Source organism: Poecilia mexicana, unplaced genomic scaffold (assembly GCF_051168715.1).
Source record: "Poecilia mexicana isolate PSO_F unplaced genomic scaffold, ASM5116871v1 scaffold_10, whole genome shotgun sequence".
In the NCBI taxonomy this organism is placed as follows: Eukaryota; Metazoa; Chordata; class Actinopteri; order Cyprinodontiformes; family Poeciliidae; genus Poecilia; species Poecilia mexicana.
In genome coordinates this window covers 10,255,484-10,832,199 of record NW_028263379.1, presented here as the reverse complement: position 1 = coordinate 10,832,199, position 576,716 = coordinate 10,255,484, and the positions used below count along the sequence as shown (strand labels likewise).

The window sequence follows — 576,716 nt, the reverse complement described above, 5'->3', positions numbered from 1 at the left end:
GGTGTGTGTTAGTTACATTAATATGATCCCCTCAACTCATATCGCTTACTTCTACTCGCCCTCCTTTAGGACAATCGAATGGAAATGCATCCGTAACCGAATATTCCAGCTTCTACCACTTCTTTCTGAACTGAGACCCAGTTTGGAGCTGATTTCTACCCAAAAAATGCATAAAGAGGGGGGGGAAAAGAAGGTCACATTCAAGTTTAAAGGGCATGAGGTGGATAGGATTTTAAAAGTGAACTTCAATGTAAGAGAAAGGGAAGGACAGCGCTCTCCAGTTACAAATGTGAGTTTTTCACATTCTGTCATCAATCACAAACAGACCAACACAAAGTAGAACATAATTATGAAGTGGAAGGAAAAAGATTCATCTCTCAGGTCTGGCCTTTATAAGAGACATAAAGAGAGGGAGACGTTTTGTCACATGCAGGAGCAAAAACAAAGTGGAAGAAAGTTACCTGGTCAGAAGAGACAGAGCTCTAACTACGTGCGTCATTCCCACAGTGAAGCATGGTGGTGGCAGCATCATGCAGCAGAGAAAGGAAAGTGGATCAGAATTAGTTGGAGCTAAATTTAGCTCAATTGTGGTAAAAAAACATGTTACAGGCGGCAACAGACGAACTATAGAGCAGAGTTTTACATCAGAACAACAGCCTGAAACAAACAGTCAGCGATGTGATGTTATGTAAAATTAATCCATATGGTCCAGTCAAAGTTCAGGCCTAAATCCAGTAAAGAATCTGTAGCGAGACCTTACAGCTCATCAACTAATATGACTGATCTTTATCAAATTCATATTTCACAAAGAAAAATTAGCAAAAATGTCTTTGCATGTGTAAAACTGGTTTGGACAAAAAAGATGTGGAGCTGTAATTTAAGAAGAACACGGTTCTCCCATCTTATTGCTTTGCAGGGACTGAAAACAAACACAAACCACACTTATTATTGCTCGGAAAAATATTTGCAAAATACTCTTACTTATTCTTCCACTTTACAATTATCTGCCCCTTTGTGTGGATCTCCTGCATAAAATTTCAATAAAGTGATAAGGTGACAATGAGAAACCATGCAGGGAGTATGGATACTTTAGGAAGGTGCAGTATTTTCTTGCAGAACAGGTTCAGCAGATTTTAATTCTGTCCTTCAACAACAAACTACACTGGCTCTGAAATATTTTTAGAGGTTCTAATTATCTGCATGTTATGAAAGAGGAAATGAGTAAAATACCTTCCCAATATGATTGCTCCAGAATTTAGTACAAAAATATCCTTAGCAAGATAAAAAGGAATGTCATTCATTTCCTCAGCGGAAGACTGAAAGCTGGGAATATATGTCCTCAATTTTAGTTTACGTCATTCATTTTGAGTGCAAATTGCACTGGAAGTAGGTTGGGATGATGAAATGCTCACTTTTTAATAAATAACTGAACAGTTCATTTAATTTACTCAAAACACCAACTGAGACTGACTGTTTTACACATATCTAAATCAACTTACAAACCAATTTAACATCTCATTTAATTGTATAACAATCTTAATATCTGAGATTGTGCGAAACAAAGAGATCACCTAAACTGATTGCACAATGCAGAGCAACACTTTTATAAGCAGCATTACACGAGGAGATGAAAGGAAAGAAAGAGGATGAGCAGATTTAAAGACTTTCAGGAACGGAGGACAGGGACAGGTCTGCCGCACAAAGGTCCCTTTACACTGTAATGACACGGCTGTTAGGCTGAACTTTGGCCGGCGTATGTCAAAAAGAATGAGCACTTTCGCCTCTGTGGCACTCAGGCCACAGCTCTGCTGTTTGTCTTTGAAATGCCATTGTGTGTGAGGCCTCTAGTGTACGCACAATGTGCCTGTTACAAGTTTCCATTCACCGTGGGATTCTGAAACCCACAAAGGAACGCCAAATTATCATCCTGCGATTTTGTGCAATTTTGAATGAGCAACCGTCATCTAGTCAGAGTTGGCAAATGATTTCTTCTAGACTCGCTCTTGTTTCCTGTGATTTCAGAGCCGGCAAGGCCCATTTAGAAACAACATGAAGGTGGTTATGCATAACAGCAGCCAAGTGAGAGATCTCTGTGCTTTTTCTTTTTTCCTTTGTTCTGAAGTAAAATATCTGGTCCGCGGGGGATTCAGATGAGAAAATGACAGCCACAGGGGTGCTATCTTTTACAGGTAATTACTCAATTATATGTAAACACTGTTGCAGGAGAAACAGTACAGTGGAGTGGGTCACACACACTGCTGAATAATCCACAAGAACCTGGAATCTCAAAGAAAAGAAGCATTTGAAAATGGAAAAACTAAGATAAATAGAAAATTTAATAATGCACATCCTGATCATTTTTTAAATGAAAGTATAAATTAATATTATTAAACCAAATCTGATCCCCTAACCTCACTTTTTTTTTATGACAAACTGAGCACAGCCTCTTTAATCCCTTCACATTAACAGTACTGTTGTGCAGCCACTAGTGGGCGCTATCAAACAGAAAGGGACCCAAGGATTCCCCTGCAGGCTCCAATCTGAGAGGGGAAAAAAGTCTTGTTTGAACAGTGTTGGGAACCAACAGTGATTTTATAGGTTTGTTTAAAACACAGGTTAAGCCTTTGGACAGCCAGGTAGTTAAGCAGATGACTGTAAAGAGGCTGGGTGTTAGGTTACATTGATGCAGGCTAAAAGGATGAGTCTGCAAACATTTAGGCAGGCCTGACAGAGCAGATGAGATATAATACGTGTCCCGAAATACTGAGCTGTCACCCAACTGACTCAGGGAAGCAGAGGAGACAGATTAGAGGTTTTTAACCCCTCGGGTTTGAACTCTTTCTATTTTAGGTTTCTGCCTCCTACCTGCAGCATGAAACCACACACTTAATCAGGGATGGAAGCTACACACATGGTGAAGCACGCTTGTGGTCAGCGGCTCTCCCTGTGGTCCTGCTATGACCACAGTTACATACACGCCGAGTAAAACCCTTCTTCCCCACCGGAGCGGCCCCGCAGGCCTTCCAACCACCGCCTGAGACAGCCTGTCATGAGGAATTAGAGGGAAGGAAGGAGGTTTCCTGAAGATTTACAGGCTTTAAGTTCCCGATACCGTCACCCTGAAAGAGCGGCAGGCCCTGCGGCTATTAGCAACAACAGCAGCCGCCTCCAACCGAGACGACAACACAACGCCACCCAACCGATGGAATACCTTTTAGGGTTTTTCACACCTGATAGTCCGGAAGACGCAATTCGTTTGCAACATTTGTTACATTTTCAGTTTGGTTTCACTGTGTCAAACAAACCGAACCCAAAGAAAACCCTGTTCCCTCCATCACCTGTGGTGGTGCTGATCCAAGAACCACTGAAGGAAACAACATAAAAATCTCTAAAGAACACATGAGAGCTTCTTCCTTCTTTATGAAATGTAAACAAAGATGGAGTAGAATCAGATTTTACTGGATATAGGAGTTCTTATCTCTCATTAGCGCTAGACTCTTGCATTTGTTTTGGTTGTATTTACCCAGAATGCCCTGAGCTAGAGCTTGGTTCCTGCTTTTGGAGCGGTCTCTAGTCCACTTTCATCCACGTATTTATTTGAACCATACCAGAGTTCACTTCAAATGAAACAAGAACAAGGTTTCTAGGCGGGCCAGAGTTTCCATCAGATGTCAATTGCACATTCACACCTTCCCAAACTAACCAGACTTTCTAGACAAACGGATGAGAGCTTAAGCTGGGCTGTTGTGAATATATCCATGAAGAGTAAAAATCCAACTTATAATCAAATGTTTTTTTCAGTTTGCCTTAGCCTTTCAGTGTCTTCAGTTTTTTTCTGTCTGCAGTCATTGTGTAAACTAACATGTCACTTAAAGGGGTGACCTTCTCTGATATAATTGTGTGCTGTAAAATGAATTTGTCATCTGCACGTTGCTTTCTAAACATTTGTCTGAATGTTCTTTGCGTAGATTAGGTACACACTGCTTGAAAATGACTTGAATGCTGCTTTGCTTTTGTATTCAGAAATTTCAAGTTTCAAACTGGGGAAAAAAAAATCGAAGACCAACTGAAGTTACAATTCCAACATGGAAACTTAAAGACTCTCATGCAACTCAGAGTTTAGTAACCAATGTGGCTTCTGTGCGCATTAAAACACCAAAATATTCACTTATAATGCTATGTATAACACTAAAGCAGTGTTATACATAGCATAGCGACCTGGTCACTTTGAGCAAGAGTCAGAAAATCCTGTTGTCCTTATGTTAATAATACAACTGCCCTCCACAAATTAACTGTGAAGAGCCACACTTTCGGGTTCAAGGTGAAACCACTCCTGAACGCGGTCTGACCTGAAGAATCGAGAACTCCCTCAAACACAACTTGTCTGACAACTTGGAGTAGTTGTCACAGGAGAGTTTCAACGTTAAAACACAAAGGCCCATTTCATATTTGCCGACAAACATCTTAAAGATCTCTTGAGAAAAACTTTTGGGGAAATATTCTGTGCACTAATTACAGAGTATGGACCCCGTTACGTTGAAGTTAACACAGTATTTCCGAAAGCTACACACCACAGTGAAACATGGTGGTTGTTGTGTGATGGTCTGGGGTTAATTTGCTTCTTCGGTACCTGGACGACTTGCAAGTACTCATGGAACCAATAGAGTTGGACCATTAGTTTGTGACGTGGACCTAAAGCGCTCCGGGTTATTCAACAAGACGACAATCTGAGGCACACCAACAAGTCTACCTCTAACTGGCTAAAAAAATAAAAATACAGGATTTGAAGAGGCCTATTCAAAGTCAAGGTATAAATCTGAAAGCCCTTCACAGTAAATAAAAATAATTATTGCCAGTCTTTGCCAAACACTTGAAGACAGTTGTTGCCACCAAGAGTAGAAAGGCTCATTACTACCTTCAGGGGGCAGTTCATTTGGTTGGGATAAATTCATAATTTAAAAAAGATTTTAGTATTTTTACTCAAGTAATCTTTGAACATGACTTTCAAAAAAAAGTGAAAACAGGAAAAATTTGTAAGGGGCCAAAACTCAATTTGTAAGACTGTGTACTGTTGGTATTGATCATAATATTGTGATACCTGACAGAAGAAGTGAATTACAGATTATATCTTCACCTGTTAAAAGGTGGCAAATTAGCAGCTAGTTACTAAGCTGTCTTCAAAGTTAATGGAAGAGAAAATCGGCTAAAGATATTTGTTTTACCCTCTTTGTGGATTTTTCTGTGTAACATAACTCCTAATTATTCTTGGAAAATCTGCCTATTTGTGGATTTTTTTTCTAAAATATTTGAAAGAAAATGCAGCTTGGAAAGCTGAAATGCCTAGGAGCAATGACACTTGACAAGCTGCATGACATTTGCATGATTGGCTGCTCCCTCCAACACAGAGACTAATACAAGCTTGTGCATTTTCCACAGTGCACTGCAGTATGTTTGGTGTCTGAACTATTAAAACAAAACAGTTAGAAGCATTTTTATTGGAGTCTTAGGTGTCCGTGGATGTCAACTATTTGTGGGCAGCTGTGGTCCCTAACCCCCGCGAATACCAGCAATCCACCGTACCCTATAAAAATGAAAGAAATGGTAGTGAACTGTTGACAGGGTCACTGGCAGCCAAGGCTCTTTGAAGCAGGTTAGAAGCAAATACTGTCCACTGCTCTTGTTCGGTTTCTGAAAGCACTAAAATGGACATCAGACTATCGGAACCGGACCACGGAGCAATGGAAGAAGGCAGAGCAATCTGCAGAACTAAAGCAGCAATGTTATGTAAAGTCTTTTTTTTTTTTTTTAGCTTTGCATCATGTCATAATGCTATTCCGTCATCAAAAACATACTTGGAGTGCTGCCATGATTCTGTCACACATGTCTGAGAAATCCTTTAATCTCCATAACAACCATTCAGCTGTGCAAAACTCCTGGTTGGAACCTGGCTCTGCCTTCTCGGCACAGCTTCTCCTCAGAGTTGCAGTTTCCAAACTTCCAAGCCTCCATCTTACAGACCACCTCACCCCCATGTCTGCCCCAGTCAGCTCCTTCAGACTAGCCAGCAACAATTAGCAAACACCAAGTGGAACTGTACAGCTGCTGATGATTATATGGGCTACTTCGCAGTCCAACGCTGGTAAAAACGTTGTTAAAGGGGAGGAGTGATGTTGTGATGACTTCCTGAAGGCAGACTTTCAGAAAGAGCAGGATGTCACTTAGAGAAGCACATGGTACCAGGAAGCAGAGCGATGCTTTGGGCAATGTTCCAGCACTGTGTTGTTGCAAACTATCTGCATCCTTTCATAATAACTGATCACTTTGACCTCTTTCAAGAGGAAGATGCACCATAACACAAGACAAAAATGGTTTGAAGAGCAAAACATTGAGCCTGGGGTCTTGACTTGGCTTTCCTCTGGTTATGCTTAACAAATAAGTTTGATCAGTGGTTGCCCATTTAATAGCTTATGGGACTTTAGCAATCTGCTGCTAACATCCCACTTCTAGATACCAAAACACACCTTCCTTGCTATAAATGAGTCCATACCTAAGGAGGTCAGGAGAAGTTTTGGCAGTAAAAATCAAGCCCATAAACTTTTAGGTCATAATGTCATGCATGTCTAATGTATCTGCCATGCCGGTTTTATAAAAAGCTTATGCAAACTCTTAAAACCTGAACATTTTCATGATTAAAAACATGAAGATGTTTTTAAACTACTCACAAAGGTATGAGTTTTTCTACAAACAAGCATTTCTGCCAAGTACTTAAGTCATAATCTGCAGTGTGTAGTATTATGGCTGAATTTTCCGTGTTCTGCATTTTTTTTTTTTTTGACAGACCTTGTGTGACAACCTTCTGTGGCCACTCCTCATTCCAGTTAGCTTCTCCCCGGATCAACCAGGTAAATATTAGGCGGCTTAATCTCCCTGTCAGCCTTCGTTTGCTTCCACTTTCTCCCACTGTCTTCCACTTTTTTTTATATAAAGACTGATAAATATTTCTCCTTTTCTTCCACTTCCTCAAACCGATGAAATTAGCTGATATGACACAGCCATGAGTATTTTTGTGTGACGTTTGGACTGCTTTTAGCTGCACTGTGCCTTGATAAAAGGCATCATGGTTGGCCAAACACATGCACACAACCTGACTCATGCACATGTCATGAAAATAACCACAGGATTAAAATCTCTACTGAATTATATGGCAACTGACAGCTCAAAATCGTCAACACTTAACCTTTGATGGTCTGACTTTGTTACTGAATGTTATTTTAAGCATTTAAGAACTAGTTTTTTGACATTTGGAGTTTTGATTTAAGAAAAAATAAACATCTGGATGTGAGCTAACATCTGGATCTATGGGACTCATTCACAGCAGAATGAAGCTGCATAAAAAGACCGTCAGATACAAAAAAGCCAAATGCATCATTTTTACATATCTAGCAGAGGGGCCTCATGTTCCGTAGATGGGCTTACACCCTGAGCAGGTATGTGCTATGCAATTACAAGACTAGCTCAGAGCGTGCAATTATCAGTCGGTGCTGTAGCATTAAGTGCGGGGGCAGCGGTGAAAACAACTTTAAAGAGAGGCGGAGAGTTTCAGGTGTCGAGATTTACCTCACCTGACTAATTTTTCTCCCTTATAATCTAGCCAAATGTCCTCAGCAATGAGGGCAGACCCACTGCGTGGCCTGGGCTGCAGTGGGTGTGACCCGGCATGGGAGAATGTGTGTAGGTGTGTTTACCGTTTTAAAAATAGGGCATGCCTGACAGACAACCGACAAATCAAAAGTGTATGTTTATGTTGTCTCTCAAGAGGGACCGTGTGAATGCTGCTATGATCGTGACTGAGTCTGCACATGCGGTATGAGGCCGTGCGACAGCGTCGTCATCAGAGATAGACAGGACGCAGAACTGATAAGCGCGTCAAAGACTGATTGCATATTTCTGAGGAGGTGCAAGTGAGTTCAGTGCTTTTCCAATATGAAAAAAGAAACACCAATAGGAGGTTCACGTTCATCCCGACTTGTACATATGGAAGTGTTTGTGTGAGTGTTTGCATATATGCGTGTGTGTACAGCCATGTCTGCAGGGTGAGGTGGAGGCCAAGGCTTTGGCAGCAGGTCTGGCACGTATTTCAGGCCCAAACCTGCATGGAAGAGAGGGGAAAAACTAAAGAGGCAGAAAGCAAATAGGTGTGAGACTATCTGCCTTCATATGTGACAAGCTTCACTTATTCCTCACCATCATTATAAGCTCCTCACACTGTTGAAGCAGCTTAACACTGTCTCTGGATTTATTTTACAGTCATTACAGGAGCAAATCAGCAACGGACAAAACATGTATTAACTTCATGCAATCAGGATACACAAACTTTAATCTCCAGTTAAATCTTTGCACACCTTAATTTGTTGTTTGTATCTTGCTGGGTGGTCACAGTTTCCACTTGTTACACTTATATTATGTTCTCTCCCTCTTGTTTTGAGTTAAGATTCGTATCTGAACATCTCCTCCACCACCTTGCAGGCAGCAGGCATGTGGGGCATACTTGTTTTTGCTTCACCATGTCAGCCAGGCGCATCGTGGCTGATGAATTCATTGTATTTCAGTAGTCACGCATTCCAGGAATGCGTTTAAAGTCTATTTGCGGTGCTCATATAGTTTGTCTCTCGTGCAGCTGTCCACACAGTTTGGCTTTTTTATTTTGATTTCGGCTTCCTGAGGTTTAGTTGGTTTGGATGTCACTTTATTAAACATCATTGGAATAGGAAGTGCTTAGATCCTTTGTTTAAGCAAAGGAAAGTTGCCTTTCTGTTGCAATTAAGATAGAGCCAAAAAAAACTGTTTGTGTGGAATTAAGCAGATGTCCTCAGTGCATAAAATTATATCCCCTGGCTTTAATATGATAACATATTGCTTTTGCAGTACAAAGCTTTTGTAGTTGCACTATTGTTGTTGGGTTTTGACTGTAGCTAAATCTTAAAAATCAGGAAACCTCTGTCAGAATGTTTTGAAACAAATGAATTGCTGATTGAAAAGTTTGCATACTCTCACTATGTGCATAAATATATTCAGCAAATTAGTTCAAGAAGTAAAATCGTACAGATTTGACATAAATAAGGTGCTATATTTCAAGTGTTTATTTCCGCCACTTTTAATGATTATGGTTTACAGTTGATCAAAACCCTACACGCCTCTTAAGAACAGTAATATTACTGTCTTTAAAGCAGCTACTGATACTTTTGTATGCATGAGCAGGTACCAGCTGTAAACTGAAATGAGCATCTCAATAAAGCTTATCATTGTAAAGTAGAGCTGAATTAGAGTTGATTTTGATTAGAAGTAAATGGAATACCGATCAGCATATTTCATCAACATCAAATACGTTGAACAAATTACAATTGTGTTGTTTTTACATGTTTGGCTAAGCTTTAGAGCCAAAAAAGCTGGCGCTGTACTGGTGCAGCGCCAGCAGTTAAAGACATTTATGTTTGTGTTTTAGAAATTAAAAGTTTTAAGTCAATTCAGCACTGTTTGTCTGTATTGGATCAGTATCGGCTGGTACTAAACCTCAGATATTGGTATCGGAAGTGAAAAAAGTGGATTGGTGCATCTCTACTACTTTTATTTGTAGTAGATACAAATAAAAGTAGTTTAATATCCAACCAAAGGGTTGGATATTAAAATATCCAACCCTTTGGTTGGATATTTTAATCAGCAAGCAAATTAAAATACACTCTACCATATCTGGTCGACAAATATCCAACCAAAAATGATACCAAAAGCTTGTTGATATCTGAAACTTGTGTCTCTCCAACTTGCTGTGGATATTTAGGGAAATAGTCCTGAGGGTGTATGCATATTATTGAGACTATATGTATATTTCTGACCCTGTGTGGTTTCAGGAAACCTTTAAATAAAATTCAAACAATTTCACCCAATTCATGTTGCTTCAATCTGAAAAAAAAAAGAACATTTCAAATAATTTACACAGCTTTACATAATGTAGACAGGTAAACTATTTCAAGAAACTACATTTAAAAAAGAAGGAAATGCTTAAATCACCCACTGTTTACAGATAAATGTGATGCAGGAAAACACAAGATTAATTAAGGAGCCCGAGAACGGAATAATAAAGACTGAATAAATGTATTCAGACTGACATGCCACCATCCTCACCAGCTGGACTTGTGGCTCCTCAATTTGGTTTATTTACAACAACAGCCATTATGAGTTGCATTTTAAATCTAGCTACGAATCCACTGAGGATACTGGCAGATAAAAGGATTTCCTTTCTAATATCCAGCTAATGCCTACACCTACACGGAAACGCTTCTGAAGAGAGGATGTGTCCCCCGAGGCAGAAAGTAAATCACTGTCCATTGTGACCACGGCATAAAAGTGGCATTACGGAGTGTATCAACTCCATAACCTCAAAGGAAATCTCTATTCAGCGGCTATAAAAGAACGCCTTTGCTCTCTATTGCTGTCGGGCCAGTTATGGAAAGAAAGGATGGATTAAGAGAGAAAACAGACAGAAGAAAAGTGGAGAGCACACAGGTGAAGTCCTATGGCGGTGGAGGTTTGCTCAGCTGTGCTGTATTCTTTTCTGCACCCCACCCTGCAACCAAAGACCGGGATATCTTTCCATTTCACTCTCCTCCTCCCTCCCTCGCTCGCTGTGTCTTTCTCCCGCTTTCATATTTGCACAGGTGAGAGCCGTCCAATGAGTGTGGGTGGGAGACCTGAAAGTCAGGTTTTCCTGGCTGCCTGGTGGAAGGAGTTTACCTTCAGACTGGTGCAAAGACAGAGATTTGATCACAGGGGCCCAGCCAGTCTTTTGTCTGAGCAGACAGCAAATACACAAACATGAAAAAATAAGCAATTCAGAGCTCATTACTTGCGAAACACAGTGAAATATTAACATGTAGCAGGTGAGCTGCATGATGTTAATATAAGATTCAGAAAAGAGAGGCAGGTGGAGCAACACCGGAGTCATAATGGGTGGAGAGGTTTTGCCACCAGGGCCAAAAGTTCATAGCAAGGAAAGGTAACTCAAGCCACCACGTGCCAGAGTCTCACGTGTTTCCATCCCTGTCCTACCAGCTCGGGTTTCTGGCTCGTCCAGGCCTCTTAGGAGATGAGGACCCTACACGCAAACACCCTCCTACCCCCATCTTGATCGTCAACTTTTTGAGCCCTTTTGCCCCGCCTTCCAATACTAAACACACACTATAGGCAAACACATACATAATGCATCAACTCCATGAGTGAATTCAGCAAACACAGGAGTGCAGGTTTAATCCTGAGAAACTCCACGTTGCCTCACTATCGCAAGCAAACAAGGATTTGCACAAGTCCGAGAGGATGAGCCGATTGCGCAAATCAGAGCGGTGCCTTTCTTTTATCACGCTACAGTCTTGAAGGTTTACTCTGGGCCTTTCAAACATAAATAGCCAATGTAATGTAGCCAATGCAGCCAGAGGAACAAGTTGTAAATCATCATAATTATCCTTACGCCCTAGTCAAGAGAGTGTTGCTCAGATGCAAGCGGTTGGATTATCTGACATATGTACACCTGAGGGCATTCTCCCCCTTCCTCCCTCCCGTCTCCTCCTCTGCTTGTGAAATTGCACCGAGGGAAATTTATCTGATTCATATCTTCTTCAGTGAAACCTGAATCATCATTGAATAACAGAAAAAATACAGTTCAAGTTTCATTTCAACAGCCAATATGGTTGAGCTGACACCACATATTTATTTACAGTGTATAAACGACATATAAGCCTTTTTCTTCTCAATGTTTGATATTAAATCATAATAAAAAAAATCTATATATCTATATTTGCTAAATGCTAAGATAATGAGAAAGTGAAGGTTTAAGTGTCTTCTTTATAATTTATGCATCTTTTTAGAAGCAGACCATTTTTTTAAACTCTTGGTTGTTTTTCTTTTTTTTTTTTAATAATAATTGCTATTCTTGTGTTACAAGTTCAAGCTTCCCAGCGATCCTCTGAATAAAAAGCATCAAATAAAAGTTACGCAAATGATGTTCCTTTTGTGTTGTTGAATAAACACACCTGTGCTAGCACTGTTTCTGTGAGGGCAATTCGGTTTGACTAACTGTAAACGCTGAACATGCAAAGGCATTATATTTGCATTAAAAAAGGGTTTAAAAGACTAAAAAAGGGTCTCAGATGTTTGGGGCTTGTATCAAGTGTCTGGAAGTAATCCAAAAGATTAAACTAAGGGACATCATTATACTCAGAACAAAGAACAAAACAATAAAAAAAATACTTTTTCATCCAGTTTGATGTGTTGCTGTCAGACCAGACATTTAAAATACCAATCTACTAAAGACTGATTCATTCAGTCTGCTACCAAGATATCACTGATTAAATGAGTTAAAGTTTAAAGTTACAGTTTAGTGTGATTTAGTGACAAATTTTTGTTATGTTTTTGTCATTTAAAGCGTTTTGAAGTGCTTTGTTGCTGAAATGTGCGATACACCTGACTTGACTAATAGTCAAAAAAAGATTAAAATTAATGCTGTATAAACAGCCTGAAATTAATTGAAGTTTAAGAAATGACTGTATTTTTCAAAAAACTGCAGAATTTAAAACTTTTGGTATCTTTCTGCAATTAGAGAATAAAGTCAACTTCAATAAAGTTGACTTTAGTTTTATTATGCTTCTGATTACTGAAGGTGCAGAGCCTGAAATACACATGATGTCATCAGGATAAAATGACGCATGGACGATGAATATCCTTATAATGACAGGATAAGCATTTTAGTAACCCAGAATTTCCTCATTCTTTGAAAAGTGGTCTGGAGTCACCTGTTTGGCGCCGCAATAAACTTTCAAACAATAACTTTAAATATTTCTTCCAATTAACATAACCACCGTGTTGTGTTTGACATAGTTTTTTACAATGTACAACTTGTAAGAATAGAATAGAATAAAATAGTTCATCATTGGCCCACAGTGGGGAAATTCTGGTGTAGCAACCTACAAGTTGGGAAGCTTGTATGTTTACACAAAAAGTGTTATTATATATATATATATATAAAGATTAAGAAAAAATAGCAATATTATCACCTAGAAATAATGTGAAGTTATCAGAAATATTCAAGGGATGTGCACCTGAGTAGGATTACTGTGTTTTATCTAAGTGTTCATAATATACTTTTATGTTTGTGCATTAAAACAGCTCAGCAATAAACCAAAAACAGACGATTCTGTTACAGCAATAACACTTTACAACTTATGTAGAGTCACTAGATGTGCCATGAAAGTGTAACACATTTTGGAGAGTTTTTCCTGATGTGGACTTTTAGGTTATTCCTGAATTCTGGATTCAACGTGACGTTTTAGTGATAACTGTAGCTAATTTTACAGCATTTACTTTGCATTTTAAACTCTAAAATATTACTTTCACAGGAGTTATTCTTCTTACTCCACATACACAAAACACTTCAAAAACACCTCAATGATTTATAATCTCATGCTGACAGATAATATGACTTGCACAGTAGAAGAGTTATACATGATTTATAATTCTGAAAATATTCTATCAATTTAAAACACTTGTCATTGTCCCTCCACAAACATTCCTGGTAAGTAAAAAAGTTAGTTCTACCTACCTAAGAGTGGCTGTTTCTGTCATAAGTTTCTACCCGAACTTGTTTTGGTTATATTAATATGAGAATAAAGTCATAACTTTATAAGAATAAAGTTGTAATATTATGATTTTAGACACCATCCTCATACGACTTTATTCTCGTGATATAACAACTTTATTCTCACACGACTTCATTCTTTTAATTTTATATTCCTCCATAATTTCAAGGTTGCATTTTTCTTGTTTTTAGTGTGAGATCAGACTACAGCATAAAAAGACAAAACAACTACAAGGCTTTTTACACATCTTCACTAGAGATGCAATGTCCAAAGTGCAGGCTCTGTCCCTAGGTTATTGGACTGGACAAAAAAAGAAAACAACAAAAGTATTTTAATAAAATACCTAAAAATACATTTGAAAGCAAATCTACACAGAACTGGACTGACGAGTCTCACATGCTCTTCTTTCAAATGGAAAAGTGTTGAAAAGCTCTCCCTTTTATATGTTTTTTTTTATTTTTGTCCATTATCAGACAATAAAAAATCCGTGTTACAAAAGTTAATATTTGCAGTTCCTATGCTTCTCTGAAAGTAAAAATCATCCACCAAGTCTAGTTTTCCTCTGCATTTTTGAGCCTCCCAGGAGCTTTGGATGTGGAGGTGTGAATGCTAACAAGGCCCAATCTGTGTGCCACATAAGAAAAAACAATTCATGCTAATCTGCCGCCACAGACAGGAGTCCAGTTAGGCCAATCAGGAGAAGAATCATCTGGAGTGGAGAGGTCTCACAGAAGCCCAGATCAGGACCCTGATTGCAGTGGGGTGAATTACAGCTCGAGAACGATGATGGCTGCCTGGGTCAGCGCTGATGGAGAGATTCTAACTGCACCAGCACAGACAGCTTCAACTCACCTGATGCACTGATGTGCATAAATGCATGACTTTAAATCACAAATGGGGGCATATTCACCAACAACGTCGGCAAACCTAAAAAAAAAGTTGTATTAGTCAAAAATGTCGATCCTTGCCTAGTTCACTTGGTCTTCAAAGCCTGCCCTCAGGCTGACATTTGACCCTTCGCACAACAAGTAAATCAAAACAATTCACCAAGCTACTTCCCATAAACTCAGCGCAGATAAAACGGGAAACTATCTTTGCCCTGCAGCAATGCATGTAAATGTGTCAGGGGAAGGCTGATCTCTGCATGAGTGAAGGGAGGCAGAGTGGAGGAGACTTTACTAAGAGTGATTTATACGTCTTTGTGCCACAGAAACAAAAAACTTTAACAAAATGTAAAGGACCATCTGATCATCCTTTATTGTTCTTGCTCCCCATTAGCTGTGTTTAGGGCACATGAAAGAAAAAAATGAATAAAGTGGCATGAAAGCAAATAATAAAGTACTCTGATTAGACTTCACATTGTTATTTGAAGGGAATAACAAGTTATTTTCTCATCGTTTGGTCATTCCTGGTTCAGTGGTTCTAATGGCAAAGAATCTCAATGGTGGTGTGTACAAATGACCCAAGCTTCTCCAGTCTGAGCCATTATTAGTAGGGATGAATATAGAATTTGAAGTTGATGTTAATCATTTCGGTGGGGATGAACTGAGCATCTCCAGCCCGGGTTCTTGGTTCTTAGTGAGGATGAAACAAACTTCTAGATTTATGAACTGAGCATCAGGATTCTTTATAAAATTAAAAACATCACAGACAACCCTGTGCATCCACTTTATCAGACTGGAATACAACAATAGAGCGTCTTCAGTCAGAGGCTTCTTTATTCCCACTGTGACACTGACTGCTACAGGAGATCCTTCTAGCCCAGCATCACCAGCATCAGCCTGTCACAATAAGCAAATAATCACATGACAAGTCATTGGAATAATTTGTTAAATTTGATTATAAAACGTTTATTTGGCAAAACTATGACTGTTTAATAAGCAGGCCTGCAGTCTTTATTAATGAAGATGAAGAAATTGTTTTTAGTGAGATCTGAATAATAACGTAAACATTTATGTAATACTTTTGTAATTACTAAGCTGGCTTTTCACCATGCCACAACCTGTTAAGTCATATTTAATTATGTCAACCTTTCCAGGGACTGCAGGTGAAAATTAGCATTTTTGCTATAACCTGGTACCAGGCATCTCTTCTTTTAAATGGTTAAAAAATGCTGTGCATTGTGGCTGTATAAATAAATAAGTATTATAAATCAAGATAAGCTTAATAATTTCCATTCTGATGATTACTGTTTAAAGAAACATCATTGTGGTCCATAATCGGTTGTGTGGTTTTAATTCCCATTTCACTTATTGTTTTTGGTTGCTGTGTTTTATTTTGGATATTTAAAATATCTTCCACTCAAGAGTTGTGTGTTTGTCACAAAATTAAAGTAAATTAACATGCATTCATGTGCCATTACCAATATATTAGTTGAAAATGATCTCTAAAAAAACAATATTATTATTTAACGCAATAATTTTGGGGACAATTTATCATCCAGCAAACTTTGTTACTGCAACAGGCTCTAAAATTCTTTGAACTCTTGGATGGAAAAAGTTACAACAACAGCATTTTCCTTTGCGATTAATAAAGTATTTTTGAATTTGATTAAACTGTATTGAATCTCAACCCTAAAGAACGTGAAAAGAACATACGAAGCCTGACCGGTGTAGAGAGACTGAAGATAAATCCTTTCATAAACTGGGGGGGGTGAAAAGGTGAGTTTGTGAGATAATTTAAAGAATTAGGAACACAGTAATACACATTTAAGTTAATCATACTGCCAGTAAAAGCGCTGCAGCAGCAAATCATCAGATTAGATGTGCTTCTACTTGCAGTGGAATTAATAGTTAATTCAAGCTTAGTTTCCCTCATTTTAAGGTGACTGCCCTGTTGCCCCAGGTTGTTTATGGGAGCTGAGAGCCTCACAGTGACGTGCGATAGTGCACAGGCGAGACTGCTCCCAGCTTCTGGAATAGACAGGCGAGTACAAGCACACGCGTGTGCCCCCTGCTCTGTCATGCTGACACGCTAAAAACATAGACACAAAGCCACATGGATGGTCCGGGTCATGTAACCGTGAAGGGATCCGTGCCAAACGAATGCTGGACATCACTGAGGAGAGATTTGCTTGTTTAAAGGGAAAAGTTTGCAATGTTTTTCAGGACACATCACACAATCCTGGCAGTGACACATTTCAGGACAACCCTGACTAACGAGCGACTGGAAACCATGACTACGGTTTCCACATGGATCCTGTTTTGGTTCTTCAGGGCATGACTCATAACACCTAACCCAACACTTAATAGTTTGAAGGTTTCGTTGTTGTCGGTTCTCTTTTTCTTTTTCACGCTACTGGGAACATAAGAGCTGCTATCAGTAAGAGTGTGTACTGTACACCCAGGAGCTAATGGAGGCAACGGGGGAGGTGAGGGAAGATTTTTAGGGTGCCTTGAGTTTTGGGGGCAGAGTGGGTCTATTTAGCCCCCAGCAGATTGCCCCCTCTCTTCTTCCACCCCCCTCTCCCTCTCCTCCTCCCCTCTCCTCCCCCTGGCTTTGTGTGCCTTGAGCCCACTCCTCCCCCTTTTGTCACCCGGGCATTCCGCTTTGGTTAGCACACACAATGGGCGCTCAGTGCTCACCCTCCTGACACTGCATTCTGCCTGTGCACTAGGGAGTGGGCACGGGAGGGAGAGGAAGAGGGGTCCAGGGGGGAAGGTTAAAGGATGACAGCAACTCACCCCATGTGACCAAAATGCCATCAAGTACCAACCACCGCCCCCTGCTCTACGCCTCTTTCAAAGACCGGCGTCCAACTTCACCCATCCGTACAGATGGGCAGTAAAAGTAGAGCCAGTGGGCCTGTTGGCACGGCGAAAAACAAAAACCTCGACCTCACCAGCCAGACAAACGAACAGGTGTCTCTTATGGCTGACTGGCAATTCATTGGCTCGCTTTTCCTGCCCGAGCAGCTACATGTGTGTTCCCTTCTTTTCGCTGCTGCTGGGCACACATCCTAAGAGGAATTTTAAGACCTGGCTTCAGATCATTTTTGTCTGAGAAATAATCCCCCCTACATCGTCAACGGTAAGAGTGAATCTGGCATACTTACAGAGCCAGGCATTGCTGCTTTGTTTACCAGAGATTAGGTACTTTTCCTGGCCTGCAGCAGTTTGCCCTGCCTTTATAATGACTCCTTTTATTTTGACATGTAATGGAATAAAGTGTTTTCCAAACAGATGCACGTACAAAACCTGATAAAGGGAAGCCTCTACATATCTGGAGTGATTAAAGGAGAAATGCCCAAAGCAAATAAGCAGTAATGTTCTGCGACTGAAGCTGCAGATCTTGTATGACTTTGCACAGACTTAAAATTTAATTCCAGTATAAGGAAGCAACTAGTTGTGTGTGTGTGTGCGTGTGTGTGTGTGTGTGTGTGTGTGTGTGTGCGTGCGTGCGTGCGTGCGTGCGTGCGTGTGTGTGTGTGTGTGTGTGTGAGCGTGTGTGTGCGTGTGTGTGTGTGTGTGTGTGTGTGTGTGTGTGTGTGTGTGTGTGTGTGTGTGTGTGTGCGTGAGCGTGTGTGTGCGTGTGTGTGTGTGTGCCAGAAGCTTAGAGGCAGGTGGGGGGTTAGTTTGGGTTTCAAAGACCCTGCTTGTTCGCCCATATTTCACACCACGGTGACATCTTAAAGCCTAGACAGGCCTGGTTGCTTCACCCTCTCTTTCACTTTCTGAGAAATAAAAGGGGGGAATTGGGATGTGAGGGAGGGGGCACTGAAATATATGCAAATGGTTCCCCAGAGGGGATACGAATTTTATGGGTTTAGAATGTAGTTCAGCCAACCTGAATAATCAAATGTGGGAACAAAAAAACAAGCCCCCATCATCCCACCATCACAGCTCCATATACCTCCAGATTAAACACATACCACCTCCCTGCAACTTTAAGGCCTCATCTCCGTTCCCTCCTGCCAGGCCTTCACATAAGAAGAGCACAGCGCATCCAAACTCTTATTAGGATCTCCTCACGGGGCAAGGCTCAGGGAGGAAAAAATTACAGGGGCTTGGGGGTGAGGACGAAGAGGAAGAAGAAGAAGAGGAGGAGGAAGAGGGGAGTGAGGAAACGAGAAGAGGGGCTAGTGTACCTGATCAGGCAGAACTGCCGGCTTCTGATTACGACACCATTTTCTCAGCGGGCTTCTCAGCCTCATCCTGCTTCTGTGAATATGGAGCACAGGGCCAGCCAATCCCCACAGCGCTCGCTCTCGTCTAATGGCAGAATTAAGACCGTTTAGAGTGATTTCCTCTGCCTTCATGGCCGCTCCCTGAAAGAGCTGAATCTTTTTTCCCTTTGCGAACATTTACAATGTGGGGGGTCTGGCATGCAACTGGTGAGAGAAAAGTTCTACATGACTGAACATAACATTACAACAGGTGGGGAAATGAAAAGAAACTCTGCAGAACATTTTAACTACATCGATGCATCCTTAAAAAAACAACTATTTATGTTTGCTTCTTGTTTTTCTTTTGTTTTCTAGCAGACTTAGCGGATTTTATGACTAGCGTCATATGGAGCGCTTTGCAAAATTGTTCGCAACTCTTGAACGTTTCCATATTTTGTCATGCTAGAATCTCCAACCTCGATGTGACACATAATTGAGAAGAGGAAAGAAAAAGACAGTGTTGCTTTTTTTGTGTAAGGAATAAAAATATAAATTGTGGTATATATTTGCATTTAGCCCGTCTGAGTCAATGCTTTGCACAACCACCTTCGCTGCAGTTAGATGTGCAGGACTTTTGAGGTATATAGTAATCGGCAGGAAAAACTGCCAATTACTCTACAAAACAGCTCAAGCTTAGTCAGAGACAAGTCTTTGGATTATATTTGGAAAGTTGTAACGAATGCAATAAGGCAGAGGTATAACTAAATATGAGAAATAGTATAAATAATCCATAATATGGAGAATCAAAAGTTTTTGTCATCCTTCCCTGCAAAATGACTCAAAATGAGTCAGATTGGAGAAAATAATTACACACCCAAAAGGTTTGATTTGGCTCTGACTGCATGTTTAGAGTCGCTGACCTGCTGGAAGGAGAAGCTCTGCCCCAGTTTCAACTCTTTGAAAACATCCACCAGGTTTTCTTCCTTGTCTTTAGCTCCTTCCATCATTTTATCAACTCTGACCAATAAATTCAAATTTAAGAAAAGCAGTAATAAAGTTCTTCATTCAACAGATTCTTCCGGCTGACATGTGGATCTCTGCGGCTACTCCAGAGTTGCCACTTATCTATGGTTTGCAGTTGTGCCAAACTGTTTCCATGTTTGGATGAAGATTTGCAAGAACTGCACTCTAGGAAATCTTCCGAGTTTGGAAGATTGTTTAATAACCAAACTCTACTTTGAACTTCTCCACAAATTTCTAGGGGAAAGGAGGTAACTACAAATCCATGCCACAACTTTCAGAGACTTACTTGAAAAGAAGAATGCAAATGTGAAGTTCCACTATTTTACTTTGATTTATTATGCAAAATCTCAATAAAATTTAATGACATTTAATACATTTAATTGGATATGAATATTTTACTAAGTAATGACAATATTGAATATCCTATCAAAAGTTATCAACAAAAACTTTTCAATCTCTTGATTCACTCATCGTTTTGATTTTCAGATTTTTTAAATAAATATTTGCTCCTCAGCACTTTCAGTTTTGTTTGGCAATGGGTGTAAAACATCCAAGGAAGCAATGGGGAAACTGAAACCAACCTAACTGGGAACAATGAAACATTTTAATAGTGGTAGAACCAGCTACAGCAGTTCCACAGAAGTTGCAGAAACATAAATGGTTTAAAGCTAGACACTTATTTGATTTTGAGTGCCATACACATTTTTCTTGTTTCCCCATTTTGAAGATTTTCTTAAACTTGAGAAAACAAAAATGTAGCAACTTGTGTTCTGAAAAATTTGCAGAAATTACACTTAATTGATTCTAAGTGAAAATGTTAGAGGGGAGGTTTCATCTCAAATTTCACCCCTCACCCGCACCTCCAGACTACAGGCTGGTGAAACTACCTGGTGAAACTCTGAGTCTGCTGAGCTTATCATGCAAACTACTTCTCAGTGCAGCGCCCCTAAGAACGTCTGTAAATGCCATGATGGACAAACATTGTGATGACCTGCTGAAGGAGGCACATCGGAAAGAGCAGGAGCTCCTTAAAGAGACAAAGGCCACTTACACTGCAAAGTAAAATTTCTTTTATGTTAAGTTTGACATATAAAACATTTTTATAACAACTGAAAGTAACAGTTACTTGATTATGCTATAAAATTGCACTATGTGCCTGGGAAATACATAACACCGTCCTTTAACATATAGCAGACATGAAGCCTTCACAGAATAGAATCAATTTGCTCATTTTACATATATGAGGCCCCTCTAATAGTCTGAAAGCATGAGCCATTATTATCAGACTGATTCATTATGACACAACCCCAAACAAAGTGTAAATCTGCTTAAATGTGCTCTTACTATGTCAAACGGCATCACGTCAAGACCATCGCTCTGAATATTAAATGGCACCATATTAAACAGCCACAGTTTGAACCTGTTGCTTTTGTGTTTCCCTTGCTGTCTAATGATCCCCCCCCCTCCGCTACTTTTCCTTCCAACCTCCAGTAGACAAATCCTTCAGCTTTATTGCCCAGACTCAAGGGCTGCAGGTGCACAGGCCACAAAAGGGAATACAGGGGAGCAGTGGAGGAGGAGGGGGTGGGATGGGAAAGAGAATGGTCAGTCGGAAGATAAGAGGGAAAGGAACAGAGCCCCCTACCCTGGTTTAACCTCTACCACCATCCATCCTTCCCTCTGACCCCAACAAAGTACTCTATTTCCCCTGCGACACCTCTGTTTTGCTCTGCCAAATTTAAGACGAGAGCAAAGTGTGAGTGCTGCTGCCTGGTGCTGCCAGGCCTGCAGGAGAGTGTGTGGCTGGACACAGGAGAGGCAAGCTGGCCATGTGGCGGGAGCGGCACTTTTCTTCTGAGGCACCAGAGGAGCAGTAATGACTTAGCACTACAGCTGTGCCTACCGAGGCTTACCCTAGAGTGGCCCCACAACCAAATCTGAACATGTTTGTCTTCTGGTCGCTGCTTCTGCTGAGAAAATAAGAAACCATGGGGGACAAAAGTTTTAACAAACTCTGAAACTTTCACAAAAAAGAAATAAACTCCTAGTAAAATGGTCAAACAGCAGGTATATATTTTAGGATCAAATGGGAGTTAATATAAATTCCTTCTTTTTGTTCTGTTTCTAAACAGGTTACTACGACATACCAAGAAGATCTACAGCAAAGTTATGAGTGTGTGAATTTGTTCACAAACATCACAAGGTGACTATGAAACCATTCAAGAGCTGAGCAGACGCATGGAAAAAAAATCATTATGTGGATGTGTGATAACTTTCTAGATGTGAACAGAAACAAAAATGTGGTAATTATTTTTGTACTTAAAGAGGAATGATCAAGAGTCAGCACACAACTTAAGACATTACAACTAAAAACTAATAATCAGGCCAGAAATCTGGGTGAAGTGACTTGAACGTTCAGAGACACAAAGACGATTACAAAGTCAGCCTTCTGTCACTTAAAAAACATTTCCAGGATTAAATGACTAATTTATAGATATAGATATTTAAGATATAGAGAAACTCACTCATGTGTTTATCTTGCTTTAGTTGCATTGATTACTGCAACAGTGTCTTCACAGATCTGCCTAAAAAAATCAATCAGCTAATTCAAAAATCAATCAGCTGCAGCTGATCCAGAATATTGCTGCTCGTATTTTCACTAAAACCAGGAAGATGGAGAACATCTCCTCAGTTCTGAAGTCTGGCTCGCTGTAGCTCATGGGATAAACTTTAAAATACTGTTGTTAGTTTATAAATTACTGAATGGTTTAGCACCAAAACACATTAAAGACCTGTTGCTGTTGTATCAACTTTTAAAACTTTTCAGGTCTTCTGAATTAATAACACATGGGACATCACAAATTGCAGTCCGTTTGTTCAACTTGTCATCGTTTTCCTTTGATTTGCCACTGCAGTGTAATGTTTTTGTTTTATTTTCCTTGTTACTGAAAATGTGCTAACTAAATAAAATTGCCATGCCTTCCTAGTAGTTTTTAAATGTTGCAGCAGGATTTTTAGAGAACTGTGTGTAAGTAATTGTGCTGGAGGTTTCTTTCTATTAAACGGGAGTTTTACGTTCTGATGTCACTATATGCACACTCATAATACAGGATATATGACATAAACAATTCCTCCTCTGATTTTTAACATTTAAAAAACCTGTCATCTTATTATGGGTGTGTACACACTGGAGAGATACTTTACATTCATTACATTGAGCTTGCGGAGAAGTGTATCCAAAGCAAATCAAAACAAAAGAGAGTGACACATAGCAGGGCAATGTGGGACTGAATCTCAAACCCAGGAACAGTTTGAAATTAAGAGTCAGGAAGATGGAATCTGAAAGAGCAATTTTAACTCCTCAACAATCAAAGTTACCCTGACATTCAATTAAATAATTGTTAGTTAGCGTTGTACTATGGGCTGCGGTTGGGTTTGGGTTCCACCTAATTCTAAACATGTGGAGAAAAAAAAACCTGCAAGAAATAAAATATGAGATCAAAAGGAATACAAAGGTTATATTCTGTCATAAAATGCCATAATGACTCTGAAGAGCCAATCAAAATCAACAAATGATGTCATTAATAAGAAAATGTTTTGATCATTATGTATTATGAATAGCTATGTGACATGAATCAGGGTTCTACATACCAATCAATATGTGTCTCCAGCATTAAACTGCTTGTTTACAAATTTGTTTGCTATCTATCCATTTACTTGGTTATGTTTGAGTTGATGAAGTATATCTTTACTGTTGATAATGTTTTGGGCTGTTAAATTTTGCTCTCAGAAAGGATGTTTTTATGTTAATTTCAGTTTTCTCATTGTGGTTTTTAATACTTTTGCTTGACTTTTTTATTTGTTGCTGCTGTTTTTTGATTTCTGAAATAGGAAGATACTTTTGCACCTTTGCCATACTAGAGTTTTCTGGGTACAAAAAGGTGCTGTCTCTATAATTTATAATCTTCTATAAGAAAATAATTTTGTTTTTTTTACTCTAGTCAATAATATCTACAAATCTGACATGTCTTAAAGTTATTTTGGCTTCATAACCAAAATAAATGGCAATACTGTGTTATACAGTTTTCAGGTAGAAATTACTTGTGGGATTTGAGCAGTTTTGTGGCCATAAGTAAAAATTTGCAAATAGAAACTAACTGATGGGACATTATTTAGGGACATGGATGTGAAATGATTTGTCAACATAAAAGTAACAAACAAAAATAAACTTGCTTATAATGCATAACACAGTTATGTTATGCACATACAGAATAAAGTCATAGTATTACAATTTTATTCCCATAACTTTATTCGTGAAATAATATGACTTTATTCTCATATTATTACAACTTTATTCTTGTGTTATTTCCACTTTATTCTCATAAGATTTTACTCTGATGATATGACTTTATTCTCATCCAAGTTTATTCTTGTAATGTTATTTTGTTTTATTTTATTTTTTTCTTAGTGAGGCCCTAATACTCCATTGCAGATTTAGAAAAACCTAGTTTTAAATGTTTTATTTTAGCAACATATTTCTTCAGACTGGAAGTGATATTTCCAGTTTAGTGTGATGCAGTTAGTGTCCTGAATTGTAAAAGAGAATCTGTGGAGTGATTTAAATATTAGGGTGATGGCAAGGAGGCCTTCCAACGTCACGTGGGTGGACATCATCACCAGACATAAATTCTCAAAATACCAGTGGAAATTCTTGTTCTGCACTTAAAAAGAAGTAAAGATGCTTCATTGAGTACTGATAAAAGAATAAATAATTTTACATAGATGTCTATCCAAGTAGATTTTATTTATTTTTTTTTCAAAATTGGCACACCTTTGGATTGTTTCATTATCTTTTGAGAGTTGGCCGTCACATTTCTTATCAGAGACAGACATCTGTGTTGCACAAAAATAATTTTGACACCTGCCAGTGGTATGAATCATTATGTGATTAACGTTGGAGCACGAAAAGTCCTTGTTGGAAATTCCCACAGCCACAGCACTGCTGCTGACCTCTTGGCAGCCTCCCCGACTCGAGTCTATCTTGTCTTTTCAATGGTTTGGGTGAGCCGTTGTCCCTTCTGTCCCACAGCTTCCTCAGTTATTGATGGCAGTTTTCATTGTGCCAACGGTTTATAAATAATGTGACCCTTCTGCTGATAGACAACCCTTGCACAATTACACCCTTCTGATCCTTTGTTTTCTCTTTGCAAACTTTAGCAGAAGAATGCAGATGGACGAAAGTCAGGAAAGTCCAACTAGCATAATTAAGCTTCTTTTCAGGTTAATTAGATTGAATTAACTTAATGTTAGATGCGAGCTCAAAAAGACTAAAATGAATAAATCAGAAGGTTAATAATCAATCTATGTTTGTAAGTTTGAGCTGACCTAGTAAGCTTTTGCACCTTTGTGTATTTTAAATATTAATATTAGAATGCATAGCACTATATCAGAATAAATCATCTATCATAGTCTTTTTTTTAATCCTAAAAATGTTGTGTTTTCTGTACAGATTTCAGAGCTATAGATTCGACTCTTAATCAAACCAGAACGACTGAGCAACATCTTGCTCATAGTGATATTTAGTGGAGTAGCTTAATCACATTTACTCACAGCAGAAATAAGAAAATGTTAAGAAATTACTTTTAATTATCACTTGTCAAAGCGAGTAAGAAATGGCTTGTTAAAAAAAACCCATTGGATCTCAAAACTGTAATAAAAGTTTGAAAATGTAGACGGACAAAAACACTGGCACATTGCTATTCCTACATTTTGTTTTATATAATTTTTGACCATATGTTCATGTTTTCTAAGTTCATTGTGCATTTTCCACACTATTTATTCTGTTTTTGCTGTACCTTGTTTCTCTTTAAGAAAATAAATAGCAGCAACTTTGTAATAAAACTTCTGCTCAGATAAAATTAAGTTTGTTTTTGTTCAGCTAAGTCAGGACAAGGCTTAGGTCGGCCTAAATCATTATTTACCAAAAGCTTTTTTTTTTTTTTTTGCCTAAATCAGTTTGACAAGAAAAAAATAACTTAGGCCTTTAGCTTAGGACAGCGATGATATTGCATGGTACATCTTCGTGCATCTCAATTTTCTCCTCACCTGTTGACTAAAAAAAATCCCTCTCTTTGCACGAATAGTACAGCAGAGCACATCCAACCCAGTTGGTTCTCTGTCATACATACACAAACACTCAAACCTGTCTATGTTACTCGAGCTGCAGAGCTGGGAACACACCCTCGGGGACAGGAATAACAGGCCACTCCAGAGTATGAGGACATCTGAGACACAGTGGCACCATACTAACATGATGGCTCTTTAACGTCTCCTTTATCTCCATCCTAAGGCTCGTCCGACTCCCCAGCAGCTACTGTTTACACCAACCACAAGTCAAGAGCGAAAGCAGAAAATGGACTTTCTTAATTCTGAGTGGCTAACGTCCACTAGAGGAAGGTCTCTTGTGTGGCGAGAGCCTCATATTGAATAAGGATGGAAATTTACATGACAACTTAGGAAAAATGCTTTTTCATTACTCATTCATCCCCTAAATCAGTTTGCTCCCCCACTCTTTACCTCTGCCTGAGCTATTAAATCACCATCTTGACCCTGCGACCTGGAGCCGCAACCATAAAGAGCCCCCTGTGGGTCAGAGGCCTGATTGTAACATTTGAATATGAAATAAGACTTGGTCGGGCCTGGAAACAGCCCCATGCACTGAGGCACAGGCTGACCCCCAAGAGGGAGAGGCCTTCCTCAGCAGCCTCAGGCCCGGAGGCTCCCTCTCGTCTCTCCGAGAGGATTTACTTGGACTTGAGAAGAAGAGCGAGAGCGAGCGAGAGAGAGAGAGAGAGAGAGGGGCTGAAGTTGGGAGAGGTGGAGGGGATGAGAGGCCGACAGAGAGGAGAAAAAGAGAGGGCAGACATTTGAATAAGACAAGAAGCGAGTAGTGTTTGCATAACAAAGGAGCCCGCCATCTCCCCTGATTGGTGTCACAGTGCGGCACTAAAGCCATGCAGGCCCCCCGGGGAGGGGTGATGTGTGGACCGCAGGCATGTTTATGCACCCAAGGTGTGATATCGAGGAGGGATGGGGGGGCGTCGCCAAGTTTCGGGCGTAAGAAGTTTGTGCGCATATCCTTGAAAAGGGGGAGAAGGTTTAAGGAATTGTGAGCTCTTCAAACTTTGACTTACTGAGAAGAAGTTATGCTATATTGTCATCGTATTGGGATATTTTGTTTAAGTATGAGGTAGATTGGAACAATTCTTACTCAACGTGTTAGGAATTAACCATTTCATCACACAATTTCATTACTCTGAATTGCAGGAGAATCTTTGTACCTGGAAATAGGTTTTGCACTTTTGCATTCATTTAAAAACTTAAATTGGGAACGTTAACTGTTCCAGTTGTTTGTCTTTACATAACACCAAAAGTTGTCAAACTTCCTGTTCAAAGGTCCAAATCAGGTTTCTGGGTAAGATTAAAGGTTTATAATAACATTAATGAGCAAATCTCTCATCACTCTGTAAAGCTCCCAAAGCAAAAGAAATAAGACTTTATGCATACAATTAATTCATTGTGATGATAACCTTCTCTTTTTTTGTTACACAAAAGCTTAATGAGGGCTAATTTTACAGGAATCCAAGCCAGCCAATTCAAAGTCTAATACAGGGAACAATACTGCAATAAAAACTTAATGCCAAAACTGTTTCATGGATGCTTTTAGCACAATCATCACCTGGATTTCTGTTATATTTTTTTATCCTAAGCATTACCATATTTATGGACATGCTTTTGTCGTCTTTTCTCAACCAACAGGGTATCAACTGTATGCTTTGTTAAAAAATTTGCATGGCAGAAATTCTCTAAAAGATGCTCTGACCCACAAAAATATCCACATACGTTAAGTATCGCAACTGAGAGAGATTTTCACTAGAGCTTTCTGCAGGGCATTTAATGTAATGATTTCTAGACAGAATAATGAGTGTTACATTTTGTTTCCTGTTGCAAGCAAATTAGTTTTTAGTCCATTAAAACTATTCCCTGAGGATGTGTGTGTGGCCTTCTTCCACCATCAGAGAAGATACAGCAGGTCTTTTAACAAAACACAGATTTCCTAAAGAATTATAGATGTCAGAATCAAACATGACAAGTTAGGTGTTAAACAGTATCAACTCAATTCATGTGGTTTTTGACTCACAAGAAAAAGAACGACAATAACACTGAAACAACTGAGGCACAAATTACTTTTGTACAGAGTAAACCGAGTGTAAAAATGCCCTCTCTGCCTTCAGTGAGATGCCTTTTTATATTTTGACATTTCAGAACTCCATGTTTTATAAATTAAGCATTCTTTAACGTAAAAAGTATCCGATCCTGCGGTTAATGCATAAAAGTTCAACAGGTATTTCAGTGGTATCAATTTAATCTTTTTATAAAGCGTGTTTTTGTTGTTTTTATATTTGTTAAAAATGCCACAACAAAGTACTTATTAATGCATTTTAATTTCCATTAATGAAATACTGTAATAACTAATGGAGAGTCCTTTTTACCATCATTAAAGAAAGAGAATGTTAAAATCTTTCTACTCTGTTGCCATTTCTGTGATTTTCCATTACAAATTAAGTGATTTTGATTTTAAAAATCTGAGCTGAAGTTATAAGAAATGATACAGGCAGAGAAAGATTACAATTATCCATTCATAACACTGTCTTACTTGGGCCTCCATATCCTTAACAGTTCAATTTGTCTTCTAACTTGTTCTCTACCTGTTTTGTTTTCAATCTGAATGTTAGGTGTGAAGTTCAGCACCGTCACCGTCTCCTCCTGCTGTGCAGTCAGAGTTGTAAGCTACTGCAGGTGGATCGCTGGCTCCAAGACGTCCTCTCCGTCCATCTCCACCTCCTTCTTCCTTCGTAAACCTTGGAAGGGAAAAGCACAAAAACAGAGATGACTGGGGATCACAGGAACAGGCAAATCCAGGGGATATGAGGTGGATTTCACAGCTCAATAAGTTTGGACAATTTGTTTACAATCCTCTTTATTGCAGATCCCCTGGGAGGAGGTGTGTGTGTGTGTGTGTGTGTGTGTGTGTGTGTGCGTGTGTGTGTGTGTGTGTGCATGTGCAGAAACACTTTTTCTCTCTGAGATTTTGCAACATGGAACGGTAGAGACGGGATGCAAAATCAGTGTATTAATAAAAATATGAGGTCACACTATGGAGGAAGATGAAGGAACTGTTAGTGAGAATTAGTGAGGGTTATAACAAACACACACACACACACACGCACACACTGAACCCCCTGTGTACAAAGCCTCCACAGGCTCATCTGGACGCCGCCGCTGGCCCTGGGGGACACACCTCCAAGAGAGATGGCCTGACTAACTCTCCATGGCAACTAATCAATAAGTGACAGAGTCAGTCACGACTGACCCGTAGCCGAGCGTCTTCCACCTCCCCCCACGTTCCCAGGGATACGATCCCCAAAAACCACACACACGCACACACACACATGCACGCACACAGGCAATAGTTCAAAAAACTGCCCCAAACTTGGCCAAAAACATCAATCTTCTCTCAGATTCAAATGAGGACTCAACTTTTTTTTTCTCAAGTCACGAAGCATATTTTCATCGAGTTGGCGTCAGATGTGGGTACGTGTTACAGAATGAACAGTAAGATGTGATCAGAGGGTTTCTGATGGACTACAGTCACCTCACATGGCCATTGTTTATCTGTCAATCCGTGTTCCCTTTCACTGTCCTCAGCATACACTGATCAATATCTGTGGCCTAGATGAGAGGCCTAATCTTCCCCCTTGCCACCCCCTAAGTCCTTGCCCCCCTCAGCTCTGCATTGTCCAATAGAGGTCCCATACACTCCTCGTAATGCCTAAAGAACAGCACATACACCAGCTCACATACACTTGGCCCAATTTTTACAGCACACCCTGGAAGGGTAGAAAAAAATCTATATCTTAGCAAATTTCAAGCAGCTCTACATGCTCCAGTGTTCATAGACAAACGTGGTGCAGAAAAAGACCATCTGCAGAGGATCGATGTTTCACACCAGAGTGAGTCAATCAGTTTCACATCAAAACCAAATGTTTCCATCCATTTGTCATCACGACTTACTCGCAACGAAGTCGCTTAATCCTGCTGCGAACTACCAGTGCGTGCGCTTTTGTGGTTTTCTGCAACCACAATTACAAGCAAAAACAAGTTCAAGAAAAGCTCGATGATCTCTAACCGAAGAAAATGTCAGAGGAACCAGAGAAAGAAAGAAAAAATAAATCAGATTCGTCCCGTTTCAAGTCGTTCGTGCGATTTGTATTTGCTCTATTTGGGACAAAAGCCACGGTAATCCTGACTCATATTTGACAAGTCTCATATTCACACACACCTGCTGCGGCAAAGTAAACACGCCTTCAGAGTCAAACACCTTAATGGATGACCTTTGCATTAAAAGCTGAGCTGGGATAAACCCGAAGGCAGGCACCGCTGACACGGTATAAAACAGAGACGTGCCCATTCTGGGCGTGATTGATGAGGAGAAGCCACATCATAGCTAAGTTGTGTGTTCAGTCTGTACATGGGTCAAACAACAAAATATCCATCAGACTCCTCCATCAAACCAAATGTTACATTAAAAAAAAGATTCTTTCATACTTCATTGAAAGCGTTTAGTTTATGTCATTGTTCGAGGGTTAATTTGAAGTTTCAATGAAATCGAAAATGTGGTTTCATAATTTTTCTAACCAGAGTGTAACATTTGATAGAAATCTGAAATAACTTCCAAAAGGATTCATATCCATTGGACTTGTTGACATTTTGTTGCTCTGCAGCCAAGAACTTTAACCTGCTTTAATTTGGATTTTTAAGAGCAGCACAAATTATAACTTTAACAGCTTTTCCCAAAAGAAACCTAAAAAGCGTGGAATATAAACGCATGCCACATTTTTTAGAATATGCGTTCCAATAAATCTCATTTGTCAAAGTACCCTTTGAAAACTGACAATCTCTAAGCAGGAATTAAACATACTTTCCATTAAAGCTAAATTTTTGTACTGAAAATGTTTTTTAATAGTCTGATGTAATACAGGCTTTCAAATATCCATCTGTGAGTAATTAATAATGTGTTTTGCTTAGTGATACACTCCAGAAATAAAATAACGTTTAAATAATATTTTAATTTATTGAATGGTTACATAAATATCAGTACATATTCAGTTTATTAATCCCAAAAGGAAATTAAATGTTGCTGTAATTTATGTCTCTTCAAACAGTCTGCATTGTAACGAATCTGAAGTTTTTGACTGAAGACACTTTGCTGTTGTGTAGCTGTTTGATGGAGTAACAGTCGATACCGATATGACGCAGGAAAAAAGTGCAGAACTGACTCAAAGGATTTCTTTTTAAAAGATAAAAATAAAAATACAGACATAAATGTTCTGAATTGTAAATCTATTTGCTATTTCTGCACCAGTACAGCAAATTTAAATACACCAACAGCTTCCCCAAATGTTTAAGGAACTTCAATTAGGAATATGAAATAAATATAGCATGACGTAGATCTGCCCTTATAGATTGTGCGTTGTAACCAATACCTGATGTGGAATTTTTTCAATATCGGCACCAATATAGACATTAATATCGGATCTCTACACATTAAAACATCTGGAAAAATATTTTTATTTTAGTAGTTGTTTGATACGTTAGCAAGTTATTTTAATAATAAACTGTTTTCAATGTAAGAAATAAAAACTTCTCTTCCGTTTATTAGGTTTATCAAACATTATCCTTGAGAAACAGTTTAGTATTATATTAAAGCTCATCAAATATGAGTCCTACATGTTTGTGCCTTTCTTTCTGAGCCTTCAGTAGCTGTCCTCCTTGATCTTTGCCCGCTGGAGCCTGCTGGTTTCAGAGGGAATTGTGAGGCTTAGCCTGAAACCACCACTCCACATTGCTCCAGGTCAGCCTGCAGCTCTTCAGATGGTTTTTCTTGCTTTTGTTCAATCAGTTCCAACCAAAACTTTAAGGTTTTAACTCGAGAGTTTTGAATGTTTTGATGACTTTTAAACTTTTTAGCATTTCAAAGCTTGAAAAAATAAGTTTAAGAAACATTTTTGAGATTTTTGTCTCCCACATTCTTGCTATCGTAAATGTGTGGAAAAGTGAATCAATTGTTAACTAGAACACCGAGTGTGAATAGCCTGTTGCTTTATTTCAACAAATTATGAAAGAAATTCACAGTTAATTCTATTTATCTTTCTGCATATGTTAACTTTAGTTTAGTCTTCGGCGCCTGCAAGGCGTTTATGCAACTATTTCACTTTCTACTGAGACAAGAACAAGTAGCTTGCAGCTGGGCGGATGCGTTTTCTTGAACAGCGGCATGCTTGTCTTTGAAGCATTTCCCACTCAGCATTCTTTGTGGTTGTGTCAGTGACTCTGATCCATCCACAGTTATCATTAATGAGACATTAACATCACGCAACAAGCCTCATCGGTGCCTACATGGGTTCAGGCAAAGACCTGAAGCTCAGATGTACTTAGAGCTACAAAGATGGTCAGATGTGATTTTTCTAGTGTCTCTGCTGAGTGCTGGCAGTGAATGAAGAGCGATGGAGAGGACGGTGCAGTGAAGAGGGATGGCTCTCAGTGGGTCAGCTCAAAAGCCCTGACCCCAGGAGGATTTGATGCCATTTTCCCACGCAGGGAGTCGACCTGAGAGGAGCTCGTTAACAACATCTGCCCCATTTCAGGGAGATTAACCCCCGTCCCCAACCCCCCGCACCTCAACAGCCTCGTCCACTCACACACCACTCTGCTGTCAATCCAAGAACCTCAAACAGGTTAGGGACAGGCCCTCCCATATTCAAGGATACCAGCCAAAAAACAACCCCACTGCAATCTGAAGCTATCACAGGAATCCTGACCCGCAGTGAGGCGTTCATCCGTTACACCCAAACCACGCCAATTTCTGATCTGCACATCAGGGGAGTTGCTAGATCGCAGACTGCGATTAAGTCGAAGGTTTGAGGGCGGAAGGCGTGCTCCGGCTACAGAGTTGCCCAGCCGGTCGGTGCAGGTGAATTAGTGATGTCACAAACGTCCTCCTGTCAGCCAGATTTGTGTAATGAGTTTTTCCACTCATCACACTGACGTAAACGGGGACACTTGGCACACACTTCTCGTGCTTTTACCACCGTCCCTCCCACCCCCTTCCTGTGTACTCGCACAAGATGTGCAACTGGCGGGACATGTTCTGACATAATTTGAGGAGAGAGTGTGAAAACCAGGGCTTACTGATCAACGTGGCCCATGGCGAGAGCCCTCCGTGTGACAGGTAGACGCATAGTGGTGAAATCCGCTGGGAATCTCCTGAATCGGTGTACTACAGGGCTATAATTAGGTTAGTTTTTGGAGAGGGGGTTAAACAAACAGGGGCTGTGAGGTCATAGCCAGATGGAAGTGGGATATGCCTGCACTTGCTGAGTGGGCACAGAGCTCCACAGGACAGGGGAGAGAGGCCCTCTGGGCACTCAGCATGTGGGGGAGCGGGAGGTGGGGTGCTTTTAAGCCAAATTCAGATTAACTGCCAGAATATTCAAACACAATCCATATACATTCACACTTTACCCCTAAACATCATCTTTAACTCCTAATCTAGTGTCGGAGGGAAACAAACAGGATTTCTCTGCACATTTCAAACAGAAACTTCAACTTTTTATCCTAAATTTATCCCCAGTATCCCAGTGTAGGGTGGATACTTTCCTGGAGTTTGATAACTGACCACTAACCTTTGCTCTGTCCACACACTTCTGAGGAGCAGCGGCAGAAAAGCTGCTTAATTTCAACAACAAAAAAAGGGAGTTTGAGAGTGCGATTAGGTGACGGGTGGCTGCTGGCACGCTAGAGTGACTTAAACCCTGTCAGTGAATGCAGGGAGGTCTGGATAATCTTTCCCTCCACAAAGGTACGTGGGGTCTAATCCGGGCTGCTGCACTGAGCTATCTGGATCCAGTTCTGCAGGGAGTGTGGGAAGGCCGGCAGGGCCATGCTGTTTCGGCCCTCTTTGTGACGGCAGATTATTTATCCTTAGGTACACTCCAACAGCAGGCTGGCCCATTCTTCCATGCACCTGTGTATAATAGTAACACAGCAGCACAGAGTGTGGCTATAGTTATAGATGCTGTGCAAGCTTAGTGGACTCTGATAATTAAACTAAATTAAGCATAGATTACAGGACGTTACAGTCATAACCAGTTTTATGGGATGTTTCTCTTATTCACATCTGAAACTTATAATTAATAATTCTGCATGATAGTTAACTTTTTTAATCAAGATATTTTATGCTGTACAAATACCTAAAAGATGTCTTTGGTGTAGTGTAGCTGAGATAAAATGCAGAAACAGAACTTTTCAAAATTATTTCTACTTCAATGCTTTTTATTTTAAAACTCAAGAGACTTGTTTTTTTTTCTTTATCTGAAATGATTATATATAATTCTCTTAAAATATTAAAATAACTTTCTAATAGCTCCAGAGAGCCAAGGAATGCACAGTGCACAAAAACACACTAAAAGTCAGCTTTCGTGTCTGATAAATGCTTCATTTTGATTGCAAAACGGCTAAATTTGAAGAGAAGCGAAAGTTGTTAACAGCAGCAACTTTTTGGAAATTCAAATGTTAATAAAGCTGAAGGATCTGTAGATTGTAAATGAAGTAGTGTGAATAAATTACTTTTTTCATTTTTTAGAAATAGCAGAAAAAAAAAACAAAAAGCAACAAAGAGTTAAATTAATATTTTCCTTAAAAATGTTATAAAACTTCCTCATTTTGGAAAACCAAATTATTTGCTCCACTTTTAATGTCATATTTGTTAAAATTTTAACAATTTGTGTGAGATTACCCTTTAAGATGTTAAATAAAAACACTTGTTCAGTTCATGTACATTTTAAAAGATATATTTAAATACAGCAGCATTTATATATAAATATTTATATTTTATAGCCACTTAATTCAATTTTAACCTTCTCCTTATTTTGCACACAAAACACTGAGTCACAAAATTACGTTTCGTAAAAATTTATTCAGCTTTTAAGAATAGAGGATGGTCTTAAAATATGTAGAAACGTCAGTTTAAATAAACCTTTTTTTCGTTCAGGATAAATGGTAAACATGAAACTGTCAAAAAAACATCACAAAACAAAACAAATTTACAAAAAAAAAAAATACAACCAAAAATAAAATAAAAAAAGGTCTTGAATAGTTCACAGGTTGCACAAGCTAGAGAAGGAAAAACAGAAATCTTGCTATAAATAAAACTTGCGTTTGCGACCGGCACAGTCTTAACATTTCATTTAAACCTAGTTCATGTTGGGAAGGAAATAAAAATAGAAAACAGAAAGGGACTACAAAGGCTGTGAACACAGTGGAGACGACTGACATTCTACAAATTAAGTGTAAACATTTATGAACAGACTGTCCATCCAACTTTTTTTCTGAAATACGCCAGCCCCTACACGAGGCCACATGCCTTTTCAAAGAGAGAAAATATGGCATTTATTTAAAATATAGAAGTCCAATTCTTCTACACAGGTTGATTGCTTCTACTTGAGATGAAAAGCCTCGGCGGAGCTGGGCTCAGCGTTCCGTTTGGGTCCATTTAAAGTTCATCAAACGGACGAGTCAGGATTTTCAGATAAAACTGTTCTTGAACGATTCTGCTGAACGTTCTTTCTGCAGCAACCAAAAGAAGTTCAAGTATCCGAAGAACATTTTTTTAAAAGTCTTTCTTTATTATTATTACTATTTATTATTCAAATGTGGGTGAGAGGTAGCGTCCCGTTGACGCCAGTCCCTGCGGTCTGATAGTGTGGATGGACGCTGTGTAACCGGCTGCTCTGCAGGGAGGAATGCTCCGCGCTGTCCCCGCCGGGGGGCAGGTACATGCTGATCATATCCCTCAGGTCCCCCAAGCACGCCCGCTGAGAGTGGGACGTGATGGCCGGCGGCGGCGAGCTCGGCTCCGTCTTACACACGGACGCCATGGAGCTCAGCCCCATGGCGCTGGTGGTCTGTTGCGTGTACGCCGGGGACATGCTGTAGGTGGACGCCGCGTTCATGTAGGTCTGCGCCGAGGACATCATCGGGTACTGCAGGCCGGCCATCTCGTACCGGTGCATCTGCTGGATCTGCGGGCTGTTCATGCTGTGATGCTGAGGGTAGGCCAGCTGGTCCTGCATCAGGGAGTATGCGCTGTTTGTCCAGCCGTTCATGTGCGCATAACCGTCCATCCGCTGGCCCACCGACACCGAGTTGTTGACGGCGTTGGATCCCGGCGCCAGCAGCCCTCCAGGCAGAGAATACTTGTCTTTCTTGAGCAAGGTCTTGGTCTTTCTGCGGGGCCGGTATTTATAATCCGGGTGCTCCTTCATGTGCATCGCCCGTAGACGCTTGGCCTCGTCAATGAACGGCCTTTTTTCGGCGTCGGTCAGAAGTTTCCAGTCAGCACCGAGCCGCTTGCTTATTTCAGAGTTGTGCATTTTGGGATTTTCTTGAGCCATCTTCCTCCGCTGGCCCCTGGACCAGACCATGAAGGCGTTCATCGGCCGCTTCACCCGCTCCTGGTCGCTGGCGCTGTTGTTCTTTGCGCCCGGCGCCGAGCCCGAGTTGGACTGCGGGAGCGGGGTCTTGATCTCGGTTTCCATCATGTTATACATTCAGGCGACTTTTAACGATCACTCACACGCACATGGAAAAAAAATGGATTAAAAGTTCACAAACCCTCGCCAAAAAAGTCAAAGAGAACGCCAAAAAAGTTCTGCCTGAAGCGACGAATGTGTGTTGCAGGTGCCTCTCTGGTTTGTGTCCGCTCAGAGCAGCTCCGTTCCTCTCGGCTCTCAAACACAAGTCTGTAAACTTGTTCGCCAAGCTCATGCGTTAATAGGCCCATGAGGCCGGACCATGTGATGTGGCTTGACAGGCTGACAATGAGAGGCAGGGGACCAATCAGCGCGCAGCTCCAACCGGAGAGCGCATCCGTGGGTTTCGGGTTGGAGGAGGGGGGAAGGAGGAGAAGATTTAAAACTGGAGCGCACTTCAGCAACAAGAGCGCAGAAATTTCAACATTAAGAAGCTGAGGATGGAAAATACTGAGGGGAAAATGAAAAGATTTGTTTTCGTATTCATTTTGGTTTTATTCTAGAGAAAATAATTATGTGGAAATTTTTATTTAGGGCGGCATTATTAGTAGTTGTATTATTAACTAGACTTTTTATTTATTAAGATTAGTGTTAAGAAACGAAGAGTAGATTTGTGGTGATTTAAATATAAATAAAGTTTGGAATTGGAAAATTTAGACCCGGGGGGCTAAATTTGTTTAAGGTTTGAATGATACATAAATCAAAAGAAAAGCAAGACAATTAAATTAAGTCTATAATCTGAATTGAAAGGAATATTTTAAATGTTTAATCCAATTTAAAATGTATTTGTAAAATTCAATCAGACCAATTTATTTATTTATTTCAACAATAGTTTCAGTAGATTCATCAATGTAATTATTTTTGTTTTAGACTACTTTATACCGACTTGATTAATTTATTCATTAAATTTTAGACACCATGTTGAGACGATCTGGAACTTTTTGTATTAGCCTTTCAACGTTTTAAAACAGAGTTGTGCTATTTTTTGTTTTGTTTGTTTTGTTTTTTGTTGATTTTGCATTGGATCATGTCAACATATTCAAGCTTTGTGAGGATAACATTACCTAACTTTTTCTAAAGCATGTAAAACGATTTTAAAGTTTCATTCATGAAAGTCACTACCTATCTTGATTTTTATTCAGTTCCACTATTTAAGTAGATAATCCTTTCATGAAATATATATTGAATGAATGTTAAATCGTACTGGAACGGACCTTTTATTTGGAACTTTAATACATTAACGACCTCTTGTGGATGAGAAGGGCTCTTTCTTTTTTGGTCCCATGAGGAAAAGTTTAGTTGAGCACTTTTAAACCCTGTCAGCTGCTGTTTGCAGTCCACAGAACAATCAGCGTGGAGAGCTCCCCCTTTGCTTTTTTTATTTGCATGTGTCGCCTTTACAAACGACCCTCAGCCACTGAAACCAAAACCAAGGGCGTGAAACATCTCACACCTGCTAATGAATCCGACGCGAATCGACCATCGAGAATGAGCCATTAACACCTGAGAATCTGCGGGAGCTCTTGTAGGTTGCGTTTTAGGGCGAAACCTCCTCCTGGGGGGTTTACAAGATAAAAATGCAGCTACTGTTGGGCCCTCCGCGGACCGGCGGCACGGGAAACGCGCATAAAGCAAATTAAACGCACGGTTTTGTTTTCTCATTTTTTTTAATTGTGATAAGACAAAGAATAAAGCCAAGACGCCTTCCTGATTCAAACTGAAATTGATTGAATTTTATTTAACAAACAAAAACACGCAAAAGTTAATTTTCTGTCTTGCCAAATTTTTTAAAGTTAATCTCATAAAACCGTTTTGGCAAAATCTACTGGCAGCTGAAATCAGACAAAACTAAATCAGAATCATGCACGAATGGTTTAGCAAAAAAAAAAAAAAAAAAAGGGGGGGTGGGAATGATTCTGTAGCCAAATTGTGGGGAGAGATCCCACTTTATTCGTCTTGAGCCATAGTCGTTATAAATCCGCTCAAAAAGAGACATACCGCACGGAATCCATTTTCCCGTTCAATGGGGCGTGACAAACAGCGCGGGAGCAATAAAACTAACGTCCAATTAGTAGTCATCTAATTCTCAGGGACCGGTTATTTGTTTATCTGCGCAAATCTCAATACTGATCCGCTTGTAATCTCCTTATGGAAATTGACCGGTAGCAGAGAGAGAGAGAGAGAGAGAGAGAGAGAGAGAGAGAGAGAGACCCAGTCAGGAGTAACCCGGAGTTTGATAATGAGGCCCTCTGTGCAGCTAATTTCCTAATTAAGGGACGGAGGGACCACCAGCACAGTCTGCTCCGATTCAGGCTCAACAAGCCCCGACAGTCCTGAGGGGTCTCTCAGGGCGCTGTGCTGCTCAGTGTTGGGAAATATGTCGAAGTCTTGACTTAAACCTCAGTCCTGGTTAAAACTTGTATTTCCTCTTTCTTTCAAATTCAAAATCGAGCGCACAAAGCGTAAAATCAAGGCTTTACCCTATGTAAATCAGTCGCAACTATGTTTTTTTAAGGTTAGTTTAGTATGTTATTAAATACATGTTTAAGTACTACACTTTCATTTATTTATTTTTGACTTATTTGCAACTCGACGACAAAGTTTTTCATTATTTTAGACTTTTTATGCCCGAAAATAATCTCTTAAAAATACATAAAATATCTGTAATTTTTTTTTTTTTTTTGCTGTCGTTTATTTGGCGGTTTTATTTATACGCTGCATGAATTTGGTCCGTTTTATTATCACATATTACAATAAAGTAACCCCGCACACACTCTAAATATTAGCCAATTCTCAAATCGACAATAATCATACTTTTCTACATTTTTTTGTGCCTGGAATCGGTAACTTTTTTCGTGTTTTGTTTTCAGCTCGGTGACCGGCGGACGGAGCCCCTTTGAGAAACAGTAATTAACAAAGAATGGCTTTTCAATTACAGTCACAATGGAGACTGTCTCATTAAGATTTGCATGATTTTTTGGGGGGGACCGGGAATGCAAATGAAGATGCAATTTACGCACGGTCTGCTGTTCCCTTTGTGCAGCGTGAATGGCTGCGTCCTCCCAGTTCAGCTCAGGTAAAAATAATATTCACGGGTCATTTAAAGGAATAAAAGTGTTGGTCTTATCGCCTCTTTGTCGCACAAAGCTGCGCTGGTAGTCCTAATGATAATTGGACTCATCTGACCAGTAAGAGCTGCAGTTGGTCATATAAAAATGATGCATTTTAACGTTCATGGTGTTTAATGCTATAATCTGTAACGCAGAATCACTGAACATTTTAACTCTGCTCCCTGCCTCGTGTAACATCACCTCTATGAGTTTTGATTTCTGCAGCAGGTAGAATACCCGGATGTTGTTCTAGGAAATTAAGACATTGATGACGTGATAAAGTCAACAGGTGCTTATTGTCAGATCTGGACTAAATTTTTCTATTTTATTTAATCAAAGCCTTAAAAGTCAAAGCATTTATCTACCAAAACTGTTTATGTCTTTAATTAGAGGATAATAATTATTCCATAAAGCTGTTATTTTTAATGTCTTAATCAAACGTGCTACTTTTTGTATCATCTCATCCAGTTAAATATTAATGAAAACAAAATATGGCTTCATTATATCTGGCCAAGTATTTTTAAGCTCCTCTAGGGAAATGGGTCCAAACATTGGGGTTGAGACCCCTGTGGGAGCCGTGAAACACCAGGTGACGGGTCTTCAGAACTTTATTTTAAATGTCACATCTGAAATCTGACATTTAAGAAATTATATAATGGTTTGTGAGACTGTTTTTGTTCTAATCCTCTGGTTCGATCAGCTTTTTGTAGCTTTTGCATGGGGAACACTGAAAGAAAAGTTACCTGTCAGGTTCACCCTGAATGAGTTTTCTATTGCTTGATTGTCTGTGCCTGTGGGGAACAGGCATTCCCTTGTGTTGTGCTGAGTGTAAAATAATATGCCAGCGCACTGTGGCTTTTTATTGATGCAAAGAAAAAAGGCGTCTGATTCACAGCTATTGACTTTGTGCTAATTTAAAAATATATTTCCATATTTTTAAGGGATCTTATGTGATCAACTTTAGTTCAAAATCTAAAATACTTAAACTAGTAGAAGAGATCAAACATAAACTGAATTATGCTGCCCTTACAAGTATTTTTTTTTTTTTTACAACTTGAGATTAAGATTGTTTTGTTCTACATTTTGCATGCATAAATACTAAACTGGATAAGATTTTGTGGCTATTGATTTTCTGATTGAATGTAAATGTAATTTCTAAACAGTGCTGCTATCTTTACCAGGTCCCTCTTGAAAAATAGGTTTTATATCTCAGTGAGGTTTTTTATCTGGTTAAACAAATGTTATTATTACAACAAAAAAAATAAATAACTATAATATTATCAATGCTTCAAAATGAATTGATACCACCTTAGATTAAAGTAAGTCTAAATCTGCAATGTTTAGACTAGTCAAAACTGAAATGAGTTCAAATCAGACAGTTTATTAGAGACACAGAGTTGTGGTATATTATAGAGATAAAAAAATATATAAATCAATATATATTAAATAAATACATATTAGATATGTAGAAAATTAAAGCACTCATCCAGTCTGTTTCATTGTCCATGCAAGTTCTCAATAAATTAGTTTATTATAAGGCTAAATTACAAGAATTACAATACAATCAAAATTAAATTTATTTTAGTGACTTAATTCAAAAAACAAAACATGTATTCTATAAATTAATTATTCAAAGTTACTTTTTCACCAATCACTTATATTTCAAGCATTTATTTCCTTTATGGTGATTACGTTTTATAAATTATTCATTATTGACAATTAAGATATCAGACCAATTAGAAGGACATTTAATGACTAAATGTTGACCTGCTGAAAAGTGTATCCATTTGCTGTAGAGTAAAACCGTTCCATTCTTGGTCGAGGCTCCTTTTGCATGAATTACTGCATTGATGCAGAACATCTGTCTGTGGTGCATGTTACAGTTCAGACATCTGATCAAACTCTTGATTTGAATTTGCTTCACAATCAGAGATGTCAAACTCCCTTCCTCAACAACTTTTAGATGTGTCCCTGCACCAACACACCTGAATCCAATGGATTTACCTCTTCAGGGTCCAGCTAACAACCTTATTATTTGACTCTGGTATGTTGAAGCAGAAACGTTGCAGGACACTCGCTCTCATGCTCTGGAGTTTGAAACTTGTGCTCTAAATTCTGCGGTTATCTCTGCTGCTTAAGCACTTCATTTTAACCATATTTTTTTCTTCCACTCAACTTTTCTTCAATATGCTTTGATACAGTGAAAGGCCAGTTTCTTTAAATATAACTATTTATAGCTTATTATCTATGTGTAGAGTTTCAATGACTTTCTGCTGGCCAACTGTTCTATCAGCATTATTGTCTCTGCATAAGCCATAACAATAAATTCCTGTATATGAAAATATATTTTTTATATTGGTCTTCTTTAATATTCAAATTATCCAAAAAAATGTTGAAAAAAATAATTACAAATATATTATTCTGTGTCTTATGATCCAAGTAATACAAGCTTCATTTTTACTTTTGAATTATTGAAATAAATGAACCTTTTTTATGATGAAATCATTACCTATGGACCAGAATCTGTACATTTTTTAAATAACTGGTAATAAAATGAATATTTTTTTCAATGTCTAACATGAAAAACAAACTTATAAAGTTGATTAAAATGTATAAATTCACCTTATGATTGAGAAAAGCGGGTCATTGTCCCCGACTGTTGGTCCATCTGAAGTACTGGAGGTTCAGTCATCAACAGAAGGAGCTGTCACTCCAACCTTCAAACATAAAAGCAAAACACACACTCAGAAGACAGATGCATTGATTTTCTTTTTTTTTTTTTAGATTTAGTGTAGTGTGCACATCTGCCTGGAGGACTAATGGAGCACACTGCATTCCTCCCTCAGCTGTAAGAGATTCATTTGTGCTTCGTTTGTGGTGCTGGCCCACAAGTGTCATCCCCCGCACTCAAACGCTCACCTTGTACCACTATGAGGAATGCGAGCGTCTTACTTATCGACCTCTTCCCGTCTGAAACAACACACAAGAAAGCTGCTTCAAACTCCAGCTTCTTTTATTTTCCCTCCCTCAGCAGCCAAGCATGTCCTTCCTCATTATGTTCCTGTGTGTGAGGCCAAGGCCGCTGACACAGACCCAGTGTAATCTCTTTAACCCGCCACTGTCGCGAGCAGACAAGGCGTGACCACCCAGCGCCGTGCTCCATCTCACTCAGCCGAGAGGGGAACAGTTTTCTCACCTCATCACCTTTGGCTCATAGCTGCTTATCATTTTAGGGATGCACATTTCAAACACAGTCGATCACACACACACACAGACCCGGGGTTAATCGCTGCGACAAGGCCACTTTAGATAATCATGTGCAGCGGGGTGAAAATCCATTCTTACTGACCCTCCAGTTCCCATAATTGCCAAAAAGCATCTCCCCCCCTCCCCCTGTGGTTATTGGCTAATGAAGCCAAGTGAAATTATATCACAAGAGAGAAAATCAGTGGAGACATTTTTTTGTCATAAAGATACAATGATTACTGACTCTTTGCTTTGCAGATTAGGGGAAACATATTCAAACATTTGGTATATGACGCGTTAAATGAAAACTAAAACATTAAATTACAGTAAATTATAAGACCCCGTCCATTAGAAGCTAATTTTAATTCACCTTAAATTAGGCAGAAAATTTCAGAAAATGTGTTTTTGCCTCAGAGCCACTAAGACACTTTTGAGCTCCACATGACTTCCTTGTTTGTCCCTCGGGTCAGAACTTGACCCTCTAATCTGGGCACTTTGCTTCCAAGATTTTTACAACAAGTTGCATTTTGTTCAGAAAAAAATGTGATTTTAAAAATTCTGCTGTTTTTTATGTTTTAAACAAAAGGACACAGGAATTAAATTTTATTTTGTGTACTATTTGATAAATTTTAGGATTTTGTGGTCCTGCATTTATTCTACTTTCTCGAATAAAAAGCATGTTAAGTATGTCTTAAATGACACAGTAGAAATCCACTTTAAAACAGCTGACCCATATTTCATATATGTATTAAAATAGATACAAATACGCACATTCTCCATAATTGCTTTCATATTTAAATTATTTTTTATGACTCAGCTAAAAGCAAATTTCTGAAAAAAGTCATCTGCAATGCTTTTTAATTTTTTTTTTGCTTCCTGTAAGGTAGCAAAAAAAAAATCTACCATCTTGGACTTTGACTTTCCACTAGATGGTGGGAGGAATGTGTATGATTTGATACATCAGGCTTTTAAAGAAAGTATCAACATTTTTGTACAGGTCTCAGAAACCTGTATCAAAAAATATATGTATGGAGTTGAGAAAAGGTAAAATGTAATAACATTGAAATATTTACTTAAAGTACTGAAGAAGTTATTCATCAAAGATGAAATGCAATTTTTAATTAAGACATGTTGAAAATAATTTAGTTTCTAAATTCAAAATAAAACATGGCAACCATATAAAATACAGGATTTTAAACAAGATCAAACTCTTATGATCACTTGTTGGTTTATTTGAATTCAGCTTTAAAGTCCAGGAAATGCTTAGATACAAGCTGAAGAAATTATTAAATTCCTTTGAATTATGACAATTTTAACGGGTTTTCTTTATTTTCTACACAGCTAGTAAATTTGTCAACCTGTTTTGTGTTAGTTCAAGTTTCTCTTTCGGGGAGCCGCAAAGATTGCTTACATGTCTGGCCAGCCCTGGTCTGGTGCCTGAAAAGTGAATGGCATTATCAACACCTCTGTTTGATGATCACTTTAGGTACAGTTATTTCCCCGGCCAGTTAATTACAGCACTCATTATTCCCTCATGTATCGGCCGAATCGTTGCCATGTTCAGTGTTTTTACTAAAACAAAGGAAACTTTCTCAGTTTTTTGTTTTGGGGAAAGTGCTGAATTGTCATGTTTTGCTTTGCACCGTGCCCGAGCAAGCGGCCCTCTTTTGTTTTAGCCATAATTGAGATCCCACTAATCTAGCTTCTTCTTCCCTTTTTTTTTAAATGAAACACTCCCTTTGTCAGGGCTTCATTAGTTTAAGATAATATTGTTAGAATCCACAATTAATTTGCAGTGTAACTGTAATTAATTAAATACACCCAATTTTGTAATATGATTAATGCCGCCAAGTTTGTTATCTGCATTCTCCTACAGAATGAAAATGTAACAGCAGCAGAGCTGCTGAGCATTAATTGCAGAGGCTGGGAGCTTTTGGGAAGCAAAATTATAGAAGGTAATTTATTAAACCCTAAATAAGAAACAAACAAGCATAAATTGATATATAAATCATGAATAATGTAATCTAGTTCTGATTTGGGACAAAATGACTAATCTCTGCTGCATGCCAAGCACTTGATGAAGTAGATAGTGGTCATAAATTCAGTCACAGTCAAGGTCTCATTAAAACCGGCTTAATTTAATTAAGAGTTAGCCATCGCCCTCTAAATATATTAATTACCTTGAGCATGACGAGATAAGTGTGGCGATTACGGCGCGTTTCATTAAAGCAGGTCTTCTGGGAGGAGAGCAAACTAAGGTGGGAAGCTGGCTGTGTTGACAAGATAATGGATGGGCTGGACTGAGATGAATTTGGTCACCTTGCTTCTGGTTGAGCGCAAAGAGGTGAGGCAGAGGACAACACTGCATAAAAAATGCAAGTTTTTTTAATTAAATTTTTGTATTATTATTATTATTATTATTATTATTATTAGTGGTAGTTGTTTGTTTTTCAATATTTTACCTGAAAATGAAATAAAAATCAGAAAACTCATCATGCTTTGCAAAGTAAGAGGAGAAAATCAAACAATTTTCCTGGAGAGAACGTTAAGAAAAAAGTCATAATTTTGTTTGTTTGCCAAGTCTTATTTTAATAACTTGGTTTGTTCTTATAATTACACTAAATTAAACTCATTTTTTCCCTTCTTGCCAGAACACTTAAAACATAAGAAAAAAACAGAACTGGAAATCTCTAACAAAGCATTTCTCCCTCCTTTCTGTGCAGCCCTAAAACAGTCCATTGTGTCAGATTCCTCTTACATCAAAATTTATTTCTCACCAACACCTAAGAGCTAGATTGTCGTGCCGCCTGTTTGCGCTCGCACAAAGACGCCTCCGACAAATACGGAGCAGAAGTGTGCCGAGGGGTGCAGAAGCAACGGCTCATTGCCCCACAGACTGATATGTCAATGAAACATACAAGACGCTGCCGGTTGCAATGGGGAGATTTCCAGCCTCTGCTCCTCTCCTGGCTGACAGCAGGACAAAGAGCCTAAGCTACTATTATCTGGAAGCAAGACTCTCATTCCTGCTTTCATCCTTTTCTTTAAGAGTACAAACATAGATATGGAGCTCTGCTTAAAGTCACTGATGCATCCAGCCTGGATGAGCCTTAAGCAGCGGAGTCAGGCTGGATATTGTTGAAATGTCAGAAGGGTTGAAGTGAAGGGGCTTCCTTTAGGTTTAGTTGCACAGTTTCTGATCACAATAACACCAGGTCAAAGAAACCAAGCATGAAAAATACGTTATTTCCACACGTGAAGCAATGCAACAACTTCACAAATTCAGTACATGAACTCAGAGAACACAAAGCTCCCCAACGCCGCCGTCTTCCTGAACGCCCCCTCCCTCTTCTCTCCTCTCCTTCCCACTAACCTCCTCCCACTCTGACCAGAAAAAAATCCAGGAACTCACCGAGCTCTCACTGGTCTCAAGGCTGCTGCTGCTGCTTCTGCCTTTCAGTTCCTCTGCTGGTCCCACCTTCAATAGCCGACTGTCAGCAGGCCCAGAAGAAGAACTCTATGGGCAGAAAGATGGCAAGCTCAGAGTCGAGCCTCGGCCTTTCAAACGGCACAACCGAGGCGCAGAGGAGAAATATGAAACGTTGCGAGTGTTGGGCAGTCACTTCTTTGGGCCGTGCACACTGCAGCTGAGCTCTCCCTGCTCTGGGACCCATCTCTTTCAGCCAAGATTGCTTCATACAAAAGTTGACAATGCACCACTGAAAGCCATTGTTGATATTCAACATTTTTTAAATAGCTGAACAGAATAGACAACATGGCAGGCTGCAAAACTTGGCAAGGAAACTGACCTGGAGCTGCCCATTTGAAAGGATTGCCTCACTGGGTGAGAGAAGAGAGGGCTATTGTATTAAAAAAAAAAAAAAAAAACGAGGTACGGAGAGCTGGTGTGAAAGAGTCGGAAAAAACAAAACGTCTCCCATCCCTGGAGAGTGGAGCATTACGCTTTATGTGCAGCAGGAAGAAGACAATCACTTTTCACAGTCACAAGCACATATGCATTACCAAGAGGGAGCAGAACAATAAAATCAATGCAATCCAATCCATTTTAAACCAGGATATTACATTTCTGGCTCTTCATAAATAAATCTCAGCATGTAAGAGGTAAATCTTAGTGCCAGCACAACGGAACCAGAAGTTCCAGCATTTTTATTTATTCACCCGGCTTTGCTCTGGCGTGGCTAAGATCCAGTGGATTGTCCTGCATGTCTCTCTAATGTTGCATGGATGGGAATGATGCTGCCTGACGCAGGCGATGGTGTTCTGTTTCCATCATTGTTGAGCTGACAGCGCCGCAGATTGATATGGACATTTAAGACGCCTTTAACTGCACATATGTCAGAGCATCACAGTGCCGCTCGTGCCTGGGGAGATATTAATACATCTGATGTAGGTGTGAATGCGTGCGTGTGTGTGTGTGGGTGTGTGTGTGTGTGTGTGTGTGTGTGTGTGTGTGTGTGTGTGTGTGTGTGCGTGTGTGTGTGTGTGTGTGTGGGCCTGAGGCAGGTCCCAGTGTTATGTTCTATGCAGCCTTGTGTCTTGTAGTGAGAGCAGGATGGGAGGAGCAGAGTGTGAGTGATTAATGTGTGAACAAACACACTGATCGTCTTTAATTGCACTGCAAAAGCACAAAATCTTACCACATACCTTGGTAGTTTCTAGTGCAAGTATCTTAGTACACTTGAAATAAAATAAAACTATCTTACAAGAAAGTGTTTAGCAAGATATAGAACACTTAAAATATATTGTAAGTAAGTGATTTTTTAATAATGATGAAGACCTTACATTGGCAAATCATTTAATTTATAACAAGACACTTTCCCTTTGTTACAAGTGTAATGCTCTGCCAATGTATTGAGTTCTTTTTTGTAATTATTTACTTAAAACATTTTCCTACAGCTCACTGAAAAGCTACTCATAAGTTAGTTTTGTCTTATTTTCAGCGTTCTAAGATATTTGATTGTGAATATCTTCAAAATGGCGACATATAACCAACAGAGCATTTGCCACACTCTGAAAAATATATTCCAAAGGATTAAGATCATTGGATTCTCAAAACTCCTGTTTTCAACTTTGCTTTTACTTAATTTCAGTTTATTTGATTTCTTCTTACATGTTTTATTTCATGTTTTATTATAAAGCACTCTATCTTCTTTTACTTACATATAAAAATAATAATAAAATTGCGTAAATCCCACCGTGCTTCATAATGGAAACATTGTGCTCTTGTGCAAAGTTAGTTTTCCTCCATGAAAGTCATTTTGTAATGATGAATGTTAAATGTTTCATCCTGGTCACTTTATAACCAAACTCTGAATTCAAACTTCTCCACAACTTTCCACTTAATGGTGTTATATTTACTTATTCGGTGATGTTTTCTAACAATCCTCTGAGCTTTTTACAGAACAGCTGCATCTATACTAAAATTAATCTACACACAAGTTGATTCTGTTAAGTAAATAAATCACTTCTTCAGCCCTTTGATTCAGGTGTGTTGGACTTTTAAGACATCAAAACGTTGTAGGACGCCGGCAACTGAGGAGTGGAGTTTGACATCCTGGCTCTAGAGTTGGTGTAATGGTTTAGGAAACCCAGTGCAAAATTCATGATTTTTATTTATGAAAATGGTTTAGAAACAACAATGTGGCCTTGTTGTGCCACTTCACCAAAGTTTGTGGTTTTTATGAGTCAAAATTTGTTCCTGAAGATGTGTAGATTCAATCATTCTAAAAAAAAAACACATTTCAATATTAAAATCATATCCAAACCTGACTGGTAGGAGTGATACAAAAAATGTGTTTACATTAATAAAACTTCGAGGTTTGTGGTTATAAATCGTCAAATTCAAAATAATTGTTTTGGGGTTGTGTTGTTTTTTTAGAAAAACTATTAGATATTTGTTCCCTAAAGAACAAATTAAAAATACCTTTTGGAAAATGACAAATAGAAAATCAAATGCTTTCCTTGATCATTTCAGATTCATACATTTATTAATGACATCGCTCATTCACTCTAAAGTACAGCAAAAGTATTTTTTCCCCTTTTGAGTCAGTCATCTTAACATTTTGAGAGTTTCAAAGAAAAACAAAATCACTAACAAGGAGTGCAGGCATGACATCAGAACTCAAATCTGGGCTGAGAAATAACGCCTAATGGCTAATCTGCAGAACATCTGCATAACTTCTTTGTTTCTACTTGCAACTGGAACAAAGAGTGGAAAAAAAAACATTCTAAGCTTTTCTCCTCTTGCATAAAACGCTGCCGTGTGTTTCTGCATGCATGACTGTGTGTGAAGAGAGAGAAACTGGACCTCTCTGGCCCTTTGACAGGGGCAGGCTTGGAGTTGGAGCTGTGTAATTACACAGATCAGGGTGAAATCACAGCTCTGAGAGCGGAGGCAGGGCTAATCTTACAGGTGAGTCAGACGCAGCAAGGCAGAGGTACAGGGGGAACCTGTGGCGTCTGTACTGGAAGTCCACGTCAGTGCCTCCCATCACACACTATTAGCTGCCATCAAAGCTCTAATTTTACTCTAGCATTACACCCCTCTCTCTGCGTCCCCCTCCCTCCCCTGCTGGTCTGGATGGTGCAGCCTGGTGGGAAAACGACATTCAATCCGCTGTCCGCCCCATTCAGGCCAAATTGGCAAATGACAGCTCTCCGCCTCTCAGATTGCTGGAAGAGAAAAGGCGCCTTTACCGGCGCTCACCCTGAGCCTCGGAGGGGCCGTCGGGGTGGGCAGGGATTAGAGGAAGGGGCGAGCGGCGAGGAAGAGCGGGGTACCAGGGAGGCCGAGGAGAGGACCGAGGTGGGTTAACAGCTTCCCTTGTCCTCCTCGCTGGTGACGATGTGGGACAGAGAACGGAGAAAAGAAAGAGAAGAATGCCTACTCAGCAGATCAAAGAAACTTCCCTGTGACCGACAAGAAAAGTTGACCTGAATTCACTAACCGCCCAATTTTTAGCAAACCGGACCCAGAAACCAGCACTTGACCTCATGCGGATCAACAGTGACAAGCAGGCAGAGGTAAATCCTACAGAGGCTAGCAGACACTGGCGTGGATGAACCCGTTCCTCTTGGTTTATTCTACCTCAGGGGTGTCCAAACTACATAGTGTCCAAACTACATAGGCCAAAATCGTCTAGTCAGAAGTAATCACAAGCCAAGAAAATAAAAAAATAAAATCGAGCAAATAAAGGGATGTTATTTATTGTAGATCCAAACTTAAAAATTAAGCATAAAGACCTACTGGTTGAGCGAAGCCATTTTATCTTTCTATCAAGGACTTTGCATTGACCTCCTCCACAATATTTAATATATAAAAATATATGTATTTAGGCTGTATTAACGTTAGCTTCATTCTAAGAACAAACTATGTTTTTGGAAACACATTTTTTGTTGAATGGATAAACTGAAGTGTTGTGTGCCACCATACACACAACACTGTTGGTAAGTGGTGTGTTTGAGAGTCGGCTGCTGATTTTACAGGTTTGATGTATTAAAAAAGAAAGACATCTAGTTTATCTAGTTTCCAAATTCTTTTGGGCTTGCCTGAACAAATTCATTCTACGTTACAAAAACAGGATTTGGGTCACTTTATTTCAAAACACTTGCCATATTTAGCAAAGTTTAGTAAAATAAAAGTTGACTTGGGTGCAGCTACATCAGTTTTTCACTAAAAGACTCTGGAGGGACATGATTCTTTGTGTTGTAACATTTTTCCAGCAATAATTTTACCCTGATTAAAAATAAACAAATTTGGATACAAATTTGCATCATTCGTGAACTTTAGTGGGTGGCCACAAAGGGCCCCCGCACCGCACTTTGGACACCCCTGTTCTAGATGTAATCAAGTAACAAGCAGTGCCATCTTTAAAAAAGAAAAAAAAAATCACATACAGCTGTAAAACTCGTGCACAGACAAACAACAAGGGGCTTTCAGCAATATTTCAGCATGAGTCAGAGGGAAAACACACTAACTGGCTGCCCTGCTGAATGGTACTCTTACTGCTAATTAAGTGCTAATGGCAGTTCCCCCTGCAGAGAATACTAATTAATGCCCCATTCTTCTGCAGGCTGAGCGCGCACTCCACCGCGGCCTAATGAGGCGAGGCAGGTACGTCTTCTCCCAGGCCGGGCTAATAAGCACAACACAGTGGGCTCTCACTAGAGAGGGTCATACCAGGGGGGCCGCTTCCTGTTCCCTACTCTTAAGGGACCCCCCTAAAACATTTCACAATGAGCCATGGAAGTAATGAAAGGAAAGTAAGAAAATGGGCCAGCTTATGTCTGTCTGGTTTCAAAGTTTTACTCTGTACATGGGCAGCTACGTTAACATGGAGCAAATTAATCTGAATATCAAGAGAAAATTGTGTTAAACTACTTATGTATTCCTCTCACAGCCATTTAGTAAAGATGTTCCCTTTGTACATGACATAGAAATGCATATAGGTTGTAATATTGTGATTATTTTATGTATATCCAGCAAAAACTTTTCGAAAAACACAGTTTCAAGTATGTTTTTCAGAAACTGCTGATGCCAAGAAGAAAACAACTTCTTTTTCATATAGTTCCCCAACCTGCTGAGAGTTTGTGCCTCTTGCAGAATAAACACATTTCCTGTTTGGATGCAGAAAGCCCAGGGAATCAGATTCAAAGTGCTGAAGAATGAATGGATGTGCGAGTATGCAGGGGCTGCGTGCATGAGCGTAAACACAGATTGAGGGTGGTATTGGAATTACCTGAGTGAGATAATGGTGGAGCATTAGATTAACTTTCAGCCCCTAAATGCAACACATTTAGGGCAATCTTGTCCCCCAAAAACATGTCAATGTCTGAAAGGCCTCCCCTCTCGCTATCAGGAGCCTCTGGTCCCCCACGCTGATGCAGCTGGCAAGGCGCTACCGTCGACTGTCAAAACGCAGCGCCAGATCTAGTTATAAAATAATTGAATTTTCATATCAGAGGGGACCAGAGTCCCAGCAGACAATAGGACTGCTGAGTCCTCTCTGATATTGGCTCAGGCCCTTTGCCATGCGCATGAAATCAGTATGTTAATGTTCCGGGGTTTTCTTTTTTTAAGGGCACTTGTGCTCTCGCAATGTACTACCGATGCGGTTTCAAAAAAAGGAAAAAAAAAAATACAAAATTGCAACTATTGATAAGTAGGCAGCCAGCAACCCCCTCCTCCCATCCAACAGGGCCCCTCCTCATCCCCCCCATGTACTCACTGAGGCTCTAGACGTTCTCGCACCCCTATCCTCCCCCATTATTAAAATTGTAATTTATTTTTCTAAATCAGAATGACAGCTTGCTTTCTTTTCTCTGCAGCAGCCACTGAATCACCGAGCTTTAATTACTTTCGTAACTTCGCTGACCCTGTGAGCGCGCTACTCCGCCGGAGAAAATGGGACCGCCAACAAAGGCCCCTCCACAGCCTCAGCCGCCTCTGCCTCATTCAGAATGCGAAAATTTATCAAACTGTGGATTTTTTTTTTAAAGATTTTTGTTAACATTTCACCTCCTATCTGTCTCGCAAAACATGCCGCCTCAGAGAAACAGCTCTGCAGTCCTAGTTTTCGTGACCCACCTCTTTGAGAAACTCGCCGGATAACTAAACAACCTAATTCCAACTCTCCCTCTTTACTTCTCTCCCTCTGTTTGAGAGTGTGCTTGTGTTGACTCAACAGGGTCTCTGGGGGTCGAACCAGCCGGAGGTCACGCTATTATCAGTGACCTCTTCACATCCAGGCCATGGCCTCAGCAGCACGGCGACAGGCAGCATGCGGTCCGGAGGCCATAAAGCGTAGATCGGCGGTAAATCTGATCACTGCTCAGATATTTGGCCCTCAGACCTCAGGGTCAGGCTGTTTTCAAGGCTGTTGAAAACAAAGCTGCTTTCCAACCACAGTACCTGGTAGCCAGCAGAGGAGAAGCTGCAGTTTGAAAGCAGGAGACCTCTGAGATGTTTGATGTTTAAACTGAACATAAAAAGGTCAAAGACGATTCAGCCTCCGCCTCCCTTCTTCGCTTTGTTGACGCAAAGTTCAGGCATGTTTCATGTTTGTCAAGCGATCCCCGTTTACTTCACAGGGCTCCGTTCCTAACTTATTAAAGTAGCTAATATGCTGTAATCCCTGCTATCGCTCTCACCTTCTCACTGGCACATCTCTGTTTTGGGCTGTGCCTCTGTGTGAACCGGAGCCGTTGCAGGCACGTTTGGTCTTTTGCTGACTGCCTGATAATTGAATGAGCGATTATCCCTCCCATTAATAGACAATGATACAGAAAGCGCTGCCATATGTAGGGAATATTAATGAGTGGCTGCAGCGGCCTAGATAAGGGAAGCACCATGCAGTGGCAGTAATAGGGGTTAAAACAATTTGCCCCACCACCACCAGCACCCCCACACCCATCGTCACACACATCCAGCGCCCATGCCTTCCTCATCGCTAATCCTCCAACCTCTCATCCACTAGGCAAGCTGTGACGAATAAACACACATAAACCGGAGTTCTGCTTGGTGCTAACCTCACTGCTACCAAGGCTGACCCGTTACTGTCCGAGAAGGTGAGCTAAGAAAATGGTATTCTGATCAGACACGGGAAAGACAATTAATTTGGGTTGGTGGGCAAATTTAAACTAATGTTCCACACAAGAATGTGGCTTAAAATATTCACTATACATCCTGCTCAAACTGGATATTCTTATACACTGTATAAAGAAAACTTGGGTCTTTCATTCTCACTTTTTGACTTTAAGTTAGACTAAACTTTTCCTGATTCAGGTCAGTTAGAAATACAATAATTAGATCCGAGAATGATTCCTGAAGTAGAGCTGCCTTTTTAACTGCATGACTTGAGTTGAACATTTGGGGTTTTCATTTTGGCCCATTTCTCCTGACAGAACCAGTGTAATTGAATCAAGTTTGAAAGTCATCTTGCTCACACACTTTTTCAGCTCTGGCCCCAAATTTTCTGTGGGACTGAGCTCAGAACTTCACGATGACCACTCTGAAACAGACTGTTTTTATCCTCAAGACACTTTGCAATTAATTTGGGTGTATGCTTAGGACCACTGTCCGTCAGGAAGACCAATTTGTGCCAACATTTTAACTTCCTGGCAGAAGTGCTTAAAGGTGTCCTATTATACAAAATTAACATTTTGCACTTTTTTTTTTACTTCCATTTGGTTCCCTATTGCTTCTTAAAACAGCCCAAGCATTTAGAAACCATCAAGCTGTTTTATGGCAATACTTGAATGTTTTTTGGTAACTGGAAAATGAGCTGTTTCAAAAATCTTCCAAATGTAACATGGCAATCAGCAAACATCAACTGTCTCTCACCTAGTAACTCAAGTGAAGTTCCACCACATTTGCTCAGCTGGTTTTACCGCTGTACAATGGCTACTGGAAAAGACAAATGTTATGTTGTTGACGTCCAGAAACCACTTCCTGCATTCTTGTTGGTTGTGCATGAGGTTCTACTTCTGCTTTTCAAAGACGTACAGTTGTATAATTGCGCATCTGTTTGTAGCCATTTTCACATGAAAGTATATACTTTCATGTGAAAATTTATACTTTCACATGAAAGTATATTCAGAAAACTAGTCTATTGTTCGTGCAGACAGAGCATCTGCATGACAGTATGACAGTAGTAATATTTTTATTGAGTGATGACAGTAACATTTTGAGTGGCATTTAAAACAATTCTGCAGTAGCTGCTCCTGTAAGTTAAAAGTTCATGTCACAGATTTCTTATTTCATTTCTACAGTGTAACTTAGCTGGAGATCACATCATATATGCTGCAGTATCAAAGTTGTAGAAAACATAGGAATGGTGCATTGACCCTTAAAAACTAAACAAATTCAAAAAACAATATATTTTAAGCTTTAAATGTCATTTGCACAATCATAAGAAAGGATTTCCAACTATCGGGGCGAGAGGTTTTAGGCCATCACAATGGATCTAAGAGTCTGCAGCAAGATACTTATGCTTATCAGCTATCATGTTGCCATGAGCCTTTATGCAAACAAGAACAATTGGTAAAGATTAAGTTTCAGCTAACATTATCTGTTGTCCTTTATGTCTATTCAGGCCCAAAACAGGGAAGACTTTTAAACAAAACTCTTTTGATTGCATCAGTTGTTTAAAAAGTGATGCATTTGAAATATAATCTTTTGTGCAATGAAACTATATAAGTGCTTGACTTTTTTTAATTAAACTGAATAATTCAGGGTTTTTGGCAAACCATACGGTTCTGTTGGAAAAAATAAAAGCAATTAACATCTTAGCTGCAATAGACAACTTTAATCATTTAATATAAATCCAGTTTGTGTGGTTCTGGAGGCTCTAGTCACGTGACTATTCAGGAAGGGTCAAGGCCAAAGTGGCTTTCTTCTATTTTAAAACAACTTCAGTTCTAAAGTACTGTTATATTTAATGCCAAAACTATATTTTATGAAGCACTACACCAATCTCCTCTTTGTTTTGAATATATTTTTACAAAGAAACCCATTATTGGCATTAACATAGGGGGCAGCGTACAACCGATGGTCTTCCTGTGTGAAACACATTCTGACAACATTTTTCAAAACGTATATGGTCAAGTATACCAGTCTAACATTGTTTTTTACCCTGTCTTGCTTTTTTATGTGATAGTTACTCTGATTGGAGGAACTATATTGCCATGGTTTTTGCATAGGAACACAAATCCAAACAAGAGTTAGGCAAGATCCCGCAAAGTTATGATATTTAAATGACTAAAAGAAAAACTTACTGAACAATAGAGAACAACTGGTAACAAGAGGATGATGCATAACAGAGGGGAGAAACAAGTGGATCGCGCAAGAGAGGTTTTTGCTGAGGCAGTGATTAGTGGATGCAGAACAGGTAAGACTAATAAACAACAGGTTGCAGCTGTGAGAAACAAAGAGAACTAAGGGAAACTATTGAATTGAATGACTGATGAAGTCAAAATAAAATCAACAATCAACAGAAACTGACCATATGTGAGCCTGAATAGAAACATAACCAACATTGCCATGTAGACTTGAATAAAAGACATGTTGACAAACGTGCCAGATGCAAATTAAGAAATCATTGCAAAATTTAATTATTTCATTTAATATAATCCAGACAAAATGAAATAATTTTTACTTATGTTTATTTTTAAGATCTTACAGCTAGGAGCAATTCAAAATTCAGTTTATTTTAAAAAATAAAAAGTAAAAAAAAAAAAAAACAGGACTTTTATTCATATATTCATACTTAAGTATGAATGTAAGCCATAATTATCAAACTATAATAAATAAATTAATACTCCAATATTCTAACTTACTAGATTGAATCCATTTAGGGTTTTAATCTACAAAGGTCCACTGGGGGCCTTAAACGTTTTACTTTTTGATTTTGAGATGCGCCAGTAAATAATATTATCTTTGATGTTACTTAGCCTTTGGGTTGCACTGCACACCAGGAAATATATACAATAACAAATCATTAACTTCTTTGCAGAAAAATACCTGCAGTGAAAGTAAGTATGGCTTAAAGATTCATCATAAACTGATGTTTTAAATAGACCTGTAGCTAGACACTCTCCACCGTGTGTTAAGAGTTTTAAGTCTGCTTTGTGCTGGTCCAAATCAAGCTAGTCATTAGCTTTAGCCATCGAAAACTAATCTGGATTTAGTCTAAATGAAGATGACAATTTTACAGCGGGTATGTTATATTTTAGCTTAACTTCTGCTTTTAAAAAATGTCAAAACTATCCCTTTAGCTGGCTATTTCACTTTCCACCATCAGAGGTTTTTCCTTCGTATGCTAATGATGCTAACGGCGGAAGTGGCTGGTGTTTAGCATTTGCGTTATGGGAACTTTTGTAGAAAGCTATTTGTGCCGTTCAGAGTTTGCCTGTGAAAATATGTATTCCTGCTGCATTTTATTTTATTTATTAACATATTTAAAACCTCCTGTCTTATCTTCATCTTGCTGTCAGCTCAAGTGAAGATGCAGCAGCAGCTAGAGATTAAGGAGTAACAACAAAGGCCCAACCTTAGCCTCACCTCCTTGGACTTTTCATCCTGAGGGTGCTGAAAGGTGAAACTGTTGGGGGCAGACTTCTCTATAATTCAGCCTTCCAATCAATATCCAACATCTATCAGCATTAGGAGGCAATATTTCCCCTCTTTACCTTGCAATAATCGTGCTTAAGGCTGTGAAGTACCTTATCATAGGTCTGGCGGCAAAAGAAAGGCCGGTTTCCCTGGCGACCGTGAAAGCCATTGGTTTCCTTTTCAGCGGAATAATGAACTTCTCTCCTCCGTGTGTCACTCTTCCACCCCACTCTCAGCCTCTTCGATTAAATTCAAGTCCACGTGTCCTTGAGATCCCTCGTGTCTGGGTTATAATTTGACAAACAACATTAAAACATGGGGGAGCGGGGAGGTGTTCAAGGCTCAACAAAACCACCGCTTTAGCCGAGGTGTCTTGCTGTCAATCCAGGGCTCGGTGTTTCTTGTTAATTCAATAATTTCCTTTTCGTAAAAGGATGGGAAATATTTTCTCATGTTAATTTTGAAATGATACATTTTTAACGTATTTGAAGGGGAAACATTAATTATACTTGCACTGATGTAGCTCAATAAATTACTTTTTATTTAAAAAAAAATATTCTTGAAATATGTTAATTTTCGAGTTTAACTCTTCAAGTCTGTCATCAGAAAAAATATATCTCGAATGCTTTGCGTCTTTGCTGTAAGGACATAATTGAAATCTTGTGAAGAGCAGCCTATGTCAAACTATAGGACTGACTACATAATGCTGGGCTGGAGATGAATAGAGGTGTAAAGGTTATTTTTTCCTCTCTATATCTGAATCTGAATGAGAATAATAAAAACATGTTTTCTCCTGTCTTGAATCCGGTCTTTGATTGCTACAGTGTCCTTGAGCGCACAGGCATCCTCTGCAGCAAGGACATCAAGTGCTTCATTCAGCGGTGTTGACCGTGTGATGGTCGATTAAAGAGAAGAAAAAAGACCAGAAAGTAGACTTAAGGAAAACTTGGAGAACCAAGAGGCGCAGAGATCCGAATAAAACCACCAAATAATGAGGTCAAATAATAATAAGAAACGGTCAAACAGAGAATTTATCGAGGATTGAAAGAGTTTTATGTGTTAGTGATTTTTTTCTCTCTTATTTTATGATAGAAAAAAATAATTTCCACTCGGCATAAACTCATCCTAGTTGTTTATGAATGACATTCAAGTTTTGGTGATTTTAAAATTGGTAATTAAATTTACAAATCAGTCAGTACAGTGAGTAAGATAGAAAAAAAAATCCACTATTTACCGCTCACTTTAATTGAACAAACGCCCAGACGCATACGCATTAATGCTTTTGGTGTTTAAAACTGTTTATTTATATTCTCCTTTTACGCAATAACGCGCTATAACGATTTTGATCATTATAATAATCAAAATCATCACAAGCCGTAGTTTTGAAGTTTGAAGGTCGCAGTCTTCATCTTGTTTTTCTGCTGACTGAATATTTACATTTATTTAAACCAGTAACTGCTCAGAGTACACTTTAAAAAAAACGGACAAATGTAAGACATGGAGATTGAAAAATAATTGCTTGGGGGACGACGGAGCTCGTGTGCTGACCACATTTTTTGTTCAGAGAGTCATGCATTTTATTTAAACATGTTACGATCAAGAGTTTATGTGAAGAAAACAAGGAATTGCATTTTTAAAAATCTGTGAACAAATCTAGTGAATAATCGTTTTAGTTGTATTTTTATATTACAGATTTAAAACAGATTCGATTTAAATCTGGATAAAATCTCCAGAGAGGAAAACAATCACTAAATGTAAACTAAAAAGTGATTTTTAATATAAAGCATCATTGTGAATGTCCGTTTGATAAGAGTTGTGCTTTTCAGTTGCGCATCTAAATTAAACCAGGAGGAGGCGCTGATGAGCCTTTTTACGAGCCTTTTCAGGCTCGTAATAAAGCGTAACATTTGTTCAGGTTTCAGCTGTTTTATTTGGAAACATTTTTTTTTCATTTGATAAATAGTGATGTGGGGATAAATTATAAACCTGAAATAACTACAATAGTAATTATAACAATGTAAATCTACTGACTTGCCCCAATCAAGATTCAGATTGGATTTGTAGAAATGGCACACAAATTTGTAAAAACATGAGATGATACTAGTTCATGGTTGATGCTTAATTTAATCTGACATAGCCGTTTGCTTAATAATTTAATTGGGCCAGAACAACAGATTTATTTCTCAAATAATCATCATACACAACTCCATTTTCTTCTTCCTTAAGGTATTTTACTTGTACAGAGATGGAAGCTTGAGAATATCCCTGCAGTCATCAGGCAAGAACTACATGAAGAGTATAGAGTAGAGTTGCCATACCTGCAGAAAAGCAGCACAACTACAGGATGAGTCCACACATGTTGGATTCCAACAAAACAAAAACAAAAGGGTATAGCCTATTACAAGTCCCACCTTTAAAAAAAAGCATAAATCTCTACATGTACCTTCACCTTTACACTATTAGACAGCTCTCCCCTTCTTACATATCTTCTTATCTGATTTTATTTATCATTTAATATATAGTGGATAACAAAAGTGGACACACCTCTGTGGATAGAAATCAACAATAAAAGTTTCCCACCTTCAATTTGTAACAAACTTCTTAAAGTATTCAAATGATGTATAGACAAATACAAATATCTCAGAGAGGAAACATTAAACATAGGCAAAAAAATACTGCAATAACCTGGTTGCATAGGTGCACACATTAGACAAATAATTTGTTTGTGCATTTTTTGATAGCACTTGTTTTGTATACAATCATTCTAAAAGATTATGGAAGATTGTGGCATTGTCTGTAAGCTAAATTCTTATGCCACAATTCCAAAAAAATATGTTTTGGACAATAATCATACTTATTATAATAACAAATTATAAATGCTGGATCACCAATGAAGGAAGCGTTGAACAAGGGAGGGAGACTGGGCATTACTGAGGAGTAAACAGAAGGAGTTCAAAGTGAAGAGATGGAAAAGAAGAGTACAGGAAGAGTCTGGAGAGCAAACTACAGAGGAACATTATCAGGGATGTGTGGTTTGGGATGAAGGGGATCATAAGCTTCAAGCTCAGGAAGGATTTAACGGATGAAAGTCTGGGCAGAGCCAATGAATGGTGCTCATTCTTCAGTAGTTCAGAAACAAGCTCAGCATCCTCTTCTCCTGCCCCCAGCCAAACAGACATTCAACTTGTGACTCAGCTTTCCTGTCACACCACAGTTTTATCTTACACCTCAGTCATGGACTCTTCTGTTTCTACGTTTGGCTTCAACCAAATCAGGAGATGCTGCTGCTCCCTTGCCTCTCCACCCTTCTTATCGGTCTCAGGAAACAGCTGGATAGGCTGGACAGGAACAAGGCTGCAGGTCCAGATGGTGTCAGCCCCAGAGTCCCGGAGCTCTGTGCAGAGCAGCCATGGGATTCTGCAAAACCTCTTCAGTCACAGCATGATCCAAAAAAGGGTTCTGAGGTTGTGGAAGACATCCTGTCTGGTTCCAATTCCACAGAAAACTAATCCATTAGTCATTAACAACTATAGACTTGTTGGTCTGACATCCCACATCACGAAGGTCTGGTGAGACTCCTTTTGGCCCATCTGTGTGAACAAACGAGCACATAACAAAACCCACTGCAGTTTGCTTTTTGCCGAGTTGGAGTTGCAACTTCAACACATCCACTGTTACTAAGCAGAAAGAACTGTAAGGGTCATGCTCTTTGATTTTTACAGTGCATTTAACAAAAGTCAGCCCAATTTGCTTTGTCAGAAACTCCAACAGACACAGATGGAGGCCAATCATTGGGATCAATGACTACCTGACAGACCACAGATGGAGACTGAAGCAGACCAGGAGCACCACAGGGGACTGTACTCTCACCATTTCTTTTCACTCTGTACACTTCTGACTTTCATTTCAAAACAAAGTCCTGTCATCTAAAAAAACAAACTCAAATGACTCTGCAGTCGTCAGGTGAATCAGAAATGGCCAAGAAGCTGAGCTCAGAGAGCTGGTGGATCGCTTTGTGGTATGTGGAAACAATCATCTCATCTTGAATATGAATAAAATAAGGCGATTATTGTATATTTAAAAAGAAACAGGGTTAGATCAAATCTTATTTCATTCATGGAAGGAGAAGTGGAGATGGTGGAGGAATGTAAATACCTCGATGTTCGCCTGGACAACAGACTGGACTGCAGACTCAACAGTGAAGTCATCTACAGAAAAAGAGAGAGCAGGCTGTACTTTTGAGGAAACTTTGGTCCTTCTGTGTTTGCATTAAGGTGCATCCTATATCCTATAAATGTGTGATATCTAGACTTAGCTTCAGCCTTTCCAGCTGTTTTGGACTTAGCATTAAGAAATTACATAAAAGTGAGAAGGTAAAAGAACATTAATTGTCTTAATAATAATAAATGCTATAAAACAAAAGTCTTTGCTTTTTATTTACATTTCTTCTTTCAAACGTTTCAGGTTTAAAGTTATACAAATGTGTTAACTCTGTCTGCATAGTTTCTGGCTGATTAAAAGTCAAATATACACTGTCATCCTTGGTTCTACACAATCAGTTCTCATATTCCAAACAAAACCTGTGTTGTGTCTACTTCAGTTTAATTGTTTCAGTTTCACTTTCTCCTAAAAAGTCACTTTGCAAACCTGACAAAGACACAACATGTTGATTTTAGCTGCATTTTCCTTTAGCAGGACATTTGGTATCAGATTTATTCAGTTTATGACCGTCCAACCATGAGGTTGTGAAGCTTTACGAGTAATATTAAACTGTAATTACTACATTAATAGTGTCTACAGTTCATATCATAGGAATACAGTGGGGCAGACAGATTTGTATGTGCAAATGGGGTTATTTGTAGCAGTGAGTTACCAAAGTCATGAAATCTGCTTTAGTGAAACTATCCCAGAGTTAAAAAGACCTTGAAATTCCTTTCATCATTCCCAGAGGTAAAGAGAGGGAAGGAAAGCCAACTCTCCCCCATGTCGAGGTGTGGGCGACTTCTGAAAGCCAAAAAGTTTTTCAGGGTTGACTCTTAACTTTTCTCTCAAAGTTAAGGGGGGAAAAGTCGGCTGTGAATGTAGAAGGACAAAAACAGCTGTGTTGGAATCCGACACAGGACTTGTTGCAGCTGTTGTTTCCGAGCAACATGCAAACACTGCTTATAGACTGGGGAGGATTGTGTGACTGGCGTTTCATCTGTTAGACAACATCCAGATTTCATTCCTGGTTTTACTAACATATAAACAGCATGTTTAAATGACATATACCATAAGAAAGGGTTGCAGAAATAGTAGGACTCTATTTAATGAAAACTTTTAAATCAGTCAGGCAGCAATTTCTTAAAATTTACTCTGGACATTATTGTAAATATTCACAGAAATAGAACTGTGCACTGATAGCATCAAACATGTTTACATACTTTAAATGCTGAAATTAGTCTTTTAATCTCAAATAGAAGTCAAGTCAGTCTTGCAACAAATCTGAAGAAGTGTCTTCAATCAGAGGCTTTTTAAAATTTGTTGCAAAACTGACCACTACTGGAGATTCTTCCAGTCCAAAGCACCAACATCCATGACAACTTGTTGAAGATACTTGGATCATATGAGTTGCAACAACGTTTTATTTCACTTTGGTATAAATAAAATATTTGTGAATAGAACTGGATTAATGATAGAAATGAACACTCTGACATTAAACATTTATTATTCCATAAACCTTATAAACATTTAACAACAAAGCATTCAATTCAACATGTAAAGAATATTTAGATAGCATCTAAGTTCATGTTAGTAATTTCAGTTTTAGTTTATTGCATCTTACTGTACATGTAGATGTGTGGATTGCATTTCTAGCATGACTTCTCATAAGAACATAAAAATGCATTAATTAAAAAATATATTTAAGAATAAACCTTTGATTGAACAGCGAGAGGTAATACTGAAAGCTTATTAATCTCTTTTACTAATACACAATGAGAAGATTATATTTCATTGTATATGTTTTAACCTCTTTTCTGAATGGATAAAGTAGGATGTGATGGTTTCCTCCTGGTGCTTTTAGTTTGATAAATGAGTTTTCCATCCTGAAGAGCCACTATCCTTCAATTATTAGATGCATCTCTTCTCCAGTATATGGAAATTAAATGACTGAATTCCTTCATGAGCCTTTAGTTATTTAGCTTTGCATTCAAAGACTAACAAAAGTAGGTAAACCCTACCTATTGTCAAATTCCAGAATAAATATAACACAAATATTTATATCTATGTATTTTCCATGACTTACTGGTTATACTGTGTGCTCGTGTGCTCCAGTTGCTCACTCTTTTAATACAGTTGAGCTCAAAATTATTTGGATTTTAAAATAATTTTTGATTATTTATTTAAAGTTTGATTCTGATATGGAGTTAGACAGACATCACTCAACAGGACAATGTAAAAGAGTGCCAGTTTTGAAAAAGAAAAGTATCTACTTATATTTAGATTTCAATAAAAATGCAAAGTCAAAAATAATTTACACACTCCCTTAAAAGAAACAGAAAAACTATTGGGGTCACTGCCATCAAATCTTTCTTGCTATTTCAGTTTAGCTTTTTTGCATGTTTCTTCTGGTAGTTTGACTGTTTGTCTTTGGTGATGACCTCCCACCTCTCGCCAAAGCACCAGCCCAAATCTTTGTCTTACTTTGGCTGGCCCACTCTAACCAAGATCACTCTAAAACTAAATCTAAGGTGGGTATGAATAATTATGAGCCTAAATGCATTTTGTGCATCACATCGAGTACTGACGGTTTTCTTTCTCTCGCTAAACAAAAACAGATGAATGTATAAGCTTCCATTAACTTGTTTTGCTGGCAAGTACTGTGCATAGCATTACCATGACAACCAGTCATGTGTATACAGTACAACACTCAAAGGGACAATATTATTCACTTACACAAATGAACTACAGTTTCAGATTTCGTCAACAGGGAGAAAGATGTGAGCAGGATTTGAACACCAGATCTTGAGTTCAAGCCAAGTTTCAAGTCTTAAGAACGAGTCCAAATAAAGTCAGGAATCTGTTTGTTGTGTAACCAAAGTGTTCCTGAAATCTGTGTCTCTGTATCTAAATACTGCTGTGGTGGCAAATCGTACACAGAAAAAGGAACCGTGTCTTTGATAAAAAATAACCTTTGTGCATAGACGTGTCACTACAGTAAGAACTGAAAAAGTCTTTGAACATGTTAAAAAATATTTTCACATAAATCAGTAAATAAAAAAAACATACTTATAGAAAGTAAAATCTATGACAAAATAGTCTTTCAGGGGAAAGGTTTCACTACAAGTAGAAATACATTACACAGTTATTACTTTGTATTCTTCGCTATCTCTCAGCCTCTTCACTGGCTTTGGGAGCCGAGCCCTTACCCACCAGACCCAAACTGCTGTTCGGTATACTTTGATTGTATTTCAGGTTTCTTCTCCCTTTAAGAATGAAAATCATTTTGGAGCGGTAGTGATCTCCGGCCAGGAAGTACAAGATCGGATCGATGCAGCTGTTGATGCTTGCCAGCGGCCTGGTGATTTTGTAGGTGAAGTTCACGATGTTGAGGAACTCACAGTTGAGATTCAGCACACGGGACGTGTAGTAGAGAGTCCGTGTGATGTGAAATGGGACGAAGCTGACTGCGAAAACCACCAACACCACGATGATGAGCTTGATGGACTTCTGCCGCGACCTGGACGTCTGCTGGCTGGAAGATAATCCTTGTCTGGGCTGACACAGGGTCCGCGCCATTAGACAGTAACACACCAAAATGACTATGAAGGGGACACCAAACAGCAGCACCATGACTACAGAACTGTAGTCAACGTACTGTTCGAAGGCTTCCTGACTGGTTGTGTCATGGCACAGCGTGTCATTGTCCCTCCTTGAGGTGGTGACGAATATGAGGTTGGGCACCAGGCAGACCGTCACGACACACCACACCGAGCCACACACCAGGTGAGCGTGACGGGACTTTACCTTAGTCAGCACTTTTATGGGGTGGCAGATGCCAAGATACCGATGCACACTGATGCATGTGAGGAAGAGGATGCTGCAGTAGAGATTGGCGTAGAAGAGGAAGCGAACTATTTTGCAGGCCGCCACGCCGAAGGGCCAGTCACTGCGGTTGGCGTAGTAGTAGATTAGAGTGGGCAGCGAGAGCACGTACAAAAAGTCGGACAGGGCGAGGTGGAACATGTACACGGTGCTCGGGTTCCACGGGCGCATCTTTATGAACATCCACAATGCCGTGGCATTGAGAACGAACCCAACAACAAAAACCAGGCTGTAGGACACAGGAAGCAGGATGTATTTAAACTCCTCATTAAAACGGCAGCTGGAGTTAAAGACTGATGTGAAAACCTCCGACTGGTTGTGTGAACTAGAGCTCCTGATGACCAGCTCCATGTTAGCCATGTAGACGACAAAACCTAAGAAGAAAAGAAAACATGGAGATATCAGGGTTTTCGTTGCATTAACACGTCAAAACAAACATCCATCGTCTACAGCCGCTTGTCTCTGCAAAGTCAATGGGTTGCCAGTGCCTAGCTTCAGCTGGCATTGGGTCAAAGGAGTAGGGCACTCTGGGTGGGGCAACACAGAGACATACAGAGTGAATGCACACTCACATGCGCAAATCTAAGGGCGGCTTAGAGCACTCACTTAACCCCCAGTCATGTTTTTAGACTGCGGGAAGAAGTCAGAGTACCCAGAGAGAAACCCTGCATGTATGTGGAGAACATGCAAAAATCTATGATGGCTTTAAAGCTTTATAATCCTTCATGATCTCCACTTACGCTAAGGAATGAGAATTAAAAAACCTAAATCACTCATCTTTCCACATCTAGAACCAAAATCCTAGACAGCAACAGGCAGGACTTCATTGCTGCTCATGCTTGTTCTGAAAATATTACTCTAGATGCAGCACAAACAAATGAATTCCTGTATATCTTTAAACATGTCTTAATGTGATCAACCCAAAAGTCTAATTACATTCCGTAATGGAAAAAGCTATCCACTACAGAAGCCAAGAGGTTTGTCCGCATGTATTTATTCCCAATCATTTTCTTGAGATAACGAGTTAATTTCCTATTTTCTGCAGATATTTTTTCCAATGGTTTTCTTGAGATTAGTTCATTTCTCAATGTTTTCTTGAGATAAATTAATTTCCTGATGGTATTTTACAATTCTAAGAATTACTTGCTTTAATTAAGTTTTTCTAGTAGCTTTTCCAGCATGAACTGCATGTTTAAGATCATACAACAGCATTTCAATCTGATTTGACTGCAGTTTGCAAGGCCACTCTAAGACCTGTGTTTTGTTTTTATTTCTGTGCACTTTTGACATTGACTTGCTGATGTACTTTGGACTAGAATTACCTTTTAGAGAGTAGAATTAATGATTCTATCAATCACAGCAAGTCATCCAGGACCTGAAGCAACAAAACAGCCCCGGATATGCTTACCTGTAGATATAATGTTCTTTTTCTGAGACATATGCTAGTTTTGCACCAGAAGTAGTGGAAAGCCTACCAGCAAAAAAGTTTCAATTTTGTCTTGTCAATCCACAGAATATTTTCTCGCAGCTCTTGAGGACCACAAAGATACTTTTTGGTAAATGTGAGACAGGCCGTTGTGTTCTTTTTGAGCAACAGCAGATTTCCCCTTTGAACTTTCACATGAGTGCCAGAAGAAAAAGAAAAATAAAAAGTCATTTTTTTCAATTATACTAGTTTTGATCTAAAACTACAGTAATATGATACCATCAAAACTCAGTGAGTTTCTTGGCTCCAAAAGGTCACACAATAGGAAAGCTGTCACCGATTCATAACATGGAAATGTCACTTGGTATTGAGAGACACTTATAGGACAAAATACTAGAATAGTTCATCTCAACTACTTTTTATATTTTTCTCTGATCAGTTACAACACAATAACTTCTGACATTGTTTGCAAAACACATTCAGAGAGTTTGATGGAGTTTAAACATGGAGCTAATCTTAAATGCAACACAGAGCTGAACACAGATATTAACATGCTGCATAAAAAACACCAATCTTTTTTCCTGTTACATCAGACTTAATTAGCATGGTTTCTGTGAGCAAAATGCAAAAATGTGTGAATGTGTTTGTAAGTGAAGTGTTTTGGGATCCTCTGGACTTAATCAAGCTTTGTACAAACACATTTATCATTTCCAAATTCAAAAAAGTGATTAAAAAAATCAGTTCCTGTTTATTTTGGCTTTTAGCAATTCTAAATAATTTTGGTAATCCAAAATGATCTAAAAGAGAAAAAGTTTAGAGTAATATCATATCAGACAGCAATAAAAAAAATGCTTTGCGTCATTAATTATATATATTACACAACTGCATAAGAGTCATCTGCATATTTGAGCATGATCATCTCTAATGCCTCTTTAACTACTTCTCTGTATTTAATTAATAAAGAAAATTGCAGACATCCTAAAACCGAACCTTGTTGTACATCCATCTTGCAGTTTTGAAAACTTAAGCGAACCCAAGCATATAATGTATAGCTTAATGTTTTACAACACCCAAACCGACTTACTGCAGTTTATTTTGATCTAGTTTTTCACACATCAACAATCATTTACATTAATACCTGTAAGACATTCTCTTGATGTTGTCACAGAACAGGCTAACTTAAACTAAGCTATTGTAGGGTGTGGCTTAGAGTTGCTTGTTAAATTTAATCAGGGTTTCCCTGAAAATAAAGTCATTACGAAACATCCGTCTTTCATTCATCACAAGTGATGTTTTCACAGATGTGCAACTTGCTTGCGGTTTTCATACTAATGAACCCCAGATGTTTGCTTTCTAGTTATCTCCATTAAACAAGACTATCCAGTCTGACATGGTGGTCAAGAAAAACACCAAATCATTTTAAAAATCTGTGAAAATGAGTGGGGAAAAGTTTACTTTGGTTTAAGTTAATTTATCTCAAAACTTTAAGGTTTGTTTCTCAAATTACCACAAAGTAATGTTTAACTCAGTGAGTGATCCAGGTTTGAAGGAGAAAGAAACACTCACACTGTAAGAATTTCACAACTCTTACAACCGCGTAAGAGTTGTAAAAATATAACACATGCCAAAGACTTTACATCACATGGATGATACTCTTCTTCAGAAAAGGTAGTAAAAACAGGTTCCTCTTGTTTTTCTTTTTGCTTCTGGCAGCAGTTTGTCATTGTTATGGTGTTCACTTCATACCTTAATTCCTCCAGGGTAAGACCAAGCTCTTCCTGGAAGTTTCATAAAAAACTTTTCTGGTTGGAGGGTAAAGATTCGACATTTCCCTTTCTCATCAAATGCCCAGTTAAATCATAAACCCAGAAACATATTCCAAAATTATCTACATGTTTTACTTAAATTTACAAGACACTGTAAAATGGACATGTTGAAGCTCATACCAGCACACAGTAATAAACTCCATTATGATAATAAAGGCTCATTTTCTGTAAGGTACTGTTTTCTAAACAAACTTAAACCCTACAACATAATCCACATTTCAGTGAATTCATTAAATTAATGGGCAATAAATCCCACATTAAGAAAAACAGTTATTATTTTGTTTGTTTTTAAAAAAGAAATCACTGTTGCCACATTTATTGCCACTCCTAAGACGTCCAATGAAGATATGCTTTACTTAATCACTTTAGCAGGTTTTAATTAATCTACAACTTTCTGTTATAGAAACAGAAAACAGAAAAAGAAAAAAATGCCATTCAACTAAAGAAGATATGCCTTGAACCCTTGCAAAGCAATGCAAATGGCTGCAAAAAAAGCTATTCATTTTGCTGATCTACAGTCAGTAAAACAACTGGAGGGTTGCACAGAAGAAATCTAAATTTTTTCCCACCGCTCACTGTGAGGGGAAGGTCGAAGAAGGAAACAAACAAAAACAACATCATTATTAGAGGAGAGATTATGCTCGAGCCGAACCAGGATTTTATTTGTAGTTGTTTTTCTTTACAGAGGTGCTATTAAATGTTGCAGGCGCTGCGACCATGTGTGCAACGTTCCACCATTTCACTGCTAAGCACAACATTCCAGTGTTTTATGCCACCGCACTACACACTCTTGTAACTTATTCTAAGCAGACCACAATCAAAACAACCAGTTTTAACGTTTAATAAAGCTGGTTCTAGATCCAAATGGTTCTAGAACTAGTTCATAATATGGTTGAGGAATTGCTTTTTATGAACAATTACTCCTTCTGGTTTTCTGCAACAAAGTTTGCTGCTACTTTTTCACTTCTGGACTGCTGTCATTGTGCCAATAAGGTGTTGTTGTTTTCTTTACAACTGGGGGAAAGTGTTAGCATCTCAAAAGCTCACATGATACCTGAAGTATGACCTCAAAACCCAGAGGAGTACGAAAGGAGACTTCATCGCTGCAGAGCACCAAGTTTCTCTGTCTGGTTTTCTATTCAACCCTAAAGTGAGACTTAAGGGGGAATGGCAAAAGCAAATGATGCAGATTAGCAATGCTTGCTAACAAGGGATGGTGTCATCCAGGTCATGTTATCGTGAAATATTGTCTTTCTGTGTCCTGGATATTCAGCTGTTTGCATGTCATTAGTGTCATATGGCAACAGTGTCCTCAGTCAGAAGCTTCTTCGGATTCGTTGCATGACTGACCGCTACTGGATATCTTTCTTCCCCATCTCATTTCCATCTACAACTACTCTATTAAGATACTTGGACGATATTACTTATGAAAACATTTAAAGTGTTTTTAAAATTAAACGTCCTTATTACATTACATTAAGTTCTGCAAGTTGATCTCAGCCTAAAAGAAATACAAATAATTATCAGATCATTTCACTAAATAATGTTTGTAAACATGTTTTTAAGGAAAGCTAAATATGTAGCCCATATTTAACTTTTTTTTTTAATGAAACTCACTTTCTCTTTATTTCACTAACTTGTTCCGATCAGAGCTTACACGGGGGAAACGGAAAGAAATACAGAAAATAGACCGACATTGTTCGCTTTTATTATCCTCGATTATGGTTTTCATAGATCGCTCATATTCCTGTTCGCGTTTTTATCCGAACTAAGCATCTGATTTTGCGGATTTTGCGCAGTTCAGTCAAGCCTTTGAAAACAAAGTTGAGTGAACGCGGCTGCCTGCACTCACCTAAGCAGGATCCTAACCGCGTTGCTGTCAGGAAGCTCTGATCCTCGAAAGTTGTTTATCTCCACTTGTTTCTGATGCCTGGAGCAAAAAAAAAAAAAAAAAAAAAAAACAGCGCTTCGTTGGTGCCTTTCCGTTGGTGTCCAGAAGCGACTGTTTAGGTTCACGCTTGTTGCAATTTGTGGTAGGAAGCTGGGGGTTGGAGTCCATGGCAGCGCAGCCAGAGACGTCAGTCAACACTGAGAGGAGTGAGCATGGGGGAGGAAATGGAAGCTGGGGAGGGAGCAACCCAAAACGAAGAGAAAGAGGAGAAATTGTAGGGTGTCATCTTTCGTTTAGAGCTTTAATAATCCCGTTTATGAATGTAAAATACACGCCATGTCAATTAGAGTAAGGGAGAAAATGGAGTTACGGATGAAGTGGAATATCATGAGTTAAAGCTATATTTCTGTAGAGTAGTGGTGCCCAAGGGTTGGGGTCAGGACCCTAAAGTGGGCCGTGGAAATCTGGGTATGCGGCCATAAACACTTCTCCAGATATGACTGCAAATGACAACCAAGCATCTGCAATTTAAGGTTCCATTTACCGGCCATAAACACTTCTCCAGATATGACTGCAAATGACAACCAAGCATCTGCAATTTAAGGTTCCATTTACCAGGAAGTGGAGGGAGAATGATAAATTCTTAGCACAACCATAATCTCCATGTGTATTATGACCAAAAGCTTCAGTAGCTCCATCAAATCACCAAAACACCAAAACACAAAGGGCTACACATTTATAAACTGGAATCTGACTTTTCAAAGTTACTTTGGAGAAAAGTCATACTCTCTTATACCAGCTTCATCTTCTATAAACGCTGTTTCCAAGTCTGATTATTATGGAAGCCCACTTCCAACACTGATGATAAAAAGTGTATTATGGCATATCTACCTCATCATTATGAGATAATTTGTCTATTTTTTTCCTCTTCTTTTGACATGGGATTTTGCCAAAACTTGCTAGATTTCACGGCTTGTAAATCCACTTCTGAAGTATTGCCTCAGGTTAGCAACATCCATTTCTTCCTATGAATTTGTCATTCACCTCTTTAGAATGCCACAGAGCCAATTAAAGGTAACTTGTAGTTACAAGATACTGTCTCATAATGATGAGACACAAGTTTTGTTTTTTTTCATCAGTCACAGAAATGGGCTTCCATAGGTTACAAACACTGCCAACTCTTTTAATTTTCTCAAGTAGTGTTAATAAATCTCTTCTTTTAAAACAGGATAAACTTCCTTTTTTCAGTGCCACTGTAAAAAACAGTAACCAACTGATTTTAAAATGGCAGATAAAAGTTATGGTGCAAGAATGCTGCCAACACAAAGGTGGGATGAATTCAATAAACTCTTTTCCTCAAATAAGTTACACAAAAATTCAGAATACAATGGAGACAGTAATCAGATTACTTTAACATTTATAGTAAGAATACCAATTGACTTGAAAATACATCATACTTGTTCTGACTGGATAATTAAACCTGTTTTTCATGGTTGTGTTGAAATGTCAGTTAGAACCTTGTTTGCCCCCTTCAGCAAGTTATGGCCCGTCTTGATTAATGGTTTATAAAAACAAATCATGTTTGGTTTTTTTCTCTGCAGCCTTATCAGAAAGGAGGTCTACTGAACGAAGCAATGTTTTGACCAGTTTTATATATTTCTCCATCACTTTGGGAAAAGCAAAACAGAATTTTAATCTGAATATCTAACAGAAAACACATTTTATTTCTCTTTTTTCCAGTTGGGATGATACAGCATTCTTGCATTCCCACAATTTTGTCTTTCACAATCCATTCTGTCAAGTTTTAAATCATTCTAGTTTTCAAAGAGGAGCACACATTTGCCTAAATGTGCTTTTTGCAAACCAGAACCACATTTTGATCAGGGAAAAGAACTCACACACAATTATTCAAGGTGTAAATGTTCAAATGTTTAATCATCTGGGGATCTTACCAGTCACAAGTCTGCTTCCAGATGCTGCAGCATAAAACTAAAAATAACAGATGTTGTTATTGAAGCAGACTGCAACAATATATTGCTGTTAAAATAAAAATAATGCCAACTCAACTCTGGGAGTGTTTTCTGAAAACCAGCACAGGAAAAGTTTTGTCAACTTCACATGACTTTGATATTCAGAAAGTATTAAAGTAACGTTATAACTTATAAATAAAGATAATTTATCTGACAATGACGTCTGAATTTTCCAAGGAGTTAAAATTGCAAAGAAAGTGAAGGGGATTTTTTTTTCTTTTCATTTCAGTATTTATTAAAATAATAAATTTGGGTAATGTAACAGTTTACAAAACATTCTGGGGGTAAAATGTTCAAAAATCAACAAAGTAAGTAATAAACATTACAACAGCATCTGAAACCATTTGTTTATATATACTGTACAAAATTGCAAATTACTTTTTAAACTATCTGACATTAAATCACTTAATCAAAACTTGAGTTACATAGAGGCATACCTGTGTCCATACTTTAGGCAAGACCAGAAAAACATAATTATTATTGTATTATTCCTTGTGTGACATCACATCATATCATAAAGTGAATTATTGACCTCTAAAGGTTTATTTAATCTGACCAAGGAATTATGTGCAAGTATAAATACCATTGGAATGTCCATCCATTATACTGTTCACCAAGTAGATGGGCTTATGGAAATACTCTCAACATTTTTGGTCTAAGTAATGAAGTTTAAAAGTCAGTTCTAAATACCCAGGAAATGCTTGTAAACTTATAACTTAGAGGCCAGTGGGGAAAAAAAAATGGTCTGATAATTATTTCTCATTAATGTTGAGATGTTTGAAGAAAATCACTGAACGATGCTGAGAGAAAATCAAACAATTTCCAGGAAGTTTACACAAAGAAATACACAAAATTAGAACAAAACAGACATCCATCATGTGATTCAGTCGGGTCCAGTTTCTGGCTCGACTGGAAGTTTTGTTTCACATCAAACACACCCTTTGATGTGAAACAAAACAGTATGGATGGGCACCTGATTACGAACAGATTTTTAGATAATGATAGAGTCACACAACGTTGCACAAGCAGTGAGCTAAAGGGAATCTAAAGTTGGCCAGTTATCAAAGCTCTCTTGTTTTGTCCTGTGCAAATGGCTGTCTTATAAGTCCTAAAGTACAACAACCGTTTGGGATGTCAAAATCATTCATCCTTTTAACAGAATAACTTGTTACTTTGAGACAGATTCTGGCTAAACTGGGAGTACATTGTGTCCACATGATAAAATCCAGCTGGTTCGCTGAAATGAGGAGAAAACCAAAACTTTCCTGGAGAAACTTGTGAAATATTAAAAAAAAAGAAGAAATATTTCACTTATGCACAATGAAGTTTAGCTCTCATGCGATCCAAACCAACAAAATCGCTATAAGCATATAAACAAAAAAGCCACTGACAGATATCGTTAAAGTTAAAAAAAATGTTTTCTTCCTCATGCTCAGCACATTTTACTGCTAATTTTAAAACTTTCACAACTCTGTTGGGTAATGCTTGTGCTTTGTCTTGTGATTCTACTTCTTTCAGTAAACTAGTGGAAAAATGAGGTCATCATTGGTGTAATTTGCTATCAGGTGAAACAATTTGCAATGAAAACTTGCTTAAGCAGATACTACAAAAATGCTAACCCCCCCCAAAAAAAACAGCCGGAACCAAATGTACATGAATAAACATTTACTCTCTGTAGTTGTGGCACTTTGACTTGTGTCTGAGTTATTTATCTTAGGTTTTTAGGATTTTATTGGAGATTCACACAACAAGGCGTGGAATGATAAGGTCTAGTCATAAAGAAATAAAATCCAGGCAGATGTGCGCTGCAGCTAAAGACAATAAACTCAGATTAAATCTGAAGGTTTACTTAATAAGTTACTAAAGCCTCAAATGTCAGTGAACCTAACCGGTTTTATTGGAATAACCTATGCTGACAAGAGCAGAAAATACTTTGTAACTCATTTAAATTATTATTTATTCATTTAAATTATTTTATACTGATGTAAGTAAAGCAATACAGTAGCGATATATGTGATGCAAGTGTCATATTGTTAAAATCTTTGACTACATATCAACAATATGGCAACAAATCAGGAATCACATCCATAGTAATGATTATATTATAATGACAATTGACAGATTTATAATTTTCATAAAGAAGATACAAAATATGGGTGTTTATAAACCATAGTGTGATTAAAATCAACTGATTTTAGTAATGTTGTTCTGTATGGCTGTAAATGGTTAAGTCCTCCCTAAAGAGTAAACAATATAGATCCTACTTCATATTTTCTTCAAAGAGGATTTTAGAAAAACTTGTTTTTGATTGAGTGAGTCAACTAATGAGTTTCAGTCTCGTTTGAGACCAACCACAGTACAGAAGCAGTAGAGCTAAAGCTGGTCCTTTTGGTTGAGGTCTGCTTTGCATAATTACAATTCTTTAGCTGTCAATTAAATGTGGTGTTCCCCAAGGCTCAATATACGGTCCCATTCCTTTCCATCTGTACATCCTGTCTCTTGGGGATGAGAGACACATGTCCATAGTTATGCAGATGATACTCAGTTTTATATTACTGTGTGTCCTGATGCCACAAAACCCTTAGATTCCATTTTCAACTGCATCTTTGACATCAGCAGATGGTTGGTGGAAGATTTTCTACAGCTCAGCCTGAACAAAGCAGATTCACAAGTTATTAGTCAGAGTTGGTTCTGACACCTCCCCCATGTGGGGTTGTGAAGGACTTTGGTGTTATCTTAAATTTAAAATCACACAGAAGTGAAACAAAAGTATCATTCTTTGACCTAGAAAATATTCCAGGAGTGTGACAGTTTCTCTCTCAAGCCAGAGAATCTTGACCCACATTTTCATCATTAAAGCCTCATTCTGACCGATAATTCCTGGTTCAGTTCTAGCTAAATTGCCTCCATCGGTAATGTGCTCCTCGCTATGTGGGTGTGGAACTGGGTGGGAACTGATCTGTGGTCAGTCATTCTGTGCTTGTACCCTACAGCAGACAATTCCTCCAAAATGTCTCTGTATATTTGTTCATTGCATCACATTCACTGCAATTAATACAAAACTCACCTGCATGTGTTTTTTTTTTTTTTTTTTTGGAGAACCAAAGAGAATTTACATAACTTAGGTACAAAGGAAAGTCGCTTTGACTTCCAGTGCCTTTCAGGATTTATTTAAATAATATTTTTATGATTTTTTTTTAAAGTTTTGCATTCAAAGTTTTAAAAACAGACTTTGTTAAAGCAAAGTCTACAAATGAGTGTTTTTGTAATTGATTTTATTATTTTTAACCATTTATTTCTTTTAGGCGTCAGTTGATTATTTTTGACTCTTATTTTTTGTTTATGTATTGAACTTTCTTGCTTTTACCAGCTTTGCCAATTTAGTTTACTGTTTTCTTTCTACTTATTTCTCTGTGGCTTTTTATATTGCCAGTGTTTTCAATTTCAGCTTTAACAGTTTCCTCTGTTGCCATGGTTACAGTTTAGCGGGTGCTCATGGGACGTTTCTCTGGGTGGGCGGGTTTTTGTTCGATGTATGAAAAGAGTTTTCGAAACTAAGATTGATTTATTGATTGACTGATCTATAAAGTTAAAAAAAAATCTTCTCCCAAAATTCTCTAAAATATTTTTTATCTGACATCAGCTCAGTTTTGTGCCACAAACTAATTGACTTATTTGGCTGCTTCTTCAGTATCCCACTTGACTTGCATTAATAAAAAAAAAAAAAAGTTGGAAAACTGCAGGAACTGAATCATCAGTGAGTTTAGGGTTTTGTGGGAATATATTTCTCTTCAAAAATTTGAAAAACTCTTCAGCACCATCTGTAAAAAAAGAGAAAAATGTGTCAAAACATATAAAACGATTTAGAAATTAAACATTTGACTATATTGACAGAATATTTACAATCCTGTCAATTAAAATGTGAGACAGAGAAACTGTCTGAGCCTCTGTACTGCAACAGATTCATAAGTTAAAACTGCTTTTATTATTATTTCACAGACCACAGTCATTTTAAAAATTAACCCTGTAAACTGCATCCAAATGACCAGGCTTCTACAATAATGTCTCTGTTTTCTAAAAATGTTCCCTTGGACTGTGCCTCCTATTTTAGACTGTCAATCTAGAAACTCCAGCCTTAATTGTAAAATGTCCCCACTCCAAATGAAAGTGTTGATGATCTATTTTTTCTTTCTTTTCATGCTAGATGCAAATTCTGACATCTTTACTGTGATTTATCGATACACCACTGTTTCACAAATTGCATCTTTTACACGCAAAATTCAAATTTACAAAGATTTTAAGACTGACCAACACACAACAGCATTCAACCGTGAAGAGGAATGATTTGTAAACAACAATTCAAACAGTGTCTGATCACTTATTAATTAGACGGAGTCCAGTTGTGTATAATGTAATATCAGTATATGCAGCTATAGGTTCGTCAAAAGATTTGCAGAATAAAGAATGAACACAACACTTATATTTTCATTTGTAAAATAAAAGAAAAGAAAAGTTAGGATTGTGAAGACAGCCAGTTAGACTCAAATTGTTTGTCACTTCAAGCATTAACACGAGGAGTAAATCGGCACTTTAATGCAAACTGACAATGGATTTCAAATCTTTCTGTTTGGAGTTGATGCATGTGAAAACAGCCTTTTCCTTTATGTACAGTTCACAAGTCGATACAGAGGTTGTAACACTCATCAGGAGGAATAAAAAGAATAAATCACTGAAGTGGAAGGTAACCTCAAGAAAAACATTGGAGAAAAAAATGAAAGGCGCTCTGTTGCATTGATTCTTTCACCTCTATAATAGAAGCACCGATGCTTCCCTGCAAACACTGCTCTGCTCGGAGACGAAGTGCGTTTTCATGTGAACTGGTGACTTTTTCTGCACATGAACTGCGTTGGCTTATGTTAATTTAATGATTTGCAGTTATATAGCAGCTTTAACCTTGATGTCTCTGCGAAGCTCTTCACAGTGTTTCTTATTCAACTGATTCATACACACACTGTTAAAGAAGCCATGCCAGGTGTCGGCCTGTCTTCAGGAGCAACGTGGGTGGCCAGAAGCTGTCAGCATTTTGAAGGGACAGGTTATCAGTGCTACAAAGGCTTCTCATTTGTATTGATTCAGGAGCTTTAATTCATTAATTTCAGTCAAAACTCAGCTAACACATGTAGCCCATCATATTTAGTGCTACTGCCAAACTCAGTGGTGCATAGAGTACCCAAAAATTGTACTCAAGAAAGAGTAGCACTTGAACACATTTATACTCAAGTAAAAGTAAAATGTAGCTGTCTAAGAAATTACCCAAGTAAGAGTAAAAAAGTATTTGGTAAAAAAAAAAAAAAAAAAAAATCTGCTCAAGCACTCAGTAACTTATCAAAGTAAATTATTATTCATTTCATATTTAAAAATTACATCATCATACAGATTGGCGTTTGGCATTTTAAGAACAAAAATGACAATAATTCATATAAGTAATAAAAAAAATAACAAAATCAGACAAAATAAGTTTTCCAAATCAATTTCTTTCAATAAAAAACTCATGAAACTTTAACAGAAACTGCAGGTGTGTGTCTGCGTCTGGTGAATTTTTGGTTAAAACGTGTTTGTTTTTCATTCAGTGGGTGGAAAATCCAGAAATTTTACTCAAGTAAGGGTAGAAAAACATAATAAAATCACTCAAGTAAAACTAAACAGCCCAGCGCAGCAAAAAATACTCCTAAAAGTAATTTTTTCAATAAAGTCACAATCAAATGTAATCGGGTAACTAGTTCCAACTCTGGCCAAACTGCTGTCATGGTCAAACAATATGGCAGCTGTTTCTCATGTTCCTGTGGAAAACTGGATGAAGATCAAAGACATTCTGTCAAAAGCATTTATTGTAAGATATTAAATGAAAGTAAAGAGTCAGTATTTACAGAATTGACCCTTCATCATCTCAACTTCTGCTACTCATTCTGGCATAACAGAAATGTATACAAGTACTGGGCCAAATCTTGACTGACAGTGACCCACTCTCCACTTCAAAGCAAAAGATGTTTTTGTTGAACAGATGCAGCTTGTGTGCAATCTTCCTCACAAAGCTGTCGCCCAAAAGCCTTCGCCCCTCATTGTAAATACAGATACGCTTACAGTCACCTTCTGCCAGAGTTGTCCTGGAGTTTGTGTGTAAAGTTTGGACATAAAGAAATCCCGTTCACTGCAAGTGAACTGAAGTTATTTCAGGTAACTGCTGCTAACAGGAGAAGAAAATGAATCATTGACTCTTTCACAGCTTCACCTTTTCTTCTCATACTTTGAAATGAAGTTACTTTATGAAATTCCAACAAAAATTAATGCAAAACTGGATGGAAATAAATCATGCAACATTACAGAAGCTTATAAAAACAATGCAACAGCTGAAAGTGGTCCAGTGAAATATTAGCGTTTACCAATGTGGTTTATGTTGTTGCATAAGCAAACTTCCTATTTCAAATAATGAATGATAAAATTCAACGTTTAAAAACTGAAACTTGAAAAGAACTTGACCATAAAAAGCTAAATCATGTGGTTTTTTACACTTTTTTTTATATCTTTTATAAACTACAACAGTGCATACTTATCAAGAAAATGATGAAATGAACTCTTAAAAGATTTAAGTCTTTTCACACGTTTCTTTGTTTGATTTTAACTTGGCCAAGACTTTACAACACTCCCACCGGTGATGAAGATGATGATGCACTCCTGGTTAGCTGGTCAGTGACTTAGCGGTCACTGACACAGACCTGCAGTCAGCTGAGTTGTTTGGTGCTGCCTTAATAAGTAACTACATCCCCTGAATGCTGCACACACAAAACACAGCCAGACTCAGACAATATTCAGGAGTTATTTTTAGGAACTGGATCTTCTCTGCTGCAGTCTGTTATTACACAGAAGTGAGATGAGATGGAAAACATAAGGTGATGTTGTGGACATGGATATTGTAATGTCTGATCGTACAGGAGGGCTTTTTTTTTTTTTTTTTTTTGGAAAGACTTGGGAGGAGCAGACGCGCCAAAAGACACTGAGTTTGAAAAACAAGTTTAATCTGTGGACTCCAGTAGCAGACGATCCACTGCAAACATCTAAACATGCCTACAACTGGAACGTAGGTATGTGATAACGTTTACTTTGTGCTGACCAGAACCCTGTAAAAGAGATGCTGCCTAGCGATCGGGGGGGACTCACTATGATTGGGCCAAGATTTCCTCACGATTCGGTTGTGCTGCAGTTTGAAATAAAACTTTGCTGTCCAACCAAAGTCATGCATGCAGAGTCTCATTCCTGAAGCATCACCACACCAACATCTGGAGGACTCTGACAGAAGACACCGCTATATCATTGTAGGAACCTTACACATGGAAAAAAACTGCAGTCATTCTCCAAACCTCAGTCTAAATCTCCTAATTGACTTCTAAATATTGACATATTTGGTCAATCTCACATGGCTTAGCAGCACTAAATCACCAAGTCAGCGTAATCAAACAACGTATGAGCAGGAAAACGCAGGACATTAGTAGAGCTCTGAAATGGAAACCAGAGGCCATAAATGGGAGATATCGCTTCCTCGCTGTTGCTTGAATACATGAGATGACACACATTATTGCTTGGTGGCGTTCAAGTGTTGCTTTATCAACTTTATAAACATGCGCAGTAGATGCAGCTACTGATTACGTGACTCGATAGCAACATTAGGACAGAGTAAACAGTAAAAAAGAGATGGGATGGTTTCTAGAGAGGTTTGCAGGGAGATAAAGGTGGAGTTTATGCTCTTTTGATTTATTATGACACTGGCTCAATAATAGTAGTGTAAAAAACAAAGTACATAGTGGGAAACAGATGGTAAACAATGACTTCAAATGAGCTGCAGAAAATAAGAGAGTTATGATTTTATACCAATTCACAGAGGCTTTAATGTCATTATAATTCCTTCCACTTCTTGGTCAGATATCTAAGCTCCAGATGAACAACAGATAATGTGCAATAAGTACTTCGTGCATTATGTTTCCTTCTCTGTTTCGGCACAATTAACTTTGTGTTACAGTTTTAATAGAGCAGATTAAAAGACGACTGGTGTCCAGCAAACATGACGCGTCTGAAGCGAGATCTGTTCGGTTCTGAAAGTCTTTCCAGTTCAGGTTCAGAGCGGACAGTTCAGGACTTTGTAGCATTGGCTTTCTGTCAGTTCCAGTTCCTGGGAAGGTTTTCCAGGATCCTGCGCCGGTGTGAGGGGTTTGTTACACCTGCTGCACACAGATCCTCCTCTGTGATCCCACTGCACGAGACAAATAGGAGTCAAGAAATTAAAAAAACTTCAACTTACATCCTGACTGTAACTGTGGAGTTTCTTAAATCTACAAAGGAGAACAATTTACCTATCATTACACATCTAAAACAAAATGTACCAAAAACCAAAAATGTTTTCTTTCCTGCAAGGATTTCTTGTTCTTTGGCCCTGAAACACCTTCTCTCTGATCTGTCATGTGAACTAAACTTTATCTGAAGGCACTCAGAGACTGTTGTGTCTGAATTATTCCTAAAAAAAAAAGGTTCCCTCAAAATCCTTTAGGACTAAAAAATACCAGTCATTTAAGAATAGAAATGTCACAAAACGGCAAAAAAAATAATATGATGCAACATAATTTTAAGAAAAATCATTGTGGAAACTCAGTCGAAATTTAAACTACTGTAAATGTTAAAAGAAAAAACAAAGTTCTTTTGTTTTATTAAGCTTTTTAAACAATTTTTCATCTGTTTTAATGACTGTTTCACAGGCTGGCTCTCCTGTTTTATAACCATTACAGTCTTATAGTTTGTTGTGTCTTCACCCTCGGTACAAAACCTCCTCTGTGACCGTTTCCTTCCTCGGTGGAGAAACACTGAGATAACACGATGGGGAGCAAGGAGGCTGTAGGCAAACTGTCTACAGTGATTGAGAGACGTTTCTCTGACAGACACAGTAAAACCTTCTCAAGTAAAAGTAATATCCATCCGTCACTTGGGAACTCTTTAATGTGTCAGAGGAGTATTTGCAAGGTAAGCACCATGTTAAATTATGCATAACTTAACAGAAATTCAATAAAAAGTGATAAAATGTTGAATTAGCACCAGAAAAATTTAGGATCAAAATTTCTGAAACTAATTCCTACTCAAATGGGAGAATGGAGGTCAAGACGTGAAAAGATGCAGAATCGTTTACCTGAAGTAATCCAGATCATCCCAACCACTGAGGCTGAGTCCCAGGGTGTACTTTTGGAGACCTAAAGTACTGAGAAGCTCCTGCACAGTTTCTGGTGCACCTTTCAGGACAGACACCTGCATTCAGATTAAGCAGAAAAACTTAATTTAACAAGGAGTCATTAAACGTGGCACCACTAAACGTCTGGGTTTTTCACCTCTTTATCCCAGACGCAGCCTCTGTCCCCGTGCATGGACGGGCCGTTTCCATAACTCGCCCTCTGCCTGACTGCGGACGGGCCTCTCTCCTTCGAAGGGAAGAAGTCGACCTCGCTGAGGGACTTGGCAATCTGCAAAGCGGTGAGGGAGTTGTCTCCTGTTGGAGGTTGCTTCTCAACGATCCAGGAAACAGAGTGCTGACAATGTGTCAAAGAGGCGGGGGTGTAAGGCAGAAGGGACGGGGGCTTGTGCTGCACGGCGTTTCTCCTCCCTGGATGAAGCTGGTGTTTGTCTCTTATGGCATTTTTGTGTATGATTTCAGAGTGGTTGATGCACATGCTGCTTTCAGGCTGCATGGAGTCATGAACATTTAACTTCCCTTGGTATTTTTCTCTGATTTGTGAAGACTGTTCCTGGAATTGAGGGACGGCATTTCTTGAGGAAGGAGACACTGGAGACTGGCTCTGGGCTGGGAAGAGCTGATAGGACGAGTTGGTTTGGGACGGATGAAGGTCTTTGGTTAGGTTGCATTGGGACAAGATGGCTGGGATTTCGATTTCTGTGAAGTCTGATCTGTGACACGGTCTCCTGTCGAAGCCCTGCCGCCCTGAGACTTTTGGGAGCTGCAGGGCCTCGTTTCCAGACCAGATGACCTGGGGGTCCCTTCGCTGAGGAAGGGCCTCCTCCACCCTGTGTGGAACTGACACACCTTCAAAGATGAAGTAGGCAGGGTTGGTGTAGCTGCTCACTGTGGGCTTAGCAGGCACTCCCGACGGCCTACAATGAATAAAAACGTTTATCAGGTTTCACTGCAACTATTCAGAATGACTTGAATCTGAGTTAAAATACTCAAAAAATGCAAGTTTGCATTAATCTGTGCATGCAGTTGGAGTAAATCCATCTTTTGGTAGGAAAGTTCTATAAAAAATTAGATACATTTGGACGTTTTTCAGCACAAGAACCAAACATTTACATCCTTCTTTTACTGCAAAAACACAAAACCTTACGGAGTATTTTTGGTCTAGTTTTTAGTGCAAATATCTTTGAACACTTGAAATAAGACAAAACTAACTTATCGGTAATTTTTTGTCTAAATGTGAGAGCTTATTTTCAGCAAATAATTCCTTAAGATTAATAAAAATATCTTTCACTAATATATTTCTACTAGAAACTACATAAAAACACTTGATAATATTTTGTGTTTTTGCCGTCTATTTCAACCTGTTTCTTTTGTGTATCTGTTTCTACGGTAACAGGCTGAATACCTTCAATTGTGCCATCAAATCAGAGCTTCAGTGACCATATTGCAAAATTTTTAGATTCTTAATGCATTTGTCAGAAGTTGGTAAGTTCTCTATGGCGATGGTGAAAGCAACAGTCTACTGCTAAGCATCTTGGCTTTAGCAGGTGGTTTTCTTTAGAAACGGTTTCTTGATGGTTTCGACAACAGGAACTGAACAACCGCTTTTTAAAGAAGAAAAATGTTTCTTCTCAAACTAACCCGCTGTGCTAAAAACACACATTAAGCAACTGGATCAGTCAAAAGTTTGTCCGATTTATTTTCAGACTAAACGTGGACAAATCAGTACTGATGTAACGCTACTAAACACGACTGCTAAAAAGAGAAGCTGTACAATCACATTGTTTCCTCAGAAAGGTCTTAAAACAAAGAAGTGTTGGTACAAAATGGTTTCATTTACAATAAAGCAGAAACTTGCATGCAATTTACAAAAATCAACTTTATCATGTTCCTGTTTCAAGTTAGAGAAACAGTGGAAACCAAACTTACTCTTAGTAACGCAGGTAATTACAATACTTACCTGTATTTTGCACCAGGGCAGCATTGCTACTAAAAGAGCTTGTATATGAAAAACCAAGACAATAAATTAGTGTTTTCCTGTCCTTCCTGTCTTTAATGGTTTTGGAGATGACATCACCTAAATAGAACCTGCATGGTGACATGAAGTAGGCTGGAAGAGGTCACAAACTAAGGAATAAATGGCAAAAATAGCATCCAAGACAAAAATCCCTGCTGAAAAGAATGTGCTTTTGGTAAAATATTCTCTGGACTGACAATAATAAAGTGGAACCTAAGAGAATAATAATCCAAATTACATAAAGGCGGCCTAGTTAAAGTACAGACTTAAATCTGACTGAGTTACCCTTCCGCAGGTCCCTCCAATCTCTCCAGTCTTGTTTTATTAAAACACATTTTGCAACAAAGAGTGAACAAGTTGTTCAATTTTAAGGGGGAATTACATTTTCACATGTGATCAGGTTAGTTTATAATAAAGTGTTTTTGATCAGAAGCATTTCAGTGTGATAAAAATAAAACAAATCCAAAAAGAAGAAGAAACAGAATAATCTGCAAGGGACAAATTTGTTTTCACAGTGCATTATATGCAAGGTGGCCATATTGGAATGTGAGGACAAGATTGGTACAAAACTTCCAAATTTTATTTCTTTTCATTTTTTAAATTTGGAAATGGGAAATCTGAAATTCTGAATAAAAACAGAATTAACTTATTCAACCACTCATACAGTGCCAATAACAATACTTTAATTTCAAATTCTCTGTCCTTTCTTTCTAACATATGACATGACTCAGTAACACTGTACAACAAATGTTCTGGGTAAACTAATGTGACCTGCAAATGCAGATTTCTGCTCTTCTTTTACTGCTTACATGAAACTACAGCTGCTTTTAACATCCAGGAAACACGATGCCAGCCCGTTTCAAAAAGGTTGAACTCTTAAATTACATTAAATGCAATTTGTTTCACTGCTACCATTAATTTGAACATTTGAGTATTGAAGCCTTACTGTTCATTTACAGCATTGGCATTTAAACAACGAGACATCCATACCTAGTTACTGTGATCCGTGCTGCTGCATGAGGCACGTGTCCCCTTCCAGGACCTTTATCATCTTTCTCAAAACAGAACAATTCTGAAAAAGCAAAGTTAACAGAAATGAAAACCTAATTCTGCAATCATCAAAGCTTCTTCTAAGTCTGTGTGTTCCTTGCATGCAAAAGACTGCTGGCAGTCAAACAGCAAAGTTGTGTTTGTGTGTGTTGTGCCTGACCTGGTGGCCTAAAACCCAAATGTCCTGTTTCAGTGTGTCAGGATGCATCTGGTCAGGGTCAGTCAGTCAGGAGCCAAAAGAGGAAGCGGTCGATAGATACCAGCAAGTGTGTAAAGCCAAGCCAGGGGATCATTGAGGAACCAAATAGAGGAAGCAATGTGAGGCTCACAGAAGAGTCGAAGAACGCAGCGACAGTGGAGATGAAGGCTTAGCGGGAAGTGATAGTGCAAGCGAGGCAAAGATTCACAACAGAAGAGTTTCAAGCTGACCCACCATAAACCTTCTTCCGCGTGCCTCGCCTGTCCTTGGGCACGTGAACTCTGACCCGTCCTCGTATGGAGCCCATCTCCTCACCGCGATGAGTCAAAAATGTCTCAAATTTCTGCGACGAGCCCATCACCGACCGCAGAGCAACACAACATTCACCTACGGAAATCATTTTAGTCAAAATCTAGCCAAAAGTGTTTTGTTTTCCCTAATGTGGACACATTTGTTGTTGGTAACCCCACATCTCATGGAAACAAAGCTTAATTTGTCCTGAAATGTTATTTGGTTACACACATTCAGCTAATGCATCCCTGTTGTAAAATCTATCTATGTAATATTTCAGTAAACTCCAAACTATATGAGCTCCTGGTTGTAAACTGAATATATTACAGATTTAATTATGTGTTTACCTGAGTAAGCATAAAGTGCAGTTTTGAAATGGTTATTTTATTTTTTAAACTTCAAAAAGCTGCTAATTTATTTTTCTTCATGAGGCCAGGCTGTTTTGCATAGCTTATTTAATCATTTCAAATTATTTGTATTTACTTGAAGAAATCTGGCAGGATCAAATAAGTTTATACTTCTGCAAACATCCTTTTTAAACAAATAGTAATCTAAAATATATATTAAGGTATTTGAATTGTGAACGTTTGAAATAAATAAACTAATCTATTTAACCAAGTCATCTTTGTCTAATTTATTAACATGTTTGAAGATCTGTAACGTTTAAGCCTGAGAAAATAGAAAAATAGAAATCAATAACTGGAAAAAAATAATTTTATGGCTCTAAAAACATCATCATTCAAGCCTGAAACAACTTGAGCATTTTGTAGCTGTTGGCGAATGTAGAGGTCTCAATGAGAATTGTTTTTGGGATCTTTTCTTTTTCTGAGATATTTAACTGTGATGTAATTGACTTTGCAGTTCATATTTTGAAGAATGTGTTGATCTTTCTAAGAAAATATTTGAACCAACATTTGACATTGACTTTTTAAATGAAGTTTAAGCGATGAGCACTGTGTAGCTCCATTAATTATGCAGATTTATTTGTGCGGATGCTGGTTTATCTCAAAGCTGTAGGCCTTGTTTATCAAATTAAAGCATAACATTCTGAACTTACTGCTGTGATGAGAGCAAAGTGCAAAAACGGACTTATTGCTGGGGTTTTTTTGGATACGATGTTTGTGACGGCACAGATTAGCTATTTTATCAGAATGTGCTTCAGACTTACCGTAAGATTCATATCCATCGCATGACTTCACAGACAGCAGCAAGTGCTGATCCTGGAGATACTCCAGATCAGACGCGACTGGAATGAGCTTCAGCAGATCCAAACAAAAATAACGTTAGGAAAAAAAAACTATAAATGTTTGGGTTTTTTTAACCATCTTTCAGTTGGCTGCAGCCGCTGCTGACCTTCGGGAGCTGTTTGCAGGTCCAGCCGAGTTTGAGAAACCCAGGAACATCACAGCTTTGTAAATTATTCTCACTGGATCGTTGTGTCTCTGCAGGTAAATTCAGGAGTTAATTTCTGAAACTGAGCTGCACTTTGGTTTGCAGTCTCATTTTGACACCGTTCTGCACCTTCCAGGCATGAGGAATGAAACTCGATGAAGAACTTGGACTTGCTTGCAGTCTTTACTATGGTGTCAATTTCTTCCAGCTCAATCCAGGCTCTCTCCACACTGGAGCTTGAATCTGTTTAATTAAAAAAAACACACACACACACACACACACACACACAAGAAGAACGGTTAGAGCATATTCCAGCTATTTATAATCAAAGGTTTACAGTTACAGAGGCACCTGATCTGCTGCACGGAGACATCACTCCCACTTGGAAAGTGGCAAAAACAGGTGAATGGTCACTTGTGAAGATGTCATCAGTGCAACCTGGTAACAGCAAAAGGCGTCTTTTAGGATTATTGTTATTATTACAAAACCACCTTATCTACGTTGTGGTTGACAGCATGATAAAGTACATGAGCTGTCAGTGTGACAGGGTCTTGAAAGACTTTTAATATCCCTTAAATGTTTCATAATTCATGCTACAATCACAAACTTCCAGTCCGAAGAATGAGGTGTGTCTTTGAATTTGCCTCCCTTCATTCTGATGGACCTAAAGGAAAAGCCAGGGCAACCAATGACCTTCAAAATTTAAACATTCGATTAGTAGATGGAGTCCACCTGTCTGTCATTTGATCCAGCTATAAATCCAGCTGTTCTGTGAAAACCGCAGAGGTTTATTAGAGAGCAAGCCACATCATGAAGACCCCCAAACACAGGAAACAGGCCAGAATATATCAATATGCTACAAAAACACCAAAATTTACCAAGTATTTTTGTAAAGGTTTTAGTGCAAATACTGTAGAATGCTTGAAATAAGGCAAAACTAAAACACATACCTATATCTTGCTCAAAAGTTACTTGAAAGTTCATAGCTGCACTAGAAACTAAACACTAAGTACAATTTTGTATTTTTGCTGTAAAGATTTTAAAATATGTTACTTTGAAGGGTTCGAATACTTTTGCAAGTCACCATATTTCAAAACCCAAACTTTTTTACTTTAAGAAAAATTGTACAGAAACAGAAGTTAAGACTGAATTTGAGGAAATGACTCTGCATTCGTGGACCACAGCCCAGGTTGAACATCATCCGTGCTGCTCATGCTACTTTCATTTTTACAATTTAAAAGAAATACCTGGAAGCATCTAAAACGCCTTATCATTGCTTCATAAAACCCTGCGTCCATGTCGACATTTAAGCATCTGTAAACGTTTTGCAGCTCACATTCATGTTTTACCCATCTGAAGGTTTTTCCCAAAGTTCATTTTTCCAAGAAATTCCCCACCACATTCTCACCATATGCTGTGCAGGTGATGTGCGTTTCTGGGTAGGACTTCCACAGAATCCGGTCGCACCATGATGGAACATTAACTCGCACCTGGAGACAAAGAATGCAGAATTACAGAAACACCAACACGGCCTTCTCCGCCTTCAATGCCATACGCTTTTCAGCTTCAACGCCTTTACAGGCGAACGACGCAGAGGAGTACGTGGATGCATGTCTATTGCATTGTCTATGTGTACGTAAGCACACACACACATATATACATATACACGTATATGAGAGTGTGTGTGTCCACTGAAGGATGCCCTCGTTCCGTTCACGACAGGCATTCCTCTTTTAGACAGAAAGTTAATTGTTAACCGGCTATTTTTAGCGATCTGAGCAGCTGCTGTCCCAGTCACTTATCCCCACAAATTCCTGAAATAGGATTAAGTTACAAATAAATGATCTTAAGAAGTATATACTTGGAACGGAGCAGTGGTGCTTCAATCGTCTGGACTCTGGCTTACTGATTCGAAGGTCAGGGATCAAGAATCACTTCTTTCAAGCTCCTGGTGTTTTGCCATTCTAGTGAGCTTTTGAAGCTTATCTGCTGCTGGGACATCTTACTGTGGCTTATCCCTGTTCTCAGATCACAGTTTCCTAATAAGTTTCAATCTGTGGATTTTGGAACTAAACTCTACACATTAAGCCATCTTTTTTGCTCACGGCACCACAGACTGCATACTATTCATCTAAATTCTTAAATAAAATAGATTTTATAGCTTTACTTTTGTAGAATAGTTCTTCTAACAGTCCTCCAAAACATTTTTTGCATCTGTTCTAGCAATCGTTACACATATTTTTATGCCTATTTATCTGTTTTATCCATCAATTTTTGTGGTGCACTTTTTATTTGACTGGGAAAAACTCACTCCTGATGTCTTGTACTTCTGCCAAAGGTAGCAGTCTCTGGAGCCTCTCTCATACCGGTAGGTGGGTGGAAATGCAATCTTCTCTTCCTCTTAATCACGAAAAACAGAAACAAAGAAAGAAAAGTCAAATACTTTACATTTGTACCTAAATAAAAATGACATTTTGAATCTGTTTTGCTTGGAACTCACTGAAATTGAAAAATGCTTTCCTTTTCTGTCTTTCTCGAGTCAGCTGGTCTGCAAACATGAGCTCCTCAAATTCTCTCTTGGAAACATGTTTGAGGATGTCCTGCAGATGATACGGACCATGAAGATGCAGGATATTCCCAGTGTATATCCTCCACGTATATCCTGCACGTGCAGGATATCCTTCTTCCGGAGCGATTTACAAGTCGCTCCGGATTTGTAAAACCGGAGAGACTTGTAAATTCGCTCCGGATTTACAAGTTGCTTTGTAGATCCGGAGCGACTCTCATGCTCCGGATTTACAAACACAGCCAGCCTCATACATCACGTTACATCACGCTGGCTAATCTGCGAGTGATTTCTAAATATATAAAATCTTCCTGATACTTTATTCAGATGACATAATTTATTGTGTTTCAGCTCATTTTCTTTGCTCTGTAAAATAGATGTTGTTCAGTGTACCACACTTTCTTTGTTTTAGATCAAGGATAATCAAAGGTTATCATAGTTTAAATGGAAAAAAGTTGGGTTTGAAAAATTCATGTAAAATTCCTTGAAACAGTCTGTCAAGTATTTAAACATCATTATCAAAGAGAATTTGTGTTTAAACTCATAATGAAAGTCTTTTTTCCAAACTGAAACTTAAACTTTGGTTCCCGTTTTAGAAGAAGTTCAGACTCTATGTGAGAAAACATTTCAGCTGAAGATGACACAAGGAAAAGAATATGAAGGGTTTTTTTTGGTTTTACTAGTCAGTCATGATTAACAAAACGAGGCATTTTTGTCAAAATGAAAATTAAAAGAGATGAAAAAGGCACTGTTGAAAAGAAAACTTGGGTAAAACGAATGCAGTAAAATACAGAGAAATCCTGAAGGACAGTTTTTCTGTAGGAGAACTATCGGCTTCAGGAAACATTTATTTTCCAACAAGATGATGAACCAAAACACAGAGCTACAGCTATAGCGAAATAGGTACTTCTTTTATTTTACATATTTTTATTTGATCAATAATTATTTTTGAAACAATCAGTTTTCACTTTGGCATTAAAGAAATATTTTTTATTTCTCAAAATGGTGTCAAAAAAGCCAAATTTTGTTGATAATGATTGATTGGTAAAGAGATAAAACTCTTAAAACATCTAAGCGGAATGAATATGTTTTATAGTTACTGTGTGTCTGCAGACATCAGATGTTTTTTCTGCAAAAAAAGTACGTTTTGGGTTATTTACAAGTACAACCTTTTTACAACCTGCAAATAGTACAACCTTTTCTCAAAGGTATTTTATAAAACATCTTTTCTCCAGTCAGGAAAAAAGGCCTGTAAATAGGCATCCCATATTCCCTTGAACATTTTTTTTTAAAAAGGATCCGAAACTGTTGGTTCAGATTCCTTTTAATGAACTGGGGGATTTTTTTATGTTTCGTCTGTTTTATTGTTTCTGCTCTATCTGGTTTTTGTTTTCTTTTGTACTAGAGAATGTCAATATTTGTTGTAATAAGTCAGTCTGACCTGTACGTCCAGGTCAAGCCTGTAGTTGAGGTCTCCACACCAGAAGAGATGAGTGAAACGAAGGCTGATATCAAAGGCAGAGAGATGTTTGTCACCCAGGGAAAGCAGTCTGAGGATGTCCACGAAGCTTTGATTCCTCCTGGGTGTTATAATATAGAAAAATGCATAAATAAACGACAGAAACAACATCAAGTGAAGTAAACTTTCTCCAAAACATTTGATTTCTGAACCTTAACACTTTGTCACTTCCAGAGGTCAGGTGGCAGTTCACAAACCCAAAAGATGTCCCATTGAAGAGGAAAGAGACTCCAACTCCTCCCTTGTTTCCTGAATCAACAAAAACAATCAGACCTGAATTTAAATGTTTCTGTTTTTTCACATTTGATTTGTGTGATAGAGAGAAAATGCACAAAGCCTACCCAGAGTGTTTCCAAGACCAGTTTTAACACTGGCTGTGTTCACATGGCTGACTCGACTCTCGTGCTCTGGATTTACAAACACAGCCAGCCTCATATTCCAGAGGGACTGCACTGCCACCTAGAGGACAAGAGTTTGCATTACAACACATTTTTCTACAAGTATAAAAACACACACCGACTACGTTTATCTGTTTTCTAAGGCTCTGTTTTTATGCATTCTGTGATCTTATCTTCGATGTGAGAAATATTTTTTCATAAATTTTATTTTTTATACATAAATATGTATGAAACATATTTCAACCTGATAAACCCAAGATGAGCTTGTCATCACTGTGGGGCATGCATCTGACATCTGATATTAACATATACTGTATGAAAAAATACATAACATTTGGTTTTGGCAGAAGCTGATTCTGTTTTTGTTCCAACCAAAATTATTCCTATGTCTTAAATGCCACAAGAATGAGATAAATTATGTATGAGGGTTTTTTTTTTTAATGTGCCTTTTTATTAAAAATTTCCCATACATATCCTTAATATTATTTTCTCACAATATTTAGATATTTGCCTATTTTCTGTTTATTTATGTGCATACTTCTCACAATATTTTTTTAGGTTTGGTCCATTGTCACAGTTGGCGTAGCAGAGTCAGTGTTTGTGTGGCTTTTCAGCCCAGGACTTTTCTATGGACAATTTCTTACAAGTTTAGGATAGCATCTTCACAAAATGTTTTGTTTTTATCTTGGAGGTGCAAAGCTGGGACACAGAACCCATGTCCGCCTTGAACAGTATAAAGACATTCTCATGGTGCTTGTGTTCACAGTTGTTTACACAGATAAATCTGACATATTGAAAAGCCTTAAAATACACCTAGATTTATGATTGCATTTAGAGGGGGAGTATTTATAGACACATAGTGCCATTTTATAGAACAATCAAGTAACTATGTTACCTTCAGTTACAAAAATGCTTTATATATTAAATATGACTAAAAATAAATTTGACTTTGTAATTTAATGGCCTGAAATTGAACCTTTGTCTCTGTAAAAACTAATTTTCTTTCTGAAACTCCTTCTTCAGGAAGTGATCACATATTTTTGATAAGGGAATAACAAAAATAATCAGTTTTATATGTTTGATTCAAATATTGTGAGTACGTAAACTTTTGAATTGTAAAAGCTTTATTCTCCCATCAGTTTAGTAACTAACTCACCAAAAACAGAAAAAGTTTAGTTGAAAGTGATGTCAGACAGTACGAAAAAACAAAATGTGTCCTAAAATTGGGTGGTTTTAACTGTATTCACTTCATTTGTAACCAGCTATTTAAAAAATGAAGTAGATGGCACGCTTAATACCAACTCATAAACCAGGTGTGGAGATAATTACTAGTTTGAAGTCGATTTGAGTGTAGCTGCGAAGAGTTGCTTTGATTTGCTCTGTCCACTCTCTCTCCCCCTGAGGGTTTTCCTGAGTCCCTAATGCGTAGATGTCGTGAGGAAGCAAAGCCGTCGACTCATCAGGAGTGTGTCCCAAACCACAACAGGTCACCCACGACTGCAAGGTCCGAGGAGGAGGCGAACCACCTGCAGACAAAAGAACAGGACGTTTGGCTATGACTGAGCTTTCTCTCACAAGCCAGTGAAAATCAGTGTCAGCACACAAGTGATTACCCATGTTCCAGGTGCCAACAAACACAGAGACCATATCAGGTTCATCCAGCTGAGAGTGCCTGGACTTCATCAGCAGGAGGAGCTGGCAGAACGAGTCGCATTTCTGACAGAGATGAAACGAAAACATGTAAGGGAAGCAGCTCATTTAATTGAAAGGTTAATCTTATCATCCTGCCTTACCCGAGAACTCTCAAATGTCATCACCCGCGGTGTGCTGTGGTAGCTGTCAACAACCATTCGGATCTTGGCCGGGTGATTTTGGAACTTAACAATCTGAAGAACTGATATGTGGGGAAATATTACATATTCTGTAGAGTATTGCTAAAGAGCATCCTTCTAAAAGACTGGTACAAATATAAACGAGTCTAACAAACATGTTTATAGTTGATTTTGATTTTACTTATAAATTTACAAGTGAAAATTCGACCCTACATGAAGGTGTGCAGTAAAATCTGAGCATGTGTACTCTCCCTTTAAGCACTATTAACCATCTAATGCTAAAAATAAGCAAAGATAATGGCGTATGAAATGTAAAAGAAATGCTACAAGCTCTAAAAAGAATCATTTTCTTACTTCTGTTATGCGAGACTTTCTCGATACCAAATGAGCTCGACTTCCTGTCAAACAGCAGGACTCCTGTGTCCACATCCACAGAGACAATTTGTCTGCCGTACTTCACCATCTTCACCTGGAAACAAAACATCAGTCATCTGTCATTGTTCTTATTTTGTGTGATCCTAAAAATGATTACATTTAATTAGTGATATAACAGCTTTTTAGAGTCTCAACTCTTTTGAACGAAGCATTTCCATCAGATTGAGGTCCAGACTTTGACTGGGTCATTTTCTCACCTTGATTATTCTCTTTTTAAGACATCAAGCATACAAGTGAAACCAGAAATTTAACATGCTCTATTGTAAAATGAACAAACTTCTTTCTCCACTGTCTGCCATTAAATTGGGTAAACCTTTCCAACTTTACATAATTCAAGATTACCAAAAATATTTCTCTCTTATAAATACCAGAAAGAGAGATAAACATTTGTAGAATTTTCTGAAATTTCTACATAGACGTGGCTTTTTCCTCTCCTTTTAAGCAAGCTATATTTGCCCACTTATTTTTCCAAATTACTCAGAAATGACTGAGGCATGCAGAAACTGAGATGAACCTCTTGGGTTTTTGATTGAAAGCAGCGCAATGGACCTCCGATATTCACGACGGTTATGGATAGCAAGCATACGCGAATAGACGAAATCAGCAAATACTTGAGAATCCCTCTAAAAATACTTTAGCTACCTATTTTAATAGTTAATACATAGCTTGATATTTATTAAAACGTACAATAGAAACCGTCTTAGCACTACCTCAGAAGCTAACATCCACACTCTTCCTTAGCTCCGGGATACAGCCAATCAGCGCCAAGGAAAATTAATGGCGCTCCTGGATTGGCTACTATACGAACACCAGCCAATAGCGTGTAAGATAGTTTTGCGCCTAGTTTCTTCAGCTTCCAAAAACTAAATTCCCCTTCAAATATCTTAGTTTTATGGAATTTAGAGTCTCGTTTCAGAGAAAAATCTGTTGAACCTGCTGGTGGTTTATTACTGAGTGCACTTTCTTGAAAGAACATTGCTGCTGTTTTCCATCTGAAATCCTAACCGATTGGTAAGTTGTTGTTGTTTTGATGTAAAAAAAAAAAATTATGGCTAAACTAACAAGAGGCTTCTTTTTAAGACAGATTCACCTGAAAGGAGTGGACAGACAGCTGCCTGGTGTTGTTCTTTGCAGATGTTACAATGGTAGGTGCTGGATTAGGAGGCGGTTGGCTGGGCTGCACTGCCAGGTTGTGGTTGGTCACAGCATCTTGTAATGCTTGCAAAACCTTGATGTGGAAAAATAAACCACTGTTATACTTGCATCACAAGCAAGAAATGTTTATTCCTCTTTTGTCTAGCTGCATAATCAGATACGAACTTCATACCATTACTAAAGATGAACGATAGCTGTTGCTTTATTCCTAATAGCAATTTATAAGCACAATGTATTGATTTCAACATTTTTTTAGTTTATTAACTCTGTGAACACACCTTTTTCTCCAACGAAGAAAGGAGGCTGATCAAAGCTGAGATTTTACACAACAAGCTGTCAATCTCCTTCTCTGGACCCTCGTTCCCAAAACACAAGATAAAAGCCATGATGAGTTTGTGTATGACTCCGCAAACTACAGTGATACGTTTCCAAGTGCAGTTCATGGTTTATTTTGGTACCTGTGCCTTGCTAGGAGTTAAAGAGCAGCTGGGATGGTCGAAGACTTTAGCCAAGGTTTCCAGACTCGAAAGAGTAAGATCAATCTCACTGTAAAAGCAATAAAGGCATCTCTTAATCTTATTGTCATCATTCAACATATAAAATTCAATCAAAACTGTAATGAAAATTAGCTAATATACAAAGTTTGAATATCTCTTGACTTTTTACAGATTTTGTCATGTTACAGTAAAAAATGTTTAATATAATTGGCATTTTATGTGACAGACAAATAGAAAGTAGAGCTTAATTGTGAAGTGGAAGGAAAAATACATTTTTGTGAAAAATAAAGTAAATGGCTCTTCACCTAAAATTATCTGGAGAAGTATTAATCAGAAAAGCTACTAAACGGCCAATAGTATCTGGAGAGGAAATGCAGATAGTCAAAGTCCAGACCTAAATCAAACTGATTTGCAAAATCTTCAGTCTGCAAAGCTGGTATAGACAAATCCCAAAACACTTCCAGCTGAATTTGAATCAAAAGTTGGTTTTAATAAGTGCTGACCAGGGGAGATGAATACAAATATGTTTTTTCTTACATTCTGAAAACCAAGTAATATTTTCCTTCTACTTCACACTATCGAATAAAATCCATATAAAATTAACTGAGACTTGTTTTTGTTCAAAACAAAAATCTTTAAAACTGCATCCATTGTTTGTTGCTAACCTGTTGAGGCCTTGGCAGGCTGTAGCCAAAGTGCGCTTGAGGTGATTTAAAGTTGTTCCCCCTTTATGCACATTCTCGATGTCCAGGCGCAAATCACTGAAGAGGTAGTCATTGAGCAGGCCGATCACTTCACCTGCAATACTGTGAAAAACAAAATAAAACACAGATAACATTAGTGACCCCCATTGTTTTGGTCCCCTGACTATTACTGCTGCTCGAGTGGAAGTTAGATGTTGCCTGAGAAGAGGAAAAAAAACACTTTCTGAAACTTGTGGGTAGTTAAGCAGAACAGCGCTGTTTATTAATAGGACCTGAACAGTCACTTGGAACAGGCCACTAAAGCCGCTATGCTTGATTGCCAGCAGGTGCAGGCATCTATAAAAACTGATAAAAGTAAAACAGAATGCTGTCCAAACTAACCTCCTTCTATAATGTGATTCAAGTAAAATTTTAATGATTTGGTGAGAAGGAAGTGAAACTGCTATTAAGTTCTAGGGTTTATTGTACTCATTTGAAGTTTACAAATGTTGGTTTATAAAATAATGACTGAGTGGAAATCTGTCATGTGGTTTTGTGCACTTTATTTTAGATTTTAACAAGACCAGAACATTTATATGACTGAAATTATATATATATATATATATATATATATATATATATATATATATACACGTTATTTTTCACTACCTGACGTTAAATCAGACTAAACGTTTTCTGTGTTAGTTAATTTAAAATTAATATAAATTATTTCTAGTTGATTATCTTTGTTAGTCATTCTCAAAGTTATAACATTACTATACCATAATGTTATACCAGAAGCTAATATTGCGGCTTTTTAAGCTGCTGATGGGCTAATTCACAACATTTGAGTTGATTTGCGGTACAACTTTAGATCTAAACCTCAAAACACATTGCTTTGCGGCGTGATCCCATGGAAAAATAAAAATAATAATAAAAAAAAAACAATGTCAGTATAAGAATAGATCTGGTTCTTTGTTGAATACAAAGTGCCACTTTCATCTGTTAAACCATCATAATGTCCAGGTATTATACTGTTCAGGGAGGAGATGAGCTCTTTGTCCCACATATGAATGTGTTTTGGTAAAATGATGACACTGCCTGAAACTTTTAAGAGAAAATTACCATCTATAAAAAACAAGTTCTGTAAAGACATGGACTGAAAGCTAATCACTGATAAAGAAGCTGTTTCTCCTAAAGCAACACAAAAACCAAGAGTTCAGTTTGCAAAATGCACACAGGGTCAAAGACCATCACTACAGCTATGAAGTATGGTGGTGGCAGCATCATGGTGTGGAGGTGTTTTGCTGCAACAAAGTCAGTGTTTTGGAGTATTTATCAGAAAGTCCTTAAAAAAAAAAGCATGTGTGAGCAATTGGGCTTCAAATTTGACTAAGTTACAGTGGTTCTGTCAGGAGAAATGGGCCAGAATCCCAGCAAACTCTTTAAAGGAAACTTAAAAAATTTACCGAAATCAAGTGGGAAAAAAAAATCTAAGTAAGGTAAAATATATTTTTAAACAGTGTGTGCTTATTTTTTGTCATAATTTTTATTTAAATTATTTATTGAGTAAAAATTTTTTCAGTGAAAAAGAAATCTACATGAATCTAAAATTATATTTGTTCTGTTTTACTTTAACAAGATTTTACTTTACTCCCATCGTCACACATTATGAGTAGATCATCAAAAACTGACTCATGGCTGTGAGCTTTGAGTTGTTTTCCGTTCAGTTTTCATGGTGACTCTTTATCTGACCATTCAGTGGTCTAGTTGGCTGTAAATGTAATCCATTGATGCAGAAACGTTAATAGGTCGGGGTTTGTGGTTGTGCTCTCAGCTAAAGACAAATTCAATACAAACAATGTGGGGAAGCCATGACTGTTCATTTAGAAAAGTATGTCAGCACCACTGTGACCTATTTTATGTATCACCTATTTAGGGACTTTTTTGGTATATCCTATGACATTCTGGAGAAAAATCAGCTTTATTGGGGTCAAAGTCTGGTACTTCATGCCTTCTCCCAATGGGCAGACATGTCACTCAAGAGCTCATATCATTTTGTTTAGTGTATTTAGCAAGGTAACACTTACACAGAACAGATTTTCTAATATCATTAGTAGTGAATCTTGCAGTCTTATAGTGTTTAAGCCATTTTTCCTAGACATCATTGGCCGAGGTTAATCAAGCCTTGGTGTGTGTACCATACCCAATTGGTTTTATCTATTAGTTAAAAGTACTTTAAGACATAGGTATTAGTGGTCACCAAATATAAACTAATTAATCAGAAGAAGTTAAATCCTACAAGTTGATTTTAAAAGGGATTGTCCAGGAAGTGCAAGGTTGCAGAAGGAACTTAAGGAGTGCAGTATTGTTGTTTTTGCAGCAAAAAGTCTTGGGTTCAAATCTCAACTTGGAGTTTATGCATGGAGTTTGCATTTTTTCCTTGTGCATGAATGAGTTCTCACTGGCTACCCCGGCTTCCTCTCAGCCCAAACATATAACTTTTAGCTTAACAGTAGTAAAAATACTTCTAAATGTACTTTTTTTTTTTTTCAAAAAAGTTACTCAAGTAAATGTAACTGGTTACTACACAACTAATAGTAACTAGTTAGCTGTTCATGGACTTCTCTTCTGCAAATGTCTCTTTCATGTGATTTAATTTTATACTCTGTCACTGGGGCTTTATAGCTTCCATAATATGTTCTGGTGCCATTTGTTTTCGTAATGATGGGTTTTTCATAGACGAAAAATGGGGAAAAATAAGAAACTGAAATATATTTCAGCTGTTAGGTAAATTTGTTTTTCTATATTGACTTTAGGTATGAGTGTGTGCATGGTTGTTTAAAATGAATGGAAGTGTATACAAAGTTTTAATATGGTTAAGAATACAAACTTCATCTTAGGTCAGAAATGATTTACTTAGACGTGTTCATCTCGAGCAGCTTCTCCAGGAACAAGGCTTGAGGGGCTGGTTTGGTTGGTGTTCCCACGAGTGACACTGTGTTGACCGGGGCTTGCACTGGAGACGGCTTCTCATCGTCTGTGTATAAATATGAAAGATAAATTTAACTGAATATTGTTAGAAGAATTTAAAAAAAAATTAATTCTGAATAAAAGTACAGAGGCAACATGCAGAAGTATCCACACTAGTTTCACTTTTTCACATCCATTCATCTCTGGAACATTCAATTTCAAAATCTGAGGATTTTTTGTGACAGACCAACACAAAGTGACACATTACTGGGAAGTGGAGGGATAATTATGCATGGTTTTATTATAAATAAAATCTAAACAGTGGCATTAATTTGAATTCAGCCATCTTTATACTCATACCACTCAATAAGATCCAGTATACCGCAAAACAACATATAAAACATATCAAGTATTTTTGGTCTAGTTTCTAGTACAAATAAAATACCACAAGATTTTTTTTCCCATGTTATAAGTGAAATAATCTTCCAGCGGAAATACCACTTTTCATCAATATTAAGGAATTATTTACTCAAATGAAGCTCCTATATCTTGCTGAAAAGTTACTTATAAGTTAGTTTTGTCTTATTTCAAGTGCAATATGATAGTTGCAAGAGAAACTCTACCAAAATGGTTTGTGTTTTTGCAGTGTGTTTTTAGTAAATGGCATACAAGTGGGAAAACAGCATCATTAACACAAAAACCAAGAAACACAGCAAAAAGATCAGGGATAAGGATATGAAGATTTAGACGTCTTACAGAGCATTTGCAGTTTGAAACTTCAGAAACTGTGGATTTAAAAGTCCAAGATGTTTTTAAATGATGACAGCTTGTGACCCACCTGAGCTCTCATCCCCTGTGTCTGTGTCATGAGGAACAGCGTAGAGAAGAGGGATGACTAAGCCTTTGTGGGGCTGCTGGTATCCCAACACCAAGTCCTCCAGTGTCCGAAAACAGTTCACCTGCACGCCTTGTGTTGTCTGCATACACACACAACAGATTTATTGCACGTACTATAAACATATTGTCTTTTATGCATCTGAAAACTGGAAACTGCACAGAAGCTTTCATTAAGTTTACAGTAAATAGCAGCAAAGCGTACTGTTACAGTTTTAGATAAGTCACTTTCTTTTTTTTTTTTAAATAAATGGCACAAAATGACAGGAAACACACACAAGTGATAAGGGGTGATAAGTGGTGACATCATTGGTTGCTAATTGAGCATGTAAAAAAAAGCTGTCTAAAAATAAATGCCTATCTCTGAGAAACATTAAAGAGTTTTCACGGCAACCAAACTTCCCTTTAATCAAATTTGATACATTAAAAGAGACAGAAAATAAGATTACATGCTCACACAGCTACCGTTCACATGGCCCAGCTTAGCATGGTACATTAGACCACAACTGCAGAGCGAACAGCTCCTTCCTGTGCCTTCTTTTTATATATTTTTTTTCACTTTCATTTTGTGGTGAGAGAAACCAGTTTTTTGGCTTTGGCTGCTTGATCCTTCTGCCAAAAACCCTTTAAATAGTATTTTTTTTAAACCACAAATATCTCTTGAAAAGTCATTTAAAAGAAATGAATAGCATACGAGGCAGCGCCCCCAAAAATATCTCCTCGTCCTTCTTGGAAAAACAAAAAAGGGCGAGCATGCGACTTGTGAGTTAGTGGAGCAAATCCAGTCTGGGGGAAAACACATACTGGAGGTTTGTACTGATGGCAGTGGAAAAAACAACTGAAATAGCAACAGAGCTAAATGTCCTCATTGGAAAGGGGAGAAGTTTTCCAAGTCAAAGCCTTAAAAGCTGCTGCCAGATAATTAGCATTAAACTGCTCTTTCAAAAATTGTGAAAGAAAAAGATTATATATGTATTTATGTTCACTTTATGTGCTCCTGTTGCTTGCTTTAGATTTCAATAAACTAGTTCACACCTTTTCAAACAGCCTCACATCCCTTTAGATTCAATTACAGACTCTTCTGTAGATGTGTGCAGCAAACAAACAAACAAACAAACAAACAAACACACCCGTTGGTCAGTGAATTAGTGAGTGGGTAGGATTCTCCGAGACATGACAACAATTTCTCCTCTGTGCTTCTGAGCTCATTCTGCAAGCATCGAGCCACATGGCAGGGATGCCATTCAAACAACAAAGTGGCTGCAGAGTCTGCAGAGAGGAGAAACACAAACACGCTCCTGTTCTCGGTGCAACGTGGAATAACAAACCATTGTCCGATGTTTTCTAACTCCATCTGACCAGAGGGGTTTCTGTCTAGCTGTTCAAACTGTATGAAGGCTTCAGGGATCTTTTGTGGTTTTCTTTTTTACTAGTGTTTGTTTGCAAGGCAGTGATATTTTTACCTGAACTGCCAGAAGACCATCCGGATCAGGAAGAATACGATACGTGTGAACGTGACATTGAAACCTGTTTGGAAGACAAAAAGCAGCGTTATCAACAAAAATCAAACACTCAAAGAAAAAATGAGACTGGCATTCATTAGGTAGTAGTGTGACCTCAACTTTATGTGACTAACCAACGCAAAGTAGCTCTTGATTGTCAATTGGAAGAGCATCTTTTCCATCCAGTGCAACCAGTATGTAATGTAACACTATTCTGTGAAGAGCAGCATTTATCTTCAACAGGATGTTGAAGATCAAGGAACACAGCAGGTCAGGGAGGAAGTCATGGAGAAGTTTAAACAAATTTTATATCCTTTAAACATACGCATAAGAAGTAAACTTTTTGGTCTAGATGCCTCTTATAGCTTTCCGATTAAATATTATTCACCAAAAAATGTTCTCAGCCAAAAGTAGCAATGCTTCAACATGTTTTTACTCAAGTAAAAGTAAAAAGTAGCTGTCTAAGGAAATACTCAAATGATAAAAAAGTAAATTTGTTTATTTAAGGATCCCCTTTCTGGGGTTCCACACCAAACATTACAATAAAAATCCTTTACAAACATTATAAAAAAAGACATAATGGTATTCCTTAAAACACAAACAAAATTAAAAATGCAAATCAACTAGTTCAACAACACAACCAGTCTCTTACTAAACGTTAGAAAGAGACTGCTTAAGTAATGAGCAACTATTCAATCATAACAACTGATTTAATATTTTGGAAATGACTGAAATGACCAGTTATAATGAATCAAAAGCGGCTTGAAGCAGTTTTAGCCTTGATTGAAAGGAACTCAGTGTTTTGGCGGTTTTGCAGTTTTCTGAAAGTTTGTTTCAGATTAGTGGAACATGGAAAACTGTAAAAGAAAATCCTGGATAAGCTTGAGCTACTTCTGCTCCCCCCCAATAAAAAGGGGGTGAAGTGACTCACATCTGTAGATGTGATGTTAGAGACATAAGCAAACACAACTGCAACTGGAATTGCTTCAAATCTGGTGTAAAGAAGCAATGACTCAGGAGAGCTGATTGCAAATAAACATTCACCTTTTCATATTTTTATCTGTTTTATAAACACATTTAAATCCATTTATCCTTTTTCGTCTGCTTCATAATTAAGAAAAGGTTTGTGGTCACTTAAAATCTAGACTACATTGAACTTTTGTTTGTAACTTGACTGAATGCAACACAGATCTAGGAGCACCGATGTGTTCGGAGTTGTGAAAAACAGATTTTTTTTTTTCTGGTATGCTGCAGATACTCAAAAAACATTAAAAAAATCTGATGGTTTTATTTTCCACAGGAAAAAAAAACTGCACAGTCATTTTAACCATATGTGAAAATACATTTGTCTCCTTAACCTGTCAGCTAGTTGTGCCACGTTTGGTGAACAGAAATGTCAGTAAGTGTTTGTGATTTTCATGTCACTGTGGAGTTTGACCAAGTCGTTCTGCAGAATTGTGTCAAATTAGTCACAATGGAGTTTTTATAGCATAAATGGCATGTTATAAAGTTGAGACTCTTTTTTTATAGTTAAATCAAGAACTCTGACTGAGGAGAGTGATGAAACTGCTTTAAATGTTACTCTGTTTTTCTTTTTTATCTTGTGGATGATTCTTTGCTCTTGGAGTCATTTAAAGACTCACATCTGTCCTCTGTTTTCTCCGCTTGTTGAAAAACGTCTCATTGCCTTAGAAAAGGCTTAGTACCTCTATCCAGACTGATTCATGTCAGAGACATCGTTTCTCATCTGTACTTGACTTTATTTAGCACTTGAGGTGTTACTTTTTGAAAATTTATCGCCTACTTCATCAGCTTGATTCTATTCTAGTGATTTGTTGGTTAGCAGAAATCAACTACGGGTGAGGTTAAAGTTAACTCTACAAAAGCAATGATTGAAATGAATCATGACTCAGGTTGGTAAGCAAGCTTTTTGTCAAAATAAATGAAATCACCATTTGAAATCTGCATTTTTGTATGATATCACATTTGTTCTGAACATTTGATCTGAAAGATTTAAGCGTGAAAATAGGGGACAGATGTTAACATTTTCTAACTAATGTGTTATGCAGTTTTGCAGGACAGTGACTTGTAATAATTTAACGTGAAAACAGAGGAAAATGTCACGTTTAGCAGCCAGAACATAAGAATAATGTTTGACAAATGTAAATTATAGCTGCAGTGGTGGAGGACATTAGAAGAGAGGATGATATACCAAGAAAAGAATGAAAGGAAAGAGGCTGCGCTGGAAGCAGCCAGGCTCAGCTCTCAGGAATGTTTCTGGCTTCAGCCCGATGAAGCAGGCAGCGTAGTGTGGTTGCCGGAGCTCCAGCCCACTTTTAGGGGCCCAAGAATTGAAAAGGGGGGTTAAATAGGGGAAACAAGTAGTCATACGTTTGGGTTTGATTTGCTGAAGTTAATGGCTCAGGACAGAACCGTCTGACTTGATGACTTCTTTGGAGCCCGGTGGCAAAAGATGATGGACATGCCACATTAAATTTACAAATATGCATATTTCCACATAAACTACATTGAGTAAAGTTTCATTATTTTTTACAAAATTGGACAATTAGATATGAGTTTCCATAAACTAGACTTTCTTTATGAGTTTATTGTAACAGTTTCGAACAGACTGTGTGTCGGACCCGGTAAGCGTGTGTTTATACTCACAGCAGGCACAATGCATAGGCTCCTGGCACTGACTCACTGTCTCTCACCAGGTAGCTGCCATCCCTCCCCGCCCGCGCCAGCAAGTCCTCCGCTCTCACACGGCTGATGTCACGATGGTACCATGATGCTGAAGCCATGGCGATTGATGAGGAGAGAAATGCTCAGGAGAATAATCCACATGAGGTTATGAACGCCGCCGCAGAGGTTGCATTTCCAGCTGCCTTAGGCTTGCAGAGATTTCATCGCACCAGAGGTCTCTCTTGCAAGTCAGCAGCATCAGAAAACCGCTGTGGTCTGCTTGAGTATTTAAAGCCTCCCCATGATTGTAGCACTTCCTGGGTCCTTCCTGGTTGCTTCTGGGTCACCCATCCTGTTGGTCTGAAGGAAGCAGATGTGAAAAAATTAAATCTCCAGGTTATTCCGCTCCAACACGCCCTCCACTTCTCAGCGAAAGCTGCAGTCCTCCATCCTGGTAGTGTCCTTCTCTACAGAGCCCCAGTTTCTGATTTAAGTTGTGAGCTGCTCCACCCAGGTGTGTGTATGCGTCGTGTGTTGATCCAACAAACACAGACCATCACAGTTGAGCAAGGAAGAGAAGAAGTCTGAATGAAGCAGCCACTCCTGAAGCAGTGACGTTGCCTCGAGCTAAACCACAAACACAAGCCCTCCTTCTTGTCCCAAAACAAAAGCCCTGCATGCAAACAACTGGAAAAGAAGAACCAAGAATGGCAAAATAAACAAATTAAGCTGCACACACGCCACCCACACACACACCCACCAGATGGAAGTCAGTCAGCATTAAAACCAGACAGAAACCAGACTAATTCAAATGACTTCCCAGCTCTGCTGCCATATAAGGGAAAAGAAACTCCCTCGCTATACGTTCAGCTGATGGCTGCAGTCTCCTCTGCACAAGTCCTGGTTCCATTAAGAGTGAGTCTGGAAGGTTGTGGGCTGGTCCTGGGGTCTGACTTTCAGAGCTGCTGCGAGGAGAGTCCTTCCCGAAGTGGTGTGGTCTTCTTCAGGCTGCTGTCAGAGCAGAGGGTGGGAGCAGAGACACAGAGGACGACCCTGTTAAAGCGCAGGACAGACAGAGGAAGTGACTCGACATTCCAGATGGCAGGCAGAGCCAGGAGCATTCTTGTGAGGGGCTCAGCTACACCATCAGCGCGTGAAACAGCAAACTACTTCCTTCTTCTGCCTCCTGTCTGTTTTCTGCCCCTTCCTGACTCTTTGCTATTGTTTGCAAAGGAAAACACTGCTTTCCTCAGACAAGTCCTCTCACGTCTGGTCGGACCTTAGCTTATAAACGCCTTTATCCTCTGACAATACACCATCTTTCTTCAAATTCAATCTTTTTTCTCTTTGTCGCCCTCCCTTTCTTTCTGCTGTTGCTCAGTCTTTCCCTCTCAGCAAACACCCCTCTCCATATGGTTATGATCATCCCTTGCTTTCTTATTTTTGCCCTCCTCGTGCGTTGCCCATTATTCACTCCTCCTACGTTCCTCCCACTCCATTAGCAAGAGCAGAAAACCCTGTTGGAAGCTATTTGAACCCACATTTGCTGCTCTGTCTTACACTACTCAGCAGAAATTTACCGACCACCAACCACAGACTCCATAAAACAAACAGAAACAAGTCCATCCAGATCTGACGCATCTTCTTACCCCTCATTTTAGGATCAGTTGTTTCAAAGAGATGATTGTGGTGGGAATTTACTTTTTACACAACATTTGGGCTTGACTACAACTGCCAGACAAAAAGGCATCACTTTGCAGATATAATCATAAAACCTTTAACTTTTTCACATTCGGCCACAACAATTTATAGAATAAATTAAGCAAAAATAGTTTGTAGGTGGTGCTTATCTCCAGTAGTCATTAGCTTAGTAGGCCAACTTTATTTGTATAGAACATTTCCCCAGCAAAACAGTTCAAAATGTTTTAGTTTATTAAAATAGCGTACTCTGTAAAATAAAAAATCTGTACAAATACAGATTTTAAATTTGTTTTTTTGACATTGTAGTCACCACTTGTAAAATAAACATTATATTTTGCCAAATGCCATCATCAAAATCATCAATACATCATATAGATCAATGTTCCAGTTAACCAAATGTAACTCTAAACAAATGGGGTTTTAGCCTTGATTTGCAGGAACTCAGTGTTTCAGCTGTTTTGCAGTTTTTTGGAAGTTTGTTCCAGATTTGTGGGGCAAAGAAGCTGAATGCTGCTTCTCCATGTTTGGTTCTGGTTCTGAATATGGAGGATATACCAGAACCAGAGGACCTGTCTGAAAAGCTTAAATAAAAACATTTCTTTAATGTATTTTATTAGTAAGTTATTCTCTGATTTCTTAACAAACGAAAGTTAAGTTTTAAGATTTATTCCCTGAGCTACAGGGATCCAGTGTAAGGACTTTAGTGATGGAGTGATTTGTCCCGGTCGCCAGTCCAGAACAGGGAAATACTGGGACGGCAGGACAAATAACAACATGTACACATTTACCCCAAAGAACAATTAATGTTAAACCATTTTGCTTCTAAATTCAGTTTCGAGCTAAAAATCTTATCAAGTAATTTTGGTTTAGTTTCTAGTGTAAGTATCTGAAGTACGCTTGAAATGAGACAAAATTAACTTATAAGTAGCTTCTCAGCAAGCCATAGGAGCTTGTTTTAAGTCAATAATTACTTAATATTGATAAAAATGCACTTGTTCCATTGGCAAATTATTTCACTTATGAGAAAAACCAATAGAACAAGTAGTTACTGACTTAAAACCAGCTCCTATATTTGTTTGTAAGTTAGCTTTGTTTTATTTCAAGGCAACTAACATGGTTGCAACAGAAACTAGATCAAAATTACTTGGTAAGACTTTGTGTTTTTGCAGCATATAATGAAAACCTAATGAAGCGTGACCAAAAACATTCTTCATTAGAGTTAACATTTGAGGTTGTTGACTCAAATGTTGCAGCCTCAGTTGACTTGAAGCTCAGCTAAAAACACAACTCAGTAAAGGTCGTGCAGGAGGAGCAGAATGCAGATGGCAAAACACTAAACAAACACATGGTTGCCTTGAAATTCTTCTGAGTTCAAGACGGAAGTGTGTTTGCGTTAATAACTAAACTCAGCAGTGTTGTCTATTTCAGAAGTCTTATACTATACACCAGCATGTCAGGACTGCTCTAATGGGCTCACCAGCAGTTGTTAAAGAGTTTCCATAAATAGAAAACATTGCTTCTCTGTCTCGATTTAGCAACAATCTAGAGGCTGTGTTGTTAAGAGGCCGTAATACGGCGGAGCTCTAATTCAATGAGACAAGGCAGGAGTTCCTGCAAGAGACAATACTGGCTGTCTATACAAATCACCTGCCTAAAATGGCAGCAGCTTAGCTGTAAGGGGCTTACATGACTCTGCATTGGCCTGCAGAGATGAAACAGGTAAAATAGGGAGTTCACCATAAGGAGACAAGGCCACGGCATTTTTCTAGGCTCTTTTGTTTGGGTAGTTGTTCCCGGCTGATAATAATCAGCATCCAACATCTTTGAAATGGGGAACTCAACTCACAAGAAAGTCCTTTCCATCTCCAGAGTATTAAAATCCCCCACAAAAGCAACATTTAAGTAACAAAATGCAGCAAATTATAGGTCATTTTGGCTCATTTATTTTTTATCTTCAATCAATCAAAAGATATTATCTTTAAAACATGATTGAATGTGTGAAATATGTGGTGTTTATATAATGGATTATATAGAAGAGGTTTTGTTTTTGGCTGTTGGTGAAGACTTTATAATAATAAATTAATTGTACACCTACAATTTGGGAAGAGTAGCAACTGTAAAAATTAGATGCATAATGTGGGATGAGACCATTGTGGGTAGGATTAAATCAGCTTTGTCTTCTTCCCTTTTGAAATGGATATGAAAGTTTTGGTTTTGATGTTTGGTTATTATTATTTTTATGTTATTATATAAACCCCATCTGCCACATTAAAAGGCCAGTGAAATTTAACAAATCTGCACTCCCACAAAATGGTATCATCTTCTACCAATGAATTATTGTGAAATGAAGAGAAATATTGCCTTCTCTCCCTAATTTATTCACCCTCTATTTCCACAAATGTGACTAAGTGACATTCAAAATACTTTTTGAAAAATGGTTTATAAGTAATAGTTTCAAGTGTAATGCAAACTATTCAATCTCTGAGGCTTTAGCAGAACATTTCTATTCATACAAAGATTATACTAGGGCTAAATGACAAACTAGGTAACATCTGAAATATTGTAATATTTGTTATTTAGAGGCTTCAGAGTAAAAAGGGTTTAATGTAGATGTGCATCATATTTTAAGATTATTTCTGAATTTCTTTAAACACCATAATTTTTCCTCAACTTCACAACTTGGCACTACTTTGAGTTGGTCTACCTACCGCACCAGTTCCTTATCAAATAAATGAAAAAATGTGTTTGTAACATGATAGAATGTATAAACTAAGTCAATTTAAGGCAAGTATAAACAAGATCAATATTTTCTGCAGAAACCCTTCAGAGCAGTTTCACAGACTCAAGAGTGATATTGTTCTGTGCTAAAATGCACTCCCACAAAAATATGGCGCAGAGGCGTTGGTGGAAAATGTTTGCCTTTGCAAAAAAGTACAAATGGGATTCAGTTTGTGCCATTCAGACAAAACAGACATATATACCTGAGAAGGCTGGAGTCTAACATAGCCATAAAGGGAACGAACAGCTATGCAAAAGGCAGCTGCAGATCTTTTTCTTACTTGTATAGCGAGAAAATCTAATTAAATATTTAACATCATTCATTCTGGAAACTGTACAATATTTGCTGCTCATTGTTCACGGCTACAAAAATCTGCATCCCACCTGCAGGTTTTACACAAACATTGACTGATCTGGAGAACCTAAATCTGATGGTGATTCTGCCGATTGATGATCCGGTGACGCCGTTCACGTCGGTGCTGCCTGGTCCGAGGAGCTTTAAAGAGATCTCAAACCCTGACCCCAAATGACGCTTTACAGTCAGGACAGTGTAAACATAAACCAATCTGATTCATTATCCCCTGCTGCCCAGGTGAGACAATCCATTCAAAATACCAATCATCCACCACCCCTCATTAATCAATCAATTACTGCTGGCTAAGGAAACCCGAGGATCCTCCATCAATCCCCCCCATGGATTTGTTGACAGCTTTGTGCCAGTGGAGAGAGTTCAGCTTCTGAAGATCAATGGAGATAAATGTGGGTGCTTTGACGCAACTTAAAGCTGGGTTAAACCCGCAAACAAGCAGCCAGTCACATTCAGGCAGCCTTTGTCATATCAGGAAAGACTCAGGTTCAACACACATGCACATTATGTACAGTTTTAAAAAGCGATCCAATTCAGTTTCATATTGGATCACAAGTCCAATGTGCCTATTTCTAATAACTGCACAGTATGTTTTTTAAAATAGTCGGTAACACTTTATTTGAAGGGGGGTGAATAAGACTGACATGACACTGTCATAAACATGACATAACACCTGTCATGAACATGAATAAGCCTTCATGAATATTTATGACTGTTGTCATAAAGCGTCATTCGGTAAATTATGACACTTTTAATACAATTTTAATACAAAGTTGACATTATTCAAAATGTCTTTGTTATGACAACTTGACATTAACCAAGAAATCATTACTGACATAAATTTGTTATAAAAGTATTACTGATTGCACTTTAAAAATTAGGTAACTTTATGTTACTAAAGGTAAAGTTTAAACAGTAATGATTTCTTGGTTAATGTCAAGTTGTCATAACAAAGATATTTTGAATAATGTCAACTTTGTATTAAAAGTGTCATAATTTACCGAATGACGCTTTATGACAACAGTCATAAATATTCATGAAGACTTATTGATGTTTATGACAGGTGTTATGTCATGTTTATGAAAGTGTCATGACAGTTTTATTTAGCCCCCTTCAAATAAAGTGTTACCAAATAGTCTTATACAGCATATTATTATTATTATTATTATTATTATTATTATTATTATTATTATTATTGTTGTTGTTGTTGTTGTTGTTGTTGTTAATCTTGCTTTTTATGTATTGCGTTTAAGAATTTAAAGGGGCAGTATTATGTATTTCTCAGGTACATACATTGTACCCATTTAAGGCACAACCTTAAATGGGTAACTGTTTACCTTAACATAGTTAAGGTAAACAGTTAACTATGTTTACCTTCAGTTAACATAGTTAACTGAAGGTAACTATGTTAACCTTCAGTTGTTATAAAAATGCAACATATATGAAACGTGACTTAAAAGAAATTTCACTTCACATTGGGCCTCTGTCTCTTTAAAAACTTCTGCTCCTTCTGAATCTCCACTTTCAGTCAATCATCACATTATAGCTCCTCTATTCACTCTTTAACAATGTTTTTACCAGCTCCTATAATGAGCTCAGCAGCTCCACCAGGTATTTGCTAATTGCTGCTGGCTAGTCTGAAGGAGCAGAGTGGGGAAGGGCTTGGAAACTGCAGCTCCGAGGAGGAGTTTTGCTTTGAAGGCAGGGCTAGGTCTACCCAGGCACAGCTGAATGGTTGCCGTGGTGATTAAAGGATTTCTCAAACATGCATGAAAGAATCAAAACATCCCTCCAGGTATGTTTGTGATGAGGGAATAACATTACAACATGATGTAATTCTCAAAAAATTTAGATTTTACACAATACTGCCCCTTTAAAAACTTTTTGTGTGAACCTTTATATCTGTTGCTGCTGTTATATCTGAATTTTCCCTTCGCAGGACAATAAAGGCTGTTTATGTCCTATTCTTTTCTAGTTTTCTATTGAGGAAGATTTTACTGAAACGAATAGCAAGTCAAAGAAAAAAGAAAACTATATTTGGTCATCTGGTTTCAGAATGGCTAACGGTGAATTAACAGCAAACCTCAAAATGATTGAAACCAACGAGAGATTTTGATATAAATTATTTACATTTAACCAAGAAGTTGAATCTTTCTTAAGATATCAAAAACAACGTGAAATGAGTATCAATTTAAAAAAAACAACATTTTACTAAAAAATATTGCATGGCAATAGTTGTGTACATCTTTCTGAATTCTCAATGGAAATGTATCTATTATTAGTAAAGAAATTCTTCCTAATTGTCTCAGTCTGTTTCGTAAGTCTGAACAAACAAACTGCTGGTAGACAGGCGGATCCGTGGATTAAAATATTTGCGTCATCACATATGTTGCGCCCTGCTTGACCTCACATGACAAAAGACCTGTTCACTTTTATTTATTAGATTTGAGACTATTTTTTGAGATAGTTTTATTTTTCATGAATCCATTTTGACCAAATACACCCGGAAGTAACTTTTAAGATCAAAATTATGTCATATTTCAGTCAGGCTTTATAATTAATTCAACTTATCAAACTATTTAAAAACAATTTCAAATCAATTTACCAAAATAAAAATTGTTTTAATCTATTTAATCTTGTTCTGGCCATCTAAATGAAATAAAACGTGCACTTCCCAATCAAACTGATGTGTCTTTATAGTTCAAATAAAGATGAAAGTTACCAAGATAACTTAAGGTAGCAAACTATTTGTATTTGTCCCCTTTTTTAACCTGAAGCAACATCTTCAGTTCTACAATGTAACTTCAAAACGCTTCCCTATTCTTTCTCATTTTTTACATCGGTTACAATAGACCAAAAATAATTTTCACAGGATGTCATGAGTTAGCTAACCTTCTTCATAACCATAACGTTAAGGATTTTGTAGTACCACTGATGCTAGCTGTAAATCCTTATGACTTATGGCGCAGCATTAAGTCAGGAGGTCATTTCTATAAACCGACCACGAGCCCAGACTGCATGGAGCTGGGGAGAAGAGCCATCTGTTGTCCTGCCTTCCACAACAACTCAAATCCAACTAATGCCACTCTAATCTATGAGGAAGGGAAATCCTTGGAACCCGCTCACAGGAATCCAGACTCAGGTTTAAACGTCTTCAAAGGCATTGTGTGAAAATAATCTGATGATTTTTTTTGCCTTGGAAATGGAATTAAATCAAATCGGTAAAAATGATGCAAGATTCTTGTACATAAAGCATTGGATTTAAAAGTGAATTTGTAAAATAAGAATCTGAAGCACAAGCTAAATTATTCATGTAAAAATGAAGTTTCCTTCTCTTTTAGAAAATATTGGAAATAAATCCTGCAGTATGTACCTTCCACATTCCTCTTCTTTGCTGATTGTATGATTTTTTTCTTTATAACTTTGTAATTTTGTATTTTTTATTATGTAAAGCACCTTGAACCTTCTTGTTGCCGAAATGTGCTATACAAATAAAGTTGACTGATTGATTGTTCGATAAAATAAAATTCACCCTCCGGACTGTTACCACTTTAGCAATCATTATCAAAAAGCTTAAATGACTTTGGTATGTTCCTGCCTGTCCATTTGTTTATCTATTAACACATTTTACAATTTCAGAGTTAATATAAAGTACATATAGTTTAAAACCAAATAACCTGGAAGTATTTCTGAACTACTTTTACATTAGAAAATGACCTCTTTCTCGGCCCTTGAGCCTGTTCTCTTCGACTTGCACACACAATGATTATTTTTAACTGTGCAGCAGACTAAAACAGTAGTGTTGTAACGAATTAATCAGATTTGCTCCAAAACAGCCGCTGGGTAAGCTGAAGAGAGGGCTCCAAGGTTGGCGGGGTTCACCGTATAAAAGCAAAGCGCACGGCACTGATTGGCATTCGCTCTCCATCAACTGTGACGGATTAGAGAAGGAAGCAGAGAAGAGTTGCTGGTGGAGCCGAAGACACGGTAAGTCAGCTTCTGCTCCTTCCAAGACAAAGAATGAGACACAAAGAAGTCAAAATTTAAAGACAGTAGATATTTGATGAGTTAAATTTCATTTTATGACAAGAGAATACCTGAATACCTTTACAAGCTGAAGTGATGCTTTCTCTGTCATTTTATAAGACTGAACTGCAAAAATTAAAAGGAAAGTGACTCTGCAGTGATATTTTAGAGTAAAATGTAAAGATTTTTTTTTACTGAACACAAGAAAACCGTGAATGTCCTCAAACTCCTGTTGCTCCTTCAAGATCTTTTGTCACACATCTTTGCAACCAAACCGCTGTATCTTTATTCTTTGCAGAAAGGATCTACATCTGGTGCAGTCATGTCAAAGTAAGTCAGTTATTTATTAATGCTGAAAATTACACAAAAGCTCTGAAATGCAGATAGACACTTTAGACTTTAGATATAAACACAAAGCATTTGAGAAAAAAAGTTTAATATTTATGTGCTTAAGTGACAGAAATTATGTTTATTTTGAAATAAAAACAAAAAGACTTAATACTTCTTGTTCTATTTTTAGGCAGAAGTTGAAACTAGATTATAATCTGTTGCTTTGTTGTTCACTCAAACTCAGAAAAAGCAGCTGATGCAGGGATTAAAGATACAAGAGCCAAGATAACTGGCTTGACTGTAACATACTGACATCTAATTTGCTCTTGTAACACTTTCGTTATTTTACAATTTTGTAATCATTTGTCCGGGATATAGATAAACCCTTATTAAGGTGGATTATGTGGATTTAATCTTGGAAGAGAGATTTACAAGACAAATGGAGGGATTAAACAGGATTACTTGGCAAATACATGAAAGTGGTAAACACAACTTAAGGATTACGTTGTTGTTTACAGCATATGCAGAGAGCAAAGAGATCGATTTTAATGCAGAAAGGTTTTAGGGTAGGACAACAAATTGATATCAACTTCAGAGATTTGGAATTGTTTTATTTTTTTATACAATCTCTCTTATTGCCTCATGTCAGATTTAACACAATATCCAGAAGAAAGTCAGAATTGAGCATTTAAAATGTGTAATGCAACAGACTTCCGACTTATAAAGTCACAGATAAAACATACTTTTGTATAAAAATAGGCTAACGCTTTCATTTAAATTGCTACAGCAATGAAGTTGATTAATAGCTGTAAATAATAGTGAGGTGAACATGATTGAAGTTTGCAGTAAAGTTTTTTCCTTTTGTTTTTCCTTTCAGAGTGTATAAGAAGACCAGTGGGAACGGAACCGTAAGTCATTTTAAAAATAACGAGGCCTCTTTGGGGCTAATAATACCATTGTTTTTATCTCATTTTCCAGCTCCCACAGTTAAAATTTCCAATATTTAGGAATATTGGCGGAGGACTGACTGTTTCTATTTGTTTCTGCTAGATCGCCTTGTACTTGGGGAAGAGAGACTTTGTGGACCATGTGGATCGTGTCGACGTAGTTGGTGTGTTTTGTGGTTAACGCACTATACTCTCTGCATTTAAACTCAGAATTATCATATGCCTGGGAAAATTAGATATAAAATTATTCCCAATCTGTCAAGAAGTTTGTTTCTGCTCGCAAATGAGACATACGTCACTTAAAAGACAATAAAACAAAGTAAAAGTTGCATCAGTTTCGAAAATTGCAGCATGAAGGCAACATATATCCTCCACAACAATCAGTAAAAAAAAAATCTTTATTAGCATAACAGAAATCTTGTTATTCTTATCATTTCTGACCGTCTTTTTGCATGTTTCCACTGGTATTTTGATTATTTATCTTTCACGATGACCTCCAACCCCTTGTGGTTGGAAAGCCTCACTGCCATCACCCTCATCTTTTGGTCCTTTCTCAGGTTTTCATGGACTCTGACTGGGCCAATCACAGACTTTAATATTACCTCCATTCAGAAGAGAAATGTTTGTAAAATTAAAGGTTATTTTACACCTAAATCTGCCAGGAGTGTGAATAATTTTGCGTTTATATACATCGACACATTCCTTTGAAATGAAATGAAAATAATTTGTTTAATAATTAATCATTTCTTTTTGCAGATGGGATCGTTAAGGTGGACCCTTCTGGTTTAAATGGAAGAAAAGGTGATCTTATAGAATAGAATAGAATAGAATAGAATAGAATAGAATAGAATAGAATAGAATAGAATAGTCAAGTGATGTTTAAATATGATACACCAAGATATGCATTTTATTAAACAAGAACAATTGTATAACAAATCTAAAATTGCATTCTACGTTTTACAAATGAAATTTAAATGTAAATTAAGCTTTAATTTTGTTTCATTATGTGTGTAATATATATACATGACAATATCTTTAGCAATAATGATCAGTTTCTCTGATTTTACTTTTTATAGGTATATGTTTGAGTAAAATGAACATTGTTATTTTTATTTTATTAACTACTGACAACATGTCTCTGAAATTCCAAACAAAAATTCTGTATTTATTTGCAGAAAATGAGAAACGGTCAAAATAATGAAAAAGATGCAGTGCTTCCAGACCTCAAATAATGCCAATAAGGTTATAATCAATGCATTTAATGAAGATGGACTGGTCCTCATTTTCCGCTGCAGTGTTTGTCTACCTCGCCTGCGCCTTCCGCTATGGAAGTGACGACCTGGATGTTATCGGACTCTCCTTCAGGAGAGACATCTGGATGAAGAAGGTCCAGGTGTATCCGGCTGCCGATGGAAACCCGACTAAGACGCCAATGCAGGAATCCCTCCTGAAAAAAGTTGGAGAGCAAGGATGTCCTTTCTCTTTCCAGGTAGCAAATTTCACTTTACAGAATTTAATATTTTTTCATTATTTTCCACATTCATAATCTGATCTGCATCCACCTCTGCGTTTTTCAGATGCCAACAAATCTCCCATGCTCAGTCTCTTTACATCCAGGGCCGAATGATAATGGCAAGGTAGCATAACCACTCTTCTTTTGCAATATTTTTAATGTATTATTTACTCATGCAATGCTTGTACTTATGATTTAAACCAACTAGTTTCTGTCGCAGGCCTGTGGAGTGGATTTTGAGGTCAAAGCATACATTGCCAAAGAAGCCAGCAATCCAGATGAAGTCATTGACAAAAAGTGGGTTTTCTGTCTGGTGATTCTATTATTTCACCCTGAAATGCATCAGAACACATGCATTGGTCCATGCTTGCCTTTTAACGCACCTTCGCTTCCCTCAGGGATACCTGCCGCTTGATGATTCGTAAAATACAGTTCGCGCCGACGAACAAAGCCGGACCGAAGGTTGAGCTCTCCAAACAGTTTATGATGAGCGACAAACCAATTCACCTGGAGGCCTCTCTGGAAAAAGAGGTACACTTACATTTTTATGCTGAGATGTTTAGCATTCTGGAAACTGAATGCTTTGAGTGAGTAACTCCCAAAAAAATAAAAAAAAACACTAATGTTGTGTTTAAGATTTACTACCATGGAGACCCGCTCACTGTCATTGTGAAAATCAACAACGAAACCTCAAAGACTATCAAAAAAATCAAAGTGTCAGGTAAGAAACACCACAAAGCGGATATTTTTAACCGGTGCAAGATGAAGAAATGTTTTAAAATAAGTAAATAAATGACATGTTGTCATGTTTGTTTCTAGTGGATCAGCTAACAAGTGTTGTCCTCTACTCATCTGACACCTACGCCAAGGAGGTCTGCTGCGAGGAGTTTGCGTAAGGTTTTACCCATGCACGTTCACAGACATATGAAAGTAACGCATAAAAATATAAGCAAATTAAATACTATTGTTCAGCTCAATGTCTTTATAAAGTGCAGATTACCTACAGGGTTGTCTAGGGTTACTTTATAAGATGAGCAGAAATCTGTTAAAATCCAATATAATCCAGCAATATAGACATTTTTAAATTCTTACACAATCAAATTCAGTTTACAATGTCAATTGTAGTCTCTGTCTAGGATAGCCAAGCTAATTACATTCACTTCTATGTTATTTGCTTTATATGACATGCTGTGACAGACAAAATCATTTCCATTTTTCACATTATAGTTACCAAAAAGGTTACATTTGCATTGCAACTGATTTATTTCCTCTTTATCATACAGAGAGAATATAGCTGCAAACTCTACATTTGAGAAGTCTTATCAAGTTACCCCCCTGCTGTCCAACAACAAGGAAAAACGAGGGCTTGCCGTCGATGGGAAGCTGAAAGACGAGGACACCAACCTTGCATCCACAACGCTGTAAGACAAATCTACTTTCTCACTGAACCAAGGAGCTTAGTGTGTGTCCAGGACAGGTTTTCATCCTCTTAATGAGTGGCACTGATGCAGATATACAGTGTCATCCACTTAACATAAATCCTCAAGCTCTAAAAAGGTAAACTATTCCTGTCTCCTGGCAGGAGCCAAGGGGACAAGGAGATGCAGGGAATCATCATCCACTACAAAGTCAAAGTCACTGTAACGGCGTCTGGAGGAGGGTAAGGCGTCTCTGAACAGAAAATGTTAAACCACAACCGTTTCCTTGTTGCTCACTCTCCTTCATTGTTTCTCTTTTAAAAAGTTTGCTAGGCGGCCTGACGGGAAGGTAAATAGTTTCCCTCATTTATTGTCTTCTAATAATTCACATTTCAGTATTTTTCTAACAACAAAGCTTTTCCATTTCAGTGACGTTGTCGTGGAGCTTCCTTTAACTCTGATGTCCCCAAAACCTGCGGGTTAGTGAATTTTTTACATCAACTAGCAAATCAAATGTTTAGTGATAACTAACATGATCATTCTCCACTTTTTGTCCCATTTACTGCATGTCGTTGGGGTTCATCAAGCAGAAATGTAAGTACAAAACCTCTTTTTTCTTATGTAAAAGTAGAATTAGGGGTGTGTTCCTGCTTGCTTTCCTCATGTGTGACTGAGTGTTTTATGAACCTCAGCTAATTGGATTAAAAGTGTATTTAGCCCAGGTGAGCTCAGTTGAAGTTCTGTGTGTTTTTAGGTGTTCTTCATTCAAGAGACATGATCATTTCAATACACCATGAAAAAAAGCAGCTATGGTGCAATTACATGTTTGAAATCAAATTTGCATACTTAAAAAAGTATTTGTTTGAAAAATGATTTTACTTGAATATATGCTAAACCTAAAAGCTTTGCAACCACTAAAACTAAATGCATTAAATAAATTACCATAATATTGGAAAAGAAGCATCATGCATTTTATTGTGAAAATACCATTTTTTTTATTTTTTTTTGTAAATATTTTTGTACATATCCTTCATATGATGTTGGTATCCACTTTATTTACAGAACGGATGTTGCAGTTGATGCCGTGGAAGCATAAAAAAAGGAAAATCAACAGGGAAAACCAAGGAACTCCTCACTGACGAAGAACACAAACAGCACTGTTTCACGCAAGCAAAGCAATGTTCCTATTTTCCATGTACATATAATTTTTTACTGTTAATTACACTCACTGCTCAATTATGGAAAAAGTATGTGTAACTTTTTTCTGAATGTCAATATATTTAACTGGAAAATTGTTAATTGTCCCTTAGTATAGAGTCTGCAGACTATAATAGGAAAATGCAGACCTTAATTTGTTATTAATGTGGATTTTTGTGTCATTAGAGCAATGAATAAACTTGCAGCTGTGAGATAAATGTCTTCTGTTTACAAATAAACAAATACACTCAAAAAATATGTTCCATTTTATTGTATTCTGGTGTTATTTGATTTAAATTGTATTTAAAGAAAACTCTTAATTTATGGAAATTAAAAATGAAAATAATTTGGTGGTATACTTAGTATAATTATGCATTTGGAAAACCGAGTATTTCTACATATATCAAAATCTCTCTTTTTGTGAGATCCAGGACTAACTAAGTAACTAACTAACTAAAGCACATAATTAACATTTTAAGCTAAGTTAACATTTAACAGATGTTAAAAATATATTCTGAATATTACCATATTGCTTTTTCTCCCAAGTTCCCGCTTGGTGGCGCTGTTTCACTGTTCTGCGTTTAAGAAAACAAAAGCATCGGTTAGTGCAGGATAAAGATTCTCGGTTTGCTCCCCAGTCTAGACATCGCATCACTAGCCGACTCTGCTACTTTAGCTGTATATTTTTTTTAAACAAAATGTCAACCACGACCGGTGGCGGAGAGTTTGGCAACCCTCTGCGGAAATTTAAGTTGGTCTTTCTGGGTGAACAGAGCGGTAAGCGAGGCTCTTTAAATAACTGTTAATGTCAGATTTAAGGAAATGTGGAAAGAAGTGTCAAGATTAGCTTAACAGCTAGCTTTGCGTTAGCTCGTCACTCGCTGACGAGATAAAGTTGCACATCAGCATCACAAACTAACAGTGATATATTATTTTAAATAAGTAGGTGAAGGCGTTCTTAAAATGTTCGCGAGTACAAATGATGAAAAGGATGATAAACTTTAGTTTTTTCGACATTGGTGATGTCATTGAGTAGCTAAGTTATCCTGCTAAGCTAGCCAAACACCTTACAGTTGGACAAAATAAAGTATAATGGAAACAGCTTTGATGTGTCGATTAACTCGGAAATAATTAATGAATGCCCTGTTGTCTAACTATATCAAACATGTAGTTAATTCCTTATGTACTATCCCACCAGTTTAAGGGTAGCTAGCACAGCACTGTAAGAAGCAGTTTGTTAGCTAACTGTGCTAGAAACGTTATTTAATAATGACGTTTCTACTGCCCGCATCTGACTTTTGAGAGTTCTACAGTCATTTGTGGAATATTTAATGTTTCTAATAATGTCTCTGTAAGTCAGCAAGATAAAGGTTTTGTATATTTATTGGCCACATTAGCACATAGATAGTAATTAGCTGGCAGCATTTGCCAGAGCCACGTCGCCCAGTGTGTGCTAACTAGTCGGCCTCTTCCTCGCCGGTTATCCTTGGTCCTTTGGGGCAGACACGCTCAACCGCAATATTAATATTTGAAATATTTTTTGATTGCTTTGTCTTTAGAGTGGCGTATTGCGGACCATTTTTCCCAAGTTTAGCCATTTAAATTTTCCAAATTTTGTGGCTCCACCCTTATTGCCAGCTCAGCGTGTGGGTTCAGCAGTTCACTCCCCATCACTGCTGAATTTACTCACCAAATGCTGTCACCGATATTGCTAGATCTCGCGAGAGAAACAATCAACCAGCTCTATGAAAACAAGCCCAAAAAAAGCCCGACACATTGTGTAAAACAGAGGCCGCTTGTAAGCAGTATCAGTGCATGCATTTATTGTGGCATTGTACATAAACAACAACAAAATTATGCTAAACACTGGAGTTTGGTGTGAGTGTGTTTGGGGTGTGCCGAGTTAACTCTTGGCAAGGACAAACTAGCAATCGTGTTTTGCTTTGTTGTTGGAAACTGGGAGAGAATCACTGGATTTCAGTCAGAAAGAAAACCAAGCCCAAATTAGCAACTTCACGTTCAAAAAGGTCCTGTTTCCTTTAATAACGACGGCACAAAAATATATGTCTGGTTTCTATTTTAACAGCATGAGTTGGGCTTTGTTATTTTATCTGTATTTTTCAACTGTCACTAAATTGTGTGTGAAATTGTGTGTTTATATGTACAGTTGGGAAGACCTCACTCATCACCAGGTTTATGTATGACAGTTTCGACAACACTTACCAGGTAAATTAAAAACTGCATGATTTGAATGTTTTACTGATTATCTGACTTGCTGTGGAAAAAATGGTAATCCAAGGCTATGTTCACACAGCAGGCAAATTAAATCCAAATACAAACAATTATATTTGAACATCAAGATGAAGTAGGGCTGTTATAAAAGAATATTTTAGTGTCAATTATTCTTATGATTGGTTGAGTAGTAAGGAGAGAGAGAGAGAAAGAAAATATTTACGTTGTAGAAAACCAGTCCTCATGCTGACAGATTTTAATAAAATATAACACTTTCTTTCTTATCTTCAATGTTGGATGAGAAATATGTTAATTTTTAATTGTGCTAATTTACACCATTCTTCTCCTACAGGCAACAATTGGTATTGACTTTTTGTCAAAAACCATGTACCTAGAAGATCGCACGGTAAGCCCTGTGTTTTCTGCTCTCATCATTCCCACTGGTAGAGTTCTTAAGCTCCTAGGAAAAAGCATGCATCTGCTCTCTGTTCAGTAGCCACCATTTATTTCCATTTCATCATTTCACATTTTGGTATTGCACTGTCCTACATTTTTGTAATTCATTTTGATTTGTGAAAAAAAAAATGTGATCATATTTTTTAGTTCCCATCGTTACGTTTCAAAACATTTTTGTTTCCTTTCCATCCCCTGGCTTGCTCATGAAATTCACCCACACATGGTGCCGCGTTTGTATCACGGCTGGCCACAGATTCGGCTGCAGCTCTGGGATACAGCCGGACAAGAACGTTTCCGCAGCCTCATCCCCAGTTACATCCGCGACTCAGCGGCTGCTGTGGTGGTTTATGACATAGCCAGTAGGTATCATGGCCTTGCCTCTTTCATTGTCCTTCGCTTATGACGTGGAAGGGCAAAAAATCCCAGCATTTGGAGTAACAAATCATTTTCAGGCAGCATGATAAGACTGTTTGCATCAGCTGTGATTCTAAAGTAAAGCCTCTGACAGCTGTTTTAAATCTGGCTGATAGAATAAGTGTCTATCAGCGTCACTTCATGGGCTCGGATAAAGAATAATCCAGCCGAGTTTTCTTTCACATGTCTCGTATGCATAACAGTCGTCATCTCTAAGCTTTCTGCACCTAAACGATTCCTCGCCACCGCTTCATAAAATTTTTCTCCGCCGCTTCGCTAGCAGACCTTTGATGTCTGTCCCGTTCTCCACCTTGTTGTTCTTTCCTGGGCTTTCTTTATTCTTTACTCTTATTGTCCTCTTCTCCCGACGTTCCAATCCTCAGGTCCGGCTCCAGCTTTGGGACACTGCTGGACAGGAGCGCTTTCGTAGCCTAATTCCCAGCTACATCCGTGACTCTACCATTGCTGTGGTTGTTTATGACATCACCAGTGAGTCAGGGCTGTGCTTATAACTTTCCTGTTGGGGCCGAGAGCTATTGGAAGGAAGCTGATTTGTGTCTTATCTATTCTAATTTCTGCAATATTTTCAGAACTTTCTCTCTGTATGTTTATATTCCATCTTTAAAATATTTCTGCTTATTAACACGACTTCCAGCTTGCATAAAAACAATCTGACCTTTGTCCTGAAGTGAAACAACAACAACCAATGCTCATGTTTAAATATTTGTAGAAGAACATGGTTGGTGACTTTTGGATTTGCAGGAGCTAATGTGAACAGTAACTTTGTTTTGTTTTTATTTGCAGATCTTAATTCTTTCCAGCAAACCTCCAAATGGATTGATGATGTGAGGACAGAGAGGGGAAGTGATGTAATTATTATGCTTGTTGGAAACAAAACAGACTTGGCAGATAAAAGGTACACAGTCATGACATTAGCATTTTATTAGCTGTACATCATATTTGCATCAGGTAATTTTGCTGAAGCAAAATCTTGATTTACACAACTCTGAGTCAGAGATTTTTGGATTTTAAAGATTACATTTTTAGAAAATGTGGGGGGTTTTCTCACTAATTCACTCTCTAGGCTCGTTATCTTATTTGACATGCATTACATTGTTATACAGCTTCTGTTTATTTGGACTTTAATTTACAGTCAACTCTGACAGAGTGTTTGGACCAGGCTAAGATTCTTCTTTTTTCTTTTGTTTTGAGAAAGTTGTAATTTTACCAGAATACAGTTGAAATATTAGGAGAATAAAGAATTTAATAGAAATATTAAATTTTTTGACACATCAGAATTAAACTATCAGCAGCAGGATTTTGAAACAATCATGGATTTACTGAGATAGTCATGTTGATCTTGACAACCTTATAAAATATTTTTTCTCATTGAAACAACTTTTTCTTGTAATTTTAAGACAATTTTTTTCTGGTTAAATTGCAACTTTATTCTGTTAATATTATACCAACATGCTCATAATTAAACATAAGTTCTTACAGCCTGGCCTTAATATTTTGTCATACAACTCACACAAGAGATGATTGAAATAAAAAACACGTTTTAAAATTTTTTTCAGTCATTTGCTATTTCTATTTTAGAAAACAAAGCAAGAAAAACTATTAAAAATATTGTAGATTTTGTTTTTAAGCCATATTGCCCAGCCCTGCTGTGTGTGTTGTATTGATATAATATTTAAGTTTCACTCATTAAACTCAAATGTAATTTAATTAGGTTGTATTTATTTGGAGCCAGTTGTTTAGCAGTGAATGAAGTTTGCCGAAGCCTGGGATCCCTGCGTTCTTCCCTTCGTTTGTCTTCACCCAGTTTTGGCTTCATTGTTGTTTTTACTTTTTTTTATTACTGGTTCAAGTAGTTTTCATTTTGTGTATTTTGAACATATTTCTGTTCTCCCCCTTTGTTTTTATGTTTTTTTCCACTGCCATACTTATGATTTCCATGTCTGCTATGTTTTGTTTTGATCCTTGTCATTTTGATTTTGCTTTTTTCTTTTGTTTTCATGCATGTTTATCCCTCAACACTCCTCCACCATACTTTTGCTCCCCGCTTTTTCCTCCCTGGGACCATGGCAGGCAAGTTTCTGTTGAGGCGGCAGAGAGGAAAGCGCGTGAGCTCAATGTGATGTACATAGAGACCAGTGCCAAGGCGGGCTATAACGTCAAACAGGTTGGTGTTCCGCAGGTGCAACCCTGAAACGGTTCTGAACGGATCGTAATGTGTCGTAGTGCAGGGAGACCCGCCTGTGATTTCCAGGATGTAAAGCCCTCCATGTTTTCCTTTAATTGTTTGACTTCAATTTTCAGCTTCACCTCTTTTTGTCTGTTTCTGTCCCAGTTGTGAACTAATCCCTTATGTTGAGCTCTTCTTGTTTCTTCATTTCTTCTCCTTTTGGTTCTTCCTCTTTGCGATGTTTCTTTCCATACCTTTCTTTTCGTCCATCTCCCCACCTCTGCTTCTGCCGGAGCAGACAGATCACCACGGAGGAGGGCGAGCAGAGAGCTAAGGAACTGAATGTCATGTTCATTGAAACCAGCGCAAAGACTGGCTACAATGTCAAACAGGTAGCATATCTGTTTCTTCAGACTAGTTCTGCTTTCACAGTCAACATGTAACTCCTCCCATCACCGTTTCCTCTGACGCCACAGCTTGGCTCGTGCTTGACTTGTCGTGCAAAACTTGTGATCTTGTATCTGTTTCCTTTCCACTTCAGCATATTTTGCTGTTAGAGGTTCTACTATCATTTTCTCTGTTCCACCCTGGTGCACTGATGCAGTGGTACTTTGGCTTGTTGGACTTTCCAGAAAGAAGGCATCGCTCTAAATACAGCTAAAGCCAGATGTTTAAGTATAAATAAACAAGACTTGACCTTAAATCAGACTAAGCTTATCCTGTTTTAGGTTACTATAGTAAGGATTACCAAAATTATTTCAGTTTACTAAATGCTCAAATGAGACAGTTTTTATTTTCTAATTCAAACGTTTACATACAGTTCCATAGAAGTCAAACATTTTGGGTATTTTTCCAGAAGCCTCTCTCAATAGTTTGCTGGAGTTTTGACCCATTCCTCCTGACAGAACGGGCGTAGCTCAGTCACGTTTCTAGACTTGCACAACTCTTCATCTCTTCCTGAAGTGACTGCGATCAGGACTTTGTGACGACCACCACACAGACCAAGCTTTCCCTCTCCTCCTTTAAATGTAGCAACAGCCATTAAGGCCTGACAATATATTTTTTACTTAATACACAAAAAATGCATCCAAAAATAAAGTTTTTGTCTTTTAGCACACTTGGAAACTGTAATCTGGCTATTTTTTATAATGCTTATGGGGTAATGGCTTCTATTTTATGAGTGTATAATTATTTTAAGAGACCAACGTGGAAACTTGAGGCATCTGGAGGTCGACTGTTCTCTTCCTGATATTGAAAAGGTTTAATTTCCTTTTCAAGTCACACAACTTAAATGTTGTGAATTAAATGGACGAATACAAAGCCGTGACATAATCACCTGGGTTTTACCAGGTAAATTCATTTAAAGTATTATATACTGTAAAACCTTTTAGTTTTAAAGAAAGTAATGAAAGATTTCTTTTACTATATGTTTACTGCAGAAACATATATTTTTAATTCTAACACGGTCGACAGTCTGATTTATTGTCGGAAAGAAAGAAAAAAGATTTTTTTTTTTTTTTTTAATATGTACATATGAGGTTCCAGCTGCATTTCTGCAAAGTTAAAAACTATTTTTTTTCTTTTTATGTTTTGGGGGACTTGTAGCAAAGAGACTAAAAAACTGTTCTTAGTGAACAGATATTGGAACCCTATATCTCTTAAATAAATAATGTCGTATTTGTTGTTATCAAAATAAATTATGAACAGTGTAATTATAAAAAGTTTGTGGTAAAACAGTGTAACATTTGTAACTGTACTTTTGGTAAATCTGCAGTTTGACACATTTAGGAGATCTCTCCATGTGATTTTTGCTCAGTAGTTTGTTACATTTGGATATAAGGTGAATTGCTCTGAATTTCTGGTGTGAATCTATCTTCTAATGTTCTGCTTTCATCCTTCTAGTTTGGTTTGCATGTTCATTTTAATATGATGGCTAAAAGATTTTATTTTAATAGCAAATTCTCAAAACATTTAGGAAAGTTATGTGAAATTCCCCTAAAATATTTTTCTCAGAGTCTATAGAAGAATGATAGTATTGTTACCATTTATATAAAATCACCAGGAACATCATCATATTAAAACTCACTGAGCAACCTGAATTTATTGAATTTTGAAAGATGAGTATTTTCATCAATATTAATCTAGCAAATTGGATTTCCATTTAATTTTTAAGCGTTGACAGTGTCGGCAGTAGTTGGTTTTAAATGCGATTGATTGTGTGACTAATTGACTTTGTTTTGTAGCTGTTCCGACGTGTCGCTGCTGCGTTGCCCGGGATGGACAGCACACCAGAGAAGAGCAAAGAGGACAGTATCCTTTTCATGATACTTTCCACAAAAAATTCATCATCATAACATGCAAAACATATTTTACTCCAAAAGTGGCGATAAGCAACTTTTTTGTGAAAACATGTTTCCTTTCCCTAAATTAATCCAGGAGTAATTTACTGCAGCAGTTTTAGGCTGATATCTCAAATTCAGGTTCAAAGATACTTTATAAATCCCAAAGGGAAATTAAATGTTGTTGTAACTCATTAATTTAGATTCTTCAGCGCTGAAGTATATAGTTACTCTTTTAGTTGTAATACAGTTTGGATATGGATAGTCATCATCTTGTCTAAATGTAAGAAGTAGTTTTTGAAAAAATAAGTTTTGATGGTGGTTTCCAATGAATTGATTTGTACAGCGTTTTTCAGCACACTCGAAGCTTTACAATAAATTCAGTCATTCCCATTCACATATATTTATTTAAGGTTTTGTTGCTAAGTTTGGCCCAAATGCTTTATTTTATGGCTTTAAATCAAGTAATCTGTAAACATTTAAAAAAAAATTTACTTTGAAACGTTTTTATGAGAAGCTCTTTTTTTCCACAGATTATCTTTAAAAGTGGACTCTTATTCTGAAGAGTATTGGGTAGCTTCACTCAAAGTGGCTTTTTAAAAAAAAATTAGGCGAAATAAGGACACAAGCAAAATTACCCAATATGCAACGGTCCAACCAAATGGGTGGCGTTTAAAACCCAGAGGTTGGGTCAGATAATGTGATAAAGTGTGCTCTTGAGAATCTGAGTCATGGTTGCTTAACTCAGCTTCTCCCAGTGATCGACATCAAATTGGAGAAACAGCCAGAGATGACTGTAACCGAGAGCAGCTGCTCCTGCTAGTACACCTCGCCCCATCCAGCCTGTTTCCTCCCCACCAACAGCTTGTCTCTCAGTGGCCACTCTCCACCCATGGCACCCTGCCACTGGGACGGAGGACCGATGTTTTTATTTTTTTATTGTTTGGTTTTTGTTTTCCTCCCCTTCTCAACTCAGTGACTTTTCAGAGTAACCGTGTGGATGTGCATTACTGTAATGAATCTGATTATCTTGGGGAATATAGTTCAGAAACAAATGTTTAAAAACAACAAATAAGTTAAACCTGTTCAGATTTTCATCCAGTTGCATGGCATTATATAGGACTGCAGACTGACATAGCTAACTGCTCTTGACTTTATGCACAGTCCAGGATGTTAGTGCTGTTTCTCTCGTTGTTGTAAAGTTGCTTTGGAATATGTAAATGACTGCGAGGTTTAATTCTCAGCCCCTTTTTATTATTTTTATTTAAGGAAGAAACGTTTTATCTCTCGGACAGATCATTTTTTCATATTTCCTGTCACATTTTGAGGAAGTACAAACATAACTGTACATCATTTCAAGCCATGATGATATATCTGACTAAACTTAGGCTTTCACATTAAAGACAAGTGGAGCAGTTCTCTCTCTGTCAAAGCTGCCAAATTCACCAGTTGTGACCAAATCAGTCAAAATTTAAAAGGACGAGTTAAAAAGTAATGAGGGAGTTTCATGAAAGGGAAATATTTGGTTACTAACCCTAAGCTGTGCGTTAAAACTCTATCAGCTTTCAGTGTTGTTAAATTTGCTGCCCGCATACTAACGTAACACATCTGAGGAAGCTACTGGTGGAGAGTCTGGTCGCTCTGCGAGGTGGCTGCCACGTCACCGATAGTTTGTGTTGTGCTGATCACACTATTGTAAGAACATGCAGCATGCTCACCATGCAGGATTTCTATGGATAAGAACACAGATGCCTTGCTTGTTTGTTCACCATGTTGTGCACTGAATCAAGCCACAATATTGTAAATTATCAGAGGAGCCTGTTGACTGGTTCATGGCTTCACTAGTTGTTTTTGTAGAGTTGTTAGGTAGGTAGATGTCCTCAGATACGGCTTACTAACACCCTCGCTGTAAAAAAATAAAAAAAATAAACGGTGCACAGAAGTTAGTTGCAGCATCCTTTATTGTGTTGCTATTGCCTGCGTGGGACCGTTTTGGTTTTATGCATTTATTTATTTTGTAACTTGGACTTACAGTTGACCTTCTTGAGCTTGACCAAAAGTACAGACGCTGCCACGCATGTTGGAGGTTTGCTTTATTTATTGTGTCTCCGCTAGAGCTCCGCGTAAAGGTGGCATTTATAAGTCAGCACCGCTTCGACACACACACACACACGGTCTATTAATAAAATTAACTAGAGAGCACAACAAAGGACACTGGTCATTTGATGTTGCTTGTTTGGGATTGTGGGCGTTTTGAAACGGACTCGAAGGTTTAGGTATTTATTTACTTCACGAACAAACAGTTTATCTTGAGCAGCTCTTCTATTACTTCTCACTGACTAAATACTCAGCTTTGTGCTATTCTGAATTGTGTCTGTCTATTTGAAATATGATGTCTACTCGTGTTTAGCAATGTTTGTGTGAATAATGTACTATTACTTATCTTATGTATAAAAAGGAGAGTTACTGAAACAAGTGTAGGCCTATCACATGGAATAAAATAAAGATATTTCACCAAAATGTAAAATTTGTCATGTCCTTGTTGGTAAAAAAAAAAAAAAAATGCTGTCATAACCAGTAAAACTATGACATGCTTTACTATTTCCTGGCTTCTGTTTCCAAAAATAAATCGTGGCACCTGAACTGAATGTGAAAAACCTGCCCTGTGTGGGTGTGTGACTGAAACTACTCACTGAATCAATGGTATGAAGTTTTACAACAGAGGGGAGTGGCTAACTACAAACACCAGCTTTCTTTCTTCTGAATGAATTTCAAGAATCAACACACCAACATTGGAACCAGTGGATAGTAATTCAGTTTAACCTCATTTTTTATATTTCAATTTCAATTGAGGACTTGATTCATATCAGGATTTTTATTTACTCTTATACCCTAAAATAAAACTGTACCACCAACTGGCTTCAAAAGTGACCTAATTACGACCCATTTTCACTATGACTTGCACAAGGCTTGTCAAAATTATTTCCATTTCGGGTAGGGCTGCAATAATCAATAGTGACCAATCAATTATCAACTCATTTAGTTAATCTTTTATTAACTGGAGCATACAGACGCTTAAGAAAGGGTCTTGGCTGAAGGAACAACAGAGCTGTTAAACCAAAGCTGTACAAAGAAATTTACATTTTCAAGTTTGTTTTTGTTTATTGGGACAATAATTATTAATAAAAATGTACCAGTAAATACATGAGATTATAGCCACCTTGCTAATTTCCATCTCTGGTCCCAAATGGCAGGTTGATTTTGCATTTAAGATTTGTATGTAAATATGTTCTATCAGGCCTTTAGTGGTATAGTTCTAGCTTCACCTGGTTCAAATCCTGTGAAAAACAACATCCTAAGTACCTTTGGTTGTCCAATTATTAACCAGTTGATTTTTTTAAAATCACCAGATGAGCCCTTCACTGTATTAATGTTTAGTCAAGCACATGCTGACTTGATAAAATATTAAGTCAAAAATGTTATATCAAGCTGCAGATATTACCTTTGTAACAAATGATCAAGCATTCACTAAAGAAAAGCTGTTATTGCATTTTTAGCATTAAAATGTTTTATTTAAAAATGAATTATATGCATCTTTTAATATAGTTCTAACATTGTATAAATATTGCATCATCATCATACTTGAATATCATCATAAGTATAAGTAAATAAGTAGAGACTCGGGTCTAAAAGCATCCCAGGAGCCTAAAAAATACCATCCAGCCAGTTTTTGGTAATAAGTTCATGTTTTTCTGGTACCTGGAAACTGAACCTATTCAAAATCTCCATAATGTAACGTCACAAATCAGCAGGCACTGCCTCTCACATAGCAGGCCCAGTGAAGCCCAACGCGTTACCTAGCAACCCAAGCTGAGTTTTGCCTGTCACCTAGAAACGCAAGCTGAGTTCCAGCACTGGTGAACTGGTTTTACTGCTGTATGTACTTTTCCAAAGGCTGCTGGAAAAGACAAGAGTTTTGATGTTAACTTATTCAGAACCACTTTCTGTGTTCTTGTTGGTTGTGGAGGATGCTCTACTAATGCTTTTCACAGATGTAAATTGTACAACTGTGCATCTATTTGCAGCCATTTTCACATGTGGTTTCCAAACATTTTCTGGGACCGCCCCTATGGATTACAAATAGCTGTCTGGGACGTATGTGAGTGGGGAGGGGGGGATCGACTTTGTTGGGGACAAAATGAATGTACGGAGCTGGACACAGACAACAACATCAGTAGCCTACAGGCTACTTGTTAACAAGCTTAAGGTTCTGTATTGATATTAGCTAGTCATCTTTTAGCTAACATTACCTACTCAGTCGGTTAGTTTGGGGGGAAAACTGTGAAAAGTTCTTTGCGTTTTGCTGGTTTGCTGCCATGATTCTAACACACCTGCGTAGCTCTGCACAGCAGCAGCAGGTCTCCTTCACTGCCGCACAGGTACCCAGCGCGAGCGTCGCAGCACTCATGTTGCGTTTAAAGGCGGCTCGGAAAAACAGGTTACAACATGTTAACAACGGATTAAACAGTTTTAACTGCTGATAAAAGTAACAGAGGACACAGATATGGAAGTTGGAAGCCCCTACTGTATCAAATTGACCAAATTGACATAGGAATAACAGAGAGTTGGCCATTCTAAGGTAAAAACCCAGCACATACAGCGTTCATGTTTTGTTTTGTTTTCATCCGGACGGCTTCCCGCCCCCCATGCAATGGCCCCACAGTTTGGGAACCTCTGATCTAATGTAATGGACATGTTTTGTACAGCCTGTAGACCTGTTCTGACCTGTTCAAGGAAGAACGGTAGGTCACCTAAGGTGCAACAGAGGTTTTCCTCAGATGACTGGAAAATCAAGGATTCTTATGTGTAATACAGCAGTATTCTTTAAAATTACTGAGTCACCATTCCAGACCTCATTTCCATAGTCGCGTGTGGATAAAACGCAACTCCTTGACATTCTGACTTCTTATACAAACATTTGTGAAAGAATGGGTTGCTCTAGGAGCTTTGTGAAAGCGTGGGACTGTGACAATGTGCAATGCAGCTGAAAGCAAGACTATTAGTCATGAACTCCACTAATCTGGCCTTTATAGAGGAGAGGTAAGAAGGAAGCATGTTTGCAGTTTGCACATGGAAGAAAAGGCTCAGAATCCACCATGTTTCATTTCCATGATGAAAAACGGTTTAGTTTAGTTTAGATCCACAGTTAGCTGCATTAATGCGCCGACTGTTGTTATAGAGTTAGGGTTTTGTCCACACATCGTATGATTTACATCACTAAAACAGTTTTTACAAATGAAATACATATTAAACAAGACATGGAAGAAAACATGGCAGAATACATGTAACTTTAGGCTAAGTACATAATTGATTGTAGTGTAAACACATGTAGTGAGTAGTTTAATCTACGAAAAGCCATCCTAAAATGTGCATTTTCCTAAAAGCAATGACAAACAAAGGTGGCAGAATCAAGTTAGAGATGCTTTTATTTGCTTTCATAAGCTGATGGAAACCTCCTTAAGCTGGTGTGTGTACCTGTATCAAAAGAAAAATGGGTAAATTGTCTTGTGAGCTAGCAGTCAGCTGACGCATATAAAAGGCTCAGGACACCAGTGTCTTTAGAGGCTGCCAACGACTGGAGCGGTTATTCACCGTCTATTAGAATAACCCTTAAGCAGCCAGAGAAAAGTTGTTCAGATTAGTAATTTGGGAGTTTTTCTGATTCATTGTACAACAGAATGACAGAGGAATGACCTTGCTTTATTTACAATTCCAGCCCAATTTTCACAATAAAAACAGATTTTATGGGGATGTTGATTATAAGTCAATAAAATACAAAAAAACTAACCAAACATATGTTTGTAACCATAATATCCAACAGCTGTTACGTCCTACAGAATTATTTTGATTAAAATGTTACTGAATATGTTGATTCAGTCAGCTGATATTTTCATTTCATGTGCTGACATGTTTATAGACGTCCTTTTGAAACTGGTATAACTTGTGGTTAAAAAGTTCCTGTGTAGAAGAAATCAAGTTGCTGATCTTTTTTACCCAGAGGAAGTTTTTGCTTCAGGGTAAACAGCAGATATTGGCAGGCGTTGATGAGGGAAATGTTTTCATAACACGTTGTTAGAATGAATTAAATAAATGCATTACCATTTAATGGAGCTGCACAATATATATCAAATTGCATTGCAATGTCAATATGTGTAATATTGCAATCAGAAAATAATGTTTAGATGCAATGCACCATATTTCATGTGTCATGCATCAATGCTGGTTATAAACTTGGCCAGTTGGACTGACTCTGTCCTCACTGACAACAGTCAGAAAGTGTTGTGGGGACATTGTTTAATGGTAAACAAAGAAAAGAGTCAGACAAATGTGGGCCAGTTGTAATAAATATCATTATTGCAGCTGTAGTGGTTCAGTTATTTACCTTCCTGAAATCATGCAGTTTTATTACTTAAGTAACATTTTCTAGTTGCTTTTAAACAGACAACAGATGGAAGAATAACTAAAGATAATTGATTATACTGCTGTAGTTATTAAAGTATTTATATTAATCAAATATCTTGTATTGATTGCTTTAACTTGTAGGTTTGAAATATTTGAACAATGTTTTATCCTGACTTGGAAATAATAAGTATGCTCCTATCCTAGTGAAGGAGTGTACAACCTTTGGCTCTTAATAACCTTGACAAAAATTATAAAGAACCAACTAATATTTTTAAAATATAGATAAAATAATACTTAGTAGTTTTTCATGGAATAACTGCATTGAATTTCCACAATAAAATGCGACTAAAAGTACCAGTAATTTTTTAGATCTATTTTTCTCATCACTTGGTTGGAAATTACCTGCTTTTTTATTTATTTACCATAAATATGTAGAGGAAAATGTAGAGTTTGTCATTTTTCTTTATTCCAAAATCCAAAAAATAGACTGTGTTTTTTAAACAATGACAACAAATTGCTACAGTAGATATTTATCATAAAAATTAAGTTGGCTCTAAACAAGTTTTCTTTTGTTTTTTTAAATTTTTTTGTGTTATAAATAAGTCTTTATAATACAATCCTAGTGTTATTAGAGTTTATAACTTTAATTATATTTTATCTGATCAGTGAAAATGTAATTCACAAACACTTTGATTTCCACCATTTAACAAAAGAAAACTTAACAAATATATCTGCGTAATGAAACAACACCACTAACTTAACATTGTGTTTGAACTGAGCACATTTTAAGTATTAAAACTAGAAGGAGTAAAATGTACTGGTTAATTCTAACAGTTTGTTTTTTCAGTGTACGCCTACTTTTGTAAAAAGTCTGATGTGGCTACATCAACCCTGAGTAATCCTCACACACCCACTCCGTTAAGCCTCCCGCAATCTCGACACAATTAAAGAATCTAGCTGTCAGTTCTAATAAGTCTCTTTATGTCTTCTAGAATCAGTTTCCACCTGGAGAAAATATGTTTTATTGTTTAAATAATGGCGGCTGTTAGCGTTTAGAGCTGTGTTTTAGGGCGGGGCCTAGCCTTTTTTTCCCTCCTTTTACGCACACCTGGATTCCGGAAGCGCTCTCACGTCAGAGGAAGAGGCTGTCATTGTTCAGAGGAATGGCTCAGGAATTAACCCAGGAATCCTGCCCGACTTGATCGGTGCGTATAAATGCATCAACGCAGAGACAGGTAGCCGCAGAACAACCCTGACCGTCTGGAGAAGGAGCTCTAACTGGACTGAAGTGACCTGAGATTTATTTTATAATCAAAACATGAGTATTTTACCCAACGAGGAGGCATTTGAGGACTTCAAGAGGCAATGTTTGGCCTCCGAGAACTGGCTGAAAAAGTATGACGATAGTGGAAGGCAAGTTTGGATCGAAGTTCTTCCAGACAAGGGGATCAACTCACCCAAAGTCCATAAAATCAAGGTAAGTTACTTTAAATGCTAGTGATAATTACGTTTTGCTCCTTTGTAAGCCAGAGTGTTGGCTAATGTATCAGCGTTTCTCAAATCAGCAAACTTCTGAGATCCTCTTCAGAAATGAAGTAAATAATAAACATGGTCTAGTGTCCAGGAGCTCTACTGAAACTTTTATAGGATTTTCCAGAAACTTTCCTAAAATGCATCTGTAATTGTCAAGAAACTCACCTGGCGTTTCTATGGAGCTTATTACTACTTTTTAGCATCCTAAATTACAGGTAAGTTCGATGATGGCTGCAAAGAAATTATAGGTATGTAGCTAAGTGTGAGTTTAGTTTAAGTTCAGGTAAGTTCCAGGAAAGCTGCCTGCTGTTTGTATGAAAGGTAGAGAGATAAGTTCCAACAATTTATCTTGATGAACAAGCAAGTTTTTTGAGGACGTCATCCAAGTTCCACGAAAGCATCTTCAAGTTGAAGAATGTAACCTCTAAAGTTTTAAAGTACAAGCTGTAATATGCAATCCAAAAGATAAGAGAACAGACACATTTATGGCACAAAATGATGTCTTTACAAGTATATTGATTTATTAGTAATGTTTGTACACCTATCCATTGCTCTGTTTCTTTGTGAGGTAGAAGATGAAAAGCTTAGAAAGATGTGTCATCGTATACGTTTTAATAAACGCTGTTCCTATTTCAGTGCAGAATGAGCATCGAAGATGTGCCGGCTGCCACCATGTACGACGTCATTCATGACGGTCAGTACCGCAAGGAATGGGACACCAACATGATGGAGAGTTATGACATCGCCCGGCTCTCTGACAATGCGGATGTGGGCTACTACTCATGTGAGTACTCCTTTCTGTTAGTCTAAAGTGAAGGTTTTGCTTTACAGTTTTGCAGTTGCTTTATTTTCTTAGTTAAAAGCCACTACTTATAGCCTTCTGTGTGAGACATTGTCACTGCTTTTAATCTTTCCACAAACCTGTTGCTCCTGTTCAGACTTTCCCATGAAGACTGAGTGGCGTCTTGTTTCACTAGCCTATTTATTGTCACAACACGTGGATCCGTGGATATGAAACTAATGGAAAATTTTATGTTTTTACTTTTTCGCCTACATACGCAGGGCGCTGTCCAAAGCCGATAAAGAACAGAGACGTGGTGACTCTGCGTTCATGGCAGGTGAAGGGGGACGAGTACATTGTCATGAACTTCTCTGTCAAACACCCGGTATGCGTCTTCCTCCCAACAACTTAATCTAGAGGACACACATCTGTTTTTCTCACTATTTTTGCAACTTTCCATGTCTTGCTTGCAGGACTTTGCGGTAAAAAACAAATTTGTAAGAGCAGTGTCAATCCTGACTGGTTATTACATCAAAGCTACAGGACCAAACAGCTGTATTTTCATTTATCTTTCACAAGCTGACCCAAAAGGTAAGAAAACACCAAGCCAGATCCTGAACATCCTTACCTAACATTTTCAGAGACATTTGTATCTTATTTGTGTGTTTTTCTTTAAGGTTCTCTTCCAAAATGGGTGGTGAACAAAGCGTCCCAAGTCCTCGCTCCTCGGGTAAGTTCTGCCACAAATTTAAACGGATCAAGACCTCACTAGTTTAAATCGTCTCAAAACGTGTATCGGCATTTCCACAAATGTGGGAGTGTGTCCCTTAAGAGAACATAAAATGTACACATGTGAGAGGCCTGAGTTCGGGTTTCATGTGTCTTTAACAATGGTAACCATAGAAACACAACTGAAGGGCCTAGTCCAGGTAAAACTCGCTGCTGACAAAGGAGAATCTCAGCTCGAGGTGTTACCTGGTCGCCCAGCAGAACCCGTTCCCCAGGTCTTGTCTCTGAAACTATTTAGAGACACGTTTACAAGTTTTTGCAGCTGCTTATGCCCTGTAGTGAAACAGAAGTGCAGAGATACAAGCGCCTCCTTTCCGAGGACGGTAGACGTTATACTTTGAATGGGAGCTGATACAAAATCTAGGCTGTTTGGCGTAATAAAATCATAAAATAAGCAAACAATGCGTTTTGTGAGCTTGGGTGTCAGAGCTAGCATGAAAAACTGAAATAAAAACAAAAAGCATATCAACTTCAGCCTAGTTGTGATACAAGCAGAGACAAAACAAAGAAAATTAGGAGAAAGACAAATCAGACATTTATGCACTTCAATACTCAATTCATTGGGAGTGTTAATCATTTTCTACCAAAGTTTTGGGTGTAAAAACAAGATATTTTCTAATGATTCTATCAAAAACTTCCTTACTACCCAACAAAGCCAATTGCTGGTCATTCTGTCCCAGTTTTGGCCAGAGAAACTGGACATTTGGTACCAACCAAATGTCCAGTTTGGTTGGACTTCTGCTCAAAGTTAGTCCTTGTCCTCTTTACATTTCTTTCTTATTTTAAACTTTTGGTCTACCAAAAACAGTTGGGTATGCAAATATAATGACCTTACATCAGTTCTTGCTTGTAATGTGGATATTCTGAACTTAATTTGAAAACTGATCACAGTGTACTGTAAGTAAGCTGTGCTGTAAGGAAATGTGGTTTACTGCTGCTGCTGCTCAGTTCTGGTTTGATCAGAGATCATAGTTTTGTATCTTTCATAAGATTAACATGCTCTGATACGTTTCCACTTGGTGAAAGAGTGAGTTTCTCACAACCTTTCACCTTTGACTGAGCCACCTTCAATACAATCTGTCGCAGTGATTTATGTAAACCTTTTTACCTTGAGCATTGTTTGCTGAGAGTGGAGGTGTGGCACAAATCTTTTCCGTCATAAAGCGGCCGTTCTGATCGTCATCTCTTATCTAGGTGTTGAATAGCGTGCACCAGGCGGGAAAGAACTACCCGGCGTGGAAAAAGAAGAACTCTCCCGACGTGAAGGCCTGGCTCAACCCGAAGCAGAGCAAGCTCTCCTACATGGACCCCGCCTTGCTGTCCATACAGAGAGCAGACTCTCTCGAAAACGTGGATGAAAGCTCCAAACTGGATGGTCAGGACGCTGAAGACAGCAGCTAAAAGTCGCACAAGTGAAAAAGGAAAGGTGGCCGATAAGAGAGAGTGGGGGTGACCTGTACATAGTGTTTTTTTTTAGAGAGACTTTAAGACTCCCAGCTTTCTGCGACGTCACCTCAATCCTTCAGTTTTATATCAGTGTGCCTTACAGAAGTATGAAGTGTTTACAAACGTCTTAATGCAGAAAAGAGCTCAGATCAAGGTACCATTCACCTCTTTGAATCTAAGCTTGTGTACAGGAACAGAGGTGGTGGATATTTTTAAAGAAGCACAATACAACGGGTCTTTGGCCAGGGTATTTATTTTCTACTTATGGAAAAAAAAAAAACACAAAGCTTAATGTGAAAGGAAACGGAATACGACTGTTAGATATTGGCATATTTTTGGTGTCTGTAAACTAAAAATTAGACCATGCTCAGTCTCGATTCCTAAAATGCAACTTTCTGTTAGAACCTTTCTTTTCTAAACTCATGCATATGGCCAGTTAAAATGACACAACGCAGGTTTCATGTTAGCATGTTGACAGAAATTTGGCCGTTTTTCAGGAAAATACTATGTACTAGTTAATTATTGACCGGCTAGATTTGTCCCCTTCAATGTGTAATGAAGAAGTTGTGCAATCAAATGAAGTGCAATGGAGTAACATATGTCAAAGTCATTCCCTCAAAGAGAAACATTTTATGTAAATAGTAATATTGGTTAACCATTTGGGTTTGGTTGAAACCATGTGAAATATTTGGTAAAGTTTATTTATTACACTAAACTGATGAAGCCAGGATTGTAATGACGCCTGTTTGGCTGAAGGTTGTTTTTTCTTTTTTTATGTTCTCAGAATATTTCAGGTTGACTTTTTTAAAATAAAGCAAACAAAGCCTGACATACCACAGTGATCCCTACTGACTGGATTCCTCGTGCGAGGTCGATTCTCTACAGACCGAGTGGAACGAGTTCTGTGACTCGTTCTGGAACAAACCAGTTCGTTCTCAGGTCTGGTGCCAGTTCTTCCAGTGCACAGAAAAGCTTTCAGCCCGGGTCATTCATCTTTTATGTGCCACGTTGCGTTTACGAAAAACGTCAAATCATAATGAGCCGAGTTTAAATGATCAACCTAAAATTACACAGTCTTTTAATAAACGTTTCTGCAAATGCTTGGCAAACTTTTTAAAACGTACAGAATGTTTCTTGGTACAGTTTGGCAAACATTGTTTTTGTCCTTTTCTATTGATTTTAACAAGTACTGGTATCAATCCAATTAATCTACAAAGAAATCTAAAATGATTCCACAAACTATGTGATGAAGTATTTAAATCAATCCTGCACTTTGCTGACGGTTTGGCACATAAAGCATGCAATGCTGGGTAACAACTAAGAACTTCCTCAACATCTTTGCAGCCTTATTGTTGCAACACATAACACATTTTTGACAAATGCATTTGTCAAAAATGCATTTCTGAATGTGTAAGTATCACTTAATTTCTGTGGTCGCACTGCACAAGACTCCACTGCTGAAGAAAAAGCATGTAGAAGTATGCTTCAAGGGATAAAGCTGGAAATTTGGACGAGCTAAAACAGGAAAAAAATACTAGGAATGTGTAGTTTGATCAGATAAGATCACAGTTTAACTCTTCTTTGGAGGTCAGTGCACACCTTGTTTGGAGGAAAATTTTACATCGTCCAAAAGAGGAAATGAGGCGTATTACTAAGTACTAAAGAAGTTACAATATTTGTTCCCTGTGTTAAAATATCTACTAATCCATTGGCTCATTTGTCATGAATTCCTGGTGTGTAATAATTACCTGGGCTGTTACTGACACCTGGTGCAAAGGTCATGTCAACATCCTGCAGGGAAACGTAAGGAAGTAACATTGACATCAACAATGAACGTAGTTAAACACTCAATGCCCTGAAATTCTCAAGCAATGTTTTTTTTTATTATAAAAGTATAACAATGTCTTATGAAGCCATGTTAACCTTTTGGCACCTGAATTTGTTAATGTTTCTTGAATGGAAAAACTGTACAAAAATGGGATGTTAAAATTAGTATCCATATTTACAGTTTGTATAACTTCATACACAATTACAATATTTGATAAATACTCAAAAACTTGTAAAGTGACACAGACACAGAAATATTTAAAATTCATCAGAAGTCTTGCACGATTTGCCCTTACAGTTAATGTCCCCATAAATTATTTCCGTCAGTGTTTTAATGTTTTGTTTTAGTGTCTAATGTCAAGATTAGTGGGCTAATCTGTACCATTTGGGACTTCAAAATGCTATTAAACATAGATGAGACATTATCAGTACTAAATTACATTAAAACCTTTTTTAAAAATCAGTAATTGAGATTACAATGATACATTTTCAAATGCAAAGCATAACACTATATGATTAGACAGTAATGCGGCAGAAACTATCAAATATTGCAGGACAGCTGACAACATTTCACCATCTTTAACCACTACACCAGAGAACGGATCTTCCCAACATGGAGGAGTTTGAATGAGACCAACAATCTGTCATCTCGAAGCTGCGGTATAGTGCTTAGGAGTCTGCAGGAGCAGGAAAATGACGTCGAATGAAGTGTTTTAGGAACGCTGCTGCCCCCTAGTGGACAGTTCTCTCCTTTTGCCTCTGGTAGTCTGATGGGAGGAACAGAGAAAACCATTATTCAGCTGAAAAACGAATCATTATGAGATAATTCGGGAAAGCTTTTCTGTTTTTCTTCTGGAAACTTTTAAAAATCCAACGGATTTTGATCTTGGTACGCTGGTGTTACAGCAGCGTACCAAGAGAATCATCCAAATCATCCAAATCCTGAAATATGCTTTTCTTTTCTTTTCAATACTCAAATGCAGAAAAAGGTAGATAAAGCACTCACAGGTTAAATAAAATGAAAGATTTAATCTAAGCCAAACCAGATTCAGCATGTTGACTGGATAGGGTTCAAATTAATAGTTAAATGAGCACAAAGAAAAGCATTTATGTTATCACAACTGAGATCAGTGTTACAACAGGGCTTTCAACACATTTTATCTGATAGTGTCAATTCTTTACTCCTCCTGCAGCCTGCAAAAACATTCACTGACTGAAACCAGACTAACCAAATCTGTAAACACGCCTTCGTATGAAACAAAGCACTTACTGTAAGGAAAGAAGCGAACCTTCATCACTATTTCCCGAGCAGTCTTCAGAATCTCTACCGCCTAAAGAGGGTGACAGATGTTATTGGCGACTGGTGATTAATTTCACGACTTGCGCTACTCGTTCTTCAAACTTTTAAAATGTAACGTGCTTAAACAGAACAGAAGCTTACAGAAAGTAAGCTTTGTGAACAGCACACGTTATGTCAACATTTACAAATAATTGTGTTTTATCCTCATAATCTCCTATCAAAATTTCACCGCAGGTAGGAATGAGCTTTGTATGACGGCAAATTGGGGCGATTGTAGATATAAAAAAATAGCAATAAAAAAGTCTACTTTTGAGGTAAATCTCAGAAAATAAGCTACACTCACTTTTTGAAGAGTCAAAAAATTTGCTAAAACTCTTTTTTTAGATTGATCTCAGAAATATTCAAGACAGAAAAACTTTTAGATTCTAGTCTCTAGGCTTTTTTCTAGCAAATTTACAACTTTTAAAACAGAAATTATTCTGGTTTTTTCTAGAAATTTTTAGATTAATCTCAAAATTTGAGGTTTTTCTAGCAAATTTTTAACATTTCAAACTCAAATGCCCTTATTTTTTCTAGAAAGTTTCTGTGAATGTTTTGGTAGAAATTTACTCCTCTGTTTTTTCCTCTCTTCGCTGGGTGTTACAGCTGTTTTAATTTTTTAATTATAGCTGTGACTTTAGAAATGGGAAAATCTAGGACTCTAGCCATTTTGGTTTTTTACAGCCCATTTGATGATTTATTAAAAAAAAAATGTATTATCTGTATTACTTAAATGACCCGTTTTCTTCTCTTTCCCATTTTGAAGAATGACCAACAAGTCCTGGACTTCTGTTTTATGTCAAATTTACAGGTGAAAATTTTCTGCTTAAAATGAGAGAAGCATATACTAAAAAAATCAGATTTTACATTTTAGACTAAATATATCAACATTGTCTTTTGTCAAACCTGAGCAGTGAGATGATAATCCAAATAAGTTGCAGCTGAACCAGAAGACAATTGAGACCAAATAATGTGAAGAAAAATGCACCAAAACTACAACACATTCTAACCCCTAACCCTAACTTCTGAGATGCTAAACGGAGTAAATACTGTGATGAATTAACTTTAACTTTCACTGGTTCTGCTGTGACTTACTCTCGAATGCTCTATGTCTTGGAAATCCACATCATTCACAGAAAGAACCTGATCTCCTTCCTGCAGTCCTGCTCTGTGGGCGTCTGAATCTGGGACCACCTGACACCACAAAAGACACAAAATATTATTTATTACCATAATATATGGGTCTTTCAAACACAAAATAAAAGTTTAGGAGGCATGATAACTACTCCTGCACACACCTTGGATATAAAGATTCCTAGTTGTGATGCCTTGCCTCCTCGGATGTTAAAACCCAGCTGGGCTCCTGGAGGTTTCTTCAACACGATGGTGCGAGGGAGGAACTGGGTGAGCTCGTTGTTGTAGTCTGGATGATGAACCCTCTAACAAGGAACCAAGAAATACACAGTGAAGCCCAGAAACGTACATACACGGTGTGACAGCCAGAACAGTTGCTATGTGCCAGAATTATAAGAGAATTGTTCATTTAAGTTGGAAGTTTGCATGCATTACTTCTTTGAGGTTAATTAACATTTAAACTGGAGTATTTTAAGTCAAAATGCACCAGTTTAAATGATTTATTGTGAGTCATCAGGGGGAAATAAAAATAAATGAGTAAAGATAGCAGAGAAAGTAGAAATTATTCTTAAGAATAATTTGAGATGCTTGAAGGTGCCAAGTTTATCTGTTCAGAGATAAATGTGCAAAGGTAAACAGCATAAAAATATTTGTGCCAGCTAGAGATGGGCAATATGGGCTTACATTTTTTTTGTGGTACTATTGTAATACTGATGAAATTATGGTTTAAAAACAATTTATTACTTATTTTTTAGGCATCTATGCTGTAACTGCACAGTATTCGTAACGTCACAAATACTATTCTTGAAAAATATTTCTATTTAAACATGACGCAACTTATTTAAAGAAGTGAAATTTACATCACTAAACTGCACACAAAACCTACATTTAACCATATTTTTTTAATTTACTCATATTTATTGATGCTCTTGCAGAACAAATAGTGAAACAAAAATTTCCAATAAAACTGTCAGTTTTGTTTTTTACTCTAAAAAATAAATGCCTACACTTGGTGCTGTCACATTATTAAGGAAAGAGACTGGCTCTGTATCCTAGAAATGAATGTGTATTTGTGTGAAAGTCAAAGTCAGTATTTTTACAGCAAGTTAAAATTTTTTTACAGTAATAATTTTACAGTAGCTGATAATGTGTGTGAGCGAGGCAGTCTGCAAATCGGACTCAGTTACAGCAGTTCTGTTGAGAGAAACGGGTCAAAATCCCGTAAATTATTGTGAGAAAACATGATGAAGAAAACTCAAGTACAGAGTAAAAGGTAAACCCAACAAATATTGAGAAAATCTACTTTTAAATTAGAATAAAATGTAATAATCTACTTAACAACAACCTTTTTGAGGACGTATATAATTTCTAATCACATAATTATAGTTACAAAATGATTCATGTAAATTTAATTTTAAAAAATAAAATAAATCAGACACCTTATTTAGAAGGATTGCATTACAATCCTTCTAAATAAGGAAGGATTAACTATCACCTGTTAACGTTGCCGTCTTTGACCAAATGTTACTCAACCAGGAGAAAACGCCGTTAGGCCTGTCAGTACATCCTTACTAATGAGTTCAACAGCTTTCAGATGCAACGATAACTGAAGACATCTTCATATTTTCAGTAAAAGGTTAAAGTCAGTTGACTTCTAAATACTGACCTGAAGCAGCAAAGCAAATATTGTTTCCTGTGTGTCAGGTCATAAACGTCGCTCCTGCCTTTGGTTCGTCTGTATTTCAACATTTTGAGTTTTCTTTCTAAGCTGAAACTGTCGATTTATAAACCAACAACTAGTATCTTTGATATATTTCCTTCCCACTAAATGAAAGGTTTGTTTTAAACATGTCTTCATGGTAGAAGACCCATTTAAAAGTTAACTTTTATTTCCAAGTTGACGGAGAAACTTGTCTTTCAGATGATATACTGTTGAATTTTAGGAACTGATGCTTCCCTGCTACTGGTTCAAATCAACCTTATTTCAGTTCACTTCAGTATTTTTATTTGACTAATTTAATAGCTTATGCTTTTCTCCACTTTAATTTTCCTTTAAATTACAAGTGGACTCATGCAATATGTAATTTAACTGAATTTGCAAAGCTCCAGGCCTTTTTTATGTTTTAAAACAAAGATTTTCTGTAATTTTGTAGTAAATACTTGGACATAAATTACAAAAAAAACAGCAACACTGCATACAAAGAGATAGAAAGTAATAAAACTCTTATAAAGGAAATAAAAATAAAAAGTTTTAATGTGTTTACATGTAAATTAAATAAATTTGTCATAAGGTTCTTCTTCAATAAAACATCCTTATGCTATATCGTATACGTTGGAAAAATGGCGTTGCTGCTGATGGTTGATGTCACTGCCCTCCTGTCAAGGAAAATAATTGTGGCCTGGACAGTAAACAATCTGCATGTCCTTTTCCAATCTTCAGATCCCTAATTATTCCCCAGGGGCTGTAATTGTAGCTGGCCGTGCTCTGGTAAAATCAGAAACCAGTTATTTTCTTTCGGTTCAGCAGCTGGGTGAACGGCTATTTTTTTAAATCAGTACTGTAAAATTAGCTCTTGGCAAAATTCTGTATCCTACTGTTTCTATGGGCTCCTACACTTTTTTCTTACTTACAGACTGACAGATTTGACAGTTTGCAAATATTTCAGATTGGAAAAGACAAGCAAGTCTTTGAGTTAAAGACTTCATCCATCACTCTTTATAAGGTTAACACAGTTTTAAAATTACAGTTAGCAATATATGAGGGAATCATCTGTTAAAGTAATCTAGCCAACAGCTGAACTAATTAACCACCTAAAATCAGCTTGTTACACTTGTCTCACTGCATGACAAAAAGGAAAAGGACAAAGTTGTTTAATATTCTGCACAACAAGCACTTGGGAACTACTACTAAATTTAATTGTAATTCTGTTACATAATTTTATTATTAATTTTCACAAACAGAAGAAAAGGCATCACAGATTTAAAAATTGAGTTTAAGATAATAAGTGTGCAGTTTTAGGTTAGGATTTGTATTGTGTGTGATATTTTATCCTAACATGTTGTTTTGCTATCTTTTAAATTGTTTCATGTTATTTAAGGTCCATTTGGGGACATGCATTGCAAACCAGCTAATGCTATAAATGTAGTGTTTAGTATTTGTATACTTAACATTTGTCTCCATGCAAATAAACAAAGAAAACAAGTAAAGTAAAAGAGTTGTAGTTTTAATAAAAAACATATGAGTATTTTAAAATGGCACAATAAGCAAATAAACACTCAATTTGGAACTTCTTGAAGTACAAACTGTGTACTATTAAAGCTTTTTGGCATGAAGGAAAACCAAAACTGTGTTTTTATAACATCATATAACATCCTTCTTTTAACCTTTTTTATTATTGCTAGTATGTTATATTCTTTCAGAAATGAAATTTTGTATTTTTATTAATCGCAAGTCATAATCATCTAAATGAAACACGAATAAAAGCTTGAAATATACCACTCTATATGTGAAATGAATCGATGTGACAAGATGACTAACATAAATTAACTTTCTAACGTTATTCAAATTTACTGACAAAAACACTACGAAACTAAAGTCTTGTGTTTATTGCGGTCCACAGATCTTCCTTCCCCTACAGACGAGATTTGAAGAGAACAGTTTATGTCTCGTCTTACCTCCTGAGGAGGAATCCAAGCCGGTGGGTTTTCATATGAAGGCAGGAAAACCACTGGGAGCTGGTAGTCATCGTAAGGAATCTTCTGATCCATCGTTCATTTAAAATCCTATAGAAACACAAGTTCATCACTACTTAACGTTCACTGCTCATTTCGACCTAAACACTCAGAAACACCTCGTAAGAAATCCGCACTATATTAAGTTAAGCATAGTTCAGTAAAACATCTTTTATGTCTTATTAAAAACAACTGAAAACTCATATCAGTTAGCAGTTGCTACAAAATAATGCTAACTCAAGCTATTTCGGCTGGATAAACCAACTTTTCAACACGTTTCAACCACGTCTTCAATGTCTAATCTTTATCTCAGCATTGTTACCCAAATTATTTACAGCACATTTAGAACAAATACGAAAAGAGAAAGATGTAGTATTTCTATTACCTGCCTGGTAGCTAACAGTTTGCACTTCTTCTCCTGCGCCACTAGAGGAATCCAGCTCGTTGTCGCCACCCACTGCCAGGAATCATTATCGTCATCTTTTTCTTGGTATTAAAACTGTGAACCACAAAGAAAACCTTTTCTAAAAAGTTCTGATTTTATAAATAACGAAAAGAGACGTCCTCCTATAAAATTATTAGAATTTAAACTAAGTAACTCAGCTGTACTTTTGCTAAAGAGACTTACACTGAAGAATATGTCTTCTTGACATTCAATAATAGCATACTCTACTGTTTCTTGTGATCAAACTCCGAGTTGTGTAGTATGCTTTACTGTCCAATTCATACTACAATTTAAACTTGAACTAAATCTAATATAGTCTTTCATCTTTCTCCTTAAATTGTCCCACACACCCACTGTTCCTTTTAATAGAATAATATATCTTATTGCCGGGAAGTTTTACTCCTCTCTTTTAAAGATTTTTAAATTTCCTCTCATCAGACCAGATTTTTTTAAGACAGTCATAAATCTGTCCTTGTTTTTTCAACACAATCCTCCGTGTTTTTTTTTTGTTTGTTTTTTTTCTGTTTTTGCATATTATTCCACCCATATTCCCGAGAAACACAGCACAAGTTCAGTCAAACATTTCCTGAAAATGACAACTGCTCTTTCGTTTAGCTTCCTGGAAAAATCAACAAATAAAAGAGGAATGGTTTGCAGACATGAGGGGAAGTGTTGACATTTTAAGTACATTTTCTTGTGTGACTTTCCTCATAGTTTAATGCCACACCTTGTCATTCCTCCAGTTAAGAAATTCCAACTGTTTGTGTATTTTCTTTCCCCAACGTCTTGCCAGTACACCGTCTAAATAATGATGATGTGCATCATTAAATGAGGCAACAGTATGTTGCATGAAATCCTGTCTAATGATCGTTGAGAAATTCAGGGAAATTGGAGCTGTGATGGTCAGTCATAAAGGTGCTACCTGAGACAGTGCTCCTTTGTGGACCTAGTAAATATATGCAGTACGATAAATGATATGTAGAACCAAGAAGGATAAAAAGCTCATTTTCCTTATATTTAAGTTTTAGATAAGTGTTTTTGAGGTTTATACAGCTCTTTTCTGAAACTCCTGAAATTATTTTTTTAGTTTTAGTGCGAATGCCTGCAGCAGCGTCTGGATCAGCTGCAGCGACTCATGTTTTGCCTACACTTAGATGCAGCTCAACCTGACAACAATTTTGTCAAAAGTTAATGATGCTGTTCATACTTAATTTTCTGAAATAAAAATGTAGCTACAGTCATCCTGATTAATACAGTTTCAGATGTGTATCTTTAAATAGCAGATGTTTAACTGTAAAATAGGAATTTATGTCTCACCTTTTAAAAAACTATCATATTTCTGATGTTTAATGAGATAAAATGGAATAAGTGAGACTAGACTGTTTCATCTCATATTTCACTTTCAGCTTCCTGGTCATGTCACTCAGCTTCTCTAACAGGAAATAAGAATTAGTTTGGTCAGTATCTGTTAGTTTTATGAACCAGTTTCTGTTTGCCTTCATGGTTTCTTATGTCATCTTGCATAATGCTTGATCGTCTTTCAGTACCAACTCAGACCCTGTCCTGCTTTGCTGCATTTATTTAGTTCTGCTTTCTAATCTCCCATCACACCTGTTTCAGATTAGCTTATCTCTACACCTGTCCTGCATGTAGGGGTTTATTTCCACCTCTATAGTTTTTTTATTTTACTCTCTCGCTTTGTGTTTAGTGCCTGTTGGTTGTTAGGAAAAGCGGTTAAGATTTTAACTGGTGTGTTTGGTTTGGATCCTGTTTTATTATAGTTTAATTTCCTTGATCATCAGTTTGCTTGTTTTCTTTATGGGAAACTCAGTAAGTCCTCGATGTTTGCTTAATTAAATATTGTCTGGGATTTTACTTGCATTTACATTGAGAATTAATTCATTTCAAATTCCTGTGTTTGGACATTACTGTGTTCAGTAATGAGCTCAAATATAATTCCAGTCTTCATTTGAGTTTTTTTTTTAATAATTAAATGTAATTAAAGATAAAATTGAGACTAGAAAATTTACAAATGTGCACTCAATCATTTATGGATTCATTGATTTGTAAGCACTTTATTTGATTTCACAAATGTGTAAATAAGCCCCAAATTGGTCATTCCAAAGGTCAATTTATTGATTTTAGCAGCAGGTTTTTCTGAGTGGCAGTAATATTAATTAGTTTTACATTAGTTTTGGGGGTCCAAGCAACTGCAGCCTGATGGAGAATTTGTGGAGGAAATTAAAGATTAGGGTGATGTTTAATAACTTGGAGTTTATTAAACATAAATCATCGAAACACCAGAGGATACAAGTAAAACACTAGTCAGCAATAAAAAAGAAGGGTTTAATCAGTTTAAAGCCTAAATAAACTTTTTGTTAGATTGTTCCAAAAAAGATACAAATATCTTAATTTAGAATTTAAAAGTAAATAGACTTTTTTTCTGACATGATATCCCGCTTTTATCGTCTCATCTTGTTTGAAGACATCTTTTTCATTTCCTGTCAGAAACTGCCTGATTAAATATAAATAGCTTTAAATCTAAAATATGCCGGAGGTACAAAAATATTTGGCCTCCCTTGTTGTTATAAGCCCTGATGCGAAGCAGATGGTCTAAACATGCACGGTTGTGCCTCTAAACTCCACTTCTACATGTTGCAGCTGGTCCAGGTACTATGAAACTGTTTTTTTATTTATGTTATTATTTTCCAAACCGTCACTTCAACTGCTCTTATAGGACTGTGTCTTGTGCACTGCGTTTTCAAATCAGTTCAGTTGTTTAGTTAAAAGCATATTGTTAAAAAGAGAAAAAAAAAATTTAAACATTTTGAAGTAGAGGTTTTGCAGAAGCCTAGCGGTTCTCCGTTTTATTTTTGTGGCTCGGATGTCAGCAGTTCAAAAAGTTCAGTCAGATTGTGTAAAGAGTTGCTGTCAAATGGATCTGTGAGGATGCTGGTAGGTTGTGACATTTGTTTCAGGTTCCTCTGAAATGTTTGGGGCTCATTTCTGGGAAAATAAAATTATATTAAAACGTTTTAAAATAGCGTTGCTGGAAAAGAATATCTCAGATCTTTCAGCAGTGGGAAATGAGCAGGAAATAAAAAAAACATATTGCATAAAGGGCAAGTTGGTACTTTGACACCTGAAGAAGGATCTTATCAGCCTTTTTATTTATTTTTCACATTGTTTTCATTACGTTTGTGCATTCCAATGTCTTGAATGCATCTTCATTGATGTTCCTGTTAAAAAAGGTTGTTGGTTTACTTTTACATTACAACGCTAGACCTTCCTGGGTTCTAAACTTAACAATGGAGGTGATCTCAAGTTTGCTTTTCATTTCTGCAGCTATTCTGTGGAGCATCTCGTCTTTCTGTGAAGAATCTAGAAACCTCTAATGGACTCTTACTGCCTCAATTTTACATGGGTTTAATTTTTGTGAATGTAGACGTAAAGCTGCCATCCAGCCAAAAGAAAGTCTTGTCAAGTTCTGACATGAAACTTGTTTTGATCACTCAAGATGTTCGCTTATTTATTTATAAACATATCTTTAGCGTATTCTAGCGTGGGACCCCCAACTATGCATGCATACACACACACACACACACACACACACGCACATGTGTATATATAAATCTAAATATGCCTGAGGTACATTTTAGATTTAAAAACACCTAAGATATTTTAAAGTTGTTTAAAAAAAACCTTTGATAACAGCAAGGGAGGCCAAATGTTTTTGTACCTATATAAATCATTCTGTCCAGTTTATGACATAAAGTTGATGATGTTTTTGTTCTTTGTTGCTCTGAAATGAGAAAAATGTATGACAAAAACCTATTTTCAGAAGATTCTTTAAGAATCAAGAATAACTGAAACAGAACCCTTCTGACAACATGAAGTAGGTTGGGAAACGTTACCTCCCACCCCTAATCTAAGGAAAACTACAAACACAAAAATATAAAGCTTAGGAGGCTACAGTTACATTCCTTGAACATGTTCATTACATTTTTTTTATTTTTTTACAGAAAATTATTCTTAGATAATGAGACTTCAGTCTGGTCAGTTCTGAGTTTATTTCAGAATGAGCTGTTTCAGGGCTGTTTTCTCACTTTAGATCCAAAGACGCTGCTGCTGCCCATGCCCCAAACTCAACGTTTACAATTGCTGCAAACAGATTTGCAATTGGTACATCTTTGAAAAGCAGATGTACAGTACGTTGCCTTAGGAAATATGTGACTGGGGTGGCATTGAACACCTTTGGTATTAATTTAGATAGCACAAGTGGAATCCAAGGTAATAGGAAAGTAGAAGACAAAGACTGACATGATTTATGGTTAAGGTTTCCTGATAAAACAATGAACTTGACATGCACACCCCTGGAGAGCACAGCCATGTTTTTGTAGCAGTTTGTGAGTGGAACATGTCAAACAGGAAGAGCAGCAATGTAGAATCTGATAGCACGTCCACCTTTACCAGCATATGCACATTGGAATAAAATCAGTTTGTGAATAATTATTCCAAAATACTGGACTTTTAAAAACACTCAAAGTTATGAAGCAGATCTTTGTAGCTTGAGCTGTATTAGGAATGCACTTCTGCTTTAGGCTCCTTTTCTGTAAGCAGCTCTTGAATCTTAGTGATTTTCAAGTCGTGATCAAATTGCTTAAAACTCGTAAGTCGTTAATGATTTATTGCCTTATTAATTAATTCCCAGACTCTTCTCTACTTTTGCTAGTTAGTCTACCGCAAAGATAACTTACACAATATGTAATTGCGCAACAGCTTTTGTAACTGTTTTTTTATATTATTTTAGTGTAAAAGTTGTATTAGGACTGCATGAAAAACAATTCAACTCTTCATTTCCCTCTGTCATTAAAGGAGGATCAAATGTAGGCAGAAGAGGAGCAGAAATAAAGGCATTAAATTGACAAAAAGCAGTTTACAAAAACAAAGTTCAAGGCTGAAAATCCAGAGATGTGCACTGAAGATAATGCTAAATAGGTTTAAAAGCAAACCAGGAGTAGTATCAAGCAGTGTAGAGCAGAATGAACAGATGAACCAGGAAAGGAACAGCTGTGAAAAAGAACAAACAGATTGGGAGAAGATGACTATTAGTCAAGGAAACGTAGGAATTAATTATAATTGCAACACTAAATATGTCAAGCCTTTTTAAACAATAATCCATAAAGTTCAGAAGTGATTTGAGAAGACCACATTAGCCAAAGCACAAACACCTGTAGATAGTGACAATGTGCAATGAGCTCTGAAGGAGTAATTGCTACGTAGCCTGGCACCAATCACAGAACAAAAGAACTAGATTCAGCTAATGCGCAACTCCATTCCAGAGAAGAAACTCAATCACTCACTTTTCCGCTTCTATGAGCATTAGCTTCTTCTCTTACCTGAGCTAATATTTCAGCTTTTAACACTCTATTATTCCTGTGCAGAAATAGAAGCAAATGACTCACCAAATATGCAACTATATACGAAGGTAGCCGTAGTAAAAAAATAAAAATAAAAATTAGGCCAGTTTTTTTCCAAGGAATAACTGGGGTTTTCCTCCTCTCTGTTCTTTCATTCTTTTGTTAGTTGAGTTTATTAATTATTGATCCATTTACTTGTATTTATTTGCCAGATTTATCAAAAACATTGGAGATATCCACAAAGATGTTTGCATTCTTTACTATTAGCGACTTTCAAACAAGGTTGTTGAGCAGCTGAATAGGGAAAGGTCACAAACTTCCTCCATCGCATTGCAACATCCACGTAAGAACAAACAGTTCTTTGCCTGAAGACCTTTTCCGTCTTCTGATTTAATGAATGGGCAGGGCTGAACTTTATTCAGATAAGCAGTTACAATAACATGTCCATTTTCAAAGTGCTCATACAGAACAGTCTTTGCTTTCACACATCCAGCACCATCAGACATATGTTGGTAGCTTTTGACCAGTCCATTGGTCAAAAGCTACCAATGGCTTTGGTAGCTTTTGACCAGTGCATTGGGCTGCCCTAATGCAGGCAATCTTCAGGATCACCAGTCTTTGAGTCAATGACCTGATCAAATGAGCACATAAAGGCCTGGAAATGAAGCGGATCGCCATCAAAAGGTTAAATGTCTCTTTTGGGTAACAAAGAGAGACTTTGTTGACGAACCAACATGAAAGTTAATTTATTTTGTTTCTCCATGATGGATAACAGATTTTCACTGGTTGCTGAGTGAGCAGCTTGCTGCAGAGGCATATGTGATATTGTTCTGCTTTCAGGATGAGAAAGCCCCAGAAAAAGAGGTGCAGACGTTTTCTTTGTCACATTTAGTTGCACTGTTTTTATTTGAAGCTCTGCATTGTCATTAACTGCACTTCTCCTTTTGGAACAAAAGTATTTGCATTAAGACTTTCAACAGCATTTCCTTTTGTTTTAAAATATGATTCTATTCCATTCGATTTCCATGAAACTGAGCTTTGCACTGCAGATCCAGTTTTCAGCACTTTTACTTTTGCAGCAGTTGCAGCTATTTCTGCTTCCAGTTGAAGCTGTTCTTTCCTTTTCCTCAGTCGTTCCTCTTGTTCTTCAATAGCATGTTTTTCTTCGGGCATATTGTGACGTGTGAGCAAGGCAGCCATTTCAGCTTCTGCCCTGAGACGTGCAGATGATGTTGATGATTCTTTGGAGCTTGACCTGCTTCCTTGAACACTGTCAGATGGCAGCACATCATCATGAATGTCATTGTTTCAATTATTAGCAGATAATTGAGGTTCCATTTGCTCTTGAACCTCCACTCCTCCTCCTAACAGAGTTTCCTGTGACTCTAACATGTCAGAGGATGGCCTGCTTGAGCATTTACAGCAAATCCTGCAGAGTTAAATCAACACTATGCCGAGTCTATTTGGTCCTTATCAGAATTGGTGCTAATTTAAATCTTTCCAGAGTTATTTCAACAAGAAATTAATTTTAACATTTGAAAAAGTTATAACTACTCAAACTATTGTTGAAATAACTCTGTAAGAGTTAAATTAATGCCAATTCTGAAAGGGACCAAATAGACTCGGCGTAGTGTTGATTTAACTCTGCGGAAGTTGTTTCAAAAAGTCACATTTCAACATCCTCAATAAACCCCTTATTATATTTAGTGATGCTTGAAAACCATGTATTTTGTTTATCTTTCTCATTAAGTGGAATTAAAGGCAGCAGAGATTCATGCGATACACACTGGCATCATCGAACAGGTGTGTCAACTCATCCAGCTGTGATTTTACTTGTGAATAATTTTTATCATCTGTCATTAGCTTTTAAAGAGATGATATTACACCTTTCATTTTCTTTACATGCTTTTCCCGCTCTCTTTGGATACTTTCAATTTTATTTGCGAGAGCTTCCTCGGTGAGAACGATCGTTCTTTTATCCGTTTCAGGTTTTCTCGACAACAGATGCAGCAGACGATGATCCCTCATTTTATCACTTATTTTAATCCAAAATAAAGGAAATCCTTAAACTTCACTGAACGCACGCAGAGTCACAGAACACACTCGCACACCAAAATGCAGCTGCAGTCCAACAGCAAAACGTAGCGAGGGGGGCGTGTCACAACAACTTCAGAACCAAACTGCGTTTAAAAGAGCACAGCACCAAACATTCAGGTTACATACCACTGTCGTCTTCTACTTCTCTGTCAAGCGATCCTCTTTCGCTGGTGCAGTGGCGGTGGCGTTCCAGCTGTGCGAGAAACTTCTTTGTCCATTTTTTGTTGACAAATATTAAAGGCTGTAAAACGAGGTCACTGAGCAGCTGAATAGGGGAATCATTGTTGACGCACCACCTAGTCAAAACGTAAATCCAAGCTGCAGTTAAGATGGTTTTAGTTTCATCAATATTGTCAATATCCAAGGCGGAACATCGGTGTCCAAAAGCAGAATAAAAACGGATTCGCAGGTGATCAAAGACAAAAAGTCATACAAGCTTAAAATGGTCAGCAAAATTACTCACTCCACTCATTGAAGTCACCAGTGATCTACAAGCACTACTAACACCACGTGATCCACTCCTATCCACTACATTTACTTTTGTCATTCAGAAAGAAAATGAAACAAAGGCTTTTCCTTTAGCAGTTGTTGGATCAGCGACCATTCAGTTTGGAGAGTGACTCACAGTAACTTGAATTGGTACAAGTGATCAAATTTCCCATTAGTATTTCATAAAGAGATTTTATCTGCAGGACAGTAAGCTGCCTAACAGAAGAGCAGCAGTGGTTTGATTGTTTGACTCCTCTCTTTTCCCGGTGAGGTGGGATGTGTGTGGTGGACACAGGTCGCCAGTCCGTCGCTGGGCAATAAAGAGACACACAGGACAAGCAACCAAGCACACACACTCACACACGCCTAAGGACAATTTAGAAAAAAACAGTTACCTTAACGTTATGTCTTTGGACTGACCCGGGGAGAATCCAAGCGTTGACATTCAATGCAGAAATACATCAGGTCGGGTTTAGAACCGATGACTTTCTTGCTGCTTTTAAGTAAATGTTGCTTTTTTTTAAAGCAACATTTACAACATTTCAAATTAAATAAGACCTTTATTTTTTTTTTATATATACCGACACTTTAAAATAAAAGTCATTTTCACAAACCTAAATACGGGTTTTGAGAGCATCTACCTGCGCAGCGCACATGGATCCTCCCACTCTCTCTATCTCTCTCTCTCTCTCTCTCTTTCTCTCTCTCTCTCTCTCTCCTTCCCCCTCCGAGCCCCCACATTCATTCATCAGGACCAATTTTCATTCAGCCCACGCATCAAGACTGCATTCAAAAAGATGCGAGAAGCGAAGCAGAGATGTAGAGGAGCCAAACGGAGCCGGGATCCGAAGAAGAACGCGTGTTTGTGAACCGGATTGAAGGTCTGTGTGTCACTCGTGGTTTCATTTCGGTAATAGAGGGTTAGGTGGAAACATTGCGCGTGGTTTTAATCCTCTTTGAGAAGCATGATTAAGTGGTTAGATTAGAGGGGTTTGTCTCCATGATGCAGCGGAGAGAACCTTTAATCAGATGTGCACATTTGTTCGCCATAAAGTTAACAGGCTGAAGCCAAATGGTTTTATCAGTCTGGTCTTATATACTATTTTTGTTTCCTTTTATATGTCTTTTTGTATTTATGTGAACACAAAACACTTAACTCTGAACAATACTTAATACATTTCTAAAAATATATTGAACAGTACAAAAAGAAGAAGAGTTAGGGGGTACAATAAAGTTTGTAAATAAAATATAAATTGTATCTACAAATTTTTTTATTTGTACATACAAATACACATACAAATTTAGTTGAGTTTGCCAGTAATACTTCTCAAATAAAAAGATTAAATTAAAGTACAAAAATTATGAGAAAATGATAAATCTCAGCAGTGACAAAATGTTAGAATTGTAGATTTTATTGCTATTTTTAGGCTTTTTAGATGGAAAAGTATAAAAGGAGTTTTATGGTTAACAATTAAAATAAATAAAAGGTCACCTTGTTGTTAAAGGTTTTCCAAGTAATGCAATAAAAAAGGGGAGAAGGAAATAGTTGGTTAAAATTTAACAGTGAATGAATTTGAAAAGGTTTCTAACAATGAAGCTTCTCTTTGAAATCTAAAAATGGGTCATCGGTAAAGAAGAGTTGAAATGTTTTGACCTATATAAAGTATTTGTAGATGTTTGGTGAAAAACATCTTGAGTAAGCAAAGGCAACAAATACTTAAACTTTCATCTATTTTGTGGCATTTATTGTGATAACAATTAAAGTTAAAAAATGTTAAGAAATTCATCACACTTTCTTTTTAGAAAAACATACATTTAGTTGTGGCTCAGTGACATATCGCATATCAATCACCAATCAAGTTTATTTATATGGCACATTTCAGCAATGAAGTTTGTAAATAAAACATAAATTCTATCTACAATTTTTACATAGAAATAGTAGTTCAAAGTGTTTCACATCATAAAAACACAAAATTACAAATATATGCAGAGGGTACAATCCTCAACACGTCCTTTGCTTCATCGTCTTTCCCTTCATTCTCCTGTCCATGCAGCTGCTGTTGAAAAAAAGTCTACTACGGCCACAAAACCTTTTTTAAAAAATAAAAATAAAAACAAAGCAAAACAAAAAAGCTTCAAGACAAACAATTTTATATTTTGTCTCTTAAAATAAAACTCAATCTCTATCATATAGGCCCCTTCACCAGTTGGATTAGATGATCTATTTGTTACTCTAAGCAGCCCAGTAGAATTTTATTTATTCATTTTTCAAGAATATTTATATTTAAATATATTATATTTATATTTAAATATAAATATAAATATATTTATATAAAATATAAATTTATATTTAATTATATTTATATTTAATATTTATATTTATTTTCTCAAGTATTAACAGTGGAGAAGAAAAATGTTTCAAGCAAAAACAGCAACAAACTAAACTATGTCATCAGATTAGTATCACAATTCTTATCACTATAAACTCCTTTGCAGCAATACAAGAACAAAGAAAGATTTCACATTTATTTTAAGGGGGAAGTTGTTTTGCTAAACCTCATTTCGTCTATCCAGCAGTTTAAACCTGACTCTCTAACATCTCTCATTAAGCTCATTTCGAAATCCACAGTTCTTTGAGTACAGGTTGCATGATGTGGTATGAAGTCTTAAAGAAAACTTTGTGAAACAAATTGCAAGTTGTTTCTACATGTGATAATTTACTCTGCCAGAAGGTGGTTATTTTTGTTTTCTATTCTATTTCCCCAACATAAACTGCAAGGAAGAAAGTAATTTTGCAGAACAAATGAACACATAAATTCATAAGTGGGTTACTGTTTTAACAAAGAAGCATATTGTTTTCAGGTAACGATCACATATTTGTGTCCTTTTGTTACCGTGACATAAGCTGTCAAAGTGGTTAGTCTACAGTTCTTGCTCTACTTTCAGCTTAGGTTCAAGACTTCCTGGTTTCACTTGGTATGCAGACTTGCCCCAACAGGTCCCCATTAACTCTAATCTTCCAAATTATTTCTAGCAGTTTTTTTAATGCCTAGGTGTCATTTTAAAATAAATAGAAACAATAATAATGTTAAGTGTAAACATAAGTGCTTTTATTACAGCAAATCTGAATGTGTTTCATTTTGTCATTAATTTTGATGTTAATGCTAACGGCTAATTGTGATCAAAACATGAAGAAATGATTGTTCATCTGTCCTTTGCAAGCTAAATATGAATTCAGTTTTTTGTTTTGTTTTGTTTTGTTTTGTTTTGTTTTAATGAAAACTGATATTTTAGGAGCCCTACTCCGGTGCTCTTGCTCATCATGAATATGTCGGCCTTATCTGGAGGAACTCGACACTTCTCATTGAGGTGACGATCTTACCGTGAACAAAATTCATTTAATACTGATAGTAATAATCTCCGCCCACTTAAATTTGGGCCATTTTCTGTCGACATTTATCCACTCACTGGTCACCAATGGGTAACTGATGTCAATTTGGTTGCATAACTTATTTTATCACGCTGTTGTAAGTACGCTGAAAACAAGCTAGCTTGTCTTAAAACAGCCAGATAAATGGAACCATGGCAACCAGTGAGCAGACTCTTTCTACAGTCAAGTTGCGCGCGCATCTGCTGTGTTTACATACAAATAATTCCAGTTAGTAAATCACTGCAGTTACATCAGTTCGTAATTATACGGGACTTTGTTTTTCCACGAAGCAACGTGTTTAAATATTGTTTAATACTGGCACCAACTATAAAGAGGAAAAAGGTGCTACAAGGATTTAATTTAAAAAAAATATAAAAAAAAAATATATAATGTTATCCATTTAGGGGATCAATAAAGTATTATTATTATTATTATTATTATTATTATTATTATTATTATTATTATTATTATTATTTACTTTCAATGTGTATTCTGTCTGTTAATAGGTTTACGTGGCATAAACCTAAAGTAGCCTATAAATCGAAACATTGTAAAATGCTTAGTTACACACATCTTTTACGTGTTTCTGCTCTTACAGTGGTGATGTGTGGATTTCAATGCTATGATGAATGGAATGTGCTTTTGAAGTAATTAAATCTCATAAACCACCAGTAAGGCTTCAACCTTGTTCGGAGCAGCATGCAACATTAAGATTTATCTTTCTTCACTTGATCCTAGCAGCTAAATTTGAAGCCTCAAGTGAAGACCCTGAGGGCTTTAACTGTAAAAACGAAAACCACTCAGGTGAAAAAGAAACTGGCAGAATCTCAAATGAAAGCAGGTCTAGCGAGAAACGGGTCGTAAAACAGTAGTTTTCACAACTGATGCCCTAAATAACTCATTTTAGAGTGACACAACCTGACAGGACCGTTTCCCATGTCCTTTCCTTGTGCGGGCAACCGAAACCTGGCACAACTGAAGGATGCTGAGTCCCAACATGTCGACTATCTTGTTATATGACCCATTTCGAGAAAGGTGATGGACAGCCTAATCCCTTATACACTTTTAGTTGTTTTTCAGGTCCAGCTGTTCTCTGCTTGCAGCTTTTTACTCACTGGGATTTTGTTTCCTGCCTAGGCTATCGGTGCTTGGCTGTGCCTGTCACTGTGACCATTTGTGCTGCAAAAAGCTGGAGTTCTCTCCCAGGCCTGACTGTGCAGCGCTCAGTACCCCATGGTGTTGGCCATTGTAGGCTAGTGACTATACCCTCTTTTGTACACAGACTCCTTTGAGAAATTGCCTTAGCACCCAAAGAACCTCTGCCTCATTTGTTTTCTATCCCCTCCCTCATTGCTCCATGTGCTTGGGGAGATGAATGAGACCAGCCTTTCTTTTCTGTGTTCACAGAAAGGATTATAAGAGTTCCTCCATCCTCCTCCTGGCATTTTCTTCACTGTGAATTTAAAGAGCTGCGATGGCCCTGGGCAGATGTTGCAGAGGTTTCAGCAGAGCTTTCTTTAGCTGCTGTCGGGAGACGCACAGGGACAATGAGAGCAAGGTGCGTATATATAAAAAATTTCAGGTCCATACAAGCATTTAATTAATTGTCGATCAATGGTTTATCAGATTAAAATGAATTCCAAGCAATTTAGACTTTCTTAGTGTTGTAGTTTCCCACTATCCAGAAGAGGGCGCCGCTGGTCATCCATAAAGCTGACCAGTTACATACTTTTTTAACAAAAGTATGTAACTTTTGTTAAAAAATATATATATGTTTTACATATTTGATGAAATATTGTATGAGACAGATAGTCCGAGAAAAAAAAATCAAGTTCCTCCGCCTTCTTTCAGCGCTCCCAGTGCTAATAAGAAACAACTAATCAGTGTCAGGTCTTATTGCTGTCAATCACCCCCCATGTGGTGCTGCTCATCCCTCCCCCGGCTTCACTGGTAGTGAATGCTCAGGCTAGTTAGCATGGCCACTGACGACAGTGGATAAACAGTTTTGCAGGTACATTAAGTTGTTTCTCTACCATTAGCACATTTAGCAATGAACATAAGATTAATTGACAGCATTAAGACCCTCCTCCTGGCTCTGATTGGTTGTTTTTGGTCGGGAGCTGTGTATTTGTTCAGACAGCAACAGTAGCTCAGGGTGAAGATTGATCTTTTCACAGATTCTCTGTTTCATCACAAACCGTCACAACATGACAGCAGTTTTAACATGTATGTAAAATAAAACATGTTTTTATAAAAGCTGCGTACTGCAGCTTTAAGTGGACTCAGTTGATATAGGAATAAAAATGGTAACGGCATACCAGAACGGAAAAGTAAAATGGTCCAGTCTGGTGTGGGATACATGATGCACTTTATGCGGTTCTGTTTTGAAATAAACATTTGATTCTCTTCTGCATGGAGCTACATTAGCATGCTATGAAAATTTGCCCTTTATGTCATGGAAAGAAGGTTGGACCTCTTCCTACAAGACAAAACTCGGGTTTTTGAGAAAATAGCTGCTTATCAATTAATTGTAATTCAGTAAAAAAAAAAGAAAAAGAAATGATGAACGGATGTATTTATTATTATTATTATTATTATTATTATTATTATTATTATTATTATTAGCTTTCTCTACCAACCACTCAAAGTGCTTTACACAAGAGACACATTCGCCTAGTTACATGCACAAACCGAGACTTGTTTATACCGCAATGCATAGACCAGTGGGTAACTTGGCTTTAAGTGCCTTGCCCAGGGCCACATTAAAATGTGGCACAAGAAAGAAGCTGGAATCAAAGCCACAGATTCAAGATCTCAAGCAGCTTCACTTCCCTTTGAGCAACAGCTGCACCACAGTCAAATTCACAGTGATATATTTCATGTTCTTGTATCTCTTGAATTTGATTATGGCTTACAGCTAATGAAAACTCTGCCATTTCAGGCTTCTTTGGCATGAATTACTGCAGGCCTGGGGCCCTGCTGGAGTGGTGAGGAAGCCCAGGTTGTTTCAACAGCAGCTTTTCTGCATTGTTAGGTCTGGTGTTTCATCTTCTTGTTGACAATACTCCATTGCTAGCTGATCAAGAACAGTGATAGTTCCAACAGGTATTGGCATCTTTGGCAGTGTGGGCAACTGCTAACTCCTACTGGAAAACAAAATGAGCATAAAGCTTGACAGAAGAGGGAAACGTAAAGTATTTTTAGTAAAACAAGTGGATTAAAGTCAGCAGATCAAATGTCTAAGTAGGAAAAGTCCTACTGAGCATGATGGAGCTTGGATTCTGTGTCCAGGACAATGATTTCTTTAAATCTTACATTTGGACCTTTGTGCAGCAGTCGAGTCGGTTTTGTGATGTTGCCTCTGGTTCAGGAGACGTATAACTCAAAGAATGCAACAGCCAGTTTCATGGATGTGTCAGTGTGTGGTGGATCCTCAACCACTTAATTCAGCTAAAAAGTCCATATCTGATGCATCTGTCCTGAAACTCCAAACTCACATTTGGTATTTGTCTTTTTTTAACCACATTTTTTCCTTCCACCTAACTTTCCATAAGCATACTTTCATATAGCACTCTGTAAACAGTCTCATTTATTTTATTTCATTTATGGTAGCATTCTAATTGTTTGCTGAACAAATTATTGGATTTTTAATAAAAACACTACAGAAGTAAAAGCTTGAAATATAGAGAATCTGCATGTCATATTTGAATGGCTTTCCCCTTTTAAATTTTTAAATAAGTGAAATAAACATTTTTGTTATATTCTAATTTACTGAGTTGCACCTCTGTAAATTAACAGACTTTAACTGTTTTACTAATGTTAAGGATAACTTAAAGTATTGAGCAGAACTTTTATTCCCAGTAACCACAGATTAATAGTCTACAAAAGGCTGAAATCTTCAAAAACAAATATTACAAATAAGTTTGTCTTCTGTTAATCACATTTTAAATTAAAAACTGTCCGTTTTGCTTGTCAGAGAGTGCTAAAACACTAATAAAAAGGTGATGAAGATGTGATGACTAATGATTCCAGTTTGCGCCAAAAATAATGAAAAAACTTACAAGTCGTGACAGGTTTTGCTAGATTTACGTGGAGTACAAAGAGAAGGAAGATGACGATGTCCTATCATTTCCATTGTAAAAGTACAGGTGTGTTTACCTGAGAAAATATAAAGGGTTGTTTTAGTTGAGCTGTCATGGTAAGGAGCACAAAGTCAACAAGGAGAGAATGTTTGAAATCTTTCACCTCATTTACCTGCATGACCTGCATTATTTTTAGCTAGAAACCTAACAAATAACGATCTTATCTTTCCACAGCGCTCAACCTGCTGGTGCGTAATGGTCACTGTTATAGCCTTAATTTCTGTCTGCTGGCTTTACATTTGGCTGGTCATCTTCAACGACCGAGATGATTTTAATACGTGAGTGATCACAACAGGAAACCCAGGATCCACTCTTGCTTTTTTGTTTTTAGTGGTGGCTTTTACTCTGTTACCCGAGTCCTAATCTCTTCTGTTCTATTATCAGGCTGTTATTCTCCCTTCTTCACAAGCATATGAACTATTTCATGGTGGCCATGATCATTTTTGCCCTGTTTGCCAGCTACTGCCTTCTGCTGCTGGTGAGAAGCATCATATCAAATTGAATAAAACTGGATTTCTTCAACTGTTTCTGTCTAAACTTAAACATTTTGTCTTGATTGCAGCTTTTTGCACTGGTCCAAGTTGTCTTGCGAGAAAATCTTGACTTACACTGGATCCACAAGGTAGAACAAACCTTCACTTGTCAACATAGAGTATCAGATTTAATCACAGGACTAACTATCACATTTTCTTTTCTGATATGCAGGCTTTGATATGTGTCGGAGTGGTGCTCATCGTTGCTATGATTGTAGTAATGACCGTTAAACAGCCAGAAGAATGGCATATTGTTCCTCTGTCACTCCAGGTACAGTGAGTGTGTGGCTCGTGAAAGTTGGGGATTCACCCGATCAGGGGTTTTTTTTCTTTGCCTTTTTTCCAATGCCTGTTGTTACTGATATTACATTAACATAAGAGAAGCAATGCGATGTTTCTTGACTCTCTAAGCACCCTTTTATCATTTTACGTTCATGAGACTTGAAAAATTGGCTCAATGATTGTTTCGTAGCTTTTTTTCACACTTTAATGTGCCATATATCCTGTAAAATTTGACAGAAAAATCAGTTCGACAGGGATATAAACACTCTACAATCACCTAGTTGCATAAATATGCACAACCCTAAACTAAAACTTTATTGAAGGTTGATTCATTTCCAGCATACAGTCTTCTTTGATAGAAATCAATCAGACTTATCTGATGTGCGGTTAGTTGTAGTAGTTTTATGTCTTCAGATGAACACAAAGCTGCAGACACTAGCATCTTTTCTCTGTTGTTATATGAGTTCCTGATAAATCAGCTGTACCATATTTCAGGGCTTGCAGATAAAACTTGAGAAGAAGCAAATTTTCTGCTTTATAAACTTAATGCTACAAACAAAGCAGGAAGTGCTGCAGCCAACAGTTTTTCATTTTGAAAGACTGTAAGTTACTGTAATTTGTGCATACTGTTTTTAAAATGCAAATATGTTTGAGTATGACTGGAAAATGCAAATCGACTTCACACTTCAGTTTGCAGTTTTTTTTCTCCAAAAAGCCAAAAGGGCATGTGTAATGTCTGTCTCACTGACTTTTAAAGCCTACCTTTATTATAGTCATTTACATTTTCCGTTTCTCATGAAATTATTGAAATAGTTTTTATTGCCAAGCACAATGTAGAGGTTTAACTCCAGACTCCAAGCTGGCCCTCTTATATTTTTGTTCTCTCTTTGCAGTACATGGCTCCTTTCTTACAATTCGGTGCTGTTGGAGCCTTGACCCTGCTGAGCTGGTTGGTCTTCCGGACCTTCAACCAGGTCCAGGAAAGTGAGTTTCACATCCGTCAGTAATCAAACACATGATTCATCTGCACCATTGCATAGACTGATTTCATGAGACATAAATTCAGTTGCAGGATTAGTCATTAAATAATTTGTAATAGCTATGAATCATGAAATGACTACTCATGTGAAGGAATGTGAGGACATTATGCAACATTTAGAGCCAGATAAGCTTAAAATGAATTTCAGATCTGCTTTGTAATTACACATTCATTTTGAACTTGTAGTTCAAAATGAATGTAAAGGAAAAGGAAATTAATTTTCTTTAACAGCAACACTCAAATCTTTTACAGCTTCTCCCGTTCTTTAAAAAATGAAGGACAAATGTGGGTGTTTACTTTTAAAGGAATAATACGTTTCATTTCAAAATACATTTCAGTTTGTTTTACTACTTAATCCATATGTACAGTCATTAAAAAAAATTATGACACCAATTTGGTATTCTTTGCTTATCCTCACTTGTTATTGTTACATTTCTTTGTTTTTACCAGAATGAGAAAGAAAGTTGGACACCTGTTTTTTTTCTAGTACATTAGTAAACAAACTGAATAGTCAAACCCTTTTCAGTTATGACAAACAACACAGGAATGGCTGCTTGTGTCAGTTAGAAATACAATAGTAAAAAAAACAGAAATCTCTGTCACAGTTTCATTCTGATGCTGAGCCAAAAGTGACAGCAGGGAGCCAAGGTAAACATGAGGCATTGAGCAACATAGGACAGTACCTCCTTTAACCTGTAACATGAGATTTTAAATAGTGTTTTGATTTTTGATTTTTTTTTGACAATTTGTCAAAAAACATGACATTTTACATTGTGTCATGAAGATTAACTGCTGAACAAACAGCTACCACTTTATACATGCTTAGCAGGTTTTCCAGTGAACAACCTCTCCGTGTCAAACGAAGCTTGTCTTCAGGAGGAGATGAATAAATTGCTATAAAATTATTTGGAAAACCTTCGACTGCAGTTTGAGATCTGAAGAGCTTGACTCTAAAAAGACGCTAAAACTTTTAGCAAGCTTTGTGAACTTCTGTGTTTTTTCTCTAAAATTCAGAACGATTGGTTGGCTTAAACTCATCTATATTTTAGAAACGGGTTTTGTTTGGACATTTAATTTAACAAGCAAGTCGCTTTTGAAAAAAGATTGTGAATACATTTACAGACATGGTAAAAACAAAAAAAAAACCTCTATGAATTATAATGATTTACATTTAAATAATCAGGCTTCTAAGTTTTTCAGTCTAAGTCCATTAAAAGTGCCAACTCTGCATTAAATTATCATAATTTACAAAATCATGCAAAGTTGCCACTTTTAATGGACCTTTAATGCAACTTTTAGAGCAACTTTGCATTAAAAGTGTCATTATTTTCTGAATGACACTTCATGACAACTGTCATAGACATTCATAAAGACTTTTTTATGTTCATGGCAGGTGTTATGTCATGTTTATGACAGTGTCATGTCAGTCTTATGCACACCCCTTCAAATAAAGTGTTACCAAAACATTTTCTGGATTCTTAGTTTGTTCTAATTCCTTTTCTGGGTTGCAATAATAGGAGTCTCTCTGCATAATAATCTAAAATTAACCTAATATTGGCCTAAATAGTGAATACTCTACAGTTTCTTAAAAAATAAGCTAAAGAATGACTAATAAACTAGAATCTCTGGATTCCAAGTTTGTTCTAATTCCTTTTCTGGGTTAAAAGTGAGTACTCCACAGTTTCTAAGAGGAAAGGACACATTAGGTGCAAATGGCAACATTCAGACAAAACAATGGGCAAAACAAAGACATGAGAGAAGGCGGTGGCGTCACAGGGCCATGAAACCACGTTGTTGTTATCGAGGAACATCCTTGGGAGCGCTCAGCTCCACAGCTGCCTGGATAACAGGAGTGGGTGAGGTGGGAAGGAGCGTTATGTTTACATATCTTCAAGGAGATTGGAAATATGCAGCCCTTCCAAGGCAACATGGGGAAAGCCAATTCAGAGACAGAATGTCTTTGGTCGGGTAGATTATAAACTTCAATCTTCCCTAAAGTTTCTCCGATACATCTCAGTTCCCAATTATCCAGATTAGTTTGGTCGTTCCACTGAACCGAAACTAGCAACTTCTCCAAGATCGATTCCATCCCGTTAGTGAGTTTTTAGAGTCCTCAGCTGGGCTGCGAGTCTCAGCAAGACTCACATCCAACTTGCGTCTCTGTCCACACCACAAGTCTGAGCGTTCGCTATTTTGACCAAGTCCATCACAAATTTGTCGATAAGCCAGGAATCCGCAAGCTCCAAACAGCAGAAATTCTGTTATTATGAATAAATCCAGGGTGAATCCCGCTGGGTGTGTCCCCGCAGGACAAGAGCGCTCTCCTGTGCCCAGACTTGTCGTTGAGAAAATTTGATCAATTGCATTGAGAGACCGGTTGACCAGATGCAGAATTTGTAGATTGGGAGGATGTGCAAAAAAAAGCTCCAAAAATATAGAACAAGACAGGACAAAAACAGAGCAGGCAGGGCAGGGAAGGGGAGGGAGGGACAGTCAAGTGTAAAACAAACAGAAATGTCTTTATTTATAAAAGTAAAAGCCGAAATTGAAACATTTATATGTCAACCTACTTTATGATTAATGCAGCTAATAATGAATTGACTTCTTGACGTCACTCATACATTATGTATAGTTTGTTTTTGCCAATAATTGACTTCAGTGAAAAGTGTTGAAGACAGTATATTACAAGATGAAATCAATGCTGACATCCTGCTGCTCGTCCTTCAAACCTCTAAAGATGATAGTCTGAAACAATACACAAACCTACTCAGCATAAACAGTTGGTTGTCTTGTTTTCTTTCCAGAATCAAAGTTCCTGATTGCAGCATCATTCCTTACTTTGTCGGCATTCATCTATCTGAGTCCCCTGCTCATCCACTCACCCTGTTTGATCGACATAAAGGAATTAAATTTAACTAAACCAGACCTCTGGGGCCACAGAGGAGCACCAATGGTGAGCATCCTGTTGAACAAGACAAAAACTTAAAAATAAACAACCTGCATGGAAAGAAGTGCAGTAATATTTATTTGAAACATGTTATTTATTTAAGAATCAATATTGAGGTGTGTTGGGTAACAACAAGGCATTTTTTCCTATTTTTGAATGTGTTGCACCGTTGCAAGTCATATGAGGGGCCCCATATGGCCTGCATCTGCAGCCATGCTCAGCTGCTCCATCAACAATAAGCTCCATTTAATATAATGTGCACTCAGTTTTGTGTACTCTCACAGCCTCAGGGTAGTTTGTCCAAAAAAGTTTCTCACTCATGTTCTGACTGTGTTCAGCTGGCCCCAGAGAACACCATGATGTCCTTTGAAAGGAGTGTAACAGAGTGCAACGTAAAAGTATTTGAGACTGATGTGCAGCTCAGGTAGGGTGAAATTGTTTACCGCTTTTATTCATTTTGCCCTTTAATATTTCTATTAACATTTATCATCAATGCTTTTGTGAGGATTGTTTGTAAATGTGGCAGATAAAAATGAAGCATTTACAGGAGTCTCAATAATGATTGTTCATTTAGCAAAGACAGAATTCCCTTTCTGATGCACGACCATAAGGGCGAATTCCTCAAAAGAACAACAAATGTGACACAAAATATTTCTTATGGCAATGAGGTGGACATGAGCACGCTTAAGTCTCTAAATGCAGGGAAATGGTTCATAGAGGTGAGTGCTGCCTCTGATATGAGCCTCGCTACAAGTTTGAATTTTTAAAACAAGTAAAAAACACTAAAATGATCTGTGTCTTCCCAGAACGATCCTTTTCAAACTGTTCACCTGCTCAACAAAAGCCAGAGAAAGACAGCTGAAACGCAGACTATTCCTGAACTGAAGGATCTTCTAGACCTCGCCAAACGGCACAATATTTCCATTATATTTGACTTGTATTGTCCCGAAAACTGTAGTAAAACTAATGACACTGAGGACACTGTGAAAGAGATCTTGGATTCAGGCATCAACCACGAATTGGTAAGTTTAAATGTCCTTGCAAGTTTGAAAACATTTCATTTTGCAGGATTTTAAAGCCTTGTCTTGCTCTAGATCTACTGGCTTCCACCACAAAACAGAGAATATGTGATGAAGACTTCAAACTTCATCCAGGTGTACAACAATACAAAAGAGATGTTTGCACAACATGGAACTCACCTTAATGTTAAATACAGTAACCTCTCTGCAGATGAAATCAGGTAAGACCTAAGAACAAGATGAAAACCAACAAAAACAAAAAACACTTAGATTGTCTGCAGATACTGTTTTTATTGGGGTTGGCATGCACAGTAGTGTAGTGAGTAGAAGCATGTCTGGACAAGGTGCCAGTGCTTTACATGTGAAACTTGGCTCAAGGGGATACAGACGAATAACGTCCCGAACCTAAAGGGGTGTTGTTAAACGGATGAGCAGTCATAAAACATTTACTAAGGAATGAAAAACAGTGTTGCAACATGTTTAAAGGAGTTCATGAATCGGAGCAGTTCACTGACTTTTTGGAAGTGTTGCGATGCAGCAAAAACATTAACCGCTGCATTCCTTTGTGACACTGGATTTTCACATTTATACAACAAAACTTATTATTGATCATGTTTACATTTGCATGCCTGGTGAGAAGTCATGCCTGTGTGGCATGAGTCCTCAATGACCAGACTAAATCTTTGAGATTTCTGATCCTGGGAACTTTTAATTAGGAGAAAATAAACTGATACTGAGAAAACATTTACATTTAGTTTAACTTATTGTGCTTCTGCACCCCTGTTGAGAAACACTCTAGGCACATACTCATTTGGCCAATTTTAAATATTGCCACTTATGAGAGGACTATATCTAAAAGAGCTTCACTCTTCTTAAAGCCATTTCTTGCTTGGCTTAGATATTTTGTGAATTTGCAGCGTGTTGTTCATGGCTGAGGAAATCCACCTGCTGACTTCAAGAGCCAGCTGAGAAGAGACGGAACTGAAATAAGCATTTTCTGGTCTCTTTGGCACGATCTTAAAATTTGCTAATGTTCATCTTTAGAGTATTCAAACGATTTCTTTTATTCTAAAGAATCACGAGGAATATTAAGTGTTAATGTATGACACATTCATTTCATCTTCATTTTGCCTTCATTTGGATCTAAAACATGACAGACACTCTAGCTACTGCCCTCTTCTGGCCAAGGAAGGTTAGTTCAGTATATCAGTAGATCCTTAACTTTTGTCAGATGTTAAAAAAAAAGTTTGTAAAAGACTGATACAAAAACAAAACATTTTGAAAAATATTGATCAATCTTTTGGTAGTTTAGATTTAAATACATGCAAAGTTTGCAAGGAACTTTTTTATGGAATAGATGATGAAAGTCGCATTGCCTTGACAGCAGTGTGAGTCTATCCACTTCTGCAAATCCACTCTGGATTAGGTGTGTTAAGACAACTGTTGTCAAGGCAAACCGTAGTTTAAATAGTCTAGAAATAGAATACTATGAACCAAAATTCACTGAGCGAAATATAATCCATGTTAAACTGAGGATGGAAACAGGGACTGGTGATTGACTGCAACATTTGGTTGTTAAAAACCGTCCTCCCACTATATGGTATTAACGTTGCTTATGATGACAAAATTGCTAAAGCATTAGCTACGACTTCAAAGCTGCAAAAATTTCCATCATACTGTCTGCAGAGTTTATAAGTCCTTCTAATGAGATGCCAGACAAACGTCTGATTGCTGTCAGCATAGAGTAAAGCGGCGGCACCCTGAAAGAGCTACTCTTTCCTCACTTATGAGTCAGACAACTATGGCAATTGATAGTTGCGAAAACACAGGCAGCCATGTTGTGGAAGCTTAAGTTTCATCAATCAAGACTGTTATTAACGTAGTGCTGTATTTATACCACAGGTGACACAGTGCAAGAGGCATGTTTGTAAAGCAGCAGACTGCAGGCTAGACCTGAGAAAGGTCAACTAATTAAATCAACTTATACTTTGAGAGTTGATCTATAAACAACAAAAGGACAATATGGTGTAATATTTTTGATTTATGGGCTAATCTTGTAGGTTCTTATTCTATAGTTTTCTTAGGTTTGTGTGTTAAAATCTAAAAAAAAAGGTAATTTTCACAAAAGGCTGGAATAAAATGCATGCCCATGTCTATTTTGGGTTACTTCCTGGTGGTTTTCTTTGATTGTTCTAATGCATTTACACAAATCTTTAAATCACTAAAAGACCAACTTATATAGATGTGTCAATTTGAAGTATTTTAAAGACAATTGGAAATGTGCAATGCTGTAAAACAGGATTTTGCTCGCTTTCAACAAGATTCCTTGTTGGAAGGTTTCACATCATCAAACAATTCTAAGTATCAGATTAAGATAAAGTATTTAACTCTGTTTTTAAATTCCATTTGCAATAAGCGATGCAATATTATCAAAATTCAGCACCTGAGGGGTGATTTGGGTTATTGTTGAAGACAAGCTTGGGTGCTGCTGGTATTCATGCTGATGCTACTGTGACACGAACCATCCACCTACACTGTGCTGCAGACCAAACACTCCTCCCCATAGCAACAGTAGGATAATAAGCACTGTCACAGTGCAAAAACTGCTCACACAGTGTTAAGCAGACGGTTTTAATTTTGCAGCTGGGTCATTCATTTACACACAGTTACAAACATACATTTACTTAAATACACACACAGTATGAGCATTTATGGTTCCTGCTTTGAATTTACTCCTAGTTTATGGTATAACCCATCTGCTGCCTTTATGTATTTACAATATCACAGTCCTGAATGTTCTTTTGTATCTCATGCTGAGTTTATATCCGACAGGAACTTTCGAAAAAACGGCACTAAAGTGAACATGTATGTGGTCAATGAGCGCTGGATGTTCTCTCTGCTGTGGTGTGCAGGAGTCAGTTCAGTCACTACTAACAACTGCCAGGTGTTTAGCAAAATGGAGCAGCCTGACTGGACCATGGTGAGTGATGTGCACACATGCAGTAACAGTGGCTGCTCGTTTGTTCCTCCTGCTCCAGCGGTTTAATTATCAACTGATCATCCAACACTTTCATGGTTCCGTTTTGTACCACTTCTTTCTGAACTCTGTGATCCTGGATTGTATGTTTCAGGCACCTTCTGTTTATAGAACATTATGGATTTCAGTAGATGCTGCATCCATTTTGATAATGATTGCTGTCTTTGTCTATCAACGGTAAGCTAACTGCAGTTTTTTTTTTAATTGAAAAATGTTGATGATTTTGCACTAATCTTTTTCTTTGTGTGTGGCAGGAAAACCAAACGTTCCCATCACAGAGAAGGTAAAATTAGTTAAAATAAAATTTACACATCATCCTTCATATGCAACCCTAACTTCATTTAAATATCAACTAATCTACTGTCTGTTTTCTTATTTTAATAAATTAATGTCACTTGATTAAAGCTGCAGTTATTAACAAATAGATGTTACTACATATTTGTTGTGACAGTATAAGACACATAATCTGAGAAAAACTTGAGCTCTTCTCCTAGTACTAACTAGTACTAACTGAAGAAACACACCACTAAATCTGAAATAACCAATCAGAGCCAGGAGGAGGTTCTTAGCGCTGTCAATCAGTCTCATGCTCATCTCCTCCCTTTGAACGCCGCCTCCTCACCACAACATAGCCTGCTACGAATGCTAAAGCTAGTTAGCATGGTCACTAATGACGGGAGATAATTGGTTTTACTGTAACAGTAAGCTACAGTACACTTAGCAGCACGTACATGAGGTGGATTGACACACTAAGACCTTTTTCCTGGCTCTGATTGGTTGTTTTTGACCGGGAGCGGTGCTATGTTTTGCAGACCACAGTAATACATAGCACTAGTGGACAGAAGTGGAGGAGCTTGACTTTTTTCATAGATTATCTGTCTTATGACATTCTGTCACAAAATGGAGGCAGTTTTAACAAATCAATCGATCGATCAATCAATCAATCAATCAATCAATCAAATTATGGAAATATAAATATGGAAGAAACACATTTTTGTTAAAGTTACTGCATCTTTAAGCCCAGGTAATATTCCCACCTTCAGCGTTCTTAAGAATTTTAATTTTTCTTGCGGCTGAAACTTTTAAATAATTTTCCTTGTCAACAACGGATATTGATATATCCTTTTTATTATTATTTTATCTGTACCAGGAAGAATCAACGCTTTTGATGGGCTTGAATTGCTCCTTTAGTTTGAACTTCGACAGGCATCAGAAGACCTAAAGCCATCTTGGATCCATTTCTGGGTCACCACAGCAACTAAACGCTTCATCAGGTCTAAAGAAAGAAATAAAGTGTCATCACCACACAGTTTTGTATTAAGCTGTGAAAAAGGAAATAATTTTTTACTGATTTTTAAAAAAGATTTTATTCACATATCATTAATATGCCACTGGATGGTGTTTGGTTGCAAGGGATTTTACATTTAAAGGTTTATCTTTTTGCTAAATAAAATACAGTGCCTTTGACCTTCTCATTGTATTAAGATCTGAACTGCTTTCTCTTTGCACTATATTTTTGTACAATTTAAGGAAAGCTACAAATAAGCCTGAAATGTTTCATAACCCTGGTGGATTTAGAGTAAAAATTTTTCCAAGTCCAAGTTGTCAGATTTCCTATCAGATTCAAGACGAGACTCTGGCTGGGTTACTCTAAAACACTATTATTAATGCCAGTCAAAAAAATCATATTGGTAAAATTAAAAGACAACTTTAAATGTAAATCTGCCATGAGTGTGAATCATTTTAAGCTAAACTACAGCTACACTACACCATGGAAACATATCTGTAACCTGAGCCAAATTAACCAGAATGTTTGTTGTTATTTTGTGTGTGTGCTGCTGTTTGAGTTGTATTCTGTGTGTAATCCCAACACTTTATTCTCAGGGAATAAACAACACCCCAAATTTGATCCATTTTATGAGTTAAAAAGAAAGTATGAAAATTACAGAACTGTCAAAATTTCTCCAATATGGATTACTTTTGGATCCAACATTTACCAGATTTTTGTGACATAGAAAACTGACGATAAAATATTTCAAATGTTTTTCCATTTTTCAATGTGGCATGTCTTGTGTAAAATCCAGTAATGGATTCATTTATTTCACATAAAGTTAAGATGTTGTAATAGGCTGTGTTCGTTTTCAACCTTTAAATACAACCAGTTTGCAGAAATGTGACCTTTTCTAAATTTTTACAGTGAACTCAGAAAGAATAATGAATCTAGATCACTGTGATGTACATTCTTTTTTAAAGATTTTATTAACTGTTTAATAACAAGATAAACATGTTTTTTTTTCTAATGTCTTTTTTTTCACATTTTTTAGCATCATATATTAAAGGGAAAAAATAACATTTGTATAATCTTCATTTAAAGGTGTGTTTTGTACTGAATTAATACTGTACAATATTACAATAAATTTGGTGGAATAGCTTTTTTAAAATTATGTTTATATTTTTTAAATACAGATTTAAAATAAAAACAAAAATTAATTCATTTAAAGCCTTGTATACAGAGTATGGTGTTTTTCATGCACAGTATTAATTTCTGATGTTGTAAATGTTGTCCTTACTTATTGAATATTGTTTTTGTTGTTACTGTTGTTTTACCTTTGTGTAAATATAAATGCTCACACTGAACTTGCTGCTGTGAAACTGGGATTTCCCCACTGTGGGGCAATAAAATATATTTCTATTTTGTTAGAAAAATAAGTAAACAAATAAGTAAAATAAAAAATACATAAAACACAAAGCAGTGAGTTGGACTGCTGGCAATCATATTGCATGCTGTTTAACGCACCAATAATTAGACCATTTTAAACAATACCCAGTTTTATTTATCTTATTGAAGATCTAGCTATAGTGCTTATTAAAAGTATAATCCGAATGTATTCATATTTTGCATGATTAATTTTATTGCAACTATTTATCAGAACATATTTTCAGAGTTGTAATAAAAGCATTTATATTTAATATATATTTCATAAAGCAACATAAATATTAAAAATGGGATAGAGAGAATGATTAGAATGTTAAATTCAACCAAAAGATTCGAGATTTTAATCATCGTGCCTACATTACCCAGAATGCAGCGCTGCTACCAACCGTTGTGTGGAGATTTGGGTGTGTTATGCTAGTAGCTGCCATGGTAGCGGCTACTGTAGTCTCCATCCGCTAGCCTCCAAGAGGGATGAGGAGCCGGCTAAACAGCACTGGTAAGCAAACTTATTTAAACTACTGACATATTTTATCTAAGACTTTAAACCTGTAGTCTACGATCCCACCTACGGTTGAATCACTTGAGCCATTTTACCAGTTAACGTTTTCATTCCTGGAGCTAACCAGCCAGGTTCGTAAAGTCGGTGGAGTTCTCCTTTAAACTGTGATTTATTTCAGCACTACGTTATGTCGCCACAAGATGGCGCGCACTTCAAGAAGATGTTAACGAGACGACTTCACGTTGATAAAAATAAAAACCGCTCAGCCTTCCTAAGGCTAATTACCGCGGATGATGATGGGTAAAACATGGTATAGAATGTAAATTAGAGAGTTTAATATATTTTTTAAACTCTTACGTACGGCTGAGTCAGCGGATCTTTTCCATGATGGCGAGGCAGCGACGCTGAAGTTAGCTTCTGATTCGGCTTCACGGTAAAGGGCTATTTCACAAATTTAAAGGACTATGGAAAATATCAACCTTGTTTGAAAAACTAAATACTTGACTTGTTAGACCTGGAGTATATTTTATTAAGACATGCCTTTGTAAAAAAAACTTTATTCTATTTTAAAATGGCCATCCATACATATTTGACACCCTCACCACCTCTACACTCACGAAACATTTGATTTGGTGAAACTTCAATAACATACAATAAAATTGTACTTTGAATGTGTTTTCAGTGTGGATATATACTAGCTATAGAATAAATTTGATTTGCTTTGACAGGGTGAAAAAAGTAGACCTTACACCCAGGGATGGTGGAAACATCTACCTCTAAGCATATGTAATGTCATTTACCTTGCTGTGTTTGTTCTAATTAAGTCAGATTTAAGTACAAACTTTACCAATTCCACTCTAACACCTTCTTGTTTAGCTATTCAGAGTTGGACTTGCTGGTGTTCTTGAGATGTTTGTTCTGCTGCACCAAGTCGGCTTGAGTACCTGAACTAATTCTGTTCTGCTGGAGAACAGAACCCGTAGTTTTATCAATTACAGTACCTGGAAACGGCAAAACACTCCCACACCATGATAGCATCACCACCATGTTTGACTGTGTGTATGTTGCTTTTTTTTAATGCTAGTTTTATTGAGGGTGTAACAGGACACAGGCCTTCTAAAAAGTTCCACTTTTGTCTTGTCAGTCCACTGGATATTTTAAGTCTTGGTCATAAAGATGTGCTTTGGCTAATGTGTCTTTGTCTCCATTGGTTGCATCTGAAACTCATCAATGACTTCCTGGACTTGTTGATGCAATACTGACAAATGCCAATGACGTCGTTTCTGATTCTGTTTTTAAATGTGGCTTTCAAGATCTTTTGAACTACATTTCACCAGTGTGGTCTGTGGATCTGCAGATTTTCAGGCCTGGCTTTAGGTAATAAATTCTGCTTTCAAAAAAAATTGATTGGTCAAGGTTACTTTATGATAATAATTTCAAAACTGCAATTTATAGTATATATATATATATATATATATATATATATATATATATATATATATATATATATATATATATATATATTATAACAACAGATCACTGACATTCACGGTAACTGTATTGTGATGGACATTTACTTGTGTATATTCATACTGTTCAAGTTAGAGCACTATGAGTGATTCAGAGTTTTAACTAGAGCTCTTTATAGACTTTGCGCTTTCAAATAAAAACACAACAGAGTGAAACAGCCCTGTACAAATCAGAGGCGAACTTCGGCATCGTGGCGAGGCATGTGTCCAATGGTAGGAGGGACGTGACATGGACCGGGGGCCGATTTGCCCAAAACTTCTGGGAAAGTTAACATGAAGTAAACAGACTCACCCAGTCACATCTCTGCTTCACGTAGTGGATCATACTGGTGAAGTCAGTTTGGCAAACTGGGAGCCGCGAGGGGATTTTAAACTGGAGATGCAACTTTTATAAGAAAGGCTGTGTTTATTTTGTTATTTTATCTTAAAACCAAAACATCTTTTGTATAAATGACGTTTCAAGTCGCGCCCTCCATGGTGCATAAATATGGTAAGTACTTCTCCATCTCTGTAATTAGTGTTTCCTGTAAGTTTTAGTTACATTTTCAGGTTGATGCCTTCGCATTGATGAACCCAAGCGATCGTTTTTGTTTTTGCCTCTCTAATCTCAGCTGAAATCTCAGGAGAAACCCGAATTACTTTTTCTGGCCCTTAGGGGTTAAAAAGAGGGGAAAAAATCCCGGGGATTTCCACTTCCGGGCTGCGAATGATTTCTGACGGAGTTTTTTTTTTTTTTTTTTCGATCATCGATCAGTGTTCAGGCTCAGGTATTGCAAGCAGATTTACCTTCGTGATGTGCATCATCTCTCTGCCCTCACCACCCACCGGGTTCAACAACACACAGAGCTGCCTCCGTGTAATATATGCAACTTATTTCTGTCAGTGACAAAAATATAAATGTTTCCCTTTCGGGGTTTCTTTCCCAAAGCTTAAATGCAAGTTTATCGCATTATAGTACAATAAACAATATAACACACTAGTAACTGTAGAATTCAGCTTGAGTATTTTCACTTTTTTCCCATTACAACCACAAATTTTATAATATATGTAATAGGTGAGACGTCTGCAACCTTTATAACCAAAGAACAATTTTTACCTTCAATTCAACTCTTTTTGAACTGCAAATGTTACATGACCTTTTGAAAAAGAACAAGTTATAATTTTAGATAAATCTACTCAAAAGTGTGTAGAAACTAGTTAAATTTACTCAGGTGCATTTATTGGAGTGACGTTTTGGGAGAAAAAAGAACTTGGAGGGGTATATTTATCACACTGTACTTTTTACTTCTATTTGGGTAATATTATAATGAAGTACAGCTTAGTGAATGAAGAACAAACATTTCAATCAAAAATGCACCAGACGGAGAAACACACCTAAAATTTATGGAAAAGTGTCTCTTCTGCCTATTTAAAAAAAAAATGTTTCAATTAAAAGAAATTAAGAAGAAATACAAATGCATTACTTTTTTTATATAACTGTAGTCTTTTAAATACAGAAATTTGCACATGGTTTATTATTTTTGTCTGTCTGATTACATAATTTTTAAATATTAAATCATGTATTGTGATCAGACTGCACAAACCGGAATATTTTTTAATTTAAAACAGCTTCCCAAATTATGAGTATCTCAATCCATCATTAGGAAATGTAAAAGACTTCAGCCCAACGTCACAACTACAGACACATGGCTGTCCATCTAAGCCCTCAGATGGACCGATAATCAGAGCGTCATCTAAGAGGCTCCTGGTGTCTTTGGAGGAGCTGCATAGATCTAAAGCTTAGGTAGGAGAATCTGTTAACAAGACAACTATTGGTAGAACACTCTACAAATCTAACACCTATGGAAGAAAGACAAAGAAAGAAAGCAAAAAGAAGTTATGCTTGCTACAAGCCATGTAGAAGAAGGGGCTTTGATCAGATTCAAAACTGAACTTAATTGAAACACACCATCTATGGAGATCTAACTATCTATCTATCTATCTATCTATCTATCTATCTATCTATCTATCTATCTATCTATCTATCTATCTATCTATCTATCTATCTATCTATCTATCTATCTATCTATCTATCTATCTATCTATCTATCTATCTATCTATCTATCTATCACTGCAAATAAGTATATTCAAGCATTAGGACTCTCTATCCAGTCTGAGACCCAGTAAATATCCATAGCTGGATATTTGGGAAAACAAATACATTTTGATGTGCTTTTTCCTTTCATCCACACGAAAACTCAGTGTAATATCACTAAAACTATTACTTATAAAACCTCTGACCAAAACCAAGATTTGAGAAAACCTGTGTTTGTGTTTGTACGTGTAAACAGTAAAATAATCCCACGCATTAGTCTGTGACAAATAATGCACTGAATCTAAATACTCACTTTGATATGATTGTGATGAATTGTGAACACTTCATTGTAAAAGTGCTGTTAAGAAATGCACCTGTTTTGTGATGCAGACACAGAGAGGGCTGTGGGGCTCCTCAGACAATACCAGGCCAACCTGACCAGCCCAGAGGAGCAGGCCTTGAAGACCAGTGTGGGCAAAGTGTCTGCCATCTTGGGCAGCCAGCTTTTCCAAGCTCTTCTCGGTAAGGAAAACAACACAAAGTAGTTTACTTTGACACTATTCAAGTCTTTCCAAACTTTACCCTTTAGCTGAAATTACAGCTGTTTCTCAATATGAACTTTTTAAATGTGGACAGCTTATTTTAATTTGTGCAGCTGTCTGCAAACCGAAAGGGAGCGGACAGACAGGGTCACATTTTATTCATTTTTATGGGACGTTAACTGAGTCCACACATTTCCCAATTAAGCTTTATGAAAGAGGCCTTTCAGTGTCCCCCACAAAGGTTTGCTCTATGCCATCCCCCAACTTTGTAGCATTCTTGGATTTTAACGAAACCCTATTAAAGCCAAAACAGTCTATATATACACTAATTGGTATTAATCCAGGGCATTCTGGTACATTTCTCACACCGAATTGACCACATATTCTTTTTTGTACCCTATGCTTTATGAAACTGAACTCACTTGAGTCGACCATTAAGTTTTTATAATTGCTGTTGTCATTGTTGGTAATGCTAATCCTAAAGTGTTCTCATATAAAGAGCTGCTGTAACCACCTACACCTTCATGACTAGTTTGGTGTTTTGGAAAGAAAAAGAGCTTGAGGGCTCAGGGTGAACATAGCATTTCTTTTTTCTTTTTTTTTTCTTTCTTTTTTACAGCAGATAAAACACGTTGCTTCTTTTTAACCAATGGTTCAGTGGTCCCTCTAATTACCACAGCCATGTTATAATGATCCTCGCCCTTGGCTCTGCTATTGCTTCTGCTGACCCACTGCTGCTTCTTTGCTGGGGATATGAGGGGGAGGGGTGTCATGACTCAGGCAGCAGTTAAAAGAAACACAGCACATTGTTGTTTCTGGTGATGGCATACGGAGGGGGATTTAAAGTATTGTTTCCTGTGTGAGATTGATGCAAACTCCAGGCATAAGGGCTTGAATTATTAGACTTTTTCCCTTCTTGTTTGATGTCAGGAGGTTGTAGTAGAGGCTAAGTTGATGTTTACTGTGGTTTTAAGAGCATATGTCTGGATTTGTCTCAACGCTTGATTGTGCAGCTCAAGTATAACACTAACGCAGACCAAGGAGCAGAGAGCTGGTGTATCGCTTTTAATAAATTGCATGGATTGTCCTCATCGCTGTGTATATTTGAGAATTATCTTGAGAGCTTCGGGTATTTTGCCTGTGGGAGGTGATCTTCCTCATCACAGAAGAAGGCAAAGAGCCACAGTAGGAGATGAGTAATAGAAACCAGAATAATCAAGTGTTGTTTGTACCTGGTGGGGATGCTGGTAAATCAAAGAAGTTACATGTGATGCTCTGATTGCTAGTTGCCTCAGTGTATTATAAGAAAAATATTTATTTCTTTAGTCTTTAAATCTCTTCAACCACTTTGACATCTTTCATTTTACAGAAACTATAATCTGATACATTTGGCCCTGGAAAACATCACTTTTTAATCTTTCATACTTTGTTAAAAAACATTCATATCCCTTTGATCCTGATTAAATACATAATACCAAAAGATGCAAAAACAAAATCCAAATAAGCTGCTGCTAGCCTCCCTCCCAACTTAGTATTTATACTTGCTTGTGAAAATGGTTGCAAAGAGATGCTCAGTTATATAACAATCCATCTTTGAAAAGCAGAAGTAGAGCCTCCTGCACAACCAACAAAAATGCAGCAAGTGGTAAGCTGATAACAAAACACTTGTCTTTTCCAGCAGCCATTGTACAACACAAACAGCAGTAAAAACAAGTGACTAAATGTGCTGGAGCATTGCTTGGGTTGCTAGGTAACGGCGAAGTGCCCATAAAGTATGACATAACAATTGGGAGGTTTTTGAAACAACTCATTTTCCAGACACTAAAAAAATATTAACTTGTCAAGAAAAGGCTGGGTGGCTTTATAAGAGCTTGGGCTGTTTTTAGAAGCAATTGAGACCCAAATGAAAGTACAAAAACGTTAAAAATGTGAACTTTGCATGATAGGTCCCCTATAAAGGCACCTATCATGCCTTTAAAGGCATAAACTTTAAAGGCATGATAGCCGCCTATCATGCCCATCATGACAGGTGCCTATCATGATAGGCATGATAGTCTGCAGAAATATATATTTCTGCAGACAGATATATTTCTGTCTGCAGAAATCTATCTGCAGACATATTTCAAGGCAGCACCCCAAAGACACTACTTTCTTATGTAACATCATAGAAAAATTAGTCAAAATAGCCAAGGTAGTCAAGGTACCATGGTCTTCTAATAATTGTATATGGGTTAAGGATCTTACAATTGGTTTTGTCACCAAACCTAGTATTTTAGCAGGGGTGAGTTTGGAGAGCCACTTTAACATGTTGAACATGGGAAGAATGAAGATTGGTCAGGGAGAAAGCAGAAAGGTGCCGGTCAACATCGGACCCCAGCGCTAGCATCTGGCCCACTGTGCAGCCCTGTCCAGTCTTGTAATAATACTTTTCACAGGCCTCAGTTTCACCAATGAAATGTTAATGTGAATTTCATGAGCCTGAAAATTTGTGTAATTTTGGTCGAGCTCATTGACACACAGTGGCGTATTTATAGAAATGAGGTAGACTCAGCGAGGATTAGCTTTTCCAAATCAGGATTCCAAACATTCCTCACAAAGAATCTTCAATCAAGGCCGAGCCTCAGGCAGACAGGAAAATAAATTGCTCTTGGCTGCCATGCCAAACCTCCTCCACAGCTCTCCAGCTCAACCAAGCAGCGTACAAGGGAGGGAACAGAAGAGTAAAGAGAGGCCTGTGGTCGTTTTGTTTCAGGTGCAGGGCTGGAGAGGCTTTATCCCTCGTTCAACATGTGGTTCTCATGGAAAAAGGGCGGCTTGCAGGTGCAGCCGTTTCACAGCTCTATAATCAGAACACGGCGCAATATAAACATTAGTCATTCTTTTATCCGGTCCTGGTGTGTTTACCTTCACATGCTCAGGGCCATGTGAACTGGTTTCAGTTACAGCTTTTTTGCGTTTGTCACTGTGCCGGTGGCTTAAAAGCAAAGCCGTCTAAGCTGAGCAAGAAAATAATTAACTCTAGTTTCGGATTGATGTGTCAACACAACGGTAAGGTATATCTCTTAGCTCCATTGTGGGTGTATAGAGGTGTTGCATCCAACGTGGGCGGGTCGGGTATTGGCCACTTGATTGGATGTCTGCACGGTTGCACTGTCACAAACAAAGCTTGCCTTAACTGTGCATCCGTCCTTTTGTTCCAACACAAGCACATGGTGCAGAGCACCAGGGTGGAGGGAGTTGAGACTGACACACGTTACATTACAGAGGACCCTAAATGCCTGAGGAATGTTTTATTGAGGCTGTGAGAAGGGGGTGAATTGTTTGCCCTGCTTTGAAATTGTGACCTAGTTTTCCATCAGTGTCGTGTGGGTTGCTCGTCGTCATGTAAAGATCCAGGGGCACATTTTTGTCTGTGTGTGATTCAGCCTGGCAGGACGTGGAGAGATGAATCAATCTAAGTCAAAAGGTACATATGACAAAAAGAAGAGGTCTGTGGCTCCCCGATCCTGCATTGACATGTTAGTTGAAGGTGCATTTGTGTCAAAAAGACTCCAACCAGGATAATGCAAACTTTTTTTCCCATCTAAATATAGATCTAGAATAAGTTCAGTCAGAGTGGATTCTGCCTTGAATTGTGTGTTTTGTCTGCTGGCCAGGAATTTATGTGGTCTCCAGACGTGGAGCATTGCTGAGACTGTTTTAGAAGGCCACAAGATGTGCAAACAGAAAAGCTGTCTGTACTTTATGTGACTGAGAATGAGAACGCTGACATCTGAAGGAGATGTGATCGAGCACCTTCAGAAGAGCTTGTTACCTTTTACAGGAACAGAAAAAGTAATTAGAAGTGTTAACTGGAAACCGAGGTGCCCAAGATGCAGTCAGAGAGCAAATCCTGCAAGACTTCTCAGATGCAGGTTTTTTTATCACTTAAAGTAGAAATAGCACTTATGTTATTAAAAGAACAGGTCATATGAATAAATGTAATGATAACACACTAAAAATAAGGAGAATTTTTTTTAGATGAAAGGTGACATGTTTTTCTTGATTACATCCTAAAAAAGAGCACTGAAAAAGTAAATATATATACAAAAGGCATTGTTTACAACAGCAAGTAGTTTGCAGAGACATATTTGTTCACATTTTAAGGTGCTTGGCAGGTATCCTGGAGAAATTGCCTCCACTTTTACATATTTAGTCTGTGTCAAGCGCTTTGGTGTTCCAGACCGATTTAATGCCGATAAGGGCTTTGTGGAGGCTGCACCATCTGTTGCAGAACTTCCTTGTTGACTGGAGATGATTATTACCATCTTTGAAAGTATTTAACTGTGGAAAACCTTTAAACCACCTCTAATGTGTTTCAGCTTTGCTTCCAACCAGCCAAACTTTCTGGTAATCTTTGGTAAATATTCTCTTGGCTTTCCGAAGTCTCCGAAAAATGTTTGCTTCTTGGCTGCTTTTTCACCAGTTTTCTGGTTAAGTTTTGTTTCTGACAAGGACAGCACATTGTACTAGTTGTCTTTTAAAAAATGAGGAATGTGGAGGAGTAGAGTACAGTCAAAAAGTGTCAGTCCAAGAAAACTATTTACAGCAGATGAACAATATGAGAAAGTTATGGTTTGTAGTGGATAACAAAGCTGCAAAGTCAAGACAGAACTTCTAACACTCGACGCACGTCTTTATTTAGCCTGGAAAAATACATGTTAAATTAAGCGTTTTGTTTCTTGGGTATCGCCAAAGTTTATATTTAACAAAGACGTTGAAGTCAGGCTTTGACCATTGGATCAATCGCTACCACCTTTCCTCCATAATAAGACATTCATGCACATCTTTATATTGTTTTGATGGTTGTCTTTACTGTCTGATCAGTTAAACATATGTGTTTCTATAACTAGACTTTTCACATTCAGTTCCTCACTTTAAATTTCCAAATTTTGTTTCCACATTTAGTGAACGTCTTGGTTGTAGGTTAAATAAATGTCAATGGACATAACAAAACATTGGCATGGAACAAAATCTGAACTATTCAGCTTAGGTATGTGTGTGTTTGCATGTACATGAGAGTTTGTCTAAGTGAGGCTGCTCTTCAGTCAGCTGGTCAACAAATTGCTCTTCCCACACATGGCTTCACTCCTCCACATTCAGACACAGAGATGAGTCAAATGCTCCATTCTTACACTTTTGTTCCCACATTGTCTTGTTGGGACATTCTGGCTCATGTCTCTGTCTGAAGCACACACACAGAAGCCAGAATTTTATAGTTTTTATAATAAAAATGACATAACTTTGATTTTGGAAAATGACAAGATCTTCTTTTCAAAAGAATTTTGAAACCCGACTCGACCTTTCAGTGAACCTGTTTTTTTGAAAGCTGATGAACTCTCCTGTCATTTCCTTATGTCAACGTTGCAGTTGCTAGTCCTGTGTTTGGCATCAGCAAAAATGTCACAGTACATTCTCATCAAATGCTTGCCACTCAGAAGGAACCTGAAAGGAGAAAGTGTGGCACGGTTAAGAAACACTCTCAAAATGCATGGAATAAACATAATGCAGATTTTTAACTAAAAATATGTGCTAATCAACATTTTCTCTGAATTTCTTTTTTCAAGAAGGAGATATTCTGCAGATTTCTTGGCAATTTTTCATTAGTAGCTAATTAGGTGTGTTAGTTATTTTCACCTGTTACAGTTTTGTGTATCTGCCTTTTATTACTTAGGTGTAGGAAGACATTAAGGATTAAAAACGTCCCTGCATTTCCTACCTGCACATTTGACACTGTGGGATACATGTAGCATTTGATCAGCATATAAGCCAAACTGCTGTCCACATACCATTAATGTTGCACATGAGCACCATTGCTATTGAGTCGACACAACTGCAACTCAACCCCATAATAACCTCACCTAATCTTACAGTACAAGATCCAAATGCTCCACTCAGCTCTGCATTCTTAATGCTTGAAAAGTGAAATGGATGCAATTATCAGACCTCTACAGGGCACTTAAATAACTAATTTCATTATCCTACAATCAGTTCATACATAAATATAAAACACTGGCAAAAGCAGTATACCCCATCCATGCACAGTTGAATACTAAATCACACTCCCTTGACTTCGATATAAACACACTACTGGAGAGCGTCAAAGTGGCATACCTACATTCAAAGGTGCTTTCACATCTTTGAATGTGAAAGCACATTGAAATATAAGCAAAAAATCCCCTTATTCTTTACATCTAAACCTACATAACAGTTTTCAACATGCCTGCATTCATGTCATATATGCTAAACAGAACAGGTGTGTTTTTCCATATCCTCACTTTATCCACTTTATAAAAGTTTTACTGGAATCCACAGAATTTCTCAACAAATGCATTTCTTGGCTGAGTTAAAATCAGAGCTTTTCTATATAGTTTCAGCTGAAAGAACTTGCTTCTCTCATATGTGATGCCCCACTGTCTTGTTGAGCCCCAGATAAAGCGATGATCTTAAAAACAAGAAAAGGAGAGCTTCCCTTTTCTTGTTTGGCTTGATAGTTCTAGAGTCTGGTGTTCTCTCTCCAGGAGACAAAATCTGTCAACTCTGTAACAGTTTTATATAAACTTAAGTAGTTTCCAACTTTGTCTCCCTGTCGAAGACTGATCAGTAGCAGTTTTGTTTTTCTTCAAACACAATTTTCCAGATCTTTCACCTTTGTTCTGAGGTAGCAAATTTGCTTCATAGCATTGAAAGTCTTGGATTCATTTTGCTCCGACTCTGTCTTGCGGTTTTCCAGGGCGTTCACTGACCTTTAGTCCTAAGACTGCCGTTTATACTGGCAAGTTTTAATCCTAAAAACTTGGAACAAAGTCCCTTCAGCTGCTGTTGTTATTAGCCCTATCATGTAAATTTATTGTCCTATCTTGACTTTTTGAATATTAAAGGTCTAATATGCAAGAACAGAATCTTTCAGTGTTTGGTTGCACTTGTTTTTGTCATCATTTCAATTTATTTGGCACACTCAAACCAGACTTATTATTTATGTTCCCTGTTTTATGGAGTCTCTTGATACGCAGTCCACTTTGGCTCATGACTCCACTGCACAATTGTACTTCAAGTTTTTTTTTTTAATTGGTTTTGCTCAACAATTACCAAACCTAAATTAAAGAAAAGGTGAAAATATGGGCCATTTTTTTTCTTTTGGCCCATAAATCCTTTATATTTTCTCCTCTGAAATATCATTGAAAATCCATCCATCCGTCCATCCATCTATTAATTAATTGCTTTTACCCTCTAATCGTGTTAACCTTGTGTTGACCTCTAGCTGCTTTTGGGACTTTCTTAGAAAGATAAATAAAAAGGAGAATTGGAGTTACACCAATACATCATGCACCTTGAGTAGTGTTATCCACAGGCTACAAGCATAACATTTTGAGTGTTTTTGCTGTTATAGAGGCTTGCCTGCATGCCTCTACACTAAGCAACACTGCACCATATGAGAATGAACCATAAAGTTACACTCTCGCTCTCTCCTCTGTAATGGAAAAAGCAATAATAAATCATGGATGTCTGGAATCAGAAAGAAAATGTGATGTGTGTAGAATAATAAACAGAGAACATTCACTAAGATTTCTTTTTGTAACTCATTGTGTTGGCTCTTACTGACCTAGTGGTTAAAATATACAGAATAAGTCCTAAGGCACATCAATGCATGGTAATATAGACAATCTTTACTAATACTCTGGTGTCAGCAGGGGTCATGATCTTGTTTTTATGTGGAGCTATAAGATGATATGTGATTCTATCAGACACTGATTGATACTCTGAGCCGGGGTCACATAGTTCAGCAAATGAATATATGGAGTATGTTTGGAAATATAAAGACATCGATGTAAACAATTAAATCCCAATCTTCCAATTTTACCCAATGAAAACTGTGAGCTTCCTGAATTTCATCAGCAGAAATAAAATATAAATGAGAAGTGATTATGTTTGTTCTTGCCCAAGTAAAGAGAGAAAAAAAAAGTCATTATTGTTTTACTTCTTTTCCCCCACAGATATTCAAGAGTGTTACGAGGTGACCTTGCAGTTGAATGCAGAACAAACTGTTGTAAAGGAAGACAGCGGGCAGGATGTGTGGGAGGTAATTTTACCGCTTCACATTTTATTGTAGATCAGAGAAAATGTGCTTTATGTTTACATTGAATGAGATGCCACTTGTGTTGTGTATGAGTTGCTTTAACTTGGCAGCTGAAACAAGATGTTATTACCTGCGTTCCTAAGATTTCTGCATTTTACCCTGAGTCATGGGATCTTTGACTTCATGTGGATGACGGAAGGCACACATAACTATTTAAACCACAGGAACCTTTTCCTGACGTCATGGACATTTTTGTGGATGGCGGAGGGAGAACGGGTCCTTTATGAACTTTTAAACTGTTGTCATGTTTGCGCTGGACAGCTATTTTTTACACAGACTCCCACAATTGTTTACACACCAAAGATGCTCCAGTATAATATTTTTTTCAACTAAAGTGATGTTCTAATATACAGTTGAAACCAGAAGTTTACAAATGTTGAATAAAAAGATACATACACAATTTATTTATTTATTTTTTTTACTGTCTAAACTTAAATCAGACCAAATGTCCTGTAAGGATTTGGTTGTTTCTGTGTGTTTATGTAGATTTCTGTGTCTGTGGATTCTCTGTGTTGTCCCGTCTTCCCCTTGATTAGTTACACCTGTTTCTTGTTTCCCCTCATTGTCTCCCTGTGTATTTAAACCCACCTGTGTTCCTTGTTGGGTCCTTGTCTGGTCGTCCTGTCTTGGCGTCTTGTCTTCCTGTCTTGGTGTCTTGTCTTCCATCAAGTCTGTTGTCAGTATGGTTTTTTGATAGTAGCCAGTTGCTACCAGTTTTGAGCCTCTGCTCTTTCTGTGCTGCCTGGACTTTTGGACTTCATCAAGTGATTTAATGATACCATTCATAATTAAGTCATCACTTCTATCATTTCAACCTGGGTCCACAGTGTCTTCCTCACCATCTGTGCTACTGCAAATCATGACACTTCTCTTGTCGTAGCTCAGTTAGAATAACTCAAAGTATTTTTATTTGCTAAGCACCACAATAATAAGAAAATGAGTCTGTCAGAGATTTATTTAATAGTGTCTTCAACATTTTATTAAACAAACAAATTATAATGTCACAACTTTGGAAACTTCTGGTAGGTTTACTGACCCAGTTTAGTTTCAGATGTATTTTAAGGGCACAAATTGAACACCCTCTGTGGGTTTCATAGTCTTCTGATTCTTTATTTTGATTTTTAGTAGCTGCTTTCTTTGACTGCGGTTAGTCAGATGTTTTTAAAACTTGAAATTTTGAATGACTTCGCCTCTTAAACCAGTTTATAAAAGGTACTTATTTTCTATAACAAATCCCCCCCTTTTGAGAATTTTGTTTTGCTTTTTTCAAACCTTATTAAGCTATTCCTTAGTGTTTTGTACTTGTTTGGGAATTACTGGATTAGTTAAGCATGAACTGCTACTTCTTGGTTAATTCAAGCTCCACGTGTTCAGAGTATGTCCGTTCCCAGTTTGAACATCTAAACCCTAAATTATGACCACATTCTGAACGTCATTCAGCTCCTCTCAGTACCACTGTGATCCACCCTCTCGACTTTCTAATTCGGTGCTGTGTGGCTCCTGGTCTGTCCTCCTTTGGTACCAGCTGGCTGTGGGGCGCAGGCACAATCCTGAGCTGGTTGGAAGGATGAAGTGATCCTGTTGGGAAGTTTTAAAGGGGAAAAAGCACGCTCCTTCATGTATATCCACTGAAGTGCTCATCTGTATTCAAACCCTGCTGTCACATGAGTGGAGGATGGGAGGGAAACTAAATGAGTGCAAATTCAATGATTTGGTGCAGAGCAGCAGGTGAGAGAGGAGGAGGAATGCCCTTCTTTGCATGAAGAATGGAAAACCTGTTACAGCAGACTCTTTTAGAAGCCTTTCAAGTATTTTATTTTACACAGAAATAATAATAATAAAAAAAAAACTTGGTGAGCTCAGTTCAAGTACACCTGCGGTCGTTTATATTTATCGCTGTGAATATCAGACCCTTAGCTGCTTTTATTAGCCAGAGCAGGAAGCTGGGAGGGGCATTTTCTGCTTTCAGTTGACCTGCCTGTCACCTCTGCCACGAGGAAACAAAGCTGTCAAAGCTAAACGCGCTCAGCATGTCTGACATAGCACAAGCTCTGTTTGTTTTAAATTTGAAGAAATTGTTGAGAAAAGGCTGCAAACATGGCATAAATTTACAGAAGTATTTATTTCCTGTTTGTTCATTGGAAGTACTGCAACCTGCATGCTCATGGCTGAGGGCTGTTTCTATATAAACACTTGTCTTTGTGACAAGAGTGGATGTTGTTTCACTCGGGTGCTATAGAGGGATTTATACAGAGCTTTTTTAAATAGTAATTCCTTTTGCTACTAGTGATGACTTGCTCTAAAGGCTGCCCTCTGGTGTCACTGACTGGACTCTGTGGCCTAAATTGCAGCGTTGGTGGGCATACATTTCAGGTACGAAAGACTCTCTAACTATGCAAGCTTCATTGGTCACCATGAAGCCTAGAATTCTGTATTGCATTTGTTTTGGGAATTTGTTTGGCTGTAAATCTGCTGCTGTACTGAGTTGGCTAACGTGAATTTGTCCTAAAAGACGAGATCAAACGGTGAAGGCAAGTTAAAAGCAAATGTCTGTTTCTTCTTTTAAACCCACATATCGTCTTCTCTCTCTGATGTGTTACTTAGCATTTTCTATTGAATTGTGAAATAATTACAGCTGAAACCAAATGTTTATACACATCAGAAATAGACACATAGCCTTCTTTCCTTACTGTTAGACTTTAAATCAGAATTAAACTTTTAAAATGTACGTAAATAGAAATAACATGAAAAGTTAGCTGAGAAATAAAGGTGATTTGTCTTTTTCTAGAGTGTAAATATCTGGTTTCATCTATTCGCTAAGCTGTTTAGCTAATGAGATCGTTTTGAAATTGGCGAGAATAGCTTACACAAACTATATCTATTGAAGAAATATTAAAAATATTGTACTTTTATCCTAAAAAAAAAAAGTCTTCTTATTGCCCTACAAATCTATCTTCTTTTCTATGCCTACTTCATCATGCTTATAATGGTGGGGAACAGGAGGGATTCCTGTCATGCAGAATTGCAGACAGCTCTTTAAATCTATTTTATGAAATATAAGACCAAACCTCTCTGCTTGCTGCAGGACCAGGAGGATGAAGGCGTGTCTCGGGTTCGAGTGACCAGCAGGAGCAGTCCCCTCAAAGTGGAGCGAGTCTCTGGTGTTGTGGCGCGCTCCCTCGTCGAGATGCCAAAGGTCAGTGGAGAAATGACAGAAATACTCACAATAAACTTGTTAAATAAACACAAATACATACATCTTCTTCTAATATTATTCTGCTAAGACATCACAGAAAGCATCTTGAACTATTTGAGTCTGCAAAGTATCAAAATACAACTTAACAGTCTTCCCTAAAATGCATCTGTTTGAAAGTGGCTCAACAAATTATTAAATCAGGAGACAAAATACATATGTATGCTAGCGTTATCAGATTTTTACAACACATTGAAGGTTACGGCGATGTGTTACAATAAAAACGTTCAAGAGGCATAAACGTTTTTGCAAGACCCTGCATGGATTTAAAAAAAAATTAAATAACCAACAGATGTCACCTGAAAGGGGTACTTTTGTTGAGAACGTCAATTTTCAATAAATGTTTCGGATCAGGATTTCAAGTGTCGGACTTTTTGCAGTGTCGGTTAGTTAACTAAAGGATCTCAGTTCTTCAGCTGCTGCTTTTGGCCTCGTATGAACCAACTTTTTGCCAGATAAACAAGATGTTTGGCAGTTTCTTCAGAGGCTGGCCAATATGCTTCTCACATGAGCAATCGGATCGGTTCTTGTCTTTCGTGATGCGTCTCAGTAGCCTGCCATTTTCCTCAGTGCTTTTACAGGCCCTTGTGTTCACATGCGTTCCCCATTACAACACGGCCAGTGGCACATGGCAGCACAGTGGCCGCAGGCGCTTTGCTCCTCAGCTGCGCCCAGATCTAGTGCAATGAGTGGGTGGTGGAGGTAGGGGTGTAAGCATGAGGATCAGGGGAGTTGAAGGGGGTTAAAAAAAAAAAAGAAAAAAAATGGGAGGGGTGCAGGCGGTAAGCACATGGGTTCAGTGTGCATGGATGATAATGGCTGCATAAGAATCCAGTGACGGCACAGGTTGTGTGCATGTTTGATCCTCCCACTGTCACGTTGGGGGAGGGAGGTGAGGCGCAGGGAATGGCAGAGAGCGAGAGGAAGAGTGGAGAGGCGGTGGTGGGGGGCGTAGAGAGAAAGATGTGGAGGGGGAGGCTGGAGAGTGATAGCAAGGCGGCTGAGAGGCGAGGGCCGGTGCAGTGCGGAGCTGGAACGGACACCCAGAGCTCAGCCTCCCCTCCTATCCCCCCAGTTACCATGGAAACCACATTCCTCCCCCGCCTGCATCCCTACAGACTGCTCTGCCGCTCTATCTCTCTCCTCGCTTCTCTGTTTTTCATGCTGTCTTTTTCATTCCTCTTTTAATTCGTGTCTGTTTTTTTCTCTTTTTTTTATTCCTCTCTTTCTTTCTTCTCTTTCTCCGGCGCGTGCGGTTTTGCACATTTTGCGTCAGTGCACACTCAGCAAGCACACTGATTTCAGGTGCGTTGCACTCTGCTGTGGCGGGGTGAATAGGCAATTACAGTTTATTTAGCATTCCGCTGCACTCACAGATGCATAAGCACTTTGTTGTATTCTCTGCATCTCTCTATTTTTACTTCCCCTTCTGTTCAGCACCATGCTTCAGTAAAGCCCCCTCTAGTCATTGCATTTCTTCCCACACACAGGGCACCTTAGCTTCATCTCTCCTCTTCCATGGCATCTGTCGTGGACCTGCAGCACCTTCATCATATTTTTCCAAATACCCTCACCTCCCTGTCAGTTTTTAGCTGGTCTTTTAACCACCTACTTGTGTCCCTTTTCATAGCTCTTCTGCTTTCTTCTTTGTTCCCTTTATGCTTGCACAAAATCCACCATTTCTCAGTGGTGCAGCTCTGATAAAATCTCCCTCATTAACCATCAATTTTAGCTCCCCACAGCGGGTATATTTCCCTTTATCATTATTCTATCAATTGGTGGTGCTGGATTTAGTTTGTATAGCTGAGCAGCTGCTTTTTTCCCCCTCTAGTTAATAGTCTCTTTGTCACCTTCTTTTTCTGTATTTCATCATGAGATGATGCATAACACCACATTACAAAGGTTTGATGCAATAAATGTAAAGTAGCATGTACACTATTGTTTACTGGTATTTTTTGCACATATACAACTTGCTTCTTCATTCTTTCCTGCAATAACTGAATGTTACAGCAGAGGCTTAGTGTGTTTTTATTAAGAACCTGCCCCTTTAAGACTGCCTCACTACCGACTGTCCTTTTATGGTCATACATCCTGTCAGGTGACAAAGCAGCAGTCACACAGCTTCTCAGAGAAATGCCTAGAAATGACTGAAAAGCTCAATGCACGGTTTGTGCAGTGGTTGGGTCTTGTAATGCTCGTTATGACTACATGAATGTGTGTGTGTGTGTGTGTGTGTGTGTGTGTGTGTGTGTGTATGCGTGTGTGTGTGTGTGTGTGTGTGTGTGTGTGTGTTACAGGATGTCCAGGTGGGTTTATGTAATAAGGGCTGTGCAGCCTGGTTCTGAGCTGATAGCGTTGAAAGGGCTGCAAGGAAGAAAACGATTTCCTAATTTAATGCATCTTCTTTTTCATTTGCCAGTAGATTTTCAGAGGGCACATTTATTTCAAATAGAAATCAATTTATAAAGCAGTCTAATTCATAAATTTACATAGCTATAATTGGTACTTGCAAATATGATAAAGGAAGGAATTGGGTTTCATTAAAATTAATCAGGATTAAACTGGAATGTATATAATTTCATATGAATTTGACCTTTTTGAATTTTGCCTAAAAATTCTGTTTTTTATTATATTTTATTTTATTTTATTATTTGTTATTCATTGATAATTATTATGTAATAATGTTAATTTTAGTTTCTTTTTGTCATGTTTTAGGTTTTATAAACTACTACATTTTGGCAGTACTTTAATATTTAAAGAATAATAAATATTTAACATTTATTACTGATATAACAAACAATATTAAAAGATAACGTATTTCCACACTGATCAATCTGTGATCATTTCTCTGTTTGCCTCCTTCTTGATTCTGCAAGGCTATATGTACTGGTTCTGCCTGTGAAACGTTTTCCATCAGAACCTTCATTTACTGTCATATTTAATAAGCTGGAATATTATGAAAATGTTTATTCATTTCATTAAACGAGTTTCTCTTCATGAAGCAGTTATATAGATTAATTACACTCTTTATTTCCCCCTATTTATGCATACAAATAATGAAAACATTTAAAATTAGGATAATATCCAGATATAATGCAGTTGGCCAGTTGATTATCGAATTAGAGAACTGCATTGTATATGTTTTGCATCATGCAGATGTTAGTTGGAGCCGGCTGAACTGAATGGAATGAATATTAATTGAACTGAACTTGAAATTTATTTTTGTTTTTATTTTGTTTTATTGGCATCACGAATGGACAGTTCTGAATTCATAATATTAGTATCAGTTTTGATATTTTTGCTTACATAAATCTTAATTATTGTCATTATTATTACTATGGGATAATAATTGTTATCACACTTTTGTCTTTTCACCTCTAACTGTATGAGTTTGTTTTCTTCTTCTCTTGAACTTCACTTTGCCGTTCACAGCATAAACAATCTTGTATGAGGATCTTTATTCATTGCTGAAAAATTCTATTACTGCCTCATTTTTTTTAATTTTGCAAATCAATATACATCTGTTTTGTTTGCGTATGTTTGCTCTTCTGATGGCTTTAAATTGAACCATAGAATAACAGCGGGAAGGATTAGTGGCCACATGCGTGCGGTCATGTGTGCCTGGATCGATATGCTTACATCGTTTGCTTCAAAGCTTCGCCTCGACGCTCTCGTTGACTTCGTAAGAGTTTGTGGCCGCATCCCCAGGCGTTCGCGGTTTCTGCATAAGATTGCACAAGTCTCTCCTTCTTCTTGAAGGAAGGACTAGGATAGAGTGAAAGAATATCATTAAAATGAAGTGAGTTACTGTTGCATGTAATTAAGTGTGGCTGAGCCTGCTGCGTGAGCCACTTTTGGCCTCGTCTTAAGATTCTGTTCGGTTTGATAAGAATGCTACTCTGATGTTGAATTTGAATCTGAAGCACACCGTGTTCAAATATAAGCACCGTAACATACAAGGCTACATTGAAACACACGATGACACACCCAGCTCTGTTCCCCATTAATAATGCATACGTACAGGGCTTTAATGGCAACACTGTAACACTTTCCATCAGCTCCCTGCAAAGACAAACCTTTCACTCTGTGTCAGGATGTTTTGTATCCGGTTTGTGACTAAACTACAAATTCATAAGCATGTAAAGCGGCTGCCAGGCAGTCCTATCAAATTACTGAAATATAACTGCCACAGCAACATGAAAGCCATATAGGCTCTCCTTCTCTCCTTTTCCCTTCACACGTTCACACTCTCAATCTCTTCCTCCACCCACTCGAAAGCCAAAGCGTGTAATCTTATTGGTTTGGTACACATGTGTTGATGTCATCATTGTGAACATGAAATAATTCCCCTATGGTTCCTAAATGAGGATCCACGAGGGCAGATTTCTCCCACTGTGCTCCTTTTGACCACGTCTTGCAGAATAATAAAAAAGAAAAGATGAAGAATGGTTGAATTGTGAAAACTCTGTGATTATCTTATGCTTATGCTTCTTCTGTGAGATTATTTGCGGATGTGTGTTGTGGCACAGAGCTTCAGGATGGCCAGTGATAGCACAGGACAGGCGTTAAGTCTGCAGCTGAACTGGAGATGACCGGGGAGGTGGCCAGTGATCAGTCGGAGGGACAGGGGTGCTCATTGTAAGTTGGATTTTGGTTGCACTGGCCTGATGAAAAACATGGATTAGACTCACTTTTGATGGATTATAGTCTGTGGTTGTCATTGACTGATTGCGGCTTAGGACTCCCTTGCTCTTTCTCTTGAAAATGTTAAGAAAATAAACACATGCGATGCTTTTTCCCCCCCATTTTTCCCCCTTTTTTTTTTACTGTGGCGTACTTCGTGAAGAAGTGCCTTCTCACCCAAAGCGGGCAGCAGCGAGGCGTCGGTGTCGCTGCCCCTTTAAGAGCAGCTAGTGAAGCGCTCAGTCCTGTTGGTGCTGCTGCTGCTGATGGCGACGCTGCGAGTTGATTGGCTGTGGCTGTCAGGACTGAGCTGCTAGAGGGATGCTGCTATGAATCCTTCCCCCTCCTCCCCTGCTGCTCCCCTCTCTCTATCTCTCTCACCAGCCTCCCTCTTGCTCGCTCGCATCCCTCTGAATAATCCACATCTAGGGCAAGCTGACTGAGAGGCGATCCAGCGCTCAGCTCCTCTCTGCAGCCTGAGAAAAGAGACAGAGAGCAAAAGGCAACGATTTTCAACGCAGGAGGAAAAAAAAACGTGAGATTTTTTTTTTTGACATATCAAGAAGATACAGAATCAACAAAGGAAGATTTTCATTTGCGGATATCATTTATTTATACATATTGTTTATATATCTATATATATATTTGTACACACGCATATAGATATTTATATATATAAATATACATTTATCCTTGTACATATCTGTATTTGTGCTCGTCTGTTTATATTAATATTTTTATATGTATTTGTGTGTGTAAATATATATGATATATAAACAAAAGAATCTATATATCTATGAATTTATATGCGTATCACTGTGAACCAAGAGAAGCAAGAAGATATTTCTATCATCAGGGCTGGTCTCTGATTGCGTGGTGGCATACAATATCTTAAATATTTCCTTTGATCTTCTACGTCAAGAGGACAAAGACTACGTGCCCATTTTGTATTTTTTGTTTTCCTGTTGCTGCTTCCCATCCGTCTCAGTTTCAGCTTCTTTTTTTTTTTTTTTTGTTCTCTACATCCACGAGGAATAAAGCAACCGGATTTGACCAAAACAGAGAGAGAGAAAAAAGAAAAAAAACACGATAGAGGGGAAAATCTGTACAAATTCCTGTGATTGGTGTTATTTCCTTCGGCGCTAGCGCTCTGCGAGCCGATCGCCGCGTGCCGTGTGAGATCCGAGGAGGCAGCAGAGACCGAGTGCCACGCCGCTCATCCCAGCGTCAGCCCAGCCAGCACAGCCAGCATGCACAAGCACCATCACTGCTGCAAGTGCCCAGAATGTTATGAGGTGACCCGTATGGCAGCTCTGCGCAGGATGGACCCCCCAGCGTACGGAGGAGACTGGCAGGCCGAGCCCTATGGATACCCACCTGGGTACGGGGGAGGCCAGACCTTGCCCCCTCCAGCCTCAGGAGGGGGTGGAAGCATGGGAGGAGGAGGAGGCGGTGGGGGCGGAGGAGGAGGTGGTGGAGGTGGCACTTTGGGGAGAAGTAAGGGCAAGATTATGTCTGGTGGAGGCCCTGGAGGCCCCAACCCAAAGGGCCAGTCCAAGTGTGGCCCCAAAGTAAACGGCAACAACTCCAGTGGACAAGGAGGATGGTGGCCTGAGTGCACCTGCACCAACCGGGAGTGGTACGACCAGGTAATCCGCTTTCCTCACTCTGTTAGGGTTTCGTAGAGATCACATAAGTGATTGCAATAGTGACAAATAAAATCAACTACTTCAGTTAATTAAAGATACTTCTAATTTAGCAGTCACCTCAACCCCCCCTCTCTTTAATTTGTTGACTGGGGTTCCTCTGTTGGAACAGGATGAATCTGGTTTCAGTGCATGCACATGGAGATGATCTGCATGTTTGGGACTAATGCAGATGACTAATGCCTATAGATTTAACACACCTACTGTGTGTCGTCAAAGGCTTACACTGATGCCGATGCCACAGGCTAAAGGATTGTGTTTTTCTTTTATGCTTTCAAATTTAGATTTCGACTCTGAAATTAGTGTCCGACTTTCGAAATTAGATGAAGGAAAAATGGATTTGTTTCTGATCAGCTAAGTAAGGGATAAAGTCTCATTAGCAAATTGATAATGAAATCGATGTTTGACAGCAGTGTCGTTTTCATTAGGCAGGCCTTGTGATTAAAACAACCTCAGCATAATGAGATTGTTTTGTACCAAAAGAAATCAGCCTGTTTCTAAATGTTGCGTCTTACATGTTGCACAGAATGAATGAAACTAGCTTTTTCTTCCCCCCAGTGGGCTCCATTTTGTTTCCATTAGTGTCATTTATTTACACGTGTGTATATAAATGACGGTTAAGAAAAGGTCAGGACAGCTTCAGAAGCTCAGCCTTTAATTAATCAAGGTGCACGTATGTGAGCATGAGAGTGATCTTTGGGTGGGGGGAAGGGCAGCTTGGCGAACATGAGATTCAAGAAATGGCTCTTACTGTGCATGAGTATGTGTTTATGCAGTCTTGCATTCGCGGCAACTGAAGCCATCTGCATTGTTTGCATTGCATTGATGTCGTTTATGTCCGATTGTGGTTTGAGAATGAAAAATTGGAATATGGAAGGCAAGAAGAAAATGGAGCCTTCATCTGAGCCGCAAGCTTGCCGATATTAGCAGATTAAAGCTAATGAGGAGGTATTTCAGCTTTAGGGCCATGAGTGTGTTTTATTTGTTTTAGTTTCTGTAACGTTACATTCTTGCTTCATCCAGACCATCAGGCATTTTGAAAGCTAGAAACAAATGTGATTATGTAAGCAGTTATTGCTTATATGGAGATTTTAATGTCCATTACTGGACTGCATCAGGTGTAGCCAAGAAATTCATTCAGTACTAAAGTTGCACAGCACAAATTGACTACAACTCGATAAAATATCTTTAAGTTGCACTCTTATTCATTCCGGGGTCTTGAGTTGGTTGAAAATGCACCACTAAGGAAAACGCCTCTGTACAGGATCTTTGCGTCTTTCTACGATGTGAATTTTCACCCCTGTACATGAATTGTTTAACGTGTCGCACGTGCCTTGAGTGCAACAGTAGCTAGTAGCTACAGTTTATCTGTGACGTAAAGAGATTGAAATTCAGATGAGCAGTTAGGGATGAGTTGCAGGGTTAAGTGGGGTAAAAATGTAAAGGTTGAAAAGGAGAGAAATAAGCCAATAAAGGCAGGCGGCGGCCCAAAAGGGGGGGTGTGGTTATGTAAGAGGAGTCAGTTGGTGGTGCTGTCAGAGAGAGGAGCTGGAGAGACACTGACACTACGGGAAAACATCTGTCCCTCCGTCTTCTACAACATCCATGTAAATGGCCAGTTTGTGTCTCCACTCCTGTCTGCGTCCAACATGACATGGCTAGAAACATACGTCTACGATCTGCCAATGTTGCTCATCCTTGTGGGAAAACGTGAATCTGGCTCTTCTTTTCTCTACGTATCCGTAGCTGGAGAACAGGACATTTATCCATGAATTATTTTACTAAAAATAGTCACTAACTGGTGGATTAAACACCTTGATATTTCTGTTTGAGCTATTGATATGAAATTCACAACATATGTCAGTGAAAAAGCCAAGTAATTAACACATGCAAACAAATAAAAAGAAAATAAACTATATTAATGCAATGATGCAGGAAATAATTAAACACACAAAGAAAATGAGCTGCAAAAGGGCAAAGAAAGGCAAGAAATGAGCTGAAATACCTTAATTGTCTCTCGTTACCTTTGCAACCTTACTGTTGCAAAAGATATTATTGGCATTATTGGTTAAAGATGTATTTCTAAACTATTATTAGTATTTCCAGTGATCCAAGTTAAAAGGACATAATTTCACCATTAATCTATCACAGGTGTTCCTTACAAGATTTCTGAAAGAGGAATAAAACAATTAAAAGACTTGTCATCCGTAACCCAGAGACCACATCAGTGGATACACCTGAAATGCAGAGGTAGTTTTACAGTAAACAGCATCATTAGCCTATTTAAATGTTCCGCTACAAACTTTAAACAGCATCTAACAAGCTTTTTCCTCAGCAATGGACATTCATGAATACCTAAGTTAGTTTTTGTTCAGCAGCACCAGGCTTCACTTCTGAAGAAAAAGCTTGTCAGATCTTGCTTAAAGTTTGTTGCAGAACATTCAAATAGGCTAATAAAATAGTGAGAGCAAAATTTAAGCGCGCCATGTTTTTGCAGTAGGAGTAGAAGAGCATATCATTCCAAAAACAACCAACCAACAAGTAGGTTTGTAGGTAGGAACATCATGGTGTGGTGCTGGTTGTCAGCCTTTAATTGAGGGCTGAATGTAGTCTTTACACAAGTGTGAAAATGAAACAAAGGTAGATTTTCGTTGAGACATTGAGTCCACGCAGCCACAGAAATGAATTAGTTTCAGAGCTCAAAATAAAGATGATAGACTTTTCCATTCAGTAGCCTTGACTTGAATCCTTCTGAAAATCTGTTGGAAGACCCAAAGCTCACACCATGGCAACGCAATGCACTCATTTCTCCATAAACACAACACAAGACACCTTGAAGTTGTCATTCCAGTTTATTTTACAAAACGTCCATCCATCCATCCATTTTCTTTACACCCTTGTCCCTTAGTGGGGTCGGGAGGGCTGCTGGTGCCTATCTCCAGCTAACGTTCCGGGCGAGAGGCAGGGTACACACTGGAGAGGTCGCCAGTCTGTCGCAGGGCAACACAGAGACACACAACCATGCACACACTCACACCTAGGGGCAATTTGGAGAGGCCAATTAACCTGACAGTCATGTTTTTGGACTGTGGGAGGAAACCAGAGTACCCAGAGAAAACCCACGCATGCACAGGGAGAACAAACTCCATGCAGAAAGACCGGGGCCGGGAATCAAACCCAGAACCTTCTTGCTGCAAGGCAACAGCTCTACCAACTGCACCACTGTGCAGTCCCTTTACAAAGCGTAATTTATAAATTAAATGTAATTTGATTCTTTGTGTGCATGTTTAACCCGAGTTCCTACCAACATCTGTTGTAAGTTTCATGTTGGTAGGGCTACCAGAATTATACAGTAAGTTGATGTTGATGATACTAACATCCCTCCCTGGTAACTACCTATGTTTTTGGAAACTAGCATGATGAAAGGCTGAAACCATCCTCATTCATTCAGAGACAAATGTAAAGCATCACTGCCACTCCTAAATAAATCTAAAGTCGTAAACATTTCATGTATATGTGAGGAAATCATTACCCACCCTGGCACATGATGATGCTTTATTAATTTTCCCCCCCATGTCGTCTATTTACAAAATGATTGTACCGCTTTTGTTAGGAGCTTGCTAGGTTAATTATGGCTGATTTCAGCTGGGATTGTCAGAACATTCTTTTAAAACAAGAGCTTTTGAATTTAAATCTGAGGAAAGTGGAGACCTCAGTCTACTGGGATCATCCGTTAGAAAGCTCCCTCTTCCTCCCGCCGGGCTCCAATCTGTTTTTGTCTGTTCTCCAACTCTGTGGCTATGATTAGCTTTAAATATTAATCGGAGTTTACCTTATTTATTAGCATCAAGATTCAGTAAAAAAGTGCTCTGCCAGAAGTACTGTTCATAACAGACTGCGTAGTAGTGTATTAAATGAATGCACAGACACAGTGGGCGTTCCTTGCTTAACACTCCCATAGGTGATTACTACATGAAAGCCTTCAGGCCTTGATCAGACTGTGTGTGTGTGCTTGTGCTTGTGTGTGTGTGTGTTCTTGCATTTTTACAGTTAGAGTGATTTATTGGTGTCATTGGTCTATACCAGAGGTTCCCAAACTGTGGGGCGCGCCCCTTAGGGGGGGCGCCGTGCCAATGCAGGGGGGGTGCGGGAAGCCGTCTGGATGAAAAAAAAAACATGAATGCTGTATGCGCTGGATTTTTACCTTAGAATGGCCAACTCTCTGTTATTCCTAAATCAATTTGATACAGTAGGGCAGACATGCGCGCTGCGCTTCAACTAGGGTTACCAAGGGACCAGTCCCTATATATTTAAAGCCGAGGGGCTTTAAATATATAGGGACTGGGACATCTTTAAAACGCAAAGAACTTTTCACAGTTTTTCCCCCAAACTAACCGACTGAGTTGAGTAAAGCTGCTGGATGCAGGTAATGTTAGCTAAAAGATGACTAGCTAATATCAATACATCACCTTAAGCTTGTTAACAAGTAGCCTGTAGGCTCCTGATGTTGCTCTCTGTGTCCAGCTACGTACATTTATTTTCAAAGTTAGGCAGGGAATCTCTAAGAATCCTCCCTCCGCCCACACACACACACACACACACACACACACACACACACACACACACACACACACACACACACACACACACACACACACACACACACACACACACACACACACACACACACACACACACACGCCGTTCAACCAGACAGCATAGGACATAGTGGGGGCCCAGAAAATGTTTGGAAAACGCTGGGGGGGCCCAGGAGAAAAAGTTTGGGAACCACTGTTCTATACATCCGTCTGATGAGATTTTGCTGGGTTGGATTTGATTTGCCTTTCCTGTAGCGGCGATCCAGAGAGTATTAACGGATGGGATTTACAAGTGCAACATGTCCAAATGTCTTGAGCTGGATCACACACTGCGATCTTAAAAGGATCCGTCCTAAACCAGGGATATTCTCATCCGTTCAGAGATAAAGAGATTTATCTGAGAACTTCTCAGAAAAACAGATTTTTTTCTAAATATAAGACTAAATATAAGACCATGAACAGTGTGATTGGTAACTTCATTTCTTCCGTTTCTAGCCAGTTTTTTCTGGCCTTCTAGTCATGAGTGGTTATTATTTATATTTGGAGCAGAGGTGACTTTACATAACATGTAAAAAGCACTCTGATAAAACTTATTTTTATGTTTTAAAACTAAATGACTATGCAGTTGACATTTTAAGTTATCCTATATTAAGGGTCATTAAGGTCCACATGTATTTTCCAGAGCAGGGAATAAACGAACCTGAGTTAATCAAAAATCTGAATGTTCTTAAAACCCATCAAACTGTTCAAATATTAATAAAAAGCTGTCCCTCCAGGAATTTGATTGCTTTTGTGTCTTAATCAAAATGACAGATTTTGTGGTGCTAATTCAGAAATAAAATATTCCTAAGGAATTTTTACGATATTACACACCCATCAAACATTGCGCTAATGTTTGATGTTAAATGTGACTTTTTGATACTCGCCGTATTGATCACGGGCTATAATTGGACATGAAGTAAAGCTGAGGCAGCAGACTTGGTGTTTTTGACCAATTTTGAGCAAAAATGGCAGTAAAATCAGAAAAAAATCTGTTGATTTTATGTGACTTTTGCAGATTTGGGTGTTATTGGTGTAATTTGGAGTCAAAAGGCTGCATAAAAAGCGGGCCAGATTCGATCCCCGGGTCTTGAGTTCGACACATGTGAATATACATTATCGAAAAGTTAATTTATTTCACTAAGTGAACCACATTATGTAGATGAATTACAAACAGACGAATGTTTTCTTTTCTGGTAATTGTGATTTTCGGCCAATGAAAACATGACATTTAAGATTAGAATATTACATCAGACCAATAAAAAAACATTTTAATACAGAAATTTTATCCCAATGAAGAGTAATGAAAATCTTTAAAACTTGCTTAAAGGTTATTTTCAAAAATGTGCTTTAATCTGACAAATGATCCTCATCTGAACTCACATTTTGGTGTTTGCTGAGGTTTGTTTAGTTTTTATTTAGTTTTTTCACAAAAACAACAGGTAGTGCATTCATATGCAAAGATCCTCATAAACATTCACTGCTTAGGACTCCACTGCTGAAGAAAAATTTTCAGGTTAAATGAATCAGTATGACTATAGAGATACGGAAGCTTTATGGAACAATCAGCTCTCTGCTGTATGATGGAGCCTGATTATTAAGCGCTTTATATGCAAGAAGGAGAATCTTAAGTTAAACGACCCTTCATCCACATATAATTCTTGCAATGTTTTGCAGCTCATACAACTTTCAAAATTAGATTTTTAAATTTGAGTCTCTTGCAATAAGACTGACTTGTAATTCTGTGCATTATTAATCTGATTCCTCGTACATATGAAATAAAAAAGAAGAAAAAGTACTATTGTTTGACGATTTAAGTTGACATAGGCAGAATTTGAGCTCTGTTTCACCAATACAATGATTTAATATAAATACAAGTTGCCTGCAGATTGTGTACAAAATCCAGATGGCTGAAAACAAAATTATGTCAATTTAGTTGCAGAAAAAAATATCTATACAATTCTGACCTTTATTAAACACTGACATTCTGAATCAGAAACCATCATAGGATGCAGTGGAAAGTTAATGTTGTAAATTAAAGGGAAATAAGTTGATTAAAGAGAGACAGATCTTCAAGATAATGTAATAGAAATTGCTTGTAGGCCAGATGACCCTAACTACTGAAACACAGGTGGGCTGCTTTCTGTAGGAAGCTGCTTTGTTTGTTACGTCTTTATCATGTCAGAAGAAGGTTATTGGATTTCTGTGTTTAATGTAAGTCATTTCCCTCCTTCTTTGAAGTTAAACTCTTTACTGGACTGAGTAGTTATATAAGCAGAGTAAATTTTAAAAACCCCAACTGTTAATAACCACTTTTATTGATTTGTGTTATGTTTATTGGAGACTTTATTGTAGATATACTGTAAAATTATGTGGCTTTAAATTTAAAATACCTTTTCTTTGTTTGTTGCTGGTGGGTGGTTAATACTCCAGTCAGTTATCATTCTTATTTACCTTGTTTTCATGGTAGATGTGTTGTTTAAGGTTGTTAAAGTCTAATATTAAAAGCTGATGCCTGTGCTGTAAATACTTAATTCATTTTTATATGGTTTTTGGGATGTTTGGGAGTAAACAAGATATTAAAGATTATAATTTTGGGCTGTGTATTAAATAACTAACTCAATTAATAACTCAGATTTCAAACATTTCATAAAAAGTTGATTGATTTAATTATTGTCAGTCTCCAAACAAACTTCAATAACAAGACGAAAGGAAGCCTTGTGGTTCTCACAAGATCTTATAATTAGTTAAATAGGACATAATCCAATGAGTTATTAATAATTTAAGAAATGCAGAAGCAGTCCATGAAAAATTTAATACACCTTCAATTCAGTGGCTTGTACTATCACTTTTAGTAACAGTAACTTATCATCTTCTGTTTTTTCCTATCACTTCATCATGGTTGAAATTTTACCATTATGATTTAATAACAGGACTATTAATGTTCATCTTGTTTGCAAAAGAAGTTACATGGCAGCAACTCCGGTTAATAATCATATTCAGACTGTTACACTCATGGCAAAAAGAAATTTAGGGTTTTAATGCATATTCTGGTCTCTACTGAGTTTCAATATTATTTAAATCTAACCTCAAGTGTAAACATGTTTGAACAAACATGGAAGATTCCTATATGTCAGTATTATACAAAACATGAAACCAAAATAGAAAAAATGTAAGAAATTAGACACAAATCAAAAACCCTTGATCTGCAGAAAGAAAAGGGAATAAATTGAAGTTTGTGGGTTAAATTTTATTTATACACACACAATGTCGTTTTATATATCAGTGCTAACAAAAGTCCACTAAAAGGCAAACAGTTTATGCATTTTAATACAAATAAATACATTTACTGATGCTTAACAGTAAGTTGATAATACATTTCAAGTAATTTTCTGTTGTTGAAGGAAGAAAAATGAACTATTTAGTGGCCAGGCCAAGTTAAAGAGAAGCTTGTGAGAAAAGGCAAATCAGATATTTACATTGTTGTGCTGCAAAAACCTTTGACAAGCCAGTCACCATTGTGGAAGCTGGAGATCTTGATTCATAACAAAGATATAAAATGTTTACCTGGAGACTGAACTGTGTTGAATCCCTCCTCCTACATTTAATTTAAAAGTCTCCACTCAGTGGCTTTGTTGAGACATTCAGACTGGATTTGTACATTTTGTTTCAACATGGAAGCCATGTCTGGAAAACTCAGAGGAAATGTCTCAACACCAACGCCTGTTTCTGCTCATTATGTGGTTCATGTTAGCTGATGATTTATGGTTTATGTAGGATTTTATTCGAGTGTTTCAGGTGAATGACACTGTGTGTGTGTGTGCGTGTGTGTGTGTGTGTGTGTGTGTCGCTGGAAGCAGAGGCTGCCATGTCCCTGTGATCCATATGGTCATTGTCAGAGGACTGGCCAGCGCTCAGCCCCATATCATTTCGCTTGCTCCCCACTCTGGCTCCCACTGCCAGTCAGCACAAGAGAAAAGGGAAGTACAGGAGGGGAGGGGAGGATGCTGTTTGTTTGTTTGCTTGCCTGCTTTGTTTTATTTAGAGGTTTTTGCTGATCACAGTAGAAACTGGCCTAGAAATGTGACAGCGTTCTGCAGGGCAGACTGGATTCCTCAATCAGCGGGAGACTTCCTGTTGGGGCTAAAAGGGAGGGCACACCGGGATCTTTCACGCTTCGCTCTTTAAATGTTAATTAAAAGAAGCGCTGGTCGCGTTAGCATGTAGAAGTATGAACTGATGTTTATGTATATTTTCTACAACCTCTGTTTGTAAAAATGCGCCGACTTCCTTTGCAAACTGTAGCAGCTTCCATCACCCACATGTTACCATGGAATATGTGTATATCCAATCAATATCAGTGAATAGCTGGTCCCGGAGCCTTCTGACTCCTCTTCATTTTCGTGGGGGTGTGTGGGTGCTTTCAACAGTGCTTGTGCAGTTATTGCTTTTATTTCACTGCCATATCAGCTGTTATTTTGGTAACACTTAGAAAGAGGCACACAAATTTCAAACAGAACTCAAGAGCTGAATAATAAAAAGAAACAACTAAAAAATATAGCAGATTGTACCTGGAAAGCTACTTATCTTTATTTAAGTTCAATTAAACCTTTGTTTTGTTTAAGAAATGAAAAACCAAATGAATGCATGTTGAGCCTCTCTAGGCACTGAAGTGAGCCATTATTTAAAAGCTGTTTTCTCGTATGTGTATTGTTTAAATTCAGAAAAAATGCCTCCAAAATCGAAACTGGCTGAGCAACTTATGAATTTCTTATTCTTCAGCAACATACAGCCTATTCAAGTAACTAAAATATTCATAATTATTAATCGCTAACCTTGAAAGACTAGTGTAGCAGTTAAATTATTTAGGAGTTCTTTATATTGGGCTAAAATTCTCAATAACTATATTCTAGTACTTTTTTATCAACAAAAAAGTACTAGTTCCATCGGCAGTTTATTTAACTTATAACAAGACATTGTTCCTATGTTATAAGTTAATTTATCTGCCAATGGAAGAAGCATTTTCATCAAAATTAAGGAATTATTTACGTAAAATAAGTGGCTAAATCTTGCTGAAAAGTTACTTTTAAGTTAGTCTTATTTCAAGTTGACTAAGACATCTGCACTAGAAACTGACTGTCCATCTATCTAGTTATTTATCTATCGTTACATAGTCGCCTGATTTCTTCTTTTTGTGTCATACCCTATTATTACTAGCCAGGTCTGCCAAATGTGGTATTTCCTGTTAAGATGTTTCACATTAAAAGCCTCTCTGTGTCTCACAGGCCCGAATCCAAACCATTTGAAATAGGTTTTTAATTTTGCACATCTGCAGGCGATGTGTAGTTAATTTTACAGTAATTCACTTTCGTTTGATAAAATCCTAAAGATGAAGTGATGGGAGCTGGTTGGTAAATGAAAGTAGTTTTACTCAATAAAACTGTCAAAGAGGATGATTGTAAATGTGCCGCTGTTATGTACAGATAGGGCTTACTTTTTAATTTCCAGCTGTCTGCAAGTTCAAATAAATACATTATTTAAGTAGCTTTTATTTTATGTGCTGTAGCTACTAAGTTCTTGATTCTTTCTAAAAGCCTTTTCTCTTTTTAAGAGGTTAGTAAAATATTTAATTTGTTTTCATTTATTTTGTCATACCCTCAACTTGAATTGATTTTAAATATTCCCATTGGCTCTAAGGATGTAAAATATTTAGCTTTGCTAAGAACTGCCGCTGTTACAAACACTACTAAATAAAGGAAATTAAGAATTCAGTTTCTTTAGTATATAATTTTTTACATTTTAAAAACAAACAAAACTTGCACAATACATTAGACTACAGAGCCGTTTTGAGCCTTTTCCTGAAAATAATGTGTACAGAGAGGTCAGTTGAGGACAAACAAACCACAAATAAAGTATCCTGAGTTTTAGGTTTCCTTGTAATGCGAAGTGAAAATGCCCAGATGCAGCAGCTTTGTGGCTATTTAAATGTAAATAAGGACGTTTTCACACCTAAAAGTCAAGTAGACTTGGTTCGATTGGGGACAAAAATTGCAACATATGTTACATTTTCAGCTGGTGCTGTTCATTTTCACACTGCACTGTGTCAAACAAACAAACCAAACTAATTGAAAATCAAGTTCTCACCAAGATCCACTGAAGGAAATGACATAAAAACCTCTGAACAAGTCACTGAGCACAACTTCCTTCTTCACGACATGTAAATAAAGATGGAGTGGCATTAGATTTTAGCAGTTGTAGGATTTGTTTTTAGTCTGGAAAATTTACCAAGCAAAACTCTTCAACAAGCGGCTCAGAATCCCCTGCGCTTTTGGTGCAGTCTCTGGTCCGCTTGGCGTTCACATTTGCTTTCAAACCGAGACAGAGGTTTGTAGGGGGAACAGAGTTTGATTGTGCATTCACACATCCCCAAACGAACTGGACTTTCTAGAAAAATGAACTAGAAGTGAATTAAACATGGTTGGTGTGAATGCACCCTAAGGACAATGGATAAGCTCGGTTTCACATGTACGTATCGGTCGATCGCCGATCACCCAAACTTAAGGAAATCAGGACCAATCAATCGATCCTTACACCTCTACATCTACGTCACCTGATGGTGCTCGATGGAGATCACCTTGTGCTTCCTAAAGCTGTTTGTTTTTGTGTGTGCATGCACTATAAATACATTTCCACAGTTTTCATTCAGTTTTGAGTTGAAAGAATTTAAAAGCTGCTCTTCACAAACTGCCTGATGATGAGTTTGAGCATTTCCTCATGTAGCTCAACTTTCAGACTGCTATTCCTCACTCTATCATCCATTTTCTTTGTGCGTGTATGTGTGTGTTGAAGACATTTGGCGAAGCAGCGCATTTCTTACCATGTGTAGCTGCTCTGAGTGCCATCTCTGTCTAATGCATTATCCAAGCAACCCTTCAGCCATTTGGTCTGGCCTCTTATTTCTGTGTGTGGGGGTGTGGATGGTGTTTTGAAGCATTCTTCATTTCTGTCGCTCCCGTCTTTCTCTTCCTCCACTTTTTCTTCAAACATTATACAAATCAGGTTTATTTTTTTTTCTCTCTTGAGCATCGTTTTGCAAATGATGCTTCAGTACGTAGCATCCTTCTGTTCTCATGCCGTTTGCCTTCATTCCAGTGAGGTGTTGTACATGTATGTGGTGGGAAACCGGCATAAATATGCAAGTTAGAACTAGAGAAAATCGATTGGTGTTTTTAAAAAACTGAGCTGTTTGTTTCAAACATATTTGACCAAAAATACCGTCTGCTAACACCTGATTTAGTTTTTAAAAAATGGGTAAAATGACTTGCTGCATTGCTGTGTTTACATTGTCCTTCAAATACAAAAATAAATATTCACTGTCCATATGGAACAGTTTCTACCTAAGTGGATATATTCCTCTTTGCTTTGTGAATTCAGTACAAAGAAACAAATAGCAGGAGCAAAACACAGTGCTTCATGCACGTTTGGCTCACATGACTTCCTGCCCCCCTCTGATTAGACAGCTAATGTTGTCCAGAGCTATGTCTGCCTAATGTTCACAGAGCAATCCATCTTTAAACATGTCCCTCCTTCTATTACTGGTCATTTCTCTTAGTAAAATAATGACCTGACTGCCCACAGAGTCCAGAAAAACAGAACGCACACATCTCAAGTTTCCGAGACAGAAAGATAAAAGAAGGGTCGTGTATCATGGAGATAAACACTACAAGCAGTCCCAACTTAATATCACAGATTTTATTGCACTTTTGGTATAACGTCTCTACTCTGCACTTGTTTTCAGGGATTTTATTACTTTGCTGTGTGTATCTTTACTTTTTTTTTTCAAATATTTTTTCAGAATGTAGCACATCTTTTTGCAGCCCAGATGAAAACCAAACTTTTAAATCATTACCTTACTTTGTTATATTATAATGAGCAGGTCTGCAGGGTAATAAAAATTAGTTTCATTGCATATTCCACATGTATTTAAAGACGATTAAGTATTTTATTCAAAAATAATATGCCAATAGTGTTTGTACATATGGCCGACATAAACTGAGTTCTTTGATAATGTATTTATGCTGTGGTCCATTTTAAGTTTGGGATTTGATTGTAGAAACTCACTTTGAGTATGCATGCATTTGAATGATGAGCATTCAGCGAACAGACCCTTTGCAGAGCCTTGAATTAAAAATTCAAGGCTAAATTCTAATAAAAGGTCTTATGGTAATATAAGTATACAAATACTTGAAAATAAGACTAAATGCTTGCTTCAAAGTCATTTCAGAATACCAGGAGCATGGATGGATGATGCATATCATAGTGATATGAGTTGATAAATGGATATATAAAATAAAAATGGTTACGGAAGATGTACTAAGAAAGCTAATCTTTATGGAAAATTCCAAAGTGATAAAACCTGTAATCATCAGAGATCACAGAAATTACAAATGAACTTTTGAATCATTTAAATGCTCATGCCTTTAAAGGAATTAACATAGATTTCCTGTTAGTATGGAGCTAATGTGTGCTATGGGTGGGTCCAAGTCAAAAGCAGATTCATGTAATGATTAAACATTTCAAAACCCTTTTAGCAACTCATCCAAATGCTACATTATGAACCTTTAAACCTCTAAGATGTTTGTAGATGGTTATTAAAGAAAATCTCCAGGCTATTAACACCGAAGTTGGTTCACAAACTGTAATAGTGAGGCTGCATTGACAAACCAGACATTTAGATACACTGTAAGAAAGACACAATCTTTATTTTTCCTCACCTTTTCTGTTTCCTGTCAGCTAACATAACCACGGGTGTTTTATTTGCAAAATTATTCAAATTCTGATTTTTACAGACATTTTGTTAATATTTGAGCTTTATCCTTTAGACTGTATTCTAAAGCTTTTTAAAAGTTTGCTGAAATGTTTAAGCAGACTTCATTTCTCCTGAGTGAACTGAAGTAACTGATTCAGGTTTACAGGTTGCCTTGTTCACACATTATTTTGTGGAGTGCACCAGTCTCTCCTGCAGTAAAATCCCTACACATCATGATGCTTCCACCTCCTTACTTCACAGTTGAGATGCTGATCTCACGTTTAAAACGTGAAGCGTCCCGTTAAATGTTTGATGGTGGTAACGGGCAAAGACTTTAATTTTGTTTTCATCAAACTAAATATATCTCCATCTTTGTTTTTGGGTCCATTTGCAAATTCTAACTTGGGCTTTTTATGTTTCCTTTTGAGAAATGGCCTCTTCGAGAAAACTCTACTAAAAACTCTACCGATATTTCAGCCAATGTCGGTAGAGGAATTGTTTGGCTTATAGAGATTTTCGACTGTAGAGTTCAAATTGAAACCCTGTTATTTTTTCTCTTTTTTAACTCCGATATAAACATTTAAATGAACCGACTTCTTACATATAAACATTAAGATCTTTAGTTTATTTTTAAGGAGAAGAAAACATGAAACTAAGCAATTTCTTAAAAAGAATAGTACTTGTATTTGGGCATGAAATCTTAGAATATTTTAGACATTACGCAGGACTCTTTTCTATTATCAAAAACCACAGTCTGAAAGGTTTGCCCTTACTATTTCTCCTGCCTTAAGCTCATGTCACACAAGTTGAGACATGCAAGGAGAGAACAAAGGAAATGCTTTGTTGTGTCTTGCATAGCAGTGAGGTTTATGTCTGAAGACATAGGTATTAAATACAAACTAATTTCTGCCTCAGAAGAGGGATTTACTTTCTTCATAACACATTACAGCTGCAGCTCACCCTTCTTCAGCACATTGCCCTTCAAGCTTTAACAGGGTTAGCCGGGTTAGGCTTAATGGTTGCTTTTAACATCATTTGTTTCAGCTTCGATATGCACATTAAAAAAAGCCGAGACACTCTGATTAAAGAAAGAAAAGAGGGTCATACATCTGAAACTGTAAAGAAAAAAGACATGGTAGATTTATGTGTGATATTTAAACAGTGGTGAAATTGTAGTGAAGAAATGTGCCTCAAATATTTATACAGTTAATTATGGATTTTCATGCGTTACGGTACTTAAAAATTCACATTCCTATTTTTTCCTCACTTTCTGGATTTAAATCAGGCAGAACATTTTTTCTGTTTTCAGTCAGACTTGTATACAACTCCTTAGGATCTGCCATTTAAGCTTCCATTTGAATCAAACATTTTGAGTTTTCATTCATATTTTTCTCATAATATTTGCTGTAATTTTGTCCCATTCTTTCTGACAGAACTGACTTACTCACAAATTTTCTTCAGCTCTAACCACAAACTTTCTTTGGGATTTAGGTCAAGGCTCATAGTTTAAATTTTGTTGTCCTTAAGCCTTTTTTTTAATTAAATTTGCAGGCATGATTCAGCCTATTTGTCCACTAGCATCTATCTTGCGAAGTGGACTAGTCCCTCCTGCGGTAAAAAATCACCATAACATGATACTTCCACTTCCTTACTTCAGTGGAGGAAGCTGAAAGGGGCTGGCAAACCTTCAAGCTTCCCTGTTTTTCACTATCATGAAGATCTGTGAGTGTATTTTCAAACTGTAGTCTGGCTTTTTATTGCATTTCAAGCAATGTCTTCTTCAATTCTTTTCATGTCATTAAAAGGGAAAAAAATCTCTAAATTTTTGTCAACATTTTATGGTCAGTCTTTTACTTCTCATTAAGACACACACTTTATTTTTCAGAAAATGCATTTCATTTTGTTTGGTCTAAACAAAGGAAGCCCTTACATTGGCATCCTTCAGACACATCAGACGATATTTTGTTGTTATGATTAGCACGTACAGTGTAAAGTCCAGGATAAATTAAGGATGTATAAATACGTCATGCAGGAAGCCATATGTCATGAAAATATCAGTCTGTGTTTCCAGAACGTCGAGGAAAGCAGCAACGGCGAGCCCTCTGCGAGTGCCTTTTATGTCGTGTCGATCCGGGCTGTGATGATGCAAGAGAGGACGGGATGCATTAGAGTGGGATTTGCAGAGGAAAAGAGGGGAAGCAGCAGGGGGGATTGGGGAAAGAGGTGAAGAAATGAGAGGTTTGGTGCAAAGAAAGGGATGAAGCAGTGAAGAAGAGGAAAGGAAATGGAGAAAGAAGGGGGAGGAAGGGGAAGTGGAGAGGAGAGGAGGCTGTGCTCAGAAACAGCCCTGTGTGTTGCCATGGTGCAGGCTCAGTCAGAGCTGCACAGTAGCTTCGCTGCTCAGCTCGCTAATTACCACAGACTGCAGTGCTGATACGCAGGCGACCAAAAGCTCTCTGGTTTTCTGCAGGCGTCTTTTGATCACCACATTGATACAGCTGCACGACCCAAAGCAGAATTTCTCTTTCACCTAAACAAAAATGTGCAATGGTTGATATAAAAACATCAACTTATATATAAAACAATTAAAATGTGCTATTGCTATGTGACCAGATTTATTCAACATTGACTCCGTTGCTCAGTGGTGTCAGCTATGCCACTTGTATAAATAAGAAACACTTCCAGTCGAGAACGTTGCTGTGCAACAGGAGCCTGCACATCATGAGCAGCCGGCTTAAAACCCCCCACTATGGGCCATTGTGGCTTGATATTCACCGTTAAAATGTCCAATTATGTAATCAGCCAAATCCGAAGGCCTGCATATGTTCACTGGAACATCCGAACAGGCGGGAGCCAGGGATGGGAATAGAGGAACCGCTCGTATGACATTAAAGAGGCAAAAACAATTAATGCATGTGGAATTTAGAAAAATAATTAAGAAAATCTGTTTGGATTTAACGCCTAAATCTCTTTATGGTCATTAAAATTTTGCTTGAAGAAATAGAACTGTAAATTATTGCGGTTAGATTGGTGCTTTTTTAAGCCTATAAAGATGTGAAAATATATGAAGCCCATCAAAGAAGACACTGAATCTTACAAATCTGTAATCAGAGTCAAATAAATCAGTCCTGGTTTTACCTGTGTATATAATCAGGATTTAATTATTTTCTCATTTGTTTAAAAATAGGAAAAAGGTTTTATGAATCACAAACGACACACATTTTATGCTCAGTTGATGGTGCAGTGTCATATGCCACACCCCTGCAGTTTTGACATCCTGTCTGTATTTTGAAAGCAGACATAATACTATGATCTCACCACACTGACTTGCATAATGCGAAAACAAAATGAGGCAAAGGGAGTCACAGCAAGAGAACTGAAGATTCATGCATAACTTCATTGAATTCCCAGCTGATATAATAATACTTAAAAACATAACTTTTTTTTAATAGTCTTTCTTTATTTTACATATTCTCCCGGTGAATGTGTGGGTTCTCTCCAGTTCTAAAACATGTTAGGTTAACCGAATCTGTCTAAGTTATCCTCAGGAATGAGTGTGCTCGTGTGCGTGCGTGTGTGTGTATGCATGTGTGTGATTGTTTGTGTCTCTGTGAGGGTCTGGCGATGTGTCCAGGGTGTGCCTTGCCTAATGACAGCTGGAGGTAACCAGGTATAATTGGGTTTCGATTTCAAAATGTTCAGTTATTCCCTTCACCTGCCTTCCTGACCATTTTCAAACCGACTTTTATCTCGACATCAACACAATCTGAAGCTAAGAACATTTGTGTTTGTCACTGCGTTCGTCTTGAGTTGGGATTGCACGGTCCACCACTTTTCCTCTCTGTCCAACTCAACAGTTGGACAGTTTGTTGTGTTTTGACAGCCAGCTGGTGTACAGCGTTTAATCACATAAAACGATGCTAGAAGTCTGAGCGTATTAAAGGACAGAGTGTTTTCAGATCAGTGTGTCATCTCTCCAGTTCAGTAAGACGACGACTCTGATCTTGGCTTAGCTGCTCTCTTTAGGGGCCTCTGAGTCTTTGCCCTCCACAATAGGGCTGAATCATTTGGCAACTGCTAAAGTGCTACAATCGTTTAAAACAATGCCCTGTTTTTTTTTTTTCCTTCTGTTGTTTGGCACTAAATACATAAGCATATGGATAAATGTGCTCATGTATTCTTAACTATCAGAGGGAAACTAGAAGCATGGCTCTTGTTTTGTTGCGGCGCCTGTTGTCCTACTTACTGTAATTTTTCATCACTTTCAACACCTACACTTATTGTGAGCCAAAACTCACAAGTAAGAGAAGTGAATGGAGAGATGTGTGTGTGTGGGTGTTCCTGAGTGGAGCTTATAGCGAAGCATGAAACCTCAACCAAGACGGTTCGATCTCTGCAGCTGAAAGTAGAGATAAGTGGAACCCCTCGAAGGCCAGTGGGTCAGTATTAGCTTTGTTATTTTTCACTTTAATGTCATTAAAGTGAATCTCCAAGCATTCAGATATTTCTATCTGTCTATTGTCTCTAGCTTTGGATTTGTAAACAAGCGCCGTCTGAACAGCTGGTTATCTCAGCTTAAATAATGCAAAGTCACATCTAAGCAAGCAAACAGTGTGACTTTGTGAAGAAAGTCGTGTAAAAAGGCCACAACAGTTTAAGATCACCATTGAGGATATTGCAACAGAACTGCTGTTAAATATTTAAAATGAAGACAAAAGGCTTAAAATTGGGACAGTGAAGAGTTTGTTCTAGTGTGCTCTGCAAAGGAATGAGGAAAATAATGGTAAAAACACAACTGCTGGAGCAGAGTTTTATCTGGAATATAAACAACATTATCAACATTATATGTATTTCATAGACCAGAGTTTTAGATTACGGCCTGTGAAGTTAAGACATAATGCTTAATGAGAAACTATATCACCAAACGTAGTAGTTTATGTTGAATTTTGGGGGGTTTAAGCTTCTTTCCTTGTTTCTAATCCTGTGTGTTGGCATGTTTGAAAAACACTTTTAACGTGGGTTTGGATGTGAGTCAGTACGAGATTCTAAGAATATGAAAACCTTGAATAAAAATAAATCAGTTTCCCTGCATCATGGTATAAACTGAGGTACACTGATAATATTATGTAACTGCTTTTTTGTTAGCTAGCTTGAAGTTTGCCAAGTTAAGTTTTACAGTTGTGTGTTACTTTAGTAAGAGTGAAGAGTCACACTCTTGGAAGTATTCCCAAAAATCTGAAATTTTTTTCTCTTTATAAATAAATAAAAAAAGACTTGTGTGCTTTTAGCTCTTATTACTCTGGCACTTTCACTGGTATCTTGTTAAAATAATTTTAATACATAGGAATGATATTGCGGAACATTTTTAGCATTTTTGAAGCTGTAATGTTTTAAAAAAAATATATTGATATTGGTAAATTGCCTGTTTCTACATGGGTCTAAGTATAAGGCGATAAAGCCATTTACTCCATGTGTCGTTCATAATGTGCCATTAGTTTGTACAGTGTCTGCATATTGCAATGACGGGTGTAAAAATGCATATTTTCCATGATGTTATAGTTATTTTTTATCCATGATTTAGAATTGCCTTGCAGTCTTCAGTCATAGGTCATAATACACAAGCTATGTATACTGTAAGTGGTAATTATAAGCTAAATTAATCACAAAATGATGCTATGCCATCATATCAGTCACTCTAACCATTTGGGATTTTGAGTTGAGTGAATCCCCATCATCAGTGCAGACAGAGCTTCTGCATGGCATAGCATTAAGCAAAATGATCACTGGGTCAATGCATATATTGGGAATATCTGCATGTTGGCTTAGTTTGAGATCATGTTAGGTATAATTTCATCTTCATAGAAAAGTGATACTTTATTTTTTTAGTTGTGTTTCTGTCTTCATGTGGTACAGAAACACAAGAAAGATGTACAGTAGTGTGAGGGAGTCTAAATATCTCTTATTGTACAGAAGCTCAACCAAAGCATTTTTGGATTGATCTTTTTTTTTGATTGTCTGAAATGTTGAAACTCAGATGGATTTACTATAAGTAGGATCATGAATGCCATCGTCATCTTTTGCAAAACTTGGCTGCATCTTTCCATCTTTACACCCATAAACAGTACCAATGTGTAGTGTTGTGAAAAAGTATTTGCACCTTATAGAGTTGCAAATTTAAATGTATTTTTGATGCATTTAAATGATTCTGGTCATTAAACAGATTTTAATACAGGAAAAAGATTAGGATGATTTTATTTATTAAGGAAAAATGTTATCTAAACCAACCTGGAGCTATATAAAGAAGTAACTGCCCACTTTGTTAAATCATAAATTAACTGTGATCATCCACATTTTTAACCAGACCTTTAGAGTTGAGAAATCACTTAAACAGAACAACATGAAGTTGGCTAAAAGATCTTAAAAAGCAACACGTCATACCCTAGATTAAGACATTTAATATCAGATTACAAAGTTATTCATAGCTGATAAAGATTTTTAAACCCATTTGTAAGGCTGTGAGACTCTGGAGTGAGAGTTATTATCCACATGAGGAAACGGTGGAGAGCCTTCCCAGGGTTTGCCAACTTACCAAACAAATATTCCAAGAGCACTTCAAAGAAATGAATGCTATAAAATCCTGAAGAAGAGTCTTTGTTTGCTACCTTAAGCTTAAGCACACTTGAGTTATTCAGCAGAACAAAGATCCAAAGCACACCAGCAACTCAACCGTTGCAAAAGCAGAAATAAAGGTTTTGGAGAAGCCTAGTCAAAGTCTGAATCTAATTCCAATTGAAAACCCTCCAATGTGGCTTAATTGAAGAAATTCAGTAAATAAATGTGCTACTGCTTCACCTGAATGCTATGGGTGAAGCAAATACTTTAACCAGTAGCATTTGATGTAGGGAAAGCAATCACTTTTTCAAATAGGACCGAGTTTGTCTGGAGATTTTTTTCCCTTCATAATAGAAATCTTTGTTTAAAAACTGCATTTTGTTTTAGCTGAAGCTTCCTTTGTCTGATAATACTTGACAACATTTAGGTGTGAGGTAAAAAAAATAAAATAAAGCAACAATAGAAGAAATCTGCAAGGGGGCAAATACTTTCTCACACATACCAAGAATGTGATGTATTCTTTGAAGAGAGACATTTTGTACAACAATGTGACTAATCAGTTCACGTCAGAGTGGCAACAATCTGCCTTTTCCAAAGCATCACAGAGAAGTGGGGCTTCAGTTCAGCAGCTCCTTCAGCCGAGAAGCAAAGGATTTTAACTATCTGAGAGTGGAAGGCTGACATGCTGCAGTGACCTCTGCTGTACAGGAAGAAGAGGGGGTGGAAATATGTGAAGCATGCTGATGGCACACATGACAGGCTTCCCTGCAGATTGGAGCTTCACCTCAGAAACAACATGACTCGAGCCTGTTGAGCCTCCTGGTGTTGGCTGTGTGACCAAGACGCTGATTGCTGATGGAAATTAGATGAAGCAGCAGGTTATTTTAGTATTGCATTATGTGGAGAAAGTCAGTGTTTTTGATGGGGCTGGTTAGTTATACAGCTAAATGTTAAAACCTTAAAGTCTTCTGTTGCCATGAGGCAGAGCAGCGACAAGCTCTGTCACCCTCTTGTTAGCAGCGTTTGAAAGGAATGACTCAGAAAAATAACACTGAGGCACCACTTGTTATGCTGATTTGTATACATGTGAAGTACGCTATAGCAAAAAAAATAAATAAAAATCACGCTGAACAGTGTGAGCTGAACATTTTTAGACTGAAATGGCAAATCTCATACAGTTTTGATAAGGTCAATTTATCAAGTTATGTTTGCTTTTAGCTTTGTCTTTTGTGTAAATGTGAATTGAAATAAAGTCTTGTGGGATTTAAATCAGAAAATAAAACCAACAGTATGCAGTTTTGTTTGGGTTCTCTAAAAAAATTGGGTCCAAAATTGGTATTTTAGCTTCAAAGTATCAACAGTTTTTATTACATGCAGATAAATGTGTTACCAGTTCTGATAAAGATGTGGCAACACATTTTTTACTGCAGCAGCCTGATCTCACTGTGCAAAATTTAAAAAAAATGTCTGGATGATTTTTTTTCCTTGGAAGAATAATCCAGAGTTAGAAAACAATGTTGTTGTTTTTTTATCTAAATACTTTGCTCCATCCTATTTTTGCTATTGAGACATCACTTTTCTTCTGCTATTTCACAAAGTAGAAGCATGTAGAGTGAGGTGTGTGGATCATTATCTTGCTGAAAACCCCCCAAAATGAGCCATTTACCAATACTCCAGCAGAACCTTGGGGTTTTGAAAGCAAAACAAGCCCACAGCATCACGGCTCCTCCACCATGCTGTACTCACTGAATATTTCTTGACATTTACCCCAAACAACCTCTTAGCACGTAGACAGTGTCTAATGGTTGCTGTTGAGACTTGGTGACCTCTCTTTGCTGCAGTACTCTGATAGTGATCTCTGAATATTTTTTTACCTCCCTGCTCACTGAGTGTGTTAGCAAGATAAATATGGTTATAAATAAATAAACAAATATGGATATTCACCCTTGGGGCCATTGGCTAAAAGAAATAGGTCTCTGTGTCACTTCAGATTTATACCACAGGGTAACAGAGAGGCTTGAATTACTAATTAGATGCTCATTGAAACCCTGTTTAACCTAAAATGGTATAAAACCTGCAAATAAAAGGATCAGTTAAATTAATGTGGAAGAAATTATGTTTTTGCTGTTAATTGTTCAACCAGTGATTTTGTTCTTACAGAAAAAACAAGATTAGATAATCATTTGTGATCTTTGATGTTTGAATTAAATTTATTTGAAAAACTTTATTTGCCCCACAAGGAAATTAAGCATTTTTGTTACTAATATCAAAGTATCTTCAAAGAGACATCATGGATCTCCAGTAGCAGTCAGTCTTTCAACGAATTTGAAAAGGCTTCTGACTGAAGATTGTTTCTGTATTACAGTATCATGACTGTCACAATATGCTAACAGCTCAATATGTGGGCAACATAAACAATATTTCACAGTTGTTGGCGTCAGTTGTTGACAAGCACTGCTAATCCATCTTATTTGCTTTTGCCATTCCTCTTTAGATCTACCCGTATGATTAGAAAGTTAGGCTGAAATACAATGGTATCAGGAATATGATAATTCATGGAGAAACAGTCATATTATGTTTGTGCTCTTCTCTAATTGTAGTTTTGTGTTGGCAAAGTGCAAATTATTTTTTGGTTTTTATTGAAAATCCACTAATCTTAAGAATTGTACAATTATTTTTGAATATATCATGTACAGACGTAGCTGACACTAAAGGTCACATGCCTATAATATTGTTAATGCACTCATTTCTTATATTGTGCAACCCTATTTGTTCTGCGTTAGAAATGCACAAATCAGAACTTGTGGCCAATTTCCAAGCTATTATTTTTGTAGCAATGTGATCTGCCAAATATGATTTGATGGATTCAAATTTCCAGGTAGTGTGGTGAAACCTAATAGAAAGCATTTTGTGTGTATTCTCTAACAACTTTAAATGTAGTCTGTTCAATGACAAAACAGATTGAAAACTGAAAGGGATAGGACAGAAACTCTAGCTGCGTTTTGTTTAACCTTCCTGTTATCTGCTGAAAGTCTGACTCTCTCTTGGACATATTGAAGAAAATACAGTTTTCTTTCAAATTGCTTCCTGCTTTTCTAGATACAGTAATTTACCTACCAACAACCTGTTGAATAACTGGCACAGCAACAGTTTAGGTTTCACCATGCTTAAAACTAAAGAACAGTATGAAAACTGTGGATAAAAGAGGAAAGGTCATGCCACCAGTACTTCACATATTTAAAACAAAAAACTATTAATTATCAAACGCTTATATCGTGACACGTTTTCGTCCAGCCCTACTACCAAAGTATGCACACATTAAGTGCTTTAAGTCAAAAACAGATGGATGCAGTCAGGTTCAGATCTAGTTTGTTGTCAGCACACTTGTCGACGGCGCTTCTGGAGCAGCGCTGCTATGAATATTCGTTACACTAAGTACTTTTCCCTGTGTGGCTGCACTTGTGAAGGTCAAACTAGCCGGCTCCCATTTGGAGCTGCTCAGCATGACGGAGAGGTAAGCCAGAGCATGCTTTTGTGATATTACATAAAGATGAAGAGGGAGCGCTGCTGACAGCTGTGACGGGCTATTAATTAGAGCTTCATGGATGTACGTGTTGGGAGGAGGCGGGGGGGCTTAGTCAGAATGCTCAATCACAGCCATCAAATCTGGAAACTTTAAGCTTTAACGCTGCTGCTTTATGGGTGAACTAATTAATTTTCTCATCCAGATAAACGCTGGTGTTTTAGCCAGAGAAAAGTAACAGTTGACCTTTGACGGCGTTGGATTTTCTTTATTACGTCTCGTTATGCCGTCTTTGTCGGTGACATTGAGTTTGTGCGCTTAGAACATCTCTTGCTGTCATTCGTTTCCCGCTCTCAAATCCGTCCATCTGTCACGCCTCTGCTCACCTCACTACTTGCCTTCCCTCCAGGCGCAGGCTTGAGGTGGGTGGGGGCTTCAGCCTGAATGAGATGTTGGGTGCATGGTAATTTAGTAGTTATTGATTGGACTGCAGCGTGGCCTATGATCGGCCAATGGGAGCTGGAAGACCGGAGCAGCAGCACTGACTGCGTCTTTCATCCCACGTTCTGCTGGAAAACATAATTCAGCGCCTTTTTAGATACAAATGCCTTGCTGTGCTGTAGGAGTTGTCACTAACTAACATCCAGGAACAATTTCCATTATGCACTGCATATCACCTCATCGGCTGAGTTCAGCTTTCTGTCATATTTTACGGCAAAGTCGCCACTGGAGGCCTCGGTAGGAACAGAGCTGATATGTAAATGTTTCCCTAAGAAGGAAAGGGTTATTGCCCCGTCAGCATGCCATTGGTGTGCACATCCTGAACTCTTGTTTTTCCTCCCCTCTGCCTGCAACAAAGTCGAGGGCTGGAAATCATGCTGAGTCTTCAAGAAGAAAGTGAGGCTTTATCTTTAATGGATTGACTCTTTTCAAGTATCGTTTAGTTCAGCAATGTAACAAGACGGCAACCCATGAAGCTTTTCACATTTTCATGTGTTACAAGAACAAATGTTTATCTGTTTTATTGGAACATGATAGAATAGGCCAAAAAAAGTGGTAAAATGGAATGAAAATTAAAAATGAACCATTGGTTTTATTATTATCAGGGTCTTGATAAGTTAATGTACAACAGAAGGCACATGCAAGTGTTTGTTGTTCTGTTTTTGTTTTTCGTTTTCATTTTGAACCTGTATCATTTTTGTAGTTTTGGGTATAAATACAGAAATTATTATAAAATAAATAATTTTTATAAAATAAAATAAAATATGAAAATAGAGCATGCACTTGTGCTGCACGCCTAAATAAAATTCAGTGCAGGTAGTTACCTTCAGGAATAATAAATAGAGTCCATCTGAGTAATTTAATCTTTGCCTAAACACATTTTGGAGTTCGCCATGTAACCATGCAGGGGACACAGCAATCATGTTGAAGAATGTATTTGACATAAAGTGACCTTTTTGGCCTAAATGCAAACTCACTCTTTAAAACAAGGTGGTGACAGGATCATGATGAGGAGTTACTTTTAAGTAGCAACAGAGAAACTGGTCAAAAGAAAAAAACAGGGAAAAAGTATGGACTCAGTTCAGGTGAATAAAATAAAACACTATGTTTTTTTAGATTTTTATGCATCCAAAAATGAGAACACTGCATCCTTTCACTTCCACTTAAAATATATATCACTTTGTGTAAATCTGTCACATCAAATCCCAATAAATCTCACTCGAGTTTTTGGTTTAAAGTGACAAAATATGGGAAAGTATTCAAATTACAGTTCCTAAAGTATTGGGTGAGTTGGATGTTTAAACTCATTTAGATCCACCAATGGGTAACTTACATGGAGCATAGAACCAAGAAGCCAAAAACTTCACATGAAAGCTTTAATAAGTATCATCCACGGTATTAATCAGCTTTAGATTAATTCTGATTATCCTGATTGTTCAATGAAAGTAATGTCTACTCAGTTTACCATCTAAACCAGGGCAGCAGAGGATGCATGTGTGCCTCGCATGGCTTGATTCAAATCAAATTTAGCCAGTTTTCCTCACTACATTACCAGATTTTCCATACCAATCTCTACATATTCCTTTAAAGAGGGGCAGACAGACTCAGGTTTTGTTGTGATTTGAGGAAATGCATGTGTGCATCTGATCTTGGTAGGGAAGCCCTGAAGACGACGCGCAACATCCACTTTATGCCTCACGTCTGAGCTGCATTAACTGCAGTGAGGCAGCAGCGAGAAGCTGGAGAGATGAAGGAAGGGGCGGTGGCTGAACAGGCTTCCCAGCCAATACCATAGAAGCGCTGGTTGCCATGGGAACGCATTGATTATTTAACAGTTTTGGATGAAGCCTCTGCCCTGCACTTGCCAAGGTTTACTGGGAGTCTTTGTCGCTTTACTGTCCCGAGGGTCTGCAGCCGAGCGAGCGCCGCATGATGCAACGCGAGCGGGACATGATATGCACGCACGGAGACGCCGAAAGACAAGAGACGGTCCCCGCTAACGAGACATGAGATTGATAAATAGAGAAGTGTGTTGGACAGATGGGTGACTGTACCTAAGGAGCAGGAGAAAGAGAGTTCTTTCATCACTCCTGTTGGTCAGCAGGGACTTGTAATAATCTCACGCTGGGGATGCAGTCTGGACTTACTGTCATTGTCTGTACATGAGGTCTCTGCGTCTGGTATGCTCGCTTGCTTCAGCTGCTTTTCATCCCAGGGTGTTTACACAATGTTGTGCCAAAGCTTCTATAATCCTACAAGTGAAGGGGAAAAAAACAAGTATCTGTTTGTCCCCCACAAATCCTTGATGCTAAATCATTTGGGACGTCTCTCAGTTAACATGTGATTGCTATCTGATGAAGAAATAATAATTGTTAAGCCAGAAACGCTCACAGGATCCATTGTGATTGGATCAGCTGCCTTGCAATGTGATTGGATCAAAGCCAGCTGTAAATTCCTTCCATCTGCCATCTGCTATGGTTGCATTATTAAGAAAAACATCTGTCTTGAAAGTTAAAGCGGTCACGCTACTTCATCACGTTCTGCAAGATAGCATTTGTTCTTGTAGAGAGAAAAATATGAAGGACTTAGACTGATGGTATTGCTTTATTTCATGCATGATAGTTGTAGTGAACTAATTCATCAAACTAAGGTGGAACTTTAGATCTGGTGACGAGGGAAAAGTACACAGTGATATTGTTGGTGCTTGTATTTACATACACAACATAAAAAGACACATAACCTTGTCACTGTCTGGCACTCTCAGGTACCATGCTAATCTGTTGAAACAATTATATATGAACACAATAAAAATGTCCAGTCATGATCCCATTCAGGAAGGAGCAGAGTTGGATAGCAACTAGTTACATTTACTTGAGTAACTATTAAAAATTTACTTTTAGGAGTATTTTTTACTATAGTACTTGAGTAATGTCATTATGAAGTATGGCTACTGTCACTCTTACTGTGAGTAACTTCACTGAATGAAGAACAAGCTTGTTTTAACCAAAAATTTAACTAGATAGACACTCACCTGAAGTGTTTCTTAAAGTTTCATAAGCTTTACATTGAAATAAATTAATTTGGAAAACATTTTCTTTCACCTTATATGAATTGTTTTCATTTTGGTTTATAAAATACCCAAATTTCCACATAATTTTATAATTTGGTTCCGTCTGATGGTGTCATTTTTAAATATTAAATGATTGATGTTTTGATCAGTTACTCAGTACTTGGTTCACCTTTTTTACCAAATACTTTTCTTTACTCTTACTTAAGTAATTTCTTGGACGGCTACTTTTAACTATTACTGGAGTAAAAATAAGTTAAAGTATTGCTACTCTTGCTTGAGTGCAGTTTTGGCTGAGATGGAGACAAAGAGTCTCTGCTCCTGAGATGAACATGATTTGGTACAAAATGTTCAAATCGACCACAGAACTAAAACAAAAGACTTTTATGGTAGTTAAACTGGTATGAATTTCAGCAGAAATGTCTGCGAATAAATCCCAACGAAGTGAACCAAGTCCTAAACTATTCCACAGCTATTTCAGAACCTGCTAAAATCATACAGAAACGATTACTATAATATATTCCTGCTAAAGCTGGCTCCTCAGGTGAGACGCGTAGCTTAACAGATATTAGACAAGCCCCATGGAGCATTTCTGATCAGGTTTGTTGTGTTTAATGCAGCTTTACTCATCTAAACTAGAGTTACACTAGTTTGTAGTCTGCTGTCGAATATTAGACAGTCCAGGCATTGAAGTGCAGCTGATCATTTGCTAATATATTTGTGTTCAAATAAGCAGTCTCAGTAAAAAGATGGCAACAACGGTGGTGTTTGAAACATGTCTCTTCAGGTTGGCTTTTATACCTTTTGTCAAGTCAGGAAGATTTTAGCAGAGTTTGGTGAGAGGAGCAGCAGCTGAGTTCAGTGTTGGACGAAGAAAAGACATTGTTCTTGTATTCATTGAGGCAAACAGGGATTTTTCTCAACCACTTACATTAAATTAATAATGTTGAAAAATTCAAATATGTCATTTTGATATCAAGAGTTAAATCTAAAAAAAAAAGTCAGAAATCAATTTAGGTTCATCATCCAAAATAAAATATTAAAAAGTTAATTCATTTTAGTAATTTTGTTTAAGTATAACTAACACTGATTTATTTTATATTTAAGTGATACATTTTAAGCATTTTAACTGTTGGTTTTGATACAACTAATTAGAGGACCATTAAAAATATTGTTTTAAAGAAAAGTCGGAATATCTCAAACTATGTCACCCTGTTAATTTCCCCCAAACTCATGAACAAGCTTTTGTTTACAATCCTCTCAATACTGTGGTTTTCTGTTTCTAGTGTGCCTTTTTCTGGCACAGTTTTTCCCTCCACTCAACTTACAACATGCCGCGATAAAACTTTCTGAGTCCATCTTCATTTGTGATCTTTTGCCTTCATTGACTGATTGCTGAACAGTTTTAAATTTAGTAGATTTCCCCAGGATTTTGAAATATATCTTATATAATAAATGAGTTTAATTGTTGATTTGAATTACTGAAATTATTTAGAGTCTCTATGTAATGTCCATTTATGAGATGAACCTGTAGTATTACATAACAGAGACTTCAGTAAAGTCCAGGTTTGCTGTTCAGGCATTGACCTACATCTGTAATATTTTCGCCACTGCTTTTTTGATGTTGCCTGACCCACATTCACCTGCAACACACTCCAAACATCCCTATCCTCTCCTGATCCTACACCAGCCTATTGGCAGGAAAATGAAGATCATTTCAGTCGGATTCTGTCTTCAATTTGTCGTCCTCTGAGGGAACATTTAAACACAGCCTCTCCAATAAACCGGTCAGATGTTATGGCCGTCAGTCAGCCATCTTTATGCTCTTTATAGGATTACGGAGCCATGAGGGCAGTGGGATTGAGGGCCTTTTCACTACGATTGAAGACGCATGAACATTAATGATTAAACAAGCCCATGTTGTGATTGCTCCTGCTGAGATTACGTTGCATTATTCCCCTCTGTTTGCTTGTTACATGGGAATCAGGTAGTGGGATTAAGCTGCAAACCCAGGTTGTTATAATGCTGCTGCATGTAGGTGCGGTGATCCCACAGGGCTTCGGCGCTCCGGTATAATTGCTGGGATAAGCACCGCAGCCATCATCTTGCAGTAGTGTGTTTTGTCACATGTTGTCTCAGTAATGGACTGAGTAGCTTACTCTCAGTCATTCAGGGACAACAGTGGTCAGTGTGTTTCCTGTGTAGCCCTGAGGCGCTGTTTCATCTCTATTTTTCTCCCATATCAACTTGGTTTTATTGTTCTGATTTAAAATACCAGCTGCCATAAACTCTTCTGCTACAGATGTCAAGATTAAAATCACTTTGGGATTTTTGGGGGCATCCGATTGGGGTCTTTTTTACCGAAATGTACAAGCACAACTGCAGACGTGACCATCTGTTAGTCCATATGCAGATTACAGCGAAGGCCCGATTGTGCTGACTTGGGGAGGGTAGCATCCGCAGCTGTCTGGAGTCATTGCATTTCACCACTGAGTGGAGCGGCCAGACCTACAACCCCACATTTCCATTAACAGCTACTTTCAGAAGCAGGAAGCTCCAAGCAGAGAGGAGGGAAAGGTTGGAGAAATGGAGGAAAAACTTATGGCAAACCTTTGATGACAACTTTTAGAGCAGTTTTTACCATCCCTAGTCCTCAAGGCACACTGACCTGCGTGTTTTAGATGTTCCTCTGCTTCATCTTACCCCATTCAGATGATGGCAATTCAGCAAAACCCTGTTAATCAGCCATCAGTTGAAATGGTAACACTTTATTTGAATGTGTGAGCAGAAGACTGACATAAACATGACATGACAACGGTCATGGTCATGAAGGAATCTTCATGAATGTTTGCTATGGCTATCATGAAATGTTTTTCGGTAAATTATGACACTTTTAATGCAAATCTTAATAGGACTTTGCATTAAAAGGATCATTATTGACCAAATAATGCAAAGTTTACACTTTCAGTTGACTTTTAATGCAACTTCTAGTGCTGCTTTGCATTAATAGTGTCATTATTTGCCGAAAGACACTTCATGACAACAGCTGTAAATATTCAAGCAGACTCCTTAATGGACATGGCCGTTGTTATGTTTATGACAGTGTCATGTCAGTTTTATGGACACGCTTCAAATAAAGTGTTAAAAACACGGTGTTAGTGTGTGTTTGTGTCTGATTAAAAACAGAGACTTTAATGGTGCATGAATCGTTTATGGAGGAACCAAAAAGTAAAATCTGGGTGCAAGAGGCGATTCCAACATAACAAAATTCTTATTACAAGACCCTTGCAGTTAAAATAAATTAAAAAAAAATATGTGCATTATAGCTCAATGCTCAGGGCAGCACAGTCTGGTGGGGTGGCAGAAATGCTCACTAAATAAACTTATCGCTCCATTTGAACTTTTTTAAAGTTTTCTTTTGCTTTTGTACATGTCCAGTCGGTAAATAGTGGGAATCACCCTGCATTGAACACAGTGTTAGCACTGTAAGATTACACTAATGATACTGATCTGATTCAATGTTTTCAACGTTTTGTTGAGCATAGAAACATTTATTTACATTCTCAATGTCTCTAAGCTACATTATTAAAACATTTATTGTTCTTTTTTGCTAAATGTGCTTCATCTAGGAAGTGTGTGTTTATTTTCAGGTGTGTGTAGGGAGAGGCAGAGTTAGAAATTATTTTTAATTAAATGAATTTCAATCTGTTTATACAGCATCAATTTACAACACATTATTGTAAAAGTCCTTTCAATTCAATCAGGCTTACAGCCCAATTCATCCTGGTTCAATTCAGTATTCAAATTATTTTTGAAAGTTTTCTGTCCAAGGAAATCCATCAGACAAAAACTGGGAGAAAACAAAGTTTGAAGTTAATAAACTGCAAATAATGCAAATTGGAAAGTAGTGGGAGAAAGTAGCACAGTGATGAATACTAGTTAATCAAAAATCAACATTTATGTCTTTAGCTTTAATATCTGAGTTCATTTTAGCTGGCTGAACTTCACTGACAGATGTGATGAATTGTCACTTACTGAAACTCATGTTACATAGTTTGCTTTGTTTAATTGTCTGGACCTAATGAGGATTTGACATTAATGGAGGATCTGAAAGCAGAGCTTTAAGTATAACTGAACATTAGAATTGCATCTTTTGAAAACAAAATGAGATCATTCAAAAAGTTGCATTCAACTGTTTGAACAAAAGCAATTTCCACAGTTACTACCAGAGATCAAAAATCTGTAAAATGCTTTTTAAATCATTAGAAACCCATGTCATATTCGTTTGTAGCAGGACTTTATAGCCTCTACCTGGAGCGGTTTTCTAAAGTGAGTGAGTTTTGGTCATTTCACCATATTTGTCCTTTTTGGTCACTTTCTATTCTCTTTTTATAATTTTCTAAAAGAAAATGTGGTTATGCATCTTGAATAAATAATATCTGGCAGCAGAACTGCCGGTTGTTTGATTTATCATATTTTATAAGATTAGCCTTTCCAAAACAGATATCTGAATTTTTCAGCTGAAAAAGGTTTAATGTAAAGGCTGTAAATAAAAATGCAAAATAAATTGACACACAATTGTTTGTTTGTGCATAAAATGGAAGAAGGAAGGGACAAACTGTGTGTATAAATTCAATTAACACATGTTCTCTTGTCTTTGTCATTTTGAAGAGAGGCAAAAAGAGATGGGCCTCTGTCACCTTGTATTTTTACATCTCTGAAACTAAAAGTGGATTACTATTGTCCATTACTACTTAAGATATTGTATAGTCTTTGATCAACTTTAAAAACACATCTCTGGAAAAAAAAATGAAGAGGCCCCTGCACTGAACCCCATAGAAAACCTCCTGGTTATTCCACCAAATGTTGATTTCTGAACTCTTCCTGAGTTAAAACATTAGTATTGTTGTTTCTAAATGGATGTGAACTTGTTTACTTTCCATTATTTAAGATCTGGAAGCACTGCATCTTTTTCATTATTTTGACCATTTCTTATCTTCTGCAAATAAATACTAAATTTTTGCTTGGAATTTTAGTGACATGTTGACATAGAATAAAAGAACAATGTTAATTTTACTGAAACATGTATAAAGAGTAAAATCAGAGAAACTGATCATTTTAAGTAGTTTATTTATTGCTGCATATATATACTTTTTAAAGTTTCTTCTCTTTAGGGAGATTGTGGTTGGCAAAGGTGGAAGAACTGCTGATTTTTGTTAAATTCGTGAAGGGATATTTTTTTCCCTTGTACGTTTTTGCTCGGGTGTTGAGTATGCTGCTGCAGTTTGAGATTACATTATTTTAAGCCCTTTTACTAATCTTTACCAGGTGTTTCCATATGTATAGAAAGGACTAGCAATGTTACTGTGAGTGAAGGGTAAGAATGAATGCAGTGGAGAAAACTTAAGGAAAGATCGGTACATATCTGGTCGGACCTCCAGAGACCCATCATCCCCAGGCAATGCTGTCAGCATCTCATTAAGCACAACATCCCAATCAGTCAAGGACAAATCTAACCTGTTGGAAGATGTAAATTGTTTTTAAACCATCCAGTATCCAGCTCACTCTCCTCTGCGGTCAACCTGCAGCCCCAAATGGGAACACAAACACCAGGTGGCACAATGGAGCCAAGCTGACGGTATCATTGTTTCTTTGGGGGGGGGTTTTGTTGTTGTTTTTTTTGGTTTTTTTTGTTTTAAGTTTATATGCTGCATTTGATTTTAGATTAAATTGCTTCTTGAAAGTGAGAAATCAGTGCCTTTAAATTAGGACAAAAACTCCGATTAATATTCATACTTCATCCAAAATCATCTTTAAGACTAAAATGGAAGGAGTCTAGCAGAGGGTTTAGAAATTACAATAAAAAAAATCAGTATATTATGCATTACATTAAAATTTCATGAGCAGAATTAAACAAAGGTTACCAGCAGGGGTATGACTAAGAATGAGGGTTGTTGATTAATCTGATATTTGGTTAGTTTCAACAATAACAACAGAGCAAAAGATTGATCACAGTGTGACATATTGATGGCCTTAAAAGATCCAGTCGAGACAATTAAATGGTCATCAACCTCCTGACTGAAAATGTTTTTGTTTTTTTACTCTTCAACCAGTTCAAAAGCTGAGTGTTGTTGAAAACAGATGGTTGCATGCACTATTTAAACCGACGCATCATTTCACTACCTCCTCACTTTTTAGCTTTATTTCAACTGCTATAATAAAGAGAACAATAGCTTTTAAGACCTACTGTGCAAAATGTGCATTTTGCATGTTCTTATACTTCCATTTTGGCCTCAACTATTTCTAAAAGAAGCCCAACTGCTTAAACTACTACCCATCTGTTTTTGGCAATAAGTTAATGTTTTTTGGCATCTGGAAAATGAGCCATTTCAAAAACTTCCTGATATTTAAGCCACATTTCACAGGCACTGCACTGTTGCCTAGCAACCCAGGCGGAGCGCCATTGTGTTTGGTCAGCTGGTTTTACTGCTGTATGCCCTGTGCAATGCCTGCTTCACAAACAAATGTTTTGTTGTTGACTTACCATCCAGAAATCACCTGTCGCATTCTTGTTGGTTGTGCGGGAGGCTCCATTTCTGCTTTTCAAAGATGTACAGTTGTATAATTGTTTGTAACCATTTTCACGTGCAAGTATAAATATTAGGTTTGGGGGGGCGAGGCCAGCAGCATAGCATCTTGTTTAGATTGTTTAGAGCTAAAGAGACAAGAGGCCCTAAAACAGCTCAAGCTGAAATTTCAAAGTAGGCTGAAGTAAGCAGATTAAAATCTCATTATCTAAGAATGATTTTAGGCAGCAAACATGCATTGAACATGTTTGTGCAATGCATAGATCTATTCTAACCTGTTCAAGGAATCACAACAGCAGGTCACCTTTAAGTTTACATGCCATAATACTGTGTCTTTAAAAATTGAAGGAAACCCAAATGACACAAATACTCAGAAAGCAACATAAAAAAAAGTCAGATTACAGTTTGGAAATTTGCTCAGGGACAACGATCTAAGCAATATGAAACAAAACTTTGAAGTGTCGACCATTGTTAGAGTTGGAGGAAAACGTGGAGGACTCAGAACACGGTCTCTGATTTGGGCATCATGCTTTGGGGTGTTTTACTGCTGGCGGGAAAAGAGAATTAAGTGGAAATATACAGGAAACATCTCAAAACATCAGGCTAGGTTGTTAAATCCACAAATACATCTTCCAAATTAACATTGGCACTGAACTTCCATATTAGTTCCAAACTGACTCTAAGTCTAAGAAAATATATGTGCATTTTTAAATCTGGAGGCAATTCTAAAGAAAATAATCTGTTGCTCATTATTCATTTAGCAACTTTAAATTCCTAATGTACAAACAGGAACGCCTTAGTCTGCTTTAATGTCAGAGTCAGAAACTAAACATTATGTGTTTGAAACAGTGTGTGTGAATATATGGATTCAACTGAAGCATTACCGATTAAATCAGTCCATCCAAGTATAGATTTCCTTTATATACACTGCTAGACAGTTAAAAATCATTACAATTATTACCAGAATTTGCAGACTGTAAGATTCAACAGCACCACCAGAATTATTACATTTAAAATGCCATTCAGTGGAAAAACCTTAAAATACTTGTGCATCATCCAGTAAAAATAACAGCTTCACTAAATGGTGGATTGTTTAATACAAAATATCAATAAATGACAATTTGAAGGTTCAGTTTATAGATGGAAACAAATATTTTAATGTCGTTTTGCTCTCTAAACCATTAGTGCTCCATTAAACACAAACTGCGATCATAAAGGTGTGCTTGAATGGAATATTTGGTTGCCTGATTTGTTTCGTGAGACATGCTAATAATATATTTTGCGTGTTGCTCATAACTGATAAAGGTTTTAGTGACCAAGTGGTGAGAAATGTGAGTTTATCACAATTAATCACAATAGCAGTCATATACCAGATTGGTGTAAACGTGTCGTACCGTAAGTGGAGACACAAGCGGGTTTGTTTTATGAGGTGTGTGCAGCGCGTCTGGCTGTGGCAGGTAATAAACGGCGGTCTCTCCAGCCCAGTCCTCATTCTCGGTCCTCACACCTTCCTCTGACTCGTCCCTTCCTGCGTTCGCAGTCCCACCGAGCCTCGTTGGCGGTTCCTATGGCATCCCAAACACTACTGTGCATACTTCATTACATCTGTGCCTCTTCCAGCCTCACACACCGAGCTAATGTGCCTCTCTTCATATTCACAGGCCAACCCTCCCCCCATCATTGTCAACGCAGACTCACTAGATGCAGGCCCTTATGTAAGTATCTTCTCTCGCTGTCTGCTGTACAGTAAGGATGCGTCTTATTCTGACTTTCTGTTCTGCATGGACGTGTTTGTATGTTTGTGTGTGGATGAAAAGCCCTCCCCCTCATAGCGTGAATGCCTTCTGTTTAAAGCGCGTTCTCCATTGTCACATATGCCATTTTGTCTGTTTCTAACACCATTTGGAGAATGCACTCACTCTGTTTCACTCTGTTTTGTTAATAAATTCTTTATGGCTCTTTCTACAAACAGATGCTGTTAAAGATTTCACCCACATTTTGTGCTTCTGTTTTATTTTTCTGAAAAATCTAAATATTCATCATCCTTATTGTGACGTTTTTGTTTTTGTTTCAACAGGTAAACGGAAGCGACGGGATGTATAAATATGAGGAAATCATTTTAGAGAGGGTAAGTTGTATTTTATTATTTGATGCATTTCCTGCATAAGGGATTTCTCCCCACTAGGTGGTAGCACGCAGCTCATTCTTTGTCAAATGAGCTTGAGGAACTCACATAAAGCTTTATGTGTGTACAGACAGAAGAAACCCGTGTTTGTGAAGCTGCTGATCATACATCAATACAGTAAATGACTCTTAGGTGTGACGTTTCATGCGAGTAAGAGGCAAGTCTTTTTATATATTCCATCTGCAGACAGCAGAAATGAAAAGTGCTCTCCTATCTGCTGCTCTTAGCAGGAGCGGTTCAACTTGAAGTGGGGGAGCTTTACGTTTCCACTCTCATTATTCCACCTCCATGTTGATGCATCTCTGAATAAGTGCACAGCATATTTCTGGCCCGTTTACTTTAAAGTGGCATTTCTGCATGCAGAGTCGCACCTTTCAGGGTCTGTGGTTGTGCAACGTTCGGTGGTCCAGTACGGCTTCTCCTTCCTGCTCTGGAGCTGCACTGCTGTGAAGCCTCAGCCCCACTCTGTCCTAATTTGTTGCGACTGTTTCTCATTAATTATAGAAAATAATAAAGTGAAGTCTTTTCTCAGCTGTCTTCTTTGCTGCCTATCTCTGTGGCCACGGCTGTCAGACGCAGCACTGTGCCTCGGCCCGCTGGATCCGAATGGGGCCTGTGTAGTCAAAGGGATGAGTATGGCTGGAGGTGGCAGTGTCGGTCTACTTTAGAGACCTAGAGGCACTCAGTCATGCAGCAGAAATTATTTTAACTGGGCTATATGTGCTGTTTGTGTGGTGTAAAAAGATTAAAATATCTCCTTTTGTAGAAAAATACATGCTACACACTACAAAATAAGTAATAAAAGTATGCATGAGCCATCCTGATATTGTGCTAGGTCAATATCAATATCAGCCAATGCTCAAAACTGCAATATTGATATCGTATTGGAAGTGAAAACTTTGCATCAGGGCGTCCTCAATTAGAGATACAAACTGTGGAAACATTCAGGCTCCTGATCTAAAGCTGGTAGAGAGGCATACCCCAGAAAACTTGCAGTTGATTCTGCAAAGTGTTGCCTCAGGGGGGCTGGTTACAAATAAACACACTTTTCAGTTTATTACTTATAAAAATATTTGAAAACATTCATAATATTCCTTCCACTATCACTTTTAAATTTGTGTTTGTACAGTACGGAGTCCCATAGGGGACATGGGTGTATTGTTTTCTTTTGCATTACCTCACAAAGGTTTTATGTATTAAGTATAATTTATTTAGTCGTCAATTCATGCGACATCTTGAATTTTGAAAGTATTTCTGTTACAGTATAATGTTTTGTCATATATGTTAATATCTTGTTTGTGAGTTTTCTGAAGTTCTATTTACTTTTTTCTTTTGGGTAAATGCAACAAACTGATGCCCAAAATGCAGAAGCAAAAACAGTTAAAATTGGACCTCAAAAGGGCAAAAGAAAGAAAATAAATAAATAAAAACAATTTGGACTATTTTTGAGTTATTTTCACATTGTAATATAAACATCTGACAGTTTTGGTTTTATCTAGTGGTCTGAATGTTTTATAAAGAGACGTTTTCATGTGCAATCCCGTCTCCATCGAATGTTATTACAAGAACAAACATGCTGGTTAAAGATCGATTTTCAACCAGTTTTCTGTACAAAAGAGTTAAGAATGTAAACACGCTTTCACTGATGCATGCATAATTTTAAATTAACATTTGTTATCACTGTGACTGCATACAAAATAGACTGAGGTGTATTTGAGAATGAATTGGAAGGGAATGCAAACACTGCAAAAAGAAAAAAAAATTACCAAGGATTTTTGGTCTAGTTTCTAGAGAAAATATCTTAGTACACTTGAGGTGAGACAAAACTGACTTAGAAGTAACCTTTCCACTTGGTTTAAGCCAATAATTCTTGAATATAGATTTTAAAAGTACTAGATCTGATTATTTCACTTATAACAAGAAGTTTTCCCCATTTTATAAGTGGAAACATCAAAATTAAGGAACTATTGACTTAAAACAAGCCCCAATATTTTACTGAAAAGTTGCTTGTAAGTTAGTTTTGTTGTACTTGACGTGTACTAAGATTTTTGTTCTAGAAACTAGACCAAAATACTGTAGAGAAATATTTTGTGTTTCTGCAGTGGAATGCAATATTGATTGTGAGGCAACGAAGAAGCAAAAATTTCCCCAGTGTCCTTCAGGGGTCTCCGTAGTAATATGACAAGCCTGTAAAAACAATTAAAGTGGTATGAATACTTTTACACAGGCCAACATGATGTGAGCTGCTTCTTCCTCTGCATTCTAATGAAAACACCAAACACAACCTGTGTTCAGGGGAACTCTGGCCTGGGCTTCAGCATCGCTGGAGGAATAGACAATCCCCACATTCCCGATGATCCGGGGATTTTCATCACCAAGATAATCCCTGGAGGAGCAGCTGCTATGGACGGACGGCTGGGGTGAGTTCACCTCGTTCCTCCCCACCTCGTTCATATTTCTTTTGCTCTTTTCGAGCTCAGCTGTGCTCTCCATCCTCCTCCTGCTCTAACCTTTCTGCTCACATCTTTAGCGCTCACCAACACCGTGTCCCGCCAGCCAGCGCTGTGTGGGATGCAGTGTTTCTTCAGCTCTCTGCCTCTTGACTCTGTGTGCTTCCTCAAACTTATGATTCACTGCAAAAAACACACACAAAAAACCCCAGAAAGTCTGAGAGATGTAAAAAATTATGATATGGAGACCTCTGATTATATCAAACACAGGATCTTCCTGTGTTTTATGCATCAAACACAGTGGGGTGTGCAGAGTCGAGTAGTAACAAGTTACATTTACTCAGTTACATTTACTTGAGTAACTTTTTTTTAACTTTTCGGACTACGCTCTACTTTTAACTTTTATTAAATAATTTTATTATGAAGTATTTCTACTCTTACTTGAGTAAAATTTCTGGATTTTCTACCCACTGAATGAAAAACAAATATGTTTTAACCAAAAATCACCAGACAGACACACACCTACAGTTGTTAAAGTTTTATAAGTTTTTTGTTGAAAGAAAGTGATTTGGAAAAAGTTTCTCTTGCCTGATTTTGTAATTTTTTGTTACTTATATGAATTATTGTCATTTTTGTCCTTAAAATACTAAAAATTTCCACTTAGCTTTATATTTCAGTTCATCTGACAATATAATTTTTAAATATTAAATTAACTTTTTACCAAATAAAATTTTTACTCTAACATGAGTAATTTCTTGGATGGCTACTTTACCTTCACCTGAGTGGAAATATGTTAAAGTAGTGCTACTTTGTCCACCTCTGGGGGTTTGTGACGTGCATCTGAACCTCTCTCAGGGTTAACGACTGCGTGCTGCGCGTGAACGACGTGGACGTCTCCGAGGTGGTTCACAGCCGAGCGGTGGAGGCCCTGAAGGAGGCGGGGCCTGTGGTGCGGCTGCTGGTCCGACGGAGGCAGGCCCCCCCAGAGACCATCCTGGAGGTTAACCTGCTGAAGGGCCCCAAAGGTCAGACTCTGGGACACAAACATCATTTACTTGAGAGGCTGATTATTTGTGCATGCAGTGACTGTCCCGCTTTGTGTCTCCCGACCAGGACTGGGATTCAGCATTGCTGGGGGAATTGGGAACCAGCATATTCCTGGAGACAATAGCATTTATATCACCAAGATCATAGAAGGAGGAGCCGCCCAGAAAGATGGACGACTGCAGACTGGAGACCGACTGCTAGCTGTATGAGACTTCACTTCATACATCTGCATTTCAAACCAAAATACTTGATTTTTATTTTTAAATGATTTATAAATCATGATGTCTTAGAAATCATGTGAGACCAGCGAGGTTTGTTGAGGTCTAGATGTTCTTGGTTGTTTTCTGACCTCCTGCATGAGTCGCAGATGAACTCTTGGAGTATTTTTTTGTAAACTGGCCTTTCTCGAGAAGGTTGACCTCTAAATCTTTTCTTTGTTAGTGAATAGTGGCTCTCACTGTGGTTTACCAGAGTCTCAATCTTTAGGAATGGCTTTGTTTTCTTTTCCCAGCTGCCATTTTAGAGATTTAATAGCCCACTTCATGTCACCAGGGAGGTTTAATGTGTTTTTGTTTTAAACTCTACAGATCTGGTAGTTATCAGGTGTGGTTAGATACTTAAAATACAATAAACTGTGGTTGATTACAGTTCATTTGATGATTTAACAAGGGAGGTAGTTATATTTTCACACAATTCCCTCCATTTAAAAACTGCTTTTAAACCTTTGACACTAAAATGTGTTTGATGGTCTGAGAGGGGGACTACTTTTTCATTGCACTGCAGTGTGTCGTGTGAAAGTAAAAGCTCGTGACATCACAAACTGCAGTAAATTTTATGCGAAACAACTAAACAAAATCCCAAAGCAATAAATGAAAAGCTCATTCCCTGCTCACTCCTTTTATTGGAATAATATTTCTAAGTAGCAAGCGAATGCTGATGATCAATTGCATTTGACTGTTTGAGTATTCGTTACACATAGCCAAGGACGAAACACGTCAGCAGCGATTTTAGAGAAACTGTTTCAGCCGTTCATCAATCTGGAGATGGTTGTGAGGGCAATTATTACTAATGTAGAGTTCTTTGAAGGAATCTAATATAAAGTTTCTTTTGTGAACATTTGGCAAAAAACAAAAAACTAAATAAATCTACATAATAGAAGTCTTACTTCTTTGCAGATGCTTTCAAACAACAATATTTGAAAGCATCTCAAAAGGCATTTGATAAATTATACAGTATCAAATTAATTTATTACAAACACAGTTCTACAAGCTCTTAAATCTGACTTTCAAAGTTTTACTCATTTACACTTAGTGAAATGTCAGGAGTTATTGTTTATTTCAAGGTAATTTAGATCTTATTTTAAGACGTAGTGTTAAAGACCCAACGGCTTCTCACATGTTTTAATTGAAATGCTAAATCAGTCTGGACAAGCGTCTTCAAATCTTACTGACTCTTGTCAGTAATTGTAAACAGCATTTAGCATTTTATTAATAAAAATATATTATTTTACATTTTAGGAGTTTACGTATCATTTATTATGTTTTTATATTGTCAAAAAGTATAAATTGTTTTAACTCGCTGAGAAAACAAATCACATTAAGATCATGTGACTTTCATGGTTTCTGTGAACACATTCGACATGCAGGTGCATTTGATTAAAATTCTGAAAAGATTGAAGAAACATTTCCAGCTGTACACTGAATTTATGAATATGCAGAAAGTTGAGCGTTATTCTCTGAAATACAAGAGTCTCATCAGTATAATCCACATGGATGTGATATTTTAAAACTGAACTGTTTGACTTCTTCTGCTTCTCCGCAGCATCTTTAAACCTGTTCCTTCAGTATTAGCAAAACTATAATAAAAGGGATAAATGAAGAAGTTCAGTCTGATCTGAAACACTTTAGAAATGCTCCTTTTTATTCCTGTCAGTGCCACAGAACCCAACATTTATTTCATTTTCCGTTTGCTGATGAAATGAACTCTCATGTTACCTACCAGCTATGAATCATTACCGTCTTAGCTTGTGTGACGGCTTTGTGATGTTGTCACAGCTCGTATTTTTTTGTTCTCTGATGGCCAACACATTCAGGTGAACAACATCGTGCTGCAGGATGTGCGTCATGAGGAGGCGGTAGCTGCGCTGAAGAACACCTCTGATATGGTTTACCTCAAGGTGGCCAAGCCGGGACCCGTGCATCTGAACGACATGTACGCCCCTCCAGACTACTCCAGCAGTACGTATCTGAATCGACCTGTTGGTTGAATCCTCCTCTCCTCTCCGGGAGGAAGACCTTCTCAATACGCCTTGCATCTTTTCCATCTTTGTCATGAAAGTTTTCGTGTTTTTAGGAGTTGATCACTGTTCTCTGTTCAAACTGCAATGCCCAGACACCCACATAGTGCATGTAGTAAATGCTTGTACACACACACACACACACACACACACACGCAGTTTCTCCCACAGCAACAACAAGCACAGTTCTCTGCCACCCACGGAGTGTGGATGGTTTCTCACATCCCACCTGCTCATGAGAGCCCACGATCTTGAGCTGCGGCTTCTCAGATTTCAGCAGAGCAGTGATTTAATGTTACAGGAGACCAGAGTGGGACTCTCATTGATTGTGGTTTCTCTTAATCTGTTCCCGTCTTGTCTTCAATACACAGCATCATCTTGTACTGCATTTAATACGATCAGCAAAGCCTTGGTTTAGCGAAATCTGCTTCCTAATACTTAATTTGTTTGAAATTGGTACAGTTGCATCCAATGATGGTATTCAAATAAAAACAGAAATGTTGTGCAAGAACAAGTTTTCTTCTAAGAGAAAATATCAATATAGTGAGTTAAAAACAATGTATCCTGTCACAAATGCACATCATCAGACTTATAATGTATCCTTTTTTTTTTTTTGCAAAGCTCAAGAAGAAATGGCTTAAGAATGTTTTGATAAGGAATCAGATTAATTTATAAATAAATAAAGATCAAGATTTTTCCACAGAAGAGCAGCTGCTCTGAACCCTCACACTGTTACTTTTAGTATTGCAAAAGAAAAGGTGATAATTTTTAACATAACTTTTTCAGACATTTTATCCACTTCTGCATAATCTCAACTCACATTGGTCTAGTAAAATATGAGAGAAAGTTTTGTGTGTCTGGAGATGCTGATAGATGAAGACAGACTGTTATTTTATAACCCAAAGTTAGATAATTACATATACTAGGACTGCAATGGTGATAATATTAATAAATAATGCAAATATATTATTAGGTGTGATATGAGCCTTTTTATTTTATCTTTTTCTCATCTGTGACCTTTGGCATTTTGGCCAACGTTATCTTTGTCCTGCGTGAGCGTCGGCTATTGTGAGACTCTGTCCAAATTTTAGTCAGTTGGACATATTAGCATAAAAATAAACTTCTTAACACTTGGAATAGCCAAAAAATATTACAATAATAGCATTGCATAAGCCTGTCACAATAACAAATTTTACTGGATGATAAATTGTCCCAGAAGTTATTGCGATAAATGATAATATTGTTGTTTTGAGACCATTTTTCAAATAATATGACAATTGCATAAAAATGCAAGAACTCAATATCAAATATATATAAACATTTAATCCTAATGAATATTAAACACTTTACCTGGATGATATTTTAAATATCCAAAGTAAATAAACAAAACAAAAGAAATGACAAATAAAATGAATTATGAAGTCTCTGTAAACAAAATTATCCTTCAAAACAAGGTCTAGGAGAGACCAAAGCACCAGACTGCAAACTTTTATCATCCAGTTTTTGGTAGAAAGAGACAAAAGAGGAAAAAACGATAAATATTTCAAATGCTTTAATTTATCATGCGATCAATTGATTTATTGCTTATTGTGACAGGCGTGGTATTGCACACACGGACGAAGCAATGAGCATGAAGAAGTCTTCATGGATGTTTATAACTGTTGTCATGAAGTGTCATTTGGTAAATAAAGACACTTTTAATGCAACTTTGTATTAAAAATGTCATTTTCCATCATGTTTATGACAGTGCCATATCATTATTATGCACATCCCTTCAGATAAAGTGTTAGCCACGTTTTTTGAAATTACCTTTACCCTAATGGTAAATAATACAATAGATGGTATTTTCGATTTGTTAACATGCCGTGACGCTTTTCAGAGGCTGTTTTACTTCCTGTAGTGCTTTTGTTTTAATCATTCTTTCTTTCCCCCTACTGGCCTGGCCCTCCCTCCAGCCTTCCCCACCATGGTGGACAACCACGTCAGCCACAGTTACATGGGGGCGATGGAGCCAAAGCCGGTGTACCCGCCGCCCCAGGTCACCCCGTCAAGGTACTCGCCCGTCCCCCGCCACATGCTTGGAGAGGAAGACTTCACGAGGTAAGTTCCAGTTTATCCCCACCACGGCTGATTCTCTCGTTTTTCTCCAATGCTGTCACAACAATAACTCTGAACAAGTCGTAGTTGTGTCTGGCTGGTGTAACATGCCTGTGGAGCGCACCTGTTTCATGTTTCCAGGGAGTATTTTTCTGTTTCGTTTGGGTTTCTTTCAGTTGCCAGTGGCCTCCATTTTGTTTTTGCTTCACATGTATCGTCATGGGGGATTCTGATGATACATGCTTGAGCAGTAGTTTTAAGTATCCTCATGAAGTGCTTGACGGTGGAAAAAGAAACACAGGCTTAATTTCCAAATGTCAGCTCATTGGGGCCGTGGCGGTGCACACTACATCATAGCTGGACAGCGTGCGGTGGCTGTGTGCTGAGAGAAGCTCCTTGTCACTTCTTGTACTTGTTATGACTGTGTTTTAACCTTTGACTTCATATCCAGCTAGTGGATCAGAAGTAGCATTCATAAGGGCCTGATTGGACTGTCCCACGAGGCTTTGAGTCAGCTTAACCCAGAGCTCTGGGGGGAGAGGGCTGTATTCCCCCTGTTTATTGGTGTGTGTGTGTGTGTTTTCCTGGGTGAATGTTTGTTATGTTGCCCTGTTATGTCCTTGTACAATCTGTCTACATGAGTCGTATGAGTATTTGTCGCATCTTTGTTGGTATGTGTGCTTTCTTTGTGTCCTACACTTGTCCCGTTCACTGTGATTCCTGTACCCCACAGCAGGGCTGAACCTATTTACAGTGTCATCCACAAACCTGGGGATAGCAAGGCGCCCCAGGCCCACTACAGAGGCTTCTGTCCTTCCCCTGCTCCCCTGTGCCAAGGTCCACTCCCCTTCTCTGGCAGGTACTAACCTAGTCCACCACGCCTTACTTAGCTAACCCTCCTCTCTGTACCTCAGCATCTGGATCTGGCCTAAGACAGAGTAGAACCAGGGAAGAGGAAAGCTTCCTGGTCAGCAGTGAATACTGCCACAGCTGTGTAATAAAACACACTATGATACAAGCAAAGACAGACTCAGAGGATAAGAACGACAAAACTATGTGAAGGAGAGGGGAGGGTTGGAAGGGGTCGCAGGGTGACCTTTGTGATTTCCTGTTTTAGTTCTCTTTATGTTTGCATGTAAATGTTTCCCTACCTCATGTATATGTGACAGCTTCATGTTGGTGCAACGTGTGGTAGTGCCTCTTATTTCCTATGGCCAGCGGGACGTTTGAGTCCAGTCGGAAAGTTTCATACCCTGTGATTGTGACTTGGGATTTCGGTGCATATTTTTGGACTGGAAGATGCATCTTTAATGAGTTACTCACACCTAGGGCTGCACGATATGGCTGAAAAACATATTTCCATGTAAGCATTTAATATCAGTCGATATTGATAATTATTTATTAGTTTTTTTGTTTTAAATGTCTGAATAACTGGTGGCATGAGCTTTAATGTATTATCCACAGTTTTCTTTCCACTTTGTTGTTTTATATTTTAAGTGGTTATGAGGCACGGTGGAGAAACCTTAAACTGCCACAGCGCAAGTTACTTAACAAGTTGTTGCTACCGTGTTTCCCCGAAAGTAAGACAGTGACTTACTTTCTTTTTATCCCCAAAAGCCCCACTATGTCTTACTTTTGGGGTATGTCTTATATTGGAAAAAAATTGTCGAATTTTTTGTTTTAACCATAAAATTAACATTTATTAACGCTCGGTGACGTATGGAGAGGGGGACGGCGCAGGCGTGGGCAGGAGGCGGCGCTCATTTGGATCAGACGGAGGCGGCAGACGCGGCGACGTATGGAGAGGGGGACGGTGCAGACGTGGGCAGGAGGCGGCGCGCAGCTAGATGAGAGGTGTTTCCTCGAAAAGTAAGACATATGTCTTACTTTCGGGGTACGGCTTATATTAACCGACCCCCCTGAAGCCCCCGATACGTCTTACAATCGGGGGTGTCTTACTATCGGGGAAACACGGTAGGTAACCACTCAGCAGGTTGTTGCTAGGTAACCAATGAGCGAGTGAGTTAGTTGATTCTACAAACCTTGCTTAGCTGGCCGTGAGTGGTTGACTAAAGTCTTTCCTCTGCCTACATCTCCCAGAATGCTGTGCAGTTTTGGGTTGGAGATTGCTCTTTCTTTCTTTCCTTCTTTCTCTCTTTGTTTTTGAACAATTAAAAAAAATACATGGGGAAAAAAACATTAGTAACAACTTAATATTTAAAGCAAAAATATTATGTAAAACAAAACACAAGTTGTTCAAAAAGGGAGCAGAAAGAAGCAATGGTTTATCCTGTCCTGTCCCTGAGTTCAGTGAAATCATTGAATATTCTATTAGATGTGTTACATATTGATATGGATCACCTTTCTATCTTGGCGTATATTGTTATTGATTTATTCTCCAGCCCTACTCACACTTGTTGTTTGACTTGTTGTTTCTTAGCGAGTTGCTGTTTGATCAAACACTTTTTGAAGCTCCTGCAACAGCTCTGGTTTGATAATTGACTAACTTTCTGCACAGAAGTTATAAAGTAAACCAAACTTTTGATCCAAGTCCACAAAGACTGACTCACAAAAGTGTACACACCCTCAAGTCAGATAACAACATGTAAAATCATTTCAAAACTGTTTCTTCATACATGGAACATTTTTAGTGGCCACCAAAATTAAAAAGGTGGAACAACTTGACTGCATAAGTGTGCACATCCTTAAGCTAATATTAGTAGCATCTCTAGATCACAGCTCTTTTTTTATGTTGGATTTAGTTCTGTACTCTGGCTCGACTATTACAAACCTTTAGTTTTCTTCTCGTATAGTAAGTTTTGACTTACTTTGGTGCTAGAAAATAAATCCCTCCTCATCTTCATACGTAACCAGACACCTGAAGCTTTTGAGTCAGATTATGTTTCAATTTACCTGATTATAATTTCATCCACCTTGGAAAAACACCTACAGATAAACTACTATGTTTATCTGTAGGTGTAATGTTTTTTTGAGGGGTGAATCCCTGCTGGTTTGCGATCCTGCTTATTTTTCCAGGCAGGAGATCGTGCCACGGTGTTGACTTCTTCCTGACTGATGAGTGCAGTGAGATCATCCTTTGTAACCACTCTGCCTCTGGCCTTTGCTTGATGATTCAAAAGAGAAAATGTCTGGAAAATTAAAGTGAAACTGCTTACCTTTACTACGGATACAACATAATTGCAATAATCAATGTTACCAATGTTGTGTATGTAATGAGGGTGAAGACTGAAACTGATATAAAAAGTGCCCTAGTTTGGGGTATGCAGACTAAGACAGGATGCATAATGCACCTTTTTATTTTTAGGTGCATCATGCATTCCTAACTGATTTCAGGTGCAGTTAGGAATACATTATAAAAATCCTATACTGCTTCCAAATTGCAAGAATTCATTGAGAGATTCTCTGGCACTGCAAATTACAAGTTACTACAAGTTACTTTTCTCACTTGTTAAGAGGCTACAGAAATAATACCAAACTAATACAATCAGAATATATTAAATTTTATCAGGAGTCTGTGATGTTTATAACCCAAAGAACCATTTCTGCATCTAAATATAATTTCTTTATGGTTGTCTTTCTCTTCTTTTAAGTTTTAGATAAGACATCTACCTCCTTGAAATCCAAACACTCAGTCCGTTTCTGCTTCAGTGTAAAAATGGAGCCCTACCTGCTCTTCACAAACACATCTCCACAGGAGCGCAGCCGAAAGGGCTTCCTGCTCCCACAAGCTGCCCGACTCCATCTGTCAGGAGGCATTGATAAAACCGAGCCCATATCTCAGACCTCGCTGCTTTCTGTGCTGCTCGTTATATTTATGGCAGCGGTTTGTGGGTTATTTTCTGTTTGGCAGCACTAAATGTGCAAAAGGGCCCCCCTGCATTTTGATTTTCTTTTCACAGCCTTGATCATTGTGCATCACCACATGGATGAACGCTAGAATGTTTCCGTATGAGCCATTGCTTGTGTTAAATTTAGCCTATATTGTGTAACAAGTAGTCCATGCTCTGATTCCAGTACGCATGTTTGAGGGGATGGAACAGGAAGAATAGCGCAGCAGCCAGAGAGAAAATTCTGATTATTCTGATTAGGATCCGTGAGGCTAAAACTTAAGAGGCTACCACGAATGCAAACTCTGATCCGGTACAGACCAGCAGACGAACAGCAGTAGCAGACAATCCTGCAGCTGTCATGATTCATCAGCACACTGGGAAAATCAGGCCACGCACTCCGGTCTTACCCCTCTCATCACCCATGCTGCCAGCTCCGATCACACATGCATACTGTACACAGAGACATTTGCTCATAGCGTGCTGACAAACGGACAAACACGCAGATAAGCGCAGTGCGCCGTTGTGACAGCGGGAGATGCCTCTCCAAAGTATACACCCGGCGCACCGCACACCTCGTAAATAACCCGCACAGATGAGAACGGCCCACACAGCCGCCGTCCGCACACCTCTGCGCAATCAGGTGGGGGGGGAACATGGCGTCGTCTCGGAGGATGTCACGTCTGACAGCCAGTCACAGCACATGAGCATCTTTGCTGTATGAGACTAACAGGCAGGTTGCATTTCCTTTCTACCAGCCATTGGCTCCAACTAGCAAGGTTATTTTAGATCAGGGGTGTCCAACGTGTGGCCCAAGGGCCATTTGTGGCCCCTGGAGTGATTTTTCTCTGGCCCCCCAACTGCAGTTCAAGACTGATACAATTTAGATGAATCCAGCACAGGCGGTTGATGCAGACAGAGACTTTTTATTTATAATCAGGGTGAAATTATGACCGACATTATTCTCTTATAATGGAAAATGACACCAAATATTAATCTTTTTATTACCAAACCTTGATAATAAGTAGAACTGGGGTGGGGATTTATCATATCGTAAAAAATGTTGATTTATTGTTATCATGATAAATTTCACTCATTGATAATGAATAAAAAAACTAAACTGACAGTATGTTATTTTTCTCTGTTTGCTCCATGAGAGCTTCAATAAATAAGTCAATTTGAAAATATGATTAAATGTTGTTACTGTGTGCAGTTTAGTGATATAAATCACACTTTTTTTTTAAGTCATTGTTTTTCAAGAACAATGTTTGTGTTTGTGGTTCTATGCTTAATGCTGTCACAACCATTCAGTTTCTTAAAAAAATAAGGAATCATTTTTTTTAATCATTTTATCATATAATTGTTACCACAAACTATTGAGATAAAATTTGAAGTCCATATCACCCCTTAAGCAAGAAACACATTTATCCAGAGACGTTTCCTGAAAAGATAACTTTGCTGCACCCAAATCAAAATTCTTATCATAAGAAATGTATCTCGAGAAATAATTAATGAAATGATTAACATCCACATTTTATTTAATTTATTATACTTGGCTAAATATAGAAGCATTTAGAAAGAAAGTGACTCAAATCCTGTTCTTATAAGTGAAAGTATGTTTGTTCAATCGAGCACAAAAGAATTTGAAAATAAGATGCTTTTGTTTTACCACAGCAAAAATGATTTTAAAGTTTTGGATCTATGATGAGTAAAATCCTTTATCTACAATACAAACCAAACTAAACACCAAAAAATAAATGAAACAATCAGCCATTTTATAAGTTAGGTTTTTGTATTTTTTTTATTTTTTGTCCTCCGAGTACATTTTACTCGAGGATTTTGGACACGCCTGTTTTATGTAGATGTTTTTTCAGTCTTTTTCCCGGCTGCACCTCCCCCTCGCAGTTCTCCATCTGATATTAGTCCCTTTCTGGTTTCTGTCCACATTGGGCTGATGGGAGATAACGCGTGTTTAAAATGCATCTTTGTGAACTATCGCTAAACAAGCAGCTCCCCTCAGCAAATACTACCGAGCTCCACAGCAGATTCTGTCTGCAAATATTTTGGAAACTTTGGATTCCTGGACTGTTATCTGCCATGCAGCGCCATTGGTTTGAGGCTTCTGTTGGGTCTGTGACACAGAGGAGACTCGTAAAATAAAACCAGAATTATAATAACAGGGAGTGGATCCTGCTAAAGTTTGAAAGAACAAACATGTTTCCATAACAGTGAAATAAACTTGTATGTTAAGCTTTGCAGCGATAAGTCACTCATGGAAAAATGGGATCTATTATTAAAATGATCTTTAGTTACAACCTTAGCTTTTGGTCATCAAGATTATACAAAAATCATCTCTGAGGACGTCACAGATTATCTACACACAGTTTGACTCGGTCTACAAGTGGCTGCACCGCATTTTATTTACTTTTATTTATTTCAAACAGGTTTTTAAAAACAAATAATCAGTATGACAAGAGAAAACATGCATAACCAAGAACAGAACAATCAGTTTACCACTACTTTTCTGTTTGAAAAGAACTAGGAAGAAGTGGTCAGGCACTTATTTAATCCTACCCCTTTTATGACATATAATACTTTCCGAGTCAATAATTATCAGAAATTTGAAATATTCACATACCGTGCTGATCCAACAAATAAATAAACAAAATTATTAAAAACTAACTCTCATAACAAGACAAGAAAATCTAATAATGATAATTGTAAATAACAACCGGGAATACAGCATCAGAATAATTACCTTCTCCTTGCCAATATACACCCAAAAAAACTTGAATGAGTTTTACAGGGATTTCGTACGCTATGCAGCGCTTTTGCAAGGTGCATAGATCCTTTGCACAGCAGCTGAACAACAGTGCTTCAAGCCTGAGTCCCGCAGCAGCAGGTGAGCTAATCAGTAACTCCCTTTTCCTGCAAACACAAAAAACCTCCAACTGGTGAGTGCAAGAATTCACCCAACGGAGTCGCTTTGATGTTTGCTTTGCACATTTAAAGGCTGCAAAAACACAAAAAAGGAGGCTGAAATAAAACTAATTAAACCAGATTCACACATCGCAGGTGTTAATCATTCTCCACTGATTTTCTATTCGGTCACAGACGGTGACACAGTGTTTGAATTTCCACCTTGCTAGTGAACAGATATGTCACTGTCAAGTTAGAGGAAAAGAGCAGCAAAGAGAAGTCGTATGGGGGGAATTAAATCAGTGAAGCGCAGACAGTACAGTACATACGTCATCTGTTTGAGGAAGGGAGAGATAAAGTGTCTGGAAATGGCGTCCATCTGCAGTGTCCGCCATTAATCAGCCAAGCAGAGCCAATTACTGCGCTGCGTCCAGGGTAGCCCGACCTGCCGGACCCTGCTGCCCAGATATCCATTCAGAGCCTGGGGACGGAGCCGCCGCAGCCTCAGCCAACCAGCACACTGAGGCTCAGGGAGAGGAGGAGGCGGGCTCCGAATTATACAGAGAAAAGGGTGCTGCCGCTCCAGAACTGTTTACATTCCTGCCATGGATGAAAAGGCGGAGGGGAAGGGAGAGGAGGGGAAGCAGGTCTTGTGATGCAGGGTGGAGGCTTTAATGCTGCATTTGAAATAGTAAGAATTCACAGCTATTTTCTACTGAAAATGGCACCGTCAATCGATTAATCACTCTGTGATTAATCACTATGACTGAAATGTGAAAATGCACGTTTTCAAATAAATGTTTTATCATCTCAAATCAAGCATCACATTCAGGAATGTTTAAAAGATTTTTATTTCAAACATCATTTAGAAATGTTTGTTGTGCTTTGGTGGAAGGTCAGTAACCCTCTGCAGTAAGAATATATTACTTTGGTTTTATCAAAACATCCATGTTTTGTTTTGTGTTTTTAAGAATGTTTGGTACTACTGGACCTTATTTGACAGCAATATGACAGGAAGTAGGCAGAGACATGCAGCAAAGGATCCCAGGGCGGGATTTGAACTCGGGACATAATTCTCTGTATGCATGGGGCTTGCTTTAACCACTGTGTTTTTTAAAGTGAAATTTGTCACTGAGCACACGAGTCTGATTCTCCTCACTCATCTCTTCATGTACGTTTGCAAAACCACATTGTTGAATAGAGTACAAGACCGTGCAACGCGCTGCTTTGAGCTGAGGCTTTTAGGTCAACTTCGGTGCTGCGATTAATCTGAATTGTACAACAGCATTTAAACCAGCTAAGAAAATGAAAAAAAAAAATACAATTGTAAGGATAAAGTCGTCATTTTACATTAATAAAGTTGTAAAGGAATAAAGTTTGCACAGTCATCAATTATGAAACAAGCAACAAACATTACATTTTGTCAAAATCGTGAAGCAAATACAAATCAAGTATGTTGATCAAAGTCATAATATTATGACTTTATTCTCTAAATATGAAATTTTATATTTTTACATCTTCTCGTTCTTTTGACATTATTCTCATAATACTATGACTATTCTCTTAATATTATGACTTTATTCTTGTATGAGTTTATTCTGTTATCAATCGCCTTTATTCTCAGACGAGTTTATTTTTGTAATATTATGACTTGATTCTTGTAAGGTAATTTTATTTATATAGCACATTTTCAGCAACAAGGCAGTTGAAAGTGCTTTACATGAGTTAGAGAAAGGACAATCAAAAGAAAAACAAGAGAAAATATAAAGTATAAAACTACATATTGGTTCCCCATGTTTAATAAGAATAAGAATGTATAATCTCTGGACTGTAATGTTTTCTTAGTATGTCCCATCGTAGCATTATGTAATATTAATGCATTACATTTTTTAGATTAATCGCATACTAACATGTTAACGTTCACAGCCCTAATTAAAAATCTCATAAACAAGACAAACAGAAACGCATTCTTCCTCAGATAAGGTGGTCTTTCTTATCTGCTGAAATATTTCACAGTAGTCTAAATATTATCCTGTTGTTGGGAAATCTTTGTTGCTGACCAGCAGTCAGTCAGGTCATTGATTATAAGATCAGCAAATCAAAGGCTTGGAAATGACGAAAGGTCATCCACGCGTACCTCAGCCCGCTCAACCTTCTGCAAGTTATCAAGGAGCTCCTGGGAATCTATCTGTCTAGTCTGCGGAGGGGCGAGCTGACAGACAGGAATGTTGGTCTGCTGCTCTGCAGAGAGCTGAAGCCACCAACGCGTCACAGCAGAAATGGTGCAGCTTGATAGGAGATTAAATCTAAGCTGGAATCTTCTTCCAGATTCTACAAAATGGATAAAAACCTGCTGGAAGTGGAGCGTTGGGGTGAACTATGGCGACCTGCCTCGGAGCTGTTTCTCATCACAGCACACCAGGATGAGATAGGGGGAAGGAGGCCCCAGAAAAGAGCGTCTAAATGTGTGGACCTCCTCTGTGTGGAGGGTCAGAGTCTGAGAGCGGCCACCGGAGCAAAGCCGTGTCCGAAATGTTCACGGTGAACATCTCATCCTCCATGTCGCTGGTGAAGAGGCTGCCTCAGCACGCAGTGGGGAAACGCTCTTTCAGAAGCACACACCGGATATGGATCCTAAGGTAACCATGGAGATCTGCGTGCCTTTGAAGCTGAGATGAAAAGCTCAAAATGGAAAGCGGGGTTATTTTAAGTCCAAGTTAACCGAAGGCAAGTTGGCTGTTTTAGCATATTTAATTTCAGTAGCTGCTCACTGTTTTTTGTTTACAGATATTTCTTTTGAAGCTGTAGAAAACATTAAGACCAGTGTTTAACACTGTCATCCATACCGTTGGTTTTAAGGCAACTAAAAGGCATCAAAGAAATCATCTTTAAAGCTTTTCCTCTCTGTTTACTACATTTCTCTTGTCTTTTTGTTGGAGGTACAGTTGTATTGTTATAATCTCTTCCAGTCTCCTAGTTCAGTTATTTAAAGGGGATGGAAGATGCAAAATTCACATTTTACACATTTTTGTAATTTCGCTTTAAAAAAAACCCATTCAGCCATTTTTTGGAAATAAGTTGATGTTTTTTTGGTGTCTGGAAAATTTCAAAAACCTCGTGATTGTTGAGTCACAGTCGACGTAAAACTGTCGACTGTTTTCCAACCTCCATCACATTTAGTCAACTGGCTTTACTGCTGTTTTTCCAGTATGACTACTGGAAAGAACAAGTGTTTTGTTGTTGACTTGCCATCCTAAAAACACGTGCTGCATTCTTGTTGGTTGTACAGGGGCCTCCGCTTCTGCTTTTCAAAGATGTACGAGTGTATAATTGCAAATCTGTCAAGTGTGAGTGAAAACGTTAAGTTGGGCCAGCAGCAGCTTATTAGAATTGAAAATGACAAGACAGAAATCTCATTGTCTATGAATAATTTTGTGGAAAAAAAATGTTTTGTTTAACCCTATCCTAACTTCTTTAAGGCTGTTGCATGTTTAATAGGTCACCTTTAAGAGTTTTTCTTCCCATTTAAGATAAACCTCAGAGTCTGAACTGCTTTCTCAGCTGCCGTTCGACAGGAAAAGCTGCCTTAACTTGGAGTCTGAGCGCAGCCATTAGGGAATGAGATGTAATTGTTCCTGTAGACCGCAGGCTGGGAAGACCACTAATGGGAGACATGCCGTCTTTTCTGTTGAGAGGAAATTGTGTGTGTTTTTGTGCACAGCGGTGGATGTTAATGTTGATATCTGTTGAAAGTGTACATATGTGTGCGTGTGTGTGCGTGCGTGCGTGTGTGTGTGTGAGAGAGAGAGAGGAAACTGTTAGGTTTCCCAGAGTCTGCGTTTTTATGTGTGGTGTGTGATTTTGCTGTACTGAAGCGGTGGTTTGGCCTCTCCAGCATCTTAAAGCCCAGGCAGCCTGCTGGAGGATGAGTCATAGAGGCTAAAGGAGAGCTTTGGGTAGTGGCCTATTGTCGAGCTCTGATTTCACTGCATGCTTGTGCGTGTGTGTGCATGTGAACATTCCCATGCATAGGCAGAAAGTGCTGCTATCAGTAGATAACAGCTCTTTGGACCTAGTGGTGTTACTGCTGATGTAGTGAACAGTGCAACCTGTCAAATATACTGCAAATCACTAACAAGACATAATGGAAAAGAATAGTTTAATCAGAAAATTACACATCTTTCATTGCCAACTTTAAATAACACTTCCTTTAAATAGTATACTTTTAGTTTCCACACTGGAAACATTTTCATGATGGTATCATCATCATCCAGTATCATTCTTTGTCGGACTTCTGCTTGCTTTTTACATCTGTCCAGATTTGTGACGATATGCAGTACCAGGACTAAACGGGTACCAGTTTAGCACCAGTGTTGAATTTTTTGTGGATGATTTCTGATGTTTGTTCATTTTAAGACTCTTACCTGCCAATTTTATGTTTGTTTTTATTATTTTTTTAGCCTGCTAATATTAAACTCTATAGCCTTCCCTTTAAGAACTATAAGAAGATATAAAACAGCTTTAAAAAGCAGCGTTATAGGATAGTAAGCATTAATTATTTATACAGAATGAGGAAAGGCAACATCATGTTCTTTTATTATTATTATTTTAAAGTAAACTTCATAATCTCAGCACAGTTAACACAGCATTAATAAAACTACAGTGTGTATTTCCTGGAGAATCTAGATACTGAACTTGAGTCTTGATATTTCCAAAAGGCTTCCAACATTCCCAAATCCAGCATCCTCCATAGTTCTGTTTATGATGTTATCCATTTTGATTGTGGTTTAGTGCAGCAGCTGTTGTTTAAACTGTATTTTCAATAATAAATTGACAAATACAATTATTTGCGTAGTTTCTCTAACAGCAGCAGTGGAACCACGTCAACACTTTAACAAGCTGTCCTTTTTACCAAAAGTTTTACTAAAATCTGAAGTCGATGCTGTGAAGAGTCATAAATGTTTGACTTCTGATGACTCATATTTGTGCAAACAGTGATGCAAAGAGGAAGAGTGTACCACCAGCACTCTGGCTGGTGGGTCTTTAACAGTCAATGATTTACCTGAATGTCTAAGCCTCATCTTGTCTCATTTTGCATTTACCGTACAAGTTTAGGGATATACAATATATTTATATAGTATTTATAATGAGGAGTTTGCTTTTTTATTTGGCAAACATTTTTTAACATGTTTTCAAAGTGGGTTCTCTATATAATCACTGTACAGAAGTCGGTCTTAAAATCTACCAAATACTTAGACTATTCATAAAAACACGATTTTCCTCAACATTAAATCTGATTAAACTTCCTGTTTTAGATGATTTGGGATTAAATCACCTGACTAGCTATTTCTGATAGCTGAATGCCAAAGTGGATGGAGAAGTTTAGATACATCTTTTTCTTTCTTTAAATTCATAAATCTAAACATATTTCCCAGTATTCACATGGGTTAGTGACCACAGGTGCCATGAACAGCTAAATTCTTTAAGAACATTTACACCTGCTAATTTTATTAGCTCAAACACCAAATATATGCATTAATATGCACAGTGGAAAGCATCTTAGCACAACCGCAGAAGCTAACATCTCCCTTCTCTCTACTCTTAGAGAAACAGCCAATCAGAGCCAAGGAAAACAAAAGGAGGTTCTAGATTGGCTGCTTTCAAACAACAGCCAATAGCAACTCTAGTAGCATTGTGCCCAGCTTTTTTTAGCTTCCCAAGCTGCATTTTCATTCCAATTTTTCCTGAATATGGCTTTAAAAATTAGGGTGTTTGCCCCTAAATCCACCAGTAAACTGTAATCTGGCTTTTTGCTGATTTTGATTTTTGGCTTTTTCTTCTGGACTCGTTTCTTTCTGCATAATGACGCTTTCTCACCAGCTTCAGCCAGAATCCTTACAAGGTCTTTAGCTTTAGTTCTGCAGCAGATTCACGTTTCAGTCCAAAACTTGTTGAACTGCAACATCTGGAAATTGTATGCAGGGATTAACTAGATTACTTGAAGGTCCATAAGAGTCTTCCTGATATGTTGGCTGATTTCTAGAGTTCTCCAGTAGGTTCTATAAGGAAGCAGCGACTTTTAGGTGTCGCCTGAAAATACATCCTTTTAACTCAAATGTTATCAATGCATATAATAATTTGAGTATAAAGAAAATCCTCAACTAAAATAAAAATGAGTTTGTCAATGCAAACTGATCTAAAGCTGTAAAACTTTAGTCTGATTTAATGTCAGAAGATAGAAGAAATATTTTGTGGTTTTTAAACTGTAAATTTTCAGCTCCTCACTAGTCAAACTTTTCTTTTTTGTGACAAATTAAACAGGTGTTTAATGTGTTTTGGAGGAGAAAAGTATCTACTGTAAAGACTTGGGACACCCAGACCTTTGCATGCCTCTGTAGCATAACGACAGGTGCATGGGTGTTTCAGAGTTACTCACTGCCTTCTGCCAGAGTGTGGTGCCCTAAACCTCAATCATCTAAATGTTCTGTTTACAGCATTCCCAGTACAAATAAAGGCTCCAGATTGAGGGATCTGCCAGTAGATCCTCTACTGAGTGTTCTAAGCATTTTGGTATCATGCACAGTCGAAGCAAAGATGGCTGCTGTCTGAAAACACCCTGCATATATCGATCTCCTGTGGTATCTTCTGTCTATTTACTCTATCCTGTCCTTCACCCTCACGCCGTCTCTTTTTCTTTGGCAGGGAGCCGAGGAAGGTGGTGTTGCACAAGGGCTCCACCGGATTGGGCTTCAACATCGTCGGCGGGGAGGATGGAGAGGGGATTTTTGTCTCCTTCATCCTGGCTGGAGGGCCGGCTGACCTGAGCGGCGAGCTGCGGAGGGGCGACCGGATCCTGTCGGTCAGTATTTGAACTCCCAAGCTTCCTGTCTGCCCTCATCCACAACTGTAACAAGCTGGAGGAAGTGAGATTTTCAGCCAGCTCCCGCTGTCAGAATAATGATGATAGAATTAAAGGTGGCCTGGCGTTCAGAAAGCCTGCAAACACCTGCCCACGCAGATATGTCCTTGAGCAAGACATTAAATCCATAACAACTCTGAGGGAGCCAAGCTGCTCTCTGCACAAAATCCAGTGATGCTTAAAAATATGACTGTTTTTAGTTCAGTTCTGCATTCAGTCCAGCAACACATTATGCATAATATTTAAATATGACCTATTGTGCTTCCTTGAACAGGTTGGGATAAGTCTATGAACATTTCAAAACATGTTTGTTAATTTTTTATGCACAAAATCATTCTTAGTTAGAGATTTTAGTCTACTCTGTTCTGCCTATTCTGAGTTGTTTTGGGGCCTTTATCATTTTAACTTAACGTTTACATTCACACAAATGGCTGAAAACACATAATTCAACAACCGTACATCTTTGAAAAGCAGAAGTAGAGCCTCCTACACAACCAACAAGAATGCAGCAAGTGGTTCTGGATGGGTACAGCAGTAAAACTAGCTGACCCAATGAGCTTCAGCTCTATGTGGGTTGCTAGGTAACAGGGCTGGTCTTAGATGGGGTTGCTAAGTGACGGCACAGTGCCTGTCGAATGTGAATCAGCATTCAGGAGGTTACTAAAACTGCAGATCTTTTGGAGTGTGTCTCCACCATGTTTGAACATTTAAAAAAATGCACTTTTTTATTCTTCTTTGCAAAGTAGTCTAATTAGTCTTAGTGTTTTTCCACTTCACGATTATCCCCTACATTTGTGTTGGTGTGCCACATACAATCCCAATAAAATTTGTGGATGGAACAAAATAAATCTGTAGTTACATGAGCTTGAGGACTTGTGCTTTGTATCTGAATTGAGTATAATCCATAAAGCTGAGAATATTTTTTTTTTTCAGATCAAAACCTTTGAATCATTTTTAATCATTTTTTTTGCAGGTGAACGGAGTGAACCTTAGGAACGCCACTCATGAACAGGCGGCTGCAGCCCTGAAGAGAGCTGGACAGACTGTCACCATCATTGCTCAGTACAGGCCTGAAGGTAGGCAATTACTGTCCTCTTGCATGTATTAATATGCTTTATCACAAATGTGTCTCAGTTTTATACTTTTTAAATTAATCCTACTTGTGAAAATGGCAGTAGAGCGTTATTTCAGCAGCTGTTGGTCTTTCAAAATGACTCTTAGGGTGGACAGTTTTCCAGCCCTACTGATCTTCGCTTGAGACCTCATTAAGTGCTTGTTATAATTTCACTTGTAAAACAATTTTCACAGTGAGCAGTGTCAACAGATTAGTCCCATTAGAGCTGGAAATTGTCTATTAAATTTGGAGCTAATTTAAAGTTAATCTGTTTTAGAAGTCCACAGAGATTGGCCTCAATTCAAAAAAATCAATTACAGTCTTTTGCTTTATTAGCAAAATTGGCTAATAAAACAGCTACTTGCCATTCCACCATGTAAAGTAAAGGCTACCATTCTTTTTTTTTTTTTTTTTTTACAATTGTAATTGTTCACTTTGTTAAAGGTCTACTTCTTTGTCTACAGTCATGTAAGGCAACTTGTTGGTTTTTGCAATATTTGGTGAGCAGAAAAAGGGTACTGAATATTTCCTTAAATTTAGTCATTAGAATAACTGTAGCCTTGGTTTTGAAAGTTGCAGCATTTAGAAGACAGTTTGATAAGCAGAAGTATAGAAACTGGTCTGACTCCCTGCAAGCATAACACAAACCTGTAATTGTTAAACGCATTAGACGTATCCAGAGTTGGGAAGTAACGAGTTACTAAATTGAGTAAGTTACATTTTCTTGAGTAATATTTTTGAAAATAATTTACTTTTAGGAGTATTTTTACTACGCTGTACTTTTTACTTTTACTTGAGTAATTTTATTATGAAGTATCTCCGCTCATTGTTGAGTAAAATTTCTGGATTTTCTACCCACTGAATGAAAATCAAATATGTTTTAACCAAAAATTCACCAAACACAGACACATACCTGCAGTTTTTCTTAAAGTCTTATAAGTTTCTCACTGAAAGATACTCTTTTTTTTGCCTGACTTTATTTTTTGTTACTTATTTGAATTATTGTTGTTTTCATCCCTGAAATACCAAAATTTATGCTTAAATTTATATTGATTATGTAATTTTTAAAATTATTGATTAATAATTTGATAAATTACTCAGTACCTGAGTAGACTTTTTACCAAATACCTTTTTTCTTGAACTGGAGTGATTTTTCAGATGGCTACTTTTTATTTTTACATAAGTAAAAATATGTTGAAGTACTTATATTCTTACTTGAGTAAATTTTTTGTGAACTCTGCCCACCTCTGGAAGTACCAATGGGACAACATTACAAAGCTGAGTTTTACATCTGCCTTCCCACATGTTGGCAAAGTTCCCATCATGCATCTACTGCTGTCCGAGGATCCAGTGGTAACTGAAGGTTTAGGTGTCAAATACCAAATTACCGGGGCTTCTCTGAAACAGAAATGTTACCAGGTCGACACACGTAAACTATACGTCTCACCTTTCAAGATGTCTGAGCGGCTGCAATCACATTAAGAGACTTGCAGATGCAGCAGTAAATGTAGCTGGGCTTACAATATGGTCAGCTGTTCAGAGCAACCTGACAAATCCAAATATTAAATACCATTTTACTTAAAATTAAACTAAAAGATAGCCTTGTTTAGAATAAGAGTGCAAAAATAGAAAAACTAATAATTTTAATTTGATGTTAAATTGAAACATGCTAATTCCCCTTATGTTGTTTTTTTGTTCCGTCTTCAGTGTCTGGTTTTGTCGTGATCAAACTGTGAAATGTTTATTAATGTGAGGAAATTACAAACCAAAGATCCAGATTAGCAGGCCTGAGAAATAATCATGCGAACTAACCAATGCCTTTGTAAATATACGTCAAAGTTCTTTCCCAGCTCCATCCTTCCCTTGTTTACTCATAAACATACATATGGGAAGTTTACAAAGGACAAATGTGTCCGCAAAAACACAAGCAATGGCCAAGTCAGATTAAAATGTTTATTAGATATTTTGAGTTGCGTGAGGAAATCTTTCAGTGAAAACTAAAGAGAGACCACAGAGGTCTGGGATGAAACGTTTCCGTGTGAGGTTTGGTTTCAGTGTGACTTAATTAGCCATCTGAATGAGATCAAACTGCAGCTTGACAGGGGAAATTACCAACGCCGCGCATGCTGCAGTGAGGGCTTTCACAGCTTCGCTCCACCTGTAGGAAATGCTGCATGAGGAAAGTCATTCTGCCAGTTCATGGCAGATACCGTCGCCTAAAGACTGAGCATGCTTTCTGCCGAGTTCACAGCAATCTGCCGACAAGCCAGAGGAAATACGAAGGTAAAAATTATCTGTTTTAAAGTTCAACGCTGTGCCACACTGACGCTGAATAATTACTCTAATTTCTCAACTTTTAATGTTTATTGACCAACAATCCAGCAGCTCAACTTATTGTATCTGAGTTGCACACAACATGTGAGAGCAGATTTAATCTGTAATAAAAACAGAAGTCATGTCACTGATACTCACCTTTCTTCACAGGTTGTTCATGTTTGAAAGCCTCTAATATGCTTGAATTACAACAGTTATGTAAAGAATGTGGGCCAAAATTCCTCCACAGTAATGTAAAAAGACTCAAACACTCGATGCTGGTTGTTGTCTCCACAAGTGGAAAAACCAGTTATTCGGTTTGAGGAGTAATTACTTTTTTACACATGGACTGATTGGGTTTCTTCCCTTTTTATAAACTAATTCCTCATTTAAGAATGTTGACATTTGCATTTATTGTAGTTGTGTTATTTTTGATTATCTGAATGTTTTTACCAAAGCCAGACAAAATTTGTAAGGAGACTAATGTTTTTCTAATTTGTTATTTTATAACAAATTAGAAGTAAAATATCTTGATGTCATTTCTGATCCTCATTTAAAGTTTATTAAGATATCAAGTAAAGTTTGCAAAAGCAAACATGTCTTTCTTCAGACTAATTAGAGTTTGTTTACCATTTCATGATGCAAATATTTTCAAGCAGTCATTTTATTTTTCCTCATTTGCTCTACGGTTATCACTGAAAATGATACATAATTAGGTGATTAAGATCTTGGATACGAAGGCTTGTGGGTCACATTACTGTCGTTTTCTTAAGAAACCAAATGTGATGAACTTTGAAAATGCCATTAAATTTTAGAACCTCATTCAAATTTTTAAATGTTCAAGTGGTACGACTCCTCGAGTGTTCAGCGACCTTTCAGTTCCACTTATAGCAGTTCCACTGCTGCTTCAGTGGAAATTGTTAGAAATTGTCTTAAATAGTCAGACAAATGATATATGTTTGAATATTTTGGTTTTGTATCATTGTACTGAATCAGTGATATGTTTCGATTCTGCGTTGTATTTGCATTTTAAATTTTGTGCAATAGTCTTTGTTTTCATGTAAGTAAACGCCCAACTTTGGACAAACATTGCAAAAAAGCTTTTTTTTTTTTTAATTGTAAAGTGTAATTTTATTCTATTCAACACACACTCCTATGAAAATAAACCAAATATATATATATAAAATAATTAAATAAAATAAATAAGCAAGCTGATTTGACCTATATTTTAAAAAAATAGCAATTTTTGTGACTTTGATATTGTAAATATGTGATCTGTGGTTATTATTTGAGGGTCACTAGAAAGGACAAAAACAAACAGCTTGTAATATTAAATTAATTACAAGCTGTTTACAAGCTGGAAGTTTATATTTTTCTCAAGTTCAAGTATTAAATAATAAAAGAACAAAAGTTAAAATTATTAAGGTTCCCCCGTGCCCAAACCCCCATTTATCTTAGTGACACCACTGCATTTTTGTCAAAATTGCTTGTTCTTGTTTTTTCATTTAATTTTCACATATTGCTTATTTTTAAGAAAATACATTCAAAACATTTAAAACTATCACTTTATCTACATGGAAACAATTAATTATCTGAGTTGTGTATTAGCTGTGTTTATACAATTACATTTACTTGAGTAACATTTTTGAAAAATGTACTTTTAAGAGTATTTTTTATCACTCCTAAAAGCATTACTTGATAAAAAATTTCTGGATGCTTTACCCTCTAAAAAAACAAGCATGTTTTAACCATATATTCAGTTTTTGTTAAAGTTTCATACACTTTATATTGAAAGAAACTGATTTTATTATTATTATTATTATTTATTATTATTATTATGACTGTCATTTTGGTCCTTAAAATACCAAAATTTCCACTTAACTTTATATTTTGATCCATCTGATGATGTAATTTTTTAAATTTTGGTTAATAATTTTATCAGTGACTCAGTACTTGAGTAGACTTTTTACCAAATACTTTTTACTTGAGTAATTTCTTGGACGGCTACTTTTTACTTAAGTAAAAACATGTTGAAGTAGTGCTATTTTTACTGGAGTCTAATTTGTGGGTACTCTGTCTACGTCTGTTAATTAGCCAAAGAATGTGTGTGAACAGCTTTACTTCCTCGTTGCATTGTGGGAAATGTAGGAACTACTGTGGCAGGCTCTCAGCTGGCAGAGAAGACGTTCTCCAGCTTTTCTTTTTAGAGGTAGATCTTTTCAAAGTTGTATAACCTTATCAAAGTGCGGTTCTGGGTGGGCTCGGCGGGCTGTGGTCGTGCAGTCAGGTGTACCCGGTGCTGCTACCCGGCTAACATGGGCGGTGTTTCGGATAGGTCGGCTGCAAGGTATTCAGGTTCAGGGGCGGGCTCCTGTATTAGCAGGCTGAAGAGTTGAGCCAGATCCAAGGCGGGTAAAATAATACCTCCCGTCCGCCCCTGTTCAGTCTCCGAGCCCCCGACGAGAAGTTTGTGGACACAAACCCGGGGCGGCGATGGGAAGGGGACTCTAACCGGGCTCTACTCCCACCGAGGCACTGGAGGAAAGTTTGAATGCGCTCACGGTGAAGGTGGAAAGCGGCAAACTTTATCGGTCTCTCCCCGGCGGTGTGGATGGGGGATGGGCTCGGATACAACAGCAGCAGCACTACCGAAGCCGCATGAAGTCCCTAATGGCTGGATAAAGAAACCACCGGTTGCCCCAGCGAAACAATAACCACGCTTTGACTGAACCGAGGTGGGCCGAAGAGGGAAGAGAGTCGAGAACATCAATCCTTGGAATCGGGAACAAACTCCGTGAGTGGAAATGCTCGTTTTACCTGTTTTTGTACTGGGGACGTTTCTCACTAACCTGTAGTTTTTATACTGACACGCCTTAAAAAAAGCTTATATTTCAGGTATCTGAGAGTTGTTGTAGAGAAGAGAAAGGATAAAAATGTAGGTTAAACTAGTATTTGACAGCCTCACCCTTACTAAAGATGTCAGCGCCTGCCATTACCTGGATCCGTCTCATTTTATGACCTAATTTTAGTTATCTGGTGATTTTAAAAACAACCTGTTCCCACTGGGTTAAGTGGAGTCACATTACAGATATAAGTAGCAGAAGCCATTCAACAGTTGTCCTTGTGTAACTTTAATCTTTAGGTCACAGGTGTGGTCAGACAGGTGAATGTTTGATGACCTCACCTGTCTGATTGTAAATTTTACATCTTGACGTCGTATGACCTTTATTCCTCCACCTTACCACACTATCTGCTGACTGAATAAATTACAGGAGCTGCTCACTTTTCTTTCTTTTTTTAAGTTTATTCAACAAAATGGCTCCACCAGCTTTGCCCTGCATTGCAGCTGTCTGGGCACATTCAGGCCTCTTTCTGTTGTTCTGTGTCGGTGTATCCAAGCATGTTGTGTTGATACTGTAACAACACTACAGAGGATATTGTGAGCTTTACATCTTTGCTAGGCTTTCAGATTTAGACTATGTGAGGAATGCAAAAGGGTATAAGTTGTAGCATGCTCTCTCTTGCACTGTAGCTCTTTCTATAAAAACTCTGCCATCGGATGCCAAATAATGTACATGTTGAGCTTAAAAACCCCACTGACTGAGATCAAAACTGACAGGAGTGCAGTTTGGATTTTTTTTTTTTGGTCTTAAAACAGATAATAAATGTTCACACTTGGCTCTGAGAGATGATGTTGTCTTGCATGCCAAATCAGTCGGGCAGAATCTTGAATAATTATGCGGCTAGTTAAAAGGGAGCTTTGTCTTCCATACCAAATGATCCTGCTGTCAGCTCTGTGCCCTCTTTGTTACTCAGTGAAGGACTTATCTGCTAGTGTACAGTCCTTAACTACTCTGGACCAACATGCCAAGTGCTGGCAAATGATTGACTTCCTGCATCCCCTCTGGTGATCTGTGCCCAGCAATTCTACTGGCATCTTGAAGGGAGTGTGTGACATGTTGTTCATTTAACTTTGGAGCAGAAGGAACCCCCAATGAGCTGTACAGGGACGAGTCAATCTTAAGGGGGGTGGGGGTGAGTGGACGATGAGTGCTAGTTTATGCCAGGCAAAATGCCTGCAGAGTTTCCTCAGAGGCCAGGAACTGGGCATCCATGGATCTTTGATCGAAGGCCAGCTCTGTTCGCTAAGAGGGGCCGCAGTGCAAAAATACAGGCTCCTGCAAGAGGCCTGCCTGGGTGTTTGTGGTTTTCTGCAACCTTAAAGCTACAGTACGTAACCTTTATATAAAAAATATGCTTTATATTTGTTACAACTGCCACCATGTCGTGACGGGATTATAATAATCTAAAAAGATCCAGTTTCTCTTCTTCCTCCATGTGCTGCTATTGCTGTCTGAAGAAATGTACAGCTCCTGACCAAAAACAACCAATCAGAGCCAGGAGGAGTGTCTTAGCGCTGTTAATCAACATATGAATACGTTGCTAAATGTGCTAATGGCAGAGAAACAACTCCTGTTTACCTGCTTTCATTGGTGGCCATGCTAACTAGCCTTAGCATTCACAACAAGCTCTGCTGGGGACGGGAGTCTTGGTGCCATGATTGACGGCTCTGATTGGTTGTTCCTAGTTAGCGCTTGGTGAAGGCAGAGTAACTCAACTTTTTCAGAGATTACCTGTCTCACACCAAACTGTCACAGCATAATGACAGTTTCAACAGATATGTAAAAATACTGCAGCTTTAACAATCCAAAGAGCCATTTTTGACATTAGTCCAGCTAAATTAAACTCATTTAGAGTTGCAAATGTTAAATGTTTGCTATAGGAAATTATTTAATAAAAAATTCTACTTTTTTATTTTAAAAACACATTCAGACTTGAAAACTTTTGCAAAGAGAGGGTACGTAGTTGTTCTTCTATCTGATCTTGATATAACAAAAAAAAAACCTAAAGAAAACAAAAACAATGGAAAACTACTAAAATATGCATTTGTTTATGTACCTATATTTAGAAACTCCAGTTTGTCATTTTTAGCTACCTCTGATTAGACCATCATCAGCTCTTTAAATTTGATAAAAATAAAAAAGCGGGTTGTATATGTGCATGCTGTTATGTCACACCATGAAAGAATGTAATTGCTCCAACTCTCTGGATGTTGTAAATGGGAGGAGTAGTATGGAGGAAATGTGTCACCCTCATTAAGCTCACAGCACTTTGCATCTGAGACCTTCGCAAACACATTTAAGCGAAGTTGATCACGCGCCGTCTGCAATGCACTGTACCATGGAGTGTTAGCATCGACTAGCTTGACTATCCCTGAGAACATTGCACTTTCTCACATTACAAGCACTTCCCCCCCATCCAGTGTTGCCTAACCGGATCAAACCAGAAGCCTCCGTCCCCCAAAATAAAATAAAAAAGCTGTACAACTAATGAGGGCACACAGTGGGAGTGAGATACAGATTAGTCCCAGTTTCCATTAGCTGTCTTTCTTTCTTTTTCCTTTTTTTTCTTCCTGTGGGTCACTCCTAAAAATACAGACCAGCTCTGGAGTGTTAATTGATATAAGGAACCTGGATTTTAGTGTCATAATAATTGTAGTCGCTCACGACTGCAGCACTTCAAAGGTGTTCCTGTTTAATGAATCTTTTATGCAGGACTGATCACCAGTCAAGAATACGTCAGTCAACAAAATCATGTAGTACTTCATGTGTTTTTCACCTGAGGAGGGAAGAACCTTCTCCTTTTTAAAACTGTTGTCAAAACAGTGTGTTTGTTTCATAGAGAAGTCACAGAAGCTGGTCTGATCGTTTGGGAAACTACGGTTCTCCAAGTGAGATGATATATTTTTAAAACATGAATCTTTTTATGGTTAAAATGTTTCCACAGTTCAGATGTTACAGAATTTACCCACATGGGGTTTATTGCTCAATAAACACTAGCAATATTCCCATGAAGCTGTTGGAGGAACTTGGGACAGTGCAAAACACAAGAACACACTTTGTTTTGTACAAAGCTAATTATGTCTAACGTCCCTCATTAACGGTTTTCTGGACGGAAATCACAATGTTCGCAAAACAACGCTTGTGGACTTGAATTTATTTTGAATAACATGAACAACTGTGAGCTGATCAGTGTTGCAGTTCTTGGAGTAAGAAGGTTTTGGGTTTGAATCTTTCTAAAGTGTATCGCTTGCATGTTGTTGTTTTTTTTTTTACAAAGTGTTAGTTTTATCTGGGCATGTCGGCTGCCTCCCACTGTTAAAAAATAAAACTCTTGGTTTCTACTGTTAACTCTGAAATTGTCTGTAGATTAAAGGGCAATTAAATGCGTCTGACGACTGATTACATCTCAGTGATGCGGCGAAGTCTGTCCAAATTTAAAGGATCTTCCAAATGCGTTGAAGAACAGGTTTGGTGCATCCTTCTATCCCAAGATCCATTGCTGGTCGAACGGGACATTTTCGTCCTTGTAATGACGAAACTAGAAATGGAGTGGGAGTTCAGTTTTAAATAAACTATTATCAAGGAGTACAAACATTTAAAGGTTAAATTCATTGTGCTGTTAGGCTTTTATTTGCAAGCATGCTTTTTAAGATGATTTTTGTAAAAATAAAAGATTAAATTGGGGAAAGAAGCTCAGGAACATTTCAACCACCATTTTACCAGTTTATGTATAGTCACGGTTGCTAGGCGACAGGACATACTCCTAAGAAAGCTAAAGGCTAAGCTGTCCAATTTCACGGCCGCTCACCTCCTGTCTTCATGGTCGACCGGGTAGTCTGGTTTTTCGTAGGACGCAGCTCACAAATCCTGATGCACCGCTCACATCTTCGACATGAGAAGTTACGCATTCCAGCAACGGCAGCCATGTTGGAGACATTTAAAGTAACTAAAACCAGATACTTCTTGGCGAGCAGCCATTGATTTTGTAGCTATATTTATGTTTCTCTCTGCACTCAGAAGTCAGACTATTTTCCATTTGTTGTTTTTCTGAATCCCTAGTCGGTAAAAGTACAAGAACGCCTAGCAACTATGAGTCGTATCCAATATGGCTGCTGTATCGTGTAGTGAAACTTGGAGGTCTGGTTGTTTCACAGCACATCTGGCAGTTTGTACCTCATTAAACCAACTGCACACATAGAGCTGTAAAATATTTATTTGAAAGAAGGAAATGGTGAGAATTATAGTACTGGACTCTATTGCTGAGATCCATTCCCCCTCTTCTCATCTGGGATTAGACATCATTCCCAGCTTCGACTTATGAGACAATTTGGAAGCAGAATAATTTAATCCTCCTCTTTGCAATGAGCAAGATATTAGCTGCCTCTCATCTGTGATTAAGGTGCGACTTTCTGGTGTCGCGGGATGTCTATGATCTCGTTGGGCCCATTCCACCCACTTTGTTTAGCACTTCTGTGATTTCATGTTTGGTCTTGCGGAAAAGTGTGAGAGGGATTTGCTGTGTCAGGGAAACATTTCTGACGTGGGATGTTGTTGTAAGTTGGCTCCAATGTGGGCACTACAGTTAGGCTTGTCACGATAAATTTTGTTGGATGATAAATTGTCCCAAAAGTTATTGCGATAAACAATAATATTGTTGGTTTTCAGACCGTTTTCAAGTAATATAATGGTAATGGAATAATAAAAAATGAACTTCAAATTCTCATGGACTGGAACTGGAAGACATTTAAGTATCCAAAATAAATGCATAAAACGGAAATAAATTAAATGAATTATGAAGTCTTGGTAAACAAAATTGTCCTTAAAAAAACTACCTAAAAGCACCAGACTGAAGACTTTTGTCACCAAATTTTTGGTAGAAAGAGAGAGAGAAAAGGAAAAACAAATAATGGAAATGGAAATTGAGTTTGTCTTAATTTATCATGCAACAGGCTCATCTTTAGACAAAAGCCCTTGTTCTTAACATCTGGACTTAACCACAGTTTTAACCCATTTATTCGTATTAATGCCTCCATAACTTCGAGTTTAGTGCGTTGTAAAAAACTAAATCTTTTGCTGTTCTGCTGGTCTTTTTGCTAATATTTTTCAAACAACTCTACAACCTCCTGCTGACAAGTTGCTCGTAAAATAACTAAAAAGTCCATTCCTCAGTCGTAGAGAGAGGAAAGAGACTTTCACTGTCAACATTAAACTGTCTTCTAACACAGCTCACGCCTGGTGATGATTAGGTTTCCATCCGGTAATGCTATCATGAGCTTAACCCTCGCATCATCCTTATCAAAGCTTCCCACTACAGTACGAGACGATTCTGCTAATAAAACGACTCCTACTGAAAAGTTTGTCACATGGCTGATAAAGACTGACGGATACTTGAGGGGAAAATGAGTAATATCTCATTTTTAGGGGTAGAGATAACTTGAATAATTGCTATCGTTTTGTTTCTACAGTGCAGGCAGAGTTGTTTGCATTACTGTAGCTGCACATGTTTGATGTTTGCATGTAGACAAATAGTTGATACAGGTAGCGTGTTGTATTCCTATGATTGTCAAGGTGTGATCCTCAACCAACCATTATTTAAAAAAAAACAACTATTCTGATGTTTAATCAGATAAAAAATTGGCACAATCAGCAGATTTTTCATCTAAGCGCTTAAACCAGTTTATACAATATTGGAAATGCATTAAGATGCAAATAAATTAATATTTAAAAAAAAAATAAGAAAATAAAAAATGTCTTGCCTAAATTATATCCTTTGCTACATACATTCCTTGATGCATCTGCACCAAAACAAACACTTTCAATAATCTGATTAACCAATTAACAATTGTATATCAAAAGGTGCTTAGTAGGAGTTTCTTCAGAACTTCTTCTTCAGAACCAGGTCAAGCAGCTTAAGGAGTTCTGGGTAGAACATTTTCACAGACACGTTTTTTCTTATCTTAAATTAAAAATGCAAATATATATTTTTTAAGGTTTGGCTTAATTACTGCTCTGAATATGCTTATCCGTCAGCAATATTATTTTTTTTTTGAGTCTGCGTACGATTAATCGATGACTAAATTATTTGATAATTATTTCAATATCGGATTAATCATTTCAGCCCTGATGCTCAGCTGCCTGTATTACCTTCTGCATTACTGACATGCTGAATTTCTGTATTTACGCTGAACTCCTGCAGTCCTCCTGTGGTCTGATGTCTCTGTTACCAGAAAGGTGTGGCGGCTGTTTGTGCTTATCTTCTGATTACCGCTTCAACTTTCCGCGTCGTCTTCAAACTGATTGCATCGCTCTTTTCTGCTCCTCCTGAATTTCCACTATTTAGATGAGTCATTTGGACGCAAATCACTACCTGTGCATCTGATTGCACTTGTTCTGTCTCGCTGGGAGAGCTCTGAGGACGAGCTGTCAGCTTGGTGGTGTTGTTGAGGAGGGGTTTTAACGGAGCTCCCTTTTATTCAGCGACTCCCCGTCTTGTTCTGCAGTCCCTCGGCTCCCCAGCAGCTGCTTCTCGTTCTCTGCTCCCTGCTCTCCTGTGCCTGAAAGCCAGTTGGACGCAGCTGAATGGCTGCTTCCGCCTGTGCAGCCCCGTTTCAAGGAGTGCTAGATGGTTGCTGTTGGTTACAGCCAGTCAGGCAGTGTCTGGTTACCTCACCTTGCAGCGTCACTGTGTTGCATTGTTAACCCTTTGAGCAGAGAAAAGGGTGGAGAGCCGTGGCAAGGCCTGGAGCGGATCCGTGTTTGCTTTGAGAGCGCGGTAGGTTTCAGGAGGGAGTGAGTTGGGTCTTGTTTTTGCACCTGCTCGGTGTTTCTCCGGGAGCTTGGGATTAACTTCAGCTCAGTCATCTGTGTGGTCATGAAGTGTTTGCTTTGATTAGGCTACTTTGTCTTTGCCTGATAGAAAATGGACTTTGATCTCAGGTGGCTTACAAGAAATATTTCCTGCTTTCAGCAATTGAAGCAGTAAGGTAGTGGGCTAATTACAATTAAAACAGGGATACTTGTTGCATTGTTTTGATAATGTGACTCTTCCAGTCAAATCCAGCCACAATCTTTGGCAATCTTGTATGGAAAAGTGTAATGCAGATCAGATTACCGCAGCATTTCCCCAGAAACGGCCGGTTTTAGGGGTACCAGAGGCGTCATCCACCAGCCCATCCAGGGGGGACATAACAAATTTTGCTGGACGATAAATCGTCCAAGAAGTTATGATGAACGATAATATTGTTGTTTTGAGACTATTTTCAAGTAATATATTGGTAATAGCATAAATGATGCAAGAACATATTCTCAGTATCAATAAAATAAGAATTCTAACGAGCATTTAACAGTGGAAAAGGGAAGACATTTTAAATATCCAGAACAGATAAACACAACAGGAACAACAAAAAACGGGCACTGAAGTCTCTAACAAAATTGTCCTTCGAGAAAAGGGCTGGTTAAGACCAAAGCTCCAGACTGAGGACTTTTGTCATTCAGATTTTGGAAAGAGAGAAAAGAGAAAAATGATAAATTATGCAAATGGAAACTACTGAGTTAATTTTCATTTATCATGGGATTAATTCATATATTGCTTATTGTGACAATAAGCAGGCACACAGTGTTTTGGAGTTTAAAAAACATTAAAGTTTACAGGAAATTTTAAAATATCACTAGATAATTGTCATTGGAAAACATTAACACATAAACACCAACTATAAATTTGTAAAAAATGCAAACATAAAAAAATACAATTAAAATAAATATTGAGTTGTCTCATCCTAATTCAAAGTTTTTTCGATTCTTTATCTGTGACTCGTCACTTTACCAGCTGAATCTGTTGACGTGTAGGCTGGTAAAGACAGGAAGTGGTTACGGCGTTCCGGTGAATAAAACGTCACCTGACCTCAGTCTCCCTTTGAGTTCACAAACTGACCAAGCTGTGTTTCCATTGTGCTTCCAATCGTTTCACAAAGAGACTCTTTTTGCTCTCACTGTTCCTTGTGTACAAAAGAAGGAACTATAATCAATAAGCAAACAATCCTCAGCCTAGTGGCCCACCAGGCTTATAATCCGCTGGGTGAGTAAAACGTGTTTTATTGCAGCTGATATCGTCATCGCAATATTAACTAATAATCTCTCCGTCACAAGATCCAGTTTTATGAGTCTGTGACGCTCATAAAACTGGATCTTAAGCCTAAGAGAGGTAGTTGTTCTCGAGTTGCATGTTGGTATAAATGTTTCTGGTATAAATGTTTCCTACACCAATTACAACTCCTACAGTTTTGTGAATACAGGTAATTTTTTATTTTCTTAGAAAAACTGCTATATTCCCACCTTGTTTGACCAGTCGGCTCTCACTCAGTGTCTTGAAGGATCCCATTTTAAAATGGACATGAAGTTGAGGAGCAATATTAGTTTTTTGTGGCAGTTTAGTTACCTAAAAAGACTGAAAATAAGTTTTAAATATTTTTTCTATTATTTGACTGGTGTACAATAAATACCATAAAATATTGTGAAAACATTTACTCAAATGGCAACAAGCCAATCACATTGCATCAACCATGCATCCTTCTAGGAGATGTGCAACATGGCTTATAATGTTATTGTGATGTTCTGTGGCATTTACTACTATAATGATAAAAGTCATGATATAAAGGATTTTGTATGAGTTTGTTTTCTACTGCAAACTTATACAATCACAAATGCTGCTGTCGATTTAAGACAATTCACTGATTATTATATTGGGTACTTCAAGATAACAGAGTATTTTTATTGCTAAGTGGTGCACAATAACTGCATTTAATCATATTTTAAAGTATTTTAATATTTATTAAAATGTAACCAATACTTGGGAAAACTAACAGTCGAGTTTATCTTAATGATAAATCAAATTTCTTATTACAATAAAATGAAGATACAACAGTTGTCCGTCTCTATTCAGGACTCTTGATACCAGTTGAACATTTAAAACTTCCCAGCCTAACGTTGACGATGTCCATCCTTTTGTCACCAAAGTGTTCCCATCTTCTGATTGCTACTTCCTGCAGATCAACATGGCATCTCTAAATGGCCTCAAACTGCCTTGTTGAACATGACCAGTAGTTCATTGTGTTTTAACAGCTTCCACAAGTTGGTGGAATGAGATCCTCCTGATAAAAACCTGCTGTGATCCCATCAGGTCAACATGGACCAAAAATCTCCTCAGGAATGTTTTTAACTTGCTCCGGATTTAGAAGGACGTGGGCCCCGGGGGCTAAAGCAAGTTTTGGTCCCCCCCCACAAATATGCAAATTATATTATACTGATTGATAAATAGGCAGACCTTCAGATTAGTGGTACGGATATTCAGGTTAACACAACCACTGTCAGATTATGGTGTAATTTTATCTGCTCAATATCATAACGAATAGAATCAATAACATATCTGGTGGTGTGGCTTTTTTGGTTTATGATATATCTTGGAAAAAGTCGAAGGAACAGTTTTTTCAGTTTAAAAATGTAAATCTTTCAGTAAGTCAACTAGTAGAGTGATAATGTCACAGCCTTACATTTTTGTCTTATTTTTATTTATGTTATCGACTATCAGTTATTGATGTTTGGAATGAGAAAACTGACAGGTATTGGTTTCAATTTAAAAAAACAAAAACAGTTGTGCATCTCTTGCTTATTTAGGTAACCGTATGGCTGTGAGCAGAGCCTCACCTGTTGGGCTGTTTAGTAACAGCTTATGCTATCGATTATTCTGACAATCGATTAATCCGTAGAAATTCTGCTATTTTGTTTTACCACTAAATCTTTTTTTTTTCTTTTTTGAGACTAAACATTTTATTGCCTAAAATGCAATAACATAGCATTTCTTTTGTGAATGCTTGATAATTTGTGGCAAAGGATGAGCTAAAAAATACTTTTAACTTCAAAATGTGAAAATCTGAGCTCTCTCTGCGTGACTTAACATCAATACAGTGAAGGGCTGATCTGTTTTTTTTATATAATTTTTATTTTTTTTATTTGGATTAACCGTTAGCTGGAGATGGGAACCAGCAACCCTCCCGACTCCACTAGGGGACAAGGGTGTAAAGAAGATGGATGGATGGATGGATGGAATAACCAGTTAATAATTACATGGAAAAAGGTGCTTAGTAGGAGATTTTTTTTGTACAGAATTTGAACCAAGAAAAAGTAAAACTATGCCACTTAACGAGTTTTGGGTAGAGGAGGTTTGCAGATAGAGGATTTTTTTAAATCTTAAATGAAAAATATATGCATTTTGCATTTAAGATGCATTAAAAATGCATTAAATGCAAAATAAATTTTGTACAAAATTGTACAACCTGCTACTGCTTTTTCAGAAAATGTCCTTTTTTGGAGTCAGCATTCTCCAGTTATGATTAATTGATTACTAAATTAGTTGACGATTATTTTTGATAATCGATTAATCGTTTCAGCCCTGCTCACCTAGCATTAGCAAGGCGTGCTTAATAAAGTGAACGTTGGGGTTTTTAAGTCTCCTGTGCGATCACCTCCTCGTGTTTCTGCCCATCTGTTTATCTGCCATCGCTCTCTGGTGAGGTGGCCTTGCTCGCTCCAGCAGCCTCGGCGCAAAGCTCGCTGCGCTCAGCAGGCTAATGAGCGCCGTCCTAATGAGAAGGTCCAGCTGGATTCATACATCATCCCTGAGCTGAGAAGCTGCTGCTGGATTTACACACCTTTGACAAATGACTGTGCACAAGAAATTCTTGGAGGCCTTCCCCCCTTTTTTAAACCTCACTAAAGAGCCCATGTTGAACTTAATTAATCAGTGTAATTAATTACCTGACATGAGACATTACAGGATGTGTAAGGCAGATCTGTGATAAACCATCTGTACCCGGGGTCATTAATCAGCTTAAGGATTCTCTGAACCTTTCCTCTATTCACTTTAGTTAACTGCTGGGCTAAATAAAACTCTAATCTACGGTAATGTTAAAGCAAAATAACACTCGGTGGGCTCCTTTTATATAAACCGGTCAATACTACTGGACCGGTCCGTCGCAATAACAAATTTGATCCAGACGTTATTGAACAAACTTCCAGAAAACTACAAAACAGCTGAAACACTGAGATCCTTTCAACCGAGGCTAAAACCCAATTTGTTTGAAAGATGACCAACATATTCTATGATGGCATTGTTTGTTTACTGGTTTCTCAATTGGTGACTGTATTTTGTTTTTATGACTTTTTGTGTTTTTATCATGTCAAGCACTTTGAACTGCTGAAATGTGCTGTACAGATAAACTTAACTGATTGATTTATTGCAATAAATGATAATATTGTCACACTGAGAACATTTGTGAGTAATATAATGGTAAAGGCATAATAATAATGCAAGAAGACATTCTCAAAGATCAATAAACTTTTAATTCTAATGAACATTTAACACTCAAACAGGAAGACATTCCAAGCATCCAAAATAGAAAAACTAAAGAGATGAATTATGAAGTCTTTGTAAACAAATTGTCCTTTACAAAAATGGGCTAGTTGAGGCCAAAACAGCAGATTCAAGACTCTTGTCATCCAGTTTTTGATAGAAAGTAAAGAGAAAATCATGAAATCATGAGCTTGTTTTAATGCATCATGTGATTAATTGATCTATTGCTTATTGTGACAGCCCTACTACTGCACCCGCAGAGTGGCAGCCTGTTTGCTCAAGACCCCATTTCCTATTTTTGAGGTGATGTTGACACATTTCTGTGTTTTTGTTTCTTTCACGGCAGAGTACAGTCGCTTTGAGTCGAAGATCCACGACCTGAGGGAGCAGATGATGAACAGCAGCATGAGCTCAGGATCAGGCTCCCTGCGCACCAGCGAGAAGCGCTCCCTCTATGTCAGGTACACACAAACACGCAGCTGCACTCGCTACATCAAATTCAGAGATCTGCTGTTAAAATAACCACTCTTGCATAACAAACCTCAGCTTGTCTGTGGGGGGTGAAAGAAGCCCAAATGCACGTGTTCTTAAAAGCAGGCACACATGGCTCTTTTTTCTTTGTATTTTAAGCTAAGCTGTAAGTGAGAGAACGTTTAATTTAGGGCATCGGGTTGATGGCATTCATCTTGTAAGAGCTGACGGACATCCCGTGTTGTTGTTTTGACGCCTGGGATGACATTGCCTCGGCTTCCTTTAATGCAGATTGACAGAGGGGCTTGTCAAAGTGACTCGCGTTATGACACTTTGGGAAAGTTGCCAAACTGGATGGAGGTTCATTTAGAAATGAAAGCAGGTGGCGCTCCTCTCGCACAGCCACAGTGAAAAAGAAGGCTGGACAAGGTTCAAGGTGAAACGGCCATGTGATGTAACGCCAGAGATAACGTCAGAGTATTTCCTTTTATTTCTGCTGAAGCTCAGATGCTCTTCTCCCAACCTCAGCTTATCTCACCACTATACACCTTTTAAAGTTGTGTATGAACTGTGGATGCATTCTTGACTTAAAAATGACATTTTTAAACAATTAATGCACTGGTTGGACAAAAACTTATATTCAAATATGTAGACTGGTGTTTTTGGTTATTTGACACTATATCAACGTTTTTTTTGTCCTTTTTTGTTTTATATTGCTGTATGCTAATGTAAATGTAAATAAAGTTTAATATTTAAATCCATCCCACTGGATACATACTAGCCATAAATTCAAAGTGAATTTTAGTGTTTTATGCTGTGAAGTTAATGAGGATTTTTCCACGAAAACTTGTGCATGTCCAGTCTGACTCATGGCTCTGGTATGGATGGCGTCCTGGGAGGCTTGTAGAGCAGATCCTGCTCCTGTGCAGGTGACTAAGCCCATGGTTATGTTGGGAAAGCTGTCTAGTTTGCTGACTGAAGCAGGAGCTGCCTTATCCTCCCTGCCCAGCTCCAGGAATGCGGAGGCCTTCAGTCTGTAAGGTGCACTTAGAAGAGGTCACGTGTTTTCCTGCAACACGGATAACGCTGGGAATTTGCCTGTGTTGACGGTAGACTTGTCGAGCTTGTCTTGAATTGCAGCATAATCGCTTCACCGTTGTTTGTCTTCCCGGCTCTAGTTTCGGTTAGCAGGATTATGTCAGGCAGGTTGAAATCTTAAAAACCGCTGAACAGGATGGTTGGGTTGTCGTCCGCTCTGTGACATATGGCCTACAAAATGTTAAGAAAACCTAAACCAGTAAAACAAGACGTTACTCCAGTTAGAAACGCCTGCTGGTTTACGTGTCCAACAAGGTAGTGAGGCCCTGCAGGACCACAAACATGCTGGTTGTTGAAACGGTTTATAACAGGGATGTCCAAAGTCGGTCCTCGAGGGCCGGCATCCTGCATGTTTTAGTTCTCTCCCTGATTTAACGCACCTGGATCAAATGATGGCTCGTTAGAAGCCCTAAGAGGAACATTGACAAGCTGAAAAGGTTGTTACTACCACCAGGGAGAGAACTAAAACGTGCAGGATGCCGGCCCTCGAGGACCGACTTTGGACACCCCTGGTTTATAATCAGTATGAGGGGAAATATTAAATAAAAATTATTCATTGTTATAATGTATGACTGAGTATCAGGACCTTACAAAATTACAAGAATAAAGTCAAAATAATGAGAATAAAGTTGTAATATTTTGAGAACAGTCATGGTATTAAGAGAATAAAGACAAAATAATCAGAATAAAGTCAGCATTACGAGAATTAAGTGGAATTAAAGTATTAATATTAGTCCCGTAATTTTTTTTTTTATACTTTCTTAATGTGGCTCTAATGCTGGGTCATAATGTGTTGACATTAGCAAGTTATTTCTATACTTTCAACCAATACAAGTTTAAGTAAGTGTAGCTTTTCCAACAAGTAGCACCTCTGTGTTTGACAAATAGGTTTTCAAACTGCCGCCGTAATGACCGACCTCTTGACTGAGTACAGACACAGTACTGGCAAAAGTATTCCTTCATACATGTATACAGTATATACGAGGTCAGACACTGATGTTGGATGAGAAGGTTTGGCTCAGAGTCTCTGCTTTAATCCACTCCCAAGGTTTTCTACCAAAAACTAACACTAAAATACACCAATAGCTCCACAAGATTTGTCAAACGTGTAAAAGCAACTTTAATTTGTTCAGCCAATGTAATGAGGACTATAACAGCCAATGTAAAAAGTTGACTCCTTTAAAACATGTAAAAATAAACTTCTTAAAATTGGTTCAGAAAATGCAATTAGGAATTCTAAATATAATGTAGAATAAATCATGACGTCTCTCAGAGCACAAAGCATAGAATGAGACGGAATAGATCCGCCCTCATGGATCGTGCACATATTTGCAAATACCTGATGTAGAATATTTGTCAATATCAGGACCGATACAGATATCAATATCAGATCAGTGCATCTTCAGTTAATACACTCTGTAAAGACAAAAAAACAAAAACAAATACTGTCTGGCATTTCTGCTCCTCCCTCTCCTGTTTATTAACTCTGTTTGGTTTTTGTGAATTTATGCACAGATATAATACATCAGAGGAAAACTAACTCAAATCTGTGTTTATTTTTTGTAGAGCTCTCTTTGACTACGATCGAGCACGAGACAGCTGCCTGCCCAGCCAAGGCCTGAGTTTCTCTTATGGCGATATCCTTCATGTCATCAACGCTTCTGACGATGAGTGGTGGCAGGCGAGGCTCGTCACTCCGCACGGAGAGAGCGAGCAGATCGGGGTCATTCCAAGCAAGAAAAGGTATATTCCTCCATTTGTGCTTTTATTTCCTTCAAAGGAAATAAAAAAAGCTTGAGTAATAACATCTAAAAACCAAAAATGGTTGTTTTTTTTTTCCTTCCCCAGAGTGGAAAAGAAAGAGCGAGCCAGATTAAAAACTGTCAAGTTCCACGCCAGGACAGGCATGATTGAGTCCAACAGGGTAAGTGTGGGGGACCACCGGCCCCGGGGCCCCAGCGGGGGAGACGTCCCACTTCCTGCCGAGCAGGAAAGCGACCAGCACCTCTTTACCGAAGCGAGAGCGATCAATTTACCCGATTGATTACAGAGCAGCTCCCTGGAGACGATTTGTTTGTAATCAAAACATTCACAGGCACTTCTCTGTAAATTAGAATATCAGGAACCATTTTACAGTAGAAGTCTAATAAATAGGTAATAAATATGTAAATTCAGCTCTAAGCACTTTATAAGTCATTAATAATTGTTTATTATGCATTAAGGGTGAGCAGAAAAAAATCTACCATTTTGCCAAAGAGTCAGCCAAGTCTATTCACCTACATATTTTATCTAGTTATTTGTAAATGTGACATTTCAGCATATAGTCTCCTTCTGAGAATTCATGCATAATAAACAGTTAATGACTTATAAATTGTTTATAAATGAATGGATAACATATCTATAAACTATTATTAGCCATCTATAAGGGGAGACTTGTTGTAAAGTACCGAATATCATCAAAAGGTTACTTAAGTTCAATGATTCAGTTCAAATAAAACTATGTATGAAGAGCTGGAAAACACAGATTTAGTTAAAAGTGCAGCTCATAAACACCTAATTCAGCTCTCAAAAATAGGGGTATTGCATTAAGATGCTTCCTAAAGTTGAGTGGAAGAAGAAAGTATGGTGGTAGAGAAACCCGCGCAAGAAATAACTACAGACTTCAGAGGAGTATTTAACATCTTGAAGAAGTTTCAGAAACCAGCACACAGATGAGCTACATGCCCTCAGGTGGAAACTGCAATTGTTTTTTACAAAACACACTGAACGGTTCCTCGGTGGTCTCTATGTCCTCTTTTTTAAGATGAAGGTAATTTCTTTTTTCTTTAAATTTGGAAATAAAGGTCTGAAGGAAATTAAGTGAAGTGATATTAGACTTGTGTAGTGCTTTATTAGGACACTCAAAGACGCTTTACATGAAATCATCGATGGGAAGCTACAGGATTGTAGCCACGGCTGCCCTGAGGCAGTCTGACGTCAGTCAAGGAAGATCGAAGAGACAGAATCCATGTTTGAGGTCCACCATCAGTTTATGAGTGACTTAGTTTTAGAAATGCATTAGCTGTAGGATTAACAAACACATATAAATACTTAGTGAAAACTATCACTGTGTGTAATTAAAGATGTTTTCACAGCTGATAGTCCAGTAGACCTGGTTCGACTGGGGACCAAAGTTGCAACATTTGTTCCATTTTTAGCTGGTGTTTTGCTTTCACTGCACAAACCTGTTGCCCTCCTCGCCTGTGGAGGCGCTGCACCAAAAACCACTGAAGGAAATGACAGTGAGGGCAACTTTCGTCTTCATGAAATGTAAATAAAAATATCATGGCATCAGATTTTAGGCAATGGATAATTTCTCAGACCACGAATAATTTCTCCCACTATCGCTAGACTGGCATGTTTGTTTTGGTAATGCCCTGTGCTATAGTTCACTTCCTACTTTTGGGGCGGTCTCCAGTCTGCTTGGCGTTCGGATATCCATTCAAACCAACAGCAGAGTTCACTTCAACAGAGACTGAGGTTTTTTTGGGTCTACATCACAGTAATGAACTGGACTTTCTAAGCAAATCAGTTTGATTAAAGTGGACCAAACAGGACTGGTGTAAATGATGCACCATAAGTTTTACTTTTTGAACTGAATTATTGAAATAAATCAACGTTTTCTGATGGCTTGAGTCACTAAGACGCACCTGGACAGGCTTTAGCTTTCAGATTTGAATTTAATGAGGATGAATCTGATTATTAATGGTGATTAATTTATAAACAGTAAATGTTTAATTTGGTCTGCAGTCGCCCGTCTCCTTCACATTGACGCTCCATTCGGTTTCACCCATTACCCGTTTCTCATGTTCATCATTTGATGTGAATTGTTTACATTTCATTTGCCCCGTCCTCCCTGTTTTTGCATGGTTGTGGAGTACCTTCATTGAAACCTTGTCTGTTTTTTTTTTTTTTTTGTTGTCGTTTTTGTCCTCCCTCCCTCCCTCACCTGCCACCCACCTCCCCTCTCTCACCCTCACATCAGCAGCAAGTTAAAGTGAAGCGCAAAAAAAGCTTCAACCTCTCACGCAAGTTCCCGTTTTACAAGAGCAAGGAGAATATTGTGCACGAGTTGGTGGAGACTGAACGTGAGTATCGAGCTGTGTGATCGAGGGGCGGGTTTGGGGGGTTTCTCTCCTCTTTTTTTTTCCTTTTCTTTGGTCCTTTCCCCCCCTTCATGCTTCACTTCTTTCGTCTTTCATCTTTCCGCTCACCTTGAGGGACGGTGTGTGTGGCGGCACCGCTCCCATTCCCAGAGAGATTCCCCACAGGAGGAGGCGTGGGGTTCCTCTCTGGTGTGACCGCATCGCCTCCAGAGGAGTGTCTGGCTGCGTTTGTGCTGCCAGCTGTTAGTATTTATTTATTTAAAACTGCAGTATGTAACTTTTATTTGAAAAAAAAAAAAGTTTTTACATATTTGTTTCAAAGGTCACCATGTCCTGACAGTTCAATATGAGACAGATGATTTGTGAAAACATGGAGTTCCTCGTTTCTGTGCTACTACAGCCGTCTGAAAAAATGAACCGCTCCTGGCCAAAAACAACCAATCAAAGCCCACAGGAGGGTCTTGGCGCTGTCAATCAATCTTGTGGAAGCGCTGCTAAATATGCTAATGGCAGGGATTTACGGGCAGAAACTGTTTGAGAGCAAGCGGGATACATGAGCCTGATTGACGGCGCTTATACTGTTTGTTTCAAGTTAGTACCAAGAGAAAACAGACTAGATTTTGTTTTTCTTTTTCTAATTGATCAAATCAATTAAAATAGGCTCTGTAATTTCCATTCTGATATTTTCTGAAGGGTTATTTTGTTTACAGATATCATAATTAAATTTATTTTATGTTTTCAGTTCTAAGTGTTTTTTATTTCCATTTTCTTTACCATTTTTGATTATTTGGGATATTCAAAATAATTTTTAGTACCTGTGTGAAGTGTTCTTTTCAAAATTAAAGTTAATCCTAAAGAGGGTGAATCTCAATTATGCCATTATTAACATATTACCTGAAAATGGTGTCAATATTATTGTTTATTGCAATAATTACTGGGATAATTGAGCTAAATTTGCTGTTGCGACAGGCCTGCTATCTGACTCATATTATACTGTCACGACATGGTGACAGTTTGAACAATTATGTACAAAAGGTCACATGATGCAGCTTTAAGTCCTGATCGATTCTCCAGTCAGTCATTGACCCCAGAACAAGGAGAATCTCATTACTGGGCTGAAGCTTTAACTCTTAGCAGGTCAAAATCCCGTTTTAATGGGATTGGGCCTGTGTAATTGAAAAGCAGTGGCTTACTATGAACAAAGTGGAGCTCAGGCTTAATGAGCATGACAGCACCGTGTGTCAGCGGGCACACTCCTCTTCCTCTCCTCCTCCTCTGCCTCGCCCCCTCCGACTCTCACTAACCTCTTCTTCTTCCTCTCTGCTTTTCTTCTCTTGGTTTCCGCTCTCACCTGTCGGGACACCTAGGACTTCCCGGGGTTAAGCGATGACTTTTATGGATCAAAGAGTTTGAGTAAGTGTGTGGTTGCACCGTGTCAAGCAGCTGTCCCCAGAGAGAACGCTTTGTCACTGCAGACCCAGATGGGAATGCGAGAACCACACACATTTAGAGGGTGGAGAGGGCGCGCGCGCACACACACTCACACACACACACCCCCCTCAGACTCACAGTATGTACAGAGGCTGCATTCCTATGGGAGCCAGGGTGACACTTCTTCAGTCTCCTGGGGGTCTTTCTGTTTGTCTCTTAAGGTCACAGAGTTACGATGCATGTGTTGTAACTCTGTCTGCTTGGAGGCGACCAATACGAAGCATTTGGACTGGGAATACTGGGTCTAGTCACAGGAAACACTTAATTTCCTATTGCTTGCACCTAAAAACCACTTCCCTAGTTTTGCAAAAGCTTGACTGTCGCAAATAGAAGAACTTCTGCTTTCTTTATTTCCCCTTTGCCCTTTTATTTTCTTTTTGTTCTTAAAAGGCCCAACAGTTGATAAACATGGTTGGGCTGAAGCTATTTAGGCAGGTGAACTTACATTTTAAACCTTTGAATTAATTAAAAAATGACAGTTTGATGTGAGATTTTCACTTTTTTGCTTTTCAGAATGTCTGACATCCAACACAAGTGACAGTGAAAGTAGTTCAAGTAAGTCATTTTAATTTTATATTGAGTGCTTCGTTGTGTTTTAGGAGTTTATATGGTAGGTCAATAAAATCTGAAATCTGCAAGTCTCTACCAGCTTCACACATCAGCTGCGTTTCCACAACAAATGTGGGCAAAACTTTGATATTCTGCTCATGTCGAAAAAACACAATTTCACAATTACAGTGTTGCGTTAAATAAGAGATGCAGTTAAAATCACACGTCAATATATTTTACATAGTGGCAGTGCCAAGCATCTAATGGGTTGGCAACAGAAGTGAGCCAGTAGCAAAGAGAAGCAAAGACAGACATCATTATGCAAACTGGCAACTAATTTACTTTAACCCCTTTCTACCTAACTAGCAAGTTAGCAGCTAGTTAGCGGTAGCCTGAACTGCCTTAAGTCACAGAATGCAATAAACATGCAGCTCTATCATTTGTCTGACAGAAAAGTCTCATGAGGAAAAAAAAAGACTACATAGAAAATCTGAGATAAAATAGTTCTGCCACCACAAAAGTTAAGGCCGGTGATTAACGAATTTAAGACCAATATACATTGTTGCTAATCAATTTAAGACATTTTAAGGAGCATGGGGACCTGCAACTAATGATTATTTTGGCTTCAATTGTTCTGACAATTTGTCAGATAAAAAAAAGATTTGACACATTCTGCAGATTATTCTTATTCAACCTCTTCAATACAGTAAAAGATGCACAGAAATGAATCCTTTATAAGTAGGAAAATAAAAATTTTATTGCTTAAATACAGTAATATACCATTCCTATAGTTCACGCGTCACCATTTTTAGAATGGTACACATTTGTAGGTTAATTTTGTAGGTTATATATGTATATACATATAGACAAATATTTCACTAATTGATTCATCTCGATTAATTGTTTCAGCCCCAGATACATAAATTAAAGTTTTAAGAAACAGCAGCCACTCTGTTTAAAGCCATTAACTGCACAGGATTTAATTTGGGAGTATAAATATAAAATACACTTTAGATTTCTATACAGTGTACAATAACACACAGTTTTGTGTTGATCTGCCATAGAAATAAACAGAATTTCGTGGTTGTAAAGTGAGAGAAAAGTAATGAGGCATTGTTGTCTTCAGAAAGTACAAAAATGTTCATGTTTTCATTTTCTTTGCTTCGTTTTCTTACAGAGGGTCAAGAGGACACGATCCTCTCCTATGAGCCAGTCATTCGGCAGGAAAGTGAGTGGGAACTCTCTGTGCTCTAAGGAAATGTTTGGTGTCTCTTGTCATTCTGTAAACTCACTTTTCCTGTTTCAATTCAAGTCCACTACACAAGGCCTGTGATCATTTTGGGCCCAATGAAGGACAGAGTAAACGACGACCTCATCTCCGAGTTCCCCCACAAGTTTGGCTCGTGCGTTCCCCGTAAGTTGGCGCCCGACGTTGTGCACGGCGTGGCGAACTCACAATCGGAGACGGAGAAATAAACCCGTTCTGTTTGCCTCCGCAGATACAACCCGTCCAAGGCGAGAGAACGAGATCGACGGGCAGGACTACCACTTTGTGGGTTCAAGGGAGCAAATGGAGAAAGATATTCAGGATAATAAATTTATTGAGGCCGGCCAGTTTAATGAGAACCTCTATGGGACGAGCATCCTATCTGTCAGAACTGTGGCAGAGCGGGTAGGCGTCAAGTTTTCAAAGAAACCAAAACATTCAGCAGGTTGTGAAGCTGTAAAGTATCGATGTTTGGGTATTTATTGGTCCTAATGTGCCTTCAGGGGAAACACTGCATTCTGGATGTGTCTGGGAACGCCATAAAACGACTGCAGCAAGCACAACTTTATCCGATCGCCATCTTTATAAAACCAAAATCCGTTGAAGCTCTAATGTAAGCAGCAGACTTTCAACACGATGCGACCGAAATATCAGCAGCTTCTGAGCATTTTGGAGTAACTTTGTCTTGTTTCCATTCAGGGAAATGAATAAGCGGCAGACGTACGAGCAGGCCAATAAAATCTTTGACAAGGCGGTTAAGCTGGAGCAAGACTTTGGAGAGTTTTTCACAGGTTGGTTGCTGCTTTTTTTGACTTATTTACTCTCAGTAGTTATGAATGAAAGATTTAAAGCCTTCCACGTTTATTTTCATCCAGTAATTAAATTGTCTGAAATGACAAACTGTCTTAATTTGTGGGTAAAACACTTTCTAAATGCAGTGGGTTCACATATTAGTTCCAAAGAGTCTGTCTGAAATATTCAAAAGAAAAGTAGAAAATAAGAAAAATCAAGGATTTTAACTTCTGCCGTAGTGCACATTGAGTAAAGGCCAATCGTGCCACCAAAACCTTTAAAAATAAATAAATGAATCTGTTGCCTCTGGGCAGCAGGGTACCATAGACAGTTACTAAATGTGCTGTGAAAATATAAGTGACCTTTTAATATCTGCTACTATAGTTCAGTGTGTTAAATTGTGGTGGTGATAGTGATAATTTTAATAAATATGTGACAACCATACTTTATAAAAGTTACCTACTGCGGCTTTAAGAGAAGTAGAAAAAACTAGATTATGAAAGAAATCTTTGATTTTCTATTTAAGTCAGATCGCCCAGCCCTGACTGAGAACCAACCTTTGTAAATGAGTCTTTGTAAATTTCCCTTGCGGTGTTCCTCCAGGACCATGGTTGGGAACACTGATTCATTTTACATAAAATCAGGAAGTACATTTTTTTGTTTGTTTTCTTTGCAGCTATTGTACAGGGTGACTCGCTAGAGGAGATCTACAACAAAATCAAGCTAATCATCGAGGAGCAGTCCGGGCCATACATCTGGATTCCCTCCCCAGAGAAGCTCTGAGCTCCCGGCCGTCCAACCTGCAGCGGCACCGCAGAGCTCCCTTCCTGCCCCCCAGAGACCCCACCCACGTCCACATGCCAACCCCTCTCCCCCGCTCCTCACCTCCTTTTTGCAGATATGTTTCATATCCAGTTTTAGTGTCATCATTATGTTACTCTCTAAATGAAAAAGAAGTCTTTATCACCATTACTGTGACTGTGCACACCCCTGCATGAGTTTCTCAACAAAACCATTCAAGACTGGAATCGCCATTCCAAAGGAATTTGTCAAACGAAAGCAAAAAGGGAAAAGGATTAACTTCCTTTTGTGGACTAGGAACGGCCTGGAGATCGGTGTCAGGAAGGAGGAGGAGTAGTGATTCAAAAAGAAGAAATATAGACAAATCATACCAAGTTGGAACACTTTGTAAATGTTCATCAGATCACACTTAAAAAGACGAGAGGTTGAAGAACAATTAGTTTTGTTTTTAGTTTTTTGGGTTTTTTTCTAAACGGACTGGATCAAATTTGAGCCCTGCTGATGGTACTGTTCGTCTCTCTTGTTTATACCGACAGAGGAAATTAGCGGAGGAGCCTACTAAAAAAAAAAAACTGGTGATCTATTATCACGAACCAGCTCGCTGTTTGGTCGTCTGGAAAGATGGCGGATCAAGAGGAAGAAATGTGTTGTGAATCTCTACATTTATATTATAAGATCACAAGATAAATCATTAAGTCCTTCTGAGATTTTACAGCATATTGAAAACTTCACATTTTACACTTCGTTAGAACTGTCATTCGGAGGGCTGTTTAGATTTTTTCCTTGCTTTCTTGTGGGATTTATTTTTTTTTTAAATTCGATTTTATTTTTTGGCTTGTGGTTTTTAGCTGCTCTGTAAAGGACGGGGGTAGAGAAGTGTAACCGGGCTCTCTGCAAAACACCAAACTGCCTTACATCTAATACAAATTCTGTTTTGTGACTACCTGTTGTCTGTGAGGGAGGCTGGAAGCAGCCGAAGAGGGCGAGATCTTTACATTCTGTGCCCTCAAAGAGCCAGGAGGTCAGACATTAAGTGCAATAGATCAAAAATCAAGTCTTACCTCCATTTACTTCTACTTTTCCAACCTTTTTTTTCCTGTTTTTTTTTTTTTTTCTTTTTCTGTGTAATCAAACAATTTGGCTTTTTCCGACCCAGACAGGTAGAGCCTCCCGACTCTTGTTGAGCAGTAGACGACCCCATTACACTCTCTGCCTTCCAGGACGATTCACTTCTGATTGGTCACATGGTACTGTCCTATCAGCCGCTGCCGCCGCCGTGTGTGGCGGCCTTAAAAACGGGTAGAACAAGACAATAATTGTATTGGATGTTCTAACAATTAAAGAGTCAGTATAACCTGTTTTTGAATTGTCCCCCCAATGACACAAAGAGAAAACACTAAAGTTGGGTTTGAGTAAATCTTTTATGCTTTGTGTATCTATAAACCTTCTTGACGCTGAACCACTGTGTTGAGCTCTTAGAGGTGACGCCGGATTACTAAAAGAGGGGCACTCCTGCTTCATTTTTAACTGGACATCATCGCTTTCTCTCCTGCAGGACTCGCAGCTCAACATCGAAAACGATCGAAACCGTGACCCAAGACCTCTGAACCCTCTCAGCCTTTTAGTTTTTTATATTTTAATTCTTCTGCGTTTAACTTGCCTGGAACCCAGACGTCTGGGGATCCCCCTTCTTTCTCTCTCTCTCCCTCTTTCTCCGGCTCACACAGCACCTGTACACCTGCGGGCGTTTTTTTTTCCGATCAGGTGTGCCCACCTGCCAGGCACCACTGCTAAACCAGCTGTCATTACCTGTGTCAAAACCAGAGTTCAGGGAATAACCGAAGGGAACAGAGCCATTTATAAACTGCTTGCAGACTGTTTCAAAACGGTGTGGTAGCTGAACAATGTAAATAAGCCCCTCCCCCACGCGTCCCCTCCTCACCTGTGCTTCATGCATGTGTGACTCGAACTCGGACAGACAGGTTTTATAGACCGCAGACGTCAGGTAAGTAAAAGTTTGAGCTACTCCTGAGCTTCAAGCTCCGTTTAAAAATGTGCTGTAACGTCAGTATTTCTCATGGGAACGGTTGGCTAGCGAGACGGGGATCCGGTTCCCTGGAGTAGGGAACTGTCTACGTGTGATTTCTTGTCTGGGTGTATAGATTCAAAAAACGAAGATATATTGTAAAATAAAAGCAATGCAGGCGGAAACTGCCATGGTTAGACGCTTAAAGTCGGTCCTCTCTGGTGTTTAGCGCACATCCAGCTGACTGTTAACGTGTGTATTCATACCTCAGTCAGCCGCGTCAAAGCCCAAAGAACTCGATATCACTCCTATTTCCATTGAGGTTAACGGTACCTGAACGCATCTGTGTGTGTATAACTGGCCAGGGACGTTCTGACGAGAGACATGATGCGTTTTATTTTTTATTTTATTTTATGGGGGGAGGGGGGGAGGGCAGGGGGCTCAGGCTTTTCTTTTTCTTTTTGTTTGTACTTTTTGGGGTGATGATATGTTTCTGTTCTGGCACATTGTGCAGTAAGTGCTTGCAAACATGAACCCTTTGATTGTACAGTAGTTTCCTTCCTGTCACTGCAGGTGGTACAGCCTATCAGGACACTCGGCCTCATGGTCTTCCCTGTCCTAGTCATGAGGGAACGCGGTCCTGCAACTTTTTTTGTTTGGGTTTTATTTTGGGACTTGACGAGAGTTTATTTGTTTGAAAATAAAATATGTGACTCAGTTATAATCTTGATGTGCTTGTTATTCTGCTTTAAGTGGCTCGGGCAATCAAGTGCAAAGTTTAAACCCTTGGGGTTCGTTTTATTTTGGCCATAGAACTAAGTCTTTAACGGACATAAATAATGTATTTTTCAAATTTGTAAGCCTTTAAATTTTGGTTTTAATGATTACTTTTGTTTTTCTCTTCTTCCTTTTATCCCCTATAAAATTGCAACGTTTTAGGGGAGTCAAATGTTTGCAACATCGATCAATTTTTAATATTTAGGCAAAATTGTTTGTCCTTTAGACACAAAAAAGAAGCGCCTATAAATAATGCCATAGAAACATGTTATACTTTTTCCATCCTGTGTATGGAGGGCCAAAAGGGACAAAAAAAACAAATGTGATTAAATCATGAAATTGTTTAATTTAATAGGTAGATAATTTGACTACATGATACATTTAGTTAAAACCAACTTTAAATAAATGCTTAATTTTTACCATTTAATAAATCTCTTTAAATTGTTAAAATACAAACTTACAATGGTGGATGAAGATATTTAATTTTCTGTCAAAGTCGAGGGGCAGCGCAAAAACTGGTCTGTAGAACTGTTTGGATTTTAATCATTTAATGACATTTTACGCATTAATTGTGAAACATTAAATTAAGCCTTTATTTCAATGTTGCATTAATGTTGCATTTAATTCATGATTTAATGATGTATTTTTTAATTTTGTCATTTTTGGCCTTCTATATAATTGGCAGAAACACTGATTCTAACCAAATGTTTTGTGTAAAGTTTTAAAAGTCAACATTTCTTCACACTTTGCCACCAGATGGGAACAGAGCATGAAATTTCTAGGGTATTTGAACACAAAGGAATGAAAATTAAAGCTAGATTCAAAAATGTTTTTTAAATGAGTCAACAGGACAAAAAAACTTCAAATGGAAACATTCATGTGCATATAAAACAGTACAATTACATTTAATTCAAAATACAAAATCTAGCAAGTTTTTATGGGATTTATATTCAAAGATATGAAAAAAAAAAACAGGAGGGTTTAATAGTTCACGAATGGAAAATCGTCGGCAAACTTTCTGAGAGCTGTAATAAATATTGTCTACCAGGAGTCCCGGATATTTGAACGTAAAGAACTTTTACCTGTAACAAACTGATGGGATGCACCCGTTGGGTTCACCTTCACAACACAGAACATGTAGTAGAGAAGAGCTGAACGTTTTACTCCTCTGTGTGGATGTTTTTCTTCGCTTTGTCCAGTCTGTCCAGGATTTCACTGTACAGCCCCGTCATCTGTGGAAACAAACATTTAACTTGATTTTTATTATTTCTTAAAGCATCATGAGCTGAAAACACATCAAAAGAAAGTTGATTTATTTTACTACTGTTGGCCTTGGTTGGGGCTCCTTTTGCATGAATTACTGCATCAATGCAGCGTGGCATGGAGGCAAATCAGCCTGTGGTTCTGGAAGCCCACGCTGCTTCTAGATTCCCATCGATTATCTGTGGGGTTAAAGGTCAGGCCCATACCACCGTGGACGTTGGACCAGCTTTTGGTACACTGTGGGTCGGTACCAAGTCGTATCTCTGAGTTTTGTCAGCAGGGGGAAGCAGGAAGTGCTCTAAAACCTCCTCTCAAACGGCTGCGCTGACTTTGGACTTCATAAAAACAAGCAACATTTCTCCAGTCTTCCTCCAGATTCTAATTACCAAATAAAATGGAAACTTTACACTTCACAATCCTCTCAAAGCTGCAGTTATCCCTACTGCCTTTTCCTATGCGTTTTTCCTTTAACTTAACTTTCTATCAATATGCTTGTTTATACACTAAACACGGTTCTATACATGGCTAAACCTTTGTGGAAAATAACTCTTAGATAACGTTTTCTAAGACTATTTGTTTTATAAGCAGTAAGCCAGAATTAAAACTGAAGGCCTCCACTAACACTACATATCCCATAATGCACCTCTAGTTACTAGACATAGTGTTGGTAATGCTGGAAAAACAATGCATCTCTCTGTATGACTTACATTTTTTGTTAAATTTCTGAAATAAATTAACTTTTCTATGATTTCCTGAGATGCAAGTACAGCAACTTATTAGGGCCGTTGCAGATGGAAAGAAAATAGAAAAGTAATTTTCTGCCACAAATTTTCTAGGAAAATTTATTGGAAATTTGAGTTTCAAAAGTCAAATTTGCCAGAAAATGTTGAGATTAATCTAAGAAAATTTCTAGAAAAAACATGAAAATTTTTTTGAAAAGTTAAAAATGTTTAACTTTTGCAACTTGTAATTTGAGATTTTTAGTGGAAATTTACTTTTGTTCTGTCTACAACGGCCCTAATATGCCGTCGTGTGCACTTGCAAAAACAGAAAACACACGTGTTCCACCTTACAGATATGAGCCAATAATAATGACTATACGGAACACTATTAGTGCCTCTTAAAACTTTAATAATGTATGCATCATCAGGCAAATCTAATCTTAAAAGTATTACGTGAGAACAAACGTGATTATTTTCAAATGCTAACTACGTACCTGTTTTATTTATTTAAATTTTGAGGAAACGGGTCAGAAGTTTATCATATTTTTGGACCTAATCCTTTCCCGTAGATGACTCCGGTGCTCTACCTGCGTCTCGTAGCTCTCCCGCAGAGACCCTAGGTGTCGGATGAAGCTCATGGCAAGGCCACACCACTTCTCGGCTTCGTGGTACTGGGCCAGGCTGTACAGCAGAATCCCGGCATTCCACGCCTGAGTCAGCAGCCACAGCGTCTCCATCTCTGGGAAGCCGTCCGGCTGCGGAGGAAAGCAGGAAGATGTTAGAAAAAAGGCTTTTTTCAGCCACCTGGGTGACTGAAGTTCCCTTTACTCAAACGTTCATCAAATCCTGCCGTTTTGTGTGTTAACTCGTTTTAATCATTTCATTCATATTCTCTAACACTTTTAATCTTGTCCCTTTACTTTGATCCAAAGATTTCGACAGCTTTCAAGTAATAACTCCCTCTGAAAGGGGAAATATGCAGCGCCTGAAAGGCAGCGTGATGTTTCAATAATCCCATGTCCCTTTCAGAGGCGCTGCTCACCGGCAGTGTGACGATTTCTGCAGAACATTAACATTCAAATTGGCAGGAAGGGGTGGTGAATGGAAGCATCTGCTAATTGAAGTGTGGCTGAAAGCCCATTGATAAAAAAAAAAAAAAAAGTGGTTTCCAAGAAACAGCGGGCAGCGGCAGAGTGGAGGAGAGGGGGTTAATTATGGAGCAGTTCTGTTGGCGCTGGCTCACCGCGGCTGAGATGATGGACAGAGCGTCCTCGAAGTAATCCCACAGCTCCTGCAGGACGCGGCTCTCCACCTCGGACACACCGCTCGGCAGGGACAGCTTGATCAGGCTGTGGACGTACTTACTGAGACGGAGACACACAGTTAGAAATGATGGTTCCAGAAATAAGGAAGCGTGTTTTCATGTGGCGCAGCGCTGCCTGCAGTGCGTCGGGTCGGCTTGGGGTTGCTTCCTGTGCAGGGAGAGAGCAGCTCTCAGGGCCTTCTTGCAGAGCTGAGGGAAGTGGGCTGGAGGCTCCATGGCTAAGCCTTCATTAAGAAAAAAACAATAAAAACATAATAAATACTTAAAGCTGCAGTATGTAACTTTTATCATAAATATTTGATGAACCTGTCTTTAAGTTGTGACAATATGAGGCACAAAATCTGTGAAAAAAAAAAACCCAGTTCCTTTGCCTTCTCTCAGTGCTAACTAGAAACAACCAATCAGAGGCAGGAGGCGGGTCTTAGCGCTGTCAATCATCTCCTTGCTTGCTTTATGCTAAGCTGCAGCTAGCACATGCTGTTGTGAATGCTCAGTTTAGTTAGCTGATTTTAATCAATACTTTTTTCTCGCTTTCTTTTCTAATGAAGAAATTACATTTATTTGATTTATTCTGTTAGTTTTGCAATTTGTACAATTAGGACCAGCCTACCAGAATTTTGATTTAATTACGAGAACATAATCATAAAATAAATATGAGATAGTAAAAGACGTCTTAAAAAGTTGGGAGGAAAAAGTTGCTTTTTTAATAAGATTGAATAATCAGTTATCTTAGTGTAAAATTACTACTTCATTCTCCAGATCTTACGACTTAATTCTTGTAATATTAAAACTTTATTCTGTATTATTTAGGCTTTATTGTCATACAGCTTTATTCTCATAATTACTATGACTGTGTTATTGAAACATTATGACTTAAATTTACCAATTCCAAATGGACAGAAGTTGTAAAACATGCTTGTCAAACAAGATGGAGGGCCTTGGATGAAAAAAATAAATAAAAAATCCTGATTTTCCAAAACTTAAATCTTTAAAACCCATTGATAAAATCAGAGTTCGTTTCCTCTGATGAAATGAGTGTTTATTAACCTGCCATGGTTTCCAACACTTTGGTTTCGACGTGTTCCAGCTCCAGGACAGACTCCAGTATCGTCTCCACCTTCGGATCGCTCAGCTTCGCACGAGCTTCGAACTCGTACAGCAGCAGCAGGGAGTCCGTCGGGTCCGCTGGAAGGTTGCCTTCAAATCCATTTAGAGAAATATTTGTTCAACTCCCACTTCCTGTCGGTTTCTGTTATTTTAGCCTGCTGTACCTGATGCTCTCAGGGTTTTGCAGACCTCCCAACAGGTCTGAATGTGCTCCAGAGCCACAGTGAGATCCTCTGCCTGTGAAACCAACACAAGGATTCTGGATTTACTGGCGCCATCTAGTGTCCGGCTCTCCTCCCGACGCAAGACGCCCACGCCTGCGCCGGTAATGTGGTTAGTCACCTCTCCTCCTCTCCACTGGTCTTGGTAAATTTCCATCCTTTTTGATGGTGAGCGTGCTAAATGTGGAGGATGAGGAGTGGGTGGCACACCTGGGTGGAGTGAGGAGACTTCCTGCAGAGCTCCAAAGAGGCAGCAGCTGCCATCAGCAGAGACGTCCTCTGGCCCATGAGCAGAGCGCGGTCAGGAGGGCACAGCAGGGAGAGCTTTAAGGTCAAGCAGAAAACAAATTATTTATCTCTGGCAACTGAAGGAAAACAGGAATGCACTGCTTTAACTAAAGGCTGCGGGTTTAACCTGAAGAGAAAACACATTTATATTCTGATTAAATCATTTTAGCAACTACTAAAGAAGACATGAATAATGAGATAACGCAGGAAAATACAACCACTGTCCAGCTGAAACCAGAGGTTTACATTAGGAGGGCAGCGATTGTAGTTTTGTAGCAGATCGCTGATTACTGATCTTTAAAGATCCTGACCTGCCGATTCTGATTTTGGCCGATACTGATCTTTTTTTTGTTTGAAATGTTGCGAGATATAGCAAGAAAGCCGCTGAGTTGACAACAGTGAGTGATTTCAAACGTGCAGACATGACTTGGTGGGTCGGCGTGTCAGTCAAACCTCCCACTGCAGAGCAGAAGAGGACAGTGGCTGATTTCCAGACCTTTGTTGAGGTAGATAAGATCCTCTTCACATCCAAGTATCGGCTGATCACAAATCTCCCAAAATTAAGGAAATCGGCACCAATTCTAACTACCAAAATTATTTATTTTTGCTAAAACATAAGCAATTTTATGTTTTTAGATGAATAATCTATAAGAGATTCATTTACTCATGTCTTTAATATCAGAAGTTTACATACTGGAAGACGATTGTCTCTTTAAATAATGAATAATGAGCCGTTTCTAAAAAGCGGCTTTTAGAAACGGCTTTTAACCACTAATCCCTGTTAATACAATATTAGAAATATATTCAAATATGCATATAAGTCCTTTTTTAATAGGAAAATAAACATTTTATTGCCTTAGATGCAATAACGTAGCATTCTTCTAGTGAATTTGAACCAGTTCAAGTTAAAACTTTGCCACTACAAGAGTTTTGGGTAGAACATATTTACAGACAAAGGTGTTTTCATCTATATAATATGTATTTTGTACAGTTTGGGCTTTATTACTGTTCTGAATATGTTGTTTTATCAGAAAATGACACGTTTGGAGTCTGCATACTCCAGTTAACAATCAATAGTTTCATCCGTGATCCTAGCATTGGATCAGTAAATTAGTTTTTCTTTTTCCAAAGTTTTTTGGGGGAATTGAACCAAGTGCTGGTGTTCCGGCTCTCCTGACGCGTCGTATATTCGTTTTTTTAAATAAGTTAACAATGCATTGTAAACAAACAGGTCTAAGTCATGTAAAATTCTAAAAAGGTAAAACTGCCTCTCTTGTCAAAGCAACATTTAATCCCTTAATTGTGCCAGTCGGCCATGACGGGGTCAACCGGCACACTTACCTGGTAGGACAGCACAAAGAAATCCCTCATTCTGTCAGGTCTGCTCTCGCACTGCAGAGCCGAGTTCCAGGCTGCAACAGAAGCACCCACACACCGACAAAATGAGGCTGCCGCAAGATTTTAGGTGATAGCACAGCGTGTCATATTAAAGTGGCAAGGAAAGAAAGAGTCGGTACCAATCTTTCTGAACCAGTTAGCGTCCTCGGCGCGCCGCTCAGCAGTCATATGAGACTGGTGTGAAATTGTCTGCAGAGCTGTTGGGAGGAGAAAACTTGCAGGGTTATGGAGAATTTAGAGGAAATGTGAAGAAAACGGCTGAAACCAGATATTTACATACAACAGGATGTCAAACTCAGTTTCATTTTGGGCCATATCAAAAATCGAAATGTTCTTAAAGGTCCGGTTATGTCACAATGTATTGATAAAACCCATTAAACTCTTAAAATATTAATAATTAGCTGCCCCTCAAGAATTGTGTGATTGTTCTTGTGGTTTTTTTTGTAATCAAAATCACAGATTTTTGGTGCTAATTCATACTTATAAATAAGTAATTTTGGTATTGGTATTCCTAAATGACATTAAAGATAAAAACTTCAGTCTGATTTTAAATCTAGAGAGTGAAATAAATGTAAATCCATCTGGTCTCAGACATTTATTAGTTATGAATCTGCTCACCCCGTTTCAGATACGGCAGGAGTTTGTCCAGATTCACATCCCTGCAAGGATAGATTGTTTTAGACATGTAGCCTTAACCAAACATCACATTATATCATTTGTTTTTTTGGGTTTTTTTTTTTTACATTTTGCCTCACCTCAACCCATCAGCTGAGTTTTCTGCTGAGGAGAACACGAGTCGGACCAAACACCTGTGAAAATACAAACAAAGAACCCGGCGTTGACCTCGTTTTCTTTCACCTACTAACATTGTTATACAGAAACACAGTTTCTGTGGGAAAGCTGGAGAAAATGGGTCAGTGGATCATTAGAGGTGACCGAGGAGCAGAATCACTACAATCTGCAAGGCACACCAGCTAAAAATAATTACTTTATTTATGCAAATCCAGCATCAGACCCACCAAGCACTGAAATTTTATACCTGACATCATTTTATATAATTTTTATTTAATATTGGATTGTTGCTTTTAAGTTTACGAAGGTAAACAAATAAGAAAAGCAGCATTCTGTTGTAACATCCACTATGAAAAGTGAAAAGAGAGCATGAAGTTACTCAATAATTACAAAAACATTCAAGGCCGTATTCATGAAATTAACAATACAAGTTGCAGACAATATATCATTCTTCTCATTATTAACACAGATGTATATACATATTTTACTGACCTGAGACCCATCAGAACGTGAGCTTCGTCTTTTGAGTTCTCACATAAAACCTCCAGAGCTTTCATTGCAGTTTCCTGTCTTCCATTCTGTCACAAACAAACATTTCCATCATGAATATTCAAAACGATCAGACATTATTTAACTGTAATGCTGTCTTAAAAACATATTCGTATCTCGAGAATTTTATGAGATAAAAAGCAATTAACTGTGAAAGGAAGTGTTATAGATGTTTATAAATAAAAATATGGAACGTGTGGTGGGCGTTTATATTCGTTGAAGTAAGATGTAACGATTCCTTGAATGACTTGAGTACCTCGATTATTAAAATTTGTAGAGGAAACTTGCCTCCCTCGAAGCTTTGTTAAATTATGTTTTATTATTTAGTGCACCATGTTGCGGCCGAGTGATTATTTATGTTACACAGTGTTCTCTCTTCCGCCTTTAAGTTGTTGACGAAAGCTAAGTGTTAGCAGCACAACGTCCAATTTTCAAGTTCGGTCCGGGTGGATTTCATGATTGATGATAACGTCCGTGTTTCTATCATTTTTAGAGCCATATCAGATAGTAATACTGAGTACGGCAGTATTTACCAATGTTTTATTTTATCACATTTTTATTTCATTATTTAATTAATCATCAGAATAATCGATAGAATACTCAATTACTAAAATAATCATTTACAACATCTCTACACTGAAGTCTGTCTTGGTAATGTGGAAAAAGTTTAACACTTCTACAAGTCATTGCACATTTGCTTGCAGTTTGATGATATTTAAATGCTACATATTTAAATGTTTTGAGCTTTTCAAGATGGAGTACATTTGATTCATGTTATCTTCTGTCAGTTCCCAAATCCTCCTGCCCAACATCATATGATCCAAGTGACAAGATCATCACTCCTCATCACCGCCCACCACATAAACACGTTCATTTGTGTCCGAACTCCACGTAGCACTGATGAGGCGCTCTAATCATCATAATAGCACCACGGCACTGGGAGATGTGATGAATTTTCTATTAGACCTAATCTCATGACTGGAACGAGTAACGAGCAGTGTGATGAATTCTACCTCCAGAGCAATCTGAGCAGCCAGACAGAGGAGACAGGAAGCTGCGCTCTCTGATAGCAGCAGCCTGTCTTCGCTGGATACAGGCGACTTGGACAGGACTCCCATCGCATTCAACGCCTCTGCAGCTGTTGCAAAGAAACAACGCAAATAATTTGCTGAATATAAAAAAAAATTGCCTCATTAAAGTTACAGTTCCTGCATACCTTTCTGTACGTTGTCGTCCTGAACAGCAATCTTGTAAATGCAGAATTGAGTGAAGATACTCTCAGGATCAGATCTTTCCGCTTCTTTAATTGCTTCTTTAGCCTGAGAACAGAAATGGAAAACAATTTTCAGAAAATTACTATTGATATTTAACATTTTGCACTTTTTTGATGCTTTCATTTATATCTCTACTGTTTCTAAAAACAGAACAAACGCTTAAAAAAACATCAAGCCATTTTTTGGCAATAAGTTAATGATTTTTTTGGTGTCTGGAAAATGAGCCGTTTCAAAAACATATGGAATGCAACCCCAGCAAAGCCCAGATCATTACCTAGCAACCCAAACTGAGCTTCAGCACCTTTTAGTCAGCTAATGTTACCTGCTGTACAATGGCTGCCAGAAAAGACGAGTATTGTGTTTTGACATTCAGAAACAATTTGATGCATTCTTGTTGGTTGTGCAGGAGGCTCCACTTCTGCTTTTCTAAGATGTGCGGTTGTATAATTGCACATCTTTTTGCAGCTATTTTCATGTGCAAGTGTAAAAGTTGGCCAGAAGCAGCTTATTTGTTTTTAAAGTGACAAGAGGCTCTAAAACGGCTCTTTCTGAAAGGAGCTCAAAACAGGCAGAACTGACCAGACTAAAATCTCATCATCTAGGAATGATTTTGTGCAAAAAATTTAATGGACATGTTTTGTTCAACCCATAGACCCACCCTAACCTGTTTAAGTAAGCATTACAAGTCACATTTAACAAAATTCAACTGATAATGGTGTGCATTAACTACTGCAGCAGAATAATTTCCATCACAGCAGCTGATGCTTGGATAATTTTACCTTTTCTAACTGCTGCAGGTGCAGCAGGCAGGACGCTCTGTTCCTCTGCAGCTTGGCTAGATTTGGCTCCATCTGACCTGCCTTGAAGAAGCTGAAGGAGTAGTTATACCACTGTAGAGCCTCTACATAGTTACCAGCCTGAAATGACAAAGCAGAGATAATCAGCTGCAAGAGGTTTTTAATCAAATGGTATTAAATCAGTTTTTTTTGTTTTTTTTTTTGTAAATTAAGTTCAATGCACCTCAAAATGTTTTGATGCCTGATCCCACAGAATGACATGCATAATGGTCAGTGCATCTGGAGCGAGCTGTTTACCGCTGTAGTGGCCTGTGGGCGGCAAGACAGGTTTTTACATACAGGGTTTGTAAAGTTTTCCCACAGTGAAATTTAAGAACTTTTCAAGCATTTTCAAGGTGAAGATTTTTTAACTTTTACAATACAAATAAACTAAAAAAAGATTGTTTCAATTATGATATCATTTATTACTGTTATTAATAAATGTCTTGAGATGGTATTCTACATTTTACAGCAGGGACCAGGTAAACTTCACACAGTGGAGAAAAAAAAATATATATATATATATCTGGATTCAACAGTAAATGTTTTCCAAATTTAGGGTTTTAATCAATCGCTAGAAGCCTCTTTATTACCAATTTTAAGGACCTGCATAGAAAACTCCAGCACAGTTGCAATAATTAAAAATAATCTGATTGCAACAGTACCAGTGATGATGTCTTCTATCTTCTGTTTGGCCAGCAGCTCTTTGTTTCTCTGCAGCAGCAGCTCAACGTGCAGCACAAGAGCAGCACCCAGGTCAGGGGACGAGCCAAAGTGCTGACACACACGCTTCAGATAGTCAAACGCCAGCATTTCTCTACAATAATCACAAAAACATCCCACTTTAGGAGGGTTCAGATGATTTATTGTTGTGTGTAAGCAAAGGTGGAAAACATATCAAGACTTTGTTTTCTAACCTGTCTTCAGACATGAGAAGTTTCACTGCGCTCAGACAGACTTCAAGAGGAACTTGTGATTCCAGCAATTCATCAAGTCCTGGAAAAACGTTTGCAGAGTCATCTGCAGAACCCTTTTCACATTTTGTAACAATAAAACCACAAATACCATCAGATTTTATTGGGGTTTGATCATCACAAGAGATTGATGCAAATTATACATGGTTTAGAATTTGTTTTTAGAAATAAAAATTTAATCATTGAGATGTGCATCAACAATGAAAATAAAATGAAAACTCTATAATTACAGCTACAAGTCTTTTGGATATAAAGTTTTGGATTTAAAGACATTTTTTTAGTTCACATTTTGCACATTTTGGTATTTCCACTTGCGTCTTAAATGTTAAGTTTTCCTTCCACCAACATTATGTACCACTTTGTAATGACCTACCAGATTAAATTTAATTGAATTACGTTGCTGTAGCTTAAATTTAAGTGAAAAATACAAAAGAAGTCTTATCTCCCTCCATCTTGAACCTGCCAGTAGTTTCAAAGAATCCCTGAATGTTCAGGTAGCGACGCCTCACTGTCCAATGTTAATGATATTCTGTATAAATAATTCATCGAGCCGTTATTAACTAACCTGCTCTGATGTGATTGTCTGGGGCCTCGGATCTCAGGAGGATTCTTAACTTTAAATACAGCCCAGATGTGCTCACACACTCCTGCCGAATTCATACAGAGACAATCAAACACAAAGCATGACTGTCCTCTAAATTACAGTCTTGTGCCTTACCTTGTTGGCTAAGATGACGGCATCGAGCGCCTTCTCCTGAAACCTCTGACAGTCCCACTCTAGATAAACTGTAGCAAGCAGACGCAAATCTTTGGCCTATTGTGAGAAAAAAAAGTTTAAATCCGTAACCATTTCCAGTGATTTTCCTGAACTCTGAACTTCAGTCTCACCAGAACGTCTGGGCCAGGGCCGTACTTCGCACTTGTTTTACCGATGTCGTAGCTTTGGCTGAAAAATAAGAGTTACTGTTTCCCCCTGCTCTGTTTTTAACAACAAACATTAAATATCATATTTACCTCAACCAGAAAGTGCTGTCCTCAAACTTCCTCAGATTATAGGTGTCTACACCAAAGTTGTAGCACATGAGGGAGAGGTACGCCGTCTGTGTTCAGAGAGTGAGTTCACAGTTAGCTTCCCCCTCACTTTCAACAACAATATGCACAGTGAAAGTGACAAATCAATAAATAGAGTTGTAAATGTGCAAACGAAGGGATTGTTTTACATCTTTCGGTATCCGCTGCAGCATGTCTTTACATCGCTGCATGTAGACCGTGGCTTCTCTGCTATTCCCTTGGGATACGGCCTGCAACCGAGGTCAGACTTGAACTTTCATTATTCCCTGTCAGATATTAAAGATTTCCCCCTCTCATTGTTTCTCAGTTCACATTTTAGCTGTCTCACACTTCACACTGCAAGTCTGTCAGAACAGCACTTGCTGAGCTGCCAAAAATCACAAGAACAAATATTCACATCGAAGGTGTCGAACATCACATGCGCTCACCGACTCTGCCTGGCATGACAGAATTCGAAGCAGGTCCTTCTCCACATCCGCCTTGGAGGAAGTAACGTCGGCTGCTGCGTCGCCTCTGGACATCAGCTGGCTGTAGAGGGTTTCCAGGCTCTAGAGACGTAGCAAACAAAGCATTTTTTTTTTCATAAAAACACCATGTGTCTGTTTGCTCTAAACTTGCACTGACTAAAGCTCTCTCTCTGCATCTGCGTGTTCATTTTTCTTCACCTTGACAGCAAGCCTCAAGAAATGATCGGCCATCTGGGGATTTTTGCAGTCCAGCCAGGTTCTGCCCGTTTTGCTGGCCATCTGTAAAGATTAGACACTGATAAATGGGCCTTCTCCTCATGAAATGCTGAGCGCTGGTCGAGGAGGGCCTACAGTGCTGCTCACCAGGATCTGCTTGCGGATGGCGCCCTCTGTTGGATTCTCAGGTTCACAGCAGTAAAGCAGACTGCATGCGGCATGACGAACTGCGTGATGGAAATGTTTGAATATGATGCAACATTACTGCGACTAATTCTGTTCACAGCCTTCCTTCTGAGTCTAAACTTCATATCTATCAGCATGAATACTGTTAAAGCTTACAGTTAGGCAGACCATGAGATTAGAAGCGTACCTTTGGCTTGTTGAACATTACTCAGAGCACCACCGGCGTTCTTGGTCACCGACCAGTTCCACAACTGGATGGCACATTCTTCAAGCTGGAAAAGTTACAGAGAATGAATGATGAAACTCAGACAAATATAGTTCTTTATAAAGTTAATGCATGCAACTGAGGCAGAACTAAACAATATAGATAAAAGTCCTGAATTAAACGTCACATTATAAGTATTAAAGCAGTTAAAACTTTCAGGTTGTTAAAGTATTAACAACTTTAAGGTTTTACCATGTTATAGTTGTATTTTATATGAAAGTAGGAGTAGAAATAGAAGGAAAAGGATGTGCGGTTATTTAATTTTTACAAATTAAAATCTGAAAATGTGTCATGGATTTGTATCCACTCAACTGGGATTTTATTTAATAAATGAAAACAATATTATATGCTCAATTGTGAGGTGATAGAAATTTTTTTTGTTTTCAGAAATATAAATCTGAAATGTGTGGCATTTAGAAATAACTCTCCTTGTTTTCAGTGGAATTGCAACTGCAAGTGTTTTGGAGATTTTTCTACCCGGTTTTCATATTGACAGACCAACATGGCCGCCCTCGCTCTTTGCAAAACACCTGAAAATCAAATTGGATGCCTTGTGTAAGCAAACGGCTATTTTAATGTGTTGACACAGATTTTCAATTGAATTTAGGTATGTGTTTGAGTTGAACCATTCTAAGAATATAATATATTTTCATCTAAACAGTTAGATTGTAGCTCTCGCTGTAAGATGGACCAGTTTCCCACTGCCAACTGAATAATGACCAATTTTCCAAGGTATTCTTAAAATATTTTGTTTGTTTTCTTACATTTACTTGTCTAGAACAACATCAACTAGTAAAACTGGCTATAAATCATGTCCAACAATCTAATCTACCTGTGAATACGGTATTTTCGTCAAAGTATCTAATCCAGACACTTTAGAGAAGAGTTTCTCAATGGCCTCATCAAAATCTGGCGTCTGTTTCTGCAGCAGGTTATCTGTGAGAGCTGAGCAAATAAAAAAGAAAGAAGACAAGTCAACAGGACAATGAGAGCAAAGACATACGTTTCATGAAGATACATTTCATTTTTAACATGGGTAAAGGCAAAAGAGTCTGCAGGGATAGCACCAGAGAGGATTTGAGAAAATAAAGTTATCTAATCTCGTGTTTTCCAGATTCAGTATATTTATTTACATTATGATCCACCCACCCATAATTACTCAGGTTTGAAAAGCCTAAATATTGCAGTCTTTGACGTGGGCCAATTCTAATGTGGTCAAGATTTTAAAATCACTAAAATGGTACTTTACTTAGCTTCTATAAATCAAATAAACGTTTCACGCAGAACAAACTGGGTTTTACATATTCAAATTAATTACAAATATAAAAATCCAAACCAAATACTTTGTTCATTATCTTCTCTCGTGTACTTAAAGTTCTAAAAATATAGTTATTTAGTAACAAACCAGAGTGGCACAAGTGGACATTAAATAACATTTTTGACCAAAGCAACTAGTTGTCCGCAGTGTAGCTTGTCCGATAGCTAACGGTCCTGCTAGCATGTAAGCTAGGTTTGTTGCAACAGGAAGTGACACAATTACAAAGTTTGTTAATAACAATTAATATAAGTCAAGTTGTAAATGACTCACTTTTCACAGTCGATACAAAATGCTCCATGTTTGATGTTTCAGAGCAAAGAAAAACCTCAGGTTAGCTTCTTGTTTCCGTTTCAATGACAACGCCAATGCCGCGAAAATCAGGGTGAAGGAAAAGTTACGTTCACAGACACTCGGAATTCCGAAACTCCAATATAACCAAATGATAACAATAATAAAAACATTTTTCATACTTCTGCTACAGTTAGAAAGATAAAACGTCTTGAAGAATGGCAACTTAACCGCTTTAATAACTTGCCTTTTTTGTTTTTCAATTTCATAAATTTTTGGACCTTAAGGACCTAAATTGAAATTATGTATTTTTAGAATCAAGCCAAGAACATTGAATGGAGCATAATTAGTGTTATTAATTTAGTGTTATGTGAAATTGACAACCCCAGATATTCACTGCTTGTTTTACTATAGCAATTACCTCGAGCTTTATTCCATGATGCATCTCCATTCATGCACAAACCCTTTTATTGACAGTAGTATCCTATTTGGTGAACACACCATCAGATGGTTTAAAATGGTTTGAAGTGATTGCGTTTGGTGAGTTCTTTACATTTAACGTTTTTCTTTACAAGATGTGGCACTGCCATACAGCTGCATTTCAAGAAATTCAAATATAATCTAAAAGTTGGCTTATTTTACTAACGAAAGATAGATCACAAACTTGATTTCTATGATACATAATTAATTAAACTTTTAATATTTCAATTTAATTCTAAGCATTTTTTATATAAAACCTAACTTTGATGATGACAGAATCTGTTAGACTTTCTTCAGTAAAACTTCTCCATATTTTCAGCAGTCTATAAATAAGATCTGAAATGTCCACTGTGAATTCTAGCTGTGAATTTGGAGTTCATTATTTTTCCAGTCATTTACAGATGAAAGCCGAATAGCTCTAATTAAACTGGCTGGCCAGACTCCCTTAAGACAGGCGTAATCATTGATCAAAGTTTGGTTAGGGTGGAAAATATTTGGTTTATCTTTCAAAAAAAGGATTAAATCCAGTTTAAATATTTATATATTTTTGTTATGTAATGCTTTTGATAGAATAATTTTAAATATTTTCGGTACCAGTAAATTATTTTTACAGTGAATTCTACCAAAACATTCAATACTTCAGATTTAATCAGAGGTGAGTAGAGTTATAATTATAATTATTCAAGTAAGAGTGAAAGAAAGTCTACTTAAGTAGAGTAAGTGATCACATTATCAATCATTTAATATTTAGAAATTACGCCATCAGACGGACCAAAATATAAAGTCAAGAGGAAATTTTGGTGTGCTAAAGACCAAAATGACAATAATTTATATGAGTAACAAAAAAATAAGAAAATCAGGCAATTTTTTTATTTATTTATTTTTTCCAAATCAGTTTCTTTCAAAATAAAACTTCTGAAACTTCAACAAAAACTGCAGGTGTGTGTCTGTGTCTGAATGTTTGGTTAAAACATGTTTGTTCTTCATTCAGTGGAAAGAAAATCCAGACATTTTACTCAAGTAAGAGTAGAAATACTTCATAATAAAATTACTCAAGTAAAAGTAGAAAGCACAGTGTAGTAAAAATACTCCTAAAAGTACATTTTAAAAAAAAAGTTACTGGAGTAAAAGTAACTGGATTCTATCCAACTCTGGATTTAATGCTTGACTAACTTTGACAAATCTTTAGTTTTCAACTCAGATTTGAAAACTAAATCTGAGTTCAAATCTGAGGTCAAAGACCCTCATATTGACATATGACTAATTTATAACTCTATCATCATCTGAGAAGTAGTTCCTCTCATAAAGCAGGCTGTACATTTTTACTCCTTCTGCCAGACATAAAACTGTTTGGAAGGCTGAGGTTCTGGTTGCAGGGCTTTAACTGGGCCACTGGAGAAAAACATTTCTACAGGTTCATGTGGGCTAAAAGGAAGGATCCATGCTGTGTGTGTAGAACCAGTCAGTCCCCTACAGTGAGCTTTGAACAGAACCATTTAAAATAAATCACTTCAAATCCACCCTCTCAGCAAGCAACTTCCACCAATTGTTCACAAGGAGACTTATCTGTTGCTCCTTCGTTCTCTTTTACAAGACGCCTAATTATAAAACAACACAGAAACAGCATGAAGCTCAACTCCTTCGGTGGTTGCTCTATTTCTGCTCAAACAATCTGGCTACTGTTTTCATTTTTCATTCTACTTTTACTTGAAAATATTATTTTCCAGTGTGTACTCTTTTAAAATGTAGTCTATTCTAGAATTTCTCCAATAATTTTTATTTACATTACGTGATAATTTAGTTACATTTAACCATCTTTAATAAATATTCAGTATAATGTGTTCGTATACTGATTCAGTTTCCTTACGGAATACATTTTTTCACAGTTTTGTTTTGTATAGTCAGAAAACAAAACCAGAGAGGATAAAAATTAAGAGTAGCGCTACATCAGTATATTCTTATGCAAGTAAAAGTAAAAAGTAGCCATCCAAGAAATGTAGCTTTTATTTTATAAAAAGGTTGTTTGATCTCTACTCCTGAATTAATATTTAAAGGTGGATAGAGTATCCAAAAATTATACTCGAGGAAGAGTTGCACTAATTCAGAAGTAAAACTAAAAAGTAAAGAGTTAAAAAAGTATTTCAATACAAGGCTACTTAAGTACTTAAGTAACTGATTTTAATATTTAAAAATACTGTAAATAGACTGAAAAATGTGAAGTTATGTAAAGACATAAATGAAAAAAATAAAATAATTAAATAATATGATTACAACTGTGTCAGACTGGCGACCTGTCCAGTGTGTACCCTGACTCTCGCCCAGGAACGTTAGCTGGAGAGAGGCACCAGCACCCCTCCCAACCCCACTAAGGGACAAGGGTGTAAAGAAAATGGATGGATGGATGGATGGATGGATGGATGGATGGATGGATGGATGGATGGATGGATGGATGGATGGATGGATGGATGGATGGATGGAATATGATTACAAAATAACAGATTCAGCCAGAAGAAACACTTTTCTAAATATTTTTTCCCAAAGAAATTACCAAACAAACCTATGAAACTAATATAGCTAATAATACAAACAAGGTAAAGTACTTCCAATGCGTTAAAATAAAAGAAGATTGTGCATAAACAAGAAGTCTCACTTTGACTTAAATTCTGTGTGTATATCTCATGTATTTCTTTTCCTGCAGTGGACTTGAAGTGGGTAGAGTATCCAGAAATTTACTGAAGTAAAAGTAATGATACTTTATAAACATATTGCTCAAGTAAAGCGGAGTAAAGATACTCCTAAAAATATTATTTTACTTAATTAAATGTAATTGAGTAAATGTAAGTAGTTATTAGCCACCTCTGTTTATCAGTGATGTCATCAGACAGAAAAAAATGCTAAATTACCTGCAAAGTCTGGTATTTTAAAGACTAAAATGAAAAAAATCACTACATATTTTATTTTATTCACTCATTTTCTTAAACATAAACATGCTTTAAACAAAAGGGAAAACAAAACAATTCAGATCAGGCCCAACCTAAGGCATGTGCGAGTTAAGCAGCCACTGAGGGCCGCAGGCCACCAGGGGCCCCTCAAGAGCACCGAAGTAGCATGATAGACAAATATACATATATTTTAAATAAGATTGATTATTGCAAACTAAATGCTATACGCATGGAAAAACAAATTGTGTATTGTTTTCTAAAAATAATAATGATTAATCTCTTCCTGTTGATGGCTGCTGCCACTGTTGGGGAAATATAAGTTATTAAATTTAGTGTTTATCAGTTGATGTTACTTTCAAATAGTTAAAATAAAATGGCACACTTAAATACCTCTGTGCATTTCAAAATCTTCTTTTTTTTACTTTGTTACTCCTGTAAGGCTAAAATCAATAGTTATAATAGCACTGGTATAAAACATGCTAATTACTAATGGGGCTACTGATAGTAGGTGTGTTACACACATAAAGTAGCTTAGCAATAATAAATCGTCTGGTGTTGACATGTTGGTATGGGCCTCCCTCCCTCCCAAAAAAAAAACTGCTTAGGGCCCCAAAAAGGTTTGTACCGGCCCTGATTCAGACGTTCCTGGCAGGTTTGGAGGCTTTGCATGAGTAAGTTTCACTTATTTTATGTGACTCATTGCAGTAAAGAATGACGTACTACTATTGAAGCAACTTATTTTAACCCAACGCTGAAGAAACTGCATCACTAATGGTTGCAGGAACAAGGCAAAGATCTGATGCTGTTGCTCACATATTTTCATACCAACAACTATTTGAATCCTTCTATTTGTGCAAAAACATTAAGATTAAAACTCGGTGAAAATGCTGCTTGTGGATATTTTCAGAATGTTTCTCAGTTCTTAAAATGAGGGAGGAAATTAGTTTAAGTACAGATTTGATGGTCTGGTAAAATTTTAAGTCAAGTTTGCAGTTAGAGTTGCATCTATGTGTTAATTTACCAAAAAAATGTGAATTTAATGGAATTAAATTCTTGCATAACCACAACTACAGACTGTAGCTTCTCTAGTTTATGTTTTTCTTTAAATAAAACATGCAGAGATTAGTCAACGTTGTATACTCTCTTCCCTAATCACCAAGATTTTCTCAAGAGGATTTTATGAGTCAAAGGATAATTAATCTGTGCTGTAAACACTGAAGTACAGATATCTAAATACTTCAGTATAACTGCATGTTCCCAAAAGAAAGAAAATAAGATTCATAGCTGAGATTCAGAGAATGGTTTCCCATGCTCTCTTGTCACATTTTACATTTTTGTCCTTGTGAAGTGATAGAAGAGAGGAGCAGAGGCACTTGTCCAGTGTTTCGCCATCCACTCCCCCAAAAAGCAGCTGAGTCCAGATGTGGACGGAAAATACGAGGGAAGGATGTTCTTATTTCAAGAGTCGCCAACTCTGACCTGCAGTGATTGTTGTGGTGATAAAGAAAACAGTCTGCAGCATATCCACACACTGCAGGGTCCTGTTGGACAAAGGGAGATTATTTACTTTGATATAAAAAGCAGCGTATCCTGTTGCTGAAGTTAAAAATAAATCCAGCCCATGTTTACTCTAAAAGCTTGAACCGATTGATTGAATCAAAATCACAGGAGCTGTTTGGGGGTTTTTTTCTCCTTTTGTGACAAAATCATTATGGTACCTTTAACCTCAGCCTCACAGGGGGCTGATTGTTTAACACAGGTCAGAGGTCAGCTTAGTAAATGATCAAAGTTCAGTCTTGATCTGCTGCACAATTAAAATCTGTTTTTAGAAATGCATTTATTTACAACAAACCATTTCACTTTACTCCTATCCAGATTCTCCTAAACGGTTATTAATCGTGTTTTCTGATAAATTTAACCTTAGTTGCAGAAGACAATTAGTAACCAGTTCAATTAAAATGAACAAAAACATCTGGACCAGAAGCCAAAAGCATTAAACTTTTTCAGTTAATAACGGTTCTCTTTTTCTTTTTATAACCTTTAAAACATTTTCAATACAGCAAAACATGAATGTGTAAAACAATCAACTCAAACTGAGGTTGTCCTGCTGTGGTACAATGAAATACTGAAGTAAATACTAAATCTTCTGCAGATTGTTGTTCTGAATTGTGTTCTAATTTGGATTAAATTGGAGTGTATTTACAGAGCCCAGCAAAAATATTAATATCTCTTGAATTTTATCATTTTTCTTCATGTTGAAAAGCTCAAATTTCGATGTTTCTAAGTAGCACACAACTGTGATGTTAAAGGAAAAGATACAAGTAAAACATAACATTGTGTATAGTTGTGTGTTTAAAGAAAAACACTACTTGAAATTAAAAAATTACAAAAACTGACATGCAGTTATTTTCAATCATCTCTGATTTTCATGTATGTACAGCTACAAGTCTTTTGGGATGTGTTTCGATCAACTTTGCACAGACAGCTAAAATCAATCCATTCTTCTTTTCAAAAAACCTCAAACTCAACATAATTTTTATTATTATGCTAAAGTTACACAATTCTATCCAGGTCCGGACTTTGACTGGGCCATTCTAACATTTGATGCTTTGAACTGAACCTTAAAATGGAAATTCTGGCAGTATGTTTAAGGTTGTTTTTATATATATTTACTAAAGTTCTCCCAATGCATGATGCTGCCACCACCTTTTCTGAACAATCTTCTTTATGCTGAGGCTAAATTACTCCTGGGTCGACTTGATTTACTAAAAAATTGTTCTTTTTGAGCTTCAAACACCTGGAAAATCTTTAGTCTCAGTTGTAGAAGCAAACTTTGTATCCATGAATGAATTTCAAATCCTGATCAGTGAAATTTTAATGTTAATTATTGATAAATTGCTTTGCAGAGTTGGGTAGTGATTACATTTACTCAGTTACATTTACTTTAGTAACTTTTTGGAATAAATGTACTTTATGAGTATTTTTACTGTGCTGTACTTCTTACTTTTGCTGGAGAAATGTACTATGAAGCATCACTATTCTTACTTGAGTCTAGATTCTCTACCAACTGTGAGTAACTTCAGAGTGAATAAAAAACTTGTTTTGATAAAAAAAAAATCATCAGATAGACACACAGCTGCAGTTGAGTTAGATTAATCAATTTTACATTGAATGACATTGATGTGTGAAAATGTTTCTGTTGCCTGAGTTTTTTACTTTTGCAATTTTGTTATTAGTTCATATGGCTTTTAAAAATAAAATTTTACATAATTTAATATTTTTGATTAATTATTCACTAATTGAAGCCTTTTCATCAAATACTTTTTTACTTTTCACTTTTATTTTTGTAAAAATATGAAATAGCGCTACTCTTATATGAGTTAAATTATCGGGTACTCTCCTCTCCTCTGCCACTTAGTGATCTTTGTACAGTGTTGCTTCTGTATTGGTCAAAAATAAGAGATCTCAGTTGGATAAACTTGTTTAAGTTAAAGGTTGGGTTTTATGTGAGGGTAACATCGTAAATGCACTTGGTGGGGAAAAACGTATCTTTTATGGTATACAAGCACTTTCTACGATTTGTTCAGTCCAGTTTTTTTAGACTGTGACGTTGCGTCCTTCCTCTGTCTCCACAAAAGTGATGTCACGCATGGATAAGTGCAGCTCAGAGACTGAAACGGAGGAGAAGTGATCCAAGGCGCGCATGAAAGCCGGTCGCTGATTGATTCTTCTTTTGGTTTATTACGCGCACAAAGAAGCTCTAAAAGGGAGCTGTTTGAACTTTTATTTATCATTATATGCAAGCTTTCCTCTCACTCTTTTTGGTGCACCTGCCCTGCTGACACAGCGGTCCATCCGTCTCCTCACCGCGGGCTCTGGAGTCGGGCTTCCCAGCTGCTGCGCAGGAGAGCTCCCCCGCGAAACCTGGATGGGCATGGGATACGTCAGAACCGCCGCAGCTTTGCGCTTGTTCACCTGAAAGAGACTTTGCAGATTTAAAAGACGCGTTTGAAACGACAGACAGCGCTCCAAAGGGCGGGCTTTTGGTGGATATCTGGATCTAAAAAACTCTCCGAGAGGGACTTAATATTTTAAACGCAAGTTTTGTTTATTTTTTTGATGGTGGAAGGATGATTTCTTCCAGCTGCTTCAAACTGCTCGCCGTCATCTTCTGCTCCTCATCACTCACAGCTGGTAAGATATTGAATACAACTATGGAGAAAAAAATTGTAGCGTGAATATTGGGCAGTTTGATTCATTTCTGTGAATGATTCTGTTTGTTTTTGGCTCTAGTCTTAAAGGAAGCGCTGAATATGAATCGTTTTATACTGCTGGTTGTAACCTATAAATTAAGTCCAACTTTTAAGGGTTATTTTTTAAAATATGGATGCAGAAAACAGCTTGGACCCACATTTTAGGACATTTTGTTTGGATGTTGAAGTTCTGACATCTTCCGCTAGAGGCAGTATTGTCCCTTTGAAGTTCCTGAAAAAGACGGGTTGTAAAAATCAATTGAACCTGGCAGGTAAATTGGGAGACTTCTTTCTGGAAACACAAGAGTGATTTCATGGACAAATCTGTTTTTCCTAGGTTTTCTCAAGACTTTGCTCTTTGTTTTATTTTTGAAGAAAAACAGTTTATTCCAGGAATTGTTATCTCTGAGTGAGGAAGACAACATTGCAAGTTTTCCTCTCTCTTTTTTTCTGTTTGTGAAACCAGCTTCATTGTTTGAGAGCAGCTCCTGCAAACGAGACGGGGCAGAAAACATGGATGTTCCTCCACCTTGTGTCAGGTCGATACACACTAAGGCTTCCAAATAAACAACCCATCCAAACAAAGGAAACACTGTTCCCATTCTTACCCTTCGCCTCCCTCCCACTCACACACACTTTGAGCATATGAAGCTTTTGTTAGCAGTGTTTTTAAGTAGATTTCCTTCACTGTCCACGCACAAAGCGTGGGAAAGACGCATGCAGGAAACGGATGCAGCGACAAGAGGCAGCTTGGAATTGTTCTGGCTAGTAAAGGTCACGGAAATGTGACACGCTACCTGAGCACAAAAAATGTCTTCCCGTAGCTTCTTGAGATGATTTTTAAATATCTCAAACCTGATGCACAAGACAATGGCAGAAAGGAAGCAGGGGGCATTGTTTCTTTGAGGAGCAGCCGACTGGTAGAGTCATTAGTCATTTTATAAGGGACAATCTGCTGATGTGTGTAGCAGGTTTGCTGAAGGACATAAAAGTGTGACGAGTTACTCTTAAAATGAAAGGATCAGAATGCTTTTTTATCATTTTCTGAGTTATGCAGAGAAGCAATAACCACATGTATAAAAGGCAATAAAGATTTAAAAATGACATTTAATAAAGAAACTTGACAAAACTCAAATAGTACAACAAAAACCTTAAAGTTGTAGGAGTGAAATCTTATTTAGAAGTTTTAAAACATGGATGAAATCCAAAGAAATACACAAAAATTAAATGTAATAACAATAAATAAAAAAAAACAGGTCATAAAAACTGGAAATTGTGTTTAACATATATTTAAACCAGATAAATACCATTACTTGACAACATAAAATAAATAAACGTAGTATAAAATTGATTAAATTTAAGTATGTTCATTCCAATTAAAAATGTTTTTATAAGTTTTCTTCCATAAAAATGAGAACGTTTTGTGATTCCCAAAACAAATGCAGCTCATGGTAACACAGGTAAAATAAAAATATTTGATGTTTGCATTTAAATTTGTATTTTCATTTAGAGATCTGGGTTTGAAAAAAGAAGATTACAAGTCATCCAACTCTGCATCCTCAGGACCAGCTTCATAACTGACACATACTGAATTTATTATAGGTACAACTGGGTGTTTTCACTGTAACAATGGAAATGTAGCATTAGCTGCTGATCAGTTTAATGTAAACTAAGGTACAATTAAGTGTCATCAGCGTAACAATTCATGCAAATATAAAATTTGCTGCTAATATTGTGAAAATAAAGCTCAGATGAAGCGTGTGTAAGTCAAACTAAACTGAACCTAAAGCAGAGCCCTGGTGAACACCGTCATTCCCTGCAGTAACAGATAAAGATATGCTTTTGAAAGACATATTTTAACTGTAATAAAGTAGAATCTGTTAGATAACTGTGAATTTAACACAGTCATAGGGCTACTTTCAATTCAATGACTCATGTTGGCATAAAAGCACTTTTTTTGTCCATTATGGAGCCTAAGGAACAAACTTTTAAGTTGCTTAAGGCTGTCATAACTGCGATGAAACTCTTTTTCCTGCAAGAGGAAAAACTCTTTTAATTTCATAAATAAGCTTTGAGAATCATATTTTTTATAAATGTGAAGAATTGCATTGCTTTCATTTATTGCATTTCCCTCATACACGTAGAGCAGACTGTAAAGTGGTGAGAGGTCAGCCAAGTTCAGCGGGGGCTCATTGCTCAGTGGCGATGCGGCTCACTGCTCAGACTGAGACACATCGCCAAAAAAAACTCAGACATGGATTGTCAAACAAGAAGAAGAAAAATGAAGACGTCCTTCTTTACAAATTACTCTATATGTCTCTGTTCTTATTTGACTATTAGGACATCTGGTCCGTACCAGACGAGTCCATCTGGATGCATGCAGTGATATATTTTCCTTAAGTCCTGCAGGGAATTTTAATTTCATGGGGCTTCTGTCTAACTACCTGCCCTAATCACACGTTATGGAGCAGGAATTCTTTAGGTTTACTTATCTGGACTCCCATGCAGGAGACTCCTGGTTCTTGGCTCATCTCAGCTTTATATAACTTAGATTGGCCACCCATCTTGTCCAGATGTTCACTTCTTTTGCTTTTTTAAGAGGAGTCAGAGGCATTTTGCCCTCAAATCTCCATAGGCTAATAAATGACTAATAAAAAAGATGGTTGCAGTAACTGTTGTCATAACCTTGCAGTTGGCAGAAAACGAGAAGAGGTTAAGAAGTCTGCCTGTGGAAGAGAACTGCAGGGCAAATATTTCTTATAATGGCAGGTGGCTGTGGAGGAGAGAGTGCTGGGATTTTAGGAAATATAAACCCACTTTTGCAGCATTTAAATCCAATTTAGCTTCTTCTCAATTAGGAATGCGCGATATATACTGTAGAAACAATAGAAATATGGCCTACGATAGAGATCTGTAACCGCGGCTAACCATGGTAAAGCTTGTTGATGACGTAACCGGTTGGCAACAAAAAACAGAGCAAGCGGGAAGCAGCATGGCTAACAGCGCAAAGGAAGAGCTCGTTAAAAAGGCAGATTCAAAAAACATAAATTATCTGAACCTAGCTCAGGTTTAACCTCCCATGGTGTTAGCGCGATGCTCAGATGGAGCGCGGCAGATGTCACAGTCAGACAGTGGGGATATATAGGTTTTATATAAATTATATCACAATATATGGAAAACATGAAGAGACCCCTGCACTCAATCCCACTGAAAACCTTGTTGTTATTCCATCAAATATTGATTTCTGAACTCTTCCTGACTTAAACCATTAGTACTCTTGTTTCTAAATGAATATAAACTTGTTTTGTTTGCATAATTTGAGCTCTGAAAGCACTGCATCTTTTTTCATTATTTTAACCATTTTTAATTTTCTGCAAATAAATATTCAATTTTTGCTTTGAATTTCAGAGACATGTTGTCAGTAGTTCATAGAATAAAAGAATAATGTTCACTTTACTCAGACACATACCTAATAAAAGAAAAAATCTGAGAAATTTATCATTTTAAGTGGCCTCTTAATTTTTTCCAGAGCTGTTTATTGTGATATGAATTTTATGCCATATCGCACATCGCACATCCCTGTCGCAATATTGTTTGTTGTCACGAAGGTTGAACAAGGGAACCATATCGTTAACTAGCATTGCTAAAATGCTAGTCAAGTTTCCCTTTCTCTCTGCCAACTTTGTCATAATTTACCAGGAAACCAGGAAGATGTGATGTAATTTCTGCAGAAGAAAAGGGAATTCCGCATATTATTTCCCGCACTTGAAGGGCAGAGTCTCGGGTTTCCTGTTTGATTCAGTGACTCTCAAGTCACCTCTTACAGTAATACTGGTTTTTATTATGCAACAGTTGCTGCAAGCGACTTTCACGCACAGTTCAAAATGGACGACTCGCTGCCAGAGGTGTTTCCTGTCTCAGGACTTCTGTTTATGTAACACTTTGCCTTTACAAACACATTTTCTTTTGTTTTCCGTGACTTTTAAATCATTATCTTTCAATTTCTACATGAAATTTGTTAAATGTTTTATGTAAAAAGAAAACATTTGAATTGTTACGCTTTCGTTTTCGCAAAGTGATGCATGGTTGTATTTGTATTCAGGATAAAAGTATTACCAACTGTATTTTCTAACAAAAGGAAAATGTTATTTACGACACAATATATTCATCTTTTTATAACCTAGCATGTTTATCCAGAAACTTGACTAAAGAGCACATAAGTAAATTTCTGAATTTCAAGAAAGTTGAAGGAAAATTCCTCAAATCTTTTTAACAAAAATCATTTAAGCAATCACATCTGACCTAAAAGAGGAAACATTTTCTCTGGCTTAATCGCAGACAGAGGTTATAAGTCGCTTTATATTGTGTTTATTTGGTTTCCACTGCAATTACCACACATTTTTACACATCTAATATTATTCAGCAGGTGTATTCTTCACCCATCCTTTTCCTCCTTAACGCTGTTTGATCCAAGCCTGTTCTTTCCCTTTAATAGATGCTAATAGGAACCAGCTCCAGGGCCCTTTGAACCATCAAAATAAGCACAAATTGTGGGAATCTTCAGAAAATATCCAGCAGGAATGCATCACACAGCTGGTACAGGGGGTTAGGAGTGTCTGGATGCTTTGCAGGGTCAGAGCTGGACAGCGGCAGGTGGGAATTGTGGGAAAGACAACGATGAGATTTCTTTTTTTTTTTTTTTTTGCTCTCTTGTCTTTATTTTCATGCCTGTAACCCCTGTTGTTTCATCCATCTGTATTTCATTACTGTTGAAAAAAGAAGATTACAAGTCATCCAACTCTGCATCCTCAGGACCAGCTTCATAACTGACACATACTGAATTTATTATAGGTACAACTGGGTGTTTTCACTGTAACAATGGAAATGTAGCATTAGCTGCTGATCAGTTTAATGTAAACTAAGGTACAATTTTCACATCATTTTTCTACTGGCGGGTTTTGATTTTCAATATATAACTCAGTCTTATTTATTTAAGTTCAGCAGTGTCAAACTTATTTTCATTTTGGTCCATATCAAGATCTAAAAGTTCTTACAGGGCCAGAATGTATCGATAAAACCCATTAAACTGTTGAAATATTCAATAATAGCTGCTTTATTATAAAATGTGCAGTAAATGTTTCTTAAAAGTAAATAATATTGAACATTTTTTGTCCCTTCAGGATTTTGTGATTATTTTTGTGTTTTTTCTATCGAAATCACAGAGTTTCTGGTGCTAATTTAGAAATATTTGCAGGAATTTTTACGATAGACTTAAGTTCAATGTTTTCGACAATTTTTGAAGAAAATTTGTTGTAAAATCAGAAAAAATGTGAGAATCAATTGAGTTTGCGTGAATTTCACATGAATTTTGTAGGAATTTTGTTGAAATTTTGCAGATTTGCAAAAAGCTCTATGGACTTATTGATATAATTGGATGTCTGGAGTCTAGAAGACCACATAAAAAGCTTCGCTGGGCCAGATTTGGTCCCCGGGCCTTCAGTTTGACCCAAGCTGTATTTCATTGGTATTTAATGCAACAAGCCAAGACAAAAACAAATTATTTTTCACTTTCTCTGCTTCACTTGCATGAAATCCAGTCCAGCATTTTCCTTCAGTAATCACATAATTGCAAACAGAATTAATCTGTGTTTAATTTAATCTCAGTATAAATCCAGATGCTTTTCTTTAGAAAACAAACAGCATCGCAAAGATGAAGAAATACAGCAGAAAGGTCAGGAAAAATATGTGGGAAAGGTTAAAGCAGAAAACAACTCATCCCAACATTTGAACATCTCAAATGAAAAATTTATTTTTCAAGAGAGATTAAAGCTCTGGAAGGGAATTAAGATAACAATTAGTCATAGACAGAGTACCCAAAAATTATATTCAAGTAAGACTAGAGATACTAAAATATAGTTTTAATCAAGCAAAAGTAAAAAGTAGCCGTCCAAGAAATTACTCAAGTACGAGTAAAACTGTATTTGATAAAAAGTCTACTCAAATACTGAGTAACTGATCAAATTAATCATTTAAAATTTAAAATTACATAATCAAACAGAACAAAATATTAAATGAAGTGGAAATTTTGGCATTTTAAGGACATAAATGACAATAATTAATATAAGTAACAAAAAAATAAATTCAGGCAAAAGAAATTTTTCCAAATCAGTTTCTGTCAAAATAAAAGTTATGAAACTTTAACAAAAGCTGCAGGTGTGTGTCTGAATCTGGTGAATTTTTGGTTAAAACAATTTTGTTTTTCAATTATTGTGAAGAGAATCCAGAAATTTGAGTCAAATAAAAGTAAAAATACTTCAAAATAAAATCACTCAGTAAAAGTAAAAAGTACAGCGTAGCAGAAATACTCCTGAAAGTGAATAATCTTTTTTTTTTTTAAGTCACTCAAGTAAACGTAACTAGTTCTGGGTCTGTACTCCATGAATCTGGTCATTATGCAAATGAGAAAAGAGGGAAGCCGTTGTTGAATTTAAGTCCTAATGAATCAGTTTTACTGCAGCTCTGATCAGATCGGACCAAAGTAAAACATAAAACACTTTTTGTAATAAGAAACACGGTAACGGCAGTATCATGCTGCAATCAGAGGAGTACTTTCTCTACTGTGTAACTGCAATAAAAGTATTTCTCCAAAGCATTGACTCAGAGAGGCTGAATACTTATCCATATTGCACTTAACTCTCTCAGGAAAGAAACAGAAAAAACCAAGCATAATATTTCCTCCACAAAACTTCATAGTTTCTATCAAGTAAAATCCCAATAACCTGTTTGGGGTCACAAAATGGGAAATGGTTCAATGGGTCGGTAGCGAGATACCAAGAGCAGAAAATCTCTGATGTAGTTAAAATTAAGTGGTGAAACAACATGACAGCGTGTGAGAGAAAAGCCCTCCCAGTCTGCTCAGCCTTAAACAATAAAACAATGATGTTGTAATATTTGGTTAGGAAGTGGATATTAAGTACCACTGCCAACGCTGGCTCATTCTTAGCACAACAGCTGTTCCAAATAATAGGAAAATACTTGGCCAGGGTGCAGAGTGTGTGTATTCCTAAACGCTTTGTGCTTGTCAGGGTTTCCAGGTGCACATGTGCTTACACATGCATGTCCATCAGCTCGGGTTTATGCGACTTCATTGTTTAGCCCTCCCCAAAGACGGTCACATTTGAAGGATAGAGTTGATAAAGTTCGTGTTTCTGGGCTGCCATGTCAGTCTGTTCAGGGATTTTCTGAAAAGAAGGAAACCACATCTGGGACTGTGGTCGCTCCTGAACATCAAGGGGAATCGCACAGCGCTTCCTCTGTTAGAGAGACCTCTCAACAGACTCTGCAAAGAGAGATTTTATTATTATTATCACTAAAGAACGAGGCGCAACAAGTACACAAAGAAAAGAATACCATGTAGCAGTAGCAACAACAGCCGAGAGTTATTACAGCATCAGACATAAGTTGAAGTTAGATAATACGCTGACATTAGTTAAATAGGTTCAGACTCACAAAACAAGGAATTCTTCTTTGAATTTACATTTGTGAATATAAAACTTTGCTAAAAATACAATCAAATTAATAAAAAAAAACATTTTTTTCTTCTTTTCTTGAATAATTGTGAAAACAAAGAATAATATTATCCCAATGTAAAACAATGTCTTTATATATATTATTGATTATAAACCAACAGACACATCTTTACAAAAATTGGCAAAATTTGAAACATTTATAAAAATTTTTGGATTTATAAAATTTTCAAAATGTATATTTTTTTCCAAAATGTATAAACTTTTAAATTTATATATATTTTAAAATTTAGAACATTTTAAATTTATAAAAAAAATCTTAGGTACATAATTTTAAATACATTTTTTCTATTTAGAAATGTGGAAAAAATTATTTTAAAATTTGTATATACAAATTTTAAAATAATTTTATATATATATATATATATATATATATATATATATATATATATATATATATATATATATATATATATAAATTTTAAATTTTATCAAATTTAAAATTTAAAATTTTTATTAAAAAAATTATAATTTTTTCCCCCCGTTTTTACATTGGAAAAAATTATAAAAATATATTTAAAATGTATCAACATTTATTTAAAAAATTATACATTTTTCCAAATTTATAAAATTAAAAAAAATTAAAATTATATTTCCCCCATTTTTAAATTGGAAAATGTATTAAAAATGTAGCAAAATTTATTTTAAAAATATATAATTTTTTCCAAATTTATGAATTGGAAAAATATACATTTTTTTCAATTCATATTTTTAATATTACATGATCAGTATAAAATAACAGACGGAGCAGTATCAATGTGTTTCTGAAATAGAGCATGAATTTCTTGATTTTTAGCTTTTGTGGAAGTGATTTGAAACATATTCCACCTACAGGACAAACAGCGATAGAAGCCGGGGAAGAGAGAATCAAACATTCAGAACACAAGGTCTGAATAAAAAAAAGAATGTGGTTGACACATGCAGCAGCTCTTTGACTCTGTCCGAGCATCTGCTCATCCCGGACCTCCGTCCGATTCAGCAACCTGCCCTCCTGTGCTGGAAGCAGGCGCAGCGGGCCGTCACTTTGCAGAGGCAGGGGCAGAACGGCACAAAAGAAAGAAACCCACAAGCATAGCAATGTGGTGAATCATGGGAATTTCCACCGGTGTTTCGCATTCACATGGTGACTGACACTCGCCATTACTGAGGGACTGTAAATGCTGAGCTGTTTGTGTTTATGTGTCTTTGCAGGACAAGTGGACAAGGATCCTAAAATCCGCCCCTCTGATAATCCACTGGTTCTTCATAAGGGAAACTCGTTGAACCTCACTTGCAGGTATGCAGCGCAACACACCAGTGATGGTGAAGTTTACACTTCCCCAAAGCGGCATGAGTTCTTATCCATATTTTTAAGATAAATTACCGACTACAAAAACTGCAACTCAGCAATATCTAATTGAGAATAATCCCAGCTCCTTATATCTCAACCCTGTACTAGAAGAAGAAATCATAAACATTGTGAATAACTGTAAAAATAAGACTTCCACTGACTGTGATGATCTGGACATGAAAACTATTAAAATAGTAATTAAAGGAATCTCTAAACCACTAACTTATATTTGCAATTTATCATTTCAAACAGGATCATTTCCCAACAAAATGAAAATAGCTAAGGTCAAACCAATGTATAAAACTGGCAACAAACACCTCTTCACTAACTACAGGCCTGTCTCTCTTCTCCCACAATTTTCTAAAATCCTGGAAAAACTCTTTAAGAAAAGACTGGAACAATTCATAGAAAAACATTCGCTACTTATTAGCAGTCAATATGGATTCAGAGCAAACCGGTCAACATCGCTGGCTGTAACTGACTTAATAGAAGAAATAACCAACGCAACAGATAGTAAGAAACTGGCAGTAGGGATATTTATAGATCTAAAGAAAGCTTTTGATACAATAAATCATGAAATCTTACTTAAAAAATTAGAACGCTATGGAATTAGGGGAGTAGTTTCTGACTGGATGAGGAGTTATTTAAAGAGCCGGAAACAATTTGTGAAATTGGGAGATGTGGAATCTGATTGGCAGGAGACTGTCTGTGGAGTACCACAAGGATCAGTATTGGGACCAATTTTATTTAATCTTTATATAAATGATATCAGTAAAGTGTCCAATGTATTAAAATTTATCTTATTCGCTGATGACACAAATATTCTAGCCTCTGGCGACAATTTAGAGCATCTTCTCTCAACAGTCACTTCAGAGATTAGTAAGTTAAAGATATGGTTTGACCATAACAAATTATCCCTAAATTTGGACAAGACGAAAATCATGGTCTTTGGGAACTGTTATAAAAATACTGAAATCCAAGTTCAAATAGAGGACGTAACTCTACAAAGGGTTTTCGCTAATAAGTTCCTCGGTCTAATAATAGATGACAAAATCAGTTGGAAACCTCATATTAAACATTTACAGAGTAAACTCAGTAGAAGTATATCCATATTGGCTAGAGCTAGACATGTATTGAATGCTAAATCACTTCATATTCTATATAACTCTCTGATTTTACCATATCTATCATATTGCTGTGAAGTGTGGGGAGTTAATTACAAGAGCTCTTTACATCCGGTAACCGTCCTACAGAAACGAGCCATTAGAATCATCCATAATGTCGGTTATTATGAGCATACAAACCCACTCTTCATAAAATCCAGAATTCTCAAATTTGACGAGCTTGTAGAATTTAAAATGGCTCAGTTTATGTTCAAAGTATCTAAAAAGTTGTTACCTGAGCACATACAGAGCACGTTTTCTGAAAGAGAAGGGGGGTATAACTTAAGGGGTCACTCAAACTTCAAGATCCGCAATTTCAGAACAACAAGAAAAAGCTTCTGTATTTCAATTAAAGGTGTAAAGTTATGGAACAAGTTACATGAAGATTTAAAACAAAGCAATAGTTTAACACAATTCAAAAGAAAGTACAAAGAGGTAATTTTCAATAGATACACATATGGGTGACAGAAAGCAATAAGGTGTGTATTGCAGATAACTTGGTGTAAGGGTTTAGAAAGACAAACCAGCATAAAATGGGAAAATGTATAGGTAAATATTAGTAACTGTTACTTCTGACTGCCACTTTGATTTTGATTTTTTTAATGACAGTAGGACTCTAAAGTTTCAAGTGTTTAGGGGGTAGGAGTTTATAAGTTCTCACTTCTTCCTACCCCATTTTGAGCATGATATGTTAACTGAAACAAAAAAATCTGTATTTTCTCTTCTTTCTTATGCACTTCTTGTTACTGTGCACTATTTTATTTTTATATTTGTATCATGTTCAAATAAAATTTCATTTCATTTCATTTCATTTCATTTCATTTCATTTCATTTCATAAATTACAATTAACCAGATTGATGCTGCAAAAACACAAAATTTTACCAAGTATTATTGGTCCAGTTTCTAGTGAAAATATCTTAGTACACTTGAAATAAGAAGAAACTAACTTAAAAGTAACTTTTCAGCAACATATGAGCTTTTTTAAAAATCAATAACTCCTCAATACTGATCAAAAAGTACTTTTTCCACTGGGAGATTGTTTCACTTATAACATGAGGAAATATGTTAAAAGCCTAGTATTTAAAAAAAATGTATTTTAAACATTTATTGACTTAAAACAAGCTCATATGTCTTGTTGAAAAGTTACTTATGAGTTAGTTTTGTCATATTTGAAGTGTATTAAGATATTTGCACTAAACTTGGCCAAAAGTACTTGGTAAGATTTTGTGTTTTTGCAGTGTGTGGTCTTAAACAGCTTGACATAGTAAATATTTCATAGAAGAAATATTCAAAATATGACTATTTATTATGAAACTTTATGAATTTTTATGCATCTGTTGGTATTTTTGTGGACTTAATCCACATAATGTAAACTTTTGGTTGTAATGTAATTTTCTTGCTTTTATGTCTTATATGAGGCTGCAGACCAGAGGAAAAATAAACAGCCACAACGAAACGGGGAGAGCGTTTGACAGGAACCAGTGGTGGTGGTCCAAATTTATCAGCCTCTTGCTATTTCCTTTAGAGCTGGTGGGACCCAAGTGTGCTACATCCATATTTATGAAGTATTTGGGGCATTGCATCATTTCGCAGGCTTGCAAAGAATGCACAGAAACTAGTGGCTATCTAATATAGTGCTTCCCTACAAGGCGATGTATGGCGAGCCTCTCGTAGGCATATAGGCCTGCGTTGTTTTCTGTCACTGGATGAGAACTAAAGGTTGGTTGACCCAAAATTTCTGCAGGCAAAGGCAACGGCATACTAGACATGTTTGATGTTCCTCTGGGATCGCTTTAATGAGAGTTTTAAAATGGGTTCTGCGTGGAAAGAATGTGTTAGCCGAGCACGTCTTTCAAGAGAAACATGTTCCCATGTGAAAGTTCAAGGTATCGGGTGACTCGAGATTAACTCCAAATAAACTCAGGATGAACATCAGGGCAGAAAATCCCCAAAGGGGGGGAAGCAGCCGCTGTTGTCCTGAACCGAAAAGATTGCAAGGCCGTTTGCCAGCTGTGACACTTAAACTAAAAATAGTTCTGAAATATGCACAGAGTTGGTAAATATCATCATCTGCGCCTCTCTCTCTTTCTCTTTCTTTTTTTCAGAGGTCATGGCATCTTACAATGGATTCTTGCAAAACGATTGATCCAGTTGGGGGAGGGTGTTAAGGTGGAAAAGTGTGACTCCAGGCATCATTCGCACTGCAGCAGACTCACAGTCACACACCTAACGGCCAACGACACGGGGACATACACCTGCAAATACTCCAAATCTGGCTCAGAGCATTCCACCTCAGTTTACATCTATGTGAAAGGTGAGACAGAGGAAACTATCCTGACAAAATGTTGACCCGATGCATGCCTCCAATGTTTTAAAACCTGATTTAAGGACTGGTGCTGCTACACACCTGAATTAATCAATCAGAGCAACACTCCAGCTATGTTTTTGATGAAGGAATAAAATGATATGAAAATAAAAAAAATCTATTTTACACACCTTTTTATAATATGCATCAAATGTTTTTTGCATTTTTTTTTATTAAAGTAAATATGAATCAGTCCTTATCAAACAAAGCAGTTTAGATTTTTCCCCCCAAAAATGTCAAGAGTTGATTTTTTTGCATGTTAATTTTTTCTGTGCAAATTTAAGAAAAAGTGACCACACTGCAAAAACACAAACTCTCACCAAGTATGTTGGTCTAGTTTCTAGTGCAAACATCTTATTACACTTGAAATAAAACAAAACTAACCTACAAATAACTTTTCAGCATAACATGGGAGCCTGTTTTAAGTAAAAAGATCCTTAATACCGATGAAAAAGTACTTGTTCCATTGGAAGATTGTTTCATTTATAATAAGACATTTTCCCCTTTTTATAAGTGGAATAATCTGCCAGTGGAATAAATATTTTTCATCAATATCAAGGAATTATTGACTTAAAACAATCGCCTATATGTTGCTGAAAAGTTACTTATAAGTTAGTTTTGTTTGGTAATATTTTGTGTTTCTGCAGTGCAAAAAGTAGATTATTTTTTATTCATCCATAAATATATCCAACAACATTATTAAATCTAGATTTGTAGAAAAGGGGAAGACATTGTTCTTCAGAAGACCTGCCAAGAAATAACAGACCAGCAAAACACTCAGACAAGCCAGAGAGGGTTAGACGTCAACCTGATAGATAACCATGAGGTCAAAGGTTATCCCAAATGAGCTGCAAAACTTCAGAGTGTCAGTCAAACCTGCAAACCTGTGTTTTATGAAAAATGGTCCCAGATTCAAGAAGAAAACATGAAAAAAGATTTAGAAAAGTACTGGCAGATCGTTTCACATACAAGATATTTCCCCATGATATAAATGAAATTACATTTATAGGGTTATAATTTAAGTAATTATTGGCTTAGAATGAGTTCCTACATCTTGCTCAAAATTTTGTTTTGTTTTATTTCAGCTGTACTAAAATATTAATATAATATATAAAAACTGGATCAAAAATACTCTGTAAGATTTTGTGTTTTTGCAGTGAAACATTTTGAAAGAAAATTACCCAAATCCTGTTCTTTTACCAAGAATAAATTTTGCTTAATTGAGCCAAAACATTTTTTAAAACTTGATGTTGATTAATGCAGCTAACATGCAAATTCCTTTTTAAGTTTTTGCTTTATTTTAATTTTTTTTCTTTTTTAACTAGTTTAGACTCAATGAATTTGACAAAAAAAAGTTTGGACACCTCTGTTCTAAATATAGAGATAAACAGTGCAAAAACACCAAATCCCACCAAGTATGTTTAATCTAATTTCAAGTGCAAATATCTTAGTACAATTGAAATAAGACAAAACTACAAACAAAAGGATCCCAAAATATTAGGCATCAAAATGTCTTTTCTTCTCAAAAGCAAATATTTATCAGTCCTTGTGAAACAAAGCAGTTATTTTCTTTACCTTTTTCAACATATTCAGACCCCAAATTTTAGCTTTGTTGATAATCTTTGGTGCAGAATAGCTTAAATATTAATGAATACCAGAAGCAAGAAGGACTTGCAGCTATATAGAGTTGTGTTTATCCTCCATTTTTCTGGTAGTCTGCAGCCTCCTTCATTGGTTTTCCTCTGGTTTCCTTAGAGAAACAGAGAGAAGGGGAGCAGTTTGTGCTGTGGTTTCTCCTGGAGGTTAAAGGGTGAGCCTGATTGCACAGGAAACTCTGGTCATTGACTGATTTCCTGCTCCTGCTACTGTTTTCCAAAGTCTTCCCTAAAGCATTGCATCGCACCGGTTACAGTTCCTGTACTCTTCAAACGGAGCCTGAGCTGAAACTCCAAATTAAAGAAGTTTATATAAATACAAAGGTCTTAGATTTGAGTCCAAGAAATGGTTCGCATTCGAACGAAGCTGGATACTCTTCATTTCCTTTCCTGTTGCTCTGGGAATGTGGTTTCCACTCTGCCCGTGTTTAGTCTGGCAAACTATTTTCAAAGCCCCTCAGTTGTTTATTAGATTATGATACACGCTTACTTCTCAGATAAAAGTCCCTTCATCACGCCAATAATGCTTGACCTCACACCGATCGCAGACTGTTTGAGTTCCCACCGTTGTAGTTTGATGCCTGGCTGCCCAGCAGGCGCTAAGCTAAGAGCTCCTCCTGGGCTCTGCAGCCTTATCTGGGCAGAATTAACTAATCGGTTCATCTCTGCGTTGAATTCCTGGACTTTGTCCTTTTTCAGCGCAGGCCGTCCAGCTGGGAGGCTCGGGCAATAATAAAAATACGTGCCAATCCTTGGAGCGTCATGGGAAGTTGGAGACAATCCCAACTGACTCTGAGTGAATTATGACTGCACAGACTTTATTTCTAAAGGCGGGATGGGAAACCTGAAATGCATAAAGTTAGAGGAGGATCAATTCTTCCTAACACTTTGAACAATAATGTGATCAATATATTGATTATGACAGATGTTGTAATTCTGCCTGTGTATATATTTTTAATTTTGATGTTATGACGCATAAATTAATGCAAACATTTAAAACAAAAAAAATATAACATTTAAAGTGGCTTTCTAATAAAGCAAGATTATTGTTTGTTTCATTATGTCTGTTTCTCTCTTTCCTTGTATCTTTCTTTCTCTCTCTCTGTTTCTTTATCTCTTTCTTCCTTTCTTTCAGTCTTTCTTTCTATTCCTACTTTGTTTCTTTTTCTGCTTAGTTCTACGATTCCTTCTTTGTCTTTCTTTTTCTCCTTCTTTTCTTTCTTTCATTCTTCCCTTCTTTCTCTATTTTGTTCCATCTTTATTTGTTTTCTATTCTTTATGTTTATTTATCTATCTGTCTATCTGTGAATCTGGATTCTTTATAATTATCTTCCATAATTTTAAATTAAATTTGTGTTTTTAATATTTTATAATAAATATAAAGGACTGAAACATCTGGAAGGTTTAGTCTGAAGAGAAAACATTGTGGGTTTTTTTGTTTGTTTTTTTTATAAGAGAGCTCTGCAGGAATCTTGCTCCCAGAATCTCAGCCTGTTTTTTAACGGCTTCTTCTGCTACATATTTTCATATTTGATGCTAATTTTGGTGGCTTTTTTCCTTTTGTAGACCCTGAACAGCTGTTTGTTGAGCCCTACTCCTCTAATAGACCTCTGTTTCTGAGCATTTACCAACATGAAACCACCTTTGTCGTGCCGTGCAGGACCACCTCACCTGACGCTGTTGTACGCCTGACGGCGGTAAGAAACATTCACACACGCCTCCTTCTGCTTGTGAGGTTAAATAATTGTAAGTGCTCATGTGAAACTCTGAAAAATCACGCGGTGCATCATCTGAGAAAACAGGACTGTTGTTAATTTAACAGCAGGGAGTCTTTATTTATCATCAGTGGAGGGTCTCTGTCACGAACAAAACTGGTTCCCACACCCTAAGTGTGGTCAACATATTTTTACACAAGTGAAAGTAAAAAGAAGCCGTCCAAGAACTTACAAAAGAGTATAAAAGTATTTGGGGAAAAAGGTGACTCATGCATTGCAAAAACAAAATTTTACATAATCTTTTTTGTCTAGTTTCTACTGCAAACATCTTAGTGGACTTGAAGACAAAACTAGCTTACAAGTAACTTTGTTGCAAGAAACATAACCTTGTTTTGGGTCAATATTTCCTTCAAATTTATGAAAAAGTTCTAGTTTATTTCACTTACAGTAAGACATTATTCTCATGTCATAAATGAAATAATCTGCAAATGGATCTAGTACTTTTTCATCAGCATTAAGGAATTATTGACTTAAAATAAACTTTTATTTCTTTGTGTAGTGAAACATTTAGACCAACAAAACATGATAAAATGTTTTTGCAGTGTGATCAAAATATTCATCATTTAAAATTTAAAAATTACATAATCAGAGTGACCAAAATATGTAGTTATGTGGAAATGTTGGTATTTTAAGGGCCATCATGAAACAATAGATAATATAGTCACAAAATAACAAAATCAGGCAAAATAGTTGTTTTTTTTCTTTCAATATAAAACTTCATCTGGTGAACATTTGCTTAAAACATGTTTGTTCTTCATTCAGTGGGTAGACAATACAGAAATTTTAGTTAATTAAGCGCAGCGATACTTCTCACTAAGATTAAACTAAAACTAAAAAGTACAGCACAGTAAAATATTCCTAAAAGTGATTTTTTTTCCAAAACTTTGGAGTCGTGTTGTCTGCTTCCTGTGAGGACAGGAAGGTGCTCCAGGAGCTCTCTTCTGCAGAAATAGACCCTGGGACCAAATTTAGCCTCATATCTTGTCTAAGCATCAGGAAATGTAACAGAAAAGAAACGGCACACAGTTCAGGAAACAGCAGGTATAAAGCATTTAACGATATCCATTCATTATTTAATCTAAAGTTTATCACATCAGAATCTAATGGCACAGACTCTACAAACTTCCTGTTTTTATCACAACTATGACACCCTTCCTTCCTTCCTTCCTGGCCTCCTTACTTCCTTCTCATCCTTTGCCTCTTGTCCCAGCCCAACGCTTGTCTCCTGACCTGGGAACAAACAGGAGCAGGCACGTACAGCTTTTTCAGACTCTGTGCTCCACTTGCATGAATGATTGCCGAGGTCACGCTCAGTATACACAGTTAAAACTAATTAGATGCTCACTCTAGCAGATGTTAGTCCCCAGGTGATCTTAGTAAAGCAGAAGTTGCATATTAAATGAAGTTGAAACCTTTTCTCTTCAGTCAGTGATTGTTTTTGTACGTCCATTTGTGTCTCTACTGCTTCTAAAATAAAACCCCCCACAAACACTTAAAAAGCTGCTTTTTTGCCAATAAGATAAAACATTTTTGGTGTCTGAAAAATGAGCCAAGTCAAAACCATGTCAAAAACCTACCTATTATTAAGTTCCAGTGCACCGTTACCTAGCAACCCCAGCGGAATTCTGCCCGTTACCTAGCAACCCAAGCATAGCTCCAGCATATTTGGCCATCTAATTTTACCACAGTGTTTGCTGTATAATGGCTGCTGGAAAGGAAGAGTGTTTTGTTATTGACTTACCATCCAGAAACCTCTTGCTGCATTCTTGTTGGTTGTGCAGGGGGCTCTACTAAGCCTTTTCAAAGATGTACCGTTGTATTATTGCGCATGTGTTTGCAGCCATTTTCACATGCAAGCGTTGGGTTTGGGGGCATGGCCAGCATCAGCTTATGTTATTTCATAACATTTCATTATGAAAGGAGCTCAAAATAGGCAGAACTGAGCAGACTAAAATATCATAATCTAAGAATGATTTTATGCAAAAAAAGAAATAATAATAATAATAATAATAATAATAATAATAATAATAATAATAATAATATGTTTTATGCATCCTATAGACCTACAGTAGCCATGTTCAAAGAAGCCTAATAGGTGAACTTTAGAAGTGCTGCTTAAAACAAGTAACCTTGCCTTTATCACTACAGAATCCAGCGCTTTCAAAAGAAGTAGAGACGGTGTGGGATCCCAAAGTAGGGTTCACGATTCCAGATAATTACTATATGCAGCTCAAGTGTACATCTAACTTTGGTGGGAAAAACTTCACGTCCTCCTACATTCCACACAAATTCTGTAAGTTCAAATTTTATTCTGAGAAATATAACAAATATAACAAATATAAAATATAACATTTACTAACATATTTTCCTCTGTTCTCCAGCTAAAAATATAAATAATTTAAAAGTCACACCAGATCATGTCAAAGTGTTGGTTGGCGACACGCTTGTCCTTAACTGCAGCGGGGAGACGGGCCCAAACGGAAGAATAAAGTTCATCTGGGTTTTTCCAAAGCATAAAGTAAGCAAGGCACGGCTTTGTAAAAGTGACTGTCAAAACTTACAGCAGTGATGTTTATGATGCTTTTTTCTCCCCAGGAAAATCGATACCATACGAGCAAAGTTGATCTGACACTTGGTGGTTTTAACAAAATGAGCAAAACTTTGGTGTTGCCAAATATAACAATGGCAGACAGAGGAATGTATCTCTGCACAGCTTCGACTGATGGAATAACACACCACAATGCTTCAGCAAGAGTAATTGTCTATGGTAAGCATGATGTAACAGGGGGTCTTCTGTAGTGATATGAGAATAATTTGGATATTATTCATGAAACAGAGTGGGTTTCTGTTTTATTTATAATTTCTCTTCTGCTGCAGAGCATCCATTCCTCAACATATCTCATAAACACAGCAACAGCGGCAGAGTGATTGTCCGAGAGGATACAAAGAGGATTGTGTTAGAGCCTAGAGTCAAAGCGTTGCCACGACCAGACGTGATTTTATGGTAGGCTACACTTTACAAGAAAACAAGTGGAATAAGGTTTCCTGCTCAGATGAGAACACGGCTTGACTTTACATGCCAGTTCTTTGTATCTGAAAACTGACACTGTTAGTCTATGGTGACACAAGGTGGAGGCAGCATCATGCTGTGGGAATGTGTTTCGTTATGATGAACCAGAAAAAGACTGGAAACTGGGGCAACAACATGGGAAAAATGTCTTATTAAAAGTAAAATAATCTGCTAGTGGAACTAGTACTGTAAAAAAAAAAGAAAGAAAGAAAAAGTATATTAAGTAATTATTTATTTTATTAATTTATTTAAGTTAGTTTTGTCTTATCTCAAGTTTAGTAAGATGATTTGCACTGGACCAAAAATACTTGGTTATATTTTGTTTTGTTGCAGTAAGAGGATGTTGACAATTTCCTACACTGCAAAAACACAAAATTTATTGTATGTAAAATTTAATGTATTTTTGGTCTGGTGCAAATCATCTTAGTAAACTTGAAATAATATGTAGTAAACTAAGTTAGTTTACTGAAGTAAGTTAGTAAGTAAAGGTAGTAAACTTGCAAACTAACAGGTTAGTTTACTAAACTTAGGTAACTAAGTCAACTTAGTAAACTAACCTAGTTTAATAACTTGTAAACTTACAATCTGGCTCAGATTGCAAGTTATTTTTGTCTTATTTCAAGAGCAGTAAAATAGCTGCACTTGAAACTAGACACAAATACTTTGTGAGATTTTGTGTTTTTGCAGTGTATGCATCTACATTTCAAAAATCTGCTTCAGATAACAATAAAAACAAATTATTTCAATCATCATGACTACATTTTTTTCTCCCTCCAAATCCCAGGTACAAAGACGGCGTCGCCATTTTTAAGAACTCAACCTGCTACAAGATGTCCGGCTACAGCTTGTCCATCCTCGAACTGAAGGAGAGGCACTCTGGGGTTTACACCATAACCGTGGGCAGCCGGGTCATGCTCAGGAATCTTAGCTACACTCTGATCGTTGAAGGTAGGCGCTCTGAGGTAATGCGACTGAGGCCCAGCTGCTCTGGGCGGCAGGTAGCAGCTCCAGAATGAGAGGAATTTGGGGGCTTGTTGTTTCCAGCGCTGGATTGACGTAGCACAGGCAGCTGTTGTTGATTACTGAGGCTCTTCTGAAGGGGCTTGGGGTGGCGTGTAAATGGCCAGAGCGCTATTGTGCCGCTCGCATGTGTACACACAGACAGGGCTGCTCACAGAAAGAAAATGTTCCATGCAACAAGTACAAGAACCTGGATTTCAGTGTTTGGATGACTTTATGAGCGATGCTGATGGCCGTTAACACTTGAGGCTGTAAACATTTTAGGCCTGTTGTGGGTAGTCTGCTTTCTATAGAGAACAGAGAGGCACTGCTTGCCATGGTGGGGGAGAGAGGGCGCAACCTTTTCTATTAACTTCTTCAAAGTTTTCTGAGAAATCCCAATGGCGTACCAAAAAGTGGAAAAATTGGACCCCTTCTGGCGTGTGCAATCTTTATTTACGATCCTTGACTGTTAGGCTTTGTGCCAGTTATTGGAATGACAAAAAAAACAAAAAAAAACAACACTCTCAGACAGAAATAAACAAAAGCAAATAAATATTTCTGGCAACGATTAGAGAACTATGTGGGTTTTGATGTTTGAAGTTATGAACGAGTTCTGGATGCTTGACGCAAGGAGGTGGGATTTTTCATACTTCAACCTTGTACAACTAACAATTATTTAAGTAATCGATTATACTATCAATTATTCTGACGATTAAGCAAATAAAAATGGGTACATTCAGCTTTTTTTCTTTTAACCACTTAAGCCATTTCTTTGCGATACAGTAACATAATATGCAAAGAAACTATTCAGTTTCCTTTTTTATGTTATTGCATTTTATCTCCTAAAATGCAATAACATAGCATTCCTTTGGTGAATGCTTGATCATTTGTAGCAAAGGATGCATCTCCAGCTAAAAATACTTCTAAAAGTAAAAAGCTCAATGGTTTCTGCATCAATACAGTTCAGGGCTGATCAATTAAATGATTAAAAATTTGATAGCAAAAGGTGCTTAATATGTGTTTTTTGTTAGTTTGTTTGTTTGTTTGTTTTGTTACAAAATTTGAACTATGAAAATAAAAACTTTTGCCACCTGAGGAGTTTCGGGTAAAATATATTTACACGGAAAAGATTTTTTGTATCCTAAATGCAAATTTTATATATTTTTTTAACAGTTTTGGCTTTGTAACTGGTCTTAGTATATTGATTTTTCAGCAAATGTGCTTTTTGTGAGTCTATGTACTAATGACTAATCGATTCAGTCATATTTGAACTACTTGTACCATTCTTATGCTTATATATATATATATATATATATATAATTTTATCACTTATGGTCATATTTGTATTAACATCTTGGATGCAGTAGCTTGTCAATCCCATTGGGGATCAAGAAAGTACATTCTTCTCTCTTTTAATCACAATTAATCAAAATGAATCACAACTAATCACAACTAATTTGATTAAACACTGCAGCTTTGTGAATATTTAGGAATTGCTGAGTGATCTGGACAACCTCCTGAGTTGGGACAAGTATCTTGATCTGTTGCTCATTACACGGTTGAATCAGTGACCGGAGCGTGAGGTCGCAGAAAGGTCGCTCTCTGACCTCCAGGCCCCTGGATCTCCAGCCTTCTTGTCATTCTTCTTCTGCAAAGTATCTAAAGGACAATTGGACTCAAGGATGCCTTTTTCCCCTCAGCTATCCATCATGATTGTCGTTTTTCATTAAAAGACATTATGGGATACCACAACCTGTTTCTCTTTGTTTCCTCGCAGTTAAGCCGACTATTTTTGAGGCGGAGCTCTCCAACCAGGACGTGCAGCTGTACATGGCTGGCAAGCAGCAACAGCTGACCTGCACCGCCTTCGGCGTGCCGCTGCCCAGCATCACCTGGCTGTGGCAGCCGTGTCACACCATCACAACAGTGAACAGTGAACAGTGAGTCACCATCTTATGTTTTCAGTCACGGTTCTGTAGCTTCCCACTCGACAAAAAACTTTACTGGAAGCTAAAACATCAAGTTCACAGAGGTGAGACCAGATCAGTGTTTTGCAAGTCTCAAGTCTTTGTCTTCAAGTCCCAAATCTGAAACTTGGGATTTCAAGTCCTTTCGAGTCTTTTTTCTTATGAACCGGTTCAGCATTATGATGGAGACAGAGAGAAACTCACTGAGTTCAGTTACTGAACCTGCTTTCTGACACAGATCCCTGCTCACTATCCACCGGCAAACCTGAGCTAACACACTGCATTTAAAGCAAAAGTGAAGCCTAAATGAACAGAAATCAGATCATGGACGCACTTTAAGAAGAACTGTCTTCTAAACCTATGTTTTCATTTAGAATAACAAGAATTTCACCTTCTACAGTTCAGAAAAAAGCTACTACAGATTTGTGCACAAACAATCATGATTCGCTTTTTTTTATTATTTCAGAAAAAAATATTTATACTGAACTTTGAATGAATATTGGGGTTTTATCTTTAATTTAAGCTCTAATGAAAGAATGAACTAATTATGACCACCAGATTCACCACAAGCTAAAACAAGTATTAGGAAATGCTTATTATAGGAAACTGAGTCACCATTCCGCCCTGGGTAGCCAACATTGCAACACATCCACTCTGATTCAGCTCAGTCTGTCCCAGAAGATGACAAATAAATCAAAACATGGAAACATTCAAGAGCTGCCCTCTCATTTCTGGTCAATAGCTCCGTGGGCTGAATGAGAAACATGGGGGAAATATATTAAATCTCAGATTCCCTGAGCTATTGCAAAGCTGAATAGCGCCGAGTGACTTTGCACGAATGCCGGCCTGGAAGTGAACCCGCGAAAAGAATAAATATTAGGACGTTTACTGAGATCCTGGCCTGTTGGGGGTACCAGCAAACCCAGGACTGCTAAAATCAGGAAAACAATGGGCCATTACATTTGGCATATCAGCCTCAGACTACGCTGACAAAAACAACAAAGTGGACTGAAGGAGACTAAATTATGTTTCATGCTAGATGATTTTAATCTGCAAGTTTTTACATTTTCTCCAAGAACAACGTGCGGTTTATGGATTTCTGATAAATCAAAGCAGAGGTCAAACAAAGTCTGTGTGCAGACCTAAGCATAATCGAGGCTGGCATCAGGAACAGTGGCTGCACTGTGGTGACCAGCTAATGAGACGGAGGAACAACTGCAGCCTGGTGGGAAACCAATTGCACAAAAATGTTTGTTTTATACAAGCATCACCCAACACAGAACATGTCACTGTAAGTCCAAAAAACGGCCCTTCAAGCTCATACCTCAATCCTAACGGGGATGTATTATACAAAAATTTCTTCCATTTGGGTCTCTACTGCTTCTAAAACAGTCAAAACACTTAAAAAAAAAAAAAAAAAAAGCAGCCACATTTAAGCAATAAGTTAATATTTTTTTTAGTGTCTGGAAAATGAGCCGTTTTTTTAAAAACCTTCTGAATGTAACTTCATAAATCAGCAGGCACTTCCCTGTTACCTAGCGACCCCGGAATAATCCAACCCGTTACCTAGCAACCCCAGCAGAGTTCCAGAATGTTTGGTCAGCTGGTTTTATATGCATTCAAATGCAAATTCAAAAATACTTTATTGATCTCGAAGGGAAATTAAATGTCATACTAATTCAAATTCTTCAAAGAGTTATTGTAGGCAGGAAAGATCTCTTGTAGCAGTCTGTGTTACAACAAATTAGAGGAAGGCTCTGACTAAAGACTCTCTACTTTGCCCAGATATGCTCTGCCTGAAAAGACAAGTGTTTTGTTGTTAAGTGCGCATCTGTTTGCAGCCATTTTCATGTGCGAGTGTAAACATCAAATTGGTGGGCGTGGCCAGGAGCAGTTTATATGGATTTAAAGTGAAAAGAGGCCCTAAAACTGCTCATAGGCAGAACTAAAATCTCCTCATCTAAGAATTACTTTGTGCAAAAACTGTAAGGAACCTATCCTAAACTGTTCAAGGAAGCATAATGGGTCACCTTTAATCTTTTGGAGAAAACTGGGGGGTTTAGAGGTGACGAGGGGGCCAAACATGAGGATGTCTTTATCTCCAGGCTGAGGAGTTATCAGCTGTTCCCAGCTGACCGTCAAGGTTTAGGGTCGGCCTTATCTCCTCAGTCCAGAGTGCGGTGATTCCTGTACGTGGCGGTGCACAGCCCTTCCTGTCGCTACTGCTGTTTCCTCCTCTCCTTTTTGCCTCATCAGGTTAATTGTTCACCAAGAGCAGTGAAAGGTTTCAGGGATGAGGGGCGAGGGGAGGTTGGCTCAAATCAAATTCTCAGACCCGAACCAGACTTGGACTGTTCCTCACTCACTCAGTTTAATGAGCAGCAGCTTCTTTGTATTTTGGGTTGTAGCTCATGATAGGCATTTTCATGTGTGACGGGCATTGAAAATAATTAAAAAGCGTGGAAAGTTGTGGTGTGGTGGCACGGCGGTTAAGCACAACCCATATATGGAGGCCTTAGTCCTCAACGCGGCTGACGCAGGTTCGATTTGCTGCATGCCTTCCCCCTTCTCTCATTACTCACTTTCTTGTCAATTCAATATCAAATAAAGGCCACTAGAGACAATAAAACAAACAAATAAAAAAAGCATGGAAGGAAAAACAATCAACACAAAGCGAAAGATTGTCAAAGTGGTGAATTCAAAGTCTATAGCTCAAATTTAGTTCATAAAATTAAGATTTATATGATGTTTTTCCTTTAATGAGTTGGAGACTTAGCAAACCAGAACCCTATGGAGAGATTTAAAAGGACTCTGTTGAGAGTCCAGTCTGTCTGTAATCCACAACATTGAGAACAAATTAATTTGTCAGTACAAGTATGTTTTATAGAAGTGATTGATTTAAGTCTCACTTTTCTCTACATTATCAGTCTGTTTCACTCCTGAGATTTAAACCTAGATGGCATTATTCTGAGAACACCTTTCATGCCATTTAAACTCTGTTCACTTTTAGTTTCCTCATAGCAACACATTTTAATCTAAACAATCATTTCTAATCATTTCTAAGACTACGAACACATAAACAGCAGAAAATGTTGTGTAATTTACACTTTATGCTCACAAACAACAGCTGTGGTCTTGCTGTTTAATCATTGCTCAATTTACCTTTCCAAATTCCACAGATCGTTTTTAATAAATTAACCAAGTCTGATGTGCAAGAGTTCTTTTAACATTGCAGATTGGAAAGGGTTTTTGTTGTCAAAAGTTCTTTTAAAGTCAATTGCCTGCTTTGAAAAACACAGAAAAGGTCAGTTATGATCTATAAATGTTTCAAATGTTCTTATTTCTCTAGAATATGATGATATTTGCTGTTTAGCTTTCTGTTGATCTAATCTTCGCAGGATAAGTTTGGATCACTGAAAATGCAACATAAAGAGTTTTAAAACTTCTTTTCTTTGCAGTTGCATCTTCGACAATGATCCAGTCCCGGTGACGCTTAATGAACAAAGTAATAATTTCCACAACTTGATCACCAGTATAAATGTCCAGACGGAACTGGTTCAAGAAAAAAACAAGGTGTGTACTAAATTATTCATTTCTAAACATCTGATGTCTGTTTTTTTGTTCATAATTAGCTTGAAAAATAGCAATAATGATTAATTGGTTAATTTTGTAACCTTGTGTAACCACAACCAATTAAATGTCCTCAGCTCCCCTAATCGGCACAAAATCTGTTTACCTTCCTTCATGCACTTAAAGAGACGTGATTTATTCCAGGAATACTCAGGAAGACATGAGATACTTAGGCTGCTTTATTGCTATAGGCATAAGGAAGCCTCAGCCAACTTAAACACAAAATTTCAACACCCAGTGACAGTTTGAGAGAGAGAGAAAAATATCTTCAGACCATAAAAATGCAGCAGAGAAAATACTTGCACTGCTTCTAACATCTGACTGACATCTGAATAACTTTTCGCTGAGTTCAAACACAAATGCACAGAGCTGCTGCGCAAGTCCATCTGATTCAAATGAAGTCTGCACGCATTCAGTCCTACTGAGTGTGAGAAATGCTCTGAAACACGTGTGTGTTTCATTTATTTGGGTTTTGGTTGTGCGTTAAACACAGAGGTGTAGATCCGTGCATTTGACCTCTAAACGACAACGCCTGAGGCTAGCAGTCAGCTAACCTCATTGCAAAAACACAAAATCTCACCAAGTATTTTTGGTTTAGTTTCTAGTGATAATACCTTATTGCACTTGAAATAAGACTTCAGCAAGATACTGGTGCTTCTTCTTTAAGTCAATAATTGCTTAATATAAATGAAAAAGTACAAATTCCACTAGTGAAATTCTGGTTTTACCGCTGCATGCGCTGTACAATGGCTGCTGGAAAAGACAAGTGTTTTGTTGTTGACTAACATCCAGAAACCTCTTGCTGCTTCCTTGTTGGTTGTGCAGGAGACTCTACACTGTAAAACATTTAAAAGTGGATTAACTTGAACATTAAATTCCACCTGCTGCCCTGAAAGTGAAATTTAAATCAACAAGAAAATTGTGCTCAGAAATTAACGTCCATGAAGCTGATTTAACAACAAGAGACAAGTTGTCTAAACATTGTTTTCTAGTTCTGATAACGTTCATTATTTATCAATGAATCATTAATCTTGAAATGTTATCTTTCCCTTCATTCTGTAATTTAAACCAAATAATTATTTTACTTTCTGCAAGAAAAAAAAACTGCCTTCACCCAGTTAAAGAGCCACATGTCTATTATGAACGTGACATTATCCTCAAGCATTAAAATAAACATTTGCCTTAATAAAACACAAGAGTCAGATCGATGTAATGCACTTCCATCTCAGGATACAGAAACATGCCGCTAAGCATTCTGGGAAATAGCTCTCACTCCCGTCTTTTTCTTCTTTCCTAAAAACTTTAGTTTATTCAACTCTTGGAGGTTTGACAAAAGTTAGCACAACTTATCACTGTAAGTTTATCTTTCACAAACTCACATATTAAGGTTGAAAATCTTAAAATTACAAAATTTGACTTAAAGAGTAAGAGATAGACACAACTGAATGCAGCTTAAATGTTTTACAGTGCAGTTCTGCTTTTCAAAGACATATGGTTGTATAATTAATTTAATTCTGAAACTCAAAATAAAAAGAACCAATCAGACTGAAATCTCACCTTGTAAGAAGGATTTTGTTTAAAAAATAAGAAGTATAATGAACATCTTTTGTGTTGCCCATAAACCAATCCAGCCTGTTCAAGGAAGAATAATAGGTCACCTTTAATTATCTGTAAATTTATCAAATGCACAGTGCCTCAGTTCTAATATATCCCTGACATAAATGGGGCGGCATAACTAATTTACACATGCTTGTGGCCAGTCGCTGGTATTTTATAAGGGTTAGCACTGAGGGTCAATGATAACAAGCCGTGGTTTAAAGGGAGAGGGATTTGTTGGCAGCAAATTCCTCTCTGTCAGCCCACATAAATCGTGCTGGCCTGTGAATAAGAACACAGTCGGGGCCGGGCCTCGGAGCGGCCCAGTGGAGAGGCGAAGCTCGCCCAACTCACAGTATGAGGGAAGATGTTGGCCTGGGGGCGGGGGGCATGCGGGTCACAGTGCGTCTGGTCAGGTCACCTCTGAGGAGTGTGAATGTTTTCAATCTCAGGTTGCATCATGGAGGGTAACATAATACGATAAGACTTCTCCGCCATGTTTTTACAGATGATATATCAGCATGGATTGGCCGACAACTTTAATTTTTCGGTGCTGCCTGGACATTTTAAGGGGCTGAAACAGGTTAATTTAGTCTGAGAGCGAACACAATGGCAGCCCAGGAAGTTATGACCCAGCATACACCAGACAATCCTCCTCAGTGTAGCTCACTATATGCCAAAGAAAACAGATGTTCCCAACAGAACCTACCCGCCATCTGGCTCTCATCCAAGCTGCAGTTATTATTTTGTCTATCTACGCCATTAAAATGTTGTATTTTTTGTAAATTGAGTATGTCATTAGTGCTGCTTTCCAGGAAATACGCACTGTGGCCCAGCTCTCGGCATGTAGCAAAGATTTGAGGGTGACTCAGTGGGATTTAAAAATCCAGATGTATCCGTTCATTAACATCAGGACTCTGAATGCAGAAGTACCACACACTGAAACAGACGTCTGCAGGCACGTAGTGATTGGATGGCGTTTAGGTAAATGTTCAATGTAAAATGAAAATCCAGAAATCTTCTCTGGAAATGTGTGGAAATTAGAAATGAAAAATCTGTGTTGATTTTGAGATTAAATCTCACAGAAACTGGTTGGAAATTTGATGACCTCCCTGTGGATGGGTGGATCCTCTCTGGGTACTCCAGCTTCCTCTCACCATCTTAAAACATGTCAGGTTAACTGGTTGATCTAAATCAGGAGATTTAGACTTACACTGGACTCTAGTTTGTGATATCACATTAATGGCTAAATATGAAACCACACCACATTTTTCAGATTTTTATTTGTATCACGTATCATTTTTCTTCCATTATAGTTAGTTAAATTCCTGGTATGAACACAAAATCACACTATATTTTTCTCTTTTCCTTTCTTTAAGTAAAGAACAACGTGTAAAAAGTAAGCACATCAAAGAAAGGGGGCTGGATTAAATACATTTATACTTTAATATTTAGATAACTGTACAAATAATGATCTAAATATATATTATGGTATTTGAATTGTGAATGTGAACATATTTGACAAAAATAAGTGATCTAAATGAACTAAACTGAACAGAAATAAAGTGGAACAAAATAATTTAATTTGAACTGAACTAAAATAAAGTAAAATTAACTGAACCAAAGTAAAGCCAAGCAAAGTAAATTGAACTAAAGTAAACTGAAGTGAGTAAAGTAAACAAAAGTGAACTAACAGAAACGTAAAAGAGAATATTCTTTATAATTCTGATGATCTGTTCAATTATTGATTTTAATCTGAATCATCTCTCGTAGACTGTGAGCACCCTGGTGATCAGAGAGGCTCGTGTGTCTGGACATTACCTCTGCAAAGCCCAGAACAAACTCGCCACTTTCAACATGATTCTCCCATTCTACGTTGATGGTAAGTGTCGCTCAAAGAAATCAGAAATAGTTTCAGCAGTAATTTCAAAGCGCTGGATTATTTCAAATCATCTGCAGTGCTCGCTTTAATGAACTGCAAGAGCGGGAAAGGAATGCACAGATTGTGTTGTGCAATAAAGAGACCAGAGGGGGGCATTAATTGAAAACATCTTCCACTGTAGCTGAACGGCCCGAAAGGGGGAAGAGAGGCGAACGTGTCCTGAGCCATATGGGGCGCTGTAATGGCACGCGTTTAAAAACAACTATGAATAACTGCATTCCTGCTCCGGTGCCAGCAGGTCATTCCTCTTTCTCTCAGCCTGTGTGCACAAGTGAGAATTTACTTTTCATGTGCATCTGAGCGTTTCCAAATGTTCCCCAAAAGGTTGTCTGTTGAGACGGTTATGTAATAACAGCAGGAATGACGTGTTGGAATAAAGCAAAACACTTTTTTTTGTATTTTTAATAAAACCTGAGCAAATCACTTCTCCTTATGAGCAGAAAACGTTTTAAGAATTGAACAACCTGCAGGGTTATCCGATTCCCAGGAGGTACCCGGCTCTCCTCCAGGGGAAGATGGAGGAAAAAAAAGAGAAGAGGACAATTGTAATAACATCTGTCTTCAAAGAACAGAGAACACTTTCCAACAAAACTGAATAAACAAGCACAGTCTGGTTCCCGCGGGTCACATAGTCATTCTCGCTCCAGTTGGAGCGCAGAAGTGCCGTCAGGCACGCTGTCCACCAACGTGCTTCCAATTAATGGTGATTAAACAGGAAACAACTTCAAATTTGACATTCCTTCTCTTCTGGCAAGTGGTTTATGGTTTAAAGAGCACAACTAGTGCATAGTACTGCTGACGGCTGAACACATTTGTAGCTGGGGAAGATTTATGAAGATGATGCAAAGTTTTCTTCTGTTTAGATGAACCGGAGGAAGTTGCCATCGAACCTCGAACAGCCATAGAGGGAGACGACGTCACCCTGACCTGTAGGGCGACCCGTTACCTCTACACAGGCCTACAGTGGCTGGACTCCAGGAATAAAACTATCACCACCGATGCATCCAACCTCCGGGTGGACCAATACTCCATTTCCATATCTCTCAATGTGCGCAATGTGTCCGAAAGCAGCACTGCAGGGTACCGGTGCCACGCATACAAGCTGCAGAAACCGAAAAAGTCCAAAGTCAAGATGGTCGCCTTGGAGTTGAAAGGTTAGAAACAACATTTCCATCATGTCTAATAAAGTACCACAAGACAGGATCTTAATTTGAATAAAAATAGTTAATGTGTCAATAATTACATATATAATTTAGTAAACATACATGAAATGTACTACTGAATGTTTAAATTATATTTATTTTATGGTTCCTATGCCAAGAAATAATTTAAACTTTCACTACAGCTCATTAAGTAAACTTTAGCATCTGATTGGTTGACCTGAACAGCATGTCAGCTTCAGTCCAATCGTATTTCAGGAGTAGTGGTAGTCCCGCCCACTACATCTGAGTATGTATAAAATTAAATCAGGATGTGTTGCAACAGGACCGTGTAATAATTAAATAGTGCAATTGGTGCACTTGCTTTTTGTGAATGAAATAAACATTTATTTAACCTATGCATTATGCTCATACATACTGCTTTTTACTATTTGTGTGAAACTTTATGTATGCTACTCCAAATTTCCCTTTTGTTGGACTCCAATAAAGACTGTTTCTATTTCTAAATTAGTTTATTTTAATTCACTATTGACACATTTAACTAATCAATGGACAGACTTATTTATCCCAATAATTTGTGGCACTTTTGGACTTCCATACTGTTGCTTACTCCAGCACAGGTTGCTAGATTGTTTTCTCTAAATTAATTGCTGCTCTAATTCAGTTTTCTGCTCATTTTGATGCAGAGCGGCAGCGGCCATTGCTCAGCCAAAATCTGACCGATCAGGACGTGAACAGCAGCAGCACTCTGGTCTTGAGCTGCTTTGCTTCGGGGGTTCCTCGTCCGCTGATCCGGTGGTACAAAAATGGTGTCGAAGTGGACGAGAGTCCAGGTATGTTTCAGAATAATGCCACATAACAAGATATGATGCTAATTTTATTTAATTTTTTAACTATAAAGCATCAATGTAAGAACATTTTATTGGTGATGTTATTTGTGAGATGCAGAAATCATTTCATCTGCACATCCTGAGTGTAGGGACTTGCGTTTTTCATATTAAAATACCACAATCAGCTCAAAGCTTTGTGTTGCAGGGGTATCACTGGGAGAAAACGGGACCCTCATCATCGAAAGGGTGAAGAAAGACGACGAGGGCCGGTACGAGTGTGTGGCCCAAAACGCTGAGGGATTCGCCAAAACGAGCGCCGTCGTCACTGTGCTGGGTGAGTCCGTCTCTCTGCAGAGAGAGGAGAAAAACATCAGCTCAGTAGATCACATCAAACAGACCAATTAGTCCAAGCAGCAAGGCCGGGGCCTTTTGCTTTTCTTTTTTTTTATCTCCACATCCCAGCGTATCAAAGAGGCCGTTCTGGCCCCCTGTTTTCTTTTCATCACTGCAAATAGCTTTGGCCTGACTTTAGTGAGGAAAAATGGCCCCTGACAGAAAACTGGCAGCTGCCAGGAATGCCAAGTGAATTCCTTCATGGGTTTTATGATCAAGGTTTTGGCTGTGAGCATTTCTCCAGAGGACATAACCTCTGTGGAGTGTTGAGAGTGTCACTAATGACTCTTAAAGGTTTGGCGGCTGCAGTGTGTTTTACAATACGGCGTAAATTTTGATCAGCGAGGAATCCAAAAAGTGGATGAGTTTAAATATCTGGGTGTCATTCTGGCTTCTCATCTTAACTTTGTGGAATTTAAGAGAAACCTAAACCACTTTTATCTTATAAGATCATTTTCATGTGAAAAAAAAATTTCCTATCATATCATAGCACAGAGCATGATTGACAGCGCTAAGACCCGCCTTCTGGCTCTGATTGATTGTTTCTAGTTAGCACTGGAAGAAGGCACAAGAGCTTGATATATATATTTATTTTTTTTTTTTCAGTTTATTTGTCTCATACTATCACACTATAGTGACAGTTTCAACAAATATTTAAAAAATATTGTTTCTTATAAAAGTTACTGCAGCTTTAAGATTTTAAGATGGATCCCATTCATCCAATTTTGTAAAGATCATCTTTAGACATTTCAGTCTGTAGATGAGCATCCTATCTTACAATTATATGCTACTTTGTCCCAGATAAATACATCCCATTACGTGGTTGCAATGTGAACAAAATGAGTAATTTTGCACAACACTGCAACTGATTAAGCCGTTCAGCCTTTCTTTAATCAAGATTTATAGTTGTCCTTTCTGTGTGAATGTTAGTCAGAGACTGGAAAATAAACGGTTAGTGATTGCACGAATTACTTCAAAAACAATGTTTGAAGAAAAAATCCTTGGAAGAAATGCGGTGTGTTTGTTCCACGAAAAAATTTGATTCCACCTCCTTTTTTTCTGTACATCCACAGGAAAATGTCAAGGAAGTTAACAAGTAAACAAAACAGAGAAAGAATGTCTTGACATAAAAGCCTTGGTGACTTCAGGCAACAACTGCAAGTTTTATTTGTAAATTTGCAACAGACGGTTTAGGTTTTGATGGTAAATTCTCCAAATACTTCCTGCTAACAATCGAACTGAAAAGCGTGCGCCGATTTTACGGCAAAGCATCCAGGCAGCTGACGACAGCTCTTCTGTTTCCAGGAGATGAAAGCAAGTCAAACATTGAGGTCATAATTTTGGTGTGCACCGGAGCCGCTGCCACGTTCCTCTGGATTATGCTCATCCTGTTCATCCGAAAGCTGAGGAAGGTAAGAGCGCTGCAGCTTTAATTCTGTGGCTTCTTCCTCCAAGTGGAAACCAGTTTGGTTCACGGACATCACTAACCCATGCTGGTTGTGACACATTTTAACACTGAATGACACATTTAACTGGATTTCTAAATGTTTGGGTCATGTGGAAACAACAGCTCAGCCTTTTCTTCTGCCTTATCGCTCAAAATGAATTCTAAGATATAAGAAACTATTTATTCCAGTGCTGAGCAGAGCACTAAACAGAAATAAAACTGAAGTAGTTGGGCCTAAAGAGGAACAATTAATAGTCAACATGCATCATCAGCAGTTATAGTTACACTGTAAAACATCTGAGTTGTCATTTAGTTGTGTCTGCTGTCTTCTTCTCTTTAAGTCAAATGAATTTAGTCAGTTTTAGGTTTTGAACCTAAATGTGAGTTTGTGAAAGATAAACTTACAGTAGCGAGTTGGGTTAACTTTTTATTCACTTTGTCAAACCTCCCAGAGTTGAATAAGCTAGAGTTTGTAGGTTAGCACTTAAAAAAATCGAATGAAGAAAAATACAGGAGTGGGAACTATTTCCCAGAATGCTTAGCGGCATGTTTTTGTCTTCTGAGATGGAAGTGCGTTACATTGATCTGATTCTTGTGTTTTATTAAGGAAAATGTTTATTTTAAAGCGGATAATGTTCCATTCACACTAAATGCTTTAGATCAGAATTCATTGTGATGTTTAGTAAAATTCATCATTAGATCAGAAACTTTGTTCCTGCAATTTGAAACAATAATTTAAATTATTCAAAGGTAAAATAAGCAGTTACTTTAAAGTGAAGTGTCTTCTTGCTCAAATGTTTTATTCAACTAAACTAGATGATAACAAAAACTATCGATAATAATTGTGATTCTTCTGTTTCCTTTTCAGCAGCCGGCGCACTATAAGATGGGTCCGTCTATCATCATCGATCCTGATGAGTATCCTCTCGATGAGCAGAACGATCTTCTTCAGTACGACAGCAGCAAGTGGGAGTTTCCTCGTGACCGCCTGCGTCTCGGTGAGCTGCCGTAACGAAAAATAAATACTCAGAAAATTCAATATTTCAACAAAAAAATAACCTTAACACACACTCAGATTTGTGTTTGCATCGCAGTTGATACATAATGCATTTATTATCATTTTTCCCAACCAAAAGAATACTGACTATGTGTCACTGATCCATAAAATATGCTAAAATAAACTTTAAAAGGCTTTTCAGTTGTGAACATGATTTCAAGCAACAGGCTTATAAGTTTTAGTCAGAAAATTTACACTATTAGAGCCATTAAAGTCACTAAAGGGACAATTGGGACATGTGAGTCACTGCAATGTTTAACGTAGGGTCAGTTTTTACTTGACAATCCAGATACGTCTGTAACGGTGTGATGTGAGATCCCGAGGTGTGAACAACCCAAACACTGAGCTGAGCAGAGGGTAGAGCTGTGACTCACTCGTCCTAATCGTCTTAACAGCCCAATTAGTGTCATGACTGCAACTCATAATCCTGCTTCTGGCAACCATGTTGAAAACCAAAGACGTCTTTTGGATAAAAGGTGAAAAATCCTCAAGTAACATTAGAAGAAGTCCAGTCCCCCTCTGCTTTATTGCTTAAGAGTCTCAGTTTTCCACTAGAGGGTAAAAAGGCAAGTGTAGGATTCAATTTGGAGGCTTTTTGAAAAGAGTGCCGACTTTTTTAAGAGGCACAAGTCTCGAAAATCAAGTGTCATTTGCCAATTTTTAGAGTTTAACTGCATTGGCTCTGAAATATTTCCACACGTTTGTTGAAAATGGAAGGTTTTGTCCCCTTAATGTGACACCTGTCCTGCACAATTCATATAAAAAACAAACACATTTATAACAGGAAATTTAATGCAAAAATATACAAATGTGCACTTCATTAAACCTTCCTCTGAAGCATCTTTTGAATCACTTTCATCATTTTAGTGCAAATATCTTAGTACACTTTAAATAAAACGAAAGTAACTTATAAGTAACTGTTCAGCAAAATATATACAATTGTTTAAGTCAGTAATTCCTTAATATTGATGAAAAAGTGCAATGGCAGATTATTTCACTGATAGCATGGGTAGAATGTGTTATTATAAGTGAAATAATCTAATATCTTTACATCAACATTAAGGAATTATTGACTGAAACCAAACTCATATTGTGCTTAAAAGTTACTTCTAAGTTGGTATTTGCATTAAAAATAATACCAAAAATACTTGGTAAGATTTGATTTTTCCACATTGTACGTTTACAGATGTGCATACTTCACAGAACCAAGTTATTTATCCAGTTTAGTTCTTTTGCTTCTAACAGATTTATTTGGAATAAATCTGTTCGTGTTTCTTCCTGATCTGTCAGGAAGAAACATTATGAGGGGTTAAGAGGTAATTGTGGAAGCTGTTCATCGTGAGTGCTGTTAAGATAAATGGCATCGGTGTCGCATCGCTCTGCAGCTGCACAGTTGAGTCATCACTTAACACTGACCTGCACTGTCGCCCCGGCTTAAGTGCACCATAAATTAATCTCTAAACACTAGAATATCAAAGCCCCCATGTGTTTTCTGCAACTTTAACTTTTGTTTTTCTTTGCATGCTTGGTTATTTATCCCCAGGGAGTCTGATTTAAATCCTCTTCTGAAATATTTGATTTCTTTATCAGGTAAAACTCTCGGCCACGGAGCTTTTGGGAAGGTCGTCGAGGCATCTGCTTTTGGGATTGACAAGCTCTCAACATGCAAGACTGTTGCAGTAAAAATGCTTAAAGGTGGGAATAAAACAGAGTAAAAACAAGCTATGACTAAAGAGAAAAGTTGAAAAACATCAGTTCCTTGGGTTAAGAGAGCAACCAAATGAATTTCTCTTCTCAAAAATAACATGTGCAACTGGAGTTCAAAGCAAAGAATTGGAGATGTGTTTGTTGCAGAGGGAGGCAGAGCTAAAGGCTAAGACCTCTAACTTCCCAGCTAATGTTGGGACTAATGTAGGATCCTTCACATCAGCAGATGAGGAAAAGTTCAAAAGTGCAAGAAATGAGAGCAAAATTATCAACAAATCTTCAAACTTTCTCATTCTTTTGTTTTAAAACAATAGAATAAGAACCAAACCACAACACTGGTTTAGTTGTGGCTTAAAGTGTTATGAATGTTCTTTACTTTTTCAAATATTTCCAGTGAGTTACATCTGCATCAAAGTTAAAAGGCATAAAACAGGCAGCTAAATTAAACATTTTTTCAGTTTTATTATAACCAAAAGACCAGAAAGTGAATATCAACATCAACATCACGGCTCTCAGCTGCACTTATTGTCTGCTGTCTTATCTTTGTGAATCATGTCTGGGGATAAATCACTGACTCTGAGAGGAAAAGTGGATGCAGGTCAGATTTAATGGAAAGCCGCAGCTTTGTGACTTCAGACTGCATGGCTGCTTTTGTCTCATAAATCTGATGTTGGTCAAAGCAGCAGACTAAAAGTCTTCATTTGTATATTTCAAGACATTGTTATTGTTTAAATTTACCACAATCAGATATGTAAACTAAGCACACATGCTTATCTTATTTTGTCTGGATTTATTTGTTTGAGTTGTGATTAGATCTATTAAGAGCTGCTTTATAAATCTGGTATCTTTATTTATTTTAGTTTTTTATCCAGTTTTGTCTCCATACTTGCAAACTGCACACATATCTATTTCAGACTGTACAAAATCCATGAAACTATAGACAAATTTCATTTTCAAGCAGCTCTTAAGCGTTCAGCGTTTTTTTAAATCTTCATAAAGATACAGATTAAAGTAAACAAACTGCAAACAGAAAGTGAAAAACAATGTTGTTAAAATTTGATAAATGAAGACTGAAAACTGTAACTTATAAACATAAAGCTGTTAAACTGCACTTAAAAATGAGGAAAATCATAAAATTATTTTAGTTAAACTGGTGGGGAAAATTGCTAAAAATAAAATATTAAAATAAATATATATAGAAAAGCACTTTGTTCTCATTGTTGATACTGTTTTTCTTCTAAAATATATTTTTAGGAAGGTTTTCAAGAGATCCATCAAAACAAGGTTAAAAAAACAGGTGTAATGATATTTACTGAAATTGTCTGTTTCTGCAGGTGGCGCTACATCGAATGAGCGTAAAGCTCTGATGTCGGAGTTAAAGATCCTGATCCACATCGGCAACCACCTGAATGTGGTCAACCTGCTGGGAGCCTGCACCAAACCTGGAGGTGAGCTTTACCCTGCAAAAACACTAAATGTTACCAAGTGTTATTTGTCCAGTTTCTAGTGCAAACATCTCAGTACTTCTGAAATAAGACAAACTAACATAAAAGTAAGTTTTCAGCAAGAAATAGGAGTTGGTTTTCAACAAATAATTCCTTAAAATTGATGAAAAGTACTAGTTCCACTTGCAGATTATTTCACTTATAACAAGGGAAAGATAATCTGCCAGTGGGTTTAATATTTTTTCATAAACATTAAGAAATTATTGACTCTACAAAAGCTCCTATTTCTTGCTGAAAAGTTGCTGTTAAGTTAGTTTTGCCTAATTTAAAGTGCACTGACATGCAGTAGAAACTAGATACTTGGTAAGATTATCTTTTTTTGCAATGCAGAGGGTGTTTAGAGATGAGCAAACCTGTAACAAAATCCTAATCAGGTTGTAGATTAAAAATATCAGTATCAATAACCACAAAAACTGTGTTTAACAGGACCTTTAATGATGATTGTGGAGTTCTGCAAATACGGCAACTTGTCCAACTATCTGAGAAGCAAAAGAGATGACTTTCTGGTCTACAAGGTGAGTTTTGTTCTTTCTCTTCATGCAAAAACACAAAATCTTACCAAAACCTTGCAGGACATTTTCCCCAGGTTTTAAGTTAAAATGTTTTCTTCCACTGGCAGATTATTTTACTTATAGTTAATACTTTTTCATCAATATTAAAGAAATTTTGACTTAAAACAAGCTACTGTTTCTTGCTAGAAGTTAGTTTTGTATTATTTCATGTTTACTAAGATATTTGCACTATAAACTAGACCAAAATTATTCAGTAAGATATTGGATTTTTGCAGAATATGACCATGTTTTCTCCAGGGAATCCTTTAAATCCAAGGAAACATTAGAAATAAAATTATTTTAAGGACTTCAACATATTTTTACTCAAGTAAGAGTAAAAAGGTATTTGGTAAAAAAAAAGTCAACTCAAGTACTGAGTAACTGATCAAATGATCACAATTAAAAAATTACATAATCAGATAATATAAAGATAAATGGAAATTTTGGTATCTTAAGGACCAAAATTACAATAATTTATATAAATAACATAAAATAACAAAAACAGGCAAAATAATTTTTTTTCCAAATCAGTTTCTTTCAATAAAAAAACTGATTAAACTTTAACAAAAACTGCAGGTGTGTCTCTGTGACGGGTTAACTTTTTGGTTAAAACATGTTTATTCTTCATTCAGTGGGTAGAAAATCCAGAAATTTTACTCAAGCAAGAGTAGAAATATTTCATAATAAAATCGCCATAATGTAAAAAATACTCCTAAAAGTACATCTTTTCAAAAAAGCTACTCAAGTAAATGTAACTAGTCACAATCCCAAAAAGTTACTTATAAGTTAGTTTTGTATTATTTCATGTGTACTAAGATATTTGTGCACTAGAATCCAAAAATACTTGGTAAGATTTTGTGCTTTTGCAGTGTGATCTTTTGATCTAAACATTAATCAGCTGCAGTGTTTAACTCTGTGCTTCATCCTGATGCGGCCAGCGGCAGGACGGTAAGGTGGTGTCGGCGGGGTCCGGCTGCGAGCTGAGCGAGCTGATGAAGCGCCGCCTGGAGAGCGTGGCCAGCACCGGAAGCTCGGCCAGCTCCGGCTTTAACGAAGATAAGAGCTACTGCGACTCGGAGGAAGAGGAAGAAGGTAAAAAGGCCAAGCCCGTTTCTGGAACGAGAGCTCCCCGCAGATTGTTTTCAGGTCTGATGGGACGTTTCCTCCCCCTGTCCGGCGGTACAATCGCTGCAGCAGGAGCCGCTGTCACCCCACTGAGTCTGGGGAGGCGTCTGTTTGTTTCCTGTCGGGCTCAGCATGCCGGCCTTTTTATTTCCGAAGTGTTATTTCAGATCTGATTAGCTGTTTACTCAGGTGGAGAGGTGGAAGGACTCCTGAGAAGCTGCTCAACAGACGAGGCTCATTACCACACGTTTCACTTGACATCTTGTTAAAAAACACAAAAGAAGCCGTTTTGATCTCTCATCTGTTACGGATGTTTTAAAGAGGAGGAAACAGGACATCACTTTAAGTTGACTTGTCTTTACATTTGTTCCTCCCACATGAAGTTTTATCTTGTCTGATTTATCTGGTAGGTGTACGAAGCTGAACACACTGAATGCTTTGAAAAACAGCCGTAGATGAGGAGATTCAGCTGCTTTGGATGTTTGAAAAATCACCCTAGATGGAAAAACACTTTATGCTTTTCATTTTACAGAACCGGAGGATTTATACAAGAGAGTTCTGACGCTGGAGGATCTGATCTGCTACAGTTTTCAAGTCGCAAAAGGCATGGAGTTCTTGGCGTCACGCAAGGTATTCCCTTCTGCAGTCGCTTGTGCACAAGCATAAACGATTTGAGAACCAATTCTCGTTTAAAAACACGACATGGATTCATGTGATGATGAGAGTTTAATGGAGAATGTGAAAATGTTGAAAAGTGTATTTTGCATATGTTTCCAGACAGCAAACATACACAGTATTCTTGTCTAGTTTCTATTGAAAATATCGTAGTACATTTGAAATTGACAAAACTAACTTGGAAGAAATTTTTCAGCAATAAATAAGTCGATATTTCCTTAGTATTGATGAAAAAGTACTAGTTCCATTGGTAGATTATTTCACTTTTAATAAGTCAAATAATATTATTATTAATAATAATAAACTATTGACTTAAAACAAACTACTATATGTCACTGAAAATATACTTGTAAGTTAGTTTTGTCTTATTTCAAGTAAGCTAAAATATTTGCACTATTATAATGCTTGGTAAGATTTTGTGTTTTCACAGTGTAAAAACTAAAATCACCAAAAATAAAAACAATTTTACCTACTCAACTAAGCATAAACTATTTTAATTAAACAAATAAAGTAATCAGATTGCTTTTTAATCAATGGGACATTGATGGGTCATTTTCCTTGTTAAATAAAAAACATTTAGTTTGCTCATTATTTTGGTCTTGATTGAAGAAAAGTGAAAAAACATTTTGTTTGTTCCCTGCAGCAGAAACAGGATCTGTGTCAGAAATCACTTCCTTTGTTTGGCTAAGTTTCATTAAGGTGTACATTAGAGCATAACTCAATAAGTAAATGTAGGTCCTGTTTAACATGAAAATATGATGAAACTTTGTGTTCCCTCAAACATTTTTGTGAGCAGATTTTAATTTAAAAGTTTTGTCTTAATTTAATCAATTTGTGGTTGAATTGTGGTTGGAGGGGGCCGCATAAAGTCAGTCCAGAGGCCCCAAATGGCCCCCGTGCCTCACGTTGAACACCCTTGGCCTACAGTGGCCGTGCCGTTGCTGCTTTGACCCACTTTCAGCTGTGTTTTCTGGATAATGTCTCCCCTGAGGTTTGTAAAGGATGCCAGGCTTGATCCCATTCATAGTTTTGGGGAGACCGGATGAAACTGATTAGAGAAAAATGCTATTGTTGTAAAACACCTTCAACAGAAGCAAAAACAAAAAATCCCGCAGCACTATTGCTGATCTCTTGACCATATGTCTATCCTGCTCCATTGTTTGCATGCCAGTTTGGGGAGCCTGACATGCTTGTGCTCAAATTGTTTTGAGTCTGAGCGAGTGTTTTCCTCTCTGTCATCAGTGCATTCATCGGGATTTGGCTGCTAGAAACATCTTACTGTCTGAGAACAATGTGGTGAAGATTTGTGACTTTGGGCTGGCCAGAGACATTTATAAGGACCCGGATTATGTGCGCAAAGGAGATGTAAGTTTATTTTTATTTCAGTTATTTACACAGCTGTCTGCACTTAACAGTTAGCTGCTGCAGAGTTGGCAGAAAAAAATGACATTTTGAGCTCTGCTAGATGTTTATGTGTAGTTCCTGTGTGGATTGATAAGTTTGATATACAAATGGGAGAGAAAGATGAACTTGTATCAATCATTGGTTACAGGCCAGGCTGCCGCTGAAGTGGATGTCTCCTGAAGCCATATTTGATAAGATCTACACAACCCAGAGTGACGTTTGGTCCTTCGGTGTCCTGATGTGGGAGATCTTCTCTCTAGGTGAGTGTCACCAACCCATAATGCAATGGATGTTATGTTAAATTATGATTAATTATAGTTTTAGGAAAGCTAAGTTTAATTTTACAAGCCACATCCAGGCCTGATTACTAAGATTTAAAAGATTAATCATGATTAATCTCTGTAACAATTTTTTTTTTGACTGGATAATTAGTATTTTATATCAGTCAGTATCAATAATTATTAGGTTTTTTTTTTTTTATTTTAAATACCTGATATACTGCCAGACCCGTAACATGGTCTTTCCAGTTTTATCCACGATGTTCACTTCACGCCGTTGTTTTTTTATTTTTAAGTAGTTATGAGGAAACGTGGCAAAACCTTAAACTGCTACTGTGCAAGTTACTCAGCAAGTTGTTGCTAGGTAACCACAAGTTACTCAGCAAGTTGTTGCTAGGTAACCAAAAAGTGAGTGAGTTCGCTGATTCCACCAACTTTACTTAGCTAGTTAAAGCCTTTCCTCTGCCTACATCTCCCAGAATGCTGTGCGCTTCTGGATCAGAGTTCAATTTATATTCTATATATTGAATATTCTATCAGATATATTGATACTGATCACATGAATATCATGATATTTATTGTTATTGATTTATTGTCCAACCCTAATTAATAGAGTACACAGCCACAAAAAAGGCTATTTGCTGAATGAACAATATATTCAGAGCAGTAATTAAGTTAAAACTGTACAAAGAAATTTACATTTTTCCTTTAAAAAAAACTCTTTTCTGTAAATATGTTCTAGTCAAAATGCCTCAAGTGACACCTTATTCAAATTACAGTAAAAAATGTAATTAAAAAACTCTCCAAAAATACAACAAATATAAAGGGTTAAGGGACATTAAATCTCCTTTCTGCAGCGTCGCCCCACAGCAAACCGAGTTGACGCCAAAGTTCATCCCTGCTATGTAAACAGGCAGCGTGATTCCCAACTCAATTCTGTAACATGAATTAACATGAAATAATGTTCAGTAAAAAGTCACAATGAGAACATAAGGGGATGATTTCACTGCTTTCATCCCTCAGTTAAATTAAAAAGGACACAAGGCGGCACTTTTACAGTCGGGTTGTGTTTACTAGGGCTCAAAAACCATAAGTCAAGAAATGGAAGACCAGCATTAAAAAATTCAATTATTTTAAACAAATCAGCTGTGACTCTGATTGAATTCACAGCTTAAGAGCCAAAACCTATAAGTGTAGAGCAGTAAATAAAAAAGCTGATGGCTTTAAAGAGAAAACTGTTTAGTGATAAAATTATGAATTAAAACTAATATTTTTTGTGCAGCAAGATTTTATTAAATTTCAGTGCATTGTGTAGGTAACAAAATCCAACTGCTGTCAAAAATACATCAAATAAACCACATTATTTGTTTAATTTGGTCTTTTTTACTGTATTTTTTTTTACTATGTTTCTCACCAACTTTCACCTAAATAAAAATTCTCCTAGAGTTTTGATCCATGTAACCAGTAAGTCCTGGAACAGAAATATGTTTTGGATCGCCTCAAAGATGACAAACTGCGGATTTGGACAAATAAAAATAAAAGATAATGTTTCACTTTATGTTTTCTTACGGCATGGAAGAAGTCCTTCAGCTCTTTATTTCCCACATTATGGATGAAAAATAAATAAGTTGAACGGAGGTTCCCTTTTGAGCCGGTTCAATGATAAATCAGACGGATTTATGGTGGAGTCTGAATGAGAATAACAGCAACATTTTTTTTATTTTTTTTAACATATGTTAAAGCAAACCACAGTTACATCATGCAACTGTTTCTGATCACAAGTCTTTTGTCTTAAATTAGCTTTCAGCATTATCAGCAGTGAATCATGTGTTTCTTTAAAACTCTTGCTTATGATTCTGTTTGATGTCGCTTCACATTATCATTCAAGCTACACCAATAAAACATGTTTCCCATTTATGTATCCCTATAAATTGTTCTTTTTAAAGGAAAACAAATGCTGTAAGCTAAATGTGATGCAGACGTCCCGTTCTGTTCTTTGCGTCTCCCAAGGTGCCTCTCCGTATCCTGGGGTCCAGATTGACGAGGAGTTCTGCTGCAGGCTGAAAGACGGGACTAGGATGAGAGCGCCAGATTACGCTCCTTCTGAAATGTGAGTTTATGTTAATAAAGCTTCAGAAAAACGGGAAACTTTATGTTAAAAGAGCACTGCTAGTCTTTACAGAGCTTTTAAATGAACAAGTTTACTAAGAGTAGTTATGATGGAGCATTAGGGCTAAGAAAATTTAAAAAATAACATTAGAATAAAGTCAGAATGTTACAAGATTAATATCAGTATTATGAGAATAAATTAAAGATAATAGGAAAATAAAGTCGTAATAATGTGAGAATATAGTAATAATATTACCAGAATAAAGTTGTAATATTATGACTTTATTCTCATGTTATTACAACTTTATTTTCATATTTTTTCATATAATAATATTACTTTTTTCTTGTAACATTATGATTTTATTGTTGTAATTTTATTTTTTAATTTTCTTGTGACTTTATTCTGATATTGTTACGACCTTATTCTCGTACTATCTCAACTTTATTCTGGAAATACTTAGTATTCTTGGATTATTTTGACTTTATTCCCTTAACACTCCAACAAAAGAGAACAGAAGACAATTAGAGCCAATAAAAAGAAAAATCTGACTTTTTTCCTTGAGTCAAAATCGTAAGAAAAAAAATCAGAACTTTTTTTTTTCTGTGGCCCTAATCATCTTCCGTAGAAGAGGATCGAGACGTTGTTAAAAAAATACTGTGGAGATCAAATGCGGAGGTTTCCTTTCATCCACATTTTAAAACTGCGTCTTATTTTGCTCGTCAATCACATTCAGTCCTAGTGAAACAGATTAACGTTTATAATTGTAACATGACAAGGTATGGGGAGGTTTCAGAGGTGTGAATACAAATGAAACATCATATATCGTGTATAACGCAATATTAAGAATCTACCAACTATTTAATGTTTTCAGTTTTACTTCCTGTTTGTCGCTAACATAGTTAGCTTCTTCCTTGTATGACAAGACTCGGCTCTGAACATTGCGGGAGGAGACCTTAGCAGCTGATTACCGTTCAAACGTCGAGCCTTCAGACGTTGCAGCGCTTTCTGACAGATGAAACTGAGCACCTAATTTATTTCTGAGCAGCGGTTGGAGGATTCTGTTGGACATAAATATCTGTGGGGGAACACACAGTCCTCTTCTTTGGTGTCGCTGCTGTCAGTCAGCGATGGAGTGAGTGATTTTTTTCCCCCCTGCAGCCTCAGTGTGACGTCTGTCTGCTTTTAATTTAAACCTCCGTCAGATTGTAGTATGTTTTAGACAAATGATGTTTAATCAAAAGGTTCAGCATTTCAAAGCATTTTTAGTAAAAAAAAAATCATTTATCAGCCACACTAAAGAGACAATAAACTGATCTGAGAAATAAAACCCAGGTTGTAAGTTTCCGGACGGGTCAAGAGTTCTGTAGTTTCCATCACTAGTTTGGGGTAAACGGCTCCACCAGATTAAATACTTTACATTCTTAAACTAAGAGGTCTGGCTTTAATTTAAAGTGTAGATACACTGAGTAATAGGTCTAGCAAGATGCACAGTGCTGCTGAAATCTACAAAATTCAGGTTTTAATCAACTCAAACCAATTTGGAAATAGAGGAATGATTAAAAACACACGAGGCAACAAGGGGATGCCTTTTAATTTGCGCCTCTGCCGGCTGAAATTCATCTGGCATTCCTCTCCGATGTTATGATGCATCGGAGAGGAATGCACCGGATGCTTTGCAAAGAGTGGGTACACAATAAAAGGATGCTCGTTTCCCATCAGATGAGTTAAAAGCACAATCCTTCCTTTTCCAAAAAAAATAACGCTGCGTTCCCGGTGATGTGGGGCTGTGCTATTTATTCTCATTAAGATGCAGGCAGGAAGGGTCTTGAATTGTGCTCCGATGCATTGTGTGCACTTCCTGGTCAATAAAATGCTTCAGATCATGCAGGAAAGACAAGTGAAAGAGTGAGCTCTGCAATTAATAAGGTGAAAATGTAATAAACCAATAAGGTGACGATGTGGTGCTTCTATAAATGACAAAGTTAAACATAGTAGTAGGAAACTGATGCACAGTTTTGGTGGTTTTTTTTCCAAATAAAAATCTGCAAAGTGTCCCTAAAAAAACAATCCAGTGTATCTAATCGTTTTCATTACTCACATAATAGGAATATAGAGTCCATGTGTGTCTAATCAAATCTCAGTGTAAACACAGCTCTCCTTTTAAGGCCTCAGAGGTTTGTTAGCGAACATTAGTGAGACTTATAGGTGAAAAACTGTGTTGAGGTGAAACATGGTGGTGGCAGCGTCATGCTAAGAGCTAAACAGAGGGAAATCCCTGAAGAAAACGTAATGAAGCTGCAGAAGAGTTCAGAGTGAGACAGCAACTCATAACAAACAGCCAGAGCAACAATGGCTTCAATGCAAAAACACAAAATATTTCCAGTTATTTATGTTTAGTTTCTAGTGCAGATATCATAACTTTAACGTAACTCTTCAGCAAGATATTGGAGTTTGTTTTAAGTAAATAATTCTTGAATACTGATGAAAAAACTACTAGTTCCACTGACAGATTATTTAATTTATAACATTGAAAAAATGTCTTATTTTAAGTGAAATTAGCTAGTACGTTTTCATAATTTTTAAAGGAATTAACTTAAAACAAGCTATTTGCTGAATAGTTGCTTTTGAGTTCGTTTTGTCTTATTTTAAGTGTACTACGATATTTACACTAAAAACTAGGCCAAAAATACATGGTAACATTTTGTGTTTTTGCAGTGTTACATCTAATAAATTAATGTAGTGGAATTGACCAGTCAAAGTTCAGACCTAAATCTAATTGAGAATCTGCAGGACGACATAAAAATTGCTCTCAGATGCTTTCAATCTGATCCACTTTGCAATTACGAACTGCTTTTGGTGGATTAAATCTCAATAAAATACACTCAGATTTGTGGCTGTAATTTAATAAAATATAAGAAAGGTTGAAGTTGAGGCACATTTTGTAACAGATGTTTCTAATCCTCCACTAAATGGAGGAGATGCTGACAGCTTGTCACGAGGAGAACAGGGTGCATTTGTTTCTGCAGAAGAATGAAAAGACCACCAGGACCTACGGTTGTTTTCCATCTTCCTAAAACTGTTCATTTTCACCGTATATCAGTGGAAACACACAGTCTGCGGGTTTGAGGCTTCTGGACCAGCCGTTCAGCGAGCTGAAAGCTTCTCCTTTCCTTTCAGATACCAAACCATGCTGGACTGTTGGCAGGGAGAGCCACAGCAGAGGCCGACCTTCACTGAGCTGGTGGAGAGGCTGGGCGATCTGCTGCAGGCCAGCGTGCAACAGGTACAGCACACAAAACAAAATAAAACAAAAGAAAACAAAAACAAAACAAAACTCTGCATAGCTGGAGCTTCAGTTCATGGACTCACACTTAGTGGATTCACAGTTATAGTATCACTGATTTGTTTAAGTCTTGTTTTTCAGTGAACAACTTTAGTGACTTAAGAGCATAAAGTTTATTTTATTATGCATTTCTATAATTGACACAGGTTTAGAAGCACCTATAGGCACAAATATTTGGACAAATGTCTCCTACTAAGTTAAACAGAAATAATTTTTCATTTAACTACTTAAGCCTCATTAAAAACCAATTTAGTTCCTTTTTTAAATTAACATTGTATTGTCTGAAATGCAATAAACCTGTATTTTTTTAGTGAATGCTTGATTTTTTTTCCATCAGTGAAAATATAGTTTTAACATCTCCATGTCAAAAATAAAAAAACTAAGTACTTTCTGCTTTACTTTACATTAGCACAGTGTGGTGACCTGGTGATTCATTTTTAGACTAACTGATTAAAATTAAGATAGAAAAAGGTGCTAAATAGGAGATTTTATTACAGAACTGAGTTAAAACTATGCTTCTTAAGTTTTGTGGAGAAAATATCTACAGAGTACTTTTTTTCTTAAATGCAAAATGTATATAGTTTTTGCTTAATTACGGCTCTGATTATGTTGTTCTTTCAGCAAATGGCCTTTTTTTCAGTCTGTACACTACAGTTAATGATTACTCGTTAATGGATAGTTTCAAATGTTAGTTGGGATGTATGTATATATTTGAGCCTCTGTGTATATTTCTGACCCTAACAAAGAAAAAATCTTTAAACAATTAAAGATTGGTGCCTCCAACTCTAGTTTTGGAAAAAGAAAACTTGTTTTTGTTATTACACGATTACTCACTAGATTACCAGGATTAGTCACGGGAATTTCACATAGGAAGAAGCGTTGAGCATCATAATTTCAGAGCAGAACACCAAAGGGAAACAACACTCAGTAAGAAACACAACTTTGGGATGACGGCACACATCCCGTAAAAGGAACCACATGCTGAGCAAAGTGATTACTGGAGAGACACCAGACTGTCTGGAGGGGGCGCTGCTTAATGTCACAAACTTCAAGACTGCAAAGATGTTAACCTGGAAGAAATTTAAAAACAACTAGAAAAGTCGCTGCTCCTTGCGAAACAGTCGTGACAATAATAATCTGGTGAGCGAACGCACCAGATGATGCTGAAAACATTTTATATGGAGCCCAATGAAGGAAGGGGTGACATCCCTGCGCTCAGGGAGTGTTTTGAAGAAAACCGTGAAACCTACTGCAATGACGCTTATATTCCCTCAAAACAGACGCATGTGGCTACGTTTTGATGCATAAATTATTTCTCTGGAGTGAAAGATGTGCAAAGAGGAGCATTTTGTTTGTGAAAAACCAAAAATCGTCAGTTACTAGAGTGTGCACTCTGTCAGTTGAAGAATTCCGCCATTGGATTACACTGTAAAACTGAAAACGGGCAAAAACTTACATAAAACTTAAATCGTGATTTTAGAAAAACCATCAGTGATACAAGAAAGCTGAATCGCTTGAAGATAGCTTAATGCCTTGTGACCTGCTTAAAAATTGAACGGAGTTTCTAGGTGGACGTAGGCTGCCAAAAAGCTCAGAGTTTTCACAGAATTTGGTGAAATTCTCATGAATTTCAATGAGGATGAAATTTGCATGAGTTAAAATATTTAAAAAATAATAAAAGCCGAAATTACCAAAATACAGAGGAGAAGTCTCCAGAACAAGCTGAACATTTTGATATATAAACTGCTGAAATCAGTTGAAGTATGCACTGAAAATGTACTTTTGGCCATTTTGAGGGAAATTTGCAGGAATCTGTTGATTTTGCATGAATTTTGTGGACTTGCAAAAAGCTGGAAGGGCTTATTAATGGAATTTGGAGTCTACAGGGCCACAAAAAAAGCTGCAACGTGACAGATTTGGTCCCTGGGCCTTGAGATTGATATTTATTTTAATCTGTGGCAAAAGTTGAGAAATGGTACCTTCACATCCATAATTCTTCTTCCACTTTACAATTATTTACCACTCTGTGTTAGCCTGTCAAATAAAACCTGAATAACACATATATTAATCAAGACACTGTGAAGATAAAGGGATTTAATTTCTCTCACAACATGGCCTCAAAATAGGATAAAGCGCGGTGATGAACTGCGCTGCTTAAACTTCATATTAAACGGTTTTGGATTTATTAAGCATGACCCTGGTTTCTTTGGCCTGCCGCCACCAACCTTGAATGTTTTTGTTTGCACAGCGCACACAGCACCAGCCATAAATCTACCTCTTGTGTTGATTTAGGAGGGGAAACACTACATACCCATCAACACAGCCCTGCTGGCGAAGGTGGGAGAGCAGATTGAGGAGACGGAGGAGACGTCCACACGACCCGTCTCCCACCGGGACTCGGGGGGCAACTGGTGAGAGTTTGGATCGCTCTTCAATGGCTAGCTTACATAAACAAACTCATTGCACTTTATACGCCTTCCCTTACTGAATTATTTGACAAAATTTCACCAAACTTTTCCCTCAACTTGAAAAAATTGACAGATTTTTATGCTCTGCAGACTTCTTCTTCTGTATCTTAAAATGTTGGTGTTGACATTTACGGCTCCCGCAGGATCATATGTGACCCTTTAACCTCCTGTAGCTTATTTTATCTTTACATTTGTCTTGCATTTTGCTTCTAATCAAATTCCAGCTCAGTATGTGTCCAGTTGCACAGAGCTGCAGGCCTGGCTGCACTGCAAAAACACAGAAAAGTATTTTTGGTCTAGATATAATGCAGGTATCTTAGTACACTTGAAATAAGACAAAACTAACTTTTCAGCCAGAAATGGGAGCTTGTTTTAAGTCAACAATTCCTTAATGTTGATTTTACTTAAACAAGCTCCTATATCTTTCTGAAAAATTACTTCCAAGTTATTTTTATCTTATGCCAAGTGTACTAAGATATTTGCACCAGAAAAAGAACAAAAGTTCGTAGGAATGGGCCAAAACTCCAGCAAACTATTGTGAGAAGCTTGTGGGAAGAAATCTAAAACATTCTATGCAGGTCATAAAGCTTTTAAGGCAAACCTATGAACTGAACAAAAAATATATGTAACCTTTCAGCAGGACATGGGAAATTGTTTTAACTCAATAATTCCTTAAAATTTATGAAAAAAGTATTTGATCCATAATCAGATTATTTCACTAACATGGGAAAAAGGGAAATAATCTGCCAGTAGAACTAGAACTTTAATCTAACGGATTATTCACTTAAAACAAGCTCCGATTATTTTATTATTATAACTAGAACTTTTTCAAAAATATTAAGGACTTACTGACTTAAAACAAACTTCAATATCTTACTGAGAAGTTATTTGTAAGCTAATTTTGTCTTATTTCAAGTCAGAAACTAGACAGGAAGCATTTTGTGTTTTCGATTTGGTTTCCTTCTGCTCTCCTCTTGAACTTTCTAAGACGTCGTTGTGGACAAACCCAGATTTTTTTTTTACTTTTCTGCACTGAAAAATATCCAAAAACACAAAATGTTCTTAGCTCAGAGGATATTTTTAGCTATGGCCAGAGCACAATGAGAACCCGATAAGAAATGTACACATTCGCAGCTCCTGAGATTTTACCCACCAGCCCCCAAAAAAGAAAACACAGCACTGGCGTCAAGATTTAAGTCCACTTATAAAAATATTTGTTGAGCTCTTGGGTTTTCACAGCTCCGCCAAGAGTGTTTATTGAGGAGGTGCTGAAAGGCGGTAATGACAGTCAGCCCTGGAGTAAAAACCGAGCTTCTGTTTGAGCTTCCAGGTGTTGAAATGCAAAGCAAACAGTGAGTGTTATCAAAGTACAGTGTCATGGATGCTGAACGATGTTGATATAAATGATTAGGTTCCCGTGGTTCTGTTGCTGAACTTGACTCAGTAGAATCAGAACAGAGTCTCAAAGCTGGATTCTCTCTTTTCGTTCCCGCAGGAACATAAAGATCCGCCCTGCTAGCGTGAAAACTTTTGATGAGATCACCATGGAGAACGGGACAAATGAAAACCAGGAGGTCAGTAACACAAACTGCAAAATGAACGCTCTGTTTGAGTGACTTAAAGTTATTCCCTAAAGTTGTTTTTCAGACTTCAGCTGCTTTTACACACATTTTCTGTCTTGTCCTTGCAAATGATCATGATTTTGGTTTTGCTGTGTGAGCTTAAATAAATCAGGAAAGTGGAGGTCAAGAGAACATAAAAAGTTTAAGACAGGAGTATCAAAGTCATTTTGATTTTGAGCTACATCAAGATCATGAATGTATTGATAAAACCAATTAAACTGCTAAAATATTGATAAATGGCAGTTTTGTTTTTTGCAGTCAAAATCACAAATTTGTTGTGTTAATTTAGAAATATTTGCACTTATTTATGACGATAAATTTGACTTTTGTTACTCGCTGCATCGATTACGGACTATAATTTGGCATCTTGAAAGGCGGAGGCCGCAGAATCGTATTAGTAAGAAATGCTGCCGCCTACAGGTGGGAGTTAGCATCACGTAAGCCCAATGTTTGACAATTTTGTGGAAGATTTGCAATAAAACGTAAAATTATGAATTTGATTCCGTCAATCTTTTCCGAGATCTTTTGCATAAATTTCGATGATTTGCAAAAAACTGGAGGCACTGATTGATGCATAAAAAGCTTCGGCGGGCCGTATTTGGCCCCCTGACCTTAAGGTTGACATGTGATCTAAGAAGTCATGCCTTTTAGAAAAGTGGAAGAAATCCCATCCTGTTGGTGCATCAACATTGATTTCTGTCACAATTGTTACACAGCAATGGCCAAAATAAATATTCTTTTACCAGTTAAATTAAACACATAATAATTTAAGTAAGCAAACAAGGAACTCCAGTTTGTTGGACAAAGATGTGCAAAACGTAAAAAAGACCTTGAGATGTGACTCACGCTGCAATTTATTTAGGTGTCGACTGGAAGAAACGTAACAAAATTCAGTCAATTTTGAGCAATAAAATCAGGCCTAAATCCTGATTTTATTGCTCAAAATTTACAAAATTTTAATCAGGTTTAATAAATGAATTAATGGAAGCAGCAAAGTCACTGAATAGATGTGGAGCATCATTTTTAAAAAAACAAATTATTAGTTCTGTTGCCAACATTTTCAATCTTAAGAGTAGTTTTAGTTTGTGGTAATTTTGAACTAAGTGAAAATAAAAACATCAAACACTGTGCTGGGGCCACATTTGTTTCATTCTTGAAGGGCCACACACAGTCAGTTCAGGGGCAGCAAATGGCCCCTGTGCCGCACTTTGGAGACCCCTGACTTAAACCAAGCTCCAACAAAGTTACTTTTACTCTTATTTCAATTGTACAAAGACATTTGCACAAGAAACTAGACCAAATTTATTTTGTAAGATTTTGTGTTTTTGCAGTGTAATTATGCAGCGTTATAATTAATTTAGAAACCTTTTTATGCTTAATTGACTCACATATAACACTGTGTTTCTATGAAAAAGCTGCAAACAAGTAGAAAAAGCAACCAAAATGGTTTTACAGACTTTAAGAAAGCCTAAAGACTACTTTAAATAAATGTCTTGCTCTTTGGGAAGCAAATACAAAACTTCCTGCACACCTCTGTTCTCTCTTACACTTTCAGTAATAATCATTTAATCATTTCCCATCTTCCTGTCCTTCAGGGTCAGTCGGACAGCGGCATGGGCCTTTCGTCCGACAACATGAAGACTCTGATGTCGCTGACAGGCCGACCTCTGAGCATCATGGCCTTGGCGTACGTAAGCTGCGACCTTCCCAGTGCCCTTCAGAGGCAACGAACCAACACAAACACAGACGGCGATCACAGAAAACCAGCGTGGAAACCGGCTCAGCGTGCTGGAATGCAGACGCTATAACTGTCAGACAAATTCACACATGTAAAAAGAAGTCAGCGGCCCGTTTTCTCTTTTGTCCAAAGGAACTTTGTATGAGTCAAAATAATAGAAACTTTAGAGGGAAAAGAAAGCTAAAAACAAAGAAAAATCTTCTTTTAACTCGAGGATCCAGCAGTTTTCAGTGACAAATGAAGCTGTTTGAAGGAGGAAAACAAATCTGAGGCAATATGTTCTCAGTTTAGAGGTTTACTGAAGGAACACGTCTAATATGGTGGAGATTTAGTCTCAAAATCCCAAAAAATTACACATTTAGCTTCTATATTTTACACTGAAGCCTGAATTCAAAGTGCTTATCTTCATCAAGGCAAAGAGCAAAGAGGCGAAACTTGTATGAAAAGCAGCAGATTTAACTTGTAGCCGGGGGCGTGTAACATGTGAGACAGCCAACTTCACACCACTTCGCCTCAAAGTGTCTTTCAGATCTAAAAACAAAACATTACGGGTCTGCCTGTCCAATCAAACCCTCCACCCGCCACAAAGAGTTAGCTCAAGCATCCAGACAATTATCTGTGTTTCAAGGGGAGTCGTCTCTCGCCGGGCAGCCACTCAATCACTGCCAGTTTTTAAACTTAAGAGGGTTTACAAGGACCTCCCCTGCAGGAGTAGCCTTCCTTCTTTCACCCAGAAAAACACCATAAATCTAACTTATTCCAACATTTTCAATAGAAAAACTCCACTCCACTACTGAGAAAATGACATGTTGCTTTTTAATAACTGGTTTACCAGATAGTTTATTAATCAAGACCGAATTCCAGTTTGGTGTCATGTCTTCCTCCTGCTGGGAGCTGACCTTTACTCTGAAGGGAGAGGTTCTGGTCCAAGACAAAAACACTCAGTCATAAAAGGAAGCAGAAAAACCTCAGGATGATTGGTTGTATCAAGTATGAAAACAGGGAGGTTTATCTGGTTGTAAGGGTGGAAATATTTAAAGGAAAATGGATAAAACAGACCTCAAGTTTGATTTCACAAAGGCATGTTGTTGCTTTTTACAGTCATGCAAATAAGGTCCATTTTCAATAGAAAATGGACCTTAAAACCTGGCCTTAAAAACTGTTGATTGACAGCACTAAGACCCGCCTCCTGGCTCCGATTGGTTGTTTCTAATTAGCATTGGGAGAAGCCAGAGGAGCTGGATTATTTAACAAATTATCTGTCTCAGTACCAGAGGCAGCAGAGTATCCAAAGGTTGTACTCAAATAAGAATAATACTACTTCATCATAATTTTACTCAAGTAAAAGTAAAAAGTATCCGTCCAAGAAATTACTCAAGAAGAATTTGGTAAAAAGTCTACTCCAGTACTGAGTAACTGATCAAATTACCAGTCATTTAATATTTAAAAATGACACAGTCAGATAAGCCAAAATATAAAGTTGAGTGGAAATTTTTGGTATTTTAAGTACAAAAATGACAATCATTCATATAAGTAACAAAAAATAACAAAATCAGGCAAAAGAAAATGTTTCCAAATCAGTTTCTTTCCATAAAGAACAAAAACTGCAGGTCTGTGTCTGGAGAAACTTTTTTTTAAAACATCAATCTAGAAAAGTTACTAAAGTAAAAGTAAAACTAACAAAATACACTCCTAAAAGTACATTTTTACAAAAAAGTTACTCATGTAAAAGTAGCTAACTACTGTCCAACTCTTTAATGTTTATAAAAGTTACATACTTTAAATAAAACTAAAACATTATTTATGTTTTCCTTTCTCTGTGTTTCCAGGATGAAGGCGGTGAGTAAGAGTAAAGAGTCGGTGCTGAACGACCCAGAGAAGGACAAGTTCCTGCCCACCGTCCCGCCGCTGGACTTCAGCCTGGATGACTCGGCGCTGGACGTCAGCCTGGAGTGCCACAGCCCGCCGCCTGACTACAACTCCGTGGTGCGCTACTCCACGCCTCCCGTGTAGCCTCCGCCCGAACCCCGCCGGAGGACCCCAGAGTGGAAGCGTCAAGGCCTCGGCTTTGTTCCCCGCGTGCGTCAGCGGCCGGGGAGGAAAAGACGAGACTCCCTGTTCACGGACTCTGAAGTGACTCAGCTCCACTGCGCTCCCCTGTGGATCTCTGGATTGTTGATTTCTGTATTTTTTTTCCACATGTTGGCTTCTCGATAATGCTGCTGGTCTGTCCCAACCTTCACTGTCAAACAGCTGAAAACAGCCTCAGGTATTTCTCTGATCTACTGTGAAACAAACCGCATCAATCCCGACTTGACCCCAGATTAAAACGATCCGCAAAGACGAGTTCAACCCAAGAAGGAATAAAATGAACTTAGAATAAATGGATCTTTTAACAATGTAGCATAAACTGGCGGAAAACTTTACGTTCTCTTATGGGCTTAGTAAATAAACCTATATTGAGGATTTACGTTTGTTTTATTATTTATTACTGCGACTTATGATGGGGCAATAAATTGATTTTATTAATTAATCAAATTTTTGTTTTTTGAGGATTTAATTTCTGGAAAATCTGATTTTTTTTTTTTTAACCAATGCACTCTTGTTTATTTGGGCTATGAATTCAGGTAAAATCTACAATGAATTATTAGAGGCAGGCTAAATATCTTTATTACGATAATAAAGTTGTCGCCATGGTAACAGAAGAGTAAAGTCGTACGACAAAAAGTCAAAATATCAAGAGAATAATGTCAATATTAGCAGAACACAGTCGTAAAATAAGAGAACAAAGTTACAATTTTATGAAAACAAAAATTAAAATGAGAAATGTTGAGAATATCATAAAAAATAAGGAAATACTTTGTCTTTTAACATCAGCATCTCCAATACCAGAAGTTTAAGCAAACAAATTTAGAAGAAAAAAACAGACAAACTGAGCCGCTCATGTCAGATTTTTCTAACTCTGGAAGCTTTTTACTAAAAATTACTTTTTTTCATAATTTTCAACATTTGTCTGGTAAAACTGCATTTTTATTCTGCCTATACTATGCCTATTTTCTCATAATTAAACAAAACTTCTTGTAAAATAAACTACAAATATTACTATCAGGTTGGATTTTTCCACATTCTTCTGAATGTGAGATTTGAATACACACTATTCTACAACAGAAGATTAATTTATTCCATAGATTTTTATGCCAGCAGAGCACTAAAGGTGGTAGCCTAAACTACTGTACAAAATAAAATAAAAAAATAGAAAGCATTCATGTTCGTAATCTCCGTTTGAAGTGTGATTTTATACAACAAATAAAAAAGTTGCTGACTTAACTCAGGTCTACCCAGACAGGAAACAGTTTATTTGTTTGCTTTGCTGTTCAGAGTTTTAAAACTCCCAGGTTAATGAAGGAAACAGGGTTCAGATGTTACCTTAAAGTGAAACATTTTTATGATTTCCTCCTCCTGTTTGGTGCGAATTAAACGCTGCACTGCTATTTTATTTCTCCTCCTTTGTTTTGGCCTAAAATACAATTTGTGTATCAACACATGTAATTAGAACAAATCCATATAGGAACATTTGATCCAAAAAGTATTACAGAAACAAGTTGTATATTTATGTAGAGATTGCAAACACTGTCGCCTGTTGTTTCACTTTTCACCCAGATTTAACGGTTAACCAAAGGACATTTTCCAGATCAGATTTTCTGACGTTTTCCCGTGTTTCGTTCCTGTTTTTGTTGAACTGTAGAGGAAATCTCCTCGTAAACAGGTGAGCAGGCTGTTCTCTGAGCCTCGTTTTGCAAAGTTTCCAACACTGGCTGCACAAAATTTGAGTCAGCAGCAGCAACAACTCAGTCTGGTTTCGCAACATCTGCATGGAAACAGAAACTGTGGAGTGAAAGTTTAGAGCTATGTTGTGTTCAATTACCACTAAAAAAAAACAGTATTTGTGAGTAAAAATGAATCTATGCTTTTTCAGATGAAGTGGGGATCAATTATGCACTGATACCAAGTAATATCAAGTAAATGTATTTTGTATTGTTACCATATTTTATTGAGACAGTGTTGTTTGTTGTAGGTGACATATTTTTGCAAAGATTTTAGATGCATTGTTTATATTTAACCCATATCTATATAGTAGGAAGTTAACGTTTGCAGTATTTGGTGTGTTATGTCTTTTTATATATATATATATTGCTGCTTTGTGCTTAAAGGATAATCCTTTCCGTCAGAATAGATCACGCCTCACTTGTTTAGCTCATTTCTCCCTCTTGAAAATTTTCACCTTCACTGTAATAGGAACAGTTGATTTTATTGCATTTATTTGTTACAAATACACATTTATAAAGATAAAGCTTCCTTCTGTAACTCAACCCCATATGGAGCGCGACAGCTTAGATTTATTAATGTGTGATGCGTGCTACCCAACACTGTTAACAGAGTGTATGAAGTACATAAATGAATAAAGATTTATATATTTATACAGTCATTCTAGTCTTGACTCCATTCTTGGGGAAAAAAAAATACTTTTTATGAATCACTTTGCTGGGACACAGAGGTGGAAACTGGGCGCCGACATCTGTGACTCAAAGAGGAGAGGCTCCATCCTGCTGCGGATGAGTTTTGATTTTTCAGTTTGGTCTCAAAGAGTTTTTATATTTTTATATCTCGTTCACCAGCATTAGGGTCCTGACACACTCTGGAAACATTTTAATTTTGATTTAAGAATCACATTCTGCTTTATTGACCCAGCTTGTCCACACAAAAAAGTTAACATATTAACATTAAGTCAATGTTTACATGATAAAACCAGACAGCACATTTATTTAAATAATTTAAGATTTATATTTATACAGTATCATTACAGTAATTTACAGAAGAAGAAGAAGTCCAGGATGATTTAAGGTCCATGGCACGTTTTTGTAAATGCCGTTCCTTACCGCCGATCTAAAGTTACAGTGAGTGTCCAGCATGTGTGGGATCTGCAGTTTTTTACAGCTAAAAAGTACTGAAAAATCTCCAGATGTGACTCTGGAAGAGCCCAGAGTTTTGACATGAACACATAGGAACCCTGTGCTACTAACAGACACACTCGTCAGCAACTTTGTTTCCTACATCTGTGAAATTACTTCTCAACATAAAAAACGACCAACTCAGTCAAATACATGGCAGCAACTCAGATTTAATAAAATAGAACACACCTGCTATCATTAGCATCATTTGTAATTAGCATGCATTATACCAGTGCTACTATGACTACTGATTTTAACCTTTAAAGAGTAACAAAGTTTAAAAAAGATTCGTTTGGATTTTGAAATGCTGAGTGGTATTTAAGTGTGCATTCTTATTTTAACTATTTGAAAGTAACAGCAGCTGATAAACACAAAAATTAATAACTTATATTTCCTAAATAGTGGCAGCAGCCATCACCAGAAAGAGAATAATCATTATTATTTTTCCATGTGTAATAGCATTTAGGTTGCAATATTCAATGTTATTTAAAATATATGTGTATTTGTCTATCATGCTAGCCTGGTGCTCTTGGGGGCCCCCTGGTGGGGTGGGGGTCCTAAGCCACCCTGGTCAAGAGTGTCTACATATATTTTTTTTGTTGGTCTCAAAGCCACGGATTCGCTACGCATTGCACACATTTACCTACTAAAATGACACGGGTCACTTCTGCTTCAGACTTGTGGGGACTAAGAATAAACATTTAGATTCCTTGATTTTCACTTTTTACTGAAAAAATAAGAAATCGTACATTTTTATGGCAAAAATCCAACCTGAGAAAAATAAATATTTTCAGTGTGAATGATTTTCCTATTATTGCCTCCCTGGCCTTTCAGACTTATCAAGCAAACCTCTTGGGACTGTGATGCAGACGGTGTGTTAGATGAGAAGACTGCAGCCCAGCCTGTTGACTCAGTAAACCAAAAACTTCTGAGTTATTCCCAGTGAGGTTTGTCTGGGCTGAATGTGGGCCCGGCTCCTGGTCCTAGGATTGTGGAAGACTCACTTCCTAGTTGTGACAAGGTGTCGGCAGCCTGTCTGTTCCTCGGGACATTGTCCACCTCCGAGCAGGAAAGGAAGGAACTCTTAATCATCCTGGTCACGACTGGAGGGCGCCACACACTGGCCTTCCTCTGGGAGACACTTTTTACTGGCGCTAGTTGTGTCCAAGTGAGAGGTCCTCACACACACACACTTACTAGGGGACATGGGTCATTGACTGTCCCCTGTTGTCCTTTGCTGTGTTTACAGTAAGGTGTGTGCCAACCATTGGATCTGAATGCATGTCAACAACTTCCTGTGCAGACTATTTCAGGAATATAAGATGCAAACAAACAGGGGAAGGATGTAGGAGGGGAGCAGGGTTCGTGACTGTCATGTTTTTTCTGTCTTTTGCATCTGACGCAGTGATTTTCCATTCCTGTGCAGGTTGGAGGATCATTTCCAGAGGGACAGCACTGCTTTCAAGTTAAAGATTTAAGAAAAAATAGTGCGATGTTAATCAAAGTTTGCAAATATGATAATCTTGTCTTGATCGTGCCCCCAAAAGAGGAACATGTTTTGGAGTAAATTGTCCAAATCAACTCCAGAACAAAAGCAAAACACTTTGTGAAGTTGCTGGATGAAGCCAGTAAGACAGAGTTATGAGTCCATACCAACATCGGCTGAGAAATGAAGAAGACATCACTCTAAAAGCAAAATAAGAAGCTACTTTACAGTTTACAAATGGACTCAGGCACAAAGATTTCAACTTGAAAGAAAAGTCAAAGTTTGTAATATTTGGAGAAAGGAAGATGAAATATTGCCGCCTGAAAATAGCTTGTTAACTATGAAGTACGGAGGTGGCAGCATCATGATGCGTTTTGCCACAAAGGAGTTGGTGCACTTTATTTAATAAACTGCATCATAAGGCAATAACAGTTTGGTAACTAATTACATTTTTTCGAGTTGCATTTTGGAAATAATTTACTTTTAGAACTGCTTTTACTACACTGTACTTTTTACTTTTACTTTATTATAAAGTATTTCCACTTTTGAGTAAAATTTCTGGATTTTCTACCCACTAAATGAAAAACAAACATGTTTTACCAAATACTTGAGTAATTTCTTGGACAACTACTTTCTACTTTTACTTAAGTAAAATATGTCGTACATATATGTACAAAATTATTCAACCTGATAATAATAATAATAATAATAATAATAATAATAATAATAATAATAATAATAATAATAAAATAATAATAATAATAATAATAATAATAATAATAATAATAATAATAATAATATGAACATTTAACAATAAAAATAGTTCAAACTGAGTCATTTAAAGAAATCTTTATCAGCCCAAAAACAAGTATTGTAAAGTTTTTAGGAGAAATTTAAAGCCATTATAAATAAAAACCATTGTGAATCCATAAACTTAATCTTTATTTTTATTTTAGTCTGATTTTTAAAAAAATATATAATTTCTCATCAGAGATTCATCTGACTCAACAGCACAGCAGCATTTAAAAATAAATAAAAAATACACAGATTATTTTCCTCCAAGGCGTCAATAGAAGAAAAGGCACTGCCATCCTGTGGACTGCAGGATAATTACATTAATAAGTGACCATCATTGGGCTGTGAGGCGTCTGATTGTGTTTTCCTCATTTAACAATAACACTCATGATCCCCTTCACCCCACTCCCACTCCCCTCTGACCGCTTCCACAGCCTCTTCCCAAAGCAAACAGAGCTGCAAAAGCACTCCATTAATCACACAAGCGGAACCATTAATGAATTCACAGAACATTTGAAGTTACAATTTAATAAGAACTGAAAGAGACACATCTGGGATGCAGCTTGTATTTCCGTCTAACAGAATTTTTTTATGCAAAAAATGTTTAAAAAAAAAAAAGAGGATGAAAGGAAGAAAATTAAACGTTACCTCTCAGGAGACAGAAACGCCCACACAATGGCATTCCCAGACCCCACAGATGCAGATGAGCGACAGGTTAACCACGTTCACACCTCTCACCTAAATTCAGAACAATGAATTTGGTACTTTTCCATGAAAACTCCTCACTTTAACCCAACCTCGGGTAGTTGAGGCAAAAACCCGTTACGCTACATAGAGAGTTTATCTGGAAAAAGGAAAAAGCGTCACAAAAACATCTGTGGAGAATGAAGCAAGAACAACATCTTGTACTTCAACCTTTGACCTTTAAAGACTCTCAGCTCTCCTGCCAATTTATGCAGGCCACCTGAATTTTATAACATGGCCCCCAAATGAACTTACTTCAACCAAAAAGATTGCTGCTCATTACGTTCACACGAAGGCCAGCTGCAGCTTCTTATTCGACAAAAATGAAACCATAAAGGTTAATAAATTCAATAATAATACAAATTTAATCATTATGTCAGAGTTGGTCAACACAACTCTGGTTTCTGGCTGATCTTGGATCACTTTAATCCTTTTTGTCCAGGTGCAAGAAAAAACTAACTTAAAATTAACTTTTCAACAAGATATAGAAGCTTAAGTTAAGTAAAGAATTCCTTAATATTGATTTTAAAAAAAGTACTTGTTCCACTTAAAACAGGAAATTTTTTCCATCTTGTAAGTGAAAAAATCTGCCAGTAGAACTAGTACTTTAAAAAAATATAATTAGTGAATTATTTACTTAAAAGTAGCTCCTCTATCTTGGTGGAAAATTACTTGAAAGTTATTTTTGTCTTATTTCAAGCTTACTGAATATTTAGATTAGAATTAGGCCAAATATAGTTGTTAAGATTTTGGACATGAGATTCTTTTTAATTTGTAGTGAATGGTTTGATTTTAACAATTTCTACCATCATTAATTATAAATAATTGTTTCAATACTCAAATAAACATCCACATTTTTTAAATTAACCAACTCTGTTGCACATTATTTTGAGCAGGAACACACTAATCCAAATAACTGCATGATATTTATGCCTTTACTGTACAGTATTTTAAACTTTATTCTACTTTTATGTATTTTAAGAGTCTATTTGCTTTGATTGATTGAATGAGATATTTATTGTAAAGGTACTCAATGAGGAAACATAATGTAGTTCACACATCTGCTGCTCCTGTAAAACACCCACTTTTCTTGTTGCAAATACTTTTAAATGAAAACCAAAAACTGAAACCGCATGGTGACAGAAACGATCCAACTCAGTGTGATCCAACCGCACACATCACCAAAGATCTGCGCTGCAATCCATCAGTCAAGTTTGTACAAAACTTTAAAATAATCTTTTAAAGCTTCTTGACTGCTTTCTTGTGTCTGCAGCAATATTTTACACCAAAGAACATATTTTTGTCAGCAAAACTTATAAAAAATATTTCAAAAAACTTTAAGGGAAGCTGCATTTCTATGAAGCATCAGTTAACCCAAACAAACTATTTAATATATTTAATATTTCTAGCAGATTTGTGGCAGTTTCTGCCACATAACTGCAAAGCAATTGGATGCAACAAGGATGAAAGGAGAAGGGAACACCAGTCGCCGCGCAATAACAAACAGCTTGAGGCTGGAAACAGGAGCGTGAGGATCTGCTGCTGCACATTTTGTTTAAATTCACCAAACATGCAGACAGAAGCAGCAGAGAGAGAGAAAGAGAGAGAGAGAGAGAGAGAGAGAGAGAGAGAGAGAGGCGTTAACACAGCTGCAGACATGCATCTGAGCAACAACACAGCTCCATCATGTTTGCATTAATGATGCCACTATGGCTGCAGCGTCTGGTCCCCAGCTCCTGCTAGTGCAGGAGCACTCAGTACGCCTCCTTTACCCCCTACCAGGAAGGTAAACAATAGGGTGAACTGGTGTTCACTGCTCCGTGTGTGTGGGAGCAAAAACAGCTCAACTTCAGCATCAAATGTTTCTGCATCCGCAAAGTTTAAAGTTCAAAGGGCAGTATTAAGTGTTTTCCAGACACATAATGTCACAAATATTACTTAAAAGAAATTCAAACCCTTGAAATTGAGCCTCTGTGTCTTTAAAAAGTCCTGCTCACTCTGAAACTCCGCCTTCAGGAAGTCATCACAACATGGCTCCTCTATTAACCCTTCAACAACGTTTTTACCAGCGTTTCACTGATAAGTACCTCCTATAACGAGAACAGCAGTTCCACCAGGTGTTTGCTAATTGCTCCTGGCTAGTCTGAAGGAGCTGATTGGGTGAGGGCTGCTCTGTGAAGCAGAAACTCAGAAGCTTGGAAACTGCAGTTCTGAGGAGGAGCTGCGTCTTAAAGGCGGAGCTACGTCCACCCAGGCGTTTTTCACAGCTGAATGGTTGCCATGGAGATGACAGGATTTCTCAAACATCCATGAAGGAATAAAAGCAACACTAAAGGGAAGGTTTTTGATGAGGGAATAACTTTATAATACAATGTAAATCTCAAACATGCTGACTTTACGTAAACCTGCCTCTTTAAAAAATCATCACAATAACAAATTAAATAATCAAAGTTAAGTTTTATTAGATTTGTATCGGATTCAGAATCCCAACCAGGAAGAAGAAACAGGAAAAGAAAAAAAAAAACTAAAAAAAAAATGATCAAATAGGTTCTTTAATCTGTCTGCTTTACAAACCTGTTAGTAAATCAACATGTGGATTCAGATGTTCCCTTCGACAATAAGGAAGTTTCAAATATTTACAAAACAACAATAAAGTCCAAATTGCTGCAACAGAAATACTTCCCCTACAAACCGACATGTAAACTGGAAAGTCTGCGGATGATTTGATTTTTACGGCCAGCTACGTCGATTAACACCCAGAACCACCCAGGCTTCCACCCCTGCCTTGTAGCGTCTTCCACCAGTGAGCCAGACAGCTGCAACTCCTTTATTTAATCAGTAACATCCAGCACACAGACTGTTTGGGGTTGTTTTAACCCCACATACCCACATCTAAAAATATTTCTCAGAAAATCATTTCTTTTCGTCAGAATGAGTAAATTCCACTGCGGCCAACTGGTTGTTGTTTTCTCTTTTTTCTGTTTTAAAATATGACTGTACAAGATGTTCTTGAAGCGCTGTTCTTTTTTTTTTTTTGTCTACTAATTAGTTTGTTTACTTATTTGATTTGCTGATAACAAATTTTGTGTAGTTTACGTACATTTTGAATCTGATAAGTAAAAAACAAGCACATGACATATTTTCTCTCTCTGTAATACACTTCTTTGAGAGTAACATTTCCTCATGTTTATCTCTAACAATAATTTACATATTGATGGAGTATATTACACAACAAAAACTGTAAGCAATTAAAGGAAGAAAGAATATTTGAGTCTGTTGCTGTCAGTAAAACAGCCCATAAACAAAGTACTTTGCTCGTGTTTCCACGTCTTTCTATGCAGATGTTTTATATTAGAGATTAAAACTCATCACTGGTGCCTGTGTGTCAACTATTTGTCTAAAAATAGCCGCAGATGTTCCTAGTTTGCCTCCTTTCCTGTGGTCACTTCTCAAACATCTGTGAATTATACTGTACTCATTAAATGAGGAGAATGGAGCTCCGACTTAAAAAACAAACAAACAAACAAACAAACAAAAAAACAAGCAAATTAAACTATTCATGTAATTATTCCACTCCACTGACTGATGTTTCACAATAAATTATTGCGCTGAAGCAGATCCAGACGTTAGAAAAGAGACATTATGCAGTTCCTTAATTTTATCACTTGATGGCAGTGTTGCACTGTTTTACTGTTCTTCACGGACAGAAAATAACAGATTATTTTAACTAAACCAAAGGATTGTAAAACAAAAAAGAAAGAAAAAACAATGAAGGAATTCCAGTTTTCCATCTGCTGTATCCAAGTGTATTAACTGAAAATTTAGTGGAAGGAAAAACTTTGGCAAAAAAAGGGTCCAGGCAAAAGATAAAACGTTTAGAAGATTATGAGACAAAGACCATTCAAGAGATTCATGAGGCATCGATTGCAGCCAGAGTCTGAGCATTAACAACACAGATGAATCCAGAATATGCATGACACCTGTCGCACTGAGGGTTTTTTTCCCCCAGAAGCTTTTGGGAACTGTCCACAATACCAAAAATACTGCTGTTAAAGTTTCCTGTGAGTTTTACTCCCTAAATTTAATTATCAAAATAGTTTTAACTTATTTTATTATAATGTAATTTATTGAGATATGCCTGTATTTTTAAGTCATGTACGTCATTTTCAGGCTTTCATTACATTAACATCTAAACATGTTGAATGTTTAGATGTTTAAATAAATAAACCATTATTTGTTTGTTGTTTATTTATTTGGTTGGAAGGTGATGGACTGGACTTGGAGTGGACTGTGGAGGTTAACAAGGACCCCCCAAATTTAGATTTTGATCATCTAAATTAGATTTTCTAAATCTAATATGGGGTTCTTTTCAGATAAATATACCAAATTAAAATAACATATTTTCCACCTTTCATCAACGTCTGTGAGCCTGACTATAAAATGTGCTTCCGTGATCAGTCAGCACAAGGGGGCATCGTTTGGTCCAAAAAGCTTCATGAAGTGTGAAAACTGCAAAAAAAATAAAAATAAAAAAATACCCTGATCACAAAATAACACAATCTATCGAAGTGAGAGAGGCTGGACGGAAAACACGTTGAAAATAAATTTATATTGTTAAAATTGGCTTATTCGAGGTTTTATTCTGCAGTTTTAGTCTAAAATGCACACATTTATGCTTTCGTGTGCAGCTATTTTGCAACTAACAATTAAAGAAAATTGTGGGGAAAATGTCAAAAAGAAAAAAGTAAAATGATGCGTGGCTCTTTTAAAAGATGCCTCTGCAGATCAGTGTGCACCATCTCACTTTTACTATCTCATAAACTTTTTGTGACCAATAAACAAGTAGGCCGTGATTTAAAGAAGGATAACATGACTGATTAATGCGCACCTCCTTAAAAATGTGCTTGAATGTTTCAGTCGATAATTGAATTCAAACGCATCTCTCTTTTTTTTGTGAAGCGCCAGATTAAAAGCAGTTTGAGCGGACAGCAGTGACTGATGGTGCCACCGGCCACTGTTTGTCTCTGGGAGGAGGAGAGGAGGCTGCAGGAGTTTCCTTGTAACCGGAATTAGCTGTGAAGTGCGACCTTGAGGTGTGAACGGAATACGAAACAAGAAAAAGTCTCTCATACTTTGCACCTCGTTTGCAAGTGAATATCCTGACATATAAGTCCGGGTTTACGTGTGAAGCGTGGTCACGGTTCTCACAGTAAAATTTCAAACATGGTTTCGTTTTAATTCAGAGTGATAAAAGTTTAAATAGTCACCAATCCTAAGCAACGAAGGTAAATTATTTTAACAAGCTATTTATTGTAAAAGTTAATCTGTGCGTAATTACGCACAGGCCTCCTTGTTTACGTGTGTGGACGTGCAGGCCTGTTTTATTGCCCGTGTGTGCAGCTGATAGGCCCTGGTGATAATTTATTCATGGAGCGGATAACCCGTGCTCGGGATAGGCCCACTGTCACAGGATGACGCGCTGCAGGACAGACGCAAGGGACATTCGGGCCTGCAGCACCGGTCACTTCCATTTAGATGTAAATCTGCGAGGATCGAAGAATTGGCCGGCCTCAGGCAGGCCGCAGTGTACCTTTAACTTCTTGTCATTTGGACGCATCATGTAAAGCTGGAGACAAACTGCATTTCACACTGGGAAACCATTTGGACTACAAAGAGCGCAAGGATCGACGCTAACAGTTGGCAGGGTCAAAATGTCGCCGTGAGATTGGCTGCATTTTCCCCTCTGCTGCTGAAAAGTAAACCTTTCCAACCTTTTTTTTTGTACAAAATATGTACGTTGGATACTTACTGGATAAAGAAAGCGGGATGTATCACCAAGGGCCAGTAAGAAGATCGAGCATCAATCTTCCTCCACAGAACTTCGTTTCGTCTCCACAGTACCCTGACTTTACAGGATACCATCATGTGCCAAACATGGACACCCACGCACAATCCGGGGCCAGTTGGGGACCCTCATATGGCGCCCCGAGAGAGGACTGGGGTGCATATAGTCTTGGACCTCCTAACAATCTTCCTCCCCCCATGAACAACTCTTCTCCTGGACAAGTTCCTTACTGTTCGTCCGAGTACAGTCACATGCACCCCCCCGGAGCTGCGGTGCTGCAGCCGCCGCCGGACAACGTTACTGTTGCACAGCTTTCTCCTGAGAGAGAAAGGCGCAATTCATACCAGTGGATGAGCAAAACTGCACAAGCATCTTCTACAGGTGAGAGCGTCATCTTGGACAGACGTAGGCCTCCATTTTGCGTCAGAAATCTGGATTTTACGCAGCCGCAAGCCATCTCCCATAACCTCTGAAATGATCCCCGAGAATAAATCTATCTAGCTGGTGTTTATGGACACGAATATAAGTGATAAATGTAATTATCCTACCGCTTTGACAACTATTCTCTCTGCTGTTGTGGGTGGGAATTAAAATAAAAAAGAAAAGGTGTGAGGAATCGGCGCCGTGTCCAGTTGTGATGTTAATGTCATTATTTCTGGAGTTGTGAGCTTGACTTCCTTGTTACATTGTTTGCTGCTTCCATCGCTGCCAGTCATATCCACTTTGATGTGCGCCAGATTCCTTCCCCAGAGTCACTACTTCGCCCAGAAGAGTCACTTTTTCTCGGCTTTTTCCACACACACACACGCAGCTGGGAGCGTTTATGCAGAAATAAAATAAGCAGATTGTTAAACTGTCTCAATATTAAATATTTCTAAATAAACTGTTTTACATTTTAATTTACTTAATTTCTCTTTCATAGCTCAATTTAAAGACGAATAAATCAAACAAATTCAGTTGTTTCACAGTTAATTTCCACATATTTGTTCCTAACTTCAGTCTTCGCTTAATATCAAAGAGAAAATCGAGACCTGGTTCTTTGAAATTCACTTCGTCATCAGAACCAGATCAAAAGCAGCTCAATTTGCGTATCTGAGGAGAAGATGTGGATTTCAGACGCGGCTGAATAACGATGCGGCGCTCAGATAGGCCTGGCCGGTCCAGATACGCAAGCCTGCCCAGCTGTCTGCAGACTCACGATCATTCAGATGAAAACAAATAAATAAAGAAAGCCTTCTTGTCCTCACCGTATCAATTTGTCTTGTTCTCAGGTAAAACAAGAACGAAGGAGAAATACAGGGTAGTGTACACAGACCATCAGAGGCTGGAGCTGGAGAAGGAGTTTCACTTCAACAGATACATCACCATCAGGAGGAAATCCGAACTGGCTGTCAACCTGGGTCTGTCGGAAAGACAGGTATGCATAAAAGTACTCTTATGTGTAATGTTGATCCATTCAGAAGAGGTGTAATATGTCAAATTATTACCAAAGCTTGATAAAAACGTTGACAATATTGGCTGTAATGTGAAAATAATGTGGCATTTCTAAAATTCATAGCAGAAAAATGTGTCCTCACAACTCTATCACTTTGTTTTTCTGATTTTACTTAGTTTATTTGCAGAGAAGCAGAAAAAGAACAATTTTACAGATTTTAGACATAAATATATGACATTAGAAGAGGCTTGGAAAATGATTAGCATCAGATATAGCGTACTTCAGCTATTTTATTTTTTAAAGACTTAATAAAATATGGCAAAATTTCCTCTAAAAATTCAGGGAACTATTATTCAACTGTTTGAGCAGTTTCAAAACAAATGCTTATAATACGCCGGTTGTTTTTAACATTTACATTATTTCATTAAAAAAAAACGTCCTCTCTAAGAATCTCGATTCGTTTATTTACATCCTATGCAAGTTTAAGAAAAAGTTTTATGATAAATGCATGCTTTCTAATATCCATCTGTTTTTATTTCATTTTAAATACTGCCTTAACAGAGTATGGTATTGTTCCTTCAAATATACTGGATGTTAGGATTTATCTTGTTTATTGTTTTTGACAAAAATGGCTTAAAAGAGATTTTAAATATATGTATAGTATTGTTTGTTTGTTTGTTTGTTTTTTTCCTTTATCAAAAACTTTGGAAAATCTTACGAAAATATTTGGAGTTTACGCCAAAACCCCAATTTATTTTTACTATATTGAAACCGAAGGAAATATAACAATCTAACAAGCTATAGATTTTACTCAATTACAAAAATGTAAAGTGAAATATGAAGTGGTTTTACATGTTCAAAAGAAGAAGAGTTATCTATCTTCTAATATAATATAATATAATATAATATAATATAATATAATATAATGTAATATAATATAATATTAAATATATAATATTTTTAGTGCTGAATGTCACTGTTTGTGTCTTTTCTCAGGTGAAAATATGGTTTCAGAACCGCAGAGCCAAAGAGAGGAAGCTGATAAAGAAGAAATTGGGTCAGTCCGACGGCAGCAGCGGGTCTGTGCACAGTGACCCGGGTTCGGTGAGCCCTCTGCCGGTGCCGGGCTCCCTCAGTCCCACGGAGATCCACAGCTCTCTGTATCCTCCTCAGGGAATGAACACCTTGCCGTCTATCAGGAATATCCAGCAGGTGACTGTGACTCAGTAGAACAGTCCAAATGCGGACCGTCCGGTCCGCCACCTCTCCTAAACTGAGCACTCCAACACGCTGACATGCGGGACACTTGATGGGCAGCAGAAGGATCCGAACTCCCAACCCGCTTTGCTATTTTTTTTGTTTGTTTGTTTGTTTGTTTGTTTTGTATTACGACATGCTGGAGGCTCTTGAAATATTACTTTTAATAGAATAGTTCTAATGAAGTGGGAAATTTTTTTTTCAACTCCAAAAAAAAGTCAACAAAAAACAATAATAAAAAAAATCTTTAAATTGTTTGTGAGTTTATAAGACATAAATATGGTGCTTTGTTTGTGAGGAAGTGTATGTGCTTGATAAAATTTAAGAAGAAAAGAGTCATTCCGGTAAAGTTTGAACCGATGCGTTTACTTGACAAATCATTTTCCACTTGTTTTTAGCACAAGGGCAGCTTTTAATGATGCGGGTATATTGTCGTCTAATGGCAACTTTATAAATGTAAATAAAGTGTTTTTGTACAAAATGTATCACCTTTTATTTCCTTTTTTTAAATAATACAATAACAGAGTTAGACCTAACCTAAAATATGTTTGAACTCTTATTTTCTATTGGCCAAAACAAGTGTGAGAAACAAATCTGCTCCAATAAATTCAATCATTACATTGCGAGGCATCTTTCGCTGATCAGTGATTTTTAATCAAATGTGGTGCAAAGAAATTAGCATGAGGTTCAATAGAGACTGCAATTCAATTTTTAAAGATTATAAAGTCTAGAAATGTTTCTGTCTATGTTAAATGTGTAATTTCAGTGTTGGAAAAAAGATTCGGCTTTATTCGAGGTGTTGCTTGCTCCACTTTTTCCAATTTGACATGTTAACTGCGGCTTGTTATTTTAGAAATAAGTTGATCTATAGCCTTTGCCCTTGTGGGATTTTAACGGGTTAATTTATTACGTCTGAGTGGAGGACTTCCGTGTGTCAACTCTAAGATTGTTCCACTGTTTTTCTGTCACGATGGACGGCGAGCACTTGCAGCTCTTGTAAATCCGAGCGCGGTGAGGCGATAAAACTTTTCAGCTCTGGTTGCAAGAGTTTATGGTAGGCCATTTTACCATATAATCAAATCAACTTCAATCGCTTTTTTGTGTTTTTTCTATTTGAAAGTTAATGTTTGAAAGACCTCTGAAGTTAAAATATTATTAAAATAACCTTCCCACCAGTTATGAAAAGACGAAAGACTTTTTACTCTGACTGAAGGTAAAGATTAGGACACCCTAACCCTAAAATCTGTGGCTATCTCTGCATGTTTGGAGTCATTGTGATGTTCTAGGGACTAGATGCAGCTTTAATCTCATCTTTTCCCTGAGAAGCCTCTAATACACTATAGTAATGTGGAGCTTGCCAGCTCCTGCTGCAGCAAAAGCATTCCCAAACCATGAGTCTTCCACCTCCATATTTCACAGTATGAGGCTCTTTACCTTGGATGTTTGGATTATGTTGAATAATTTTAGACTAATCTGTCCAAAGAAAAACGTTCCAGACATCCTGGTTTTTGTTTCTGTTCTCTCTGGCGAGCCTCAGACTGGTTCTCATGTTTTAATTTGATAAGTTAACTTGAGTAATCTGCTTCTGATTGCAGATCTACTTTAACAATCACATTTTAATAACATTTTAGGGTTTTTTGGATACTTCTTTTAGCATCTTGTGGTCTGCTCTGAGGGTAACTGGATGGCCAAATGTTGGCAGCTGTTTTAAATGTCCTCACCTTGTAGACTACTTTCTGTGAAGTGGCGAGGCTTATTTGAATTTTAGAGAGCTCTTTAAATCATTTATAAGCTGCTGCTGATATCAGACAGTTTTTTGGATCTGGGATAAACCAGAGCTGAATGCATTCTTGTAGGAAGCTGAAAATATTAATGTGCAACTACGATTGTATTTATTTTCAATCTATGCACTGAAACATGGCACAGTGTGTCCTTTTGCTGTTCTAGTTAGATACAATCCATCAGGTCTACAAGAAAATAGTTTGTCCCTGTAACTTTCCCTGTTTTAAATGCATGGCAGCCATATTGGATTCTTGTATTTCTGCTTGTGGTCTTTAGGAGTACAAATATGACATCGACACAACATTACAAACCAAAACAATTTGTTTTAGTTATTCCTCAATGTGGGAAAGACAAGAGAGCATATTGAAGTGAGGCTTATGTAATTTGATCTTCATAAATCAACAGATGCTAACAAGTAAACAGATAATTGTGTCTGTATCCATAGAGCAAAAATGACAACATTTAAAACAACTTACCAGGACCAAAGTTGATCTTTTCAACATTCACAGAAAGAGGGGAACGGTAATGCAGGTGAAACAAATCTAAACTCTCACCAGGACAAATGGCACCTTTTTTTTTGGATAGATCTTTTACCAGAGTTCACATTTACATTTGAGGGCATTGCACGTTTAGTGTAATTTTTCTAGTGGCAAATAATTTCATTTTTAGAAATAATATACAACAGGTTTTAAGTCACTAATACATCCTCTTCTCCTAGAGCAGCACTGGTGATATTTGAAGTGCCGAATAAATTTTTGAATGTAGCTTTCACTAGTAATTATTTTCAGAAAACACAAAGCACTACATACTTCAAGATTTCTTTCATAAATATGACCCCAGAAATTCCAGCTGCTTCAAGTTTCACAGTGTAATCCCTGAATAAATATTTAAGATGTTTAAACAGGAAGTTTGTATTTGGAAAATGAGTACATGGAAACACATCTAAAGCCCAGTTCACACTACACGGTTTTGGAATTGTCGGCCGATGGAAAATAATAAAGAAAATTTAAATAATTCTACTCTATGGTCTTTATTTCATGACAACATTACTAAGAGCATTTTATGAATGTTGTTTTTTTGTAGCACAAAAAAAATTAAATGTAGATTGCCCCAGAAATGTCACAGTGACATCCTGAATGTAATACTGATTTAATATCAAATGAAAACATTTGTGGGTGGATGGCAGGACGAAGTTATCTTCTCCATACAGAGCAAATATCCTGGACTTGCATCAAGAGCAGATGTAAAGAAATCCTTTTTTATGCTTTTTGTTCTGAATTGGGTTTTCTTTGTTAATGAGTTTTACCTTCTGATTAGTTAATAATATATAAATTATAAGATATATAATATATTCCCTATTCATTCCCCCCGCCCCCCATCCCATTTTGGTGTTTTGCACTTCTCTTTTATTTTTGCACATTCCCACAACTTCTATCTTTGGTTGAAAAAAATTGATTGGGAGTACATAATGAGTGTTATTGAATATTGGGAATTATTTGGGGGATATTAACTAAAAAGGTCATTATCAGATGATATTATTACTTTAAGTTTCATAAATTTGTTTGTGATAATCAGCTGGTAGATTTTATGAGTAGTGGTTTCTCATGGTAAGCATGTAATCATAAAAAAACCTCAGTATTAGTGTATTGAGTCCAGCTTGCATCATCATCAGAAAGGCTAGCGCTACGCTAATATGCTGCCTTGACATGTTGCAGTTGGTGGGAGACTGAAAGGCTAAAATAACATTACAGTTTGACAATGTCTCCCACTTTATATATGAAGCTATTGTTGAACTGGTGAGTTTCTCCAGTGACTGACTGATGCATCCTAGGTGCACAAAGGAGCATTATCACAGATCCTTTCTCTCCTAGCAGCTGTAGGACTTTAACAAACTCAATAAGTCTGTCTAACTCTGCTATTATTGTTTTGCTTTTGTTTGTTTTTTTCATTTAAAATGATCTTCCTTATGTCAACTTCCCACACAGTAGGACAATAAAGGATATTTCTAAAATCTTCTTTTTCTTTGAAAGAGCCAAGTCTGCCTATTACATGACAAACTGTCTTGCCATACCAGGTTCCAGCTCTTGTAAATCTGGACGCAGCGGGGCGATGATGAGCGTCTTACAACCCAACATGGCGGACTTTGATACCATTTATGAGTTAGAAGACGAAGACGATGAGCACGTAGTGAGCGAGGAGCACTTACAAAGATACTGTCCGGAGCCCGTGATCATGCGAGGGGCCGGGCACATCACCGTGTAAGCCGCGCTCTGCTTTCCCCCCCCTCTTGTTTCTCTTGTTTGTGTGACGGGGTCGCTTTGTTATTTCCACAGAGCCTGCCTAGCTGAGGCTAGCCTGCTGCTACTACTAGCTAACGTCAAAACACAACAGAAACAGTTGAACATCTGTGAAGTCGAGGAGTTAGCGCACAGTAAAGTAACGGCTATTTGTCACCATGGCAACCGTTACCTGGACTGGCAGTTGGTATTCCCGTTAGTTATGTTTACATGAGATTAACCGTTAGCTAGAAGTCTTATCACCGAGCAGCAGCCGTCAATCTAATGTTTTGGACTGACATTATCAGTTGAGCTTAGTGTCTTAATCTGTCAGTTTTTCCTACATTTTACCAAGTTTAAATATAAAGGCTACGAGTAGACACCCCCCTGGACAACTGATGGAGTCTGTTGCACTTTGAAAACTCTAATTAAGTGATAACAAGGCTAAAAAGCATCTCACTTCAGCATCTTGTCATCACTACCGGCTGCCTCTTCATCTTTTTATATCATCCACTTCATACACTCAGTCCCTGTCACTTTATTGAACTTGTCAGGGGGTGTTTGTTCTATTTGGGGTACAGAACATTTCAGAAACAAATCACAGTGTGGTTAGATTTGCTGACACAACTAGTCTTTATTGTGCAAATATGTGAGTAAGAATATAATTGTGCAGAAAAGTCTTGCTGAGGCAAAAGTATTTCCCCCCTTTAATATGTATTCTGCTTTTCCTTTTTCATCACACTTAAATATGTCAGATCATACAACCAGTTTTTAATGAGCATTAAAACTTTAAAATTATTTAAATTAAGGGAAAAGAGCTATTCAAACCAGCCTGGTGACAAACTAACAAACCTGATTATGTTATTAACCATATTTTTTAAAGCTAATCTAAATTTCATTACCCAAACTCAGGCTTGATTACTGCCAAACCAAGAATTTACTCAAACATAAACTGTCTGACAGCTGGACGTTGGCTGAAAAAATACCAAGAACAGATGAAGCATCAATTCATTGGCATCTGTCTGCCTGGAAAGGGCTACCAAGCCATTTCTAATTTCTTGGGAGGCCAACGAACCACAGGGAGAGATACACAAAGAGAGATAACATTAAACCATGGTAAACCTTCCTATTAGTGGTGACATACCAAACCTGCTCTCATCCAACAAGGAGCAAAAGATGGAGCAAAAATGGCATCCATGGTTCCAGGACAAAAACCTTTCTAACAAACCAAACACAAAACTACAGCTTACATTTGTCAAAAATATTCTCATGATCCTCAAGACTTTGGAGAAAATATTTTGCGGACTGATGATAGTAAAGAGGTTCTTGGAAGGTGTGTGTCTTGTAAGCCAGTTGCAATAAATCAATTAATGGCTCAGTAATTAAAGCCCAATAATTTCCATTTGCATGATTGTTCATTTTTCTTTTTCTAACAAAATCTGGATCACAAAAGTATTCAGTTGGTGCATTGGTCTCAATTAGCCCTTCTTTGAAGGACAACTTTGTTTACAGAGATTTCATAATTCATTTTAATTATTGTTTTGTTGATCAATTTTGGATATTTAAAATATCTTCCTGTTCCAGTGTTAAATATTCATCAGAATTTAAAGTTTATTGATCTTTCAGAATATGTTCTTGTGTTATTATGCCATTATCATAACATTACTTGAAAATGGCTTCAAAATCACAACATTGTTTCGAGCAATAACTTCTGGGATAATTTATCATTATTGTTGGCAGAGCAGTATGACAGCATTGGTTCATCTTTAGCAACATGACTGAATATTTTCTGCAATTTGAGTAAATGATGGAAAAGTACAATAACAAGCTCGTTAATCTAATGAGGAAAAATATGTTTTTGTTCATGTTTTCTGTTTTTAACATTATTAAGCTGTAGAAATGATTAAATTAACTATTATAATCATCGCTGCACCAACTTCTCTGTGTTTCAGCTCTCATGTCAAATGTTTTTTTCTCTTTTTTTCCAGGTTTGGATTAAGCAACAGATTCGACACAGAATTTCCCTCTGTTCTCACAGGAAAGGTACGGTTTGTCCTTATTATTTTTTAAAAGTTTTTAGACACTACACTCTTTCATGTTAATTTCTGTTCAAACCCAACTGGGATGAATTAAGCAATTAAAGCTGCAGTGGATCTTTTGTTCTGCTGGGCCTTTAACGGCCCTGACTTCCCCAGATCGGCCCATTCAAAGTTTCCTGGGTTGGTTTGATCTGATGCAGATGCATTATAGGCAGCGTGGCAGAAAAGAGCCTGAATGTGCTGCAGTCCAGCTCTGTCAATGAGTAAGCCGTCCATTGGTGCTCGACTGGGAGGGGGATCATCTGTTTCTTTTTTTTTTTTTTTTTTTTTTCAGAGGGTCGAGCTCCAGGTGATAAAATAATGAAATGAGGATTCTGCCACAGACAGGGGAGCTTCCTGGGTCGGACACTGAAACACAAAAAGGCTGCGGGGGGAAGAGCAGGCCGAGGGAAGTGTAGGGCAATAAAAAGCACCTTCAGTATTGTGACCCAGGGTGACATGTGATGGATGAGGTCACAATTATGATGATTGAAGGGTGCAGATCAGACCCTGCTGGGCTTTATTCTGAGTTCTTTAGCTGTTTGCAAAGAGACCTTTGCATCCTGTCATAAAAGATTACGACCCCTGTTTTATGGCGTACAGACTCGGCGAGGAATGAGCATCCATTCAAGTTGTTTGGCCAGTGCTGCCACAGGCTCTCAGCTTATCTCTCCTTTGACTCCCTGCTTTGCCTTGAACAGTCTGGAGCTCAGTTAGCAAGTCTGGGTGTAGAATAAAGAGACCCCATCTCTGGACAACATCTGCAAACATCTAGCCTTTTGGTTTTCTCCAGCTCTTTGATCCTTCCTCAGCACAATTAAGCACTTTTTAGGTCAACAACACTGAGAGACACTTGCACTGTCCCTCTCCCTTTCAGCTGTTCTTTAGCTGCACATCTCCTCTAGTGCTGTAGCGGTTAATCTTAATGAATTATTGTAATAATTGTCAACTAATTTGTAGCGCTACGTTAATTTACATTACTTTAATTTACTTTGAATGCACAGGCTTCTGTATTTTTTGATGTCATCTGTTTCAGATGTTTCCTTACGGGGTTGGCACCTCGTTTCTTTACAAAAGTAAGAAGTAAAAATAAATAAGTCTGAGTAATCTCTGCAAACAGCTCCACTCAGCTATAACGCTGTGGCGTTCAGAGCGCAGGAAGAATCTCGAGATTATTTTACTGTTTTTGACAAAACAATGTAGCAAAGCATCATTTTAAATTCATCTAGCCACAACAAAAGTAAAATAAAAATGAGTTAAATATGTCTATTTATTGTTTATCAGATGTAACAAGTATCCAGAACTGAAGGCAGTTTTTCTTTTCTTTCTTCCCAAAAGATGGACATGAAGCATTAACTTTACTTAACACTGATTAACACAGAATGTTTTTTGATTTATTGCGTATTGTGACAAATAAATGCATTTTGCATTTAAGATTTTAAAGAAACTTTTTTTCCAAGTGGCATAGTTTAGTTTTACGTCGTTCAAATTCTGCAATACTTGAATAATTGTTTATTTTCAGGTAGCACCAGAGGAATTCAAAACCAGCATCGGCAGAGTGAACGCCTGCTTAAAGAAGAACCTGCCAGTGAATGTGAAATGGCTTCTCTGTGGCTGTTTGTGCTGCTGCTGCACGGTGGGCTGCAGTCTGTGGCCCGTCATCTGCCTCAACAAGAGAGTAAGTCCGACTCTGACAGCCTGACATCAGCTCTCAAATACCATACGGCAGGATTTTTATCCAGATTTTTATCCAGATGTTCTCATCCCGACAATCTTAGGTCAAATTTACGATAATTTTAGCTGATAATCTTAACTTTAGTATCCAAAAATTGTACTCAAGTAAGAGAAGCACTACTTTAACATGTTTTACCCAAGTAAAGTAAAAAGTATTTTGTGAAAAGTCTAATCAAATACTGAGTAACTGATCAAGTTATTAAACATTTAATATTTAGAAATTACATCATCAGACGGACCAAAATATAAAGTTAAGTGGAATATTTGGTATTTTAAGAACCAAAATGATAATAATTCATATAAGTTACAAAAAATAACAAAATCAGGCAAAATATTTTTTTTCCAAGTCAGTTTCTTTCAGTAAAAAATCTTCTACAAAAACTACAGGTGTGTGTCTGGTGAATCTTTTGTTAAAACATGTTTGTTTTTCATTCAGTGGGTAGAAAATCCAGTAAAATTTCTCAAAAGTACTCAAATAAAAAGTCAAAAGTACAACATAGTAAAACTACTCCTTTTTCAAAAAACCTACTCAAGTAAATGTAATGCTACTTCCCAACTCTGGTTAAGGCTGATCGGCTCCAGTTGGTGGAACGTCGGGAATGCTCCGATCTAAAATCAGGAAATTCAACATGTTGGATCGTCTTGGCTTGACATCACAGCGTGTGTGAAAACGTGGCCTGTTGAATCAGAAAGCGCAGTGACAATCCCAAACGAAAAACAGCTGATGAGTCCGGTGGACATCAGAGATGGAGAACCGACTCGTTTACTCGTTAACGCAAATGTTTGTTCAACCAAAACAACAAGGAGAGAAACTGGATCGAAATTATATCATTTATAAGTTGGTTGAAAGTTTACACTTTGGTCTAGTTTGTTTAGAAAACCTATTAATCCTAAGATTTTTATCGCCTGTTACAATAAATTGTCCCAGAAGTTACTGCGATAAACAGTAATATTGTCTGTTTGAGACCATTTTCAAGTGATATAATGGTAACAGCATGAAATGCACAAACACATCCTCAAAGATCAATAAACTTTAAATTCTAATGAACATTTAACACTGGAACTGGAAGACATTTTAATTATCCAAAGTAAATAAATAAGATGAATTAAGTCTCTCTATAAACAAAACTGTCCTTCAAAATAAAAAAGACTAGTTGAGACCAAAGCTTTAAACTGAAGACTTTTGTTATTCAGTTTTTAGAAGAACATAAAAACGATAAATCATACATTTAGAAATGATTGAGGTTGTTCTAATTTATTATGCGATTAGTTGATTTATTGCTTATTGTGACAGGCCTAATCACGTGTGTTTTCTCTCAGGGTTTAATTTTTAAATCCTGATGGTAATAACGGCTCATGCTCAAGTTGTAGCGACTCTCTCTCTCCCAGCCCAAGGTGGCGTCTTTTAAAGGTTGTGTTACTGACAGCAAAGTGGAAATTACTGGCTGGTAAATTGGGGAGTTCAGTCCATAAATCCTGAAAATGGGGGCAGTTTCCTCCTACCTGTTGGAGCGTTTGATTGACCTGTGATTCATGTCGTCTAACGTGCATCTCTTCATTTTTGTTTCTTCTTATTCCAAAGACAAGACGGTCAATCCAGAAGCTGTTAGAGTGGGAAAATAACCGATTATACCACAAGGTGAGACAGATGTTAACCTGTACATTTGCCTGTTGTGTGGAAGTGCATGATTTGTCTGCGAGCGGAGCATCATCGTGACGGATAATGATCATTAATCTGTTCTGCAAACTGCGGTCTGCCACAGAGGTCTGAGGGCCGCGAGGTCGGCAGTAAAAGGCCGTGTTAATTTTGTTTTGTCTCACAGCAACAAATTACAGCTAGTAGCCGTGCGGTGAAATAAAGGAAGCTCTTCGGGGTGTCTGGCCACGGCTTGACCTCCGCGAGACCAGACAGTCCTGCTCCTGAATTCCCCCGACGCTAAAGAGGAGATCTGAGACAGATTCTCCTTCCTTTCTGTGTGTGTGTGGGTGTGTGTGATTCAGTCGGGGGTGTTTGAGTGTCTTTGTTTCTGCTGAAGAGCGGCGGAGATGTTCACTCCTCTGTTCTCCCTCCAGCTAGGGCTGCACTGGAAGCTCAGCAAGAGAAAATGTGAAAGCAGCAACATGATGGAATATGTGAGTTCACCGACAGACATTAGCTGATAAGGTTTCTGTGTCATCAGCATCAAAACGATCCAGCAAAGATGCAACTTTTACTTTAGTCATCTGATGATTAATTGGATTTAAACAAATTGTCCTTTTTATAGAAGATATAAACTAATAATACACTTTTTGGCCCTAAATGTAATAACAGTGTTCCTTTAGTAAAAACTGCAGCTAAAAAAATACTTATAACGTGTGAAAAACTCAATACTTTCTGTGTGACTTATCAATATCATTTGAATTAATTGATTAATAATTGGATAACATAAGGTGCTTAATACATTCCTTATTACAGAATTTGAACCAAGTTTTTGAAAAGTTTTGTGTCAAACATTTTTACAAAGGGTGTTTTATTTAATCTTAATTACAAAATGTTTATTTTCTGCACAGATTAGTTCAATAAGGACTTAATATTGATGTTTTTAAGTGTTGAATGCTGTGTGGGAGATGGAAATGCCAAAGAAATTCATTATCTGTCTACTTATCTTTTAATTTAACTTGGATAGCCTTTATTTTTATTCTTTTATTTAATTTGCAAAGAAGAATGAGATATATTTTGACTTTCTAAATGTGCAAATATGTCTTAAGTTTTAGTTCAATAAATTATTTACACCTGGAGGGAATAAACACACATCTAAACAGGCTTCATTTTCCTTCTACTCCACAATTATTCACTACTTTGTGTTGAGCTATTGCAAAAAAATCCTAATAAAATGTGAGAAATTATAAAAAAAAAAAAAAAAGGTTCAGGATGTAGGAATATTTCTGTATGCTTACTGTCTTTTTGTTTTTTTCATAAAAGATGTTTTTTAAAAAAATCTCTTGGTGAAAAATAACTTTAGCCATTGTTATAGGAAGGTGATGATATTCTAATTTATTGAACATGGCTGCATAAATACCACTTTGCATTCCTTACACATTGCTTTAAAGATAAAATATTTTGCTGTTTTCCTGTAAACCGTTTTCTTCTCTCTGCAGGTGATTCTTATAGAATTCCTTCCTAAATATCCTATATTCCGACCGGACTGAGGAGAACGTCATCAGACCGGATGGACGGCCCTTCAATCTTATCCTTAGTGCCTTGTATGTATATATATGTATGTATATATATATATATATATATATATACACACAGTATGTTGGAATAAGGGTCAGGCGTCTCTCGTGATGACCCCGTACATCTCCCTGTACTTTGTACAAAACAATTTGCAACACTGTCACTTTGCTTTAGAGCAGATTTTGCACATTTTCTCCCCCTGTTTGTTGATGATGTTGCACTCTGATTTTATTTTATCTCATGTGTTAAAACGAGTAAAACTTTTGAAAAGTGCATTTACCCCAAAGAACCTTCAGCCTGGTAAACCAGTGGCCCCCTTCCTCGCAGACGAATGTGATGCCTCCACCTTTCCGTGACGATCCTTGCCTTATGTACGGTTAGATATTAAAGTATAAATCGATGTAACTGGAACCGGCTGGATCCAGTTCTTAGCAGGTAGACGAGACGGTTGCCTAGCGCCCGTCTCCCCCTCCATGTTGTTTTCGTCTTTATATTAACTCTTTGTACCTGGGAATTAGCTAGTACAAGAAGTTGACGTGTAAATACCATGGTAGGATAAGCTGTACAGTGGTATGCCATTGTTTACATAAAGTTTACTTAGTCTTTTAGATTTTCTTTGCCAATATATTGCTGTACCATAGTTTTGATTAATGAAAGATGTCTAGTTCATATGGACCTGTTTACCTTGTAAGCCATATATAGTTACAGTGTATCTGATGCCAGATTATTGCACTTGAGCCCAGAGGAGAATCCTGATATTCAAACAAATTGTCTTTCGGTGGGTTTTTGCCAATGATCGATTCTATAGATATTTTTTAATCCTTCGATTTTGCATTATTTTTGTAGTTTTGTATCCGTCTGTGCCGTGTTGGAAGAACTTCACTTTGTTTCGGTCATCATCCTGAGTGATTGTGTTACTTTTCATTTAAGTCAGGGGTGTCCAAAGTGTGGCCCGGGGGCCATTTGCAGCCCCGGGACTGATTGCGTGTGGCCACTGACTTCAGTTCAGGGAAGATACAAATTTGATAGATGATAAAATGATCACAAATAAAATCTTCTTACAGTAGAAAATATTTGCTAAAAAATAACCATGTTTTCTCTTCAAGAACCAGTAACTTTTACTCAAAAGTTTCACCCAAATCTGCTTCTAATTGATTTAATAAACTTAGCTAAATACAGCAAGCATTTTCAAAAAAAGATTGACCTAAATCCTGATTTTATTCATTTTTTCTTTCAATTCATACCTAGAAATTTTACATAATTATTATTGAGGAAAATCTGCAGAACCGTTTTTAAGTTTTGGATCTAGAATAATTTACACATCATTTTCCAGCAGCAAATCTGACTTATTTATTTCAATACTGCTTAGTTGATTGTTGATTGGCCCATATGACAAAAGGTTTGGACACCCCTGATTGAAGTCAAAACATTTCCCGGGTTTCATTTTATTAGTGCCTCTGGAATAGTACCGTCTCCTTTGTGTGCGAAGGAGACTGAAATCCTCCTCCCGGTATTGTTACAGTTCATGTAAATGTTCGTCACCACGACCTAATTCCTCTGAAGAGAGAAAATAAACTGTTGATTTTCACCTTTTTTGTTTTGTTTCTTCTCTTAATTTGTTCTGCAACCGAAGCTGCAGCAGTTTGTCATGTTTAACAAGGCGCTGTATCGTTAACTTTAACAAGATGGGCTGCAATTACTTGACACATTTGTAAAACGTAGGAATGCTGTTAGCATAACCTGCTGCTACTTCCTAATTTTACAGACCGGTGGTCAGAGAGGTGGAAGCACGCTTCACTCTGTTTCTACTGTATCTTAAATACAAAACAACTCCCCTTGCACTGAAGTGGAGACATTTTATGGTCCTTTGTTTCCGTTTTCCCATTCAATCTTAGTCTTACTTTATACACTTTATTGCGCATTAAAAGCGCAGTAAAGTGCGCAAAAATTAATCATCTGAGTGTTGTGCCTCCATCTACTTGTATTCCAGGCATTTTAATAAATATCTTAATTTTTGAGGAACTTCTGATTGGTAATCCATAACTTTATGGATTAAATAGCAGATAAATGGCACATTGGGGGCAGGAAGTTTCATAAAAAGCCATCTACACACTAAAAAAAATTTTTTTTGTCCTATAATCATAAATGTAAATATGTGAAAGCTGGTCATTTCTTCTCAGACTTTAACATGTTTTTGTCAAATAAGCTCAATACTGAGCTTTTCAATAACTTCAAAACATGAATGCACACATATAGAAAAACTATGACCGAGTGTTAGGGCCTTACCAAGAAAAAATAAAAACCAAATTACAGGAATAAAGTTATAAAAAGTAATTTCTTTGAGAATAAAATCATAGTATTAAAAAAAATATAGTTGTATGAGAGTTATGTGACAAGGATGAAGTCGGGTTTACGAGAATAAAAACATGATAAAGTTGTAGTATTGCAACTTTTTCATGATACTACTTTTTCACTCAATTTACTTTTATTTTCTCAGTGTAGCCCCATCAGTCTGTCCATAAAAAGAAACTCATGCCCACCTACGTACAGTAGAGGACCTGTGATGCTGTGGGCCAGCTTGGATTCCAATTAGAGTTCTGTTAGAAATCATAACCAAGATTTTACATAAAAATCAAAATAAATTGCAAATGGATTGTACATCAGTGTACAGAAGCAAATAGTTTATCTTGTTTAAAGATGTTTTTATGCAAAAAAAAAAAAAAGCTGTATTTGAAAATCAGAATTAATCCAAACATGTTAAAACCCCTCTACATATGAAGACTCAAATATAAGAATCTTCTGAATTACCTGAATCTTTCCCAGTCCAGATCAGGCTGTGTGTGAAATTATGCAAACATTTCATATTTACTTAATGTACATATTTTTACCACTAGGGGGCAGGCTGGGCAGTTCGGACACTGAACAGTTCCAGATGCACAGCTCTCCAAAAGTATCAATACACCAGGAAGTTTTACACACTCTCATGTTAATCAGAAATTTAGATTTTATTTTAATTTGTGCCAGATTAAGAACTAATGAACAGGACAAAGATGAAAGTGTTTACCTTTTTGTTTCTTTTAAAAGAACCGACAAATAATTTGAAATCAGAAATTTCAGTCTATTGAACGGGTAGAGATGTAAACCAAAAGATGAAGCTGTAATTGAATCAAGAATTGACCCAAAAGGGCTTCCATACATATTACACTTCCCATCTGAGCGATACAAAGAAACACACCCATACGTTCTCATTTTTTATTACTTTGAAACATTTCTTCGACTTCAACATATTAAACTACAAAATGAAACCAAAGAAAACATGATTTGATATGATTTTATTGGACAAAACTGAACAGAGTGGGGATTATTATTTACAGGTTACTTGGCTTATATTTCAAAAAGCCACTTTGTTGTTCGACAGCTGCCTCCGTCAGGATGCAGGCAAGGCCACGTTAAATCTACAAACAGCATTTATTAACACGTTTTGGTACAGAGACAGTTTAAGGCAGTTGTTTGTCCTTCAATACCTCCAAGGCACCCACTTCCTTTAAGTCTGTCAAGATTAACTGTTTATAGAAATAAATACAGTGCTAAAAATGAGAGCTCGGATGTTGACAAAAGAAAATTAAAAAATAAATGTCGGATTAGCAACACTTTCATTAGGAAAAATAACTCAAGAGAACTGCAAGCTTATTTGTTGTTCCTGAATGTGATTAAATTAAAAAAATAAGAGCCTAAACAATGAATAAATTTGTTTTCTAATCCAAATTTAGTATAATCATCTGTACATGAGTCATATTTTACTATTACACCGTCAACACGACTGTTTGTAACTTTACCTGCTTCCTTTAATAAAAATGAACATTCATACTGCAAAATACCCAACCCACCTTCTTTAACACTGATTTTATTCAGATTATAAAGAAATATTTTGCATCATGTTCAAAAGGAGCTTTAATTTTCATTCGTTTGGCATCTGTCTACAGTCAGGATCCTACATTAGAGTTTATACTAGCAACGGACGCTAGAATCAGTCATCAAAACGGAATCCTTCTAGTTAGTTTTGACTACATTTTTATGATTTGTACATCTTAGTGTTAGAACCAGTTTCTACAGGACTGGGATTATGTACAACGTTCTGAACAAAAAGAATCAGATTCAGTAGGAATGCAGCTGAACAGGGATACTTGTGAATGCTCACATGAACACAAAAAGAGACAAAGTTTGTTTTAATTACACTAAACTTCCAGGCCAGGACACAACAGTCAGCGTGACTTTGTTCTTCTGCAGCTTGAGCATCGGGATGAGCGAGGAGTTGTTCATCCCCACCGTCGTAGCGCCGTTCACCGCCACGATCTCATCGCCGCACCTGGACAGAAACAGCCGCCGTTAACTCCGAGTCTGGAGGTACGGATGGGCAAAGTCAAATTTTACAGAGTAATTTTGGTTTTTAGAGCAAAAGTCTCCATACCAGACGAGGCGAGAGAACACAAAAATTATACTCAAGTAAAAGTAAAAAGAAGCCATCCAAGAAATTACTCAATATTTAAAAATTACATCACCAAACAGACCAAACATAAAGTTACATGGAAATGTTAGTATTTTTAGGACAAAAATGACATTACTTCATACAAGTAACAAAAAATAACAAAATCACCCAAAAGATAATTTTTCCAAATCAGTTTCTTTAAAATAAAGAAACTGATGACTTTTTGGTTAAAACATGTTTGATTTTCATTCAGTGGGTAGAAAATCCAGATATTTTACTCAAGAGTAAAAATACTTCAAAACAAAATGTATAAAATTACTCGAGTAGTTTTACTTACTTTAGACGGCCGTCAAAGTGAGCAGGCGTCCCAGGCACGATAGTTTTAATGAAAAATGGCTGCTGGCCGTGGCTCTCCTCGTAACCCCCGACGATGCTGAAGCCCCAGCTCTCGCTGTTGGTCTTCTGCAGGACGATGTCCCTGCACCAGTGCATGTGACTGAGGGACAAAGTCAGAGTTAGAGCGCATGTTTTCATACAATGAAAAAAAAAAAAAAAGATTGAACAAATGGGAGAGCATCCATTGTGATCCACACTGCAACTCTGCAGCTCCTCCACTGTGGATCTGGATTTCTGCAGGTTTCACAAACTCAAATTTAAGGCTTTTTAAGACCATTATGAATTAAATTTAAGACCTGTATCATTACAGAAATTTACAGGTTCAGCTAACTGGGGATAAAATTTTAAGTCATCCACGACAGATGCTTATTGGCAGCTAGTTAGCAATAGGCTGAAGCGCTAACTAGCGTTAGCGAATCGACATTCTGCCTCAAGTCGCAGAACCTGATGAAGATTTCAAACTTTTGCCTGACAGTAAAAAATGGTAACTTTATTTGAAAGGGTGTGCTTAAGACTAACACCTGTAATAACACTTTTAATGCAACTTTTCACAAAATTAAACAGTCTGTCATTTAAAGACTTAAAGTTTTTCTCCTGTTTTGCTCTTTTGCTATAAATGGTCCATCTAGATTAAACCTCAGCTCTCAAAAACAAACTCAGGCCTTTAGTGCCATCACAAAATGTTAATTTAAGAGAACATGACACCTCCTTGTTCCCCCCCCCCCCTCATTATTTGCATCATTTGTTATTTAAACGATACAAATGATTATGGTTAATTTATTTAATAGGAGGATAGAGAAAACTGCAAAAAAATACAGAATCTTACCAAATATTTTTGGTCTCATTTTTACTGCAAATATCTTAGAACACTTGAAATAAGACCAAATTAAACCTGTATTAAGTAAATCATTGATTAATATTGATGAAAAAATATATTACTAAATTGAAATTATAACTTACAAGTAACTTTCAGCAAGATATAGGAGACTGTCTTAAGTCAATAATTTCCTTAATATTGATGAAAAGTTCAAGTTCCAGTCAGATTATTTCACTGCAACAAGACTTTTTACCAGGTTACAAGTTTTCTCTAATTTCAATCTAGTAGTATATTTGTACTAGAAACTGGACCAGAAGAACTTGGTAATATTCTGTGTTTTTGCAGAGTTCCTGGGTTTAGTGGTTTACCTCGGTAGCCCCAGCCAGTGCGTCCACAGCGGCGTCCAGGTCCGGATCTCGTCTCGCTGGTCGTCCATGTGGTCAAAGTCGTCTCTGCTGCCGGTCTCCGCGTCCTCCTCGGCGCTGTCGGACAGCGTCTGGATGACGCGCAGCACCACCTGGGCCTGAGCCGTCTGGGCCTTCAGGACGGACACGGCCTCGTTGTAGGTCAGCTGCGTCAGATCGACGCCGTTGATGCTCAGCAGAACGTCGCCTGAGGAAGTTTAACATTTAATGAGAAGGAAGCTCATTAATACAAAACGCAACAGATTTTCTCTAAATTATACAAAGTGATTGTTCGTCTGAATCCAACTCTGTAATCCGCTCCCAAACATCTTCAGGAAACATTAAAGCGGCAGTGTGCAAGTTTAATAAAAAACATGTTTTTCTACATATTTGTTGAAACTGCCACCATCTTGTGAGACAGATAATCTGTGAAATTACCAATCTCCTCTCCCTCATTCCTGAGCTACTGTTGAAGTTGGAAGAAATGCAACCAAAACAACCAATAAGAGTCAGGAGGAGGGGCTTAGTGCTGTCAATCAACCTGATGTACTCACTGCTGAATGTGCAGTAATTGATTAATCGTTAACTGGAGCACACAGACTCAAGGGCCATTAGCTGGAAAAACTGACAAAATGTATATAAATTTACATAAAAATCTTTGCAAATATGATTTACCCAATCAAGTGGAATAGTTTTAATACATTTTTGGCAATAAAATGTTTATTTTCTTATTAAGAATGCAATTTGTTTATTTGCATCTTTTAATGCATTTCTAACATTGTATAAAAAGGGGATTAAATGAAAAGTCTGCAAAATGTAAAATTTTTCTTATCCAATTAATCATCTTAACAATCAATTACTAAAATAATCATTAGTTTCAGCCCCATTCCCTGGTGAAGTTAAAAGTTTATTAGATCAAAATAAATGTTAATTTTCCCAAAGTTTGAGCCGATTGGTTTGATGAATCGGCTCCTCTTCGCTCACATCCTCTCTGTTTACGGCTCTTGAGCCACACATTGTGTCTCCTTCTGAATGGAGGCAGGATGAAAAGACGGAATAGCCCTTTTCCTATACAACCCATTGTCAATTTTACACAAAAGCAGTTCAAGGACCAGTCCAGAGCCAGCATCCAGTCTCTAAACTGGTGTTTTGATGGCCAAACAACTGGCCAGGAAAGCTGCTAGCGAAACACCGCTAACACTTCACTCATCAGAAGGAAACCGAAGTGAGAGGCCGTCGCCGTTAAAGCCAAGAATCAGAGGAAACTACAAAGACTTCTAACAGAAATCAGATGGAGCTTTTATATTTATGCATTTACTTTTGTCACTCCAAACCCTCCATAGATTTTTTTTATTTTAGATGTTTAAAATGTCTTCCAGTTCCAGATTTAGCTGCTGATTAGAAATTAAAAGTTACTGATCTTTTCGAGGATATACATACATTATTAGATTGCTTGAAAATGGTTTCCAAACAACAATGTTGTTGTTTATCGCAGTAACTTCTGGGAAAATTTATCGTGTTTGATGTAGTTAGAATCAAAGCTCAAACAAGAGTTTCTGGTCGTTTTTCCTCTGGTAAAGTGAGAAATGATGACCTCAGAGTTAAAACAAAACAGCAGGGCTCCAGTCAGAGAAAAATGTTGTGAGGTGACATTATGAGGGAATGAGTCATGATTCAGATGATACTGGGTAATGTGCAAACAATAATTACAAGTAGAGTGGAACTTCTTCAGTACTCAAACACAACTGTGGAAAACTATTCTAACCCTGAACAGGTTAGGACAGTTTTGTGGTCTATAAAAAACATATGAATTAAATTTTTTGCATAAAGTTATTCTGAGAGGATGAGATTTTCTGTGACTTTAAATCCAAATAAGCTGCTGCTGGCCACGCCACCCAACTCAATATTTATTCTCACACATGAAAATGGCTGCAAGCAGATGTGCAATTATACAACCGTACATCTTTGAAAAGCAAAAGTGGAGCCTCCTGCACAACCAGCAAGAATGTAGCAAGTGGTTTCTGGATGGCAAGTCAACAAAAAAAAAAGAACAAACTAATCTTTTCCAGAGCTCCTCTGGGGTTGCTAGGTGACAGGCAGAATTCCGCTGGCGTTGCTAAGTAACGGCGCAGTGCCCATTGAATGTGACTCAACTATCGGGAGGGTTTACAATCGGCTCATTTTCCAGACAAAAATGGCTATTTGCACATTTTCTTAAGCTATTTAGCCGTTTTTAGAAGTATTTGAGACTCACATGGAAGCAAATAAAACATGTAAAAAGTCATTTTTGATTAATAGATCCCCTTTAACAGGAATTTTATGTCAACTTGTTTCCATCTGAATATTTAAAAGCACCCACTCAGTACCTCAAAGCAAACTGTTCCTGTGCATTTCCATATAAAAAAAAATGTAATCAGTTTTCTGGCTTTTTTTTAAGTGTCATTATGTGAAACCGTAAGAATCCCGGGACAAGATGCGGTCTTGTACCTCTTTTGATGGTGCCGTCTCTGTGCAGGCAGCCAACTGGCTGAACGCTCGTGATGTAAACAGGCAGCCTGCTGCGGCAGTCCCTCCCCCCGGCTATGGTGATGCCCAGAGACGTTCGAGGTTCCTTCTTCAGGCTCACCGTCTTCTCCTGACAAGTGAAACCGCCCGGTGGATCCTATAACACAATTACAAACCAAGAAAACACAAAAATATTCAGGATTCAAGTCACACAAATTCAAAAATTACAATCATTTATCAGGATGTTTTGACGCAGCGGATCCCGTTTAGAGGACCGCTTGCAGAAACAAATGTGAAACATTTGAGACGGAGCTGAGAGGTAAAAGGGTAGAAGTGTGAGGATCAACACTCGGCTCTCGTAGTGGAAAAGATGTGTGGAAAATGGCAACTTCAAGCAGCCTTCTCGCTGCTCCACGGAGTCTGTAAACTGTCAGAAGGGAAGCTCGGGGGAGGCGGGGTTCTTCCTCTCCACAGCAGGGAACCCATCCCCCCCAAGCAAGACGAAAAGACTAGACTCCGCAGGCGAAAGCTAACTGTTACCAGCTTTGATCCTCTCACCTCCCAGAGAAACAACCCAAAAAACAACAACAACCAGAAGAAGGCAGCGGCCCCACGGCGGCAGAGAACAGCACCCCGACTCTTTTGATCAGGACAGAGGGAGGCCCAGAGCTTTCATCTCCAACGCAGGTGAAAACTTCTCACCCCCGACTGGAGGGGGATCATCGCTTTTCCCTTTACCGTCCAACAGAGGAGGCAGAGTCCCCAAAAACTGCACTCAAGTAAGAGCAGCACCACATATGTAGAAGTCAAAGAAGCCAAGAAATTACTCAAGAGTAAAAGTACTGAGCAAGTGATCAAATTAATCATTTAGCATTTAGAAATTACAAAATCAGATGGACCAAGATACAAAGTGAAGTGGAAATGTTGTATTTTAATGACCAAAACTACAATAATTCATGTAAATCAAAAAATATAACAAAATCAGACAAAAGAAAATGTTTCCAAATCAGTTTCTTTCAATATAGAACTTTCTGATGAGTTCTTGGTCCAACGCTTGTAGCTTGATTCTTGGGATCCAGTTGGAGGCATTTTATTGAAATTATTGATTAATCTTAAATCCAGAGATGTGTAAGAGTACCCAAAAATTATACTCAAGAGTAGCGATACTTCAACATATTTTTACTCAAGTCAAAGTAACGTCTAAAAAAATTACTGAAGGAAGAGTAAAAAAGTATTTAGTAAACATCAAGTACAGAATAACTGATCAAATTAATCATTTAATATTTAAAAATTAGTAGTTCATATAAGTAAAAAAAAATAAATAAAATGTTTCCAAATGAGTTTCTTTCAATAAAAAAAAAAAAAAAAAACACGTATGAAACTTAAAAACTACAGGTCTGTGTCTGGTGAATTTTGGTTAAAACATCTTTGATTTTCATTCTGTGGGTAGAAAATACAGAGAGCTGGGTAATAACTAGTTACATTTACCTGAGTAATGATAAATATTTTAGCACATCCCTTTTATTTTCCAGCTGAAAGATAATTTGAAGGGGTTCAGATTTTCCCTCTGCTGGTTTCCTCGGTATGTGAACCTCAGCGAACGTTTCGCTGCAAACCAAATAAGTTTCTGGCCGTTTTATCAGCCGAAGCAAAGGAATCACATCACACTTGTCTGAGTTCGTCTTCCTTCTTCCTGCTGTTTTTTCTTTACAATTATCCAACCAGTACTGTTTTTCCTGTTTAGAATTTAAATGCTTAATGTACATACAGAAACCACTCAGTTACTACCTAACAGTTAAACCCAACATATTTTTTGGTAAAAATGCTCTTGTCTTGTCATTTGTGACACCAGAACCTGGTTCTGCTGTGTTTTCACAGCCAAAGAAAAGGAGTAAAAACCATGAATGTTGTTTTGTCGAACCTTCAGGTAGGTGGTCTGCCGCCTGAAGTACTGCGGCTCCGGGGCCCTTCTCACTCCTCTGCCGTGCTGTCCCTCTCTGCTGCTGCCTGCTTCCTCTGGGCTCTCCGCCGGCCGCAGCACAGCAAAGTTCACACACTTTTCACTGTTCTAAAAATCACAGAGGACAAAAGAAAAACATTTGTTTTGATGCAAACCAATAGCCTGACACATCAGTAAGCAGCTGGTAAACATTATTATAAATATTCCTAGTGCTGATCAGACCTCAGCAGAAATCTCTGTATGTAGTAGTGGCAATATCAGACACCTAAATATACAATGCAAGGAAGAAAGACGAGACATGACAATAAGGAGGAGGGTAGGACAAAAGAAATGAGGGGAGGAAAGAAGGATGCAAAAGGAAAGAAGGATGTAAACAAAGGAAAACAGAAAGGATGCCAAAAAGGAAGGAGAAAAAGGAGGGATGCAAAAAAGGAAGGACGGAAGAAAGGTAAGGAATGAAGAAAGGCAGCAATGGAGGGTTAAAGCAGAGGGAAGAAGGATGCAAAAAAGGAAGGAAAGAGAGGGAAGGAGGAAAAAATATAAAGAAAAGGAAGAAAGGGCACAAGGACAGGACTAAGAGGGGGAAGGAAGGAAGAAGGAACGCAAAGCAACAAAGAGCTGAGAAAGGGAGGGAGGGAGGAAGGAAGGCAAGAAGGAAGGAAGGCAGGAAGGAGAGAATGGAGGAAGGTTTAAGTTTGTTAGTTTAAGGGCAACTTTCAAGTAAACGTAAATAAAAGCTGCGTCAGACTTCAGCTGGTTTCCATCTCAGTTCCTGAGCAGCTCAGTTAATTACAGTCCAAACCCATAAAACCTCCAGCCGCTACACAGAGGCTGCAGGTCCAAACATGCAGCCGAGTCAGAAAACAGCAACTGATTTCCAACCTGTATGATCATGGCGGCGCTCTCCGGCGTGCCGTGCATCAGGTCGTGTCCGTTTATGGCCAGAACTTTGTCGTTGTTCCTCAGTTTTCCGTCTTTGGCTGCCAAACCGCCGGGCAGAAGGTCCAGGATGAAAACGCCGCTCTCGTCGGACTTCCGGATGAGTTTGATGCCGAGCGGCTCGGTGCGGTGCGTCTTCGTTAGCATGACGTGCAGGACCTTCCCGGGGTTGTTCATGTCGGATGGACTGTTGCCAAGGGAACCATGAGGGGCCTGGGGCGGGGCGGCGGCGGTGGAGGGGTGATGATCCGAGCGCTGGTCTCTTATTTTGAAGCCTTTCTCCTGCATGACGGTGAGCCGGAGGAGCGGGGAGTGCTGCAGAACCGTAATGGCCCGAGTGTGGGGAACCGAAGCCAAGTTGACGTCATTCACCTGGAAACGGGACACCAGGATGAAACGACACGACAGAAAAAACTGTGATCCCACTAACCCTATAAAACATGTAGGCAGAGGCAGGCCTGTCACAACAGCCAATACATCAATCAATCACATGATCAATTAAAACAAACGCAATCATTTCCATTTGCACAATTTATCGTTTTTCTCTTTTTACCAAAAACTAAACAAAAGTTTTCAACTTTTACAGAGATGTCATAATTAATTTTCTTTGTTGTTCCCGTTTTGTTTATTTTGGATATTTAAAATGTTAAATGTTCATTAGAATTTAAAGTTTATTGATCTTTGAGAATATTTTCTTACATTACTTGAAAATGCTCTCAAAACAACAATATTATCGTTTATCACGGTAATTTCTGGGACAATTTATCACCCAGATAGATTTGGTATCGTGAGTCAATGTCTGGATAAAAAGTGAATTGAGCTTCAGGAGATTTGTGATTAAATCTTCACTCAACAGCAGCAGCCATTGTTTCACATCCTGAAAAACTCTTCCTTCCACGGTTTTGTGTTTTAATTTTCAGATTTAACATTGAACCTCGATGTCACAATAACCAATTTTTATAGTTATTGTTGCAATAAATTATAATATTGTTGGTTTGTTAGTTAGGAGGATGAAATGTATTTCTGTTAGCTAAAAGCTGGAAAAATCTAAGTATTTTTTAGAGAAATAGTTATAAAGTTCTTCAAATTCAGAAGTTTACATGTTGCCTTTAACTATCTGAGAAACCTCAGGAAATGATGTCATGGCTTGAGTTAATTGGAAATATATAATTTTTATGAATCACAAACTTCCAGAAAACTGCAAAGATGCAGAAATGCAGTTTATTTAAATGAAGGACAAACCCCCACTTGTTTAGAACAGAGTTTGATTAATATATTTTATAATTGTTCTTGGTGATTCTGACAAAATGTAGAGTTTCGTGACGTTTCATATTTGGTTACAGTGTCATGTAAATAACTGAACTCTGTTGTTGCTGAAATGTGATACAAACTTCACCTCTACTGTATGTTAATAAACGTAGAAATCAGGAATAATTAACATTTCTGGTTAAAACTTCTAATTATTTTCCTTTATATAAATCTAGAGCAACAACAAATTAAAAATTAAACAAAAACTTTACGTCTTGTTATAAAAATAAACCTGTCCAATAGAGAAAAATAAACAACGCACTACTTTTCCTGTTTTGAAATCCAAACAGCAGTTTGCACCAGGCAGGTGAGGCCGCTCGCTCTGAAGTGACGCGTTTGTGTCTGGTGTAAACACGCCCCGTTACCACGGCGATAAAACTCGTTAATCTCGAATATCTGCTGTCCCCCATTGCCTCACTTAAAAAGAAAACAGTGTTTGCATTATCCTGAGAGTACAGTTTGAAGTTGTTCATTGAAAACCAGGCTGGGATGAGCGGTGTCACGCTATGCAGTGTTTCCCACACGTAGGCGGGAATCCTGCCTGCGTTTCCAGCAGTCAGACACATTGGGATATTTATTTAGGAATTAATCACGATCCAAAATAAGGAATCCTTTATCTTGGAGATCATCTATTAATCCCCCTTTTCTCCTTAAATGCAGTCATGTTACATCAGTCTTTTCCCTGCTAAACACACGGATCATGTAAGCAAAGAAAGCTCAACGGATTACAGCGTTTCCGAACATGTAGCAACACCGACCTTCCTCCTGCTGCAGAGAGATCAAAACCCGGCATCTCTTCATTTTACGCTTTTCTCTAGAAATTACCCGCTTTCTTACTTTCACTTTTAGTGCACTTTTTCTGCAGGCTATCCACCAAACTGTGGAGCCTTTCCATGTATTTTCTTTATTCATGTTAAATGGATCAGACGTTTATTCTTCTCATGATGGTTCTATTGTGAGGAGTGAATGGACCATGACTGGTCTGTAAATGGATAAAAGTTGTTTAGACAGCCATGAAAACTTAAGATTTTAGAAAAGTTTTGTAAACTTTCATACTCAGAGAAGTCCAGATCAGGCTTTTTTTTCTGAAGTAAGTGCTAGGCCCGTCACAAAAACAAATTTTACTGGACGATAAAAAATAAATTATGATAAACGATAATATTGGGTGTTTTTTAAGGCAATTTTTCAGGTGTTATAATGGTAGAGGCTTCTCAAAGATCAATAAACTTTAAATACTTCTGAAAGGCTAACTGGAAATGTGTTTTAAATATCCAAAATAAATAAACAAAAACAGCACAAAGTGAATTATGAAGTCTCTAAACAAAATTGGCATAAAAAAGGGGGCTAGTTCAGACTGAAGACTTTAATCATCCAGTTTTTGATAGAGAGACAAAAAACAATAAATGATGCAAATGGAAATTATTGAGCCTGAGTTTCCATTCATCATAAAATGAATTAATTTATTGGTTGTTGTGCCAGGCCTGAAGAAACAATGATTTGTCATGTTTGTGTCTGTCGGTTTGCTCCAGCTGTGGTTTGGTTCCACCTTCGTTCTCTGGCTTTGCCTGAAGCCAACCTGAAACCGTGGATGTAAAGGAAACGCTCCTGATCCTCCTCCGCCCCAGATCGGAAACATTTCCACTGAAACGCTGAAAAACCACATCAGGCAGGAAGAAACCCGTCACCAAACGAGGACGAGATGATAATCAACTAATGTTGCTTCCTGCTAAAGATAAACTTCCCTTCAAGTCCGGAATAATAATTATTTAAATAAATGGCTTAAACATGTTCAGTTTGAGCCCTTAAAACATTTAGTTATTTTAGATTTCTTTTTATTTCATCATTTTCACTAGATGTGTAAATATGTATAATGTGGGACATATTTTGGGTTAGGATTTAATAAACTGTCTTTTTCAAATTGATATGAAAGTTTTGTTTTTGTTTAGCTATGAAGTATATTTTTTTGCTATTTTTTTCTCTGACATTTCACCTGTACGAAATAAATTAATAAATTGAATTAATTTTATCTGGAGATGTTTATAAGTTTAGAAACACGTTTTTCAATAAGTTACATGTTTGGTAAAATTCTAATTCAAATGAAGAACTTCATATTTTCTACAATATCAACTTTGTCAGCCATTAGTGCAGCTGATAAAAATAGCCAAAAATCACCAAAACGATAAGTATTCAGACTTAATCAGAGTTGGGTGGTAATTAGTTACATTTACTCCATTACATTTAGTTTAGCAACTTTTTGGGAATTTTTATTTTTTTTTTAAAGAAGTACTTTAGCAGTATTTTTACTGCACCGTACTTTTTACTTGAGTAACTTTATTATGAAGTATCTCTACTCTTACCTGAGTAAATTTTTCAAAAAATACCTCAAACTGGATCCCAAGAATCAAACTAAAGGTGTTGGACCAGGAACCCATCTGAAGGTTCTGGACTCCAGCTGCAGTCCGACCCGTCTAACTGAACTGTAAACAGACATGATGACATCATGTGAAACGCCTGGCCCACCTCCAGGATGTGGTCCCCTGGAGCCAGCCTGCCATCGCGAGAGGCTATGGAGTCCCGGATAATCTCCTGGATCACGATGTTTCCCAGGGGAGTGTCTTTTCCTCCCACGATGCGCAGGCCCAGCTCCTCCTCGGGTTCGTCTCTGAACAGCTCCACCACGTTGGCCTCGGCCACCAGACTGGACCGCAGCGGCGTGTTGTCTGCAGAACCACAGAGCAAGAAACAGAGCTGGGGTCATCATCTCTAAAGCAGAAATCATAAACAAATGGCCGATGCACAAACAACAACATAGTTTCCAAACATTTTTCACTGCATTTGTGATTTTATTACCCAAGGTGATGCCTCAGTATCTTAGAAACTCATTTCAGGGGTAACGTTTGCTTATTTAATTAACTTTTTTACAATATATTTACTGAGTCCAGCCATTTAAAAACTATTATTACGTTCAGACAAAATTAAGACCAATGTAAAACTTTATACATATTTTGTATTAATTACTACGTGTGATGTTTAAAATCCTCACTTCTTAAAGTTATAGGTTTTATTTAACATTTATGAACAGAAATACATTTACACACTGCAAAAAACACAAAATCCTACCAAGTATTTTTGGTTCACTTTGTAGTGTAAATATCTTAAAACACTTGAAATAAGACTAAACTAATTACAAGTAAATGTTCAGCAACAAATAGGAGCTTATTTTAGGTTAATTTCTTAATATTTATGAAAATCTACTAGTTCACTGGCAGATTATTTCACTTTTAACAAGAATTTCTTCCCTTGTTACAAGTTAAATAATCTGCCAATGGAATTAGTAAATTTTTGTCAAGGAATTATTAACACAAAACATGCTCCTATGGCTCGCTCAACATTTACTTGTAATTAGTTTTGTCTTATTTTAATTGTATCAAGATATTTGCACTAGAAGCTAAACCAAAAATACTTGGTAGGATTGTGTGTTTTTACAGTGCATGGATGGCTTTCAAAATAAAACGTCCTGCTTCCAGAAGCAGGTAAAGTCTGTGAACATTCTTTGGTCGGACAGGATCAGGACGGGTGTTTTGGTGCAGATGATTTCCAGCATGTTTGTGGAGCACCTGGGCAACGAAGGCAGAGGGAGTCCAGACAACAGCGCTGCCAACGTCATCTTAAAATGATGATGATGAGGAGGAGATAACGTTCATATAAAAGGTAAATTACAGCCTGACATTATGACAAGATCTAATTTCAAACTTGGATTTGAGTCAGCTGCTGATGGTTCAAAGAGAAACTAATAACCAAGGTTGAGAACGGCAGAGGAAATTATATTTTGGGTTCAATTATTAAGAAATTCTTGGTATTTTCCATCAGAAGTCGGACTGAGTTTTACGTGGGAAAATAAATGAATCTCGACAGTCAAAGGTCAACTTTTAATTTTACTTTAAGGGAGACAGCCAACACCTCAAAGTGAATTATGGTAATAGGACAGCAGGTGAGGTAGCAGCTGACGGTTATGTAATGTTTAACAGGAGTGTGCCGACCTTTGGTTCCAGCACTAAATTCATTAAAAGCCCAATTTACCTCTGTTTGACTTCAACCCAAAATGGTTGCATAATGCGGTTAAAAATTAACTTTTCCTTCTTAAACAATCACCTGACCTCATAATGCAAAGCTGCATGTTTATAGCAAATGGCCTGAAATGTTTAGGAAACATTAAAAATATAACAATTACAGATATGGTCCAGTATGAGATTCTAATTTGATTAAAACCAACATGAAGTCAGTTTATTTAAAGAAGTTTAAGCCAAAGATGTAGATTTTATTTAAAACAGCTTGCCATAGCTTCAAACTAAAGCATTTTCTATAACCATGAGAAAAACTTATTACAGCTCTGGAAAAAATTTAGAGACCACTTTAAATTATCAGTTTCTCTGATTTTACTTTTTACAGGTACATGTTTGAGTAAAATTAACATTAACATGTTATTTTATTCTATGACAACACGTCTCTGAAACTCCAAGTAAAATTTTGTATTTATTTGCAGAAAATAAAAAATGATCAAAACAGAAAAAGGATTCAGTGCTTTCAGACCTCAAATAATGCAAAGAAAATAAGTTCATATTCAATTAGGAATGTCAATACTAATGTTTTAACTCAGGAAGAGTTCAGAAATCAATATTTGGTAGAATAACCAGGAGGTTTTCTATGGGGTAGTTTTCTGAAGCTTTCCGTCAGCCTCTTGACCAGCAGTGCACAGCAACAGGTGTGGGAGGGGCAGCGCCAATTTACTTTCTGCTTCATGTAGCTGGAGAAAACACCAGTAACTCCAGCATTTGCTCTGGTATTTAATTAAAATGATGTTAAATCGCAGAAATTTTGTGATTTTAGCCGTTTTAAAACTCGACACATATTACAGAAAGTAATAGAAAGCTCAGAAATTGAAGAGTTTTATTTAAAAACTGCTTGCATTTAGGAAAAGGAAATAATTTTGCGTCATCCTAACCAACTTAAAACCTAAAACAGGAAAAAAACAATTTAATACTTAAATTATATTCCAATATTTTGCGAAATAATATTGGAATTAGTATTTATTTTTGCTTATTTTAAAACAGTTTGTTTAAATATCTGTATTTCTTTTCTAAATTCAAAGCTGGCAATCTTTACCTGGAAGAACTGTGTTAACCTTTAGAAGCAAAGCAATGATTATCCAGTGATGTTGGCAGAGACATTTTCCACCTCAACGTTTTTCCCGTACGACGTCGGACCTAATGGAGCGTTGTCGCTTTGTGTGTAAACTCCAGAAGCTTTCTCAAGCTCAGCGCAGGATTGAAAACTGGGTCACTGAATTAAATAAACGCAAATTTAACCCTCAAAGCTGTTGTCAGCGAGCTGATTTGGCGTCTTTGTGTAGGTCTTTTTCTTTTCTGGGTTTTCACGGCTGAGAGCGAACAGAAATCTGAGGGACATTAATCAGCTCAGGTGTGTTGGCAGATGTTTATCCGTGATGAAGGTCTGCTGTTGCTTTCAGGGTTTTTCCGATGATGAAACTGTGTGGTTAAAGCATCTGTGAGCTGGTACATGTTCCTGCAGCTAGGCTGATGATTCACCTGCGATCAAGAGAATCATTTAAAACTGAAAACCGTAGCGGCTCTGTCCTCCTCACGACTGCAGCAGTTAATCCACTTTTAAACAAGAAGTTTCATGCGTTTTCAGCCACAATGGGCCATTTTACAGAACAATCAAGTAACTATGTACATAATACATCAAATATGAAAATAAATATTTTGTAATTTAACGCCTTGAAATTGGGCCTCTGTCTCTTTAAGAAGCTCCTGCTTTTTCTGAAACTCCGCCTTCAGGAAGTCATAAAAACATGGCTCCTCTATTAAAACGTTTTTCTTTTACTGAGAATAAAAACAATTGTACTTCAGTTAGAGGGATTCAAGTGCAAAATAATTGTTGAGGAGTTAAAACTGTGTTTTCTCCTTTTAAAGTAAGAAAAATATGTATAAAAATAATTTGCTAAACAAATACAACAGGGCTTGATTGTTTTAAGAGTTTATCTACTAACTTAGATATGAAAAATACACATTAAATATGTTGTGGCTTTGATTTTGATTATGCCTTCTGTGCAATAAAATGAAGGTATAATAAGCCACACTTTTATTGGCCCACTTTTTGTTTGGTGACAGGTATTTAAATATTGTTTATCTATTTCTGTACTAGTTTGGTCTTTCATTTTTTCTTAATTTTTTGACTTGTGTATGGAAAAGTTATAAAATGCCCAAAAAATAAATAAACTTATATCAAAGTAGCTCGTATAATGGTCTTAGTTTATGTGCAGTTCCACCAGGTCTTTGCTAATTGCTGCTGGCTAGTTTGAAGGAGCTGAGTGGGGCGGAGCTGTGCCTCAAAAGGAGGAGCTAGGTCCAACCAAGCGTTGCCATGGAGATGAAAGGATTTCTAACAGAAAGAATGAAGGCAACACTCCAGGTGTGTTTTAATGAGAAAATAACATTATAACATGATGTAAAGCCTAAAAAAAAGTTGATTTTAGTTCTAAAAGCACAATTAGCTGCCAGTGTTGCAAAGAGGCAGTTAAGTAAACACAGTCAGAGGAGGACGTGGTCATGTTAAACATGTTGTGACAGAAAACAGGAGCAGGTGATAAAATGACTCCCTACCGTCGTCGACTTCCTCGTAAGCAGGATTAATTAAGCCCGGCTCTGACTGATTCCGCGTGTGGTTTCGGGACAGAGTTGCTGAATGTTTCGCGTCTCCAGACGACTCGCCGTCACCCTTGCGTCCTTTTATTTCGTTCCAGGAGGGCCGCTTCCTCTTCTCCGCTTCCTCCCGTAGCCTCTTAAAAACAGGACATCTGGGAAAACACAAAGACACCACATAAGAGGTTTTATTCTTAGAAACAGGAATATGAGGCTATAAATAAACAGAAGGAGACGGCGCTAATTGGGTCATAATACATGGAGCTGTAGAAATGGGTGCTTACACAGGTTTGGACAACAAGGTGTGCCAAGAAAAGCAGAGCAGAGGTTTCCAACGTGGTTTTGCTTAATTTACTCAGAGATCTGCGCCTGCTGCTCATCCCTCACTCCTGAACTTCGTATCCCTGTTATTTGCACAAAGGCAGCAGGAGGGCAGCCTGCCTTTCATAAATAACTGAGTAATGTGTGACAAGGGCGATAAGCACCACACTGGGCAAAACAGACCGACCTGCACCCTGTCTGGGGCGCTGATTAAAAAGCAGAGCGTTCGAGCTTTATCTGTAGCAACTGCAATGCAAAAACAAAATATTACCGCATATTTTCAGCCTAGTTTTTAGGGCAAATATCTCATTACACCTGAAACGAGACAAAACTAACTTACAAGTAACTTTTCAGCAAAACATAGGACCTTGTTTTACTTTTAAAAAAGTTAGTTATAAGTGAAATAATCTGGCAGTGAAACATTTTCCACTTATGCAAAATGTCAAGTGGAAAAATGTCTTTGTACGACTAGTAAAAGAGAAATCCTATTAAACATCTTTTGCAATCCAATTATTACCCAGTAAATACAAAATTATCAATAGATCAGTCCTGCACTGTACTGATGTCAAGTCGAGCAGAAAGGCCACAGCTTTGAAGTATTTTTAGCTGCAGATGAATCCTTTGCTACAAATTGAGCTTTCACTAAAGGAAGGCTGTAACAAAAATGATGTTCTTATTTAAAAAAGGGACTGATTTATTTATTTGCATGTTTTATGTGTTTCTAATACTATGTAAAAAGGTTTAAAAGCTTAAATGAAAAATCAGCAGAATTGTGCCATTTTTTTAAAAATCTGTTTGCTCCATTAATCACGAGAATAATCGATGATTGTTAGCTGCAGCCATAATATAGATTAAAGCACATTTTCCTTTAGCAACATTAGCATCTCAGCTACTAAAGCTATGCATCAAGTGCAGGACATTTATCAGCAACAGAGACCACCTGGCTTGCCAAATAACCTGCTGACATAAATACAGAGAGCAAATGGATAATCTGTGATATCAGGTTTCTGACTGCAATGTGCGGCTGTAATTTGTAGCTTATTAAATAAAATGGAAAAAAGTGAACACTATTTCTAAGTAGTGTACAACAAACGAGTTTCCCAAACTATAACATCATCTTAAATATTTCTTCAAATTGACTAAATATTAGCAGTGCACCGACTGCAGATTACCGATCTTTAAAAAGCCTAACCTGCTGGTTCCGATTTTGACCAATAATGTTTGTTTTTTTGTTTTTTTGTCTGAAATGTCGCTAAATACAGCAAGAAAGTCGCTGATTTGGCAACAGTGGGGTGACTGTTCACGGAAAACGTGCAGACACGACCCGGTGGGCTGGTCCATCCGTCAAACCTCTCACAGCAGAGCAGAAGAAGAAAGCGGCTGATTTTTATTCCTTTGCTGAGGTTGATGAAATCTGCGTCACATTTAAGTATCAGCCGATCACTGATCTCCCAAAATTAAGGAAACAGGCTGATAAATCGGTGCACCCCTCCTAAATATGTGATGAATCGTCTGCATCTCAGCCAGAATCCTACCTGTTGTGCAGGTGAGGCTGCAGCTCGCAGCGCTGCATCTTCTGCTGGCACTCTGTGTAGTGGGGACAGGTCACCACCAGTTTGTCCAGCAGGTTCCTCACCAGCAGGCTGGAGGGTCGGCACTGGTGCAGCTGCAGACGCTGCCGATCCACGGGGCAAAAGTCCTGCTCCTTCAGGAAGTTGCTGAGACAGTGGAAGCAGTAAGTGTGTCCACACGGAGTGTCCATGGGTCTGAGGAGCGGCTGCAGGCAAATGTGACAAACCAACTCATCGTCCACCTCATTCTCATACTCGTACAGGTGAGTGTCCTGAGTCTCGTGCTGCTGGCCGCATTCTTTACAAACGCGAGCCCAGGAGAGACCCGCAGACCCGCTGCTGGCAACGGAGACGGTGGCGGTTTTGGTTTCTGTTGCTGCCATCGTTTCAGGAAGTTCAGTCCACTGTCGGCTCGCGATGATGGGTTTCAGATATTTATGTCTTCATTTTTGAAGCTGAATAGATCCACAGTCACAGTGTTATCTCCTGGTCTTCATCCTGACTTTCTGTGGAGAGAGCAAAACGGAGTGAGGTCCATGGCGGCACTTCAACTCGCACTGGCCACCGGTACAGGAAATCACAAATCCAGAAAGCAGCAGCAATATGGCAGCGAGCTGCAGCTGCTTCCTCTCTGCATGTTTCCTGAGGGACAGAGGGAATTTCACTAGAAGTCAGCTAAAAGTCACGCCGCTTCTCACGGAAATCGCTAAACTCTGTGAAATGAGGCAGAAAAGAAATGGACTGAAGTCAAGCCTGCGCTTATGGGAGAACCACATGGTACCTCAGTAGTGTAAAACGTTTAAATTAGATGGGCCAGAAATGCAATCCGCCTTCACTAATGATCCATCCATTACACCAGCGGTCACCGTGATTTTATGCAACTTCTAATCTCCTTTTTAATTCCTCCCCAAAAAGAAAAACTGAAACCTTGAAGAAATCATAACACCAAGTAAAAATCTCACTGAATCATGTCATTTCTGCAATGTATTAATTTTTTTAACCTAAAATAGAAATGAAACATTTGTTTTCTGTTTACTTTCCCTTTTTCAGTTATATTTATTAATAAATAGAGATAAAGCAATTAAAAACAAAACAAAGCTGCTCACTGAAACCAGATGATTTTCAGCATAATTACCCTCTTCAGGAACAGAAAAATCTGATATTTCCACTTCTGTTTAGCCAAGCGCAACTATACTGCACTGACAAAACCACTCTTCAGTGTGAATGTTGCTGCTGAGTGAAGACTCAAAGTTAGCCATTTGAATACAAGTGAAATATTGAAAATGAAGTCAAAGGAAACTGAGATTAAATAATCTCTGTAGTCCATTCAGGCCTGAGGACAGACTTGTATCAGGAAGGCTAAACACAGTAAGGCAAACTTGAACTTTCAACCTTGGTTTCTTTTAGGAATGCTGCCAGTTTTGAATATTTCAGACTGAAGGAAATGTATTCTCCAGCTCCGCACACAGCAGGTCTTTATGCTCGATTCAGAAGTACCATTGGTCGGTTTTAAAGTTTATCCAGCTGACAGTATTGTCACAGCATCATCAAAACATGAAGGAAGCTAATAAAAAGAAAGCACAACTAACAGCAACAGTCTTTTACATTGACTGAAAAGAGAAATGTGTTTGGATGCAAAGTTGGACCAGAAGCACGGGATTGTTTTCAGCTGGATTTACCGTGTTTGGCTTCTTCTGGTGCAGAATGATGATGCAAGTTCCACTTCAATGACATAAACGTCTGATAAAACATTAAACCACAGGAATGGTATGATGGAACATTTTGGTAATTTTAAGACCAAAAACTTTTTGAACCAGAAAACACACCATGTTTAACACTTATGTCCAGATGTGGATTAAAAAAAGAGAAGCATTAAAGTGAATTTTCTCAAAGAGTTGAAGAGCATCCATTTAATATGAAAAGCTCATTTATAAAATGCTAGCTACAATTAGAAAGCGTCATGCTACTACACTCATCCACCTTAAGAAAAGATTTTGACAGGAATAAAGAGGAAAGTGTTGCTTTCATGCTGCATGTGTGAAAAGGGCTAAAAAAAATTTTTTTGCCACTACCTTTAAACTCCATATCTTTGTGATCCTAGTCCAGATTTCAGACTCCAAACCAAAAAAAAAAAAAAAGAGGGTGCGCTCTTTTCTGTGTTACTGGAGCGACTCACAGGAGATGATATCTTCTGCCACTGCACGCAAACTCGAGACTCTAACCGTCGCCCGAAGCCTGAATGAAACCAGAGCTCAGCCTCCCAGACCATCAGAATATGGCTGTGTGTGTGCAGCAGCGCTCTGGATGTGCACGAGCTCTGGCTGCACCGCTACGAGGAATGCAAAGGGTACGACGGGAGGGGTGGGCTGGTGTAACTCAGAAGCATGATAGGAAAGGGGAAAATGTTCAGCCTCCGTCATCGGTGCCATTATTCAGGTGTGTTCATGTATCAGGGTGAGCTCAGAGCGCTGACGTCGTACCGCCACAGGTAAAGGACTGTCAGATAAATGATTGATGGAAAACACAAAAGCCAAGTAAGAAATTTGTGTGTGCAAGTCCCCCCTCCAAATATGCACACACAAGTCAGCTCCCTTTCTTTGTCTTTCCTAGCCTCAGGGAACATTTACACCTGTAACGGGTCACATGGTATCAAAACTGGAAAAACTAGACTATTAAACCAATTTCACCTTGTGCAAGAAATAAAAATGAGATTCAAACCAGCTTCTGCTTTGAAGCTGGTTAAAAACAGCAAAAAAGGTAAAATATACTTACATTTTAAGGTAGAGTTTCTCAATCCTGGCCACCTGCTCCAAAATACCTGAATCTGATGCTTGAAAAACCTCCAGTTTCACTAGCAGCACATTAATCACCAAACAGTTTTAATCTGGTGTAATGAAGCAGACAAATATCTAAAAAATGCAGTCAAGGATTTCAAGGACCAAAGAATTGTACCACAAAGCAGGATTAGTGGTTTCATGACGTTGCCACCACCTCACAATCATCTGTGCTGCCAAAAATGTTTGTTTGTGCCGCTGACGTTTTAAAGATATTAATAAAAATTTTTCCAGATGTCATGAAAGGCCAAAACAAAATTCTTTCCATCAACTCCGCTGAATTTATTTTGAAGACGTTAATAAAAATGTTTCCAGAGCCCAAAGGTCCAACCTGTATCATAGTGGCACAAACAATAATTGTTGCTGCACATTTTTGGCACCGATTTTCTTTTATTTGAAGGAGATGCGGGGGGCAACTTCACTAAAGTGTTTCGAGAGGTTCAGTTTAGATTCACAAAAATGGTTCACATCTAAAATTTAGAGAAAATATTACCTAAAATTTTAAATAATCAAGTTAAAAACGCAGTGAGGTCTTCTGATCAACCTACACTTTAGATCTTACTTTCACTGGGAAATATAAGTTTCTTCATTTCTTTTAATACATTGATATATTTTTAGCTACGGCTCAAAAACCAGCACATTTAAGACAATATCTTGTTGCAAATAGGCCTGTCGCGATAAACGATAAATCAATTAATCGCATGATAAATTAAACCTATCGACCTCATTTTAATTATCGGCTTCATCGTCTCTTCCTGCCTTTTTTTGCTTTCTGTTGATGACACTGATTGAAGAAAGGCTCAACTCCGGTGCTCTCCACTGACCCTCCCTTCCTCATTTCCTTAGTGTAATGTCCAGCGCACACTACACGAGTTGTCGGCCGACTGTCAGCCTATAATTTCAAAACCTGAGACACACATTAGCCGACAGAAATCCTAGGTATAACGGTTCAATCGTGCTGTGTGGTGTCCAGCCACACAGCCATTATTTTGGACTTGTAGCCCAAAATAATGGCTACAAGTCCAGTTAACCAATTTTAATATCAGGCATTAATCAATGCTTTACTAGAATCTACCTGTGACGCATATGGCTAGAATCAGCGTAAAGTCCCGACTGAATGAAAATCATTATAACCTATTTATGTCACGTTAACGAAGAACAGCTGAAAACTTACCGGGTTTATCAACTGCGGTAGCCATTTGGCTCCAACTCCTCTCCTTGTCATTTCTATATTCTTTGCACAAAATGTTAAATAAATATTAATGTTGTTTACACATATCATCTCCGATGTCCGCTGGACTTTGGGTTGCACCGTGTCAGCTGTTTTGAATTCCCCTCCCTAATTTCCCCTCAGAAAGCAGGAGGAGAATCTGCGCTTTCTGATTGGCTACCTGTCACATTCAACAGGCTGCGTTAAGCTCCCAGTCGGGGAAAACCCTGATTTAGATCGGAGTGGCCACGACGATCCACCGTAACTCACCACACACTGCAGGATGATCGGTTACGAAATCACCAGTGAGAATCTTAGATCAGCCAACGATCTAAGATTGTCATAAGGGGAAAATGGGGGCAAAAATAATCGTGTACTGTGAACTATTGCATCAGGTAGTCGGATGTGCCCGTCTTCTCTATTTAAATGTAGTGATTATTGTAGGGCAATATAGTATACAGACTCCATAATCTGCACTCTTCTGGTTGAATGCAGTATTTATTTCCACTCTGACTTTATGTTGTTTACTTTTTATTCAAGTACGTTTTTTGTTAATGGAGACTGAGAATCCATTTTATTTTTGTTTTTGGTTGTTTTGTTTATTTAGTTTATCAGTTCCAGTGTTATGTGTTCTTTTGAAAATAAAGTGTATCCATCTATGGTAGGAAATTGCATGCATTATTCGTCATTTCCATTAAATCAGTGTCAAAAGGTCTAGTAACAATATCGTTAATCGCAATAATTTTTTAGACAATTAATTGCTCAGCAAAATTTGTTATGACAGGCCTAGTTGCAAAGAGTTTTTAAATCTATTAGGACTGAACCTCCTGAGACTCGAGACATTTCTGTAGAGCATGAATTTAATAAAAACACCAAACCGGATAAGATGCACCGTTTTTAAACATTAATTATTAATTCACGCATTATTAATTTGCCGTTTGTTTTAGAACTTCCTGTGTTTTCAATTGATTTTAAGTTTAATAGGAAAGCATACTAAAGTTTTTAACCCTCAATTAGAGAACAAATTGACTTAAAGGGGAAATAAAATGCGAAAGTACATTGCAAGACACAGACGTTTATTTTATGTTGATTAAAACACCTTTAACCTTTAACTGGAAACAGTGAAGCCATCATTTAGTCCTTTATCAGCTGAGTTTGCAGCCATTACAGGCAATTATCAGCTGTAGTTTCACCATAATAACATAGAATTACCAGCCGTGTCACACATGGACACTCAGAGTGTCAGGAGGGTCAATCTTCAAATTAAAGCTCCTAAACGGAGTCGCTATGTAAACAACCGACAGATTCACCGTCTGTCTTGAACCGATATCGACCCAAATTGGAATCAGCAGGTCGGGTTTTAAAAGATCAATAATGGGCCAGAGAACTGGAATCGAATCGGAGCACCTAAACCAAACCACAAAAAAATTAAAACTAGGCAAGACTTAACCAATAAAAACACTAATAAAAACAAAAAAACAACTAAAGGTAATTGAATTAAACACAAAGCCAAAATGAAATAAAACTAAACGATAGAGAAAAACTTAAAACTGTTATAACACTGGTTCCGATTGGCGGCTCTCATCAAAAACAGAAAGTCGTGTTAAAATATTATTCATCTCTGCTGTTACAATGAAAAACCCTCATGTCACAACATATGATTGCTTTTAAAAACTTAAAATATGTCCAAACTTGGATCATACAAATACTCCTGTCAAAATAACAAATACATATGTTGCTGGACAATAAATCGCCTCAGAAATGACCACGATAAACGATAATATTGTTATTTTGAGATCATTTTCATGGTAACTACGATAACGTTAGAACGCATTCTCAAAAATAAAATTTAATGAACATTTAAATGGGACTGCGTTTTAAATATCCAAAATAAACAAAAACATAAATAAAGTGAATTATTAAGTCTGTTTAAACAAAACTGTCCTTCAAAAAAAGGGTTAGTTGAGACCAAAGCACCAGATTTTTGTCCTCCAGTTTTTGATAGAGAGCAAAGAGAAAAGCAATAAATCAAGTAAATGATTGAGTTTTTTATCATACGATTAATTGATTTATTGCTTATTGTTACAGATTCAGCCCAACATATTCATGCTTCCTGACTGTCGCACGTTGTTCTTAAAGCTCAACAAAGGCAACACTTCATCCAGCAGAACAGCCTTGTAATCATGTGAGAGCATTAGCTTCCAGGGGAAACGTCTGCGGCCCTTCAGCGTCCTCCAGCTGCTTTCAGGATTACCGGCGGCGGCGTTTCTTCAAAGCGGGTCGAACGCCCAGCTTCGATGGCCGATGCGAGTCTATCACATGTGCTGCAGCTGCCGCACCCTCTGCGAACGCAGGTGAGGCAGAGTTCGACTGCAGTTTTTAGAGATCTACGTGTCACTGTATGTTGCGCCAACGTCTGGTATTCCCAGCAGCAACATGAAATTTAATTAAATACAAACACAGCTGTTGGTACCTGTGAGTCATCAGCGTCTGGGAGTATCACAATAGGAAACTTCAGACATTTCAGATGCTTGCATCTTTCAAAATGTAATTTAAATGACGTAATGAACAAAAGCGCCATATTTCTCCACAATAAAGAGTTTTAAGGAGCGATTTTAAGCCGCACCATACATGCCTGAAGTTTGACAGATTACTCTGAGGTATGTTGGTGAAACTTGTTTCTCTAAACATTTTCCCACATAGCTTCTTTCTACTTTATTTTTCTTTTTCTACTCTGCAGTGAAAGTCCCCCCTTGTTTATTTGACATCTGTTCACATAATTCCTCAATTTAAAGTACATGTACAAGTCCCATTATAATCATAATGCAACTCCATTTTTTCCACCAGGCTGCAGGAACAATAGGCAAATTCTTCTGCTTTGCATTCAATCAGCTGTTTGTTTTGCATATGCAGGGAACAAGTAAAACCAATGACTAGGACAATCATAAAGTCTCTTTCTTCAGGTTTCATTTAAAGCTTAAAACACTTTATTCTGATGTTTGCAACAAATAAAACAAAAGCACGCTGTCCATTTGTGTCTGTTAAAAACAAGGGAAGTATTATCTCACTTATAGGCAATTTCCTATAAAAAAGGCACCCAATAAACAACACATATGTGTTATTTATTCAGAGTGTACAATTAAATTAAGATCAGTAATCAAACTCCTAAAGTTTGATTACTTTAAACTTTAGGAGTTTATAGTAAAGGTTGAAAGGGTCATCATAAGTTGATAAAGCTATTCCAAAACACAAACTTTTCATAGGAAACCCTTGTTGTATTTAGCTAAAATTAATAAGTGAATGCAAAAAAGAAACAAATAAATCATCACTGGATTTCTCTAGCATTACTTACTAAAAATCATGGTTAACGAAAGAATATTTCCTGTTGTCCCTAGCATTTTACATTCAAGACAGACAGCTAGGTACAAATACTACACACATAGCACAATTAAAAGATATAAATTAACGCACAAACTCTTCAATCATTGCTTATAAATCTAACACAAAGCATTCATCTGCTCCATATGTATTAGAGACACATTTATACCATTCTTAAACTTCAGTTGTGGACCACACAAAATTAATCCGAAGGCCACAGATGGCCCCTGAGCCGCAGTTTGAGCACCCCTGCCCTGAAAGCTGTGAAATAGCGCTTTCATTCGATAAGTAATTGGAAATCCAGCTTCAGATTGTAAATGAAAACCATTGTGAGTCAGTGGAAACTGTTAAAAGAAAAAGGAACCTATAATTCACATAATCTTGATGTTTCTTATTATTCTCGGCAACAATAACAAGCACTTTCCATCCTGTCGGGATTGTCACCGATCCCATAAATAACTCACTGTCAACCATGTGCTCCTAATCTCCTCACCACTCTGACAGATCCCAGTGACAGAGGAGGCAATAAAAACAGGACCTTACTGGTCTAACTGGGCAGCTACAGCAACGGCTTCACCTTCAGCTCGGCTTGCGCTAACTGCTACACACCTTGAGCTCAGAAACTCACTTCTCTATCACCGAAAGGACTCGTTTTACAGCACAAACACACGCTAATTTCAGCCACATCCCGGTTTCCAGTCAGAAAGTAGTCTATAAATTTCTGCTTAAAGCAATAAAAGCATTTTATATCGGTCCGACGCCGAAACTCGTCTTACCTGTGTGTGAAGGTTGTTTTCCGGAAGTAGCTAACGTGTCGCTCGCTAGCTGCCACGAAACAGCTCCCGGTGAAGTGGAATAATTAAAAAAAAGATAAAGTAAAAACGAGGTAAATGTTTCCTCAGCTCAACAATCTTGAAGGTTTTTGTCCAGTCTCATTTGTATCTGCTGCTGAGCGACCTGACAGCCCGCCCGTCCCAGGCGGAGCTCAACCTGCAGCCGACGTCTGGGCAACTTTCCCAGTTTCGAGTAAATATACCTCGAGCTCAGGAGGAAGTCCGTCCAGGTGCGACACAGAGCTGCAGCAGAGGGCTGGAGCATATTTATACCCAGAGGTGGGTAAAGTGTGTATCAAAAATGTAAATAAGTAAGAGTAGCTATTTCTGAATATATTTTTACTCATGTAAAAGGGAGAAGTAGCCGTCCGAGAAATTCCTCCTGTGAGATTTGTTGGAAATATTAGTTTAGTTATACTAGTTTTAATGCTTTAACTTTAGCGCATGTTAAAATATTAGACTGATCCTGATTGCCTCAATTTAGGTTAGATTTAGAATCAGTTTAATCAATATATAACTTCATCAGAAGAACATTTTTCTTATGATCACGATTTGATTAAAATTAGTCTAATCAGTAGGTTTTTATAGGATGTCACATTCTTAAGAGTCTATAAATCATATATTCATTTGAAAATGTTTTAGTCCATTATAACCAAAGAAGTTGAAAACTAATCAGAAAAAATATTGAGTGCAACAAATGTTTAGGTACTGAAACTGCTCGTGTCTGTTTTATAAGAGTTTGGAGATGTTATATGAAACGTGCCAATTTTTACAATCAAACTCTCCTGTTTGATGCCCTGGGTCGGAGGTCAGGAGAGCTCTGTGGGTTTCAGGAACCAGTTTGAGGCAGTTTGAAATGAGAAACACAGATCGCTGATAAACTTTGGTCCCACTTTCTTGAGTAAAATGTTTCTGTATGAAATGAACACATCTATTCTTCCTGCCCTGGGAAAGTGTGCAGGGAGGATGGCTTAGAAAGCGACGAATTCATCCCTTGGCCTTGGTAACACCTGCATGGTCTCTGGCGAACAAACAGCAACTCGTCGTTACGGGCAGTTTGAGACCACCTCTAAACGTTACGTTAGATACATCAGACAGTAGAAACACACCTTGATATAAAAGTAATTGAGCTAAAACAGCTAATCTGATTTTTTTATGTTTTCCACTTGTGGACTATTTCCTTAACAGAGAAGCTGATAATCATCTTTATATTTTCCTCCATTTTTAAACATTAAATTTCACAATTAATATCCATGTATCTAATTATGTTACAAAAACTGTCGTAGTTTGTACACATTTTTTCCACATGACTGCAACCAGCAACTTAGCAAATAATTTTATTTTTGGATCTTTAAGAACATTGTTATCATCACACATCACAAAGAAAGAAACAGTCTGTTTCTGTTATTATCCTGTCTGTGAAATAACATATTTCAGCTCCAACAGAGCGATTCCCAAACAGCTATTATCTAAAACTTGCTTTAAAGTAAACAATTTGTGAATTATTATTATGTTCCTGGACACTTATTTCAACCTCCACCTGTCCTCTGTTATCGTTTTTTAAGCACACAGTGCTTAATCCGCCCTCAGAGTCAGGTACAGTGCAAGTACTGGACAGAAAATAACTGAAATGTTGTAGTTTAGGCGTATCGTCACATCAGAAACGAAGGCTCTATCAACAAGATGCAGTTAACATCTTATCTTCAGACGAAATAAATAACAGAAAAAGATTTGATTTTAGCAACACATTTATTTTCCATGAGAAATTTTCACATGTACATTAACCAGAGAACGTTGTTAAAACACGACAGAGAAAAACTCAGTCTGGTTATTCATCATTGAAAAAAAAAAAACAGAAACTCAGCTTTTACTCTATTTTTAGTCACCAAAGTGAACATTGTGTCAACCTTTTCCTCTGCAACATCTTTCATCTCAGTTTATCTACAAACATAAAAAGGAGATTTTGCTTCTCCTATAAAAAAAAAACAATTCCCACATAGTAGATTCTTTTTTTTTCTTTTTTCATAGGCTGCACCAAAAGCAACTTCCAACAAAATAAACAATGTTGCAAGAAAGAAAGAACATTTACAAAACTGACTGTGCTCTGGACATTTCTTGTAACACAGAATTGTTCAGCATTTTGATAATATTTTATTGATTATCAACACTGTTCAGAAACCTGGATAAAAATATCATCATATATTTAAATATTAGTAAATGCAGAAGCAGTTACCACTGTTTCCTTGCAGAAAGAACGTTGTGGATCTGTTCTCCCTGTGCATGCAGCAGTTTTCTCTGGGTACTCCAGAAACTGGAATTTAGTTTCCAATAATGAGTGTTGAGAGTTATTAATACCATGCCTGCAGTCAAACACGGTCATGGCAGCATCATTCTGTGTGGATTTTACCTTTAAAACTGACGTAAAATTACAGGCAGAGATTCAAATGCATCTGCAGTGAAACATCTCATGTCTGGACATGAAATCATTAGATCATTTCTAATCCTACCAGTAATCCAGTTTGGTTGTAAATCATAAAGTTTCCTTAAAATCTGACTTTATTGGCTGATTTTATTACAAAATATCCTTAGTTTATGGGGTTTCCTTCTCAAAATGAAACATACATCTGCTTTTCATTGATGAATCAAATATTTATCTCTATTTCAATTTTGGATCATGTAGCTAAATATTTGTAAAGGTAATCCTCACTTTTACTTAAGATTAAGACTTTTTTGTTTGCTAAATTTCTATATAATCTATTTAACTGTGACTGACACCTCAGCATCTTAACATTTGAGGTATTTTCCAGCTAAATTATGAACTCTAAATGGCAGAAATGTAATAATGAAGTGTCATTAAGTGTTTGTGTGCAGACTGGGTCAAAATGGTTGCAGTTAAAAGGGCAGAGACACATGAATGGTGTCAAGCACCCTGCCCCCCTGCAGAAAGGAAGGGAAGTCTGCGCCATAAATACCCCGTGAAAGTCTGTTCCTCTCAGGATTTACAGCTCTGGAAGGAAACCTTCAATTCAGCCAACATTTGCTTAAACAAGCCGAGACGCTGCGTGGAGACAGCTCGATGTCAGCTCATCATAATTTAATACAAGAGCTGGGCACAGATTTGCTTATTTATGCCTTAATAACATGTTTATAACAGAGGTTTGGTAGAAAAAACTAGTACAACAAAAGCCATTCTGACTCTTCTTATTTAACCATTTCGCACAAGTAAAACATCTAGAGGTTTTAGTTTTTAAATTTAGCTTTAAATATTGATAGATGCAAATGAGCACAGATGTGGGAGAATGTGAGCCCAGAACAATAAAATCCAATAGATTATAATCTGATGTTTAGGCTGTAGGATGCTAAACTAGATCAGCAGAATCCATAATTGTTTTTTTGTTTTGTTTGTTTGTTTGTTTTCATTTACATAAAAACATATCCAACAAAAATAATTCAGTTTTTAAAATCAAGAATAAAGCTAATTTTTGATAAAAATTTGTAAATATCACTAATTTCATTATGCAGAAAATGATTGCAGCCATCTCATCAACTTAGAAACACCAGAACAAATGACCTGCCGAGCAGCTACAACATAAAAACATAACATTTTACTAATTGTTTTTGATCTAGTTTGTATAATGTATGAAATAAAACAAAACTAACTTAGAAGTAGCATATGATATAGGAGTTTTTTAAGTCAATAATTCCTTAATATTCATAAAAAAGTTCCAGTTCCACCGCCAGATTATTTCACTTATAACATGGGAAATATGTCTCGTTAAAACTGAAATAATCTGCAAATGGAACTAGAACCTTTTTTAAAATCAAAATTAAGGGATTATTGAATTAAAACAAGCTCCTTCATCTTCCTGAAAAGTTACTTCTAAGTTATATTTTGTCTTATTTAAAGTATACCATGAGAAATTACACCAAAATTACTTCATAAGATTTTGTGTTTTTGCAGTGTAATTTTTAACTAAATTAAATGAGCAATAATTCTGTTCAAACTGAGCTGATAGTAAATCTAAAATAAAAGCTGATAAATGAGGAGTGTTTGTCTTATTGCAGCATGTTTGTGTTTTACAGATTGTATTATTGATCAAGTTGACATCATGAAATGAAGTAAAGGTGAAAAGTTGGGGGATCCTGCAGCAGCAGCAGATGATGGGTTTGGTGAAAAAGAGCGACATCTTGTGTTTAGTGAAGGTAAGTCCAGCTAATGAAACAAAAAAAAAACAAGTGAGTGTGTGCATATAAGTGCATTTCTGTCATGTTTGTTTGAAAAGCGCTAAATTCTGTCAGCAGAAACTGACCAACCAAACCAAAGCCCTCCAGGTAATTTGAATCTGCCTCGCTCCTTCCCTGCCTCACTCAGCGCCGTGTTTGAGCTCCTCCAAGCAGAAACGGGCCGTTTGCCTTCCCTGGGATCCGTAAACAGGGTCGACACAAACAGGGTCCTCTGCAGTGGGAAGAGGGAAACTCGCACCGTCGGGGCGGCTGCACTCTCACTCGGCCGCAGCCTTTGAAGTGCTTCAGAGGCTGATAATGGAGGCTCCTTTCAGCTCCGTCTTTCAGGTGGAGTGTGGATGTAACAGGCTGCTGATACCCGGGAGCCATTATCTAACATGGCCTGCACAGAAACCTTTAAGGGAAATTAAAGTTATTTATTTACAGGTGGCTTCAAAATCACATTTCCAGTTTTATTATGACCTAATCTGTTTCTATAAATGAGTTACTTAAAATCAAACTGGGGGGAAATGGGAAAGAAAACATTTATTTGTAGCTACCTGAAATATTAAAAAGGAAAGTCAAGTTTCAGGTTATCAAATGTATTGCTATTTTTCTGCATATCTGAATAACTAGACAAATAATTTGCTTTATATGTTCTTCCATTTCAAAAGTTTACATATATTTCATAGATTTGCCTGGAAAGCTTTGTGATCTGGATTTCTTTCCACAAGCTTCTCACAATAGTTTGCTGTAGTTTTGGCCCATTCCTACGAACAAAACACTGCAAAGACACAAACTCTTACCAAGTATTTTTGATCTAATTTCTAGTGCAAATATCTTTGTTCATGTGAAATAAGACTAACTAATTCATAAATAACTTTTCAGAAAGAAATAGCTTGTTTTAAGTTAATAATTCTTTACTACTGATGAAAAAGTTCTAGTTCCACTGGCTGATTATTTCACTTATAACAACAGGAAGAATTGTGAAGTGCACTAGCGCCTCTTCCAGTGAAACATACCCACAACATGATGCTACCATTACCGTACTTTGGTGGCTTCAGGCCTCCATGATGTTTGTTTTCTGTCTAAATGTAATAATGTTTGTTATGGCCAGACAGGACATGTCTCCAAGTATTACATGAATAAAAGTAGCACTACTTCAACATATTTTACTCTAGTAAAAGTAAAAAGTATTTGGTAAAAGATCTACTCAAGAACTGATTAACTGATCAAATCATTTAATATTTAAAAACTGCATCATCAGATGAACCAAAACATAAAATTAAGTGGAAATTTTGGTATTTCAAGAACGAAAATGACAACATTTCATACAAGAAACAAAAAATAGCAAAATCAGGCAAAATGAGTCACAGAAAGAAGAGTGATTTGTATAATTAAACCACTTATAGTGACTGCATTTAATCATATTCAAATTTATGGATATTTACACTGCAAAATGTCTCTGGTGCAAATATATTAGTACACTTGAAATAAGACAAAATTAACTGACAAATAACTTTTGAGCAAGATATAGGAGTCAATAATTCCTTAATATTGATTAGAAAGTTCTAGTCCCATTGGCAGATTATTTCACTTATAACAATTCATTTTCCCCATATTATAAGTAAAATAAAACTTTTTCATTAATATTAAGGAATTATTGACTTAAAATAAGCTTCTTCTGGTTACTTCCAAGTTAGTTTCGTCTTATTTCAAGTTTACTAAAATATTTGCTGTAGAAACTAGACAAAAATACTTGGTAAGATTTTATTTTTTTATTTTTTTTGCAGTGTATTCATACCCTCACTGAACAAACAGCAGAAAAAATAGTAAAAATAACAAGAACAGCTTTAGATGTATTTAAACATCATTAATGTGAATTTATTGTGACAACAAAAAATCAAGACGCAGTTGTAAGAAATGTGTCACAATAAATGATAAACGATACGATAAAAGCCCAATCCTACATAGATGAACCTCCAATCAAAAGCTTGCAATGCCATGATGTCATCAAGTCATTTACAGGCATAGAAATCTAAAAGTTTATCACTCTCATTACTCTGGTATGTATAAAACAGAAATAATTATTCTGATTTAGTGTAAGGCAGTGGGGATAACGTATTTTTTGCTACATTTCAGAGAGTAAAGATCTGATTTTCACTCTACAGAACCATTCTGCAGCAGAACCATTCTCTGGATCAGAACCATTCTGCAGCAGAACCATTCTGTGGATCAGAACCATTCTGCAGCAGATAGATCATTAAGGACTCTCTATGTTTGCAGGAGCTTGCTTCCTCCTCCCTCTGCTTCTTGCCCTGGGTGGAACAACGAGGCATTTGGTTCAGGCCGCAGCCTGCACTGCAGCCCCCAGGTCCTGTCTGGCCCGAAAAGACAAAGCTTTTGATCAGTGACTTATGGCTCAAAAGCCACAGACTAAACTGTGACACTCAAGCTCCTCTTCTGTGGGAGCATGTCGAGTCACTTAAACTCAGCGTTGGGTTGCATCGTAAACTGCCTTAAAGGGGAACTACTGTGAAAAGTTCACATTTTGCGTGTTCTTGTACTGTTTTTAAAAGGCGCTTATTTGACAATAAGTTAAAGTTATTGTGTGTTTTCCAGCCACATTTTATTTTATAGCACAATCAAGTAATTATGTTTCCTTCAATTGTTTTAAAAATGCCATAAACATCAAATCTGACTTTGTAATTTAACACCTTTAAATTTGGCCTCTGTCTCTTTAAAAAGTCTTGCTCTTTCCAACACTCCACCTTCAGGAAGCCATCATAACATCACTCCTCTATTCACCCTTTAACGTTTTAACGCAGCTACCTAGCAACTGCAGTGAAGCCAACCCGTTGCCTAGCAACCGAAGTTGAGGTCCAGCACGTTTGGTCAGCTGGTTTTTTTCCCCCGCTGTGCACAATGACTGCTGGAAAGGCCAAGTGTTTTGTTGTTGACTTGTTGTATTTTTGTTGGTTGTGCAGGAGGCTCTACTTCTGCTTTTCAGAGATGTACAGTTGCACAATTGCACATCTGTTTGGAGACATTTTCTTGACTGGGTGTAAACGTTGAGTTGGGGGACATAGCTTATTCGGATTTAAAGTTATAAGAGGCCTTAAAGCTCAAAGTAGGCAGAGCTGACCAGACTGAAATATCATTTATCTGAGAATTATTCTGTGCAAAAAATATAATGACCACGTTTTGTATGGACCAATAAACCATCCCTAACATGTTCAGGGAAGGATAAAAGGTAACTTTTAAGCTTTAAAGTCCTGTAATTGGCTGTGATTTTACTAAAAAAACAACTAAACGGATCATGGCTAAACATTATAAAGACGCAGTAAGAACTGAAAACGCTTGCTGTTTGAGAGTCAAACATCCTCTCTGTGTAAATACGCCCAGGACGATCTCCAAGGACTGGCTTGTTTGTACCTGCTGTGTGATTCTGCTCGTCCCCTCGGCAGGACACCCTGTAGCTCCTCTCACTTCAAAAGGCTGCTGCGCCTCTTATCAGATAATATTCTTGTCCGCCTTGCCTCCCCTTTGAGTCCAGTCTCCTCTCTGTTGACCTGGATCAGGCAGGCTGCTCCTTACGGCCCCTTTGGCCTTTCCTCCTCTTATCAGTGCGATGGCCGGGCCGTGATAAGGCGAGCCTGAGGACACTGGGAGGGAGCCGGCCGCTCTTCCACAGCTGCATAACTTTAAGGCAACCGTGGTCTAAGTTTTGTGTTGTGCCAAATCGACAGAGCAACCACTGTTACAATTGTTTTTTTGTTTTTTTTTATTGTACTTTGTTTTTGTTTGTCTAATTCAGTTAGTTTTAATTAGTTTTTATTAGTTATTACACTGCAACAACACAAAATCTTATCAAACATTTTTGGTCTAGTTTCTAGTGGAAATAACTTAGTACACATTAAATAAGACAAAACTAACTTACAAGAAGAGGTGAGTAAAGTTGTACTCAAGTAAAAGTAGCGATACTTTAACATATGTTTGCTTGAAGTTACTCGAGTAAAAAAGTATTTGGTAAAAAGTCTGCTCAAGTACTGAGCAACTGATCAAAACAGCAATTATTTAAGATTTAAAAATTACATCATCGAGAATATAAACCTCCATGGGAAATTCTGGTATTTTATAGATAAAAATAATTCATATAAATAGCATCTTTATAAAATAGCAGAATCAGGTCAAATAAACATTTTTCCAAATCAGTTTAGTTTATTGTACAACTTTAAAAACGGCAGGTGTGTGTCTGTGTCTGATGAATTTTTAGCTAAAACATGTTTTTCATTCAGTGGGTACAGAATATATAAATTTTACTAAAGTAAGAGTAACAATACTTCATAATAAAATTACTCAAGTAAAAGTAAAAGGTGCAGCGTAGCAAAAATACTCAAAGGTAACTAGTAAGTTATTGTTTACTACCCAACTCTGCTTACAAGTAACTTTTCAGCCGCATATGGGAACTTGCTGTGAGTAAATTATTCCTTAATATTGATATAAAAAAGATCTTGTTCCGTTGAAAGATAATTTCTCTTGTAACAAGACATTTTCCCCATGTTATAAGCATCTGCAGCAGAAACTGGACCAAAAATACCTGGTAAGATTTTGTATTTTTGCAGTGTTTTAGTTAAGTATTAGTTAGTTTATATAACTAATAAAAAGTTGCAGTTTTAGTTTTTTCACCAATCAGAATTAATCTTAATCATTTCAGTTACAACAAAGCCATTCTCTTTGGTTTTTATTGTGCTGTTTGGTCTCTGATAAATTGATTGAGTTTCTCACGTAGCATCTGTCGCGTACTGAAACTAAAATACAGACATGCATTTACTGATTACGTAAAATCAATTAATTTAATTGGTTTGTATGTGAGAGTAAAGAGGGATGCACTGCTTTATGTTCACAATCCCAGTAAAACACATTAGACTTTGTGGGACATAACCACGACAGTCTTAGACATGGTTGCTTCATTTTCAAGCTTTAATCAGGAAAAACCCAAAGTTGCCCGTGTGGCCGTGTTGAAACCCCACGTGCCTCGCTGTCGGCTGCGTTCAGGCAGACAGACGGGGGAGACGGGTGTCCAAAGCCACGACCCTGCCCTGACCCGAGCAAAGGAAATGCTCACGCTGCTCGAGACAAAGCAGGGCACAGGAGAGTCTGAGGGGCTGGCTGGTTGGGCCTCGAACAATGACTGTGTGCTCTCAGGCCAAACAAAGGCCAGAGAAACGCCCTCCTTCCCGCTCCCACATGGCAATAGAGCTGGTATTTCACACTGCTCTGTGAACAGCCATTCACTCACAGCACTGTTTAACCCGAGTCCGGCGGCTGGGTTTAGATATCTGACCTGCCTGACTTCTCTCACCAATATGATCCAAAACAAGTCAGGAACGCCTCAGATTCCTGTGAATGTTCCTTAAAAGTGTGTAATCAACAAGCCACACTGCAAAAACACAAAATGTTACCAAGTATTTCTGGTCCAGTTTCTATGTTAGCACACTGGAAATAAAACAAAGCTAACTTTTCAGTGAGAAATATGAGCTCGTTTTAGTAAATAAGTTGCATTGGCAGATTATTTCACTTCTAAAATGGGAAAAATGTTATGATAAACGTGAAATAATGTTTTTATTTAATCAATATTAAGCCATCATTTACCTAAGACAAGGTCCTATATCTTGCTGAAAAGTTACTTGAAAGGTAGATTTTTCATATTTTAAGTTTACTAAGATATTTAACAGGAAATTAGATCAAAACTACTTGGTAAGATTTTGAGTTTTTGCAGTGCACAAACTGATAGATTAGTGATATTGATGAAAAAGTGGCAGATTATTTCACTTATGACAGGAGAAAATCTAGTGTAAATATTTAAATAAGACAAAATAAACTTAAAAATAACTTTTCAACAGAGTATAGGAGCTTGTTTAAGTAGATAGTTACTTTACATTCAGTTTTTAAGTGCTAGTTTCACTATCAGATTATTTAACTTATGACATGGGAAAAATTACTTATAGCTGAAATAATCTGCAAGTGGAGGTAGTACTTTGTTATCAATATTAAGGAATTTATTCACTTAAAAAACGCTCCTATGTTGCTGAAATGTTACTTGTAAGTTAGTTTTGTCTTATTTAAAGCATATTAAGATATTTACATTACAAACTAGATCAAAATGCTCAGAGATATTTTGTGTTTTTGCAGTGTGGATATGGGTGTGTCCTTGGTCCTCTTTGATTTTAGGATTATAGGGTCAGATGTTTTAGGGAACATATTGTATTTTCCAGACACATCAGTAAAAAAAAATGCAATGCGAAGAGAAACAAAACCTAAAAGTTGCACTGATTTACACATTAAACATGACTGATCTTAACTTAAAATAAAGGAGAAGTTTTTATTTCATTGCAACATGTTTGCCTTGCACAGTTTGTGCCATGGATCAAGTTGATATCAGAGAGTTGGGAGAGTCTGCAGCAGCTCTGAGTTTGGTGAAAAGAGCAAAATTTTCCCAAGTTGTAAGTGAAATAATCTGTCAGTGGAGCAAGAACGTTTTCATCAATACTAAGGAATTACTGACTAAAAAGCAGCTCATAAATCTTGATCAAAAGTTACTTGTAAGCATAGCAGTAATACATTTACTCAATTACTTTTACTTCAGTAATTTTATTATGAAGCATCTCTACTCTGACCTGTGCACAATTTCTGGATTTTTTCCTACCCACTGAATGAAAAACAAACATGTTTTAACGAAAAATTCACCAGACACAGACACACACCTGCAGTTTTTATTAAAGTTTCATAAGTTGTTTTATTGAAAGGAATTGATTTGGAAAAATTTTCTTTTGCTTCATTTTGTTATTTTATGTGATTTATATGAATTTTTGTCATTTTGTTCTTTAAAATACGCAAATTTCCACTGAGCATTATTAATAATTTGATCAGTTACTCTATACTTAAGAAGACATTTTACCTACAAGTGTAGCCAGAACTTTTTCATCAATATTAAGGAATTATTTACTCAAAACAAGCTCCTATATGTAGCTGAAAAGTTACTTCTGAAGTAGTTTTTGTCTTATTTCAAGTGTGCTAAGACAGTTGCACGATAAAAAAACAAAAATATTTGGTAAGATCCTGTGTTTTTGCAGTGCGGCCTATTAATAACGTGGCTGTAAGACGAACAGCTCCCTGGGGAACAGGACCGTGACCAGACCCTCGTCTGGGTCAGATCCCCTCCAGCCAGGGCAGAGAGCGGGGCGGCCACATGACCCTCGCTGCCCTCCGCGGGCTGCTCCTCCTCTCTACCTGTACGCAGCTCGGATCAAGGTGTGGGGGCCGCATATCAAACGGGGCCCGGCCTTTGATGTGGATGGAAACACAAACACTGATTTGAGCGGAGTCGTAACAGCTTATTTGTTCCCTTTAGTCATTCATTGAGCCGCTTGTTGAATGTGTATGCCTTCAAAGGAGCGGTGCATGCAGCGGCGCTACAGTAGCCGAGGAGGCCCTGAGAGCGGCCTGGCCTGGAGAGGTTGCAGGGAGGCCATCTGGCTTCCTCTTCCTTAGATTTGGTATTGATTTATTGACTGTACAGGGGAAGATAAGAGGGGCGCAGCTGCCAGAAGTTTTCCTCTGCCTCCTCAAACACAATTGACCTGCTGCTCATCTGTACTGGCTGAAGAGGTAATGCTTAATTGTTGAAATAATAGAAGTAAACAGGTTATTTGCTTGCATTTCATTTCAACAAGAAAAACAAAACAATTGTTTCTGAATGCAGAAGTCTCTTTATTTTTTTTATCTTATTTTGAAGTATTTTAAGTGCTTTTGAAATGTGTTCACACCTTTTCTTTTTCACCTAACATTCACATTGCAAAAACAAAAAATCTTACCAAGTATTTTTATCCTAGATTCTGACATGCCTGACTTTTCCCTCACCAGAAACAGTTTAAAAATAATCCAAAGCATTATGTTTTCAATTTAGGAATGCTCAAAATTCCTGCAAATATTCCTAAAAGTGTGTAACCAACAGGCCACACTGCAAAAAAAAAAAAAAGTCTTACCATTAATACCACTAGTCTTACCACTAGTACTTTTAATCTACAACAAATATCTTGGTAAACTTGAAATAAGACAAACCTAACCTTCAAGTAACTTTTCAGGAAGAAATAGAAACTTTTTTAAGCCAAAAATCCTAAAAGTAACTAGTTTCACTGGCTGATTATTTCACTTTTAACATGAGAAAAATGTTTTGTTAAAAGGGAAATAAGAAGTTTAAGTTTAAGAAGTTAAATAAAAAGTTGTTAAAAGTGAAATAATCTGCCAGTGGAACTAGTATTATTTGAATCCAAATGCAGATTTTTATTTGCTAAAAAAAATTCAAACCATGTATCATTTCCCTTCTCCTTCACATTTATGCATTACTTTGTGTTGCTCTGTCACATAAAATCTCATTTAAATAAGTGTAAGTTTGTGTTTGCATAGCGACAAAATGCAAAAAAAAAAATACTTTAACAGTGCCCCCAGAAAGCATTCGTAAAGTATTCACAGGTCTGTCGTGATAAAGATGCTTCCCAGTAATGAGGCGCTAAGTCCCATTTATTATTCCTAACAAATCCTGACGGCCTTTCACAGTTTGCATCATCGAATAAATCGCAAAATCTGAATAAGGCCTCTTCGCATAACAAGTCTCTCAGTCCTGTTAAGTGAGCCAGGAGCAGTTTGGCCTGAGCCTCACATTTAGAGGTGTGAACGTGGCACGACAGTGAATTGTACTCATCCCTGATTTTTTTTCTTTTCTCACAAACACTCCCCCTCCTCCATTAAAACAAAAAAAAGACCAACACACACAGGCAGACTCCCCATCCCCCGCCCTTTCTTCCCTTTCCCCTCCCCTGCCAACACAAGTCTGTGATGTGACAGTCTTAGATAAAAAAAGGCGAGAATTTTATTGCAGCAGTCTGTGAGGCTGGCAACAGACCTCCATTGTGACCCACAGCCGTGGGCTCCCTGGTGTTGGGCGCCCTCTGTTGGCCGTGTCCTCTCGGGTTCCTGCACTTCAAAGTGGGAGATCAAGGGCCGACTTGCGCATGACATCCAGAGAATGACAATACCACAGCCAGCCTACAACTGCTGCAAGGTGCCTGCTGCGGGACACAAAGGCATGCAGGCAGCTCCCGCGCTGGTTCTCCTCACGGAGGAGTGGGAGGCGGGGGGGTTACATACAGGAAGGAGGCAGTGCAGCGACTGTGGTGGGCAGAGGCTACATGAGGGGAAGTGGAAGGACAGCAGAGGAGACAGGCTGGCAACAGATTGTCTGAGGTGTCCTGTTTGATTGCTGAAGCATTAATTGATAAGATTCATCACTTATCTTTATGTTTCTTTGAACTGGTTAGGATCGGTCTGGGGGCGAAACGAAACATGTCTATTACATTTCTTTTGCACAAAATCATTCTTAGATCAGTTCTGCTTATTTAGTTTTAGGGTGTCTTGTCACTCTAAATCTAAATAAGCTGCTGCTGGCCACGGCCAAAGAAATAAACATTTACACTCGCACGTAAAAATGATTGCAAACAAATGCGCAATCATGAAACCGTACATCTTTGAAAAGCAGAAGTGGAGCCTTCTGTACAACCAACAGAAACCCAGAAATGGTTTCTGGGTGGTAAGTCAACACCAAAACGCTTGTCTTGTCCAGTAGCCTTTGTACAGCGTATATAGAGGTAAAACCAGCTGACCAAACGTGCTGGAGCTTCACTGGCGTTGCTAAGTTAGGGGCAGTCACTGCTAAATTGTGTCGTTACATTCTGGAGGTTTTTAAAACGGCTCATTTTCCAGACATAAAAACATTACATTATTGCTGAAAATCGTCTGGGTGTTTTTTTTGGCGAGTTTTAAGAACCATCTGAGACCCAAATGGAAGTACAAACATGCAAAACGTGAATTTTGCATAACAGGTCCCTTTAAAACATCAGACTATTGATACATGACAGTGAGGTCAAACAGCTTTCTGACCGTATTTTCCGGAATATAAATTGCACTTTTTTCATAATTCGGCTGGTTCTTCAACTTGTAAATTTTTTCCGCTTCATGACGCATTTTTTGACTGACACAACTTGTACTCTGAGCCAATGGGAAAGTACGATACGATCCTCACCTGCCAGCTGAACCCACACTCCTAAAATAAAAGAAAGCATGCATAGCTGAGGTAAACGAGAAAAAGCAGAAATGAAACTCACGTTTTTAACAGAGCCAAGGACACACCTGCATCCACACTGCAAAAACACAAAATATTACAAACTACTTTTGGTTTAGTTTCTAATGTAAATATATATGCACACACTTTAAATAAGACAAAACTAACTTACAAGTAACTTTTCAGCAACAAATCGGAGCTTGTTTTAAGAAAATAACTACTTAATACTGATTTTTTTTTTAAGTTCTAGTTCCACTGCCAGATTATTTCGCTTTTAACAAGACATTTCTCCAATGTTATCAATGTTTATCAAAATTAAGTAATTATTTACCTAAAAAAAAAAAAAGCTCCAAATTTTTTGTTGAAAAGTTACTAGTAAGTTAGTTTTGTCTTATTTAAAGTGTGCTCATATATTTACACTAGAAACTAGACCAAAGGTAATATTTTGCGCTTTTGCAACGTGGATACGGGTGTGATCTTGGCTATATATTTTTAAAAAGCGAGTTTCATTCCGTTTTTCTAGCTTACATGAGAAATGCATGCTTTCTTTTATTTTATTTCCACTAGAAACTAGAGCAGAAATAGTTGTTAAGTTTTGTGTTTTTGCAGGGCGGCCCTAGAAGCCGGAGTGAGGGGGAGTGGGACCAGCGGCGTCTTGTGATCAGGCTGTCATTTCCTCTCCTCGACTCTGTTGTTCCTGAAAAAGGCCTTTGAGAAGGAGCCAAGTGGTCCTGGCAGTGACAGTAGGTGGGCTCCTCGCGTGGATCTGGTGAGACCGTCAGAGGGGGGAGAGGAGGTCTGGTTGGGCCTCTGGCAGGCCGAGACGAAGAGAAAAACAAACACGTTGATGAAACAAGACGGTGAAATCCTGTCCCTGGTGGCGAATACACTTCACAGCAAACCAGAGGTGATTTACGGTACAGTAAAGAAAACAATCTAAATGATGACAAACCTGTCTGGTGCAGACTTATGATGGCAGCGCGACTGCGGATCTTGAAAGAAAGAGGAAATGAGAGTATTTAAAATTGAAACTCTCCTTTCTCCACACTACAACCACAAACTTCTGTGTTTTATTAATGTTTTAAAGAAATAAACACAGAACACATCACACATAGTTAAGTGGAAAGAGAATGAAACATTGTTTTCTACAGAAAATAACCTGAAAAGTGTGGCGTGCATTTCTGCAGACGCCCATTTTTATTGATACTCCCATAAACATCACCATGAACTTTTGATCAAACTATATCCAGATGTTAGAAAGACCTAGTCAAAGTCCAGACTTAATTAAATTTAATAGCTAGTGGAAGGAACTGAACATTTCTGTGAGTTTTGTTACAAACATTTCAGTTAGATGCTGCAGCAAAAGACAGATTAACCAAATGTTTACTCAGAGAGGTTGCATATAAATGCACACCACACTTTTTAGATTTTTAATTTGTAAAATGTTTTGAAAAGTTTGCTTCTACTTCACAATTATGTGGTGTTTTCAGTTAGTATATCACATAAAATATCATAAAAATATAGAAAATGTGGAAAATGTGACAAAGTTCAAGGTTTATGGATGTGTTAGTCAGATAAGGTAGATGCTGTAATAAAGATAAAAGTTATATAATAAGTTAACTCTCTCATTATTCAGGTTATTATACCCAGAGGGTATAATAACCTGATTTCTATCAGAATTAGATTCTGATAGAAATCCAAAAGGTTTTGTTTTAGATTATCATCTGTTTGCACTGATGTTCTCATAAGGGATCAAAAGGAAAATACAAAGGTTCTGTGAATTCATCCTTCATAAAGTTCATGCGTTTTTCCACGAAATACAAAAGTCTTGCAGCAAAAACGTCAAAGGCGATTATTTGTAGCCCCATTCATCTTCCCATCTGACCTCCACTGACAGACCAAACCTGGAGAAACTCTGAAGGAGCTGCAAAGAACCACAGATATTTAAAGAGTTTAAGTTTAAAATCAGGTTGTTTGAAACGGCAGAATGGTTGTGTGGTTGAATGGTTATGGTTGTACCGTGACTGAATGTGAAATTTTCCATACAGCTAAATTATACTGAAAAATCGTAAAACAAATATCTTGGCCTTGGTTGTGAAAAAAAAACTAATCTAAAAAAAATTTTAGATTAGAAATAGAAGTAAAAGCAAATAAAAGTAATAAAAGAAATAAAAGTAAAATGCATTCCTTCATGATGGCATATGACATTTTATTGACCAAAATGTAGCATCTAAAACTGGACTCGGGCTAAAATGACAAAAGATTTCCAAATTACGACTAAAATGAAAATATGTTTCAGTCAAAATTATGACTAAAGGAAATTAAAATGTGGAGTTAAAATTAGTAAAGAAATTGTTGACCATTTATTGATAACTGAAGAACAAAATAAAGTTGTAAATTATTCCATTTACTGTCTATGCCCACTTAACCTACAAGGTGTCTAATAATCATAATCATTTCATAATTAAATGTATTTATAATTATCTTTATGTGCATTATACATACATAAATGTTTAAATATTATATTAATTCCCTATAATAAAATTTCAAACAATAAATTCAATGTTTATTTAAACTATTTCTTCAAATGACAAAAGATTTCCAAATTATGACTAAAATTAAAATATGTTTCAGTCAAAACTATGACTAAAGAAAATTTAAATGCGGAGTTAACGTTAGTAACTCTGATCAATTAAATTGATCGGAGCAGTTTAAGCCCAACCTTTTAACTTCCACAGGTAAGGCTGACAGCAACACAAAACAGTTTAATAATAAATAAATACTATGAACATGTGTCCTATGGATGGTAAAAATGTGTGTTGATTATTCATGTATGTAAAACCTTTTGATGTATGGAGGACCATAACTGACATAATTAAAAATAAAAGCAGAAATATATGTATTTTGTGTTTCCTTTTCCCTATACAAGTGTTTTCATTAAAAATGTATATATTTTTTATTTTCCTTATAAATGTGTTTTCATCAAGAAATGTATTTTTTTTCTTTCCTTTTTCCTTCATACTTGCGTTTTCATGCATAACTGTAGTTTGTGTATGTTATTATTAAATAGCCTAGATATTTTTTTTGCACTTTTGCACTGCCATACTTACTTGCCGACTTTCATCCTTAAAAATGTCAAATTATTTGTTGTTTAAAAGTAGGTCAAGGAGCGCCCTCTAGTGTTTAACTGAGTTCTCCCACAGGATCAAATCAAAGTGACGTGAATATTTTTGTCACATAACACCACAGGCCCGCGGAGGACACACACACCTTCCGGGTGTTTAAAATTAGATGTGTGTCACCCATCCACGCAGGTCGCTAGTTGTCCCTCGAAGAACAGCGAAACCCAGCCGGAGGGTCGAGTTCAGAGTTCAGGCTAAACCAGAGAAATGGTGGTCTCGGTGAAAAACGACACCCGGCTGACCAGTTCTCAGAGCTTCCTCTGCGCTGGTTTCGCTGGTTTGTTCAGCAAAACCGTCACGTCTCCTCTGGAAGTGGTGAAGATTAAACGTCAGGTGGGAACTTTTCACGGCAAAGGCGGTTTCCTGCAAACTTTTATCGTCATCTACCAGAATGAGGGACTTCGAGGATTTTGGAAAGGGAACATGGTCTCCTGTCTCCGGCTGTTTCCATATACAGCAGTTCACCTAACCACATACAAGAAGTAAGTTTAGCAGGGAAATGCATAATAATGGGATTAACTGCCTCAAATTGTATCTTATTTTATAGCTGCTTGTGTTACTATTAATTTATTACTTCACTTTTAGTACACACTGACTTTGCAAATTGGCGCTATTATTTGGATGAAGCATTTTAAGTCGTCTGATGTTTTAAAATAGAAAAAAAAATGCTGTTTTGTTATTGTTTTACCGTTTACTTTACAGATACGGAAATACTTCCTGTTTTGACCGTGTGATACGCACCCTCTTGTTTTCAGCCAATCAGAAGCCTCCATTTACTCAGTCGATTTTTAAACGGCAAGATGTTTCGTTTGCCCGAAGTTTTGTCTGGCAGGTTATGATAATAGGTTTAATCGGTACTTTATAGAAAATATATTCGCCAGAGGCAGAAATACAGTATATAAGACAATTTTAGAGATATAACAAAAAACAATATTATATTTTGCCTCCTAACTTCACCAGCTTCTGCGGATTGAGTAAAGTTAATACATTAGGAATATAGATTGATAAGCTAACTATTACACAACTTGTAAATCCATCTGTTGATTAAAAAAAAGTAACAAGTTAAAAGTAATGGTTGAAACTGTTCAACACTGAAGTAAAATCTATATTACTACCATAAAATGTTATAAATTGATAAATCGTCATTCTATAGATACCAAATTTTTAAAAATTGTTTATTAGTTTAATATTTTTAAATTTTCTTATTAATTTTATTAAATTTCATGTTGAAAATTTTCTTCCTTACTTAAATTATGTAATTAAATACTGTGAAATTAGTGCAACATGAACAAGAGCATTTTTGAAATTATGTATTATAGAAGAAAAATGACTTGTGTTCAAAGTATCTTTAGCAATAAAAACCTTTAGTTTTGTTTAAAAAACGTTTTTAATGAATGCAAAACACATGTCTGTAAATTATACATGTTTAGGAATTGGGCAAAATTAGCTTGTTGAGCTGATTATTAACTTAAATATATTTGACAAAATAAATACTAATCACATAATTATTCAGCTGTAATAAAGAAACTGTGTTTCATGTTTAAATTGTTTGGGGTTTCTAAAACTTGCTAAAAGGGGAATCCTGCCTGTGAGACTGAACTGAGGGCAAACGGAATGAAATCACATGTGCTGGGTTACCAGAGGGCAAAACAAACTGCTGATCTCTGACAGCATGGATACAGGAAAAAAGGCATTAAGCTGAGCAGTAATCCAGCAAAGAGCAATAAATCCGGCTGGTCATGCTTTATAACACGTTTTTGAATTCCTGGTTTTATAAAAGTAAATTATTCAGTGCTCACCTTTTCCTGTCTAGAAGCGACAGCAGCAACTGTTCCAGGAAAAGAAACCCCCTTCCTCTTAGCTCATGTTTTTTATTTTTTATTTAAATCATATTTCCTGTTGAAGGTTTCAGGTTATCAGCCTGAAAAGTAAAATACTGAGCATAAACATCCACAGAAATATTTATGTTTTTACATTTAAACAACAGTTGTAGTTTTTACACCAATGTAGAAAGTGTTTAATATATTAAACAAGATCCACAACACTTGTTGAATCTACTTAGATAAATAAATAAGAGATTTTAAAAATGTTATTGACTTATTTTAATAATCAATCATGCTGTCTGTTATCCTGAAAATTAATTGATTCTTCGGACAAAAGAATTGGCACATTGTACAAATTTTTAACTAAAACACTTGAGCCTTTTTTCATACAGCATTAGAAATATATTAAAAGATACAAATAAACAGATAATATTTTTTAATAAGATGTAAACATTGTATTGCCTAAAATACAATAAAAATGAATGTGAAACCAAAACTGCCACTTGAGGAGTTTTGAGTAAAACATATTTACAGACAAAGGTGTTTATATAATCTTTTATTTATACAGGAACAGTCTCTTGAGACGTATTGTCTCTTTTACAAGAGACACATTATATGTTGCATTCATCACAAAAAGACAAATGCAAATGAATAAAAAATCCAAAATGTATATATTTTTTAATCGTTTTTGTTTAACTACTGCTCTGAATATATTGCTTTTTCAGCAAATTACTATTTTTTGAGTATGCATACTCCAGTTAATCAATTACTAAATTACTAGATTTTATTATTTCAAAGATCGATTCATCACTGTTCATTTTTGACGCCTGTTTGTGTGCAGGATCGTCCACCTTCACATGGATGAGCTGGGCTTCATCTCCCAGTGGAGAGCCATATTAGCTGGCGGACTGGCTGGCGTCGCTGCTGCCCTGCTCACGTATCCTCTGGAGGTGGCGGAGACCCGACTGATCGTCCAGAACTGCAGACAGCGGACCTACATCGGCGCAGCTCACACCATCTCAAAGATCTACAGGAACGAAGGCCTGCCTGCTCTCTACAGAGGATTCTCCCTCACCGTTCTGGGTACGCACAACTCATTTATTCAACACATGCGTCTGACATCGATACTAAATTATTTTCTACTTCCTCCATCTTCTCCGCCTGCAGGTGCGGTTCCCTTTTCAGTCGGATGCTACGCGGTTTACATGAATTTGGACAAGCTGTGGCAGGAGCCGTCGTTTCGCTTCACTCCTCTGCAGAACTTCATTAACGGCTGCATTGCAGCGGGAGTTGCTCAAACGCTCTCATACCCCTTTGAAACCGTTAAACGGAAAATGCAGGTGGGTAACGAGCAGCTTAAATTTAATTTGGTCTATTTTTCCTCCATTTTGTGTTATTTTTATAAATTTGTTAATGAATAATATAAATGGCAAATTCACAAAATGAAGCCTGCGAACAGGAATGATAGTTCCTGAGAAAAATGTGTCTTCAGTGGGTTAAAGGAGAAGAAAGTTGTATAAATTCACATATGAAAAGGAAAATATAAAACTCTGATATTGTTTTCAGTTTTCTGGAAACTGTGATTTTGATTATTTGGATCCACCTTTGAAACTGCACAATATCAGAGTAAATAAAATATTAAATGTTATGTTCTGTCAGAATTTTAAAATTAGGCTTTGCCAAAAAAAAAAAAAAAAAAAATAATATATATATATATATATATGGCTTTTATCAATGGAAAAAAGCAGACAAATTACTTTCATGTAATTTAAAAACAATAAATATTTGTCCTGCCAGTGCATGTAATTGGTTCATACATTTTTATTTTTGAGAAAAATTGTCCCAAGCAAAGTCATCTTAAAATGGGAAATGTTGGATACAAAATAAAGTATTTTTCAATCTGTTTTTTCATCTATCCGGTGACTTTTCCAGATCTGCTTTTAATTACTTTTACTAAGCTTCATTAAGTAATGAAACTATAGTTTTTCTATTTTACTAAATAGAATCCAAAGGAATTTGCAAACTGATTTTCTCTATTTTGATCAAACAAATATACGAAACTCTTGTTAAATGTTGGATCTATATCAGTTTCCCACACAAAATACGACTAGTTCATAAGTTTAATTAAAATATTTGATGCTCAGGTGAGAAAATTCACAGTATAATTTCAGAATCACAAGAGCCTGTTTACAGGAACCACACTGAAGCCAAATAGTTTATGAACACCAGACTGCTGCTCACAACAAAAACACACTGCTAAAAGCACAAATTATGCTAAATATTAAACATCAGAATATTATTTAATACTTTTCCATGACGTTATACCTTAAACCAACTCAGCACATCTGTGGCAGATGGAAACCGCTCGTCCTGAGGAACAGAGATCCTTCGTTTGATGAAAAAGTTGTTGCCACAAAGTTTTCTAAATGACCTTGTTTCTTTTCATGCTGTTTTTAATTACATGAAAGTTTCAACTAAATCAGAAAATATTCAAAAGAAAAGTGTGACTTTTGTTAAATATGAAATAAGCATCAAGAGATTCATTTAAACCTTTGTTAGTTTACCATGTTATTTCACTCTTTTCTTCTTGCATTTATAGTGGAAAGATGCCAACAAAATTTTCTATTTCTGTACATATTATTAGTCTAAAATCCTCTAAAAATGTCTGACTGCTCTAAAGCAAGTAGGCAATACACCGATCAAGCAATACACTTTTTAAAAATATGTTTACTTACTGGATATACAAACTGGATAAATGGTGATGCGGTTTGTATAATGTAACTAACATTTTAGGTTTAGTATAAAAATGCAGTCAGCTGCACAGAAAAATATAAATATGGTTAGATTAGATCAGATTTTATCCTGCTTCAACTTGTTGCACAAGATCCTGTGAAGCTGCTTTCCTGCCACAGTTTCACCAGAAGGGGGCAGTAATGAGGTGTCCAAGTTATTCACTGAAGCCTTAGAGGCCATGAACGACCTGAACGACGACCTTTACTGGACAGAAAAATACATCTCTCCTTAAAAACATGCCTATTACATAAGTGATGTGGAATTAGTTCTGCGTGTTTAATAATCTTTAATTTGCATTTCAGACCCTTCTGGGTTTATTAGGAAGGACACACAGGGAACAATGGATCTGCAAAGGACTGGGCACTTCATCCGGGTTTCGTCTGCTTATTATTAGCTGCCACAAGGTTTAACAGCAGCTGGGAATGTGAATGTGCCTCAGGTCCGTCAGGCTATAGATAAGTTCTCTAAAGATAGACTGTCAGATAGCAGCAGCTCTGAAGGCTGTCCATTTCCAGATGATACAAACTACGGCGCTTTATTATACAGTTTTTATTGAAATGCTTCCATTTAATGAGAAACGTACGGTTAAACATTAACCCACTGCAGAGAAAAGATTAAAAAGATGCTTCCAGAACCATAGGGTAATGATTTAAAATGAGCGCTGTCCAGTTTAACGTCTTCTTCTTAACAAGTTTATGTGTCAACTGGAAATTTTAAGACGCCCACATGTGACCTCAGCAGCCGTAACGCCCACATGATGGCCGGCTGGATGTACGACAGAACCTACGTGAACTCAGAGACGCTGAGGGCGCTAATGGCGGCTCAGGAGGTGAAATATCTCAAAGTCCAGCAGAGTCAGAGGGGAGGAAGCCTGTTGGAGGTGAAATGACGTCTGCAGCCTAGAAAAGGCGATACAGGAGATTTCTCTGGAGAGTTTCTAAACTTTTTTCTCCTTACAAATTTGTTCTAGAGGTTTAAACCTTTAAAGGACACAGGTGAAGTTCAGTCTGTGGTTAAATAAAGAGAACATAACTCAAGTTTTGTGGCAACATTTACTCCTCTTTACATCTAGTTGACATCTTCCCCTTCTTAGCTTTGCCCAAAACATTTTTAACCAGCTTGTTTTATTGAACTGAAGATGTTTTGCTTAACAGCAAACAAACACAATTCAAGCAATCTTTCCGGAGAAACATTTTCCAGAAAAACCCTGAAATTTCCCTGAAATATTCCTGAGGAACCTCCTCCTAAACGTAAATGTCCAGATTTCTAGTTGCTGGTCGTCTTTTTTGTTGTTGTTGTTTTGTTTGTTTTCTCTTTAAAAAATATTTCAATCATTTTATTGTATTGGCATAATCACCCATTGAAACAGTTGCTTCAGTTTAGTTTATTTGTATAGTGACATCTTACAGTAAAAAGTAGATTTAGGAAAATCTAATATTTTATTTAAGTGCATTTATTCATCTGGGGGTAAAATATCTACTTTACAGAGATATTTTTCAGCTAAATAAAGGTAACGGAAGCATTTTGTAAATTAATTTTGACTTCCTGTTTTCCTGGGATATAAACACATGAGCCTGTTTCCTTGAGTTACTCCTTAAGAACAGGAACTAAAGGAAAACGCGCTGTCTGAACAAAGTGGCCCAAATCCTGAGTGACAAAAATTCATTAAAGTTTACAAGAAAAAAATCTACTGTCACAATAATTAAAATGTTTAAGATGAAAATAAGACTGGATCTGGGGATAATTTTCTTAAATAATCATGCACAGTAAAGTGGAAAAGAGAAGAAATGAATGCAGGTGCACCACAAGGCTCAGTACTCGGCCCACTTCTTTTTAGATTACGTATGTGTGATTTGTAATACTTGTCTCCTGGTTCAGGTTTCCAGGTTTACGCTAATTATAATGCAAGGGGTGGGTAGAACATCCTAAATAATAAGTAAAAGTAGCTTTACTTCAACATATTTTTACCCAAGCAAAAGTAAACAGGAAATTACTCAAGTAAGAGTAAAAATAATTTGGTAAAAAGTTACTTCAGAACAGAGTAACTAAAACATCTGATTCAATATTTTATGATAATGTTATTAGACAAACAAAAATAAAAAGCTGTAAAAATCCTTCTATGTTAAAAACTGAAATATTTTTTGCAACATATCCTGCTTATAAAATGGGGAATATCCCACTTTAAGGTGTAAAAATACATACAAACTACAGAAATAAATCTGTTTTCTACACATTCTTCAAAACGTGTTTACATTTCATACTTGAAAATGACCACAGATGTTTAAAAAGCAATCTTGACGTTTTAACTTATTGGTATATTACATTTTTATTTCTTTTTCATTATTTTCTAGGCACAGAGTTCTCGTCTTCCCCATTTTGGTGGCGTTGATGTCCACTTCAGTGGAACGATGGACTGCTTCATGCAGGTTATCAGAAACAAAGGTGTTCTGTCTCTGTGGAACGGGCTGACGGCCAACATGATAAAGGTGCCTCCATGCTTGATTGTGTCATAGATTCATTTGGTTAGAAAACTGATTTCTGTGTAACAAATGGCTCCCACGTGCCAAAGGAAAAATGTGTAACGCATGATCTATGCAAAGGCAGGAGTGACGCAGAGTGTCCACTGCAGGAGAACAAGGTGGAACAGCATGCGCCAGTCTCCAATTTCAGCTGCAAATATCTTCAGAGCTGAACATTGTCTCACACATGATGATCTAATTTAAAACAAGACCGCGTTAAGTTCTAGAGAAACAATTATTAAGACTTAAAAGCGCACATTTGAGGTAATTCAGGTCAAATTTCTTGTTATTTGAACACTAATCAGATCAAAACTCTGTCATTCCCTCACAGATTGTTCCTTATTTTGGTCTTCTGTTCACCTGCTGCGAGATGTGCAAGCAAGTGTGCCTCTACCGTAACGGCTACATCGTCTCACCTCTGAGCTACCAGCCCACGCCGGGGGTCGACCAGAGCCTCGGGCCGAACGAGCTGGAGGAGGTCAGGCGCTACTGGAAAAACAGGAACTTTGGGTCAAGAGAGTCGTCTTTTGGGAACCGCTGGTGAAGCTGGAAATACGTCCTGCTGACAAAAAAAATGGAGGAAAAGTCAAAAACATTCACTAGACCCTCCAAGAGACTAAAACTAAGACTATTTCAGAGTTATATCATTTTTATCTGACAGTATTAAGCATAAATTGTGAGCAATTTATGACTGCTTTATGTAAAACTTGTGCCTTTGGTTGAGTATTTATTTTGGCTCCCGTTGCAGTTTTTGCTGCATTAACTTCTCACTGTGCCACAGTCTATTCCGAGGAAGTAAACTTAAACTGTAATGATTGAATCTGAGCTTTATGATTGTAAAGAATCAAATGAATGCAACGTTTTCATCCTTCAACAGAAGCAGGCGTTTATCTGCTGACGCAAATTGTTATTGAAGGAATTAAACATTAAAAATGTTTACTTTTAACAAAACCTAAGTGTTTATTTTTTTGTGTACCCCGAAAAGATAGAACTGCACCCAAAAGCTGACTTAAAAAAAAAGAGTTTAATGTCTTAACAGTTGATTTATTTCTAAGCAAACTCTTTAAATTCTTCTACAATTTCAATGTATGACACAAAGCAATGTTTTATTCAATTATTTTAGCAATGATCGACCTTCCAAATTCACATTTTATTACTACAGTTATCTTTATAAAGCAGTTTCTCTTTATGAGAAACTGCTTTATAAAGATAACTGTACATCTACACCAAATTTATTTTGGTGCTAATAACTTTTGTACATTAAACTATTTATGGTAGAGTCCAGTATGTTCTGTTTGCAGTTTGTCCTCCACCTTGTAGTATTTTAGGTCAACACAGCGTGCTACATCCTGTGTATGGCAAGCTGTCATAACATATATTCATTTTGCAAGCCTGCTCGTTAGTTGTTTGGATTTCAGTAACATTTCATATTATTTTTCCAAGAAGAGCTCCAAGTCTGCTTTAAAATGACTGGAATGCTTAATGAATGTATATATTTTTTAACTTTTAAGTTTCATTTAGAGTTGTAACAAAAGATTAATTTTTATTTAGCCACAATTCAGCCAACATGATTATCACACACACACCTGACGTTTTTGTTAAACTTTCATAAACTTAATTTTGAAAGAAATTAATTTGGAAAAATGTCTCTTAAGCCTAATTTTGTTATTTAGCAATTATGTTATTTATATTGATTATTTTCATTTTGGTATTTAACATACCAAAATTTCCACATATTTTGGTCTATCTGATGATGCATTTCTTAAGTATTAAATAATTGGTGTGCTGAGTACTTGAGTAGCCTTTTCACCAAATACTTTTTTGCAATTGAGTAATTTCATGGATGGCTACATTTTACTTTTGAGTTAAAATATGTTGAAGTAGTGATACTCTAAGAAAATATGAATTGGAAACGTTAAATTATTTGATAAAATTACCTGCCTTAAGAGCTGAGACAGGTTTTAGTGGACTCAGTCAGCTGATTGACTCATGTCCTTCTCAGTGTGGGAAACATGCTGACAGCCAAAGGACATCAACAGATGGGGTGACCTTTACCCACCATAGTTTTCAGGCCCTGGCTGCTTCAGACCGGCAGATGACGCACCTTTAACTTTAATGAGAGAAAAGAAAACAAATCACAACAAGGTGAAAGTAAAAGGAACTATCCACAACTTTTCTTGGTAACTGACAAACTCCCTCTCGTCTTGTGGGACGAAAATATGTCCTTTTATTCCCTGCGTGACCATGGAAACCAGCGTATCCAACTGACAGAACGCCCCCTGGCCCCGCCCACCGCACTCACAACCGACCAATAGCAAGCGAGAGTCGAAGTTCACGCTTTTCTATGCGTTCAGCCTCCTTAAAACCCCTTCAAGTCCCGGTTTGATTCTGCCATTTCAACTCCACCTGCAAACCCCACGGAGCGAGCAGCGGGACGGCGTCCGGAAACACCCGAAGATGACTGATACGGCTATCTCCTTCGCTAAGGACTTCCTCGCCGGCGGCATCGCCGCTGCCATCTCCAAAACAGCCGTAGCCCCCATTGAGAGAGTGAAACTTCTCCTCCAGGTAGGTGTTATTCCTCTCTATGCAGAGTCGCCTCAGCTGTTGATGCGGCATCCTTAAAACAGCTGACTCTTAGATCCTGACCTGACGCAGTGATCAGTGCTGGTAAAGATTTGTTTTTAAAGCATGGATGCTGCAGCGTCAGCAGCAGAAAGTAGGCTATTAATAGTAAATCTCAGCAGCTCTGTCTGAGTTTAAGAATGAGCATATTCGAGGCGAACCAGACCAGTTATGTAATAGTCAGGCCTGAAAGCTGCAGCACTCCACGGGAGGAAACACAGTCCCTTAACAGGCTCATATGGTCACCTGCTGCGGCGTTTGGGAAAAAAGAAAAAAGAAAAAAAAAAAGCAACATTTCTTCTTCTATGAAGAGCGATAGTTTGGCTTAAAAACTTACAAACAAGGTCATAGGAAGGATTGCACCACGAGTTTGCACTGCTGCATAGGGGCCTGGTTGCAGCAGGAGGAGGAGGAGGAGGAGGAAGAAGAAGAGGGGGCGGGGTTATGAATCCTTGACTGGATGCGTAAAGAGTTGATCCAGCATGCATGCAATAACAGATTAGTGTAAAATAATAATGTCATTTCCTGTTTTCCTTACAGGTGCAACATGCCAGCAAACAGATCACAGCCGACAAGCAGTACAAAGGCATCGTGGACTGCGTTGTCCGCATCCCCAAAGAGCAGGGCTTCCTTTCCTTCTGGAGAGGCAACTTGGCCAATGTCATCAGATACTTTCCCACGCAAGCCCTCAACTTTGCTTTCAAGGACAAGTACAAGAAGATTTTCCTGGACGGAGTAGACAAGCGCACGCAGTTCTGGAGATACTTTGCAGGTAACCTGGCGTCCGGCGGCGCAGCGGGGGCCACGTCGCTCTGTTTTGTCTACCCACTCGACTTTGCCAGAACGCGTCTCGCTGCCGACGTGGGCAAAGCAGGGCAGGAACGTGAGTTCAAAGGCCTGGGTGACTGCTTGGTGAAGATCTTCAAGTCTGATGGCCTCAAAGGTCTGTACCAGGGCTTCAACGTCTCAGTGCAGGGCATCATCATCTACAGAGCAGCCTACTTTGGCGTCTACGACACAGCAAAGGGTGAGTCTACAAACTTTCTCCTCTCAATGAGCTCCTGAACTTTAGGGAACTAAATTAACCTTTTTAACTGATGCATCTCTTTCAGGCATGCTCCCAGATCCCAAGAACACACACATTGTTGTGAGCTGGATGATCGCTCAGTCTGTAACCGCCGTCGCCGGTCTCGTGTCCTACCCCTTCGATACCGTCCGTCGTCGTATGATGATGCAGTCTGGACGCAAAGGAGGTAATAACTCCAACTTGATGCCTTTATAGCTTAAAATCTCTGTTTGTGGTCATGATTGAGACCTTTTCTATCATCTCCTCAGCTGATATTATGTACACCGGCACCCTGGACTGCTGGAGGAAGATTGCACGTGATGAAGGCAGCAAGGCCTTCTTCAAAGGAGCCTGGTCCAATGTGCTCAGAGGCATGGGCGGAGCCTTCGTGCTCGTCTTGTACGACGAGCTTAAGAAAGTCATCTAAGTTGATTGTGTCTCTCCACTGTTCATGTTGTTAAATTTATCTGTAACATATCTTGTACATTTGGAAGGACTTAAATACCTGAGCTATATGTTTATAGGGGACCAACTAGTATTTTTTTACTAGTTGTACCAGGGGAATCTGTTATACACTTGTGTTTTTTTTTTTTGGCCCATTCTTTTCCTTTTTCTTTTTTTTGTTTTGCCCCTCACAAGAATTTCATTCCCTGACTGCAAGAACTTTGCCAGAATATGAGAAATAAAGGCAACCTACTGCGTGAACCTCCTACCTGGTTTCTAACTCTAATGTCATGCATGAATGGTTTCCAGGCTGGCAGCCCCTTGAGAGAGCTGTAAGCTTAGAGCTGCAGGTTGTAGTTGGGGGTGAGCCAAAATCAGCTGAGAAAGTTGAGCTGCTGACAATATTTCAAGTCACACTTGCAGAAAGGTGATAGGCAGGTAGTCTGGGAGTTGGACGTTTGAACTTGCTGCAGAGGAACTACTAGGATTACATGCAGTAGGGGTTGGATTATTACAACCTGCTAAATATACTTTGATCTCCTGCCGTGCTCCGTCTGTCTGTCTGCCTCAGACTGTTGTGACAGAGGACTTTGTGTCCTTGAGCTGATTGACAATTTACAAATATGACAGAAGTTATTTACCGTCACAGCCAAGATATCTGGTGTCTTTAGACCTTAGCGAGATGCTACAGCTAAATAAGCCTCTTTAAGGTTTGGATCTGCAGCTCATACACTGGATTCCTCCTGACACATGATCTGTCCAGCATAAAGAGTTGCAGGCTTTGACCTGGTAGTGGCATGTACAGGAGAGGACACAATGTACTGCTTGGTCTCTAACCAGGGTGTGTACTCCTCTTCCTGTTGGTAGTATTTGCCCTTGTGCATTCAGTGTAAATATGGAAGAGTTGTTTTACAGGTTTTAAATCTACTCAGTGATTTGGTGTTGATACTTTGATTCATCAAGTCATTTTGAGATGAATAATTAAGAAGTTCCAGTTATTAAAACTTGGATAAATGTCAGTTGCCCAAGTTTCACATTCATGTCATTGTGGTTAAGGTTTTTTCCTCCTGTCGTAATAATTAGATCTTGAATCATTTTGAGTTTAATTATGACTGTGTCCTTTTCTCACTCTTTAACCTTGTGAATGGTTCTCCAACCACACCAGTTAAAGAAATTAAATCTGACAAGACAAGGCGGAGACAGACTCCTTTAGCAAATACTCAGATTGTCTCAGCTGGACTCTAGCCTAATCTCCTCTGCAGTAGTATGAACTTGACCTCTGACCCAGTGAATCAGATTCCTTGTTCAACAGGAATCAATGCTTTTTATATCCCTGAGAAACACACCGACCTCATTCTGCGTCTATTGACTGCATATTGACTTACCATGAAGGAATTTAATGCATTTTATGACCAAATTTAGAAAACAGTTTGTTTTAAGACATTTACATAACATAATGATCTAGAGACAAAAACCTCTACATTTTGATTTATTTTTGCTGAAAATGAAACCAGATATTTACATACATTGTAGAAAACATTTTTTCATTGTCATATGGTTTATCCAGAATAAGCTGTTCCTGCTTTAGCCCAGTTATTTCCATTTTCTAAATACCAGAATAATGAGAGAATTTCCTGACTTTTTTCAAATTCAGAAATTTGCATACACCAAGACTGTTATGTTTTGGAAAGCCCAGATGTTGACATCAAGATCTTATAAGCAGCTTATTTCTCAACATCCAAGTTCAATTGAAACATGTTTCACACTAAGAAAAAAAAAAAGGAATTGGTGAGGTTTTGGTTTTAATTTTTATTTTAACAGATTGCAAAACCTTGTAAAAAAAAAAAAAAAAAAAATCTAGATGGTCACGCAACTCCCTGAGCTGAAGGAAACTAAGTTGGATAGAGGGAAACGTGATGGACGGATAAATGGGAGGAACCAGGATGCATGGATGGATGGAGGGAACCAGGACTCATTCAGATGTAGTTTAGCCGTTCATCTGAGTCTGAAAGCAGCTACACATCAGGATGGTAGAGTTAAATCCTCGTTTTCTCCTCTCGGATCTGGCCATCAGGAGAAGCTCGCAGCGTCTCCTCTCTTCCAGCCTCCATCTGCTCAGTGTGATGTAGTGACTCAACCTGAGGAGGATGTCGTTAGGCTGTTTGATCTCAAATCTCCCACAGCAGCGGCACTCCAGATGAGCGAGTTGTAGCGACATGACGCCAACCCGTTTGGCTCGTTACTGACTGTACCGGAGTCTGATTGGGTCAAGCTGCTGCAGGAAACATGAAACTCTCCCTCTGCTCAGACACAAATCAAAAGGAGAAAGAGACAGGCTCACAAATCACTTGGGGAAACCCTGACTTCTGTCTATAGCTCTAGTTCTAAGTGGGAACACTGTCTATATTTCTATTTCTAAACAAGAATACCGTTTACATTTCTAATCAGTCTCTGGGCTGCTCTTGGTCCGATCCCTCACCTAGAACCCGTTTGCCCCAGCGGACCCGACCCAACTAGAGGCATGAAGCCTCTGACAGCTCCTAGGATCACTGGGACACTCAAACCCCTCCACCACGATAAGGTGGCAGCCCACGGAGGGGAAAAAAACAGCCAGAAACAGTTCCCTTCTCTGACCTGAACTGATCTGGAGAGAGGCCAGAAGGTGGCGCTCTGGTGTTTCTAACTAAACAAAAAGTTTAGTCAGAAACACAAATTTTTCTAACTAAAAAGTTTAGTTAGAAACTAAAGTTTTTGTTTTCTGTTATTTTTCTCTCTGTAGAAGTTACACCTGGTCTGGAACATGGAAAGTTCTCCTGACCAGTCAACCTGTTGTTGTGTCTCTGCTCTGTCGTCTCTGCTCCAGTCGGTCATGGCAGATGGCTGCTGGTACTGAGCCCAGTTCTGGTTCTGCTGGAGGTTTCTTCCTGGTAGAGGGGAGTTCTTCATCTCCATGGTTACTACATGCATGCTCTGTGTGAGGGATTGCTGTAAACTCCATGACTCAACACAAGTGATTTGCTGTTGCCCCCTGCTGGTCAGGAGGAGTTAATCCTGTAAGTAATGACTCCATACAATCTACTGGGTTTACTTTGGTGCAAAATTTTTAAACAAATGTAATAATCCCAATGCATTGATAACTTGGATCAATAGTAATCTATGACTGAATTGAAACAACTTTTTGTAAAATGCCTTGAGAACAACGTTGTTGTGAACTAACAAGTTTTGAAAGTTTTTGGTATCTAATTTAGGGGTTTTGAATGTTTTGACATCTACTTTTGGGGTTCTGAACCTTTTGGCATCTACTTTTGGGGTTTTGGACGTTTTGATATCTACTTTTGGGGTTCTGAACCTTTTGGTATCTACTTTTGGGGTTTTGGACGTTTTGGTATCTACTTTTGGGGTTCTGAACCTTTTGGTGTCTTACTTTTGGGGTTCTGAACCTTTTGGTGTCTACTTTTGGGGTTTTGAACTTTTTTGTATTGGTTGCTGGGTTTTTTGTTTGTTTTTTTATATTATTGGTTGAGCTCATAGTTTGAAAGGCAAATTTTATACATCGCCAATTCACAACAAATGTCATCTCAATGCACTTTGAAATAATTTTAGTTCAATCTCTTTTTCCAATTGCTATTATTTAACAGTACAATAAGCTCAGTTGATAAAATAGTTTAAAAATTTTGTACCAAACGACACCCTGCAGATTGTATGGAGTCATTACTTACAGCATTCACTCCCCATGACCAACAGGGTCGACAGGAAATCGCTTGTGTAGAGTCGCTGACTTTACAGCAATCCCTCACAGAGCATGCATGTAGTAACCGTGGAGATGAAGAACTCCCCCCTACCAGGAAGAAACCTCCAGTAGAACCAGAACTGGGCTCAGTACCAGCAGCCATCTGCCATGACTGACTGGAGCAGAGAAACGACAGAGCAGAGACACAATAACAGGTTGACTGATAAGGAGAACTTTCCATGTTCATGAACTCACGTCAGCCAATGCCCTCCTCCAGGAAGAAACCACAGCCAATCAGAACACCAGACCAGGTGTAAAATCTATGGAGAGAAAAACAGAGAAAACAAAAACAGTTCAAATAACTAAGGTAGTAAAGACAGAAAATAACAGCAGCATAAATACAGACAGATCACAATAAACCAGTCTAAGAAAAACACAAAAAATTATGACGTCTCTAAACAAAATTGTCCATAAAGTCATTTTCCTCTGTCGGCCAATGTGGGGCGATGAAGGGCAAAATCCAAGACAAAAACAAAATGATCCAGGAGGATTCCTGAAGGACAACAGAGAGGTGCAGGTTTAAGGTTTAACAACTCAGAATGAAATTGTAATTATTCAACATACATAACCATCACTTAAACAGCAAAATACTTGCAACATTTCTTGAGAAAGACTGCTGAACCCGATGGTAGGGCCACTAAAGTCATCCATCAGTGTGGGCGATGAGTGCCTTTTCCATCGTCACTCCATCGTTGGGGAAATGATCCAGGAGGATTTCTGAAAGACAACAGGAGAGGAGGACTACAACAGGATGGGTGCAGGTTTAACCCTTTAACAAATCAAAATGAAATTATCACTATTCAAAAACATATGTAGCCATCACTTAAACAGCAAAACACAGCAAAACACCTCCAGCATTTCCTGAAGAAGTCTGCTGCCTATGGTAGGGTCACTAAGGTCCTCCAGGTACTAAGGGTCACTAAGGTGATGAGTCTTTTCCGTTGTCGTCGGGGCGATGCAGACCTTTTCTGTCGGTTGATGGGGGTCCAACGAAGGGCAAAATCCAGGACGAAAACAAGCGGTCGGGATGAGACTTGGTGCATCCAAATCCGAGGCCATGGTCTTGAGCAGGAAAAGGGTAGAGTGCCTTCTCCAGGTCAGCGGGGTCGTCCTGCCTCAAGTGGAGGAGTTTAAGTATCTGGGGATCTTGTTCATGAATGAGGGAAGAAGGGAGCAGTCATCGACAGGCGGACTGGGGCAGCATCTGCGTGAAACGGTCGCTGTACCGGTCCGTCGTGGCGAAGAGAGACTTGAGACAAAAAGCGAAGCTTTCGATTTACCGTTCGATCTACATTCCCACCCTCATCCGAAAGAACGAGATCACGGATACAAGCGGCCGAAATGGGTTTCCTCCGCAGGGTGGCTGGGATCTCCCTCAGAGATGGGGTGAGAAGCTCGGTCATCCGAGAGGACTCAGAATAGAGCCACTGCAGTCAGATACAGTACGTATCTGACGTTCCCAGACTCCTCCATAATGAGATGCAGCAGGTGAATTGAAAATCCACTGTACTCCTTTTAGCATCATGTCGTCATTAATGCGAGAGTGGTCCAGCTCTTTCAATACCTCCCTTAACTCTCTCTCTGCTCCAACAAAATTTGTTCCATTGTCAGAGCGAATGATGGAAACTTGTCCCCTTCTGCTTTGAAAACGACGCAGGGCATTAATACACGAATCTGTATCAAGAGACTGGGCAACTTCAAAATGTACAGCTCTGACAGACATGTGAAAAGCACTCCGTAATGTTTGACCTTGACACGCCCTCTTTTGACCTCAAAAGGACCAAAATAAGCCACACCCGTGTTGGTAAAAGGTGGTTTATCAGGAAGCAGACAGTCTTGAGGCAGATCTGCCATTTTTTGTTGTCCTGGTCTTGCATGTAGTCTCCTACAAAGGTTGCACTCTGAGATTACCTTTCTAACAGCTGCATTGGCTGCTGGTATCCAATATTTTTGTCACATTCTGGCCAAAAAATGATTTCTGCCACCATGTCCTGTCATGATGGAGAATGGGTTTGGCTATTCTGTGATGTTTATGCAGAATGGCAGGGTGCCTAGTCTCTTCTGGCATTTTCAATCTATTCAGCCATCCCCCTACTCTCAAAACACCATCTTGTAAGTATGGATCTAATCTAGAGATTGAACTGGTCCTGCCCACCTGTGTACTTCCGTGCTGCAAAGTTTTGATTTCAGCTGCATAAGTTTGTCTCTGACTGAACTTGACCAACTCCGTTTCAGCTTTGGACAAATCTTCAACAGTGAGCATTTTCTTTTCCAAATTTCTTCTAAATGTGATAATTTGTTGTTCAACTAAAATCTCAACTTTCTCTGGTTCATTTTCAGATTGCTGCACCTTTAGTACAGTTTCTTTTCTCTTTTTACTCAGCCGATTCAGTCTCTTTCAGGCGCAGAATCCAGGCAACGGCCTTTTTGAGCTTGTGCCAGGTGGAGTAATGCTTGATCAGTTGACTCATTGTCTCATCATTTTTCCATGGTTTTGCACATGTTGTTGCAACTGTTGTCTTTACTTCATTCTGTTCCATTAACCTAGAATGTTTAGATTGTTTTGGCCAAAGCTCTTCATTTAACAGGAATCTTGGTCCTGAAACCAACTTTCACTTTTGATGAAGCTTTCAATTTTCAAACCTCTTCATGCCAGATTCGCTGGATTTTGTGAACTGCTCACATATTTCCACTGAAATCGGTCTGTCAGTTCCCTGATCAAAGAATCGGTTTGCCACAAACGTTTTGAAGCAAATGTCATTTTCAATGTAGCTCAGTATTGTGGTACCGTCAGTCCAGAAGACTGATTTCGTTAGTGGTAGTTGAAGTTCTTCTCTCAGCATTTGATCCACTTTGACTGCAACCACTGCTGCTGTTAATTCCATTCTGGGAATTGTCATTTGTTTAAGAGGTGCTACCCTGGATTTTCCTATCAGGAATGACACTTGCGTTTAACCTCGTTCATTAGTCAACAAAAGATATGACACAACTCCATATCCATCCTGACTAGCATCGGAAAAGTGATGAATTTGTGCAGACTCTGTGGGTCCGAATGAAGCAGGTCCAACACATCTGCTCACACCGAGTTCAGAAAACTTACCGAGATCTGACAACCATTTTAGCCATCTCCGACGTGACTGTTCTGAAATTTCTTCATCCCATCCTTGCTTCTCTTTGCAAAGTTCTCTTAGAATAAGCTTAACAGATGGAAGAAGTGGTGCCAAAAAACCTAAAGGATCGTACACAGAGCTGGCAACAGATAAAATGCCTCTTGTGCATGGCTTGTTTGGCAGCTGAACTTTGAACTTGACGTTGTCGGAACTTGTGCACCATTGCACGCCCAAAGCTCGTTCCACAGGAAGCTCATTGTGTTGCAAATCCAAGTCTTTAACAACAGGTGCTCTTTCACTGTCAGGAATGGAGTACAACAGAAGTTTATTATTGCTCATCCACTTTGTCAAATGGAACCCACCACTTTCACACAATGTCATCAGTTCTTTTGCTAGTTTAACTGCTTCTTCCTCTGTTGGCACTAACTTTAGACAGTCATCCATGTAGAAGGTTTTCAGAACCGTCTCCGTCGCTTCTGCTGATGTATATGTGGCTCCATCTTCAGCGGTTCTTCTCAGTGCCTATGAAGCACAACTGGGTGATGACGTGGCTCCAAACAGGTGCACGCACATTCTGTATTCTGCTGCTTTAGCTTCGTCACCATCTGGTTACCAAAGAAAACACAAGTCTGCATCTTCGTCTGGGACTTTGACTTGATAGAACATAGATTCAATATCCGCCAACATGGCAACAGGCTCCTGTCTAAATCTGAGCAAAACTCCAATAAGAGTTCACAAGATCAGGTCCTTGCAGTAATTGATCGGTCAATAAAACTCCCCGATAAGATGCAGTACAGTCAAACACAACTCGCAGTTTTTTTCTTTTTTGGGTGGTACACTCCATGGTGCGGAATGAACCACTCGACCATCACTGCGACTCAGCTGTTCTTCAGGGACTCTTACAGCATAACCTTTTTTCAATATGTTGTCCATGAAAGCTTTGTAGTCTTGACAAAAGTCTGGATTTCTACTTAGCTTCCTCTTCAAAGAGTTAAGCTTTTGTTCAGCAATAGCACGATTGCGCAGCATTATCACATTGTCATTTTTTAGAGGCAACTTGATGTAATAATAACCATCGATGAACTGTGCTGATGTAGTTACAGCATGCATGAACTGCTTATCCTGCCGAGACAGTTCTTGTTTGTCCTCACTGTCGCTCTGGGAAATCTGCATTATATTGCTTCTCCAGCATGTCTTCAAGGTTCAATACAGATATACGATTGACAAGAAAATCTTGTTTTTCAAGAACAGTGATTCACTATCTTGACATCTGCTGACTGGTCCATTTACCACCCAACCTAGGACTGTTTTCACGGCATATGGTCCGTCATTCTGGCTGCTGACGATCTTCCATGGCTCCATAGCCTTGTGCACATTAGCACAAATGAGAAGTCCAATATCTGACTCCAATCTTGGAAGATGAATTTGTTTCAGGTAAGGCCACCTCTCCAAATCTTGCTCTTTTGGTATATTACCCTTTGTTGCAGGAATGTCTGGTTGAGTGTACACTTCTGGCAGCATGATAAAGTCTTGTTCGTCAAGTCCAAAAACCTCTAAATCTGTAAGGACATAACTACAGACTTTTTGTTCCTTTGTCATGGTTCGAAGAAGGATTTCTTTTTTTCCCTCGTACATTCAACTTTCTTGCCAGATCCTCAGTGCAAAAAGTTGCTGTGCTACCTTGATCCAGGAATGCATATGTGTTGATGATGTTTCTGTTTTTCTTGTGTCTTATACAAGCACAATCGGAAGTATGCATTCATTTTCCCCGGCCCCAGTGACTTCACCTTTTTTACATCCAGTGGACACAAGAGCACTTGTAACTTACCTTCTGTTTTGTGGGTTGTCATCCACATTGTTTTCTTCTGACACATTCTGCTTCACCACATGTAGAATAGTTGGGTGCTTAAGAGAACAGTCGGAAAATGAGGCCTTTTTTCTACAAGCTTTATATACATGACCTGCTGTTAGACATCCAAAACAAAGGCCATGTAACTTCAGAAACTGTATTCTGTCTTTTGAAGGCTTTTCTTTAATTTTGTTACAGTCAAAGCATGGTTGTTCTTGCAATAAAGACATGGACTTTGAAAAGCACTGATTGCCTTGCATGAAATTGTTGTATCGTGTTGATTCTTGGTGGTATCCTTTTCAGTGCAAGATATATTCACAGCAAAACTGCTCCTCTTTGAAACGCCTTTTACTTGGTCAGATTTTTTCTTCAAGCTGCTCCGATTAGCTGGTGAGACATCAAGAATATCTGCGAATAGCGGATCATTACCAACCTATGCTTGTTGGTAGATGAACTCTACAAGATCAGGAAATTTGACTCGTGTTCCTTTCCTTTCTTGAATGCTGTAAGCATGGGTTATCCATTTTCTTTCAGTTTATCCGGTAGTTTGCACAAGATGCTTTTCATGTTGGTTGGATTGTTCATTTCGCTCATGTAGTCTACATCATTGACTGTGTTAGAACATCCAATCAGAAATAGGGCAAATGCATTCAGTACTTTTCCGTCATCTGGTTTTATCTGAGGCCATTCCATAGCCTTTTTGATGCTGTGGCAATGGTCAACTCATCTCCATAGTGTTGATCAAGCAAAGCCCTTGCTTCTCTGTAAGCTCTGTCTGGCTTCATGTGCTCACAGCTGCATACAAGATCTAGTGGTTCTCCGCCCGTGAACTGTTCCAGATAATACAGCCGATCTTGTTGACCGTCAGTTTGGTTCTCAATAGCATGTTCAAAAGCTCTTATGAATGATCTGTATGAAAGGGGGTCACCTGTAAATACTGGAATTTCTCTGTGAGGAAGTAGAGATATTGTTTTATGAGCATCTCAGTATGGTGATTTTGTTGCTCCAGAACCTGGTACAGATCATCTGAAAAAGAATCAGACTGCTCCAAACAGCTTCTTACTCTTCTAAAAGGTCCACAAACATGTGTGACAAGAGTTCTTATGTGTGCAGGATTTCTTGTCCGTAGTTCACGGGATTTATCTAGTTGACATGTGCTGGCTTAGTTAGCAAGTTAGCTTAGCAACCGTGCTCATGCAAAGGAAGCTTCCGTCGCCCTTGATAACATACTTACGAATTTTATTACTTCAGCTCCGTCGTTTCCTTCAGCTGAATTGAATCGCCATTCATCTGTAAGTGCTCTTTTCATTTTTACTTGATCTTGAAAGAGTCCTTCCATGAGAAAGTCTTTTGACTTGTAAGTGTGGCAAGCTCTCACTTGTCATTCTTCTGTTTTTACTGAATCCAAAAGGAAATAAAAATAAATAGAAAGTGACAGTCAAAAGACTGTGTTCCTCTAATGGTGCCAGACTTCTATAGTGAGCATGCTCTAGTCTTTCATAAACTAATTAGACAAAACAACCAATCAAAAGGCACCACGCAACAAGCTCAAGCACAATGCAACCACAGATACCCATCTCTTTCAAACACCAGAACAAAAAAAAAAAAAAAAAATCAAACTCACGCCAAAACAAAACAGTCTGTACCAAGCTCCAAAAATGTACATATGGCTCCTACACCTCATATCGAGGATGCATGTAGTGACAGTGGAGAGGATAAACTTCCCTTTAACAGGAAGAACCCTCCAGTAGAACCAGAAGTTGGCTCTGTATGAAAGGCCATCTGTCACTACCCCCGGGGGATTTGAAAGGACAGTATAAAGAGAGACAGAAAAAGAAAAAGAGCTGCTTTCCTATAGGAGAAAAGAGAGTTAGTTGCAGTAGAAGAAGCTCCTTTGGTGGCTTTATCTATGAGAAAAAAGTAGTTATTCACACCAAAAGGTCCACCAGTAGCTTCCTCTAAGAGAAAAAATGGGTTAAAAACAGATTTAAACATTGAAGGACAGGTCCCAGTCAATCCTCTCTTCAGCTGAAAACCTGCAGGAGATGGTGGATTACAGTGTGAACTTTACCTCCGATTTCTGGCCTGCAGCTCCAGGTGATCTCTCCGTTGTCCGTCATCCAGAAGAAAAAAATCGCATGATGAAATTGCGCGACGCCACGTGTTGTTTCGGCGCAAAGATCGGTTTAAACGGTTAAATTGTTGAGCGTAAATTAAATTTGTTTGACTTATTGAATTGTTAAAGTAAGGACCCTGTCTTTGAAACATTTAGATTAAATATCAAATATTAAGTAGGTACAAAAAAATTAAAAGGTATGCATGTTGAAATGTAAATTCTTATTTTCACTAAAAACATTTTATATTCATCAGAAAGACAAATATCTTAATGCAGCTATATTAATGTCAACATAGCCGCTTTAAATTAGTACTAATAAGTAGGCATACCATCAAGGTATATTAAACCTATGCAGAATCACAACCTCTAAACTATTTGCCAAAGCATTGGCAGCCATATTTCTCTCACCTCACAACTTAAGCCAGGAACTTCAAATTCTAGATATCAGAGTCTAGTTACACCTAAACCTTTGCAGGTCCACAACAACTGCTTCAAACACTAAAAAAAAACAAACAACCAAAGACAGAAGGATTTAAAACAGCAGAATCCTTCTCAGCTCATTGACTCTCAGCAGAGAATCAATCCAACCCAGCAAGCAAGAGGCCAAGCGTTGGCCTTCAATAAAGCATCAGCGGCATAGCACAGCAAAACCCGCAACAGCTCCTACCCTGAGATGTCTTCTGGATCCGCCATTGGAACAGTTCTTTGACTTTTACCAACCTTTGACGAGTTGGGCGGATCCGCCAGGCACCTTGTAGAGATTCCTCAGCTTGACGGAAGCGATTCTCAACTTGATTGAAGTAAATCCATAATCGATCAACTGCTAACAATTCTCAGCTTGATTGAAGTAAATCCATAATCGATCAACTGCTAGCTCCAGACGCCATTATTTCTCCTCAAAGGGACGCCACCAGCCAAACAAACCACCACTGAGAGGCCATGGTCGGTCTCTTGTTTGCGGCTCTGTTTAGAAACAAAAATTGCTTCAATAATATAATCAGGAAAAGAAACAAACTTATAATAAGGTTTCCCAAAACTAACTTACCGAACAACAAACGCAGCGATTTCAAACATGGCTCTCCCGCGGCCAGCTCGCAGGTCAAGTACAAGACGCCAGTCTAGGTCTCGATAAACACCGACACGATTTCAGCTGTATCCGTAAAAGTTTTCAGTCATTAGGCTGGGCGTCCACCCGGATTCCTCGACTCGGGAGATCAGGAAATGTCATTTTTAATCCGGGTTCCAAAGTTCATGAATATCAGACGCCAGTTTCGTGTGTCAGTGCGGTCAGGTGCCAGCCGCACCTTTTTTTAAAAACACTTACGTCGAAGCTGCGTCATATTTCTATCCAGCATGGCGCATGCGCCTTGCTCATTAATGACAAAAATGGCGCCGTTTGGCACGGTTGCCAGATTTGACATTTTTCAGTAAAACCCATAAAATTCACCCAACTAATAGCACTATATATTTTATCCGTAGTCTATGCCTAATATAATTTTAGAATAATTTAGAGAAACATTTTTCTAAGAACAAACCAGTTTATCTCCAATATAATTTAAGAAAAATGTAGAGAGACAGAAACATTTTATATTTATTTTTTAGGACAGATTTTTATTTTATTTTATTTTATTTTATTTTATTTATTTATCAAAAATATAATTTTTTCTAAGAACAAGTCAAATCATCTCCAATACAATTTTAGAACATTTTAGAGAAAGAGTAAGCATGTATTTATTTATATATCACTAATATAGTTTTAGGGATAAACTTGCTTTTCCTTAGAAAAAGTAATATTTTCAAAGTTTAATACTAAACTACTGCTCCAGTATGTCCTGACTCTTATGGAGAGTGAAAAGTGCCAAATTACAATAAGTTATGTCATGATCTGTGTTTCTGTGTGTTTATTTTTTAGATTTTCTGTGTTTAGTCCTGTTCCCCTGTGAGTTTCTGTCCTGTCCTCCCCGTTGATTGATCCCAGCTGTGTCTCGTTCCTGTGATTACCCTCCCAGTGAATTTAGTCTCACCTGTTGTCTGTGTTCCTTGTCGGATCCTTGTTTAAGTTTGTGATTTGCTGCCACGCCTGTTGGTCCTGCCACACTCTCCAGTGGAACTGCCTAGTCCTGGATTGTGTTAGCTCGCATGTTAGTCCGTTATTCTGTTGCTACCGGTATTAGCTGTTGCTAACTCTGCCGTGCTGCCAGTTCTGGACTGTCGAGTTGTCTTTATTAAAACCATTATTTCACCTACATCCTGGGTCTCAGCGTCTTCTCCTCACCTTACCACCTCCCATCCTGACAAGTAACCTATGTAAAATTATTTAAAAGTCTCATTAATGTATTTAAACTCTTAATTTTTCAGAGATTCTGGAGATTCTGTGTCTTTTGATCCATCTTTAAATAATATGTTTATTCATAAATTGCTTATTTAAATAACTACAATAAAGTTTTGTAAAATACATCTATCTTTAATTTTGATAACAAATAAAAGTCAACAGATCTTAATTAAATGTTCGGCTTGAATTTAATTTAAATGTAAATCATGAACTTCTTGTCGTTTCGATGTTTCTGAACTAACTGAACTTTATTTTTTGGTCAGAATCAAGACCTCTGCAGAGATTACCAACTTCAGCTGAGATCTCTACAGAAACAGAGAGGCTCGGCCTTCAGCAACATCACCAGTCAGGTCCATTTTTCTGACAGAAAATCATATTTATTATCTTTCATGCACCTTACTTAACTATGAACATTTACTTAAAAGAAAGTTGTGAAATTACAAAATAAAAACAGAATCCTCTCCACTTTTCAAATTTCTCTGTGTTTTTTTTTAAACATCAACTTAAGATAGCAGCAAAGCTGAACTGACTTTGTGGAGTGGCTGCATGAACAACAGTGATCGGATTGTATTAACATGCAAGACATTACTTCAGTGTGGCTACACCCCTAAGAACTTTCTGTCAGCTGGACTGTTGCATAATGTCAGCTGTTAGCCTGAATTATGTCACAACGTCATGGCAGCACAGTGCTTCCCATACATGGAGGGGGAAAAAATCACAGCAGTTTGTCAGTCCATTCAACAATACAGAGCTAAGCAAGCAAAGAGCTTATTTATTTTACTTTAATACCATCAAAAACCACAATTAGTGTTAAAATGTTGCCAGTTTTTTATTTTGTAGATTATATTTCAAGCACATATGATTTTCTTCCAACTAGACACATATTTCTTATTACACAGCCCATAAATTGAATATGTGTAACTGATGTCACATATTTTCTACATTATACTAAAACAACAACTATGGTTGGGTTTAATCTTCTTTCGTGTTCTGTTTTAAGAATAAGACTGTTCAGGTCGCCCTCTTGAGGATATAAATAATCCCTGCAGTCCTTTCAGAGCCTGTAAACTGTCATGTAGCAGAAACATGTTTTCTGATTGGTGGTTCAAGACAAAGACAAGTTTCAGTCAAAATGTGATGATTTTGGAATCAAAAGCTCCTGTTTTTAATTTTCTGTAGGTAAATGTGTAAATTTAAACATCAAAACCGAAATAACAAACTCATAAGTTATTTTAAAACTCAAAATTCACATTTGACCCAGAAGAAGAGCTGTGGAATATAGTCATTCCCTTATTTATTTTGCACACATTAGATGTTTGTTTGTTTGTTTGTTTGTTTGTTTGTTTTTTGTTGGATAATAAATTAAGGAACACAAAAAATCTGAAGAGCCGCTTAAGAGCCGAAAAATCCTAATCTTTTTAGTGATCCGAGCCAAAAGAGCCGGTTCTCTACAGAGCCAGAATTCCCACGCTGCCGTGAGCCCCTCCCACTTCCCTGAGCTCAGACAGATGGTCAGTCCCACAGTAACCTGATGCAGAAACCTCACCTGCACACAGAGACCCCACCTTCAGGAATAAAAATGGAAAAAGATCTTAGAGTTTTAAATTTCAAGACCAAACAATTTCTAAAACAAAAACTAGTACGTGAAGACTGATTTATACTGACCTACATAGTTGTTGAGAATTAGCTTTCTCTGATCTACATTTTATTACTATCTTTTAATTTAATAAGGGTCCAACAAATTAATGAGTTTGCAAATTAGCCTGTAGGTAGAAAACCTATTCACTAAACAACAGTTAGTCTGTTTTTCGACTTGTATTGTTTAATGTGCTGTTCTTGATTAAATAAATGTAAATTGAACTGAACTGAACCGCATTCCGTGTCCACGCTGGAAATTAATCACGCATGCGCAAAGATGCTTCTGATCTGGGTGTAAATATAAACTTAAAATTTAGAAAATGTGGGACAGGAAACGTATCAAAGCATTCAAATTATTCCACAACGTTAATTTATTGTCCAAAGCATATTTATAGTGTGTTTTTGTTACTCTCCTATAGCGTGGATCACAAAGCAAAAAAAAAAAAAAAAAGCTAATTCATTTAGACGATGACGTCATCTAGGGGTTTCTAAGCTACTTTCATCAGCCAATAGGAATTTTCCTTCCCGAGGTGTTGGCAGAGGTGTTGGTTCGACCTTTACAGCTCCACCTGCAATCCTCACTGAAACACATGAAGATGACGAATGAAGTTTTCTCCTTTGCCAAGGACTTCCTGGCCGGCGGCCTCGCTGCTGCTATCACCGAGACAGCCGTAGCTCCCATTGAGAGAGTGAAACTTCTCCTCCAGGTAGGCGTTTTTCTTACCTGACGTGGTGAAAGATTACCAAAAAAGTGCATTGATGCTTCATGATTAATGAATTTCTTGGTCTACAATGCCATCAAGTGGACAAAAAAAATCTAAAACTGAAACAAATAAATGTTTCTGATGCTAATAGGCTATATAAATTCTAAATATATTTTTCATAAAGTGGCTTCAAAATGAAAAGTGGAGAGTTTGTGATGTAAATATGCTTGTGCTACTTTGTAACTGCTTGTGTTATTAGGGACATTTTACTTTTATTTAAAAATAGTGACCTTTCATTCATTTCTTTTCTGAGATAATATTACCGTCAAGGCAGATAAAGTGGAGTACAGTGAGAAAAGGAACAGCAAGTTTATACTTTCTGATGGAAGAAACCGGTGTTCAATTAAACATATAAGTAATTACAAAATAAATACAGCTAGTTACCAGGTAATAATAAAACCAGATAATATAAGATTGAATGTTTTTTTGGTGACTTATTATTGCATTTAAAAAGGAACATGTATGTGTAAAACATTATTTGTAAACTGTAAAAAAAATTATTTTGTGCAAATGTTCAGTGTTGAACATACCAAAAAAATTTACACACGCACAGTTAAAAATTATAAACACTCAAATTTGACACATACAAAGTGTTCATTACGTGTGCACAACTCGCCAGGTACACTTGGACACTCGTTTACACACACAGATCAGATTACAATTGCATAGTGTTCATTTTACGCTTCCGAGAAGACTCAGAGAATGGTGCGTTTAAATGCTGCTGGAAAGTTGGGTGTTTTAATTCTCCTTTGGGGTCTAGCGTTATATTTTTTCCTTTAGTTTTACCGAAGTTGTAAACATGTTTTTCTATGGAAAAATAGAGTATCTCAACAACACTTAGTTATACCACATGGACTGCCATTACCGTCTTCTTGTCTCTCGGATTGAGTGCCCTAAGCCAGTACATACATGGTTATATGTAATTTTAGCGTATTTAAATGTAAGTTTAGGTCTATGTGGCTAAAAACCTGGAGATACTCTTCTTTTTTTACATAGAAAAAAAAATACTTGTGCCACTTCGGCACAATTATAGAAGGAAATAACGACACAGGAGAAAGTTCAAATGACCAGCTTTCCAACAGCATTTAAATGCACCATGTTGGGACCGATGTCTTCTTCAAATGAGTCGCCCCAACCATTTATGCAGCTTTAAGCTGATCTGTGCGTAAATGTTGTTTTGTCTGTGTGTACCCAGCTATTTGTGTGAAATTTGTTGCATGGAGTATTTTAACGTTCGTTGTAAATTGCAATTATGAGTAAAACATATTTTACTCATAAATGTATTTCTTGAAATTTTGGGTGCATTTGAACACAAAACAGTAGCTTACAAATCATGTTTGACAGATACAAATACCTAACGCAGTTTACAAATCAGGTGTTATGTATGCAGAGACATTATATAATCCTTTAAGTTGGTCCTGCACATGCATTCAAATATGGGGGAAAAAACAGAATAATGTAAGACATGAACGCCATTTTCTGCTTTACAGATACAACATGCCAGCAAACAGATCACAGCCGACAAGCAGTACAAAGGCATCGTGGACTGCATTGTCCGCATCCCCAAAGAGCAGGGCTTCCTTTCCTTCTGGAGAGGCAACTTGGCCAATGTCATCAGATACTTTCCCACGCAAGCCCTCAACTTTGCTTTCAAGGACAAGTACAAGAAGATTTTCCTGGACGGCGTAGACAAGCGCACGCAGTTCTGGAGATACTTTGCAGGTAACCTGGCGTCCGGCGGCGCAGCGGGGGCCACGTCGCTCTGTTTTGTCTACCCACTCGACTTTGCCAGAACGCGTCTCGCTGCCGACGTGGGCAAAGCAGGGCAGGAACGTGAGTTCAAAGGCCTGGGTGACTGCTTGGTGAAGATCTTCAAGTCTGATGGCCTCAAAGGTCTGTACCAGGGCTTCAACGTCTCAGTGCAGGGCATTATCATCTACAGAGCAGCCTACTTTGGCATCTACGACACAGCAAAGGGTGAGTCTACAAACTTTCTCCCCACAGTGAGATCTTGAACTTTAGGGGACTAAATTAACCTTTTGAACTGATGCATCTCTTTCAGGCATGCTCCCAGATCCTGAGAACACACACGTTGTTGTGAGCTTCATGATAGCTCAGACCACAGCCATTGCTGCTTTTGTGTCCTACCCCTTCGATACCGTCCGTCGTCGTATGATGATGCAGTCTGGACGCAAAGGAGGTAATAACTCCAACATGATACCTTTATAGCTTAAAATCTCTGTTTGTGGTCATGATTGAGACCTTTTCTATCTTCTCCTCAGCTGATATTATGTACACCGGCACCCTGGACTGCTGGAGGAAGATCGCACGTGATGAAGGAAGCAAGGCCTTCTTCAAAGGAGCCTGGTCCAATATGATCAGAGGCTTTTGCAGTGCCATTGTGCTCGTCTTGTACGATGAAATTAAGAAAGTCATCTGAGTTGATTTCGGTCTCTTCAATGTTCGTGGGTAACATGGAAGGACTTAAATACCTGAGCTAGATATGTTTGTAGGGGACCAATTCATATGTTTTGAATTTGCAATTGTACTTGTTTTTTTTAGATCTTATTAGTGCTGCATTTGATACAGTCGATTATAATATTGTCTTAGAAAAGGTCGAAGAAGCTGTAGGGATCAAATGAACATCAATAGGCTGGATTAAGTCTAATTGGTGTGACACATTCCAGTTTGTCCATATCTGTTTGTTTGTCTGTCTGCCAACCAACCAACCAACCAACCAACCAACCAACCAACCAACCAACCAACCAACCAACCAACCAACCAACCAACCAACCAGCCAGCCAGCCAGCCAGCCAGCCAGCCAGCCAGCCAGCCAGACAGCCAGCCAGCCAGACAGACAGAGAGACAGACAGACAGAGAGAAAGAAAGACCCAACGCAACCACACAGCCATCGAGGCAACAAACCAACCATCTCATTAACCGATTAACCAACCACTCAAATCAACCAATCAAACCAACCATCTGACCAACCAACTAATCAGCCAACCAACCACCTAATAACTTCGTTTTCTTCTTCTATTGATGATATATACTTGAGTTTTTACTGTAACAAACTGCATGTTGTTTCTTTAATTTGATATACTTGAAAACTGGCTCAGAGCTCATCTGTTTATCTGAGTTTCTCTCCTAGATGAAGCTGTTACAGGAGCTACTGCTGCCATTGACCTTTGTAATTTTCTTTAACATGGAATCTACTCCTGGATTTGACTTCTCAAACCCCAGTCAGTCCTAGCCGTTCACTGAGCCAGGTTCTGGTGCTCTGGCAGTTTCTTCCTGTTAAAGAAGAGTTTCTCCTTTCTACTGTTGCTAAATGCAACAGTAGAAAGGAACTGGGGCAAAGTCAGCTGAGGAACTGGGGTAAAGTCAACAACACAATGCAAGTGACTCTCCACTGTAGCTACAGGAGCAAAGAAACTTGATGGTTTTCCTTAGATAGAAAAACCTTTTCATCAATTTCAATAATGAACTGAACTCGACTGAGTTTTTGGGATAACTAGGATCAACTTGACTACTTCAAACTTCTCTGTATCCTTCATTTTGTACAGTGTCTTGACATTACATGTGTTGCGAACTGGTGCTATATAAAATAAACTGAATTGTTATGGACTTGATTATTGGCCCATGTTTTCTTCATTGCCTGACTACAAGAACTTTGCCAGAAAAATAGAACTGAAGTCAACCTACTGCAATGTTATATGTAAATGGTTTCCAGGCTAGCATGTCTTCAGAGCTTATAGCTGCAGGTTGTAGTTGGGGGTGAGCCAAAATCTGCTGAGAAAGTTGATCTGCTGGCGATATTTGAAGGTGCGCTTGCAGATTGGTTATTTGCCGGTCGGTATAAATATGGGGGAGTAGTAAAACTGGTTTTTTATTCCCTTTTTAAGCTTCTCAATATGACTTATTTATTTGAAGATGAATAACTAAGAAGCTCCAGTTATTAAAATTTTAAAAATCTCAGTGCAGTTAAGGTCATTGTTTCCTCAAGGCTTTCACAATAATTAGATCGTTAAATCATTATGAGTTTAATTTAAAGTTTAATTCGGACATCCTGCGTGGGGGTTTTCACTCTTCAACTCTGTAAATTACGCTTTGGCCACATAAATTAAGGAAATTAAATTTGACAAGGCTGTTATCTTGAAGGAGACAGACTCCTCTGACCAAACGCTCTCAGATTACATGATTTTCTCACCTGGACTCTGTCTAATTTCTGCTCCAGTGACTCGAACTTGACCCCTGACCTTGTGAAACCAGTTGATGCATTGCTGATTATTGAAACTTTCAACTTTTAACGTTCGCTTGGGAGTGAAGGACAAAAACAGACTGTCCAGAATCGTCAGCATGGCCAATATGATCATCAACACAGAGCAAAGAATGCTGGGAGATTTGTAGCAGGGTAAACAAAACAAAATCGCGTCCCAATTCAATTTTTGCATCCCCTGCAACCAACACTATTAACAATTTAACATTACTCATGTTTTGTCCATTGTGTAATTATTTAAAATATTTATTATTATTATTATTATTATTATTATTATTATTATTATTATTATTATTATTATTATTATCCTTACCATGTGAATCTGAAAGCAGATTTCAACATATGTAGAAAATAAAGATTATTATGGGACCAGGTTGGGTTGAAATTGCATTTTATATTTACTGTGAGAATTTGAAATGTAATCTGAATCATTAAAAAAACACAAAGATAATTGTTGGGTTTAGTAGCCATTTTTCCCTAAATAAAAAAAAATATTTATAAAAATATTTACATTTGCATTAACTTCCATTTGGGATAAATAAAGTATTTTTGAATTTGTAATTGCATTATTACTCTGGGCATTTCATACGTAATCTTAAACATAAAAACTGAATTTTGAGATACATTCCTTGTCAGCATGGCTAGGTGGGCCCCAAATGTGGAAAAGGAGGGCAGACCAGATGGGTCCCATATGTCTGCCCTCCTTTCCCCCATATGGGGCCCACATAGGCATGCTGGCAGGGATTTTGGTGCAATAAACTAATCAGCAACATCTCTCTGTAACGTAACAGTGCGTCCACTAGATGTCGCGCTTTCACCGTCTACGGTTGACACGGGAGGTCTCCCCGCAGCCAATCACAGCTCCGCTTTAACCAGCTTGATAAAGTTTCTCGTTTTCCGCTGTCCGACTGCGTTCACGAAGCCGAACAGCGTCTTTGTCGTTTCCTTCTTCTTCGTCGCTGCGGAGCTTTAAAGATGGTAGTAAACAAGCTTGCTGCTACTTCATCCAACTCTTACCGACTCAAAGTCAGCCACGCCGGCAGAAGGAGCCTGCTGTGAGGGAAGAGATGTATCTGTGGCGTCTTTCCATCGCTGTGAGCCTCGGCCTGGTTTGGTATTTTTCAGACTGCGGTCGCACAGTCACGCAGTATGTTATATGTTTCCTCCTTTGCGTTCCAACGCCGCTGCTGTTTGGAAACAATGGGCGAGAGTGCAGCACCCAAACTGATGAAGAAACCAAAGAGCATCCGCCTGAGGTCGGCACGTTGTTTTTGTTATTAAAAAAGCTTCTTAAAACCATATTAAAGTTGATAACTTGTTGATATGAGGGTGGATTGAGTTTGTAAATCACAAAATAGTTGGATTTGAAACTCAAAATCAATCCCCACAGGTGAAACACGCCAATGAGTCAATTAAAGTTAGTTTCTAAATTCATTTGAGGCTTGCCAACAGGTTGCACATTCTCATAAGTTCCGGTTTCTCAACTTCCTAATCTCTGTTCTGTTTCCAGGAATATGTCGAGGAAGAGTCGTTTGAACAGACTGATGTGAGGAACCCTGAGCAGAACATCCCGCTGACTTCTCAATGTCCGCATGTAAAGGAATCCCTTCAGCAAGGTGAAGCAGAGAAAACTATGCACTCAGCAGTTTCAGCCAGGGAGGATTAAAGCAGATTTCTGAAGTCTGATTTCAGCGCGCTTTGCCATCACCTCTGTTTTGACTTGACACAGCCAGGTAGGACAGTTCACAGCTGCAGATCATGTTACATGCAGTGAGAGGGGATTGAAAGCAGGAAGAAGATAAAAACCACTCCCTCAGCAGAGATCATGACAGTAATGGATCATATAGGAAATATGTCATGCATTAATATCAGCTGTGTTTGCATTGCACCAGTTTATCTTCCACAGTAATCAAATTGGCTCTTAATGAGTAAAATATAGACTTTATCCTGCAACCTGACTCTTAAAGTCACACCAATCTGCAAAATAAGCATTTATTACTTCAAAATTTAAACTAGAACTTCAGTATCCAAATGTTTAAGTTCACAAACTGTTTACTACACCAAGAATTGGTGAATTGAAAGCAGCATTATATTTAACTAAGTATGATTTATTTGCATAGCGTCCATCACTGACATTAAAAATGCAAAGTGCTTCACAACGACACAACTATGTAAACTAGAATATACTTTAATATAAATGTAGCAGTCAACCAAAAGCCAGTTGGCTTCTTAAGAGCCAGTGGAGTTCATAAATCTCATAATTTAAACTTTGAAATATTCCTAAAAGCAATAAAAGCGATTTCAGACCAGTTTCCTAGAACAGTCTGCAACTTTTACAATCCAAAGAGCCATTTTCCACCAAAATAAAAAAAACATTTAGAGCTGCAAATGTTCCCTCAGCTTTTGAAAAAAGTACAACTTAAGAACAGGGTCAAACTTTGCAAAAATAGGATGGAAACATGTTAATATTTATGGAAATGTGTAAAAAAGGCTTTAGTTTAAAAATAATGACAAGATAAACAGATCTACATAAATATTATTTGTGTGACTCCAATGTAAGCATTCCATAACAAAATCTTTATTTGTTAAACATGAATGATTCTTTATAGTTTTTAGAAAACGTTTGTGGACTTTAAATTTAGGGTAAGTCTAAGACAAAATCTAAAGGTCAAACTACTATTTTGTCTTTAAGTTTAAGAGTTATGTACTTTAAAACATGTTGTTTAGGCTCTGAAGTTTTGACATCCTTTTACTTGTTTCCAACTCTTCAGAGTTGACAGATTCAGGGGTCAAAGGTGAAACTAGACTCTGCTCGACTCCATCACAGCCTTCTGTCTACTTTGTGTGCTTTTCCTGATCAGAGGACAATATTGTGTGTGACAGTTTGCATCTGGTATTGAAATTCGTCCCTCGTGATAAAGATCTGAGTCAGTCGCTGTTCATGCAAATGAACACGTAGAAACGTCACACGCCCAGCAGTCGACTGATAAATTCAGCCTGTACTTTTAACACAGTTCAGATTCACTGCAGCTGCATTTTAAGCTGCTAAACATCTTGATGAGTTAAATTATTTTATCTGTCAACTTCAAAGTGGGCGACTTTGAGGAGAAGTAAATTAATTGCAGCTCAAATCAAACTGTCAGGAAGGCAGACTGACATCTTTATTCTTAAATACTTTCCTTCTGCTCATCTGTAGCTCAGCCAGTAATTTGCAGCAATGTCTTGTTGTTTTTCAGATTTTATGGTAATGTGCATCATGAACGCACTTAGGATACGTAATTACTGCTTTATTTGTCATTAACGGGAAAGGACAATAAGACCAAATTGTCCTTTCAGAGTAAACATGAACTCTAATTGAAGTTTGCAAACGGCCCAAACTGATCACATGATTTCAGCCATTTTTGTTGTTTCGTGTATTTTTCCACTATTCTTTTTCCATAAGATCAGGGCCGGCCCCAGCTTTGTTGGGGTCCTAAGATTGTTTTAATTCCAACATATCAACACAACATACTTCATCATTCCTACATTATGCATGTAAAATACCTACAATTACTAGTGTAATTTGTAATCAGCTTACATCATAGCGGTGTTACTATGGATACCATTGATTTTAACCTTACAGGAGCAAACAAGCAAATATGCTTCAAATAATTTGCATTTTGAAATGGAGAGTGCCATATATGTGTGGTTTATTAATCATGTATTTAAAATCAACATCTGAAGTCAAACATTCAATTTACAGTAAACAAGTTAACAAATTTAATCTTTTCTTTAATAAATTTGTAATAGATGAGTAGAGTGTGCAAACTGTGCAACCCATCACTATAAAATAAAGTCAAATGATGCTCTTGGGGGCCCCCTGGTGGTTTCTAAATGGTCGCTTAGCTCACACTGCCTTGGGCCGGCTGTGTATAGGATCATCACTGCAAAAACTCAAAATCTGTACTAGAAACTTTTTTGATCAAGTTTATAGTACAAATGTCTTAGTACACTTCAAATAAGATAAAAGTAACTTAAAATTAGCTTTTCATCAACATAACTGAGCTCGTTTTCAGTAAATAATTCATTAATATTGACAAAAAAGTCAATATTACAATAAAAATAATCTGCCAATAAAATCTATAAATTTTTATCAATATTATGAACTTTTGACTTACAACCTGTAAGTTATTTCTGTCTTGTTTCAAGAAGGTAGACCAAAAATACTTGGCATAGTTTTGTTTTTGCAGTGTAGTGTTTACTTGGCTGCACAGCTGAATTTATGAATGAACAGTTTTAAAGTGAAATTGTTTTATTTTAGAAGAATGTTTTATTTTATGCAGTGACAGATTTATTGCCTAAAACACTACTATTGAATTTTTAAATGCCTCTTATTATCACTTTTAGTCCCTCACAATAGTTTCTATAGAAAATTTAGACTAAAACTTTGAATCCTGAATAAACAGTCAAACATATTAAATGCTGCTTTTACATCCACTTTTAAGGTTAACAAGTAAAATCATAAATGCAGCCAGTTAGGATTGCAGGATTGCACAAATTTATCTTTATGGTAACATTACTGGACACAACAAGCATTTTGTGAAGAACAGCTTTGGCTGCAATAAGTGTCAGTTTATTACACTGCAAAACATTCAGGCTCTCTAACCTTACAGTTTATTTGATGGGACTTGTTGTTTATTGCAACATTAAAAGTTTTAGAAGAGGTTGTAAGGTTGCTTCAATAGTGCAAACGTCAGCCAGAGGACACTTGTTTTTTTGCAAGTCATATTATTTGTAGAAAATTTTCTTTGACCTTTGACACAATTTGAGATGTTGACTTTGTTGTACTGTATTTGATAATTTTTTTTTACTATTTTAAGTGCTACTTTATTAATTTATTTGATAATTAGTCATATTTGTATTATGATTGTCTACAACACTTTGTTCCTTAAAGTGCTCTATAAATAAAATTGGGATCATACTTTTTATAGGCACTGTAAAAAACTAAAATAATAAATAAAAAAACAGACTTGACATACAGGACACGCATGCAGCTGATCCTGTCGTTAGAAAAGATCTACGGTTTCATCTGAGCGCTGCAGCAATTAGAAGATACCTTTGTGAAGCTGAGCTATCTGCAAGAAGCCCCCGCATAGTGACATTGTTGGAGGAAGAAAAAACTAAAAACGACATCCTGTAGAGATTAGTCTGCCAATAAGCACATTGATTGATCTAAAGAGAAATGAAGCAACATTTTATAGGGTGATTATAGCAAAAACGGGGATCACTTTACAAAAAATGGCTAAAAAATAGTTTATAGATATGCAATCCATCATTTATAAACACTTTGTAAATCATTAATAACTGTTTATTATGCATTAATTATGTTTACAAATTCTTACAAGGTATTCTGAAATATTTAGTATAGCAACTCTAGATAAAATATATAGATGGGCAAACCTGGCTCACTATTTAGCAAGAAACCAGTAGCTTTTGTCTATAATTAATACATAATAAACAGTGATTAATGATTTATAAAGAGTTTAGTGATGAATTAATACGTTTATTAGCCATGTGTAAAGGGAACTTTAATGTAAAGTGGTACCAAAATTGTTCTTTTTGCTTCTATAAGCCATAATAACGCAATAGAAAACTTGTAGCGTGGGAGTAAAGCTGCTGTTTCTGAGGAGAAAACAATAAAAACAGTGAAATGTAGTCCAGCTTTCCCAAATAAGACGACTTTATACAACAGATATGAAGCAGTTTCACAGTTGAGCTATATAAACATTTGATGATAAAATCAAATAATATTAGTTCATCCATCCACAGGGAAGCTAAATCTGCAGGTTCTTCAAGCTCTTATTGAACTTATTGGTCAAGCATGTTTTTATGGTTGGATAAAACATAAATCTGTTGAAATACTTATTGTAAAATGATTAAAATCAACCACATAGTGGCGTTTTAGATGGAGGAGGTTGTGCAGGAAAACAGCTGAGCGCTACTGAAGCTGTTGGAAATTTTACGTATTTTTGACTTCAGGAGCTTTTGAATTTGTAACTAACAAAAAATGTTGGAAAGCACCCAAGAGAAATGTTTTATGCACCAATCAGACCTTGATTTGATTGAGCGCTACTAGCGAAGCTTTTGGAAATGTAACATATTTTTGACTTCAGGAACTTTAGTTTGTAATTAACAAAAAATGTGGGAAAGCACCCAAGAGAAATGTTTTATGCACCAATCAGACTTCGATTTGAGTATTTTTTTCTCAAATTTTATTCTTTAAAAAAGGCTTGTTTTTTCCAGGAGCCATTGCAGTGAAACCAGCTGACCAAACATCCTGGAGCTTCTCTGGGGTTCCTAGTTTCTTAGGGTGCTAGGTAACGACTATGGTTGCTAAGTAACGACACAGTTCCCTTCAAACATGACTTAATAATCCAGAGATTTTTGAAGCGGCTCATTTTCCAGACACAAATAAACATAAATTTATTGCCAAAGTACAGCTGGGCGGTTTTTTTTTTTGGTTTGTTTTTTTTAAGCGGTTTGGTTGTTTTTAGAAGCAGTTGAGACCCAACTTAAAGTACATAAACAATAAGCAAGGAATTTTGGATAATTAGGATAATTAGTTCCCTTTTAAAAGTGCAACTGTTCGTTTCACACCTTCTGGGTGAGAACAGTTTAAACCTCTTTGGGGTTTTGCTTATAGATCAATTGGCAGATCAGAGTATCGTCTGCTGTTGTTTACTCACTGTACTGGTCGGTTGAATATTCAGGTTATCACTGGATCTACATTCCAGTCGTCACCTAAACACAGGAACTGTGAGTGAAAGAATGAGACGATGAATTCAGGTGGCCTCCAAACACTGCCTGGTCTCGCCCTGAGGCAGCCAAAGCTCAGCTGTTTGGCAGGAGCTGAGCTTGGACTCTCAGGCATCCGGCTGGGGTGGTTTGGGCATCAGTTAAGGATTTTTCCTTATTGACTTTTAAAGTAGTACTTTTTCAGACATGCTAGATTAGAAAGATAGATTTTATCAAGCTTGGTTAGGAATTCCCTCCATTTCAACTGTCACATCTGACAAGGTGTGAGTAGTTATAAATTATCTGGGTAGACCAGTAAAGGCAGGAGAGGAAACTAGAGAACGGGTCCAGTTGCCTTTAAACTATTGGTCTACCCAAAACAGCTCAAGTGGCTTGTACTTTCAGTACAAAAATCAGCTGTTTAACACATTTTGCAATCCATTTATCAAAAATAATCAGCAGATCGGCCCTACAACATATTGGGACTGAAACAATTAATCACGATTAATCGTAATAGTCATGATTAATTGCTTTTAAAAGAATCGTCAACTAATTTAGTAACTAGAGTTAACCAGAGTTTACAGGCTAAATACCTGAGCTTTTAAAGTATTTTTGGAAGTATTTTTTTAAGATGCACCTTTTGCACCAAATCATCAGGCATACACTAAAGGTTGAATTCTGGACAATAAAATGTTTTATTTGAAAAAGAAATTTAATTATTCATCTATTTATTTGCATCTTATTGATTTCTAATATTGTGTAAAAAACTCTTAAACAAAAAGTTTGCAGAATTTTTCCTTGATTAATCATTCAAATAATTGATTAATCATCGGGTGCAGCTCTAGTTTGCAGCAACTGATGAGGTAGTAGGGATGATTCGTACAGGGAAAAAAAGTAGCGTAATGTGGCCACTAATTACCAATGTGGCCACTAATTACCAACATCAACTGGAGGACTACGGCTACAACAGCAAGGGGACAAGCAGCCATCAGGGACTCATGAGTGATGCTGTGGTTTCTGTGGGAGGCCACCATTATCTGCTGTTGCCATGGTGGCGCTGCAGCGACGTGGTCGCACATGTCAAAGTGACATTCACTTTGACATGTGCGACCACATGACAAGACTTTATTTAAAAAACGACAAGACTTTATTTAAAAAAAAAAGATTATGTTCACCCCATGAACCCTCTAATGTTCAGAAGAGAATCGTTTCATGAATATCTGTGTTGAAATTTTACCTGAAGGTTCTCAGTAGCTTTTAAATTAGAGTTTGAATGTCTAACTACCTTCAGTGCAGTGCTGTGTTTTTCCCCCTTCTTTAGTTTGATTTCCAGGAGGCGAGCGTGGGATTATTCTACTGTGACTCACTGACTTTGTGACAAATCTTCTCAGTGTTCGAGTGCGCCTACGCTCAGCTGGTTCTGCCTTGGTACGCCGTCCCCGAGCCCTGCGAGCAGCAGCCACTGCACAAGGTGCTCAGCAGGGATTTCGACTTTGTAATCGACCGCATCATTGAGAGGGCCAGGGACTTTGATGTCTGCCAGGCCATGGTGGACTGCATCAGGATTCTGACGCAGCACTTGCATGATGCGAAGCAGCCTGACCGGTGAGATTTTTTCCTCTTTATTGTGATTAAATGGAAGGTCCTGCTTCGGGTTACTCTTTGCACCCAGTAAAATGTCTAAACGCTGTAAAATTCTTATCACTTTAACGACCTTATGAATGATTGACAATGTTTTGGTGCGTATCTGTGGCGGCGCTGCGTAATATTTCTGAAAGTTTTTTCCTTTTTACAGATTTTTGTAGCCCTTAAGTGTCTGATCTGATGAATCACGTTTTAATAAAAGATAACCTGATTTCAGTTTTCAAATATTGATTTCATCTATTGAGGGAACAAAGACTTGATCTTTCCAGAACAGCTTTGATTCCCCTCTCAGCTCCTTCAGACTAGCCAGCAGCAGTTAGCAAACACCTGGAAGAAACTGCACATCTGCTGAGCTCATTATAGGAGCTAGTCCTCAGTGAAACGCTGGTAAAAACGTTGTTAAAGGGTTAATAGAAGAGCCATGATGCGGTAACTTCCTGAAGGCGCAGGCTCAGAATGAGCAGGAGCTTCTTAAAGAGACAGAGACCCAATTTCAAGATGTTAAATCAGGACATACGTCATATTTGAGACATAACAACTGAACATCTTTACTTGATTATGCTATAAAATGCAGAGTTGAGTAGCAACTAGTTACATTTACTTGAGCAATTTCTTTGAAAAAATTGCTCTTAGGAGAATTTTCACTAAGCTGTACTTTTTATTTTTACTTGAGTAATTTGATTATAAGTATTTCTACTCTTGAGTAAAATTTCTGGATTCTCTCCACAATGATTAATAAACAAACATGTTTTAACCAAAAATTCACCAGACACAGACACACACATGCCGTTTTTGTTAAAGTTTCATAAGTTTTTTTATTGAAATAAACTGATTTAGAAACATTTTTCTTTTGCCTGATTGTGTTATTTTTGTTTCTTATAAGAATTATTGTCATGTTTGTCTTTAAAATACCAAAATTTCCTCTTAACTTTATATTTTGGTTGATCTAATTATGTAATTTTTTAATATTAAATGACTGATGTTCTGATCAGTTTTTACTCTTTAGTAATATCTTGGATGGCTACTTTTTACTTTTACTAGAGTAAAAATATGTTGAAGTAGTGGTACTCTTATTTAAGTGCAATTGTTGGGTACTCTAATAAAATGATACTAAGTGTGCCTGGAAAACACATAATACTGCCCCTTTAACATTTTTTTTAATAGCCAACATTCAGTACTTTAATCCTAAACTGCATGTTGTTGTAAATATTAGGTTCTCCTGGTCGTTCAGCCTCAGTTTTTCCCCTCAGAGACCCGCTGTTCAGCGCTGCCGCTCTGGAAATGGCGCTTCTCCGAGAGCTTTCCGACGCCCTGGTGCGCAGCCTGTTCCCCCGATCTGTCTGGGGCCAAGAAACCATCCGTTGTGCCTTAAATGAGATCATTGCCTTAAAGGGTAAGGAAGCGCTAAATCATCTCCTGTACAGTAACACGGTGCCACACAAGCACTAAGCCTCTTCACTTCTTTTCAGAGTGAATTCTGTGTAATCCCTTATTGTCGGCAGCATTATAGAGCTTAGAGAGGTATTTTAAGGTATGTAAAAGAATGGATTTTCCTGCTGTGATCCTCCAATTTCCTTTAGGGATTTGTCACTTTTTTATATAACAGCGGATATAATGTTTTTATCTCTGGAGTTTTGCTGTAGGGGAAGGTTTAAGTTTTCATCTGAAGGCAACTCGGCAGGTCGGTGTCATACCGAGTTTCCTTCTGGTGCCTTCAACTTGAACATAACTGGGTCGAATCAGGACCACGACTATAACTTTCAACACAGCGCGAACGGAAACAACTAGATCAGGCTTTAAATGCATGGATTAGGAGGCCGGTAGACCGAGGAAAAGAGTAATTTTATATAAAATGCAGGAAGAATTGTCAAACAGACGGTTTCACAGATTTAAAAACTCTATAAATAGGAGTTAAATTTGCTTTAGTTTGATCAAATTTTCAAATTGCAATTTTTTTCTCTTTTCTTCTTTTACGAGAAAAACTTAATAGAATTATGAGAATGAAAGTCATAAAATGATCAAAATAATTTATAAAATTACAAAAATAAAGTTATAAAATTGCAAGAATTAAAGTACAAGGACTGTCATAAAATTACAGGAATAAAGTCTGGGAAGAGAGTTAAGTTGTAGTATGTAGTATAATTTATTTTGTGTTTGAACATTTTGTTGTGTGACTTTATTCTCATATTATTTTGAATTTATTCTCATTCAAACCTTATTTGTTTTTCCTATTTTCTCAATAATCCCTAATACTTTGCTGTGCCTTCCCCTTTAATACGTATTGGCTCCTTTTTTAATCACCTGAGCTCCCAATTGAGAAAATACTCTAACAAAAACCATTTGAGTCGCAGCAAAAGCTTTCCTCTCTTAATATTTAAATATTTCCTGCTTCTCTAATCCACTGCTGGTATTTTATAGGCAAAACATTACATTAACAAAAAACAGCGACTGTTTAAAGGCTCACATCTTGCAGTCCAGCTGGGGTGATGCTTAAGGTCATGTGAATTGAAAGATTTTTTTTTTACAAGTTAGCAGCCACGTTTCAGAAGTGCAATTAATCCTTAACGAGGACATCGCTGACTTATTCTGCTCATGCTCTCATTTCCTTTCATGTTGGCGGTTGGACGAAAAGAGGAACGTCTCGCTCCTTTTAATCTTAAACTAAAAACAAGACGGCTTATTATGAAGATCAGAGCTCTTCATCTTTCAGAGAGAATTGCAGATTGAGTGCAAGACAATTACGCATACCTGGGTGGAAATATCTGTCCCTAAATCTTCATGTGAGACCCATTTCACAGTAGATTAAAACCTCAACACAGGATTAAAAATGAGCCATAAACTGTGAAGTCTCCTGGTCTTCCTTCTGCTGCATATTAAGAAGGCAGCAGTTTCCCTTTTATGCTTTTTTAACATGCTGAAAATGTCTGTGATGGATTTTAGTGGTTTTGTGTTATATTAGAGTCCTGGGATGGAAGTGATGCCACTTATTGATTAATCTGTTTGATTGTATTGATGATTAATTGTATACAAAAGCTACATTTTTCCTAACATGCTGAACTAAAAAGAAGAAATTTAACATTATTTTTTCAGTTGAGAAATAATTATGATCTAAACTAGACTTATGTTTTATACATACTGAATAGCATCCAGATGTTCTTATGCATTTTTAAAAAATTTATCAGCTGGGTCGGGGCAGAAATTAGCATTTAAGGCTATGACCTGCATCTCTCCTCTTAAGGTCAATGTATGCTGCATATTGTCCTTATTTTAAATAAAATAAATCATATTTATAAAATAAAACAATTGGAAGCACTTAAATTGCAGAATAGAAAACGAAAAGATGAAAAGAATAAAATTTGACTCACTTAATTACCAACGAATGTTAAAACTTTGCTCCATGAAGAGCCTCCCCACCGCCACAGACATCTACACCTCCAGATGCAGGAAAAGGGCCTCCTGCATCATGAAGGACCCTACTCACCCAGCACACTCACTTCTTGTCCCGCTCCCCTCAGGTAGGAGGTTGCGGAGCATCAAATGCAGGACAACCAGACTGAGAAACAGCTTCATACCAGAAGCTGTGCGACTCTTAAACTCCCATCATCCTCCCTTATTGCACTGCTCTTAGCTATACACTTTTCCTACCTATAATATTGTGCTCTTGTAGCGACTTTATATTTTTATATTTTATACTTTTATATTTATATTTTTATATTTGGATGTAACTGGGGCTGTGACTCTCAATTTCATTCCACCTCATGTGATACGTGATGTGAATGACAATAAAGTTTCTTGAATCTTGAATCTTGAATTAAAGCTGCAGTATGTAACTTTTATACAAAATGCATTTTTAGCATACTTGTTAAAACTATCACCAAGTGATGACAGCATAACAAGAGACTGAAACCTAATCCCTGAGATGCAATTGTTGTCTTTTGAAGAAATTCCTGACCAAAAACAACCAATCAGAGCCAGGAGGCGGGTCTTAATGCTGCCAATCAACCTTGTGAATGCGCTGCTAAATCTGCTAATGGCTCAGAAACAACTCAGTTACAGGAAATGTGTTTTCCACAGTAATCTTTGGTCATGCTAACCAGCATTAGCATTCACGACATGCTGTGCTTCAGTTAAGTAAAGGCTGAGTAAAAATGCACTGCACACTTAAAAAAATTCAGATTTTTCCTTCTACTTCACAATTATGCATTACCTTTTCCTGTAGCTTAAAGTCCAAATAAAATACATGAAAGTTTACTGACAAGCGGAAGGCTGTATGGTTACTTCAGCAGGAACCTGAGATAGGATCAGTGTGCAGCAGGACACGCTTAGCGTTACACGAAGTCTGCATAGAAATCTCTGTCACCTGCTTCCTCTCCTGATGCTGATGAGCAACAAAAACAGCAACAGTTTCTTTTACCACAGAGGAGCTGAAACTGATGGTGGATCTGCAGAAATGTTTCACCAAAAAATGTAAAACTATGGAGAGAAACTGCACTCAGACCTTGATAAGAAATACTTTTATTCATTTTGCCCTGTGCTATAAGAGATAAGTTATGCAGATGAAGAACTGAATAAAAATGTGGTTTCTTATCAAGGTCTTTGCAAAGTTTATTCACAGTTATTTTAAGCCTTCTAAAGAACTTGAGTTTCCTCATTTTGAAAATGTTAAGTAATAGTCAAGTGTTGCCTGTTCTCCCCAATCAAACTCTGTTTTTAGGACCTGTCACTAAGGAAACAGTTTGCAGTTTTCTCTAACTTAAAGGTTTCATATGAATAAATGTTCTGCCAATTATTCATACATTATTCAAAACACTATGTATCTTAATTTAAAACACTTTATGTAGTTTGTTGGTGTATTTTTTCCCTAAACTTGTAGTTTCTGTGCAAATATCAAAAACTATAAAGAAACTCAAAGGCAATAACCCTAAATTTCTAACGTTAAATGTAATTTTTCAAGCATGGAGGCTGCAGTTATCAATTTTCCAGCTATATTAGTAGTTTTAAATCAGAGCATTAAAGGTGACCTATGATGCTTCCTAGAACAGTTTAGGAAAAACATGTTTATTACTTTTTTGTGCAGTAATTAGTTCTTAAATGATGAGATTATAGTTTGGTCAGTTCTGCATATTTTGAGATGTTTTAGGGCGTTTTGTTAGTTTAAATCTAAATAAGCTGCTGCTGGCCATCCCCACTAACTCAACGTTTACAGTCGCACTTCAAAATGGCTGTAAATAGATTTGCAATTATCCAACCGTACACATCTTTGGAAAGCAGAAGTGGAGCCTCCTGCACAACCAACAAGAATGCAGAAATGTTTTCTGGATGATAAGTCAGCAACGATTCTCTTTTCCAGCAGCCATTGTACAGCGGTAAAACCTGCTGACCAAACTCAGCTTGGACACAGTGTTTGAAACAAATCATTTTCTAGACTTCAAAAACCATTAACTTAGGAAACAGCTGTGCGGTTGTTTTTAGAAGCCGCTAAAAGTCAGATGGAAGTGTAAATTGTACAAATAGTGAATTTTGCATAATCGGTCCGCTTTAAAAAAAGCCTGATTATCATAAAAATCTTTAGTTTTTTCAGGAATTTCCTTAGATTAATGACTGTAAGTTTCAGGTTTCCTGGTTCTTGTCTCTGCAGGTCTGGGCCTTTTAGTGAATTGGCTCTCCGACCCCGACAACCTGAACCAGCTGGTGGTGAATCAGCTCGACAGAGTCGCTCTGAAAAGCTGTGCAGAGGAGCTGCGCGTATCTGACCCAGATCGCGCCTCCATTTCTTCACGGGAGGGCGAAGGCGATGAGGAAGGCAGTGAAGTGTGAGTAGCTGTCATCTCTGCATCCCGCTGATCTGACCTAGTGTTACTGAGGCTCAAAGAAGAAGAAGCTGCTGTTGCTGCTGCTGCAGCCGCCATCTGTGTTTAAAATTGGATCAGATTTGATTTTGTTTCTGTTTTATATCCCAGGAATTCGCCTGGAGCAGAGAGTTCAACCGGGACTGCATTCACGTTCAAAAGAAAAGGTATGTTTGTTGAACTTGGTGCTGGAAATCTGCCTTTTTTTAAATGAAAAAAAAAACACTTATAAAGATAATAATGGTGTCGGAAAAGCAGATTGAATTGAGTTTAGAGTACAGATGCAGTGGTGTGAAAAAGTCTTTCTGACTTCCTATTATTTGCATGTTTCAGTGTTTCAGAACATTAAACTTATTTAAATATTCGTCAAAGACAACACAATAAATTAAATAATCGTCAACTAATATCGTTAATATCGTTACAGACTCAAAAAAGGCAATTTGCTGAAAGAAAACGTATTCAGAGCAGTAATTAAGTCACAACTGTACAAAAAAAAAACATTTTGCATTTAAGATAGAAACATATTTTTGTCTGTAAATATGTTTTACCAAAAAGTCAACAAATGGCACAGTTTCAGCTTCACCCTGTTCAGATATAGTTTTAGTTTGACTTTACTGAACATGGTGTAATAAAAGAATAAACAGCTCTACACAAACAAAATAAATGTAAAAGAAAAGCAAATAAAAGATGAACAGTAGTAAGGTATATTTACATGCTCAAATATTTACTCAAGGAAAGCTACGGTATTACATTCCAGGCAATAAAATATTTATTCACTTATTTATTTATTTCTATCTTTTAGTGCATTTCTAATATTGTATGAAAACGGCTTAAGTTGTTACATGAAAAATCTGTAATATGTGCCATTTTCAAAAATCTGAAATAATCATTAGTTGCAGCCCTAATTATCTTTGACTAATATTTAAATGTTCTGAAACACAGAAACGTGACAGAGATGCAAAAAAGCAGGGAATCAGGAAGAGGGCAAACACGTTTTCATGCGACTGTAAGTGCGCCGTCGCATCTTCAGCTGTTTGATGAAACACTTTGAGGTGTCAGCGGTGACATTTCAATTCTTTACTGGCCGGTTTTTCCATGCACAATTAGTCCTGTTTGTTCGTCCAGACAGCTCATTACGAAAGCTGCAAGCTGAATGCCAAATAAGTCGCAGTTTTATTTTTGAACTGAAAAGAATCCAACAGCTTTAATGTTATAATTAATGCAATTTGTTGGACTATTACATTGATAACATTGAAGGTCTGAATACTAATCATGCTTTTTTTCCCCACCTTCTCGTTTTCTTTCCATCTACTGTTGACTTTGTCACAAATCCTGGCAAACTTTAAACCAAAAATAAGTATTAAGCAGAGATAATTTATTCAGTTTATGCATAGTACCAGTTTTTGGGAAGCGCAGTATCGTGCAAAGGTCATTCTTAAGATTGTATTTTTATAACAAACCACCACAAACTTTTAATGTTTTTAAAGGTTTTATGCAGACGTCGGTAGAGTACCCAAAAAAATTTCACTTAAGAGAGAGGAGTGATACTTTTACTTGAGTAAGATTTTTGGATTTTCTACCCACTGAATGAAAAATAAACATGTTTTAACCAAAAATCCACCAGACACAGACACACATCTGCAGTTTTTATTAAAGTTTCATAAGTTTTTTTTTATTAAAAGAAACAAATTTGGAAACATTTTCTTTTGCCTGATTTGGCTATTTTTGTTATATGAATTATTGTCATTTATGTCCTTAAAATGCCAAATTTTTCACTTAATTTTATATTTGGTCAATTTGTCTATGTAATTTTTAAATATTAAATGATCATTTACTTTGTACGTGAGTAGACTTTTTACCAAATACGTTTTTACTCTTGAGTAAAAATAAGTTGAAGTAGATATACTCTTACTTGAGTATAATGTTTGGGTACTCTGGATGATAAGTAATCAGTACTGAATCAATATTGGCCAAAATTGGAATTGGAATTTTAAAATTTTAATGATCGATAATCTGTGATCGGGTAGAAAACTGCAATCGGTGCATCTCAACTGATCCATCATTTCTAGCTGTAATAACTGAAGCTGGGTGCTAACTTTCAGTACAAAGATGACTTTGGTTTCACTTTATTTATTTATTTATTTTATTTTATTTTATTTTATTTTATTTTATTTTATTTTTAAGGTCATAAGTTAAGGGAAGGATGGTCCAAATTTGTGGACAAGATGAAGTCAAAGAAAGCCAAGAAGAAGAAGATAAAAAAGATGGAGCAGGAGCTGGTAATGAGGATCATCGCGACCCAGGGAGACGGGTCCAACGATGAGGACGACGACAGCAAAGAGGGCTCGGTCGTCAGCCAGGACGACTCGGACAGAGTGAGGATCCTTGTGACGTCACACGCAAGCTCCCGGCCTCATCTCGCTGCTGGAGGGCAAAAAGCTGCTAGCTGACGATGACTAGCATTGGTTCTAGCTGTTAATTCTCAAAATAACATATTAAATGTACGCCTGATATATTAAAGAAAAAGGGACATAGTGATTTGCTACACTATGACAGCTAGATAACAAGGTCAGTAAAAAGTTTTAATTAACAAAAATAAATATAGCAACGGACAGGGTAGTAGTTCAGTTATGCTAGCTTGACTTTGACAACCCTAGCATGTAGATGTGATGTGGAATTCGTTGTGTTTCGTTCAGCTAAAAAAATGAAAAAGGCTACCTCAACACCAACTCTGAGAGACCATCAGTAGAGCAGGTGTTTAAATTAATCAACCACCGCTGTGTTAGCTTAGCTAGTAGCAGCGGTAGCTAATCTACCACAACTACTTACTAATAATCGCAAAATAACCATAAAGCCTAAAAACATGAAACTGTGACGGGCTGAATTTTCTGTTCTTTGTGTGGGAAATGTTTTGAGTGTTTGTTTTTGGTGTTGAATCTGGAAACGGGGGCGGGGTTTTTTTTGTCAGTTGCTATGGCAACGAGTCTGCGATTAGCGTAGCACGCAGAGGAGGAGAAAAAGTGTTTATTAGCTATTTAACGTTTTTCTGCGCTATTTTTCCCTTTGATGTGGCACACAGCACTAAATCAATAATACTTACAGGTTTCATTTAGTGAACGGAGTTATTCTACTGCGGCCACGGAGTTATGGATGGCTTTTAAAAGTCTTTTGCACTCCAGCTTTGTGCGCATGCGCGAAATTTCCGGATCTAGACTACAACATGTACGGGTCCATACATAGACATAATATAAGGATATTATGTCTTATACTATGTCTATGGGTCCATACATGATACCTGTCAAGTTTTGGATTCGAAAATACGTGAAATTTGTCGCCGACCTGTGCTGTTGTCAGAGCGGTGGGGTGGGTGTAGACGATCTTTGGACTGGGGGCGAATGGGAGGTGGCAGATGTCATTATGTTATAATGAAATTTTACGGAAAAACACCAATATGGGAGCACGGCGGGAAAGGGGTAAAATATGGTAGCTTCCCGGCCAAAACGGGAACGTTGACCAGGTAAATGAAGATAACACTTCAGCCTAAGTGACCCAATTCCGATTTTTTTGTCAAATCGGATTTTTTTTTTTTTTGGCTTGGTCTTTCATGCTTCCAAATATATGCGACTTGTACATGATCTCCAGTGTGAAAAACAAACGGCCTGAAAGTGTCCGGCATGCGCAGTAGAGGGCGCAATGTCGCACACAGAGAGTGTGCTCAGTGTTCTCCCAATAAGAAGAAGTAATGCTCAGTGGATGCTAAGAATGGCTGACCGTTCAGATTCAGTAAACATTTTTTTTTTAATCGGATGCGTATCGGATATCCAACTGGCCTGGGTTGCATTAAAAAAAACATAACCTGTGTTGTCATGAGAAGATCAGCTACAGGTCGCATTAAGGCAAAAGTAAATAAAAAATCGGAATTGGTTCACTTCGGGCTGCAGTGTGAAAGCAGTTAAACCTGCCATGTTGATGATCTCATTTCCCCTCCCTTCTATCAGGAGGACAGCGATCTGGACGAGTACCTGGCCAGCGTCCAGGAGGACATGATGGAGTTCAAGCTTTCTTATGAGATGTGGCGCGTTGGCTGCTGGGCTGTCAGCATCCCTCATGTGAGTGGCTAAAGACGTCGTAAGGCTCTTATCTGCCTGCCGAGGCTGTGTTCGCTAATGTCTGAGCCGCGCTGTTGAGCAGTCATTAACTCTTGTTTCAGGCCGACTGGGAAGACAACGAGCTAATCTTCACCGTTCACTTGGAGGAAAAGGACAGCCCTGAGAATTTACACTGGGACATCAAGAAGACTTACATGGATGTTGTTTATTTCTGCAACAGATGGCAGGTAAAGCCCCGCAAGCAGAGCCGGAATACGTTTTGTTCTTTCTAATTACAGCATTTTCCTGATTGTGGAACACTGGCAGGTGTTTCAGGAGCTTCCTTTATTGTGTATATGCCACTGTGGCCAAGATGGATGACAAAAACAGCTTTGAGCCGCTGAAAGGCTTGTGTGTAAAGCGAGTTCAGACTATTTACCATATGGCTAAGAATCAAACGCAGCAGATTGCTCTTTTGGCTGATGCAATGTAGTGCCAACCTGTTGGAAAACATTTTTTTGGCAGTAACTTGATGTCTGTGCAGTGAGCGATGAAAAGCCCACTGGAATTGTTGCACTCAATTAAATTTATTTCTTGCCTCTTCCATAGCTTGTTTTGCCATAAACCACAAAAATGCAGGCAGGAATGTGAAAACAACACATCTGTTTTGTATAATAAGGGGAATGAAGTCACTGCCATGCCTGAAAGCGGTTTCCAAACTGCTGCTCTAGTTTTTTTCTGCTGAATAAGGAGCTTTCACTGTACAACTCCTTTGATCAGAAGATATTGATCAGGAACAATTAACTGGTATCTGGATAGGAGATCCTGAAATGAGCCTCGTTTGAGATAAGATCAGGACCTCATCCATCTGGCTTATTGATGATGTTCTTTGTCTGATCGAGTGATTGTAGCAAAAACTCCTGGAGAAGTTGTTTCTAGGTCTGACAAAATGGCATCCTAATATAAAGGTTTGTCATGTATTGAGCTGCACACCAGTTCATTGTTCATTGGCCACTGTTCATCTGAAAGCGCTATAAATGCATTAATTTGGGGTATTTTTGTCTGGGTTTCCACCAGAAAACTTCCTCATTCTGGTGATAAGGGGGCGTAAGGGCTGTCAACCAGTTGCTTTTTGAGTTAAAAAAATATTTAAAGTTGACAGGAAATTTGAAAATATGATTACGTACTGTGAAAAATGTCTTCCAATAACACAAAATTACCTAAACACCAAGTATAAAGTCTTTAAAAAAGGCAAACATATAAAGTACAATTAAAATGAAGTTCAGTTGTTTTATGTTATATTTTTAAGACCTGGTGGTGGTCTTAAAAGTTAGCAAGGCTATTACTCTTAAATCAAATGGTAACTGTAACTGTAGGTTCAAAATTAAAGGGGATCTATTATACAAAATTCACTTCTTACATGGTTTTATACTTCCATTTGGGTCTCCACTGCTTCTAAAAAGCAACCCAGACTTTTTTTGGAAATAAGTTCATGTTTTATGTTGCTGGGAAAATGAGTCGTTTCAAAAACATCCTAAATGTTGAGTCACAGTCGAGTGGCACTGCACTGTCACCTAGCAACACAAGCTGAGGTCCAGCACATTTGGTCAGCTCGTTTTACTGCGGTACAATGGCTGCTGGAAAAGAGAAGTGTTTTGTTGTTGACTTACCATCCAGATACCACTTACTGCATTCTTGTTGGTTGTGCAGCAGGCTCCACTTCTGCTTTTCAGAGATGTATGGTTGTATAATTGTGCATCTGTGAGCAGCTATTTTCACATGTGAGTGTAAACTTTGAGTTGGGGGTCTTGACAAGCAGCAGCTCATTTTGATTTAAAGTGACAAGAGGCTCAGAATAAGCAGATATGAGCAAAGTGAAATCTCATTATCTAAATGTGATTTATGTGTAAAAAATGTAATGAAATAGAGCACAAGTGTAAAACTACTGTCGTTGATTGCTGGATAATTTGAATCAAATTATTGGATTGTTACATTTTGCCCATCTTTATTATTTTTTTCTAAGTGGTGATATTTATATTTCAGGACTCCACCAGCCTTCCCACCATCTTCACCCTGGAAAACTCTGAGGTCAGCGCTGAGGTGAAAGAAGAAGCCAGAGCCTCAGTTGAGCACTTCCTGCAGGTCCGAAAGTTCAGGTCACACAGATAAACATTTAAAGAGCTTTGAGTGAACGTTTTGTCTCTTTCTCCTGCAGAAGTTGGTATCTGACGCCATGATTGGCCACACTCAGCCCGTTTTTCAGTTCCTGTGTCCGCTCGACAAGCTGCTGAACGAGGAGGAGCATTATGCAGGCGTGTGGGGGATTCTTAGCGGTCTGGCCTACTTCCTCACTCCAGGCCAAGAGGAAGAAGAGGTGATGGGTCACTGCAGCTTTCACATCCATTATCCTCAGAACAGCTGTTAGCGTAAATTTCCACAGAACTTTGTGGTGAAGGAAAACTGCTCATTAATGATGAATCGTTAATAATAATGATTCATCTGGCAAGTTGATGAACTTGAGAATCGTCTTAGTTGCACCATTACAGAAATGTTGCCCTTCAGTTTAAACTGCACAAGTTATTTTAGTTATCGTTTAATCTGTTGATTATTTTGACAATTAATTGGATGAAACAAATTGTGGATTTTTTTATTTAACCTAATGCAAAATAACAAATGATCCACTTCCTTTTTGAATGGGAAAATCAACATTTTATTGCCTTAAATGCGAAAATGTAGCATTCCTTTAAGTTTGATCTTTAGTAGTTAAAAAGAAATACTTCTAACATCCACATGTGAATAGCTCTTCTGCATCAAAACACTGTTTATTTATTAATCCTTTATTAACTGATTTTTTTTTTTGTGAATTTGAAGCAGGCGAAGCTAAAACAATGGAACATTGCAGACAGGTTTTGTTTTCCTTCTTAAATGCAAAATGCATACAAATTTTGTATAGTTTTAGCTTAATCTCTGCTGAATGTGTTGTTCTTTCAGCAAATGGTCTTTTTTAAGTTTTTTGAGTAAATATTTTGTCAATTATTTCAATAATCAGTTGATTATGATTAATCTGATTAATTGTTCCAGCCCTAATTTTTGATACTTTTGATCAAAAACACGTGTTATTTTTTTTTCTGTACCAGCATGGGCTTTAAGGCCACTCACCAAAGAAGAATAAATCACTCCAGAAGCAACGTAAACAAAACAGATTGAAGTTTAAATTTAACTCTGACATTAGTTTTGGATAAATGTCCTGCAGGCTGATGTAACTAAAACTAAAAAGATTTTTGGCCAAAGTGGTAGTTGCATTTGAAGAAAAAAACTATTTCAGTATTTTCAAAATGATTGACTAAACAGAAGATGGTTTCTTAAAGGAAAATGATTGATAAGCAGATTAGATTTTATTTAAAAAAATACATTTGTAAAAATTTAAGATTAAAAATATATGATTCATTTTTTGCAATTTTTTTCCTCTCCTTCCCTCCGACTTTGGAAAACGGAGACAAACAATTGATGGATGCTTTTATTATTTTTGGTTGTTTTATTGGTTTTTTTCAGTAGTTTTGCTGTTCGCTAGAAATGATAAAACTGTTTATCTGTAACGTCAATACAGATGTACCACTCCAGAATACATCCCACTTCTGGTTCTTAAGTTTGGAACAAAATCAAATTTTATTGAGTCTGCAGCCTGTGTGTGTGGGTGTGTGTGTATGTGTGTGTGTAACAGAGCTGGTTGCTGCTGCTGATAGCCATGCGGCCTGCATGCCTCCGTTTGTTTGCTGGTCTGCGGCAGGTTGCTCATCCATGTAGGAACTAAAATAGAAGCAAGTTCATCTCTGCAGAGGGAGCACATTTGTCAGATCCACAAAAGCGGCTCACTGACCTGCAAAGCCGACCTGGTGCAGCAGAACATCACAAGGTTGATGTTTCTCCTCTGTAATGGTTCAGGGCTCTGCAGGACGAGTCACACCTCTTGAGGTTTTTCACATTTTATCATGCTACACACTCAAGCTTCGTGTTTACCGGGATTTTAATTGGATAAATGAAAAACAGAAATGGAATTAAAGCAATTATTTTTTTTAAATCTAAAAAATACCTTTACATCGACCTTTATAAGTAGGAAAAGAAAAAAATTATCAGAAATGTTCTGGACAAACAAGGACATTTCTGAGTTTGAAAATTTGCTAGAAAAACTCAGAAATTTTTTAATTAATCTTGGAAATGTTCGAGAAAAAAATTCTACATTTTCAGTTTCAAGTCAAATATTAGCTGGAAAAAACTAACAAATTTTGAGATTAATTTCACATTTCTAGAAAAAAAAATCTGTGAAATTTGAGTTCCACAGATTGTTCACATCCAAAGCTGAACATTTTTCTCGTACAGCTTTCTGAAACTGAAAATTTCTTGAAGTCGAAAATATTCAACATTTGAAACTTCGAAATTTGAGTTTTTCTAGAAGATTTCTGAGATTTTTAGTAGAAATTCTGTCAGGTCAATTAAAAAGAACCTTTTTGTCGACGGAACATTTTGTCGTTTATGATCTCTATATGTCCCAAAATATAAACGAGTTCGTTTAATGGTTTAATGTGTTTGTGTTTAAATGTTCAAAGCAAAAAAACATATTTGAAATCATTTTGTGTCAGGATTTAAAACCTGATGAAGTTGGAAGCCTGCTTCTGATTTTGAAGTGTTTTTTTTTTTGAAGGTTTGTGTCTTTAATTAATTATGAAGGCTGTTTCCTCAGGGTCTGCGGTCTGTCACATCCAGATTGTTTTTGTTTTCTTTGCAGAACTCAAGCCTGCAGACAGAAGTCCCCAAAGAAAACACACTGCCATCTCCACATCCTGAGTCGACCTCCCTCTCTGCAGAAAATCATTGTAATTCCTCTCCGCTTCTGAACGGATCCCCGCTCCCAAAGATTGTCGTCTCCCAGTACAACTCACCTCCAAAACAGCCTGAGGAAGCAGAAGCTAACCCACATGAAAACTGCCTCCAGGACTCTGATAACACCTTAACCTCTCACTTCAAACTGATCATCAAGGGACTGAGCAGAACCAGGTCGCAGGAGTCTCTGTCCTCCTCGAAGGCCAGCGGGGACGAGGAGCCGCCTGATGAGATGCAGCGGGCGGCCGCAGAGGGGCCGTTGCGCCTCGGCTGCGGCTCAAAGTCAAATAAAAAGGAGCGGACGTGTTTCAGGATGTCAGGTGTAGCGGGGAAGACGAAAGGAAAGGAGACAACGCCGGGCGCTCTGCAGAGAGGAGACGACTCTCAGGGTCAGAGAGGTCAAGGCAGCTGGGAGCAGCTGGAGTCAACCAAAGCCATTTTTGAGCTGCTGAAAGAAATATCAGGTTTGTTTACTCTTTAATGTCAGACGATGCGCTCATGTGGACTTCACAGCAGAGTTTGAAACTCTGCCGTTTCTGCTATTATCTTTTTTTTTCTGTTGATTTCTTTCTTTTTCCTGCTGAAGTCTTGACAGCTGGTTGATTTCTGTGGCAGAAAAATAAAACCGCCGCCTGAAACCAGAGATAAACTGTACTTAAGTAAAAGTAGCACTACTTCAGCATATTTTTACTCAAAAGTAAAAAGTAGAGATCCAAGAAACTACTAGAAAATACTAGAGAGTATTTGGTAAAAAGTCTGATCAAATTATCAATCATTTAATATTTTAAAATTACATAATCAGATGGACCGAAACATAAATTTAAGGGGAAATTTTGCTATTTTAAGAATGAAAATTATAAAAATGAATGTAAATAACCAAAAAATAACAAAACAGGCAAAATAAATATTTCCAAATCAGTTTATTTCAATAAAAAAGTATAAAATTTTAGCAAAAACTGCAGGTGTGTTTGGTGAATTTTTGATAAAAACATGTTTGTTTTTCATTCAGTGGGTAGAAAATCCAGAAATTTTACTCATTTAGGAGTCAAAATACTTTATATTAATATTACTCAAGTAAAAGTAATAAATACAGCGTAGTGAAAATACTGCTAAGAGTAAATATATTTTTTAAAACAGGTTACTTGTGTAAAATGTAATTGAGTAAATGTAACTAGTTACTAGCGAACTCTGGCTGTAAGGACTTTAGAAGTTGCCTCAGGAATCCTGCAGTGAAACCAAACTCTTCATTAATCAACGTGTTATTTTTAGTGCGGCTTGTTTTTATGAGGCCTGGGCAGTGCTTTCATTTTCAGAGGAAATTGAGAGCTGACAGCTGGTTGCCTGGAAAAATAATGTATTAAAAAAACATTGTTAAAAATGAAAACTTCTCGCAGTACGAGGTGAGGACAGAAATCATGCAGAGTCGGTAAAATATAAAATGAAAGCTGCAGAAACATGTTTTAATAATGTAGCCTCAGCAAAGAAATAAGTTCAGTGATGAATTATCAACCTCAGGCAAACTTCATACTGTTAAATTAATTTTATAATTAACTCACTGTAGTTTTGTCTTGGAAATAAATATGGCAGCAGTGATCTTAAATACCTGACTGACAGAAGGCCGCTTGGAGGAAATTAGGTTAGTTTTATTGCCACAGCTTTAAGTAGGAAATGACAGATTTGCAAAAAGCAACCTTGATTTAAAAAAAAAAAAGACACAAACACTTTTTCAGCTCCAGTTTTATGGTTTTTAGTTTGTGCTTATAAATCTCATCCAGTTTTAGGCCTCTGAGCTTCAGCAATGCAAACGAGTTGATCAGAGCCGGCCCAAGGAATGTGAGAGTTAAGTGGGCCCAAATTAGCAATATATAGATTAAAAATTAAATCTGATCTCTCCTCCCCACATCAAATAAAATTTATGAAAAATAAAGTGTAAATGACAGAAAATATTATCAAAAAGTGGCTTTTATTTCAATCACCCCTTCTGTGTAATTACAAGATTACAGTCACAATATTAACAGAGTAAAGATGCAATTTTACCAGAAAGTCTTGAAATTAAAAGGGAAAAAAATCGTTTTAATGAGAAAAAAGCCTTTAATGAAAGTTTGTAAATTTATTCTGCATGATATTTCTCAAGGCTTCTGTTCTTCCTGTTGCTGGTGCATCTTTTCCTACCACACTTTATCCTTCCACTCAACTTTCTCTGAATGTTCTTGGCTACAACATTATGAACAACCAGCTTTTTTAACAATGTTTTGTAACTTACCCTCTTAGTTCTTTATCTAATTTGAGTTCTGTAAAAGAAATATTGATATTTTCTGATTAGAAAAGGACTGATTTTTATTCTCATGACTGCAGTTTTATAATTTAATAAGCTTGTCCTTTCTTTCACAGGAAACTCCATCCTGATCAACATTTTTGATGCCATATTAAAACCTGTGATGCCCATCTTGAAGAAGTAAGCGAACAATTTACGTTCTTTCACTTTTCAAATGTGTTTCACTGGAAAAACACAAAACTTGACCACGGGTATCAAGATATTTGCACTAGAAACTAGACTAAAACTATTTGGTAAAATTGGTTTTTGTAGTGTATTAAGTGGGGAAAAAAAACATGCAAACATGATCTCTCATCAAATCTTGAAAGAAATTATTTTACCAAGTAATTTTTATCTAGTTTTTGTGCAAATATCTTACCACACTTGAAATAAGACAAAATTAACTTCAAGTCACAAGTGTTTCAGTAAGATATAGGAGCTTGTTTTAACTTAATAATTCCTTAATTTTGATGAAAAAGTATCATTTCCATTGGTAGATTATTTAACTTATAATGTGGAAAAAATATCCTGTTTAAAGTTAAATAATCTGCCAGTGGTACCAGCACTCTTTCATCAATATTAAATTATTAACGTAAAAACAAACCCTTAAATTTAACTGAATAGTTACTTGTTAGTTTTTTGTGTCATTTCAAGTGTACTAAGATATTTGTACGAAAAATAGACCAAAATTACTTTGTAAGATTTTGTTTATTGTAGTGTTGTTTTTTCTGAGTCTCTGTCTTGTTTCTTTGCAGGAAGATTAACTCTTTCCTGAACAAGTTGAACCCGACGGAGGAGCAGATGGCGGCTTACATCGACGCTCTCCGCATCAAGCTGTGGCCGGAGATCCAGCAGGTCACCGCTCCTCATCCTCGCACCGACGAGGAGAGGAAGGAGACCCGGGAGCGAGCGCACGACCTCATCAACGCTCGATGTAGCCCGCTTCTTCCCGCTCTCCATTCAGACGCGTTCGCGTTGCTTTGGGGTGAAACCTGACTCCTGTCTCCTCTGCAGATTCAAATTATCTCGTCCTGAAGAAGACGGACGTGGAGTCGGTTTTTAATCTCTTCCAGAACAAAGAGGAAAACAGAACTCTGATCTGTGTGAGTATCTCACCCTGTCCGCTTGCCTCCGTCTCATTTCACTGTAAAACATGTCTGCCCGTGTTTTTCAACAGATGCTACTCGCGTTCCTGTTGAGGGAGTTTCTGCCTACCGATCCCTCGCTGCACATCAGTGCTGCGATTCTTCACAAAGTGACCAATCACGCCAACTAAGCTGTGAAACCTGCCTTTATTTTAATGTGCAACCATTTTTTTAAATATTGTTTATAATTAATTGCCTTAATGTTTGGGTTCATGTGTGTATAAATGTGAAAGAAGTTTTCTTTTGTGTGTAATTGTTTTGTACCTCAGACACAATGTGAATGTTAGTTTCTTTTTGTTGATGGCTGAAATCAGGAACTTTATCTGTGAGAGTTAGAATCTTTTAGTAATTGATGATCTCAGGAAGGAAAAAGTGACCTCTATTTCTGCTTACCAGGTACCACCGCCCACATTTTGTTTTCTAAAATGATTTGGCATTTTAAGCACTTTGTACTAAAGGTGTTTGCCTACTGAAGGAATCTGATTCAGGTATTTTTGAAAATGTAAAATCTCGCTGCCTTTCTCAAAACTTGAAGTAAATATGCAAAACTTTAAGTGTATTCAAAATAAAATATGTAACGATAAAATATTGTTTATGTCTGTTTTCCTTTTCTATTTAACCTTTATTTTACAAGGATAAAAACCAGTTGAGATTAAATCCTCTTTTCCAAGGGAGCTACAAATGCAACACAAAATGATTATTTTTTAAATGATTTTTCTTCTTTTTTTTTAAATAGACGATCAGTATTTGTTGTAAATGTTGGGTGAAAATCTAAAGAGAATTTTGTTTTAGTTATGGTCATGACATTAACATGTTCATTTTTATTAATTACATCAATTTTAACATATTAAAAATTTCACGTAATTCCTTTTTTGTTGTTGTTTATTTACTTATAAAAGTTCTGTTTCTGGATTCCAGTAAATCTGATGCACAAGCGACATCTGCAAACAAATAGCTATTATTCAAAAACCACAGAAGAAGAAAATCATTCCTCCTTTGTGACTCCTCCTCGGCTCCGCAGCTGTGCGCACACAGACTTTACGCCACTCAAACGTCCTGATTTAAGGAACGGGAATCAAACCGGTCACTCGAGTCGCTGCCGCCATCTTTGTCGCCCATCACGGTTACTTAAAGAAAAACAAAGCCGTCATCCTCACTTTGCATCACAACAGCTTCACTGGTAAGAATGTTGCTGCGAGGGACATTACACCCAAATAAATCACTTACCAAGTCGTCATGAAGAAAACTTCAGCTGATGTGTAGAAAGCTTCAGGGCGTCCATGGACGTCGTTTCTATGGTGACCAGGTGTCAAAATATAGATAAATCAGAAAAGGTCATGTCTGGCAGTATTTCAGATATTTAAAGTAATGAAAAAACTTAAATGAGAGTGATCTGCAAAGACTGATTTTAGCTGATTAAAAACTCCTTCAGACTGGGACTTTTAGAAGAACAGCTATTTAGAAAAGGAAATATTTTTAAATATCTAAATTTATTACTCCATACATTTTACTTGGTTAAAATTTATGCATATTTTACCTACTGTGACTGAATGTTGAACAAGCTTGTTGCAAACCAAAAGTTCACCGTGCATGAAGCTAAATTGGAAACATAATTTGTTCTAAAGAAAAAAAAATTGAAGCTGAATAAAAAAAAGTGAAACTTAAAAAAAGAGAGAAAAAATATTTGAAACTAAAAAAATATTATTGAATTTGAATAACAGTGAAAGTGGAAAAAAAAGTTCAAAGCTACTTTTCAGATCCACGTTTGTTTGTTTTTTTTATTTCAGTTTTTTTTCTTTCAAACAAACTTTATGGCCCTAATTTAGCTCTTTAGACACACACACACACACACACACACACACACACACACACACACACACACACACACACACACACACACACACACACACACACACACGCACACACAGACATACACACACAGTAGGTGTGTGTTTTACTTTGAAAGAAACTGATTTGAAAAATAAATATATTTTGCCTGATGTTACTTTGCAATTGTTATCTACATTAATTATTTTGATTTTGATCTTTAAGATATATAAATTTCCACATATTTTTATATTTTTGGCCTATCTGATTATGTCATTTTTCAATTTTTAATGATTTTTTTTTATCAGTTACTGACATGGAATCAACTCACTCACTCTTTGGTTACCTAGCAACTCACTCTGTCTTTGGTTACCTAGCAACAACCTATTGAGTGACTTGCTCAGCAGTTTCAGGTTTTGCCACATTGCCTCATAGCTGCTTAAAAATATTTTAAAAAATGGTGTGGAGTGAAAAATATAGATAAATCAGAAAAGGTCATGTCGGGCAGTATTTCAGATATTTAAAATAAAATATAATCGATAATATTGACCGTTTGAGGCTATGGGTGACTTTTTGGCATCCATTTTGATTTGACAGCTTCCAGGTTTCTGCTTGATACCCAAATTTGACAAATTAATGTTTAATATTTAATTAGTGCATGTTTAATTACTGTAATGTTTTCTTTATTTAAATGCAACTGTGAGCATATACCGCCCCCAGTTAAACTTGACTGTACAAAAGGAAAAGAAAATCTAAGAAATTAACTTTTTTTTTTTTTTTTTTGCAATATTTCCGACAAACCACTGCATTCATATCTTTTCAGCTCCTTGAACCCTCCTAGTTGACTATCTTTAGACATTGCTGCAGCATTCTTTGTTCACATAATTCTGGGAACATAAAGGGAGTGTTTGCTGCAAGAACAAAAACAACACAATGTTTTCTAGGAATTGTGTCACAGTGTAATGGATTCCACCGAATTTGGCTGGCTGTGCCTGTGAGGCAGTGTCACTTACAAATGTAGAAACTAGCAGTGTTGTGTGGGTGTCTTTTGAGTGAAGATGCACTATTAGATTTCAAGCAGTGCTGCTCAAAACCACACAAAATATAAATGGATTGGAGATATTCATTTTTGTAAGATTAATTTATTATGAGTGATGTTGTGTCGCTCTAAGATCGCTTTACATGTTTGTTCAGGAAATGTTTTCTTCTGTAGTGAAGATCAGTTTCTGTAAATTATATAAAAGCTTTAGATAAAAAATAATCTAATTTCACTGTTTTATTTAAATCATGGTTTTATGTTATATCTGGTTGATATTCTTTTGGTTTGAATGAGAAACTTTGTGACCGTTTTAAAAATAAACATAGTGCCTATAGAAAGTTTTCACTCTTTTATTACTACTTTTACAAATCAGTCATAATCAACAAAATTTGGCTCTTTTTTTTACCAAAGAAATCACAAAAAAAACCTTTAAATGTCAAGGTGAAATCTTGGAGGACAATTTGTGTCCATTTGCAAGTGAGACAACTAGCATCCAAGTCACAGAAATGGTCACTGCTGTGACTGCAACCACAGGTACATCTACTAAATACTGACTTGAAGGGGGTGAATATTGATGAAATAACTTATTTTATGTTACACATTTTTACTTAATTGCCGTTATTTTTGTAGAATTCAGAAGTTTTGTCGAAAACGCTAAATTTAGCATTTATAGGATTGATTTGTAAAAGCAATAAAATTAGTAAAGCACAGAAGAGTGTGAGTACATTTTAATAGGCACTGTAAATTGCTTTTCCAAAGCATTCATAACCCCTGAATTGATTTGTATGCAGGCCCCTGATTTACTTTGTCTTTTTGAGTATGTCTTTGTCCATCCAAACATTAAAATGCTAGATTTGGTCATGCTTCTCTGTAAAAACATATTTTTAACAAATCCAGTTTATTTTTTTCCCGGTTGCTGCAGTTGCTCCTCCATGCCAGCAGGGGGCAGCGCTGTGACCGCGGAGCAGCAGGCAGTCCACTTTTATCCAAGATGTCTGCGCCCTGAGGATGCTGCTGACAGCGTGAAGGTGTGGGACAAGTGACAGGTATGAAAATACAGAGGTTTATGTCGTTTTAGCGGCGTTATTAATAACTCTGGTGGAGAAGAAAGTGAGTTTTATAGAGGTCTGGCTTTCAGAGTCGACAATTGTTGTCTGTTGTGACGGTGGATGTAAAAATGTGGCTCATTTGTTTCACAATCAGTACAAAACATGTGTCCATGTGGTATTTTAGGAGAATCTCTGTAGTTAGTGGTCGTTTATCAGGGTTAAACAAACCCTCCTTTTTTGATATAGTTTGTATTTATTTACTGAAAGTTTAACAGAGTCGGGTTTTATGCTGATTTGTTTAAATATATTTATCTCAGACTCAAAAGCTGCGAATATTGACACCTTTTGATAGATGCAGAGTCAAAGAATAATCGTTTCAGGAATAAATAAACGCAGAACGAGGGACTGGATGTTATCTGCCACAGGACGAGCGTGGAAAGATCAATATATCCTCAGAGCAGATATAAAAACAAACTGCTCATAAATCCTCTAGTACTTCTGGGTTTTTTTTCTCTTTCCCACCATCAGATATGTTATGTGAAAAACAGACAAGCCGTTTTTTCAGTTATTTAGTCACAAAGTGTCAACGTAAAGTTTTCCAACTATATCAACCAAACAGGATTAATGACTTACAGGAGGATTACTAAATGTTGGATAATGTCTCACATAGATCCATTACCATGGTAACAAGGTACAGCTGCACAATATATCGCAAATATGTACCCGAATATATCCGCGTGTGCAGTATTTATGTCGCAAAGACTGTTTAGAGAGCAATACTTGTTGGCTAATATATTTCAAGTGTTATGAACCTGCATTGTAGATGCTAATGCTAGTTGAAACAGTTGGATAGAGTTTCACCAGCAGATGCTCAGAATGCTGAAGGACACAAAATGGAGAAAGAGATGAACGGAGAAAATTATATATATATAATGTCTTTACAATGTTTTAATGTCTGGCCTGCATTCAGCGATTATTTACAAGTGAGATTTGAGGGCGTGCATCACCGATATTCTTCCTGTGTGAAACATAGACTCCAAACTGAACATGTTAACGTTCCATGATAGAGCGAGTGTTGGATGAAAAAGTCAAGCATTGTAAAAATAAATAATCACAGTAATTAATTTTTACTCTCCTTAGGTCAGTGGTGTACTTGGATGCCAAAATCAACAAGTTGAAATTACTTTAGGCCATACTTGCTTATTAATATACTTCAGTTAAATAATTTTACTTTGAACTCTTTCCTTTTTGCATGCTCAGAATTAATGTAAACATGCAATTATTAAAGAAGCAAAATAGAAAGGAAAACGTTATTATAGGTTCAAAGAGAAGAGTCTCTGACGATTGCTTTACATTTTTTTTAAATTGGTCTAGAAAATGTTTTAATCTATTTCCAGCAACAAAACTGAGAACTTTCTTTGAAAACCTTTGCTGTACTTAAAGACGCTCAATGAGTTTGTGTTTTAGTAAAAAGGCGTTGGATGTTTTTGGTCCTACTTACTATATTGAATTGAAAATTAAAAAAAAAAACATGGCTAATGAAAGGAATATACTTTGTGTTGGACTTATTGTTTTCAAATTATGGAATATAAATGTGAAAAGCTCATCCTAAAAAAATTCCAATCTGCATTATCATTTGCTATAGGGCCAGATTTGTTACATTTTACTTATCGTAAATTATTGCATTTTTGTTTTGGAAAGGTCATTCTAAATAAAAATTAGATGATGTAATTGCATTGGGGTAAATTCTTAATGTATTCATATTTCATTAATATTTTCACTGATACACTAAGTTAAGGTTAGTTTCTGTTATTTACAGCATTAGTTCTTCTGAGAATATCTTCCATATCCAAGTAAAATTGTGATATCAAAGCGTGATATCATTAACTGAATCGAAACTCAGTCAAATTGAATCTTGAGTTGAATACATTTTGGAAATCTGAATTGATACCCAGCATTACTAGAAACCCAAATGGAAGTACAAAAACGTGCAAAATGTAAATTTTGTATCATAGATCCCCTGCAATATTTATTCCTTTAACTGAACAAAATATAAATAGTAAAGCTAACAATCCAGACATTTAAAAAAAAAATCAATGATAAATCAAAATTCTTAATCTTTATCACCATAAATAATAAACGATACGATAAATGCCTGTCAGAGTTCATTATTAAACAATAAGAGAGAATCTGCGCCAAAATGGCTTCCATGAGAGAGTTCCCAGGTCAAAACCACTGCTGACCCAAAACAACTGAGAGGTTTGTCTCACATCATTCAAAAAACATCTTAATGATTTCCAAGACTTTCTGAAAAATGTTATGTGGATTGAAACAAAATTGGATCTTTTAGGAACGTGTGTGTTGTTTATCTGGCCTCGTTTCTACTGAGCGGTTTGAAAAGAACAGGATGTAAAACTCAATAAAGCATTTCAAAAAAAGAACATCGTTCTGACAGTCAGATATAGTAGTGGTAAACATTTAATGGTACATATTTCAGTATTTAAAAAGCACAGTTTGTTCAGTGGTTGTGCAGTCATTTCAGTCATTGCTGACATTTATATGTTTTGACATTTAATTTTACTATATATTTCTGTTGAATGAGGCTCAGTCCTAGACTTTAGTTATGTTTTAAAATGAGTTGCCAGCTGCTGTCAACAGTCATGTTTTTCGTCTTCCCGCTTGTGCAAACTAAGCTTCACAATCCGTGAGTATCAAAGGTTCCCTGCTGCAGAATCAACTAATGGTTGATGTTGATAATGAAGCCTAAATAAACTAAGCCTTCTCCATATTTCATAAGGTGGAAACAAGTGTCCTTGCACTCAGATGAGGACATTGGTTCACGAATTGGCGCTGTGATAGACAGCAATATTAAAATGAGGGTGTAAATGAATAAATGTTGCTTTTTTATTTTAAGAAATGCTTTGAGTGAATGAAAAGAGAGCTAAATAAATGCAACCTAGCTCCTTTTTGAATCTGAATAATGTTGAGATTAACCTCGAGAATGCTAAAAGCTTTTTTTTAACTTTCCCAACTTTCACCAGAGCTCTTTTCATTCCTAATCACCTTTTCAGTGAATTCACTATGCAGTTTCTTTTCTTGACACAACAGTGTATTGAAATATCACCTTGGCTTCAGTTCAGCAATTACTGCATTGCTTTGCTGCAATCAGCGAATAACTGATGTTATTTATTACACACATGGGGGCAGAGTTTATTCATTCCCATTTCAGGATTTCTTTCTTACCTGCTCATCAAGTTAAATTTGTGGTCTTTTTGGAGTCTTGCTTTATTATAGTTTTTTCTCTTTTCATCTTAGCAAGGTAAGCAGCTCAGTGCATTGGTTCCTGTTATTGGTTGGTTTAATTAACACTACTGAACTCTGATGAGAGAACAAAGCAATGTCTGAAAAGATTTTTTTAAATGAAATTACATGCCCTTGTAGCCGCTTCTAGGCTTATATTTCAGGTTGGACTGAAACAGTTAATCGTAATTAATCAATTAATTGTCGAGTAATAATCGATTACTAAAATAATCATTAGCTGCAACCCTAATTTTAGGTTTTCACCCATAAAACTTTCTAACACTGTTGCAGGTGTAGTTCAGTGGCCCACCATGTTTTATTACTATAAATATTAAAAGTTGTCCGAAAATTTTAAAATATGATTATGTAATTATGTTATTTGAAGACATTATTGACAATATTTCACCACAGGATCCTAATAAAGGCCAACACAAAAAAATTAGTGTGCCAGCATGCCCAGGTGGGCCCCATATGGGGAAAAGGAGGGCATACCAGATGGGTCCCATATGGGTTTGCCCATGTAGGGCCACAGCCTACGTGTGCCCTACATGGGCCCTAAATGGGCAAACCCATGTGGGCCCACCACCATGTAGGACCCATGTGGGCTGTGGCCCTACATGGACAAACCCATATGGGACCCATCTGGTATGCCCTCCTTTTCCCCATATGGGGCCCACTTGGGCATGCTGGCAGGGGGAACTTGATTAAAATTTTAATCTAGTCAAATTAATCAAATTAATTGAGCAACATTTTAATTTCAAAAGCCCGCTTTGCTGCTAAATTATTGAATAAATAGACATAATGAGCTTAATAAAAAATATTTATTTGTAACCGTTATTTACCATCAAATTAATGCTTCAGAAACCTCTGGTAATTCATGTGATGTCTTTAAAAAGATACTATTTTAGAAATGTTGACTTAACCGTTGAAGACAACTGTGTTGCTGCAAGTTTTGCTTTGAGATGCTATTTTACGGTTGAATAGCTTGCTGATAGGCTAACTCCTTTTAGCACAACTTTAACACAACAGTAGTCTTTTCCAGAACGTTTTTTGAAGAATAAATGAACTCCAGTGGGCCAAGAGAAAACGCTCTACTGCTGTTGTTGGCATAGACATAAGACATAATATATTATGTCCATAGACATGAATACGTTGACGCCTCATGGAGCGCTTAGTCGTACGTAATTATTCCTTTTTACTATGGAACATCCTTTACTATAAAAGGTGAAGAATAATATAGAAATCAGTAATACAAGACTGAAAAACAAACTTCGGCTCCGTTGGGTTTTTTTCGGACACAGCTATGTTGTTGGCGAACGTCTGTTGTGCGTTGGATTTTCGGGCGTACTAGAAACGAGCGTATACAAAGGTTCCGCTCGACTCTCAGCGCGATTGGCGCGCGGCTAGCTTTAGCCTGGCGAGCGCCGAGAAGAACATTTCTCATAAAAATAAATTAGTCTGGCAGATTATTACTTTCTGAAACGCCATATTGGGACTCCCTCTCTCCATCTTCTCACCCTTGTTTCTTCTAGACTATGAAATATTCCGTGGCGTGTTTCTTTTTTTGAGATATAAACCTTGTTGAGTTTTTACATCTTGTCAAAACAAGAAACTTTCATTTTATAATGAAATACTACTGAATTTATCTCCTAGCAGTTAAATGCTTATTTCAAATTTAAATGTTTTTAATAAAAACATGAAATCTAATATTTGAAAATGCAACATCATACAAAAAAATCCTATACAATAATTGTCTCGATACACAACTTTGATAGTAAACAATGAAAGTCGTTTCTTGTGGGCAGAATACATATTAAGAATAATGATTTCAATAAACATGGGGGGAAAAGCCCCCCAGAAAAGCAGCAGCAACCTCAGATTTAGACAGTGTATTTCTCCCCCTTCATTTTTCATTGTTCATGAATCTTAAAATTTTCCTTTAAGTGATAAAAATGAATTTAGCTCCTTCTTGAAACATTCATGCCATGCAAATTATGAATCCTGGCCTGAAGCCTGAAACATCCTGGTAGAAATTGGACGATAACAGAGCAGCAAACTGTCTAATTTATCTTCAGCTTGATTCCTGGCGCCAACAGTCAGAGGTTTGGATGTTTTTTCTAGGGTACCAGAAAATAAACTGGCAGCCAATGTTACCACGTCATCCAAATAAAAGCTAAGAAAAAAAAAAAAAAACACAAGAAGCTGCTTGTCTGCAGTGTAAATCAGAAAATCCTCTGCATTTGCAAGTATCTATTTCTGTGCTGGTAAACTTTTATGCTTGCTGTTTGTTACTTTGTACAGATTGGTTCCAGATCTGTCGTTGTGCAGGTGGTTCTCAGCGTTTCTGCTGTCTTATTCAAAAGAAGAGAGGAGAAAAGTAATTCAGGGGAACCAGGAGCCTCGTTGAGGTTTGAAGACAGGGAAGCAGAAGTAATACACGCAGGTTGTGTTTGTCACTGTTTAACTAAAGTCCTGGACTGAACCCAGCTGCAGTGATACAGGTGTGTCTCTACTTGTTTATGTTAAGTTTTTAGAATATTTTCTGGTGTATTCGTTCACCTTATGGGACCAAAGCCTGTATTAATGTAGTAGATTGTACTTTATTAGAGTTAGATTTAGAGATATGATGAGAATAGGGTTAGTACTATGATGAAGTATTAGTGCCAGGATAAGAAAAAAAATTAAATAAAAAAAAATAAAATTCAGAAAATACAGTAATAAAACTATGACTCAATATTACGGGAATAAAGTAAATTTTAAGAGAATAAAGTCAAATGATATGAGAATAAAGCAATAAGAATAAAATTATAATATTATGAGAATAAAGTAGAACAATTATTAGATTAAAGTCACACTACATCAAGACTAAAGTCATAATTTTACTAGAATAAAGTTGTAGTTATAATATTACGAGAATAAAGCTGTAGTATTATCAAAATAATGTGCGTCCAGTAAATATTATAATCAGATTTTGATTTGTTAACAGATAAAGTATTTACTTATTGGTAAAACAGTACCGACGTTGTTGTCACATTATTCTTGTATTATTTTTGATTTTTTTTTCTATGACTTTATTTTTGTAATTTTGCTTTATTATTATTTCTTTCTTAGTCTGGCCTGAATATTTTGCTGTAGGTTAGGAATATGCTGGTCTTGGTTGTTTAATTTATTTTTTGTTGTGTTTGTACTGCAGGAAGCACAGAGCGTTCTTTTTTATCTCCTGCTTTTCTTATCACAGTGGGAAACTTCAATTGTTATAGAGGATGCTATTGGTCCAAACTGCACAAATCAATCAGCCTGTAATGGAAATTGGACATTTTTATCAACTCTGAGGGCAAATACAAGAAATTTTATTTCTTCAGGCACCAAGAAACAGCTATTAGTACAGATTCTTTCCCAAAAGTCCTTCAAAAAGTGGCAGAAAGTACTGAACTTTTGCTTTGAAGTGATTTTTAAAGCTCCAAATAGCAGCTTTCCATTAGTCTTCAAATCTTTTCTGGACACCAGTTGTGTGTAAACAGTAGAAAACAGCAGGAAGTGTTTACATTTAAAGCTAAGTGATGCTAGTTTTACACATTAATGTGTGTGAGATATGTCTGCTTTGATGGATTTTTCTGTGGTGTGCAACAAGCATTAGCTGTGATTGTTTTGCTTTGCGAGGCTCCTGCTCTTTGTTTCCAGAAACGCGCATTGTCTTTCCAGCTCATCTGTAATCGTTACTTGGTGCAGCTTACAGGGACGGGTTTGAGATTCTCACAGTGTGTTAATGTTAAGTAAGCAAACCCGCTTTATTGGTATTTTAAATCAATCAATCAATCAAATTTTATTTGTATGGCACATTTCAGCAGCAATGCATTTCAAAGTGCTTTACAACATTAAAAACAGAAACACAGAGTCATGTAGCATTGAATAAACAGTAAGAAATTTTTTTTTTAAAAATTAAGATAAAAGCATTAAAAAACATTAAAACCCGCACCCTTTTTCAACCGGGGGGACGACACTTGCACCCCTTTACATTTCTAAGAGAGGGGGACGGTACTCGCACCCCTCTCTGGGGTGTAATAACACCAAATATTACTTTGGTATTACTTTGGTGTTATTAGTTTTAATGCAACTTTTGAGCAACTTTGCATTAAAGTGTCATTATTTACCGAATGACATTTCATGACAACTGTCATAGACATTCATAAAGACGTCTTTATGCTCATGACAGGTGTTATGTCATGTTTATGACAGTATCATGTCAGTCTTGAGTCTTATGCACACCCCTTCAAATAAAATGTTAGCCTTTTAGCTGCTCTCTGAAATTTTAGCCTCTCTGTAAGTCTGCGTTATAGTAATAGCTCATATGCTAACAACTGTTTTTAAGCTAACATTAGCATTGTTGCTAAATCTCAGCATCAGAACTCTGGACTCCAACCTGAGTTGGGTATTAATTACTTGCTACATTTACTGAGTTACATTCACTTGAATAACTTTTGGGGAAAAAAATCCTTTTAGGACTATTTTTACTGTGTTGTACTGTTTTACTTGAGTAATTTTACTAAGAAATATTGCTACTCTTGAGTAAAATTTCTGGATGCTCTACTCACTATGAATAATTTCACTGAATGAAGAACAAAGTTGTTTTAACCAAAAATGTGTTAGTTTCATCATTAGTTGTAGATAGAAAATATTGGTCCTTCTGATGTTGTATTTTTTTTAAATAGTAAATGATTAGTTACCTAGTACTTCAGTAATCTTTTTACCAAATACTCTTTTACTACTCTTACTGGAGTAATTTCTTGAATGGCTACTTTTTACTTTTACTCGAGTAAAAATATGTTGAAGTAGTGCTTACTCTTACTTGAGTACAGTTTTTGAGTACTCTGCCCACCTCTGGTTCCAGCTGACACACACACTTTGGCAACCCTTTTACGTTTCTTCGGACATTTTTAGTCTTACTGTTACATTTATAAGCATTTACAGTGTTTCTTATGAACAATGTTTAATTAAAATAATGTAAAACTATATAAAAAACAGGCTTTATTATTTTCTCGGAGCAGGTTTCCAGCAGGAACATGTAAGTTGCTGCTGTGCTTGGCTGAGATTGTCTGTCTGAACCAGCAGTTCCAGTAAGCGCTGCGCCTGAAGCGGCATCGCTCAGCCGGAGCGTCTGACTGGACACCTGTCAGTGCAATCGCTCCAATTATTTCTTTAAATCCGAAGGTCCAACTCTTCTATCTCCTCTTGTCCTCCAGTTGTCACTGAAAGGCTGGAAATGTTTTTCCAGAGCTCAGATTTTGATTTTTTGTTATTTTTTGTGTCCTGTAACACCAGTGTGACACTGTTTTGTTGGAGCTAACAGGACAGTCGGTTTCAGTTCTGCTGAAACTGGACTCAGTGGAGTCTGCAAGTTCTTGCAAAAACAGTGCAGCGAGCCACATAACACGGCGCGCTGATATGTTTCTTCGGGGGTGTAACTTGTGTCAGACATAATCAGCCATGCACCTGCTGTTTATAATCAAACAGAATTCATCGCTATTTCTACCCGGATCCTATATATCTGCTCTTTAAATAAAATAGAAAAGTTGCTGCTTAAGAATTAACAGGAAAAAGCCTCCAGCTGTTGGTACAAAAACTCAGGATTAAAGAATGAGTTTAAAACTTTAAGTCTTGTGTTGACAAATATTTTCTCTAATGATCTCTGGATTGCTGAGCTGAAGCAAATGTCTTATCAGCAAAAGAGCTGAAAGTTGTTCTGTATTTATTTTTTAACCTCATGTTATGTAAGCGAATGTTTTGCAGTTTTCCCTGCATCTTTGTGCTGTTGCTACAGGAAAACAAAGAGATTAAAAGCATCATGTTCGGGTTTAAGCAGCTCATATATTACAATTTATTGCAGTCATGGTTAAGGTATTGGTTAAATTAATAAAATATGTAGATTATTGTCTAGCTATGGGAAAAGAGTTGCTCAACTAATGTGAATCTATAAAAAGGGAAGAGAACCATTTAAAAATGCGATTGCAAACTTGACTTTTTCATATGGATCTTCCTGATTAGCAGCAAAAAAAACGTCGGTTTATTTTGTGACTATTTTTGAGTTATTAGTGTTGGTACATTAATGTCAAATAGTAATTCTATCTTTATTTTCTCATTAACTTTACAAAATGACTTTTATTAAACTAATTAGTCAGTAGGTGCATCTCAGCTACAAATAAAAATATTAATATTGTAGAAATTAAAACTTATTTATAGATTTATTATACACAGTGAAATTTTTCAAGGCTGATTTTTGTAATTTTGATTATTATGGCTTACATAGAATCAAAACTGAAAATTCAAGCTTTTAAAAACCTTTTCTACGAACTCGGTACCTGATTTTGCTTGTTAGTCCTCTGAAGGCTGCAGCTATTCCTGCTACTTCTGCACCTTTTCCTGCCACACTTCTTCCTTCCACTCAACTTTCCATGAAAGTTTTACTTTTAACTAAAGCAGTCCTCTCAAGGTTACAGTTATCCATTTTGCTTGTGCAGAGTTTCTTCCTTCCACTCATTTTTCCGTTCATATACTCACATACAGCTCTCTCTGTTCCAACTTTCTAGTATCAGTGACTTTCAAAACTTCCCCATTATTATGTAAGCCATAACATTTCTGTGTAAAAATGCTTTTTTTATGTTTGGAGGCTATATAAAATTTTTCTGAGACATTGCATTGGGTTTTCATTAGCTGTAAGGTGCAATCATCAAAATAAACAGAAATAAATTCTAAAAAATATATTGGTTTGTTTATTCATTGACTTGTCACTTTTTGAATTCAATTACTAAAATAAATGAAGTTGTCGGTGATATTCTAATTTATTGAGTTGTACTTTGACTCCCTAGTGTGCACATCAGCATTTTTCTGTAAAAAAACAAGAAATAATTAATATTTTTTTCAGAATGCGTTATTATTCTGCTTCAGTGTAATGTTTTAAACGTCTTGACCAATAATTCTCCAGACTTCCTCCTGAAGTTTTTCAATCATTTCAGTCAAACCCGGCTAGCAGACCCTGACTTCGTGATTGCAGTTTCTTTGAAGGAGCAGAGTGAACAGGTTGAGGGTAAAATGAGAGTCAGCCTTCAAAATCCCTGTTCAGCAGTTGAAAAGCATCAGAAATCCTGACACTTGAACACTGGATTTGAAAGATGCATGATTCATAGGTCGGAGTTGAGCGGCTTAACAGACAACAGAAAACACAGATTTTCTCTGTAAATGTTCCAGATACTGGGGTGAAAAAGCATCAAAGCTCCAAAGAAACCTTCAAAACACCTCAAGAATTATCGATCAACACCCTCTGACTACTTTTAAAGGAAGGAGGAAGGACGCAAGACCTTTTGCTCCTTTTGCATGAATGTTTTGCAGATTTTATTGAAACGTTCGGTGAGGCAGCGTCTGAATGGCTCTGAGCCAGACATCCTGATCCGATCTGTGAGAAAATCAAGAGGCTTAGCACTTTGCTGAAGGGCACTTCATATTTAAGCTTGGGGAGGAACTGCTCTCATAGAGCAAAGAGCACAGAGAGCTGGACAATATGGCCGAAAACGTATCACGATATAAACTTTTCATTTCAGTTGATATCAGTAGTTGATTAGTTTTTGTTTTTAATATGTGAAGTAAACTAGATTATCACTTATGGATAAAACCTTTCCTGTTTGATCCACAGTTTTCACTCCGCACCATTGTTTATTTTTAAGCAGTTATGAATCACAATGGCAAAACATAAAACTGCTGTTGTGCAAGTTACTCAACAGGTTGTTGCTAGGTAACCAAAGAGTGAGTGAGTTAGCTGATTCCACCAACTTTGCAATGAGAGGTTGAGAGATGCCTACATCTACCAGATCATTACACGATACATGTTGTTATTGATTTACTGTTCAGTCCTAGCAAAGACTGATCAATATCTGTGTGTTGGAGCTCGGCGATAAATCGATTGGATTGATTAATCTTATTGAGGAAAATTAGTTTTTAAAGATTTAATTTTTGGAAAATCTGTTTTTTCACCAATGCACTCCCAACGCCCATCATCTTGTTTGACAAGTGCACTTTAATTTGGAATTTGAATTCAGGTCAACTCTACGACAAAATACAACGGTCAGGCTTATTGTCAAAAATACTCAGCTGTTTTTTTGGCAATAAGTTAAAATATTTTGGTGTTTGAAAAATGAGCGGTTTCAAAAAAACCTGGAATGTGATGTCAAAAATCAGCAGGCACTGCCCATCACCTAGCAACCTCAGTGAAGCCCAGCTCGTTACCTAGCAACTCAAACAGAGTTCCTGCACTTTTGGTCAGCTGGTTTTACTGCTGTATGTGCTGCACAATGGCTGCTGAAAAAGATGACTGTTTTGTTGTTGACTTACCATCCAGAAACCGCTTGCTGCATTCCTGTTGGTTGGGCAGGAGGCTCTGCTTCTGCTTTTCAAAGATGTATGGTTGCATAATTGTGCATATGTTTCCAGCCACTTTCATGTGCGAGTGTAAACGTTGGCTAGCAGCAGATTTTTATTTTAAGTGACAAGACGCCTAAAACAGCTCAAATAGGCACAACTGGCTTGACTTAAATCTCATTATCTAAGAATGCTTTTGTGAAAAAAATGTAACGAACATGTTTTGGAGAGCCCATAGACCTATCCTAACCTGTTCAAGGAATTATAATATGTAATGTTTAAACCATATCGCCCAGCCTTAATGTGTGTTAAACCAGTTGTAGCTCAGATAATGTTGACTTTGTTTCTCCACCAGCTCTGCATGTAAACTCAAGCAGACGCTCCCTACAGTCACCCTGCTGTTTTAGGGCAGTGATTAAATGTTTGTCTGCGCGCTAAGCTCATCATCTCAATGTAAGACATGAATTTAAATTAGTAATCTAAATATATGTTTTAAAAGCGCATTGAATATTTAATATGAAACAGTTGCTGCTGCCTTCTCCTTGTTCTCTCTGTTTAAAACTAATGAGAGATGATAGGCCATCTGACTGTTTGGTGTAAAATTAATTTAAACTGAGGAAGTAGTGAGACGTTTAGTCCGTAGCTCAGCCAAGAGCCTGGGAGAGATGCGACCCGCGGGTTCACATGTCGGTTCAGCCGAGTTGAGCAAGTCCCTTTTTCAGGTCTGGAGGGATCATTCAGACTCTTCTTGACTTCTTTGTATTATTTGACTGGCCTTTAGCACTTGGCTTTCAGTAATTGATAAAAACTCCAGGGCAGAAGTTTGGTGGGATGAATACTGATGTGTTGGAACAGAAAATCAGTTTTGACTGGATATTTATACATTTTTATCTTGAACTTATATTGAGCATCTTTTATGGCTCACCCAACGATTAGAGTCCAGAATATTTGCCTCTTTTTAGTCAATGAACCAGCTATTTTTAACACAGCTGGTTCATTGATTACTAATAATATGTAGCTCCCATCTCAGAATCAGAATCAGCTTTATTGATCCAAGATTGTGTTGGACAAGTACTTTGGTACAGACATCAAGTTTATATAAACTTTACTGAGAATAAAGCAAAAGATTAGGGCTGCAACTGTGTTTTAACTTAGTTATAGGTTAATCTGTTGATTTTTTTCTGATGTTTAATCAATTAGCTTGATAAAAAAATTAATTATTTAATTGTTTTTCATTTGAAATACAAGAAAGTAGAGCCTTGAACTCAGCATTTGTAGTATTTCTGTATTTTATGCCATGCCCTTAAAGTTTTTTGTTGCCTGGAAAATTACTAATTTCAAAAACTTTCCAGATTATAATGTCACAAACCAGCACTGCCCCTCACCTAGTGATGCCTGGGAAGCCTATCCGTTACCTAGCAACCCTAGCAAAGCCCAGCCCGTTTCCTAGCAACCTAAACTGAACTCCTGGACTTTTGGTCTGCTGGTTTTGGGACTAATTTGTTCATTTTTAAATAAAAAAAAATGGTGCTGTCAGGTTTTGCATATTTAAATTATTTTTGACACAGCTTTATTTGAACTGGGTTATTTTTATTTTTTATATTTTCAATGTTTTTTTGTTTGAAATGAGAACAAATCGGAACCTTGCACTTAGAATTCATAGTATTTCTTTATGTTGTTATGCCATACCCTTACCATACCATTCATCTTTATTTCTCAGGTTTATTTTTTTCATTTTTATATACCTAGTAAGTAAAGCTTGTGAATTAACCTCTAATGGCAAAAAAAACAACTACTAGGACTTTCAAACTAAAAGTTAAACAAGATTACAGATCGTCAAGAGTCGTTATAGAGGCAGGGATTTGTTTTTCCTTTTAGCGAATAATCGTGTTTTCCTAAAAAGGACTCTGGCAAGTTTTTATCTGTGTAGTGAGATGGAAACAGAACATTTCTTCTTCCTTTGAGACCAAGTTACGAGACCAGAATAAGAATTTTTCAGCCGCTATCAGCGGATGACAAAAATTGCACCCTCAGGACAGCAGATATCAAGTAATGAATCATGCTTCTCAGAGCAAACCGAGGTAGAGACACACTAGAATAAACCTAATCTTTCAAATTAAATCATTCTAATTAGGCCAGGGAATTATCATCGTAGCTGCAGATATCATGTTATCAGAATTGTAGGAGAGGAAATCAAAAACGAGAAAACAGAAAGGAGGCCAACCCAAAAATATGAGCCTTTGGTTCAGATATATGAACAACATGCACTGATCAGCTTTCTGCCGCATTACGGTTCAGGGAGGTTTCCTGTGTTATCAGGCATGAAGGCATCATTTAAAACGCTAAGTTGTGATTTTTTCCCCAGTATTCTGTAAAGAAACATTATGCGAGGTGTGTCACATTTGCAGTGTCCTCATGATCTTTTTCACTTGGCTGGATCATTGAGACTTGCGCTGAACACAACCTGCCCCACAGCAATATATGTTCACAGCTTCGAATTAAATCATCTGTAAAACGCCGCGTCCTTTCACTGATTCGTTTCCTGATGACATCCCTGAAAATGATATTAACACTGAAACAGCATAATACCGTCAACAGAGCAGCTTTCAGTGCTTCTGCCTGGAATGTGCAGCTAGGCTCAAAAAGGCTTAAATATAACAGAAAACTCAATGCTTGATCAAATATTACTTCTCTGGCCAGAATTCAGTATCACTTAATCTATTAAACATTTGATTCAGAATTTTCTCTGTAAAATGAACTCTAAATGAATGAATCTTGACGCAGCTTCTTGGCTGACAAAACCTATTTTTGTCTAAACCTGTTGAGCTCTTGGTTGTGCATCAAAGACAGCTTTATAGTTTCAAGAAACCATGCCGTAGGCTTTGCATTGTGTAACCATGGCAGCCAAGTGTTGAATTATTTACGCAGAGTGGGTTTTATGTATGTTCTTCAGGACATTATTTCGCCTGATCAGATAGAGATCTGGGTATTTAAAGGCTAGACGGGGAACGATTCAGGCTTTTTATGGGATTTGAGCCGTCTGGTGTGGAAACATGTCGCCTGGGAATACCAGCTAGCCCTTGAAACTGAGATATTTTTGTATTATTTTGGAAACGTGAGGGAAATTGTTTCACTGCACATCAAATAACATGTAGCTTGAGCAGTGTCTAGAACAGTAAATAAATTACTGCAGTTCTGGTTTCCCTGCTTGATCACACCTGACTTCCTGGAACGGGTCATTAGGTTCCTCCTGCAGAACGTGGTGACAAGCAGAGGAGATAATTAAAGTATCTGAGGCAGGTGTGTTGGAGCAGGGACACATCTAAAACATACAGGATCCCAAGAACTCAAGTTGCTCACCTCTGTAAACAGCGAATGGTTTGTACTGGAAGTAGAGCTTAGATTGAAATGGGAATTTGCATATTTATAGCCGGTATATAAAAGTGAATTGCTTATGGTGTGCAGAGATGAGCTGTTGTACAAAGAAATTGTCAATAATTAGGAATGAATACATGAATAAATTGAAAGGAAGAAGGTATATCTCTAAGACACAGTGGCTCTGGATTAAAATGATAAAGAATTAACTAACATTTTAAGTATAAATTTAATAAGTTATATAAGCTATAAGTTATATAATAAGTTTAAGCTGTTTTTCTCATGTGATAAATTGATATTCCAGGACAGAACGACTCTAAAAATACCAGTGACATTGTTTTGGGTCTATTTATTTTTTTGTCAAGTTGTTACATTTTAAACCTTTTTCCATAAATTTCACAATCTCACAGAAGGGAGTATCTTATTTACTGCAAAAGTCTCATGTTTTTTTTTATTTTAAAACCTAAAAATAAAAAATAAATTGGTGTGAACAAATTTTCTTAGGTACAAAAAAATGTAACTTTTTTTTCTAAAGATTATATAACAAGTTTTATTTTGCTGCATTGAAAGCAAATATGTCTCTTACTTAATGTTGGGCGAAATGGACTTAGAATTTTACTGCAATATTTTGTGGTAGTTTTGTGATAATAAAAATTATGATTAAAAAATATTTTTTCTACTATTTTAGGTAAATGACTGACTGCATAGCATTATTAGCACCACAAACAGAAATATTGTTCTTGAAAAACAGTAAATGCATTTCTGAATTTACTTATATTTATAGAAGAAAATAGTAAATCTAAGACTTCCTATAATGCTGTCATTTTTTTCTCCCAATTTAACATCATTCACTGAAATTTATCAAGACAACAACAAATCAAAATTCTTATCACAATGTGAAATTTTTCACAATAAATCATAAACGATATGATAAAATGCCCATGCCTACTTTTAGATTTGTAGGCTAAATGACATCAGTGAGATTAAATATTATTTAATCTCAGGAAGTGCAAATCGAATGCAGAGGTATTATAACAGCTTGTTAATGTGTAGTTTCTGCCATAATTGTCCATTTGAGGACATTTATGATCTTGATGTGGCTCAAAATGAAAATGAGTTTAACATTCCTACTCTCAGATGTCCAATCTGCCTGAATGTTCTCCAGCATCTTTACTTTTTCTTAGTTATGCAAAAATGTCTCTGCATAAGATAAATGGTGATGAGCCAATCTGCAAGCATTAATGTTGCAGCAATTTGTGTTATGAATCACTTTGCTTTGGTCGTCTGTTTAGGCATTGCAGATTGGACAGGAGTAGCCAGGTGTGTTGCATTATTTCATAATTATGAACTGAATATTCTGGTGTCACATAACCAGCAGCAGGATGCCTCGGCAGCATCTAACTCGTCTTATGTGTGCAATCTGCAGTTAACCTCAAAACACAGAATCACTTAAAATAGACGTCTGTTAATTTATTGGGAAAGCACTTTGTTGCATATTTTCCGAAGTTAATGCAAACCTTTTCATTGTGGATGATGCAAGTAAGCTGCAATTCAAAAGAGACTTTTTCACCCTCAGTCTCAACAGACTGGTCACAAGTCGAGTGACCTGTGACCAATCAGAGGCTTCGTTCTTCAGCTCTGCAAAAATGGCTTGAAATTGCCAAAAGAAAAAGAAAAACCAATGCATTGCTGGAATATGTAAAGAGGAAATGTTTACAAGACTGGCAGTAGGAGCTGTGTTTATTCACAGAGGAACTCTTTACATCAAATAACAAACAGCAAAAAGCAAACAAATCCTTAGAAAGGCAAGAGGAGACGGGGAGCAGGAGGAAGGTTTACTGCCAGCAAGACATCTGAGACAGTGATGCTGCACGTTGAGCAAACTATTGTTGTTGTTTTTTTTATATAAAATGGCTCCCCAAGTCTTAAAGTGTTTATGTAGCTGGAAGTGCCATTTTCATCTGTCCAGCCTTCAAACTGTTCAGGAAGCTGACGGGTTCTGATGTTTTGATACAAGATGTGCGTCAAAACCACAGCAAACTTTGTGAATATTCTGGCTGAAGCTGGAAAGAGAGTAGAGGAGGGCATTATCATATCGTTTATCATTTATCGCGATGATTTTCGTGGTATGATAAAAATTCTGATTTGTCATCACTGTAAATGTTTAAAACCCCTCAACACTGTCTGTATTGTCCGGATTGTTAGCTTTACTACTTATATCTTGTTCAATTAAAGTATCTAAAAGTACTATTATGCAAAATTCACATTTTCAGATTCAAATAAAAATAAATACCTTAATTAATCCCAAAAGGAAATTAAATTAATTAATAATTTTGCATGTTTTTTTTTTTTTACTAACATTTAGGATTCAGCTGCTTCTAAAAACAATCTGATCACCCAGCCTGTTTTAGGGAATAAGCTAAAGATTTCTGGTGTGTGAAAAATTAGTTGTTTCAAAAAACTCGGAAATATAACGTTACGAATCAGCAGGCACCGGCCGTTACCTAGCAACCTCAGACAAAGCCCAGCCCGTTACCTAGCAACGATAGACTGATCTCCAGAATGTTTGGTCTGCTGGTTTTACTTCTATGTTCTGTAAAATGGCAGCTGCGAAAAGATTTTCTGTTGTTGACTTGCCATCCGGGAACCACTTGCTTCATTCTTGTTGGACGCTTTAGAGAATTATTGAAATGTTTTCATATCATTCTGTCAGGTCACTATGTGGAAACACTGGTATGCAAAACTTTTACGAGTTTTTATGTGTTGTTGTGTATCCTGTCTTTGTTCTTTCTTATGTCTAAGTGGATAATAAGTCTGCTCAATCAATCAATCAATCAATCAATCAATCAATCAATCAATCAAGCTATTTCTGCTTTTCAGAGATGTATGGTTGTATGATTGTGCGTCCCTTTGCAGCCATTTTCACGTGCGAGTGTAAACGGTGAGTTAAGGGGCCAATAGCAGGTTATCTGGATTTAAAGTGACAGGAGACCCTAAACCGGCTCAAAATAGGTAGAACTGAGCAGACTGAAATCTCATTATCTAAGAATGATTTTGTACAAAATATGTTTTGTGTATCCCACAGACCAATTCTTACTCATTAAAAGAATATATCACCTTTATTTGAAAAATATAAGAAAATGCAGTTACTGTGTCCAGCTTAGTGATAAAAATCACACTTCTTTTTGTGACTGATGTCCTAATGAAGATAAAACAAATGGAAATGTTTCTCATTTCTCATGTTTTCATGTGTGCAATGTTTGAATACATTATAAAGAGGTTTACCTTTAACACTAATTGGTTCTAAATGGATAACGACACTAATCACACAAGGGAAGCATGTCATTGTTTTAATGCAGCTGTCATAAAGTAATGATCCTATTATTGAAAAAACTTTGAGGGTAAATGTGAAAAGTTTTTTGCAAGGAGCCTAAAAACCTGATTTGAACCAGTTCTGTCAGGAGGAATGGATCAAGACAGATTAAATTATTTCTGGTTGCATTTTTATGAGCACAATAGGATGAAAATGGTTATTAGAGAGTTTGCAGCCCTGAGTCTGACTTGCATCATATCAATGATTTTAAAAACAGTTTCAGTAAATTTTGACGTGTCACTGGCAGCAGCTGTGCTCATCACTATGCTCTGAGAAATGCATCATATTTTCTCTTATGATGGATTTCAAATGCATGACATGCAGAAATATTCAGTAAATTAGAATATGATTGAAAGGTTTCTTCATTGCAGATACATAATTTATTAAGTGAGGCACTTTAAATAGATAATTTACACACAGACGGACGTTTTCAAGCCTTTCTTTTGGCTAAATATGATGATTTTTCTCTTACATCGAATAAAAACACAATTTAAAAATAGAATATTGCAATGAACATATTTCAGCAAACCCCTGTGAATCCACGTATAAAGTGCTTAAAATCAAATGAACAAAAGTTCTCCAACTTTAAAGAGCATTTCAAATGTTTACTTTTCATATTAATCATGAATATTTACTTTAGAAATGTATAAATAATTTACCTAGTTTTTTAAAAACCTGCTGAAAGGTTATTTTCAAAAGATGTTTTTAATCTGAGAAACGGCATAACATAACACTTGTTAGAGAAAAGTCACAATGTTGTTCCTTATGAGAGTTAATCAGATTATTTAGTGACGCTTTATTGGAAGGGTGTGCATAACACTGTCATAAAATGACCCAACATCTGCTATAAACATGAAGGAGTCTTTATAAATGTTCACAACACTTGTCATGAAGTGTCATTTGGTAAATAATAACTTTTTAAATAACTTTTAATGCAAAGTTGCACTAAAACTTGCATTAAAAGTAAATTAAAAGTGTCACTATTTGATAAATAATGACACCTTGTACCTTCGGGTCAGTTTTCCAATCATTTTATTAAATTATGACCATTAAAATAATGACCATCTTAATGGTCATTATTTGACAAATAATGACCATTTTAATACACATTTGCACTAAAACCTGAATTAAAAGTGCATTAAATGAGTCAGCTTTGCATTTAAAGTGTCATAATTCACCAAATTACATCTCATGACAACAGTCATAAGCATTCATGAAGACTCTTCATGTTCAGGTGTCATGTTAGTTTTATGCACAGCCCTTCAAATAAAGTGTGACCGATTATTCTTCTTTGTGACTGTTCCTATTTATCAGAAATATTGGGAATCTGAATGGGATTCCTCGTTCTCGCGCTGCCTTATTCATCTCCTGGATTGAAAATGTAACACCTAAAATATGATATAGGGGAATTTACTTTTTTATGGCTATGTAGTTGGAAAGCAAGGAGCTGAAATTATTAATAGACCAGCAGAGTTAACACGTTTATTCTGGTGTGAGATTGAACTTTTATTCTAAATTGCACATTTCATGGAGAAGATTTTTTTGATAAAGCTTTTCGGATCCATTCTGTGGACGGTTTGAAGTCAGTTCACCAGAGAAATTAGCATATATGAAACAGTCAAATGAGGGCAGTAAGTGTGCTGACTTCTTCTGGCCCCTTCTCTGACACAACATAAAATAAATGCTAATGTTAGCACTAAAACCTGGCAAGCACAGGCTGTGTTTTGGTGGGGAAGGCTGGTTTAGGATGGAAATGACACAGATTTTTATTTCAGACGCATACAGCTTCTCTCCACATGATCAAAAATTGTTTACTGCAGTCGTATGATTACAAACAGAAAAGGCCAACCTGTAATTTATATTGAGACGCCAAAAAATTAATGTTCTGCAATATATATGTTAATATAAATTAATGTGCTGCACACTTACTGGTACAGCTGCTATCAGTGCTTTTATCTTATTTATAAAAAAATATATATATAATTGTATCTTTTTTGGCAAAAAGATAGACAACACTTAATATACGAGTTATTATTGAATAACTTTAAAAATTGTACAACAGGGTTGCATGAAATTTGAAAGAAAATAAATTTACCTTGAAGTCGCAGCAGCTGAATTTTCCCACTGTGGAACATTAAAGAATATTTTTATCTTGTTCTAATTTCCTTTTATGGATGTTTGGACCTTTGAGTCAGGTTAGCAATCATTTTATTTTATTATATCTGCTAATCTTTTAACGATTGAAAGGAAAAAGGATTAATTGAGTTTCAAAGAAAACATGGATTTTTTTCTTACAGTGGCTGTGATGTATTTCACAACAGATCTGTGCAATAGTTTTACATGATATTTTGTTTTTAACTACAACAGCAGCCTAAGTTGCACTGGTTTGTTTTTCATCAAGAAGCCGACTGAGCTGCCAGGTGATTAACATTTTCCAATGTTAATTTAAATTTCACTAGAACGGCCCATTCGCGTCAAACTAGTGCTATTAGCTTGTAGCGTTAGCACAGCTAGCATGTTGCATCCATCGTCTGACTCAGAAAGTAGCTTGAACAACGTTTTGTGTTTGCTTTTTCAGCTAAAACAAAGTCGCAAATGTTCTTTTTCTGGCTTCTCTCGTCATGTTGGCAAAGATTAAACCTTCTATCAGCAACTAGTCATGGAGACGCTGAGAGCAATTTGAGAAATTGTATGGATTTTGACGTGATAAAGTATGTTTAAATGATTAATTTTTCCAGTATCGGTTGTATTGAAAAATCAGTTATTTTGACTGGAGACTGATGTATGGCCGCATGTTTTGGATCATTATTCTGACAACTAGTTTTCCATTTTTAAGCAGAGGCTAACTGATTTTTATGTAAAATCTGCTTGTATCTGAAGCATGTTGTTCACAGAAATGGGACCACAGCACCACAGATCCTCTACTGTACTTATCCATGTGTTTAAGGTGTTTATCGCTCTTAACCACTGCCAAAAAAATCAAAGCTACTTATTCCAAGTAAGCTAACTCCGCATGTTGATATTATTAGACAGAAAAGTCCTTTTGGACTTTTTCGCTGCAGATTTCTAACCGTAGACTTTGAATATTTTAATTTAATATTATCCTTTTCACTTATCTATCCTCCTTCAAACACTTTTGTTGCAGCAGTAATTGATTAAAATTTATTTTTCCAGATAAATACGGCTTGTTTGCCTGTCTTTCCCATTTTGCATGACGTTTAAAAGAAGATTGCCTGTCTTGTCCTACATTACAGAGACAGAAAGTCATGGACTGCTACTTGAAAGATCCTCAAAACCTTTCGTCAAGTTAAGCAAGGTGTAAAGTAAATAAAAATGCTTGACTTGTTTATTGTAAAGGTTACCAATAGTTGTGACACAGTTAAGTGTATTACAAATAAAAAAACATATTCTTTTTGTTCTTTACTCAATAAATGTACTGAATATTTAAGGTTTTTAATGTCTTTACCAGTAATGATTCAAGAGTGCTCTGTTGGCATATAGAGTTAAGTTTACCAACATTTACAGATAAAATAAAGGTTACCTAAATTTTAATTTTACATTATCGGTCGGAGTCTGTAGTTAACTGGCTGAACATGATCTGGACGTCATGTTTTCCCCTTTTTTTGCATTTAAATTTTGCAGCAACACAGAGGCGTAACAAAGGTCGTTGAACCGGTTTCCTGTTGTTGCAAGTACAAAGGCTGATCCCACTGAGAAACTTAATTACTATTCGGCTTTTATTTCATCAGACTGCAGCAAAAAGATATGAAAGATAGAGAGAGGAGAAGACTTAATTTCCCCAAGGCTGATATAATACCAGTGTCATTTATATTGAGCGCAGTCTGGGACTTTCAAACCAGAGAGAAGTCTCAAAGACCAATTTGTTCATTTTTCAAAAATGACATTTTATTGAGGTTCAATATCTGCAACCTTGACTTTTAAATAAAAGATTTAGAGGCGTCATTGATGGTGGCTGCAGTTCGACTTTCCTCACTAATTAGGAACAAAGTGAAGCTAAAAGCTTGAACAGCAAGCAGCAGTGGGCTTCCCCGGTGCAATAAAGCTTGCTGTCTTTATTACAAACAGATTAATTTCTTCGGTCAATGTCTGCTTTATCCTTGAGATGCGCTCAGTTTTAATTATGCTGCTGCGACATGACGGCGTCGGCTGCCTGTTCTGTGACAACCTTCAGATGTTTCTGAGGCTCAGGTGATAAAATGTGACGTGTTTCTGCATGTGAAGCGTAGATGGTTTCTGCAAACCTGCACGTTCTCCGTGACAGCTGGGATTTCTTTCGTTTCTTACCTCAGTGCTGACGTTTTACTGACATGTTTACCTCTGTCAAAGATCTTTTTGTCACACCAGTGATGGTTTACAGACAGGTTTCGGCGGAGTTTGAGAAGTCACAGATTCTCTCTGAAATGTTGGATTTGTAGTTCAGATTTAGTATTTTAAAATTAAATTGAAATTTTTGATGATCAAAGTTCAGAATTTTACAGACTAACATTTCCAGAGATCCAAATTTAGCTGTTGATAGAAATAAAGATTTGAATTGATGAAAACTGTAAAAAAAAGTACAGGATGGATGGATGGATGGATGGATGGATGGATGGATGGACTAGCGGATGAAGGACAATAATAGACGGACAGCTTGGCAGATGGTTGGATGGCTTGGCAGACGGTTGGATGTCTATCCAGCAGATGGTTGGATGGTTGGGCAGGCAGTTGGATGGATGGGCAGACGGTTGGATGGCTGTGCAAACGGTTGGATGGTTGGGCAGGCGGTTGGATGACTGGGCAGCCGGTTGGATGGTTGGGCAGACAGTTGGATGGATGGATAGACAGTTGGATGACAGATGGTTGGATGGTTGGGCAGGCGGTTGGATGGCTGGGCAAACGGTTGGATAGTTGGACAGATGGTTGGATGGTTGGGCAGATGGTTGGATGGTTGGGCAGCATCCATCCAACCAACAGTTGGATGGTTGGGCAGATGGTTGGGCAGCATCCATCCAACCAACAGTTGGATGATGGGCAGACGGTTGGATGCTTGGGCAGATGGTTGGATGGTTGGGCAGGCGGTTGGATGGTTGGGCAGACAGTTGGATGATAGGCGGTTGGATGGTTGGGCAGACAGTTGGATGGTTGGGCAGACGGTTGGATGGTTGGGCAGCATCCATCCAACCAACAGTTGGATGGTTGGGCAGACGGTTGGATTGTTGGGCAGGCGGTTGGATGGTTGGGCAGACAGTTGGATGGTTGGGCAGACGGTTGGATGGTTGGACAGACGGTTGGATGGTTGGGCAGGCGGTTGGATGGTTGGGCAGACAGTTGGATGATAGGCGGTTGGATGGTTGGGCAGACAGTTGGATGGTTGGGCAGGCGGTTGGATGGTTGGGCAGACAGTTGGATGATAGGTGGTTGGATGGTTGGGCAGACAGTTGGATGACAGACAGTTGGATGGCTGGGCAGGCGGTTGGATGGCTCCAGCATTTAACCAACAGGATAATGAATTAAGTCTAGAAATAAAATAAATGTTCTCTTTCATTGTTTGTTTTTCCAGACTTTTCCAGACTTTTCCAGGCAGACCTTTCATCCCAGCCCCTCCCTGCGGTTCGGTGTATTAATTAGACGTTGTGCGTTAACAAATTGCTTTCCAGTGGCGCTCTCCGAATCTCAAACTAATTACTCTTCCTGTGTTCTCCTTGTTAATGCTGATGCTGTTAGCATGAAACGCCTAAAGAGGGGCCCAGAAATGTGTCTGTTCCTCCACATTAGCGCAGCTTTGATTTGATTACTCGCTGCAGAGCATTAACTCAGCTCTGACCGAGCCTTCATCGTGCAGCATTCAGCCACACTCGCTGCTCCTGTTGCCTGCTCTGCCTCTAATATAAATTTAGCTGGGCGAAACGCTCAGCAAGTGCCGTTTTGACGCCTTATGTAGGTCAATTCTTCTTCGGCGGCGTGTGATGAGTGATTTGGTTTTGTGGAAAAGGGAACTGCGGTTTTATTATTCATACTCCAACAGAGATTGGAGATTCGGTGCATTAAAGCATGACTCTGTCGCTTCCCCTCCTCGCAGAAGTGGTATTCTTTCTCTAAATTGAAATTAAAATGAGCATTTGATGTTGGTCCGAACTGTTTTTCAGCCTCAAAAATCTTTTTAAGATTCATCCCTGGACGGCCCATTTTCAGTTTAAAAGCCTTTAATTTCACCTTCTAGCTGCGGTTTCTGTAAGATTTATTGCGTTTTCTTCGTATTTGATTGCAAAAGTGGCCTTTCTAACTTCAGATTTAATGCAATTGGGCTCCGCAAAATGGACCCAACTCTCACGTAATTTCTCCACAGTGCAAAAGCTGAACACATGAGGTGAGTAGCGTGAAATTGACCTTGGGAAAGCAGCAGTGTGTGCGCCACGTTGAGATTGTTATTCAGAGAATCCAGACTAAATGTGTTTTATTTGGGACTCTCTCTCTGCAGAACCAGCGCCAACCTTAATGCCCTTACAAATATTGCCTCATGGTGGCTGCACCTAAACGGCTGCCCGATAATCATCAGTTCAGATAAAATCACGTCTTTTCTTCGGAGTAGCTTATCCGTGTTTGTAGCTTCAGAGCCGTTCGAGGCGCCGTACAGCTTTATGGTCGTGTCTCTTCTGTTGATCTAATTGGATACCCTCTGTTGCTGACGATGAATCATTGCCGGACCTCCTCTCCACTCTCAAGCACTTATTTTATTGAATGCATGGTTCCCTGAAACTCCAAGCTGTGTTTTAAAACTTGTATCTTTCCCCTGACTCCAGCCATTGATCTTTCTTTCCTCTTCTTCTTCCTGTCCGTTTTTTACAGCTGTGTAGCGGTGTCACTTTTTATTCCTGTGGCAGATTATATGTCTGCTTTTATGTCCTCTGTCTCCCCAGAGAAAGGCTCTAAGTTCAGGCCGTTCCCTTCTCTCCGCTAATTGACTCCCAATTTCACAAATGCACTTTAAGGTGGAGAAAAAGCCGACTTGTCTTTCTGTCCATGTGGAGGACTGACATGACGCCTCTGCTCCATTTATCTGGCCTTGATTCTTGACCTGCTGAGACGGAGGACGCTCTGCAGTTCAGTGGTCAAACTAAAAATGGAAAACAGAAACTTTCAGAAAAGTACGCTCACCAACGATGGGATGAATTTGGTTGTAATTGATTACATTTACTAGAAAACGTGCTTTTAAGAGTATTTTTACTCATAAGTATCGCTGTTCTTACTTGAGTAAAATGTGAATGAAGAGCCAGCTCGTTTTAACAAACCAGACAAAACCTGCAGTTTTTGCTAAATTTCACAAATTTTGATTAAAATGATCTGGAAATTTTTTTCTTTTGCCTGATTCTATTATTTCATAAATGTGGTATTTATATGAATTATTTTTATTTTGATCTTTAAAATACAAAAATGTCCACATCACTTTATATTTTGATCTGCCTGATTTTTAAAAGAGCATCTAAATAACAGACGTTTTGATCAGTTACTCAGTATTTTAGTAGACTTTGTACCAAATAAATTTTTTCACTCTTACTTGACTAATTTCTTGGATGGTTATTCTTTACTCTTACTTGAGTACAATTTTTGGGTTCTCACCATCACGGCCACCACCAGTAGCCGATTCAAAGCCGCTCCATTCTACACCAATCAGGTCCTATTAATTACCAGTTTAACCATCAACCAGTTGTTAATGACCAGTTTAACCAGCTGTTAATGACCAGTTTAACCATCAACCAGTTGTTAATGACCAGTTTAACCATCATCCAGTTGTTAATAACCAGTTTAACCATCATCCAGTTGTTAATGACCAGTTTAACCAGTTGTTAATGACCAGTTTAACCATCAACCAGTTGTTAATGACCAGTTTAACCAGCTGTTGATGATCAGTTTAACCATCAACCAGTTGTTCATGACCAGTTTAACCATCAACCAGTTGTTCATGACCAGTTTAACCAGCTGTTGATGACCAGTTTAACCAGTTGTTAATGACCAGTTAACCATCAACCAGTTGTTAATGACCAGTTTAACCAGCTGTTAATGACCAGTTTAACCATCAACCAGTTGTTAATGACCAGTTTAACCATCATCCAGTTGTTAATAACCAGTTTAACCATCATCCAGTTGTTAATGACCAGTTTAACCAGTTGTTAATGACCAGTTTAACCAGTTGTTAATGACCAGTTTAACCATCAACCAGTTGTTAATGACCAGTTTAACCAGCTGTTGATGACCAGTTTAACCATCAACCAGTTGTTAATGACCAGTTTAACCATCAACCAGTTGTTAATGACCAGTTTAACCAGCTGTTGATGATCAGTTTAACCATCAACCAGTTGTTCATGACCAGTTTAACCATCAACCAGTTGTTCATGACCAGTTTAACCAGCTGTTGATGACCAGTTTAACCAGTTGTTAATGACCAGTTAACCATCAACCAGTTGTTAATGACCAGTTTAACCAGTTGTTAATGACCAGTTTAACCAGTTGTTAATGACCAGTTAACCATCAACCAGTTGTTAATGACCAGTTTAACCAGTTGTTAATGACCAGTTAACCATCAACCAGTTGTTAATGACCAGTTTAACCATCAACCAGTTGTTAATGACCAGTTTAACCAGTTGTTAATGACCAGTTTAACCAGTTGTTAATGACCAGTTTAACCATCAACCAGTTGTTAATGACCAGTTTAACCAGTTGTTAATGACCAGTTTAACCAGTTGTTAATGACCAGTTTAACCATCAACCAGTTGTTAATGACCAGTTTAACCAGTTGTTAATGACCAGTTTAACCATCAACCAGTTGTTAATGACCAGTTTAACCAGTTGTTAATGACCAGTTTAACCAGTTGTTAATGACCAGTTTAACCATCAACCAGATTGGTTTTTACCCATCAGTAACTCGTTTTTCAGATTTTTAAGCCTCTCGTCATTCCTTTGCTCTTCTTTGGGAAGCAGTTTGAATATTTTCTCGTTTCTGCCTCGGCGTCGGACCCTGGTGTTGATTTCAGTTTCTCCATTTTCCCTGAAGCTCTGAATATGTTCAGTCACTGTTGCGAGTTTTTACAAATGGCGGGATTGCCTCTAGTGACTCAACCAGTGATGGCATTCCTTAGCCAGTCGTTTTGAATTTTGGTTTACCCTCTTTTGAAGATCAATGCTGACATCTTTCCATCTTGGCATGGTGTTAAAACTCTTACCTCTACTTAATTAGCAGCACCTGGGTTCTACTTTCCATCTTAAACAAATGCCTTTTCTATACTTCATTTGATTTTTATTTGATAACTAATGACAGCATGGAATCTGTTCTGTGTATTTAAAGGTAATTTTAGAATAAAGTCTTGGTATATCCACAGAAAGGTGTACTTTCTTTCTACCTTCTCTGTGGTTAAAGGTAGTGAGTTTCTCCCTCGGCGGCTGATCTGCACTGCGAACAGCTCCAGGAAAGCTGCTTTTTCTTTGACAATCGAAGGCAAAGATTTTTTTAATTACTCGCCTGATGCAGAGTAGAAAAGCTCTGGCTCTGCCTGTGGGTATTCATATTGACTTGAGTGTATGATGTTTTAATGAGGCAGCCTTGTGAATGATTTGTTGCAATTGTGTACGCTTAGAAGACTAATTTGTTTTTTTCTCCTTCGTTCTTCTGTGTTTCTAGTGGATGGATTCTTTGTTGACTCTGAGGCAGATTTGAGGTTTTCCAAACAGACCAGGATGTCAAAGATCTCCAAGGCGGTGAAGGCGGTGAAGAAAGTGGACACAGGCAATGTAATCCGGGCCATCGTGAGGTCAGGACAGGCGGCTCCCGGCCCCCCGCTGGGCCCCATCCTGGGACAGGTAAATTAACTACCATTTCACTTCTTGTTCTCTCAATTTGCTCTGAGTGATCTTTAATATCAACCTAATTGCGGGAGCCTTGCTTCGTTTTATTAGCCGACCTTTCTCACACAGCTTCCATTAGCCGTCAGACAACCTGATCCTTTCCTATTTTCACTTTGCCAATCACGCCGCTCCCTCTTCCCCCTCCACTGACCTCGCGCTACACCTCCATCTCCTCCCACAGCCCTGTTTAATTTCTCATTCTAGTCGCACATCTCCATTGTGCAGGTGTGTGCCACACACTTCCCTCAGCTTGCAACGTTTTTATCAGTTTCCAGGCTAAAGACACTAACGCCTCCATCAGCAGCAGCTGTCCATAAACATTAGCTTCACTCTTTACGGGCCGTAGATGAAATGGGACTGAACGTTTGAAGGCTTCAGCTTAAAATCTTCTGTTCTCCTTTCCGCTTCAGTTGCTCCGCTGAGGCAGCCGAGGTTGTATGGGTTTCTTTTTTTTTTTGTTTGTTTTTATTTGTTTCTCAGGAATGCACCACTGCAACTTTTTCTCCACTGATGCCGATTCTAACCAGAAAAATGTATCTGCTGGCTGCTACAGTAACAAGAAAAGTCAGCACTCCTCAAACAATGAGTGCTACCCGAGTTATTTTTTTCCTGAATAAAACAACAAGGCTGTGTCTCAGATACTCAGTGCTGTGTTTATTAACCAGATACAGAGGATATGAAACGTCGGCACAGCCCTGGAAAGATGGCAGGTTTCTGAGGTGTGAAAGAAAAGAAACACATTTATTCTGACCTACAGTCTGTACGACTCCAGTAAAAGACAAACCCAAACCTTTTAGGGCAAGGAAATAAAAAAACAAAGCTAGCACACTTGCATAAATAAGCACACCTTAAAGAGGATCTGTTTTGCAAAATTCACATTTTACACATTTTTATATTTCCATTTGTGTCTCAACTGCTTCTAAAAACAGCACAAGTGGTTAAGAAAAACACTCACCTGTTTTTTGGTATTGAATTGTTTCAAAAACCTCCCAATTGTTAAGTCATAATCAACGCCCCGTTACCTAGCAACGTCAGCCAAGCCCAGCCCCGTTACCTAGCAACCCAAACGGAGCTCCACCATGTTTTGTCAGCTGGTTTTACCGTTGTATGCGTTGTACAATGGCTGCTGGAAAAGACAAGTGTGTTTTTACAATCAAAACAAACAGGAATCTATAGTTAGTGGGAGAAATAGGTCGTGGTTTTCTAGAAAAAAAGAAATAAATAAGAATCCTACAACCGCTAGAATCTGACACCACCTAATGTTTTCTGAGGTCTTTGTGTCGCTTCCTTCAGTGGTTCTTGGTGCAGCACCACCACAGGTGAGAACAGCTTCTCAAAGTTTGTTTCTGTGTGAAAACGAAACACATCAGCTGGAAATGTAACAAATATTTCAAGAGATGCTTTTTATGACTTGGACACCACTGCTTTCAGATGCAACCAGGAGAAGGTCAGGAAAAACCGGAGTAATCGAACACCTTGGTGTTAATCTAAATTTTGGCAGGTGTGTCCTGAGTTTGCTCCTTCTCAGTGTGAGTTTGCATGTGGTAAAAGTTTTTGGACCTGGTTAAGTGGGTGTAAAACTTCTATTTTTGTATCCCAAACAGTTGTGTGAAGACCTTTTACATCCAGTGATCTTGCTTCAAAGTCTTTCTTGTAAAGCTTTTATTTTATTTCTCACCATAAAGGAGCAATCTGCTCCAGCTTTTATGGCCATTGAGCTATTAAAGGTTGATCGTCCCTTTCCAGATTGAATGAAAGCAGCTGCTCGGCTCGGTTCTGTACATACAAACGATCCAGTTAACCTCTTTTAATGGACAGTACTCATCAGCCCTGAACGCTGTTGCACACTCTGAAACCAGATCAATTCTCACACTTAATCCATCTGAGTGACTTAATGGCTGAGCTCAAGACAGCAGGACGGGAAAGTGAACAAAGCTGGCAGAACAGAGAAGATGTGAAAAAGGAGATAAGAGTTAAAATTATCACACGCTTCTTTCAAAGCCAGCTTCTCGTTTGTTATAAGATACTAAAATTCAGCTAAAACAGCCAAAGAAAAATAGCTTTTTCTACTTCGCCTAATCAGGAAAACGTTTTTAACTGCACAGCCAGACACAACTGATTAAACCACTTGCCAAGAACAGACAATTAAGGCTTCAAATTATAAGACAATGAGCATCTGTTCTGAGACGCTGGTGTTATTTCTGACTGAAGGACGTTTCAGCCAAACACAGAAGCTTGGAAGTGAAATATTAAATATTTCATTCTGCTTCCACCCGTGGATTACATTACAAGCATTGCTAAATTGTGTGTCCTATTCTTACATGACGGGACGTTGCAGCAGAAATGAAGGCAACGCGAGGGAAAGTAATTTGGTTACGTCGGCGCAGCGGCTCATCAGTTTATCCCAGCTGGCTCTGGTGAAATTTTTTAAGCCACCTACTGAATAATTGTTCCAGAAATGGTGGCAAATTGGGAGTTTTTTTTTTTAGCTATTATATCAAACAAAGGATTGCATTGTCAAGCAGATTTTCCTTAGAAAGATGCTGCTACTGGTGCTTCACAGCGTTGGTATTCAGGGTGTTTCATGTGCAGTTATGGGGAAAATAAAATACCCCATTCTGTAAATTCTGGTTTTGTTTGTGTGCATTTCCTATCCTCAGAGCCCCACAACAGAAGTACCGGGGGATATTTTCCATCTCGCTTTAATGGCTTTTATTAATTTAAAGGTACAATAGGCTTCTGGTTCAGGCAGCACTGAGGGCAGACAACTACATTCATAAAGACACAAGCAGGAGCCGGAGGAAGGACCAGAGAGCCGACAACAACCAACAAAGATCATTTATTAGCTACAGAATGTTAAAATGACTTGATATTTACCTTCTAAATGTATTTAAAATGAACCTGTACAAAAAAAAAACACATTTTCCACTCTGATTGTTTATCTAAGAAGAATGAGGTCAAAATTCAAAATGGAGAACTGGGCATTTATCGTATCGTCTGTCATTTATCGTGAAACATTTTGATTTATTGTTGCCACAAATTTCAATTAATGATGTTTAAAACTCCACTTTCTTTCAGATTTAAGAGGAAAATTGGCAGCCTGGTGCAGCAATTAAAATTAATTTGATCATCTATAGTGAGAAAGTAAACATGCATGAATTGTTTTGGCAATTTAGAACAGAAAAGTTCAAAAACAAAGGAATTAAAATTATTTCTCAGAGGTAAATGTATGGAAATTTTTTCCCACTGACCTCACATGCTTGTTTTTCCATCAGCTTCATCTGGAAGGAACATTTTCATTTCTTCTTGTTCTGATTTATTAAAGCGTTATAGTTTGGGATTTTTCCTTCATTTATTCATTATAAAGTCACCAAATCACCCCCCCAAAAAAAGAAAAATATTGAAACATACATGTTCGCTGGAGGAGCGCATGTTATTTTAGTTTTTCTTTTGTATTTGTTGTTTCATTCGGATGAATCAGAAAACAAAGCCTGTCTGTTTCCCTCCCCACCATTGTGGTTATTATATAATATATGTTTTTTCTGAACATGACAGACTTTCATTTTATATTTCTGTTATAAGTTTGAGTAAATAAATCGCCACTGCACTTGGAGCCACTCTGGGGAAAAAATAAAAGCTTTGCTTGCAGATGGAGGGAGTTTGTGTGTAGCATTAAAACCAACATTATTTATTCTGCATCCTGCCTCTGTTGGGTTCAGCCAAGCATTGTTACAAATTAACAAACTACATTTTTGGATAGAAGAAGAAAAAAAAAGTTATATATATGTTACAACCCCACCCTAAAATCCCTAAAGTAAATCCTGGCACTGGGCTTTAACATAAAACTAAAAAGTAACCCGAACAGTTGAGTAACAAAAGTATAATTTATTTTACAATCCAGATAAAAACAACTACTACAGGAGAAAAGAAAACAAAGGGGAGCTTAAGACTTCAGGGTCTCCAAGGCCAAAATAATAAACAAAACACCCCCTTATAACTATAAAATAAAACAACCACTTGCTAAAGGAGAACTAAAGGAAAATACAAAACCTAAACTCCCTTACTAACCAAAAACAGGAGAAAACAGGTTATAACAAAAATTGCAGAGAACCCCTACCAGCTTCCACCTCTGGATAATTGTACAAAGTTGCTCACAGCAAACTTAAGACAGTTCACACACACACACAGCTCTCAAGCAGAGTCACAGCTCATGGCCCAGGTCAAACAAAAGGAGAGGCTCTGGCATCTCCAGCTTGCTGCTTATATATGGTGGCTGACGAGCCCCAACACACTTCACCTGCAGCAATCAGGCAGAGCTGAAACAGAAAACACAGAGCTCTCTCAAAAAAAGAGAGCCCCTAGAGGTCAGTGACTGTATATGTTGCTTAAAAAAAACAAAAGTTAAGGACTCATGTTATTGTTGATGGCTGATGAATTCATCCAGTCGTCCAGCTGCAGAGACTTCCTGTAAAAAAGCAGGAGTTTGTGCCTTTTGTTGCTCTGGAGGAGATCCAGTCCTTAAGAGATGCTGCAACTTTTAGAAACAACTTTGCTGCAACATACCTGAATCAAACGACTGAATTCCCTCATCGGCAGAAAAACACTAACGATGATGTATTTATGCTTCCTTGAACAGGTTAGGATAGCTCTACTGGTGTGTTCACTAAATTTTTTGCACAAAAATAATTCCTAGAAAATGAGGATTTTACTCTGCTCAGTTCTATCTAATTTGAGCTGTTTTAGAGCGTCTTGTCACTTTAAATCCAAATAAGCGCCTGCATATGAAAATGGCTGCAACGGATGCGCAATTATAAAACCGTACATCTTAGAAAAGCAGAAGTGGAACCTCCTGCACAACCAACAAGAATGTAGTAAATGGTATCTGGATGGTAAGTCAAAAACAAAACACTTGTCAATACATTGGTAAAACCAGCTGACCAACCGTTCTGGAGCTCTGCTTGGGTTGCTAGGTGATGGGGCTGTGGTTGCTAGGTAACGGCACACTTCCCTTCCAATGTGACTTAACAACTGAGAGGTTTTTGAAACGGCTCATTTTCCAGACACTAGAAAACATTAACTTACAGCTCTGGAAAAAATTAAAAGACCATTTAAATGATCAGTTTCTCAAATATTTCTGTTTATAGGTATATGTTTGAGTAAAACGAACATTGTTCTTTTATTCTACTGACAACATGTCTCTGAAATCCCAAGTAACAATTTAGTATTTATTTGCAAAAAATGAGAAATGGTCAAAATAAGGAAAAAAGATGCAGACCTCAAACAATCCAAAAATTATTCATTTAGAAACAACAATACTAATGTTTTAACTCAGGAAGAGTTCAGAAATCAACATTTGGTGGAATAACCAGGAGATTTTCAATGAGGTTCCGTGCAGTGGGCTCTTTTTTTTTTTTTTTTTTTTTTTCCCAAAGTGTATTTCCAAAAAATGGCTGAGTGGTTTTTTTTAAAGCTCATGGGTTGTTTTTAGAAGCAGTTGAAACCCAGATAAAAGTACAAAAATGTGCAAAATTTGAATTTTGGCATAAAATTCCCCCATTTAAAGACTGTTGTCAATCTTCCAAGGTTCAGGTGTGCCAAGAAAACGAGCCCAACTTCAAATCATGTGCATAAAAATAAATATTTTTGGCAGTTTGCTAGTCTGCAGCCTCTGTTTGCATTTGAAAAAGTCTGGCAGCAGGACTTAGGCTTGTAAAGTTGTATCTAAATGAATCTGAATATCTCAAAGATGTCTGGCCAAAACCAATTATATGAGAAGAAAACACCAAGTATGAAGCACCCAGAAGAGGTGATGCAGCTGATTGTTGAGCCTGAGAACGCCTGCAGTCATTGAGTCAGCCATGAAGGGGTTAATTCAGATGCCATCTGTCTTACAGTCCTGAAGGTTGCTTGCAGTGGGGTTCAGCAGCGTTGTGCAAATAAAAACAGGTCAACATTTCTTCACAACGATGTGACGGATTGTCAGAGTCGTGCAAAAGAGAAAAATCTTGCTTGAGTTTGTACCGAGTTTATTTGCATTTTTCCTCTTTATCTTCACTTTCTGCGGATTAAACGACGGCAGTCTGGAATGTGATGTTCTTTGGAAAACATCGGGACATAAAATCCTTGTTCTTCGTTTTTCCCTGACGCTGTGAGAGAGCGCAGTAATATTTTTAGGCTACCATATTACGTTATTTGATTATATTGTGATATTTTTACTAGGGCTGTGATTTTAACGCATTAATTTCTATGAATTTATTACATAGATTTTTACAATTTTAACACAATTTACTGCTTTTTTCCCCCCCTTATTTACATACAGAAGTCCAGTTTTCGCTTAAAGGACGATTAGATGGGACGTTGGAAAATACTGTTGTGCTAAAAGTAGTTAGCCTGTCAAGTTACAGAAAGTACTTTGAAAGAAAACATTTTTCTTCAAATAAATTACATGAATTATCAGGGATTTCTGAAACACATGAAACCTTAATTAGTATAATATCACTTTACATCAATCTGATGGCTTTAAATAACTAATAAAAAAAAACAATAAATATCTTTGTTGTTGAGCTCATATGTCTATTAAGACCGGAACGATTAATCAGATTAATCGCAACGAATAAACTTAAAATAATTGTCAACTAATTTAGTAAACAATCATTAACCAAAGTATATAAAGTATAAAAAATGCCATTTGCTGAAAAAAAACAAGAAATTCACAGCAGTAATTAAGCCAAAGCTATAAAAATATTTGTGCATTTTGCATTTAAGATAAATCTGTAAATATGTTTTACCCAAAACTCCTCAAGTGGCTGAGTTTCAGCTGGTTCGTATTCACTAAAAATGCTATATTACTGCATTTTAGTCAATAAAATGCTTATTTTCCTTTTAAAAAGGAATTAAATTGTTTATTGGTATATTTTACTGTATTTCTAAGATTGTAGAAAACAGAAAAGAAATGAAAAATTGATAGAATGTGCCAATCTTGTTACCCAATTAATCAAATCGATAGAATAATTGATGACTAAAATAGTTGTTAGTTGAAAAAAATGTAACAACAAAAAAGGGTCAATTATAAGGTTTTTGATTAAATGTAGTAAATTTAAATGAACAGAAATTAACTTGTTTAAAATTAAAATCAACTCCAACTACTAATTGATATATTTCATACATTAAAAATGTAACTCTTCTCTTTAAAATCTAATTTAACATGAAAAACAGCACAGGCTGGACTTGGTTTCTTTTTGGTCGTGTAATCTTTTGTAGGACAGGTCCAGATATTCTGTTCAGGTCGGTGGTGTCCTCATCTTTCCTGTCACCTGGAAACTCATAATTCGTTTTCTTACCTGGGCCCCAAGCGGGCGCTCACTTCAGCTGTCAGGCGTCCTGCGGCGAGCGATTGGAGGACAGAGCCCCCCTGCTGAGGGCGAGAGCTCAATTCATCCTGATTTCCTGCACGAATCCAGACATGGAAGGCAGCAACTCGCACGCCTGCTTGCTTTTAGGGGTTTTTAAGCAGCGGGTCTCAGAAGGGTTACCACGGCGATAGATGGCGTGTCACAATCTGAGCGGTTCCTATTGTAATGGAATAATTAGTGTAGAAGTGCCGGGTGACTAATGATGAAGCAGGAAGTGAGAATTACTTCGTTTCACTCCGATGTGGGGGAAGGCGCGACTGCGTTCCTGCTGGAAACTGAGGCTGAACTCGCCTCCAGACGGCCGGAGGTCCTCAAATATTAAACTATTTCATGATGAAATTTTGGGATACATTTCCATATTAAGCTACTTAGATTCATGGCAATAAGGCATCAGCAGAAAGTAAATGTTTTTTAATGTTTTAAAATCAGCTTGATTCATACCCAAGACGTTTTAGTTCCTAATTTTAAATATCTACGTAACCCTTTTATGCATAGCCGTCTCTGCAGTGGACAGCCGTCTAAACGCCATTTTCTTTTGCTTCTTGTGGATTTTGATGTTATAAATGGACACAGACCACTGAAGAAAACACTCGTGCATCATTTATTACACTGCCAACTACTGGCCATCCACTGCAAGTGCAAGAACATTTTTGTTAAATCCAATATGGCCGACAGACGAAGATCCAGTCCCTCCTTCTGCTCTTGGAGCTAAAAAAAAATACTGTGACATGAAGTAACACTACTGATGTATTTTACAAATAACTTTGTTTTTGGAGAAAATTACAATGTGATCACCTAGAAAAAAAATCCTAAAGAAATATTTTGTAAAAATATCTTTTTCCTACCTTTTTTTTATACCTTAAGAAAATCAGAAACACTTTGGAAAACCATCCTGGCACAAAGGATCATATTTCATGCATGAAAGGGTTAAAATATTAAACCATTATGGTAAAAACTGAAATATGTAGTTTTTTTCCCCCCATTTACTCCTGATTGAAGAGTTTTATTGGTGTGTTTGGGTTCCTTGTCCTTCACTTGCATCTCTGTAAGTTGTGAGATTTAAAAGTAGGAATTCAGTTTTTATGAAGTTCATTGTTAAGACTTTATTCTCTCTGAGTTTGTACCAAACAGTCCAAGAAATGCCTGCGTATTCGTAATTCAGCATTCATTAATTTTCTGTGGAAAGTGAAAATGTGCCTATTTTTTGTAAAGTAAATCTAAAATATTCAAATCTAAATGTATCTCAGGAAGCCCAAATTTCTTGCCGGTTAGTGGAACGAGTTTCTACTAGCTTCATGTTTGTTGGCTGGTTTAGATATTTTTTCCCAACTTTGACCTACATCTGTTGGCCATTTTTATAAAACTTTCCTGTGAACATCCCTCAATGTTGTGGTAATTTTACAATTACTCCATTATTTTTAAAGATCTTCTTACTCTTTTTGTGGCCCATTTTGCTTGTTAATTAGAAACTACCTGTAATATTTCACCTCATATGTTTTAAATGCATCTTTACCTTTAATCAGCTGCGATCAAAATGCTCACCTAATAATCGTGCAAACAGTGAATATTTCCTGCTGTTTCAGTGGAAACAGCAGTTTTGCAACAACAAAACCAAAAGCCCACAGCTGAGGCTGGGTTAGTCCGAGCCGGTTGTAAATGTTTTCCAGCCTCGTTCATTAGATCCCTGAATGGATTTCTGTCTGCTGGTGATTGATGCGTGGGAAGCCGGGCTCACAGCAGGACCTTCAGCTTGTTACTCCTGGAGAATCACGTTTTAGACTTTTTGTTCCTCTGATAATCTTCCTCTGGAGACCTTCCGTCTTTTTTAACCTCCTTTTTCTTCTGTGCTCCGTTGCCCAGCACCTAAATAGCAGGTTTACTCTGAAAAGAAACACCCGACTTATTAGCTCAGATATTGCAAATGAATTTTTGTAAGCAGGATTAGAGATGCATAATTTAAGATTTGCATCAAGGAGCTGTGAGTAATTCATCCCCAAACATCCCTGCAGCTTGATTTCATACCTGCTCTTTCTTCTCTTTCTTTCTTCCTAAATTTTGCATAATTCATAAAGAGCGTTGGAACACCATGGCTTTGCAGATGACAGTCTCTCCTCAGCTTTCACTAAGTTATTCAGTGTTAGAAATACAATCTTTTCACATTGCGCCACAGGAAATTTTATACTTACTGTACAGTTTCTGTCTCAAAGCTGCTGGGATACATTTTTTAAATGAGTCGCATGATTATGTGCAATAAAAGTAACTCATCCGTCTCTCCTCTGTTGGGTTTTCTGGCTTCCTTCTCCGTTTGTTTGTTTGGTCTTTCCTGCTTTTGGTAATCATGATTATGAGCGTTTAGCGGCTAAATTACTGAATTAAATATCAGCTGGATCTTTGAATGAGCAGAATCTCTCTAAATGCGCTGCTCTTTCCTGAAATGTGGGTTGTATGCAGTTAAATATTTATGACACATCGTCGTTGTTTGGCTTTTCTATCTGGTACATTGCATCCTCAACAAAAATGTGTAAGTGTTTATAAATTTAATAAATCGTCTCCCTGACACAGATCAGCGTGATCTATGAACTTCTCATCGGCGTCAATACTGAAAAATCTTTGATTAATTATAGGTAATAGCTACAGATCGAATGTTTTTATCAGTTTAAGTTGAGATTAAAACAAAAATATAACATTTGAAGATACAAGCAATGCAAACTTTACAGTGTAGAAAAAATTCAGATCATATATGTCTTTGCATGTTGTAGCTATTTTTAAAAGAATAATTTACATTGTTTTCTTTAAAATTGATAAATGACGGTGGCTCTTTAAAATTAATTATTTTTTTCATTTATGGAGAAATACTGATGTTAAGTTGCACTGTCTAATACAGACCTCAACGTTATATATCTTTTTCTTCCTTAAAAAATATATTAAGAGAAAAAAAAATTTAAGAAAAAGAATTATTTTATTCAAGACAAAAATGTGTACGTATTTAAAAAAGATATACGTTTTTTAATTAAAAATTATGTACATATAAGATTTATTTCCTTTTTCTTTCTGTTGTCTTGCATTTATTCTGCAAAACTGAATGAAATGTCACATTTTAACTTCACTAAATCCTTTAAGTCTGAATAGTGTAAATAAAACCTAAAATACATAAAAAGTGTTTTGGATTTATAATGTTTCTTTAATCTAAAATCCACCCGAATGCTTTTTCTGAGATCAGTTAAAAGTAGTTTTAAATTTATGCTTTCCTTTCATTTTTATTTAAATGCACGTTAGGCTGAAAAGACTTCATGAAACCTTTTTATTATCATTATTTCTGCTCTCTTTGTTGCTTCTCTGTTTAACTGAACATTTTCTCAGGTTTAAGGCTCAGCTTTAGACACGCAGCAGATCCTCCTGATTTGTCAGCCACTGTGATTGTCACATAAATAACTTTTCTTCCATTTGAGTTGCTGTGGGAACTTTAAAAACTGATTGAAGATTAGCCATCAAAGCTGCTGCTGCTGCTTAATTTTGCATAGCGCGAGTCATTTAGCAGCATTTGCCGCTGAACATTTTCTCTTCTTTTCAAGCTAAAGCCTTTATTTTGGCAGAGAGCCGACGTGTTTTCTCTTGCTGCTCGGCATTAGACTCTCATGAAGATTCAAACAATTGTGATAATATATTTTAGTATAATCATCCCCCCACCCCCCAGCTCTAAAACCTGTCACAGTGATGCTTCAGTAGGAGTGGGAAGTATTTTTGGATGCAGCTTCCTTTCCAAATATTTGGAATTTGATAAATTTCATCGCTCTGTTATTTTTGTGACGTCTGATGAGGAGCAGTGGTTTCTTCCTGAAGCTTGGAGTTTGCAGCACTTACTGCCTATCTGTGTGTTTATGGCTTGTTTCACCTCTGAATGCTTGTTCCTCGCTGTGTCCTGTCAGAATATTCTGTTTGAGTGAAAGACACGTTAAATAATTCATGCAAGACTCCGCTGAAATCATTTTGCATGCAGAGTTTTCTCACTTTCCTTGTTATATCTCAGTCTTCAGGTTTGGATTGTTAGTGTTTCAATCCAACATTCATCCGTCCATCATCTATCACAAGGCAGAGACACTCAGGACAGACAGAAACTCACACTCATTCCTAACATAACAGGTTCATTTATGAGGAGAACATGCGAGCTGCAGAATCCCCGGTAGCAACGATGCTACCAGCTGTGCAGCTTGCAGCCCTGCTGCTACAATTATTTAGCATATTGAGTTTCCAATTAACAGCATTTACTATCTTAGGTTTTGATTCAAACTGATATTTTCAATTAATAACGAGTGAATTTAGTAGTTTTAATTAAGCATAAATTAAAATGTTGCTTCTTTTTGGTGCAGGAAGCTAATATTAGCCAGTTAGTTAGTCAGGCTATCTGCTCCACAGCCTTTTCCTAATCAAATTTTAATAATAGATGCTTCATAGTTCAGAGGCTACGCTATGCAAGTAGCATGCCTACTGTTATTAGTGTTGGTCTGTCAGGACAATTAATCCTGCTAGACGATAAATTGTCCCAGAAATTATTGCGATAAATGATAATATTGTTTAGAGACAATTTTCAAGTAATACAGCAAAAATTAAGATTATTTAAAATGATCAGTTTCTCTGATTTTACATTTAATAGGTATATGTTTGAGTAAAATGAACTTTGTTCTTTTATTCTATGAACTACTAACAACATGTCTCTGAAATTTCAAGCAAAAATTTAGTTTTTATTTGCAGAAAATGAGAAATGGTCAAAGTAATGAAGAAGATGAAGCGCTTTCAGACCTCAAATAAAGCAAAGAAAACAAATTCATATTCATTTATAAACAACAATACTAATGTTTTAACTGAGGAAGAGTTCAGAAATCAGTATTTGGTTTAAAAACCAGGAGGTTTTCAGTCGGGTTCAATGCTCTTAGTTTCCACAGCTGTAATATGATAGTGGCATAATAATGCAAGAACACATTTTCGGAGATCAATAAACTTTAAATTCTAACGAACATCTAACATTTAACACATGTTTAATATCCAGAATAAATAAACAAACATAAACAACAGAAAAAATAAAACAAAATAAATCATGAAGTTTTCTATAGACTCGGTTGATTTGGGGAATGTTTGTTTTGGTTGTATTTACCCAGAATGCCTTGCACTGTAGTCCTCTTTCTGTAGTCCTTGGTTTGTAGGGAGTTCGATTGGACCTCCACAAACGAACCAGACTTTCTGGACAAACAGACTAGAGCTTGATCAAAGTGAACCAAACAGGGCTAATGTGAATGGAGCCTTAACATGGAATGGAGAAAATGAGAATCATTGTAAAACTAGAAATACTATTAAAAGAGTAAATAAAAGCCTCATATAAGCAGAAAGACATTTTAAAATTAAAACTAAAAAAAAGGATGAGACACAATAGAAATAAACCAATGAACCGTTTTATTTTAAAGGCTGCATGAACCACGTCGTTTCTGCTCATCTCAAGTTTTCAGGGAGTTTTTGTAATAATTTAAACTATTAAAAACTCAGCCTATAAAAGCATGCACATGATGTTTTTTAAGTGTTTGTTAAAGTTCAGTGTTCAGTCCATTATGGCGCCTTTGCTCCTTGAAGTCTCTGTTTTTAGCAGAGTTGTGACTTTTAACCTCTCATTTCTGAGAAAAACAACAAATTTCTGCCTTTTCTTCATTAAATGGGAAGAACTTCTGACCCGTTAATTCATGGATATTTTGGATTCACTCAGTGACTCAGTGGACTTTTGTGAAGTTGGACATCATCAGCGAAATTGTTGACTTACTCATAATCTGTGGAAGGGAAACATTTAAAAGCCTTTTCTACCATTTAGTGAATATTTATGCTGTTCAGTCTTTGTTTTTATTTCCCCTTGTTTATATTTAAAGGTGAAACCGGGTTTATGTCTCACCTGATACCTTTAAGTTTCTTGCGATTCATCCTTAAGCTGCTTCTCTTCAAGCTTTTTGACCCACTGTCTGTGCAGTTATCTTAAAGTGTTTCCTATTTTACTCTCAGTTGTGTTTCCAATAACCTTAATCTCATCATAAGCATTTGACTTACTTATCCGATGAAAGAAATTGCACCCAGACGCAGAAATCTACTTGGTTTCACCTCATCAGTCACCAGAATCTGAGCGGACAGAAACTCTGTAAACACTTCAAAACTCATCTGGTTGTTTCTGTTTTCTGTCGTCAGTCAGCATGACTGATGCGACCCCATGTTTATCCATCAGCCTAGTTTCAGGTTTTGTCACAGACGACATTTTATGCATCATGTCTCATGTAATCCAGGCGATCTCCTTACTTTTTTGTTCTCATTTGGTTAGCGATAATCTGATAATAATTTTAGATCCTTAGCATCCTGAAGCGTCAGCTCATCAATCAAAGCCTTGCAGCGTTTTGATGAATCTGAGCCGACAGAAATCCTGTAGCAGCTTCAGGATTCATCTGGTCGTTTCTGCTTTCCATCATTAATAAACATGAGGAACAGGAAGCCGTGCAGGACCGCTGCTCTGCTTCACATTGTTCCACAGATTAAAGATTATGCATCCTCTCATGAGTCAGACATTTCCCTTTATATTTACAGTGTTTAGGACACGATTATTGTTTTAGGTTTAGAGTTTTGCCCTTTCACTCCTCTTGTGAATTTCTCTCTTCATGTCTTCCTCCTGCTCTTCATTTGCAGCTGCAGTTTTTTTTATTTTCCATTAGCAGGCCTCCTCTGTTATCTCTGCTTTTTATATTTTCAGGTTCACTTTTCTGCTCCTTTAATTTCCCTCAGACTGTCAAACACTGGATCTGATTGGTACGAACATTTCCAGAAACTCTCCGAGCCGTTTTGTCTCTTTCAGACGCAAAGAGAGAAACATTTTTCTGGCCAAATGTCTGATGCTCCGTTCAAAGCAGAAATTCCCCCACAAAAAATACCAAACTCTGAATTAACAACAGACGTTTTTATTGTCTGATTAAGAGATAAATAAACATTTAAGTCTGACAAAGAGATTTTAAACTTAGCAAAGATTAAATACTTTGTGTTTGAAAGTCTGCAAAAATTTATTCTAAATGAAGGATTTCAGGGTGTGATTTAAATATCTGTATAAGCTATTTATGTTGCTTCAACTAACAATTATTGTAGTAATCAATTATTTTATCAGTTATTCTGTTTTTTGACTAATCGAATGTTTAAAAATCGGCACATTCTTCAGGTTTTTCATTGAACCTCTTAAGCTTTTATTAATGTTAGAAATACATTAAAAGATGAAGGTAAACAGATAATTTGGTTCATTTTTAAATAGGAAAATAAACATTTTATTGCCTAAAATGCAGAAATGTAGATTTCCTTTAGTGAATTTGAACTGAGTAAAGATAAAACTGCCACTGGAGGAGATTTGGGTGAAAAATATTTACAATCAAAGATGTTTTTATCTTAAATGCAAAATCTACATGCTTTGTACAGTTTTGGCTTATTTACTTTTCTGTGTTTTTTTTTTCAACAAATTACATTATTTTGAGTCCAGTTAATGATTAATAATCTACTAAATTAGTTGCAGATTATTTCAATAATTAATCACGATTAATCTGATTAACTGTTTCAGCTCTGATTCAGTGAAGTATATTGACTTTTACGTTACATGCAGTGTATTTTTTTTTCCAGTTCATGACTGATCCCAGAGAAGCAATGTCCCGTTTTGTTGTGAATTGTTTTTTAATACAATATTGCAATAATAAACTGATTCGCATTATTAGTAAAATCTGGAATTAAGAAGTAAAACAGCATGGATAATAAAAATTTTTATTGATCTTCATGGATTTAAAATGCCTGAAATGAGTCTTGCACACACTTAATGACCAGTTAGGATAATATAATTACACTCTGAATAAAATCCTTTTTATTGTTCATGTTGATGTTAATTCTGGCGTAAATTGGGAACTTAAAGCTGCAGCATGAAATTTTTATAAAAATGTTCTTTTACATATTTGTTGAAATGGTCACTATGTTGTTACAGTTTGGTTTGAGACAGACAATTTGTGAAAATATTGATCTCCTCTACCTTCTCCCAGTGCTCCCAGTGCTAACCACAAACAACCAATCAGAGCCAGGAGGCGGGTCTTAGTGCTGTCAATCATGCATGTGAGTGATCTCTGCTACTTCTCGTCAGTGAAGCCCATTAGTCACCGACAAAGGCGGATAAACAGTTTCCCTGTAACAGTAAGCCGCTTCTCAGCCATTAGCACGTTTAGCAGTGCTAAACGTGCTAATCAACCTTGCTAATCAAACGTGCTAATCAACCTTTATAAGGTTGATTGGCAACACTAAGACCCGCCTCCTGGCTCTGATTGGTTGTTTTGACTGGGAACGGTGCATTTCTTCAGACGGCAATAATAGCTCAGGGAGGAGGCAGAGAAAAACTAAAATAACAAAAAAAAAAACAACTATGTAAAAAATATATATATTTAATAAAAATCACATACTGCAGCTTTAAGGATTTAAAGTTCCTAAAATGAGTCAAGTTTTATTTATGACTTTTCAGAGAATTTATCTGGTGATGCGTCGGAATAATCTAGTTACACTTTAAATGTGTAAGTTGGGAACATAATCATTCATCCTGCCTTTGACTTTTTGTAAAACAAAATCTTCTATCAGAATTTAATTCTCGGTAACTAAAAACAGAAAACAGCAGCAAAACGTCCGATCAGATCAGCAGAGATCAAAACCTTCAAAGCACTTCAGGTTGGTGAAACAACTATAGAAATTTATTGCACTTTTTTTGATTTGGGCCCTAAGGTAAATGTCACCGCTCCGTCTGAGACCTGCATTAGTATTCGTTTGCCCGCAGTATTGCGTTGCATATCAGATTCTTTTGCATCATCACTTGTCTTAGAGTTTTACTTTGAAGTTCTCTTCCCAAAGCAGCGGTGCTGACGGCGAGATGAATGATTTAGACGTCTGTCCGTTAGATGTGGCCTCTCTGAGGAGATAGGTGCGTTTGAGCTCATATGCATCGGAGTAATGAGGTGATGCGCTTCGTCAGAAAGGACTCAGCGAAGCAGAACGAAGCCGTGTGTTTGTTTAAAGGCTCCTGTAGTTGGAAACGTCATTGTTGTCAGGATGCTGTGTCGTGGCTTTGTGCTCCAGCTCTAAATACACGAAGGAAGCAGCAGATAAATGGCAGTGGAGAGCCATTCTGCTTCAGGCAGCTGCCCCAGCCCTTTAATCTTAGCCATGCTCTTCTTCTCATTTTTTCTCCCTGGCTCTGACTAACCACCCCTGACAGGGAAGTGCAGAGAGGTATGCTCCCTGTCGGCTGCGGGGCAAATTTAAACAAACGAGAGAAATAAAAAGAGCAAAAGGAGGAACTGACAGCTTCTTGAATAATTAGCACAATGGATAATAAGGAGGAGGCAGAGAAGAAAGCAAACAGAAGAGGCTTTTCTTGAAGAGCAACTCATGAGAGTGAGAGGAAATGCTGAGCATCGTATCTGCAGCTTAACAGGTGTAACAAATTCTAGGAGGCAGTCATTTTCCGCGGCTGCTGCCTGTGCAGGCGGTGCTTTTAGTGTAATAGAAATATGAGAAGTTGCCCAACAGGGACTGCATGCAGAGTGCATGTGTTTGAAATGTAGAGCGAACAAAGGAGGGGGAGAGATGAAAGACAGAGGCTGCATGCTGTCTGCCAGGTTGGTTTTCCCTCTGAGATTTCTCCCCGATCCAGAGCGAACGTCCCCGCAGTGACTCGAAATGAACAGAGTCTGCATTAGTCTTAATGCGTCCTCTGAAATCAAGCTTCAAAATGGGCACTTCCTGTCCAACAAAAATAAGCCTCGGTTTCAATTAGCGCCGTCCGTAAAAGCTGAGAAAAGAGAGCGGCAGGTGCATTCATGAAAAAAAGATGTCACACTTTTACTGCTGCCCTTAAAAGACGGCCCTCATCACTTTCTGAGGGTTAAAGACGGACGCCACGCTGGATCGTCTGAGCCAGAACGTCTGGGCTGCTGGGGCCGCAGGCGTGATCGTGATAAACGGCGGCTTTTCGCCTGATTTCACGCAGTCACATCTGAAAACGTACTGTCACTTCTGGTGGATTTTTATGTAGCGACAAAGTTTACAGATTCCTTCTTGTTTTGAGATCAAAAAGCCGTTTTTAAATTCCGGTTTAATTTATTTAACTGCTGTGAGAAGCTGGTTTGACCTGAGTCATACATATATCTAAACTTCTGGCATATTTTCTCTCATTATTGTGGACTTTATCAATAAATCAATAAATCAAGTTTATATTTACAGCACATTTCTGCAACACGGGAGTTCAAAGTGCTTTACATCATAAAAGCACAAAAATAAAAATTAATTAAAACAACATACAGTCACCAGCTGAGAAAACCAGTTGAGAAACATTAAATTTTGTTGACTGTCATCATTAAAATCATCAATAAACATCAAATATGTTGATCAATGTTTCATTAATTGTGGTTCAAAAGACACTCTAAACAGGTGGTTTTAGCCTTGATTTAAAGGAACTCAGTGTTTCGGCTGTTTTTCAATCTTATGGAAGTTTGTTCCAGATTTCAACTACTTCATTATAAAACCTTAGAAGAAATTATAAGTCAATTAAGCTCCAGTTCCTGCTGTCTGGATGTCCTACCCACACATCTGCCTGTTGTTGCTAATGATCTGATCCAAATAGTAACTCATCACTCTCTTCAGGTGTTTTCCCCCAGGCTTTGAAAACAGCAGCTATCAAACCACTGATAAAAAAGAACAATCTGGACAAATCACTGCTGCAGAACTACAGGCCAATCTCAACCTCCCATTCATCAGCAAAAATATTGAAAAAGCAGTTTTTAAACAATTAACTAACTTCCTAACAATAATGAATCACTTCGACTCCTTCCAGTCTGGTTTTCGTGCTCACCACAGCATGGAGACGGCCTAGTCAAAGTGTTCAATGATATCCATATAAATACAGACTGTGGGAGAACCACAGTGCTGGTTCTGTTGGACCTCAGTGCAGCTTTCGACACTGTTGACCACGACATAGCAATTATTTAGTTTAATTAAATAATCACAATAATTATTTAATTTGATTATTGATTGTTTTATTTAATTATTAAATTAACTAATTGATATAATTAAGTTAAATAATTATTTAATTTCTCTTTGCCATTAATAAAGCATTTTTGAATTTGAATCAGAAAATACATTTTTTTTAAAATAGTTTGACCACATCTATCACAATATATATTTATTATATACTTATTATCCAGCCCTACCAAGGCTGTACAAAAAATCTGATTAATCACAGTTAATTGATGATTTACCAATGTTTTTAATGATTAGTTAACAAAAACAGAACAAATCAGTAACACAGCTTTAGCTTTAAAACCAGCCGAACCCGAATGAATTGTCAGCATCCGGTGGATGTGAAACACGTTTATTAGTTTTCACTCTGAATGTGCATCAGGAACCAGCTCACAGTTTTTGACCCAGTTCCACATGGTGCACCGAACGGGGCGCCTCTCGTCGCTCCATGAGGAAACAAGGCACTTAACCGTACAGCAGATGTCAACCCTGTGACGCCCAACATCTCGATACATTTAGAGATGAAAGGCTCCATCACTCCAAAAATAAAAAATGAAACCTAAACTTTCATCTTCACAGATCAGAAGCTCCAACAAGCAGAGGGTTTTTTCTACTTCTTGTTTTTAAAAATGACTGACAGACTCTGCGATAAGTACAAATCACATCAAACGTGGTTTTAAAAAAACAGTAAAGGGATTACTCAATTTCTGTAAACACGTAGTAAAATACCTGCGTTTTGTGTGGGTCGGGTTCTGCTTGGCGTGCAAACAGACTGAGAGACGGCATCGTTCACACTGACATCTTAGATTTTCTGTTTAAAGTCAGAGTTTAATGATTTAGGATAATATTTCTTGTTTTGGTTTTGAAGGAGCCAGACTTCCTTGTAATCTTTTAAAGTGGTTCTGAATCTTACAGGGTTTTAATTGGACTTTGGCTGCTTCTGACCGACTTTGTGTTTTTGAAGGACGTTGTCCTTCTGAAACGGACAAACCAAAGCAGATGGATGGTTTCTGAATGTCTTTTAGAAATTAGAGAAAAATCCAGCCTGAGACGGAGCTGATAGACGAATCGTCCTTCAGGTGACCTTCAGATGACCTTCTGATGACCTTCCTATGACCTTAAGATTTGTGTTTTCAACCCACAGGGAATGATTTTCATTTTCAGTCTGGAAAAACCCGACACTCTTTCAGAAAAACTAAAAATTTGATTTTCAGACTTTTGGTGTTTTCTGTTTTATTGCCCGACTCGTCCATCCATTTATTAATCCATTCGTCCAACTGTCCTCCCACCCGCCCGCCCGTCCATCCGTCCGTCCACGCATCCATCCGTCCATCTATACAGTCTTTAATCCATCCATCCTTTAATCCATCCACCCGACCATCAGTCTGTCCGTCCGATGAATCTGGCATAATTTGTCTAAAATGATCTGACAAAAACAGAAGTGAAAAAGCAGCCAAAGTCGAAACAAAACTTTGAAAGATCTGAAAACATAATCATTCAGTCATTAAGATTTTTAAAGAAACACAACACGTTTTAGGGCTTGTACAAAAGTCTCTTTGTGAAAATAAACTTTTGCTTCTCACTGAGCTGAAATCACTTCAGGGTTTCTGACTTGGTATGCAAATCACAGCAAAGATGCAGCTTCAGATTTACACTGAACTAAAATAATTACTCCTGGTTCCTCCAAAGTTTTATCCAGACGGGAGGAACTGGAAGCGATTCCAGTGAATCTTCCCTTCAGCTGGAGCAACGAACCCAACGGTCTGTTAAACGGATCTGATGTCACTGATCGATAGATGTGGCCAGAGGTCTCCTTTAAGTGACGCTCAGTCTGTTCTGATTAGCGAGAAAGAAAGCCAGAAAGCCTTTCAGATTATTTGACAAACTTCCTTTTGTTGTGCCATTAAGTTTATATTTTATTTGTTGTTTTGTGTTGATCAAAAAGGTGACAAAATCCTTTAAAAAGAAGCGGTTTCGATGCTGAGTTTCGGCAGAAAACCAGTCACATACATCTTCAGGAGCGTGTTTAATTTCAACTCTTTATTCTTCCCCTGTGACAAGCCTGGTAGAAGCACGACAAAACTGGAGGTTTTATTGATTTCTTCTTTTTCTTTAGGCCAATCACCTGCCAGTTCATGTGTTTAAATTACTTGACTTTTTCCCTTAATGCTCAAATAAAGGTCAACATTCAGAAATGTTTGAATGTTTGTCGACATGACCAAAATAAATTACTGGCATCAAGATTAAAGACTAAGGACTTGTTCTCTATTTAGGTATAAAAAAATAAAGTTTCTTGTTTTAATAAATGGCAGGAGGTATGTTTAAGTTGAAGAAGCCGCTCCTGGCCATATTTACACAACGAAAAACAAATGAAAATCTCCACGCACTGCAAAAACACAAAAGCTTTCTGGTCTAGTTTGTAGTGCAAATATCTTAGTACACTTTAAACAAACTTCAGCAAAATGTAGCAGCTTGTTTTAAGTCAGTAATACTTTATCACTGATGAAAAAGTACTAGTTCCACTTTAGGTGGGCACTGATAAATTGGCCCTGTTTTAGTTAATTTTGGGAGATCACTGATCAGGCAATACTTACATTTGAAGCTGATCTTATTCACTGATATTGAAAAGTCTAAAAATCAATCACTGTCTTCTTTTGGTCCCACCAGGTCATGTCTCAACGTTTACAGTTAACAATCGTCACCAACTCAGCAACTTTCTTACTACATTTAACGACATTTCAGGCAAAAAATCCCCCCCAGTATCGGACAAAATCAGTAGATCAGGCTTTTAAAGATCGGTAATCAGCAATCGGCCACAAAACTGGAGTCGCTGCACCCCTGAATTATATTTTAATATAGATTAAAAAGTACTAGTACTTCTAACAAGACAAGGTAAAGTCAGTGAAACTAGAACTTTCTCATCAATTTTAAGGAATTATTGCTCTAAATCAAGCTCCTGTACTTTCTGAAAAGTTACTTCTAGGTTGGTTTTGTTGGTAACACTTTATTTGAAGGGCTGTGCATAAAACTGACATGAACATGAAGGAGTCCTAATGAATGTTTATGACTGTCATGAAGCGTCATTCGGTAAAAAATGACACGTTTAATGTAATGTTGCACTAAAGGTTGCATTAAAAGTGTCTTGATTTACTGAATTGCACTTCATGACTACAGTCCTAAACATTCATGAAGACTCCTTCATATTCATAACATGCCAGTCTAATCCACACTCCTCTAAATAAAGTGTTACCCTTTTGTCTCATTTCAAACGGGATAAAATATTTGCACAGGAAGCTGGACCAAAAGGACTTGGTAAAGCTTTTTGGTTTTGCAGTTTGCATCCTAGAAGTTATAAGATCCCCTAAAATAAGATACAATTACTAAAGTGAAAGCCTGTACTTCCATCCAGTGTTCCTCCCCACTTCTTGTGGAGGTAATAAGCCCAGAGGGGGTTCTGGAGCATTTCTGGGCCAGAAGGGAGATGCGTTCCCTTCAGTGCGTTCTGAGTCAGCCTGGAGGTTTTCTTCCAGTGGGACGAATCCAGAAACTCTTCAAAGTGAGGCGCCCAGAAGGCATCCTGATCACACACCGATCTACTTCAGCTGACTCGCTCAGATCTCAGCAGCGACTGGGGAAAATAAGTATTGAACACAGGCTGCTCCCAGTAAATGTGCTCCTAACTGGCCCATTCTCATGAAAGTCACGCCAGTATGTCAGTAACCAGCCCAGTAAAACCACACAGATAGAAAAGAAGCAGCACAAGTTGGTCCAAAAAATTAGTAAAGTGGAATAAAAAATGGGAAATTAAGATTTATTCAATATATTTTTTAAAGTGAACGATATGGACTTAAAGGTTTTATCGTGATATTTTGTTGTACTATTGTGATAACGATAAAGATTATGATTAAAAAAATGATTATTTTTTAAGTAATTATTTAACTGTGACAGTATGGTACAGCATTCATGGCACCAAAATCAGATTTTGTTCCCATTCGAAAAGCTTCATCATCTAAATTACATCTCTAAGCTGCACGCAGTAGCTGCATTTCATCATGTTTTTGGATTTACTAATGTTTATTGATGCTGAGAAAATAACAAAAATAACATTTTCAACCGTAATGCAAGTTTTGTTTTTTTATTTAACGTCAATAACTGAAATTTATCAAAACATTTTTAAGAATTTTCTCACGATAAATGATAATCGATACGATATCTGCCCACCTCTCGTCCCAACCTTTGCTCAAGGAGGATTTTCCTTCTTCACACTTAACGTGAACTATGATGTTCAGACCTTTCTGTAGCTTTTTAAGCTAACTATTCCAGCAGTTTTAGTTTTAATTACCAGTTATGATGATTCCTTGAATGGAATAATTGTTTTAGTTTCAGCTTCTGTTTCTTATTAGGCCCTGGCACATTTCTCCATCCGTTCTTCTTAGATTTATATGAAATCTACCAGTTAAAAATGCTGAAAAGTAGCCACACATCATAATGCTTCCACCTCCAACCTTTCATTTGTGTTGTGTTTTGGGGATGATGAAGACTGATATTCTTCCTCACATTCAAATATTTCTGACTGAATTAGGTTTTTTCTTCAGCAGTGGAGTCTGGTGCTGTGAGTGTATACAAACCCCGTTGTAGTTGAGTGAATTTATCGTTTAAATGGAAACTTTGTTCGGTTTAATTCGTCTTTTGATTATTCTTCTGACTTTTGTGTCAGAAATATTGTACTAATACTTGATCATGATGAAAATTTGCTGTTTCCACTTCCAGATTACGGAATAATCTGGATTAGTGCTAACTGGCACATTCGTAAGGTTGGAAGTATGTCTTATTTTTGCAACAATAAGGTCTTAAGGGATCTCTTTACTCTGTAATGAAAAACCTTTTTATAGGCCATCAATTAAAGCTGAACTAGCTGATATAAATTTGCACTGATGGGAAGAAATCAGGATTTATTTCAGCCGTTTCTTGGCTTTCTTGGTCTTATTGCATGATGTGTTTTATTCTTATTTACTTTTTATGAATAACTTAACTATGGATTTGATAGTTTTGATTTCTTTCTAGACTCTTTGCATTTTGCATTAATTGTGTGAATTTCAAAGGCCTATTAGAAATACTTTTACCAACATGTTCTAAACTTAAATTCCCCATTGTACATTATATTACCATTGTTCTGACTAATCTTTCTACTTTTTATTCACATAAAATGAGTTGTAAATTACCTAACAAGGGAAAAATCACCTGGGTTAAACTTGACATTAAAACAATAAACCACCGTGCAGAAGGGTACAGTGGGAGTTTTCCTCATTTAGATGTTCAATCTCGCCTCTTTGGTACCGAAGGAAAAGAAAAATGAAGCATCACCTCGTCTCCGTATTAAATCTTTCTAATGTGAAATGACAGAAAATGCGTTCTGAAAGGTCACAGCACAGTTTGGTATCTAATGATCCAGTTTCTCCAAAGAACCGTAAAAATTCAACTTCATTACTTACGTATATTTAACAAGAAGTAGAAATAAGTTTAAAAATATATTTGTCAAGAGGAGAGAGGACAACAAACTGAGAGAGGTAAGGCAGTTAAGCCTCCATTATACAACAGAGAGTATTCACTAGGCTTCAACATCTCTACAATATGCTTTACAGTCTGGCAGTGCTGCTCACAGTGTTGACTCTAAAAATGCACTCCCACAAATCACAACAATGCATTTCAAGTTGCTCCCAGCGCGATGTAACGCACGAACAGACAAGCGTGCCAAATGCATTTCCACAGCTTCACGTTATCTGCTGGGAGGCGACGCCGGCTCCGGTCTGCTGCGGGGTCTGTAACGTCTCTGTGTGCATACATACAGTATTTGCATGCATGCATGTTGGGTGTGATTCTCTACAGTTCATGGGAGATAAAAGACGGCCCCAGAGGGGTCGCCGTCGGCTCCAGGCTGACGTGGGACAGAGTGTGGCTTTGTGAGCGCGTTAGTGTGTGGAAATGAGCAGGAGGAGCTTTCCCCTGAGCCTGGCCCTCGTCCTGCTCTGAGTTCTGGCTCGGCGGCGCGGTGGAGGCTTCTGGTTCCGATCCAGCCGTGGTTCCTGCTCCTGAGGTGCCGCGCTCCTGCTTGTGTCTCTCCCAGGCTGAGCTCAGCTTCACGGCCAGCGCCAGTAAGTTTTTCCCTAGAAACACAGTCGACACGCGGGAGTCTCTGTACCACAGCATGCCGGTTCCCCGAAGAGCCAGGGTGAAGATGTTGATGGTGACCAGGCTGAGCCAGGGGTACAGAGCCTCCCGGCGGGGGCCCCTCTGCCCCGGCAGCCCGGTGGCGCCCAGCTCCGTCAGCGCCACACATGGCAGCAGCAGCAAAAGTGCGTAGCAGTAGAAGAAGACCAGGCCTTCCGCCCAGATCGGCAGCCTCTGCTCAACGACGCCTCCGGACCCGCCCTGGGCCTCCCAAAGCCCCGCCTGCAGGTCCAGAACGTCCAGGAGGTCGACGACGACCCACAGGAGCCGGCTCCGCACTTCCTGCTTCCTGCGCTGAGGAGTCATGTGATCGGCGCCGGTGAGGATGAGGAACAGGGAGGGCAGGCAGATGGACAGCAGCAGGGTCAGCGTCTTCCTGGCCAGCGGGTCGGGCGGCCGCCGCTCCTGCCTGTAGTTGTGGCAGACGAAGAAGAGCTTCAGCTGCAGCAGCGACAGGAAGAGGAACCACAGGGCGTTGGCGAAACCGCGGCGCGACGACTGCGCCTCGGAAACCACGCCGGCCGAGACGAAGCGCAGGGCGAGCAGGAAGCAGGCATCGCCCAGCAGCACCGCCACATACTGCCACACGCTGGGTCCAGACATGCCGCGAGGTCCCAGCATGCTCTGCTCCAGCAGGTAGAGGTCCACCACCGCCATCGTGCTCACCGTGACCAGGGTTGATACGCACACCTGGGGCGTGGGCACCATGCCTGGAACAGAGGCACGACAGATGGCACGTTTATGGGTGTAGCTCATTTCTTTACATCATAAAAACACAGGACGCCACACAGCCATAGTTCCCACAGGTCTGAACAGGAAGTGATCTGCGCCATCTTAATTTGACAACCCTGACCGTCCTCTTCACCAAACTCTCTTCAGTATCTTCAGTCAGAGGCTTCTTCAGATTCATAGTAATGCAGACTGCTACAAGAGATCTTTCCTGCCAACAGCCATCACTACCTGCAATAACTCTTTGAAGAATTTGAATTAAGGAGTTACAACAACATTTAATTTTCCTTTGGGATCAATGAAGTATTTTTTAATTGAATTGATTTGAAGTGCATGCGTAATGCGTAGAGGACCCATGTCTTCGAGACCAACAAAAAGAAACTAATATGTGGACATTCTGGACAAAGAAAATATGTCAGTGGGACAAGCAGCTTCCTATGTCATAGTTTACTACTTATTGAACACGAATGGAGGAGCTATGTGGCTTTAAATCTATGGATACAATCAATATTTAAACGGCTTTGTATGGGAAGTACAAACTCTTCGTGTGAATAACAAGGTTCTGGTGACTGGCAGAGGAAGTACATGTAGTAACAAACATGTAGGCTACATGTCCGTGTTAGCTAGCAGATAAAAGCTATAGTAGCTTAGCTAGTTCTGCAGTAAGTATGATAGTAAATATCGCTGATATTTATCTTAGCCTTACACAGAGGTGGGTAGATTAACTCTACTTGAGCAGTAGTTGTGATTCAAGTTGGATAGGAACAAGGAGAGAGCAAGCTCTGCTAAGTTTGTGTCTTACTGTTGTCATAGCAACTCCATAGCAACCGCCTGCTAAAGCGGCTGTCAGTTGCAAAGTTTAATGAAAGTCAGACATACATGAGAACTATTGAGAAAACAAATATTACATTTTGATGAGTGCCATCATCAAAATCATCACATCAAATATGTTGGTGAACGTTTTATTTATTATTTAAAAGCAAATCCAAAAGGTGGGTTTTAGTCCTGATTTAAAGGAACTCAGTGTTTCAGCTGTTCTGCAGTTTTCTGGAAGTTTGTTCCAGATTTGTTGTGCATAGCAGCTGAATGCTGCTTCTCCATGTTTGGTTCTGGTTCTGGGGATAAAGAGCAGGCCAGAACCAGGAGACCTGAGAGGTCTGGAAGGTTGCTATGACAACAGCAGATCTTTAATGTGTTATGGTGCTAAACCGTTCAGTGATTTAGAAATTAAGAACAGTATCTTAAAGTCTCTGAACTACAAGGAGCCATTATAGAGACTTTAAAAATGGTGTGATGTGCTCCAACTTCCTGGTTTTAGTCAGAACGCCAGCAGCAGCGTTCTGGATCTGATTGATTTTTTAGGCAGACCTGTAAAGACACTGTTAAGCAATGTGAGATAAACGCATGGATGAGGTTTTCTAGATCTTGCTGAGACATTAGTCGTCTAATCCAGAAGAAATGTTCAATCGATGGAAGACTGACTTTATAACCGTCTTTATGTGTCAATAAAGTTCAGGTCGGAGTCTGTCACTATGCTCATATTTTGGGTTTGATCAATTAAGAATTCCTCTTTTTTTCGGACGCCCATTTGTTCAAATTGACTTTCAATCAGTTTTATTGTGTTTTATTTCTGCTGTTTAATATTTTCTGTGGTTTTGCATTTCATTGCTTTAAGTAAAGCATTTTGTGGTTTCCTGTTAAAGGTGCTATACAAGTTTTACTTACTTACATATCTGCCAAGCCATCTGTGTTCTAGTAAAAGTGACAAATGTGCAGCACAAGACGTGATTATTTTCCGGCATTATTTCCCAACCAACTGTAAACTACTTTGATGCCTGTTGCTATGGTTAAAGACGTTAGCTGCAGAGGAGAAGCAGCGAGCGCCCTTCATCTTTGGCCAGAACAACACACTCTGGTGACTCAAGCTGAGAAGCCTATTAAACTGTTTATTTTACATCTTTCTTCCACCGTTCTTTGAATTAAATACCCTTCTTTTCCCATAAAGGACCCAAGATTGCTTCTTTTTGATTCGCAGATTTTTCCACAAGTTTCTACTAGTGTTTCTTTTTCAATGCTCTGCTCATTCATTATTAATTAATCGCATTCAGGGGGAGCTAGGTGCCCTGTCAAAGCTTTTTCTTTGCCTCAATAGTCTGCCGTGTTTATTCTCATACCGCGCTGCAGCCTTTAATCATTCCAAATCCCCCATCTCGCTTCAGATGAATATTGATAACTTGCTATTTGTTTGGAGACGCGCTCGTCTCGTGGCTTTGTGTACACTGCCGGGGTGACTGCACGGAGACAATGCCAATGCGGCTGAACAGGGAGGGTTCATCCTGTAATTTTGCAACAGCTCATAATGTGCATCAACCACCGACGGAATAAAAAACGGCATCGATCTGCGGGAGTGAGAAATGATCATTGACTTTACAGGAGAATCGAACCGGAGTCTCTCTCTGTTGTGTTTGGTGTAAAAAAAAAGAAAAGCGCAGCAGCGCGGTTCGCTTTCTCTGTTCAGTGTCAACCCCTCAGCAGATCGATCAGCATTGTCATATGAAATCATTACCGGTTTCAGTCGTGCCCTAACAGTTGATCGAGCTGCAGATTGTCAGTCTGCCAGTGAAAAACGTGTATTGATATCTCGCTGATGGAAGACACATCGCATCCCTAACTCCAAGGCGCTCCGCCGCCTTCCTGTCCTTCCTGAGTCATTGAAGACGACAGAAGATCCCCCCGCTGGGAGGAAAAACCGAGAGTTTTACACATTGGTGCATGTGTGGATTAGGAAAGCTGTAAGTGAAAGATTAATAGGCCTTCTGGGCTGTCTGCATGGCTAATAAAGTGTTGCTGCATGATGGTGATAGTTCATAAATAAGCTCAAGGGAAGAGGAGGTGATGAAGAAGTGAAAGTGACTTCCATCCACTCGAGCGAGCCTGGCCTGAATTAATCCAAATTCATCTTTGAGATTCTGGTGGCATCACAGTATTTATGCAGAAACGTAATGCACCGGTTGTAGTCTAAAACAGAGAAATTATTATTCAAACAGCTGCTATAATAACTTATCACTGATTAATGCATCTATACTAAAGTTATATTTATTCATGCGGATGTGTCAGTGATGAATTAATACCTTTATTGTTACTGAGGACTGAAACTAGAAGAGATGCTTCTGCATTTCGCTGTAAAAAGGTAAAAATTAATCCACAAAAACACAAAAATGTCCTGCAGATTAGGGAAAATATCCTGAACCCTGTTGATTCTGTTTGCACCAAACAGACATGGTGTCGTTTTATACTTGAATACATTCAGAAGGTTTATGAAACTTTAATGCAACTTTAAAAAGTGACACTGAAGCCAAACAGAAAAAACTCTACTGTTTTAAACATTCAGGTTTACAGTGATGGAAACCAAAACTTTACGCGTCTTCCTGCTGGAAGATAATCCAAAACTCACTCTGCATTAAAGCAGCGTTATTTAATATCACAATCAAGTAACTACATTAACTCCAATTGTTATAAAAACGCCAAACATATCAAACACAACTTAATTGATTTTGTGAATTAATTCATTGAAATTGTCTCTTTAAGAAGCTCATACTGGTGGATGAGTGTTTAAAACTTGAGTTGCTTTTCACAATATTTGGTGGAAAAAAAATGTCAGTGTGTGACAGAAAATCACAAAATCTTTACATTGTTATAAAAAGCAGCCTCTTTGCACTCATTCTATTAGTTTATTTTGCAATGAGTATAAACTGTTGAACGTGACATCATCAGTGACTAATAGTCATTTGTTAATTAAGTGCCACTATGTAGTAGTAAAACAGAAATCCCACTGCAACTTATTGATTCAAAAGGACATCGTGCCACAAGGAAAACAAATATAAAACACGTCTGTTGCTCTAACAGTCGAGTCCTTTGCAGTCCCAAACGGATCTGGTTCTGGTCAAAATACAATGAAGGATAACCAAAACATTTTGAATTGAGGATTGAGACGTCTGTAAATGCAGTCGATGACGTACAGGACACATAAGATTTAGGCTAAAGTTTCTGTACGTATATAAACACCTTTAACATTAGTTCCTATAACGTCTGAGATTTGATCTGGGTTTTGTGGTTGTTTTAGGTGGGTTTTACGTTTTGTTTGGGCTGAAAACTGTTGGTCAGATCTGGCAACCCTGGCCTCTGGTCGGCTTTTTAAGACATTCAACTCATAGCTTACAAATTGTAATTGTACAAATTGTTCTCTTGCTAGCTCTTTCATTTTCAAATATCCGCAAAACTTTATCAATTTTCCGCTAATGTCAAAAAAACACAATTTTTCAATTTACATCACATGTGAACAAATGTTTTCGCTTATTAAAAACATCCTGCAGCTACTTCCTGTCTTCTTCTTCATGATTTCTCCCAGTGGTAACATCCGGTTATTGATTGTGACTCGCCTGATGTGAAGAAAGTGTTTCCATTGCAGTTTTGCCCAATAAACACCACATCATAGCAACAAAACTTTATCAAAAAACTGTTTTTTTCTAAATTGCCGTGTTTCCATTAATCCAAAGTGTCAGAAATCGTATCTATATGTTCAATGGAGACTCAGCTACTTTCAGTTTTGGAAATTTCTCCAAACTTTCTGTTTTTTCAGCGAGGGAAACGTCTAAAGGCTTTATGTTGTTCTATCAACCTTCCAGACCTCTCAGGTCTTCTGGTTCTGTTCTGCTCTGCATCCCCAGAACCAGAACCAGACATGGAGAACCAAACATTCAGCTTCTATAAACTTCCAGAAAACTGCAACACAGCTGAAACACTGACTTCCTCTAAATCTAGACTAAAAACCAACTGTGTAGAGTTGCTTTTGACCCATAACAACTGGAACATTGACCAACATATTTGATGTGTATTGATGATTTTAATGATGGCAGTTTGCAAAATGTAATGTTTTTTTTACTGGTTTCTCAGTCGTTCACTGAGAAACTTTGTGTTTTTATGATGTAAAGCACTTTGAACCACCTCGTTGCTGGAACGTGGCATGCAAATGTGAGTGATTATTTTGGCTCATGTTGAGGAAAAACACTCCAGTTGACCCGGATATCATTAAGAGAAGATATGAGAGATGGTATCGTTAAAAATTTCAGCGATTTTGGAAGCGTAACCTATTAAAATCTTGACGTTGAAGAAGTTGGGAGTATTATAGAAGGAAATCAAAGGTTGGGCTTTTATAATGATCTGATAAATCTTACTCGGAGTGTCTGTGGAGGAGGACGGATCGGAAACATCTCATTGGATACGACACCTTTTGTCTCTCAGCGGGTTGATTATCATCCCCTGAAACCTGAATGAATTTCCTGGCGGCCGATTGAGTGGATATTGGAATTTTAAATGTGTCTTGTGTTTTCTCGGGGAACAAGCCCAGCCTGGAGGGAGGTGTGGGTGAGGAGAAGTTCACAGCCTCTGTTTGCTGCTAAGTTATTCCACCTGCACGGGCTGCGAATCCTCACCCTGGAAATCTGGAAATCTGTTTGTGTTTTCGCTCCCCTCCCATGTCTGCGCAGTGTAATTTATTCTGCTCTGACTGAGAGGCAGGGATGACAACCCTCCTGTCCAGCCGGGCTCAGCGGTAATGACCAAATTCATCATTCTTGCTGTCTGGGAAGTGACACGGCTGTTGACAAGGTGAGGCAGCCCATTTCACAGTAAGCATGAGTTACCGTGCGCTCGCAGGTAGCACTAAGAACCAGTTTCATCAACCTTGTGTGTCTCTCGTGTTGCATTGTCCAAGCAATCATCCAGAAAGCAACTAAAATCTCTGACAGAGATGAAGCGAGGCTCCGGTTTCCCCACTTTCAGTCATTTTCTATTAATATCTGGTGATTCCCAAGTGGACAGAAAGAGCCATGTTGGAGCCAAGATTCATTTGTCTGCACCTGCAGTTTATCTCCATAAACACCCGTCGCTCGGCGTCCCCAAATTGCACAATTCAGCAACCACAGGTGGCTGAGGAGCATCAAGGGCATCAAGACAGCTAATAATTTAATGGAGCTCAATAAATCCTCCCTCCAGACCCAAATCAACATCAACAGATGTTTTAGAGTTACATTTCCCCCCTCATTAGCCGCCTTGCAGCTTTGAGTTTTACAACATGTTATAAAAACGGACATAATAACTGTAAATAATTTAGAAAAAAGTGAGGTTGTAGTTACCCAAACCATTCGTATTGCACTTGGGCTCAATCGTCCTGGCGTGATTTAGAAGCGCAGTCGGGTGGCCAATAAGTGGATCCCCCCTCCCTCCTTTAGTGTCGATGATGAGCCGATAAAAGTGTCACTGTCCGGGTGTTTGGCCGCTCACGCTCCGGGAGAAGCTCCACCGAGAAGCCCCGTGATGAAGGTGCTGAGGAATTAAAAACAAAAACTCGTCTCATAGTTAGATTTCCCCCTCGTTTTCAGCGCAGATGTCTTTCTTCCCGGTTCGGCTCGGTTCTATACGCCCCGGGTTTTGGGGGGGTCGGGAGGGGGGGTTTCCTGCAGAGGCTCGATCTGGATCCGGATCTGCGAATGCTGTCGCCTGCCTGCAGTGTGGGGGTCTGTTAATCTTTTGACACAGCAGCGGGGGAGGAGAAAAGGCAGGAGGAGGAGGGGAGGAAGGCTGCTCCTGCTGCTCCGGCGGCTCCGGCTGTGCGGAGCGGACTGGAAGTCGCTCAGAAGTGGAGCTTCATCATCAGCAGCATCATCCTCATCTGCGTTGGAGTGGCGGAAATCTGCAAGGTGCGAGGCGAACTCCCGCACGCTGAGTTTTGGTTGTGGTGATTTGTAAGCAGGCTACGTGCTCAAAGCTCAGACCTCCCACCCTCCTTCAGTTCCTCCTGAACTGAAGGAGGAACTTCAGTTCAGTTCCTCCTTTCTTCCTCCTCCTCCTCTTCCTCAGCTGTGGAAAGTTCAGCAGGAATGGAGGAATATTTAAGAGCAGCGTCTTACAGTTGTGATGTTTCTAATAATTAAAGCAGGGGCGGCTCCTGCGTGAATGGGGCCCCGGGCGAGCAAACCGTGCATGTTGAGTTTTCTCATTGGAATAATAATAATAATAATTTGATTTTTGTTTTAAAATTAATACCAGATGCATTAGTTTAAAAAAGAACTCACAACTCAACTGGGATAGTAAGTTTTTTTTTTATTATTATTATTTATTTTTTAGTGTTTTAAATATATGGACATTTAAATGTGTGGTATGTACATTTTATTTTATTTTTTTTTACATATTTGTTAAAACTATCACAATGTTGTGACATTATAAAATGAGACACATAATCTGTTAAAAGATCAAGCTCCTCCTTGGGTTATTACTACTTTCAGAAGAAATCCACCGCTCCAAACTAAAAACAGCCAATAAGAGCCAGGAGTGGTTAAGCCAAATAGCCTTAGCATTTAGGCTAGCTGCAGCGTAGCAAAGAGCAAAAGGGGAATGTACAGGAGGTGGATGGCCACACGGAGGGTGATTGACAGTGCTAAGACCCGCCTCCTGGCTCTGATTGGTTGTTTCTAGTTAGCACAGGAAGAATCCAGAGAAGATCGATTTCTTCACATATATAATATTAGCCTATTCATATATATATATTTTTTTAGAAGCATGTAACTAAAATATTTTAAAGAAATATGTGGGTGCAGTTCTGCTTGGCACATTGCACCCGATGCTACCCACCCAATGCTACGCACCAGTAGTGTTTGCTACTGGTGGGTTGCAAATGCTACCAGTTGGCATTTGGGCTTAAAAAAACAACCCAGCCGTTTTTTGGCAATAAGTTTATATTTCTTGGTGAGTTTAAAACGAGCCATTTCAAAAACCTCCTGATTGTTAAGTCACACTGTGCCGTTACCTAGCAACCACTGTATGTGCTGTACAATGGCAGCAGGAAAAGCTAATTGTTTGGTAGTTGACTTACCATCCAGAAATCACTTGCTGCATTCTTGTTGGTTGTGGAGGAGGCTCTACTAATGCTTTTCAAAGATGTACACTTGCGTATCTGTTGGCCGTCATTTTTATGTGTGAGTTGGGGGCGTGGCCAGGAGCAGCTTAAAGTGACAAGACGCCCTAAAAAAGCTCATTCTGAAAGGTCTTAAAGTAGACTAAAATATCATTATCTAAGAATGATTTTGTGCACAAAAATGTAATAAACATGTTTTGTGTCACCCATAGAGCTATCCTAACCTGTTCAAGGATGCATAATAGGTCACCTTTAAAAGCCAGTTTCAGATTATATTTGCTTGTCTGACTTTTAATGAACTGGGCTTGTAAATAAGAGTTTCAACAAACATTATGATGCAGCTGATGGATTCCTATTCTTCCTGAGATCTGGTTCTTCCTGCTGACAGACGGGAGGTTTGGATATGACCCATACCAAAAACCGTCACTGCTTTCAAAACCTGATTTTGTTTTTCTGCAGAAAGCTTATTTTACCCATCATTGCTTAATGGAGAAGCAGCGGAAGTGGAGCGAAAGATGTTTCTAGCCTGCAGACAGAGTTAGAGCTCCAAAAGCAGATGTTACAACTTTAATTAGCCCTCCTTCTGTCTGCTCACTGCCTTCGTCACACCAGGAAATTATCCTTCTGTTGTAGATTAACTTCTTTTTGGCGGCTTTGTGCGTGTTCAAACAGAAGGATTGGGAATTTTCACAGACAGATTTTGTTGGGAAAAATGAATCTTTGGAAACGCCTGGCTCATTACGTCGGCAAAAATTCAATTTCAGTTCCTTTGTCAGACACATTTTGAATGTCACGGCGTCGCTGTAGCCTCAAGGTTTTAACATTTTTAGCCGAGGCTCAGGTCCTCAGCTCTGCTCATTTCTGAGGCTTGCAGAGTGTTGGGTTTATTGTGGAGTGAGAGGTTTAATCAGACTGGAGAGAAGAGCGATGGAGAGTCATCTTTCTTGTCAGATTCAGCTCCCCGGTCCGATGGCTTCCAAGAGAGGAGAGATTTTCCATTTTCTTCACTCCAGTGTTTTATTTTTTTATAATAGCGTATGTGCTTTTCAAGTCGTCCTCTTTTTTTTCTGTCCATGCTGCTTCATCTCCTTTCCCTTCTTGTCTTTTCTTCTTCCCACTGGGTGTGGTTGAAGGTCACTCGCTCACTGGCTCACTTTTGCAGAGGAAAAAAAATAAAAGATGGAGAGCTGGAGAATAGACGAGTGGGCAGCCAGGCGGCCCGGCTGTCCACAGTACTGTGCACTCATCACTTTCTGCCTCGGACCTGATGGGGGAAGTTTGGAAGGACGCATGAGGTTACAGTCTGTCAACAGAGAGCCGTGCAACACGCAGTGACCTCCACAAACACGCAGGAGTCATTTTCCTGCTCTTACTCTAACTTATCACGGCAAGAGGCCTCAACCGGAGATGTCGCCTGATTTTAACTCCAAACATTAATCTTCCTTGTCAAAATGTGGCTCTTGTGTTGCCCATAATTCAAGCTGATTGCCAACAGTTCTGCAGGTAGCTGATAATGAAGCCTGGAGCAGCTTGCCTCCAGCAGAGAGAAGGAGTTGGAGAGGCTTGTTCTGTGTAATCAATAAACAGAGCCGCACGAGAATCTGCAGAAAGGGGACAAGCAGCGAGAGACAGAAATCCTCTCTGGTTTGTAGCAGAAGTGCATCTGAGCAACCTTTAGTTTTATGTGATGTGTGGTTGACAGCAGAGCCTGAATGTAACTTTTATAGCTGTTTCCTTTGCAGCAGGGATGCATGGGAACATTTTGTTCCCAGAATCTTGCAAGTTTTGGTGCATTTTTTTGTTTTTTTTTTAGCTTTAACTAAAAACCTTCAAATGAGGGGAACAATTATATTAATACACCTTAATAAACCTTCATATGAAGTACAAACGGCACTGTACAGATACAAACAGAACAGGAAAAATCTTCACACTAATTGAACATTTCCATATATTTTAACGTATTTTTCTCCAACAGAGACGAGGCCCAATTTCAAGGCGTTAACTTACAAAGTAAAATGTCTGTTTTCTTTGATGTTTGTCAAATATAATTTCAGTTTTATATCAACTGAAGGTAAGATAGTTAATTGACTGTGCGATAAAATGACATTAAGTGGCTGGAAAACACATGATGCTGCAGCCATGTTGTGATGACTTCAGAAAGAGCAGAAGTTTCTTAAAGAGACAGAGACCCAATTTCAAGGCATTAAAGTACAAAATAAAGTTTTTTATAAGTTATGTTTCATGTAGAGCATTTTTCACAACTGAAGTTAGCATAGTTAATTGTGTTATAAAATGGCACAATGCGGCTTGAGAACATAAAGCGCCCCTTTAAGATGTTCACACTAGAAACTAGACAAAATTACTTTGTACATTTTGTGTTTTTGCAGTGGATTCATCCAGTATTCTTAGAAAATAAGAAATCTGCAGCCAGACGTCAAACAAAACCTTTGAGGTTTTTGCTCTTGAAGATAAAAATCTCCCTGCTGCTCCATAAATACTCTCAGCGGTTTCCATGACAGACTCAAACCAGATGTCAGCAGGTCTCTTTGACTCCATCCCCTCACCTGACACTCGGGTTTGTGTGTGTGTGTGTGTGTGTGTGTGTGTGTCGATGCGTTATTTCTTCCCTCCATTCGTCTCCGCCGCCTGCAGTTCAGCCGCCGCACGTGATTAATCATGTGAAGTGGCAAAAAGCACAACAGTGTGGCGTCTGTGAGGGCGGCCTAATGGAGTTGAAAATGGGATGTTTTGTAGTTGTGCGATCCATTTTGTTCGCCGCTCGCTCTGCTTTCACCCGGCCCTCAAAAGGCTGATTCTTCTTCTTCTTCTGGTGCCAGGTGCAAACAGAGTGAGAAGGTTGTGTCTATTTAGAGCAACGGCAGAAACCCCTGATGAATGAGAGGCTTACCTGGTTTTTGTTCTAAAAACAAATCCCAGATTTGTTCTTGCTCCGCTGAGTTTCCACTGATTTGACCTGCTCTTTTCAAAATCGCTTTTATTTTCCACCGTCGCATTTCATGTCATTCTTCCATTTGTTCTCTCTTTCTGTTGTCCATTTTCGTCCTTCTTTTCTTTCTTCCATCCTTCCATTTGTTCTTTCTTTTGTTTGTTCCTTGATTTTTTCTTGCTTTTTTCCTTTCATCCCTTCTTTTCTTTTCTTTCTTTCTCTCCTTTATCCTTTCTTCTTTAGCCTTTCTTTCCTCCATCCATCCTTTTGTTCTTTTCCTCAAACTGTTTATTGCTTTGTAAAAAGGTTTCCCTTTTTGCAAATTTCTTTTTTCCACATTTAAACATTTCAGATCATTAAATATTTTAGTGTCAAAGATAACCTGAATACATTTTAAAAAGCGGTTTAGCTGTTTTAGTTTCCATTTGCTCCTTTATTTCTCTCTGAAAGTCGTTTCAATTTTCCATTTTCAAATCTGATTCCACCCTGTAAAGCTCAGAGTTTATTTCCAGCGTTTAGCAGCGTGTGTCTCTTTAAACGGTGTTTGGTGGGTTTTGGTATCCTGGTTACCTCTGCCCCATGCAGCCGAAGGGCTTCGGCGTGAAACCGGATCCGCCGCGACGGGAAGCGTGTGATAAAACGCCACTGCAGATTAAATGAACGAGTTAATGAAGGTAATGAATGAGAGCGGTTCACACTAAAGGGTTTAATTAACCTCGGCTCCCTCCACCTCTTCTTCACTCCAACACCTCCGTCACCATCGCAGACCTCCATGCCGACTGCCAGGGGCAATTCATCAGCTGCCCTCCAACGCCAGGGGCAATTAATCCTGCTGCCTGCCCCGGCTTTTATCCCCAGACTTTACCTTCATATTTGATTGGCCTGTTGCTGCAACTTTCTGTCTTTTTTTCTCTTTCTTTTGTCCTTTTTCTTTCACCCTCCCTTTCATCCTTTCTTTCTTTTCTCTGTTCTGTTGTCTGTTCTCCTTCTTTCTTTTTTCTTTCTGTCTTTTTTCTGTTCTTCTTTCTATCCATTCTTTCTTTCGTCCTTTCCTTTGTCCTTTATTTATTTCATCCAGCCTTTCTTCCGTTCCTTCTTTCTTTCTCTTTTTATTTCTGCTGTCAATCCTTTTTCTTTCATCTCTTCTTTCATTTTAGCATTTTGCCCATTTTGTTCTTTTGTTCATCCTTCCTTTCATCCTTTCATCCATTCTTTCTTTCATTCTTCTTATTGTCATTCCTTTCTTTCTTTTGGCTTTTCTTTCTTACTTTCATCCTGTCTCTTGTCCTTTCTTTCTTTAAATCCTTTCATTCTTCCTTTCTTTGTTTCTTTCTGTCATCCATCATCCTTTCTTCCTTCCTTTCAACTTTTTTCTTCATCCTTTTTTTATCCTTTGTTTCTTCTTTCTTTTTCACCTTATCATACTTTCTCTTGTCCTTTATTTCTTTCATCCAGTCTTTATGTTCGTCCACACATCCTTTCCTTCATTTATTCGTCCATGTTTCATAAAATTAATCATTCCAGTAAAATCAAATACCTGCAGAGAAACACAGCAGTGGCAGTGTGATGCTTGGGGCCTGAAATCCTGAGGGAGATTCAGCCACCCAACCATTTATTAAAGTTGGTTTGGGGACATTTCACCCTCAGTGAATCATTTAGTTTGTACTTGTTTGGCATTGTAATTTATAAACGTTTTGATGTGACGACACATGAGGAAGAGAAGAAGACGGTGAGCGTTTCCTGGCGTCAGCAGCTCACATCTCCCCTCTAAAGCGTCTCATCAGAAGAAAACAAGGACACAGCGTTCATGCATAAACATCGCAGCGCTCTCGCCGTATTCATGAGGACCCTCCGTCCACCACTGTTCAAATATTGACCACAGTCGCTGGCTGCACTCTGACAACCTCCATGTACCTCAGCTGTCTCTTTCCCCACTTCCACGCCAGCACTACATCTTGTTAAAAAGAGTTAGTGAAGCTGAAAGGCCAATCACATTAACAGGGACGGAGTGTCAGAAAAGACAGCAGCAGCGGCAGCAAAAGGGTCGAATCAAACGGAAACTCCTCACATTTTAATTGCGAATGTCTAATTGCTCCCATAATTACGAGTAATAAAACTCATCCCGCCGCACTGGTTTCGAATCGCAATTACTCAACTCCGCATTTGACAGCGAGGAAATATCGTCTTAGATTAGTGTCTAATCCCGCCGCCCAGGATCTCAAAGGGCTTTGAAGACGTCCTTGTCCACGGGCAGCGGCGTGGAAGGCCTCCGCCGCGGTTCAAGGGCTGCAGCCATTTTATTCTGGAGAGCTCCTAATCAGCCACGGTTGAGAAACGAGGGTTTATCCGGCAGCTTGAGCCTGTGGATGATTAGATGCTCAGATGCGGTGAGCGGGGTTAGCAATTTGGCCGGCGCATGGATGTTGCCGTTCCAGCTCTCTTCTTGCTGATAAATGTCATGTGGAGCTGGAGGAGCCAACCATCAACGAGGCTTTCATGACATGCCAAACTCCGTGCTGAGTTCAAAGACTGCAGGACAGACCGGGTTCAGTCCCAGAGATTACTGCAGGTAAATTATTGAACCGTGTAACTTAGATGTTGGTCGGACGTCTACCAGCGTTTAGAGGCGCACTGTAAAACATTTAACTTGAAAATGAAGGTTCATCTGCTGCCTTCAAAATGCAATTTAAGTCAACAAGACAAGTGTTTCGGTTTTAACTCAAAAATTAAAATTCATGAGGTCGATTTAACAACAAGAACCAAGTTGTCTAATTTTGTTTTGTTTTTTTTTTACATTCTGATAGCTCATTAAACTGAAATTGGGAGTTTTAACTTATCTTGGAATTTAAACTGAATGAAACTGCCCTCACATTTCTCTGTTATTTTAACAATATCAAGTTAAAATAGCTACTTATTTTCCTTTAAAATAATTTAAATTCTTGTTTCAAATTCCATTTATGAAATTTCTGATCTAATAAAGAATTTTTATTAAACATCACAATGAATTCTGCTCAGAAACATTTAGCGCTGACAATCATCCTCATGTATGCCCTGCGAAATGTGCTAATGCAAGAACCATTTTAATGTTACTATAAAACCGTGTCATGCTAACTAGCCTTAGCATTAACAATATCCTATGCTAGCAGCAGAGGAGCAAAGAGCAAGAAGAAAGTGAAAGGAGGAGGAGCAGCTTCACACAAGATTGTGATTGACAGTGCTAAGACCCGCCTCCTGGCTTTGATTGGTTGCTTCTAGTTAGCACTGGGAGAAAAAGTGACTCCTCTAATCCTAAAAATAATTTTCAGGTGATAGAAGACCGACTTTATAATTGTCTTTATGTGTCTCTGAAGGTTCAGAAGCAGATTTCAGGCCTGATCACTAGTTTCTAGCTCCACACTGCAAAAATAGCAAAATCTGACAAAGTATTGTGGACAAGTTTCTACTGCAAATATTTTAGTACACTTGAATAAAGTTTATTCATATTGTTTTCAGTCAATAATTCATTAATATTGATGAAAAATGTCTTGTTTCAAGTGAAATTATAAACAAGTCCTTAAAGAAAGTTCCTATATCTTGCTGAAAAGTTACGTTTAAGTTAGTTTTGTGTTAATTCAAGTGTATTGATATTTTTGGTGAGGAAACATAAACTAGACATAAACACTTGGTTAGATTTTGTTTTTGCAGACTGAAGCTGTGTGTTGACTCTAGATTGTTCCTCTTTGCATCAGAGATAATAACTCCAGTTTTGTTTCTGTTCAGCTGGAGAAAGTTACGGCGTCGCGGAGTTCAAATCTTCCTTCAGATTAGCTCAAGAAGCTAACCATTTTAAAGTTGGGTTGGCCATTTTGTTCTAGCAAATCAAACTCTTAAGTCTTCGTTGTATGAGGACGTTTTCACAATCCTCCCAACTTTCTGGTAACAGTTTGGAAAGAAATTTACTTTTTCCATTGGCAGATTATTTCACTTAAAACAACATTAAAATGTCTTGTTATAAGTGAAATAATCTGAGAATGGAACTAGTTATTTTTCATCAATATTAAGGAATTACTGACCTAAAATAAGCTCCTATATTTTGCTGAAAATGTGCTCGTCATTAGTTTTGTCTTATTGGAAATGTTTTTGCAGTAGAACTAAAAACATACTTAAGATTTTGTGTTTTTTGCACTGTGTGTTGAGTCTGAGCTCAGACTCCGCCAGATAAAATCCTTTGTGGTGAAGAGAAACCTCGAGTCACGTAATCTAAATCGGGTCAAGATCCGTCTCCAGTTGCTTGTAGAACTAGGAGATACAGATGTTAAATGCAGGAACAGATGGACGCAGACAGATGCATCTGTACTTTTCTGAATCAGCTTATTGCATTCTAATCATCTCTCTCTGGTGGGTCATGTCCGTGACTCTCTTTGCTTCTTTTCATGTATTTTCGCTGTGCTTCTCTATCTTTAGCGCTCTCTCCACTACTGTCCGCGCTTAAGCACGTTTTAGAGGTGTCAGGCTTTATCTCCTGGCCTTTTTTCATGGCTTTGTGTGGCGAATGAAAGCCTGTCTGAGTCTGTTGGAGAGATCATTATCCGACAGGGCTGAACAGAGGGAAAGGAGCGGGTGCTGAATGTGCAAGGCAGAGCCCGAGGGTTTGCTTTGACTCATGCCCAACATCACAGCCTTTATTTTAATCCATATTTAATTAGACTTTCCTGTACCACTCCATCCCTCCTTGTTTACCTTTCCTGTGTTGTTTTATGAGAGAGGGAGAAGCTTGTCACATGGGATTACGATTAATTAGTAGGAAGGGGAGGGAAGGTAAAGCCTGAAGACTCCAGGGACGGGGGTGTGTTTCGTTCCTCCTTTATGATCTTCTAATCTGGATACCCTCCCCCCAAAAAATAAAAATAAAAAATCCAACCAGCTTGTTATTTTAACATTACTTTGTTGTGTTTGCAAAGAGAAGCGAGCGGGAAACGCGGAGCATTTTAGGCGCTAATGAAGTGACAGAGATGCAGCGACTGATTTGCATTCATCAGGTGCTTCCTGGAACCTTTAGTGGAGAGATGATGTTCGCAGAAGTTGCCGCTCCGTTAGCTTCGTATAAATGTCTTTAGCCAGCCTGTCATTGACGGATGTCTCAGGGTGACTGACTTTTCATCAGAGTCATTATTAAAGCGGGTTCTGCTCTGTTGTGGAGCAGCAGAGGCTCACAACTCCATTAAACTCTGTATAAAAAAAACGTTTTTCCCCTTTTCTCCCCCTCATTTGTTCAAAATGAACACTTCAATCAGCGTGTTGCCTTTGGGGAAAGATGGCGGGTGAAGGTCAGCTTAAAATTCGGCTGCATTAATTTGATTCTTTATTAGTCTTTTCCCCTGATTTCAGATGCGCAGAGAAACGCAGCGTTGGCCTGGTGTTGACTTAATGTCACCCATCCATTTTGCTTTCGCTCCAGTTGGCCTTGCAGGAGCCAGGAAAATGGAAGCTCGTTCATCACCGGGTGGCTCTGGCTCCGGGCCCCAACATGCATTCAGTCATAGCTGCGGTGACAGCGCGGCCTGGACTCACTTCCTGGACCGCTCACATGAATGGATTACTTCAGGGCGTTCCCACACCTGATGGTCTGGTAGACTTGGTTCGATTGGGGATCAAAATTGCAACATTTGTGACGTTTTCAGCTGTTGGGTTTCCGCTGTTTTCAGCTGAATAGGTTTTCCAAACTAAATGGAAAACCTGTTCCCCTCCTCACCTGTGGTGGCGCTGCACCAGGAAAGAAAGAAACACACAAAATCCTCAGAAGAAACCTCTGAGCATTTGAACCGCATATCAGTTGAGTTCACGTCAACCGGGACCAAGGATTGTGGGTGAACCAGAGTTCGCCCTTTTGGTTCACATTAGAGTCCGATTGCGCATTCACACCTCGCCAAATGAACTGGACTTCCTTGGCAAACGGACTGAGTTTCATTAAAGGAAACTAAACAGGGCTGCTGTGAATGCACTCTTAGTCTGTTTTAAATGAATTCCAGTTTGTTTGTCTAGAAAGTCCAGTTCGTTTGGGGAGGTGTGAACGCAGAATCAAACTAAAAAAATGAACTCTGATCTGCCTATAAACCTCGGTTTATGTTTGATTAAAGTGAACTCTGGTGCAGTTCGAATGCATAATATGAATGCAGACCGGAGACTGCTCCAGAAACAGGAAGTGGACTACAGCACAAGGCATTTTGGGTAAATACAACCAAAACAAACGTGAGGGTCTAGCGCTAGCGAGAGAAACCGCTTGTAGTCTTTCACCAAACACAAAAGAGAAATCCTACAACTGCAAAAACCTGATGCTACTCCTTTTTGTTTATTGGTTTTCATGTTTTTTCCTTCAGTAGTTTTTGTTGCAGCGCCCCCACAGGTGAGGAGGTGAACAGGTTCTTCAAAAGGTTTTGTTCATTTGACAGTGCAGTGAGAAAGCGAACCGCAGCAGCTGAAAATGTAGCAAATGTTGCAATCTTTGTTTACTGGACTATGAAGTGTGAAAACACCTTAATGTAATCAGTTATTCTATTAATTATTCTGACGATTAATCAATTAATTGAATAAAAAATTGGCACATTGAACTGATTTTTCATTAAACTTCTTAGGTTTTTCTATGCAGTATTATAAATTAATTAAAGGATGCAAACAAATAAATTATTCAGTTCCTTTTTTAGATGAGAAAAGAAACATTTTATTGCCCAAAGTGCAATCATACAGCAGTCCTTTTAGTGAAGCTACCGGCAAAGCTAAAGCTGTGCCACTTGAGTTTTGGGTAGAACATATTTACAGGCAAAGGTGTTTTTATCTTAAATCTAAATATATTTGTACAGTTTTGACTGAATAACTGCTGTGAATACGCTGCTTTTTCAGTCTATATACTCCAGTTTATGATTAATCGTTTACTACATTAGTTGACAATTAATCACTGTGAATCCGATTAATCGTTTCGGTCCAGTGTGGATTTAGTCGGGCGTTTGACAGATTGACTGACAGCAGCTGTGCCATCTGTATTCTGACGGATATTCAACTGGATGATCTGTGAGCTCATGCATTTTAAATGCAGCCGTTCATCGTTTTTTCATGTTTATCTCTCTTTTTTTTCTATAAAATGCAGAAAGGGATCCCCATCGGGCAGTTCTGCAAGGACTTCAATGAGAAAACCAAGGAGCTGAAGGAAGGCATCCCACTTCCCATCAAGATCCACGTCAAGGTGTGTCTCTTTAACCCATCTCTGACCCTCCTCTCTTAACACCCATCCCTCCCACAAATGGGGTTAATCCCACTGCAAGCTGCATAGCATCACTGGAGCGCCTCCATTATTCATACTCCACCACTGAAGTAAGCCTTTCTATTTGCATTCATTAATGAAGCAACAATTCCCAGAGGAGCTTGGAGTCAAGTGGCATTAAACACACGGAGGAGACGCGACTTACTCAGAAAATGGGTGTTAGTTTGTATTTTACTCCAGCAGATATTGTTTTGACTTGTCGTACCTCCTCCTCACTTTGTGTGTTGTTTCAAATCAGGAGTTGTGTCCTCCCAGCCGGCTGAATGTGAGTTATAATGAGATTTGTGCTGAAAAGAGGGGGGGTGAGCCTAATCCTTTAAAAGGCATGAATTTAGTCTCCGACGCAATATCCAGCAACAGCTCTGCCAGCACAGCAGGGGCTTATGCATTAGTGCCATCTGCTGGTGGGTGTTGCTGCTCTGCATGCTGGGTTTATTATAGATGTGTTCGTTTTACTGCTGCATTTCGGCTGCGGCGCATCGGCGGCTTCCAGCAGATCGCTTTAGAGGGCGAATGAGCAGTTTGGGCAGATGGAGCCAAACGTTTCTGTGCGTTAAATAAGAAGTCTGAAGCCACAGGGCAACAGCTGGAGATGGCTATGCAAGTATTTATGCTACTTCTCACATTTTCAGCATGTTTTGTTGAGTTTTATCTAAGAGATAAAATGAAAATGAGCCTCAGTTATGAATTACAATAAAAAGGATTCATGATTTTAATTATTTTAACCAATGATAATGTGTAAAATGTGGCTTTTGGCTAAAGGAAATTATAAAATGACCTAATTTTATAATTAGGTCATTAATTAAATTATAATTATATAATTATAATTATTATAATTAACACTTATTTACAAGTGTTACAACTTGTAAATAAGTTGTAACACAACTTATTTACAAGTTGTGTTACAATGCACAACTTGTAAATAAGTTGTGCATTTTTTGCAATATATTCGAGGGTTGGTTTTTATGGCTGAAAACACATCACAATATAAACGTTTATTCTCAGTAAGTGTTAATAATTATTGATTAGTTTTTTATTTTAAATATCGAAAATGCTGCCACACTGGTGATGTGACCTTTATTATTTCATCCTCAGTTTCCACTTGAGCTGTTATACTTTTCTCTTTTCTGATCTTTTTATTTTTAAGCAGCTGTGGGGCGCAGCAGCATGACAGCACATTAGGGCCATCGTAGATACAAAAAAGGAGGAGTAAATTTCTGCCAAAAACTCAGAAATGTTCAGATTAATCTCAGAAATTTTCAAGAAAAAACAAGAAATTTCTGAATTTGAAAAGTTGAAAATTTGCTAGAAAAAAAATTCTGGAAAAGGAAATTTTCTGAGTTTTTTCTAGCAAATTCTTGACTTTTTAAATTTCCAAGTTTTCACACAAAAATTTCTAAGATTAAATTTGCCTCTCAAATTTTCAATTTTTGGAGAAATTTCCTTCTCTCTTCTAGAGATTTTTTTTGGCAGAAATTATCAAAAAAAATTTAATTAGATAATTTCCCTGACCCTAATATGCCGTTGTACAACAGAAATCGAGTTGCAGTTAAGTGGCATTTAAAGCAACTTAAGACTCAGACTCGCGATTTGAGACTTAAGAACAGTTTTGTATTTTTTATGATTTTTTTTCTGTTTTGTTTAAAATCTCTACTTCTAATCCTATGTAGCTAAATTAGTGTCAAAAAGATTCATAAAGCAAACAAGATTTGTAAATGTACAAAATGGTTCACAATGCATAAATTAGTTCCTCAACATTCAGCAGATTCGCAAATTGACACGTTTCAAACTGCACAAGTACAGAGGAAATACAACTCAGCAAATCCCTAAGTTCACGGGTCATCCCGCCTGCTGATGTAATTTAAAGAAATTACATGATATTTGGTTTTACTGTAACAAAATGTTTAAGTCCTGGAGGAGTGAATACTTTTTTGATACATTACACACTTTCCTGTGATTTTTACCCTTCAGGCTGAATTTGAGCTGCTCATCTGTATGCTGCGCTCCACCGTTTCAGCTGGCAATAAAGGATCACTATGACACATCACAGCGCATAAATAAATATTGAATTAACTGCGGCTGTGCCAACAGAGGGAGCTGCATTGTCCTTCTCTCAGTCTGGAGACGGTTTGTTCAGCAGTCGCTCTTCACCAGTTTGATAAAGACTGAGAAGTTCAAGGTACATTTGAGTTTAAAGACGCTTGTTGCTGTGAGACTGATGAAGATGTCAGAGTAGTCATCAGTCAACAGGCGGCAGAGTTCATCACAGACGCAAATATGAACAAGGTTAACAGATAAATATCACCTGGAGTGGTGATGGTAAACATAGCAGTAAATGGATACCTCTGCATGAGAAGCTAATGTTTACTTTTTAAGTAGCGAGCAAAAATAATGCTAATATGTTTTCCTTTGAACGAGGCAGACTTTCTGGTTATTGCTTCTTAATCAATACTTCCCCTGGCTTATTTACAGGTGCTTTGAAAGTTTTCTCTGGACTTTGTTTTTTTCACTCTTTAAGCCGACCATACAGAAGCAGAACAGAAAATATTAAAGCTCCATCAAGGTAATTTTAATTCATCTGAAAGCTGCGTATAAGGAAGCATCTACTGAAGGATGATGAATAAAGCTGCAGTATGCAACTTTTGTGAAAAATATCTTTTTACATATTTGTTGAAACTTACCATGTCATAACAGTTTGGTAAGAGACAGAAAATATGTGGGGAAAAAATGTATCTCCTCTGCCTTCTCCCAATGCAAACTACAAACAACCAATCAGAACTGGGAGGTGGGTCTTAGTGTTGTCAATCACCCTCCGTGTGGTGCTGGTGGCTATTCTAAAGCCACCAGTGCCAGTGGATAAATGGTTTTCCTGTAACGGTAAGTTGTTACCACCATTACCACATTTAGCAGTGAGCACATAAGGTTGATTGGCAGCGCTAAGACCCTCCTCCTGGCTCTGATTAGTTGTTTTTGACTACATTTCTTCAGACGGTAATAATAGGTCAGGAAATAGGAGGAAGAGATTGATCTTTTCACAGAGTATCTGTCTCACACTGTCACTAAATGGTGACAGTTTTAAGAAATATGTAAAGGACATATCTTTTAAAATAAAAGTTACATACTGCACCTTTAGATTCTGTACCAGAAGTATTTCTTAGAGATATGACATTCAGATACAGTTCATCTGCTCTTAAGACATTTGAGGGCTGAGTCAGGTTCACTTTCTATGGAAAACAAAAACAAAAACCAAACAGTTAATGGTTTTCTAAAGCAAAGAGAAGCACAATTCCAGCCATATCTGCAATACATTATGCAGGGTGATACAAACCAGGAATATATGATGTTCATATGTATGTAATATTAAAGGGAACAAATCCACATTTTGAATGTTTTTTTTACTCCCATTTGGGTTTCTGCTGCTCCTGAAAACAGCCCAAATGCTTGAAAAATGAATTAAAATACATCTTCTAGTGTCTCAAAGATGAGTTGTTTCAAAAACCTCCGGAACCAGGCACTGCCCAGACGGTTACCTAGCAACCCCAGCAGAGCTCCACTTGTCTCCTAGCAACCCACTGGGGGTCTTGCCAGCAGAAGCTTATTTTGATTTAAAGTGACAAGACGCCATAAAGAGACTAAAATCTCATTATCTATTATCTGTACACACAAAATGTAATGTGATGTTTTGTATAGACCGCAGATCTTTCCTAATCTGCTCAAGGAAGCATAATAAGTAACCCTTATTAGTCTAATATTAAATAGTGTCTTGATTTACATTAATACAGTGTTTATTAGAACATTTCAGCCAACAAACAAAGCAAACCGATTTTAGTCTGATTAAAACAGCTAGTTTTATTTTAGTAATAGCTGAAACGCGTGATGTTATAGAAAGTATAATGTTTGGACAAAACTAGGCAGATATTTTTATCTCCTTTGCTGCACTATCCTAGTTGCTAAGATACTCAGGAGTATTTCTCACAATTGTTTTTTAAAGATGTTTTAAAAACTCCCATGCTGAAGCTGTTGTTATTCTTTTATTTATTTTTTCCCCCTCGTCATAAAACCCCCGGTGAACATGTTTGCTTTATTTTATAAAAATTGTTGAAAAAATTGTTGAAAAACAAGCAATAACAAGCAACGGCTTCTCCCTAGATGGAGAAAAATTCAGTTTCCTCTGCTGAAAGGTCACTGCTGGTAGATAACTCGATGCTGATGACAAATCACCAGCTCCGTCGGGTCGCCTCAGTCCAGCCCACGGTCGCCTGTTTGCTGTTTTATGTAAGACAGATAAAAATTGATCCAAAGCAAACTTTTCACCAGATGATTTATTGATTGGATCAGTGCGTCGGTTTTTGTTTTTACAGCGAGGTGGCAGAGAAAAAGGGGTCAGAATAACTCAGTGAGGCTGATGAGATTATTTTTACTCTGCTCCTGAGGGCAGCATGGAGAGCAGGAGAGCAAAGAGGAAAATAGAAATACAGCCAGTGAGTTTATTATCATTTTATGAGGATGTGGGGTTTTCTATCGTCTTCAGAGTTAGCTGGGATGTCTTATCAAATTACCGGGGGACGAAATGAGTGTAAAAGACGCTTTTAGTGGCGATTATTCACACATAACAAGGTCCAAACTCAATGGTTTGTTTCTGTCTTAAAAGCTTTCCCTGCTGTAAAGAGACCCAGCAAAGATGTGAATAAAAACAAACTGTTCTTCTGAGGATTCATGTGAGACCAAAATAATCTAAAGAGGAGCAAACATAGCATTTTAAATCTTTTAAAACTTGGCAAATCATCCAGGGTTTGAATGGAAACCAGTATCTCTGCAGATCCTTTAATACAGACGCAGTCATGTGAAAAACTAAGTGCACCCTTTGGTGTTTACATTGAAATTAAGAGGAAATTAGTGACCAGGTTTTGGTAATCTGGAGCGTACACTGCAAAGGGGTTAAAAGAAAAAAAAGTAGCAATGACCTTAGATAAGCAACTGTTGTAGTTTAATTAAGAAATGTCATTGCACCAGAAAATATGGAAAAAGTAATTAAAAGTGAGGATTTATAGATATGTACACTTAAAAGACAAAACAACAACAAAAAAAAACATGTTTCACAGAAAATTTTATAACTTTTGAAAATAAAAAAATGTAAAGATAATTAAAAAAAATATCCAAAGATCATTTGGTTTATTGTTTGTTTGTTTACAGAAAAAAATTGTATATATATTAAAACATATTTTAAAAACATGAAATACTAGTTAAGCAAAAAAACTAAAAACAAGAAAATTGTAATTTAGTTTTCTCAAAACAGAATAGAAAGACAGAAAGTCTTACAAAAAACATTAATCTTTATAAAAAAAAGTACAATTTAAAAATAAAAAATTATGTATTTATAAATATATTTCTATAAAACACAGAAAGGTAATATAACATATTTTATTTAAATGCAAATATATGAAGAAAATACAATATAACAAACTGATGAAAAAGTTCTTAAAATAAATTTAAAAAAAACCATAGAACACTAAAAATGTGTTTTTGGCCTCAGAATTGTGTCAATTTTCAACAATTGTTTAAAACAGATTCAGTTGAAACAGAAAAACTGTCAACAGACAGACCAATTTTCAGACTCACATTTTAAAGTTCAGGTTGTAAATCAATGTTCCTGTCAAGGTAAAAATAAGGCCTGAGGATTTTTCTTCTTCTTCACCACATCCTGTAAAAACAGTCAAGGACACTTTGCCCCCGCAGATAAAACCATGTGTATGTTCTGGGCTCCTGATCGCTCTGGCTGGTCTCTTGTTTGGCTCTTTTCTTCTGCTGTTTGGTATTCTTGCCTTCACTCTGGCAGTCTTAAAGAGTTACTGAGCAGAGGCTATGCTCAAATTATTACACTAGAAATAAAACTGTCCATAAATTAGTCTCCACTTATTTTCTTCCCCACTTGAATTCACTAAGCCATTACAAAACAATATTATCGTTTATCGCTGGACAATTTCAGTGTGTAGTGGTTCGGTTCGATTCCGATTTCTAGGGTCACTGTTCAATTCAGAAGCTTTTTTACTATTTTTTTTTTTACTATTCAAACAGTGTAAAAATTCAATCAATCAATCAATCAATCAATCAATCAAATTTTATATATATATACAGCACATTTCAGCAGCAAGGCATTTGAAAGTGCTTTACATCATTAAACACAAAAGCACAGAGTTATGCAACATTGAATCAACAATCAAAAACAGTAAATTTCCTGCGAGTCGAAGTTCTGCCCCTATGGGGCGATTGATGAGTTTTTGAACTCATCAAAAACAAAAAAGAAAGTATGTGACTGACCAGAGGAAAAGACAGTAAACAAACTAGAAGGTTCCATATTGTAGCAAATGTGACTTCACACTTCATGAACTCTGTAACTGACAGCCGCTCTGGCAGGCGGTTGCTATGGAGTTGCTACGGCAACAATAAAGAGGCCCCAAGCTTAGAACTAGCTCTCGCCTCGTTCCTATCTAACTTATAAACAGTATAAGTACATTACAGTTAGTACTCAGTTACAGTTTTTGAGTACTCTATCCACCTCTGTGTAATACTAAGGTACATATCAGTGATATTTACTGTAGTACTTACTGCCGAACTATCAAAATTAGCTTAGCTAATGTTGCTTTTATCTGCCAGCTAACACGGACATGTAGGCTACGTGTTTGTTACTACATGTACTTCCTCTGCCAGTCTCGTTATTCACATGTAGAGTTTGTACATCCTTAAAAATCCATTTAAATATTGATAGTATGGGTTCATTGATTTCAGGTCATGTTGTATGCACTCTTTGTGTTCAATAGGTAGTGAACTGTATCAGATTGGAGGCAGCTTGTCCACATTGTCTGACATGTTTCCATTTGGATCGATCCCAACAGTATTTGTAAACTTTCTGCAAGATTCCATTGACATAGAATTAAGTTTGTGGTTCTGATATGTGGAAATGTAAAAATTGTGATGAAATGATGAGTTGAGATTTTTTATGATGAATTGTTGCTCTGTGTTTCTGCAGCCTGACAGAACGTATGATCTGAAGATCGGCCAGCCCACCGTCTCTTACTTCCTCAAACAGGCAGCAGGAATCGCTAAAGGCGCCGGAAAGACAGGTGAGAGCATTGTGTCCTCTAACCTGGCTGTGGCAGGCGTCGCTCCATGTAGTCAGTGTTGAGATATTTTATTCATGACAAGAGGGAGCACTGCAGCTCACACAGGAAGAAGATTTTTCCTGGATTTCCACCTTTTTGCTCCAAGTAATCCTCAGCCTTGTTGCCAAACACCAGAGCTGCGTCTGTTCTCACATCCACCTCCTACTCACTCTGTTTACTCCTGCAAACATTGTAGGAACGAAACGATTAATTGTGATTAATCGTTTGTTGAAACAATCATCAATTAAATCATAACCTGGAGTATACAGACTGAAAAAAGGCAATTTGCTGAAAGAGCAACTCACTCAGAGCTACAAATAAGCCAAAACTGTACAAACATATTTATGCTTTCTGCCTTTAAGGTAAAAAAAAAAAGAAGAAAAAAACACCAAGTGGCAGATTTATCTTCATCTGATTCAAATTCTGTAAAAATATCTCTTTCTAAGGACTTTTTGTTATTCAATTATTAATCAGTAAATCACAAAAATCTAATAATCAGCTCAGCCCTGATCTGGTAGGTCAAGCAGAAAGGTTGAGCTTTCTTCATGTGAAGAAATTTGAAAGAAATTTGAAGAATTATTTTAGCTGTAGATGCATTATTTGCTACAAATGATCAAGTATTTGCTAAAGAAATGCTATGTTGCTGATTTTAGGCAATAAAATTGGCATTCTCTTAATAAAATGATTTGATATTTGCATCTTTTAATATATTTTTAATATTGTATAAAAATATTGCTCAAGTGTTTGCAATAAGTTCCATTTTTCTTTTTCAGATTAATTGATTAATCGTCAGCATAATCAATTAATTGATTCCTAAAATAAACATTATTTGCTGCCCTAAAACTTTCTCTGACTTGCACAAGCTGAAAATTGCTTTCTCTTTTTCTTCTTGTAACTGTAAAGGCCACGAGACGGCGGGGATGGTGTCGGTGAAAGCCGTGTACGAGATCGCAAAGGTCAAAGGTCAAGACGAGTGCTTCAAGATAAGGGACACCTCCCTTGAGACGGTTGTCAAAACCATCATCGGCTCAGCCCGCTCCCTGGGAATCCAAGTTGTCAACGAGTAAGATCAGAATCTAATCTGAGCACCAGTTCTCAGATTATGTTGCTATGCCCTCAAATGTCCACTAGAGGTCAGCAGAGAAACCGCAAAACTATTAATACCGAATTTTTTTTGCTGTTTGCATTTAAGATTAATAAAAAAGAAAAACATGTGCAGCAAAGCAGGTTTTTACAACATTGAAAGTTTCTCAATGTGAAAAGGGAGGATTTGTAATTTGAAATGGAGACGTTCTTGAGTTTTAAGTCACAACTATGACTTCATTATGCATTCATTCAGCCATTAACAATCTGAAATTTCCTTAATTTGTCTACAAATTATTGATCTGCAATATAGCTAATTTCCTCACCGAGCAACAAAAGTATAAATTGTTTTATTTGTCACATGTTTGCATTTTGATTTTGTAGAAAATAATGGACATCATATACCTGTGGACATACACTTGATTATCTGACTCTTAAAATCGAGGTTCATGTTGTTTGAGGTTAAAGGTCGTTTTAAGTTCAATATATGATAATGAGTTAATTGATCAGACTCTTTCTTTCAGTCAAATGTTATAAAAAGAAAATAAATTATTCAACCAACCACTAATCACCTTAGTAAATAACATAAATACAATTATTAGTTAGTTTTGTCTTATTTTAAGTGTACTAAGAAATTTGCCCTACAAACTAAATCAAAGTCAATTGATCAAATTGGTTATTTTTCCAGAGTATTGCTTGTAAGCAAACTTCCTCTGCACCATTTTACCTTTCATATAGACAGATACTTATCATTCATGACAAACGCTCTGCTCTGTTTATTTTACTCTTTCTCATTATTCAGAGACATTCTGCTTTTGCTTCCTTAATGAAATGCTTATCAAAGGATCTGTTGAAACCCGTCAAACCTAACGTCTGATAGGTGCAACACATTATGATTTATTGCTTGTAACCTCAGAGGATAAATTGCTATCGTTGCCTCATTAATGGTGGATTCATCTGAAGGTGGTTGGTTCAGCGCTGCTGCAGTAAAGCATTTGTTCGCTGTCTGATCGTCCAGTTTTATTAAGATTAAACCACCGGGCGACAGCTTTTTATTGCTCACACTTATGGGGGTAAGTTGTGGTAAATCTGTGTTTCCTTGAGATAATTTTGTTTTATTTCCTGTCCAGTCTTTCAGCAGATGAGTACAAAGTCTTCCTGGAGCAGAGAGAGGAGAAGCTGAAGGCGGATGCTGCCGCAGCAGCTGCAGCCGCCGCAGCCGAGGCCACAGCGGGGAAAAGGAAATAAAAGCCTGCAATAGTTTCCTGTATTTGTTTATTTTGACTTTATACATGTACTACATTCGCTTAAAACCTGATTAATAAAAGTTTTATGTTAACAAAGAGTTACCTGATTTGTTTTGTCTGCAACAAAAACATCAACTCTGCTTCTGAAAATATTTATGACTGTAATTTATTGGTGCTGAAGAGCAAAGAAGGTAATTGTTCTGCCTCTGTAGGGTTTGTATCTTCAGCCTCTTTGATGCTATTGTCCATTATTAACTATTCTGGAAGCGGTTTGGCTCTAAGACACGTTGTGCAGATGGTATCCTCCATATTTCACAAGTTTTTTCAATCTTTCTGGGATCTGAAAGTTCCAGCACATTAATTATTGGTTCAAATGTCAAGAATTCCTGATGTGGAGATATTTTTTGATATTACTGAATTTCAGAGGAACCTTTGTTCTTTCAGCAAATATCTTGTTTAAGCTTCTACCCAAAACACTGAAGTTTTGTTTA

At 37.6% G+C, this 576,716-nt stretch overlaps 20 protein-coding genes and 2 long non-coding RNA genes across 28 annotated transcripts; 14 read left to right on the top strand and 8 right to left on the bottom strand.

Annotated features, from left to right (window-relative positions):
- Positions 1-27,735: 27,735 nt before the first annotated feature.
- Positions 27,736-47,497, bottom strand: LOC106926747 (uncharacterized). The gene is made up of 3 exons (XR_001420147.2): positions 46,290-47,497; positions 42,254-42,348; positions 27,736-28,730 (listed from the first exon to the last, which is right to left on the bottom strand). It is a non-coding gene; the product is annotated as an uncharacterized LOC106926747 (long non-coding RNA).
- On the bottom strand, positions 34,887-36,749 carry sox3 (SRY-box transcription factor 3). Its single transcript, XM_015001832.2, has one exon. It carries the CDS (start codon positions 36,537-36,539, stop codon positions 35,637-35,639), a length of 903 nt encoding a protein of 300 aa, XP_014857318.1. The 5' UTR covers positions 36,540-36,749; the 3' UTR covers positions 34,887-35,636.
- Positions 47,498-62,291: 14,794 nt separating the features above from the next.
- LOC106926727 (P2Y purinoceptor 4) lies at positions 62,292-70,806 on the bottom strand. The gene is made up of 2 exons (XM_015001823.2): positions 70,198-70,806; positions 62,292-65,467 (listed from the first exon to the last, which is right to left on the bottom strand). Exon 2 carries the CDS (start codon positions 65,451-65,453, stop codon positions 64,374-64,376), a length of 1,080 nt encoding a protein of 359 aa, XP_014857309.2. The 5' UTR covers positions 65,454-65,467; positions 70,198-70,806; the 3' UTR covers positions 62,292-64,373.
- Positions 70,807-78,136: 7,330 nt separating this feature from the next.
- On the bottom strand, positions 78,137-105,076 carry inppl1b (inositol polyphosphate phosphatase-like 1b). The gene is made up of 27 exons (XM_015001814.2): positions 103,620-105,076; positions 100,914-100,977; positions 99,395-99,533; positions 98,503-98,623; positions 95,566-95,706; positions 94,862-94,949; positions 94,682-94,759; positions 94,339-94,476; positions 93,168-93,282; positions 92,775-92,875; positions 92,595-92,697; positions 92,311-92,507; positions 90,925-91,042; positions 90,736-90,832; positions 90,506-90,644; positions 88,999-89,098; positions 88,810-88,898; positions 87,907-87,988; positions 86,850-86,936; positions 86,628-86,741; positions 86,460-86,548; positions 86,275-86,362; positions 85,050-85,202; positions 84,557-84,638; positions 81,689-82,466; positions 81,493-81,608; positions 78,137-80,568 (listed from the first exon to the last, which is right to left on the bottom strand). Exons 1-27 carry the CDS (start codon positions 103,754-103,756, stop codon positions 80,475-80,477), a joined length of 3,648 nt encoding a protein of 1,215 aa, XP_014857300.2. The 5' UTR covers positions 103,757-105,076; the 3' UTR covers positions 78,137-80,474.
- A 7,335-nt stretch (positions 105,077-112,411) lies between these two features.
- On the top strand, positions 112,412-117,829 carry arr3b (arrestin 3b, retinal (X-arrestin)). The gene is made up of 15 exons (XM_088009216.1): positions 112,412-112,470; positions 112,808-112,839; positions 113,717-113,747; positions 113,890-113,950; positions 114,543-114,587; positions 115,082-115,275; positions 115,364-115,423; positions 115,520-115,596; positions 115,698-115,830; positions 115,936-116,020; positions 116,119-116,191; positions 116,583-116,720; positions 116,882-116,959; positions 117,043-117,066; positions 117,147-117,829. The coding sequence occupies exons 2-15, from the start codon at positions 112,832-112,834 to the stop codon at positions 117,199-117,201; spliced, it is 1,062 nt and encodes a 353-aa protein (XP_087865342.1). The 5' UTR covers positions 112,412-112,470; positions 112,808-112,831; the 3' UTR covers positions 117,202-117,829.
- A 689-nt stretch (positions 117,830-118,518) lies between these two features.
- Positions 118,519-128,070, top strand: rab41 (RAB41, member RAS oncogene family). Of its 3 annotated transcripts, none has more exons than XM_015001759.2 (8): positions 118,519-118,691; positions 120,082-120,140; positions 120,499-120,552; positions 121,400-121,505; positions 121,821-121,932; positions 123,503-123,596; positions 125,448-125,514; positions 126,302-128,070. In XM_015001759.2, the coding sequence occupies exons 1-8, from the start codon at positions 118,613-118,615 to the stop codon at positions 126,364-126,366; spliced, it is 636 nt and encodes a 211-aa protein (XP_014857245.1). In that variant the 5' UTR covers positions 118,519-118,612; the 3' UTR covers positions 126,367-128,070. The 3 variants fall into 3 exon arrangements, with proteins under 3 accessions (XP_014857245.1, XP_014857254.1, XP_014857269.1); XM_015001768.2 differs by lacking the exon at positions 123,503-123,596 and adding an exon at positions 123,108-123,201 and having other exon boundaries at positions 118,523-118,691; XM_015001783.2 differs by lacking the exons at positions 121,400-121,505; positions 123,503-123,596 and adding exons at positions 120,856-120,961; positions 123,108-123,201 and having other exon boundaries at positions 118,524-118,691.
- Positions 128,071-133,162: 5,092 nt separating this feature from the next.
- On the top strand, positions 133,163-137,390 carry stard14 (START domain containing 14). The gene is made up of 6 exons (XM_015001747.2): positions 133,163-133,482; positions 134,175-134,322; positions 134,601-134,704; positions 134,793-134,910; positions 134,997-135,049; positions 136,303-137,390. Exons 1-6 carry the CDS (start codon positions 133,324-133,326, stop codon positions 136,507-136,509), a joined length of 789 nt encoding a protein of 262 aa, XP_014857233.2. The 5' UTR covers positions 133,163-133,323; the 3' UTR covers positions 136,510-137,390.
- A 1,025-nt stretch (positions 137,391-138,415) lies between these two features.
- Positions 138,416-153,667, bottom strand: pdzd11 (PDZ domain containing 11). Of its 3 annotated transcripts, XM_088009406.1 has the most exons (8): positions 153,433-153,667; positions 152,675-152,844; positions 144,972-145,085; positions 144,530-144,637; positions 141,019-141,159; positions 140,816-140,914; positions 139,652-139,712; positions 138,416-139,148 (listed from the first exon to the last, which is right to left on the bottom strand). In XM_088009406.1, exons 4-8 carry the CDS (start codon positions 144,620-144,622, stop codon positions 139,114-139,116), a joined length of 429 nt encoding a protein of 142 aa, XP_087865532.1. In that variant the 5' UTR covers positions 144,623-144,637; positions 144,972-145,085; positions 152,675-152,844; positions 153,433-153,667; the 3' UTR covers positions 138,416-139,113. The 3 variants fall into 3 exon arrangements, with proteins under 3 accessions (XP_087865532.1, XP_014857284.1, XP_014857288.1); XM_015001798.2 differs by lacking the exon at positions 152,675-152,844; XM_015001802.2 differs by lacking the exon at positions 152,675-152,844 and having other exon boundaries at positions 144,976-145,085.
- A 103-nt stretch (positions 153,668-153,770) lies between these two features.
- Positions 153,771-172,215, top strand: gdpd2 (glycerophosphodiester phosphodiesterase domain containing 2). The gene is made up of 16 exons (XM_015001703.2): positions 153,771-153,918; positions 157,875-158,025; positions 160,784-160,887; positions 160,994-161,087; positions 161,172-161,231; positions 161,315-161,413; positions 162,318-162,408; positions 165,268-165,416; positions 165,749-165,834; positions 165,985-166,129; positions 166,217-166,432; positions 166,505-166,650; positions 169,262-169,409; positions 169,561-169,643; positions 169,721-169,749; positions 170,617-172,215. Exons 2-16 carry the CDS (start codon positions 157,942-157,944, stop codon positions 170,655-170,657), a joined length of 1,575 nt encoding a protein of 524 aa, XP_014857189.2. The 5' UTR covers positions 153,771-153,918; positions 157,875-157,941; the 3' UTR covers positions 170,658-172,215.
- Positions 172,216-174,463: 2,248 nt separating this feature from the next.
- dlg3 (discs, large homolog 3 (Drosophila)) lies at positions 174,464-283,240 on the top strand. Of its 2 annotated transcripts, none has more exons than XM_088009404.1 (24): positions 174,464-174,700; positions 176,676-176,807; positions 184,861-184,946; positions 188,089-188,199; positions 230,043-230,096; positions 230,459-230,509; positions 232,862-232,986; positions 233,872-234,041; positions 234,130-234,266; positions 236,156-236,300; positions 238,315-238,459; positions 251,926-252,082; positions 253,116-253,218; positions 270,223-270,337; positions 273,012-273,188; positions 273,294-273,369; positions 275,470-275,572; positions 277,595-277,636; positions 278,808-278,858; positions 278,943-279,044; positions 279,130-279,302; positions 279,401-279,510; positions 279,597-279,688; positions 280,366-283,240. In XM_088009404.1, the coding sequence occupies exons 1-24, from the start codon at positions 174,661-174,663 to the stop codon at positions 280,470-280,472; spliced, it is 2,604 nt and encodes an 867-aa protein (XP_087865530.1). In that variant the 5' UTR covers positions 174,464-174,660; the 3' UTR covers positions 280,473-283,240. The 2 variants fall into 2 exon arrangements, with proteins under 2 accessions (XP_087865530.1, XP_087865531.1); XM_088009405.1 differs by having other exon boundaries at positions 174,470-174,700; positions 275,473-275,572.
- Positions 283,241-284,400: 1,160 nt separating this feature from the next.
- tex11 (testis expressed 11) lies at positions 284,401-297,959 on the bottom strand. Its single transcript, XM_015001668.2, has 29 exons — positions 297,835-297,959; positions 297,079-297,191; positions 296,169-296,253; positions 295,943-296,022; positions 295,778-295,858; positions 295,541-295,660; positions 295,262-295,342; positions 295,056-295,141; positions 294,930-294,987; positions 294,760-294,855; positions 294,607-294,688; positions 293,985-294,063; positions 293,733-293,884; positions 293,252-293,337; positions 293,011-293,148; positions 292,174-292,276; positions 291,971-292,095; positions 290,901-290,986; positions 290,372-290,425; positions 290,235-290,275; positions 289,736-289,813; positions 289,560-289,630; positions 288,141-288,254; positions 287,874-287,946; positions 287,650-287,799; positions 286,718-286,826; positions 286,522-286,642; positions 285,866-286,033; positions 284,401-284,525 (listed from the first exon to the last, which is right to left on the bottom strand). The coding sequence occupies exons 1-29, from the start codon at positions 297,860-297,862 to the stop codon at positions 284,454-284,456; spliced, it is 2,730 nt and encodes a 909-aa protein (XP_014857154.2). The 5' UTR covers positions 297,863-297,959; the 3' UTR covers positions 284,401-284,453.
- Positions 297,960-304,941: 6,982 nt separating this feature from the next.
- Positions 304,942-362,508, top strand: kdrl (kinase insert domain receptor like). Of its 2 annotated transcripts, none has more exons than XM_015001558.2 (30): positions 304,942-305,468; positions 314,305-314,389; positions 317,713-317,921; positions 321,194-321,324; positions 323,551-323,695; positions 323,784-323,920; positions 323,998-324,169; positions 324,280-324,406; positions 325,257-325,420; positions 327,252-327,414; positions 330,900-331,014; positions 334,441-334,549; positions 335,473-335,763; positions 336,456-336,602; positions 336,805-336,933; positions 338,298-338,404; positions 339,311-339,437; positions 341,087-341,191; positions 342,538-342,651; positions 343,135-343,223; positions 344,198-344,351; positions 344,917-345,014; positions 346,302-346,424; positions 346,612-346,723; positions 348,752-348,851; positions 352,029-352,134; positions 354,487-354,605; positions 356,158-356,236; positions 357,880-357,971; positions 359,852-362,508. In XM_015001558.2, exons 1-30 carry the CDS (start codon positions 305,405-305,407, stop codon positions 360,033-360,035), a joined length of 3,897 nt encoding a protein of 1,298 aa, XP_014857044.2. In that variant the 5' UTR covers positions 304,942-305,404; the 3' UTR covers positions 360,036-362,508. The 2 variants fall into 2 exon arrangements, with proteins under 2 accessions (XP_014857044.2, XP_014857036.2); XM_015001550.2 differs by having other exon boundaries at positions 339,308-339,437.
- Positions 362,509-371,846: 9,338 nt separating this feature from the next.
- cdx4 (caudal type homeobox 4) lies at positions 371,847-374,932 on the top strand. Its single transcript, XM_015001412.2, has 3 exons — positions 371,847-372,282; positions 373,173-373,318; positions 374,333-374,932. The coding sequence occupies exons 1-3, from the start codon at positions 371,847-371,849 to the stop codon at positions 374,564-374,566; spliced, it is 816 nt and encodes a 271-aa protein (XP_014856898.1). The 3' UTR covers positions 374,567-374,932.
- A 3,537-nt stretch (positions 374,933-378,469) lies between these two features.
- On the top strand, positions 378,470-387,268 carry chic1 (cysteine-rich hydrophobic domain 1). The gene is made up of 6 exons (XM_015001538.2): positions 378,470-378,633; positions 380,640-380,694; positions 382,252-382,407; positions 384,046-384,102; positions 384,537-384,596; positions 385,602-387,268. Exons 1-6 carry the CDS (start codon positions 378,485-378,487, stop codon positions 385,650-385,652), a joined length of 528 nt encoding a protein of 175 aa, XP_014857024.1. The 5' UTR covers positions 378,470-378,484; the 3' UTR covers positions 385,653-387,268.
- A 1,729-nt stretch (positions 387,269-388,997) lies between these two features.
- Positions 388,998-415,593, bottom strand: lnx2b (ligand of numb-protein X 2b). Its single transcript, XM_015001518.2, has 10 exons — positions 415,308-415,593; positions 407,074-407,615; positions 405,179-405,372; positions 401,016-401,215; positions 397,131-397,559; positions 396,210-396,356; positions 394,271-394,445; positions 391,748-391,991; positions 390,504-390,662; positions 388,998-390,046 (listed from the first exon to the last, which is right to left on the bottom strand). The coding sequence occupies exons 2-10, from the start codon at positions 407,490-407,492 to the stop codon at positions 389,911-389,913; spliced, it is 2,103 nt and encodes a 700-aa protein (XP_014857004.2). The 5' UTR covers positions 407,493-407,615; positions 415,308-415,593; the 3' UTR covers positions 388,998-389,910.
- A 17,397-nt stretch (positions 415,594-432,990) lies between these two features.
- On the top strand, positions 432,991-441,036 carry slc25a43 (solute carrier family 25 member 43). The gene is made up of 5 exons (XM_015001482.2): positions 432,991-433,432; positions 435,615-435,856; positions 435,941-436,113; positions 439,918-440,052; positions 440,417-441,036. The coding sequence occupies exons 1-5, from the start codon at positions 433,158-433,160 to the stop codon at positions 440,627-440,629; spliced, it is 1,038 nt and encodes a 345-aa protein (XP_014856968.1). The 5' UTR covers positions 432,991-433,157; the 3' UTR covers positions 440,630-441,036.
- A 1,430-nt stretch (positions 441,037-442,466) lies between these two features.
- LOC106926499 (ADP/ATP translocase 2) lies at positions 442,467-444,486 on the top strand. Its single transcript, XM_015001469.2, has 4 exons — positions 442,467-442,653; positions 443,251-443,737; positions 443,823-443,963; positions 444,046-444,486. The coding sequence occupies exons 1-4, from the start codon at positions 442,543-442,545 to the stop codon at positions 444,201-444,203; spliced, it is 897 nt and encodes a 298-aa protein (XP_014856955.1). The 5' UTR covers positions 442,467-442,542; the 3' UTR covers positions 444,204-444,486.
- A 14,790-nt stretch (positions 444,487-459,276) lies between these two features.
- LOC106926441 (ADP/ATP translocase 2-like) lies at positions 459,277-463,451 on the top strand. Its single transcript, XM_015001386.2, has 4 exons — positions 459,277-459,762; positions 461,310-461,796; positions 461,882-462,019; positions 462,102-463,451. The coding sequence occupies exons 1-4, from the start codon at positions 459,646-459,648 to the stop codon at positions 462,257-462,259; spliced, it is 900 nt and encodes a 299-aa protein (XP_014856872.2). The 5' UTR covers positions 459,277-459,645; the 3' UTR covers positions 462,260-463,451.
- A 1,498-nt stretch (positions 463,452-464,949) lies between these two features.
- Positions 464,950-491,376, top strand: LOC106926481 (uncharacterized). Its single transcript, XM_015001458.2, has 16 exons — positions 464,950-465,354; positions 465,609-465,714; positions 472,264-472,477; positions 473,767-473,909; positions 478,155-478,329; positions 478,477-478,532; positions 480,550-480,740; positions 482,364-482,474; positions 482,576-482,701; positions 484,497-484,595; positions 484,669-484,827; positions 487,237-487,795; positions 489,723-489,786; positions 490,401-490,579; positions 490,660-490,748; positions 490,823-491,376. Exons 1-16 carry the CDS (start codon positions 465,166-465,168, stop codon positions 490,919-490,921), a joined length of 2,559 nt encoding a protein of 852 aa, XP_014856944.2. The 5' UTR covers positions 464,950-465,165; the 3' UTR covers positions 490,922-491,376.
- On the top strand, positions 484,837-486,640 carry LOC148156922 (uncharacterized). Its single transcript, XR_015764458.1, has 2 exons — positions 484,837-486,372; positions 486,406-486,640. It is a non-coding gene; the product is annotated as an uncharacterized LOC148156922 (long non-coding RNA).
- A 3,208-nt stretch (positions 491,377-494,584) lies between the features above and the next one.
- Positions 494,585-576,323, top strand: mrpl11 (mitochondrial ribosomal protein L11). The gene is made up of 6 exons (XM_088009403.1): positions 494,585-494,702; positions 522,833-523,011; positions 566,562-566,657; positions 573,763-573,856; positions 574,799-574,958; positions 576,109-576,323. The coding sequence occupies exons 2-6, from the start codon at positions 522,889-522,891 to the stop codon at positions 576,224-576,226; spliced, it is 591 nt and encodes a 196-aa protein (XP_087865529.1). The 5' UTR covers positions 494,585-494,702; positions 522,833-522,888; the 3' UTR covers positions 576,227-576,323.
- On the bottom strand, positions 546,936-555,374 carry tmem265 (transmembrane protein 265). The gene is made up of 2 exons (XM_015001425.2): positions 554,717-555,374; positions 546,936-548,503 (listed from the first exon to the last, which is right to left on the bottom strand). Exon 2 carries the CDS (start codon positions 548,499-548,501, stop codon positions 547,446-547,448), a length of 1,056 nt encoding a protein of 351 aa, XP_014856911.2. The 5' UTR covers positions 548,502-548,503; positions 554,717-555,374; the 3' UTR covers positions 546,936-547,445.
- Positions 576,324-576,716: the final 393 nt, after the last annotated feature.

Coding starts and splice junctions, on each gene's coding strand:
- stard14 (XM_015001747.2), top strand. CDS start 133,324: ATGAGTATTTTACCCAACGAGGAGGCATTTGAGGACTTCAAGAGGCAA. Junction 134,705..134,792: donor ACTTCTCTGTCAAACACCCG/GTATGCGTCTTC, acceptor TCTTGCTTGCAG/GACTTTGCGGTAAAAAACAA. Junction 134,911..134,996: donor TTCACAAGCTGACCCAAAAG/GTAAGAAAACAC, acceptor TTTTTCTTTAAG/GTTCTCTTCCAAAATGGGTG.
- arr3b (XM_088009216.1), top strand. Junction 115,424..115,519: donor GGCCGAATGATAATGGCAAG/GTAGCATAACCA, acceptor TTTCTGTCGCAG/GCCTGTGGAGTGGATTTTGA. Junction 115,831..115,935: donor AGGCCTCTCTGGAAAAAGAG/GTACACTTACAT, acceptor GTTGTGTTTAAG/ATTTACTACCATGGAGACCC.
- tmem265 (XM_015001425.2), bottom strand. CDS start 548,501: ATGGTGCCCACGCCCCAGGTGTGCGTATCAACCCTGGTCACGGTGAGC.
- slc25a43 (XM_015001482.2), top strand. CDS start 433,158: ATGGTGGTCTCGGTGAAAAACGACACCCGGCTGACCAGTTCTCAGAGC. Junction 435,857..435,940: donor ATTCTCCCTCACCGTTCTGG/GTACGCACAACT, acceptor CTCCGCCTGCAG/GTGCGGTTCCCTTTTCAGTC. Junction 436,114..439,917: donor CCGTTAAACGGAAAATGCAG/GTGGGTAACGAG, acceptor ATTATTTTCTAG/GCACAGAGTTCTCGTCTTCC.
- chic1 (XM_015001538.2), top strand. CDS start 378,485: ATGATGAGCGTCTTACAACCCAACATGGCGGACTTTGATACCATTTAT. Junction 378,634..380,639: donor GGGGCCGGGCACATCACCGT/GTAAGCCGCGCT, acceptor CTTTTTTTCCAG/GTTTGGATTAAGCAACAGAT. Junction 382,408..384,045: donor TCATCTGCCTCAACAAGAGA/GTAAGTCCGACT, acceptor CTTATTCCAAAG/ACAAGACGGTCAATCCAGAA.
- kdrl (XM_015001550.2), top strand. CDS start 305,405: ATGATTTCTTCCAGCTGCTTCAAACTGCTCGCCGTCATCTTCTGCTCC. Junction 338,405..339,307: donor TCATCCGAAAGCTGAGGAAG/GTAAGAGCGCTG, acceptor TTTCCTTTTCAG/CAGCCGGCGCACTATAAGAT. Junction 342,652..343,134: donor AGCCTGCACCAAACCTGGAG/GTGAGCTTTACC, acceptor TGTGTTTAACAG/GACCTTTAATGATGATTGTG.
- LOC106926727 (XM_015001823.2), bottom strand. CDS start 65,453: ATGGCTAACATGGAGCTGGTCATCAGGAGCTCTAGTTCACACAACCAG.
- lnx2b (XM_015001518.2), bottom strand. CDS start 407,492: ATGGCAGCAACAGAAACCAAAACCGCCACCGTCTCCGTTGCCAGCAGC. Junction 391,992..394,270: donor AGACGGCACCATCAAAAGAG/GTACAAGACCGC, acceptor AAACTTCCTCAG/GCGACGTTCTGCTGAGCATC. Junction 390,663..391,747: donor CACTGGCTGGGGCTACCGAG/GTAAACCACTAA, acceptor TTTGTCCCTCAG/TCACATGCACTGGTGCAGGG.
- tex11 (XM_015001668.2), bottom strand. CDS start 297,862: ATGGAGCATTTTGTATCGACTGTGAAAA. Junction 294,689..294,759: donor CCGTCATCTTAGCCAACAAG/GTAAGGCACAAG, acceptor TGAATTCGGCAG/GAGTGTGTGAGCACATCTGG. Junction 294,064..294,606: donor AGACAATCACATCAGAGCAG/GTTAGTTAATAA, acceptor ACGTTTTTCCAG/GACTTGATGAATTGCTGGAA.
- pdzd11 (XM_088009406.1), bottom strand. CDS start 144,622: ATGGATCAGAAGATTCCTTACGATGACTACCAGCTCCCAGTGGTTTTC. Junction 139,713..140,815: donor AAGACATAGAGCATTCGAGA/GTAAGTCACAGC, acceptor CACCCTCTTTAG/GCGGTAGAGATTCTGAAGAC. Junction 139,149..139,651: donor GGTTCGCTTCTTTCCTTACA/GTAAGTGCTTTG, acceptor TCCTCCCATCAG/ACTACCAGAGGCAAAAGGAG.
- gdpd2 (XM_015001703.2), top strand. CDS start 157,942: ATGGCCCTGGGCAGATGTTGCAGAGGTTTCAGCAGAGCTTTCTTTAGC. Junction 158,026..160,783: donor ACAGGGACAATGAGAGCAAG/GTGCGTATATAT, acceptor ATCTTTCCACAG/CGCTCAACCTGCTGGTGCGT. Junction 169,410..169,560: donor AGCAGCCTGACTGGACCATG/GTGAGTGATGTG, acceptor TGTATGTTTCAG/GCACCTTCTGTTTATAGAAC.
- LOC106926481 (XM_015001458.2), top strand. CDS start 465,166: ATGTATCTGTGGCGTCTTTCCATCGCTGTGAGCCTCGGCCTGGTTTGG. Junction 472,478..473,766: donor GATGCGAAGCAGCCTGACCG/GTGAGATTTTTT, acceptor TTTTCCCCTCAG/AGACCCGCTGTTCAGCGCTG. Junction 480,741..482,363: donor GCCAGGACGACTCGGACAGA/GTGAGGATCCTT, acceptor CCCTTCTATCAG/GAGGACAGCGATCTGGACGA.
- mrpl11 (XM_088009403.1), top strand. CDS start 522,889: ATGTCAAAGATCTCCAAGGCGGTGAAGGCGGTGAAGAAAGTGGACACA. Junction 523,012..566,561: donor TGGGCCCCATCCTGGGACAG/GTAAATTAACTA, acceptor TATAAAATGCAG/AAAGGGATCCCCATCGGGCA. Junction 573,857..574,798: donor TAAAGGCGCCGGAAAGACAG/GTGAGAGCATTG, acceptor GTAACTGTAAAG/GCCACGAGACGGCGGGGATG.
- LOC106926441 (XM_015001386.2), top strand. CDS start 459,646: ATGAAGATGACGAATGAAGTTTTCTCCTTTGCCAAGGACTTCCTGGCC. Junction 459,763..461,309: donor GAGTGAAACTTCTCCTCCAG/GTAGGCGTTTTT, acceptor TCTGCTTTACAG/ATACAACATGCCAGCAAACA. Junction 461,797..461,881: donor CATCTACGACACAGCAAAGG/GTGAGTCTACAA, acceptor CATCTCTTTCAG/GCATGCTCCCAGATCCTGAG.
- sox3 (XM_015001832.2), bottom strand. CDS start 36,539: ATGTATAACATGATGGAAACCGAGATCAAGACCCCGCTCCCGCAGTCC.
- LOC106926499 (XM_015001469.2), top strand. CDS start 442,543: ATGACTGATACGGCTATCTCCTTCGCTAAGGACTTCCTCGCCGGCGGC. Junction 442,654..443,250: donor GAGTGAAACTTCTCCTCCAG/GTAGGTGTTATT, acceptor TTTTCCTTACAG/GTGCAACATGCCAGCAAACA. Junction 443,738..443,822: donor CGTCTACGACACAGCAAAGG/GTGAGTCTACAA, acceptor CATCTCTTTCAG/GCATGCTCCCAGATCCCAAG.
- inppl1b (XM_015001814.2), bottom strand. CDS start 103,756: ATGGCTTCAGCATCATGGTACCATCGTGACATCAGCCGTGTGAGAGCG. Junction 86,937..87,906: donor CATCACCTGCACAGCATATG/GTGAGAATGTGG, acceptor TGCTGTTACCAG/GTTGCACTGATGACATCTTC. Junction 80,569..81,492: donor GATGATCTGGATTACTTCAG/GTAAACGATTCT, acceptor TGTCTCGTGCAG/TGGGATCACAGAGGAGGATC.
- dlg3 (XM_088009404.1), top strand. CDS start 174,661: ATGACGTTTCAAGTCGCGCCCTCCATGGTGCATAAATATG. Junction 174,701..176,675: donor CTCCATGGTGCATAAATATG/GTAAGTACTTCT, acceptor TTTGTGATGCAG/ACACAGAGAGGGCTGTGGGG. Junction 230,510..232,861: donor AGGAAATCATTTTAGAGAGG/GTAAGTTGTATT, acceptor ACCTGTGTTCAG/GGGAACTCTGGCCTGGGCTT.
- rab41 (XM_015001759.2), top strand. CDS start 118,613: ATGTCAACCACGACCGGTGGCGGAGAGTTTGGCAACCCTCTGCGGAAA. Junction 118,692..120,081: donor CTTTCTGGGTGAACAGAGCG/GTAAGCGAGGCT, acceptor TTATATGTACAG/TTGGGAAGACCTCACTCATC. Junction 121,933..123,502: donor ACAGACTTGGCAGATAAAAG/GTACACAGTCAT, acceptor CTGCCGGAGCAG/ACAGATCACCACGGAGGAGG.
- cdx4 (XM_015001412.2), top strand. CDS start 371,847: ATGTACGTTGGATACTTACTGGATAAAGAAAGCGGGATGTATCACCAA. Junction 372,283..373,172: donor TGCACAAGCATCTTCTACAG/GTGAGAGCGTCA, acceptor TCTTGTTCTCAG/GTAAAACAAGAACGAAGGAG. Junction 373,319..374,332: donor TGGGTCTGTCGGAAAGACAG/GTATGCATAAAA, acceptor GTCTTTTCTCAG/GTGAAAATATGGTTTCAGAA.